Below are 483197 nucleotides of genomic sequence, written 5' to 3'. Positions count from 1 at the left end.
CCGACTGATGGGCCACTCGCGGGACGTCCCCTCCCGTGGGGCGTCCTTCCCGGACCCGAAAACAAAAGGCCCCCCCACAGATCCGGTGGGCAACCTACAGCACTAAGGGAAGTGCTCGCCATCCTAGTGACTTGTTCGTCTCTGACATTGTTTTGGCTTCCTTTGCCCCAGTCCTGGGTCCAACCGACTGACTCGGGACAGGGGTCACGAACAAGCAGCCCGGTCTAGCCTGGAAAAGCATTTTTTTCTATAACTTAAATTTGAATGACTTAGGCAGTGGCATGCTCTGTTTTCCCTCCTCATCTTCTTTTTTCACATGTTGAATATGAGAATTATTTGGAGAGCTTTGAAAAAACAATGGCGCTTGGGGTCCACTACTAAGGATTTTGATTTGATTGATCTGGGATAGAACCCAAGTTTCTCTTGCTCTTCCTAAAAGTTCCCCAGGTCTATACTCGAATTAACATTTAAAAAAAAAAAGAATCACACACTTAAAAATAAAATAATTTCTCCAGGTGATTCAAATGGGAAGTCAACGTAGAGCCTGATATGTATATTACCAAATTGACATTCTTAGTCATAATACTAATTCCCAGGCCTCCAGCATCATGAACATTGCGTATTGGCCTCACTTGAGTCTTCTTCAAACAGGTGACAGTGCTAACTCATTATCTTATCATATATTTTTGATTTCTAGTGAGATTGAACATTTTTCAAATATTTATTACCCATTTGTCCAATTTCTTTTTTGAATTGCCTCTTTATATTCCTTGACCATTTGTTCAATTGCAATGTTCAAGTTTTTGTTATTCTAAATAATTACTTATGAGAATTAAGTAATTATTCTGCCAAATGGAGCAAGTCTGCCATTTACCGTTTAATTTTGTTGATGTAAGTTACATGAGAATGTGAAATAACTAAATCTATTTGATAAGGTTTTCATGATTCTTATCCTCATTTAAACCAAGTTTCAGCTCCTGTCACCATTCTTTTTTTTTAAGGTTTATTTATTTATTTTGAGAGAGAGCACAGAAGCACGAGCAGGGGAGAGGCAGAGAGAGGGGAGAAGAGAAAACCCCAAGCAAGCTCCATGCTCAGTGTACAAGCCTGATGCAGGGCTTGGGGAAACCTTGACCTGGGGTTTGGGGAAGGGGTTACTTGATCTCACAACTGTGAGATCATGACCTGAGCTGAAACCAAGAGTTGGATGCTTAATGGACTGAGCCACCCAGGTGCCCCCACTATACTTAAAACCAAAATAAAACCACACATCTAGAAATTCATTTTCTTAGGCTCCATTTCCATTGAATTAGTTCAATTTAATGATCATACTACCATCTCATGGCTTTAGTTTTTTTAGAACAGTTTAAGGGTCACAACAAAATGGAAGGACAAGAACAGAGAGTTCCCATGTGACCCCCTGCCCCCACAAAAGCATAACTTCTCACCCATTATTAACATCCCTCACCAGATTGGTACATTTGTTACAATTAATGAACCTACACTGACGCATCATCATCATTCAGAGTCTATAGCGTCTATGAGTCTATGATTAATGAACCTACACTGACGCATCATCATCATTCAGAGTCTATAGAGTCTATAGAATCTATAGAGTCTATGAGTCTATGATTCACTCTTGGTGTTGTACATTCTGTGGGCTTGGATTTTTCTGTTAATTTATTACTAATTATCATATATGACAATGTTGTGTAGGGACTTTGAGAGTTTGGGGGGAAACTGTGTGACAATATTCCATGTTAAGATGTCCCTTTTCTTGGTGTGCCTGGATGGCTCAGTCCATTAAGCGTTGGACTGTTGGTTTCATCTCAGGTCATGATTTCAAGATCATGAGATCAAGTCCCACATCAGGCTTACACTGAGAGGCCAAGCCTGCTTGGGATTCTTTCTCTGCCCCTCTCCTACCCACACCCACTCACTCTCTCTCTAAATCAAATAAAATTAAAAAAAAAATTTTTTTAAGACATCCCTTAAAGAAATTGTGGTTTATATACACAATGGAATACTACGTGGCAATGAGAAAGAATGAAATATGGCCTTTTGTAGCAACATGGATGGAACTGGAGAGCGTTATGCTAAGTGAAGTCATACAGAGAAAGATATATACCATATGTTTTCACTCTTAGGTGGATCCGGAGAAACTTAACAGAAGACCATGGGGGAGGCGAAGGGGAAAAAAAAAAGTTAGAGAGGGAGGGAGGCAAACCATAAAAGACTCTAAAAAACTGGGAATAAACTGAGGGTTGATGAGGGGTGGGGGGGGGGGGAAGTGGGTGATGGGCATTGAGGAGGGCACCTGTTGGGATGAGCACTGGGTGTTGTATGGAAACCAATTTGACAATAAATTTCATAAAAAAATAAAATAAAATAAAAAGGCATCCTTTTTCTTAAGACTTTCTTGCCTCTGTTTTGATGGACCATCTCCTATGTAGAGCTAGCTCTTCCCTCTCCTCTAATCCACATCTTTTTCTACAAACACCAAATTAATATTAACACAGAACAGCTTAAATATTTCTCTTAGATCCATCTAAGTCCTATAACTTCATTTTGGCCAGAGTACAATATCTCCTATAACAAACACTCCCCAAATCTCCATAGGTCAATGCAACTAAGCCACTTTTTTGGAATGAAGCTTGCTCTGCACTGCACCCCAAAATATTTTTCAGGGGTATACAAAAAATGAAATCATGAAATAACTAGATAAAATATTGTTGAATATTTTTTGATTTCAGAGTATGGAATGTCTTTCAATGTAACATATAAAGAATTAGTTTTCTTGCCATCTGAGATGAGAATTTATTTCTAGACGACACCCTCATTATTTAGGAAAATGCCTTGATAGGCCTGTGAAATTTGCTACTGAATACCACTGTGCATGGCTCTTCTTTTTCCTCAGCACACAAGGACCATGTGTCTGGGCCCCTTTGTATCTAGATGCAGCCATGTGGCTATTTCTTGCCAATATGTGTGTCAGGGATGCGTGTTATTTTAAGAACAAGGCAGTGAAGGGCATTTGTGCCTTTTCTTTTTTTTTTTTTTTTTAATTTTTTTTTAACGTTTATTCATTCTTGAGACAGAGAGAGAGACAGAGCATGAATGGGGGAAGGTCAGAGATAGAGGGAGACACAGAATCCGAAACAGGCTCCAGGCTCTGAGCTGTCAGCACAGAGCCCGACATGGGGCTCGAACTCACGGACTGCGAGATCATGACCTGAGCTGAAGTCAGATGCCCAACCGACTGAGCCACCCAGGTGCCCCCATTTGTGCCTTTTCTAAACTCTCTCTCTTTTGACCTCTGCTTTTTGAAAGCAAAGAAGACGGATGGAAGCCTTAGGCAGAAAGCTAGGCATGCACAACGGGAGGATGGACCTTAGACGTCCTGACCGAGAGCCCCAACAGAGGACCACCCAGGGAGCATCATGTTCCGCCCATCTAGTAGTCCGTCAGTGGTATAGCATCCTGGCAGAGGAAGAGGGAAATGTGTAGTCCCAGCTGCACTTGTGCAAAAAACACTGGGTTGCTCTTATTTGACCTGTGTCTCCAGAATGGAAATAATGTGGTTTCCTACCCCTTGCAGATATTTTGAATACAGTTTGGGAAAGGACATGCAGTAGTTGGCTAATTATTGTATAATTCAGACCTGCCACTCAAATGTTGCCACCCTAGGACCCACCCAAAAGAAAAAAAAACTATATAAGCCCACATCCTGGAGTTTCCAAGCCCCTTTGTCTCTTGCCCCCCCTTCTCCCTTGGAGTGTACTTTAATAAAACTTTGTTCTGCTTTCCTTTCGCTGCCTGCAATTCTTTACTGTGGCAGTGAAAAGAACTGAGGCTTCTTTCTTTTTCCATCTACTTTTCTGTAACAAAAAAATTCAGGGTTCCTGAACAACTGAACATAGCTGCCTCTCTACCGTAGCTACTTCTACCATAGCACTGGATAGTAGCTAAATGGTTGCTTTAAGTCATGCACCTGGGTTTTTGTTGTTGTTGTTTTAGTTTAATCACTAAAATCTATTTCACAATAGAATGGTGACATTATATCATTAACATGGCTCAGTGGCTCAGTCGATTGAGTGTCTGACTCTTGATTTCGACTCAAGTCATCATCTCATGTTTCATGGGTTCGAGCCCCACATCCAGCTCTGTGCTGGCAGTGCAGAGACTTCTTGGGATTCTGTGTCCCTCTCTCTCTGCCCCTCCCTGCTCACTCTCCCTCTCCTTCTTTCTCTAAATAAATAAACTTTAAATTTTAAAAAAAGAATTAAGCACATCTACCTTCTGTGTGTCGGGCACCATGCCATCTCTGAACCTCTAGAGGCGTAAGTCCCAGATCCCAGCCCAAAATTGATTACGGATGTTTTTCCAGTGGTTCCTACCATATTCTTAATAGGTTTCTATGGTTGCCCTCTATAAATGCTATAGGCTGTTCGCTCCCTTGCTCTGTCAGATGTGGCCTCCTTCCACTGTCCTGCGGACACTCTCACATTTCCATGTGTGCTTTAGCAGTATTTGAACTGACAGTGCACTTCATCCTCAAATTTTCTCTTATTCTCAGCCTACAGTCTGGGGAACCGAAGGCCAAATGTGACCCCACTGACCATCACAGACTGCTTGTTCACTGAGCCTTTTAGATGAAGCCACCAAGAAGGATTCTTAAATTTACTGCCATACACAAATCACTGTCCTTCTCATGCTTCCTACTGGGCAGCTGACTGCATAAGGTGATGGGCTTGGTCTTTTAAGGCATTTTGGCTTGCTACCCCTTGTCTAGGCTTGGTATGTTTTATTGAGTAAATCACCCAGCCCTCTCAGAGAGCTGTGAGTTTGGTTTATCTTCACCAAGGATGCAGAGCAGGAAGTCTTCTCACAACTTCAGAAACCACAGCCATCCCTGTGTCTCTGTGTAGGATAAGTGGCAGAGGAGATACTGGCAACTCAGCACCATTTATCTCAAAGATTATAGAACGGAGGTTCAAGTCCACCTAAAGTAACAAACACCTTATATAAATCTTGCTCCAGTTAGCACCAAAAAAAAAAAAAAAAATCTCCAGCAGAAAAATTTGAGAACTAAGAATCTCTAACCTAGTCCCACAATCTGCTGTGTTCCCATTTCTAGACCTTAGGTGTGACAATAATGGGATAGCAGTGGCTGATTTTGCTGTATGGCCATCAGACCTACAGGTATTGGTTTAATTCTGAGGTTGACTTTCTACACATTCATTACTTAAAATTTATGGAAATGACTACAATTTGCTAAAACAAAAAATTATTGAATGCCTATTATGGGTCATACACTATGGTAGGTGTAAAGAGGGGAAGACAATGTCCCTAGTTCAGAAGAGACTCATCAACACTTAAATTACAGTGTAGTAATAAACTCCATGATAGCAGTATACTCAGTGCATTTTCTCTACCTGAGATATGAGGAAGTCAGAAATACTTAAGATAGGTCTTAAACAGGGAAGAGCTCAGTTTGAAGCACTTCCATTTTGTGGTGCCTTTGGAATTCAAGGTGGAACTATCTACTGAACAATTAGATACATGGTTCAGAAGCCCAATGGAAATGCTGTAGATATAGAATATGTAATCTAAGCATCAGTATCTCTTTTAGCCTCACCTGAACTTTTTAAGGATTGCCTCCCTTTAACCTATAATGATAAATAAGAGTTCAATGGACAATACCAATTCTCACGAGAATGTCAGAGGGGTGAGAGTGGTGTCATGAAAGCCTAGGAAGGATGAATCTAAGAAGGAATAGACAACCGTGTGAAAATCTGAGTAAGGTCAAATAAAAATAAGCCTGAGCATTCCCACAGCCCAAGTTTTGGTGTTTTGTAGTTACAGTGCCAGATATATAACAACTGAAATCCTTTTGGTAGCAGATAATAACATCAAATCTGAGCTTGAGCAAGAGAAGGAATTTATTGAGATTCTGGTGTATCCCACAGAATCTAAGGAATGGTTTCAACAACCAGGAAGGATTATAGACATGCTCTGTAGAATGGTGCTCTCCAGTAGAAATTTCTGTAATGATGATGGGGCACCTTGGTGGCTCAGTTGCTTGAGCGTCTGACTTCAACTCAGGTCATGATCTCAAGGTTTGTGGGTTTAACCCCCATGTCAGGCTTTGCGCTGACAGCTCAGAGGCTGGAGATTCTGTGTCTCCCTCTCTCTATTCCTCCCCCCACTTGAGCTCTCTCTCTCTCTCTCTCAATAATAAATAAATAAGCATTAAAAAAAAAGAAATTTCTGTAATGGTGAAAAGGTTCTATGTCCTGTCCAATATGGTAGCCATTAGCCACAATGTAATGAGTACTGAAATGTAAGTACAACTGAGACACCGATTTTTTTTATTTTATTTTAATTAAATTCAAACAACAAATGTGGCTAGTGGCTCCTGTATTGTACAGTACAGCTCTAAAGCCTTTCCACTAACATGACTCAACTCCAGTTATTCTCAGTTCACAATTGCAAATCTCTTGGAGGGAAAGTGCAAACAGTGCAGTGGGGAAGGGATCCACTCCTGGATCAGTTAGCTATGGCTAGGATCACATAGAACAGAAATGGCTGCTGAGGGCTTATTTGTGTGTATTTGAGGCCATTATTTCACCACAAGGGGAATCATTTTAAGCTGAGGTTTATTATAAAGGTGATGAGTTAGTTATTTAGAATAAGAATAGGCTACCATGTCAAAGAGCCCCTACAGTAAACCAGCAGCCTAAAGAACAGAGATGTTTATTTCTATGTAACTATTACAAGGTGCATGGTTCAGTCTTGAGCAGTAGCTCTCATCCATACATTTATTCAGAGATTCAGTTTGCCCCAAGATACTTGCTCTGGCATCCTCCACTGTCTTGTTGCCTAATCAAACTGGGTCATAGTGGATTCCAGCCAAGGGAAGGGGAAAATGAGAAAATATGTCCACAGTCTCAAGATCTGAGCCCAGAAGTAGTACACAATATTTCTGTATATGCTGCATTAGACAGAACATGATCATGTGGACATTTCAAGGGAGTCTGGGAAATGTAGATTAGCAATGTACCCAGTAATACTGAAGGAATGTTTTGGTGGACAATAATTATTATGGACAATTAATTTGGTGGACAATTATCACAAGTTATTAAGTTATTATTAAAAAATAATGATACACATTTCCTGCCTTCAAAGTTATCACAGGTTTGGTGAAGAGACAGATGAATATTTAGCATTGAAAAAGGAACATGCTGTAAGAATCCAAAGACAAGAATGACTCAAACTTTAAGGTACATATGAATCACTTGAGACTCTTATTAAAATGCAGATTCTGATTCAGTAGGCTTGGGGTGGGTGAGACCTTTTTTTTTTTTTTAAGTTTATTTATTTTTGAGAGAGAAAGAGAGCAGGGGAGGAGCAGAGAGAGAGGGAGAGAGAGAGAATCACAAGCAGGCTCCTCGCTGTTAGCGCACAGCCCATCATGGGGCTTGATCCCATGAACTGTGAGATCATGACCTGAGTCAAAATCAAGAGTCAGACACTTAACTGACTGAAGGGGTGGGTGAGACCTTGACATGTGCTTTCTTAACAAGCTTCCAGGTGATGTCATACTCCAGGTCCTGGGACCACACTTTGAGTAGCAAATAGTTGCAGGTTTGGCAGAGGGAATGACAGTTGAGCTACACGTATGTGTTATGGTGATTAAGACCAGGTTTGGATGTCACTGGCTGATTTAAACTGCCTATCTTTAGAGGCACCTGGGTGGCTCAGTTGGTTAAGTGTCTGACTGTTGATCTCAGCTGAGGTCTTGATTTCAGGGTTGTGATTTCAAGTCCCACACTGGGCTCTGCGCTGGGTGTGATGTCTACTTTAAAAAAAAAAATGCTTACCTTTAAGCCAGATTTCAAGACCTTAAGTAAGGTTACTTAAGGTAACAGAGGTAATTTAAGGTTACTTAAGGTAACAGAGAACCTTACTGAATTTAACAATAAAAGAAGCCAAACAACAAATGATTGGCTTATTAATGCAGGGGGTCAGCAGGCTTCTTGCAAGTTTGATGAGGCAAGGCTCTGGTTCTATTTTTCCCTGATTCTCTTTGCTCTGCCCTTTGTCTTCAGGCTGGCTTCTTTTGTGGTACAGTGAGAATATGGCAAATCTACCATTCTATAAGGAAAATGTAGTTTATCTCTTTTTTTTCTATAACTGAATATTTTTTATGAGCCTCCACTCCAGTGTGTAGCAGGAAAAGTCTTTGCCTTGACAATTAATAATACTTCCACTTCTTTGGTAAGAATTTCAAATAAATATTGTACCTTGTGGATTTTCTTCTCATTCTACGTAACTTACAGAGTAGACTCCTAGTGATAGTGGTAGGAGGGGCTATGTGCCCTAAAGGCAATGGGGGAGAGAGTGCTTGTGTTCAAACTTTGTTTTCTGTATTTTTACCCATCACTGTTTCAGGATGTTTGATACTTGCTTCTGATCTCTTGCACTGGTATCTACTGTGGCTCAGCTGCGAAGCCTCTTTCTCCCTTGAGGATGCTACATTGCCCACCGAGGTTCAGCCACATCCTTTGTCTTTCCATTCTGTGCCTTTAAAATGGATGCTCTTGTTCTCAACTTCCCCAGAGCATGTGAGTTATATGCTTTGAATTTGACAAAAGAGCTGAGAGCAGGTCTTTCCTTTCCCTATCACATTACCATGTTTTATTCTGGTAGGATCACACCCATATTGTCTTTTCCAATGACAGAAAATCTACTCTACTTTCAACTTTATCCTCAACCCCATGCTCATGAGATTTTTATCTTGAAATACACGCATATCTGATTCCTTGTTTCCACTAAGTCAGAGGACTTTCTTCTTCTTCTTCTTCTTCTTCTTCTTCTTCTTCTTCTTCTTCTTTTTCTTCTCCTTCTCCTTCTTCTTCTTCTCCTTCTCCTTCTCTTTCTCCTTCTCCTTCTCATTCTTCTCCTCCTCCTCCACCTTCTTCTTCTCCAGATAGGACTCCTCTTACACATATTCTGACTCTTCTCTGGATTGCTCCTGCATTGTGGCATATGGAAAAATGCCATATTCAGACTTTAATGTTTTGACTTTGATATTTAACAAGAAATTTAGAATACACTTTTGTGAATAAAGCTGAACTGTTCAGACAGTTGTCTTGTTAAAGAATCAAATAATAATTTTACTTGGAGACTTGAAGCTGAAAATGAAAACTTCGCTTTAGGTGGTATCTATCTTCTATATAAAGAAGTGAATGCCACTGATTCAATGAATGGGTAGTGCACTGGCTTTTCACTGTGTCAAGGTGGCTAGGCTGAATCCCTTCCCTGTATGTTTCTAGCTATAGTAGACCACAAGGGAGATTCTTATGGGAGATTTCAAGGGCAGAAGTGAAGCAGCTACCTTGTAGCCCACATGTCTGGTCCCTTACCTGCTGGCTTTGCAGCTGCTCTAACTTCCCTTGGATCCTCTTTCAAAGTCTCCAACTCCTGGGCCAGGTATAAGTATTTAGTTCCCTGAAGAAGGCCTCGGCTTCTGCAGGACATCAGTACCACCAAAGTCAGAAGCGACAACAACTAACATGGATTTTGGTCCATCCTCCTGATCTCCAGCTCATGCTTGTAGGGCCCAACGTGTCCTAACTGTCTTAGATTTTGCAGCCATCTTCCCATGCTGCCTGACTGCTCTATGAATTCAAGCTCCACATCTGACACAAAGAAAGAACCTTACAGAGACTGCTTAAATCAGTTCTCTTGATTGCATAATATCAAATTCCTGTAAAAATATACCACATACACACACATACACACACATTTTCTAGTGTTTCTTTCTCAGAACCCTGCTATAATATGTAAGGCAATAATACTTTAATGAATATAAAATTACTTCCCCAAATATTCTTTAAAAATGTAATTTCTGCTATGGTAGCAAAAGGCTACAGATGTCTCAGGTCTTACACTATCATACCACACCATCCTGGAAAAAAAAATCTATTTCCCCAACCTGTGCTTCACTCCAGGAACAATTTAAGTCATGCATCCACTTTGAGTCAATCACTAGTCCTAAAAAAAAGAAAGAAAAAAAAAGCATTGATTGGTTTAGGCTTTATTTAAGTGTCATTCATAGACTAATCACTGTGACAAGGTGAGTTGCAGGATTGCAGTAGCAATAGCTAATCGTGGATTTTCCCTGTCACCTGACATGCGGCCATTTTATACTTTAAGTATGCTTCCCATTGACTTGAAAGATTAACGTATCATATACTTGGACAGACAATTGTCCGGAAGCCATTTTGACAGACTTCCAGTTCAACAAAAACTATTAAACTGAATCACGGCATTGGTTAGAGTTGTCAGAGACAGAAGACTTTCTCATAGCAAGTACTGTGGGTCCATATGTCCTCTCAGTAATGGGGACTCAGCCTCTGATTTGTCTTCTGAGGCTCTACTTCAGAACAAGCCCCTCAACTGTGTAACCTGATAGGTGGACTGTGCGGGGATCCCTTGATAGTTTACCCAGCTGCTGTTTGGTCTTTATCTATAGACGTGTAACAGTTCTATTGCAACATGCATTGTTTTAATTTCAAGTCCTAAAGTCTCCTCTTGTTTAAAGAAAAACTGGAGTTCTTCTTTCTATTTTCCGAAAACCCATCAAAAGGGAAAGGACATCCCACACAGAGGAAAAAAAGTTAAGTCCAAAAGTAAGGCTGGGCCTAAATTCCCTGGCCATCAAGACAGAACATAGGAAAGAATATACATGCTTTTAGATAAGGTTTTATATCTTCACTGGGTGGTAAACAAGTGTGTTCACTTTGAGAAAACTTATCTGTGATTTGTGTACTATTCTGTATGTTATTTCAATTAAAATCAGTTTTTTAAAAATCACACATTGGGGTGCCTGGATGACTCAGTCAGTAGCATGTGACTCTTGGTCTTGAAGTCACGAGTTTGAGTCCCACACTGGGTGCAGAGATTACATATATACATACATACATACATACATACATACATAAAATGAAAATAAAAATCATATACTAAAAGCTAATATTCAAACAAAAAATTCTGACTAAAATAAAAAAGAGATTTATCAGCTCCCAGATTCACCTTTAAAGGATGAGGATTTTGATAGGAAAGTGGAGAAAGATCATGAGTTCAGGTTTTTGGGGGTGGTTTTCTTTCTTTTTTCTTTATTAATTAAAAAAAATGTTATTTTTGACAGAGAGAGAGAGACAGAGCATGAGCAGGGGAGGGTCAGAGAGAGAGGGAGACACAGAATGCAAAGCAAGCTCCAGACTCTGAGCTGTCAGCACAGAGCCCGACGCAGGTCTCAAACTCATGAACTGGGAGATCATGACCTGAGCTGAAGTCAGACGCTCAACCGACTGAGCCACCCAGGCGCCCCTCTTTATTAATTTTTAAGGGGACTAAGAAGACAAACTATTTGATTAATCTGAGGGTGAGAAGTATCTTTTTCTCAGATGTTCTCTCTCTCTTTTTTAATGTTTTATTTATTTTTGAGAGAGCGGGAGAGACAGAATCCGAAGCAGCCTCCAGGCTCCGAGATGTCAGCATATAGAGCCCAAAGCGGGGCTCAAACCCATGAACCATGACCTGAGCTGGTGTCAGATGCCTAAACCAACTGAGCCACCCAGGCGCCCCACTTTTTCCCAGATGTTCTGATGAGGCTTCTCATAGCCCTGAAAGGTTATCAGCTGATGCAAGCATGTGGTCAAAATGGCAAGCTGCCCCTAATAGAGGGAGGGGTAGCTGCTGCTACAAAGGAGAATCTCCTTAAAATCTCCAGGTTCCCAGTTTCAGGCTCAGGTTCATTCCATCATATGGAGTAAATGTAGGACACATTCAGGAAATGTAAGTGAGCTCCTTGAGGCAGACTGTAAATACGAGGCCTCCTATGGGTGCGGCTGTTCTCCACACTGCTAAGATGGACCTAAGCAGTCAAGCCTGCCCTCCCACATTGCCCCATCTCAGCTAACTAACTGGACTCGGTAGGAAGGACTTAAGGCAGTGGTATGCTGGTAAATATTTAACCTGCTTTAGTGGGTGGGGAAGAAGCCATGATGTGTGGCATTTGCCAATTTTTGTACAGAAAATTTTTCTACCATGACTGATATCAAGTTAAAGCCTGACATCAACTGGCTCATGAATTTCCTGAAAATGCAACAATTAGCTCTCTAAAATCAGTACCAGTGGCTTTAGCATACCACTGACTTAGTTATCCTGAGTGGGAGAACATCTTTTTTGATAGATTCATCAGAAGAAGGAAGATGTTTCTTTCCCATAAAACCACTTCTCGTATCTCACTAACCTAAATTGAGTCACATGCCCAGAATATAACATTTTCAGATTTCATGACTCACAAACACTGTGAACGTGGGTGAGTTATCTGGATTGGCCTTTAGCTGTGAGGATCTAGTCTGGTCTGTGTTGGGGAAGGGAAGGTAGCTTCATAAAATTGGGTACCTGTTAGGAAAGTGAAAGAGAAAATGGATAGATTTAAAAATTCATTATATCAAGTACCCTAATAATGAGATATCCCAAGTCAGATTGCTATCAAGATGTTGAAGAACAGATCATAAATAAACAAAAAATATCTATATAGTAAGTACCATATTTCATCCATCCTAAGATGTACTTCCCATTTTGCCATCTTAAAACTGGGATGACTTTTTAATTTTTATTTTCTATAATTTTTTTAAAGTTTATTTATTTTGAGAGAGCGAATGTGAGCTTGGGCAGAAAAGGGGTAGAGAGAAAAAGGGAGGGAGAATCCCAAGCAGGCTCCATCTTGTCAGCACAGAGCCTAATGTGGGGCTCGAACTCAAAAACCAAAATCAAAAGCCAGACACTTAACCGACTGAGCCACTCAGGCACCCCATGGGATGACTTTTATAATAGGTGTCAGACAGGTGGTGGTAGTTACCCGTGCCTGTGCTTCAAAACATGCAGTGGTTGTCTACACCTCGGCAGAAAATTCCTGAGTTATTAGCGGAACACTTAGAAATGCCTCATCACCAACATTCGTGGTCGTCAGAAGTTGTTATTTGTCAGAGTCTGTGAAGAGTTTGGGATTTTACCCAATATACAAGCTAACAAACTCTTCTGTTACTATTTCATGAAGACTGGAAAAACCCATAAGACTCCTGGAGTCAGAGACTTTCTCAAGGCAAAAGCAGTAAGCAAGAGTGTCAGTATAATGTCCATGAGGTTCCCCGTACCTCCCAATTCTCACAGGGCAATACAGGTAGCTAGAAGGATGAAATGTGTTGTGTTATAGGAGAGGAATGTTGAGCTGGGAGATTTCCCATTTTATAGTGAGTGGCAAGTAGGCCAACTCATTACATCAGGAAACACAACCCTCAGACATAGCCTGGGTAGGGGCACATGGGTAGCTCAGTCAGTTAAGAGTCCAGCTCTTGATTTCAGCCCAGGTCATGATCTCATGGTTTATGAGCTTAAGCCCTGTTTCAGGCTCTGAGCTGACAGCACAGAGACTTCTTGGGATTCTCTCTCTCTGCCCCTCCCCTGCTCTGTCTCTAAAAAAAAAAAAAAAAAAAAGGATGGGGCACCTGGGTGGCTCAGTCAGTTAAGCATTAGACTCTTGGTTTCCACTCAGGTTGTGATCTCACAATTGTGAGTTCAAGCCCTGCATCGGGCTCTGTGCTGACAATGCGGATCCTGCTTGGGATTCTTTCTCTCCCTCTCTCTCTGCCCCTCCCATGTACTCTCTTTCTCTCAAAATAAATAAACTTAAAAAAAAAAAATGGCCTGGGCAAAGAGCAATCAGGGCATTCTTGGCATGTCCTGCAAGGGCGTGGGACGTGCAGGTTCATGATGGATTGCCCATCCCATATAAAATTGTATTGAAAAACACAGATCACAATATCTGAGTTCAAAAATAATTCATAAGTGTTGGCCTGTGAGTATACAATCATTTTGGGAATACCTTAACCAATTTATTGAGCTGTTTTACTTCTTCTTGAATGGCAGATACACAGTTTCACCAGTTTCAAGACAGAGGCATACTGTATGGTAATGTGATTTTTTGAAAGCCAAGTTATAAAACACTAAGAAAATTACCACGTTATTCATTGTATATTAAATATCACTCACCTTACGCCTGTGTAAGGAAAGGCTACCCACTTGCATACACATCTTGTATACAATGTCCTACACAATGAATATTTCGGTGATGATGATAATAACTTGACACAAGACATCTCACATAGTTCTTACTGCACAGCTATTAGGTCTTCACAAAACACACACATATGCTGCAGATGTTTATTAGCTGTGTGGGATGATTATTATTTGCTATTCGCCAAGTGAGAATGGATCGTCATAAACGTCTTCATCCTTGTCTTCATGTTGAGTTGAGTAGGCTGAGCAGGAGGAGGAGGGACGGGTCTTGCACAGAGACACGGGTGTGGCAGAGGGAAAAGAAATGGAAGAGGTGGAAGGGGAGGTGGGAGAGGAGGCACACTCCGTGCAACTTTATGGAAATACTTTGTAATTTCTGTCTGACTTCTTGCTCTTATCATTTCTCTAAGAATATTTCTGTACGGCACCGATTCTTCTTCCACTGTTTGTTTCAGTTTCTGTGCCCATATCCTAGAAGGGTCCGTGTCATAAAAGAAGTCAAAAGCAGTCTTGAATAATCAGACCCTTCCTGCCTGATTCTTTAATGTCAGTTTGTTTTCTAGCATTGCTTCTTTTACGTCTTCCTCAAAATCTGGCACTGGTTCAGAAGCACTCCTCTCTATCAAGTTGTTTTCAGTTAATTCCTCTGGTGTGATATCTATTAGCGCTTGAATTTCTCCAAGATCTTGAAAACTTTCACCACCCACTTTTTTGCCATATCCAATATTTTTCATGATTTTCTTAATTGGTTTTGTTGTAGATCCTGTGAAATTAGGCACAACATCTGGACAGTTTTCTCTGGCAGGAGTTTATTGTTTTGGGCTTGATGGCTTCCACTGCTTTTTCTGTAACAACAATAACATCTTCAGTGGGGGCATCCTCCCGGACTTTCATGATGTTCTCTTGGGTTTCTCTGCCAAAGTATTGATAATTCTTTCCATAGAATACCATGTGTAATGAGCCTCAAGGGTCCTTATGACCCCCTTAATCTAGAGGCTAAATTAGAGTTGTTGTGATTAGGGACAAGTAGACCACTTTGACACCTTCCATGTTGAACTCATGAAGTTCTGGGTGACCAGGAGCATTGTCCAATATCCAAAGAACTTTAAAAGGCAGTTCCTTACTGGCAAAGTACTTCCTGACTTCAGGGACAAAGTATCGATGGAACCAATCCAGGAAAAGGGTTCTTATTGTCCAGACTTTCATGTTGTACAATGAAAAGACTGGGAGAGGTGCCTGGGTGGCTCAGTCAGTTAAGCATCTGACTTTTGATTTTGGCTCAGGTCATGATTTCATGGCTCATGAGTTCAGGCCCCACGTCAGGCTCTGCACTGACAGTGTGGATTGTGTTTGGGATTCCCTCTCTCTCTCTGCCCCTGCCCTGCTCTCTCTCTCAAAATAAATAAATAAACTTAAAAAAATAAAATAAAAGACTGGCAACTAGTGTTTATCTTTTTCCTTCAAGTCTAGGGATTAGCAACTTTATATGTGAGTGTAGTCTTGATCATAAACCTGGTTGCATTTGCACAAAACAGTGAATTTAACCTATCCATTCCTATCTTAAATCCTCATGTTCACTTCTTTTCCTTAGTAACAAATGTTCTTCGTGGCATTTTTTTTTTTTCCAGAATAAAGAACTTGTGTCTACACTAAACACCTGTTCAGGCAGATATCCTTTCTCCTCAATGATTTTAATGGCAGGAATCTGTTAACTCTTCTGCCTCTTACTTGGCAGAAGCTGCTTCCCCTATTATATATGTTTAAGTTTTATTTTAAATTAGGTAATCCCAACTTGAGGCTCGAACTATACAAGACCAAGAGTCACATGCTCATCTGACTGAGCCAGTCAGGCACCCCTACCTTTATATTTAAGCCAAACCACTTTCTAGATTTATCAAACCAGGGGCGCCTGGGTAGTTCAGTTAAGCATCTGACTTCAGCTCATGTCATGATCTCACCACTCATGGGTTCGAGCCCCATGTTGGGCTCTGTGCTGACAGCTGAGAGCCTGGAGCCTGCTTTGGATTCTGTGTCTCCCTTGCTCTCTGCCCCTCCCCCACTTGCTGTCTCACTCAGAAAGCAAGCAAGCAAGCAAACAAGCTAAAAAAAATTTTCAAACCATCTTTTGCTGGCGTTAAATTCTCCAGCTTTAGGTCGTTGTTTCCTTTTGTTCTAAGTTGTCATATAATGACTTCACTTTTTTAAAATAAAGAGTATTTTTTTATGTTTATTTTTGAGAAGGAAAGAGGAGAGAGAGGGGAAGGGATGAGCAGGGGAGGGGCAGAGAGAGATGGGGACAGAGGATCTGAAGCAGGCTCCATGCTGACAGCAGTGAGCCCAATTAGTCTCAAACCCACAAACCGCAAGATCATGACTTGAGCTGAAGTCAGACACTTAACTGACTGAGTCAACTAGGTGCCCCTACTTCACTTTTTTTTTTTTAACCTTTACTTATTCACCCTAATTGAGAGAGAGAGAAAGAGAGCAAGGAAGGGGCAGAGAGAATCCCAAACAGGCTTGGTGCCATCAGTGCAGAGCCCAACAAGGGGCTCGATCCCATGAGATCATGACCGTGGGATCATGACCTGAGCTGAAATCAAGAGTGGGATGTTTAACCGACTGAGCCCACCCAGATACCCCATGACTTCACTTTTTCTTGAATCATATGTGTCCAAAGGTATGCCTTTCTTACAGTAATCTCACACCCAAATAAAAGCTGCATTTTCAATGAGATAAAAAAGTATTTTGCAAAAAATGCAAGGTTTTCATGCCTGCTGGTGTAGCTGTAGTGCTGGCTTCATGACTTTTCTTTTTTTACAGTGGTCCTTACACTGGACTAATTTATCTTGAAATGGTGCATAACCACAGTTGCAGACCTCACTGTATGACACAGAACAAGCAATTCAACTTTTTCTTGTAATATCATGAATTTCCTTCGAGAGCCCTTTCAGCATCACTGGAGGCATTTCCTATGGGTCTCCTGGTGTTATTCAAGGTTTATGGGATAGCACTAAATATGATGAAAAATGCACAAGAACCATAAGAGATCTTTCTTACTGCATTGTGCAATTTACTGGAGAGACAATTGCTTACATGATGATTAGTATCACTTGGCATTTTAAGCAGATACTTGCAACATTTGAGCTCACTGCAGTAGACACAGGTGAGCTACTAAATTATTACAGCAGTATAGTTTGTATTGCAGCTAATCTTATGCAGTTATGATTTAATACTGCACTTTTATGTTTGTTTACATCTTGACTACAAATGGTGTTTGTCATGCACAGTCTAAGTGTGTGTATAAGTTTTGATACATTTTAACTTTTTCTTTAAAGTTTACTTATTTTTTTTAGTAATCTCTACACCCAATATGTGCTTGAACTCAGGACCCTGAGATCAAGAGTCACATGCTCAGGGAGAGTGGGTGGCTCAGTTGGTTGAGTGTCTGACTCTTGATTTCTGCTCAGATCATGATCTTATGATTCGTGGGATCAAGCCCCGAGTCAGGCTCAGGGATGAGTGTGGAACCGAACTGAAATTCTCTCTCTTCCTCAGCCCCTCTCTCCCACTTGCACTCACTCTCTTAAAAAGTTTTTATTTTAAGTCATATGCTCTTCCGACTGAGCCAGACAGCACTGCAAAATTTAACTTCTTATAATAGATTTGTGTACATTTTATGTAAATGCTAAAAAAGTAGTATCTACATATATTAATGCATTCATAGCATACTTTTTTTCATTTTTTTGGTTATATCTAGGTTGTGGAGTTCATCTGTGCATTTTTTCAAACTGTCACAGATTTCCCCAAATCTTCCGATATATTTATTGAAAAAAATCTGTGTAAAAGTGAAGTCCTACAGTTCAAACCCATGTTGTTCAAGGATCAAATGTATGTCTGTCTTTAACAGATCTGTGGTTTGCAAATATTTTATCCCAATGTGTGGGTTACCTTTTCATTTTCTTAATGTGGTTTTTGAAGAGATGTCTTAAATTTTGATGAATTTCAATTTATCAACTTTTTCTGATTCAGGTTTTCTGCATCCTAAGAACATACCTAATCAAAGATCACAAAGATCGTTTTTTTTTTTTTTGTTTTGTTTTTTTACTAGTTTCTTCCAGAAGTTTCAGTCTTACCTGTTAACTTGACATCTGTGATGCATGTCAAGTTAATTTTTGTATATGTTACAAGGTAAGAATGGAGGGTTTTGTTTTGTTTCTGTGTGGATATTTGTTTTGGTGCCATTCATTAGACTGTTCTTTCCCCCACTGAACTACCTTGGCACTTTTGTTGACAATTGGTTGCCTGTACAAGCGTGTGCATGTATTTCTGTATGCTTATTTTGTTCTATTGATTCATATGTATAATCCTTACACCAATGCCACATCATTACCTTGCTGTAACTTAATAATAGAATCTTGAAATCATTGGAATATGTCCTCCAATTTTATTCTTTTTCAAAACTGTTTTGGCTATCCTAGAATCTCTCAATCCCATATAAATTTTAGGATCAGTTTGTCAATTTCTACAAAGCTTTCTGGAAATCTGGTTGGGATTGCTTTGGATCTATCAATTGATGTGTTATTAGTTCAGTCTCCCAACCCATGAACATTTTATCTTTCTCATTAGGGGTTTACTTTCTTCCAGCACTGTTTTATAGTTTCCATTGCACAGGTCTTACACATATCTTGTCAAAATGTCCTATTTTGTGTGTGTGTGTGTATATATATATATATATATATATATATAATTTTTTTTTTTTTTCCTGATAATCTCTACACCCAACCTAGGGCTCAAACTCATGACCGTGAAATCGAGTCGCATGCTCTTTTGACTGAGCCAGTCAGGTGACACTCTTATTTTATTTTAAGGCAGAGAGAGGGGGTATTTTTTCTTTCTTTTGTTTTTTTAAATGCTATTTTAAAGGAGTGTTTAAAAATTTTTAATTGTTGCTAGTATATAGAAATGCAATTGGTATGTTGACCTTGTGTCCTGTGATCTAACTTATTAGTTCTACCATTTTTTCCTAGTTAGTAGTTCTAGTATTTTCTGTATATTCTATAGGATTTTCTATATAATTGCCTGTCCATGTATTTATTTCTGCTTTTCTAATTTATACGTTTTTAATTTCTTTTGTTTGCCAAGTTGCAATAATCAGAACCTCCAACCACAATGTGGAAAAGAAACATCCATATTTTGTTCCCAACTTCAAGGAGAAAGTTTTTGGTCTTCTACCATTCGGTGTGATTTTAGCTGTACATTTTCCATAGATGTCTTTTTATCAGACTGAGTAGGTTCCCTTCTATTTTTTATTTGCTGAGAATTTGATTATGATATGCTTTGGTGTGATTTTGTGTCTGTCCTGCTCTGGATTCATTGTGTTTCTTGGCTCTATGGGCTTATCGTCTTCATTATATATAGCATTAGGAAGTAAGTGGTAAGCAAGGTAGGTGGACAGATATAGTGGACTTATGTGGAATGCTGTGTGCCTAGCATTCAATTCTTTAAGAAAACACTTCTTTCCTGTTCTGTATACTTTGGGTGATGATCCTGTACCACCACACCCCAAGACTGAATCCATGACTCAAGCTGAGTTAACCAGAACCTTTCCTAGGACTTCTCCATTGACTATATGTCTGGGTTAGAGTGAGGGAGATAAAGTCACTTGACACTCCCTGCATTCTCCCAGGAGGTATAGAGTAAACTGTCTGCAGACACAAAGAATAAACATGAAGAGAAGAGCAGAACTGACCTAGAGAAAGCCCTGAAGATATCAAGGCTCTGGAACTAGCCATGCAGAAGTAGGTTTATACTTGGACTTCTTAGTTTTGAAGGCTAATAAATTCTTTGGCTTAAACTAAAATTCTTATTTTTGTTTTTGCCAACTGCAATAAAGTCCTAATGCCACACCAGAAATTTGGAATTTCTTCCAAGGGAAAACGTGGGAGTATAATACATGTAGGTGTACATTTTGTTTTTTCAACATTTTTTTTTTAACGTTTTATTTATTTTTGAGACAGAGACAGAGCATGAACGGGGGAGGGGCAGAGAGAGAGGGAGACACAGAATCGGAAGGAAGCTCCAGGCTCTGAGCCATCAGCCCAGAGCCCGACGCGGGGCTCAAACTCACAGACCGCGAGATCGTGACCTGAGCTGAAGTCGGCCGCTTAACCGACTGAGCCACCCAGGCGCCCTTTTTCTTTCTTTTTTTGAGAGAGCTTGCGTGCGCACGTGCCTGAGCTGGGGGAGCAGCAGAGAGGAAGAGAAAATCCTAAGCAGGCTTCACGCCCAGTGCAGAGCCTGATATGGGGGCTCAACCACAGGGCTGTGAGATCATGACCTAAGCCGAAATTAAAAGTAGGACGCTTAACTGATTAGGCCACCCAGGTACCCTGCACTAACGTTAGTGTGGAAAAGGAACAAAGAAGGGGTGTCAAATTAGAGGCAGGAAGACCAGTTAGACATTACTGTAGGCATCCAAGTGAAGTAGAATAATCTCATTAAACCCTAAAAACCTAAAATAGTGAGATAATTGAACAGATAAATGGGTATTAAGAAAACAAACTTGCTAAGAAATTGGCGACTGGATTTGGAAGGAGAGGGAAGAATTTAAGGATACTACTCATATTTGAGTGGAAATTTCAGATGATAAAGACTGAAGTAGAAAATACAGGAGAGGGGCATCTGGCTGGCTCAGTTGGTAAAGCATGAGACTCTTTATCTCAGGGTCATGAGTTCAAGCCCCATGTTGGGTGTAAAGCTTACCTTAAAGAAAAAGAAAAAAAAAAAAAAAAAAGAAAATAGAGGAGGAGGACCAGGAGTGGGCAGATTGCAGGGAGAGGAGTGAACAGAGATCCAGTCACATTTTGACTGAGGAGCTCTGGAGGTCAACCAAATACAAATGTTCATCACACAAGCGAAAACTCAGGTGTGGGCTGGAGATATGATAATCCTAGCTCCTGCATGGTAAACTGATTAATCTTAAAAAGGGTTAGCATCCTGCTGATAGGAGCTTCCTAAATGCAAAAAGCGTAACTGAGGGCTTTAAAACAAATGTTTCATTTCAAGCACGTCATAATGCAGTTTAGAAATGACGTTTAGAGGCGCCTGGATGGCTCAGTCGTTAAGCGTCTGACGCTTGATTTCAGCTCAGGTCACAATCCCAGGATTGTGGGATCAAGCCCAGAGTTGGGTTCCACACTGGATATGGAGCCTGCTTGAGATTTATTCTCTTTCTCTCTCCCTCTGCGCTTCCCCCACTTACACATGGGTGAGCTCCCTTAAAAAAAAGTTTATTTGCAATAAAAAAGAAGTAAAAATAATAGTATTGTTAAACTAATATTTGAAGTATAGAACAAAACTAAATAAAAATAGATTACATTAGTTCTTACCAACTTTTAGATTTAAGTAAGTCTTCTACTTTAATCTTCTTATGAGAAAAATGTGCTTATTAGGAAAATAAAAGTTTGCAGAGTTTAAATGATTTACTAGAAGGCTCAAAAATATTCTGGAAAAAATGTTTTATTATTGGAAAAAATGTTTTATTATTAAGAGAATTTAAATGAAAAAACTGATAGAAAAATGAAAGAAAATTATGTGCCCTTTCAAGACCTTTACATTTAATATTCCAGTTTTTCATTTTCTTGATACAACTGTATCACTTTCATAATTTTTCCTCTCATGAAAAAGAGGAAAAGAGGGCGGGAAGTATCCTGAGGAAGAGAATGAGCAACCTGTGATCCTGAGATGAAATGAACTATTAAACATAAATGTGGAGGAAATGCATGTGATGGGTAGAGAAGTGTGTTCAATGAACAAGTCACTAGAAAGTCACATATGTATAACTAAAGAAATGTTGGACATACATCACATGCATTTCAGGGTCAATATCCCATATCTTGCAGTTACTCAAAATAGATTTTTCTCTTCTTTCCTGACCATTTTGCCACATGAAAATGATCTACCTAAAACAAATATGTCACAATCAAGATCTTCAGTAACTCCTCACTGCCTACAATGAATGCACTGTTTCATAAACAATGTTATTATTCATTGTCTATATGTTTAATAGTCATTATAAAGAAATGTGTTAAATACATACCAAGTACAAAATACACTAATACAGTAGATAAATGTGCTAGAACAATGCTATTCCAAGTTTGATCCAATGACCACCAGTATCAGCATCACATTACAGGTGGAACATTTATTTGAGGACACCAGGTGGTTCTTATGAATTAAAAGTTTTAGAAACACTGTTCTAGACAGTTAAAAAGGAGAGGACCTAATGTCTCTTAGGGGTCTCAGTCTCCCAGGGGTATGGAAAACATCTGCTGAGTAGCTGGCAGTTTTATAAACCTCAGAAGGTGTTCTGTGATGAAAGGAACAGGGTTAAGATTTCTGACTCCTAAGGACCATTTAGCCCTGTTAGCTTTCCTTTTGAAAGATATAGCTTTAATATTGTGAGTTGAGTATATTTAACATGGATATTAATGTGTTTGTGTGTAAATGGTCTAATTATATATACGTGTGTGTGTATACATTTTTTTTTCCAGGACTGGAGTCATGGCTAAATAACATTTAAGCAAGACTTTCATTTTAAGTAGACATGACAGAATTTGAAGCTTAGAAAATTAACAGTGTATAACTTAAATTTTACATATTAAAAAAACTAAAGGAACTGAAAGCTGAAAATTATGAGAGGTAGTGGTACCTATGTATGACATTTTGACAGTCTATTAAATATTATGAATTAGAAGATTACGGGAAAAAGGGAACTACATTCTAGGAGAATATGAAAAGGTCAACCCATGATCTTGGGAAAGTATAAGAAAGAAAAATATTTTCAAAATGTAACTATAAAAATTGTTAGACATGTTTTAGTGACAATAAGCAGAAGGTGATTACTCTTGATAGCATAAAAGGTGAAAGGAAAGAAGTCCATGTTCCTGCTTTTTGTTAGTCCTGGTCATTCCCACTCCATTCTCCTCCCTTGTTGCCATGACTTTGGGGAACTTAGTTAAGTTTATTCCAATTTGTTGAAGGCTAAAAACTACATTCCTAACAATTTTGCTTTATATATCATATCTTGGGTAAAACTCATTTATTATGGTTATTGACTGGGGAGGGAGGAGGGGGAATCAAACAGGGAGCAAATTCCCAGATGATGTTTATGTGGCCATTTGGTGCGTACTTTGAGAACCACTGCTTTAATGGAGTCAGTAATCAGTCTCAAGGACTGGTAGGTAGACACTAAAGGAAAACAGTATCTCTCTGTGTAGGTTTTTAGGACATAGAACATTTGTTACACATTTGCCACCTGCTCAAGAAACAGCCAGGTATGTATTAATCTTTAGGAATTGTGGCAAAATTAGTAGCTGGAAAGAAAGTAGCTGGAAAGAAATTTCCTTTCCAAAGATGAACCCAAAACCTAAATAATTTTTAAAAAGAGACAGTGTTTATTTGCCTGTATTAGGATTGTTGTAGGGGCGCCTGAGTGGCTCAGTCGGTTAAGTGTCCGACTTCAGCCCAGGTCATGATCTCGTGGTTTGTGAATTTGAGCCCTGCGTTGGGTTCTGTGCTGACAGCTCAGAGCCTGGAGCCTGGAGCCTGCTTTGGATTCTGTGTCTCCTTCTCTCTTTGCCCCTCCTCTGCTCATGTTCTGTCTTTCTCCCTCTCAAAAATAAATAAACATTAGAAGAAAAAAAAAAAAAAAAAAAAGGATTGTTGTAGAATCCAGTATTATGGGACCTGCTCAGCTAGCCTATTTAAGTTTTAGTATCCATATCCTTGGACTAACTTGAAAATGAATAGCATAAGTTCAAAATTTCTGCCTGCATTAAATTAAAAATAAGAGTTTCTAAATATTTTTTATTCTTGTGTTAAGATCATAGGTAATCTTAGTTCAGGTGTTTCTTAACCTGATTATTAAAAAACAAAATAGTAAAAAATAATTCATCTGGCAAATGTACTGTTTGTAGATAGTAGCCACTTTTAAAACCACATTTCTATTAAAGTTGTTCTTAGATTTACAGCACCTGATATCTGGACCCAGCTGAGCTTTTATTTTACAGATCAAAATGCATAGATGAAAATACATTATAATATTAATGAAGCCGTTCGAGTTTAGCCTGAAGAGATTTAAAATTTCCTGTGATGGTTTGTACTGCTACTGACGAGCTCATAGACTGAAGCTCAACCAGATAACCACAGATAGCATCCAGGGACAGATTTGTAAATCTTCTCCTGTAAAAGAAAAGATACCTGATCAACTATCAATACATTCAGAAACATTTCCTCTCCCCTTTCTCACACGGGAGTTTGCTTTTTTTCTCCCAAGAAACATTTCCTCCCATAAGACTTCTCTCCAACTTCTGCTAATTTTAGTATAGTCCCACAAAGAGCAAGGATTATAGGATTAAGTAAATGGTAAATAAATGAAAACAGACAAGAAATGCAGGAGATAGGTGAATTACCACATAACCACCATTTTCCTTTGGAAGATTATTATAATGGGAAAGAAGCAATTAAGCATGACTCCTAAAATGAAATTATTTACATTTTTTTGGTCTTTTCAAACAAATATACCTTGAAATGGCCAATAATGTCACAAAGACATAACTGAACTACACTAAGTCACTAATTCAAAACAGAAGCAGTGTAGAAGTAATTCATAACTCATATCACTTTACCTATAGAAAGGATTTAGGACAAGGTTTGAAAAATGGTAAAAACTCTAACCTTTTATACATGCTAATTGGTATCATTCAACCAGTTAATCTCCACATCTTCCTTCATTCTCTCCAACTTAGTTGCCCAGATACCTATTAGAAACATTTGAAACGGTTATAGTTACCTCTCACAATTTAAAACTTGGCTAGGATTCTCAACATATCTTGCCAATAGCACATGTATGCAATCCAAAAGGTGCAGTGGCTTCTTCATTCTGTTCCAGAATGGATCCTATAAAGAAAATACACATCATGAGTTATAAAGCAAACTATGTCAACTGATTTTTCTTTTCTTTTTTGTCAACTGATTTTTTAATCATTTATGTTTCTCTTCTTGATAGCTGTGACATCACTTTTACTTTACACCTATGCACACTTAGTCTGATACTGTAAATAAAAGACTAAACCAGTAAAGAATCTTTTTAATTAAAAAAAATGTTTTTCTCATTTTTTTATTTGAGGAGGGGTGGGGAGAGAACAGAGAGAGAGAAAGAGAAAATCTCAACCAGGCTCTATACTCAGCACAGAACCCGATGATCCTGGGATCATGACCTGAGCTGAAACACTCAACTGACTGAGCCACCCAGGCGCCCGTGCTGAAACCAAGAGGTGGACACTCAACTGACTGAGCCCATGAACCAGTGAAGAATCTTAATTCTAGTTCTAGTTTTACCAGTTATTAGCTATGTGACTTGAGCCCTTGTCAGATGTAGCAGAAAATGGGGATACTACTACTTGCTCATTTTCCATCGTAGGCTCATTGTGGGGCTTAAATGAGATATACAAGAGCCTTGTAAAGCACTGCATAAACGTTTTGATGGTGCTACCATAAAAGAATGATATATACGTCAACAAGATTTAATTTGGATCTTTTATCTTAGGATAAAAATTAGAAAATACATAGTCTGATAAGGCTCAATGTGGTAAGAAAGATTTTTATTTACATTGAGGTATAACTGACACCTATTAGTTTCAGGTGTACATTGTAACGATTCCCTATTTGTTTATACTGAGAAATGATCACCATAAATCTAGTTACCAGGCATCACCATCACAGTTAACAAAAGTTTTCTTTTCTGGTGGTGAGGAAGATGTTTGGTATATTTTAAATGAAGTTATAAGGAATAAATACACTGTTATTTTGTTTTGTTAAAGTAAATGGTAATTCTTTTTTTTTTTAAAGGTTATAATTTACTTAAAAAAAAAAAATTTTTTTTTATTTATTTTTGAGAGCCAGAGAGAGACAGAGCACAAGTGGGGAAGGGGCAGAGAGAGACGGAGACAACAGAATCCGAAGCAGGCTCCAGGCTCTGAGCCATCAGCACAGAGCCCGATGTGGGGCTCGAACTCACAAACTGTGAGATCATGACCTGAGCCAAAGTGGGACGCTTAACCGAATGAGCCACCCAGACGCCCCATTAAATGGTAATTCTTAATGTATGGGTTTAGCCTATTCCACCAAGAGTATAGCAAATATAACTATATTTACTAATATTATGAAATATTTTATTTTTATAATATAAAGCAAAACAACTCATTATCGGATTTAGGAATCTAAAGTATGATAATTTATGTTGCAAATGAAGCAAAATTCTGATCGATTTTATCATATGAGATATAAATAAAAATGCTCTCCCTCTTTTATCCAGAAAATGTTCATTTACCTTAAATAAAATTATTTCAGGGGTGACTGGTTGGGTAAGTCAGTTAAGCGTCCGATTTCAGCTCGGGTCATGATTTCCAAGTTTGTGAGTTTAAGCCCTGTGTTGGGCTCTGTGCTGACAGCTCAGAGCCTGGAGCCTGCTTCAGATTCTGTGTCTCCCTCTCTCTCTGCCCCTCCCTTGCTTGCACTCTACTTCTCCCTCTCTCTTAAAGATAAACATTAAATATAATTTTTTAAATTAAAAAAATATTATTTCATTTTATTTCATATTTTCCTTACCCGTGACTTGAACAAATGATCATATACTTCCAGTAGCCTAGGTAATGGCACTCCAATTTCATTCATTGTCTGTATTACAAAACCTACATCCCAGTTCAAAGTACAAACTTGCTGTTCTAAAAACTGCACAATAAAATCTGGAGAGGGAAAAAGATCAGAAATTAGAATTGTTAACTCCCTCCCCACCCTCAGCTTATTGAGCTATAACTGCCATATTACATTGTGTAAGTTTAAGGTATACAATGTGATGTGATACACATACATATTGTGAAATGTTTACTCCAGTAAGGTTAGTTAACATGTCTTTCACCTCACATAATTACTATTTTGTTGTTGTTATAGAATTGGTAATTCCTGATACTAAAAGTAGGCCTTATTCTCATTTTTTACACTTGTCATGTCATAAGATTGTAACAATAACACTCACATTCATATTTATGATACTTAAAATCCGAGACTGACCAATGTGAACATCCATGGGCAAGAGGAATCACTGAAAAGGCTGCCACTGAACCTGCGTCTCCTCTAGTATTTACCATACAAAAATTTTGCATAGGTAATCAAAATTCAAAAGCCCTAAACTTCTAGTTTGAAGCCCTCAGAAGTTTGTCATTGAAAGATGGACCAAAAAAAAAAAAAAAAAAAAAAAAAAGAAAGAAAGAAAGAAAAAGGACTCTTCTACCCTAAACTTTGTAGGGCTCAAAAATTAAAAATCCAAGTCAGTGGGTGCCAGGGTGTCTTTGTCAGTTGGTTGTCTCACTCTTGGTCAGGTCACGGTCTCATGATTCACAAGTTCAAACCCTGCATCGGGCTCTGTGCTGACAGTGTGGAGGCTTCTTGGGATTCTGTCTCCCTCTCTCTTTGCACCTCCCTTGCTCACTCTCTCTCAAATAAATAAACATTAAAAAGAAGTAAAATAAAAATAAAAACCTAAGTCAAAGCAGAAATACCTCAAAAGAAATTATGTATAACGTGGCCTTTTTAAAATTATTAAAATTGTTAAGTTTTAATTTTGTCTTTATTTTCCTCATTAATGAAATATCATGGCAGTTTCAATCTATACTTACAAGAAAAATGGCATGACTATAATGGTTTTATTTCTTGACATCTTCAGGGAAGAGGTCCTAAATCAGAGATGGTCTATAAACAAGTCTCTATCCTCATTTAAAAAAAAAAAACAAAAAAGGGGCATCTGGGTGGCTGAGTCAGTTAAGCATCCGACTTCAGCTTAGGTCATGATCTCAGTCTGTGAGTTCGAGTCCCGCGTCAGGCTCTGTGCTGACCACTCAGAGCCTGGAATGTGCTGCAGATTCTGTGTCTCCCTCTCTCTCTGCCCCTCCCCTGTTCATGCTCTCTCTCTGTCTCAAAAATAAATAAAAACATTAAAAAAACAAAAAACAAAACAAAACAAAACCCACAAAGAAAACAAACAAACAAACAAACAAACAAACAAAAAACAGGGGTGCCTGGGAGGCGGAGTCAGTTGGGCAGCTGACTTCAGCTCAGGTCATGATCTCACAGCTCATGAATTTGAGCCCCGTGTTGGGGTTTGTGCTGACAGCTTGGAGCCTGGAGCCTGCTTCGGAATCTGTGTCTCCCTCTCTCTCTGCCCCTCCCCTGCTCACACTCTGTCTCTCAATCTCTCTCTGTCAAAAATAAACAAACATTAAAACAAACAAACAAACAAAAAACAATTTAGGGGTGCCTGGGTGGCTCAGTCAGTTGAGCGTTTGACTCTTGATTTCAGCTCAGGTCATGATCCCAGGATTATGGGATCGAGCCAGACATTGGGCTTGGCACTGAGCATGAAGCCTACTTAAGATCTCCTCTCTCTCTCTCTCTCTCTCTCTCTCTGCCCCTCTCCCTGCTCGTGTGCACTCTCTCTCTAAAAACAAAAAACAAAAACAAAACCCAATTTAATGTTATGTTGTGAGCACTTTCCTGGTTCTCAACATTTTTCAAAAATACTAGGTGCTTAACATTCTACGTTATGGGTGTATTTATGTTAATTTACAGTTGAAGAAAACATTACACATTGGCAAATGGCTAATAATTAAGAGTCACTACATAGATAACAATTATTGTCAGTATATTTGGATAAGAAAGGGGTTCAAAATTGCATTTTTAACACAACTATCTGCTATTTTAAAGAAAAATATGTCCTCAGTATAATAGACTGCAGTTGAATTAATCACAGATTGCCCATGCAGAAAAACACCAGCCATTTTTCTTTTCTCCTTGAACTTGCATAGCGTTACCAACAATATAATCATAACAGTTTGTTAACACTATTTCCAGATAGATATATAAACCTGGAAGGTCAAAGAAAGTTTCCTATCTGTTTATCAACAAATTTCTGCTATCTTTGGAAGTCTTTCTGGAGAGGCAGAAATAAACTGCTGAGCTAAACAGCAACAAAGAAACAATTCGACTCTGAAGAACATTGCATTTCCACTGCAATGAAGAAAACCATCAAAAGAAAACAAAACACCTCTGATAGCACTTAAGGTTATTGCTTACCTAAAGGAAAGAAGCGAGGTGTGCCAGCATAAATTTTGCCAAGGAGCACAACCTTGAGACTAAGAGCATGCATTCTATCCGGGGAGCTCAACGTCACACTTTCATTCAATTCTGCAAGAAAAAGACACGCCATTAGAAACCTAAATTGTTTTTTAATGGGAAATGTTTAAATTGGCTATTTTATTCTGTTTCGAGGTACAAATGCCCTAGAAATGATTCTAATATAATGAGCAGATACTCTGTTTCTGTTAGTGTTTGAAATACTCTTGTCTTACCAGGGCGCTCGTTACAGGATTCTGGGAAAGTGTCTCAGAATCCCTTATTAAGAAGTACAACCACAGAGGCTGCTGGCTGGCTCAGTCAGTTGTGAGTCTGACTCTTGACTTCGGCTCACATCATGATCTTACAGTTCTTGAGTTTGAGTCCTGTGTCAGACTCTATGCTAGCTGTGTGGAGCCTGCTTGAGATTCTCTGTCTCCCTCTCTCTCTGCCCCACCCTAGCTTGCGTGCACCTCCCTCTCTCTCAAAATAAATCAACAAACATTAAAAAAAAAAAAGTACAACCACAAAAATGACACATCCTTTTCTCTGAGAGCCCTCTCCAGTATAAACTGAGGTCATTCTCTGGAGGACCACCCTTTGCCATGTCTACGTACCCTCCACTCACCCTCTACTCTAGATATAGGAGAGCCACTAGCAGCTTGCATTCCTCTACCAAGTCACTAAACAATGTATGCTAATATACCTGTAAGTGAGCACTTACCTTTCTCTATGATATCTTGCCAAAGTGTCTGCACCAATATAGGGTCTGAATAACCAGCACAATGAATTATTGCAAGCTTACACTCTGCAAGTTTAAACGGGTCAGCAAATTCCCCATAAAGCTGTCAGAGAAAATGTCATCATTATACATGCAACCAGAGGTCAGCAGTCAGAAATTAACAGTGATGCACTCTTTGACAATTAAAAGTAATCAAGGATTTTATTCAAAGTTCCTAATACATGATATAAAGACATGATGACATACAGCTGTCATAACCCCCGATTAAGAATGGTGAAGGCACGGTAAATACATTTAAATAGATTTCAACATCTGTGCCTTTTTCCCCCCTTGGCTGGCAGGGAGATACTGCAATGATATTTCTTTTATAATTAGTGTTGTCTAAACTAGGGTTTCCAAAATCTTGGAAATACTGACAAATCTCAGAGTGTTTCACAGTATTTGGAGAAATGTTCAAGAATAATTGAAAAAGGAATTGCTCAGAAATACAGAGTGGGAGAGGCTTGAAGATACAAGGAAACATAAATTACTTTTCCAGGACAAGAAACAAGGCCATAAAATAGATGGCAGGAATTTTAACAAAGCCCCATGTGAGGCTGATAGATTTTTGGTAGAAAATGGCCTGCAAAGAGCAAGTAAACTCTTCCTAAGAGTAAGATACTACAGCAGTGATTTGTCAGCCCAGCAACATGCTCCCAAGAATGGCTTATCTTATTTTGTGGAGATAGATTAATCTTTCCCATGAAACACAGAGTAGAACACAAAAGAAACAAGGAATCTGTAGATATTAGGTGACTGCTAGAGTAATTCAACTTGCTTTTTTATTACCTTAGTTATGTCCATTAGTTCAGAATCCAGCTGAGAAATTGCATCCTGTACAGAAGAATGATGGGAATATTGCCTTTGTAGTGTCTCTTGTATCTGAAGTTGGATCCTAGCAACCTAGTTTGGATTAAAAAAAAGCAAGTCTTACGTTCTTTATGATAAATCAACAAGTACTTGAAGGAATGATTCCTAGTATCTGACTTTAAGTTTGTTAAAGTAAAACTAACGTATACAAAACAGCATAGTGACTATAGTTAATAACACCATAGTGCATATTTGAAAGGTGTTGAATAGATCTTAAAAGCTCTTATCACAAGAAAAAAAAATGTAATTATGTATGATGATAAATGTTAACTAGACTTAATATGGTGATCATTTTGTAATATCTAAAAATACTGAATCATTACATTACACATCTGTAATATGTTAGATGTCAATTACACCTCAATAAGAAAAATGTGTAAATAAAGACCTAAGAGACCAGCAAGTCTTCATCACAACATAAAAGATTTCAAAGGAAGTATACTGTGGCAGAGAGCCTATGCTACCTCTAACATTCGTTCTTCCCATGACTGTAGCCAGACAATACCTAGATTATACTTCTCAACTCCTTTGCAGGGAGATACAGCATAAAATTAAGTTCTCTTCAAAGGAATGTGAGTGGAAGTAAAGTATGTCACTTCAGGGTTTAGGTCTTTAAGAGAGTGAATATGTGTCTTACATGTTTTTTGTTCTCTAACTCCCTTTGAGAGAAGAAAAGGTAAGACCACAGGAGACAATAAAGCTGTAAAATAGGGTCTTGAAATCAATCAAGTGGAAGAAAGCCAATGGCCAATCAGGAACACCCACTCTGTGGATATTTGTGAATGACGAATAAGCTTTTGTATTTGGACCATTATATACTTCTGGGTCTCTTAATTAGGGCAGTTCAACCTACTCTATTTCATATATCTACTCATTAGCTTCCAGAATAGATGGTAATTGTGATATAATGTCCTTGGTGTTGGAACAGTTGGAAAAAACCTTCAAAAATGCCACAGAGAAAAAATTTTAATTACAGTAATGTGCTGTGACCCAAGTGCTACAGACTTAAAATCTTTTAAAATATTTATATCTAAATATGAAAATAAACACATGTAGGCAGAAGAGACTAGAATAATGCTGACTGCTACTGACCTGTTATTGACTGGAAGGAAGAAGGAAAAATGGAATAAATGTGGCTACTGATCAATGCAGACAAAGCTTAAGTATCTTTAGCACTTACTTCCATTTTTTCTTCTAATTCATGAAGGAATTCACCATCTGCAGCTATTGATGAAATGGCAGTGGAACTTTTGGCACTAAGAATGGCTCGAGCAATGTACTCTAGTCGCTGCTGAAGTGAAATTTCTGTGCTGGGAGGAAAAACTCTTATTTTTATTTATATGAATTCTTAAGGATCCAATATACAAATATATCAATTATGACACATTATTTTTTATACACCAAATGAACATAAAAGGCCATTTAAAACTTGAAAAAATTATTATAGGATTTCTAATAAAAGAGATCTACAATTTAAGGCATCAAATAAAGAAATACTTAAGTTTATAGCCAAAAAAGTTACATCCTATTTTAAAACTTTAATTCAGTATATTAAAACTTGGATTCTTCTAAAACTGAAATTAAGGAAAACATTCTTGATTACTCCTCACACTCTTCGCTTCTCTACCTGAATATGGCCAATCTACATGTGATCATCCACAAAACAACTAGATTGACCTCTTAAAAAAACAAACATCCGATTATGTCACACGCCTTCACCCACTCCTTCAACCTCTGCTCCTTCTACTTGCTCCCTTGTTCACCATCTCCAAACCAATGGCTTTTTTTTTGTACTCTAAACATGATAAACTTGAATCGAATAGATTGCCTCTGCAGAGACCACTGCTCCATGCCTGGACCCCTTCCTCTGTTCTTAACAGCTGCCTATCCGTGTCACTTAAGAATCAATTTTTATGACAGTTTGTGAGGCCTCCTCTGACCAATCTTAACTAGAGCAGCTCCTCACTCTCGTCCTCATCCGGCAATTTCTACCATACTATCCTATTTTTATTGTATTCACAGACCCTGAACTTGCATGCACGAAATCTACCCACTGGAATGGGAGCTCCCTGGGAATAAAAATGGTGTTTATGTTTCTCACTACTCCTTGAACATACATCACTGGTGCTCTGGCTGGCTGGCTGGCAGATGTCAGAAAGCCCCAAACATGTATCCATCTCCATGGTTACCATCTTTAGTCCTTTCTAATCCCCTAACTCTATCAGATGTGGTTCTTTGACATTATAAAGTGACTTGGCATTAAAAACAAACACGCTAATTCATTTGGTTGGTGGGAACCTCTCAAAGCAACCGGTATTAAATGTAACTTTTGATATCCCCATTACTTTCAATTTGAATCAGGAAAAAACTAGCTTTTCCTTTCAGATATCTCAAACTGTCCTTATGTATAACTATGGCTTCCATATTTTCTCCCTCCCTGCTCCCCCCTGCAAAAAGCAAAAGGGAAAAAGAATTAAGTCCTTTCTCCCTTCTATCTTTCAAAGTACAGGTGTAGAGGACAGTTACTTCGCACTCACCATCTCTTAATGTTGCACATAAAGGACTATTTTAGGAGTCTGTTTAGTACATTTAGAACCCATTTCTGAAGGAGCTTCCCTTTCTTTCCCCTCTCATCTCTAAAAAATACATACTTGAATTAAACATATTAAAAGTGGTAACATTTCTAAATTACTTAAAATAGAACATTCTGTAACTACAAATTTATTTTTTGCAGACTATATATACAAAAAGTATAGTGATAAAAAGTAACATTATAGTTGGAAAGATATTTTATTGTGGAGAGAGATGGTAAGCTGAGAGCTAAATTGTGGATGGACAGGGTATCTCACATTAGGAAGAAATTCGGTTACATTGTATTATGTATAATGAAGATATGGATAACAAGTATTCTTAAAAGTCAGAGAATTTCTGAATATTTAATAACAATAAAATTATTGTTATAACAAGGAAAAAGGACAATAAATACTAATGGAAGAGCAATTAAGAACACATATATACATACTCACATTTGCTATTAGTCACATCTAGACTCTTTATTTTACTTTATTGTATGTACATATGTATGTATGTATGTATTTTTTTTTTTTTTTTTATATAAGCTCTATGCCTATGGTGGGGCTTGAATTCACAACCCTGAGATCAAGAGTCACAAGCTCTACTGACTGAGCCAAACAGGTATCCCCATAAATGACCATTCTGATTAGTTTGGTTTAATGACCGCTTTGCTTCAACAACATCCTCCTCCTAACTTAACTGATCTACAGTTTTTAGAAATAGCACTTGCATTATTTTGGCAAAGAAAATTCCAAATGAAAACACAGGGTCAAATTAATGATCTATCCAGATGGTATTAAATCGTATTTTGAGGGTTGTCTGGGTAGCTCACAGCTCAGTTGGTTGAGTGTCTGACTCTTGACTTCAGCTCAGGTCATGATCCCAGGGTTGTGGGATCGAGCCCCACAATGGGCTCTGTGCTCAGTGGGGAGCCTGCTTAAGATTCTCTCTCTCTCTCCCCCTCACTTGCTCTTTCTCTAAAAAAAAAAAAAAAATTGTTTTTTGATATGATAATCGAACTAGAGATTTCAATGCTTTCTTTAACAAGATTCTTAATAATCTTCAACATATATGCTCAAAACTTTTTCAGTAATTTAAAACAATGTGAGAGCAGAGGAAATAAGTCTAGAATTAGTAAAACACTTAAAATTGTAAAGCCTTTGAGAAGTTTTTGTCCTTTTAATTAAGAATACTAATTAACTGCTTTTAGTAGGAAAGAATCTAAAGACAAACTTTAAAGAAAAGTTTCAGGGGGTGCCTGGGTAGGTCAATTGGTTAAGCGTCTGACTCTTGATTTCAGCTTGGGTCATGATCTCGTGGTTCATGGTTCATGAGTTCGAGCCCCACATCAGGCTCTATGCAGATGGCACAGAGCCTGCTTGGGTTTCTCTGTCTCCCTCTCCCTCTGCCCCTCCCCCAACTCTCTCTCTTTCTCAAAATAAATAAGCATTAAAAAAAAAAAAGGATTTAGAAGACAGTTTGGATAGAGAAGGTATTGGGTATTTGGTACCTTCTACACACTATGAAAAACAAAAAGAGAAAACTGTAAACTTTCAGTCCAAGTAAAAGCATTAAAATTCTACATGCATATAACCTGAATGAGGTTTTGTTTCTTTCTTTTGTTTTTTTTTTTTTTTTTTTTTAAGTAGAGTCCACATCCAACATGGGGCTAAAACTCACAACCCTGAGGTTGAGTTACAAGTTCCACCAACTGAGCCAGCCAGACACTATTTATTTTCTGAAATCTGGATGTAACTAGATCTAGGTTAGTTATCAATCATTCTTCACAGTGAGAATATTATATCATACCTATGCATGTCAGCCAATTTGGACAGTACACGAGCAGCATTACTAAAGCTTCTGTTCTTTTCATAATATCTCCACAGTAAATCCATATAACGAACTTTGTTTTGATCAACTTTGGCCATTCGGACTAGATGTGGCTCCAGAAATGGAGAAGCAATCTGCAAATTATACAGTTACTCAGAAACATTTTCTAACTATTTACTTGCTCTTTATGTAGTAACTATAACATTTTAAGACTACAGGTGTGCCGTGTTTCATGAATACATTAGCAAAATTATAATCCAACAGAGGACAGTTTTTCTCATTATATATGTATGACTTTTGTTTTATCAGAGTTAAAGAGCTGCTATGATACTTAAATGAAGCTGATTAAAATAATTACAATCCAGGGGCGCCTGGGTGGCGCAGTCGGTTAAGCCTCCGACTTCAGCCAGGTCATGATCTCGCGGTCCGTGAGTTCGAGCCCCGCGTCGGGCTCTGGGCTGATGGCTCAGGGCCTGGAGCCTGTTTCCGATTCTGTGCCTCCCTCTCTCTCTGACCCTCCCCCGTTCATGCTCTGTCTCTGTCTGTCCCAAAAATAAATAAACATTGAAAAAAAAAAAAATAATTACAATCCAATTATAAATCTTAATAAACTTTGAAAACAGAGCTACAGATTCCTAGACTCTTAGCTCAAAGACATCCTTGCCATTATCAAATGTCATACATTTATTTTACAGACTGAAGAACACTGAGACTTAGGACAGTAAAAAGACATGTGTGAGGTCACATACTGAATTAACACACAGGTAACACCAAGTTTAGGTCTCCTAATTCATAATCCAGTGATTTCCACCCCACTATATAAACAACCCATATCAGCCTTAAAATAATGAGAAAATTAGAGCAATAACTTATTTTGCCCACTAGGAAAAGATTATTACGTTACCTGGCTTTACTCTAACACCTAATGGTAGGTTCAGGATAAGAAAATGAATTTCCTGTAAATATATATATGCTTAATCCATTGTGTTAGGTTACTTGAAAATACAAATTAACAATATTAGAATAAAAGTATTTTTTACCTGCAATAGCTTATCTGCAAGATCAGCTTGTATTAGCCAATTATAAAGGGCGATACTAAAGAGCTCATCTTTGGATCGTTGAGACAGTTTAAGCATTTGTTCAAACTAAAATTTAAAAAAAAGGAAAAATTACCAGTTAAAGGCTGTTGCTGAACATTATGACCATCAATCTTATAAAATCCTGAAATCGAGAATCATTAAATGCTAAGTTCTCAGAGCTACTACCTTTCCCAAGAGGAGCTGTCACCACTACTACACGGAACTAAACAATGTAATTTCAGAATAAAAATATGCTATGTCTCTTACATGATGTCCTGCTTCTTCATTACTCAGCATATTGGGGTCAGATGACAGTACTGGAGGCCCAGGTTTTTTGGGTACACTGGGAGACTGAGGAGCAGCCTTACTTTGATTTACCAGTTCTTGAAGTGTGTCTGTAATACACTTGTAACTGTTTAATCTGAAAAAGAATGGAAAAGGAGCAACTGCATTATTTAATGAGACAGCAAATGACTTATCTAATTTAAATACACAGAAGAATTTGAAGACTATTTTGGGAAACAGATGTATGTACACACATATATTTGGATAAAATAATAAAAATTGTATACTTTTTCTAGGTTTTAGGAACATCTGGTTAACCAAAAAAGACTGAAGTTATAAAAATGAATGTATCAATAAAATCACATTTTAGATAGGTTATATATTTTCTTTGTGGACACACATTTTTTTAACAGTCATTACTAATTTGTGAACATTTAAAAATCATCCCTTAAAATATGCATCTTCACCCAGAACCAGAAATTAGGCAGGGGAAGAGATGGTTCCAAATAAGTTAGCTCATTCATTCATTCATTCATTCTTTATTTATTTAAGAGCGTGAGCACACATGAGTTAGGGAGAGGGGCAGAGGGAGGCAGTGAGGGAGGGAGGTGGGAAGAGAGAGGGAGGGAAAGAGAAAGAGAGAAAGAGAAAGAGAGAGAGAGAGAGAGAGAGAAAGAGAGAGAGAGAGAGAAGAATAGGAATCTCAGGCAGGCTCCATGCTCAGCTTGGAGCTCGATCCCACAACCCTGGGATCATGACCTGAGCCAAAACCAAGAGACTCAACTAACTGAGCCACCCAGGTGCCCCAAGTTATTTCACGTAAAATTGACATTAATAAAGTGTTATAGAAACTAGAGAGGCAAGTCCTTAAGAATATTCACCAGACTAAAACTTCTAAACTACAAATTATCCTAATTCAGTTTAAAAAAACAAGACATTAAAAAAAAAAAAGTTTATTTATTTTTGAGAGTGAGAGCCCACATGCGTGCCCATGGGGGAGGGGCAGAGAGAATCTCAAGCAGGCTCCACACTGTCAGCACAGAGCCCAACTTGAGGCTTGAACCCACAAACTGTGAGATCATGACCTGAACCAAAGTTGAATGCTTAACCAACTGAGCCACCCAGGTGCCCCTAAAACAAGACATTTTTAAGTGAAAGCAAAATCCAATTTTATAAGTGTACTTAAAATATTATTTCCTAATACAGTACTATCAATCAAACTTTACACCAAGAAAAGTCTGTAAGTCAACAATCTGCTAAGGTGATGAAACTTGCCTTTCTTGGAAAGCCTGCAGGCCCACAAGGTCTTCTTCTGGTTCTCCATGTTTATAGAAATGAAGTCCAAGACCCTGAGGATCTTTTTTTTCTGCAGCAGTAAGAGAGAGCTCCACCACACCCTCATAAAAACGGACTAATGAGAAAGGAAAAGGACCAAGTTAAGGGTTATTACTAGGCTGGATGTGTTTTCCCTTAGCTGGTTTATAAAAATACTGATCAAGGCTATTATTTCTCTACTGTACACTGGACACCTGATGACAGTATCATATAAGATATGCCTGGTGAATCTACCAAAGAACAAGGTATCAATATGCCTAAAATGCAGCTATTAAATGCATCTTCTTCATTGGAAAAACATTTTCATAGTTAGAATAAAAGGGAAGGTTTCAGTTCCTGGATGGAAAAAAAAAATATCTCGGAGTTCAAAATAATATCTGTGCTAACAGTTATTACTTTTGCATGTTAGATTTGATTTAAAGTAATTTTATTTTATTTTTGAAAGATTATTTACTTATTTTGAGAGAGAGAGAATGCCCTCACATCACAGGGAAGGGACAGAGAGAGAGGGAGAGAGAGAACTCCCAGCAGGCTCCGTGCTGTCAGCATGGATTCCCAACTCGGGGCTCGGATCTCACTAAACATGAGATCATGACCTGAGCTGAAATCAAGAGTTGGACGTTTCACCAACTGAGCCACCCAGGTGCCCCTAAAATAATTTTAAAGCAAGCAGACAGGTACTATTTTAAAAATTAGTCAGAAGAATTTAAAGCATCCAAAAAATAAATGAAACCCAGGAAGCTATCTAATACAGACAGTAGTTTAACTGGACAAGGACTGAAACTCCAGTGTGGGAAAGTTACGTTTCAAGATATAAAAAGAGCACAATAGATTTTGGAGAGGCTAGTACAGTCATCAAATACTAAAACACAAGGCATGAATTTCCTGTGTGGTATCACTTGGGCAACTGAAGTTGAAGGAGGATTTGCTTTTGGGAAGAAGCTCTTCATCAGTAACTTGTTCCGTCATTTGTCCCCCGAGTCAGGAACAAGGTATGAACATTTTGTTTCTCACCTTGTCTATACTGAGCACAAACATTGGAAAGGTCCACTTGATTGCTGATTTTTTGATATTCCTTTAAGGATTCCCTTAACATTCTTTCCTTTTCAATCTTATTTTGAACTTGTCGGGAACGCTGCAGAAGTTCATTTGCCTAGAATTAGAGATGACAAGAACTTAAGATATAAAATTCAGCACACAGATGATGCTATCAACACAAGTTTTGATCTGTGTCTCAATACAAATCTCATCAAAAAATAAAAACTCTACAAACTTACTTCTTCTTAATTTTAGGCAGAAAAATTTTTGACCAAAAAATCCTAGCTATTCTTAATTCCTCTCACAAATATTTAAATCAAGATAGCTTTTGACTGGTAAATCTCTTGCCTAGTCAATACATTATTGGTCAGCAGGCAGTCCATTGTGATACTGATTTTTTAAATTATTTTCACCTGTAGGAAAGGATCAATAAAAATTGCCCAATTAACTCTAATTCATTACAGACTTAAAGTTTTAGTGATTTTTAATTTCTAAGGAGAAACATTACTTAACCATTTAAAAATATATGCACTAGAAATGCTATCAAAATTCTTTATGAAAAACTTAAATATACAAGGATTTTAAGAAATGATATATTCTGATCCCTTATGCACAAAGACTCTGAGGCCAGGAGACGTTAAGAGACCTACCCAAGGGACTTCATATGTTAAGTAAAAGACGGTTCCCGATTCCAGTTCTAGTGGGTTTTTCATACCATGAAACCTCCTGTAAGAAATACTGATACAGCTACTAAAGCATCATACCTTAGAGCAAACTGCATCATCAGTGCTATACAGAAGGGGGCAGATGTCCTGTAAGTGTAAACTAATGCCATCAACAGCAGCATTATCTCTGATGTAGCAGTTGATAAGAGAAGCAATTAATGCCCCAGTCAGTTCCTTGTCCCTGATGACCAGATCTTTAAATGTGGTGATTTTCAGTTGCTCCTGAAATTCCTACAAGTATGAGAAAAATCCTTTTTTTCTATCACAGAGGAATATCCTTTTTCCACCCAGAATAAAATTTCCTTAATAGTTAATAAATTAACCAAGACATTAATAGATTCTTTTTTTTTTTTTTTTAACATTTATTCATTCTTGAGAGACAGAGCATGAGCAGGGGTGGAGCAGAGAGAGAGAGGAAGACACAGAATCTGAAGCAGGCTCCAGGCTCCGAGCTGTCAGCAAAGAGCCCTACGCGGGGCTCTAACTCACTGACTGTGAGATCATGACCTGAGCCAAAGTCGGACGACCTGAGCCAAAGTCGGACGCTCAACAGACTGAGCCACCTAAGTGCCCCGACATTAATAGACTCTTTAATTAAAAAGAGAAGACATACTATACAGACCAACCCATTTTTGCAAATTTTCACAGAATCATACAGAGTCGAAGAACCCATGGTGTGACCAGTCCAAATATCTCAATTTACAAATGAGCAAAGTAAAACCTAAGCAGAACCAAAATTAGAGACAGGTCTCCCGATTTTAGTCATAACCAGGAAAGAATAATCACTTAGCTATATTAAAAAATCTTGGGCTTAAGTTTATTTTTCCTTAATGTTAGAATTCTATTTAAACCTTCCAACATGGGAGTTTGATCTCATTTTGAACAAATTTGCTTATTAAACCTGAGCTCTATAGTACTGTGATGATTTATGCTATAGTAAAATATTCTGTTTAATGTTTATTTCTTTTTGAGAGTGAGAGACAGTGTGAGGGGGTGGGGCAGAGAGAGAGGGAGATACAGAATCCAAAGCAGGGTGTCCGCACGGAGATACAGAATCCAAAGCAGGCTGGCCGCACAGAGCCTGACACAGGGCTCGAACTCACGGACCATGATATCATGACCTGAGCCAGAGTTGGACGCTTAACCGACTCAGCCACCCAAGCGCCCCTGTAAAATATTCTGTTGAATGCTTTACTACTATTTCTTTTTTTCTAAAATTTCTGCTCAAATCCAATCTACGTTCCAATTTTTTGAACTAATATTTAATTTGCATTCCTTGAACATAAATCCATGATGTGAGGAAGGAAGCTTTGAAGATGGATCACGAAAAAGACATCTAGCCTTAAAATGTACCGACATTATGTTTACCAACCAATAAAACTAAAAATTAATCTACCTGGCATGGAAAAAAATGGCTTTCATAGTTAAACACACTTGCTTGAGTTTTTAAAAGGCAAAAAAAGTACAAAAAACAAACAAAACCATTAACAAAACTATGCACTGGACACTACTGGAAAGAATGGGGGGAATTGCCTTTTAACTTTGAAAATTGGTACTCAAAAGTCAAGAATTAAACATTTCAGGATAACTAAATAGACTAGAGGATAAGGGAAAATTTTTTTAAAAAAGGTTTATTTATTTTGTGTATGAGAGAGAGAGAGAGAGAGAGAGAGAGCGAGCGAGAGCGAGCATGTGAGCAGGGGAGGGGCAGAGAGAGAGAGAGAGAGAAAGAGAGAGAGAGAGAGAGAGAGAGAGAGAGAATCCCAAGCAGGCTCTACTCAGGGCTTGATCTCATGAATTGTGAGCCTAAATCAAGAATCAAGAGTTTGATGTTTAGCCAACTGAGTCACCCAAGTGCCCCAAGGGATTTTTTTTGTTGTTATTTATTTTGAGAGGGAGGGAGAGCAAGCAAACGTGCAAGTGGGGCAGGGGTAGAGAGAGAGGGAGAGGGAGAATCCCAAGCAGGCTCCATGCTGCAGGGCTGGATCCCACAACTATGAGATCTTGACCTGAGCTAAAATCAAGAGCTGGATGCTTAAATGACTGAGCCACCTAGGAGCCCAGGAAAAAAAATTTTTTTTCATAGGACTACAGTGATTAAGTATGGAAGAAATCACACATTGAGAAAATGATCACTTTATAATCCTAAATGAAATAACTGATTCAGGTAATGATTCATCAAACGATTGATGAAAGTTGGATGGGGAATTTCACACTGGCAGTACCTAAATCCAGTCATCAATCTTAGTATCACTAAAAGTGGGACAACAGTATCACTAAAAGGGTACAATTAAACCTTCTGTGTCTCCTAAGAACTACAATCTGACACACTAACCATTTCATACGAAGTATTCTTTTCATCCTCAAATAAACTGACCTGAATTTAATCAAGGCTCTGTAGACTTAAGTTCCATTTTACAGAAAATACAGGAAACAGAGGGACAAGTTCACTCCAAGGAGGAAAAGATAACTTCAGAATGTTAAACATTCTTTGACCAATAACCTGATTCCTTCCTGGCAATAGCAAGGGAAAAAGAAAGGAAAATGGCTCTGGACTGACAGAGATTTAAGAGAAATAACAATCAAATTCAACAAGTGAACCAACTGTTTAGATTTTGATTTGAAAGACTCAATCTGTAAAAAGATATTTTTAAGACAGAGAACTTTCATTGTTTTACTATCTATCTATCTATCTATCTATCTATCTATCTATCTATCTATATTTTTTTTAAGTAGGTTCCATGCCCAAGTGGGGGGGGGGGGGCGCGCGCAGTGTTGAACTCATGACCCTGTGATTAAGACCTATGCTGAGATCAAGAGTCAGATGTTTACCCAACTGACCGAGCCACCTAGGTGCCCCTATTGTTAATACTGCTAAATATGATAATAAAATTGTTATTCAAAGAAACGTCCACCTTTTATTTTTATTTTTTAGAGAGAGAGAAAGAGAACATGGAAAGTGGGGGAATCCCAAGCAGGCTCCACTCTCTCAGCATGGAGCCCGACTTGGGGCATGATCCCATGAACTGTGAGATCATGACCTGAGCCGAAATGAAAAGTTGGATGTTCAACTGGCTGAGCCACCCAGGTGCCCTAAAGAAATGTCCCTTTAAAATTTTTATTTTATTAAAAAATTTATTTATTTATTATTTTTTTCAGGCAAACTGCCACATACAAATACAGTGCCTCATTTGGATGTCTGGAACCTTGGAAGCTTGACTCACCTACTTCTCCTACAAATGGACCTTGAGAGCTTGTTTGGAGATTTTAGTAGGGGAGCACAGCTATTCATATACCCTTGACCAAAGAATAGTCCTCCTCTATCAGGGAAGATCATCCTCTGAGCACACAGCTTTGAAAGGAAAGCACATGGAATGTTGAGGGAAGAATGGGACACTTGCTTAGCCAGTCAGATAGGCCAAGTCAACAGTGGTGATCAATGGGGCTGACAGATGTCACAGCCAGGTCGCTCTTGCATCCCACCATTTTTTAGAAATACATAGTAGGCATGCCTGTGTGGCTTGGTTGGTTGAGCGTCCAACTCTTGATTTCGGCTCAGGTCATGATCTCATGGTTCGTGGGATCGAGCCCTGTATCAGGCTCTGCACTGATAAGACTGCTTGGAATGTTCTCTCTCTGTCCCTCCCCTGTGCTTGCACACTCCTCAAAATAAATAACTAAGCATTAAAAAAAGGAACTACACAGTAAAGTATATAGACATGAAATGACACGATGACTAGGATCATCCTTAAAGTAATTCAGTAAAGAAAATAGAGAACAGACTAATGAGAGTTGATAAAATCTTGAAAATGCTGAATACAAGTAAAGTGTATATGGGGACTGTAATGTAGTATTTATTCTTGTGTATGTTTAGAGATGTTCACAGATGTTCACGATTAGGGGTGCCTGGCTGGCTCAGAAGGTAGAGCATGTGACTCTTGATCTCAGGGTCATGAGTTCAAGCAGGTGTGCAGCCTACTTAAAAAAAAAAAAAAAATAGAAATGTTCACAATTAAAACATAGATAGGAATACATTCCCCCCAGTGGAATGCCTAACATTTATATAAATGCAAATTACCATTATACTTAAAAAGGATTCAAATGAGGACAGCAAAAGAAATATGAACCATTCATTTCTTACAATGGTAAACACCTTTCTTTAAACAGAATGTTTAGAGGCACGTGAATGGCTCAGTCGGTTAAGGGTCTGACTTTAGCTCAGGTCAGGATCTCATGGTTCATGGGTTTGAGCTCCACATCGGGCTCTGTCCTGACAGCTCAGAGTCTGGAGCCTACTTTGAATTCTCTGTCTCTCTCTCAAAAATAAACATTAAAAAGAAAATTTTAAAAAAAAAAACGTTTAACTCATTGGACTCTTTGAAATTACATGCAAAAATTTTGTGTATGTGTCTGTATGCATTCTTTGAGGGTGGGGAGAGTTTTGATCAGATTGCCAAAAGGATCTGAAGTCCAAATAAAGGTTATAATCTATTTAAAAAGATATTTTTAGGGTGCCTGGGTGGCTCAGTTGATTAAGTTTCTGACTTCGGCTCAGGTCATGATCTCACGGTTCATGAGTTCAAGGCTCTGTGCTGACAGCTCAGGGCCTGGAGCCTGCTTCAGATTTTCTGTCTCCCCCTCTCTCTCCACCTCCCCCACGCATGCTCTGTCTCTCTCTCTCTCTCTCTCTCTCTCTCTCTCTCTCTCTCAAAAATAAACATTAAAAAAAAAATCTTTGGTAAAGATTTCATTCACATACCAAGATAAAGTTCTCACGTATTGTAAAAACTTACTGTTTTGACCAAGTGGATCCCCCAAGTTTTCATGCTTTAGTGCAATCTTGCTATAACACACTGTCATCATAACCTAAATACTTCCGAAAATAACCCCCTCTCAAACCCAAGTGTAAGACTAAAGCTCACTCAAAAGAAAACAAATAAGCATAGTATTAACAGTATGATCTTAAGGGGAAAAAAAATCCTACCTTCTGAAGTTCTCCTACAATGACAGTGAACTGATGTTCACAAAGAAGTTTCCATAAAGCCAGAGCCTGGTATGATTTTCGAACCAACTGCTGGATTGCCTGAAGTGAAACCTTTTCACTCAGCTGAGCCTCTAATTACAAAACACAACTAATGAAGTTTTAAAAAATGACATAGTTCATTTTAAAGTAAGGCAACACTTTAACATCAATAAAAACAACTACAGTTAAAGGTGAAATCCTCATTGTTCAAAACACTGCAGTTTCTAAACAATTCAAACTGATGCTTTTTCCATCCACTTGCATTTTCACAGGCTATCTATATTAAAAAACATAAATCTAGTATTACTAGATGTTCTATCATGTAAGTATACCACAGTTGGGTCCATCTTCCTCCTTAAGGATATTTATATTCCCATGCTTTGCTACTAAAACAATAGTGTAATAAACATCCTTAAGAAAGGTCTCTGGAAAGCACAGTCAGATTTTTCTAGGATTATGTTGTTTAAACCCTGGATTAAGATAAACTGGCAAAAAACAATAAAGATAAATTGGCGATCCTGAAACCAATATTGCACTGTATGTTAACCAAAATTTTAAAAATAAATAACACACACACACACACACACACACACACACACACACACACACACACACACACACAGAGTAAGACAAACTGGTGAGCCATGAAACCAGTCAGGCATGACAGCTTTTTTTCTCTTAAAAAGAAATAGGAAAAAAAAAAAAGGAAACAATAAAAAAGAAAAGAAATATTAGAGTATAAAACAGGTAGTTATTTCCTACAGTTTTGTTTCAGTTGTGTGTGTATGCTTTCAAACATCAGGGTCATAATGTAAAATTATTTCTCACTGTGGGGAAAAAAGTCTCATAAAGACTGCTTTATGATGTATCCTTAGAAGTGAAACTGCTGGCTTTGAATATATACATTTTCATCTTTTATAGGATATGATCAAAATGATCTCCAAATAGTCATTTCAGTATACACTGCTAACAATTTGAATCCTCCCTTTTGTTTAAACCCTTACCAATGTTTGGTACTGTCAGGCTTAAGGCCTTAGTGAAATACCAACAGCAATGATGAAAAAAACATATACAAAACAGTAAACAGAAAACAGATTTAGCAGGAACAAAAGTAAATGGCTGGGTCTCAATTAGCAAAGTTCTATCAGTCAGAATAAGTGGCTCAAACAATATAAAATTAAAAAAACTTTTAAGAAACTGCATGGCAGGCCAAATAACTATAATTATTCCAATTTTTTTCTGGAATAATTGATGATTAGAAGAAGTTTCCCATTCCCTTGTTCTTAGTTGTTACTATTTAGAACAGACCAAAAAAAAGTTCAATTCACATTTTTAACTCTAGAAAAATGTGTACTAATCAAGATGTGAAGAAACTGAAACACTTTGTGCACTACTAGTAGAAATGTAAAATGGTGCATGGAAAACAGTATTGTGGTGCCTCAAAAGGTAAAAACAGAATACCATATGATCTAGCTATTCCATGTCTGGATGTATAACAAAAAACTGAAAAGAATTGAAAATTTCTATTTGTACACCACGTTCATAGCAGAATTGTTCACAATGCCTCAGAGATGCAAGCAACCCAGTGTCCACCAACAACGGATGAATGGATCAACAAACTGTGGTATAGGTATTCTCTGCATTTTGAAAGTTCATGTTACATCACTTTGCTTCTATGAAAGACCTACATTAGTACCTTATATCATTAACTGAAAGAAATTCAAAGAGGATTTTCGCTTTCATGGAAAAAAAACCCCAAAACAGCATTCATTGTTGGTTTTGCAGTGAGCCATTATAGAAGCAGCATGCACCCATCCAAGCACCCTCCCCAGAAACCACACACAGCATCTCAGCGTTAAACCGCCATAGCTTTGAAATGTGTCTCTGGGCATCTGTGTTTTATCTCTAAATGTGTCCTAAGGTGGGGCGCCTGGCTGGCTCAGTCAGAAAAGCCTGATACTCTGGGGCACCAGGGTGGCTCAGTCGGTTAAGCCTCCGACTTCGGCTCAGGTCGTGATCTCGTGGTCCATGAGTTTGAGCCCCATGTAGGGCTCTGTGCTGACAGCTCAGAGCCTAGAGCCTGCTTTGGATACTGTGTCTCCCATTCTTTCTGCTCCTCCCCTACTCATGCTCTGTCTCTCTCTCTCTGTGTCAAAAATAAACATTAAAAACAGAAAAAAAGAAAAGAAAAGCCTGATACTCTTGATCTTGGGGTGGTGAGTTTGACCCCCAAGATGGGTGTGGAGATTACTAAAATAAGTAAACTTTAAAAAAATGTGTCTTAAGGAACAGAAAAGCCTAAGAAAGGTTATTTTTTGTGTCTGGGAATGCTCAAAACCTTTTCCATATCAACGAATGGTAATTGCTTCTTCACTTTATGTCATTTAGCTTATGAAAGGTTTCCCAGGACACTCCACTTTCAGGGAGCAGGGGAAACCTATATAGACATACAGTGAAATAACATTAAGTCTTAAAAAGAAAGGAAATTCTGACGCATGCTACAACACGGATGAACTCTGAAGACATTAATTATGCTAGCTGAAATAAGCCAGTTCCAAAGCTGATCACTGTATAATTCTACTTATAGGAGGTATATAAGGTACTCGAATTCAGAGAGGAAAAACAAACAAAAATGATGGCTGTTAGGGGCTGGGGCAGGGGAAATTGCTTCATGAGTACAGAGTTCTAGTATAGGAGGATGGAAAAAATTCTGGAGATGGATAGTGGTGACCTCTGCACAACAGTGTGAGTGTACTGAATGCCAATGAACTCTATATTTAAAAATGGTTAAAATGGTAAATTTTATGTCTATTTTACAATTAAAAACTCATTAAACACAGGTGTGTATAATGTTCTCTAGTAAAGGAAAGGAAAAAAATTAATGGGTTGAAAGTTATGGAAATACAAGAGATCCATATTGTCCCACTTTTCCCAACCATACTGATGTTATTTTAATAAAAAATATTTGGGTTACCAAAAAACTAAATCTTATTGAGAGATGTCCACTGTTTTCTATTCACTGAATAGAACTCTTTATTGGGGGCATGTTCAGTTAACTGATCAGAAGGAATAACTTACCATGAAACTTCCTCTGCAGCTCCTGCTGCATTTGCTGGGTATTTCCATTTTCAGGACGCATGAATCCTATCAGCCTCTGCTGCACTTTGGCAGTTGTACTAAAACAGAAATTCCAGAATTTGTGTTTTCAACAGCTTTACTGAGATATATTCAACCATTTAAAGTACACAATTTAGTTTTTCAAAATATACCCATAGGGTTGTGCAACTGTCACCACAATCTAATTTTAGAATATTTTCACCCACTCCCTATTAGTAGCCAATCTCCATCTCTCCTACTCCTACCCTAAGTAATTGCTAATCTACTTTGTCTCTGTAAGATTGCCTGTTCTGGTTATTTCACACAAATGAACTAGAATACACTATAAATATTCTTTTCCTCTGTAGAATAGTGAAATAATCACTGACAAATCAATGATAATGATTTGAAACTGAAGCATTTTAATCTCCGAGATGCTTAAAGTTTCACTGAGAATAGATGGATAATAAATAATAGCTTCCTTTTATTGAACACTTGTTTTGCCTCCACCAACGATTTAATACAATACTCCCAATTATATAAGGTAAATATTATTAAGAATACCATTTTACATACTACCCAAAGCAATCTACATATTCAATGCAATCCCTATCAAAATAACACCAGCATTCTTCACAGAGCTAGAAGAAACAATCCTAAAATTTGTATGGAATCAGTAAAGACCCCAAATAGCCAAAGCAATCTTGAAAAAGAAAACCAAAGCAGGAGACATCACAATCCCAGACTTCAAGTTGAATTACAAAGCTGTAATCATCAAGACAGTATGGTACTGGCACAAAAACAGACACTCAGATCAATGGAACAGAAAAGAGAACCCAGCAATGGATCCACAAATGCATGGCCGACTAATCTTTGACAAAGCAGGAAAGAATATCCAATGGAATAAAGTCTCTTCAGCAAGTGGTGCTGAGAAAACTGGACAACGACATGCAGAAGAATGAACATGGACCACTTTCTTACACCACACACAAAAATAAACTCAAAGTGGATGAAAGACCTAAATGTAAGACAGGAAGCCATCAAAATCCTCAAGGAGAAAGCAGGCAAAAACCTCTTTGATCTTGCCTGCAGCAACTTCTTACCCAACGCATCTCCAGAGGCAAGGGAAACAAAAGCAAAAATGAACTACTGGGACCTCATCAAAATAAAAAGCTTCTGCACAGCGAAGGAAACAATCAGCAAAACTAAAAGGCAACTGACTGAATGGGAGAAGATATTTGCAAACAACATATCAGACAAAGGGTTAGTATCCAAAATCTATAAAGAACTTCTCAAACTCCACACCCAAAAAACAAATAATCCAGCAAAGAAATGGGAAAAAGACATGAATTGACACTTTTCCAAAGAAGACATCCAGATGGCCAAGAGACACATGAAAAAATGCTCAACATCACTCATCATCAGGGAAATACAAATCAAAACCACAATGAGATACCACCTCACACCTGTCAGAATGACTAACATTAACAATTCAGGCAACAACAGATGTTGGCAAGGATGCAGAGAAAGAGGATCTGTTTTGCACTGCTGGTGGGAATGCAAACTGGTGCAGCCACTCTGGAAAACTATCTGGAGGTTCCTCAAAAAACTAAAAATAGAACTACCCTACGACCCAGCAATTGCACTATTAGGCATTTATCCAAGGGATACTGGTGTGCTGTTTCGAAGGGACACATGCACCCCAATGTTTATAGCAGCACTAGCAACAATAGCCAAAGTATATATATGTGTGTGTGTGTGTATATATGTATGTGTGTACACACACACACACACACACACACACACACACACACACACAACGGAGTATTACTCAGCAATCAAAAATAATGAAATCTTGCCATCCAACTACATGTATGGAACTAGAGGGTATTATGCTAAGTGAAATTAGCCAGAGAAAGATAAATATCATACGACTTCACTCATATGAGGACTTTAAGATACAAAACAGATGAACATAAGGGAAGGGAAAGAAAAATAATATAAAAACAGGGAGGGGGGGCGCCTGGGTGGCGCAGTCGGTTAAGCGTCCGACTTCAGCCAGGTCACGATCTCGCGGTCCGTGAGTTCGAGCCCCGCGTCGGGCTCTGGGCTGATGGCTCAGAGCCTGGAGCCTGTTTCCAATTGTGTCTCCCTCTCTCTCTGCCCCTCCCCCGTTCATGCTCTGTCTCTCTCTGTCCCAAAAATAAATAAACGTTTAAAAAAAAACAAAAAAAACAGGGAGGGGGATAAAACATAAGAGACTCTTAAATATGGAGAACAAACAGAGGGTTGCTGGAGGGGTTGTGGGAGGGGGGATAGGCTAAATGCACAAGGAGCACTAAGGAATCTACTCCTGAAATCATTGCACTATATGCTAACTAACTTGGATGTAAATTTAAAAAATTAATTACTTAAAAAAAAAAAAGAATCCCATTTTACAGATGAAGAAACATCAGGACAAAAGTAAAAAGCAAAGAACCTACTGTAAGGTAATACTGGCCACTGAGAGAAATGAGCAGATAAGAGCATTTGGGGCTCGTTTCGTGAAGAATCTGATACTTCAGCTCTTAATGTAACTTCAGGGGATGTGAAGAAAAGAATGATGAATTTTCAGGAGAAATTTTTGTTTGACAACTGATAGAGACAATAAATTTCATATTAAAAAAAATTTTGGAAAGCTAAAAAAAAAGATTTTAACTTTAAAAGTATATGACTATTGAAACTATGATAGGTATAATGTAGGATGAAGCGAATGATTATGTCAATATTAATAGAAAATAAGATTTTTAGGGAAAAAGCAATACAAAAATAAAAGAAATGGAGCGAAACCCTGTAATTTTAAACCTTTCACAACAGTACAAACTCGCAATTTTATTAGAAAATACAGACAAAACAACATACAGCATGACTAGTAGCAAAGAACACCTCTAGCTATAATCCTTAACACCCTTTCCTACCAAAAGAAATCAGGGTTCCCTGGAGAAATGGCTGATTCCAGGTAGAGGACAGGAATTGTACCAAATGAACCTAGAACATCTTGTCATATTAGGAAGCAAAGAAGTTACCAAAGAAAACTCAAAATACTGACAGAAAACCGTCAAAACTCAAGCAGACTGAAGAGGCAAAACATTGGGACATCTTGCATTACAAAAATAATCTGCAGTGAATGAAACACACTAAATACATTAAAACCATGTATTCATAATGGTTATTAATAAAAACCTTGACTGATGGCACCAGCCTAGATGGAGTAAGCCTGCTACAGCCTCTTTCACTGACTACGAAACCGAAAACCCTGGATGGAATACAAAGAGCAACTACTCACTGAGGACTCTGAAAAGTCAGTTAAGTGCAAACAGACTTAGCTGGGAAGTCAAAACTCAAATGACAAGCCATTCATACTGGGATTTTCCCCGTACTCCTTTATTTCGGCTTTGTTCAAAAGTGAACTGAGTTTCAAAACTGTATGGACAAAACAAAACAAAACATAAAACAAAACAAAACAAAACTGTATGGGGAGTAAATCTCCCAGGGAACATGCAATATGTCTGGAGACATTCTAACTGTCACGACTGGGGAGGACTACTGGTATCTAGTAGACAGAGGCCAAGGATACTCGTAAACATCCTATAATGCATAGGACAGTCCCCTCAATGAATAATTACCCAGTCCCCAGTGTCTTCAGTCCCGAGGCTGAGAAACCCCGGAACAGATAAACTGGGAAAAGGGGGCTTGTGGTCCCAAAAGTTTGAAGCAAATCAGTTCTTTCTCTTGACGATTTGCCCCAAAGGTACCACCATTTCCACAATACTATGACATCAAAGGAGTGAAAAATGAAAGGGAACACTAGCTTTCTATCCCGAGGACTAGTAAAAGGAGTTCCTGGGAGCTAGAGAATTTGTGGGAAATCAGAACAAAAAGGGGCTGGAAAGGAGATCCCCTAAGTCTGTGTATGATCAACACAACCTCTGGGTTCACCCCTGAAGCAATATATATGGAACATACTCAAAGAAGCACAGCAAAGACTCAAACAACTGAACTGAGATATAAACTACTGCACAAGTCCCAGAATAACCCTGAGAGGCTCATGCGTGGGACAGACCTAAAGAGTACAGCAACAGCTTTGAAAACTAAGCTGATACTGAAATCAGTGCCCACAGAATCCAAGGCAGAACCTGTGGTCTGAAGTTAAGTATCTAGATTACTTGCTGAAATAAACAAGATTGACATTCTCGAGGGGAATGATATATGCAACAACACGGATCAATCTCTGACTACAGAAAAGAAGCCAGAATCAATGTATATAACATATTAGAAAAGGCGAAGTAGAGGGGTAAAGAAGAGCTCATTTGTGGCCAGGCTTAGGGGTGAGAAAAGGGTATGAATACAAGAGAAAGCACAAGAGAACTTGGGGGCAGGATGGAACTGTTCTGTATTTTGGTTGTGGTGATAGTTACATGACACTACGCATCCACCAAAACTCTTAAAACCTCACACGGAAAAAGGGTGGATTTTACTACGTACCTTAAAGCCAAAACTGCTCATCTCTAAAGGCTGCTAGAAACCAATTCATTCTATTAATTTGGCAAATAAAGGCAAAGAAGTAACCATTTATCCAGACTTTCCAAATAATTGAATATCAGGGTAGCCAAATAACTGAAGGGAGGATTTAAAATGATTATTACGCAGGACATCAGTGCAGCAAGTGTGTCTCCTCTACCACACAGGGTGACTGGGCAGAGTTTAATCACATACCTTCTTCTATGTGAGGTAAACTGCCCACAAGCAAGATGGTGGATTTGTTGTAGAGGACTACAGTAGGGTCTACTGTTGCTGGTTATACTGCTCCTTAGCAAAATCCAGGTTATCATCACAAACATGAGGAAGGGGGAGTAGGCAGATTAGATGGGATTAACATAGCAGGGTAATCCACTGGAATACCCTATTGCTAATATAGATCCTTCTTTGAGTCCACTGGCAACTTTACGCTCTAACTGGGAACCCTAAGACCCAACTTGCTAAGGGTTGGAGAGAGCGTTGGCAAAAAGTAAACAAAACGAACATCACATCTCATCTGGTTGGCCCTAGCATCCGGGCTCATATTTCCTCCCTAGCATCCAGGCTCAGATTTCCTCCGAAGCCAAATGATAGTACATTAAACAATGCAGGGGGTTGATATTGCTACAGTCTCCCAACTCACTTAAAGAGAAACCTCAGCTTCACTAGTCTGGCATGCTGAGAGTTGAAATCTAGCACTTGACCTAATTTCAGCTTCCTACCATATTCTTACCATATTCTGGGGCAAAATTAGCCATGAAACTGTCACAAGAATTTTTCTCACACGATGATCTGCTACTGAACACTGACAACAACTGCTGAGTAGATCTACACTGGTTACCTATACTAGTCAGTATATACATTAATTTCTAAATATAGCCAGAAAAATATCACCAGATACAATGTATTTATTAGCTGGGAAAAGACAGACTATGCTGGGCAGCTGAGACCAACAGCTCCCAATGAAATAACTAATGTAGAAAATATGAAAAACTTGCAAAAGGAATCCATTGTATTCTTAGTGAAATTTGGGATTCACATTAGAAATGTTAATTGCCATGAAAAAGGGAAAATAAAAGAGCTCTTAGAGTTAAAAATATAATGGCCAGAAAAAAAATTTATCAGAGAAACTGAACAGATGCTATTTAAAATATAATAAGTGATTGATGGAGAGCCTGGGTGGCTCAGTCAGTTAAGCATTCGACTTTGGTTCAGGTCATGATCTCAGTTTGTGGGTTTGAGTCCTGCATCGGGCTCTGTGCTGATAGCTCATAGCGTGCAGCCTGCTTTGGATTCTGTATCTCCCTCTTTCTCTTCCCTTGCCCTGTTCATGCCCTGTCTCTCTCTCTCTCTCAAAAGTAAATATTAAAAAAAAAATTTTAAGTAAAGAAATAAAATGTAATTAACGATTGACAACATCAATGCTAGGAATTCTGTACTTCACAGAATGACCACCATTACAACAAAAGGAATGAAGGAAATTATGGAAGAAAAGAGAAGAAACAGAGGCTAGAACTAGGAGAGTTGATAGGATTTTCCAAAGAGAAGGGAAATGATCAGATAGTACATTAAAAAATAATAAAAGAAAATTCACCAAGGCTTAAAAGTCTAGTTCTAAATGCTCATTAAGGAAGTCTAGTTCTCAACACTCAGTGAAGAAAAACATAGTAAAGATGTTATGGAAAACTGCTAAATCTTCAGTAATAGAAATAGCATAAAAATTTTCAAAATTAACACAAACTATTTACAGAGAAAAGAGAATCAGAAAAGTAATGCACTTTTCCTCTGCAATATAAAAATTTAGGAAGAAAATGGAACAAACTGTAAACAAAGATCTGAAAAAAATGACTACGACCTTACAATTCCATACCCATTAGGCAATAAAAAGGAGTGAAGTACAGATTTATGCTGCAACACGGACCTTGAACATGAACCTCAAAATATGCTAAGCAAAAAAAATCTAGATTCTAAAGACCACAAGTTATATAATTCCATTTATATGACCTGTTAAAAATAGGCAAATTTACAGAGATAGGACAGATTAATAATTGGGACTAAGAGGAGGAAATGATTGCAAATGGACAGGAGAAATGTCTTGGGGTTGAAGGAAATGTTCTAAAAATGGACTGTGGTGATGGTTGCACAATTCTTTTTTTAATGTTTATTTTTGAGAGAGAGATAGAGTTTGAGCAGGACAGGAGCAGAGAGAGAGGGGGGGGGAGACAAAGAATCTAAAGCAGGCTCCAGGCTCTTAGCTGTCAGCACAGAGCCCAACGTGGGGCTCAAACTCACGAACTGTGAGATCATGACTGAGCCGAAGGTGGACGCTCAACCGACTGAGCCACCCAGGTGCCACGATTGCACAATTCTATATATTTACTAATAGTTGTTGAACCAAACATTTAAAATAAGTGAATTTTGTGGCATATAAATTACATCTTAAGAAGCTATTAAAAAATACTCAGTGAGACTAATGTTGCAGCCATGAAGGATATTGGTTGAAATTAGGAAATTTGTTAATAAAGGAAAAAAATACAATCATCTCTGCAAAATGCAGACATCTGACAAACTCCAATACTCATTTTATATGAATATTCAATAAAACAGAAATGGATGAATACTTTCTTAGTATGATAAATTGTATCTGTGCAGGCATCTTCTTTAATGGGGAAACATTACAAGCTTTCCCACTAAAGTCAGGAATAAGATCTGGATGCCCACTTTATCTCCACCACTGTTTAACACTGTGTTGGAGACATTAACTTACACAGGCAAGAGAAAGCAACTACAGATAGACAGGAAAAAGGTAAAACTATCTCTATTTGCAGATGACAGGATTACATATTTAAAAAATCCAAAAAACTCAGCAAGAAAACTACTAACTAAAGAGAAATTAGTAAAGGTACAGGGAATAAAATTAACAGACATTTGCAGTTATAACTGTAAAGTTCAATACACTGAGGAACTATTAAAAGAAGAACATAATGTGAAAAAACAAAACAAATGAACAACAACAAAAGCACCTTACAACTAAAATTCCAGATAATTTCCAGGAAGGATAGTGGTGGAGGGCAGGGGAAAAAAGAAAGATTAATAGCTTCTGTCCAATTATTAATGCTGACAGACGTGTATTTTTCAGAATTTAAAACTAACTACCAGAGAAAGAAAATCATATATAAAACTTCTAAGTCTGTGTTTGGGATAGAGAGAGGTCTGATCAATACAGTAAAATAAGGGGATGGGAAAGGAAAGAAAAACAAACAGAAAACACAACAAAAAGCACAAATTAAGGATGTGAGAATAAGATCAAACATCTAACTAAGGCCAACTACAAGGGAAGAAGTTAAATTATCCTATTAAAAGATAAAGACTCTTAAACTAAGTTAACAGAAGAGGGAAGAAATCAATTTGTATGGAAGATATAATTTAGGGCACCTGGGTGGCTCAGGTCATAATCTCACGGTTCATGAGCTCAAGCCCCAGATTGGGCTCTGTGCTGACAGTGCAGAGCCTGCTTTGGATCCTCTGTGCCCCACCTCCCCCCCTGCCGGCCGGCTCTCCCCTGCTCGTGCTCCTGCACTCTTCCTCTCTCAAAAATGAATAAACATTTAAAAAAAAAAAAAAAAAAAGATATATGTTAAAGTGTTCCAAAGGTTAATATTAAAGAAAATTGGTATAATTTTCTCATGAGACAATTAAATATTACATACCAACATTTTAAAAAGCCCTCATACCCAATTCTACTTGCCAAAAAATTCATCTGAAGATCACTAAACAAGTACACCAACACCTATAAATAATGGAAAAATACGAAGCCAATATAAAAATAATTTATTCCACTGATTTGGAATGTTCTAAAAGATACACTAAGTACATATAATGTTTCATAAAAGTATGCCTAGTTAGACTCTATTTGCAGATTTATCTATTTTTATCTATCTATCTATCTATCTAGGGAGAAGATCTAAGGTTAGAACAGCAGGAGAAAATGTACAATGTTGAATATGATGTCACAGAACAGTCTCTCTGTCCCACTGAGTGACAGCTGCCACTGGCATAGTCCCAGGGCAAGGATGTAATCAAGGGTTTTCTTTCAGCACCAGCTACCAAATCCGGGCCCCACTGTCTGGGGGAGGACCTGTGAAAGTGCTATGTTTGCAATATAGTTTTAAAGAAATGCACAGTGAGATATTTTATGAGTATCAAGATATTTTATGTTATACTTCAGATCATAAATTTTCTGGGCAGTGAAATTTTTTACAACAAACCCATTTCTATAATTAAAAAAAAGCTTATCCTAAACATGTCCACACAAAAACTTTTACAGGTATGTTCACATCACCCTTATTCGTAACAACGAAAAAGCTTCACAACCAAATGAGCATCACCTGATGAAATGAAAAATGAAACAAAGAGTACTGATACACACTAAAACATGTGAACCTTGAAAACAGAATAAAAGAACAAAGCCAGAAACAAAAGGCCACACATTTGCACTTATATAAAAGACCCAGAATATGGCAGACGCATAGAGACAGATCAGTGGTTGCTAGGGGCTGGAAGGGAAACAGGGAGAGCTATGGACCGAGTGTGTCTCACCAGATTCCCATCTGACGGCATTAGGATGTAGGCCTTCGGGGGTAATTAGGTTTAGATGGGGTCACAACAGTGAAGCCCCCACGATGACATTAGCACCCTTAGAAGAAGAGACCAGAGAACCTGTCACCTAGTTTTCTCTCTGCCATGTGAGGACACACAAAGAAAACAGTTATCTGTAAACCAGGAGGAGGGTCCTCACCAGAACCCAACCATGCTGGCACTGTGATCTCAGACTTGCAGCCCCCAGAACTGTGAGAAATAAATGATTGTTGTTTAAGCCATTCTATGGTATTACTGTTACTGCAGCCTAAGACAGGGAGTGATTGCTAATGGGTTAAGAGTTTCTTTCTGGGATGATGAAAATGTTCTGGAATTAGATAGAGGTGATAATTGCATAACCTCATAAATATACTAAAAACCACTGAACTAAACATTTAAAAGAATGAATTTTATAACGTGAACTATATCTTGGAGAAAAAAGGGAAAATGAGTAAATAAATCTTATTTATTCTTACTTTGGATTTCCTAATGGTCCTCCTGCAAATTGGGAGTTTCTGTCTAGAAATTCTTGCAAACCTTTTAGTTCTTGTAGCACTGACTCCAGCAGCTGGGAGGGAACGCTACTTTCAATCTGTAAGGAAAAAAATTTATTTTCCAAAGTTTTAAAACACTGAAAAAGTGTATATGTAAAACACATACTTTTATATCTGTAACTCAATGTAAACTTTCAATTTTGAAGTATCCTATCTTCAAAAACATAATTATTTATCAATTTATGCTTCATGACCAGAATAAAGGGTTAGATACCACATCCCTCCTGTCCTGCTCTGATTTGATTTAGGTATAATTTACAGACAGTAAAATCAGTACACCTTAAACAAACATCTTGATAGCTTTTTACGTTTTTAATACAGTCACTGCCCAGACCACAATATATTTCTAATACCCAAAAAGTTCTCTAATGCTCCTTCCTGGTCATTAGTTATTCCATATCCCAGGTAACCACTTTTCTTATCACCACAGGTTAGCTTTGCCTGTTCTTGAACTTCAGATAAATGAAATCATATACTATGTTAAGTAAATACATTCTTATTCTTAGAAACATGAACTTTTAAAAGAGTATCAGAATTGAAAAGATATTTGATATCTTTCCAATTTAAAAAGAAAAAGCTTAAAATAAATTGCATTTCTATTTTATGTTAAAAGAATTTTACTACCTGAATTTATGTTAATACAAAGTTTTAAAGAATCTTTTTTTAAAGCACTCTACAAAGTATACCAACACATGGAAATCAGTACTTGGTCTGTGGAGTTTTGGGGGGGGGGGGGGCATATAAGCAAAGCACTAAATAGTAGCTTTGGTAATATTAAGTATTAGGATTTATTCTGCTTAACCCTCACAACAACCTTAAGAGAAAGATGTCTTATTATTCTCATTTTCTAGTGAAGTATCAGACTGAAATATTAAGGAAGTTACTCATCATTTTATAAGTGACAGACCTGGGCAAGGAGTTTATTGGATATGTACACAAAAGAACGACCACTGCATCTTTTTAAACATCAAGAAATGTGAAACAATCTGTCCAATTAACAGCATAAACTGGTTACATCGCAACAATGGAATACTATTATACGACACACTTACTGCGGTGATTTCTCTGCTGCCACTCTTGAATACTCTCTCCACAACTAAACTAGCATCCCAGATATTTCTGAAATAAAAAAATGTTTTAACAATTATGCTGTATAAACAAAACAATTACAATATGTACTAAATTCCTCTCTATGTATTTATTAAAGGACAGCAATGATTTCATTTAACATTTCATGAAGTTATCCAAAAGATGGAAAACAAGAAAATGTCTAAACCTGACATACCTAAGATATTTTACATAATACTGTCGAAGAAAAATCAAAACACGATGGGCAGTGAATTATAAACAAGAAAGCTTATAATGCAAAAACAAACTTATAAAGGAGTGCTGCAGTGTTTCACATTTTTGAGCAAATGATTGAAATGAAAGCATACATCTCAAATCTAAGACAAATACACAGCAGACAGGACAATTAACTAGATATGACATATTAATTGCAAAAATGTTGTAATTCTTTATCCCTCCTTATACCTATCCTTTATGAGTTCGATGTGCCTCTCATAACAAGGAATATATTTCCCATTTTTCAATGGACTCTTTTTTAAAGTTTATTTTGAGACAGAGAGAGAGAGAGAGAGAGAGAGAGAGAGAACGCACGCACGCACAAGCAGGGGAGAGGTGGAGATAAAGGGAGACAGAGAATCCCAAGCAGGCTCTGTACCATCAGCACAGAGCCTGATACAGAGCTTGAACTCACAAACCATGAGATCATGACCTGACCTGAAATCAAGAGTTGGACGCTCAACCAAGTGAGCCACCCAGGTACCCCTGGATTCTATTTTTGAATCTAGGTTGGCCTGGAGACATTCCCCTCGTCCAGCGAATGAAGTGAAAGTGATGGTAAAGCCAAATCTAAACCCAGTTATCAAGAGGCTTTGCCAATTTCTACCCTTTTTCATGGGACCTTGCTACCACCAAGTAAATAAACCCCGGCTAACCTGCTAGAGGATGAAACCATGTGAAGAACCACCCAGCTGTCCCAGCAGATGCCATTCTAGACCAGCATACAAACATGACCCTAAACATGTGCGAATCCAAGACTAGCAGAGCTCTCTTCAACCTCAGGGCTGATTGCATATAAATGAGTGAGCCTAGTGAAGATCAGAACTGCCTAGCTGACTTGCAGACACATGTCACTGAGTTATGGGGTGGTTTGGAACACTATGTATTAATATGTACGTGTATACATATGCATATATGTAAACCACAGCAACAAATATAGGTGGTTATATGATAAAATAGTTTAACAATAGAATACAATCTTATTAATGAACAAATGAACTAAAACTGTAAGTAAAATTTAATAGAAATGAATGATGGCCCAAATTTAGAGTTAAAAATATTCACACAAAATGGGACAAGGTGAGCAATAGTTGGGTTATTCCATACAAAACTTACCCCATGATTCGAGAAAAGTAGATGCAAATACCATTGTGTTTTCCAGAGTACACGATCTCTGGTGCAGCCATACAAGTCATACTTGCGGCCTGAGTTGCTGGATTTCCTGAAGCACACACTGGAGTTGACATGGCAGGAGGGTGTACACCTTGTATGCACATAATAAAGACAAACCTTTAAATTTAACCTTAAACATTCAGAATTCTCAATAACCCAAGCCTGCATGTCTAGACCCAAGGGTAAGAATATTTACAAAAATACTACTATAAACAGATATTGAATTTGGTTTTCCCTGAAAAGAAGAGACTCAGACTTGGATGGGTGCTCCCAGGTAGGCTTTCAAGTGTCAGCCTGCAGGATAAAAGGAAAGAAAGCTTGCAATCACTACTCCTTAAACTGGGAGTCAAACAGAGCTAATTATACAGATGACATGGCTAATTAAATCCTGGTACCCAAATAAGGAGCTTTCCAGGTACACAGCTAAAGGTGTTCCTATGCAAAGGCATTCATGGCCAAATGTCAATACTTCTTTGGATGTGATTTGTATTAAATTACGATTTTCAAGACAATAGGGCAAGTTAATCTTTAACTAAGTATTAAGGATAATAACAGTGTTAGCTCTTCAAATAGTATAGCAATGTAAAATAAAGAACACAAGTACCTTGAGATGGTGTTCCCAGAAATGTTGGATTTGGGTATGAACTAGTACTAGGAATAGGAGAACCTGAAAAGAAGAATATAAAGATTTATAAAATAATTTCTCAATCTTTTAAATCTGATGAAATTAGAGAAGCTGTTTCTAAGCACGAGTGAGGAGTGGTACCATCTGTGACATATTCAAGATTTAGAGACTACTCTTATTTCCCAGGAACTTTCTAACTATCTCCACTTTGGAAAACATTGAGGTGGGAGTTTACTCATTAAATCATTCACCTCCTTCCTTTTGAATGTCAAACGAGTTCTGTAAATACACTGGTTATGTATTATTTGTTCTCTAACATAAAGAACTCAATGTTACCATATCATCACTTTCAAGAGTTGGACATCTATAGAATCATTCACCCAATAAAACAGCAGCAGTAAACAAGATATAATGAAAAGGTTTGTTCCTTAAAATATGCTATATGGAAACTACATAGTTTCTAAAATTCAAACTATTAGAAATAGTCTCGGGGCACCTGGGTGGCTCAGTTGGTTGAGTGTCTGACTTTGGCTCAGGTCATGATCTTGCAGTTGGTGAGTTCAAGACCCCCATCGGGCTCTCTGCTCTCAGGACAGAGCTCGCCTCTGCCCCCCTCTCTCTGTGCCCCTACCCCACTCTGTCTCTCTCAAAAATAAATAAAAACATTTAAAATTAAAAGAAAAAAAAAAAAAGAAATAGTCTCATTTTGGGGCACCTGGGTGGCTCAGTTGGTTAAGCGTCCGACTTTGGCTCAGGTTATGACCTCGGGATCCGTGAGTTGGAGCCCTGCATCGGGCTCTGTGCTGACAGCTCAGAGCCTGAAGCCTGCTTTGGATTCTGTGTCCCTTCCCCCATCTCTCTACCCTTCCCTCACTGGTGCTCTGTCTCTCAAAAATAAATAAATGTTGAAAAAAAAAAAAAAAGAAATAGTCTCATTTCAATGTTTCATACTCACTAGCGTAGACAGGAGACCCTAAGATGGGACCCACGTTACTTGGAGCAGGGAGAGTGGTTGGAAATCTCATCTGTGCTTCACCACCATACCTGTTTTTGTGACAAAAAAAGCTAATCTTATTCAGCGAAATTATCCACCTTAAAAGCTGGAATTGTTCCAAGTCTTGCTTAGCTCCCAAATAAATCCCTTAAACATTAGAGACTTTATGTATTGTGTTTATAATGCTTACATATAAGCATAGATTTATAACACTTAATAAATGTTGACTTGAATCTCTACCAGAAAGAATTATAAGGGACTCTAGCAATTTCTAAGAAGAGTCAGTACTATCCAGAATTTACTTAGGAGTATATGACACTGTAATTTTTATACAGATTATGGTTAGACAGCACTGGAAAAATTGTTTTAAACAAATCAGACTTCAAATTCTTATCTTTAGCTAAATATTTTCCAAATAAAAATATTTCTTTGATACCAAGTTTCCTTAAAGTGATTCAGAATCCCTCAATGCCAATGATACAAATAAAGCAGAGTCGGTAGAGTGTTTCAGGAAATACAAAAGATATAGTAACTGGAGTAGAAAGAGGTGAAAAAAGAATATTAGACAGAAGTTACCTAGAGCAAGGGTAACAATTCATACATTGTGCTAATCTAGCAACTTCCATTAGTGTTATAATCTTTCCAGATTTCAACCTTTTGCAAAAGAATTTTAGTAACTTGCCTAAATACTTCCTCAACTGTTAGGCAAGCCCTTAAAAACCATCATGCTGGCCAATGCAACCACTTAAAAAAAGTGGGCAAGAACAAAAGAAAACGGACATATACCTGAAGAAAGCCCGAGTAGCCCATGCAGATACTTCTCTGTCACAAGCAGCAGTGGAACAAGCAAGGATAAGGCAAGTTGCACAAGCCTGGTCTTCCTGTTAAAAAAAAAAAAAGTATCTTGCCTTATATTAAACATAAACATTTATTTATTATATTTTATTTTAAATGTTTATTTTGAAAGAGAGAGAGCATGAGCAGGGAAGGAACAGAGAGGGAGAGAGAGAATCCCAAGCATGCTCTGTGCTGTCAGCAGAGTCCTATGTGGGGATCGATCTCATGAACTGAGAGATCATGACCTGAGCTGAAATCCAGATTTGGACATTCAACCGAATGTGCCACCCAGGCGCCCCAAACATAAACATTTACAAAGAAGTTTTGGTTATTGCTGTACCCTGTGTTTAAGTCTGTGCCTAGCACAGAGCAGGTGCTCAATACATATTTGCTAAGTGAATGAGATCAGGTGGTATGAAAAAGGAGAAAATTTATCATAGGCACTATCATTAAAGGGTCCTTTCTTTTTCTTTTTATCTAGATTCTATTTTAGTTTATTCCCCTAATTTTTTTTCCTCATGGTCTTTTTACCTTTTAGAAAATAACAACAGTAGCTAATAGCTATTGAGTACCTGTCACGTGCCAGGTACTATTTTAAGAGGACAACATACATCAATCCCCACACCATATACTACTATAATGCATACTTTTTGGTATGTATGTATGTTTGTATGTATGTATGTATGTATGTATGTATTTAGAGCAAGAGAAAGGGAGAACACGTGCATGTGTGGGAAGGGCAGAGAGAGAGGGAGAATCCCAAGCAGACCCCACACTGTCAGCGCACAGCCCTATAAGGAGCTTCAGCTCACCAACTCTAAGATCATGACCTGAGCCGAAACCAAGAGTTGGAAGCTAGCCGATGGAGCCACCCAGGCGCCCCTATCGAATGCATGTTTTACACATGAAGAAACTGAAGCCCACAGAATTCAAGTACTCTGCCCTTGTGGTGGAGCTGGTGATTTGAATCCAGTGTCTCTGTATTTAACTTTGATCTGATATTCTTGATCTTAAGCTTTCTGAGTTTTACCTTGTCAATTGTAGCTGTGGCTCTGAAATACTAACGGCCCCATCACTATTGCTCCTAATTTTTTCCTCAGGTCATTGGCAAAAAAAAAAAAAAGATTTGTTCATAAATGCCTTGTGTTTTATCATATAAGTTGGAACATCAGTCTCTTACTAGTATACTTTAATAAGAACTTATCAATAACAAATGAAAATCTGAGTTTACTGCATAAGCTTTACCTATTGATACTGCTCCCAAATATTAGTATATACATAGTGACTAAAGAAAGGAAGGCTGCTAAGATTGCCTGTTAATTATAGTATTTTGATCCTAACTTACACAAAATTGAGCTTTGACTCCCATTGTTTCATTGTTTAAAATATATTTAAAAAAAAAATACAAATAATTACCTGATGTAATTTAAAGAACCTTTCAATTTCTTCTCCATCTCCACCCACATTACTCACAAGTAGATGCCTCAGTTGATCTACAGGTCTAAGTTTATGAAACATAAGACTCCCCTAAGAAGTTAAAAAAAAAAAAAACACATAAATACATAAATAATAGATTTATAGAGCATGGCTGGATCAACTGACCCTGGTATTTTACTTAATAAAATCAATAAAACAAAACCCTTCAAGAATACCAAGCAAACCAGTCAAAAGGAACATCTACATTTCAATTCCCAACCTATACTAGATCTATACGTCCATAAACAAAATTAAAGAAGAAAACACTGCTCTGTAAGACACATGACATGTTCACAGGGCATGTACTATCACCAGGCATAAAACACAGGTTTATAAAATGTCGTATCTACAGAGCCAGAGCCTTTTAAATTAATTTGGGATTTATTCTTTGGTGAAGGTCAGTGTTTTCTTATTAGATTTAGAAAGTTCTGATATAGGTTCAAGTAAATACTCGAATTTAGAATATGATAAAAGCTGTCCCTCAGAGCAAAGGATTAAAGTTAGATTATCCATTTATCATGTTGGCATAAGTATGTCCATTTAGGAAAAAATGCTGGATCCTTAATCATACACCAAGATACACTCCAAACAGATCAAAGATTTAAATGACAAAATAAAACTATACTAGTACTGAAATAAACTATAGGTGAACTTTTTATACGCCCCAGAATGAAGAAGTTTTTGTTTTTGTTTTTGTTTGCTAATTTCATAATTCCCAAAGATAACAGAAAATTTTGACTACTTATATGCTTTATCCCTAGGGGAAAAATCTCAATAAACAAAATGAGAAACTAGGAAAAATATGACACTGAAATTACAAAAAGTCTCCTTAATAAAGAGCTTCTATAAATCAAAAAGAAAAAGAAAATTCAATAAAATAGGAATAGATAGTTCATAGAAAAATAAACATTTAAAAAGACTGTCCATCTTACTCTTAATAAAATGATGTATTATAGTTGGGACAAGATGTAAGGAAATAGGCACTCAATATTCATCAATATTGAATATATGCATATATGTATGAATACAGGGGAATCTGGCAACATTTATCAAAATTAGAAATGCACATATTCTTTGACCCAGCAGATGCAGTGCTACAGCTTTATTCATACAAACAGAAAATGATACATGCACAAGATTGTAGCATTACAAACAGCAAAAGATTAATCCATTAATAGGGCCCTCATAAAATATGGCACATGCATATAAAAGAAAACCTTTCAAACACAAAATGAGAAAGTTCTTTATATGATTATATGGAAAGATCTCTAAAGTATATATCTGAAATATAAAAAACAAGATATAAAACAGTGTATAGAATATGCTACCATTATTTTATAGTTTATACATCTGCACCTCTGGAAGGACACACAGATGCTGATGACATACATGGGTCTGTAGGGAAGGGACCTCAACTGCAAGGAAGGATTTACTCTGCGTACTCCCTGTTATGCCAGTTGAATTTTGTTAATGCATTACTATTCAAAAAACAAATACCAAACAATGTTTTTTAATAAGTGAGAATTACAAAAAACTTGGGTTATTTTATTTTATGCCACTCAACACTGGTACTAGAAATGCTGCTTTAGAAAAAGTATAACACTTTATAAGCAAGTTTTTTGTTGCATTTTTGGTACTTAACAAATTATTCCTTAAGAATATCTTTAAAACTTCCTGAAGCACTTACGTAAATGACTCTATTAAGCAAATATTGCAGAATATCTTAACATTAAACACTGCTTCTTTTTTGACCCCACCTTAAGAGAACGTGTACATACCTGTGCTGAGAGGAGAACAAATTTCTTTGGAGGCAACATGTGCTGCTGTACCACAACTGGTGAGTCAGTTATGGGAATATGATCCTTATTTAAGGGTGTAATAATTTTATCTACTTTCAACTCATCTATTGCAGAGAGAGCCCATGAATGACCATCAACACGGGTTGTCATCTACACAGAAGAAATAAACATTTTATACCTGTTATCAAAGTTACATAAAGCAAAACCTTCTAAAAAGGAAAAATATATAGGTCTAATCTCTAAGAAAATGCAGAATTTCATAAATTAATAACCCATGAATGGAAACATTCTCAAGTTTCTATTTAACGTTCTGTCTATTCCTCTAATAAGGTCATCTTCTATGACAATAATCTTTCATACTAGAAGGCAGAGGCAAAATTTTCTTATGATTAACTGTAAACAGGGGTGCCTGGGTGGCTCAGTCGGTTGTGTCCGACTCTTGATTTCAGCTCAGGTCATAATCTTGCAGTTATGGAGTGGAGCCCAGGGTCAGGCTCCACACTGGCAGCATGGTGCCTGCTTGGGATTCTCTCTTGCCTCTCTCTCAAAAATAAATACATAAACTTCATCTAAAAAATAGATTAACTGTAAACAGTATTTACTAGGATTACAATTCTTTCAATAACCAAAAACTATATCCTACCATCTTTCCAGGATAGATTGGATAGGTTTAACACTTCCCTTTGCTGACATACAGATTTTTGTTCTCTTCTGAAGTTTTTGCTTTCTAAGCTACTTCTTTTTAAAGTGTTTTAATTTTCTAAAGTACTTTTATTATAAAAAATTCCAAACTTCTAAAAATGTTTAAGGCACAATAAATGTCTATATTCCCAATACCTGGATTCAATAACTATTAGCATTTTGCCATATATATATATATGGCAAATATATATATTATTTATATATAAATATATATAAATTTATATATAAATATAAATAAATATATATATATATAAACTGAACCATTTGAAAATGACACGTCACTCCCATATACTTTTCCATGCATCTCCTAAAAATAAGGGTGTTTTCTTAGATAAACATGCTACTGTAACATTTAAGAATGTTAACAATAGCCTAATGCCCAGTCAATACAGAATTTCCCCACTGTTCTAATGTCTTATATAGCTGTTTTGGGGAGAGTATAATTTGGTTAAAGTCCATGCGCTACATTTATATTTGGTAACTGTTTTTCTTTTTAAAAGTCCATATTTGGGAACAAGTATTATACAAATGAAAGGATATGATGCATAGTATTTGCTAAAAAAAATAACAGTTATCATTTTTAATCACTTATTGAGTGCTTCATATATGCCAGGCAGTATGCTGAGTGCTTTACACACATGAACTCATTTAATCCTACAACAAACCCACAAAGGTAGGTATTCTTATACCTATTATAGACAAAGTAATTGAGGGCCACAGATACATTAAACACTTTGAGCCACAGCTTTAAGGAAATGGGAGCCAGAATTCAAACCTGCACTTTCTAACAATGTGCTTCCATCAGGATAAGGTTTGTATCTTAATGAGTTCTGAATCCTCACAGTCTACCACAGGATGAGACACATAATCAGTGCTCAGTAAAGCTTAAATAATGGGAAAAAAAAAAAAAAAGAATGAGAAAAATGCTTTTTGCTTCCATACCTACCCTCTACCTCAGCTCCCTGGGCCATGTCAGAAACTTGGAAGAGCCCATTCAAACCATGCCCCCATCCCTGGGGATGCTTTCTTCTTCCTGTCATCTACATACCTTTCCTGCTCCTCATAACTAAAAGGGCTTAAGTTTGAGAATAACCAGGAAGCAGTTGGCAGCAGCTGGAACCAAAAATGCCTTTTAAAGAGATGATTCCAAAAGGAGTATATTTATTTGGTTTGATCGGCATCCTCAGGGGCCAAGCAGCATGGGTTATGCGAGGGCATTTAGGATTAACAGATAGGGGTGAACAGGGGATACCAATGGGAAGGAGCATAGATGGCTCCCCTAGCCATACTCTTGGTGGCATTGGCCTCTCCTTAGCTCCTTCTATGCTGAGGGCTGAGATGAGCAGCCCAGGTGTGGGACTGGGCCAAGGCAGGCCGGGGCGGCAAACCTTACCTAGGAACTCCGTGTTGACATCATGGAATATGTGGTGATATCTGCTTTTAAAACACAACCATGTGTTTGTGTGTGCATATTTGTATACGCAGGGGAGAGATATGAAACAAGATGGGGAAAGGGTTGGTAATTCTTTAATTATGGGGGTTTGATTTATCATTCTATTTTTGTGCACACTTGAAAATTTCTACAATTAAACAAATTTTTGAATGCAGGCAGAACTATAAATTAAAGGCATCATTAAGATAAAATTCTAAGTCATAACTATAGTGGATGGCCTCATAATTAAATAACTGAAAATCCAATATATTTAAATGGGACAAAAGTCATTTCAGAAAAAACATGCATTTTGGGGTACATTATGAAAACCATTCTAAAAGGGCTCCAATGTCAAAACATAGTTTTAATGATTAACCAACCTCAGAGGAAAAACAAAGAATTAACAGAATTCACTTATTTTCAATTTCTAATCATATATGAGTATTCAAGATAAATATCACAACATAAAGATTCTTTCAATTTTACTCTTCAGTTAATATTATAAAATATATAAAAAGTTCCTTAAGATTCTCAGGATAACTTACCTGGGTTTCCATCATTGGCTTTTGGAAAGGAAATGTATCATGGTTAACACACCACAAAATGTCATTATCTTCATTTTCTGAGGCTGCCATCAGTAGAATACCTAAAGTTTAAAACACAAAATCTTAAGGAATGCCAAATAATATGCATCCCTAATTACCTTAATTAGTAATATTAGTTATTACTAATATTAATACATATAACACATATATATAACGTGCATCACAATAAGTAAGTTACAAAATAAACAAAAATTAATCCCCTAAAAGGACATATAATTATTGGTAGGGTAGAATCATCAAGTGTTCCAGATCTTCTACTTCATTTCTTTTGGGTAAACACTTTTTTCACATCTTAAAATTTCTATTTTTTTTCTCTAAATATAATTTACTGTCAAGTTAGCTAATGTGTATATAGTGTATATAGTACAAGTATACAAGTACTTGTACACTTATAGTATATAAGTGTATATAGCGTGCTCTTGGTTTCGGGAGTAGATTCCCATGATTCTATTATTTTTTAGTGTTTATACTTATTTTTGTGAGAGACAGAGAGAGAGAGAGAGAGAGAGAGAGAGAGAGAGAGAGAGAGACTGGGGGAAGAGCAGAGAGAGAGAGGGAAACATAGAATCCGAAACAGGCTCCAGGCTGTGAGCTGTCAGCATACAGCCTGATGTGAGGCTCAAACCCATGAACCAGAAGATCATGACCTTAGCCAAGGTCGGATGCTCAACCAACTGAACCACCCAGGTGCCCCTTAAGTTTTCTATTTTACTTTATTTTATTTATTTATTTTTAAAATTTTTTTTACATTTATTTATTTGAGAGACAGAGAGAGACAGTGTGAACAGGGGAGGGGCAGAGAGAGAGGGAGACACAGAATCTGAAGCAGGCTCCAGGCTCTGAGCTGTCAGCACAGAGCCCATGTGGGGCTCGAATCCATGAACCATGAGATCATGACCTGAGCTGAAGTCAGATGCTTAACCGACTGAGCCACCCAGGTGCCCCAAGTTTTCTATTTTAAAAATGTTTGCTTATTTATTTATTTTGAGAGAGAGCACAAGTCGGGGAGGGGCAGGGAGAAAGAGGGCGAGAGAGAATCCCCAGCAGGCTCTAGGCTCAATGCAGAGCCTAATGTAGGGATTGATCTCATGACCGTGAGATCATGATCTGAGCTGATATAAAGAGTCAAATGCTCCTCACTCTTTGCAAATGATATGACACTCTATATGGAAAACCCAAAAGATTCCACCAAAAAACTGGTAGAACTGATTCATGAATTCAGCAAAGTTGCAGGATATAAAATCAATGCACAGAAATCAGTTGTATTCCTATACACCAACAATGAAGCAACAGAAAGAGAAATCAAGGAATCGATCCCATTTACAATTCTACCCAAAACCATAAAATACCTAGGAATAAATCTAACCAAAGAGGTGAAAAATCTATAGAAAGCTTATGAAAGAAATGGAAGACACAAAAAAATGGAAAAATATTCCATGCTCCTGGATAGGAAGAACAAATATTGCTAAATGTCAATACTACCCAAAGCAATCTACATATTCAATGCAATCCCTATCAAAGTAACACCAGCATTCTTCTCAGAGCTAGAACAAACAATTCTAAAATTTGTATGGAATCAGAGAAGACCCCAAATAGCCAAAGCAATCTTGAAAAAGAAAACCAAAGCAGGAGGCATCACAATCCCGGACTTCAAGCTGAATTACAAAGCTGTAATCATCAAGACAGTATGGTACTGGCACAAAAACAGACACTCAAATCAATGGAACAGAAAAGAGAACCCAGCAATGGATCCACAAACGTATGGCCAACTCATCTTTGACAAAGCAGGAAAGAATATCCAATGGAATAAAAATAAAGACAGTCTCTTCAGCAAGTGGTGCTGGGAAAACTGGACAGCGACATGCAGAAAAATGAACCTGGACCACTTCCTTACACCACACACAAAAATAAACTCAAAATGGATGAAAGACCTCAATGTAAGACAGGAAGCCATCAAAATCCTTGAGGAGAAAGGCAAAAACCTCTTTGATCTCGCCTGCAGCAACTTCTTACCCAACACATCTCCAGAGGCAAGGGAAACAAAAGCAAAAATGAACTACTGGGACCTCAGCAAAGGAAGCAATCAGCAAAACTAAAAGGCAACCAACTGAATGGGAGAAGATATGTGCAAACGACATATCAGATAAAGGGTTAGTATCCAAAATCTATAAAGAACTTCTCAAACTCCACACCCAAAAAACAAATAATCCAGTGAAGAAATGGGCAAAAGACATGAATAGACACTTCTCCAAAGACATCCGGATGGCCAACAGACACATGAAAAAATGCTCAACATCACTCTTCATCAAGGAAATACAAATCAAAATCACAATGAGATACCACCTCACACCTGTCAGAATGGCTAACATTAACAACTGAGGCAACAACAGATGTTAGCAAGGATGTGGAGAAAAAGGATCTTTTTTGCACTGCTGGTGGGAATGCAAACTGGTGCAGCCACTCTGGAAAACAGTATGGAGGTTCCTCAAAAAATTAAAAATAGAACTACCCTATGACCCAGCAACTGCACTACTAGGTATTTATTCAAGGGATACAGGTATGCTGTTTTGAAGGGCCACATGCACCCCAATGTTTATAGCAGAACTATCAACAATAGCCCAAGTAGGGAAAGAGTCCAAATGTTCATCGATGGATGAATGGATAAAGATGTGGTATATATATACAATGGAGTATTACTTGGCAATCAAAAAGAATGAAATCTTGCCATTTGCAACTACATGAATGGAACAGAGGGTATTATGCTAAGTGAAATTAGTCAGAAAGGCAAATATCATATGACTTCACCCATATGAGGCCTTTAAGACACAGAACAAATGAACACAAGAGAAGGGAAGCAAAAATAATATAAAAACAGGGAGGGGGATAAAACATAAGAGACTCTTAAATATGGAGAACAAACAGAGGGTTGCTGCAGGGGTTGTGGGAGGGGGGATAGGCTAAATGGGTAAGGGGCATTAAGGAATCTACCCCTGAAAGCATTGTTGCACTATAGCTAACCTGGATGTAAATTAAAAATATAAAATTAAATAAAAAATTAAAAAAAAAAAAGACAGAGGCTCAATCAACTGAACTACCTAGGTACCCCAACATCTTAAAATTTCTAAAGTTAGGATATAGTTTTTAATCAATGGGCTTATGAATTAATTATTAACTTTAAAAAGCATAATTAGTACATAAAAATGTTGTCACTTTCAGTCAATGGTATCTAATATTCAATGAAACAGAATTTCATGTACTGGTTATCCCAAACACATCATGAATAAAAATGATGAAGCTAAACTAGTGGAATGGCAGAGATAAAAGAGGCTATAAAAGCATCATCTTAGCAATACTAGTTGACATGACAGTTTGATTTTGAAATTTAGTCTGCTGTGCTCAATTCCAGCCCCTCCCGCTAACTTCTTTCCTTTATATTGACTTTAGTGACATCAGTCTTAAGTCCATTAAGGTTCTAGGTTTTAAAACCATAATTAAGGTAAAAAACTAAAACAGTCTAAATTTTATTGGAAAATTTGTTATTTTCAAATGGCTCAAAGGACATTCTAATTTTAAGAATTAAAAAAAAAAATCTTAAATCTGATAGTATTTCAGAATTTACCTTTACTGTAAAGTGCTTTATGTACTTTTGAAGGTTTTTCCACTGTTGAAGATGCTGAGAATCCAGGAGGTAAGCGAACGTGAACCAGTGTCAATGTGTTAGGTCGTGCTAATGGTTGTCTGAATGGACAAGTGCTGAAATATAACCTTACACCTGATGATGGAGTAAAATTATACATCAGTAACAGAAAATGAAAATCCCGAGGTATATATGTTATTGAAGCAATTCCACAGAGTAACACCAGACACCTGTTAAAGCCACACATCACTTTCCTGACTGATGCAAAGTCCTCATGTGTAATATGACCCGAAGTAGATTTCTAAGAAGCTGTCACTTGGAATTGACAGGTGAATCAACACATTTTAGTAGAAAGAATCTGCAATTTTAAGCCAAGGGAGTCCTTGTTCCTATTCAGGCTCCGTCACTGAATATTAGCCACTTTACTTTTTAGGCCTAGCTTTACATCTATAAAATGAGGAGAAAGAACCAGGGAAAAATTTCTAATTTTCAAAATCTTTAACTTTATGAGTTATTAATATTGCTTGATAATTAATACACAAGTAAAAATATATTTCTAATAATAATTTTCCAAATCTGAAGATTATCAAGTCCTAACAGCAATAGCAGACATATGAATTAAACAACATACCTGCATGTGTGACTGCCAATAACTGACAATCCAGCGATTCAGAATTTTCAATCACTGCTATTTGAACAATTGGCTTAAAAACAGAACGATCTATGGTCCTACAAGAAAGGAAAAAAACTAAAGTTTATTTTTAAAATGGTCTACTAAATATCTAAATATGCTAAAATAAGACTAACTTCTTAGAAAATTAATACAACAGCAGCAAGCGCCAGCAAAAACCCCTGAATATGAGTTTACATTAATATTGTTACAAGTAACTCTTTTCTGAAAGATCATAAAAGACTAATTCCATTGGGTAAATGGTTAATGAGGAATAAGGGGTTCTCAGAGCATCAAATTATCATTATAAAGATTACCACTAATTAAAAAGAAGGAAAAATGAAACTTTATAACAGAGAGACCTGGTAAACAGCACCTTAGCCAAGTATTCCATAGTGCAAAAACTGGTAATAGGTACCTACTGATGTAACACTACAAGGAGTTCACATCATCTATGTAACACTGGCCAAAAAAAAAAAAAATTGTCTATTTTTTTAATCTAATGACAATGAAAAAGACAAATACAGAAAATGAGATATTCTACAAATAAGACTCCAGCACCCCACCAAATGTAGGGAAAAAGAAAGACAGTGAGACATCTGTTCTATGTCAATAAGACAAATGACCAATGTAATTCATGGGCTCTGACTGAATCCGGAGAAAAATGAAAAGAAAAACTGTTACGAAAGATTTCTGGGACTGTTAAGTAATTTAATATGAACTGTATAATTACAAGATAGTATCACAAAATTATTAATTATTTTAGGTGTGGAATTGGTATTGTGCTTATATAAGAGACTTGGGAAATGAAGGTTGAAGGATGTAAGGAGGAAAGTCATGTCAAGTCATGTCTGCAAGTTACTTTCAAGTAGTTCATAAGAAAGAAAGTCAGCAAACAAGGGAAAATGGTTAACAACTGTTAAATTTGGATAAAGGGTGTATCAGTTTTTACCATGCTGCTCTTCTAATTTTTCTGGGATTTGAAAACAATTCCAAAAAAAAAAAAAAAAAAGTCGGGAGCCGAAAAAGGAAAAACTTTGTTTTAGATGGTCTGCCTTGAGAATTTTTTTTGTCACTGAAAAGCAAAGAAAACATTGATTTTTCACTAGGATATCTCAATGCAGCAATGACCCAAGCACACAGAAAACTGACGCTGAAAATTTGAGGCCTTTGTTGTAAGAATTTTCGCACTTGAGCTAAATTAGTTGTGATACATGTAAATCATAGTGTATAGTGTCTGAAGACTTGGCTGAAGCCTTGATTCTAGTATTTATTGAGGAGTCACACTTCAGATAAATCATCACACTATTAGTTTTAGTTTCCTCAAGAATACAATGTAGACAATACGACTGTAAAGTTCGTGTATTCCCAAAGGGTACTTGTGTCAATTATCAGACCAGCTAATCTTATACAACGCAGGCCTGTTAAAAGGTTGGAGTGTTTACAAGTGGGGAACTTTGAGGCATGTCGTTTCTTAGTCATAACTCCTGTAATTGCCTGTACAGACAACCTAAACATGTCAAACTGTACTTTACACTGTAAAACCAGTCTGCCTTGTTTCAAACCATCCAACATCAGAATTAAGAGTCTTTCTCTAGCAGCTCAGAGCCTCCAATGTCATCTCCTTCAGCATTCCTGATCTTTTAGAGATATTTTGAAGAGAAAAGAATCTTAGTATGCTGTACACAAATAGCTTAACTATGCCTGTAAATGAAATGTCTGACAATAAATTACATATTACCTAGCAATGTTTCCAGCAGCAGAGACAATAGAATTCTGCGAAACTGAGGCAACTCTGCTCATTCCTTGTCCATCGTGGCCCAAATCATAAACCTGTGAATAAAAAATTGTACCCACTTAGGGGTGCCTGGGTGGCGTAGTCGGTTAAGCGTCCGACTTCAGCCAGGTCACGATCTCGCGGTGTGTGAGTTCGAGCCCCGCGTCGGGCTTTGGGCTGATGGCTCAGAGCCTGGAGCCTGTTTCCGATTCTGTGTCTCCCTCTCTCTCTGCCCCTCCCCCGTTCATGCTCTGCCTCTCTCTGTCCCAAAAATAAATAAAAACGTTGAAAAAAAATTAAAAAAAAAAAAAATTGTACCCACTTAAACATAACTATAACCCATGTGTACTTTACAAAATAATCTTTTAAGTAATATTTTATTGAAGAGACTCCTCCTTTTCAGGGATCCTTTAATTGTGGCACTTCAATCAGATTTGGTAACATTCAGAGATTTAAAATTTCACAATAAAGGGACCCTGAGAAGTAGTTTTTTTTAAAGAATTTTTTTTAACGTTTATTGATTTTAGAGACACAGAGAGAGACAGAGCCTGAGCAGGGGAGGGGCAGAGAGAGAGGGAGACACAGAATCGGAAGCAGGCTCCAGGCTCTGAGCTGTCAGTACAGAGCCTGACGTGGGGCTCGAACTCACAAACCATGAGATCATGACCTGAAGTCAGATGCTTAACTGACTGAGCCACCCAGGCACCCCGAGAAGTAGTTTTTTAAAAAAGCACACAGCCTATAGGAAAAGGCTAAGAGTAACTGAATCTCCTTCTTAAAAACAGGGATATTCTTCCCCCCACTTAAATGGCGGTGTAATATTAATACTTACCTGTATTACTCCTTTCTCAGATCGTGTATATAAAATATTTCTAGAATTATCAATTGCAATTTGAAGAATAGGATCTATAAGACAAAAAAAACTCTACATTATTCTTCATTATTTCTTCATTCAACATTTAATGACTGTTTACTATATGCTAGAAACACAGGAATAATTATACTCAGTGTGTTCAAGAAACTTCCAGTTTAGTTTAATGAATCACTGTGTGAAGGGAAAAAGTTTAAAACTTCAGTCACAATGTTTTTTGAATGTATTTATCTTATCTCACTAGTTTTTAATTATTTCACCGGCCTAAATCTCTAATTCTATTAAAAACTCAGATATATTCATTTACTCGTATTCAATTTGTTCTAGACAGACAAAACATGTATTGGTTTCAGTACATACAGCTGTTTTAGACCCATGCTCTGTAATGCTACATTCATAGGAACTTGGGAATAAAACCAACACTGTCTATTTTATAATCTCTTCTTCCTTTAAACCCCTTATGAATATATGCCAAATGTTATTTAATAAGACAAACTTTCAGTTAAGAATGAGAATTTCTGGGGGCGCCTGGGTGGCGCAGTCGGTTAAGCGTCCGACTTCAGCCAGGTCACGATCTCGCGGTCCGTGAGTTCGAGCCCCGCGTCGGGCTCTGGGCTGATGGCTCAGAGCCTGGAGCCTGTTTCAGATTCTGTGTCTCCCTCTCTCTCTGCCCCTCCCTCGTTCATGCTCTGTCTCTCTCTGTCCCAAAAATAAATAAACGTTGAAAAAAAAATTCTTTAAAAAAAAAAAAAAGAAGAATGAGAATTTCTGGGGGCACCTGGGTGGCTCAGTCAGTTTAGTGCCCAACTCTTGATCTGGGCTCAGGTCATAATGTCATCGTTTGTGAGTCTGAGCCCTAAGTCAGGCACAAGTGCAGAACCTGCTTGGGATTCTCTGTCTCTGTCTCTGCTCCCCCAGCCCCAAAATAAATAAGCATTAAAAAAAAAAAAAAGGAATTTCTGAAGAAAACGGTGAAGTCAACAATCTGTTAAAAAAAACTGTGTTTGCCAAATTTATTGTTTTCTACTTACCATCTTCTGAGAATGTAAACTGTAGCAATGAAGGAACAAGGAAAGAAAGTGCACTCTTTGAGTGGTTTATTTTCCGACATCTTTGGCTAAACCAACCTGCTTCTGCCTTAAAAGAAAAAATTGAAAGAAGGAAGACCTGTAAATGTAGGTACACCCATCAAAGCAACTACCGTATACTCATGTGTACAAAAATCCTCAAACGGTAATGAAATACCAACAACTGTCAATGAGACATACTATTCAGAATATTGTTTAGTCCTTTAATTAAAAACAGAAAATGTAGTTAGCCAAAATCATATCACTGCTCTCAATGAAATCAGCTATTTCAAAACCTCACAGTGCTGTTAATACATTCATATTTTAGTTATCTTAAAAATTCTTTTATTTAAAAGCAGTAAAGCAAGGGCACATGGGTGGCTCGGTAGGTTAAGCATCCAACTTCAGGTCAGGTCATGATTTCAGGGCTTGTGGGTTTAAGCCCTGCGTCGGGCTCTGTGCCAACAGCTCAGAGCCCGGAGCCTGCTTCAGATTCTGTACTTCCCCCTCTCTCTGCCCCTCCCCACCCCTTTCAAAAATAAATATTTAAAAATAGGGGCGCCTGGGTGGCTTAGTTGGTTAAGCATCCAACTTCAGCTCAGGTCATGATCTCACAGTGTGTGAGTTCGAGACCCGCATCAGGCTCTGGGCTGACAGCTCGGAGCCTGGAGACTGCTTCGCATTCTGTGTCTCCCTCTCTCCCTGCCCCTCCCATGCTCATGCTCTCTCTCAAAAATAAATAAATGTTAAAAAAAATTTTTTTATTTTAAATAAATAAAAAATAAAAGTAGTAAAGCAAATAAGTGCAGTTTATAAGAGCTCAAAGAACACAGGAGAGAGGTACCTGTATCATCTATTCCCACTTCAGCTAAAAAGAAATTTTAACAACAGCAGCCATCACAATCACAATCTACAGAGTACTTCTCAATGACTGACTTTTGCCATACAAAATTTTTTTTTTTACTATTTATTTATTTTTTTTTTTAAAAATTTTTTTTTTCAACGTTTATTTATTTTTGGGACAGAGAGAGACAGAGCATGAACGGGGGAGGGGCAGAGAGAGAGGGAGACACAGAATTGGAAACAGGCTCCAGGCTCCGAGCCATCAGCCCAGAGCCTGACACGGGGCTCGAACTCACGGACCGTGAGATCGTGACCCGGCTGAAGTTGGACGCTTAACCGACTGCGCCACCCAGGCGCCCCTACTATTTATTTTTGAGAGGGGGAGACAGAGTGCAAGCAGGGGAGGGTAGAGAAAGAGGGAGACACAGAATCCAAAGCAGGCTCCAGGCTCTGAGCTGTCCACACAGAGCCCGATGCAGGGCTCAAACTCTTGAACCACGAGATCATGATCCGCGCCCAAGTCAGACACTCAACCAACTGAGCCACCCAGGTGCCCCTCCCTACTTTTTTGATAATGAACAAAGCCAAGAGAAAATGGGTAAGAGATACTATGTAATATAAAAAACACAGCTGACCGGGGTTGTTGCCCTAGCTCTGCCACTAATTATGTGACTCTAAGAATGTTACTTTATCAGTTCCCTAACATTTACCTTATGAAAAAGGCAGTAATACAATAGGGATAAGACATAAAGGGGCATTTCAGAGTAGAGAAAACATACATGACCAAAAATACATGAAAAGATCCTCCCTCAACTCAACCAGGAAAAAAAAAAAATTCCCTCTAATCACATCGGCCAAAATTAGTAAATTTGTTAATAGTAGCATTAGTGGGGGGTGGTGGTGGGGTACATTCACAGAAGCCTGCTAAGAGTCTAAAACTCTTAGAGGGCAATATGAAAACATGAATACAATTTTAAATGCATATACTCTATAACCCAACATTAGAATTAAAAGTCTCTAAACAAAAAAGTATCTACACATATACAAAGGAGGGCTGCAAAAGCATTATTTGTGAAGAGAGAAACTGAAAACCTAGAAGTCCATCAAGAAAGGATTTGCTAAGGGGCGCCTGGGTGGCTCAGTCAGTTAAGCATCTGACTCTTGATTTTGGCTCAGGTCATGATCTCACAGTTCGTGAATTCGAGCCCAAATTCAGGCTGCACTGACAGCACAGAGCCTGCTTGGGATTCTCTCTCTCTCCCTCCCTCCCTCTTTTTCAAAATAAATTTTAAAAAACTAAAAAAAAAAAAAAAACTGTTAAGTAAACAATTCACATCCATTTTACAGACAAATATGCAGTAATCACAAAGCAACAATTTAGTGAGAAGCCAATTATGTAACAGTAAGTAATAACCTAAGTAAAAGCATACATACAGAAAAGTACATTATGTAATTGTATACGTGTGTGTGTGTGTGTGTGTGTATATATATAGACATACATAAATATATAGCTATACTTACAATTATCAGTGGATCATTTTCTAAAAAAATAATATTCAGAACTGATAATGCTATTTATTTCTAGAAGAGAGGACTGGGTTTCATAGGCATGGTATAGTCATGGAAGACTATGGTTTTAACTATATGTATGAATACTTTCTCTAAGAATTTATTAGTATGCTTATATAATTAGAAAACAAAAGCAAAATCTATCCCTAAAAATGAAAAAAATCAAGAGAGACAAAAAAATTGTTTATAAATGCTAGACTTACTTGGTATGCTACTTCGTATAAACAGCCGTCCTTTCCAGCCAAGAAAATTCTGCCATTATCAGTGGAAGTTATTGTTAAAAGATAAGTATTATCAGTGGGAAGAGAATATAAGGGATCTGGAAGCAACTGCATTCCACCACACATACTGTCATTAAGAACTCCAGAACCTATTTTTTTTTAAAGAAAGAACACAGGAATCAGCTTATGAGCTTGTTTAAAGTTTGAGACAATCACTGCATTATCTTCAGAATTGTTATTTTTACTGAATTCTTATTGATCTATCCGAAAGCTTGTAGAACATAATTTTTAAATTACTGCAAAAAGTCTGATACAATTTATTCAAGTTAAATAGAACCTATAATTATGTACATACATAAAAAATTTATAACATATAAGTTTAATATATGTAACATTATACAACATCAAAAACTCTCCCAAATTATTAAATTTTACAAACAAGCCTAAGGATGTGATAGTAATAATCATTAATTTGAGTCACTGAAATTCAGCATTTCACCCAGGTTGCCACAATGCAAAAGAAACCACTGAATGTACTAGTAATAAACCAAGGTCTTCTTATGTTAAAGGAAAGAACGTACGTTTCGGTATTGTGTGTGTTAAAATAGCTATTCAAAAAACTAGAAACGAAGAAATTGAAAGCACTACTGGAAAAACTCGCTAGTGTCAATTGTTTCTCTTTTACTACCATTTTATATTGTACATTTAAGGAGTGTACGTTAATAGGGTAAACATATTCAAAATACTTGTTTGGTGAAGCTACTAACCTGAAAGGTACCATCCCTGTGGGGAAACATTATTTTGCTATGAGCAAATAGTCTGGAAAGTTAACTTAGTCAAAAAATTAGCTTTTAATTAAACTGGCTAACATGCTTATTTTAAAAATACCACATATGGATTGCTATACCTGTTTGTAAATTAGCATAGCTAAGTCCAAGAATCACTATATCCACAGGGGTTGCCAAAACCAGCAGGTGCCGTACATGAGGTTGAAAGATGCCTAAGATAGAGGAGACATGGGTTAGGGATTATTCCAAAAAACTCCACTTACACTATTTAAGCACTAATAGACCATGGTTTTACCATTACATCCACATCCACTATCTAAGCATTAATAGACTAATGACTTTATCATTAAAATGAACTAGTGATTAAATAGTATATGAAGGGGACACCTGGCTGGCTCAGTGGGTAAAGGATGCGACTCTTGATCCTGAGGTCGTGAATTCAAGCCCCACATTGGGTGTGGAGCCTACTTAAAAAAAAAAAACAAAAATCATTTAAATAGTATATGAAATGTCTGAACTCACTTTAATTTGATGTTAAAATATTACTACCTATGATCATTTAAATAAGTAAATAGTAATACAAAAAAGAACCATATTAAAAAAGAAACACTTCAGGGGCACCTGGTTGGCTCAGTCAGTTAGTTAAGCGATAGACTCTTGGTTTCAGCTCAGGTCATGATCTCACGGTTCTTTTTTTTTTTTTTTTTTTTAACGTTTATTTTTATTTTTGAGAGACCGAGCATGAGTGGGCAGGGGGAAGGGGCAGGAGAGAGAGGGAGACACAGAATCTGAAGCAGGCTCTAGGCTCAGAGCTGTCAGCACAGAACCTGACGTGAGGCTTGAACCCACAAACCATGAGATCATAACCTGAGCCGAAGTCAGATGCTTAACTGAGTGAATGACCCAGGAACCCCATGATCTCATGGTTCTTGAGACTGAAGCCCACATCATGCCCCACACTAACAGCAAGGAGCCTGCTTGGGATTCTCTCTCTCCCTCTTTCTCTAACCTACCACTCCTCTCGTGCAAGCTCTCTCTCTCTCAAAAAAAATAAACTTTAAAAAAATAAAAGAAGCACTTCAGTATTTAATGCCATTTCAAATCAGCATTACATGGTGCACCTGAGTGGCTCAGTCAGGTAAGAGTCCGACTCTTGATCTCAGCTCAAGTCATGATCTCACAGTTTGTGAGTTCAAGCCCCATGCTGGGCTATGCACTGAAAGTGCGGAGACTGCTTGGGATTCTCTCTCTCCCTCCTTCTCTGGCCTCCCCGCTCCCCACTGCATGCATGCACATGTGCTCTCTCTCAAAATAAATTTTAAAGGGGCACCTAGGTGGCTTGGTCGGTTATGCGTCCGACTTCGGCTCAGGTCATGATCTCACAGTCCGTGAGTTCGAGCCCCGCATCGGGCTCTCTGCTGACAGCTCAGAGCCTGGAGCCTGTTTCAGATTCTGTGTCTCCCTCTCTCTCTGCCCCTCCCCTGTTCATGTTCTGTCTCTCTCTGTCTCAAAAATAAATAAACGTTAAAAAAATATTTTTTTAAATAAAAAAAATTAAAAAAATTAAAAAAAACAAAATAAATTTTAAAAACTGTATTAAAAAAAAAACTTTTAATTCCAAAATCAGAATGGCATAAAATAGTCTGTTTATTAAAATATAAAGCTTTCTATTTGTACACCCACATTCATAGCAGCATAATTCACAGTACCTATAAAGTGGAAGCAATCCAAGTGTCCACTAACAGATGAATAGATAAACAAAATGTGGTCTACATATACAATAAAATAGAATAGGATCCAGTCTTTAAAAAGGAAATTCAGACACATACTGTAACAGGAATGAATCTTAAGATCATTATAAGTGAAATAAACCAGTCGCAAAGAAAAAATACCATATAATTCCACTTATGTCAGATGCCTATAGTCAAATTCATAGAAACAGATATGAGTTCATATATTAAATGAGTTTCCCAGATGAATTTATATATCAAAATCAGATAATTTATAGTTTCAGAGGGGACATTACCAAGTGCAAGCTTTTTTTAAAATTCATGCTAAGGTACTGTTTAACTTTATTTTCTTTTTATGGTATTAACATTAAGAAATGCGTACAGGCACGAGATGACACGTCATGTTACAATGTCCAAAAACAGTGCCTTACTGATAGGAATAAAAGGAAATATATCTTATGTTACAATTATGGACATCTCTTCATGTATATACCTTTGGCCTGCTTAAGGGTATATAATGCCACAGAAAGTACCAAACTTTTACTTTCACTGATGAACACTGAGGGGTACAAAAGTCAGCTTTGTGTATCAAGCTTCCAGTCAGTTAAGCTGAAGGCACAGATCTTCTACCTAATGAACTCAAAATATACCTGATATTTCATGAAAAATTGACTTAAAAAGCCTAAACTTTATGAAAACTTATGTTTTCCTTAATAGAAGCCTTAGCTCAAAGTATTCAGTCACCAGGCGATGCCAAAGAAGTCATCTTTGATTACACAAACTCTAGTGAAGTAGGAATTCTATGGATGATGGAGCTGGTTTACGACTTTGAGTAGAGAAAGGTAAGGAAAGTAGTATCTTGTCAAATGATGTCATCTTCTCTAAATCTCTCATCATTTATTCAAGTATTTTGCAACAGAAAATGGTAGAAATGGAAGCCATCTCCCTTCAGGATGCAGCAAGGTTAAATGACTGACATTTCTTCCTTTTGTCAACCTTCACTTCTTATCTATAAAGTACATTATCTTATTAGCACTTTTTAGAAATTAACATAAGTTGTTTAGGTCTGTGAACCAGTTCCAAATTTCACTACTTTTGAATGAAAAAGTTTTAAGGTTTTGAAAAAGTTTTGAAAGAAAAAGTGTAATACTTGTGCACAAATATAAGCACTTAAGATCCTTTGCTAACCCATCTGCTTTTGCTGCTTTGATGAAGAAACTCAAAAGAACCATACATAACTCACTGCACTTTTACAAAGGCATGCTTTGGCACTGAAAATTTGGCCAATGGTACCTTCAACTTCTAAGGCAACTTCAATGACAGTATGAATTGGTACCTTTTCAAGAGATGTTGGTTCAGAAACAAAAATACAAAGCTCTTCTCTTCTACTGAAAAGTCCACTGGCTTTCCAGAAGTAATTGACTACGGGTGTCTGGGTAGCTCAGTCAGTTAAGCATCCAACTCTTGCTTTTGACTCAGGTCACGATCCCAGGGTTGTGGGAATGATCCCCGTATTGGGCTCGCACAAAGCATGGAGCCTGCTTAATAGTCTCTCTCTCCCTCCCTCTCCACCTGCCCCTCCCCTGTCGCTTGCGCACTCTCTAAATCAATAGACATAATTGACTACATTTGAGGTAGGAGGTTTACTGTATTCAAAACACAAAGAAAGACCATTCCAAGAATAACTTCCAGGAAGGAGTTTACATATGATTTGACTTTGGTGGCAGTCCCACTGGGTCATACAGATGACGTAAATTGACTCATAACCACTAATCACTCACAATCACTATAATGAAAAATGTCCAAAAGCCATAAGCTCTTTCAGGTAAGTTACCTCCCAAGAAGAGGAGATTGAAACTAGACAACTATCTGAATCTTTCAATACATGAGAAATGCATCCCTGAACTCAAAAAATGACTAAACCTTGTCAATTTGTAGACAAAAACCTGCAAATGCTAAAAATCACTGAAAAATTCCTGTTTTATTCAAACAATCATAAAATTGAAACATGTATTCATACTCTTCTTGCTTACACAGAATTCACCAATAAAGCAAACTCGTGCCAAAAAGCCTGACTTAGAAAACAATGACTTTAGGGGCGCCTGGGTGGCTCAGTCGGTTAAGCATCCGACTTCGGCTCAGGTCATGATCTCTCAGTCCGTGAGTTCGAGCCCCGCGTCGGGCTCTGTGCTGACAGCTCAGAGCCTGGAGCCTGTTTCAGATTCTGTGTCTCCCTCTCTCTGACCCTCCCCTGTTCATGCTCTGTCTCTCCCTGTTTCAAAAATAAATGAAACATTAAAAAAAAATAATAAAAAAAGAAAACAATGACTTTAACTTCAAAAATATTTATTTATTTATTTATTTATTTATTTAGAGAGAAAGCATGTGTGCATGTGGGGGAGGGGGAGAGAGAGAGGGAGAGAATCCCAAGCAGGCTATGCACTGTCAGCACAGAGCCTGACGAGGGGTTCAATCCCACAAACTGTGACATCATGACCTAAGCTGAAATCAAGAGCCGGACGTTTAACCAACTGAGTCACCCAGATGCCCCAAGAATAGTATTTTCTTGCAAAAGGCAAAGTAATATATGGACTTCGTCCGCTTTAACATTACATTCCAGAGTCAAAATTTTCAGTACTTACTGACAGAAAAGCCAGAATTGTTTCATTATCAAAGATAACACCTTTGTTGCCATATCAAAGACTATGCCATAATTTTAATTTTGCACTGAAGTTTACATTTGAGTAGTACAAAATTTTAGTATTTATCTTAGATGGACAATTTATGTTTTACAATAGAGGGCAGGGACAGTCGTTGACTGTTATTATGAATAAACTTTTAAATGAAGAAAAGAGAGATACATATCTCAGGGTTGAGAATACTTTGAGGTTCTATGTTAAGGAAATAAGTTTATAATATAATCACATAAACTGTTTAAGACTACATGTCTGTACCATGTGAATTATAATTTCAAAACAGTTGTGACCTCAAAATTTTATTCAGGCATTACAAACAATTTTGTCTACTATTTCCCATTGTAGTAAGATTTCTCATATATCAAAAAAAAATCTATATTAAATTTAAATCAATCCATTATTTTGTCATTAGCTCTGATAAAAAATCTGTATAATGAAGTTGAAACTGTTAAATTAAACACCACTTCTCATTTCTTTAAGATTTATTCTGAATTCTCTTTTCATTTCCATTGGACATCAAGACTAAAAAAAAAAAAAAAAAAATGCAGAGATGGGGCGCCTGCGTGGCTCAATCAGTTAAATGTTCAACTCTTGATTTCAGCTCAGGTCATGATCTCATGGTGGTGAGATCAAGCCCCTTGTGGGGCTCTGTGCTGGGTGCAGAGCCTGCTAAGAGTCTCTCTCTCTCTCTCTCTCCTTCTGCCCCTCCTCTGAGTGTGCTCTGGCAATCAGTCTCTCTCTCACTCTCAAGAAGGAAAAAAGACCCACAAAAAGAAAACAAACCAAAAACATAGAGACAAAAATGGTTTTTAACATTAAATTTACTAACTGATGAAAAATGTATAATGCAAAAAACTTTAGGTACATCATCAAAGAGTAACAAAAAATAAGCAAGATAAAATGCAGAAATTATAGTTTAACAATTTTATTTAAAAATTTTTTCTTTTATTTTTTTTTTAATGTTTACTTATTTTTGAAGGAGAGAGAGAGAGACAGACAGAGCATGAGCCAGGAGAGGGCAGAGAGAGGAGGCACAGAATCCAACGCAGGCTCCAGGCTCTGAGCTGTTAGCACAGAGCCCGACGCGGGGCTCAAACCCACAAACCACAAGATCATGATCTGAGCTAAAGTCGGACACTTAACCAACGGAGCTACCCAGGCGTCCCTAAAAAAATTTTTTTAAGTTTATTTAGTTATTTTGAGAGAGAGACAGACAGACAGACAAACAGCAGGGGTGGGGCAGAGAGAGAGGGAGGGAAAATCTCAAGCAGACTCTGCATTACCAGCACAGAGCCAGATACAGGGCTTAAACTCATGAACCATGAGATCATGACGTGAGCCAAAACCAAGAGTTGCATGCTCAACCAACTGAGCCACACAGGTACCTCCCCTGTCCCCACAAAATTTTTTAAGTAAGCTCTACACCCAGGATGGGGCTTGAACTCATGACCCTGAGATCAAGAGTCACATGCTCTACCAACTGAGCCAGTTAGGTGCCCCAATTTAATAATTTTAAAGACAGATTCATTTCTACCATAAAGTGAGTAAACTATTAAATATTCCTAATCACTTTCTATGTTTCTACTTAGAATTCAGAACAAATATTTGATAAAAATTTCAACTACTTAAAATGTGTTGTTACTCAGTTCTAAACCATTATATACAAACATTAGCATTACATTTTTATTTCTTACCAGCTTTTGGTTTCACAAGCCCCACAGCAAGAATAGTCTCACTAAGTCCATCAAAATAGGCAAGGTCTCCTCTGTCAAACGGTAAAGAAAAACATGTTATACATACACAGAAAACAAAGTTTTATCCTAAAATATTCTTTAAGACTACAGGATGTAGTGAAAAATAAGCCAGCAAACAAAACTGTTTCAGTTCCAAGATTCAGGCACACAGGCCTGTCTAAAGCTAAGCATAAACCAGGCAAACAGAGACAGCTGCTCCCCATTCCAAACTTCTCCTCAGCCAGGCTGCAAATCTCAAGTAATAGCAGTTCTGCTGGGTTAAGACCCTCTCAGAAGAACAGACTCACAGGAAAAGCCTATGGCTGAGGGTGGACAGAAACACTGAGAAAAAGTCTCTAGGAACCCAACCTACATTCTAAGTGCAAAGTAATTCTAAGGAATTTGAAACCTGTGGTCCACTGAGGGTAACCAGAGCAATAACAAAACCAAACTCAACTCAACTCTTGACTTGGAAAAAGTTAACTTTCCCCGAAATAAAGACCTACTTGATAGGCCCTAGCAAAAAAAGAGACATACCCATATCTTAGGATGGATAAACACTACTTACTACAGTGTCCACTGTCCTACACATGGCATCTGGCTTAAAAATAAACACATGAGACACAAAAAAGCACAGGAAAAAAAAGCCTGTCAAGAAACAAAGAAATCAACAGAAATGGACTCAGCTAGGAGACAGATGTCTGAACTATAAGACAGGAAATTTAAAATAAATGATTATCATATAGGTATTAATGAAAAAAGGGGACAATATAAATAAGCAAATAAGGAATTTCAGCAGAGAGATGAAAATTACAAGAAATAAGTGAAAATGTTAGAAATAAAAAGCACAGCATAGAGAAAGACCATCTTGTAAGAACTTTTTAAGTAGACTTGACATACTTAACAAAAGAATCCATGAACTTGAATTTGGGTCAACAGCAATTGTCCAAATTGAAACAAACAAAAAGAATGGAGAAACAAAAACAGAACAAAGTATCCAAAATCTGTTTTGAATAACATCAAACAATCTATCGGAAGTGTAAAAATCTCAGAAGGGAGAGGAAGAGAATGGGGCAGAACAAATATTTGAAGATAATCACTGAAAAATTTCCAAAAATGAAAGACATCAAACCAAAGATCCAAGAAACTCAGAGAACACCAAGTAGGATAAATATGCCCGGGGGGGGGTGGGGGGGGAGGGATATTCACATACATATATACATATATATGTATACATGTATATGTGTGTGTATATATATATACACACACACATATACATGTATACATATGTATCATATATATGTGGATCATATCTGGATCATATATACATGATCCAGACCTTGAAAAAAATTTCTGGTTGTCCTGAAAAGAGCCAAGCAAACAGAAAGAAAACTCCTAAATGGCCACATATGTGGACCAGGTTTTCCCATTTCCCCATGCTGTGAAAACTGGCACAACCTCCAGAAACTAAGACCAATACTGGGGATGTTAGGTGTTTCAGAACAATGAATTGAAAAAGATTACGTTCCTATTATCCATGTGGTATTAGGATTTATAATAAAAAGCTAATGGAATAATTGAAATGAAAACTAACATTTTTGCAGAATTGAATTTGTGAACTAAAGATTTATATACCGAGGATTTGTGCCTTGATTTTTTTCAGTAAGCACACTGTTCAAATAATTTTTCTTTAAATAAGTTCTAGTTTGAACACGGTAAGGTTGGAGTGTATATTCCATGAGGACAGGAGCTACACTTACCACATTCAATATTGTTCCTAGCACAAAAGAGTGTCTGATACATAATAAATTCAACATTTTATTACATGGATACATTACATGTTGATGGAAATACAGAAATTTTCATTAAAGAGAAATCCTTTTTAAGGAAATTATCCTTACATTTGTCTATAACATAATTTTTTTGTGTGTTTGTTTTTCTAAACAGATCCACACCTAAATCAAGTTGTTTTATTCCTTAGTATCAAAACAACTATGTTACAATAATAAAAGCAACTGAAGTTCAGGGTATATGAAGAAAAATCACAACCATACATCACTGCTATTAGAACTATATAACAGTTCAACCATAAAAAATAGCTATGAAAAGTTCTAAATGAAAAAAAAATCAGAGAACAAAAATATTTTTATTTAAGCTACAAGTTCTCATTTAGTATCACTTTAATTCAGTGATAGTGTGTGTGTGTGTGTGTGTGTGTGTGTGCACGTGTGTGCATTCCTAACAGGTGCTTTAATTACCCAAGGGCAAGAGAAACAACTACAAGGGCCTTCCTCTGGTTATCCCACTAATCCCCTAAAGACATTATGAGAGAGAAATGGTAGTAAGCCAAAATTTATCTTCAAAAAGCCAGAGTGAGATAACCAGATCAATAAACTATTTTAGCAAAAATGTCTTGAGCTGTCACTCAGATTACTATATACACTCAAATTACACATGGCCAACCTCATGGAATAAAACTGTTTAGCCACTTCAATGAATTAAGAGCCTCCCAATTCATAAAAATGCATCAAAAATACAGGTCTTTAAAGATGTCAAACCATCTCTCAAAAAACTACTAACAGATTATCTTATTGGAAGATAAGAGCTTGGAAACTAAACCCCTGCTACTCAGAGTGGTACTTAGACTGGCAGCATCACTGGGAGGTTGTTACAAATGCAGACTCTCGAGGCTCACTCAGAAGTACTATAACAGTATCCGCACTTTTAACCTCATTCTCAGGTGATCAGTATGCATAATGAGAAGCACTGACCCAGATGTTAGCTGAATGAAAAATAAACCAGGCAGCTTCTGATGAGTAGAATACTAGCTGCCATTAAGATAATCTAACTTCTAATCATGCTAAAGCAAACCAGCATTAAATACATACCCATCTTCATAGTTCCACATGAATATGTCACTGTCAATTGTGAGCCAAGCTCTGCTGATAGGAGGGAACACACCCATCATGCAGTTACACTGCATATCTGAAGTAGTGTGGATGTAAGGCAAAAAGATCTCAATCTTCTCTTTCTTAAGCTTATTTTGAAAGATTTTGATTTAAAATTTATGATTAAAAAATCATGATCTGTCCCCTTTTTAATAGAAAAAGCAATAAAGGGTGCCTCGGTAGCTCAGTCCATTAAGTGTCTGACTTCAGCTCAGGTCATGATCTCAGGGTTCATGAATTCGAGCCCCACATCAGGCTCTGTGCTGACAGCTCAGAGCCTGGAGCCTGCTTCGGATTCTGTCTCCTTCTCTCTCTGCCCCTCCCCCACTCATGCTCTGTCTCTCAAAAATGAATAAACATTAAAAAAATTTTTTAAAAAGAAGAAAAAGCAAATAAAATATCTTGATTTCTAATGAGTTTAAAGACATAGTGTATGACAGAAATAAACCTGCAATTTACAATTCCTAAATAATGCCATTTGACCACTTAAAATGTATTTTAAAGGACAAATATAATGTTTTTACCATTATTAAAGACGAATATTGATCATGAATAACACCATTAAATTTTGACATGAAAAAACTGTTCTACTGGACCACTTTCTCCCAACTGCATAAGAGCAAGAGTGATAAAAAAAAAAAAAAAACATAAGGCATGCTAAAGTTAGGCCAGGTGACAATTTGCAAGCTTCTTATATATAGTGCAATTGAAAAATAGACGAAGAATTATATTATGTAATCATAAGATGAGGAAAAAATTGTGAAATAAAATAATTTCTTAATTAAATGATAATTTTTTGCATGGTATTATCAGAAGACTAAAGAATATTAAGAGGGGCGCCTGGGTGGCACAGTCGGTTAAGCGTCCGACTTCAGCCAGGTCACGATCTCGCGGTCCGTGAGTTCGAGCCCCGTGTCGGGCTCTGGGCTGATGGCTCAGAGCCTGGAGCCTGTTTCCGATTCTGTGTCTCCCTCTCTCTCTGCCCCTCGCCCGTTCATGCTCTGTCTCTCTCTGTCCCAAAAATAAATAAAAAACGTTGAAAAAAAAAATTAAAAAAAAAAAAAAAAAAAGAATATTAAGAAACTGGGCGCCTGGGTGGCTTGGTCGGTTAAGCATCCAACTTCGGCTCAGGTCATGATCTCATGGTCCGTGAGTTCGAGCCCCGCGTCGGGCTCTGTGCTGACTGCTCAGAGCCTGGAGCCTGTTTCAGATTCTGTGTCTCTCTCTCTCTCTGCCTCTCCCCCGTTCATGCTCTGTCTCTGTCTCAAAAATAAATAAACGTTTAAAAAAAATTTAAAAAAAAAAGAATATTAAGAAACTAAGAAAAGATAGAGTATGGGATAAGAAGTGTTGTATATTTAATAACGTTATTTTACAAAGTCTCAGAGAAATACTGAAAAGTTTAGGAAAAATATTAGATTCTACTAGTTTTTCTATTTATAACTATTTTCTTAATTTTCCATTTCCTTTATTTTTCTAAAGCAGACTGTACTGAAATTTGAAACACTTTTCCTTTAAATAGTTTAATATATTTTTAAAAGTCTCAGATTAAATTTTATTTTATTAAAAAAATTTTTTTAAATGTTTTTATTTATTTTTGAGACAGAGAGAGACAGAGCATGAATGGGGGAGGGTCAGAGAGAGAGGGAGACACAGAATCGGAAGCAGGCTCCAGGCTCTGAGCTGTCAGCACAGAGCCTGACGCGGGGCTTGAACTCACGGACCATGAGATCATGACCTGAAGTCGGACGCTTAACCGACTGAGCCACCTAGGTGCCCCTCAGATTAAATTTTAGCATATCATCTTAATGTCTATATTATGAGAGCTATAGATTGATACAGAAGCTTCCTAACAAATAACTATAAATCTTTTTTTTAATGTTTATTTAATTTTGAGAGAGAGAGAGAGAGAGAGAGAGAGAGAGAGAGAAAACACAGGAGTGGGGGAGTGGCAGACAGAGAGGAAGATACAAAGCAGGCTCCAGGCTCTGAGCTGTCAACACAGAGCCCAATGCATGGCTTGAACCCACTAACGATGAGATCATAACCTGAGCCAAAGTTGGCCCCCCAACCGACTGAGCTACCTAGGCGCCCTGCAAATAACTATAAATCTAATGCCTTTATAGGGTATGCCATACTTTAAAAGAATCAGATGAGATCTTTTTTTAGAGGGTAAGAAAACTCCTCTAGCAATTCAGTCTATGAAGATTCCATTAGTGTTTCATTCTTATTGTGATCCTTAGAAATGCAACCACTTATAATTTTAATTCTTTCTTAAGATTTTTTTTTTAAGTTTATCTTATTTATTTTGAGAGAGAAGGTGAGTGTGAGCAGGGTAGAGGCAGAGAGAGAGAAAGAGAGAGGAGAGAGAGAGAGAGGAGAGGGAGAGAGAGAGAGAGAGGGAGAGAAGGAGAGAAGGAGAGAGGGAGAGGGGGAGAGAAGGAGAGAGGGAGAGGGGGAGAGGGGGGGAGGGGGAGATGGGGGGAGGGGGAGAGGGAAGGAGAGAGAGAGAATGAATCCCAAGCAGACTCCGTGCACTCAGCACTGCGCCTGATGCAGGGCTCCATCTCATAAACTATGAGATTATGACCTGAGCTGAAACCAAGAGTCAGACGCTTAACCAACTGAGCCACTCAGGTAGCCCTAAACCTTAATTCTAAGATACCATTAAGTGCCAAACCATACCAAAAACTTTTGGGGATGGGCAAAAAGAAGCACATGGCAGTTTTTGTTTGTTTTTAAACATTTTTAGAACAACATCCCAGTTTTAAAGTGTTAAAATATGAGAAAAAATAAAAATGAAAATCAGGAGTCTTCAAGCTAAAATGGGGTAAAAAGGCTTCCTTGGATAGCACTTAACTGGAAAGTACTACCTTGCAATAATATCATTCAAAAATGCAGAATTCCTTGTAAATGATTCACTCTCTTCAATGTCCAAGAACAATTAAGATGTGATTCAATTTTCAACACTCAATTTTATATGATATTTTCTAGGCACATGGCAAACTACTGACATACTTAAAATGTTTTTTATTAAATTTTTTTTTCAACGTTTTTTATTTATTTTTGGGACAGAGAGAGACAGAGCATGAACGGGGGAGGGGCAGAGAGAGAGGGAGACACAGAATCGGAAACAAGCTCTAGGCTCCGAGCCATCAGCCCAGAGCCTGACACGGGGCTCGAACTCACGGATCGTGAGATCGTGACCTGGCTGAAGTCGAACGCTTAACCGACTGAGCCACCCAGGCGCCCCTTAAAATGTTTTTTAAATAAAACTCTTAAATGAACTTACATACAACACACCAATTAAACACAAAGCAAGAATTAGAATAAGAATACTAATTTTTAAAAATTTTAGGGAGTTAAAAACAAGGTAAAAGGATACGTCCAAACTGTTCAACAAGTTCAGGTGGGAGAGGAACCCTTCGGATAGAACTGATCTCTGGAAGGTTGGGTACCGACAGCAAACCAGGTCCTTGTAGAGGATAATCCATATCTGACATGCCGGAAACAGTGGGATTATCTACAAGTAATAAAACAAAGCATTTATTAAAATAATATACTGAACATCAACTGGGCATATCGAAGCACTGCAAGCTACAAAAAAAATTGTGTATCTGATAGTTATAAAGGTATATAGAAGGGGCACCCAGGTGGCTCAGTCAGTTGAGCGTTTGACTTTGGTTCAGATCGTGATCTCATGGTTCAAGGGTTCGAGCCCCGCATCGGGCTCTGTGCTGACAGCTCAGAGCCTGGAGCCTGCATCAGATTCTATGTCTCCCTCTCTCTCTCTGCCTCTCCCCCACTCACACTCTCTCTCAAAAATAAATCAACATTAAAAAAATAGAAAATAAAGTAATTCTGACCCAATACAAAAGAGGCCTGAGAAAATCCAGTGTTAAAAGAGGGCTAATTACTGGTTTCAGCACTAACCAGTTATCCTTCACAAAGACTTACTCTGTAAGTAAGGATATATTTAGTTCAATAATTTAGTTTCTTTCTATTATTTTACTAATCTGAAATGGGAAAATATTTATAAAACTACTTTGTGACTGTCAAATGAAACAACCGTGAACAAAAAAAAAATATTGATGGGGGAAATAGCTATTTCCTTTCCCACTTCAATATTAATAGATTAAAACAATCCTTGTGTTTTTGTTAGACCACCCCTCCCACACCAATAAGATAAATACATATGATGCCACACAAGCAGTATTTTATTGGGGGAAACCACAGACTGGTCTATAAAGTGTTCTCACTTGGCAACCTTTCTCTTGCTTTAAGACGCAGACAACTAAGGGCAGGAGTGGGCTGATCTATTTCCTATGCCTTGAACAGGGAGGTATTCTTTAGATCTCATGACCTTTTTATCCAGGCACCTTTCCAGGCTCTAAGTATAAAGATATTGGGGAAAACTGACATATAAAAGAAATTCTAGGGGTACCTGGGTGGCTTAGTAGGTTAAGCATCTAGCTCTTGATTTTGGCACAGGTCATCTCACGATTGGTGAGCCTGACTTTAGGCTCCAAGGTGTCATCATGGATCCTGCTTGGGATTCTCTCTCTGTCCCTCCCTAGCCCACGCTCTCTCTTTCTCTCAAAATAAATAAATAAACAACAAAAAAAGAAATTCTAAATGTATTATGGAAATTTAAAATATATGAGAGAGAAAAATGCAATCAATTCCTATGTACCGATTGATTACCCAGCTTCAATATTACTAATAATATGTCCAATCAGGTTTCATTTATATCCCTAGCTACTCCTTCTCTAATGGATTTCTTTAATGCTTATTTTTGAAAGAAACTGAGAGACAGCACAAGCAAGGGAATGGCAGAGAGAGACAGAGACACAGAATCCAAAGCAGGGTCCAGGCTCTCAGCTGTCAGCACAAAGCCCAACGGCAGGGAGCTCACAAACCATGAGATCATGACATGATTTGAAGTCGGACGCTTAACGAACTGAGCCACCCAGGTGCCCCTCTAATGAATTTTTTTGAAGGAAATCCCAGACATCCCATTTAATCTTAAAACATACTAATTTTCACAGGATATTGCTAAGTGGAAATGTTAAATATTAACAGGACATGATAAATGGCAGGGGGAACACAAAGGATGGAATTAATAACTCAAGTGAGGATGTGAATGGTTAAGAAACCCCTCACAAAGGAAGTGATACTTAACGAACTTTGGAGGAATGTCAAGCAAAGAAGAAAATTCCAGATGCGAAGTAAATGATGACATAAAAGCATCCTGAAGAAAGGGCTTCTTATGAAAAACATGTTAAATTCTGTGTCACTGGAACAAAGCTGAGAAGATTAGGTTGAAGAGGTATGTGTAAAGGTGGATAGAATCGATTGGGGTCAGATAAGAGTACACGAATGTATCCACTGTTTTTACATCTTGGTTTTCAAACCTGAGGAGGTCAAAGAGAGTAATGCTCTTCAAGATGAGTGTTGCTAATAGGCCACTCAGTTCTTAGAAGACAAGCTCACCGGTAAGTAGCAGTCAGGAACAGTACTAAATTTGTTCTGTTTCTATCTTTTCTCTGACTACAAGCCTACTCAACGATTTTTTTTTAATTTATTTTTAACGTTTATTTATTTTTGAGACAGAGAGACACAGAGCATGAATGGGGGAGGGTCAGAGAGAGGGAGACACAGAATCTGAAACAGGCTCCAGGCTCTGAGCCATCAGCCCAGAGCCTGACGCGGGGCTCGAACTCGCAGACCGCGAGATCGTGACCTGGCTGAAGTAGGACGCCTAACCGACTGCGCCACCCAGGCGCCCCTCAACGATTTTTATAAATTGTCAGAAGTGTCGTTTAGGTTTCCATTGCAGATTGTCCTTGTTATTTTACCTTGGTTATTGCTTACCCCAAATCTTGTCCCTATCTTACTTACACTTCTCTGCTTTTCTCCCATATCCGTCTCCCATATCCGTCAAAAAAAGGGGTCACTTTTTTTTTAGCAACTTATGTAATTCTATATGCCTTGAGGAGCCTAGTCATAATTTAAAATCATTAAAATGTTTTCCAGTCACCTCTCTTTTGTTGACACATACACTGCCTTACCCTCCCTGTCCATCATCACTGCTAATATCCCCATTCTCTTCCTTTATTCCAGCGGTAGTTCTTTCTAACAACCTTCATATTAAGACTTTATATTACACTAACTCTACAGGTAATAAAGAATATCTTTGAGAAAGATGGTAAATTTTCAAATTAATTTCATTTGCTCGTCTGATTTACTCTAATGTTAATAGGAGGAATTAACAAGAATGAGACTTAGATCAGGTGATCCTACTCATCTGGCCTCTGTGATGAACACTTGGAGGCAGTGAGCAGCTCATTAAGGTTGGGGTCTTTCCCTCTGCTTCAGATGGCAGAGTGCTCGTCACTCCTACCCTCTCAAATATCGGCAGTGAAGTGAGGAAGAAAATAAACTGAAAACAGGCTCTTTTTGCTCTTCAAAATGTAGCAAACAGGGCCCCAAATCTCAAAACGTCTTCGCCGAGTCCACCCTGGGGATAAGGACCTAGTTAGGAATTCAGGCGAGTCCTTCCGGCTGAGAAAGCAGTTACCACCAAATGGGCACTGATCACTCACTTGGGGCAGGCACCATGAGAAGCTCGGAAAGGTCCGGGTACATGCGGTCTTCTTGCAACTGACGGTCGATGAGCCGTCCTGCATTTTCCAGAGCTTCCTGCAGGGCTGAGGCCGACGTGGAGGCCGGCATCACCGAGCCCAGTAAAGAAGACGGCATGTCGAAGTTCGGAGACACCAGCGTCCGGAAATAGTTAAGAACCAAGGAGAAAGGAGAGAAAACCCAAGACCCTAACTCAGACCCGCAGCTTAGGGCGCGCGCGCCAAACGAGCGCCTCGGCGCCTCTGCATGACGCACTTCCGGTTCGTCGGGAGGGGAATTTGAAGGCCTTGTTTTGCCGACTCCGAGAAGAAGTTGAAAGGGCTGGACGTTAGGGGCGGAGCGAGTGGGGGGTGGGGTGGAGCGGGCACTTCCCTGGGCGTCGCTGGAGGTTTGGCAGGTTGGGGAGTAGGAAATTCGTCTAGGTTGTATGGGGAAGGAAGGAAAGGAGGGGAAAGGGAAAGGGCTGGGAAAGGACAGGGCTGGGAGGGGTGGGGAGGGGTGGGGAGGGGTGGGGAGGGGGAAGGGAGCGGGTATCGGGTAAGTGGGAGCTGGGTAGTGCGTGGCAGCGCAGACTGCTTCGGCTCGGGTGGGTATCGCGAGCCGTCGATCTTTGTGTCTCGAGGTTCCCGGGTTGGAATCCTTAAACTACAACTGCTTATGAGTTTGCACGTCAATTTCTTTGGTACTCCAAATAACTTCTGTTGTGAGAGCGGATAGTAGTTGGTAGGAGTTCACATGGGAACCAAAATTCCACTATATATCTTACAGGCTTCAGTGTAAATTAAAATTCTTTTCTGGCCGGCTCAGTCATCAGAGCATGCAACTCTTGATGTCTGGATCCTGAGTTCAAGCCCCACTTTGTGCCTGGAACCTACTTAAAAAAAATTCATCAGGCTTTTCTATTTGTGTGTGGTTACCATTACTATAAAGAATTGTAGGGCCTCCTGGGTGGCTCAGTCATTAAGCATCTGACTCTTGATTTTCCCTCAGGTCATGATCTCACACTTTGTGAGTTGGAGCCCTGCTTCCAGCTCTGCTTGGGATTGTTCACCTCTCTCTTTGTCCCTTCCCGACTTGTGTCTCCCCACCGCCCCCACCGTCAACAACAACAACAAAACTTTAAGAATTATCTGTTTACTGTTCCATGCAGGGGGTGGCTGCCTTCCTTTATTTCTCGTTACAGAGATGAAGAAGAGTGTTCTAAATCATCGTTTGATCCCCCAGCACAAATTAGAGGGACTGGTATAAAGTAAGCCACCTAATAGATCTCCAAGTACTATAAAAATTGAATTTATAATTTGTGTCACCCACTGTGCCTGGTGCTGGGAATATCACACTGACACATTCCTGTCCTTGAGGTGCATGATTCATGCAGGGACACACAAAGTAAAGCAGTAAAGTGTATCACTCTAATTTTTTATGAGGTGTGTATTAACTGCAGAAGAATAAGAAATGAGCAAGGAGAGATAGACTTCATTTCATACAGAAGGCAACTTGAGTGGTCAAATAAAGTACTCATTCAAAAAGCAATCCTTATTTGGAAACAGTAGCTGTCCTCATTTAGTCCTTATTTAGAACCACACTTAAGTAAGCTTCATCCAGTTATATTCTTCATAGTCTAGCTAGTCAGTGAATGCATTACTCCTTATTGACTAGCTAAACTGAAAGAGGACTTCAGCTACCTTCATTTTGATCTCAAACTTTCTAATTGATTAAGTTCATCTTTCCAGCGTATCTCTTAAGTCAGGCAAAAGATCCTGCTGGCAAACCATCCTGTGATGGGAACTGAAACTACCCCCTCAAGCAATAAGGACTGTCCTGAGCCAGCAAGACCCCATCTGTATTTGACCCCCGAGATAATGGTTGACCTGACCTTTGCTACACACTTGCACATACTTACTGACCTTTGTCTCACATTTTACTTACATGAACCTAAGAAGTAATTTTCAGCACTTTGGAGATAGCCTTTGAGACGCTAGTCTGCTGTCTTCCGGGTGTTGGCCTTACTGACATACATTCCTTTCTTGTTTTACCATTGCTGGTCTCTCTGCCTTTGGATTTTGTCAGTGGCAACTGGCCGAACCTCCTGTGTTTGGGATCCCTTGAGCCAGATGCTCTTGTGCCTGTGTGTCCAGGATACGAAACTATGGCCTTTGCTAAACTATAATCTTTTGCTACTTGAATTATTTTTTATTCCCTCAAATAAGGGGTTGACTACATTTCTGAATGTTAAAATCTCTATAACATTACAGATCTATAAGTATAATTTTGTACCTCATAGTAAATATACCAGGAAAAAATAGGTTTGTATTGTTTGTGGATAAACAGGCAGATGGGTCTCCAGCTATCGATTTTCTTATTTGGTAGACCATAGATTGAAAACTGATGGTCTGGTACAGTGTTTGTTTGTTTTTAATTTGAGATAAAATACACGATTGAGAGTTTCCAATTCCACAAATTGGATGATCTGGCAATATTAGGCTAATATTCCTGCACTGCAAGGCTCCTGGGTGTCTCACTTGGTTGAGCGTCCAACTCTTGATTTCAGCTCAAGTCATGACCCTAGGGTTGTGGAATCAAGACTATTGAGAATCTTAATAATTATTAAGGATTACGAAGAGTTTTTGTTCGTGTGGGTTATATTTGGGAATAGTTGCTAAATGTCTCCTAAAAATTAGAAATTTAAAAAGTCATTTAAAAAAATGAGCCTAAAAAAATAAAGTATAAGCCTAATCCATTTTAATATAAATGATACATACTTCATGAAAAATCACCATATTTCTAAAACTAAAATATTAGGGGTGCCTGGGTGGCTCAGTCAGTTCAGCGTCAAACTTCTGCTCAGGTCATGATCTCACAGTTTGTGAGTTCGAGCCCCACACGGGCTCTGTGCTGACAGCTCGGAACCTGGAGCCTGTTTCGGATTCTGTGTCTCCCTCTCTCTCTGCTCCTCCCCTGCTTGTGCTCTGTCTCTCTCTCTCTCTATCAAAAATAAACACTAAAAAATTAAAAAAAAATAAAACTATTAGAAGAATGGCATTATTTTACATTTTTGCAAATCTCTTAAATGTCTGACTTAAGAAGATAAGTTAACTAGATTTTCATATCTGCATCTGCCATCAATATGTTGTGATATGTTGTTTACTTGAAGTATATGAAGAAAAGCAGGCCTCACACAGTTATGTAGTGGGAAAATAAGAGGTCTTTTAATAACTTCTTAGATGTGAAAGTTCTTCTTTGATAGTATACACGAACTTGACAAGTGGTACAGTTTCTTAAAGGTTAGTTATGATGTGGAATTTGAAACCATCAGTGATTTTTTTTTTGAAATTTGTTAAGAACCACTTGTCTATCTTGTATTTTGAATGGACCTTCTATCCATGCATGATTCTGAAACATTATATGTTGGTCATTTGGGAAATACTGGTTCTCTAACGCAGAACTTCCAAATATTGACCTATTTCATTAACCAATAGAAAAAAATGATGGTGTTAATCTATCTTAATAAAAAAAAATCTTATAAGTATTGGGGAGTTGTTAAGCTTATGCTAGTTGATACAATCTTTTTTTCCAACCTTGATACAATCTTGATGAATTTTTCAAGATTCCAATTTTCTCTTAAGTGCTCTAATTTTTATTAGTAACTAGTACAATGAGTTGTCTTCCTCAAAGTGACACTCCTTTCATTCATTTTTGTTTAAAATAGGTATATAACAGTGAGGAATACAAGAACTACTACGACAATTTGCTTGTCACTGCCTTGACTTATGCTGAGGTACCAGCAATTTTACCCACTGTTGCTTCTGCATCATCAGTGCAAATGTCAATAGGGTGAAAAAGGCAAATGATGTCTTAGTATTATAAAAATAACTTTGATCTCATGAACACCTTTAAAGGAACCTGCAGAATACACTTTGAGAACTACTACTCAAGTAGCTCTGTATTTAAGTAGATTATCTAGCCCCATGAGGCACTTAGGGTTTTTAAAATTTTTTTTTCAACGTTTTATTTATTTTTGGGACAGAGAGAGACAGAGCATGAACGGGGGAGGGGCAGAGAGAGAGGGAGACACAGAATCGGAAGCAGGCTCCAGGCTCTGAGCCATCAGCCCAGAGCCTGACGCGGGGCTCCAACTCACGGACCGCAAGATCGTGACCTGGCTGAAGTCGGACGCCTAACCGACTGTGCCACCCAGGCGCCCCGAGGGTTTTTAAAAATATCCTCATTAGAATGGAAATTCCATGAGGGCAGAGACTATACTTTATGTCTTCACTACTGTCACTAGTATCTGGCACTTAATAATGGCCAACATTTGGAGCGCCTGGGTAGCTCAGTTGGTTGAGTACCGGACTTCAGCTCAGGTCATGATCTTGCAGTTCGTGGGTTTGTCGTGCTCTGTGCTGACAGCTCAGAGCCTGGAAGCTGCTTCAGATGCTGTGTCTCCCTTTCTCTCTGCCCCTCTCCGGCTTGCACTCTGTCTCCCTCTCTCTCAAAAATAAATAAAACATTAAAAAAGTTTAAAAAAATGGCCAACGTTTATTGGGTGTGGAATACATGCCAGGCACTATTCTAATTGCTTTTTGAAAATTAACTCATTCAGGGGCGCCTGGGTGGCGCAGTCGGTTGAGCGTCCGACTTCAGCCAGGTCACGATCTCGCGGTCCGGGAGTTCGAGCCCCGCATCGGGTTCTGGGCTGATGGCTCAGAGCCTGGAGCCTGTTTCCGATTCTGTGTCTCCCTCTCTCTCTGACCCTCCCCCGTTCATGCTCTGTCTCTCTCTGTCCCAAAAATAAATAAACGTTGAAAAAAAAAATTAAAAAAAAAAAAAAAAGAAAATTAACTCATTCAATCATCAGAAAAATCTACGAGGTGATAGGTGCTATCCTTATATCATCCACTTAACTGGTGAACTATTTAAAGCACAGAGAGACAAAGTAAATCATCAAAATTACATTACTAGAATCAGGATTTGAGCTGAGACATTCTAGTTCTGGAACTCATTTGCTTAATGCTATGCTATCCTGCCTCTCAAATATTTGATTCATAAATAATTTTACTTTGCACCAAGAAAATCAAGGTTACTCTGGCACACTTACCACTTTTACTATGAAGACGTTTCATGCAGGCAAAGCCAGAAACAAAACAAAACAAAACAAAACAAAACAGCTTAGTGCAGAAGTCTCCGGTAGTGCAATTATTGTTTCTTTTTTTTAATCACAATAAATTTTTGTGATTTTTCTGTAATGATCATGATTATCTACTTCTACTGGTTGTTGATATATATCTTCCATTTTTCTTTTTTTTCTCCAGCACTTTGTAGTTTAAAATGTTATATATCTACAATGGAATGTTCTCAACAAATGGTGCTGAAACTATTAGACACCCACATGCAAAAAAAATGAATCCAGACACAGACATTATACCTGTCACAAAAATTAACTCAAAATGGATCATTGACCTAAATGTAAAACACTAAACTATAAAACTACTAGAAGATAACATAGAATAAAATGTATGTAACTTTGGATAAGGCAATGACTTTCTAGGTACAATGCCAGAGACATGACCGATGAAAAAAATAATGATAAACTGCCCTTCATTAAAATTAAAAACTTGGGTGCTCTGGGTGGCTCAGTCGGTTGAGCTGTTGAGCATCTGACTTCAGCTTAGATCATGACCTCGCGATTCATGAGTTCAAGCCCCACGTGGGGCTCTGTGCTGACAGCCTGGAGTCCAGAGATTGCTTCAGATTCTGTCTCCCTCTCTCTCTGCTCCTCCCCTACTTGTGCTCTGTCTCTGTCTCTCTCAAAAATAAATAAAAACATTAAAAATATTTAAAAATTAAAAACTTTTGCTCTGCAAAAGACAACATCAAGAGAATGAGAAGACAAGACACAGACTGGGAGAAGATATTTGCAGAAGACATCTGATAAAGGACTGTAATCCAAAGATACAAAGAACTCTTAAAAAGTCAATAATAAGAAAATAATCTGACTAAAAAATGGGCTAAAGACCTTAACAGACACCTCACCAAAGATATACAGATAGCAATTAAGCATATAAAAAGATGCTCCACATCATATGTCATCCAGGAAATGCAAATCAAAACAATAAGATACCACTAGGTACCTATTAGAGGAGCCAATATCTGACATACCAAATGCTGGTGAAGATGTGGCAGAATAGGACCTCTCATTCATTGCTAGTGAAAATGTAAAGTGGCACAGCCACTTTGGAAGACAGTTTGGCAGTTTCTTAAAAAACTAAACATATTTTTACTATATTACTCAGAAATCCTGGTCCTTGCTATTTACCTAAAGAAATTGAAAACTGTCCACACAAAACCTGCACATGATGTTTATAGCAGCTTTATTCATAATTGCCAAAACTTAGAGGTAACCAAGATGTCCTTCAGTAGGTGAAATAGGATAAGTAAATGGTAGTATATCCAGACAGTGGAATATTAAACAGTGCTCAAAAGAAATGAGTTATTAAGTCATGAAAAGATGTGAAGGAAACTTAAATATATATTACTAAGTGAGAGAAGCCAATCTGAAAAAAGCTATATACTGTACGATTCCAAGTATATGTCATTCTAGAAAAGGTAAAATTATGGAGACAGTAAAAATGCCAGTGGTTGGTAGGGGTTGGAGGAGGGAGAGGAGGGTTGAATAAGCATATCATAATGTTGATACCATAATGAAGATTACACATCATTATACATTTGTCATAAACCATAGAATGTACAGCACCATGAGTGAACACTATGTAAACTATGGACTGTGGTGATCATGATGTGTTAGTGTAGGTTCATCAACTATAAAATGTGTACCACCAGGTGGGGGATATTGATAATGGGGAAAGCTATGCATGTGTAAGGGCAAGGGGACATATGGGACATCTCTGTAACTTCCCTTCGATTTTATTTTGTGGACCTTAAACTGCTCTAAAAAATTAAAGTCTTAATAAAAAGAAAAAAATTATATATTTTCTCAAGTTCTCATCTATAAATCCTTGACTACCAAGGAGCTGAAATAGCTAGGTATAAGCTTGGGCAATGGTTTTCTTAATGAGTTGTATTCATAAAGTTCTATTTTACAACCTAAGGCCTGCTTATTTGTACTCAGAGAAGAGACAGTGGCATTAATATCACTTTGTTAAAGGCATAATCAACTGGCCGTATTGATTGGAGTTCACATTGGCTTTTGACTTTAGAGGTTGAGTAATCTCAGGATTAAACCAAACGTTGTTGTCCCAAGCTATAAAACATCCTGCATAAAAGAGGAGTAACTTTTGTCTTCACAACTACTTTTTTTCTCTAATTCATTCATTTTTTTCTTTCATTAAACATTTTTTAAGTTTATTTTTATTTATTTTGAAAGAGAGATAGAGAGCAAGCGGGAGAGGGCAGAGAGAGAGGGAAACAGAATCCTAAGCAGGTGCTGTGGTGCTAGGGCAGTGCCCAACACGGGGTTCTAACTTACAAACTGGGAGATCATGACCTGAGCTGAAACCAAGAGTCAGATGCTTAACCAACTAAGCCACCAAGGCACCACATTTTTTTCCATTTATTTGTTAAAAACTGAGTGACCATCTAGTCATCATGCTATTAAAGAAGAGTACTAGATCACATGATAGTTAGAGGGGTCTAATTTACTTGGAGGTCTATAAAGGCCTGTAAATGCTTAGAAGAGCACTGAAGTTTAATTTGAGTTTGAAGAATAAGTAGAATTCAATGAAGGGTATAGGGATTGGTGAAGAGTAAGAGTTTTCAGGTCATGATGTTCTGAAGCTGTTTAGAGAAGACAGGTACAGTGGAAAATAGAAAAAATGAGGTTCAAAAAGCTTTGGGGGACATGTTGGTAATTTTGCATTTTATTTTAAGAGCAATGGAAATGATATTAGACTTGATAATTATCATTTAGTGGGTACAGCTAAAGCATAATTTGAAATAGGAGACTAAGGTAATAGTGGGGCCAATGAGTAATTCTATAAAAATATTTTTATTCAGCAACACTTATTAGGACTATACATGGTTTTGCTAGAATTCAGAAGTATATAGTTAAATAATATACCATTAGTTTGAACTTCAGATAAGGAGTTATGTTGTGAAGGAATTAAAACCAATATGAAGTGAAAATATAGTAAGTATGTGAATCAAGTGCTTTGGGAATGCTTGCTGTGAGCTGGGAAACTCTATAACCAATCATGCCTAACAGAGGGAGGCTTGGGCTAAGAATATGAGCCTTAGAGCATTTTTTGACAACTCTTACAGCAACTCAAGTCTTTTTGGCTTCCATGTGCTTGTTGGTCATGTAGTAAATACACATTTTTAAATTAAAATATACCTAAAATGTGGAGAGTTGTGAGGGTTTCCTCATAGAGAAGGACAAAACACAAAGAATGGAGTATATTGGCTTTTCTTTTTAATTTTTTTTTCAACGTTTATTTATTTTTTGGGACAGAGAGAGACAGAGCATGAACAGGGGAGGGGCAGAGAGAGAGGGAGACACAGAATCGGAAACAGGCTCCAGGCTCTGAGCCATCAGCCCAGAGCCTGACGCAGGGCTCGAACTCATGGACCGCGAGATCGTGACCTGGCTGAAGTCGGACGCTTAACCGACTGCACCACCCAGGCGCCCCTATATTGGCTTTTCTTTAGAGTTCTGTGAGGATTGTGTCATCTTGGCAGTAAATGCACCTTGAAAAATAAAGGATGCTCACAAAAATAGTATGAGATCTTGCCATTTGCGACAATATGGATGGACCTAGAGGGTATTATACTAAGAGAAATAAGACAAAGAAAGACAAACACCATATGATTTTACTCATATATAGAATCTAAGAAATGAACAAACACATGAGCAAAATGCAGAAACAGACCCATATATGCAATGAACAAACTGATGGTTGTCAGAGGGAAGGAGGTTGGGCAAAAGAAGGGAAAGGGTGTGTGAGACAGAGGCTTCCACTTATGGAATGAATGAATAGGTCATGGAGACAAGAGGCACAGCAAAGGGAATCTAATCAATGGTGTTGTAATAGTGTTGTATGGTGACAGATGGTAGCTACACTTGTGGGCACAATATACAGATTAGTTGAATCACTATGCTGTATGTCTGAAACTATTGTAACTTTGTGTGTCAACTATACTTGAATAAAAAATATGAAACAAAACAAAACACCTCTCCAGGTGTTTTGCATACTAATATGCAGCCAAGATTGAGAAATAAAGTCTGAGGGCTTCCACAAGTAAACCACAGGTTTACTTGTTCCTTGAAAGACCTGTGGACTCATTCTTTCTCTATCTTTTCTAGATGCTTAGTATACCAATAATATATAGTCATTGAATAAAATCTACAAAATACACAAAAAAAAAAGAAAAGAAAAGAAAGGGTGTTGACAAAACTAGGTGATGTTCCCAGCCAGTGGGCGGAGTTAGCAAGCAGGTAGTCTCTGCGGTGCTTATGCCCCGCCAGCCCGCTAGGGCGGCGCAGCTCCGAGGGCCGCGATCCCTTCGCGGAAGGTGACGCTCTTGGCTCCGGCGGCGGCGCAGTACCTGAAAGGCGATAGTTCCTGCTGGTTTTGCCGGGAGTCTTTCGCAGCTGCCTGTTCTGTGGCTGTGGCTCGTTCTGCGGCAGGCGGCCGGCCATGGAACGCCCGGGGCCCAGTGAAGGTGGGTTCCGTGGGGCGATCCTAGGTAGGGTGGGTAGGGCCAGCGGGTGCCGGCGTCGCCGCACTAACGAGGTCTCCTCCTTCTTCTCTTGCCCCAGTGACAGGCTCAGACGCGTCGGGACCGGATCCGCAGCTGGCGGTCACCATGGGCTTCACCGGGTTCGGTAAGTGACTGCCTTACGCTTAGCTCCGTCTCCTTTTTTTTGCACAGGTTTTAAGAACCGCAGGTTGAGAGGGGAGGCCCAGCTGTCACCTCTGTTCCGCACCCTCCGCTATGCCAAGTCCTAGTTACTTTAACTCTAGTGTGTATACCTTGCAATTTCTGGGTATTCTCCATCCATTTTCCAATTCTTGCCTGTCTGTTGGGACCAGCTCAGGTGACACGAGTGGAAAGCCTTGTAAGAGAGAAAGGTAGCTTTGTGACTGACCCACGTGGTGGACGGTATTGGTTGGTGGAGGGAGTTGTCTTTTTGTGTCCAGAGACTGAGAGCTAACCATTGACCGTGGTCTGTAACGAGATGGCCTTTCTGGTAACAGGTGAGCCGTTAAGTGATATTATAACGGTTATTAAATCCTTTTTGATTCAAGCCTTTCTTCCCCGGCATCGTTACTTCAGTCTCTCTGTGGAGCCTTGTTATGAGATAAAGAAAAACATTTCAAACAGAGATGTAGTCATCTGTTGAAAACATTACTGTAAGAAAGCGACGTAAATTGTTTTTCCATTTCTTTTGGGTTTTGGACAGAACAGATATCAGGCTAATGTGTCCAGGTCTCTTGTTGGTGTTCATTTACCCATCTATTATGGTAATGTCTTATGCCACATTTTTACTTCTAGGTAGTTGTTTTTGCAAAAATACTGCATACTTATGTATTATTACAGTACTTACTTTGTTTCAGTTCTTTAGCTTCTTCTCTGATGTCAAAAGTAACATATATTAATAGCAGGAAATCTGAAGAACACAAAAGATGAGAAAGAAGAAAGTAAAGCCATTAATAATCTCGTGATCTAGAAATCAAGACTTAGAACTTTGTTTTCCAGTTTTTCCTGTTGTGTATTTATCAAGAAACTTAAGATCATATGTGTGTACAGGTTTATGTTACTCTTAATTATATGCTTAATTTAATTCTTAATACTTTAAGGATTTTCCCATGTTATAAAATGCTCTTCCAAAATGGCTGAATAGTAGTCCATTTAATATAAGTGCATAATTTGTAATATTTTAAACTTTCTCCTACATAGTTTCTAATTCTAATTTTTTTCAGTAATACTAAAGTTAATATTTTTATAAATAACTTTCATGTCTTGTAAAAGGAATTTTTGTGTATTTTCATAGGGTAGTTTTCTAAAGAATGGACTATAATAAAACACATAAATATTAAAAAGTAACCAAAAATTTGGGTATATGTTTTTTAAAACTGATACATTTTTGTCATAATGCCCTTCAGAAAGTTTGTTTCAATTTATTTTTTTAATTTTTACTTAAAAAAAAATTTTTTTTTTAACGTTTATTTATTTTTGGGACAGAGAGACAGAGCATGAATGGGGGAGGGGCAGAGAGAGAGGGAGACACAGAATCTGAAGCAGGCTCCAGGCTCTGAGCCATCAGCCCAGAGCCCGACGCGGGGCTCGAACTTACGGACTGAGAGATCGTGACCTGAGCTGAAGTCGGACGCTTAACCGACTGAGCCACCCAGGCGCCCCAGTTTGTTTCAATTTATACAAAAGTCAGTATCACGTAAGAATGACATTTTACCATATTCTTATTAACATGGAGTAGACATTACTATAAAAAAACACGACGAAAACAAATATATTGCCTCCAAACTCATTCAGGTTGTTGTGAGAATTTGATTTCCTGTGGTTTTAGGGTTGAGGCCCCAGTTTCCTTAGTGGCTGTCAGGTGGATGTCTCTTAGCTCCTTAAGGTACCTGAATTACTTGTCATCTTGCTGCCTTGATCTTAAAATGAAGTAGTGTTTCCAGTCCTTCTCACACTTTATATCTCCCTGACTTCTGCTGTATCTGTTCTGCATCTTTGCTTCTGTGATTTAGATTAAGACAATCTTCTGTTTTAAACCAGGATAATCTATTTTAAAGTCCATAACCTTAATTACATCTACAAAGTCCCTTTTGCTGTGTAATGTAACATATTCACAGGTTCCCGAGATTAGGGTGTGAACATTCTCTGTTCTGCCTATGACAGCAGTGTTAGGTTTAAGGGGTAGAGTCCAGGGGATTAGAGGAGGATGGGAAAGTTGGCTGGTTAATGATGAGACTGTCAATAAAAATTCCCTGAAATAAACTCGTTCTTCTTAGATACTTATCTTGTAGCCATGCTATAAATGAAACAGACTAAATGGTTATAAGTATTTATTGAGTACCTAAAGTTTGCCCAGCTTAGTGCAAGAAGATCACAGTCTGCTACTTTTTTCTGTTTAGGAAAAAAAGCTCGAACATTTGATTTGGAAGCAATGTTTGAACAAACACGAAGAACGGCTGTGGAGAGAAGTCGGAAAACACTGGGTAAGAAGTACAGTTATGTCCTTTTTTATTGGTTTAAATCCTGTACACGCTTTAAACAAGTATATCGACAATTATAGAAGACTGAGGAAGGGGTGCCTGGGTGGCTCAGTCGGTTGAGTATCCAAGACTCTTGATTTGGACTCAGGTCATGATCCAGGGTTGTGGGATCCAAGCCCTCTGTCTGGCTACGTGCTGAGTGTGGAGTCTGTTTAAGATTCTCTCTCTCTCCCTCGGCCCCGCTCCCGTGCGCTTTCTTTCTAAAAAAACAGAAAAAAAAAAAAAATTCAAAATTGTTAAAAGACCACGTGTTCGTTCGTTTGGAAGCAGAGGTGATTATTTTTTTTTTAACGTAAAAAGTTGCATCTAAGTAGGGTAAGAAAGCCTGGATGCGAAAATCTTTTTGAAGTGTGTGCTATGAACAAGCAAGGATTCTAAATTAATTTGTAAGAATCAGAATAGCAGTTTCTTTATTACCTCTCCTTTCACCTTTATCTGATTTTCATTTCATTTTTTTCTTTTCCTGCTTACAGCGGAACCAGTATTTGGAAGGCTGGGCGAGAGGTGGCACTCAGAGCTGTGTACACCACTGAGTGTTGACTCAGTTTAGAAAATTGAGACATACAGTGAATGTGGCTGCTGCTGTTGAACCCCTGCATTAATGAATTGTATCACACATGTAACGAAGGCCTTAATTTCCAGACTGGTTTGATACCAGGTGGTTGGCAATTCTGGAAAGCGCCTTGGGGTCTTCCAAGTAGACTGACTTCTCTACTGCTTTCTTTGGATCTGAATCAGATCGTTGTTACATTGGAGAAGGAATAGATGTATCCTGTTAAAGTAAAACGGGCTAGAAATCAGAGATAGGACTTTTAGACAAATTTAAGTGACTGTTGTTCTGCCAGTTGTCCTTTTTGGTTTAAAATGATATATAGCAGTAATACCTAATATTTGGAAAGTGAGCTTCATGTGATTTTTTTTGGTCTTTGGAAGAATAAGTTGTTTCTGTGTGTGTGTGTGTGTGTGTGTGTGTGTGTGATGAGAGGCCCACTATGTACATATACTATTAAAAAAACTGTCACTATGTGAAATTTCACACACAATACACAAAAGTATGGTAATGAACTCTTACCACACGGATTTAAGTACTATAATAATTCATGGCTGGTGTTATTTCCATTTACTTCCCCTCTCAGATTATTTTGGCACAAATCTGAGACATTATTTCACCTGTAAATATTTTAGTATATGTTTTTAAGAGATACAGATCCTTGAAAAAAAATGTTTATTTTTGAGCGACAGCACAAGTTGTGGAGGGGCAGAGACAGAGGGGGATAAAGGATCTGAAGTGGGCTCTGTGCTGACAGCAGCCAGCCTGATGCAGGGCTCAAACTTGTGAACTGTGAGATCATGACCTGAGCCAAAGTCGGATGCCCAACCAACTGAGCCATCCAGGTGCCCCCCGATCCTCTTACCTTAGCATACTTAAAAATATTAAATAATTTGGTATCATCAGACAAGATACAAAGACATTTTGTATTTGAGGTCTATTTACAAATGCTTTAACCGCTTGATTTTTAAACATTTTAGTGAATGCTTATACTGTTATAGTATAGCATTCTTGTATTTACCTCTTTCAGCATGTGATAACGAAACATTTGGCACAGAGATTGTCTTATTCACCTGAATAAGTTCTATAGTTCCCTATACCATGCCTTGCAAGATAAGTTCTCAATATATACTTGAGAAGGTTAAATTGAATTTGGAACTGTAATACTGCCTTTTGAAAAACGCTCCTTCTTTGGAGAATGTTTTAAAATCCTTTGTATGGATACAGAGCTTGGGATTTGGAGTTGGAGGACCTAGGTTTGAGGGTCAGCCACACATCAGGTTAGAGATGATGTTGGATGAGTTTTCAAATTTAGAGCCTTAATTTCTTTGTTAGGTGGAAGTGATAATAAGGTCTTCCTTAGAGGGTTCTTGAAAGGATTAAGATGTTGAGCATAGTACTATTTATTTATTTATTTATTTATGTATTTATGTATTTATTAAGTTTATTTTGAGAGAGAGAGAGAGAGTGAGCACATGCATGCTAGTGAGGGAGATACAGAGAGAGGGAGAGAGAGAATCCCAAGCAGGCTGTGTGCTGTCAGCACAGAGCCCCACATGAAGCGCGATCTCACAAACTCTGAGATGGTGACCTGAGCCTAAATCAAGAGTCAGATGCTTAACTGACTGAGCTGCCCAGGTGCCCCGGGCATAGTACTTTTTAAACAGTTAAGTACTTGAAAAATGTCACTTTTATTTTTTATTATTTGTTTTTTCTTTCTTTCTTTCTTTCTTTCTTTCTTTCTTTCTTTCTTTCTTTCTTTCTTTCTTTTGAGAACACAAGTAGGGGAGGGGTAGAGAAAGGGAGACCCAGAATCCAAAGCAGGCTCCAGTCTCTGAGTTGTCAGCGTGGAGCCCAGTGCAGGACTGGAACCCACGAACCATGAGATCATAACTGAGCTGCAGTTAGATGCTTAACAGACTGAGCCACCCAGGCACCCTAAAAATATCACTTTTAATTGCTAGAGTTTTTCTTAGTAAAAGCACATATGCGTTTAGCACCTGAGAGGACTTACAGTGAAGTTACTACGTTTTTAAAATTTGAGGGGCGCCTGGGTGGCGCAGTCGGTTAAGGGTCCGACTTCAGCCAGGTCACGATCTCGCGGTCCGTGAGTTCGAGCCCCGCGTCAGGCTCTGGGCGGATGGCTCAGAGCCTGGAGCCTGTTTCTGATTCTGTGTCTCCCTCTCTCTCTGCCCCTCCCCCGTTCATGCTCTGTCTCTCTCTGTCCCAAAAATAAATAAAAACGTTGAAAAAAAATTATTATAAAATTTGAAACGTTATCTCAGGACCAAGTTCTTCTGTGATGTTTGTGGATGAATTAAATGTGTTGAACTTCCTTGATTTAGTATTGTTGGACTTGGATATAGTATTATATCCTCAGACTGCTGTTTTTACCCTGATCTCAACACATGAATCCAAAGTTTGACTTATTTTTCTTGAAAGTTCAAAACCTGATATGGGCATAATTTATCTTGTGCTTGGATTGGAGTCTGTGAGAATTGACAGGAAACTTGAGGAGAATAAAAACTTTGGTCCCTTTTAATAGCGAGTTTGTATATATGAATATGAACTGTTTTGGTTGGTAAATGCCCTAGTAGAAAGGATGAATTACTATAAAACCTCAATAAAGTATGCATTATTTAAAATGTCAGGAAATAGTAGTGATGCAATTTTTTTTTTTAAGTTTTTAAATTTTTTGAAAGCTCTAAGTTTGTTTAAGTCATATAAAAGGTCCTTTTTTAGGACTGTAATACTATGAGGACATAAGTGGGGAGGAAAGATTTCTTTTTAAAAATTTATTTATTTATTTTATTTTTTTTTAGAGAGGGAGAGAGATTGTGAGCTGGGGACAGGGGCACAGGGAGGGAGAGAGAATCTTAAGCAGGCTCCACATTTAGCAAGGAGCCTGATGCAGGGCTTGATCCCACGACCCTGGGATCAGGGCCTGAGCTGAAATCAAGAATTGGATGCTCAACCGACTGAGCCACCTAGGCGCCCCCCCCAATTTTTTTTTATTCAAATGCTTATTTTGGTTGTGCCTATGTTTTAGATGGATTTATGAACTTTCTCAGTTATGTAACTGGAAAAAATGAAAAAAAAAAGGAAAGAATTTGAAAATGATTTCAATGGATGATTTAATGATCCTGAAAAGAAAATCTGTCCCGTACATTTTAGAAATTAGAAAAGCTTAAAGGTTTTTTTTTTTCCCCCCCCTCCGGTGTACTTGAAATGGTCTCTCTACCTGGTTGAATACTACCTCATCATTTAAGGCCTCATATTTTACTTTTGTTAGGTGTTCTTTTTTTTTTTTTTTTAATGTTTATTTATTTTTGAGAGAGAGGGAGAGACAGAGCGTGAGCAGGGGAGGGGCAGAGAGAGAGGGAGACACAGAATCTGAAGCAGGCTTCAGGCTCTGAGCTGTCAGCACAGAGCCCAATGTGGGGCTCAAACCCACGAACTGTGAGATCATGACCTGAGCTGAAGTCGGACGCTCAGACAACTGAGCCACCCAGGCACCTCACTAGGTGTTCTTTAAAAGCCTGTTTGGATATAATGGCTTTGTTTCCATGACACTTTAAAAAATACTATAGATTTTATCTTAATATTGTTCACATATTAAGGATAAGAACTTTGTTCTTCACTTTTGCAGTGCCTAACAGAGCTGGGTACATAATGGTTATATCCCTAAATATTTAATGGAGATACGTCATAAATGTAGTTAAAATGTTCTTATTCTTTACTTCCTGGTATTTTGGCAATAAATATTTAAAATTACGGGCACCTGAGTGACTCAGTCAGTTGAGCATCCGACTTTGGCTCAGGTCACGATCTCATCGTTCCTGAGTTTGAGCCCCACATCAGGATTCACTGCTGACAGCACGGAGCCCACTTTGGATCCTCTGTGTCTCTTCTCTCTCTCTCTCTTTCTGCCCCTCCCTTGTTTGTGCTCTCTCTCTATCAAAAATAAATAAACATTAAAAAAAATTAAATTCAATGTAAATTTATATGAAATTTGTAGGGTAATGAATTATTTTAAAGTAGAATAACAAAAACATTTAGCAAGATTTAAGTCCCGTGGGTAAAAAGAGTATCATGATTAGAGAACATTTATTTTAGCTATTATTTCTGGTAATTTTATTTCTTTTACTTTTTTTTTTAGTTTATTTATTTTGAGAGAGAAACAGAGAGAGAGCACAAGTCGGGAAGGGTCAGAAGGAGAGACAGAATCCTAAGCAGGCTCCACGCCATCAGTGCAGAGCCTGATGCAGGGCTTGAACTCACAGACTTGAGATCATGGAGATCAAGAGTTGGGCACTTACCATCTGCACCACCCAAGCACCCCATTATTTCTTTTATATTTTATCTTAAGTTTCATTTCAAGTTAAGTGGTTGCTAAATGATTGGCTCTGAGATTTTCAGCTGCTGAATTACATTCTTTTGAGTCTGCAGTTTGTGTGAATCAGCCCAGATGGGACATGGAGGTTTTGGATAGTTTGCTGCTAATCTAGACAAAAATTGTGTACATTTGGAGGGGCTTTTGCAGAAATGGCTGTCCATAGTTGATAACTGAAGGCAGAGAACAATAAAATGAGGTGCTTGGAAGTATAAAATTAAGTGTTGGGTAGTAGATTAATTCATTTTGGTTGAGGGAAGATACAGAGCATTTTTACAGTGCTTACAGTGTGCTTGGTTCCACATTGGGTCAAAGTGCATGAAATGATACCCTCTGTCAGGGAGTTATAGACAACTGAATTCTGTTTGGTTTTGGTTTTTGTCCTCAGTTAACAATGAGGAAGAAAAATTTTTTTCCTCTAAAATGTCTTAATCCCCCTTTTATCTTTATCCTTTGCTTTAATGAAGCATCAGGTGATGCCAAGAACCTCTCTGATTAGAAAATCCTTTCTAGTGTTGGGGCTCCTGGGTGGCTCAGTCGGTTAAGCGTCCCACTTCAGCTCAGGTCACGATCTCACACTCTGAGTTTGAGCCCTGTGTCGGGCTCTGTGCTGACAGCTCAGAGCCTGGAGCCTGCTTCAGATTCTGTGTCTCCCTCTCTGCCCCTCCCCTGCTCATGCTGTCTCTCTCTGTCTCAAAAATAAATAAAAACATTTTAAAAAATTAAAAAAATAAAAAATAAATAAAAAAAGAAGATCCTTTCTAGTGTTAAAAAATTAAAATTTTAAATTAAAAAATTGGATGCTTCATTAGGGACAAGTGGTTTGGAGTAGTTATCCTCTGCTGAAGAACTCTAGTTGAACAGGTGGGTGGGCCAGTTTCCGGATAGTCTGGCCACAAGCATGCAGTGAAGGGGTGGGCTTTATTGCCTCTTGGAGAGAAAGGCAGGCAAATTGTTACTTAAGGTGGGTGGTGCTCATTGGATAATTTTAGTCTCTTAAGAAAGTCTGGTCACATCTCAGAAAGATCCAGTTTTGGAGCCTCAATTCACTGTTTTGGGACTTTATAGCTTTGTTACTTGACTTTTCAATGGCATAGATTTCTCAAATGTAGAGTGAGAATAATAGTACCTACTTCAAGTGTATTGTGTAATTGAGATTGTTAGGAGAGTAAAACTTAAATGTTCTCACTTAAAAAAAAAAAAGGTAGATATGTGAGATGATGGATATGTTCATTCACTCCATGGAGGGAATCCTCTCATAATGTATATGTATATTATATCACATTGTACATTTTAAATCTTTTATAATTTTATTTGTCACCTATACCTCAATAAAGCTAAAAAAATAATATCTACTTCAGAGGTCGTTGTGATGATTAAAAGAGTTAATTTATAGGCAGTGCTTAAAACAATACCTCATACATAGTTAGCTCCATGTTAAGTATTAGCTGCTCTAATTTTTGTTAAATTAAGGTTGCTATTAAGATACTTTTTGTTACTTGCAAAGAAGTCCTAGAAGACCTAATTAAAAATGGCTCAAGGGGCTCCTGGGTGGCTCAGATGGTTAAGTGTCTGACTTTGGCTCAGGTCATGATCTCGTGGCTCCTTAGTTCGAGCCCCGTGTCAGGCTCTGTGCTGGCTGCTTTGGATTCTGTGTCTGCCTCTCTCTCCGCCCCTCCCCTGCTCATGCTCTGTCTCTCTCTCTCTCTCTTAAAAATAAATAATAAACATTAAGAAAATTTTTTTAAATAAAAAATAAAAATGGCACAACTAAGAAAAATGTACTGTTGCACATGACAATAATTCTGGAATGGGGCTCTTCCATCTTCTGAGTCCTGACCTGAAGAATATTAAGTTTTTCCCTCTTTTTCTGCTTTGCCAGTTGTAGGGTATTGGCTTGTCCCAAGCTGGGTATATTCTCATGACCTAAAATTGTAAGTGAAATTTTGTTACATGCAGATGACCACCTCCACAGGCTGAAAGGATACTGTTTGATATATGTTTTAAAAGTAAGGGGTGCCTGGGTGACTCAGTTGGTTAAACTCACTCTTGATTTCAACTCAGGTCATGATCCTCAAGGTCATGGGATTGAGTGGAGCCTGCTTGGGATTCTCTCTTCTCTCTCTCAAAATAAATAAAAGAAGTAAGAAAACCTTTCTCTGGGGTGCCTGGGTGGCGCAGTCGGTTAAGCGTCCGACTTCAGCCAGGTCACGATCTCGCGGTCCGTGAGTTCGAGCCCCGCGTCAGGCTCTGGGTTGATGGCTCAGAGCCTGGAGCCTGTTTCCGATTCTGTGTCTCCCTCTCTCTCTGCCCCTCCCCCGTTCATGCTCTGTCTCTCTCTGTCCCAAAAATAAATAAACGTTGAAAAAAAAAAAAAATTTAAAAAAAAAAAAAAAAAAAAAGAAAACCTTTCTCAAGTTTTCTTCCAGCTGACTTCTCCTCAGATCTTAATTGATTAGTATTAGTGTGGCACATCAGTTCCAAAAAACAGCCACTGACAAGAGTGATAAAGTTGAGTTGGAATCAAGTTTTAACCCTTTCTGGGCGGGGAGGGGCCCAGGATCTGCTGAAGCACTTGCTCTTATCGGGAGAAAATTGTGGTTTTCGGAGCAAGGGAAAAAGGGAGAAATGGCTGTTGGATAGCTAATAATGTATGCCGAGGTACTGTTTACTGAGTAAGGTCAGAACTGCCCAAGACCTGAGCCTAGGATCAAATGTCCAAGTGTTTTTCACCCCCGAACCCCTCTCCTCCCACCCTGTAGAGTACAGAGGGATTGACTGGAGAAGCAGGATGAGGGTAGGAGCCAAGCAGGGCAACTCTTTAAAAAAAAAATTGTTTTTTAATGTTTATTTTTGAAGGAGAGAGATATAGGCGTGAGCAGGGAGGGGCAGAGAGAGAGGGGGAGACACAGAATCCAAAGCAGGCTCCAGGCTCTGAGCTGGTTAGCACAGAGCCCAACAAGGGGCTTGAACCTGCCCACTGTTAGATCATGACCTGAACTGACATGGGACGCTTGACTGAGTGAGCCACCCAGGTGCCCCAGGGCAGCTCTTATAGGACATTATCTTCCTCTTTTTTTATTTTTTTCAACCTCAGCATCAGAGTGCAGAATTGTCAACTTCTAAGTCACCTTAGCCCAGTGGTGAGCACAAAAAATATGAACACGAGCTAGGGCTGTAGTATATATTTGCCTTACCTCTTCCTGCAGAGTTTAATCTTCCTTGTTTGAATTCAGAGGATATCTAGTTACTTGTTGACACTTGCTTGTTATCTCCTTGTTTCTCATCATCCAGGTCCTAGCAACAAAAGACCCTAAAGAGTACAACATTCCAATTAATAAGTACCCTTTAATAGTGCCTAAGTTTGGGTGTATTGTTTTTTCATCATTAAGGAAAAATGTTAAAGATTATCTTAAGTTATTGAGGATCATGGTAGTTAAGAACCAGACTGTTCATATAATTAATTTCCTTCCTATGTGTCCCTCAATTGTAGAGTGAGATTATCAGAGGAAAAAGATTTAATTTCTTTGGATATTTGTTTTTGTCTTTCCAAGGTAAATAACTCTAGAAATCTGAAATTTTCTCATGGTTTTTGTGGGAAGTCCTTGACCACAAATCCAGTGTGGGAAATTCAGAAATGAACAAAATGTTTTTTTTACACAGAGCCCGACACAGGGCTTGAACTTGTGAACCATGAGATCATGACCTGAGCCAAAGTTGGACGCTTAACTGACTGAGCCACCCAGGTGACCTAGGAATGAACAAAATTCTGTTTATAGTGTAAAACATTGAAAATGAAAAGTAAAATTACCTAAGATCTTACTTTTATATATATATGTATATTTTTTTATATGAAATTTATTGTCAAATTGGTTTCCATACAACACCCAGTGCTCATCCCAAAAGGTGCCCTCCTCAATACAAGATCTTACTTTTAGATACTTTTTTACTTATAACCTTCCACATCTTTTTATTTTATTTTTATTAATTAATAATTAATTAATTGATTTAAAGACTTTATTTTTAAACAATCTCTACATCCAATGTGGGGCTCAAACACACAACCCCGAGATCAAGAATTACATGTTCCACTGACTGAGCCAGCCAGACTCCTCCCATATCTTTTTAGATAGTACATTGTGGTTCATATGCTATTCACATGCTAATTTTGCTTAGTGCACCTGTTACTATTTTTCCCAGATTTGTACATTTTCCATCACTAATTTTTTTTTTTTTTTTTTTAATTTTTTTTTTCAACGGTTATTTATTTTTGGGACACAGAGAGACAGAGCATGAACGGGGGAGGGGCAGAGAGAGAGGGAGACACAGAATCGGAAACAGGCTCCAGGCTCTGAGCCATCAGCCCAGAGCCCGACGTGGGGCTCGAACTCACGGACCGTGAGATCGTGACCTGGCTGAAGCCGGACGCTTAACCGACTGCGCCACCCAGGCGCCCCGTTTCCATCACTAATTTTATTGGCTGTATTTTATATTATCGTGGTTTACAATAGTTATTTTCCCATTGTTAGACATGTAGGTTGATAATTTTTTGCTGTTACTGGGACCACTCTAAGTTACATCTCTGTGACTATGTTAATTTTTAGCCTTTATTAATAGTGAAAAATTTTGAAGAGTAACTGTTGGAAAATTTTTTAATCTTTTCAGAAGCAAGAGAAAAAGAGGAAGAAATGAACAGAGAGAAAGAATTAAGAAGGCAAAATGAAGATATTGAACCAACATCTTCAGGCTCAAATGTGGTCAGAGATTGCTCTAAATCATCTTCCAGGTGCTTGATTTTCTCAAAAGGATTCTATTAAATTATTGCTCCCATTTAGGTGTTTAATCTCAGATTAAATTGAATCTAGATAATTGATTATCTTATCTTAGATAATTGAAACTGGTAGTCATTGCAAAGGAAAAAAGAGGATAGAGATTTTGTTCTAAGAAATTTTTTTAAAATATCTTCAGTTTTTTTTTTTAATTAAAGATCTTCAGTTCTAATTAGAGGTCAGCAAGTAAACACTATCAGATTTTAGTTTTCTCAGAAATATAAACCAAGTGACAGCTTCTTTTGTCAGTCACCACGATGACTATGCGTTGGCACTAGGGGGAGCAGTCTCTACTGGTTCTGAGAAGGGACAGGGTGACCTTTTTCCTAGGGAAGAGAAAGCCCATAATTAAAAAGAATTCTCTTGAAATTTTGTAAACAAATACACATTTTTAGATAAATGAGAAAGTACACATTAGTTAAGGACTTTTAAAAATGTTTTTTTTAATGTTTATTTGCGAGAGAGAGAGAGAGAGAGACAGAGCATGAGCAGGGAGGTGCAGAGAGCAAGGAAGACACAGAGTCCAAAGCAGGCTCTAGGCTCTGAGTGGTCAGCACAGAGCCTGATGCAGGGCTTGAACTTACAAACCTCAAGATCATGACCTGAGCTGCAGTTGGATGCTTAACTGACTGAGATACCCAGGCGCCCCAACATTAGTTAAGGACTTTTAAAGGCCCTTTTGATAATGGTTTTCATGTACTAGGACAAAATGCTAGAACATATAGGTGGGAGGAAACTGTTAAATGACTTTTTTCTTTAATGAGGCAACTCGAAGTTGTATAATTTCTGCATAATTTTTTTTTTAAATTTAAAAAAAAAATTTTTTTTTTTTTCAACGTTTATTTATTTTTGGGACAGAGAGAGACAGAGCATGAACGGGGGAGGGGCAGAGAGAGAGGGAGACACAGAATCGGAAACAGGCTCCAGGCTCTGAGCCATCAGCCCAGAGCCTGACGCGGGGCTCGAACTCCCGGACCGCGAGATTGTGACCTGGCTGAAGTCGGACGCTTAACCAACTGCGCCACCCAGGCGCCCCGAATTTCTGCATAATTTTAATTGCTATAAGGCTATGCAGTTTTTCTTGTGATTTTTACGTATTTTTTTAAAAAAAATAAATCTGATCATTTCTTTCTCCACTTGAATTTGGACCTCATAGTTTATATTGATAAACTTGTTGGATTTGATATTTTTTCTCATTCTCTAGCTTTTTATTTATTTATTTTATTTAATTTTATTTTTTTTAATTTTTTTTTTAACATTTATTTATTTTAGAGACAGAGAGAGAGCATGAACAGGGGAGGGTCAGAGAAAGAGGGAGACACAGAATCTGAAACAGGCTCCAGGCTCTGAACTGTCAGCACAGAGCCCGACGTGGGGCTTGAACCCACGGACCGCGAGATCGTGACCCGAGCCGAAGTCGGACGCTTAACCCACTGAGCCACCCAGGTGCCCCAACATTCTCTAGCTTTTAAAGAATCTTAGTTATATCACATTTCATTGTACAAACATTGTTTTCATGTGTTTGAGCATATTTTATTCAAGATACGTTTCTAATTTTTTTTAATGTTTATTTATTTTTGAGAGAGAGAGAAAGAGCACGAGCAGGGAGGGGAGGGTCAAGAGAGAGGGAGACACAGAATCAGAAGCGGGCTCCAGGCTCTGCACTGTCAGCACAGAGCCCGACATGGGGCTTGTACTTATGGACCGTGAGATCATTACCTGAGCCAAAGTCTGATACTTAACTGACTGAGCCACTTAGGTAGGCTCTCTAAGATATATTTCTTAGGCAGTTATTGTCCCTGAGATATGAGATTATTATACTATTCTCTTTTTTTCTAGATTTAATAAAAATTACTTTTTTTTTTTTTAAATTTTTTTTTTCAATGTTTATTTATTTTTGGGACAGAGAGAGACAGAGCATGAATGGGGGAGGGGCAGAGAGAGAGGGAGACACAGAATCGGAAACAGGCTCCAGGCTCTGAGCCATCAGCCCAGAGCCCGACGCGGGGCTCGAACTCACGGACTGCGAGATCGTGACCTGGCTGAAGTCGGACGCTTAACTGACTGCGCCACCCAGGCGCCCCAATAAAAATTACTTTAAATTATAAGTGAGAAATTATTATGAAGTATTTAAGACTTTCAAAAAGTTGATAAAGGACAGTATCCACTAGACAACTTAAGAAGTAAACTTTTACTGTTATGGTGAACACTTCTCAGAACTGCCTTCCATTGCCACCCCCTCCCTTCTTGGCAGAAGTAACCAATCTTCTAAATTTAAAATTTTTTTATGTATCTCTTTATAATGTTATTGTGTATCTTTGTATCCCTAAGACATACATAATATTGTTTTGCATATTTTACAACCTTTCTAATATAGCACTTAGCATATTATACACTATTATGTAAACTGTTTCTGCTGTGTGTTCTTTCATAAGATTATGGACACTGTAAAGTAAGGGTTGTTTTTCCCTTTAATTAAACAAAAAATTTTTGTTATGAAGTATATTATACATATAAAGCTCTGTATATCCTACATTTAAAGTAGAGAGAATGATGAAGTGAACACCTAGCTTGGGAGACAGTATAGAGCTTTACTAGTGTCTTTGAAGTCCTCTCTCTGCTCATATTTCTCTTTCTTGCCCAGGGGAAATCTTCACTTTGTTTACCCTTACTTCCTTTTTTTCTAAATAGTTTATTAGGTATAAGTGTATTCCTAAACAGTATGTTGTTTTGTATGATTTCTTATTTAAAATTACTTATTTATTTAGAGTGCATGCGTGTGAGTGAGTGTTGAGTTGGGGAGGGGCAGAGAGGGAGAGAGAGAATCCCAAGAAGACGTTGCACTGTCAGGGCCCTGACTTGGGGCTCGATCCCACAAACCGTGGGATCATGACCTGAGCTGAAATAAAGAGTCAGATACTCAACTGACTGAGGCCAGGGGCCTTATGATTTCTTATTTTATATTGATGCTGTTAATGCTGTCTTGGATTTTTTTTCACTTTGGTGTTGTTGTTTTTTTTTTTTTAATCCAAGATGTTTTTGAGATTCACTCATGTTCACAAGTGAGGTTATAGTTTATTTTCAGTGCAGTTTGGTTTTCTTTTTAGAAATACACTAATTTTTTCCATTGTCTAGTCAGTTTAGGTTGCTGTTTTCCTGTATTATTATGACATATTTTTTATGTTTTTACTGCCTTGTAGCCATCCTCTGTTTTATGTGTGCAAAAGTTTCTTTACAGTATGTATCTAGTAGTAGACTTGTTAGGTCTTTAAGTACATACTTACTTTTACTCTATTTGGCTTAATTATTTTCTGAAGAGTTTGTACCCATTTACATTACCACCAGCAGAGTGTAAGAATTCCTGTTGCTCCACATCCTTGCCAACACCCATTATTGTTACACATTTTCATTTTTGCCAATCTAATTATTGTGAAGTAATAGCCTTATGATGTTCGTTTGCACTTTGCTGGTTACTAGTGTAGTTGTGCATCATTTTAAAAGTTTTTTGGAGATATATTTTTTCTTCTGAAGATATAAAAAGAACTGTATCTTCTGTCAGATTTTATACTGGGTTGCTTGATGGTTTATTATAATTTTTTTATTTTTTAATGGTGTTTTTTAAATAAACACAAGTTTCACATTTTAATGTATTCTAGTTTATTAATCTTTTCTTCTGTGTTTTTGTGTTTTGCTTAAGAAAGGAGTCCTGGGGTGCCTGTGTGGCTCAGTTGGTTGAGCGTTGGACTCTTGATGTCCCCTCAGGTCATGATCTTGCGGTTGTGGGATCAAGCCCTGTGTCAGGCTCTGTGCTGAGCTGCTGAGCATGGAGCCTGCTTGGGATTTTCTCTCCCTTTCTCTCTCTGCCCCTCTCCTTCTCGTGCTCCTGCACACACACTCTCTCTCCCCCAAAGTAAATAAATAAACTTAAAAAAAAAGAAAAAAGAGTCTTTGCTCTGAGATCATAAAGAAAACTTCCTATGTTTTTCTTAAAGTTCTCAAGTTTTGTATTTAACATTTATGTCTTTAATCAATCCAGAATTGCTTTTTGTGAGTAATGTGAAGTTGTAATCCAGTTTTATTTTCTCCTCCATATGGCTAATCAATTTTCCCTGTCCCTTTATTTTTAATTTTAATAGGATTTAGTTTTTATTTTATTTATTTTTTAACTAAAATTTTTTTTTAATGTTTATTTTTGAGAGAGAGAGACAGAGAAGGAGCATGAGTGGGGGAAGGGCAGAGAGAGGGTAACACAGAATCTGAAGCAGGCTCTGGGCTCTGAGCTGTCAGCATAGAACCAGACACAGGGCTGGAACCCACAAGCAGTGAGGTCATGACCTAAGCCGAAGTCAGATGCTTAACCGACTGAGCCATTCAGGCTCCCCAAGGCCTTATTTTTTAGATTAGTTTTAGGCTCATAGCAAAATTGAGCAGAAGGTACAGAGATTTTTTTCCATATAGCTCCTGTCCTCCTACCTCCCTCATCATCAACACCTCCCTACCAGAGCAATACATTTGTTACAATTGATGACCCCATGCTGACACATCATCATCACTCAGAATCCATAGTTTACATGAGAGTTCAGTCTTTGATGTTGTACATTCTGTAGGTTTGGACACATATGTAATGACATGTAGCTACCATTATATATCAGAGTAGTTTCAGTGACTTAAACATCCTCTGTGTGCTACCTTTTCATTCCTTCCTCCCCCTAATTCCCAACAACCACTGATCTTTTAAATTTTTGTCAAAGAATTTATACACATTATGAAGTCAAACATTGTTTTTCCCTGTTCATGATTCTTACTTTCCAGAAAAAAACTACTTAAATTTTTTTGTTTTTCATCTTTTATTTACCTTCATATTTGTAAATTGTAACCTTTTACCACTGTCTTGATTTTTTTTCTACCGTGGCAACTTTCTATTTCCAAAATTTTTTACACACCAAGCAGAAATTTGACCATTAACCAATGATTTCTCACTGTTCTCTCCTCTTAGCCACTGATAGCCTCTGATATACTTTCTGTCTCCTTGAAATTTACCTGTTCTAGATATTTCATATAAGTGGAATTATACACTGTTTTCCTTTCATATCTGGCTTCTTTCACTTTGGATGATGTTTTCAAAGTTCTTGTATCAGAACTTCATTCCTTTAAATGGTTAAATAGTATTCCATTGTATGTATATATCACAATTTGTTTATCCATTCATGTGTTACTATTTTTGGGTTTCCACCTTTTGAGTTTTGTGAATGTAATGAACATTGGTGTACTAGTGTATGTTTTTGAGTCTTTGCTTTTAATTCTTTTTGGTATATACCTAGGAGTGGAATTTATGGGTTATATGGTGATTTTATGTTTAACTTTCTTTTTTTTTTAATTTTTATTCACTTACTTTTTAAGATTCATTTTTAAAAATATTTTTAAGTTATATATATATATATATATTTAATGTTTATTTATTATTGAGAGACAGAGAGACAGAGCATGAGCAGGGGAGGGTCAGGGAGAGAGGGAGACACAGAATCCGAAGCAGGTTCCAAGCCTTGAGCTGTCAGCACAGAGCCCAACGTGGGGCTCAAACTCACAAACCGTGAGGTCATGACCTGAGCCGAAGTTGGATGCTCAACTGACTGAGCCACCCAGGTGCCCCAGTATTTTTAAGTAATCTTTATACCCAACGTAGTGCTTGAACCTAAGTACCCCAAGATCAAGAGTCACGTGCTCTCCACTGACTGAGCCAGCCACGTGCCCTTATTTATTTTAAGTAATCTCTACATCCAACATGGGGTTCAAACTCACGATCCTGAGGTCAAGAGTCGCATGCTCCTCTGACTGAGCCAGCCAGGCACCCCTGTTTAACTTTCTTTATGAGGAATTGCCTAACTGTTTTACAATGTGGTTGCACCATTTTATATTCCTATCAGCAATGTCCGAGGGTTCCAATTTTTTCACATTCTTGTCATTAGTTATTTTCCATTTTGTTTTGTTATGTTTTTAATATAGTCATCCTAGTAGGTGTGAATTGGTATCATGTAGTTTTTATTTTCATTTCCCTAATGTCTAAAGGTTTTGAGCATTTTTGCATGTGCTTATTGGCCCTTTATATATCTTCTTTGGAGAAATAACTATTGAAGTCCTTTAACCATTTTTATTTTTTATTCATTATTATTATTTTTTTAAGTAGTCTTCACATTTAACACAGAGCCCAATTCAGGGCTTGAACTCATGACCCTGAGATCAAATCTGAGCTGAGATCAAGAGTTGGACACTTAACCGACTGAGCCACCCAAGCGCCCCCAAATAAATTTTTTAAAAAATCTACAATGTTGTTAAAATTTGTTTTAGAGGAAGGTAGTCATTTAAGACTACCACTTTTTAAAAAAAATTTTAAGTTTTTGGTAGGTGCCTGGGTGGCTCAGTCGGTTAAGCACCTGACTCTTGATTTCAGCCCAGGTCGTGATCTCACAGTTTGTGAGTTGGAGTTCCGCATCGGCTCTACGCTGACAGTGTGGAGCTTGCTTGGGATTCTCTCCCCCTCTCTCTCTGACCCTCTCTTGCTCACACTCTCTCTTTCCCAAAATAAATAAATTAAAAAAAATAAATTAAAAACATTTGTTTTAATTTGAGAGAGAGAGAGAGGATGAGAGCATGTGCAAGCAGGGGAGCGTGGCTGAAGGTGAGAGAAAGAAAGAGAGGGAGAGAGAGAATCCCAAGCAGGCTCCACACTCAGCATAGAGCCTCATGCGGAGCTTGATCCCACAACCCTGGGATCATGACCTGAGCTGAAATCAAGAGTTGGACACTCAACTGACTGAGCCATCCAGGCGTCCCTAAGACTACCCCCTTTTTTTGGCTTTAAAGAAATAGTATATGAATGTAAGTTGCCCTTCAAAATCAAATACTGGGAAGAAATATGTCATTTATTCAATGAAATATAGCTGCAGGATAGGAGAGAAATATTGATGTACTCATAATTTGTCAGATAGGAATCATTCAGACATTTACATTTTCTCTAAAGAAATTAGTACCAGAAATAATGAATTTTGCTTATGAATTTAATTTCTAAACTGAAATTGTATACTTACACATCTTATTTAATGCTTAGCTAAGCTCTCTTTTAAAAAGTCAGCTGAGAAAAATGTTAGGTTTTGACTCCTCTGTTTTCTCATCAGATGCATATTGTTTCTCAGGATCTGGTTCATATTTTGGCACCACATTGAGTCAAGGCATATTTTAAACATGGAATGTGCTCTGTTTTCTGTCACGGACATTTTTGGGCATAATTTTACAGACTTTGTTTTTCAGAAATTGAAAATATGTTAAAATAGTTTATTTTTTTGCCTTGTGTATATTAGAAGCAAAAAGACAGAAATGGACTTAGAAGCTGCATAGAAGCTGATACATTCCATCTAGTTTCATGTGGGTATTAGGACTGCATAATCAGCCGTGGAATCAACATGGCTTCATGTAGTTGTCAGTTCAGTGCTTGCTTCTGAACTAGTTAATTCAGTTAAAGCATTGGTGCTAAAGATTAACAGTTTAGTTAGAGCTCTCTGTGCTCTGAATAATTTTGCATTAAGAAAGTCTGCGACTTCTAAACTAGTACAGTTGGGAATTTGTGATTTTAATCACAAAGGAGAAAATTTTGGAGTGTGACTACTTTAATAAAAATGTATTCAGTCATCCAGCTGTTATTTATTGAACATCTATTGTGGGTTAGGCACTGGTTTCGGCACTGGGGATACAGCAATTAGGGAGTCAGATGAGATCTCTGAGCTCATATTGTTGGGATATTTGAGGAGATGGATAACAGATTGTAAACAACTGAGTAACCAATCAAATAAGATAACTTAGTGAGGTATTTAATAAAGATACACTAAGAGAATGAAGATAATAGTGACTGATAGGGATGTGTTTGAAGATTAAGAAAGGGGGGGGGCATTAAAGCCTCTTTGAGGAGGTGACATGGGATGAGACCTGAAAGATGAGAAAGAGGCCATTTAATGATCAGTTCCAGCAGAGGGAACTGCAAGTGCAAAGACCCTCATGCTGGACCAAGCTTAACCTATATGGTTTGAGGGGCGCCTGGGTGGCGCAGTCGGTTAAGCGTCCGACTTCAGCCAGGTCACGATCTTGCGGTCCGTGAGTTCGAGCCCCGCGTCGGGCTCTGGGCTGATGGCTCAGAGCCTGGAGCCTGTTTCCGATTCTGTGTCTCCCTCTCTCTCTGCCCCTCCCCCGTTCATGCTCTGTCTCTCTCTGTCCCAAAAATAAATAAACGTTGAAAAAAAAAATTTAAAAAAAAATTGTAAAAAAAAAAAAACCTATATGGTTTGAAAGAAGGCCTGTAGGGCTGGAGAACCATGAGCTAAGCTATTGCAAAAACAAAGAGAAGCTCTCCGTGGAGGTTTGCTTGCTCCTGTTTCTGTATGTGGATAAGTGTTTAAGTATGTATTCCCCTCAATATTGATCTTAGATGAAAATAAAAAGAAAAATCACGTGTTTTTTTTCTTCAGTGGATATTGAGTGCCTATTAATTACGTCAGGCCTCATTTAGGTGCTAGAGACAGCAATGAACACAACACACAGAAATTTCTGTTTTCATGGAGCTTACATACTAGAAATACTTTATTAGAGGGCAATAATACTTTGAGTTTTATAAAATATTTGATAGATTAATGCACACAATTATGAACACAATTCTCAACCCTTTGGGATGGGATGGGAAATGGAGGCATATGGTGGATGGTGGTGGATTTCACAATGCCTAGAGGTGCGTGATAAAGACCTCATGCAACTGCGTAATGGTCCTCCGGTGTGCTGGGTAGAAAAACACCTTGAGAATCAGTGTGATGCTCCTTACAGTAAGACAGTTTTAGAATCCAGGGATGCTACATAAAACATTTTAGCAACTCAACAAATTTGAATTAAAATTGGGAAACAATTTGTGTTTCAGAAAATATATTGAAACCTTATGGGAGTAGTACTAACTTTCTTACATGGCTGCCTTTATTTGCTCCTGTGGTAAAAACAGTGATTGGATTCAGATATAGGAAACAGAGGAATTGGTTACCTCAGTGGTTTTCTTTCTTATGGATATAGTAGTTTGTAGTTTTTTCCCACATCCCAGTTCTGCTGGCTCTTCGTGAGTGAGGATTATCTCAGGGGCCCGTAACATAATTGCTGTGACCTTTAACTCTGACTTTATGTTTAGGGTAAGTAGATAAAAGAAACTTTTACTTTCTTAAGATAAAATAATACCTGAGTTACACATTTAACGTCTGAATTACAATTTTAACAAACTACACATTAATTAATTAGTTAAAATAAAAACTTAGTTGTTAAAAGGAGAGGCAGAGTTTCCTGGGAAATCAGTACTATCTCTAGAGTGTTCTTTGTTGCAGTAGAGGCAAAGAGTTTCTGTTTCTGTGTTTTCAGGGATACAAGCAGCAGTGAAAGTGAAGAGAGTTCTGGTTCTTCTGATGATGAGTTAATTGGCCCTCCTTTACCTCTTAAAATGATGAAAGAACCAGGTAATCATATTGAGGAAGATATCGTTGGTCCTTTACCTCCACCTCTTTATGAAGATGCCGAAGATGATGATGATGATGATGACGGTGATTCAGAGGAGGAGGAAGTAAGTATTTCAGTAGTAATTTACCAATTCATTGGAATAGCGTAGAGATCAGTTCCCTGCTAATTGTTATTCATGCGCGAGAGGAAATAAGGAATAGTTTTGAGTGTACTACTGATAGCCCTTGTTGAAAGAACTTGAAAGGATGTACTTCAGGAACAAGGCAGTGTTACTCAAAAATAATAAATGGACAATAAGAAGCAATGTGTTAAAAAGGAATTAATGGGCACCTGGTGGTCCAGTGGGTAAAGCGTCCAACTCTTGATGTTGGTCACGATCTCACAGTTTGTGGGGTTGAGCCCTGCGTTGGGCTCCATGCTGGCAGTCAGGAGTCTGCTTGGGATTCTCTTGCGCATTCTCTCTCTCTGCCCCACCCTTGCTTGTGTGCATGCATGCGCTCACGCTCTCCCAAAATAAATAAACTTAAAAAAAAAGGAATACAATTTTGTTAAATATACATAAGCATTGAGTGTACATAATGGTAGTGAATAAATTTGGGGGGATATAAAAACAAAGTAGATCTCAAATTATTGTAAACAATAATATGGAAGATGGGAGAGTAGAATCAGTTCATTCATTTTGAAGTCCTTGTATTATTTGGGAGGAAGCTAGAGATATTTGTTAACTTCAGATTAGGTTAAGTCAAGTATGCAAGTTAAAAATTTAAGAGTAGTTACCCAAAGAATAGAAACAAATTGTATAACCTCCAAAATGGTAAAAGAAAACATAAAGAAAACCACTGGTTTACTTTATGTATTTGACACCTGGAGTGGATAATTTTTTAATGTCATCCTCTGACAGATTATTTTCAGTAATGATTATGAGATGAAACAAATGATGGTCAGAAAAGGAACAACTTTTGTAAATCTGTCAGTGACTTCACAAAATGGGCATTCTTTGCATATTCTTGTTCAGTACCCAGTATACAAAATTTGTCAATCTATATTTATTCATAGTTGATCAAAGAAAACTTATAATTTTGAAAAATTTTTTTCTCATGAAATGACAGATGTATGTATATATACACATGTGCACACATACACGTGTGTCTGTGCACATGTATGTGAAATGAAAAAAAAGAGGCACATAAGGATAAATTTGGCAGTTTTATTAAAAATTGTGTTTTATAATAGATTTCTGAAACTGCAGTGTTGACCATATCTCTTTTTATCTTGATATCAATTCTAGTGGCTTTCAAAAAATACCCGGTTTCACTAAAATGTCTTTTCTAGAAAAAATACCATTTTCTAATACATTTGATAAAAACTTCTAAAGATTTCTTCCATAAAAATCAGAAAATGGCTAGGTTATGGTAAATATTATCATCAAATTATCTGCTTTAGAATGTTTTTGGTGAAAACAATTCAGGTGTTCAAGCATTGCTCTTTTGGATTCTTCTGCCAACCTAGTCTCCCATCTTTTATTTTTCCTCAAAGAATAACAGAATGGAAGATACTCAAGTATTATTTCTTTGTCTTAGTATATCACTTTGTTTTGAATCTGCTGTTTAAATGCGGAAATGTGTAGACAACAAGGATTGGAGATATGAAACTACCCTTAAAGTAAGCTTGAATGATTCTGAACCACTCAACGTTATCTGTAAACATAAGTACATGAGTATGTATGCGTATGTATGTGGTACAGACTGTGTAACTGGGAGTTCTCTAAATCAACTGCATGTATAGTATAATGCTTATTGAAATAATAAAAATTTGCTAATTTGAGACTTATATATTATCAAAACTCAGCACTAATCATAGTAAAAAGCAACAAAAACACATTTCTGAACTGACATTTTTAGAACTGCCAGCAAATGGTGATAATGGAAAACAGACTCATCTTCAGTTGATTTTAATATTGTTTTAAGGTTCTTTACAGACAATGCACCCCCTTATTGTCTGCACCACTTCCACTGCAATGCTCTTGATATGCCTTTGAAGACAACTCAATCGTTGCAGTAAAAGACAGGAAAGGAGAAAAATGAAGTAGAGGAAAATCTTGGTAAATAGAGATCACAAAATAAGGTGGTAGGCGTGAATGAAAGTATATCAGTATTCACAGTAGATGTAAGCGGACTCAACTTGCCACTTAAATTTCTCAGATTAGATTTAAAAAATTTAGATATATTCTGTTTATGAGTGATAGACCTAAAATGTACTGGCATAGAAAGGTTGAAAGAAAGGAATAGGGGCGCTTGGGTGGTTCAGTTGGATAATAATGTGTCCAACTCTTGATCTCAGCTCAGGTCTTGATCTCAGGGTTGTGAGTTCAAGTCCTGTGTTGGGCTCCATGTCTCTCTGCTCCGTGACTATAGCAGGAAAATACTAACCAAAAGTTAACTGATTAGTCTTATAAAACTAATGTAACACAAAATAATCTTTATGTCATAATTAGTCAAAGTAGCAAAATGAGTGTCATTCCTTAATGCTAAAAGGAAAAGTTTATTCTCTAGGAAAATTTGGCCTTTCTTAATCTCCATGAATTTAACACAATATATTCAAAGCAAAAATTGACAGAATTATAAGGAGGAATAGACAAATCTACAGTCATAATGGGAGATTCAGAAATTGTTAAGACAATTAGTAAGAGTATAGTACCGGACAATATAAATGTATATATACATATACATTTATATATATACATCTCTCCCTCCTCTCTCTCTCTCTCTCTCTCTCTCTCTCTCTCTCTCTCTCTCTCGAATCCTTATCTAACATTTTCTTTTCAAGCACACAAAGATAAATCAGAAGCAATAAGAAGGTCACATCTAGGTCACAATATGCTATGGACATGAGAAAGATATGCTTAATTATTTTGACTAGTTCACAGAGTAGGTAATAATTAGGTTGATCATGAAATGTGAGAATATTGTGTAGTGAATGTTTGTGTGCCCTCAGGATTCATATGTTGAAGCCCTAACCCCCAGTGTGGCATTCGGAGGTAAGACTCTTTGGAAGTAATTAAGGTTAAATTATAGGTCATATGGGTAGACCCTGATGTTATAGGATTAGTGTGCTTATGGGAAGAGAGACACTGGGGCACCTGGGTGGCCCAGTCAGTTGAGTGTCCGACTCTTGGTTTTGGCTCAGGTCAGGATCTCAGGGTCATGGGACTGAGCCCCATGTCAGGCTCTGTGCCAAGCATGGAGCCTGCTTGAAATATTCATTCTCTCTCTCTCTCTCTCTCTCTCTCTCCCCCTCTCCCTCTCCCTCTCTCCCTCCCTCCCTCCCTTTCCCTCTCCCTCCCTCCCCCCTTCCCCTCTCTCTCCCCCCACCTCTCCCACCCCTCCCCTCCCCCTCTGCCTCTATCCTCCACTCATGCTCTCTCTATAAAAATTTTTTTTTTATAAAATAAAAGGAAAAAAGAGAAGAGAGACACCAGAGAACCAGGTCTGCATATAACAAAGCAAGAAGGTAGGCATCTAAAATCCAGGAGGAAAGCTCTCAACAGAAATCAAATTTGCCAACACCTTGGTCTTGGACTTCTAGCTTCCAGAATGATGAGAAAATAAACTTCTGATATTTAAGACATGTAGTTTGTGGTATTCTGTTATGGTAGCCTCAGCTGGTTAACACAGGTTTGCAAGGCTGACAAGAAGCTGGAGAACAGAGAATGGAAAAAAGAAGAGTGTTCTGAGTAAGAAAAAAATTGCTATAGTGAGGGCTCAAATGTATGCAAGTATATGATATGGTGGTGAAATGTCATATGAATAGCACCTGGCTGAGTTTTCTCATAAGGGGGAGGTGGAAAGATAAGGCTGCTGAGAACAAATGTAGAGATCAGTACAGAGAAGAGCACCTTTGTGGAAGATGTGGAATTTGAATGAACCTTGTAGAGGGTTACGTTTTGATGGACATGTGTACATAGGCCACATGTTGTCTGTGAAGAGTAAATGGCAGGAACACAGGCAATATATACAAGGTTAGATTCCAGATGATGCGAAAGTCAACTTGCCTAGAATGGAAAGTTGATAAAGAAGGCCAAACTTTTGACATGGAACTGATGTGTGAGTAAGCCTGAAGTGCAGTTGGGCAAAGAAGTAAAAAGCATGTCAAGGTGTGGGACTCAGAAGCTTGTCTGTAAGCTTTAGCCTTTCATGGCTGTAATTAAAGCGTATCAGGGGACTGAATAACAGTTTTCTGTTTGTTTTTGTTTGTTTTTTAGTTTTCTGGTTTTTTTAGTTTTCTGGTTTTTTATAAGATTATACATGTCATGTCTCTTGAAAGAAAATTATTAAGTCTTTTTATGGTGTACCTTTTTTTTTCTTTGCAAATATAGTAAAAGAAAATGCTGATAATATGCAAGTCAAAGCAAGGCTGTGGATAAGTGTACCAATAACAGCCTTAATTTTAAAGTGTGCACTAATTGATAATGCAAAGTTTATTGGCATTGTTAACTGATTAACTAAACTTTTGGAAGGGAGATAAGGCAAGAGTGGGAGATTCCTTGTTTCTTTTCCAAGAAGAAAAATGTCTTTTGGATGTCTATCATAACTAACATTTCCAAGGCTAGGGCAGAGATGGCAGGTAAAGCAGACAGCTTGGAAATTTGCAAATGTGAATGTGGCTTTGCAGTGGCCTTCCTAGATTTGGATAAATTATATTGGCCTTGAATTGAGTCCTTCAGTTTTCAGACTGTGGTTTAATAGTAGTAGAAGGGGGGCAACCTTAGGCTGTTTTTTAGGTTCTGAGTGAGAACACGACTTTTTGACTACAACTTATGTTGTATTTGATATGTGGGATTTTGGCAGCCTCTAGAGTCAGGGATCATAGGCAAAGCAAAATCTGCTGATTACTGTCTTGAATGTGAATGTTGTAGGATCTAGCCAGACAAATTAGCATGATTTATTTTACAGTATTTGCATAGCAATGTTTGGCGTATGTTTCAACATTGAGTTCAAATGTTTCAGGCCTTTGAAGAAATTTTGTTTTTATGGTTGTTTGGAATTCGGCCCTAGTAATTCTTTGTTGATTTAGAAACTGAATTTAGTTCCTTTAGGAAATCAGTTTGGAGTAATGCTAAGCAAAATTATAGGAGATTGTTTTATTTATTTATTTATTTATTTATTTATATTTATTTGAGAGAGAGAGAGAGCAGGGGACAGGGGCAGAGAGAGAGAGGGAGGGAGGGGAGAGGGAGAGAGAGAGAGGGAGGGAGGGAGGGAGGGAGAGAGAGAGAGAGAGAGAGAGAGAGAGAGAGAGAGAGAGAGAATCCTGAGCAGCCTCCAAGCTCAGTGTGGAACCTGATGCTGGGCTTGATCCCATGACCCTGGGATCATGACCTGAGCCAAACCAAGAGTCAGATGCTCAACCGACTGAGCCACCCAGGAGATTGTTTTATATATCAAAATGCTAGTTATATTTTAACGGTTTGGGACATATCAGAATTTTCCCTCCTCTCCTTGACTTCCTCTCCTTTTTTTGGCCATACTTGGTTTCATCATCACCAATCTTTTGTGTCTTTTGTTTCCTTTTGTGTTTTCAGCCTTTTCCTTTCTACTAGCTGTTGGCTCTAAGCTTGCAAGCATACTAAAATCTTTCTTTAATTCAGTTTTCCCTACAAGCTACTGTCTAATTTCCTCTTTCTCACCAAATGTTTCAAAAGTAGTATCTGTATTGATACTTTTGCTTTGTTACCACATTTTCTCTGGAAATCTTTTCTGTTAAGACACTGTCCTCACAGACTAAGTCAAAATATCTAAACCCAAAGGCCCTTTCTTCATTCTCATTCTGTACCTCTGCAATATTGGACAGTGTTGATTTCTTCTTTCTTGAAACTCTTTGCTATTTCTTTATACTATTGGTTTGCTGCCTCTCTCTTTGTTTTATTCAACAGATATTTATTGAGCACTTTTTATGAGTCAGGTACTTTCCAGTGAATAAAGCCAAAAAATCCCTGTTCCAATGGTGCTTGCATTTCTAGAAAGTCTCTTTCAAAACTTTCATTATTTCCTCACATGTCCCCAATAATAAGCATTCCCTGAGGACCTGTCCTTGCTTGCCTTATCATTTCATGTTTGACCTGGGTGAAGTTTTTTTTTTTAATAAAGTTTATTTTGAGAAAGACAGAGGCAGTGCATGTGGGGGAGGGGCAGAGAGAAGGGGAGAGATGATCCCAAGCAGGCTCTGTGCTGCCAGCACAGAGCCCAATGTGGGGCTTGAAACTAAGAAGCTGAAAGATCATGACCTGAGCTGAAACCAAGAGTCAGACGCTTAACCAGCCAGCCACCCAGGCGTCCCTGGGTGAAGTTTCTTACATCTTACATTTTCTTACCTCATGACTACTATTCACTCAGAGCAGCTGGAAGCATTGAATCATCTCATTTGAACTTCAGATCCAGCTTGCTTTCTCTTTCTTTCTTTCTTTCTTTCTTTCTTTCTTTCTTTCTTTCTTTCTATGTTTATTTTTGAGAGAGAGAGAATGAGAGCCAGTGGGCGAGAGGCAAAGAGAGAGAGAGAGAAACAGGATCCGAAGTGGGCTCCAAGCTGACAGCAGAGAGCCCAACACGAGGCTCGAACTCATGAATTGCAAGATCATGACTTGAGTCGAAGTCGGACGCTTAACTCACTGAGCCAACCAGGGGCTCCTCAGTTCCAGCTTTCTAATGACTCATGAAACATGTCCATGTTTAAGCTCCAACAGTGTTCTAAATTCATCTGCGATCAAACTCAGGCTTTCATTTTCTCCCATTTAAACTTTTGCTGAAGCCACTTGTCTCTTTGCCTTTAGGATCTTCTGTTCAATACTTTTCCTCGCTGCTTCAAGATTAAACTATTTGTAACACGAGTCACGTTGCAAATAATAGTACTCATTCCCTAAATGAGGGAAAATAAACCACTACAGCAGGCAGGACTCCATCTGGGGATTCCTGAATACAATTTGATTATTTTGTTGCTCAGAAACTTGCAAAGCACTGTGGCTTTTTAGAGACATTCTGCTTAGTAGGAAAGCAGCCAAGTTCACATACTTGGCTGGCTAAATATTTCAGTAAGTATTATTGAAAGTAATGGAAAAATATTTTTAACAAAACCTTTTTTTTTTTTAACCCAGTGGTTCTTACTCTGAATGTAAGAATCATCTTTGGTACAATTAAAAATTAAGTATGCTTAGGCTTTGTAATCTGGAGATGGATTCAGTAGGACTGGGGTGGATCCTGTCTCAACATCTGCAATCTGTGTTGTAACAAAAGGCTGCACAGGTAAGCCTCTTCCCGGTCCACCTGTGGCAGCACCACTTCCCAACCTGCTGTCGCTGCTTGCTTAAGTAGATTAAATATGTAAGGGTCCCTCTGTAAGTTGTGATCTGTATCATGTGTCATGGATATTTAAGGACATGGGATATTGCTTACAAAATAATGTTTCTCAAAAAGAAGGATATGGAATTGCTGCCTTGTTTGTCTGTGACAGTGAAGCCACTTTGAAGTTTTCATATAAGACTTGTAAGAATATTCTTGCTCCCAAATAACCAAGAAGTAATATTTATTTTGATTATTATTTTGTGAAAAGTATTTCTTCTGTAATATGTGGTGGTTGATGTCTTTAGAAGTGTTACTGTTAGCTGCTTTTGAGAATGACATGAGAGCGATGGTAAGTGCCTGGCCTTTTGTATCATATCCATTTTTATATCTTTTTGTGACTATCTTGAATTATACTTATTAAATAATAACCATCATAGTCTTTGAAGGACTGTGAACAGGTAAATAGGCTAGGAACTGGCCAGTAGCTCTAATAGCTGTTTTTATTATTGAAACTCAATTACTAAGTATTGAGAGCCTTAAAAATGTTATTTCCTTTAATCTCAGTAATACTACTTCTGGGATTCTATCCTGAGGAAATTTGGAAAAAGCTTCATGCCCAAAGATGTTTATCACAGTACTATTTATAATAGTGATTTTTCAGAATGTGTTCCACGGAACATTATCTGAGAGTGATAGGTGGTGATATTGGCTCTCTCATCTGTTTTCATTTGAGAGAACTCATGAGAGCATGTCCATATCATTGGTGGTACCAGGAAACTGACTTCCTTATCTTAAGTGTACTTCATATATTTCTGATAAGCCGACTTTCCAGAAAGTGACATTTGTTCTGGCTTTTAAAGGCAAAATATAAGTAAATTTTATAATTTATCGAAAAAAGTGTTACGTTTATGTTGTGTTGGGCTTGCTCAGAGCTTTCTCTAGTCAGAAAGATTCCATGTCTAAAAATGTTTGAAAATGATAGATATATATGAAATATTAGAATAATTAGAAATAATGTGAATACATGTCTAATAACAGGAGGAATGACAAGTAAATTGTTGTGTCGTCATAAAATATTATGCAGCCATTAAATGTGTTTAGTAAGAGTTTTCAGTAGCACCGTGAAAAGATGTAAAACTGTCTAGACAGTATGATTTCAGAAATTTAAATGATACATATGTATGGAACAAAGTATTTCCATTGCTTGTTTCTGGATTGTTGGACCTGAGGATAATGTTTGTTTTTTTTTTCTCTGCTGCATAGTTTTGTATTCTTTTCTAGTTTCCATATTGATCATAAGTTGTATCTGTGATTGAAAACAAATAATGGAGTGGCACCTAGGTGGCTAGTCAGTTAAGCATCAGACTTCAGCTCAGGTCATGATCTCACAGTTGGTGGGTTCTAACCCTGCATCAGGTTCTGTGCTGACAGCTCAGAGCCTGGAGCCTGCTTCAGATACTGTGTCTTCCTTTCTCTCTGCCCCTCCTCTGCTCACTGTTTGTCTGTGTCTCTCCCAAAAATAAACATTAAAAAAAAAAAAAGAAACAAATAATGGGGTTACATCAGTTAACATTCTTTCATTGTAAGCCGATTAAGATCTTAATTTAAAAAGTAGAACAGATAGAGGGAAAAAAAACGCCAAACAGAATATTGAACATGAATATAAAATAAATCTTAAGTATTATGAGTAAATTTGTATCTTAACTTGTTCCAAAAAGGACTTAATGAAGTGAAATGCTATAAGAAAGCATAAGTTGGGGCGCCTGGGTGGCGCAGTCGGTTAAGCGTCCGACTTCAGCCAGGTCACGATCTCGCGGTCCGTGAGTTCGAGCCCCGCGTCAGGCTCTGGGCTGATGGCTCAGAGCCTGGAGCCTGTTTCCGATTCTGTGTCTCCCTCTCTCTCTGCCCCTCCCCTGTCCGTGCTCTGTCTCTCTCTGTCCCAAAAATAAATAAACGTTGAAAAAAAAAATTAAAAAAAAAATCATTAATGTTTAAAAAAAAAAAAAAAGAAAGCATAAGTTAAGAAGAATGAAGGAAAATAGAAAAGCAAGGAACATAGGGACCCCTGGGTGGCTCAGTTGGTTAAGCATCTGACTCTTGATTTTGGCTCAGCCAATGATGATCTTATGGTTTGTGACATTGAGCCCTGTGTTGGGCTCTGTACAGACAGCATGGAGCCTACTTGGGATTCTCTCTCTCTTTCTGTCTCTTTGTTCCTTTCTCCCCCACTATCTCTCTCTCTCTCAAGATAAATAAACATTAAAAAAACCACAACAAGTAACATAAATAAAGTTACATAAAGCATAGGAGGCAGAGTTTTAAACATTTGCTGATGGATAGGTCACAAAACCTAGTCACCATCATTGATTCCTCTTTCCTTCCTACCCCACGTCCAATTCATTACCAAGTCTCATTAGCTCTGTCTCCAGCCAGATCTCTCCTTTTCTGTCCATCTCCATTACTACCACCTTAATGAATCCAGCATCACTCCAACAGCAATAGCTACTTAAGTTGTCTCCCAGCTTCTGCTGTTAACTGGAGTACTCTAATAGTAATCCAGACAATAAAAAGAAACAAAATATAGATACAGGGAGGCAGTATAGAATAGTGATTAAGCGAGTGGATTTTGGAGCCTCATGGAGCTTTTACTTTCAAGTTGTGTGACTTTGGGCAAGTTACTTAACCTCTCTTGGTCTTTTCTTCTCTGTAAAATAGGACTAATGAAATACTTAACTGGAATTGTGTAGATGATTTAATGAGTGAATAAATGTATTTGGAACCCTTAGAATGGTGACTATTGTTTATCATGATGGTCACCTATTTTAATATATAGCAGAGAGTGAATTAAAAAATTTTAACGTGGTTTCTTTAAATTTTTTTTTTTAAAAAAATGTGTATTGGGGCGCCTGGGTGGTGCAGTCGGTTAAGTGTCCAACTTCAGCCAGGTCACGATCTCGCGGTCCGTGAGTTCGAGCCCCGCGTCAGGCTCTGGGCTGATGGCTCAGAGCCTGGAGCCTGTTTCCGATTCTGTGTCTCCCTCTCTCTCTGCCCCTCCCCCGTTCGTGCTCTGTCTCTCTCAGTCCCAAAAATAAATAAACGTTGAAAAAAATTTTTTTTAAAAAATGTGTATTTATTTTTGAGAGGTAGAGAGAGAGAGAGACAGAGACAGAGCATGAACAGGGGAGGAACAGAGAGATAGGGAGACATAGAATCAGAAGCAGGCTCCAGGCTCTGAGCTGTCAGTACAGAGCTCGATGCAGGGCTCGAACCCACAAACTGAGATCATGACCTGAGCCAAAGTTGGGTGCTTAACTGACTGAGCCACCCAGGCTCCCCTTAAAGTGATTTCTAATAAAAACGTCTAAAAATGATGGGGCACCTGGGTGGCTCAGTCAGTTGGGCGTCTGACTGTGTCTCTCCCAAAAATAAACATTAAAAAAAAAGGTCATGGTCTTGATCCTTGGTAAAGATCCATGGTAAAGATCAGGTCATGATCTCACAGTTTGTGAGTTCGAGCCCCGTGTAGGACTCTGTGCTGACAGCTCAGAGCCTGGAGCCTGCTTTGGATTCTGTATCTCCCTCTCTCTCTGACCCTCCCCTGCTCATGCTCTGTCTCTCTCTGTCTCAAAAATAAATAAACGTTAAGAAAAATTTAGAAACGTCTAAAAATGAAACTAAAAGGAACCTTTTGTACCTTATTTAAAAATTTTTTAATGTTTTTAAATGTTTTTTAATGTTTATATACATGTGTATATATATGTATGTATATATATATATATATTTGTGTAAAGTTTAGTTTATAAATTAGGCACAGTAAGAGATTAACAGCAACTAATGATAAAGTAGAACAGTTATAACAATATACTGTAATAAGAGTTACGTGAATGTGGTCTCTTCCAAAATACTCACTGTCTTGTGATGATGTGAAATGATAAAATGCCTATGTGATGAAGTGAAGTGAAGTGAATGACGTAGGCATTATGCTGCAATGTGTTAGGCTGCATTAGACCTGACCATATGCTGCTGGACCACGGTTGACTGCGGGTAGCTGAAACAGGAAAGTGAAACCATGGTTAAGGGAGGAATTCTGTATTATGTAATTTGGGTGATGCTGACAAAGTGGAAAATACAATGGCTGAAACAAGATAGAAGACTTTTTTTTCTATCTCACATAAATGCAATCAACAGTAAAATGGACCAGAACTAGTTTGCAGGTACAGGGTACCATAGATTTAGGTTACTTCTTTCCTTTTGTTCTGCCATCCTCAAGATGTATGCTCAAGCTATAGCCATGGTTTTTTCATTTTTGTCAGCAGGAAGGCAGAAGGGATAAAGAAGGGTACTGATTTTGAACTTAATCTTTCACATGAGAAATATAATAATTTCCTTTAGGAAGCCAGGATAGTAGCTAAAATTCAGTGCTTCCATTACAAAGGATGGATAATGTGGAGGTGGGGGGAGCCAATTAATAACTCTGTAGTGAGCATAAATTTATATTCAGTGTTTGGTGCTTTCAATTAGAGTAATGACAAATTATTTAAAAAAACTTAAAAAAACCTTTTTTAGTTATCGTGAATAGTCCTTTAATATTGTATGACATAGACTCTACTTGATTTTATTTTGTTCATTGTAAATGTATTACTTAAACATTTTAGCTCCCTTTCTCCAAAGGAACAGAAGACACAAAATTTATGGATTTAAATAAAATTTAAAATGGATTAAATTTAAAATTTAAATTATGGATTTGGATAAAATTTATGGATTAAAATTTTTAATTTTAAATTTAATGCAATCTTTAAACTCCTAGGATTTGGTTACTATATTAGAATGCACAAATTTCATTTGAATTCTTTTGTGTCTGTTACATCTTGCTGTTTAGTTACTGTAGTACAGTTCTTTCTTCAAAAATGAGTTGCAGTCTTTTTGGTTCATTTTGTCAAAGAAAGATTCCATTAACACTAGCCTTGGCCAAGATTTAGTCAAGTTCAACTATGTATTTGTCAAGTTCATTTATACAGAGAAGCATTGAAATATTCACAAGGGAAATGGAGGTATAGAAATGGACTTTTAAAAACTTTACAGAAGGATTCCTTAAAAAATTTTTTTTTTTTTATTTGGGTGCCTAGGTGGCTCAGTCGGTTGAGCATCTAACTTCAGCTCAGGTCATGATCTCACAGTTCATGAGTTCAAGCCCCACAGTGAGCTCACTGCCATCAATGCAGAGTCTGCCTTGGATCCTCTGTCTCCCTCTCTCTCTGCCCCTCCCCCACTTGTGCTGTGTCAAAAATAAATAAAACATTAAAGAAAAGTTAAGATAAAAATAAAATATTACAAATTTTAAAATTTTATTTATTTTTATGTTTTTTAAATTATTTTTTTTTTTACAGAAGGATTCCTTAACAGAGAAAGTACATTTTATTTTGTAATTTATTTCATTACTTTTAATTTTTAATTTTTATTTTTTTAACCTCAGGTATGAGTTTATTTTCAGATGCCAATTTTTTTTATTATGGTAAAACACACATAAAATTTACCATCTTATCTACTTAAAAAAATTTTTTTTTTAACGTTTATTTATTTTTGAGACAGAGAGAGACAAAGCATGAACGGGGGAGGGTCAGAGAAAGGGAGACACAGAATCTGAAACAGGCTCCAGGCTCTGAGCTGTCAGCACAGAGCCCGACGCGGGGCTCGAACTTACAGACTGCGAAATCATGACCTCAGCCGAAGTCGGCCCCTTAACCAACTGAGCTACCCAGGCGCCCCCATCTTACCTACTTTAAAGTGTATAGTCTAGTAGTGTGAACTATATCCACATTGTTTTGCAACAGATTGCTAGAACTTTTTCATCTGGCAAAACTGAAACTCTAAACCCATTAAATAACAACTCCCCTTTCTCCCCTAGCAGGTACCATTTTGCAGAAAGTGTATTTTAAATGCTTCAATTTAGGGAAATGTGTCTCTGTAGTGAAGCAAGTTATACCTATAAACAAAATAAGCATTTTTTTCAATTGTGTTTATGATATTATTTCTTAAGAGGAGTTTTACTTTTTTCCCGCTCTCTTTTATTATTTTCTGCAACTGACATATAATTCAGTTCCCATTTAGCACTAGTTGTATCAGTAACTCAAGATACATTTTTTCAAGACGTATCTAATTTTTCATCACTATAGACAAATATAGGTAAGATCTTATTTATAAATGTGTCATACTCCACCAATTCCTGTTTGCCCATTAATTCTCTCTAACAAAGTTTTGAGTTGATACTGATCAAAACCGTAATGCTTCCTTTCCATTCCTCTAGTTTCTGCTTGTTAAAATTCTGTTTAGCCTTTAGGGGCCATTTCACATGTAATTTCCTCCAAGCAGCCTCTCCAGATTCCAATTGCATGTTTCCCTTCACAGGCTTGGTTTCTGCTTCTGTAGCAAACACAAAGTATTGTCCTTGTTAAATCATTATTTATATGCTTGTCTTAACTCCTCTGCCTCCACTTTGCAATCATATTTAATGATCTCAAGTACAGGGACTTGTATATAAATGGTTCATAATTCTTTAAAACTCTCCAAAGCTCCAGTGTAATGTCCTTTATATAGTGCATACAAAGTAAACATTTGTCAAGTGAAATTGAGTGTATTTTGTTTTTATAATTGAACAGTTCATTTTATGACATTTGAGAGTGTTCTCTCTTTGTGACATAGCAGTCGTTCGTTTTTACATGGAAAATGGAATTAGGGGTTAGAGGAGTGAACAGAGGTAATGTGAGTATAGAAATATATATAGACACCTATTTCTGGAAGAATCATTATATTTGCCTTGTCCTAGTTTACACTTGACTTATTTTTTAATTATTTTATCTAAGTTTATAATTTAGTCACATAATAGTTTATTAATATAGAAGCTGTTCCCTGAGTCAAATGATATTTATTTAATTGTACAGAGTCTAACTCCTTATGAACCTGTCTGTCAAATGAAGCAAAAAAAGTTACAGCTTTCTCTTCTTTTTTTTTCAACGTTTATTTATTTATTTTTTTGGGGGGGGACAGAGAGAGACAGAGCATGAACGGGGGAGGGGCAGAGAGAGAGGGAGACACAGAATCGGAAACAGGCTCCAGGCTCTGAGCCATCAGCCCAGAGCCTGACGCGGGGCTCGAACTCACGGACCGCGAGATCGTGACGTGGCTGAAGTCGGACGCTTAACTGACTGCGCCACCCAGGCACCCCCAGCTTTCTCTTCTTAAAACAGTCTCACAAAACCAAAAGGAAATGTGATTGTTTTTATTGAGGTATAATTTATATATAATAATATACACAGAGCTTAAGGGTTTAGTTTGGTAAGTTTTGATAATTATATATTCATATTCTGTGTTTAGGCACCATTCAAACACCCAAATAGTTCTTTGTGCCCCCTTCTAGTCAACAAAAGTTTTAAAGATTGAGTTCTTTTTAAAGTTTATTTATTCATTTTAAGAGGGAGAGAGAGTGTGCAAGTGGGGCAGAGAGAGAGAGAGGGAGAGAGGGAATCCCAAACAAGCTCTGCATGGTCAGGTCAGTGCAGAGCGCAAGGTGGGCTCGAACTTATGGACTATGAGATCATGATCTGAGCTTAAGTTAGATGCTTAACCAGCTGAGGCATCCAGGCATTCCAAACAATGAGTTTTTGATTAGCAGTATAATTGGAAGGAAAATTATGAGAGAACATAATCAGGAGGTACGTTAAAAACTATATCACCTAGCTGTGATTCATCTTGTTGTTTTTTTTTATATTCAGTTTATATCAGTGGCCTGTTAGTAGTTGGTCTCGTGTCACTGCTGAGGTCACTGGATCAGGAATGTTAATGTTGTATATCATAATTCTTCTGATGACAAACTTGCTTTTTTATTCTTTATTCCATTTTACTTCTCTACGATGATAATGGGATTGTTCTTTCAAGTAGAATGCATCTGAAAATTGTATGCAAACCATTACTCAACTTTGTCAGACTACACCAGCTGTCAACTAATTAGAACTATTTAATATTTGAAGATTTATTATTAGTAGTATCTTTCTTTGAATTTAATAAGTGAACAAAAATTCAAGTAGGTGGGGTCAGAGAAAAAAGGTAAAAAACATTGTTTATTATTTTATTTTTTTAGACTTTTTATTTTAAGTAGGCTCCATGCCCAACATAGGGCTTGAACTCATGACCCCGAGATCAAGAGTTGCATGCTCCACCGAGCCAGCCAGGCACTCCAATTTTTAAACCATATCTATTACTTGTGCCTGATTTTGATTTTTTAATTAAATGTGAAGCAAGTTGTAACTAATAATTAAGTGGAGGCTTTGGGATTATTGAGGATTTTTATTATCCTTGCTATCCTCTTTCCCATTACCCCAGAAAACTGAAAGTTGCATTTTTATGACTGTAACTAAAGGCTGGATGTAACAGTGACTTTTTAGTTGTGAGCACCTGTTTTCCATGAACTTTCTCTGACTCCCTGGCTGGCACGTTCTGTGGTGGAGAGTCCAAGTTTGGGTCACCACTGTGCTTCTCTGCCTTCTGGTCTGAGGCTTCTCATCCCCTTAGCCTTGGTCATTGCCAGCCACCTGTATCAGTCAGTCTCTTTCCCTCATGCATAGGGAAAGGTTGAGGAATTAAAAGTAGGTAAAAATTCTCTTTTAGTTCTCAGAAGTTGATATGAGAATGAGATGATTTAAGTAACCACTTAACATAGGGGTTGACACATAACTAAGCACTCACAATTGCTGGGCTTTATCATTGTTTTCATTATCATTACCAATATTTGATTAATGACCAATTTTAATTAAATTGCAGTGGACTAGAGAGAAAAGTCTTAAAAAAAACAATGCGAGGAAGCTTAATGATTTTAACTTCAGAGGAAATTTATGTTCCTTAAAACAGAGCAGTTTCATTACACCTACAAGATTCTGTCAGCAGAGGATGCTACAAGCTCTATTCCAAAATCCAGTGAATGTTCCTTTCCATTTCCAAACCGCAAATGTGTGAAGGTCTTCATTCTTTAAGATGGGCACTAGGGGGCAATAGAGACATTTTGGCTTTTGGCAAAACTCCATTTTTTTCAACTGTGTCTTGTCTATAGTGGAAGGAAAAAAAAAGAATCTTATAAACAATGTCTTTTAGAAATTGGAATAAGTGAAGTTTAGGTTGAGATAAATGCTAGAATAATTACTTTTTAAAGAATAATGCAGAAAATATTTTCATATTCTTTTGTGATGTGACACTATTATAACAGACATATTTACAGGGTGTTTTTTTTTTTTTTGTATCTTTAAGCTTTTTAGGTGAGTAACTACATGATAGTGGCAGGAGTATTAAGGATAGTCTCTTTACAATTTAAGATTTAAGTCTATGAGGTCAAATAAGAAAGTTTATATTTCTCTAATCACCAGAGTAATCCAAACTTTTTTTTTTTTTGCATTTTTTAAAATTTATTAATTTATTTATTTTTTATTTTTTATTTTTTTATGAAATTTATTGACAAATTGGTTTCCATACAACACCCAGTGCTCATCCTAAAAGGTGCCCTCCTCAATACCCATCACCCACCCTCTCCTCCCTCCCACCCCCCATCAACCCTCAGTTTGTTCTCAGTTTTTAACAGTCTCTTATGCTTTGGCTCTCTCCCATTCTAACCTCTTTTTTTTTTTTTTTTCCCCTTCCCCTCCCCCATGGGTTCCTGTTAAGTTTCTCAGGATCCACATAAGAGTGAAACCATATGGTATCTGTCTTTCTCTGTATGGCTTATTTCACTTAGCATCACACTCTCCAGTTCCATCCACGTTGCTACAAAAGGCCATATTTCATTTTTTCTCATTGCCACGTAATATTCCATTGTGTATATAAACCACAATTTCTTTATCCATTCATCAGTTGATGGACATTTAGGCTCTTTCCATAATTTGGCTATTGTTGAGAGTGCTGCTATGAACATTGGGGTACAAGTGGCCCTATGCATCAGTGCTCCTGTATCCCTTGGATAAATTCCTAGCAGTGCTATTGCTGGATAATCCAAACTTTTAAAAGTGTATCAGGCCTTGTCACTTCTCTGCTTCCCTTATCACTTTCCTGTCAGTAAACCCTCCAGTTTCTTCCTGTCACAATGTTAAGAAATCCAAGTTCCCTGCCTTGACCTCTAAGGCCTGTATGACTTGGCCTCTTCACGTCTTTCTGACTTCATCCCCTTGCACTCCCAGTCTTGCTCACTTTTCTCGGCCCATAGTGACCTTTCCGCTTTTCTTTTAAGCAGCTGTGCTCGTTCTGCCACAGGGCCTTTCTATTTACTCTTTCCTACACACGGAATAGCACTGAGAGCTTTAGGTAACTCCCTCACCTCATTTGGATCTTTGTGTAAGTGTTACCTCTTTAACCACCTTGTTATATAAGTACCTCCTCTCTACTCCACTGCTTTTCCTGACACTGCTTTTGTTGTATTTACTTTATTTGACACTTTTTGTTTACTGGTTTGTTGTCTTTCCCCTCACAGTAGTATAAGTTCCATGAGGGCAGTTACATTGTCTCTTTTATTGTTGTATCCCCAGTGGGTTGACTAGTACCTGGCACATAGTAGATGCTCAAGGAATATTTGGTCAGTGAATGGCCATCCTTGGCTGTGGTCATAGTTACTCTCTTACCCTAAACATTTCATTGAGTTAAAGCTAGCTTCTGATGTAATCACCATTATTCTTTAGAAGCTTGGGAGTCAATACTCACCCTCACATTTCCAGGCTAGTCCTGGCACAATTCCTTTGTCAAAAGGCTGCAGTCCTTTTAAGCTCCCATTGCCAGGTAGGCTTTTGTATCCTTTCAGGCGGCTGCCAGGAACAGTCACTAATATGTGTCCATTCTGCCTTTGAGCAGCGGCTTTTTTCCCCCGACGAATATTTTATGTAATTGTAATGTGAATGGCACTGTTGGCATGAACCATTTTATTTATTTGCAGTAGTCAGTGTGTAGTAGCAAAGATAGACCAGTTTATGCAAATTACATTATGCAAAGCCTAATGTAAGTACAATGAGGAAGGCAGGAGGTACTTTTTAACTGACTGATTGTAGTCTCCTTAATTACAAGTTATTTTAATATGTAAGTATTTATTCTGGTAAATTTGTGCAGTGAATTGAAAATCTTACAGATGTAAAATGTCATTAAGTGTATGGAAGTAATGTTAGGGATGTCCTTTGCTCTACCCAAAGCCACTGTCAAGTGAGGATCTAGTTGAGTTACACCAGTTCTTTTTTTTTTTTTTTTTTTAGAGGGAGAGTGTGCAGGTGAGTAGGGGAGAAGGGCAGAGGGAGAGGGAGAGGGAGAGAGAGAGAGAGAGAGAGAGAGAGAGAGAGAAAGACAGAGGGAGAGAGAATCTTAAGCAGGTTCCATGCTCAGTAGAGTCTGATGTGGGGCTCCATCCTGTGATCCTCGATCATGACCTGAGCTGAGGTCAAGAGTAACACATTCAACTGACTGAGGTACCCAGGTGTCCTGAGTTATACCAGTTCTTAAGGGAAAAAAAAAAAAATTGACAAGGGTGATAAATGATTTGAATATCATAGGATTTAGAGACTTTGAGAAATTTGATGAAGGCCTTGAATATTTTTTGCATAAGCAGCTCTCTTGATAATCTTTGCTGAAGTTAGCCCTATAGAGTCTGTGATGCCATGTTATACTGTCATAAATTTTAGTTGGAAAGGTGACGCCATCCTCTTCTCTGCTCCCTCCCTTCTCTCTCTGCTCATAACACTGCTATTTTTTTTCACACTTTATATTTTTTGATCCTAGGTTCTGAGAGTTGAATTATTCACACTCCAGAGTTCTATTAATACTGTTATAATTGGCACTAAAAAAAAAATACTGTTGTATTGGCCTTTGCAGTGTCCTTCACTTGTTATTTATCTATGTGGAATCCTCCTTTTTTATCTTTTGTTTTCATTTCACTTTTCTTTCTAGATCCTAACATCTGCCTACGTATGCCTCACTTCTTGGCTCTGTTTCACTCATGTTTCATTTTACCTTAAAGCTTTTTTTTTCTTTTTTTAACTTAATTTAGTGTAATGAATTTTTCCCCCATTTTTATTCTCAGTTTGTTATTTTTAATTTAATTAAAAAATATATATATATTTTTTCAACGTTTTTTTATTTTATTTTTGGGACAGAGAGAGACAGAGCATGAACGGGGGAGGGGCAGAGAGCGAGGGAGACACAGAATCGGAAACAGGCTCCAGGCTCTGAGCCATCAGCCCAGAGCCTGACTCGGGGCTTGAACTCACGGACTGCGAGATCGTGACCTGGCTGAAGTCGGACGCTTAACCAATTGCGCCACCCAGGCGCCCCGAATATTTTATTTTTAAGTAATCTCTATACCCAATGTATAGAGAACTTACAACCCCAAGATCAGTGCTCACATTTTCTACTGATTGAGTCAACCAGGTGCCCCACTCAGTTTATTTTTTAAAAATGTTGCTTTGGGGCCATCTGGTGCCTTAGTTGGTTGAGTGTCTGACTCTTGATTTCAGCTCAAGTCATGATCCTTGGGTTGTGGGATCGAGCCCTACATGGGGCTCTCTCCTGAGCACGGATTTGGCTTGGGATTCTCTCTCTCTTTCCCGCTACCTCTCTCCTCTGTTCTCTCTCTCACTCTCTCAAAAATAAAAAAATAAAAATAAAAAAATAGGGTCTTTATTTTTATTTTACTTTTATTTTTCTAAATAGAGTCTTTACAAAAACAGAAAAAAAAACCAAAAGAAAACAAAATTTTGCTTTGGGTTGCTTTATTTATTGATCTCATTTTTTTTTTTCCTGCCTTCTCAACTAGTAAATATTCTTAAAAAAATTTTTTTTAACGTTCATTTATTTTTGAGAGAGAAAGACGTAGACAGAGTGTGAGTGGGGGAGGGACAGAGAGAAAGGGAAACACAGAATCTGAAACAGGCTCCAGGCTCTGAGCAGTCAGCACGGAGCCTGACGTGGGGCTCTAACTCACTGACTGTGAGATCATGACCTGAGCCGAAGTCAGACGCTTAACTGACTGAGCCACTGATGCGCCCAAACTAGTAAGTATTAAAAGTGAGGATTATGTAACTAGCTTTTATAGTCCTCTAAGTGTTAAGACAGTCACAGAAAAGGCACAAACTTTTTTCAGTTTAGTAGGTATAAATACAGCATTTGAAAATGAAACAGCTCTCTTGATCTTTCACCCTTTCTGTTTACATGAGTAAAAGTGGGAGATTTACATGTGTCAATTTTGAGAAGATTTCTCAATGCTTTAATCTTATAATTTAAAAAAGTGCTATTATAAATAATTTTTAGAAAATCATGAATATTTACCAAAATAGATATAATTTGTCTTTTGGTGGAATTAGGTACTTTCCTGTTACCATGATTATAAGGTTTACATTTGAATAAATTTTATATTTTTAAGTGCCAAATTGACAGAGTAGCATATAAGTACATATTGACGCAGCTCCAACAGAGCTTACTTTCTTTATTCTTCTATAGACCTTGGTCCTTATTTGGGAAGATATTTTGTTCGTATTATTTGTGCTGACTGCTAGAAGTGCAGCTAATTGTGAATTTGAAATAAGACCAAGACCACCAAGTTGATTCACATAGCCTACCAGGCAGCTGTTGGTTGGTAATTCTGCCATTTCACTACTGATCTGGATCAGAGTCAGGGAGTCTTTATTCACTTCTGCATCCCAAGAGCCTTGCAGAGTATAACTGGGGATTAAATGTTTTCTTTGATTAAATGAAGAAGTTAGTGGTATGCCCTTGATTTTTTTACTATCATAGAAAGGGATGCTCCAATAAGCCAGGAATTCACTGCTAAGCCACAGTTTTCTGTCTCTGCAGTCTGCTTTTATTTGATTTACGATAAAGAAATAAGTAGATGCCCAAATCTAGCACCAAATAATATTCTGACAGTGGATGCTTCTTTGTGCATCAGTGTCCTAAGCACTGAAGGTGAAATAACTCATTTAATCCTCCTCGTACTGTTATCCTCTGTTGACAGATAAGGAAACTGACACTCAGATGCTAAGTCACTTCCGCAAGGCCACCCAGTAGTAAACGTTGGAGCCAGCTTTTGAATCTAGGGAATCTACTCCACAGTCCATGTACTTAACCATTACACTCTCCTCTACCTCTGGTTGTAACCTATCCTGCTCCTGAAGACTCAGCTCTTGCCTCTGTCTTACACTTACTTCATGCCCCATCCATGTAAAGTATGAAGTCTTTGAATGTGATTAACTGTTTCATGCATTCCAGTATGCTTTTCCTTCTCTCTGGATGCTGACCAGCACTTAGTACCTCTCCATTCACTTGCCAGTCTGTGTAAGCATTGACCCTTGTAGGTACATTGTAGCAGACCTGTCTCCTTCATCAGGAAAGAACCTTTTTAGTTTTATGGATCTAGCTTTTCTCTTTGTAAAAGGAGAGCATTTTCTCTTTGTAAAAACCTTCATTGACCCACAAAAATAGAGTTTAATACCTCCTTCTTTATGCTACCCCTGTATTAGTTATATTCCTCTATTATTTTATATATATATATATATATATATATATATATATATATTTTTTTTTTTTTTTAATACAGTAGGTTCCAGGCCCAACATGGGGCTTGAACTCAGGACCCTGAGATTGAGAGTTGTGTGCTCTACTGACTGAGCAGCCAGGTGCTCTATTTTATATTCTTTTTCTTTAACAAAGGAATAGATTTTTAAAAAAAAATTTTAGAGTGCGTACAATCTGGGGAAAAGGGGTGGAAGGAAAGAGAGAGACAGAATCTTAAGCAGGCTCTGCACACACCTTGATGTGGGGCTCAATTTTACGACCCTGTGATCATGACCTGAGCCAAAATCAAGAGTTGGATGCTCCACTGACTGAGCCATCCAGGCGCCCTGCCTATTGTATATTTTTATAACAGCTTTATTGAGATATAATTCATATGCACTAAAATTCACAATTTTGAGGTATACAGTTCAGTGAGTTTTAGTTTAATCACAGAGGAGTGCAACCATTATTACCACCTAATTTTATGACATTTTCATCCTCCCCCAAAGAAACCTTGCATTCTTTAATTTTCATCTCCTTTTCTCTTTTCACTACCCTGCCCCCCGTTCCTGGCATTCACTAATCTACTTTCTAACTATGGATTTGTTTGTTCTGCACATTTCATATCATTGCAATAATACAATAAGTGGTCTTGTGATTGATTTCTTTCACATAGCATAATGTTTTCTAGGTTCCTTTCAGTTGTATCATATATCAGTACTTCATTCCTTTTCACACAGTATTCCATTGTAGCATATATCACATTTTAAAAAATGCATTCATTAATTGATGGAGATAGGGGTATTTATAGTGTTTATAGTTTTTGGCTGTCGTGAATAATGCTGCTATGAACATTTGTGCAGAAGTTTTTGTATGGATGTATATTGTTGTTTTGGGGGGGTGGTTTATATCTAGGACTGGACATTACTAGGTTGTATGATAACTCTGTTTAATATTTTGAGGAACTGTTTTTCAAAGCGGCTACATCATTTTAAATCCTACCAGTAGTCTCTGAGGATTCAGTTTTCCACATCCTCACCAATGCATGTTATTGTTTGTCTTTTTGATTATAACTGTCCTAGTGAGTGTGAAGGGGTACCTCATTGTGGTTTTAATTTGTATTACTCTAAACAGTGATGTTGAGCATTGTTTCATGTGCTTGTTGGCCATTTGTATATCTTCTTTGGAGGAATGTCTCTTCACATCTTTTTCCTCTTTCCATTAGCTTAATTTGTCTACTGTTGAATTATAAGGGTTCTTTATATATTCTGGATATAAGTTCCTTATCAGATATATGATTTTCAGATATTTTCTCTCATTATGTGGGTTGTACCGTCAACCTTCCTGATGGTGTACTTTGAAGTACAATAACTTTAAATTTCGGTGAAATCCAATTTATTTTTTCTATTGTTGCCTGTACTTTTGGTGTCATATCTAAGAAGACTAACTCAGGGTCAACAAAGTTTTACTCCCTTTTCTTAAAGAGATTTATGGTTTTATTTCTTACCTTTAGGTCTTTGATACATTTTGGGCTCATTTTTGGGTGTGATTTATATAGAGCATTCTTCTGTTATTGTCACAACCATGATAAAATGATCATAATTGTGATATAATTATTTGCTTACAAGTATGCACCTTTCATAGTTTCTGAGCTCATGAATATAGTACCTGTATCTTCCTTATTTTGGGAATCTAAGTATTTACTAGGTACAGCTTTTATGAAGTCTGCCTGTGACTTCGAATATTTTATCTTGAAAGTACACAGAAAAATTTAAAGAGTAGACATGAAATATAAATAGTTAATAAATATGTTTCTATGTTTTATTTATTTATCTAAAGTTGTTTTGTTTTGTTTTTAAAGTAGGCTTCACACCCAGCTTGGGGCTTGAACTCACAATTGTGGAGCCCAGCTTGGGGCTTGAACTCACAATCGTGAGATCAAGATCTGAGCTGAGATCAGGAGTTGGATGCCTAACAGATTAAGCCACCCCGGTGCCCCTAAAGATTTTATTTTTTTTAAGTAATCTCTACACCTAATGTGGGGTTTGAACCTACAATCCCAAGATCGAGAGTCTCATGCTCTATCGACTGAGCCAGCCAGGTGCCCTAGTATGTCTATGTTTTAGAAATATAAATATAAATATAAATATAAATATAAATATAAATATAAATATAAATATATATTTATAGACGCCTGGGTCATGATCTCACAGTTTGTGAGTTCGAGCCCCAAGTTGGGTTTTGTGCTGACAGCATGGTGCCTTCTTTGGATCCTCTGGCTTTGTCTCTCTCTCTCTCTCTCTCTCTCTCTCTCTCTCTCTCTGTGCTCCTCCCCAACTTGCACCCTCTCTGTCTCAAAAATAAACATTGAAGAAATACTAAAAAAAACCAGAAGGATATATAAACACACTATGATAAGTACAAACATGATTGTGTATTATTTTTTTCTCACAGATTTCATACTTATTTTCTTTTGTTTTATTTTTTTATATGCTATCCAAAAGCCCAAGGAGTCTTTTTTTTTTTTTTTCTTTTTTTTTTTTTTAAGAGAGGGAGAGAGAGCAGGGGAGAGGGGAAGGAGAGAGACTCCCATAACCCTGGGATCATGACCTGAGCTGATATCAAGAGTCAGATGCTCAGCTGAACCTGAGATACCCAGGTGCCCCTTTATTTTCTTTTAAAAACAAGCTGTCATTAGTAGGTAATCTTTATTATTTTTAGTTAAGAATATATATATTTAAATGTGTGTTTATTTTTGAGGTGGGGGGGCAAAGGGAGGGGGAGACAGAATCCCAAGTAGGCGCTATGCTGTCAGCGCAGAGCTTGATGTGGGGCTCAAACACTCGAACTGTGCGATAATGACCTGAGCCAAAATCAAGAGTTGAACAGTTAACCGACTGAGCCACCCAGGCACCCTAAGAAGATATATTTTGTATTTGTATGCTGTTAAGTATTGTAGACACAAATCAAGTAAGACATAGTGCCTGTCCTCAAGGATCTTAAAGACTAATGGGGACCTGGCAAGTAAACAATCTGCTTTTGTTCTTTAGCAAGAAATGCCCAAAGGCGATTTAAAATACTTGGCTGTGGGGCACCTGGATGGCTCAGTTGGTTAAGCACCGACTGTTGATTTGAGCTCAGGTCATGATCTCAGGGTTTGTGAGATCAAGCCCTGTGCTGGGCACCGTGTTGGGTGCCACACTAACAGCTTGGAGACTGCTTGGGATTCTCTTGCTCCCTCACTGCCCCTCCCCTGCGCTCGCTTGCTCTCTCTCTCCTCTGTTGTACTCCCCCTCTCTTTCTCAATAAATAAATAAACTTAAAAAAAATTTAAATACTTGGTTGTTGGTGGCTTTAGACATTATGGTAGGTATGAAGTTCTGTATTTGATAGGATGAATTGGATGTATAATTAACTGCTAGAGCTGGAATTGTAGAATTGTTCCAAGAGAACATAGATTGGCTTTTAAGGTGTTTCTAATTTTCACTGTCCCTGTTGAAGCATATACATGCTTTTGCATGTATGGAAAGTTAAATGTTTATTTTGAGAGAGAGAGGGTGAGTAGGGGAGGGACAGAGAGAGAGAGAGAAAGAATCTCAGCAAGTTCCACTGTCAGCACAGAGCTCGACATGGGGCTTGAAGTCACAAACTGTGTGATCATGACCCGAGCTGAAATCAAGAGTCAGATCCTTAACCCACTGAGCCACCCAGGCACCCCATATGGAAAGTTATATTAAATCAGATATGATCAGATATGGTATCTATTCTGCAGTGTAAGATTTTTAAAAGACCTGTAAAGGAAAAGGATAAAGATATCTCAGTATCAGGTAAGCTTCATAAAAATTTATTATGGCTCAGGCTTCTTTTATTTTCCGAAATAAGTTAATTCTTACCCCATTGGATTGAGACCAGTGGCACCTTTTTGTATTTAAAGTTAGTAAAGTCTGTGCATCTTTAACCAAATAGAGAAAGATTGTCCAAGCAATAACTCAATTTTTATTAAAAAACAGATATGAAATATTAACCATGACTCAAAATAGTACAGTACACAACCTGTGTTGAAGTAATTTGTGCCCTACATATCTGAGATTCTGCAACTTGATGAAATTTCTTTTTTTTTTTTTTTTTTACTTTTTTATCTCAAGGCGTTTTGTACCTGGTCTCCAGCAGTTTCTGAAATGTGTACTTTAAATAAAAAACCTTTGTAGCCGTAGGCTCATAATAATTTCTTACTTATATTGGGTTATAATTATAAAGTACTTTGTCACATTAACTCATTTGGTCATCACAGCAACTCTGTGCTTTGTTTCTCAAATGAATCATTCTGGTAAACATGAATTCTTCGTAGACAGGAGGCTAAGGACTTGAGGCTTTGAGTGGATAATTAATTCAAGTTGTGAAGGTTTGAGAATGGTGTGTACATTTTTGCCACTGACATGGTGGAGGTGGGCCTGTTTTTAGGAATAAGACAAATGGTAAAACCCAGAGACTCAGTCTGAACAAGTGAAATTCTCCTTTGTTTATAGTTGTAAAATAAAGCCTTTTTCGGGTGGGGGTGAAGGAGTGGGAGGGAGGAGTTTCATTAGGTGTTCTAAGAAAGCCAGGTTGTTCCTTCTTAATTCTCTTATACCACTCTCCCACAAACCACGCTCCCCCCTGCCCCGCGAGCCCAACTCCTTTGTCCCTCCATTCCTGCCCCGAGTGGTTAATGCTGTGGGTAAGGGTGGGCTCTGAATATGTATGTTAATAAGTAATAAATAAAAAAGTACCACTGCAAACGATAACAATATTGCTAGGCCCTTTAGAGATTAGTATCTCACAAGAAACTCTCTGCTTTTTTATTATATAGGGTTTTTTTTTTTCTTTAATCTCTATGTCCAATGGGAGGCTTGAACTCATGACTGACCCCGAGATCAAGAATTACATGCTTTACTGACTGAGCTAGCCAGGCACCTCAGTCTTTTTTCCCCCAATGATATTTATTTTCCAACTTTACTGAGGTGTAATTGACAAAAATTGTTTATATTTAAGGAGTACAATGTGATGGTTTGATATATGTATAAATTGTGAAATGATTACCATAGTCAAGAAGTTAACTAACATATTTATCACCTCACGTAGCTACTTTATTTATTTTTTATTAAGAACACTTAATATCTACTCTCTTAGGAAATTTCAAGTGTACAACACAGTATTATTAACTATAGTTACCATGCTGTACAGAACTTACTCATAACTGAAAGTCTGTATCCTTTGACCAGAAACTTGTTAAGAACATTAATTTTTTTTTTTAAACTTAACTTGGATCAAGAGTTTAGTCAAATGTTGCAGAAAATTTCTTTTTTTTTTTCAATATATGAAGTTCATTGTCAAATTGGTTTCCATACAACACCCAGTGCTCATCCCAAAAGGTGCCCTCCTCAATACCCATCACCCACCCTCCACTCCCTCCCACCCCCCCATCAACCCTCAGTTTGTTCTCAGTTTTTAAGAGTCTCTTATGCTTTGCAGAAAATTTCTAAAACAAAAATGTGTGAATGATGTGAAAAGTTATTGATTACTACTAACGCCAATGGAGAGCTATTGTTTTTCCATGAAAAACATCCTAGGAAGAGTAGTAATTCCATGGTGTAGTGAGCAAGTGGAGAGAAGTGAAGAAGCTAGAAGTCAGGGAAGCACTTTTCAGTGACATAGGGGAGTGTTCATAATTTAAGATGTGAATAGTTTAAGGTAAACCATGTCATTATAGAATGATATGAATTACCTAGTCTGACTCTATCACTTTTATAAGTGGAAAAGCTATATTTCTATACAATTGAGTGGCTTAGTGAGGATTACAAGTAGAGTTAGGTGCAGAGTCCTGTCTAGATTCAAGTCTTCAGAAATAACAATAAGAGTAAGTGTGGAAATACTCATAAAATTTTAGGCTGTCAGGGAATGATAAGGCATATGTTCATGGTAGCTTTTGAAAATAAATGTGTCTTCTGGTATAAATCTTTTTGGCTTATTACCTGCCATTGTTGTATGATAAACATATAAAATTGTCATCTTTGTGTTTGTTGAGAATGTCATGGAGTTTTAAAAAATAATATAATTTCTGATAAAATATAAGAATGACCTATTCTTTGTTTGGGGCACCTGGGTGGCTCAGTCAGTTGAACATCAGACATCAGCTTAGGTCATGGTCTCATGGTTTGTGAGTTTGAGCCCCGCGTCAGGGTCACTGCTGTCTGTGCAGAGCCTTCTCTGGATCCTCTGTCCCTGCTCTCTCTGCCCCTTCCTGTTTGTTTGTGCTTTCTCTCAAAAATAAATAAATCTTAAAAAAAATGACCTATCCTTTTTGAGTTTCTCAGCCCTCACATAGGTATAAAAAGTTATTTAACAATGTACTTTTAAGTCGTGTTTCTTGGAAATGTTCTTCAAAGTTGCAGCTTGCAATGAGGCATAAACTGTTTGAGGGTAATTTAGAGGTGGTTTGGGAACACTACTCATTGAAGGATTGGAACCAGCTGTGAGAATTCGATAGGAAATTGTCTTTCCTTCCTGCAATATTTTAGACATATAACTTTACATTTTTAGAGGAAGATTTTAAACATTTGATAAATTATTTATTTTGAAGCTTACCTAATGTTTATTAAAACATTAAGAAGTATTCAAGCTTAATATTATGCATCGTTTAATCTTTTTGTTTGCTTATGGGGGTTATATCTATGAACAATTTTTTTTTTTTAGTTTTGGGAAAATACATATAACATAAAATATACAATCTCAACCATTTTTATTTTTAGTCATTTATTTAAAATATTTTTTAATGTTTATTTTTGAGAGAGAGAGAGAGAGAGAGACAGTGCAAGTGGGAGAGGGGCAGAGAGAGGGAGACACAGAATCTTAAACAGGCTACAGTCTCTGAGCTGTCAGCACAGAGCCTGATGTGGGGCTCGAACTCATGAACCGTGAGATCATGACCTGAGCTGAAGATCATAAACGATGGAACCACCCAGGTGCCCCTAAAAAATTTAAAATTTTAAGTTTTAAATTTTAATTTCAGTATAGTTAACTTACAATATTTTTATTAGTTTCAGGTGTACAATATAGTGGCTCAACAATTCTATACATTACTCAATGCTCACCATAATAAATGTACTCTTTAATCCCCATCACCTATTTCATCCATTCCCCTTACCCATCTCCCAATCTTAGCCATTTCATTTTTTTAAATCTTTAAAAAATGCTTATTTATTTATTTTTGAGAGAGAGAGGGAGAACGCAAGTGGGGCAAGGGCAGAGAGAGGGGAAGCAGAGAATCCCAAGCAGGCTCCGTGCTGTCAGCGCAGAGCCCAACATGGGGCCTCAACTCACAAACCATGAGACCATGACCTGAGCCGAAATCAAGAGTTGGACGTGCAACCAACGGAGCCACCCAGGTGCTCCCAGTATTAACCATTTAAAAATTTTCAGTTCAGTAGTGTTACATTGTTGTATACTCAGTCTCTAGAACTTTTTCATCTTGCAAAGCAGAAACTATACCCATTAAACAATAATTCCCCATTTTCCCCTTTCTCCCAATTCTGGTAACCACTATGTTACTTTCTATGAATTTGACTGGTCTAGATACCTCATATAATTGAAATCATGCAATATTTTTCTTTTTATGGCTTATTTCACTCAGCATTATTTCCTCCAAGTTCATCCATGTTGTAGTGTGTGTCAGAATTTCCTTCCTTTTTTAAAGAATAATATTCCATTGTATGTATATACCACATTTTGTTCATTCATTCATCTATCAGTGGACACTTGGGTTGTTCCTGTCTTTTGACTGTTGTGAACAATGTTGCTGTGAACATCTTTGGAGACCCTGCTTTCACTTCTTTTGTGTATATACTTAAAGGGGAATTGCTGAATCATAAGGTAATTCTATTTTAAACTTTTTGAGGAACTACCATACTGTTTTCCATAGAAGATGTACCATTTCTGTTCAGCGATGCAGAAAGGTTCCATTTTTTTGTACATCCTTGTCAACATTTCTTATTTACTTATTTTTAAAATAATACCCGTCCTGTTACTGGTATTTCAGTGTGGTTTTGATTCTCATTTCTCTGATGATTAGTAAAGTATCTTTTCATGTACTTGTTGGTCATCTGTATTTCTTCTTTGGAGGAATATCTATTTAGGCCCTGTGCCAATTTTTGAATTGAGTTGTTTGTTTTTTTGTTGTTGAATTGCAGGAGTTTTGTTTTTTTGGATGTTAACCCCTTATATATGATTTGCAGACATCTTCTCCCATTCTAGTGGTTGCCTTTTCACTGTGTTGACTCTGTCTTTAAAAAAAATTTTTTTTAATGTTTATTTATTTTGAGAGAGAGAGCTCATGTGAGTGGAGGGGCAGAGAAAGAGAGAGAGGGGGAGAGAGAATCCCAAGCAGGCCCTGCACTGCCAGTGTAGAGCCCGATGTGGGGCTTGATCTAACGAACCATGAGATCACAACCTGAAATGAAGAGTTGGGCACTCAACCGACTGAGCCATCCAGGTGCCCCTTGATTCTTTTGATGAGCAGAACAGAGTAACATGGGGATTTTTTGAAAACTCAAATCTTATCAAATTACAAGGCTCAGAGCTTAAATTTCAGATTGTTGGCATTGTATACAATCTGGCTTCTAACTCTCTGGGTAAGAAAAAAATTTTTTTGCACACAAAAATTGTATATACACACAACACACACAACCTTCCTTCCTTTCCTGCCCAGCAATGTAAACTCTGTCCAGGCAAAATTATTTGCAGTTCAGTAACTGTCAGGATTTGTCTTATGCTCTTCTGGATGCCCTCCACATTCACCTGGGGAACCTCTATTTATTTTTTCAAAGGCATCTCAAGCATCTCTTCTATAAAGTCTTTTCTAATCATCCTCTTATTTCCCAGGCAGAGTGGAATTGAGCACTGAACCCTGTGTGTTCTGTCATAGCATCTGAAACATTTTAGTGTTTCCCATTTGTTTACCTGTCAGTTAGTTTTGCTTTATTGGATTGACAGCCCTTGTGAGCTGAGTCTTTGTTATTTTTATTATTGTTATTTTAAAATCTTTAACTGTAGTCCCTGGTATATGGTATGTAATTAACTACTCAATAAATGTTTGTTGAGTGAATGTGTGATGATGAGTAACTATTGTTAAGTCACTCTATTGGATCTCCAGAGTTATACTAGAATAGACTCTAATTTTGGTTTTCTGTGATACCACACTGGCAACTATTTACAAAATACTTTCTGGGAGAACTTAGCACTCCTTTTCAATTTCCTGGTTAGCACTCCCCAGTTTCTCCCCATAATTCATAGCCACTTTGTGGCAGATCGTTATTACTGGGTAGACTTTTGATTATGGCTTATAGTACCATACATATACAACTTCTTAAACTTATGACATCTTTACCCTGGAAAGGTTATTTTTGTTTTGCAAGTCTTTTGAAAACACTTTAAGGATGTGTGTCAGATGGAATTGCTCATGTTATTCCAGATATATTTGCTATCGTTGTTATTGAGGGCAAACTAAAGAGCCTGGGAAATAATCCTTTGGTTGGCATTTAAAACTAAACCAAAACAAAAGCTGGTATCTTTTCCCCTCTTCCATTAAGACTAGCTCTTGTTATGAATTCTTATTATAAATGACTTCATTGAAGTCTCATAGCTTATGGTGTGCCCTGGCATGAAAATCATGAAAATATTTTACTGTTAGAGCAAATTTCACACTAAGCCATATTTCAAAAAGCCATTAGTAGAAGTTTTGGAAAAAGAACAGTCACCATCAAGTGATATGCTGCTAAAAGATGGATTGCTACTATTTTAGATGATTTAGTTGTGCCAGTTATATGAGCCTTTTATGAGTTATGCCCTACATGATTTCCAGTAAAACTTTGATTTTAAATGTAAACAACATTTATTTAAACATTTAATTCACTGCTGATGTAAATATTAAATTGTTCTGTCTTCTTGTAAGTTTTTACTTGACATGTCAGAAATTGTCTATATATAGGCATATTGTGCATTGAATTTAGTGAAATAATTTTCATCCCTCTTTTTGGTGACAGTGTTTCTGTTTCCCGAGTGATGAAAAAGTAATTAGTTATGAAATGAGACACTGACTATAATAGAATCTTCTTGAAGGGAAGCATTTGAACTATTCTCCTGTTTTCTGCAAGAGTACTTACTTAGTACTTATACATGAGTTTTTATTGCTTACAAATATTGTCAACTGCAAAGGGAGCAGTGGCTTACAATTTAATATAGGGGTAGTCCAGAATTCATTTGTTTGACTTTCAAATTATTTTGGAATTTGTGTTGGAATATTGGTATCTCTGAAATCAAGGTATGTGCAGCACTTTCCAAAGCATAGTAAAGCATACCGTAACATCTTGTCTTGAAATAAACTGTAAACTCTCCAGCACTTACTGTGAGGTTAGGGTTCTTGTTCAGTGCCTGTGGTTTCCTAATCTCCTTCTTAAATGCACTGTGGTGGTAATAGATTATAGTAATCTCTCAGATGTAGGCAGTCTAAAACAAAATTGCCTTTATTTCTCTATACCTGCAACTTTATTAAAATTTTTTTTTAAGTAATCTCTACACCCAACACTGTATATTCCCCACTGGAATTCGTGACCCGGAGATCAAGGGTCGCATGTTCTACCCACTGAGCCAGCCAGGCACCCCTAAACTTGTAGCTTTACATCTGTTTTTTAGTCTGGGATATAATCATTTGGTTGTGAAAGGTTTTTTGTTTTTAAGTTTATTTATTTTGAGAGAGAGAGAGAGAGAGAGAGAGAGAGAGAGAGAGAGAATTGGGGAAGGGGCAGAGAGAGAGAGGGGAGAGAGAGAATCTCAACTAGGTTCTGTGCTGTTAGTGCAGAGCCCAGTGTGGGATGCAAACTCATGAACTGTGAGATCATGACTTGAGCCAGAGCCAAGAGTCAGATGCTTAACCGACTGAGCCACCCTGGCACCTCAGTTTTTACTTTTTGAAAACCTCAGTTATCCCTGACTGTCGCTTACCTGGCTGATCTGGTGGATAGCATCTGCTCTTCTTTATGGACATAAACATCAATGTTTAAAGGTAAAGTAAAAATTACAATCTAGTGTGATCTACAAGGTAGATATTAGGCTATTAATTAATTCCAGACACTTTTGTGTGTGTCTGCCATCCACCATCTGTTTTGTGGTTTGGGGATCCAGAGATGATAATAGATATACACGATCTTTGAGAAGTGTCCATTTTGCAATTTGGTTAGGGAGTGGGTGGGATGGAAACAGGTAAAAAATTGCAGTGGATTTTGGGGGTGGCTACCAACTGGCTCAGTTGGTAGAGCATCCAACTTTTGATCCCAAGGTCATGAGTTCAAGCCCCATGTTGGACGTGGAGCCTACTTAAAAGAAAAAGTTAAAAAAAAATTATAACGGATTTTGATAAATTCTGTGATAGAGATAGGGAGAGGTTGTCTCCTTATCTGAGACATGAGAGTGCATTAGAAGGGCCGTTTAACCCAGAGTTTGAACTGTTGAGAAATGCTTCCAGTAGCAGGTCACATCTGAATTGAGTCTTAAAGGATGAGTAGGAATTAGCCTGGTAAGGAGAAAGAGAAACCTGGAAATAGATTAAGTTGATATGACCAGAGAGGTAGGAGGTAAGTCTAAGGATAAACAGTGGCTGTCATTTATTGAGTACCTACTTTGTGCTCAACACTGCATTATAAGGCTTAAACCACTTACCAGTAACCTAAAGGGCAAGTGCTGTTGTCCTCAGTTCACAAATGAGGAAATAGAGTCATAACTATCCTAGAGTTATGACAAGGTTAAGGAGTGGCAGGGCTAGATTAAAAAGCCCAGCTTTTCTTGGGGCACCTGGCTTGCTCAGTCAGTAGAGCATGCAACTCTTGGTCTTGGGATTATGAGTTCAAGACTGCCATGTTAGATGTATAACTTATTTAAAAATAAAATATAATGTTAAAAAATGTTAGACCTTATATAAACATATAAATAAAAACCCTAGCTTTTCTGGCTTCTTGTCTAGGCTGCTTCCTCCCAGGAGAGAACAATTTCAAGATGGAAGAAATAGTTAAGTAGTTATGTTGTTGAAAGGTCAGTTATGCAGGTTAAGTTCTGAAAAGTGTCCAGGGGCATTTATAGTGACGTGTTTGTTTATTCATGAGATATTTACAGATAGTCTCTTAAGTGCCAAGAACTGTGCTAGGCATAGGAATAAAAGAACATGTGCCTGAGTGGTAGAGGTAGAAGGGAGAGAGGAAGTAGAGACATTTGAGTGAAAACTGTCATATAAAGAAGCTTAATTGCAAAGAAAAAGATAATGATACAGCAGTAAATGTGGGGGAAATTGCTGTGTGTGTGTGTGTGTGTGTGTGTGTGTGTGTGTGTGTAATGTGGGAAGTACTTTAATTGTTTATGTGCTGAGGAGAAAGAGCCATAGCAGGAGAAAAGTTTATGATGAAATAGAACTTGCGATTGATTGATTCATCAAGGATGCTAAAGAATGAGGGGAGACAGGGACCAAAGTCTGTTAGACTGAACATATTTAGTTAAGTAGATTGCAAGATGATCCTAACATGAATTTGGAATGGCCCTAAAATTTGAGTATGATTACCCTCCTCTTGGATAATCGAAACTTGACTAAACAATGAAACTTCTTGCTCAGATTATCACTGTGACCCCCTTATGTCTGATTTATGCATCCATCTTCTCTCTTCCTCAGTTATCCTGCCCATACCCCCTGTCTATCATAGCATTTCTTATATTGAATTAGACTGATTGGCCACCTCCCCTTCCCCAGACCACATGCTTCTTGGGAGGGAGAATGGTAGAGGTTATGTCTAATGCTACCCATCTGGTATAATCTCACTTTAAATAAATGCTTATTTATTTAACTGAGTCAGTAAATGACTCAGTTCCTTATTTGTGTCATTTTTGAACGGGAAGTTTTAGTTTTATAAACTTTTAAGGGTTGAAAGGTATATATCTACCCTGTGCAGATTTTGTTGCCTATTAAAAAAAATTTTTTTATACATTTATTCATTTTTGAGAGACAGAGAGCACAAGTGGGGGAGGGGCAGAGAGAGAGAGGGAGACACAGAATCTGAAGCAGGCTCCAGGTTCCAAGCTGTCAGCACAGAGCCCGACGCAGGACTCGAACTCGTTAGCTGTGAGATCATGACCTGAGCCGAAGTTGGATGCCCAACCGACTGAGCCACCCAGGTGCCCCTGTTGCCTATTTTAAATTAAGTACATAAGCACTTTAAATTATGCCCAATTTTCAGTGAAGAGAGGACTTCAGATATTTTGAATGCTGAGAGGACCTTATGGTTTCATACAACCTAAAAAGTTTCTTGGGTTTATCTTTTTTGAGATTTAATATAAATTTATTATCAGCTCAACAATTGTAATTTATCTAGAAGTGCAGAAATAAGCTATCTTCACAATTTTCATTTCCTGTTTTTTTTTTAAAACTTTGTGTTAAAAAGCTAGTGATGCTATTTTTAAAAATTGTGTCTCCTGTAGATGTAGTATGTAGTTCCCCCCCACACCCTAAATACATTGGTTACTCATTGATGTCATGGAATTTTCTTTCTTCAGAATCCTGTCCAAAAGATTCCTGACTCGCATGAAATAACTCTAAAGCATGGCACTAAAACAGTAAGTTTGAAAAATTTGGTTCTTTCCTTTCAGTAACAAGGCTTTCATGTTAAAGTGAACCGATGATACGTTTGTATGAAGGCTAATTATACAATCAACTGATAACACAACAGCTATAGACATTAAAGAAAAAGAAAGATTACATTTCTATTCAATCAAAATAACCATTGTGTTTCATTTAAAATAGGAACACTTATTATTGTCATTGTTATTGTTGGCTTTAAAACCTTTTGCTTTGATATAGGAACATTACAAGTGAAAAAAAGAAATGAAACTAAAATACAGTTTTCCTTTTTATGGTGTGGGAAAATTTCTCATTACTCTTAGCTTTATTTCTGTATCAGTAAAAGGCCCGAGTTTGTTTTTTAGATGTACATTGAGATAAGAAATGAACATAAAATAGTTACTGTATTGTTGTAAGGTTATATTACTTAGAATTACAGATTTCTATTTTTGTATTGTTATATTTATGTTACTTAAAGATTTAATAATATAAAATTTTGAGTCATAAGATGGACTCATTTTATTGTAAAACCATTAAAAAGTGGTAGTAGAATGAATGAAACATATTACAAATGAAAGAATAAAATCATCTTGCTTTTTCTTTTCAATGAAACTGCCTTTTTCTAGGCGTCTAACACCTAGAAAGTAGGAAAATACATCCCATAATGAGGAAAACATGGATCGGTAGTTATAGACCCAGAAATTACACAAATGATGGAACTAATAAAGATATTAAAACAGTGACATTCTTCTTGCCAAATGTTTTGCCTTTGAAAATACTATTTTCATAAAAATATTTGTTATGGTATAGTGGGTTTATCATTATTTTATTTATTAAAAAATTTTTGATGTTTATTTATTTTTGAGAGATAGAACACAAGCAGGGCAGGGGCAGAGAGAGAGGGAGACAGAGAATCCGAAGCAGGCTCTGTGCCGTCAGTGCAAAGCCTGACAATGGGGCTTGAACCCACGAGAGCTGTGAGATCATGACCTGAGCTGAAGTCCGAAGTCTGATGCTCATCTGACTGAGCCATCCAGGCGCCCCTATTGTTATTTTATTTTTATTTTTATTTTTTTTTAAAGGCTTACCTTTAATTTTTTATTTATTTTTATTTTTTAACGTTTATTTATTTTTGAGACAGAGAGAGGCAGAGCATGAACAGGGGAGGGGCAGAGAGAGAGAGGGAGACAAAGATCTGAAACAGGCTCCAGGCTCTGAGTGTCTCAATGTGGGGCTCGAACTCACGGACCATGAGATCATGACCTGAGCCGAAGTCGGAAGCTTAACCAACCGAGCCACCCAGGCGCCCCAACCCCTACTGTTATTTTAAATGAAGTGAACAATAAGTACTTTTAAATGTCTTAGTTAAAATTTTTACTGTGGTAAATATTGAAACACATAACTCACATAAACAAATGCTTTTTGGGGCCCTCAAAAGATTTAAATAGTGTAAAGTGTCTTAAAACCAAAGTTTCTGAGAACTGCTGCTTTAAGAAACCATTTCCATCTAATTTGTGATATTATATCTACTTTATATGAAATCAGACTTTTGGTATTTTTATTATGAAATTATGATGGAATTTTACTAATTTTCATGTTTTTAAGCAAATTAGGAAAGGAATTACAGACTATTAGTACTTAAACAGAAGCTTCCCTGTCACTTGAGAGATTTTTTACTGAATGAGTTCATGGGTTTCACGCATGTTTTAGTTAAATATTTATATTTTTTAGTAGAATTTTATCTTTGAAAAAAGAAATAGAATTAGAAATATACTGCCAACTTGTTTTACACATTAAAAGTCAGAGCTTCTAATTGTACTGTTAGGGTACCTGATCTTTTTGCAGTCCTGCCTTTGCCCTGCATTTATTTCATCTTATATATGTCAGAGATTAGCAAGGTGACTCTTTTGCCTGGTTGGTTTTTTCAGCTAGTTATTGTAAAATATTTACACATTCACAGAAGAATAGAGGATACTAAAAGGAATCCCGTATATTTACTTCTGAGCCTTACCAGTTCTCTACATTAGGCCAGTCTTTGTTTCCTGTACTTTAGGTTTCTAGTGTCTCCCACCAATTCCTTAACAGGAACCTTTCCATTCCTTAACAGGACCTAGAGATAGTTTCCTTTGTTTCCTACCAGATATTCCAAATCATTTCTTAGCTGTGTTCCTTTAAACCCCAGAAATCCAGTTCCAACTTTTTTAAAGGCCGTATGTTAATTTGGGTCAACGTCATGAGTCAACATCTACCTCTCCTTTCATTAATATAGTGACATACTGTTAATTTCTCTTTCTTAATGAAAGAATTCACAGCCAGGACAAAGAACACTTTTTAGGGGAAGAGCTGCTTCTTTCCAGGTTTCCTTTTGAGCACATTCTTCCCAGCTTGCACTGAACTCCAAACAACTCCCTGGAATTTGGAGGCTGCTGGCTCCCCACAGGCCTTTCCGCTTCCCCAGGAGGACTCAACCAAATGCCTGCAGCCAGTCAGCCAGTCATTAGTTCTCCCACCCTGACTGCAGGCCTTTGCCCCTGCTGCTCCACACTGACGATTGCAGCAAGGAGGAGGAGCTTCCACCCTTGCGGGGAGGACAGGCAGGGAAGAGACAAGCCACAAATGAATTTGCAGTTTCGAATTGTACAGTAATGGGATGAACACTGGTGTGGTCAGTCGTATCAGGAAGAAGGCACCCTTTTAATTGTAATAGGAGGGTGGAAAGATAGAATGGGCATGGGGGCAAGTAAGTTTGTGGTTGGTAGTAGCAGGAGTCACTTCTTAGACTTCGAAAGCTACTGTTTATTTTTGGTTTTTGTTGTTGTAGGTTTTAAGATACATAATTGTTCAGACATAAAAAATGACTTAGTTCTCATTTGTATGCTTTCTTTGACACATTTAAAGTGGTACATATCTAATTTAAACGTATAATTTATTAATTATGTGCATGTATAATTCCCTTATCTTCTGAAATCAGTGTTTATAGGTGGTGATTGAAGTGAGTATAAATTATTTTGTAACTATCTGGTTTTAATTGCAGTAATTCTATTACATTTAATAACATTCCAAGGGTATTAGGAGAACTGATTTATAGTTGCTTCCTTTATATGGAACTTTGATCCTTTTACTCTCTCATATATACAGTAATCACATTATTTCTTTTTTTGTTGTTTTCATTCCACATATTAATTCTTTTGTTCTGTTTTTTGTTTTGTTTTACACATTAATTATTTCTAATGCATTTTTTTTTTTTTTCCTTCTGAGAGGGAAGTAGATTCAGGGACTTCCTTCTTAAGAATAGTAGGTTACCAGTTGGACACTCACATGTGCATTGGACCTAGGAAAGTTCATGGGGAAGGCAGTTATCTTTTGGAACCAATATAAAAGTGCTATTATAATGTAGTTAGTCACTTATAAATTCAGCTTTAAAAATAATTGTTTAAGGTGATCATATTGAGTCAGTTAGCCATATACAGAAGAAAATAATTTCTACTTTGTCCTACTTGATTAAATAGATTTCTTAACATTCCCATTGGCATTTTCTCATTTTGGTAATTTTAGATTCATGTGGTATTTAGTTAGTGGTAGTTAAAATATTTCAAAAGGTTTCCTTAAAATCTTTTTTATTAAAAAAGCTGAATTATTTATGGGGTTTGGTAGATAAATTGGGACAAAGCTGGCAATTACATTAAGTTAAAATATTATTTTATTTCAAAAGAAATAATATTCATAATAATAACAAAGTCAAATAATATAGAAGATGCTCTCCAGTTCCTCTTTTTAGAAGTAACAACAGCTTGTGGTCTGTACTTCCAACACCTATAAGAGGTAAGGTTAGAGAAAGGAAATGCAGGTTATTATAGAATATAAGTAGCTTTTCTCCAGTTAATTATTATTATTTTTTTTTTACAGGTTTCTGCTTTGGGTCTGGATCCCTCAGGTGCCCGTTTGGTGACTGGAGGATATGACTATGATGTTAAGTTTTGGGATTTTGCTGGAATGGATGCCTCTTTTAAGGCATTTCGATCCCTTCAGCCCTGTGAATGGTATGTATTGCACAACTTAATGCCTTCATATTTGCAGACAGAGTAATTCCATCTATAATGCTTTGTAGGAAAATACACTGTTTATATGACTGTATTTACCTTCATTATTCAAATGAAAGAAAAATGTACCTTAAGTTTCTCTCCTTTAGTTTCATTAAACCATGAAAACTTTAAAGACGTTTTCAGTCTTTTGTTGTTTTGTAAAAAATATTGGTATTTAGAGATTATTACCTTTCCTAGTTTATTTTAATACTCCAGTAAATACCATGAAATGTTACATATACGTGTATGATGTATGTTAAGCCAATAACCAGGTGCTAGTCAGTGCTCCATTGTGTAGGTATGGCCAGCTAGCATTATATCAGAAAGGGCTTTACATGTTGTTACCACAGCTACCCTCTTTTTTTCTGTTTTTGACCACATCTGATCTGTTAGTATATTGGATATCAAAAATAGATTTTTATTGGTGAAACTGATATCTTGCTAACTTGTATAATGTATGTTGGAAATGAGCTCTTATTGACTAAATGTAAATACATTCAAGATATGTGAATTAGATGAAATTAATAGAGGCCCAATTTTCTACTCTTGCATGAATGGAGTTTGTATCTAAACGTGGCTCTGGCCAGTTTTGTATAGATCATACTGATTTGTAAATTTTGAAGTCATAACTCTTAAGCTATCTTCAGTACAGATTTGAGGGTTCCCTAAGTGAACATAGATCTCTGCTTAGTTGGAAAGGATTTAGTTGGAAAAATTTTTTTTTTAGTGTTTATTTATTTTTGAGAGAGAGAGAGAGACAGAGTCCAAGCTGGGGAGGGGCAGAGAGAGAGGGAGACACAGAATCTGATGCAGGCTCTGAGCTGTCAGCACAGAGCCCGATGCGGGGCTCAAACTCAAGAACCGTGAGATCATGACCTGAGCCAAAGTCAGACACTTAACCGACTGAGCCACCCAGATGCCCCGGAAAAAAAAATTTTAAAAACAGGATATTCCCAGTGATGGCTGTATTTAATAAAGCTCTCATTATTTAAAATAGTTAATTTGGTATCTTGAGTTTGTATGATGACTTAAAAAAAATTTTTTTTTTTAACATTCAGTTTTGAGAGAGAGAGAGAGAGAGAGAGAGAGACAGAGTGTGAGTGGGGGACGGGCAGAGAGGGAGGGAGACACAGTCTGAAGCAGGCTCCAGGCTCTGAGCTGTCAGCACAGAGCTGAACGTGGGGCTCTAACTCACTGACTGTGAGCTCATGATCTGAGCTGAAGTCGGACGCTCGACTGAGTGAGCCACCCAGCGCCCCAGTATGATGACTTTTTAAAAATACAATGTTATAACCTTTATTCCTATATGGTATTCTCTTGGTTTGTATAGGGATTGTGTTCCCCTTCTGCTTTTTTCTTTTTTAATATTTATTTGTTTATTTTAAGAGAGAGACAGAGGGACAGGAGAGAACCCCAAGCAGGCTCTGCTCTGACAGCCTCACGAACTGTGAGATCATGCCCTGAGCTGTAATCAAGAGTCAGATGCTTAACTGGCTGAGCCACCCATGCGCCCCTCCCCTTTGCTTTTACAAGTATAAATTCACTTGTTCGGGATTAGCCAGTTCTCGATTAATGATCAGCTCTGAATAGAACCGTGCCTTATGAGTCTCAAGCCACTACTCTATTACTAAACTGTGTCATCTGCTACACTGTTGTAATTGAAAATGCAGAAAAGCCCAAGAAAAAGCTTATTTTCTCTTCCATAATTAAATTATTACATCCTACATGTCATAGTGAACTATCAAAGGGTAGATGGGAATAAACAGAATTCTTGACAATCCATACAAGATTAACATAAACTCTAGTACTGCAAACATTTTGTGAATGTTCCTATTTTAAATCATGAGGACGGTTTAACTTTGCTATTATTTGTCCCTAATCTCTAAGTAATGTGACTCTACTTTTTATGACAATATGCATATTACTTAACGTGTATTTTATTATCTCTTTATATATCCATCTGTAATTTACTTTTTACTGTGAAAAATTTCAAACATGGAGGAAAGTAGAGAGATTAGTGAAATAGCCATTTTCTACCTAGATTTAACGGTTACATTTTTCTGTCTTTGCTTCATCTCATTTTTGTAATCTTTGAAGTATTTAAAAGTAAAGACATACATAGCTTTCACTTTGAAATAATTCCTCATGAATCTTTAAAAAATATAGACATTTCCCTATATAAATACAGCTCCAATTATTCTAACAAAATTCTTTAGAACTTAATATTTCTAATAATCATTCCATATTTAAATTTCCCCAGTTTATCCTCATATGTGTCGTAATGCTGGCTTGTCAAATATGGATCCAATCAAGTAATACATATCCCATTTCTTTTGTCCGTCTCTGGCATATCTTTTAATCTAGAACAGTGTCTCTTTCCAAACCATTTTCTTTCCCATGACTTTATTAAACAGGTCCAGTTGTCCTCTATAAGGTTCTTCCTCCCTGAATTTTCTAATTGCTTCATTATGGTATCATTTAATTTATTTCTTTGTCTCCGGCATTTCCGATAGAAGGGCCAAAGGCTCGATTGTAATCTACATTGTATCACATCAAGTGGCATGTATTGTCTAGTTGTTGCTGCTATTTGTGACTAGCAGTTAAGATTAATTCCTGGATTAAGTTGGTGACATTTGATTCCTCCATTGTGAAGTTAGTATTATATACTTGAGATAGGCAAGGACTTTGTGGGGAGATACTTGGTAGCATGGAAATATCTGCATTCTCCTCATCCCTTCACTTAGTAAGTTTAGCATCCATTGCTTATTCGTACCTGAATCAGTTTTGTCATTGAGGGTTATAAGTTGGTGATTTTCTAAATTCCATTATTTCATCTACATTTATTTGTGGATACTCTTCTAAAAGAGTGTCCACAAGTAATTTTTAATTTTTAAAAATTTAAAAAAAATTTAATTTTTAATATTAAAAAAACTTTTAAATATTAATTAATTAATTTTTAAATTTACAAGTTAGTTAGCACATAGTGCAACAATGACTTCAGGAGTAGATTCCAGTGATCCATCCCCTGTGTACCACACCCAGTGCTCATCCCAACAAATGTCTTCCACTTAGCCCATCCCCCCTCCCACAATCCCTCCAGCAACCCTCCGTTTGTTCTCTATATTTAAGAGTCTTTTACATTTTGTCCCCCTCCTGTTTTTATATTATTTTTGTTTCCTTTGTGTTCATCTGTTTTGTCTCTTAAATTCTTCATATGAGTGAAGTCATATATTTGTCTTTCTCTAATTTTGCTTAGCGTAAAACCATCCAGTTCCATCCATGTAGCTGCAAATGGCAAGATTTCATTCTTTTTGATTGCTGAGTAATATTCCATTGTATAAAAATACCACATCTATCCATTCATCTGTCCGTGGACATTTGGGCTCTTTCCATACTTTGGCTATTGTCGATAGGCTATAAACGTTGGGGTGCATGTGCCCCTTTGAAACAGCACAGTTGTATCCCTTGGATAAATACCTAGTAGGGCAGTTGCTGGGTTGTAGGGTAGTTCTATTTTTCACTTTTGAGGAACCTCCATACTGTTTTCCAGAGTGGCTGCACCAGTTTGCATTCCCACTGGCAGTGCAAAAGAGATCCTCTTTCTCCGCATCCTTGCCAACATCTGTTGTTGCCAGAGTTGTTAATGTTAGCCATTCTGACAGGTGTGAGGTGATATCTTATTGTAGTTTTAATTTGTATTTCCCTGTTGATGACTGATGTTGAGCATTTTTTCATGTGTCGGTTGGCCATCTGGATGTCTTCTTTGGAGAAGTGTCTATTCATGTTTTCTGCCATTTCTTCACTGGATTATTTGTTTTTTGGGTGTTGAGTTTGATAATTTCTGTATAGATTTTGGATACTAATCCTTTATCTGATATGTCGTTTGCAAATATCTTCCCCAATTCCATTGGTTGCCTTTTAGTTTTGCTGTTTTGTTCGCTGTGCAGAAGCCTTTTATTTCAATGAAGTCCCAATAGTTCATTTTTGCTTTTGTTTCCCTTGCCTCTGGAGATGTGTTGAGTAAGAAGTTGCTGTGGCCAAGGTCAAAGAGGTTTTAGCCTGCTTCCTCCTCGAGGATTTTGATGGCTTCCTGTCTTACATTTAGGCTTTTCATCTATTTTGAGTTTATTTTTGTGTATGGTGTCAGAAAGTGGTCCAGGTTCATTCTTCTGCATGTTGCTGTCCAGTTTTCCCAGCACCACTTGCTGAAGAGACTGTCTTTATTCCATTGGATATTCAAAGATTAGTTGGCTATACATTTGTGGGTCCATTTCTGGGTTCTCTATTCTGTTCTGAGTGTCTGTTTTTGTGCCAAAGATCTTTTCCTGATTAACTGATGTTATTTGATCACCCTAAAATATAGTTCCTACTGTAAAGGTAGGATAAATACTTGGTTATTTCTTTAATTACCCATTTTCAGTTCAGGGGTTGGTGGTGATAAATGAGTTGTTGCTGTTATTGGTGGTGATTTTTTTTCTTTTTTCTTTTTCCTTTTTGAGTGTCAGTATTTATGATTTAAAAATTTTCATGTGTTCCAGTCAATTGCAGTCATTATTCTTTTCTGATGCTTAAATTGTCCCAGATTTGGCCAGGGGAGTCCCTGATTGCTATGTAGTTTTACATGTATTCATTAGACTTTAAAAGCTTACTTATTTTCTGGCATAACATGATGCAAGCTTTCTGGTACTTCCTTTCTAAGTCCTAGAGTCAGCATTTCCCTGGGAGACCTTTTTTTTTTTTTTTTTTTAATGGTATTTAGAGACCAAATCTGAATGTTATACCTGCTCATTAATAGTGGGGTATCATTCCTTTTTGACCTTTTCAGTGGAAAGAGGTGGAAAATACAGGTGTGTGTGTGTGTGTGTGTGTGTGTGTGTGTGTGTCCATGTTTAAGTGACAAGATCATATTGATATTGCCATTTCAAATTTTAGTAAAGTTTAACTTCAGAATATATTTAATTCATAGAAAAGCTGCAAAGATAGTCCACAGTTCAGGTATACCCCTAACTCAGTTTCTTCTGTTGTTAATGTCTTACATTACCATGGTACATTTATGACAAGTAAACCAGTGTTGGTACATTAATATTAACCAAAACCCAAATTATATTTGGATTTCACTGTTTTTTCCACTAATATGCCTTTCAAAATACACATTACATTTATTCTTCCTATCTCTTCAGTCTTCTCTGGTTTATGATGATTTCTCAGGCTTTCCTTATTTTTCATGACCTTGATAGTTTTGAGGGGTTCTGGTCAGGTATTTTCTAGAGTGTTTCTTGATTTGTTTTTTTATGCCTTTTTTTTTTTTTTTTCCCCCCATGGTTTAGACTGGAATTATGGGTCTTGGGGATGAATACCTCAAGAGGTGAAGCCAGCCACTCTTAGCTCATGCTAGCCACTGTCCATGTCCTCTGGACCCTCGCTGCCTGCTGCCTGCCTCAGGGAGTATCCTGGCCCACCTGCTCCAATTTAAATTTAACATTACAGACTGTTTACCTAATGTCTTTGAATTTTATACTCAAAATCAAAGATAGAACATATTTTTGAGAAAAGACTTACTGGTCAAGACTGGGAGTTGGCAAAATTTTTCTGTAAAGGGCCAGTAAGTATTTTAGGCCTTACCTGCTGCAAATGATATTTGCTAAATTTGTCTGTGTGTTCATGTGTGTCTATATATTATATAACATTAAATTAAATATATATTAGAATTTTAAGTAAAAAAGTGCAGTGCAGTAGAGGTGTTTACTTTTTTGGCATTCAATTTTATTCTCTGTATTTTGTTAGCTAATTGTTCCAGTTTTAGATTCTGACATCTGACATATTAATGATCAAACTGTTGTTGTTGTTTTTTTTTTTTTTGCCAATTGCTGATGTGATAAATGTGCAGTAAGTTGTTATTCAGTCAATGCTGGTTGAATATGGCAGAGTCAGACTTGGTATGCCATTAGAAGCCTTTGTTTTTATGTTATCTGTGAGACAACCCTTTAGATTAAATTGCTCATGCCTATGAGAATCTATATACATTGGTTACTCAGCCAAATTTTTCCATACCCTGTGTTACTCATCTACGTTGTTCTTATATTGTCTGCAAAGAAAACTTTAAGGAGTTTGTTGATTGTCTTGAAGGTATAAAAAGCATATTGTATCACTTTTAGACCATCTATTCACCATGGTGAGTAAGTGGCTACCAAACAGGCATTCACACAAAGACCCCCATAGCCATTCAGGATAGGAGGCAGAAGTCCTAAGGTTAGGAGTGAGACTGAGATAAGGTGTTTTGAATTTTGGGCATCTCTGATGGATTTTTTAGTATTCTTTTTTTGTTTTTTTTAAATTTTTTTCAATGTTTATTTATTTTTGAGAGAGAAAGAGAGAGAGAGAGAGAGAGAGAGAGCGAGTGGGGGAGGGGCAGAGAGAGTGGGAGACAGAGAATACAAAGCAGGCTCCAGGCTCTGAGCTCTCAGCACAGAGCCTGACGCAGGGCTTGAATTTAGGAACTGTGAGATCATGAGGTGAGCCGAAGTCAGATGCTTAGCCCACTGAGCCACCCAGGTGCCCCTTGTTTTTTTTTAATGTTTTATTTTATTTATTTTGAGAGAGAGAGCAGGGGTGGGGTAGGGAGAACTAAAGAGAGAAAATCCTAAACAGGCCCTGCACTGTCAGTGCAGAGTCTGATGCAGAGCTCCATCTCACGAACCGTGAGATCATGATCTGAGCCGAAACCAAGAGTCAGATACTTAACTGACTGAGCTACCCAGGCGCCCCTGAATTTCTTAGTGTTCTTGAACTTGGTCTCATTTCCCTGGGACACCTTAAAAATACTTTGAAGTAAAATGTTTTCTTGATCTACCAGGATAAAAATAAAATTTTTCAAAATGCTTTTCTTTTTTTGTTATTCAACCTCTCTTTGATGCATCTTCCATTTTGGTAATTTGAAGTATGTTTAATAATTTGTTTTGGACGTTCGCCCAGCCAGCCGCAATATTAGATTTGTGGATCTGTAGTTTCTAAAGTGTTTCTTTGTTCCGTTTAGTGAAAATCATCAGTACTGCATTTTCTCTAATCCAGTCTGCTCGGCACCTTTTGCTTTCTTTATTTCTTCACAGATTATCAGTAATTATGTATGTAAGCTCAAGAGTTAGAATCCTTGGGCTGACAGATCCTTCAGGTGTATCCTCTATGCAAAAAAATATGGATGAAGTAAAATATTAAGAATTCCTTATCTTCTGCCCATTTAAAATATGGATATTCTTTCTTTTCTTTTTAAAACATTTTCTCTTCTTTTGAGAGAGGGACTGCGAGCAGAGGAGGAGCAGATGGGGGAAAGGTGGGGGGGGGGAGAGAGAGGGAGAGAGAGAGAAAGAATCTTAAGCAGGCTCCATACCCAGTGAGGAGCCCTACATGGGACTCAGTCTCATGACTCCCAAGATCATGACCTGAGCTGAAATCAAAAGTCAGATGCTTAACCGACTGAGCCACCCAGATCCTCCTAAAACATTTAAATTAATTAATACATTAAGTTATGTTCTTATGAAGAAATTAAAACATTACAGATAAAACTTAAGTTCTTCTTTGATTATCTTTTTAAAAATCTCTTTCCCAGGGTTTCTCACAGTTTTCATTATGGTCCTTATTCTTTAAGGTTTTTTAAATTGTAGTCATCAACAAATATACCCATCAAAAGAGTATATACTATATTTGTTTTCATAAGTGATATCAGATGGTTGTTATTCCATAATTTGTTTTTGTTTTTCAATTCACAATATTGCTTGGAGATTTTTAATATCACTATCATGCATTTTACTATATTCTTTCTAAGTGCTGTATAGCATATTATGTATAACTTACCAAAGTTCAGAACCATCTGAAGGGCTTGTTAAAATGTTAAATGCTGAAGGGGAAAAGAGAGAGAGAGAGAGAGAGAGAGGAACAAATCAAGAAACAGACTTTAACTACAGAGAACAAACTGATGGTTGCCAGAGCAGAGGTGGGTGGAGGGATGGGTTAAATAGATGATGAGGATTAAGGAGTATATTTGTGATGAGCACTGGGTGTTGTATGGAATTGTTGAATCACACCTGAAACTAATGTTACATGTACGTTAGCTAGCTGGAATTTAAATAAAAACTTAAAAAAATGTTATATGCACCTTTAGAATTTCTAATTCTTTAAAACTGATGTGGCCTGAGAATAACTGAAATTTGTAGTTTTCTAAATGGTGGTAACTGAAATTCATGCATATCAGAATTATGCAAAGCAAAAATTGCCTGTATTTTTAAAAAATTTAATCCCAGGATAGTTAGTATACAGTGTTACATTAGTCTTAGGTATAAATGAAATATATGATATCACATATATAATATAGTGATTCAACAGTTCCATATGTTAGTGCTCATCAAGATAAGTGTGCTATTAATCCCTTTCACCTATTTCACCCATCCCCCCACCCACCTTACTTCTGGTAACCATTTGTTTTCTATAGTTAAAGACTTTTTTGGTTTGTCTCCTTATTTTTCTTTGTTTCTTAAATTCCACATATGAGTGAAATCATGTGGTATTTGTATTTCTCTGACTGGCTTATTTCACTTAGCATTATACTCTCAAGCTCCTTCCATCTTGCTTCAAATGGCAAGATTTCATTCTATTTTTTTATGTTTGAATAATATTCCATTTAGTATATATACCACATCTTTATCCATTCATCTGTCAGTGGACACTTGGGCTGTTTCTGTAGTTTGGCTATTGTAAATAATGCTGCTGATTGCCTGTATTTTTTTTTTTTTATTTTTATTTTTTTAACGTTTATTTATTTTTGAGACAGAGAGAGACAGAGCATGAACGGGGGAGGGTCAGAGAGAGGGAGACACAGAATCCGAAACAGGCTCCAGGCTCTGAGCTGTCAGCACAGAGCCTGACGTGGGGCTCAAACTCACGGACTGTGAGATCATGACCTGAGCCGAAGTCAACCGCTTAACCGACGGAGGCACCCAGGCGCCCCGTGATTGCCTGTATTTTTAAAAAACATTCATTATTGAACTATGGTTGATGTACAATGTTGTGTTAGTTTCAGATGTACAACATAGTGATTTGATAATTCTATACATCACTCAGTGCTCACTGTGGTGGGTGTAGTCACTGTCATCATGTAATGTTGTTGTAACATTATTGACTGTATTCCCTGTGCTATACCGTTTTCATCTCTGTGACTTAATTTATTTTATAATTGGATCTGTTCAAATCTTCACCTATTTCACATACCCTCCACCCACTTCCTTTCTGGCAACTGTGAGTTCTCTGTATTTAAGAGTCTGTTTGTTTTGTTTTTTTACATTCCACATATAAGTGAAATCATATAGTACTTGTCTCTCTCTGACTAACTTATTTCCTTTAGCATAATACCCTCTATGGCTATTCACATTATTGTAAATAGCACAATTTCAATTTTTAAATGACTGAATAATATTCCATTTTATATATACACACACACAAATACATACATACACATATACACATACACATACATATACAAACATACATACAGACAGACAGACAGACACCACCTCTTCTTAATCATTCATCTATTGTTGGATAGTTGGGTTGCTTCTATATCTTGGCTGTTGTAAATAATGCTGTGAACAAAGGGTTGTATATATCTTCTTGAATTTTGTTTTTGTTTTCTGTTTTGTTTTGAGTAGTGTTTTTGTTTTCTTTGGGTAAATACCCAGTATTTAAATTATTGTATTCTATAGTATTTCAATTTTTAGTTTATTGGGGAACCTCCATACTGGTTTTCCACACTGGTTGCAACAATTTATGTTTCCACCAACAAAGCATGAAGGTTCCCTTTTCTCTACAGCCTCTCTAAAACTTGTTATTTTCTTGTGTTTTTTGATGTTAGCCCATTCTGACAGGGGTGAGGTGATAGCTCATTGTGGTCTTGATTTGCATTTCCCTGATGATAAGTGATGTTGAGCATCATTTCATGTGTCTCTTGGCCATCTGTATGTCTTCTTTGGAAAAATCCTTAATCGGATTGTTTGTTTTTATGGTGTTGAGTTATATAAATTCTTTACATATTTTGGATATTAACCCCTCATTGGATATGTCATTTGTAAATCTCTTCTCTCTTTCAGTAGGTTGCCTCTTTGTTTTGTTGGCTGTTTTTTTTTGCTATACAAAAGCTTTTTATTTTGGCATAGCCCCAATAGTTTATTTTTCCTTTTGTTTTTCTTTTTTCTTCTTTTAAAGCTCACTTACTTATTTTGAGGGAGTGAGTGTGCGCAAGAGGGGGAGGGGCCAAAAGAGAGGGAGAGAGAATCCCAACTAGGGTCCATTCTGTCAGCATGGAGCCTGATGTGGGGGCTCAGTCCCATGAACTGTGAGATTGTGACCTGAGCTAAAATCAAGAGTTGGACACTTAACTGACTTAGCCACCCAGGCACCCCTCTTTTTGTTTTTTCTTGCCTGAAGAGACATACCTATAAATATGTTGCTAAGGCAGATATCCAATAGATTGCTCCCTAAATTTTTTTCTAGAAGTTGTATGGTTTCATGTTTCACATTAGGTCTTTAATCTATTTTGAGTTAATTTTGTGTATAGTCTAAGAAAGTGGTCCAGTTTCATGCTTTTGGCTATGGCTGTCCAGTTTTCACAACACCATTTATTGAAAAGACTTTTCACCCATTGTATATTCTTGCCTCCTCGGTCAAAGATTAATTGACCATGTAATCCTGGGTTTATTTTTGTGCTGTCTTTGCTGTTTGATTGATCTGTCTCTTTTTTGTGCCAGTACCATACTGTTTTGATTACTACAGCTTTTGAAATCTTGAAATCTGGGATTATGATACTTCCATCTTGTTCTTCTTTCTCAAGATTGCTTTAAAGATAGTCTGTTTTTGATATAAAAAAAGTAAAAAGGAAACTCAATGGGACATATAGAATGCGGTCAAAGGAAATGAATTAACAGATAATAGCAGAAGAAATATAACTGGCCAATAAACATGAAAATGGATACTCAACTTCACTAATGATAAAAGAAGGGAAAATTAAACTGCTAGTAAGGTACTACTTGTCACCTTGAAGACTGGCAAAGGAGGAAAAATCCATATTGTCCAATGTGGGGAGAAGGCAAAGATAGGATATCATTTACTAAACTTGTTCCCCCACAGAACAATTTGGTAATATCAGATGAAAAGTGTGAATTCTGATGCAGGATTTGGAGAAAAAAGCCCTTATATGCATTGTACCTATCCACCATTCCCTGGGTACCATGCTCCTTACTCCTCCTGCCTCTACAGTTTCTTTTACAGTCCTTCCCTGAGGGTTCACCTAAAGCTTACACCTCCCTTCGAAGTCTGCATCAGTCTCTTTACTCTTTCCCCCACTATTCCTGCTGAATCCCTGTCACACCTTCCTGATGCATTTTGACTAAAACCCAAATGTCTTGCCATGGTTTATAATGGTCCTTGTATTCTGGCCACTGCCTATTTCTTCCCTTTCCCTATTATGCCCTAGCAGAATGGCTGAGAGATTTTGACACTGTGTGTACTTTGTTTTCTTCTTAGAATGCTCTTTCCTACTGTTACCTGCTCTGCCCTCACAAACATGTAGCTCCTTACACTTAGGTCTCCACCCAAACGTTGCTTTTCCAGAGAGGCTCTCTAATAAAGTTGGGCCCTCTCATATGTGCTCCCTTAACACCTTTTTATTCAGTGTGAAATCTTGAGGTTGTTCTGCTACTCAAATTAAGACTTGAGTTATTTTTAGCATCAACATTGTCATAAAGGAAACTATTGGGAATAACCAGAACAAAGACTGTCATTCTCATCGGTTGGCTATTTTTTTTTTTTTTTTTAGTTTTTTTTTTAATGGTTTTTTTTTTTTTTTTTTTTTTTTTTTTTGAGACAGAGAGAGACAGAGCGTGAGCAGGGGAGGGGCAGAGGGAGAGGGAGACACAGATCTGAAGCAGGCTCCTGGCTCCCAGCTGTCAGCACAGAGCCTGACGCGGGGCTTGAACTTACGGACTATGAGATCATGACCCGAGCTGAAGTCAGACGCCCAACTGACTGAGCCACCCAGGGCGCCCCTTGGTTGGCTATTTTTGATCATGTTTCTCTGATCTTCACAAGACATGAAAACATATTGTTTATATATTTTGGTTCATTGCCTTTGGATTTTTGTTTGTTGGTTTGTTTTGGATTGACTATCCTATCTTAACATGGAATTTGACTGTGAAATCTAATAAAGTCATGAAGCTATTAATCTATACTTGATTGAGTGATAGAGTAATTTTATCACATTTCTAAATAAGAATATGTGTTTTAATGGAAGGGAAGGGTTATAGATTAACTTTAGTAAAACTGTATATATATGTATAAATATATATATATATATAGTATATTAACTTTATAGTAGTTATATAGTAGATTAACTTTAGTAAAACTCCCTGTCTGTCTCTCTTTCCATATATGTATATGTATATGTATGTACATGTATATGTATATATATGTATATATATCTCCCTGTATATATATATATATATGGTCCTGGATAGAATTTTTTCTGGCTTTACTTTTGTTTGACAGATAAAATATTTTGTAATATTACTACTACCTTTCTAACCTTTGGTATGTTTAAGCTGGTTAGTGATATATTCTTAATTAATTTTGCATTGGAAATCTATTTTTTTTTAATATAATTTATTGTCAACTTGGCTAACATACAGTGTATACAGTGTGCTCTTGGTTTTGGGGGTAGATTCCCGTGATTCACTGCTTACACACAATACCCAGTGCTCACTTATCCCAATAAGTGCCCTCCTCAATGCCCATCACACATTTCCCCCTCTCTGGAAATCTATTCTTAAATTTAAAGCTAAAATATTGAAGTGGCTGAAGATTTATTTTGGCATGGAATAAATTAGTATTTTCTGATATTCTCATATGGAAAATTTTGATGGTTCTGCTTTCGGTCTCTTGCTTTCTTGCCCTGTTCCCAGCACTAGATAATATATATTGATACCTGGAAGATGGCATGCAAACCTGAAACTGTATTTTCTGTAATTATTATTGAATTTCATTTCCAAGAATATAGTAGTCACATTTGACCTAAGATTTGGGTTTTTGAGTGGGTGTAGAAATCAGAAAAGATGTAAGAACATTTCTCATGAGTATTTTGGTTAGTAGATAATTAAAACCTGTGATAAACTAACATTAGCTTGACTTGTAATGAATTTGAAATACTCAATGTATTCAATTCGAATGTATTCATTATAGTTGGCTACCAAAATTTTATACCTGTCAGAAAATCTTAAAGAGACCTTAGAAGTTAAGAAATAATAATAATGGCAACTATTCATTTCATATACTGTGTCAGGGTGTCTTTAAGTATAGTATTTTTAATCCTCACCCTGATCCTGCCTTATTTTTCCTGTTTATTTTTTTTTAAATAATTTTTAAAAACGTTTATTTATTTTTGAGAGAGAGAGAGAGAGAGCGCGCATGTGAGCAGGGGAGGGGCAGAGAGAGGGGGACAGAGAATCTGAAGCAGGCTTGTGCTGACAGTAGGGAGCCCCACATGGGGCTCGAATTCAGGAACTGTGAGATCATGACCTGAGGTGAAGTCAGACGCTCAATGGACTGAGCCACCCAGGTGCCCCTCTCCTGTTTTTTTTTTTTTTCAGTGGAAGAAACCAGGACTCAGCAAACTGAGTACATGAACTCTGTCTCAGGAGCACCTCTGCATGGTTTGCCAACTAGTTGCATCAATTAGTTTTCCAAAAGATGGGGAGACTGAGCCTAGTGAGGCTGGAAGGCTTGTTCATCATCACATAGCTACTTAGCAGCAGAATGAGGACTTGGATCCCTGGCCTCCTGACTCACATTCCGGTGCACTTTTCACTACATCAGGACACGTTGGCTCCTGAGCCCCAAGTGACAGCCCCAGACAGCTGTGTTTATCTGTCTTGCATGTCCCAGCTTGTTTTGCTAGCTGAGCAAAAACTACTTAAAAGGATCCTCAATCTTCACCTTCCCATTCCCCTCCACTTACACTCTTATACTCCCACTTGCCCCATGAATAACTTCACAGAAAGAATTGTGCAATGTCACTAAGCCTTCCTCTGGTGTCAGAGTTACTCCCTGAGAGAACATTCACTTCCTCATGACTCCAGTTTACTGTCAGATTGGCTTTCCCTCTTTTCTCTTTGATCGGAATCTGAGTTGTTTAGGCAGGAATTTGAGGAGCAGATGTTATACCCCTTGAAGAAGCCCTTTAATTCTCCTTAGTACTGTGTCTAATGACTCTTAATCCTGTCCTTTTAACTCTGTGGCTGGCAGAATTAAGAGCGAAGTGGGACAGGAATGGTGAGCTTGATGCTTAACTTTTCATTTTAATGTTGACAAAGAGAGCACATGGAACAGTGACACAGAGGGAAAACATTAAGTTTGCCTCTACAGCTAAAATGAGGTGAATGTTAGTGTGGGATCGTTGAGATTGTGTATTTCCCTCCAAATATAAATAGAGCAATTTCATAGAGCACATAGCCAGAGAAATAGAGCCACTATTTTTATTACCTTATCGTCTTAAATTTTGCTCTGGTTTTTAGATTGTTACTTGTAAAGAGAAATAAAAATGATTCACCAGAAAAAACAAAGTGATCTCACATAGTACTCGATCTTTCATGGTTAGTGGAGAAAATCAACTTCTCCAAAGTGAGAGTACTGTTAACAAGGATATACCCTATGAACTACTTTGTTTTAGCAGTCTGAACTTTCTAATTATGAAAAGTCTGATCTGTTTGTTTATACACATATGTGTATAAATATATATATGTGTATAAATACATATATATTATATATATTACACACATATATAATTGTATACATTGGCTGTTTAGTTCAGTTTGTTTATATATGCATTTATATACATACAAATTTATATACAAATACAAATGTATATATGAACAAACTGGACTAAACAGCCAGTAATTTTTCTCAGTTTCTAACCAATCACTTGAAATTTAGTATATCAATTAGCATCTGATTAGTAGAGAGAAATCACACAGCAATTTGAAAAGGGAAAGCTTATTATAAAGATTACTAACTGTAACAGAGGATTGGAGAAATGAGGGATTGGCTAGAAGTAAAGAATACTCTAGAGAAGAATAGCAAATAAAAAGAGCATCTATTACCTCTAGGGTAGAGATAGAGCATTCAAAGTTGATGCCTCCAGGACTGAGATCCAGACATTTGAGAGGATAAGGCTTTGGTTCATTGAATGATAAAGAAGTTGCTGGAGCGCCTGGGTGGCTCAGTTCGGTTAGGTGACTGACTTCACTCAGGTCATGATCTCCCAGTTCATGAGTTTGAGACCCACGTCAGGCTCTGTGCCGACAGCTCAGAGTTTGGAGCCTGCTTTGGATTCTGTGTCTCCCTCTGTCTCTGCCCCTCCCCTGCTCATGTTCTGTCTCTCAAATAAATAAATAAACATTAAAAAAAAAAAAAGAAGAAAAGAAACTTCCTTTAAAAAAAAAAAAAGAAAAAGAAGTTGTGACAGCAGAACTTTTCAAAACCTAACTGGACTCACTGCTATAGCTGGGGTTGGGGGGGGGGGTGCAGGAGGGAAGGGGCTGGGTGTTGCTGACCACCAGGTACTTCAGCAGCCTGGTGGAGACCAGCTGCACAAGCTGCGGGAGCCAGATGCTAGGGAAGCCACCTGAGGTGCTGGAGCCCACCAGGAGCAGCACACTAGACCCAGCGAGGAAAGCCTCTTCCACCTGCGATGTCTCTGTAGTACCCTCTACGTCAAAACCTCAGGCCGATGGGCAAAGGAAAAATAGTTAGAGGGCCCACATTTATGTTTGCAGAGCAGGCACTGAAGGATGAATTTGGAGCTAAGAGGCAATAAATGGACAACTGGCACATCTGGTGATGAAATATATAGTTTGATATCTTATTATTATTGGTGCCTCCTTCTGGAGTAAACATTTAAATTTGGGACCCTGCTCAGAATTTTCCTAAGGATTTCGTTCCTTCCCAGCATTTTCAGAAGCATGTGATAGGCCAGAGAGGCTTTTCTTTTTAGGAAGGAAGTACCTGGGCAATAGCACCATATTTGCTTTTTTTTTTTTTTTTTTTTTTTTTTAGTTTTTTTTTTTAATGTTTATTTATTTTTGAGACAGAGAGAGACAGAGCATGAACGGGGGAGGGTCAGAGAGAGAGGGAGACACAGAATCTGAAACAGGCTCCAGGCTCTGAGTGGTCAGCACAGAGCCTGACGCGGGGCTCGAACTCACGGACCACGAGATCATGACCTGAGCTGAAGTCGTATGCTTAACCGACTGAGCCACCCAGGCGCCCCCATATTTGCTTTTCTAAGTTTCTTTCTCATGAGCATCTGGTGTGGGAGCTTCAGTTTCTCCTCTACCTTAATTCACACTGTGAAATTTCTCACACTGTCACACAGTCTAACCTCAGAGCACACTCGGACCTTTGAATTATCTTTGCATTGGAATTAACTTTGAATCAGTGTATTAAGAACGGCTCTTTTAAGAATAAATATTTAAAAAACTATCAGCTAGAATTTCAGCATTTTAGGAGAAATGGTCAGTGTAATTTTTGAGCACCAGTTTCTAGTTAGTGGTAGCTGTACAAAAGAGCAGTTTCATTGGTAAATATCTGATTTGGATTTAGTAACTAGCCAGGAAGAATAATTCCTTTTTTTTTTTTTAAGATTTATTTAAGTCACCTCTATACCCAATGTGGGGCTCGAACTCATTACCCTGAGATCGAGTTGCATGCTTTTCTGACTGAGCCAGCCAGGCACCCTAGGAAGAATAATTCTTTTGAAGATTAGCCAGACACATTTAAATTTTGATTTTTTTGTGTCTATATTCTGTTTCTAAAAGACAAAATTATCATAAGTTAATAGTTTTTTTTCCTGAAATATCCATTTATTTCTCAGTCTTGAAATTACAGACTTAAAAGTAAATCTAAATAAGACTAAATTGCCTAAATTTTTGTTAAAATTGTCTTATCGTTGAGATTTATTTTATTTTGAGATTGGCCTGTTAGAATAAATCAAAGAATTTGACTGTTTTTTTTTTTTTTTTTTTTTGCCAAGAGAGTTATATTCATAAAAGAAGTTATGAGGACAGCTTAAAAAACAACCATGTTCAATTTTATTTTTGATAGAGAAATTTTATATTTGGGACTTTACTAAGTTGATTCTCCAGCAGAATTCTTTGTGGGTTTGTGTATTAATATCTATTTAAAGTGTTTAATTATTTGTTGGCCATTCATATTTATTTGGTGATTTCTTTTTTGAGAGAATGATAACCTGTGATAGCATTCCTTTAAGATCGCTCTGATGTGATCCATCTCTGAAGAATGTTGTAGATGGTTTTTTAGCATGGGGAATAAGAAATTTTTACCTGACGAATTTACTTATTAGTCATTTCTAAATTTGTAACTGGAAATCAGTCACACTGACTTTTTTAGTACTTGTACTATTATCATCCAAATAGACTTTAATAGATTTCACTAGGGTTTGTGTGTGTGCATGTGTGTGTTTATTTATTTTGAGAGGGAGAGAGAAAGATAGAGCACAAGGAGGGGAGGGAGAGAGAAAGAGGGAGACAGAGAATCCCAAGCATGCTCTGCATCACCAGTGCAGAGTCTGACATGGGACTTGAACCCATGAACTGAGACCATGACCTGAGCTGAAATCAAGAGTTGGATGCCAACTGACTGAACTACCAAACACCCCGGATTTTCTTTCTTTCTTTCTTTAAAATTTTTACTTATTTTTGAGAGAGAAAGAGTGTGAGTAGCAGAGGGATAGAGAGAGAGGAAGACAGAATCTGAAGCAGGCCTCAGGCTCTGAGCTGTCAGCACAGAGCAGGATGTAGAGCTCAAACCCACGAACTGCAAGATCATGACCTGAGCCGAAGTTGGATGCTTAACCAAGTGAGCCCCCCAAGTCCCCCCCAGGTTTTCCTTTTTTTAAAGGCCATTTTCCTTTGTATTTCATTTTTCATCTGTTTTATGAGCCAATAAGAATCTTCTGTTTTTCTTAAGTTCAGACTGTTTTATATTTATTTCATATTTTAACAGCTGCACTGTTCATATGTAGCTATTTAAATTTAAATAAAATAAAATTAAAAATTAAGTTCCTTAGTTGCACTAGCCATATTTCTAGTGCTCGATAGAAACATGTGGCTAGTGGTTATGACAATGGACAACACAGATGTAGAGCATTTCTACCATTGCAGAAAGTTCTGTTGGGAAGTGTTAGTCTTACGCAGAATGGTGACAGTCTCCTACATTGCAGTTGTTGATGTGACATCTTCCTTTGTCTCTGAAGGTAGATTTTTTTCATTTCACAGTCCCAGTGATACACTTGGTATTGTTAGCCTTTTAAATTTTAGTCATTTGGTACGTATATAGTGGTATCTGTAGTTTTACTTTGAGTTTCCTGATGAAAACATGTTTGGAAAAAAAGTGTTTTTAAGGTTTTACTTTTGTCTTTGACGTTCAACACTTTTGCTGTGATGTGCCTGGGTGTGGTTTTTTTGCTACCCTATTGGGGTTTATAGTACTTACTGAATCTCTGGGTTAGTGTCTTATCATTTTTCCAAAATTTTGACGGTCACCTCTTCACATGTTGCTTCTCTCTCTTTCCATTCTACAAATCTAATGTGAGGCTTTTTCACCATATCTCATGTTTCCCTTATGTTTTCTCTTGCATTTTCCATTTTTTCTCACCATGCTTCAGTCTAAAAATAATCGTTTAGCCAGTAATTCTCACCTGTTAAATCCACCCATTAGTTCTAAATTTCAGTTATTGTAGTTTTCATTCTAAAATGTCTACGTATTTCTTTTTTTGTGATTTTCAAATCTGTGTATAATCTATCTTGTCATTTAATTTCTTAATTATAGTTGTTTTAAATTCCATGACTCATAAGTTCAATATCTGGTATTCCCAATTTCTGTGAACTTGGGTAAAAAATTGTTTCTTTTCGGGCGCCTGGGTGGCGCAGTCGGTTAAGCGTCCGACTTCAGCCAGGTCACGATCTCCCGGTCCAGGAGTTCGAGCCCCGCGTCGGGCTCTGGGCTGATGGCTCAGAGCCTGGAGCCTGTTTCCGATTCTGTGTCTCCCTCTCTCTGCCCCTCCCCCGTTCATGCTCTGTCTCTCTCTGTCCCAAAAATAAATAAACGTTGAAAAAAAAAATTAAAAAAAAAAAAAATTGTTTCTTTTCGTTAACCACTAACTGATTTTTATCATTTCCTTTAATTATGAAACTAGGCAACAAAGGCACAGGTGTACCTACAAATTTCAGTGCTTTCTTACTATATTATCATTACTACAGGTACATTGAAATATGTATTATTTATGCTCATCATTACTTTGAAATTACAGTAGATCTGCCTCTAGGCATAGTGTCTTGATACGTTAGTACGGAGACTCACATATTATATCACAAATTAAAAAAATATTTTAATATTTATTCCTTTATAGCTGGTTTCCACTATATGCCTAATGTAGTTTTTTAAAGATGTTTAAAAAACATAGGAAGAAGAAGCCCACAGACTTCAGAGTGCAAAATGGTCCAGGCACAAAAAAATGGTGCTGTATAGTGTAGGTCAGATTGTGTCCTTGCTCCACTCAAAGCACTCTGGTTGGTTTCTTCTGATTTCTCTCAGAGAGAACAAAAGCCAAGGCCCTTTCAGGGGCTTACGTGCCCTCTGTGATCTGCACATCCCCACCTGCTGCATTCTGACCTCTCCAACTCCTGTTTGTTTTGCTCAGCCTGCTCCAGGTTACATTGGGCAAATGCCAGAACACTCTTGCTGCAGGTCATTTCTGATAGAAGTCGCTTCTTCTTAGAACACTCTTCCTCAAAATATTGTCACAGCCTACTCCCTCACTTCGTAGCCCACTCGGTCACTTACTTCCTGATCATTCTACTTAAAATATTTACTCCCGTCCCCTTGGTACATATTTTCAGTCCTCCCCACTCTGTTTTTTCCCATATACTTATTACACAGTTTTTCATATTCCATACTTTCCACTAGCTTAGTACTGATTTTGGGAGTGGGGCTCATCATAGACTTCAGTTACTGAGAGGTTGGACCTTTGGCAATAATAGGTCTATTTTGGAGAGTTACCATTGGTCCCATGCCTAACTTCTATCCCTACTTCCACTGCCTATTGCATTAACAGTGGCATGGATGACGACAAAAGCTACCTAATGTCAACTGAACTGGCCAACTCATTTTGCATTGTTTATTGCCTCTTTCGAAGTTGATGTCCTTTGGGATTAACATGTGATACAAAAAGCTTCGTATTTCGTGTCCACTTTTGTGGGCATGTCTACATGCATCTTCCCCACGTCTCCTTATCTCCATCTCTTGATCTTTCCTAGGGTTTGTCATCTTCTGGAGACAAACCCTACTTCTAGTTTCTCACCAGTGTACTTGATTTTTTGCTCACCGGATTCAATTAGCATGATGTCATCTAGATCATAGACCAACATGAATTTCTTCACGTTGTCCAGATGGTCCAGGTCCCTTCTGAGTATGTTAAGACAAAGGGCCAGAAAAGTAATGCAGCTCTGGCTCGAGCATGCACACATGTGCTCTTGTTGGTCACCTGTGAACGTCAACTGCTTTGGGTCCCTCTTCCTAATAGTGGTAGAAAAAGACGCTTTACCAAATCGTCCACTTACCTGACAGGGACAATAACCCTCTCTTTATAGGCTGCCAGAGAGGCCCTCTGGCTTTCACACTATAGTTTTTAATTGGTGATTTAGTCAGCCTCAGCCTTTCGTTGTCTTTGTTCATCGTACTGACTACCCAGGTAATAGGGATCCAGTTCTGCAGTTGTTTCAGTTATTCCTTTTCCCGTACCTCTCAGATGCCTGAAGTAGCCCACCAGCCAGTGTCTCTCCCTTCACGGTGAATTTGTGGCAGTTGCAGTTGCACTGTTGCAGCACGGCGGGGACTCTGTGCCACCTGCGACAGGGTCCTCCCTGCTAGCCAGTCAGTGACGAATACTCCTCCGGGATCTCATTTTGGAATTGACTTCATAGGGCCGTTTCTGGTGGCAACTCTCTCAGGTCAGGTTCCCCAGAAACATACCTTGAAACTTCGGGATTTGCATGCAGAAGGTTGGTTGAGGAGTGCTCGTGGTGGGATCAGCCTCTGTGAGAGAAGGTGCAAGGGAAGCACGCTTAGGAAGGTGCAGGAATTGTGGCGTCATGGAGTGGCAGAAGCAGCCACAGCTGATCCCACAGGGAAACTGAAGCGGGTATAATTCTTCCGACATATCCCAGACTGAAGGAGAGAGCTGGGCCATTTTACTGCACATTGGTATTGAACGTGGGCTACTTTGGAATGGTAACATAGTCTGAAGCTAGGGGAATGAGTAGAGCGGTGAGAATGGAAGGGATGCCATGGTACCAGAGGAATAAAGGAGATGAAACCTTGTTCTAACGCCTTAGCTGTGAAGGGGAAAGAGGGGCGACAATCAGTAGCCGTTCCTGAGGACACTGGAAGGGATGGGATGCAGAATACAGGTATTAGATTTGCCTTGGGCAGGAAGAGGTTTACATCCACCATTGTAATCAAAGAGGCGGAGGAAGAGAGGTGTTCAGATGCAGATAAGTAAGTTTATAACACTAGTGGGAGGAAGTTGAGGCAGTTGTTGTTTGTTTCTTTTGGCAAAGAGCCAGACAAATCAACAGCTGAAAGAGGGGAGAGTTGGTTGGTGAGTAGAGATTTTAACAGATTGCTGTGGTGAGTGGGAGGAGAGCGTTAACAGGATAGCCACTGGTGTTGAGGACCCATTAGAAGTTGATGATCTTGCTTTTGAAGAATTATCAATTTGTGCAGTTGTGCAACTTCCTTCTGGCAGTGCCTAATGTAGTGGAAGTATAAATATTATGCCCAGTGTCTTACACACCTGTTTTCTTTTTTCTTTTACAAAGCCATCAGATCAAGTCATTGCAGTATAGTAACACGGGAGACATGATTCTTGTTGTATCTGGAAGCTCTCAGGCTAAAGTGATTGACAGAGATGGTTTTGAAGTAATGGAATGTATAAAGGGAGACCAGTATATTGTGGACATGGCGAACACCAAGGTAAGCATTAAACAATATTTTAGTGAATTTAATTAATTTGGCACACATTTGTTAACAACTTGTTTGAGTTGCTATAATTCATCCTAAAAATTAGTGTCTTGTTTTAAACACTGTATTGTTTCTCACAATTCTGTGGATTGATCAGGAAGTTCTTATGCTTCATATAGTGTCAGCTGGGGCACTAGGATGGTTTTAAGGTTCAAAATGCATCATTCACATGGTTTATGGTTGGTGCTCTACCCCATGGTATCTGTCCTGCTCCCAGCACTCCCCACCCATGCATGTGCGTGCGTGCGTGCCCTCTCTCTCTCTCTCTCTCTCTCTCTCTGTGTCTCTCCCACTTTCTCTTTCCACATGTCTAGTTTGGGCTTTTTTCACAGTGTGGTGGACTTAGTGGGGTTTGACTTCTTGCTTGATGACTGGGTTCCATGAAGGATGGATATGGAAACTTTGGATTTTATAAGGTCTGGCTTCAAATCTTATGTAGCATCATAGCGCCAGTGCAAATTTGAGGAGAGGGGAGATAGATTCTACCATTTGGTGGTTGAATGACAAGATCACATTATAAAAGATCATGTGGGCGGGGAGATATGGATGTAGCCATCTTTATAAACAACATAGCACAAACTTACTATGTACTAGGGCTTAGGACAAGAATGAAAGAGTCTCATCAACCTTTTAAATAAAGATTTTTAGTGAGATAATATTTTAAAATTACACTAAATACCAGTTAACTATAACAGCATAAATCCTATCAAACTTAATGGCTTATTTATAATTGCTGACATATCTTTGGGATGGCTGGGCTTGGCTCCAAGCTCCAGTTAGTGCTAGGTCTGTTCCATGTGTTTCTGTTCCCGCTTGTACTAGCAAACTGCCTGAGGGCATGTTTTTCTCACGGTGATGGCAGAAACGTAAGAGGGAAACCCCAAATCTGGAAGCACATTTGAAGTCTTTGCTCATATGTCCACGGATGTTCCATTGGCCAGAGAAAATCACATGACTGTGGGTAACATCGGTACAGTGGAGAAATATGCTCAGGTCTTTAGTGAGAGGAACTGCAGTATCACATGCCAAAGCTGGAGGATGCAGGAGGGGTGATGGATTGGGAACAATAATGCAAGTTACCACAGATACATTACAGTGTCAGTGGATATAATTGATGCAGAAGTTTGAGCCTCAATTTTAATTTTGATTTTTACTCTTTCTTTCCCTGTCTTAGTACCTTCTTCTAAAACACTAATCATGGTTTGTAACTAAATCAAAATCTTATATGAGATTTGATTGTCTTAAGAAAATACAGTGGGTCCCGATTATTTGTTGTTCCTGTATTTGCAAGCTCACCTATTTGCTAAAAATTTTTTGTAACCCCAAAATCAGTACACAGTGCTTTTATGGTCATTTGCAGACGTGCATATGTACAGAGTGGCAAAAAAGAATTTGAAAAAGCTGATGCTCTTTTTTGTTGTTTTAGCTCATGTTGTAATCAAGTATCCTTTCTGTGATCTATGTAGTGTTGCGTTTTTCTTACTTGGGCAATTTTTGTTGGTGATTTTGCTGTTTACAATGGCCCCCAAGTGTAGTGCTGAAGTGCTGTAGCATTGTCTGGTGTTCCTAAGTGTAAGAAGTCCATGATGTGCCCTTGAGAGAATACATATGTTAGATAAGCTTCATTCAGGCATGACTTACAGTGCTGTTGGCTATGAGTTCAATGTTTGTGAATCAGGAATATATATTATTATATGGTTGTCCTTAAACAAAAACATAAATAAAGTTATGTATTGATTGCTTGATGAAAATGTGACCAGAGGCTTACAGGAACCCAACCCTGTATTTGATAATTCAGTGTTTACAGAACTTTATAGACCATAACTACTACAAATAAGGAGATTTGACTGTAATCTACTTTACATGCCCTGGTTGACCTATTGGAATAAATAAATATACTATGTTTCAAATTGCCTTCTATTGAACCCCAGTGAAGTGCCTCTCAACCCTAATGAGGATCCCAGCCTCATGCATATTTTTAGTTAGTTTTTTTTTTTTAAGTTTATTTTAGTTTTGAAAGAGAGAGACAGTACAAGTAGGGGAGGGGCAGAGAGAGAGGGAGACAGAGAATCCCAAGCAGACTTGGAGCTGCCAGCCCAGAGCCTGACATGGGGCTCGAACATACGAGATCGAGAGATCAGGACTTGAGCTGAAGCCAAGAGTCGGTTTCAGCTTAACGGACTGACCCACCCAGATGCCCCTTGACTAATTGTATTAAGTACCCAGTATATGTTAGATGATTCAAACAGAATTCAAATATAATTTAAGCATACAATTATATTGCAATGGTGGCTTCAGTAGTTTTTTTCATGTATTCCACTAGAATTTCTCATTCGTCTCTCCTTAACTTCAGTGTCCCTAGGTTCCACCAAAGATGATGTTGTGAGAGTGAGGGTGGTAAGGAAAGAAAGCAGACAGGGATATAGGTCCCTGTCCATATCTTAAACTCAGTTAGTTCTGCTTTTATCTGCTTTATTTGAAGCTTTTGGGAATCCAGAACTTTAAAAAACTGGTTTGTGGAAATGAAACCTTAAAAAACTCCTATTTATTCTCTTTTTAGCTTGTATTTACCATAGACAATAGTTCTTAAAAAGTATGAGGAAGAAAAGTTTTTGCCAGTCTCTAAGCTCTTGTTTCAGCCATTCAGGGATTTCTTACATTATAAAAAGACTAAGACTTTGTGGATTTAAGTTTTTTTGTTTGTTTGTTTTTTTAATTTTTTTTTTCAACGTTTATTTATTTTTGGGACAGAGAGAGACAGAGCATGAACGGGGGAGGGGCAGAGAGAGAGGGAGACACAGAATCAGAAACAGGCTCCAGGCTCTGAGCCATCAGCCCAGAGCCTGACGCGGGGCTCGAACTCCCGGACCGCGAGATCGTGACCTGGCTGAAGTCGGACGCTTAACCGACTGCGCCACCCAGGCGCCCCTGTGGATTTAAGTTTTAGCTAACAAAATTTCAAGGAGAAAGGAATCTGTTTAGTTCTCTTGCTGGCTGTTTCTGCAGTCTCAGACTTATAGTGCATATAATAAGATGATTAAGAAAGTAGGACAAGGATGGATAACAAATCTATGTAGAAACACAAAAAAATTAAAATTAAAATATTAAGTTATCAGAGTTACCTTTTACCTCCTTGGTTAAGTTTATTCGTAAGTGTTTAATTGTTTTTAGTGCTATTGTAAATGGGACTGATTTCTTTATTTCTTTTTCAGGAAGTTCTTTGTTAGTGTATGGAAGCACTGTTTTGTTTTTTTTTTTAATGTTTTATTTATTTTTGAGGGAGAGAGAGACAGAGTATGAATGGGGGAAGAGCAGAGAGAGAGGGAGACACAGAATCCAAAGCAGGTTCCAGGCTCTGAGCTGTCAGCACAGAGCCTGATGCGGGGCTGGAACTCACAAACTGTGAGATTATGACCTGAGCTGAAGTCAGACGCTTAACTGAGCCACCTCAGCGCCCCGCACTGTTGATTTTTTTAATGTTAATTTTGTGTCCTGCAGCTTTACTGAATTCATTGATTAGATCTAAGAATTTTTTTTGTTGAGCCTTTAAGATTTTCTGTATTTAGCAATAGAAATAGAGACCATTTTACCTCTTACTTTCCAATTTTGATATATTTTCTTTTCTTACCTGATTTCTCTAGTTATGACTTCCAGTACTGTCTTGAATAAGAGTGATGAGAGTGGACACCCTTGTCTCTTGTTCCTGATCTTAGATGAAGAGCTTTTAACCTTTCACCATTGAGTATGGTGTTAGCTGTCAGCTCGTCATGTATGGCCTTTATTATGTTGAGATTGGTTCCTTCTATGTCTAATTGCAAACTATATATCTGATAAGGGTTAATGTCCAAAATATGTGAAGAGTCATACAGCTCAACAGCAAAAGCAAAAGCAAATGAACCCAATTAAAAAGTGAGCAAAGGACCTGGATAGACATTTTCTGAGGAAGATGTCCTAAAGACCAACAAGTACACGAAAAGATGCTCAACATGACTTGTCATTAGGGAAATGCAAATTAAAACCACAGTGAAATATCACCTCGTGCCTGTTAGAATGGCCATTATCAAAAAGACAGGAGATAACAAATGCTGGTATGGATGTAGAGAAAAGAGAACCCTTGTGCAGTATTGGTGAGATTGTAAATTGGAGTAGCCACTGTGGAAAACAGTATGGAAGATCCTCAAAAAAGTTAAAAATAGAACTACCATATGATCCAGCAATTCCTCTTCTGGGAATATATCCAAAGGAAATGAAAAGATGAATTTTAAAAGATATCTGCACCTCCATGTTCATAGCAGCATTGTTTGCAGCAACCAATACATGGAAACAACCTAAGTGTCCATGGATGGATAAACGGATAAAGAAGTTGTGGTATAACACACACACACACACACACACACACACACACACACACACATATGGGGTGGAATATTATTCAGCCATAAAAGATGAGGAAATGCTACCATTTGCAACAACATGGATGGAACTTCAAGGCATTATGCTAAATGAAATAAGCTAGACAGAGAAAGACAAATACTATATGATCTCACTTATATGTGGAATCTAACAAACAAACAATTCCCTGCCCGACCAAAAACCGCAGACTCGCAGAAAAGGACATCAGACATGTGGTTACCAGAGGCTGAAGGTGGGGGATGAGGGAATTGGAGAAGGGTAGTCAAAAGGTACAAATTCCTAGTTATAAGGTACATAAATACTAGGGGTATAATAATGTACAATGTTATGACTATAATACTGTATGATATACAGGAAAGTTGTTATGGAAGTAAATCCTAAAAGTTCTCGTCACAAGTTTTTTTTTTTTTTTTTTTTACTTTTTTCTTTTTTATATTGTATCTATATGAGATGAGGGATGTTAGCTGAACCTATTGTGATAATCATTTCATAATACATGTAAATCATATTATCATGCTATATGCCTTAAACTTATACAGTGATGTATATCAATTATTTCTCAATAAAACTGGGAAAAAATTTTAGTTACCAATGTGCAAAAATCTATATATATTGTAACCATGTACTATAACTTCTCCCACTTTGCCGGATATCTCCGTTTTGATTTCAAAATCATGGTTAATATTTACTCTTTCCATTTCCTAGAAGCAGATGTAATTAATGGACTATTTACTTGTCTAGGAAATGTTACTGGTATCTTAATTGCAGTCTTTGGCTTGAGTAATGGGTTTTGGAAATGCAAGAATTATTATTTGAAAGTAGTAGATTTCATAGGACACTTTTTTTCCTTAACTTTTTAACCTCTTTTCTGATTCCAAGAGTAATTAGTAACTTGTGGCTTTACTGGAAATTGCAGTGAATAGGACATTAAAGGAAACAATTAAATATATCTGATCTGTTGTGATTAAAATATTATGTACTTTAAATATAAACAGGCCTTTCTAATTATATTGTTAAATTTGTATCTCTAATCTTTACATCACTGTGTGTGTATGTGTGTGTATTTTTAAGTATAGTCACAGTAGTAAAGAAATGCTTTTTTCTGTTGTATACTACAACACAGTGCATTACAGGAAGAATAATTACATTTACATCTTGGAAAAATAAAGTTTATTGGGTTTCTAACAGTAATTCCTGTCAATAGTAGAAAATTTGGAAAAGAAAAAATTACTCATAATTCTACTACCCAAATATAATCACTTAGAACATTTTGGTTTCTGTATTCTGTATTTTCCTTATGCATCTGAAAAACATTTTTTCTGATGATAGCAGACCCTTTACATCAGTTATTGCTTGGAGTCACCTTTTGCATGTTCTGCCATCTTGGAATTATGTTGTGAGTGCCGCAGGGGCTGCAGTAAGGTGCAAGGAGAGGCCTGGGGATGGGGGTGAGGGGCAGGGGCGTTCTCACTTCAGCCAGAGGAGTTCCCAGTTTTGTCTGTTTTATGTGTTCAAGTTTTTCATAAGATATACTTTGTAAATCGGGTCCTGCTGTGTGTGTGTGTGTGTGTGTGTGTGTGTTTTTTAAACATGAAGAACGTTGGTCTGGAGTTCATGGGATTATTGATTATTGTACGTGGGGAAAATGGGATCTTACTTCTTTAGGTTCAGGCGAGTAGTGTTAAATCCAAAAGAAATCCAGCTGAGTAAATTTGTCGCTCTCATTGTTTTTCTTCAGTGATTTGTGACTTGGGCAGCATCTCTTCTAGCAAGTAGTCTAAAGTTATGAGATGTACAAAATGGAATGTTTTCAAAGGCAGAGAGAGGGTGGGACAAGAAACTTACAAATAGGAAAAAAAGGATTATTTCCAGCAAGGTTATACCTTCCTTTTGGGGGAACAAACGGGTCTATTAGTTGGATAACCTCACTGGTGTTGATCAGGAAATTCCAGACTTTCTGGTTAAGATTACATTCCTGGGAGAGTTTGAAACAGTACTTAGGTTAGGTATTAAGTTTCTTTTTGGTGCCATGGGTTTAACATAAGTGATTCCATTTTGCGCCTGTTGTCTCTCTCTTTTTAAAAAAAATTTTTTTTAATGTTTATTCATTTTTTGAGAGACAGAGACAGAACGTGAATGGGGTAGGGGCAGAGAGAGAGGGAGACACAGAATCCCAGGCAAGCTCCAGGCTCTGAACTCATAGCAGCACAGAGCCCGAGGTGGGGCTCAAACTCACGGACTGTGAGATCATGACCTGAGCCAAAATCGGACACTTAACCAACTGAGCCACCCAGGCGCCCCTGTTGTCTCTTTTTTAACATTAAGAAAGTAGGACAAGGATAAGGAGGAATCAACCTTTAAACTATTCAAAAGCATACTTTAAAATCTTAATTATATTGTCATCTAAAACTCATTTATTCTAAACCAGAATTTTGGTACGTTACTTCCAATCAGAAAGTGTTTTCCTCTCTTACTTTGAAGTCTCACACACACACTTTGCCTGAGACTCAAATGGGGCTGTTTGGCCTAGATCCCACAAATGTGTGACTATTAAATTTCTAGCCCTCACTGAGAAGTATTCCTGTACATCAAAACTCTATAACAAATCAGTATTAAGTTAAATTAAAAGGTGTTTTCATAGATGATAATAAATGAATGCCTGTGATTATCTTAGAGTTTCACTTATTAAACTTCCTTTTGTCAGTTCATCTAGAGTTGATATTGTTAAGTGCATTTCCTTTGGATTGTCTTCAACCCTTTTCTCTTCAACATCAAAACAATTCTGTTACATTTCTTTCTTAGTTACATGACTAACGTGGTAGAGGATAGGTTCAGGGACCCTAGAATGCTTGGATCTTTAATTGGGCAATTTCTCCTTGAATATCCTTTAATTATGGAAATTAGAAGCTTTATAAATAATTACAGGAAAAACATGTTTTTAAATATTTATTTATATTTGAATAGTACATGTAGTTATTCTGATCTCCAGCCACTCCAAAAATTTGCTGTTATTATTTGGAGATGAAACATTTTAGTCATATCCTTTTAATGGGAAATACTGTTTCCTAAGAAGTAAAACATTTTAAACTGTGAATTCTAGGTATATTTTTGTTTCTGTAAGCAGTTTTAACTGGTGGTTTTAACCACAAATATAAACTCCCCCAAAGTGCAGTGATTTGAAGCACATTGTGTTTCTTTCCAATTTCTGAATATTTCCAGACCTTTTTATCTAATAGAAACTCCCTAACACTGGTTTCTGTCCTTTTGACATATCCCCATCACTTTTGGGGTACTTTGTTACATTCTGGCACAACAAAATGTTCCTGGCTCATCTTGTACTTTTCCTGCTCTAATGTTACCCATTTCTCTATTGATCCATGGCTCCTTTTAATAGGGAATTCTGTTTACAAATCTAGATCCTGGCACTGCGTATGTTCACTGATGCTGGGGCACCATTGCTTCTAGACTATTTCAGGAGAGAGAGCTGGGATGGGAGATAAACCAAATAACCAAAAAAACCCCATGTATATATATATTACATATATATATATATGTATAAAAAAACCCCATGTATATATATATTACATATAATATATGTATAATATATGTATAATATATATGTATTAAAAAACCCCATGTATATATATATTACATATAATATAAAAATATAAAAATATATAATATATATTATAAAATATATAAATATATAAATATATAAAATATATATTATATACATATAAATATATAATCATGAATTCACACTGATCTATGAAGTAATTCTAATCTAACTTCTCAGCCTTTCCCCATTCTATATTTGTATTTCACTTCTTCAACAGTGAGAAATTTGGCTTCTAATATCATCACTATAGTAATTCATTTGTTCATTGCTACCACACATAGAAAGTAGTTTCAGAATTGCTACGCTCATAGTCATGGTTGTAGACAGAATTCTAAGATGGCCCCCAAGATTCCTGCTCCTCCTCTCGAGTATGGTTGTGAACTATGAGCAGGACCCAACACTCCTATGGTTAGATTATATTGAATGGCATAGTTGAGAAAGGAGGATTATCTTCAGTGGATCCTGTCTAATCCGGTGGGCCCTTAAAGGGATTGGGCTATTCCTGACAAAAGAAATTTGAGGTGTGGGAGGGATTTGACCTGAGGGAGAGTCTCTGTTGCTGGCTTTGAAGATGTAAGCAGACTTACATGAGTAAGTTGGAGATATAGCTAAGGTGATTTCTGAGCAAAGTGTTGAAGGTACTGCCTGCTTTCTTCTTGCTGCTTATAGTAATATATGAGAGAATAAAGTTAAATGGAAAGAAGTTTTATTAGAGAGGTACCAGGACTAGATGATTTAGTTTGTTTTGAGCCTATCCAGATGGTAAATAATGTTAAAATGAAGAAATTGCTTCTGAAAGTATGGTACAGAGAAGGAACCAAGGGTGTATATATAACCTTTTGCTCAAACCTCAGAAAGATCATAGGGTCAGATTACTTAGTTATACTAAAGGCTTTTTCAAGAAATTAATGTGGGCCTCACAGATTTTCTTAACCAAACCAGGCAATCCCTAGGAAGCTTAAGGATATTACTCCTTAGCCATTTCAAAGGAGTTATAGATAAAGAGGGGATTATTTTGCAAACATTTGCAGGCATGACTTTTGTCTAATTTAGATTCAACATGAGAAGGATTCTCATTTGCTGGCTTTGAAGGTGGAGTAATTCATGTGGCAAGGAAGGCACACAGCTTCTAGATACTGAGAGCAGCCCCCAGCTGACAGCAAGGAAATGGGCATCTCAGTCCTGCAATTACAAGGAACTTGAATTTTGCCAGCAACCTAATGAGCTTGGAAGCAGATTCTTGCCCAGAGCTTCCAGAGAGGAATGCAGCCCTATCACCATCCTGATTTCAGTCTGTGAGACCCTAAGCAAAGAATTCAGCTACGTTGCGATGGACTTCTGACCTCCAAAACTGTTAGGGGCTTAAACCACCTCCAATTTATTAGTTTAGTTTGGTGATTTCTTACACAGCATACGTAACTAATACAGTCCTGCAAAAACCAAACATACCAGGTAATAATGCAAGTACATGAGAAGGTGGTAGTGGTTGTGATCATGCATAAGAGCAGGCAGGAGTTGGCTTTCAGTGAGAGGAGGGAATATATTTACACTGGGAATGGAGGGGTTGTGGAGGGCTCATACCCACAGTTGTTTGTAGGCTGTGGGTCTTAGGTAGGAAACTACTGGCAGGGTCATTAATTTTGTGTTGGGAGTTGTCATGAAGCCTTCAGTACAATAGTAAAGACTTCGAATAGCTATTGAGGGTTGTGAGAAAAAAATGCCTAGAAGAAATGTGGGACATTAAGGGCTATAGAATGTAGATTTGCAGAGACAGTCATTCTGTGTATTTGTATGATACTCCTGAATCTTATTTGGGAGGCTGGATGTTTGAATGGAATACAATGATGGGGGAGGAGGGAGTTATTCCGGACGGAATAAAGATTGTTCATTGTAGGTAAAGCAAGAGGACTCTCAGGTGTATGCCTAAGGAGTGGTTGATATTGAAAAAAAAAAAAAAAGTTGAACTGGAAGATAGAAAGTTATGTGACCAGTAAATGGAATATCTAGAGCCTAGCACATATCAGCTAAAAAACATTTGTTAAAACAATAAATATTGGAAGCTCATGGTTTCAGAAAAGGAACTATCTGTGGTAATGGCAGAGTTAGCCATAGTTGGGGCTGTTGAAAAGTGTTAGAAGAGGTCATTGGAGTTAAGTAGATCAAAGAAGACTGAAGTTATGTCTTGAATATGTTCAAATGGATTTTAAAATTGCTCAGGAACTAGAAAGACTTGAACGTGAGTCTTTGAGTAAAGAAGAAAATGACTAAGAGGATGGATGGAATATAACTGGGGTCAGCAAACTATAGCCATGGGCCAAATCCAGCCTGCACCCTGTTTTTGTAAATAAAAGTTTTATTGGAAACAGCTATGCCTGTTCATTTACTATTTACCATTGTCTGTGCCTGCTTTTGTGCTACAGTGGTAGAGTTAAATAGTTGCAGCAGAGACCATGTGGCCCACAAAACTTAAAATACTCATTATCTGGTCCTTTACAGAAAAAGTCTGCCAACTCCTGCACTAAAGCTGTAAATGTTTTCTGCAGCAAAATATATGCACACAGATTTTTGCTGACAATTTTAGGAACTTTGGTGATTCCTAAAACAGCCTATGAATGGACTCTGGAGAAGAACTTTTGGATCGAAGTTCACACTATATTCTTGGCTGCATTTCTTTTCATCATGTGAGTTGCCTGTTAGCTCACCATGAGAAAGACATGGGTACTTTCATTTTGGTGGGTCACAGAGCCTCACCTCATTCAGTGACTACAGATGGCACTGCATCAGGGCAACTGTTTTACAGTTTTTCTTATGTGGTATCCATAAGAGTATGTGCAGAATAGTATAACTCAGCACCCCACCCCCATCCCCCCCCCCCCACACCGATTGTCCCCCATCTGCGTGTGTGTGTGTTTAGAGGAAACCAATATTGATCATGGTTCAGTAATGTCCTCTTTTCAGGGAAAGCATAACATATTTATGAGAAAAAATGGATGGTTAATTCTTCTAGGCTATTTCCAGTTAAGTCTGTTAAATGAAGGGATTTTTTTCAGGAGTGTCTATGTTTAGATACAGGAAAAAAGAGAGAAAAACTAGTTTATTTGATGAAAAACTGTTTTTGTCACTGGCTGTTCTTTAATAGGTGTCACTTTAAAATTTTTTCCGCTAATGTTAGCCATAGTACTGAATCTGTTTAGATACATTTAAGAATCCTTAGTTGAACTTGATTTTTGTTATGACTAATTTTGGTCACTGTTTTAACACAAGGGTACTTAACATTCCCATTGCCTTTGTCATGCTCCTATATTTACAAACAAGAAACAACATTCATAGTCTTTTAGATGTTTTACAGTTTAACCTATTATTTGTGTTTGTATTCTGGATACTCAACAGCTAAGGTGACCTCATGTGCTTTTACCTTAATATCTTCTGTAATAGAGATCATTTTTTTTCGGTCCTCTTAAAAAAATATCCTTTATATTAGATGCTATTTTAACTTTAATCAACAAATGTCAGTAAAAGACCTGTTTTCTGGGGCCTGCCATTAAGACCTGCATGGTGTTGGTGAGTTGTTGCGTTGCTGTTCAAAGTATAGGAAGTGATGTTCTAAGCACTGGACCGAGCAGCATCTCTCTGTAGAATCCCTGAGTCTGGGTGTGGGAGAGGAAAATGGTAAAGTAGGAACTGGCTGGGAGGTAAGCATAGCAACCATTAGATTGCAGGGCCAGGCAGAGACGTCAGGGGAGATGGACTCAGTTAAGCAGAGGAGGATGCACGTATGGAGTAGTCTGCAAGAGTGAGGAAGCCAAGGCAGTTAGATTCTAAGTCCTCAGAGCCAGGCATGTATGTCTTGGTTTATTGGGGTGTTCCTTTAATTGCAAATCATGAGCTGTTTTCCTGCTATAGAGGCACATATTTAATGGGGTGAAACTAGACTAGATCGCCGTTTACTGCTAGGCATTAGAAATTATTTTTTTTTCTTAAATAAGCATAGTCTGACAAATTTCTGTTTTGGAAAGAGATTACTGGGGCCCCTGATAATCCTATGTATTTTAATCTATCAGCCAATCAACTAATTATTAGCTTTCAATATCTTAGGTACACAGAATTGAAGGGAACCTAACTCACTTCTCTGTTCGTGGTGGCTTGCCATCATGCCATATCTGATGGGCAGTTCTCAGTTCTCATGATACCATCCATAACTCTCAGCAGCTTTTGACACAGTTGATCACTACACTTCTTGAAACACCTTCGTACCTGACTTCTGATTTGCTGTGCTCTCCCAGTTTTCTTCTTACCTCATTTAGTGTTCCTTTTCACTCTGGTTTTGTTGCTCCTCCTCTGTCCTCCAGCATCCGAATGTTGGGGTGTCCAGCTCATACTGAACCCTCTCTAGTATTTACATCTGCTTCCTGATTCATCTCATCTGGTCTCACGGTTTTGATGTGGAAACGTCGGGGTTCGGAGCAAACAGTCAAGAAAGAATTCTTGGGATGTCTTTGGAGCAAAAAAGTGAGGAGGGCACCTGTTGGGATGAGCACTGGGTGTTGTATGGAAACCAATGTGGCAATAAATTTCATATTAAAAAAATAAAAAAAAATAAAAAATTTAAAAATTAAAAAAATTTTAAAGCCCCCCCCCCCCCCCCAATAAAATAAAATAAAGTACGGGGACAGGACCTGTGGGTAGAAAGAGCTGCACTGGGGTTGTGTTGGGTGACTGATTATATACCGTCAGGTTGAGGGGGTTAGGGACAGCACAAGCCTCTAAGCAATTTTGAAGACAAGGTTTCCATGGCCCTGAGGGGGCTAGCTGTTGTTAGGAAAAGGTCATTTATTACTGTCTAGCAAACCCTCAGTCATGAGACCTTCAGATGTGTATCAGTGGGTCACGTGTGTGGAGGATGATTACTAACGTATATCTTGCGGGGTAAAGATGGAAGAAGTTTCCAAAGGAATTTCTTTATGTTTAAAGTAGACTCACAGGATCCTAGGAGGTTAGGATAATGTTAAGCTAAGATTGCCTTTTGCCCTTAGCAAAGTGTCAACATTTAGGCAGCTGAGCCCCCAGGGGAAGGTCACTCTGCCTATTTCAAGGGCTTGTGAATGGACTGTAAGTTACAAGGAAATTTAAGTTTTTCTTTTGCCTTTGTTTCCCACATCAGCTTTAAATGTCATGTATAGACACTGATGACTTATGAATTTATGTTTCTTGGCCTGTTTTTTCACCTGCCCAGTAGGACCAACTACTTACTTCACAGTCTCACCTGGATGTATAATAGGCATCTTAACACAAAATACGCAAAAAGGAAATTGTGACTTTTCTTTCTACACATCCTCCTACTGCAGTCATCTTTATCTCAGTAAATGACATTATCACTCACTAGCTGATCAGCTGAAACACCTTTGAGTTCTACTTGACTCCTCTCTTCCCTCACACCTCACATCTGCCCCATTGTCCAATGTGTTTTGCCAACAGAGTTGTATGAATAAAGTTGCCATTAACATTTGCATGTAGGTTTTGCGTAGGCATAAAATTTTACATCAGTGGAGTTAATACCTAGGAGTGTGGTTGCTATCTCATATGGTCAGATCAGCCAATATCTTTCAAAATGGTTTGTGCTGTTTTGTATTCCCACCAGCAGTGAATGAGAGGTCCTGGTGCTCTGCCTCCTTGCCAGCAGCTGGGAGGTTGGAAGTGTCAGGTGGTTGGAATTTAGCATTCTTACAGGTCTTTAATGGCAGTTGGTTGTTTTAATTTGCCTTTCCTTAAAGACTGATGATGTTGAACATCTTTTCATGTTTGCTGTCTTTATTTTATATCTTCTTTGGTGCAGCGTCCATTTAATTAAAAAAAATTTTTTTTCCTATTTTGGGGGAGTAGGGAATCTTTGTTTTTTTATTGTTCTTGAGAGTTCAAAAAATATTCTGGGTGTATATCCTTTTTCAAATATGTGACTTGTAAATATTTTCTCCCATTGTGTGCCTGGTCTATTCATTCTCTTTGTAAAATTTTTAAAATTTTTATGAAGTTCAGTTTATCAGTTCTTTTATGGATCATGTTTCGGGTTTGGTCAAAGAACTTTGCCGAACTCCGTGTCACAAAGATTTTCATCCATTTTTCTTATAGGAGTCTTACTCTTGAATGTTCTACACTCATTCTATGATCCATTTTGAGCTGATTTTTGTATAATGAGTGAGAAATATGTCAAGGTTTTTTTTTTTTTTTTTCCTGGGCATATAAATGACCAGTTATTTCAGTATCATCAGTTGAAAAGACTGACCCCTCTTCACTGAATTGCCTTTGCATATTTGTTCAAATATAAATTGATGATATTTGATAAAGTTTATTTTGAGACTCTCTATTCTGTTCCATTGCTATGTGTATACCCTTTCACTAATACCATGCTGCCTTGATTATTGCACCTTTGTAGGATATCTTAAAATTTGGTGGTGTGCGTGCTCTAACTTTGTTCTTTGTTTTAGTTGTTTGGGCTATTTTAGTTTCTTTCTTTTTTTTTTTTTTTAGAGTTTATTTATTTATTGAGAGAGAGAGAGAGAGAGAGAGAGAGAGAGGGAAAGAGAGAGAGACAGAACAAGCAGGGGAGGGGCAGACAGAAGGAGAAACAGAATCCCAAGCAGGCTCTGCACCATCAGTGGGCAACTCCATGCGGGGCTCGAACTCCTGAACCGTGAGATCATGACCTGAGATCAAGAGTCGGATGCTTAACTGACTGTGCCACCCAGGCGCTCCAGTTTCTTTCTTATTTTTTTTAAGTTTTTACTTTAATTCTAGTTTGTTAACATACAGTGTTATATTAATTTCAGGTGTACAATATAGTGATTTAACACTTCTATACAACACACACATCATAACAAGTACACTTCTTAATGCTTATCACCTATTTCACCCATTCCCCCATCTGCCTGGGAACCATCAGTTCACTATAATTAAGAGTCTGTTTCTTGGTTTCTGTCTCTTTTTTTCCCTTTGTTCATTTGTTTTGTTTCTTAATCCCACATATGAGTGAAATCATATGGTATTTGTCTTTCTCTGACTTACTTTGCTTACCATTATACTCTTTAGCTCCATCCATGTTGCTGCAAATGGCAAGATTTCATTCATTTTTATGGCTTAGTAATATTCCATTGTGTGTGTATATATACCACATCTTCTTTATCCATTCATCAGTCACTGGACACTTTGGTTGCTTCCAAACCAAATGGAGTTTGGTTGCTTCCAAACCAAGTTCTTTGGGTAACTAGTGCAGTTGCTGGATCATAGGGTAGTTCTGCTTTTAACTTTCTGAGGAAACTCCTTACTGTTTTCCATAGTGGCTGCACCAGTTTGTATTCCCATCAACAGTGCATGAGGATTCATTTTTCTCTTCATCTTTGTTAACACCTGTTGTCTCTTGTGTTGTTAATTTTAGCCATTCTGACAGGTGTGAGGTGATATATCTCATTGTAGTTTTGATTTTGGGCTATTTTAGTTTCTTTTTCACATACATTTTAGAGTCAGTCATCTTGTTTATATACGCAAAGAACCCTGCTGTGATTTTGTTTGAAATTATTTTGAATCTAAAGATCATTTGGAGACAATTGACATCTTAACTGTTTGGAGTCTTTCAGTCCATCAACACCAGTATGTCTCTTATTTATTTAGGTCTTTTTTTTTTTTTTTCTTTTTCCAGGTTTTATAGTTTTTAGCATAGAGCACCTGAACAGATTTTATTAAATTCATACTTAATTTACACTTAAAATTTACTTTTTTTTTTTTTTTTTTAGCCATTATAAATGGCATCACTTAAAAATGTCTAGTAGAATTTGCCCGTGTAGCTTGGAGTTTTCTTTTTCCTGTTTTCAAAAAATTTAAACTATGAATTCAATTTATTTGATAAGTACAGGACTATTCATGTTATTTCTTTGTTCTTGCGTTGAGATAGGATAGGTTATGACTTTCATGGACTTGGTCCATTTCCTCTAAGTTGCAAATTTATGTACATAGAATTATTAGTAATATTTCTTTAAGGTCATTGCTCATATTTTTTCTCTTTTTCCTGATATTGGCAATTTGTGTCTTCTCTTTTTTCTTGGTCTGGCAAGAAGTTTTCCCATTTTATTGATTTTTTTTCAAAGAGCAATTTTTAAAAATCTCATTCATTTGTATTTCTTTGTTGTAGTTCTGTCTTCAACATTGATTTCTGTTCTTATGCTTTCTTTCCTTTTGCTTGCCTCTCCTATTTATTTTTAGAATTCCTAGTATTTTAAGGTGGATGCTTTAATTAGAGACTTGTTTTATCTTTTCTTTTTTTTAATTCTTGTTTTAATGTTTATTTAGTTTTGAGAGAGAAAGACAGACAGAGTGTGAGTGGGGAGGGGCAGAGAGAGAGGGAGACACAGAACCTGAAGCAGGCTCCAGGCTGTGAGCTGCCAGCACAGAGCTTGATGTGGGGCTCAAACTTGTGAATGGCGATATCATGACCTGAGCTGAAGTTGGACCCTCAACCGGTTGAGTCACCCAGGCGCCCCTTGTTTTAAATAGAATCATGTAGTGCTATAATATTCCTTATAAGCATTGCTTTAGCTGCGTACCACAAATTTTGAGATATATTTTTATTTTCATTCAGTTCCCTTGGAACTACCTCTTTTACTGATGGATCATTTAGCAGCATAATATCTAATTTCCAAATATTTGGGGATTTTTATGTCATCTTTCTGTTACAGATTTCTAGTTTAATTCCTTTATGGGAATGTTTAGCTCATTTAAGTTTAATGTAATTATTGATATGGTTGGATTTAAATTTGGTGAGGTTTGTTTTGTGACCTAGAATATGATCTATCTTAGTTACTGTTCTGTGTGCACTTGTGAAGAATATGTATTCTGCTGTTGCCAGGTAGAATAGTCTGTTTATATAAAGTTACCTCTTTTCTTGTTCTGATGTCTACCTTGTGTGATGCTAATATAATCACTCATGCCTTTTTTTTTTTTTTTTTTTTTTTTTTTTAGTCTTTATTTATTTTGAGAGAGAGCATGAGTGAGCTCAAGTGCCAGAGGGACAGAGAGAGACAGGGAGAGAGAGAATCCCAAGCAGATTCTGGGCTGTCAGCACAGAGCCTGATGCAGGGCTCAAACTGACAACCGTGAGATCATGACCTGAGCCACAATCAAGAGTTAATCGCTTAACCAACTGAGCCACCCAGCCGTGCCTCAAGCTTTTAAAAAATTGTTTGCTTGGTATATTTCTTTTGGTATTGATTTATTCAATAACATTTATTGAGTGTCTAGACATTTATTGAATGTCTAGGAGGCAAAACCCTCATGCAGTTTATATGCCAGTGGGGACACATGAAAATATGCAAAACATATACTGTATAACAAAACCAGAGAGTAATACGTGCTATGAAGAAGCAGATTAAGGGGATAGAGAGTAACGAGGGACTTCTTTAGATAGAGTACTCAGGGAGGTCTCTGAGGGATTGGCATTCAGGGTGAGGTCTGGATAAAGGATCCTCCAGGGAGCCAGGTACAGTGGTATCTGAGGAGCCATGCAGAAAGAGGAACAGCAAATGCAAGGCCCTGAGGCAAGGTGCTTGTTATATCTTTTTCAACTCTTAGTTTTTAATCTTTCTGTGTCATTGTATTTCAAGTCAGATTCCTGAAAGAAGTGTTAATTGATAGGTCTTGTGTTTTAATGTATGATGGTAATCATTGTCTTTTAATTGGTGTGTTTAGCTCATTTTAAGTTTAATGTAATTATTGGTAGGGTTGGATTTAGTTCTACCATTTTATTACTTTTGATTCTTTCTGTTCTTTGTTCAGTGCCTCATCTTTCCTAATTTCTTTTAAATTATCTGAGTATTTTTAGAATTCCATTTTTTTTAACTGTTGGATTTTAATTATGCTCTTTGTATAGTATTTTAAGTGGTGGTTCTAGGGAACTATAAAAATATATTAAATTATATATAATCTACTTAGAATTAATATTTTACCATATCAAGTGAAAAATAGAAATTGTGCAACCACATAGGCTCTTCCCCCAATCCTGATGTAGTTGTTGTATGTTCCGTTTTCATATGTTGAAAATCCTATCAGGCAACAATAATAATTTTTGTTCTCAACAAAAGTTAAAGGTGGAAAATATTGTTCTGTTTACTCAGGTATTTATCCTTTCTTTTGTTGTCCTTTCATTGCTTATATTCCAGTTTCTCTTTGTAATTATTTCCCTTTCACTTGAAGTAGTCTTTCTTTTTTAATTTTTAATGTTGAGATTGAATATATAAACCATAACATTTACTCATTTAGTTCATTATGTTCATTGGTTTTTAGTATATTCATGGAGTGTGCAGCCATCACCACAATCCATTTTAGAACCTTTTGTCATCCCCAAAAGAAACTATTGGAGACAATAAAAAGATTAATGTTTGTCAGGGGTAAGGGGCAAGGAGTGATGATTAGGCAGAGCACAGAAGATTTTTAAGACAGTGAAACTAGTCTGTATGATAAGACAATGAAACTAGTCTGTATGATGTTATAATGATGGATATGTGTCAGTATAAATTGTCCAGATCCATGGAATGTACGAAATCACGAGTGAACCTGAATATGAACTGTGACATTTGGATGATAATGATGTGTCAGTGTAGGTTCATCAGTTGTAACAAATGTACTACTGTGATGGGGAATATTGATAATAGGGGAAAGCTATGCATGTGGGGGGCAAGGGCTTTATGGAAAATCTCTGTGCCTTCCTCTCAGTATTGCTGTGAACCTAAAACTGTCCTAAGAAGTAATCTATTAAAAATAAAATACTCCCTGTCCCTTAGCCAGCATCCCCAAGTCTACCACCCCTTGAAGCCTTGCACAACTACTAATCTACTAATCTGCTGTCTCTATAGATTTGGCATTTCTCGATATCAGAAAATGGAATCATACAATATGTGGCTCTTTCACTTAGCATGTTTTTGAAATTTATCCATGTTGTATCAATATTTAATTTCATTGCCAAATAATATTTGATTGTATGGATATACCACATTTATCTCTTCTCAAGTTGATGGACGTTTGTGCTGTTTCCACTTTTTTATTATTATGAATAATGCTTCTATGAACATTCATGTACAAGTTTTTGTGCAGAGGTATGCTGTCATTTCTCTTAGATGTATACCTAGGAGTGGAATTTTAGGGTCCTATGGTAACTCTGTGTTTAACATTTTGAGGGACTGCCAGACTGTTTTCCAAAGTGTCTATAACATTTTACCTACCCACCAGTAGTGTATGAGGGTTCCAGTTTTTCTACATCCTTGTCAACACTTGTGGTTTCTCATGTTGTTGTTGTTTAATAATCATCTTAGAGGGTGCAAAGTGGTATCTCTGTGGTCTGTGTTGAACATCTTTTTGTGTATATATTAGCCATTTGTAAATTTTCTTTTTTTTTTTAATTTTTTTATTTAAAAAAATTTTTTTTTTCAACATTTATTTATTTTTGGGACAGAGAGAGACAGAGCATGAACGGGGGAGGGGCAGAGAGAGAGGGAGACACAGAATCGGAAGCAGGCTCCAGGCTCCGAGCCATCAGCCCAGAGCCTGACGTGGGGCTCGAACTCACGGACCGCGAGATCGTGACCTGGCTGAAGTCGGACGCTTAACCGACTGCGCCACCCAGGCGCCCCTGTAAATTTTCTTTAGAGAAATGTCTATTCAAATCCTGGCCCATTTTAAAATTGGGTTATATGTCTTTTTATTATTGAGTTCTAACAGTTTATATATTCTAGATATTTGTCCTTTATGAGATATATGATTTGCAAATATTTTCTCTCATTCTTTGGGTTGTCTTTTCATGTTCTCGATGGTGTCCTTTGAAGCACAAAAGTTTTAAATTTTGATGAAGCTCAATTTATTTTTTCCTTTGTTTTGTGCCTTTAGTGTCATTGCCTAACCCACAGTCATGGAGAATTATGCTTATGTTTTCTTCCAAGGGTTTTATAGTTTTAGCTCTTACATTTAGGTCTGTGATCCATTTAGAGTTAATTTTTGTGCATGGTATGAAGTAGGGGTCCAACTGTATAGTAAGTATTCTTGAAATAATAAAATAATTTTTGAATTTCTTAGCTACTCTTTGAACTTCCATATAAAATTTATGATCAATTTCCAATTTCTGTCACATTTCTTTTGGTGACAAGTTCTCTTAGTTTTCTTTCATCTTGCAGTGTCTTTATTTCACCTTCATTCCCAAAGTACATTTTCTATACATTTAACTTGGCAGTATTTTTCTGTCAGCACTTTAAAAATGTTGGTCTACTGTCTTCTGGCTTTATTTTTGTTGAATAATTATGCAGTAATTCAAGTATTTGTTTTTCTTTATGTAATGTGTTGTTTTTTATATTTGCTTTTTGAAATTTTCCCCCTATTTCTCTTTTGGACTTTAATAGTTTATTATGTGTCAAGGCGTAGGCTTTAAAACATTTATTTATTTATTATTATTATTTTTTTGTTTTGTTTTGTTCATCCTGTTTGGTATTCACTGAAGTTCTTGGATCTGTAAATTTACCTCCTTCACCATTTTTGGGAAATTTTTAGTTATTATTTCTTCAACTATTTGTCTGTACCTGACTGTCTTCTCCTAAGTCGTATGTAATATGAGTACTAAACTTTTTGATATTGTCTCAGCGCTTTCTGTGATTCTGCTCATTTTTTCCTGTTAGATTAAATTATTTCTATTAATCTGTCTTCAAGTTCATTGAGTCTTTCCTCTGACATATCCATTCTACTATTGGGCCCCTACAGTGAATTTTTTATTCCCATTATTTTATTTTTCAATATGACCAGGTTTCCATTTTAATAGTTTATTTTTCTTTGCTGGTCACTTATATCTTTGCATTTGTTTCAGATATGTTTGCTTTCCTTTATGTATCATGGTCATAAACACCGATTTTAAGTCTTTTTCTTAAAATATTGATTACAACATTTGGGTCATTTTGTGGTCGGCATCTTTTATCTTATTTCTTGGGAGCTGGTTAGATTTTCCTGGTTCTTTGTATGATTAATTTTGGGCTGTATCTTTCACATTTTGAATATTGAATATTGTGTTCTGATATTCTGAGTCCTGTCCAAAACCTCAAGAGAATGGTGGGTTTTCATTTGTTTGTCTGTGAAGTTGCTTTTTTGGCTGAGGGTCAACCTGATTAGTTTTAGACTCTAAATCCTGACCTGCCTCCTGTGAGCTGTTTTTCCTTGCAGTATTAATTTTCAAGGCATTTGTATGCTATTCTGGTTTGCCCCATGTACATGTTATCCAGGGATCCATATGGATCCTGGCTGCTAGTCCGTACCATGTTCGCTTCTCAATGCTTTTCTTAGGTTGATTCTGGTAGGTTTCACACAGTACACCTCAGGAGTGAGTGCAGGACTTTTTGTACAGATTTAAAGGACATTTTTCTCCAGGTTTTTAAACCCTTCACCCTATGATTTTCCCTTTACTGTCTTTCATGGGTTTCTGTTCTGATGTTCTTGCTGGAAAATCACTCTTATGCATTGTAGCAGTTCCCATACTGTAGCTTATGCCTCCTGGCAAAGCTGGACTGAGGTGAAAAATAAAAATTTCTCTAACCCACAGCAGCTGTTTTTTCTTTTTTAAAAAGTTTATTTATTTGAGAGTGGGGGAGGGACGAAGAGAAAGAGAGAGAGAGAGAGAGAGAGACAGAGAGAGAATCCCAAGCAAGCTACTCACTGCAGTGCGGAGCCTGATATGGGGCTTGAACTCACAAACCGTGAGATCATGACCTGAGCCAAAACCAAGAGTCAGACACTTAACTATCTGAGCCACTCAAGCGCCCCCACAGCAGCTGTTTCTCTGTGTTGGTGGGAAAAGGCAGTGTGGCTACCCGTTGTTGGCATTTTCTCGAGGTAAAGCATAGAGTATCAGAAGGATTCTATTCTACATATGTTGGTAGGTGATCTGCTTTCTTGTTAATACTGGCCTACTAGAAAGCATGGAGTGTCAAAAGTGCTGCACAGCGGTTGCTGTCATTGTTGCTTCTGGTTCAGGGAGGAGGCACCATGCCTCTTTGTTGCTGGCTTTTTCCTGGTTTGGGTTAGGAGAGCCAGCAAGTATCTTCTCTGAAGGGCTGCTCCTCTTACTGAGACAACAGCCACTGTTTTGTTACTGGCACTCATCTGCTGTAATGACCTCACAGGGCCACTGCCGCTGGGTGGGAGGATGAGAAGTATCACCCCAGAGCCAGCACTTGGCTGGTGTGAAATGAAGAAAATCGATTCTTTAACCTGTTCGGACTACTTCCATTTCTGGTGCCAACACTGAGGAGAGACTTGGTAGCTTTGTTGCTTGTGCTTGGCTGGCATAGGGTAGGTCAGATCACAAGAACTCTGTTCCTCAGGCCTTTCACCCCCACTGCTACCCCTATGCCCTGGAGAGTGGAACCATTTTTTGGAACTTTGTTTGCTCTTGCTCTCAGTTGTTAGTTGTAGACTGCCCCAGAACCCAAGTCGCGAGACAGAGAAGGCAAAAATCATCCCCAGACTACTCCTTAGACCGAGTATCCCCCAGAATTCATATTTTGAAATTGTAACCCTGAGGTGATGGTATTAGAAGGTGGGGCTTTTGCAAGGTGATTAGGCCATGAAAGTGGAGCTGTCATGAATGAGATTAGTGCCCTATGAAAGTGTCCCAAGAAACCTTTCTTACCCCTTCACCATATGAGGTTATAGTAAAAGGATGGCCTCTGTGAACTAGGGAGTTCAGACACTAAATCTGCTGGCACCTTGATCTTCAACTTCCCAGTTTCCCCAACCGTGAGAAACAAATGTTTATTGTTCATAAGCCACTCAGTTTATGGTATTTTTGTTACAGTGGCCCAAATGAGCTAACAGGGAAAGATAGCACTCCCTTGTCCTTAAGTCACAGCTCAAGGGAATGTAATGGGCAGAGCTAGATTGCATTCCTGTGTCACATCTGTAAGGGAGGCTGGCAAAGATAGAGCCTGACTTTTCCACTTCTCTATGAGAGGTAGTCTCTGTCTTTTACCAAGAGTCATATTTTGGGGAATTTCCTAAACACAGAAGAGAGTTCATGTTCTTCATGGCCAGAGAGAATGATGTGTTATTTATATAGTCACCCATTTACACAACAGTTGCTTGATTAATTCACAAACTTTGGCTTCATCTGTGGTTGCAGCCCAGATCCAGTTCTTTAGGGAAACCTGTTGTCTCTCTCTTTAAAATGTATCCCAAGTCTTCTTACCTCTGAACACTTTACTGCTGTTCCCTAGTCCAAGCGACTGTCAGTGTTCAGATGAACCACATCACTGGCTTCCCAGGTGGCCCTCTTAATTCCGCTTTTGACTTTGCAACAAGCTTTTCTTCACAGAGCAGCCAGGACATTTTTTTAAGTGTTTATTTTGATATCATTTCAAATTAACAGAAAAGTTATAGGAATAGTACCTAGAACTTCCTTATACCCTTTTTTCAGATTCATCAGTTGTTCATATTTTGCCCCATTGCTTTATCTTCCCTCATCCCCTCCTCTCTTCCTTCCTCAGCTAACACAAACTCTGTCCTTCTCTTTCCATCCCCCACACTTATATACACCCCTCACTCACACTCATACGTATTTGCACATACATTAGAATTATGTGTGTGCGTTTAAGATTCCCCAAATTTTGAAATAACTTGCAGACATCATGTTCCTTTACTCCTAAATTCTTCAGTGTGGTTTTCCTAATAATAATATGATCTTTTTACATAACTATGAATTTAACATTGATGAAATACTATTTAATCTGTAGTCCATGGTTATCTCAACAATCTCCTTTTTGATTATATTCCCACCAGTTCAGTAGCCATGGCTTTTGTCTCTTTTAATTGGGAATAGTTCTCTGCCTTTGTTAAAAGAAACTTTGGTATATTTGAAAACTATAAGCCATTTCTTTTGTAAATGTGTAGAAGTTGTAAATATGTAGCAAGAGATGTAGGATTTGATTTTGTCTGGTTTTCCTCATCATGAGAGTTTGGGTATGCATTTCTAGAAAGGCTGTCACAGAAACAATATTGGGTCCTTCTTGCGTCCTCATATCACGAAGTACGTGCTACCTGTGCATCACAGTGCTGGTGATGTTAATTTGGATGACTTGTTTCAGGTAGTGTAATAACAGATCTCTTCTCTACTATTTTCTCTTTGTAATTATTAAGCAGTTTCCAGGGAGATTTTGATAGCATGGAAATACCCTGTTCATTACCAGACTTTTCTCTGCTAGTTTTAGCATCCATTGATGATTCTTGCCTGGATCAATTATTACTGTGATGATTGTAAAATGGTGATTTTTCTAACTCTGTCGTTCATTTTATATTTATTAGTTATCATTCTATGGTAAGGAAGAGTTTTCTCTTACTTATTTATTAATATTCACCCAGGAGTTCTTAAGTTAGTAAATGCTTTTACTATTACTATTTAATCTATTACTTTTGTTATTTATTTTGATGCTCTAATTGTCTCAGTGGAAGTCCCTTAACCTGCACTTTATTCTTTAATATATCCCCATCATTTTTGCACTTGCTTGTTTTTTGGTAAACCACATGTTCCATGTTCATGTTGTTTGAACAAGAATAAACTTCTCTCCAAGGAGTCTGGTTTCCTCTTAAATGGAGAATGCAATTTAGAAACTAGGATCTCTGTCCTAGGGTTGCTGGGTGTCATTCCTACTAGTCGTTTTCAGCATACAAAGCTAGATAATAACTTACACACACACACACACACCTATATTTGTATCTACCTGTTAGAAATCATGGGTTCATACTGATACCCGTAATTTCAGTCAAAACCCATAGAGTTCTTTCTAGTCTTTCTTCTTTCCACTTTTGGAACTCCTTTCTCTAACAGCAGGAAAGGCGACTCTCATGGTCCCCAGCATATTTCCTCATTTGCTTAATTCTTCGTTGTAACGAAAGCAGTTTCAGAATTGTTAATGCATACCACTGCAAAAAAGAAACAAATATATTAACTAGAATTAAATATTTATTTATAGTTCTTTTGGTCTTAAAAAAAATTTTTTTTAATGTTTATTTATAATTGAGAGAGATAGTGCACAAGTAGGGGTGGGATAGAGAGAGATAGAGACAGAATATGAAGTAGGCTTCAGGCTCTGAGCTGTCAGCACAAAGCCTGACGGGGTCAGGGAGGGGGCTCGAACTCACAACCATGAGATCATGACCTGAGCCTAAGTTGGATGCTTAGCCAACTGAGCCATCCAGGCACCCCTATAGTTCTTTTGGTCTTTAGCCTGAGGGTATGTATTCATTTCCTAGGATTACTGTAATGAATTACCACACAGTTAGTAGCTTGACAACAGAAATTCTTCCACATTTCTGGAGGCCAGAAGTCTTAGAATCAAGGTATTGACACAGCCATGCTCCCTCTAGTGGCTCTAGGGGAATCCTTCCATGCTACTTCCAGCTTCTGGTGACTCCGGGTTTTCCCTGGCTCGTGGCAGCATAACTCCAGTCTCTGCCTTCATCTTCTCAGAGCTTTCTCCTCTTTGTGTCTTCTTCTCTTCTGACTCTTTAAGGTTACGTTCCCAGCTTCCAGTGGTTAGGACATGAGTATTTCTTTCTGGGGGCCACCATTTAACCCAGTACAGGGTATATAGTTACTTGAGTTATTACCTTCAGTTTATTCTTTCAGTGTTTTTATTGTTCACTTGAAATACAGTAGGGTTGATTTGTTTCTGTTTATATTGAATTTTAGGTTTCTCCCAGCCTTATTTGTTTGTTCCTGAATATGCAAAACATCAGCAGTTTCAGAAATCTGATAATAAGTTAATAGATACAGAATTATAAATCGTGGTGACTGTTATTAAGGAAATGGACAGGTACATTGGAAGAGAACAACAGAATAGGCCATATGGACGCAGAGACAGAGCTAGGTCATACTTATTTGAATAAGTGGCATGTAAACTGAGATTGAAGGAATGGAAGCCAGTCATGTAAAAGTAGAGTAAAGAGCTTTCCCACAAGTGGAAAAGCATATGAGAAGGCCTTGATTCAGGAACGAGCTGGTTGTATTAGAGGAAATGAAAGGAGGCCAGTGGATTCATGTCTGTTGGGGAAGAGGGAGGACAAAATAAGTGCAGTTGTAAAGAAAGCAAGAGACTGAACCTGTGAGTAGTTGTGGACGATCGAAAGAGGTTGGGGAGCCAGTAGAGGACAATAACTAGTGGTGGTTTTAGAATGTTTTAAAATACACAAAATACACAAAATATTTTTATTTTTAAAGTTTATTTATTCAGAGAGAGAAAGAGAGAGAGAGAAGGAGAGAATGTGAGCGTGAATGGGAGAGGGGCAGAGAAAGAGGGAGAGAATCCCAAGTAAGCTCTGTGCTTGGTGGCAAGCCCAACACAGGGCTCAGTCTCATGACTGTGAGATCATGACCTGAGCCGAAATCAAGAGTCAGATACTTAACCAACTGAACCAGCCAGGTGCCCCAGAGGTGTATTTTTAAAAAACTATATTGATTGCTAGGTGGAGCACATGACGCAGGAATAGAAGTGGAGAGACTAGTGACAGACCTGTTTACTGTGTAATAACTGAGATAATGTTGGCTTCTACAAGAGTGGTAGTAGGGAATAATGAGAAAAGTGGATAGATTTAAGGTGTATTTTGGGTTGAAGTGAGAGGACTCACTAATGGATTGAATTTGGGTGGACAGAGAGAGGGTTTTAGGTTTATGGTTATTGTAGTATTTAAGGATGACCCCCACGTTTGTAGTTTTAGCAACTAGGGAAGAAGTTGATTGCAGATGAAGTGGGCAGTAAGAAACAGATTTCCCTAATGGACCTATTATTATGTTTGAAATGCCTAGGAGATGCAAATGGAAATGTCAAGTTGATAGTTAAATATGCAATCTTAAATTCAGGAGAGGAAAGTGGAATCTCAGACTTCCCATCTGGTTCCATTACTTTAGTTCATGCTTCCCTACTGCACATCTGTGGTCCCTGTTCTACCCAGTAAACATAAGCAAATTGTCATGAGTTGGCCAGGTCCTGTTTGAGACGCTGTGAGCAACTTGGACTGTAGATGGTCTCTAGGTTTATGTGTGGGTACTCCAGTTCCAATTCATTCTTTCCAGAGAGATACAGTTATTTTCCTTCTAAATCATTTAAAGATGTACATTTTGCTTCTTATAGCATAGTTTTATTTTGGAGTCTTTCAGAATAAGAGATTTTTCCATTATTAAGTATGAGGCTCTTTTCTGCCCCATCTGAACATACCGTATGAGGTCACTCTAGCTGACTTTGCACCTAGATGGGGAATGTGTGTGTATGTGTGTATTTATGTTTGATATGTACTCTCTGTGTGTCAGTTTGTTTACCAACATCACATTATTTTATTTACAGTATTTTTAAATTATGCCCTTAGAAGGGTTAATCTTGAATCATTTTAAAGATGTCTCTCCTTTTCTCACATATTTATTCTTACAGATGTATGGTTGAATCAAGACTGTGGACACATTTTTAAGAAGTGTAAATTTTTTTCCCTTAACCTCTTGCTTTTGCCTTGATTATTTGCAAATACTTTTTTTTTCTTCTTTTCCATTGAGAAAAGAGTCTTTAAAGAAGGGCCTATCTCCCTCTTATTACGGTTTTTCCCTTTACGTCTTTCCTAAAGAGAGACTCTCAGTTTCCTCTCTATTTCCTTCCTTATTAAACACCTGTTCTGTATAAGCACTGTGTTAATTTCTGGGCAGGAGAATTATATGGAGAATTAAACAAAATGAAATAAACAAAGCATATTATGAAATAAAATTGGCGTAGCATACTATGTTTGTAATTAAAATAGTGTGGTCTTGGGAGGACTAAAAAGTTTAACTTTAAAGCATGACATATCAGTTTCTGGTCATTTTATTTATTTTTAAATCTTTTTAAATATCTTTTTTCCTGTATTTTTATTTTTTAAGGGTCATACAGCAATGCTTCATACTGGCTCATGGCATCCCAAAATAAAGGGAGAATTTATGACTTGCTCAAATGATGCGTGAGTACTATTGATAATTCACCTAATACATTAATATCTTTCAGTATTTTCTTTAATATTTGTATTGTTACATGTTGGCCAGTAAAGTAGGAAATAGAGTGTTAGGAATCCTGATGTTTACATATTCTTTTTTTTTTCTTTTTTTTAAGTTTTTACTTTTATTCCATCATCATATAGTGTAATATTACTTTCTTTAAATTTTTTTAATGTTTATTTATTATTTTGAGAGAGAGAGACAGAGCATGAGCGGGGGAGGGGAAGAGAGAGAGTGAGACACAGAATCTGAAGCAGGCTGCAGACTCTGAGCTGTCAGCACAGAGCCCAAGTTTCATTTGTACAATATAGTGATTCCGCATTTCCATACAACACCTGGTACTCATCACATAAGTACACTCCTTGATTCCCATCACCTATTTCACCCATCCTCCCACCCACCTCCCCTCTGGCAACCATTAGTTTTGTTCTCTATAGTTAAGTGTCTGTTTCATGGTTTGTCGTTCTCTCTTTTTTTATTCCTTTGCTCATTTGTTTTATTTCTTAAATTCCACATGTGAGTGAAATCATATGGTATTTGTGTTTCTCTCTCTGGCTTATTTCACTTATCATAATACTCTATAGCTTCATTCAGGTTGTTGGAAATGCCAAGATTTCATACTTTTTCATTGCTGAATAATATTCCATTGTGTGTGTGTGTGTGTGTGTGTGTGTGTGTGTGTATACACATACACATTACATCTTCCTTGTCCTCACCCTCCCTCCCCCCCACCTCACGCACACACATCTAGGGTTAGGGTTTAGGGTAGGGTTAGGGAAAGGGTGAGGATATGTGCCTTATATCCTGCAGTTCAGAGACCTCTCCAGAGAATGAAACCCTAGACTTCTGCTTGGGCGTGATTAGACATGGCATCCATACACCAACAATAGCCAAATTATGGAAAGAGCCCAAATGTCCATTGACTAATGAATGGATGAAGATGATGTGGCATATATATTAATGGAATATTACTCAGCCATAAAAAAGAATGGGATCTGGCCATTTGCAGCGACTTGGATGGAGCTGGAAAGTATTATGCTAAGCAAAATAAGTCAGTCAGAGAAAGTCAAATACACACATGATTTCACTCATGTGAAATTTAAGAAACTAAACAGATGAACCACGGGAAGAAAGACAGGCAAACCAGAAAACAGACTCTTAACTATAGACAACAAACTGAGAGGGGAGGATGGTGGGGAGGGATAGGGAATTGGCTGAATGGATGATAGGTATTAAGGCAGGTACTTGTGATGAGCACTGGGTGTTATATGTAAGTGATGAATCACTAAATTCTACACCTGAAACTAATATAATGGTGTATTTTAACTAACTGGAATTTAAGTAAAAACTTGAAAAAAAGTACATATTCTTGTTCTTAACTTTTATAGTATAAGGTTTGTTTAAATAAGTAAAACTATGAAAATGAGAGTTGGCATAAATTCCAGTACAGTTTATTAGGGTGCTCAATGGATCAGACTCATGCTATTAAGTGGACTCAAATGACTTTGAAGTTGTGACTAATAACTTATTAGTTTTTATAATAAAGATTGATTTCTGAGTCTAATAGCTAATATAAGTTTATTGTTTAAATTATTATTATTATTATTTTTTTTTTTTAATTTTTTTTTTTTAACGTTTATTTATTTTTGGGACAGAGAGAGACAGAGCATGAACGGGGGAGGGGCAGAGAGAGAGGGAGACACAGAATCGGAAACAGGCTCCAGGCTCTGAGCCATCAGCCCAGAGCCTGACGCGGGGCTCGAACTCACGGACCGCGAGATCGTGACCTGGCTGAAGTCGGACGCTTAACCGACTGCGCCACCCAGGCGCCCCTAAATTATTATTTTTTGGAAGTAATAACTAAAAAAATTGATTAAGTAGTTGTTAAAATTCTTTTGTATTGTATCTGTTGGCCTAGAACTCAAGAATATTATAGGGAATATTTCAGCAGCTTTTCCCTATATTATTAAATTGTATGATTAATTTTTAGTATTAAGAGTAGTTCACAAGAATGCACTGTAGGTAATGTTATGGAGAAATTGCAATGGAAAATTTTATAAATTAAAAAATATAGATGGTGTTATTTAGGTGAAACACATATTTTAGATAAAATATATTTTGTTTTTAGGCTATTTTGTCTTTCATCTTTACTTTCTGTTATTTATATTTTGCCTCATTTACCTTCAAAATTGCTATTGACTTTTTTGGATAGTTTGTGTACTCTGGAATTAATGTTTAGAGTAACAGACAAAAGGTATAATTTTATTCCCATAGCACAATTTAAAAATTAATTTGATCTGAAAGGAACTAAAATTTGGGAATCTACAGAATATGACTGAAACAGGATAAGAGAATTTGATTAAAATTTCTGGTAAATAGACCTATGTAGTTCTAACTTGTTTTTTTTCTTTGTCTTGTTATCTTTCCAAAACTTAAATTATGTATGTTTAAAGTGACATTCCTAATTTTAGCAAATCAATTTTCTGATTTCTTTGGGAATTAGCAGCTAATCTAAATTAATAGTATCTCATGACCAGGTAAGGCTTATTCTAGAAATGCAAGAATATTTTACAATTAAGAAATTTTACCATCAAGAAATTTTTAAGATAATTCATTAACAAATGAAAAATTACAAATCACATGATTTTATTATATGATAACATTGACATTTGATAAAATTTAGTCGTCTTTCCCAGTATAAGTTCTTTAAAAAAATTTTTTTTTTTAGTTTTTATTTTTGAGAGAAAGAGAATGTGAGCGGGGGAGGGACAGAGAGAGAGGGAGACACAGAATCCAAAGCAGACTCCAGACCCTGAGCTGTCAGCACAGAGCCTGACGCAGAGCTCAAACCCACAAACTGTGAGATTATGACCTGAGCCGAAGTCAGACACATAATGGATTGAGCCACCCAGGTGCCCCCTCCCCCCCCCCCCCCCCAGTAAAAGTTCTAAGTAAAATAGGAATAGGAAGAAATTAATAAAACTCTTAAAAAAATTATTTACCAAAATTTAAAGTAAATATTGTATTATATATTTAAGTACTGAAGCTATTTGTATTTAATAAGAAGACAAGGATGCCCACAACTATATAGAGGCTTTATGCAGTATAGATTTTTTTTAATTTTATTTTTTAAAATTTATATCCAAATTAGCATATAGTGCAACAATGATTTCAGGAGTAGATTCCTTAATGCCCCTTACCCATTTAGCCCATCATCCCTCCCACACCGCCTCTAGTAACCCTCTGTTTGTTCTCCATATTTAAGAGTCTCTTATGCTTTGTCCTCCTCCCTGTTTTTATATTATTTTTGTTTCCCTTCCCTTCTGTTCATCTGTTTTGTCTCTTAAAGTCCTCATATGAGTGAAGTCATATGATATTTGTCTTTCTCTGACTAATTTCACTTAGCATATAATACCTTCCAGTTTCATCCACGTAGTTGCAAATGGCAAGATTTCATTCTTTTTGATTGCCGAGCAATACCCCACTGTATATATACCACATCTTCTTTATCCATTTATCCATTGATGGACATTTAGGGTCTTTCCATACTTTGGCTATTGTTGATAGTGCTGCTATAAACATTGGGGTGCATGTGTCCCTTTGAAATAGCACACCTGTATCCCTTGGATAAATGCCTTGTAGTGCAATTGCTGGGTCATAGGGTAGTTCTATTTTTAGTTTTTTGAGGAACCTCCATACTGTTTTCCAGAGTGGCTGCACCAGCTTTATGCAGTATAGATTTAAAGACGTTATATAGTGTAGTAATATAAGGAAATAAATACATTAATATATGGGTCAGAAGAAAACATTCTATTAAAGCACAGAGGGGGGCGCCTGGGTGGCTCAGTCAATTAAGTGGCCGACTTCGGCTCAGGTCATGATCTCGCAGTCCGTGAGTTTGAGCCCCGTGTCGGGCTCTGTGCTGACCGCTCAGAGCCTGGAGCCTGTTTTGGATTCTGTGTCTCCTTCTCTCTCTGACCCTCCCCCATTCATGCTCTGTCTCTCTCTGTCTCAAAAATAAATAAATGTTAAAAAAAAAATTAAAAAGCACAGAGGAACCAGGCAATTTTGGTTAAAAGCTTCAATGAATAAAGCAATTGGAAAAAAAAAACTTGTTCTCTAAACTAGTAAGGATCAGGCTAAATGGTGGGCTCTTATAGTTGGCTAACACAGTAACTTTATGAACTCTGCAGAAGCTTTTCCCAAATTGATTTCCAAGATATGTAAATTAGTAGTTTAAAGAAAGGCATTCCATGGTCAAATAAGTTTGAGAAACTTTGAACATTATGTTTCCAGGCCAGTGATCTACAATAAACATTTAAATAGTTTTGTATAGAGGTGAATGGTTGGCTTAGTCGGTTAAGCATCCAACTCTTGATTTTGGCTCAGGTCATGATCTCATGGTTCATGAGATGGAGCCCCATGTCAGATTCTGTGCAGGCACACAAGTGCTCTCTCTCTCTCTCAAAATAGATAAACTTAGAAAAGATAAATAGTTTTATATAGAATTTATAGAAACCTATTTAACTTTGTTAATGCTCTAAACAATGGTTTGGATAAAGTTCTAAGTCATGACGCTTTATTGGGCATAAAATGTAGTTTATCCCATTCCTTGCAAGAGCAATTCTTTAATTCCCTGCTGAAACCACTGATATACTAGTATATTGTACCTTTGAAAATATGCTCCAGTTTCTTTTTACACTGTACAGATGAGCTTTTTTTGTCCATACTTTTGTATGAAGATCAGTTGGCTTTAACCATCGACCCCAATTATACATATTCTTTACCACCTTAAAAAAAATCTACCACTAATAAATTCAGATGGTTTGCAGCTTGACTTTTTCTTGGCCTTTGACTCTGAGGGTAGTAATTAGTAATAGGCTATGCTGTGAGAGATCAGCCCAGATGCCTAGTTAAATCAGCACATACAGTGTGCTCACTATGTGGCAGGTACTCCTGTGTGTGATATAAGTCTCTGCCTTCATGATGCTTACATTTTAGTAGAGGTGAGTGCTTGGAGACAGACGAGGTACAGATACAGTAATAAATTAATATAGTTTTATGTAGTAATAAGTATTGAGAATAAAATAAAGTAAAGCAGAAGGGTAGAAAGTAGAAGTGTCTTCTGTATGTAGAGTAGGCAGAGAAAGCCTCAGAGGAGGTCACCTTTTAATGTTTATTTGTTCTTGAGAGAGAGAGAGACAGAGAATGAACGGGGGAGAGACAGAGAGAGAGAGGGAGACACAGAATCCAAAGCAGGCTTCAGGCTCTGAGTTGTCTGCCCAGAGCCTGTTGTGGGGTTCGAATCCAGGAACTGCAAGGTCATGACCTGAGCTGAAGTCGGTTGCTTAACCCACTGAGCCACCCAGGCACCCTGAGGAGGTGACCTTTTATTGAGACTTATACCATGCACAGGAGGTAGCTCTAGCAGAGAGAACCTTCCAGGCCAAAGTGGCAGCATAATTCAAGACCTTAAGAAGGGAATGTATTAAGACATATTGGAAGGGCAGAAAATCTGGTTTTGTTGATAGGAAAGGTAGGAATGACAGGAAGTGAATTTTAAGAAGAAAGCAGGGACTAGATCATATAAGGTATTGTAGTTTAAGGTATAAAGGGTTAGGATTTTAATGTAATTATAAGGCCAGCCAATAAAGAGTCCTATGATATTTTCATAGGAATGTTCACTTTACAGGGTGTTAAAATTTTCCAGTGATCTCAACTATAATAAAGGCCATGAATGGAAAACCCATGGTGAATATCCTACTCAATAGGGAAAAACAGAGCTTTCCCTGTAAGGTCAGGAACAAGACAAGGATGTCTACTTTCACCACTTTTATTCATCGTAGTACTGAAAGTCCTAGCCACAGCAATCAAACAAACAGAGAACATCCAAATTGGAAATGAAGAAGTAAAACTTGCAATTTTTGCAGATGACATGATACTATATATAGAAAATCCTAAAGACTCCACCAAAAAACTACTAGAACCGATAAATTAATTCATTAAGGTTACAGGATATAAAATCAATGCATAGAGAAATCTGTTGCATTTCTATATAGTAATAATGAAGCAACAGAAAGAGAAATTAAGAAAATAATCCTATTTACAATTATACCAAAATAATAAAATACCTAGGAATACACTTAATCAAAGAGGTGAAAGCCCTATATTCTTTAAAATTATAAAACATTGTTGAAAGAAATTAAAGGTGACACAAACAAATGGAAACCGACATTCCACGCTCATGGATTGGAAAAACATACATAGTTAAAATGTTGAGTCCACCCAAAGCAATCTACATATTTAATGCAATCTCTGTCAAAATACCAACAACAGTTTTCACAGAACTGTAACAAATAATCCTAAAATTTATATAGAAGCACAAAAGACCCTGAAGAGTGAAAACAGTCTTGAAAAAGAAAAGCAAAGCTGGAGACATCACAATGCTAGACTTCAAGTTAGATTGCAAAGCTGTAGTCATCAAAAACTGTTTATCAGCACAAAAATAGACACATAGATCAATGGAACAGAATAGAAAACTCAGGAATAAACCCACGATTATATGGTCAATTAATCTTTGACAAAGCAGGAAAGAATATGCAATGGGAAAAAGTCGCTTCAACAAATGGTGTTGGGAAAATTGGATAGCGACATGCAAAAGAATGAAACTGGACCACTTTCTTACACCATACACAAAAGTAGACTTAAAACAGATTAAAGACTTAAATGTGAGACCTAAAACCATAAAAGTCCTAGAAGAGAGCACAGGCAGAAATGTCTCTGACATCAACCCTAGCAGCGTTTTTCTAGGTAGGTCTCCCGAGGCAAGGAAAACTCCATCAAGATAAAACTTCTGCACAGTGAAGGAAACAATCAACAAAACTAAAAGACAACCTATTGAATAGGAGAAGATACTTGCAAATGACTTATTCAATAAAGGGTTAGTATCCAAAATATATAAAAAATTTATATAATTTAACACCTAAAAAAAGAATAATCCAATAAAAATAGAAGACATGAACAGATATTTCTCCAAAGAAGACATCCAGATGACCAATGGACACATGAAAAGATGTTCAACATCACTCATCATCAGGGAAATGCAAATCAAAGCCACACTGAAATACCAGCTTACATCTGTCAGAATGACTAGAATCAAAAAGACAAGAAGTAACAAGGCCAGGATGTGGAGAAAAAGGAACCGTTGTGCACTCTTGGTGGGAATGGAAACTGGTGCAGCCACTCGGGAAAGCAGTATGGACTTTCCTCAGAAAGTTAAAAATACAACTAGGGGCGCCTGGGTGGCGCAGTCGGTTAAGCGTCCGACTTCAGCCAGGTCATGATCTCACTGTCCGTGAGTTCGAGCCCCGTGTCGGGCTCTGGGCTGATGGCTCAGAGCCTGGAGCCTGTTTCCGATTCTGTGTCTCCCTCTCTCTCTGCCCCTCCCCCGTTCATGCTCTGTCTCTCTCTGTCCCAAAAATAAATAAACGTTGAAAAAAAAATTTTAAAAATACAACTATTTTATGGTCCAGTAATTGCACTACTGGGTATTTATCCCCAAAATACAAAAAACTAACTCAAAGGGATATGTGTACTTCTATTTTTATAGCATTGTTATTTATAATAGCCAAATTATGGAAGCAGCCCAAGTGTCCCTTGATAGATGAATAGATAAAGAATATGTACAATAGAATATATGTACAATGTGTACAATAGAATATTATTGAGCCATAAAAAAGAATGTGGTCTTGCCATTTGCAGTGATGTAGATGGAGCAAAAGCGTTATACTGCTAAGCAAAATAAGCCAGTCAGAGAAAGAGAAATGCAATATGATTTCACTCATATGTGGAATTTAAGAAACAAACAAACAAAAAATGACCAAAGGCCAAAAAAAAAAAAAAAAAAAAAAATCAATGGACTTTTCCCTTGTATTCTTTTTTATTAGGTATTGGGACCAGGATTACACTGGTCTCCTAAATAAGGCAGCTCTCCCTCTTTTTCTATTACCTTGCATCTATGCCCAAGTTCATAAACATGGCCATAAACAAAAACCTTATGGAACTGTCAAGGTCATCCAACAAGTTGAATTAAAGTCCACACCCAGAGTTCTAACATAGAAAGTATTTTAGAAGACTTATTTTATTTTTGACTACAGTTTCTCGTATTTTTTGTAAAAAAATATATATTTAATAAATTTAGAATAAATATTAGAAGTAAGCAGGAGGAATTTAGAAGAAAATGCTTTGATCAAAAAATTTCAGGAAAGTATCTGTGATGTTATATTAAGTGCTAATATTATTATACTTCAGTGTAATTGTCAGACCAGTATTTTACCTTGTAACACTAGAGGATATTCTAAATAGGTTTTAGGAATAAAAAGAATAACCATGATATATTCGTTACTTTCCAAGACACTGAAAAAATACATAGATTATTAGGAACAATTAACATCTGATCAGGCATCATCCGAATTCTTAGGTCTGATACTATGAAGTTCATCCTGGATTAAGAAATATTCCTGTGGTTCAGGAGTTAGTTCAGTTAGGGCCTTTGGGTAAAATCTGACTATAGTTTTTGTGTGTCTCATAGCTCAGAGATGCTACTCTGCTTTTCATAGCTTTATCTCATTCTCTTCTTTGTTGGTGAGGGTTGACAGAGAGGCAAACAGCAACTGTACATCCTATAAACTATTTTCTTGGAGACTTTATTGGGGGTTATTTAGGATTTAAAGGAGGATCATTTCATCAGACTTCATCGAGCTCATTGTAGTAATATCCTCTTCTTTGTCTTTCTCTTCTTCCCTAGTCTCCTTCTATCTTACCCTCTTTACCCTCATTTTGGGCAGCTGGAAAATAATGTATTTTGGATAATACGACCGTGGTGTAGATAGCTTCTGGATGAAAGTTATTCATCTCAGCATTTCTTCTGTTATCATAGTGTTATGTATTTAGTACTAATTAACACGTGTTTTGTCAGGTTATTGTTATCAAGTAGTGTAGGAGTAGAGAGGGAATTCTTTCCAGATCAAAACCAGCCTTTATTGTAAGCCACACATATTATGAATAAATTTAGATACATTAGGAGTGAAGTGCTATCCCACAGATAGCATTTGTGGGAAACTATTCCCTTGGAGGTGAAGGTGGTGCTCACTATTTTGTTCTGGCCTCCTGTATGCCCAGTTAAATTATGATGTTAACTTTGAGTATGAGTTGGAGATGCTAGTACCTTAAACTTTTGATCTTATGCATTTCAATATTAAACACAAACCTGAGATAAGGCCAATTTAAGAGTGAAATGAGGAGGAAGAGGGTAATATGGAAATCTTTTAGGTTTTCCCGAATTTATCAGAATGAAGCATAGATAATAAGGCAGAGCTCACTACATTACACTTGGAAGTAAATGTTAATGAAAACCAGATGGTACTGAAGAAATGCTTACTTATCCAGAGGAAGTCAATTCTACTTGTGAATTTATATGATCTGATATGGAGTCACTTTATAATTTGTAGTGCACAGAGTGAGAGTACAAGTGATACTACACTAGTGTAATCTGAGTCCTTGGTGTAGAATTTGTACAGAGCAGAGTCCAGCTCAGCACAGGCTCTGCCCATAGGCACTGCTGAGTGAATCAGTTGCTTCCATTATATACCTGGAGGGTTTTCTATTGCTTACTCAGGCATTTGTATCTCAGAGTAATTTGTTCATATCTATTATAACTACTCCTGCCTCTATATGCAGTTAACAATGAGGAAAAAGCAGGAAAATAATGAAATGCACAAACATTTCACAGTGAGTGGCTGCAGAAAAATAGACAGCGTTAGGCAAGAGTAGCTGGGGAGGTGACAAAACTTCACAACATAATATCTCCTTCTAAAGTCAGGGGAGGGAGGACATATGGAAGAATAGTTAGGCAGTGGTAGGGACCGTGCTAATTTAAAAAAACAAAACAAGATGGGCACAGAGAAAGTGGGTTTAGGCTGGAGTTAAACAGGAGGAACTGGTGGATGTCACAAAATAGCCACAAGATCCATTTGTAAACACTTGTGAAAAATGACTCCCAAGTACTGAATGAATTTTTGAGGGCTATTCTGCAATAGTTAGCAGAATTAAGAACCAGAGACTTCAAAAAGAAAAAAAAAAAAAGCAGAGTAAGACCAATATTTACTCCAGAGTGCAGTGGTCTGAGGAAAGTCAGGCTGCTCATGTAGTATTAAATATGCCCACTAGCAATGGCTCAGGTGGGTACAGGGAGCATAGAAGAAGAGTTGCTAATGCCACTTGCTTGTAAGAATCAGGGAACGCTTTATACTGGAATTTGTAATATGTGGACAGTAGTCTCCCTTATCCAAGGGGGATGTATCCCAAGACCCACAGTGGATGCCTGAAACCATGGATGCTACTAAGTCCTTCATGTACTATGTTTTTCCTGTACATAATTAACTATGATGAAGTTTAATTTATAAAAAAGACACAGTAAGAGATTAACAACGGTAATGAATAATAAAATAGAAAAATTACAATATACTGTAATGAAAGTTATGTGAGGGGTGCCTGGGTGACTCAGTTGGTTAAGCATCCGACTCTTGATTTCAGCTCAGGTCACATGATCTCATGGTTCATGAGTTTGAGCCCTGCATCAGGCTCTCCACTGACCGTGCAAAGCCTGCTTGGGATTCTCTCTTTCTCCCTCTATGTCCCTTCCCTCCCTCAAAGTAAATAAATAAACTTTAAAAAATACATTTAAAAAAGTTATGTGAATGTGCTCTCTCTCTCTCTCTCTCTCTCTCTCTCAAAATATCTTACTGTACTGTACTTACCCTTCTTGTGATGATGCAAGATGGTAAAATGCCTACACGATAAGATGATACGAGGTTTCTGACATAGGCATTGTGCTATGTGCATTAGGCTGCTATTGACCTTCTGATATGTTAGAAGGAGGATCATTTTCTTTTGGACCAGGTTGATCACGAGTAACTGAACCATGGAAAGTGAAACCGTAGATAAGGAGGTGACTCCTGTATTGATATACATTTCTTTTGTGGAAAAGTAGGGAAGTGGTAGGAGGAGGAGGTGGACTTAGAGAAGAATATAGGGAAATCTTAATTTGGGCCCTCAAGGATGTTAGCATATAGATCATGCAAAATATGTGTGAACCATGGTTAGGTGATTTTGTCTATAAACAAAAGATATAATGCATATTAGGGTTTATTTTGTACACTGTGAAATGAGTATTTAGAGACTTTAAAATCTAGTCCATTTGTTTTCTTTTGAGCAACCGAATATTATGAAATGTGAATGTCATGAAAGGATAAAGTTACGGGGATGCTCTAAATTAAAGGATTTATGGCAAGCATAGAAACCATTTAATTTGCAAACCTTGGTTTGATCTTCTTATTTCTTCTTAAGGAGGAAAGGAAAGGGAGGGAGGGAAGGAAGGGCTAACCAAAAAAAGCAAACAAACAAAACAAAACAATAAAGAGACAATTTGGGGGATAATTAGAGAAATTTGGCTATCAGGTGATATGACATTAAAAAAATGGCCACAATTTGTCATCTTTCCTTGTACCCATGCTCTTTGCAATGTGACTTTGTAGGTACTCCCATTAAGAGATGGAGTCTATTTCCCCACCTCATGAATATGGGCTGATTCACAGAATGTGACAAAAATGATAGTGTGCCATTTCTGAGCATAGGCTTCTGAAGAGTTCTTGTGTCTTCCATTTTCTTGGAGCCATGGCATTGCCATCTGATCAAGCTCTGGCTAACCTGCTAGAGGGTGAAAGATCTGGTGAAGGAGAGTTCAGTTTTCCCAGTTGAGGCCATCCTAGCTTATAGTCTTCCAACTCCCAAACTTGTGAGAGACTCAAAGGTGGATCAGCAGAACTGACTACAGACACATGAATTAACTGAACTAGGACAGAGCCACCCAGCTAGAACAGACTGGACTCATAAGCATTAGTGTATGTATGTTGTTTTAAGCCATTAAATTTTGGAAATGTTTTGTTATGCATCAGCTGTTTACTGATACAGATATTGTTGAATTATGTAGAATCATGGTTATACAGAAGAATGTCTTTGTTCTTACAAGACACCAGCTGATGAATTTAGGTGTGAAATATGTGATAATGCGACTTACTTCAAAATGGTATAACAAAAATAACGTATGTCGATGTGCATGGTGTGTGTGTGTGTGTGTGTGTGTGTGTGTGTGTGTATACATCTTTGCCACACACATCTTTGCCATCTTTTCTACATTTATGGAAAGTCTGTGTGTGGGTATACATCTTTGGAAAGTGAGAGATTAAGAATGCAGATGTGACAGAATGTTATGGTATATGGTGTCCACTAGAAAGGGTATATGGTGTTTATTGTACTGCTCTTTTAACTTGTTTGCAGCTTTGAAGCTTTTCAAAATAAAATTTAGGAGGATCTTCTTAATAGTGGCTTATTTGGATGTCATCCTGTTAGAAGGTGGAGAAGGGACAGTAAAATGTCCTCCAGACTGAGAAAGCACTTTGAGACTGAAAAACAAAGCAAGTCACTTCATATCGTTTACATGGAGATTTATTTAGGGTAACTTACTGATGGGGGATCAGGTGGATAGCAATCCAGTTGCTGCACAGCTATTCTCTGCAAAGTCTGGACCTTAATCCACAGATTTTATAGTGTTGTGGTGAGGTCAAAGGGTAGTTATCTAAAGTGGCACCATTTGTGTGCTAGAGGGGAGGGAGGGGAAGAAACTATGTTATCTCTACTAGTTATCTAAATGACCTTAGGGAAGATCAGAACAAGCCTTCCTGAATTCCAGCCAGGGTACCCATTAAACTTCCATGGACCCTGGGACACAAAGGGCCAAAGATGGAGTCAGTATTGTCAGCACTTCTACACATCCATTCCATTCCCACCTTTTTTTCTCTATAAGTTGAATGTAAGGTACAGTATAAAGGGTCATGATTATAGTGAGTTGCATTCTACTTTGATCCAGTTTTTTCTTGGATAGTTTTTCAGTGTATCTTAAGTTTCTACATGTCAGTGCTGACTTAGATTGTGAGAACCTAGTATTCAGGGATTGTCTGCATTGGATTATAGGTAGCAGGATTTCCTAAATGTGTTCCTGGGAATGCTACTACCTGTAAGGTGTCCATGGAGAAAGGGTTTAAGGAACCCTTGGAGAATTACAGTGCCTACAACTATAATGTTAAAGATCCTGAGAACTATATTAAAAAAAGAGCTATCATTTTGTAGACATACTGAAACAACTCCATCTTTCTCCCTCTGCCAACAGCACTGTTACACTCTGGGGTTTGGCATTCCCAGGAGTGTACTTTGGGAAATGAAGATTGCCCCTAGTTAATGCTTTTCATTGTGGAATTCAGTACATCATAAATATTTTTTATTTGGTGACAGTTTATAAAGATGAATTATATCAATTAAAACTTTTGGCAGATTTTGGGATGGCATAATAGAAAGAGCATGCAATTTCCAGACCCAGAGCACTTGGGTACTCTACCCTTTGTCATGACCTTGGGTTGGTAATTCACCATTGAAACTCAGATTCCTATAAAATGGGGTCATAATTGATTCACAAGATTATAATCTGGATATAATGTGTAAATCCTTGTGTATAGTTGGTGTTCATGTGTAGGACTAGCCTTGGAATCATTTGAATTGCATGGAAGATTGTATGATTTTCACTTTAGTTTTTCTTTTTTTTTTTTTTTTTTTTTTTTTCAGATTTCTTGATCCTTTTTTTTTGTTTGTTTGTTTTGTTTGTTTTTTTCCCCAATATATGAAGTTTATTGTCAAATTGGTTTCCCTACAACACCCAGTGCTCATCCCAAAAGGTGCCCTCGTCAATACCCATCACCCACCCTCCGTTCCCTCCCACCCCCCATCAACCCTCAGTTTGTTCTCAGTTTTTAAGAGTCTCTTGTGCTTTTGCTCTCTTCCACTCTAACCTCTTTTTTTTTTTTTTCCTTCCCCTCCCCATGGGTTTCTGTTAAGTTTCTCAGGATCCACATAAGAGTGAAACCATATGGTGTCTGTCTTTCTCTGTATGGCTTATTTCACTTAGCATTACACTCTCCAGTTCCATCCATGTTGCTACAAAGGGCCATATTTAATTCTTTCTCATTGCCATGTAGTACTCCATTGTGTATAGAAACCACAATTTCTTTATCCATTCATCAGTTGATGGACATTTAGGCTCTTTCCACAATTTGGCTATTGTTGAGAGTGCTGCTATAAACATTGGGGTACAAGTGCCCCTATGCATCAGCACTCCTGTATCCCTTGGGTAAATTCCTAGCAGTGCTATTGCTGGGTCATAGGGTAGGTCTATTTTTAATTTTTTGAGGAACCTCCACACTGTTTTCCAGAGCGGCTGCACCAATTTGCATTCCCACCAACAGTGCAAGAGGGTTCCCGTTTCTCCACATCCTCTCCAGCATCTATAGTCTCCTGATTTGTTCATTTTGGCCACTCTGACTGGCGTGAGGTGATACCTGAGTGTGGTTTTGATTTGTATTTCCCTGATAAGGAGCGACATTGAGCATCTTTTCATGTGCCTGTTGGCCATCCGGATGTCTTCTTTAGAGAAGTGTCTATTCATGTTTTCTGCCCATTTCTTCACTGGGTTATTTGTTTTTTGGGTGTGGAGTTTGGTGAACTCTTTATAGATTTTGGATACTAGCCCTTTGTCCGATATGTCATTTGCAAATATCTTTTCCTATTCCGTTGGTTGCCTTTTAGTTTTGTTGGTTGTTTCCTTTGCTGTGCAGAAGCTTTTTATCTTCATAAGGTCCCAGTAGTTCATTTTTGCTTTTAATTCCCTTGCCTTTGGGGATGTGTCAAGTAAGAAATTGCTACAGCTGAGTTCAGAGAGGTCTTTTCCTGCTTTCTCCTCTAAGGTTTTGATGGTTTCCTGTCTCACATTCAGGTCCTTAATCCATTTTGAGTTTATTTTTGTGAATGGTGTGAGAAAGTGGTCTAGTTTCAATCTTCTGTATGTTGCTGTCCAGTTCTCCCAGCACCATTTGTTAAAGAGACTGTCTTTTTTCCATTGGATATTCTTTCCTGCTTTGTCAAAGATTAGTTGGCCATACGTTTGCGGGTCTAGTTCTGGGGTTTCTATTCTATTCCATTGGTCTATGTGTCTGTTTTTGTGCCAATACCATCCTGTCTTGATGATTACAGCTTTGTAGTAGAGGCTAAAGTCTGGGATTGTGATGCCTCCTGCTTTGGTCTTTTTCTTCCAGATTACTTTGACCATTCAGGGCCTTTTGTGGTTCCATATGAATTTTAGGATTGCTTGTTGTAGTTTCAAGAAGAATGCTGGTGCAATTTTGATTGGGATTGCATTGAATGTGTAGATAGCTTTGGGTAGTATTGACATTTTGACAATATTTATTCTTCCAATCCATGAGCACGGAATGTTTTTCTATTTCTTTATATTTTCTTCAATTTCCTTCATAAGCTTTCTATAGTTTTCAGCATACAGATCCTTTACATCTTTGGTTAGATTTATTCCTAGGTATTTTATGCTTCTTGGTGCAATTGTGAATGGGATCAGTTTCTTTATTTGTCTTTCTGTTGCTTCATTATTAGTGTATAAGAATGCAACTGATTTCTGTACATTGATTTTGTATCCTGCAACTTTGCTAAATTCATGTATCCGTTCTAGCAGACTTCTGGTGGAGTCTATCAGATTTTCCATGTATAATATCATGTCATCTGCAAAAAGTGAAAGCTTACCTTCATCTTTGCCAATTTTGATGCCTTTGATTTCCTTTTGTTGTCTGATTGCTGATGCTAGAACTTCCAACACTATGTTAAACAATAGCGGTGAGAGTGGACATCCCTGTCATGTTCCTGATCTCAGGGAAAAAAGCTCTCAGTTTTTCCCCATTGTGGATGATGTTAGCTGTGGGCTTTTCATAAATGGCTTTTATGATGTTTAAGTATGTTCCTTCTATCCCTACTTTCTCGAGGGTTTTTATTAAGAAAGGGTGCTGAATTTTGTCAAAGGCCTTTTCTGCATTGATTGACAGGATCATATGGTTCTTATCTTTACTTTTATTAATGTGATGTATCACGTTGATTGATTTGCGAATGTTGAACCAGCCCTGCATCCCAGGAATGAATCCCACTTGATCATGGTGAATAATTCTTTTTATATGCTGTTGAATTCGATTTGCTAGTATTGTATTGAGAATTTTTGCATCCATATTCATCAGGGATATTGTCCTGTAGTTCTCTTTTTTTACTGGGTCTCTGTCTGGTTTAGGAATCAAAGTAATACTGGCTTCATAGAATGAGTCTGGAAGTTTTCTTTCCCTTTCTATTTCTTGGAATAGCTTGAGAAGGATAGGTATTATCTCTGCTTTAAACGTCTGGTAGAACTCCCCTGGGAAGCCATCTGGTCCTGGACTCTTTTTTTTTTTTTTTTTTTTTTAATTTTTTTTTTTTCAACGTTTATATATTTTTGGGACAGAGAGAGACAGAGCATGAACGGGGGAGGGGCAGAGAGAGAGGGAGACACAGAATTGGAAACAGGCTCCAGGCTCTGAGCCATCAGCCCAGAGCCCGACGCGGGGCTCGAACTCACGGCGAGATCGTGACCTGGCTGAAGTCGGACGCTTAACCGACTGCGCCACCCAGGCGCCCCTGGTCCTGGACTCTTATTTGTTGGGAGATTTTTGATGACTGATTCCATTTCTTCGCTGGTTATGGGTCTGTTCAAGCTTTCTATTTCCTCCTGATTGAGTTTTGGAAGCGTGTGGGTGTTTAGGAATTTGTCCATTTCTTCCAGGTTGTCCAGTTTGTTGGCATATAATTTTTCATAGCATCACCTGATAATTGCTTGTATCTCTGCGGGATTGGTTGTAATAATTCCATTTTCATTCATGATTTTATCTATTTGGGTCATCTCCCTTTTCTTTTTGAGAAGCCTGGCTAGAGGGTTATCAATTTTGTTTATTTTTTCAAAAAACCAACTCTTGGTTTTGTTGATCTGCTCTACAGTTTATTTAGATTCTATATTGTTTATTTCTGCTCTGATCTTTATTATTTCTCTCCTTCTGCTGGGTTTAGGCTGTCTTTGCTGTTCTGCTTCTGTTTCCTTTAGGTGTGCTGTTAGATTTTGTATTTGGGATTTTTCTTGTTTCTTGAGATAGGCCTGGATTGCAATGTATTTTCCTCTCAGGACTGCCTTCGCTGCGTCCCAAAGCGTTTGGATTGTTGTATTTTCATTTTCGTTTGTTTCCATATATTTTTAAATTTCTTCTCTAATTGCCTGGTTGACCCACTCATTCGTTAGTAGGGTGTTCTTTAACCTCCATGCATTCGGAGGTTTTCCAGACTTTTTTCTGTGGTTGATTTCAAGCTTCATAGCATTGTGGTCTGAAAGTATGCATGGTATGATCTCAGTTCTTGTAAACTTATGAAGGGCTGTTTTGTGACCCAGTATGTGATCTATCTTGGAGAATGTTCCATGTGCACTCGAGAAAAAAGTATATTCTGTTGCTTTGGGATGTAGAGTTCTAAATATATCTGTCAAGTCCATCTGATCCAATGTATCATTCAGGGTCCTTGTTTCTTTATTGACTGTGTGTCTAGATGATGTATCCATTTCTGTAAGTGGTGTATTAAAGTCCCCTGCAATTACCACATTCTTATCAATAAGGTTGCTTATGTTTATGAGTAATTGTTTTATATATTTGGGGGCTCCCGTATTCGGCGCATAGACATTTATAATTGTTAGCTCTTCCTGATGGATAGACCCTGTGATTATTATATAATGCCCTTCTTCATCTCTTGTTACAGCCTTTAATTTAAAGTCTAGTTTGTCTGATATACGTATGGCTACTCCAGCTTTCTTTTGACTTCCAATGGCATAATGAATAGTTCTCCATCCCCTCACTCTGAATCTGAAGGTGTCCTCAGGTCTAAAATGAGTCTCTTGTAGACAGCAAATAGATGGGTCTTGTTTTTTTTTATACATTCCGATACCCTATGTCTTTAGTGGTGACGAATTCCTTCAGTTTTTGTTTGTTTGGGAAGACCTTTATCTCTCCTTCTATTCTAAATGACAGACTTGCTGGATAAAGGATTCTCGGCTGCATATTTTTTCTGTTCATCACATTGAAGATCGCCTGCCATCCCTTTCTGGCCTGCCAAGTTTCAGTACAGAGATCAGTCACGAGTCTTATAGGTCTCCCTTTATATGTTAGAGCACGTTTATCTCTAGCTGCTTTCAGAATTTTCTCTTTATCCTTGTATTTTGCCAGTTTCACTATGATATGTCGTGCAGAAGATCGATTCAAGTTACGTGTGAAGGGAGTTCTCTGTGCCTCTTGGATTTCAATGCCTTTTTCCTTGCCCAGATCCGGGAAGTTCTCAGCTATTATTTGTTCAAGTACACCTTCAGCACCTTTCCCTCTCTCTTCCTCCTCTGGAATACCAATTATGCGTAGATTATTTCTCTTCAGTGCATCACTTAGTTCTCTAATTTTCCCCTCACACTCCTGGATTTTTTTATCTCTCTTTTTCTCAGCTTCCTCTTTTTCCATAATTTTATCTTCTAGTTCACCTATTCTTTCCTCTGCCTCTTCAATCCGAGCCGTAGTTGTCTCCATTTTATTTTGCAGTTCATTGATAGCATTTTTTAGCTCCTCCTGGCTGTTCCTTAGTCCCTTGATCTCTGTAGCAAGAGATTCTCTGCTGTCCTTTATACTGTTTTCAAGCCCAGCGATTAATTTTATGACTATTATTCTAAATTCACTTTCTGTTATATTGTTTAAATCATTTTTGATCAGTTTGTTAGCTGTTGTTATTTCCTGGACATTTTTCTGAAGGGAATTCTTCAGTTTCCTCATTTTGGATAGTCCCTGGAGTGGTGTGGGACTGCGGGGCACTTCCCCTGTGCTGTCTTGAATAACTTGTGTTGGTGGGCGGGGCCGCAGTCAGACCTGATGTCTGCCCCCAGCCCACCGCTGGGGCCACAGTCAGACTGGTGTGTGCCTTCGCTTCCCCTCACCTAGGGATGGGATTCACTGTTGGGTGGTGTGGCCCCTCTGGGCTACTTGCACACTGCCAGGCTTGTGGTGCTGGGGATCTGGCGTATTAGCTGGGGTGAATCGGCAAGGTGCACAGGGGTGGGAGGGGTAGGCTCAGCTGGATTTTCCTTTGGAGATCCGCTTCAGGAGGGGCCCTGAGGCACAGGGAGGGAGTCAGACCCACCGGAGGGGTGGATCACACAGTAGCACAGCTTTGGGTGTTTGTGTGGTGCAAGCAAGTTGCCTGGCAGGAACTGGTTCCCTTTGGGATTTTGGCTGGGGGATGGGCGAGGGAGATGGCGCTGGCAAGCGCCTTTGTTCCCCACCAAGCTGAGCTCTGTCGTCCGGGGCTCAACAGCTCTCCCTGCCGTTGCCCTCCAGCCCTCCTGTTCTCCGAGCAGAGCTGTTAGCTTATAACCTTCCAGATGTCAAGTCCGGCTGCTGTCTGAACACACTCCGTGGGGCCCCTCCGCTTCCTCCAGCCAGACTCGGGGGGCTCCGCTTGGCCGGTGGGCCGCCCCTCCCCCCGGCTCCCTCCCGCCAGTCCGTGGAGCGCGCACCGCCTCGCCGCCCTTCCTACCCTGGTCCATGGGCCTCTCTTGTGCGCTTGGCTCTGGAGACTCTGTTCTGCTAATCCTCTGGCGTTTTTCTGGGTTATTTAGGCAGGTGTAGGTGGAATCTAAGTGATCAGCAGGACGCGTGGTGAGCCCAGGGTCCTCCTCCGCCGCCATCTTCCAGTCTTTAGTTTTTCTTAGAGTTTTTCTCACATCTTGATGAGCATCTCCTTTTTGAGAGCCTGTGTGGGGCATGGTAGATCTCACAGGCTTTTGCTGCAAGGCTGCTAGGCAGGTTTCAAATTTAATAATCAATAACGTGTAAATATAATTATAAAATTTTCTAAGGAACAGTGATTCATATAAATGGATCCGTTTTCTATAACTCAAAGTTTTTTTTTTCTATTTTAAGTATCTTTTGTTTGGGAAACCTAAAAAAAAACCTTTTAGCTTCCTATATTATTAAAAGTGTTTTCGGGGCGCCTGGGTGGCGCAGTCGGTTAAGCGTCCGACTTCAGCCAGGTCACGATCTCGCGGTCCGTGAGTTCGAGCCCCGCGTCGGGCTCTGGGCTGATGGCTCAGAGCCTGGAGCCTCTTTCCGATTCTGTGTCTCCCTCTCTCTCTGCCCCTCCCCCGTTCATGCTCTGTCTCTCTCTGTTCCAAAAATAAATAAACGTTGAAAAAAAAAAATTTAAAAAAATAAAAAATAAAAAAAAAAAAAAAAGTGTTTTCAATATCATTTAACATCTTTATAATGTATAAATTATTACGTTGTGATATAAAATGTTTTACAAGGTCTTGGCATATATAGGCCTATCTACAGCTTTTAGAGTTCTTGACTGCTATTTTGGTTTTCCCTTTCTGTTAATCATTGCTTCTTGCTGCTGTTGGTGTGACAGCCTATATAAATACCTCAGTTTCTCTCAGTTGTTTGTTTCCAGTAAGCTGTGGGCTGGGACTGGGGTAGGGGTAGGGTGGTCCAAGTTTTTTAGAATTTGTACAGAAGAAGAGGAAATAAGCAATTTGTGTAGTGTATGATTTTTTGTTGTTAGCACATTAATTTTTGCCATATTTGGCTTCCGGGAGACTTTTTCTTGCTTCCTTTCTGGTTCTGGGTGGAGTTTTGTAGTGTCCATGCTCCCAAATAAGTAAGGTGGTTGTTATATTTTTAATGGTTCCTTTTTGGTGATTTTCTCATAGAAACAGTGTACTCTTTTTACACTAGGCTTACTGTAGTGATCGTTTTGCAATAGATACAAATAACGAATCCTTATATGTCTGAAACTAATGTAATGTTAATTATATACCTCAATAAAAAGAGGAAATACACTGTTTAAGTCATGTTGCTGCAGTATCTGGTATTGCTTTTATCTAATTTAATTCTTTGATTTTTAAAATCTAATTCTAATTATTCTCTAATATACTCTCATACGTTTTCATTTTTAAATAAGCATGCTTTTTAAATTATCTGTTTCAACAGCTACCATCATTTTAAAAATTAATAGCTTTGATTTTACTTTCATTGTGTGGGTAATGAAAAATTTATCTATGTAATATTTTTAAAGCATTTGTTAACAGAAATTTTACATGAAACAGATAACTTTGTTGAAAAATTAATTAGGATTTAGCACTAGAGCCTAAATCCTGAAAGTGTTAATTGCTGATAATGGTGAAATATGCTTATAATAAAAGACAAAATTTACCACTTTTTGAAGCTCTTTTTTTTTTCAAGAGTTCTGAAAGTATGAGAATCCGTTCTCGAATTACTATTATAATTGAGGTGTTCACATTTTGGTGTTTGATTTAGCTTCTATTGACAAACTTTCTCTGTAGGCTTGGATGGAAGAAATATGTACATCTTCTTTTAATTTTATCACAAATTCATTTGGTTTGTATAAGTTCCTCTTAAAATGGTTTGCATTTACTCAGCTCTATTTTATTTGTTATTTTGAGAAACACACAGTAGGTAAAAAGCCTGTAAGATTTTGAAGTAATAATAATAACCCAACGCAGAGCTGCCAGGACAGATTCTTTAAAAGGTCAAGTTTTGGGGCACCTAGGTGGCTCAGTCTGTTAAGTGTCCGACTCTTGCTTGATCTGGGTTGTGAGATCTTGATCTGGGTTGTGAGTTCAAGCCCTGTGTTGGGTTCCACGCTGAACCTACTTTAAAAAAAAAAAAAAGGACAAGTTTAGAACTTAGAATTAAGGCTTGTAGTTTCCTGTAAAGACTGCCATTCAGATTAATGTGTGATCATTGTAATTTTAAACCACTGCCTTTAGTTCAAGCATAGAATCTTTAAAGTTATTGTCCGCATTTATGTTTGATTAATTATGGAAAGAATTTTTGTTAATTTTTACGTGAGTTAATTTGTCACAGAGAAGACTTTGGTTAGATTTTGTTTTTTGTTTGTAGTCTCTTTTAAGCGGAAAAATGTCAATGTTCTCAGTTTCTATCATGAAACATAATACTTTGACACTAAGAATCCTGGAAATATTTTAACTGAAAAGTGAAATTGACAGTTATTGAGAACCATCCAATATTTGGAACTCTAGAACTAGTTTTACCTTAGGGATTGCTGAGAGTGTAAAATAGGGCTTTATATAATCAGATATTTTGAAGTAATTTGAAAATACTACATCAAAAACAGCCTAGACATTTAAAAATTGTAATTCTACTGTAATTCTACAGTATTTTGGTTTTGTGGTGATTTACAGTAATTGGATGCTGGTCTAAAGTAGTAGAGACTAAAGGCAGAGGAGAATCGTCATGCTTTAGAGATGACTTATCTATCACTTTGTTTACTGGTGACATAATTTGACCTGCTAATGAACCTAATATATAATGTCTGAAAAGGGGTGCCTGACTGGCTCAATCAGTTAAGCGTCCGACTTCGGCTCAGGTCATGATCTCAGGGTTCATGAGCTCGAGCCCCGAGTTGGGCTCTGTGCTGACAGCTCAGAGCCTGGAGCCTGTTTCCGATTCTGTGTCTCCCTCTCTCTCAGACCCTCCCCCGTTCATGCTCTGTCTCTCTCTGTCTCAAAAATAAATAAACGCTAAAAAAATTTTTTTTATAGTGTCTGAGAAAACTAGAGCACAGTCTTTTAGTGTTATTAATTAAATGCATGTGGAATTATTATTCATTTATACCCTTTTTAAAAAAATTGAGATATAATGTCATTCATATTCTGTAACAAAATAAGCTAACAAAATATTAGTAGGGAAGTTGAATTTACTGAATAGGCAAAAGTTATTTATAATTAAGCATTTAAAAATTTTTATTCATGTTTTAATTTATTTTCGAGAGAGAGAGAGACAGACAGAGTGTGAGTGGGGGAGGGGCAGAGTGAGAGAGAGGCAAACACCAAATCTGAAGCAGGCTCTAGGCTCTGAGCTGTCAGCACAGAGCCTGATGGGGGGCTCGAACTCGTGAATGGTGAGATGATCATGACCTGAGCTGAAGTCAGATGCTTAACCAACTGACCCACCCAGGTGACCTAAACATTTTAATTTTATATACATTTTAATTTTCAAGCTTTTATTTTGCTTGAAAAGCCTTTGATAATTTCCTAGTACTTTCAACTTCCTCAGGTTATGTTTTTTGTCATGCTTATAGTATAAAATTTTATTTCATATCTCCAGGAATTATAAAAATATTTAATGTCACATTATTCTTGATGTAAATTTATATAATTTTTGTACAGAATGTTGCTAATGTATATTATATTGCCATATGTAACAAGGGTAAGATATTCACACCTTCAAAAATGTTGAAGGAAAGTTTAAGTCAAGTTTGTTATGTTTTATTTGTATGTTTTTCATAGTTGTTAATCAGTAACTTAATCTGGCTATAGGAACATTAGTGGTGAACAATACTGTAGGAATTATAAACCATGGAGAATGCTCTTTAGTATTTTTTAAAATTATCTTGAAATCCATACGAAACCATCAATTTTATCAGTACATCTCTGTTACATCAGTTCAGTTTTTAAGATATTTATTCATTTCTATTTTTATTTTAAGATATTCATTTCTATTTTTATTTTTTATTTTTATTTATTTTTAATTTATTTTTAATGTTTCTTTTTGAAAGAGAGACAGACAACGAGCAGGGGAAGGGTAGAAAGAGAGGGAGACACAGAATCCAAAGCAGGCCCCAGGCTCTGAGCTATTAGCACAGAGCCTGAGCGGGGCTCGAACCCAGGAGCTGTGAGATCATGACCTGAGCTGAAGTCGGACACCTAACCGACTGAGCTACCCAGGCACCCTTCATTTCTATACTTAATTTTAAAGAAGAATGTGGATGTCTCCAACATTGAAGGCTCTGCTTGTTTACTGGCATCTCTAGGTGTGCATTAACTGAGAATAAGAATAGAGAGTAGTTTGAATTTCTTCTGGGGATTTCTAGGTCAAGCAAGGTAGCATCAGTACAACCAGTCCACTCCATGCATGTCTAAGTGAATCCGCATGTATGACTAATATGGCAGTACTCTTGTGTGTGGTGGCCTTGTTGGCCATGTATGGAGTACTTGTATACGAAGAAGAATGTTATTCCTGTGAAAATTGATGAATTGAATGTAGTTGCAGGAATGGGGTTAAAGGTATTTCCATACTGTGGATTTTGCAATTGTTAAAACTTGTAATTAAACTTAAAGTTTTTCTTTGTTTTGGTTCTCCAACTTTTCCTGAAATACTTGGCTACAGGTGCTTTTTCTTTTTTAAATTATCCTTTCCATTTCTTTTCCCAAGTTTCTGTAGCTACATGGCAAATTTATATGTATTTTGTTTCAGGATCTTTGCTGTTATGCCAGAGACCTGTTGAATCCATTTCCTACTTCGAAAAAATTGTCACCTCATCTTTTCAGCTTTGTATTGACAGGTTCATGAAGTTAGGGTGGCAAGTTAACAGGAACTTTGCAAGGAAGTGTGAATAATGATGTGCCCTTTTCAGTTGCCTCTTTCTAAATCTTGTAAGTTTACATGACATTGTAAAGCTATTTCTGTCTTATAAACTATCCTTTCTTGTGCCTTAATGAAAATGTGCCTTGATGAAAATGTTAGCTTTTGTTACTGTTTTTTAAGAAGTGCTCCAAGTAAAAATAGTTTACTTTTCCTTTCATAACACTTTTTTGATTCTTACAATAGTAATAAGATAGACTTAAAGAGGGGCGCCTGGGTGACGCAGGCGGTTAGGCGTTCGACTTCAGCCAGGTCACAATCTCGCGGTCCGTGAGTTCGAGCCCCGCGTCGGGCTCTGGGCTGATGGCTCAGAGCCTGGAGCCTGTTTCCGATTCTGTCTCCCTCTCTCTCTGCCCCTCCCCCATTCATGCTCTGTCTCTCTCTGTCCCAAAAATAAATAAACGTTGAAAAAAAAAATTAAAAAAAAAAAGATAGACTTAAATACAAGGATCTCATAAATTACTAATTACAGGCCTTAATGGGTTGGGTTCTATTAATTAGAATAAAAGAAATGATATTTTGGAAAGCTGTACTAACCTATCAATACGACTCGCGCAGACTTGTTTGACAACACTTCATATAGTCACTGAAGTCTTGCAATATCATCAATAGCTGTGTCTTCATGGAGGAGATGAGGTTCGCTGATTATATTTCAACAAAAATTTGGTTACAGAGCTTTTTTAGAATAGGACAGAAGTAGGGCAGCTTCTGGTTTGTATTACAAAACTGTGTTGTAGTTAGCATTCTTTATCTTACCTAGGCAGTCTTACTTATATGTCCCACATAGGCTGAAGATAATTCTTTTTTGTAAGCCATTATGTTAATTAATTTTTTCCACAGGAAAATATATCATTTGCAAATACACAGCTTTTAACATTCTTAATTCTGTTCTGTTATTGTTGTAAAACCATTGGTTTGTCTATTAGCCAACAAATATTTATTGACAACCTACCATGTGCTCAGCCTCAGCAAGACTGTGGATAAATGAAGTAGTTCTTGCTCTTATACAATTTATAATACAGTGATAATACTTACATAATAATTGACAATTAAGCAAACAAAAGTAAATAATTAAGTGAATAATTAAAAGTATGCATGGTGCTATGAAGAAGCAATATTTAAGGAAGACCTAAAGTAGACTGGAGAGTCAGAATGTACTTCTCTGAGGACATAATGTTTGAGCTGAAATATGAAAGGTGAATGGTTATTGGTAGGCAGAGAGAGGAGGATGCCATCCGAGACAGAGGAGACATTACATTGAAATACCTATTATGGGAACTGACAGAAACCAGCATCACTAAAGTAGAGCAAGATGGAGAGCAGCATGAGATGAATTTGCTGAAGTAGACGGAGGCCAAACCATGCAGGGCCTTGTAGACCATTTTGAATACATTTGGATTTTATTCCAAGGGCAACTACATACAAGAGATTAAAGAATTTTAAGCAGGGCAGTGACACAATCAGATTTACATTAAAAACAATTACTCTAACATCTCTATGGAGAGTAAATTGGATGGGCAAAGGTGAGAGTAGTTATAACCATATTCTAAAACTTTTATAATGAATGACTTTCATACTGCTAGGTTAAGTGGTTCTTTTTTCTGACTGGAGGGTTTTCAAATATGAAACATACTCCCATCAGTAACACTGCTCATCATCTGTAGGGAACCTGGTCTTCATCCCCATATGCTACCCACCCCTGAAGTGAGAATCACTAAGCTATTCCAGCTCTTACCTACTTTTGCCGATAGGAAGCTTGATGCTCAGAGATGTGACACACCCAAGGTCACATAGATAGTTAGCCAGTGGTAGAGCAAGCACCTCAACCCACAGTTGTGAAAATCTTGTAGAGCCCTTTTCACATAATTTCTCTTGGATCTAGGAGACTAGCATCATCAATTAGAATGTATTTACTATGGTTGGCTATTGGATAACATCAAATATATGTGACAAATTCTCTAATGTAAACACATTAAATGGGAGATGATGCTGAATGAAACAGTGGTTTGCAACAGCAACTTTCATAGCGTGATCCGGTGGCCTACGGAGGTCTTTGAGATCCTTTCACCTGGTCCATAAGGTCGAAATTATTTCCATAGTAACAGTAAAGCATAATTTGGCCTTTTCGTTGTGTTGACATTTGTGCTGATGACACCAAAGCAATGGTGGGTGAAACTGCTGGTATCTTGGCTTTCATCAAGGCAGGGGCAACAGACTGCTTTAGTAATCATTGTATTTACTGCCACACACTCATAATTAAGAAAAAACAAAAACAATTACTTAAGAGTGTCACAGTGGCAACAGATGGTATTAGTAATCATTGTATTTACTGCCACATACTCAAAATTTTAAAAAAATCTACTTTTACTTAAGAGTGTCCTTGATAAAGTGGTAAAAATTATTAGTTTTATTAAATCCCAACCTTTGAGCACATCTTTACTATTCTGTGTGACAAAATGGAAGGGGGGGGGGTACATACCAAGTCCTTGTATTGCATTTCAGAGTGTGCTAGTTATCTGGAGATGTACTGTGTGACTCAGTTGTGAGGTAACTGTTGGTTTTTCATGAAGCATCACTTTTACTTAAAAAGGACTATTGACAGACAAATTCTGGTCATTCAGACTGGGCATTTGGTAGACATTTTATTAAAAAAAAAATGAACTAAGTCACTTGTCATTTTAAGGAAACCAGTTGGTAGTATTTGTGTCCAATGATAAAATTTGAGCTTTCAAGTAAAATGTAGAACTTTGTAAATGCTTCTTTGAGCTTGACAACTTCTCAGTACCTAAAGTTTTTTTTTTTTCTTTAATGAGATCAGTTATCACATTAGTGAGTGTTTTTTTTGTTCAATTGTACAATGAATGTATCAACATTTTGAGGACTTGCATAAGCCATTGACCAGTATTTTTCTTTTTTTCATTTTTAATTGATTCATTTTATTAAATTCATTGATTCATTTTATTAAATTCATCAAATTTAATTGATTTCATTTTAATTGATTCTGAAACATTAGTTTCAAAAATGGCTGAAGTTAATTTCCGCACCTGATATTACATAAATGTGCACAGCTAAAGGACCCAATCAGAATATACAATTGACCTATAGATTTTAATATAAGAATATAAAAAGTATATTGTCATTGTTTCAGATTCTACACTGCAACTAACTTTCACAAAACTACCACCTGTTGAGTTTTGGCATAGTATCAAAGAATATCTACAGCTATCTGAAAGCACTGTTATAGTACTCCTTTTTCCCACTACACATCTGGGTAATGGATTTCCTTGTGATTTAACCAGAACAGCATATATAACATTGAATGTAAAAGGATTAAATACTGTTCTCTACTAAGCCACGCTTTAAAGTGATTTGCAAAAATGTTGAACAGTGCCACATTTCTTACTATTTTTGTTAGTTTGGGAAAGTGTTGTATTCTCATGAGACATTTTGGTTTTCATATTTTTTTTTTGTAAAAACACTGTCATGTAATGAGTTTATTAATATTCTCAATTGAGTAAATAAATATTTAAAATTTTTGCTTTGAAGCATATTTTGGTAAACACCCATAGGTATAGCACACATAAACACAAGCTCCTTATGGTATGTGAAGAGTTTAATGGCTATTGATGCATTTTGTTAAATTGCCATCCATTACCATCTTTAAAGGATTTCTTTGCCATAATGCATAGTTTAATTCTATTGGTGACATGCGATGAAAAGTTCTATGTTTACTAGATTTCTTCAAAATATGTAACTCAGCATTTTCAGCAACTCATATTGGACTACTCTGATTAGTACAGTCTAGTGAGATTTAGTATGTAAGCATTGGCAGAGAAATTGCTATGTGTATTTTAAAAGCTCTATGTTTTTTCATATCACCCAGAGAATTTACAAGATAAGTATTTGTACAACTTTGTAGGTTGGTTACACGCTTTAAATTTGATAATACACAGAAAGCACAGTACTTGGGCACATAGTTGGTGCTCATTGCAAGTTTACTTCCACTTACTCTGTTTTTGTTTTTGTTTTACCTTCACCCAAATGCACTCAAAGTATATAAGGTCTGGTTTGCTGTTACTATAGTACAAAGTTTGGAACACCACACAACTCAACATCTGTCATCTGCTACCTGTTAGAGCAACGTGTTAGTCCACCACCTGGACCAGTGTCCTTATCTGTTAAAAAAAAAAAAAATCCTTGACTAGATTAATTTAATTCTGGATTTTCAAGAAATACCAGTTATCCATGTGAAGAACAATTCCAAAACTACAGAGAATAAGTTAATGCTAAGTAGATTTGATTAGGAAGGCAGAGTGAAAACAGTGGCGGTGTAAAATATTTACTGTAGGAATGCTGGAAGAAGAGGCAAAAAAGGGAGCTGTACACAAATGAAACAGATGAAGCAGGTTTGCATTTGGTGGATCTTTTCCCTATAGGCCATAGCTGAAAAATTTTCTTCAGTTAGGCTTAGCAAACATTTATTTTCCATCTATGGTTGTGGGTTAGGCCCTGCATTAGGCACCATGTTTTGAGCTGATTGCACAGAAATAAATGCAACACGGTGCTTACTTTCCTAGGTACTTGCTAGTCTCTTGGGATCATTGGGCACCTATAACACTATGTTTTACATAAAGGGATGGGGTAACTCATTCTGGATTGTTTCTTCAGAGGAACATGAAGCCTTCTTTTGCTAAGAGACACAGGTCACATAGTGCAAGAGCAGGATTTTCCCAGGTTTTCAGCCTCGGAATTAGCTCAGTCACCTTGCAAAGAAAGCTTTTTCTAGATAGGACGGTACTTGAGTCTTCAATAAGTAAGTCATAGTTATCAGTTTCTCAATCTTTTCCTATTTCAAAATAACCTAACCAATGCTTTTATAAAAGCTACTTTAAACCAGCAGATGTAAACTCCAAGAGCTGGTGTGAGGGGAAGAAAATAGCCCTTTCATATGTTATCAGCCAGGAGCTTTATATATTGTGTCTCACTTAATCCTGCCAGCATTGGGTCAAAGAAGAAAGTGACATATCTATTTAGGGGTGGATTAGGGATTGGAACTCATGTCTGGATCCATAATACCATGTCCCCTCACTAGCTTTAGTTACCTTATGCCCACAACAATAATCTGTATTCTATTTATATCTTCCTTCAGAAGAGATGGTTGCCTAGTAAAGCTGATCTTGGGGTAGTGAAGTGTTTCCCAGACTGCACTGTGAGACCCTTTTTTGGGTTACAACCAGCATTTTTTTTCTTTACAAAATGGAGTAGAAATTGTCAGACTTTGTCACAGTAGTTTCCTGAAATTTTGGCTTCAGTGATATGTGGGAAGGAGGTGTGGGGGATAATTGAGTGTGTACATGTGCTAGATCTTAATATAGTGTATTTCCTACTATGGGAAAGCATTCTCTTTTTTGGGTACAAGACATGGTCACGAGTTCACCGCCATTGTGTCTTTTCTTCAGGCTTAACAAACATTAAATTTTTATTTTAGTTATAAGGCAGTAAAATGTGCAGCATGGACGCTGGAGTCAGGCTATGCAGTCTTGAATCCAGGCTCTACCATTTGCTAGCTGTGTGTCTTCTGGCAAATTATTTTGTATCTTTGTACCTCTGTTTTGTCTTCTGTAATTGGGGTTGAGCACTAAATGAATTTATATCCCTGAAGTGCTTAGGATAGTGTCTGTCTCTAGTAGCACTCCCTAAGTTATTTGCTGCTATTAGTGTTGTTATCGTTAGTGTTGTTGAAAAGTTTGTATCTTTCTTAGAGGGATTATGGACATACTGCTTTAACAACAGCCTTCCACAGTTGATTCATTTGGTTAATTAACTTGCAAACCTTTCATAAGCTACATGGATGCTAACTTTGCAACTCGTTTAGTGCAATACCCCTTTTATTTATACATTCAGAGTGTTCCTATTTGGCTAATGCCACCAAAGATAGCTAAGATAACTACTAAGTCATATAACTGTTTAAGAGTTATTGTGGAAAATTGTGAGCCTGACTCTGCCAGATCTTGGCCTGTAAAGAACTGGCTGGCTTTACAGGCTGATTTAATCCTGGTCATAGGCCAGGCTTCCTGGCTTATAAAATATATGTGTTAGAGGTGTAAAAATGTACTATACCTAGGTCCACCTGCCTCGAACTCTGTGACAGGTTTGGAGGAAGATGTTGCTTGGGTGATCAAGGGAGGCTTCACAAGGAAATAATGTGTGAATTTGTGTTGAAGGATGAATAGAAGTCTTCTAGGCAAGTGTTTAAGGTAAAATAATTTTAGGCACCAATAGGATAGCATACCAAGCTCTGAAGCCTGGAAGTCTAAAAATGGGCATAGCAAGGCAAGAATAAGCAGAAGCAGAGAACAGAAGAAAATCTAGCTGTTACCTTCTAGGATATCAGTTGCAGATCTTTTTAAGAATTTACTATAAAAAAATAAAGGTTAATATGTGTTAGAGAATTATTTGTATTTTTTATTTTGTTAGAGAGAGAGAGAGAGAGAGAGAGAGAGAGAGAGAGAGAGAGAGAGGGTATGAGCAGCAAAAAGAGGCAGAGACTGAGAGAGAATCTTAAGCAGGCTCCACGCTGATGCAGGGCTTGATCCCATGACCCTGAGATCATGACCTGAGCCTAAATCAAGAGTCCGATGCTCAGCCGACTGAGCCACCCAGGCACCCCTATTTGTTTGTATTTTTAAAAATTATATTTTTTTTATATAGCGAAGCATATCTTACAGTGAATAGTTAGCTGCATTTTGTTATGATGATTACTGATAGAGTGGTCTTTTGTTTATGTAATTGTATTGTGTGCTTTACATCTTTTCTTCTTCTGGGCCTTTGTTCCCGTTAACAGGTACCACCTAATAGCGGCTGCTAGAACTGCAGACAGTACATGCATTAGAAAAATTCATAGGATTTGACCAGAAAAGTCCAACCTGGTTCACAGAATAATTAGTATAATGTAGTGATATGAGTTAATATTTTTTCATAGAATCTTCAAACACATATTAACAATTATTAGTTATGAATAGTTAACTATAAGCATTAAATAAATTGTATCTTATCCCTACTTCCATCACACAATATTCTGATAATACAAACATGGTAAGAGATGAAGTTCTCAAATGCTTAGGTTGACAAACAAATTTCTCAAGGTTTTGAAGTTATAAGTTTATGCCATTTTTTTCTAGTGACCTTTGTATTTCCTTATTGCTTAATTAAAAAAAAATACAGGTGTATGTTTAACAACATTGAAGGAATCTTAGGCAGTTCAGAGAAGCAAACCCTCACCTATTGATTCGCCTTACTGTAATATAACTATTAATGTTTTGAGGAGGAAATACCTTATTTTTATCTGTACTTGAATATAGCTATAATTATAGCTTACCCAAAATCTTACTTTTTTCCCCCTGTAACTTTATATCAAAACTCTATCAATTTATACTAAAACTTTTTCCCTGCTGTGAGGTACTTTTTATTACTCTAGTTTCCAGTTGTGGCATAATACTGAGTTTTAAGTAGCATAATTTACCAGTGCATTCTGTCATCTGTTTTTCTTTTTTGTAAATAGTGTGTTGAATGTTATTACTCTTTTTTTTTTTTTTTTTTTTTTTTTTTTTTTTATGAAATTTATTGACAAATTGGTTTCCATACAACACCCAGTGCTCATCCCAAAAGGTGCCCTCCTCAATACCCATCACCCACCCTCTCCTCCCTCCCACCCCCCATCAACCCTCAGTTTGTTCTCAGTTTTTAAGTCTCTTATGCTTTGGCTCTCTCCCATTCTAACCTCTTTTTTTTTTTTTCCTTCCCCTCCCCCATGGGTTCCTGTGAAGTTTCTCAGGATCCACATAAGAGTGAAACCATATGGTATCTGTCTTTCTCTGTATGGCTTATTTCACTTAGCATCACACTCTCCAGTTCCATCCACGTTGCTACAAAAGGCCATATTTCATTTTTTCTCATTGCCACGTAATATTCCATTGTGTATATAAACCACAATTTCTTTATCCATTCATCAGTTGATGGACATTTAGGCTCTTTCCATAATTTGGCTATTGTTGAGAGTGCTGCTATGAACATTGGGGTACAAGTGGCCCTATGCATCAGTGCTCCTGTATCCCTTGGATAAATTCCTAGCAGTGCTATTGCTGGGTCATAGGGTAGGTCTATTTTTAATTTTCTGAGGAACCTCCACACTGCTTTCCAGAGCGGCTGCACCAATTTGCATTCCCACCAACAGTGCAAGAGGGTTCCCGTTTCTCCACATCCTCTCCAGCATCTATAGTCTCCTGATTTGTTCATTTTGGCCACTCTAACTGGTGTGAGGTGATACCTGAGTGTGGTTTTGATTTGTATTTCCCTGATAAGGAGCGACGCTGAACATCTTTTCATGTGCCTGTTGGCCATCCGGATGTCTTCTTTAGAGAAGTGTCTATTCATGTTTTCTGCCCATTTCTTCACTGGGTTATTTGTTTTTTGGGTGTGGAGTTTGGTGAGCTCTTTATAGATTTTGGATACTAGCCCTTTGTCCGATATGTCATTTGCGAATATCTTTTCCCATTCCGTTGGTTGCCTTTTAGTTTTGTTGGTTGTTTCCTTTGCTGTGCAGAAGCTTTTTATCTTCATAAGGTCCCAGTAGTTCACTTTTGCTTTTAATTCCCTTGCCTTTGGGGATGTGTCGTGTAAGAGATTGCTACGGCTGAGGTCAGAGAGGTCTTTTCCTGCTTTCTCCTCTAGGGTTTTGATGGTTTCCTGTCTCACATTTAGGTCCTTTATCCATTTTGAGTTTATTTTTGTGAATGGTGTGAGAAAGTGGTCTAGTTTCAACCTTCTGCATGTTGCTGTCCAGTTCTCCCAGCACCATTTGTTAAAGAGGCTGTCTTTTTTCCATTGGATGTTCTTTCCTGCTTTGTCAAAGATGAGTTGGCCATACATTTGTGGGTCTAGTTCTGGGGTTTCTATTCTATTCCATTGGTCTATGTGTCTGTTTTGGTGCCAATACCATGCTGTCTTGATGATGACAGCTTTGTAGTAGAGGCTAAAGTCTGGGATTGTGATGCCTCCTGCTTTGGTCTTCTTCTTCAAAATTCCTTTGGCTATTCGGGGCCTTTTGTGGTTCCATATGAATTTTAGGATGGCTTGTTCTAGTTTCGAGAAGAATGCTGGTGCAATTTTGATTGGGATTGCATTGAATGTGTAGATAGCTTTGGGTAGTATTGACATTTTGACAATATTTATTTTTCCAATCCATGAGCAGGGAATGTCTTTCCATTTCTTTAAATCTTCTTCAATTTCCTTCATAAGCTTTCTATAATTTTCAGCATACAGATCCTTTACATCTTTGGTTAGATTTATTCCTAGGTATTTTATGCTTCTTGGTGCAATTGTGAATGGGATCAGTTTCTTTATTTGTCTTTCTGTTGCTTCATTGTTAGTGTATAAGAATGCAACTGATTTCTGTACATTGATTTTGTATCCTGCAACTTTGCTGAATTCCTGTATCAGTTCTAGCAGACTTTTGGTGGAGTCTATCGGATTTTCCATGTATAATATCATGTCATCTGCAAAAAGCGAAAGCTTGACTTCATCTTTGCCAATTTTGATGCCTTTGATTTCCTTTTGTTGTCTGATTGCTGATGCTAGAACTTCCAGCACTATGTTAAACAGCAGCGGTGAGAGTGGGCATCCTTGTCGTGTTCCTGATCTCAGGGAAAAAGCTCTCAGTTTTTCCCCGTTGAGGATGATGTTAGCTGTGGGCTTTTCATAAATGGCTTTTATGATCTTTAAGTATGTTCCTTCTATCCCGACTTTCTCAAGGGTTTTTATTAAGAAAGGGTGCTGGATTTTGTCGAAGGCCTTTTCTGCATCGATTGACAGGATCATATGGTTCTTCTCTTTTTTTTTGTTAATGTGATGTATCACGTTGATTGATTTGCGAATGTTGAACCAGCCCTGCATCCCAGGAATGAATCCCACTTGATCATGGTGAATAATTCTTTTTATATGCCGTTGAATTCGATTTGCTAGTATCTTATTGAGAATTTTTGCATCCATATTCATCAGGGATATTGGCCTGTAGTTCTCTTTTTTTACTGGGTCTCTGTCTGGTTTAGGAATCAAAGTAATACTGGCTTCATAGAATGAGTCTGGAAGTTTTCCTTCCCTTTCTATTTCTTGGAATAGCTTGAGAAGGATAGGTATTATCTCTGCTTTAAACGTCTGGTAGAACTCCCCTGGGAAGCCATCTGGTCCTGGACTCTTATTTGTTGGGAGATTTTTGATAACCGATTCAATTTCTTCACTGGTTATGGGTCTGTTCAAGCTTTCTATTTCCTCCTGATTGAGTTTTGGAAGAGTGTGGTTGTTCAGGAATTTGTCCATTTCTTCCAGGTTGTCCAGTTTGTTGGCATATAATTTTTCATAGTATTCCCTGATAATTGTTTGTATCTCTGAGGGATTGGTTGTAATAATTCCATTTTCATTCATGATTTTATCTATTTGGGTCATCTCCCTTTTCTTTTTGAGAAGCCTGGCTAGAGGTTTGTCAATTTTGTTTATTTTTTCAAAAAACCAACTCTTGGTTTCGTTAATCTGCTCTACAGTTTTTTTAGTTTCTATATTGTTTATTTCTGCCCTGATCTTTATTATTTCTCTTCTTCTGCTGGGCTTAGGCTGCCTTTGCTGTTCTGCTTCTAGTTCCTTTAGGTGTGCTGTTAGATTTTGTATTTGGGATTTTTCTTGTTTCTTGAGATAGGCCTGGATTGCAATGTATTTTCCTCTCAGGACTGCCTTTGCTGCGTCCCAAAGCGTTTGGATTGTTGTATTTTCATTTTCGTTTGTTTCCATATATTTTTAAATTTCTTCTCTAATTGCCTGGTTGACCCACTCATTCGTTAGTAGGGTGTTCTTTAACCTCCATGCTTTTGGAGGTTTTCCAGACTTTTTTCTGTGGTTGATTTCAAGCTTCATAGCATTGTGGTCTGAAAGTAAGCATGGTATAATTTCAATTCTTGTAAACTTATGAAGGGCTGTTTTGTGACCCAGTATATGATCTATCTTGGAGAATGTTCCATGTGCACTCGAGAAGAAAGTATATTCTGTTGCTTTGGGATGCAGAGTTCTAAATATATCTGTCAAGTCCATCTGATCCAATGTCTCATTCAGGGCCCTTGTTTCTTTATTGACCGTGTGTCTAGATGATCTATCCATTTCTGTAAGTGGTGTATTAAAGTCCCCTGCAATTACCACATTCTTATCAATAAGGTTGCTTATGTTTATGAGTAATTGTTTTATATATTTGGGGGCTCCGGTATTCGGTGCATAGACATTTATAATTGTTAGCTCTTCCTGATGGATAGACCCTGTAACTATTATATAATGTCCTTCTTCATCTCTTGTTACAGCCTTTAATTTAAAGTCTAGTTTGTCTGATATAAGTATGGCTACTCCAGCTTTCTTTTGGCTTCCAGTCGCATGATAAATAGTTCTCCATCCCCTCACTCTCAATCTAAAGGTGTCCTCAGGTCTAAAATGAGTCTCTTGTAGACAGCAAATAGATGGGTCTTGTTTTTTTATCCATTCTGATACCCTATGTCTTTTGGTTGGCGCATTTAATCCATTTACATTCAGTGTTATTATAGAAAGATACGGGTTTAGAGTCATTGTGATGTCTGTATGTTTTATGCTTATAGTGATGTCTCTGGGACTTTGTCTCACAGGGTCCCCCTTAGGATCTCTTGTAGGGCTGGTTTAGTGGTGACAAATTCCTTCAGTTTTTGTTTGTTTGGGAAGACCTTTATCTCTCCTTCTATTCTAAATGACAGACTTGCTGGATAAAGGATTCTCGGCTGCATATTTTTCCTGTCTAGCACCCTGAAAATCTCGTGCCAATTCTTTCTGGCCTGCCAAGTTTCAAAAGAGAGATCAGTCACGAGTCTTATAGGTCTCCCTTTATATGTGAGGGCACGTTTACCCCTTGCTGCTTTCAGAATTTTCTCTTTATCCTTGTATTTTGCCAGTTTCACTATGATATGTCGTGCAGAAGATCGATTCAAGTTACGTCTGAAGGGAGTTCTCTGTGCCTCTTGGATTTCAATGCCTTTTTCCTTCCCCAGTTCAGGGAAGTTCTCAGCTATTATTTCTTCAAGTACCCCTTCAGCACCTTTCCCTCTCTCTTCCTCCTCTGGGATACCAATTATGCGTATATTATTTCTTTTTAGTGTATCACTTAGTTCTCTAATTTTCCCCTCATACTCTTGGATTTTTTTATCTCTCTTTTTCTCAGCTTCCTCTTTTTCCATAACTTTATCTTCTAGTTCACCTATTCTCTCCTCTGCCTCTTCAAGCCGAGCTGTGGTGGTTTCCATTTTGTTATGCATTTCGTTTAAAGCGTTTTTCAGCTCCTCGTGACTGTTCCTTAGTCCCTTGATCTCTGTAGCAAGAGATTCTCTGCTGTCCTGTATACTGTTTTCAAGCCCAGCGATTAATTTTATGACTATTATTCTAAATTCACTTTCTGTTATGTTATTTAAGTCCTTTTTGATCAGCTCATTAGCTGTTGTTATTTCCTGGAGATTCTTCTGAGGGGAATTCTTCCGCTTGGTCATTTTGGATAGTCCCTGGCGTGGTGAGGACCTGCAGGGCACTTCCCCTGTGCTGTGGTGTATAACTGGAGTTGGTGGGCGGGGCCGCAGTCAGACCTGATGTCTGCCCCCAGCCCACCGCTGGGGCCACAGTCAGACTGGTGTGTGCCTTCTCTTCCCCTCTCCTAGGGGTGGGATTCACTGTGGGGTGGTGTGGCTCGTCTGGGCTACTTGCACTCTGCCGGGCTTGTGATGCTGGGGATCTGGCGTATTAGCTGGGGTGGGTAGGCAAGGTGCTCGGGGGCAGGAGGGGCAGGCTTAGATCGCTTCTCCTTAGGTGATCCACTTCAGGAGGGGCCCTGTAGCAGCGGGAGGGAGTCAGATCCGCTGCCGGAGGTTTGGCTCCGCCGAAGCGCAGAGTTGGGTGTTTGCGCGGAGCGAGCAAGTTCCCTGGCAGGAACCGGTTCCCTTTGGGATTTCGGCTGGGGGATGGGCGGGGGAGATGGCGCTGGCGAGCGCCTTTGTTCCCCACCAAACTGAGCTCTGTCGTCAGGGGGCTCAGCAGCTCTCCCTCCCTTTGTCCTCCAGCCTTCCCGCTTTCTGAGCAGAGTTGTTAACTTATGACCTCCCAGACGCTAAGTAGCGCTTGTTGTGGAAACACAGTCCGTCAGGCCCCTCCGCTTTTGCCAGCCAGACTCGGGGGCTCTGCTTGGCCGGCGAGCCGCCCCTCCGCCCCGGCTCCCTCCCGCCAGTCCGTGGAGCGCGCACCGCCTCGCCGCCCTTCCTACCCTCTTCCGTGGGCCTCTCGTCTGCGTTTGGCTCCGGCGACTCCGTTCTGCTAATTCTCTGGCGGTTTTCTGGGTTATTTAGGCAGATGTAGATGGAATCTAAGTGATCAGCAGGACGTGCGGTGAGCCCAGCGTCCTCCTAAGCCGCCATCTTGCCGCCGAATGTTATTACTCTTGTAACTTATTCCATATTTTGGATTTTCTTCCTTTTTTTAAAAAATAATACTTATTATCACTGTTCACATTTAGATGCAGAAACGTGTTTGGAAAACAAGTCTCACTTGATAAATAATTTTTGTGTGTGTACTAGTTCTTTGACTGAATATATGATTTGACCAATTCTGTGATAGTTACTACCATCCATTTTGTATCCTGTAATATGACCCATCAGAGAAGTAGGTAGAATATCCCAGAGGGATTTCCTTAATGTATCTTATTTTGGACATAAAAATTATTGGAAAAACTTGTTAGTTTACTGATTCTGGGATTTTTTTTTTTTAATATTCTGTTGCTCTTCTAGCACTTATAATCAAAACGTTCAGATTATATATTTGCATCATAATAAACATAACATTATATGGTCTTCATTCACAAATGACATTTTCTTTTAGCAGTCTTTGGTCTTAAACAAACTCATCAATGTTGTGAAATTCCAAATGCTTTTTTCATTAATGCTTTCTTCACATTTTTCAACTGAGCGCTCTTTTTAATGCTCCTTTAATTCATTTTGTAATTTTAGTCAGATGTTAAATTCTTTTAAAAATACCTGTTAATATCTGTTTTATATAGGCAGATATCCTGGGACTGTGAGAAATTACAGTAGTGATTAGGGGAAAATAGGAAGGGTGGGCTGGTCAGGCTTGGAGAGAGAGAACAATGTAACCCATTTTCAGATGATACTAACTGAATTTGAGAGTCAAAGTAAATTCCTTTGTGTGGCATTCAAACTGAAAAATGTTATGTGTCAATTTCTGATATGGCAAAATCTCCCGTAATGCTGTAAATGGAACCACAAATAATTCAGTTTGGTGGGATGCCATTAAACACAGACATGTTATTATAAGATTGATGAAATGACTGGGGTAAGCCTGTTGTGGAGGATGGAAACCAACCACCAATTGCTTTATATCCACATTAGTGTTAAGGAAGGGAGTATTATCAAGGGGTTTCACTGGATTTAATATGTTTATTTCCTTTTTGACATAAAATTATATATTAGAAATGAAATAATTGAGATTTTGTTTTTAGACATAACCTGAGTAACTTTGCAAAGAAAAGGTTAATTGAATAGGCTTTATCTGGTGGTACTTGTATTATGGAATGAAATGTATGAGCAGCCAGCATGAAAAGTCAGCTCTTGTTTCAAAACAGCAAAACTAGTGCTTGACATTTATGAAGTTAATTTTGAAAAAAGCTTCACAAAATTACTGATGTTAATGACCACCCAAGTAGCTGTTGTAATTAATGATGAAGGGCCTTGAAGAGCATAGGCAAGCCCTGACCCTGAATAGATCAACCATGAGTATACCAAATATGGGCTATTTATTCTTCCTAGATAGTTTATGGAGACTAGGACTTTTGTAAAACTCTGTTTTTGTGCGAGGGAAGTAGTCAGTGTTGCTGAATGCTTGCTATGTGCCAGATGCATTCTTCTGAACACTTTGTATGCATTAACTCATTTAATTCTCTCATAACAAGACAGATGGGACAATTTTCCTTTTTTTCTTCTCTTCCTCTGCTACTTTTTGCGTGGAAATCTGAAATCATCGCGTTGTTCTGGGGATATACTTGCTAAAGGTGGGAAGTGCCATAGTCTTAGTGGTAGGAGGAAAGTTTCAAAGTTGTAATGGGGTCAGTGGTGAGTCTTTGGTAACTATATAGTTTCAGATCTTAGGCACATCTAATAAGGATTTTCCTCTGATTCATGGTAATTCTAAATATTTTATTAAATTAACATATTTTCCATGACTAATGTATACATCAGGTAATCTATCTCATAAGAGTTGACTATATAATTATAGTTGACTATAAAAAATGAATTATTTATATTTACATTGTGTGAGCATCTAATTTAGATTTCCACTTAGAATTTGTTTTGAGATATATTATGTATTATGTATATTAATTTATAATTATATTAATTTCTTAACATTAGTAATATTCAAGAATATTACAATTCCTATAAAAACTAGCATGACCACTCTGTTTCACTCTAAATTAAAGTCAACTGCCTTGGATATTTAAGTTCCATTAGCAGTAGTAACATTATATAATATTATATGTGGTATAAGAATTTCAGTCATTTTTAGATGCAAAGAAAGCGCTTTGAAAATCTATATTTTCAAAGAGCTATCAGGCATGTATTTAGAAATACTTACTATGATATAGTCTGTCTAGATTTTCAGACATAGTGTGTGGTTTACTTTTTAAAGTTGATGAATTACATGTGGATGCCATGTTAATATCTGTTGACCTCAATTTTTTTGTTTTGAACTCAGAATATTTAATATTTTTCTTTGATTTATAACTACCCCCTTCTTGGTGAAAGTGTATTTCCCTGTTCTCCATTATCTTCCAGCCATTGATATTACTCATAGAGATTAATTTTTACTCCCTCTCTAGAGAAAAGTAGGTGGCTCCATGGCGGTAGACCAGTAGGCCCAATTCTGTTGCCCGTTTTTGGGGTTATACCTGCCCCTGCTCCCGACCCCACCCCTTACTTAGAACATTAATAATTTATCACTTTATCACTTGTCATTTATTCTTCACTTTTCTCCTTTTTTCCTCTCTTCCCACTCCACTTTCTTCTTCTCCTCCTTTCCTCCCTTCTTCCTTTTCCTTCACACATCTTCTTCCTCCTTCATCTCTCTCGGCAACATATTAACCCAGAGCATACTCCTGTAAAGTCATATGAAGTACTGATTTATTTGGGTGTTATTTGATTGCCAAAATGCATTAATAAATAGAAATAAAAAAGGCTTTTTGAAAGCCTTCAGAGATTAGGGATTGACTCTTGTTGCCCTTTACTAACACTAAATGCATTTTGTTTTTCTTACAGTAAAAAATTTCACCTCTTTTATATATTTTGTTTTGCTTTGACTGATGAAACTTTTATTGTGTTTATACTTATGCTTAACTTTTAGAAGATAACTTTTATAGTTTTTTACATACTTTATTTTTGATAGTAGAAGAAAATTTTGATACTTTAGTTAGCTAGTATAAGCAAAACTAATAATGGGCAGAATTTAAAACCAAGAAAACCAGGGGCACCTGAGTCACTCAGTCAGTTGAGTCTCTGACTTTGGCTCAGGTTATGATCTCGCGGTTCTTGAGTTTGAGCCCTGCAAGGGGCTCCCTGCTCTCAGCGTAGAGCCACTTGGATCCTTTCTTCCCTTCTCCCTCTACCCCTCCCCTGATCACCCTCTCTCTTTCAAATATAAGTAAACATTAAAAAAAAAAAAAGACAACCTGTTAATACTTAAGTATTCCCAAAGTAACTTGAATTATGAGTTTATCTAACTTAAGATTGGGAGGTACAGACACTACATTTATCTTTGATGCAAATATTGTAAAATGATAATATTGTAGTGGTTTGGGGGATTCAGTCAGAGCCAGGTATTCTTCAAAATCATTATAGAGCAAGCACTGCCTTTCAATGAAAGATTCTGTTTATCCCAAGGCTTCTCTTTGACATATTGTGCCATATATTTTCCCTTGTTTAAAGTTACACAGTTTTATTGACAGCTAGGTCATCTAGTGTAGCTTCTTGTGTTAAGATGTATGGTTATAAACTACAGTGTATCTTCTCCCCAGAATCCTAACTTCAAGTCAATCATGAGAGTCTGTCTGCTAAGTCAGATATGAACTATTACCTGTCTATATCAGATTGACACCTTTCTTTATCTTTTGTGCTGTTTCCAATCTTTCAAATATGTGCCCTTTGAACACAAATTTGTATTTCTTAGCTATTGCTGATTCTTCCAGTAATTTATTCAAATTAAGGCAGTGCATGTCTCAAATTATAAATGAACTGAGATTCATTAATAGATCATTATAAAAAGTAGAGACTAGTCATGTTAGAAGCTTTGCTTTTTTTTTTTTTTTTAAAGAGAGAGAGAGAGGGAGAGAGCACGTGCACACATGGGAGGGGCAGAGGGAGAAGAATCTCAAGCAGGCTCCACGCCCAGTGCAAAGCCCCATGTGGGGCTTGATCTCACGGGTGTGAGATCATGACCTGAGCCAAAATCAAGAATCTATGCTTAACCGACTGAGCCACCCAGGTACCTCTGTTAGAAGCTTTGTGACAATTGAGGTCATTGGACCTTTCCAGGACACCCCCACCAGCTATTTATCATTTATTTTAGTACCTGAACAAGACTTATGGAAATCAGTCTTGAGGAAAAAAAATACAACTTAAAGCAGTTTATGTAGTCAGGCATTGGCTTCGACTGAGCAAGCCATGTGGTATATAGCTCTTATAACTGGCAAGTTCATGGATATGTTCCCTGTTACTTTGTCAACCGCATACTTGGGACAAGTGGTCTATTACACATAGTGTTGTGGGGGGCGGGGTGGGGAGATCTGCTAAGAAGGAGGCTAAGAAGTGATTGGCTACTGTAGATTCACCCTGTCTCACCTTCTGGGTATTGCAGGAGAAAGATTATTAGGAAATAAAGTCTATAGTACCATCTGCTTAAGTGTTTTTGAATTATTTTAAACTCTGTTATATTATCTCTTTAAATATTACCTTAAGTGCCACGAAAGAAGGGATATTTTGAATTTCCTATATTCTCTGTAGCCCCTCTCAAAGTTCTAGAAAAATAGAAGTTAATAATACAGAAACCTGAGAGAGAAGACTAGTTTGGTCAATCTCTAAATCCATATTTCTAAATTCTTTTAGAAATAAAGTCTTCCTTACTGACCAGTATGATAGAGATGGCCGCCACTGTGCTGAAACAACTGTTTAATTAAAGTTGTATAAAATATTTGTATAAGAAACATGGTCACAACAAACAATGTTCACTACCTTGGTGGGGAATTGGAGCGACAGTTCTCCAGAATTAGGAAGAATTCATTTTTGGCAGCTGTTATGTTGGCATGGTGCTAAGGCTTGTTTTGTCCCCAACAAGGACAGGATCTGCCGTAGGAGGGTCTCGGCAACAGGCCATATCATTATGAAGGTTATTTTTATAAAGCAGGTCTCACTGTAGTAGCAAAGCTTAATCCTATGGTGGGTAGGATTCATTTTATTATAGTTTATATTATATTATGACATATTGCTTTTTTAAGCAATAAGCTAAAAAAAGTTCTCTCTTTTAATATAAAGGTAGCATCTGAAGTTTTAAGTACACTTGCTATTTACATATATAAAAATTATTTCATATGTTCATGTGGAAAAGGAAAAAAAGAACTCACAGATTTAGAGAATTAAGGTTGGGGGAAGCTGTGGCAAGAAGACACGGGCATTTGAAGGAGTGGGAGAGGGGAAGTGCTTTAGGTACCCCTCATATAGACACCCAAGATATACTCAGGGTCCTGTGGTCAGCATATGAGTAGATGACACCAAATTCATATTTAAATTTTGTGTAATTAAGTGGAAATTTTCCTTTATTCTTTAAAATGATATTCTAGAAAAGGTGGAGGCCTTGGGGCTGGAATCTGCAAGTTACTTAATGGCTTTGAGGCTTATTTTCCTCATTGCTCAGATGTGGCCATGTTAGACAGTTTAGAAGCTGAGCTCTTTAGATTGGAGTTCAAAAAACATTTCCTTTTCCTCTCTTAGGGTGAAATTCTGAGGCTTCAATTGGTATGACATCTGTGTGCAATCTTATGATAAAATTTATGATATAAAAAGGATTAGGTGATCTGTTTATACTGTTTTAATTTTCACTAGTAACTACTTGCTTTTTTCATTGTAATATGAAAATTGTATGAAAATATGAAAATATGATTTGAAAGAGGATTTTTTTCTATTGATGTTGACATTTTTCTGACTGTGTTCTATTTCAAAGGCAACTTGAGTGCATGCAGCCCAGGTTTTTATGCATAAACATGTGCAGGAACTCCTGTGGTTAAAATTTAAATACAGAATAAATGATTTTATAGCCCTTTAGAAATAACACCATCATAAAAATGAACTGCTTTATGTGACATTTTATATGATAGCATAGAAGATGATCGTACAGGTCTTGCTCTTTCTTGATGTCCCAGTTGTGGCAAATTGACTCTGATATGTTACAAGGTAGCAATAAGAACTGTTAATATAACTGCAGTTTAGGTGGATTCAGGATATCTGCAGAGAGCTTGCAAGTTAAGGAAAAAATTATTGTGTATTTTATCAGCACAATTCAGAGATATAAACTCTAAAGTCTAATAAGTGAAAGTTAGAAAGCAATTTCCAACCTGGACAAGTCAGGTCTTTTAAAAAGAGTCCCTTCTCTCTTCCTTTTGCTGCTTCATGCAAGACTCCTTTTGTGCCATTAGTAACTGAGCTGGTGAAATAGCTTAGCTGGTAGGCATATTTTGCTGCAAAAGTCATTCCCTTTTGATCTTAACAAGATGAGCTGTAGTCATTTATCGTTAGAGTCTGTTATCTTGTTGAAAGAAGAACCTTGAGTAGATTTATTTTATTACACATCAGCTTGATGTGCGAAATTGCTTATGTTGTCTGTATTTACAACTGTTAATTCCCAGGAAAACAGGTGTCTTTACATTATGTAGCCCACTGGAATTTAAACTTTTTTGTCTTTAAAGTGTCTATCAAGGTGTGAAAATCTTCAATAGTTAGTGTCAGTTCTACGTTTTGAAGAATTTTTGGTAGTGTGTGTTTACGTAGAGCATTAGAGTAACCCTTCAGGGAGATAATTTCCTAGAAAATAAAAAACAATGCAGTTTATAGATAGAAGATTTGAATATGCTTAGTGTATTACCCTGGAATAAATAATTATTTTCTTTTTAGGAATTCACATAGGTAATGAAAATATTTAGCATTATTTTATGATAACTTTGAGCTATAATTCACACATCACAAAGTTTACCCTTTTAAAGAATACAATTCAGTGTTTTTTAGATATTCATAGACTTGTGCAACCATTTAAGTTTCAGAACATTTTATTGCCCCCAAATGAAACCCCATACCTGTTGGCAGTTATTCCCCATTTTCCTTTTCCCTCAGCCCCTGGCAACCACTAATGTACTCTTTGTTACTTATTGAATTTTAAACTGACGCATTAAAGATGAAATAAATAATAGTTTAATATCACTGATCCTTCATATTAATGAAATTACATAAATTAAGTTCTATATCATTAAATGTTTATGGCATTGTATTAATGTGTTTCCTCATGTTGTAAACAATAGTTTATCATCTCTGGATGCTTTAATTAAGCATAGTAGTATATTGTCAATTGCTATTACTTAGTAAAATTTTGTTGAATCCACCTCCTTTTTTTTGCTTGTTTTTGTTTTTGAAAATTTGAGATAAATGTTTCTTTTATTTTTATTTTTTAAAACTTTATTTTTGAGAGAGACAGACAGAGTGGGAGTGGGGGGAGGGGCAGAGAGAGAGGGAGACACAGAATCTGAAGCAGGCTCCAGGCTCTGAGCTGTCAGCACAGAGCCTAATGCGGGGCTCGAACTCACGAACCATGAGATTGTGACCTGAGCTGAAGTTGGACGCCCAACTGACTGAGACACCCAGGTGCCCCAAATGTTTCTTTCTTTTAACCCCCAAATTAGGATAAATACAGTGAACTTGGTTGTATTTATCTTTGCTTAGAATACCTTTCCTTCATAGTACAAATAAGTACTTACATAGCAGTTATAATAGAAGTAATGTTTCAAATTCTTTAAAATAAACTTTGCAGTTTTTCTTGGGAAAAAAAATTGCTCACAAACAGTTGACATTCTTTATAGTTCATGCTTATTTATTCACTAATGTAAGCTCTTAAGGTTCCTGCAAGCTGTGTCACTTTGGGCACCTGATGGTTTGACCAGCAGATTAATAATCACAAATCTGTGATTATCCAAGATTAGTCTAATTTTGCCTGGTTTAAATTATGTGTTGAGAGTGAGAGTTAAGGGAATATTTTTTGAAGTTGGCTGTTGTACTGAGTATTCTGCTAATGTAGAGATCTAATTTGTAATTCACCCAGGATTTTTAATTCAGCTAAGAACTGTCAGAATCATCCTAAGACTGTTATTGTATAAAATTCTAACAGGTGTATAGAAGGAAGAGATGTGAAATTGATTACATAAGAATTCCGGAAAAAAAGATCTATTTGGGGAACATTACTATAAGGCTTCTCTGACTCTTCTTGGGAAGTGATGACAGAATCTGGGGTCTCCAAAAGAAAATGATAGTAGTTTATTGTGACTATTCCAAAAATAGCTGTTTTTTTTAAACTGTCTCTGTAGTAAGAAGCAATGGCAAATACTTTCAACAGCTAAGAAACTAGAAGAACCCAGGGGTCGAACAAGGATTCCGATTTTGGATTCCTGCCTCATATTTCTCCTCTGTATATAAAATCAAAACGTTCTTTTTGAATGGCAAATAAACAAGAGGACTAAAACATTGCCTTCACTGGGTATTGACAGGAGATGTTGGAGTCTATGTCAACTGAGCAGGTGGAAAATAAATATCATACAAGTGGACAGCACGCTACAGCTTTTATTGTGGTACACAAAAATATAACCCAAATCCACGGTCTCAGGAACATGCTTATATATAGATACACATGTTGGATTTTATAATAGCTCTCGGAGGAAGAATGGGTTTCACTTTACAAAATTTTGTTCTGCCTACAGAGTTTTAAGAATAAATATCTTGTAAAACTTGATGCTCTTATGTAAAATTAAAAAATGAAAAGCTGTGCTGTTTAAATATCACAAAATAGGCCCCTGATAAGAATAATAATAGAATTAGATTCTGAGTTTTCTGTTTTATATTAAAAAAAATTTTTTTTTCATGGTAGATTAGCTACTCCATGTGCATTCCCCCAAAGATGAATTTTATTGCTGTGTCTCATACATTTTTCATTGAGTTTGAACAGGCAGTTTTGTCCATGCCTATAAGAAGACTTCTTTCACTGCTCCCAGTTATCATGCCTGGCTTGTGTAATTGGGTAGTCATCAGAAAAAAGGGGGGAGGGATTTTTTTAACCTTTGAAAGTGATATCCTTTTCAGCCTTGGCAGGTCTCAGTGTTCTATCTTTGTCTCTAAAATCCGCATCGGAAATGCTAAGAGTTCCCATGCTGGAGTTAGGAGAGGTCGTTGTCAAGAGGATCCTGTAGCACTTTTCAGAAATTAGAGGGTCATCCAGAAAAACTAGGCCACATAGTCCAAGGATCAAGTGCACCCAGTAATATCACTTGGATTTGAATATCTGCATGCTTTTAAGCTTATCTGTAATCTGGTCTGGTTTCTATTTACCTATTCAAGCCCAGCATAGTTTTTGTGGTTGCTGAAAAATACCTTGCTAGTAACAGTTTTCACATAACAAAGTATTTTTCCATTTTTGTCTAATTTTCTTTTTAGGACGTTGCGAGATTTACGTGTGTTTGCCAGGAGAACTCTTCATTTAGCTCTATTCACGCACTCTCTTAGCTCTTTCCTTTGGTACAAGGGTTACAGTGAGTGACTCCATGAATGTGGAGAATGTTATCTCTGTGTGGCAGGTGTTTAGGAAGTGAGTCCATGGCCTGGTCCTTTTCCTGAATTATATAAATACAAGTTTTTCTGTATGTTAAAAAAGATCTGATGTGGGCTTAGCCCTATTTATTATTTATTTATTAATTTTTTAAAAAGTTTATATATTTATTTTGAGGGAGAGAGCACAAGCAGGGGAGGAACAGAGAGAGAGGGAGAGAGAGAGAATCCCAGGCAGGCTCTATGCTGCCAGTGCAGAGCCTGATGTGGGGCTCAAACTCACAAACTATAAGATCATGACCTGAGCTGAAATCAAGAGTTGGACGCTTAATAATCCTGTTACTTTCTCAACTCTGTTGATAGCCCTCACAATGAACAGAGTGCACTGTGGTAAAAAACATTATTCTCTGAAATCAGTGGGGAATGATAGCATAACAAAGTGAGTTATTTAGTGCAAATCTTTTAACCTTTCTTATGATCATGGAAAGCTTTTCACAATATGCTTCTCTGCCTATAATATACTAAATGCTATTTAACTCTTTGCTGAATCAGAATCATTATGAATCTCATGTACTGAACTGTACTGCTCACAGATAGATGCATGTGTAGGGCTAAATAGTATATGGGATATTGGTTGTAAAGAATGACCTTGATTTTTCCCTCCTTGTATCTATGCCCCTTGTAGTGTGACTCTGCAGAGATAGTGTCTATTGACTTACTTCTTCATTCGGGGTTGGCCTTGTAACTTGCTTTGGCTAGTAGATGCAGCAGAGGTGTTGGCGTGTCAGTTATGAAGCTAAAGTCTCAAGAGGCCTTGTGCATTTCTGCTCATGGACACCTGTCTAGCTTCTGTGAGAACTAGTTTGGGCTAGTCTGCTGGTTGTGTCCCCATCACACCTGTCACTCCATTCAAGAGCCAGCCAACCACTATATATATGAGGATGGCCACTCTAGATAAGCCAGTCTTAGCTAACCTGTATGATATTGCATAATCACAAGAGAGTGCAGCCAATATGGAATTAATTGTTAGCTGACCTGTAGAGTTAAGAGTGAAAAATATATAAGCCCCTGGATTTGGGTTAGTTTGTTATGCAGCAGTGTCTAACTTCTGTTCAGTGATTAGTCTTAGAAGATGTTTCTTTGGGAATAAAAAAAAGCTTAGACATCAGTTTACTTTTTGGTCACTTGTTGCTTTCTCAGAAAATTGCGCTGAAGGGATATTTCTTCAAAATTAGTGAAGCAAAGACAAAAGCAGCTTATTTCCGTTGTTACGAGCTACCTTCATGTTTTTGTTGAATTAAATTATGCTTTTTCAGTTAATTCTTTTCATTGTTTATGCTATCTTTTTATAATAGTATTTTTGCATATTATCTGTTCTGTTGATCTTACTAGAAGGGCAACCACAGAAAGTCACCAGTCATCCTGTACCCATTTTTTAATCTTACGTGTTCTTAGTATTTTGATGAAGTGTGTTAAGGATTTCCTTATCATTTGTTTAGTCATAACACAAAAAATTTTTGAGCACTTATGGTAGGCATTGACACTGTGCTAAGGGCTCTTATGAGTTTATGGTCTAGGAAGATACTGACTAGTAAACAACAAATTAAAATACAGTGGAATAAAGATACCTCTGATAGGAACACATAAGGAAAAGCAGTTAGGCAGGTACAGTAAAGGTGCTCAGCATCACTAATCAGAACTGCAGTATAGAAATAGAAATCAAAGCCACCACGAGATATCATCTCACACCTGTTAGAATGTCTATCAGAAAGATAAAAGGTAACAAATGCTGCCAAGAATGTGGAGAAAAGGAACCCTTGTGCACTGTTGGTGGGAATGTAAACTGGTACAGCTGCTATGGAAAACAGTATGGAGATCCCTCAAGAAATTAAAAACAGAACTACCATATGATCCAGCAGTCTCACTTCTGGTAATATCAAAAGATGAAATCTTTATCTTGAAGATACCTGTATTCCCATGTTCGTTGCAGCATTATTCACAATAGCCAAGGCATGGAAACAACCCAAGTGTCTATTGATAGATGAATGGCTAAAGAAAATGTGAGATACACACACACACACACACACACACACACACACACACACACACGGAGGTGGGGAAGAGGGAGAGAGGGAGAAAGGGAGAGAGAAATATTTTTTAGCTTTAAAGAAGAAAGAAATCTTTCCGTTTGCAACAGCATGGATGAACCTGGAGGACATTACTAAGTGAAATAAACCAGACAGAGAAAGACAAATACTGCATGGTATTACTTATATGTGGAATCTTAAAAGAAAAAAAAAACCACACTCATAAAAACAGACAGTAGAAAGGTGGTTGCCAGGGGCTGGGAGGTGGAAGAAATAGGGGGAGTTTGGTAAAAGGGTATAATCTTCCAGTTATAAAATGAGTAGGGCCTGAGGATCTAATGTATATTGTAGTCACTAGAGCTGATAATACTGTATTGTGTAATTGCAGCTTGCTAAGAGTATAGAACTTGTGTTTTCACATACATACAAAAAAGATAAATATGTGAGATGATAGATGTGTTAATTAATTCAGTGGTGGGAATTCTTTAACAATGTATATGTATTTCAAATTATGTTGTGCGCTTGCTATTATAGTTTCACTTGTCAATTATACCTCATAACAAAAGAAACTAAAAAAAGGGCCCTGTTGGGGGGGGGGGTGGGAAGAGGAAGCAGTTGAGGGATCAGTGGCTCCCGTGAGGAAATAATGTGTAATTTTCAATGTAAAGGATGAGTGGGAATTAGTTAAAAAAAGAGAACAAAAATAGCATTTTATGCATGGGGAATGTATATAGAAGGATCTAAAGGCAAGATAAATGGTTGAATCTGGCTAGAAATATAAAATATGTAGGGGCTAGGGGCAAGAGGTAAGTCCAGGATCTAATTAGGAAATAAATCATGCAAGATACTGTAAGACATATTATCATATGGAGGGTAGATTGGAGGCAAGCAAGACTAAAGACAAGAGAGTCTGTTAGGAGGGGTTTTGCAGTCATTTATGTAAGAGGTAATGGGACCATAAATTATGACATTAGGAGTTGGGATGAAGAAAAGTAGATGAATTCAAGTAAAAGGCAAAGTTGACAGACTTAAGAACTAAGTAAATGATGAATTTGTAATAGAGCGAAAGAAGTCAAGGATAATGTTCAAGTTTTTGGCTTAGACAACTGACTCACTGGTAAAATGAGTTGGAGGCGTATCCAAGAGGAGACGAGGGTTTGGGAGAAAGATAATTTCATTTTGAAAGTTTTAAGGTTGAGGCACTTGTGAAATTTTTAAAAAGTGTCCAGAAGACAGGAGTTATGTGGCTCTCAAGCTCAGGAACTGTCTGTTCTAGAGGTACAGATTTGAGTATATGGTAATTGAAACCATGGGAGAGAGATGAGATCAACCAGGCAGGGAACTTTTCATGTTTGAAAAAAAAAAAAGGGCCTTGTACTGAACTCTGTGGAAATGACACTATTATAAAGACACAAAGAGGAGCCTTCAAAGAGTACTTGGGAAGACCAACCAGAGAGATTATTAGGAGGAATACAAAGAGAGTGTAGTGTCCCTAAACTAAGAATGTGTCAAGGATATGAGAATGGTTATCAGGATCAAAAGCTGCTGGGAAATCACGTGAGGTCTGAAGACTGTCCTTTGCTTTTTGGAACATGGCCTCTTGTTTCTAAGTACAAGTTGTTTCCTCCACTGAGAGTGTTCTTTATCCCTTTTTGTATTGGAGTTTTACTGAACTCTCAGTCTTCTTTCCAATTGCTTTTCACATGTCCCCTCTTCTGTGAAGTCTTTTCCCAGCACAGTCGTTTCCTGGCTGTAGTTTCCCAGCTAGTGTAGCATACCTGAGCGTTCTCACAGATGAATTTGAGTTTATCTCAGTTTATTTGAGTTTATCTTCCCAAGGTACACTGGGGAAGATGGTGAATTCATGAACTCACAGAGTTTGTGTTAATTCTTTTAGGACTGGGATCTTGTATGAATCATCTTTTGCTTCTTACACTCCTCACAGTGCCTAGCAGATAGGTGTTGCTTGATAAATGTGTGGATTTGAACGCTTGATTTTGAGTGTAATCCTAGACAAAAGCAACATTTAAAATTGCACATTAACAGTCAAAACCAAAATTTCTAAATTTTGCTTGCTTAGAGCCACAGGAGCAAAAAGAATGTCCTCTGCAATGAAAAACAAAAGGTTAAGGAGTTTTAAGGTCTGGTTTATGGAGTTTAATGATTGCCTTAGATAAAAGGAGAAAGAAGGAACCAGCTTATGTTAAGCAAAGATTTCTAATTCTCAGGAAAAGCCCAGAGGAGAAGCCAGTGATAAGAGCTTCAGAAATTGCCCATGAATAAATTTCTAGACTGAGGGCTTATGGCCCGTTCCTGAAATATGTGTAAAATTACATGTGAAGGTCAAGAGAGCAGCATTAATATGTATGAGCAGATTCCAACTCTAGTAGGCAATCCATTCCCTCAGGCATAAAGTGAGATAGTTGAGCATTGAAGAAGAAATATACTGTGTTAGCCTGTGTGGTTTAATTCAGTTGTGTTACACAGTTATGCTTTTTGGTGTTACGATTGTTGGGATGTGACTTGCTGGTATACTCCCCAAGAAAAGGGGCCACCTATAGCCTGTGGGGCTCCTTAGAAGTTGGTGCACTTCATCATAACCAGTTTTGCTCAGTTGATTGAGCCAAAGTCCTAGGAGTTGTCCTTGATAACTTCCTTTCTCTTAACCCCATTTTTGCCAGTCCTATAGATTCTGTCTCTGAAAATACATATTGAGTCAATATGCTTCTCCCATTTATTAAATATTTGAATGAATGAATGAATGAATGAGTAAATGCATTCAGTTGCCCAAGTCCAAAGCACCATTGACTCTCAATAGGTCTTTCACTTCTGTTTTTCCCTCACTGCAAATAGTGATATTTTCATAAAGTCACAAATCAGGTCATGTTAACTTTAACCCAACTTAAAACTTCTAGGGTTTAGGCTAAAATCCAAAATATTATCACTTCCCACAGGTCCTTGCATAATCTGGTGTTGGCTGTCTTTATTTCAGCCACAGCAACTGGTTTTCTGGTCCTCTAGTTACTCAGACTTTCTCCTATGCCTTGGCTTTAGCGCTTGCTCTTTCTTTTTTCTGGAATGTTCTTATTTCCACTCTTTTACTCTTTGGTAAACTTTATTTCCTCAGATATACCTTCCCCAATATACATTAGGTTCCCCAGTTATACTTTTTGAAATCCTAGTACTGTTCTTTTAGCACTTATTATAGCTGGGAGCTCTATAAGCAAAACTTCTAGAGTGAGTTAGTTGTTTGTAATGTCTACAGTCTCTATGAGTTCCTTGCTCATTTGTCATTCACCAGACAGCTCATTCCATTTAAGCTTAGATTCACACTGCCCCACTGAAAATGTCTTCTTCAGTATTCTCAATGACCTTCATTTTGCCAAATTCACTCATAGTTCTTTCTCTTTTCCCTTCTCAGCAACCCTCATCACAGAGGACTATTTCCTCTTTGAAACACTCTTGGTTTTTGGCACTATAGAATGTGGTTCTCCAGGATGCAGGTGCTGAGATGTAGAGAGGCATACAAGAGGGTTACTGGGGGGAGGGCCTTGGCTGTGAAAGACAAGAGGAAGGAATGCCTTCAGACCAAGACCTAGGAGCTGTGGAAGGAAAGAGGGGAGGAAGCAGGATTGGGCAGGACAAACCTCAGACCATGCTGCAGATATGACTGAGCCTCTGGCTACCCTACTTGGGAGCTCTGGTGCAGAAGTTGCTCATTAGAAGAGACCTGCATTGGGGCGCCTGGGTGACTTCATTGGTTGAGCGGCTGACTTCGGCTGAGGTCATGATCTCGCAGTTTTTGAGTTCGAACCCCGCATCAGGCTCTGTGCTTACAGCTCAGAGCCTGGAGCTTGCTTTGAATCTGTGTCTGCCTCTCTCTCTCCCTCTCCCCCATCCACACTCTGTCTCTCTCTTTCTCTCTCGAAAATAAATAAACATAAAAAAGAAAAAAAAAAAAAGAAGAGACCTGCACTGGGGTGCCTGGGTGGCTCAGTCGGTTAAGCATCCGACTCTTGATCTCAGCTCAGGTCGTTATCTCACAGCTTGTGAGTTTGAGCCCTGCATCAGGCTCCACGCTGACAGTGTGGATCCTGCTTGAGATCCTCTCTCTCCTTCTCTCTCTGCCCCTCCCCTACTCATGCTCTCTCTCTCTCTCTCTCAAAATAAATGAATAAACTTACAAAAAAAAAAAAAAAGAAGAAGAAGAAGAAGAAGAGACCTGCATTCGGCATACTTGGCCAGACCATACCACCACAATGCACTCAGTGATCATCTGGGCATCCTGGGAAGACTGTGGCTTTGGCTCAAAAACTGAGCATATCCTGAGGCTCTTAACAGCTGGAGGTTGTCAGTTAACTGCACTCCTTACACCTGAATGGCAGGTGTTTTCTTGAAGGGAGATCCTAGCAGCATACCTGTATGGCTTGCCACAGTGACGCTACACATTTCCCCCTACCTTACTAATCACTTCTCAGTTTTCTTGCTCCCTTCTCCCCTTTTGCTCAATCTCTCAAAGTTAGAATGTGGAGGCTGTCCTCATTTGTACTCTCTTCCTAAATCCATCTGTATGTCCAACTCCTAGTTTTACATCTCCGGTTCTGCCTTCTGGACTTTCAGGCTCCTAAATCCAACAGCTCACTCCTCTTCAGGTATTTAATAGGCACCTCATCCTATATGACCAAAATAGATCTCTTGGTTTTCTTCCCCAGATGTGCACTTTTTCTGTTTTTCCCCCTTTCAGTAAATAGCACTACACCCATCAGTGCAGTTGTCCAGACCAAAGATGTGAGAGTCATTCCTGATTTCTCATTCCTTTACCTGTCTAGTGCTATCTGTTGTACCTTTAAAATAGAACCTATATTTGTCCATTTATCTCCCTCTCTACTGTAACATACCTTGTCCAAGCCATCATAGTCTCTCATGTGGACTCAGTAGTGGTCTTTCAACTGGACCCCTTACTTCCTTTTTGTCTTCACAGAATACTCCAGAATGAAATCTTCATGAGGGCAAAGGTTTTACCTGTCTTGTTCACCATTGTATCTGTAGTGACCAGAATGGTATCTGGTACATAGTGGACACTTACTAAGTAACTGTTGAGTAAAGGAATGAATGTGTGAATAAAAGAATCAGCTCTTCACTTAGAATGTATAACATAAATCAGATTATGCCCCTTCCCTGCTTAAAATTCTGCTTTACCAATTTAGAGTAGAATCCAGACTATAAGACTCTACATAAATCTGGTTCCTGCCTACTTCACTGACTTTACCTCATATTACACTATATTTCAGTCACACTACCCTTCTCTCCATTTCTCACATCAAGCTCTTTCTCACATTAAGGCCGTTCACTGTGGTCTTTCTTCCTGGTAAGCTTTAAGGCAAGATACGGGTCTTTATCAGTCAGTTCTTGACTCCGGAATGTCATGATCATGTCAGTGTCAGAGATGCCTTCCCCTATCCACCCAGCAATGCTTTCTCACCCTCCAGTGTATCTAACATAAGGGAGCCAAAGTAACTGGACTAGAGACTAGAAAATTGAGTTTAGGTTATGATCTTTTAGGAAGGCCCTTGGGTGCTATGCCATTAGTACCTGGAACTTTTTTCTGTAGCCTTCTTTAAAAACAATTTTTTAAATGTTTATTTATTTTTGAGAGAGAGAGAGACAGAGCATGAGCAGGGGAGGGGCAGAGAGAGAGGGAGACACAGAATCCGAAGCAAGCTCCAGGCTCTGAGCTGTCAGCATAGCCCCTGACATGGGGCTTGAACTCACAAATCATGAGATCATGACTGGAGTCAAAGTTGGATGCTTAACTGACTGAGCCACCCAGGTGCCCCCTAGAGCCTTCTGAACCCTCAGAGGCTTTTCCTCAGTAGAGTGACATCATCAAATCTTTTTCTTTCTTTTTTTTTTTTCCTCAGAAAAAAACATCATTTTTATGACAGGACAAATACAGGCCAAAGGCAAGGAACTCTGTCACAAGGTTAGTTCTAGAGTGTAGACAATAGGTAATGATGGCCCAATCCAGGGCACTGGTGGCAGTTTGGTGGAAAATTGGGAACAGATGTGAGCAAAGCTTCGGAATGGGACCCGTCAGAACATACCCTCTGATCAGATATTCATTCAGTCGTCAATTATTGACATATGATACTGATGTCAACTGTGTCACACCCTGGACTAGGTTCTAGGGGACATTAGTGAATAAGATGGCTCCCAGTGTAGTAGAAGAGACAGACATCAATGAATTCAGAATTGTGGTTTGTAATCAGTCCTTTGAAGCAGACAGATGGTGTCAAATAGTGGATGATGATGATGATGATGATGATGATGGTAATGCTAATTATTAGAGGTCTGGGCAGACGTTTCCCAGGAGGTGACATCTTAATTAAGGACAGAAAAGGAGACAGAGACAGCTGTGAGACAAGATGAAGTTTTGACAGAAGAAACTGCATGTGTGTTGTGGGCGTGGGGATGGACAAGAAGGAGTCAAAGATGAATGAGACCAATTCCTTGAGCAGCAGCATTAGTGCTGATTCTTCTAAGTGAGATGGGGAAGGTAGGAGGAGGAGCCAGTCTGAGGGGGAAGATATTACATTCTATTTTTGACATGTTGAGTTCTGGGTGCCTGCAGAAAAACCAAATGTTTGGTTGGTAGTTCAAAATGTGGAACTGCAGCCCAGGCAATAGATAGATATGGGAATGGTAAACTTAGGCCTGAGAGTCAGCTGTTACTAAGTGATGGTTGAAGCCATAGGGTGTAGGTTGAAGCATAGAACCCTGAGGAGCACCAGCTTTTAAATGTACAAATCTGCTTGTAGTTTAACAGAAGAGACAGGAAAATTTAAGAACAGAGGAGAAAGGAAAAGATAGGTCAAGGATGCACATAACTGTTGTATTTGGCATCCAGTGAGTTGTTGCTATTCTTATGGAATTTAGTTTCAGAAAAGTGGCAGAGACAAAAGTCAAGGCTGCATGGAAAACCTGAAAAAGGTGTTGGTGAAGAAGGAAAGAGGCGTGGAGAGATGGAATTAAGGGAAGTAACATTAAGAGTGATGTATCGATACAGGCTGAGTACAGAGGAATAACAAAGGTAATTACTTGAATAATTATAAACAGGTCACCATTTTAGGATTTTTGCTTTGCCTTTTTTTGGGCTGTGTACCAGAGCATTGTCATTTTATTTTATAGCTCTAAGTGTAACAAACCCACTATTAGTGAATATGAGAAAATGCAGAGTAACAGTGTAATCAACGTGTGGAAGCCGTCTTACAGTAGTTAGCCATTCAGCTGGAATTGTACCCTATTTACAACATTTCAGTAACTTACTAATTTCTTGGCTGTGTACCTTATGGTTCTTAGTTTTCCTGAAGATCAAAATAAATATGTGTGTGTGTGTGTGTGTGTGTGTGTGTGTGTGTTTGGGGGTGGGGGTCCAAAAACAAGTTTTATTATTGATCAAGTAATGCTAATTAGTTTTCTATTTTTTCTTTTTTAAAAATTTTTTATTTTAATTCCAGTTACCATACAGCTTTATTTTCATTTCACATGTACAATGTAGTGATTCAACAATTCCATACATCCCCTAGTGCGCATCACAAGTTCACTCCTTAATCCCCAACACCTATTTAACCCATCCTCCCACCCCCTCTGGTAACCACTGGTTCTCTATAATTAAGATTCTGTCTCTTGATTGTCTCTCTCTTTTTCCCCCTTTACTCATTTGTTTTGTTTCTTAAATTCCATATAAAATTATATGGTATTTGTCTTTGATCTGTTTCACTTAGCATTGTACTCTAGCTCTATCCATGTCATTGCAAATGGCAAGATTTGTATTCATGTGTATGTGTGTATACACACACACACACACACACACACATATATATATATATATATATATATACACACACACACACGCACCCCACATCTTCTTTATCCATTCATCCATCGATGGACATTTGGGCTTTTTCCATACTTTGGCTATTGTTGATAGTGATGCTATAAACATTGGGGTGCATGTGCCCCTTCAAAACAGCATACCTGTATCCCTTGGATAAATACATCATAGTGCTGTTGCTGGGTCGTAGGGTAGTTCTATTTTTAATTTTTTGAGGAACCTCCATACTGTTTTCCAGAGTGGCTGCACCAGTTTGCATTCCCACTAGCAGTGCAAAACATCCTCTTTCTCTGCATCCTCGTCAACATCTGTTGTTGCCTGAGTTGTTAATGTTAGCCATTCTGACAGGTGTGAGGTGGTATCTCATTGTGGTTTTGATTTGTATTTCCTGATGATGAGTGATGTTGAGCATTTTTTCATGTGTCTGTTGGCCATCTGGATGTTTTCTTTGGAAAAGTGTCTATTAATGTCTTCTGCCCATTTCTTCACTGGATTATTTGTTTTTTGGGTGTTGAGTTTGATAAGTTCTTTATAGATTTTGGATACTAACCCTTTATCTGATATGTCGTTTGCAAATATCTTCTCCCATTCCATCGGTTGCCTTTTAGTTTTGCTGATTGTTTCCTTCACTGTGCAGAAGCTTTTTATTTTGATGAGGTCCCAGTAGTTCATTTTTGCTTTTGTTTCCCTTGCCTCTGGAGACCTGTTGAGTAAGAAGTTGCTGCGGCCAAGATCAAAGAGGTTTTTGCCTGCTTCCTCCTCGAGGATTTTGATGGCTTCCTGTCTTACATTGAGGTCTTTCATCCATTTTGAGTTTATTTTTGTGTATGGTGTCAGAAAATGGCCCAGGTTCATTCTTCTGCACGTTGCTGTCCAGTTTTCCCAGCACCACTTGCTGAAGAGACTGTCTTTATTCCATTGGATATTCTTTCCTGCTTTGTCAAAGATTAGTTGGCCATACGTTTGTGGATCCATTGCTGGGTTCTCTTTTCTGTTCCATTGATTTGAGTGTCTGTTTTTGTGCCAGTACCATACTGTCTTGATGATTACAGCTTTGTAATATAGCTTGAAGTCTGGGATTGTGATGTCTCCTGCTTTGGCTTTCTTTTTCAAGATTGCTTTGGCTATTCGGGGTCTTTTCTGGTTCCATACACATTTTAGAATTGTTCTAGCTCTGTGAAGAATGCTGGTGTTATTTTGATAGGGATTGCATTGAATATGTAGATTGCTTTGGGCAGTATTGACATTTTAATAATATTTTTTCTTCCTATCCGGAAGCATGAATATTTTTCCATTTTTTTGTGTCTTCTTCCATTTCTTTCATAAGCTTTCTATAGCTTTCAGCGTATGGATTTTTCACCTCTTTGGTTAGATTTATTCTTAGGTATTTTATGCTTTGGGGTGGAATTATAAATGGGATCGACTCCTTGATTTCTCTTTCTGTTGCCTCATTGTCGGTGTATGGGAATGCAACCACTTCCTGTGCATTGATTTTATATCCTACAACTTTGCTGAATTCATGAATCAGTTCTAGCAGGTTTTTGATGGAATCTTTTGGGTTTATGTAGAGTATCATGTCATCTGTGAAGAGTGAAAGTTTGACCTCCTCCTGGCCAATTTGGATGCCTTTCACTTCTTTGTGATAGATGTTTCTCCATCCCCTCATTTTCTTTTCTTTTTTTTTTTAATGTTTATTTTTTTGAGAGAGAGACAGTGTGCAGGTGGGGAGGGACAGAGAGAGAGGGAGACATGGAATCCGAAGGAGGCTCCAGGCTCCAAGCTGTCAGCACAGAGCCCGATGCGGGGCATGAACCTACGAACTGTGAGATCATGACCTGAGCCGAAGTCAGATGGCTGACTGACTGAGCCACCCAGGCACCCCCCCACCCCATCCCCCCACTTTCAATCTGCAGGTGTCTTTAGGTCTAAAATGATTGTCTTGTAGGCAGCATATTCTGTAGGTAGAATGGTTGTGTTTTTTAATCCATTTTGTCATCCTGTGTCTTTTGATTGGAGTGTTTAGTCCATATTTTTTTTAATGTTTATTTTTATTTTTTTTTTGACAGAGAGGGAGAGAGAGAGAGAGAGGCGGATTGTGAGTGGGGGAGGGGCAAAGAGAGAGGGAGACACAGAGTCTGAAGCAGGCTGTAGGCTCCGAGCTGTCAGCACAGAGCCCGACAATGGGGCTTAAACTCACGAACCATGAGATCATGACCCAAGCCGAAGTCAGCTACTTAACCAACTGAGCCACCTAGGTGCCCCAACATTCAAAGTAATTATTGATAGATATCTATTTAGTGCCATTTTGTTATTTCTTTTGTGGTTGTTTCTGATGAGTTTCTCTGATCCTTTCTTGTCTTTCTATCTTTAATGGTTTGCTGATTATTTTAGTAATATATTTTGATTTCTTTCTCTTTAGTCTTTGCATATTTATTAATGGTTTTTGATATGTAGTTATATAGTTACCGTTAGGTTTGTGTATAACATCTTCTGCAAATAGCAGACTATATTAAGTTGGTGGTCATTTAAGTTTGAACCCATTATCTCCATAGTTTAGGTATATGTTGTTAAATTTTACATCCTTTTATTTTATGAGTTGCTTAACTTATTTTTTACACACTTTTTTACTGCTTTTGTTTTTCCTATCTTAATATTGTTACTTTTCGTCTCTTTTCCACTCAGAGAGTCCTCTTTAATATTGCTTGCAGGGACGCCTGGGTGGCCCAGTTGGTTAAGTGCATGCCTTTGGCTTAGGTCATGATCTCACAGTTCATGAGTTTGAGCCCTGCATTGGGCTCTGCACTCCTTCTCCCTCTCTCTCTCTGCCCCTTCCCCGCTTACTCTCTCTCAAAAATAAACAAACATTAAAAAAATATATTGCTTGCAGGGCTGGTTTAGTGGTCATGAACTCCTTTAGTTTTTGTTTATCTTGGAAACTCTTTTTCTCTCCTTCTATTCTGATTGATAGCCTTGCTCGATAGTTTTTTTGGCTTCAGATTTTTCCCATTCAGCACTTTGGATACGTCACGTTACTCCCTTCTGGCTTGGAAAGTTTCGCTGAAATATCTCCTGCTAACCCTATGGGCTTTCCCATGTAAGTTACTTTCTTCTTTTGTTGTTTTTGTTGTTGTTGTTGTTGTTGTTTGTTTGTTCTTCATCTTCTTCTTGCTGCTTTAAAATTTCTTTGTCACTATATTTTGCCTGTTTAATTTCAGTATGTCTTGGTGTGGATCTGCTTATGTTGATTTTGATCTGAATATCTGTTTCCTTCCCCAGATTAGGGAAATCTTCAGCTATTATTTCTTCAAATAAATTTTCTGCCCACCCATTCTTTCTCTTCTTCCTCTAGGATTCCTATAATACGAATGTTGTTACATTTAATGGTGTCACTGAGTTTTCTATGTTTATTCTTGTTTCTTATAATCTTTTCTCTCTCTTTTTCCAGTTTGAATACTTTCCATTACTCTGTCTTCTAGGGCACTAATTCATTCTGCTGCTTCTTCCGTCCTGTTATTTCCATCAAGCTTATTTCTCATTTCATTTATTGTACTCTTTATCTCTGCTGAGTTATTCCTTATTTCTGTGTTAAGGGTCTCTTTCATGTCTTCCAGTTTTCCTCAAGTCCAGTGAATATCCTTATGATTATTACTTTAAATTCTGTGTCAGGAATGTTACTTATATCTGTTTTGCTTAGATCTTTTTCCATGGCCTTGTGCTGTTCTTTCATTTGGGATTAATTTCTCTGTCTTATTTTGTCTAAGCCTTTGTGCCTGTTTCTATGTGTTAGGAAAGTCAACTATGTCTCCTGTTCTTGAAGTAATGCCTTTATGAAGAAAGGTCCCATCATGCCCTGCCAAGTGGTATCCCCTGTTCCCCAGGGCCTGGTGGTTTTGAGAGTGTCTCCAGTATGTGCTGTGTGTGCTCTGCTATTTTGTGCTGTCCAGTTTATCCTTCGAGCCAGTTGTCTGCAGAGACTGTCTTTGCATGTTATGGGCAGGTTTTTGTCCTTGGCCTGAATATGATGCACTCTTACTAGGTGTACTCTGGTCTGATTATGAAATGAGACCTGTTGCCACCTTTTCAGGAACCAAGGCTCCAGAAAACTCTTGTGTGGGAGATGTGGTGCAGGCAGGGGTTTAGGCCCATCTTCTGGAGGAGGAAGAGTCCCACTGTGCTAGGACTGAGGCCAGTCTTACTGGGAGGGGTGGTTCCGCAGGAGCAAGGCGGTGGTACTTGGTGTAAACAAGTTAGGTGGCAAGTGTCGGCACTGCACCGGTTCATGCAGGTGGCCCTTATGCTTTTGCTGAAGGGCTGGGGAGGGAAATGGCTAGTTTCTCTGATCCCAGAGGGGTCTCTGTGAGCACTGCCTCCCTGGGACATGCTGCAAGATAAGTGAATAACCTTCCCATTGTATACCCCAGGTGTTCTTGAGATCACTGTTCCCACACTGTATGTTCCCAAGCTTTTTGCCTGCCTTTTCTCCAAGAGAAGCCCCAATGCCCTCTGAGCTCTCCCAGAGCCAAGCACACTGACCTTTAAAACTCCAGGCTTTAAGCCTCATTAGTTGCCAGAACTCACCAAATTCAGGGCCTCTCGCTTTCCAGGCCAGTTGTTATGGGGATTTGTGTTCACCATGTGCTCCACTTGTGCTAGTTTGTCTCTTGCCCTTCTTTGTGACTGCGATTCCCTCCCCACCACAATGGCCACCATCTGCTTCTCTCCCAAACCCATCTCCACACTTTCTGCCTTCTTCAGTGTGGCCTCTTCTCTGCCTTTATTTGTGGCATTTGCTCTGAGGTGTTTAGGATGATTTGATAGTTATCTAGTCATGTCCATGGGACAAGGCAAGCCTAGAGTCCTGTTTCTACTCTACTGCCATCTTCCCCATCCTGCATGTTTTTAATTTAATGATTAAGATATAACATTTTGTGTAATATTCTTCTTATAATTAAAAGCCATACATTTAGTAAACTTATTTGAACTCATTTGCATGACATAGCTCTTCATGCCAGCAACACAGAAATGTAAAGAACTGGATTTTGTCGTCACAAAGGTCATAGTCTCATGTTGGAGAGAAAAATGTGCAGTGTAAAATATGTGATATGACAAGTTTTATACAAGAAGTGTAACATGCACAACCCTTGAGAAACACAGAAAAGCGATAAACTAAGCCTTGTGAAGTGAGGAGATGCTCCCACAGGTGGCCCTGATCTGAATCTGATCCATGTCTCTTCCATGTATTGTATTTTCATTTGAATAGTGTATTTGAAGTTTTAATTTTCTTGTAGTCTTAACCCTGATGTTGCTATTAAATTTTGTTTCTCTACTTCCTAGTCTGTTTCTCTAAACTCTGTGTCCCTTGAAGGCACACTGCAGAGATGTTGAAATGAAGGGACAAATGAATTAGTGTATGTAACCAGACTAACAGCTTCACAAGGACATAGATGTTTCTTTCAATCAGTGCTCTATTTCTAGCACGTAGAGCATTTCTTGGCATATCTTTTTGACTGATTGAAAGGAAAAAAGAGGTAGAGAAGAAAGGAGGGAAATTTTTTAATATTTTCACTTCTGGAAGAGCAAAGAAAAGAAAAAGGACAAGAAACTCTAACTCTGACAACGATTTTGGAAAAATTAAATATTTAGAATAGTCAGAGATTTGATTATAGTCTGAAGGAAATTTGAATTTCCGTGTATTAACTTTTATGTGTTTCATTATTGTGAATAATCCAACATGGAGTCACTTTCTTTCTTACAGCTTTCAGTAGACTGGGCACCCACAATGGAATTTTTATGATAGACAACAGCTTTTACAAACAAGAAGTATGTGGTATTACCATATTATGGTACATTTTTCTTTAGAGGATCATCTCTACTTTGCCTTTATAGTCTCTTCACTTCCTTAACATGCCATTTAAATTTTGCTGTCCTAAGATTTTCCAATAATGTACTTAAAAATTATTGGAATTTTTTTCTCTTATAGATTCTTTAGAGGTCTTAGTTTTCTTCTTGTAAAAACATTTGCGTCTCAAAAATTAGTATCTGTTGTTTGCCCAAGACAATATAGAACTTTTTAATGGTATGGAATTAAAGTATCTATAGAAACTCAAATAATTCTGATATCAACATGTGTAAAGCGATACTTCTTTATAATTTTACCTATTTAACGAATTCACATGATTTTTAAAAAATTTTTTACTGCCCTGGTTTTAATTTTCCACTCACTACATGTGAATCAAATTAAGATAGTTTATTTAGACACTGTATTGCCAAGCAGCTATGGAAAGCTTCTTTGGCTTACATTTTGAATTTTTTCCCCCTTTGTCTTTGGCCAGCAGCTCAGCCCCTTTAGTGTCTCATCTGCTTACCACACGGCAGCTATGGCACATTTCCATTCATCTGGGTCAGAAAATAAAGAGACCTTTAAGTCAGCCTGGATATTACCTGCCATTGCTGTGCGTCCAGTAAAGCTAAAACCAGGATCTTTCTTTTGGTTTGTCCCAGGAGTTGGTACAATTAAACCCATGTCTGTATATTTGTACCTTCTTTTTGAAATACCCTTCATTGAATTCTAGAAGTTATTTAACTTTCAGAACATACAAGCGTTCACCTCAAAGGAATAGCATATTGCTGCACTCCCCCATTACTTCATCACTCTTCGTGTTAAGCTCTCATTATCGTTCCAGGGATTTGTTTTGCTTTTTGACTGATGACTCTTGATTCAGCTTTCCTTTGAGAGAGTCTAAACTGGTATAGAGCAGATTCTACTTTTGGAAGTCCAAATAATTAAATTTTTCTCCTGACTCGGTAGCCAACATACCCTTGAATTAGGAAAGTGACTTTTTTTTTTTTAACCGACATTGCCAGTTCAAAAACAGCACTATTTATTTTTTCTACTGGTTTGTTAATTTGTTTATTTTTATGCATCTTGTCTCATCCCAAAAAGCTCAAAATAATAATAGTAACACAACATTATTTAAAAAAATGCAGTATCCAGGGCCATGGGAAAGTAGGGGTGAAGGGATAAAGTTAGTTCACAAAAGATTATTAGTAGAAGGTTTTGCTTCTCGGTTGACAAAGTTAGGTTTTAGATTCAGTTCTAAACTTTCTAGTGACCAGAGCAAAGATGTGAGTGAACATGCTCTGTTAAAAGAGTCCCACAATACCCAACGTGAAAACATAGAGCTTTTCCTTTCAATAGTGTATAAAAGAAAATTGTTTCCCAGCAGCCCTCATATAGAGGACACTGGTTGGTATATATAGACAATATCCTTACAATAAACAATGTAGTAAATTTGTAATAATTGGTCACTTACTATACATAAGGCACTGCTCTAAGTACCTTATGTATATTTTGTCATTCATTCCTTAAAATAACTCTGTGAAGTATTATTTTCAGATTAGGAAGCTGAGGCTCTGACAGGTTAAGTGACTTGTGCAAGAACATACACAAGTGAGGAGAGAGAATTTTAAAAACAGGCAAATCCGACTTCATCATCCTCACACTTAGTCATTTTTCTGTATTGTATTTATGTTACTATTTTTTGTTGCACCCAACAATATAAGTCAAATGCCAAGGAATGTAATTCAGGAAAAGACATTCTAAGAGAGGATTAAAGAAATGCAATCTAAATATACAGTCAGCTCTCTGAGGGTTTTACTTGGGCCGGTGTAAATTTTAAGTTACCTAGGGCTGCATTCTTAACCTTTGTTGTATCTTTGGTGGTCTAGGGAGAATATACAGACTTTCTCTTCAAAAAGTACAAATAAACAACTCATATATACCCCTTAACCCCTGCAAAAAAAAAACCCAACAAAACAAAACAAAACAAAACAAAACATCCCAGGGAACTGTCCATATATCTACTGTTGGGTAGCAGAGAGTCCAAGGCAATAAACTTTTGATATTTCACTAGAGATTATTTCATTAGATTCCAAATCCCGGATCTTGCAGTACTTGAGACAACTTCTGGGGGTGGGGGAAGTCTCTGACAACTTTTGTTTATTTAAATTTACTAAAGCAGCATCTGCCTTAGTAGGTATTTAACCTTTGATGGTCTTTTCAGTTATAGGATGGGTCATTTTTGCCACTGTATTCTGGTCCTCATTTCTCCTAGAGTAAATTACAGTTTTGTGCTGACCACTAATTAATTAATCAAACAATGAAATAAAACCTTTTAATATTTTAGGGAGACGTGATGAGTGTTTTGGGAAACTAGATGAACAGTATTATAAATTGTATTTTTCAAAGTTGCTTTATGATACATCTAGCCATAAAACCCTGGAATACTCTTTCTACTTAGTAGTGTCTGGTACAATTCAGTATGATCTGTAACATCACAATAGTGAGACTTTCAGAATCACTGTTTATTCAGAAAAGATGCAAGATATAGATAATATTCAGCTTTATTTTGCATTGGTTTTATATGGACATTTTACAGTGTTCTTTATTAAGTAAAAGTATTACTTGAACCGTCAATATCGATAGCATATTAATCCAAAATTGTTGTGACCTTCCCTGTTTTCGTGGGTTCTTGTAGACAAGACTATGAAACATGAGTAGGCAGTGGGTAACAGTAGTTGATTATTCTGCTTAACTTAATATTGACATAAATTATTACATAATCTTTTTTGTGCTTTAGTTTTGTTCTGTGTAAAATTTTTTGTTTATTTATTTATTTATTTTTAATATTAATTTTATTGTCAAATTGGTTTCCATACAACACCCAGTGCTCAAAATTTTGAAGATTAAATGATAAAGTGCTTGGAACAGCGCTTGCTTCACTTAAAGCATGTAAATGTGAGCTATCATGATTATCAGTCCAAAATCTTAGCTTTTATTCACGTTATTAGTTCAGTGTTCTAAATTATCAAACACACTCTGGCATTCATGATTTCTGGGAAAAATCATCCAAGTACAAGAGTTCTGTTATAGATTATTTGTTAGAGATATTTTAAAGGTTCACTATTTTTAGTGTAAACTTCTAAAGTAACATTGACTTCACTACTTAACTCTACAACTTGATTAAGCATTGTTTAACTTTCCAGTAAGGAAAAACCATCCATTCTCTTTCAAAAGAAGAATATTTATCTCATTTTCAAATTTGCACTGAATCACTCTTTGGCACATAAGATTTTATCTTTAGAATCTGTTTTGCAGATGTGGAGTCTGCTGCTTTAAAACTTGGTTGGTTGAGTAAATACTTTGTATATGTACTGTATTTCAGAGGTATTTAAAAAAATAAAGAATAATGGCTGTAATCATGAAGAATAATGGTTCCGTATCTCAGTGGCCTGTTGGAAAGCCTGCCTGCACCTGCTAATGTCCAGGGAGAAGTTGGTCAGGAAATACTGTTGAGCCCTGGCAGCACCCGGGCGAAGGGTGGGTGGAGGCAGATTTCTGTAGGATTTGTCATATTTACTTTATCCTGTGCTGGCTACCACAGACTGTGTCCTCTTCCTCCCTATCCCCCATTTGCCACCTCCACCCACTGTGTTCTGTCTTGCTTTTGTCAGGAGGTAGTAATTATTTCTTAACGTAAATTAAACAGTCATCTGTAATTATAGACACATTTCATCTTTCTTCACATTTTAAGGCTATATCCACATGTGACATCTTATCGTGATACACGTTATAAGAGTAATTAATTACTGGACTAGCACTGAATGACTTCCTTTATGCCCTGGGTGGGTTCATTGTGAATTTTCTGCTTCTGAATCAAGTACATGGAAATACATAGAATTCTTCTGTGTATTCTCAATGCCCTCTCTAGGAGAATTGATATCCATCATCAGTGACCTCTTTGTGTTCATTTCCAGTTGGTCAGAAATGTATACTATCAGAAGTACTAGATATTTATTAATTTCATTTCCTTGTGTCTTCTCACATTCTCCATTTGTGTTAATTATCATTCTCCTTTGTTCAGGACATTTGTCAGCAACACCGTCTTCATTCCTTCTTGGTTCCATACTTTGCAGTAATGGATCAAGCCCTGTTACTAGAGCATGAGTCTAGGCAGACTTTGGGGTATAAGGCTTGCCCAGGAGGGGAGTTCAGGCCTGCCCTTCCTGATCATACCTCTTACTGGTATTGACTCTTGTTTCCCAAGGTTTCCAGTGTACTGTGTACATTCCCTAACTGGGTCTTGCAGTCCTAGTCTTTTCTTTCATCCTTGTCTGCAGACATGTGTGCAAACCACCCCCCCCCCCCCCCCATACACCTACTGTAACTGTAATCAGGCTATGCACCATTCCTTTCAAGGCCTTTGCTCATGGTATTTCTTCTGCCATAAATTCCCTCCCTCAAATCTACCTCAGAATCCCTTTTCTTTAGGAGCCAAATGTTGTATTGTCTCCTCAGTTGTGTTCCTTTTTATCCTAGCTGGGTTTTCTTGATTCCTGTCTGTATTTAAATAGCATTTTATGCAGGAGCCCTCTTCACCAGCTGTCTTTCCCTTACCGTTCCCACTTCTAGTTCCATAGCATTCTGACTGCTCCCATCATTGTACAGAAATTGCTCTTGCAGACCTCATCTAATGACCTTTACCTGTTAAAGTTAATGGAGGCTTTTCACTCTTTATTTTACTCATTATCTCTTTGCAGTTGACACTTTTTTTTTTAATTTTTTTAAATGTTTATTTATTTCGGAGACAGAGAGAGACAGAGCATGAGTCCGGGAGGGGCGGAGAGAGAGAGGGAGACACAGAATCAGAAGCAGGCTCCAGGCTCTGAGCTGTCAGCACGGAGCCTGACGCGGGGCTCGAACTCACGGACCGCGAGATCATGACCTGAGCCGAAGTCGGTCGCTCAACCGACTGAGCCACCCAGGCGCCCCTGCAGTTGACGCTTTTGATCACACCTTCCTTTTGAACTTTTTCCTTCCCAGCTTTCTTAACACTATCCTCCCCTACTGTGTACTTTCTTGTCTCCTATTTCACTCCTTTTCCTTTTTGCTGCTTATTCCTCTAGGCTCTGTTCCACGGGGGTCTACCTTCTCTCACAATTGTGTCTCTGTCTCCATTCTAATGACTCCTAATTCTGTGCCTTTCACACACCCTGTACAAGATTCTCCACCTGGCTGTCAGACAAGTATTTCATTAGCTTTCTCTCACCTCCTTTAATATTATTATTTTCTGTTTTATACCACACGTTTCACACCTCTGCCTTGCTGAATGAGTGGCACACTCCTCTAGTCCTTCTCAGAGTTTTCCTTTACACCTTCCATAACCCCTTGCCTTAGGCCGGGCCCTGATCATCTCTCACCTGGGGTATCTAGTACAGACTTTTCTTCTCCAAGCAGCCTTGCCCACTGATACCCAAGTAGTTTTCTAAAACACAGGACTGGTTCAATAACTTAAGTCACTCTGTTTACTGGCTTTAGAGTCTCCTAGACCATAAAGACCATAATCCCAGTATGTATTATAGGATACTCTTTATAATCTTGTGATCGCCAGTGATTGTGATGGTCTTATCTTCCACTTATGCCTACTGGACACCTCATCCTCTTGTCAAAGCAAACTACTTATTCCTAGAATAAGCTGTACTTCTGCAAGCCACCTTATCTTTGCATTTTCTATATCAGTATCTAGGATTCCGCACCCCTTCTAAATTTCACTTGTAGAATCTCATGTCTTCCCCAAATGCACACCTCTGTGGAATCTTTTCCAGATCTTTCCAGTTGAGCTTTGCTTTCTGAGTGCTGCCTCATGATGTGATGACATTTCCCTCCAGTTTTTCTCCTCCATTAAGTAATTTGGTTTATAAGATTAGGGAGTAATTTTATCTAATAAGAAATATTGGTATATATTTTAAATCAAATCTCTTTTAATTCCATTTGACCACCTTTTTCATCTGGGGTTTCCTAGAGTGGTCCTCAGGAGTGTTGCTGATAATCATTCTAGTAATTAATGAGACTTTTAATGGCACTTACTCCAGCTGAAACGAGAAGAGGATGGGGAAATTAAATGATTTTTCATGTTTACATGAAACTAATGTTTAGATTAAACTCATGTTTACAGAGTTGTGCAACCATAACAACAATCTAATTTATAACTTCGTTACCCAAAAAAGAAGTCCTGGTCAGTCATCCCCATTCCTACCCCAGTCCTAGGCCATCACTAATCTGCTTTCAGGTAAATTGGATCATGTAATATATGACCCGTTGTATCTAGCTTCTTTCACTTAGCATAATTTGTTTTCAGGTTCATCCATATTATAGTACGTGTTTGTTGAATGGTAAACCTCATGCCCCACCCCTACCTGCCAAAGATATTTCTGTGTCAAATTACTAGAACCTGTGAATGTTATCTTGATTGGAAAAGGGATCTTCAGAGATGTAATTGTTAAGGATCTTGAGATGAAATCATCCTGGATTATCTAGATGGGCACTAAATCTAATGACAAGTATCCTTAAGAGACAGAAAAGCAGAAGACACACAGAGGGGAAGGTTATGTAAAGACAGAGGGAGAGGTTGGAGTGGTATGGTTATAAGTCAGTGAAGCTGAGCAATGAATGCTAATAGGCATTAGAAGCTGGAAGAGGCAAGGAAGGGTTCTCCTCCCAGAACCTCCAGAGGAGTGGACTGCTGGCTTCCAGACTGTGAAAGAATAAATTTTTGCTGTTTGACGTCACCCAGTTTGTAATTTGCTATGACAGCCTCAGGAAAGTCATATGCAGGGTGTATCAGTACTTTGTTACTTTTTATTGTGAAATAGTTTTCCATTGTATTTCACATTTTGTTCATCCACTCATCAGTTGATGGACATTGGGTTTCCAATTTTTGGCTATTATGAATATTGCTTCTGTGAACATTCATGTTACAGAACCCCATGTTGCATGGGGGTATGTTTTCAGTTTTCTTGCATGGATACCTAGGAATAGAATTGCTGAGTCATGTGGTAAATCCATGTTTAATATTTTATTAAACTGCCAAATTGTTTTCTAATTTGGCCTCACCATTTTCTATTCCTACCAGTGATATAGGAGGAGTCCAGTTTCTTTACTTACTCACCAACGCTTATTCTTGTCTGTCTTATGATTATAGCTCTCTAGTGGGTATGAAGTTTTATCTCATTGTGATTTTGATTTGTATTTCCTTAATATCAAGCACCTTTTCATGGGCTTGTTGGGCACTTGTATATATTCTTTAGTAAATATGTATTCATATCTTTGCCTATTTAAAAATTGTCACCTATCTTTTTTATTGACTTGTAAAAGTTCTTTAAATATCCTGGGTACTAGTCCCTTGTCAGATATATGGTTTATAAATACTTTTTCCAAGCCTATGGCTTGTCTTTAAACTTTGTTTATAGTATCTTTTGAAGTACATACCTTTTTTTTTTTTTAATCCAAATTAGTTAACATATAGTGCAACAATGATTTCAGGAGTCGATTCCTTAATGCCCATTACCCATTTAGCCCATCCCCCCTCCCACAACCCCTCCAGTAACCCTCTGTTTGTTCTCCATATTTAAGTCTCTTTTTTTGCCCCCCCTCCCTGTTTTTATATTATTTTTGCTTCCCTTCCCTTAATGTTCATCTGTTCTGTGTCTTTTTTTTTTTTTTAATTTTTTTTTTCAACGTTTATTTATTTTTGGGACAGAGAGAGACAGAGCATGAACGGGGGAGGGGCAGAGAGAGAGGGAGACACAGAATCGGAAACAGGTTCCAGGCTCTGAGCCATCAGCCCAGAGCCTGACGCGGGGCTCGAACTCACGGACCGCGAGATCGTGACCTGGCTGAAGTCGGACGCTTAACCGACTGCGCCACCCAGGCGCCCCCTGTTCTGTGTCTTAAAGTCCTCATATGAGTTAAGTCGTATGATATATGTCTTTCTGACTAATTTTGCTTGGCATAATAACCCTCAAGTTCCATCCATGTAGTTGCAAATGGCAAGATTTCATTCTTTTTGATTGCCGAGTAATACTCCATTGTGTGTGTGTGTGTGTGTGTGTGTGTGTGTGTGTGTGTGTGTGTATACACACCACATCTTCTTTATCCATTCCTCCATTGATGGACATTTGGGCTCTTTCCATACTTTGGCTATTGCCAATAGCTGCTATAAACATGGGGGTGCATGTGTCCCTTCAAAACAGCACACCTGTATCCCTTGGATAAATACCTCGTAGTGCTGTTGCTGGGTTGTAGGGTAGTTCTAGTTTTAATTTTTTGAGGAACCTCCATACTGTTTTCCAGAATGGCTGCACGAGTTTGCATTCCCACCAACAATGCAAAAGAGATCCTCTTTCTCTGCATCCTCACTGACATCTGTTGTTTCCTGAGTTGTTAATGTTAGCCATTCTGACAGGTGTGAGGTGGTATCTCATTGTGGTTTTGATTTGTATTTCCTGATGATGAGTGATGTTGAGATTTTTTCATGGAAGCACGTACATTTTTAATGCCATCCAACTGATCTTTTTTTTTTTTCCTTTTATTGTTTGTGCTTTTGGTGTGGTATCTAAGAAATCATTTTGTAATCTAAGATCATGTTTTAAGAGTTTTAAATTTATCTCTGTGATCTATTTTGAGTTGATTTTTGTATTATGTGAGGTAAAGTTTCGCATTCACCATTTAACATATGGATATCCAGTTGTTTCAGCATCATTAAAAAAATATTTATTTAAGTAATCTCTACACCCAACGTGGGGCTCAAACTCATGACACTGAGATCAAGACTTGCATGCTCTTCCAACTGAGTCAGCCAGGTGGCCCAGCAGTATTTTTTGAAAAGACTTTTTCAAAACAGTTCTTTTTCCCTGAATTGTTTTGGCATCTTTGTTGAAAATCAGTGGGCTGTAAATGTAAGGATGTAAGTGGTTATTTATTGTAGCATTTATCCCTTAGTCTAGCTGTAGATTTCATTAGGCCTTAACTTTAATAATTGCAAGTATAAAACATTAGCACCCAATACGTATCTCCTGAATGCAGTTGTATTCTTAGTGCAGTTGCTGTGTGTGTATGTGAATTATTTGTGTTTGTAAAGATTATTGTGGGTGTATATATAATCTAGAACATTTTTCCCATTTCTGGAATTTCCATACCTTCATGTTTGGGCATTTTTGGAAAGAAGGTTGTTCTTTGCCAAGAGTGCCAGCAAGTTTTAGGCTTTTACATCACTCAAGTTGCTTGTGTAGTCTTTCGAGAAAAATTAAACCAAGATCTTTTAAGTGATTTCCATGCAAAATTAATGCTTCCCTTGACTTCTGCCAAATGCTGTGATGCATTTATGCAGTCGATGCCAGAAAGTTTAGAACTTGTATCTGGAAAGAATTCAAAATTTTAAGACAGAAAGCATTTGTGCCTGGGGCAATGTAATGACCCCACCTGTGTCTTTTTCTTGTCTTCTGGGTGTTTTCATTGCGTGTCCAGAAAGGCCCAGGCAGATCCTTCTTCTATTTTTAAATCTTTTTTATGAAGCACAGTTTTAATTTTACAAGACCAGATCTCACTCCAAGTTTCAAAATATGTGTTCTTCAGCATAAAATGTTTAGACAGATACCTAATGGCCTACCACATTAGCATCCATTTTTTTAAGGCATAGATTCAGGGAATCAGAGCCATGAAACCATAGTATAATTAGTCACTATCAGATGCTATGTTAATTGTATTTCACACTTCTATATGTTAGGTTAGTTGCTTTTTTTTTCATTGTTACTTTGATAACTAGCTTAATGTGTTAATATACCACTGAAACAAATGGAAATACTTAGTTGTTGGTTTTATTAGCTTTAATATTTTATTTATAGTCTGAGGAAAGAGCAGAAAGGAACTAATATTTATTGAGTGTCTACTGTGTTCCAAGTACTCTCCTAGACACATTTACATCCCTTATCTCATTTAATCCCTTTATTGTTGGTATTATTATCCCACTTTTTAGAGTTGAAAATTTTTAAACAAGCCAGATAATGATAATGATATTTTATACTTGTGTGGGGTCTTTTATATCATGATTTTAAAGTAGCATCTGACTTTTGGAGATGTTCAGTTATAAAAAAAGAGAAATGATCATAGTTTATCTCCACTGTTGCAAAGCCAAGGGTAGAAAGAAAAGACACACAAGGTATTTCACAACTTTTTGTCCATGCTAACTATGGGAAGCATAGCGAAATGAGATAAGAGTCAAGCTATACAGAATGCTTTCAGTAGGGGGTAAGGTTTTATAATTCTCAGATATAAATGGTGCTGGAACAATTCTATATCCATATATATGTATACATATTTATATATATGTGTGTATGCATACATATACAAACAGACACATATAAATGAACCTTCGTACCAGGTATAAAAAGTAATTTTAATAGATCATAGACCTAGTTGTAGAACTTTAAAGTATAAAATTTCTAGAAGAAAACATAACTCTCAAAATACAATAATAAGGAAATAAACAAAAATTTTATTTTATTTATTTTTTTATTAAAAAATTTTTAATGTTTATTTTTTTATTTTTATTTTTTTCAATATATGAAATTTATTGTCAAATTGGTTTCCATACAACACCCAGTGCTCATCCCAAAAGGTGCCCTCCTCAATACCCATAACCCACCCTCCCCTCCCTCCCACCCCCCATCAACCCTCAGTTTGTTCTCAGTTTTTAACAGTCTCTTATGCTTTGGCTCTCTCCCACTCTAACCTCTTTTTTTTTTTTTTTCCCTTCCCCTCACCCATGGGTTTCTGTTAAGTTTCTCAAGATCCACATAAGAGTGAAACCATATGGTATCTGTCTTTCTCTGTATGGCTTATTTCACTTAGCATCACACTCTCCAGTTCCATCCACGTTGCTACAAAAGGCCATATTTCATTCTTTCTCATTGCCACGTAGTATTCCATTGTGTATATAAACCACAATTTCTTTATCCATTCATCAGTTGATGGACATTTAGGCTCTTTCCACAATTTGGCTATTTAAGCAACAAAAATTTTAAATGGGCCAAAGATTTAGAGACACTTCACCAAAGAAGAGAAATGGATGGCAAATAATACAATGAAAGATCCTCAATATCATTAATCATATAGGGAATGTAAATTAAAATCAAAATACCAAGCCCTACCTATTGGAATGTCTTATAAAAACCAACTGATCATATTTTTGTATGGGGCAGTTAGAGGTCTCATATACTGCTGGTGGGAATCCAAAATGAAACAGCCACTTTGAAAAACAGCTTAGTAGTTTCTTACACAGTTAAACATATACTTACATATGATCAACAATCACATTTCTAGGTATTGTATTTAGCCAAGAGATATGAAAACTTATTTTTACAAAACAAAAACAAAGAAACAATAAAAAATGATGCATGAATACTTACAGAGGCTTTATTCATAATCACCTCAAACTGGATACAACCCAATAACCTTTATTAGGTAAATGAATAAACAAAATGTGGTATATCCATATAGTGGAATGTTATTCATTAGCAAAAAGGAATGGACTACTGAGATATATATACATACATTATATATAGAGAATATACTATATAGATTTAATATATAAAAATATATTATGTATATATATATATATGTTTATTTTGAGAAAAACAGAGGCTGTGCAAATGGGGGAGGGGTAGAGATGGAGAGAGAAAGAATCCAAAGCCTGCTCCATGCCGTCAGCACAGAGTCCATGATGTGGCTTGATGCCATGAATCGTGACATCATGACCTGAGCCGAAACCAAGAGTCAGATGCCTAAGCAACTGAGCCACCCGGGCTCCCCTACTGAGATGTATATAAAACTCAAATACATTATGCTAAATTAAGAAAGCCAGACTCAGAGGTTACATGCAGTGTGATTCCCATTATATAATAGTGGAAAAAGCAAAACAGGTCAGTAGCTGCCAAGGGTTAAAGCTGGGAGAGGAAGGGATGGTCTATAATGAGGCAACACAGGGAGAGTTTTTGGAGTGATAGAACTATGCATTTATTGGGGCACCCGGGTGGGTTAGTTGGTTAAGCATCTGACTTTGGCTCAGGTCATGATCCCGGGGTTCGTGAGTTCAAGCCCCACATTGGTCTCTCTGCTCTCAGCACAGAGCTTGCTTCAGATCCTCTGTCTCCCTCTCTTCGCCCCTCCCTGGCTCTCTCTCAAAAATAAACATTTAAAAAAATTATGCATTTGTCAAAACTCACAGAACTGTATGTTTAAACAGATGAATTTCATTGTGAGCATATTATACCCCAGTAAACTTTATCTTTCTTTCTCTCTCTTGCTCTCTCAGAAACACAAGTCTAGACGTAGTAGACATAGGTACTCTAGAATTGGTTTCATGGCCATGGTGTCATCAAGCACCAGGGTGCCTGCTATTTTGTTGCCCTGATAAGCTACTGCTTGAGCCCAGCATCATGTCCAGATTGCTGGCAGAGGAAGGAGTAAACAAGAAGAGTTGAAGAAAGGTCTGCAACCGTCTTTTTGAGACTTTCCCAAAGTCCTATGCTACCCTTCCATTTACACTGCAGTGGTCAAAGCTTTGTTTCTACATTTCATCACATCTAGCTGCAAGAGAGGGTGGGAAATACAGACTTTAACTGAGAAGAAAAGAGAATGGATATTGGAATATGCTGCTAGCAGTGTCTGTCACACTGTTGATGGCTTCTAGTCTCCTGGCTCCCCAATAGGTTGCTTTAAATCCTGGAATTCCAAGGTGCCTTTCTGATGTTTCTGTGTGTACTGTTTCCAGACTCCTACTTGAACTTACATTTTGCTAGTCATTAATTCCTAGAATGTAGTCAGTTCAATCTTAGGTCAGGCACTGGGTTTGACAGCTCTGTAAACTAGGGTTTGGTAATGTTAAGCAATCAATTAAGTTCCCAAGCAAATCTTAGGGGAAGGATATGCAAAAGTTATTTTTAAAAAACCTCAGACTCTAATTTGGCATAAATCATAAATATTTGACAAAAAATGCTGCCTATTTGAAATCTATACACTTAAAAATCAATTGTATTTACTGTATATTGGTTATACCTCAATAAAATTGATGTCTAAAATGCCTAGATAGGCAGTGAATTTCTTTTATTCTTCAACAAACATTTATTGAGGACCCAATATGTGTTCTGATCCTATTATGTTCAAGAGATGGTGCAGACCCTAGGCATACAAAAATTTTAAAAGATCGAAAGACAGAGAGAGTGAGCTTGCTCCCAAGTAGCTCTTCTTGTAGAAGGAATAGATGTTAATATGTGTAATTACAACTTATATGGTTGGTGTTATAATGTGGGATGTTATAATATGGAAACCCGGGTAGAGTGAATTCCCTAGTTTTGTTTTTTTTTCAAAATTTTACAGGCTGTTCCAAGTTGTTTGCATTTCCATATAAGTTTTAGAATTATCCTACCCAATTTCTATCTCAAAAAAACTCTTCTAGAACTTTGAACTTGTGTTGAATCTAAAGATTAACTAGGGGAGAATTGAAGTCCTAACAATATTGACTCTACTGATCCATGAATACAATATGTCTTCTCATATATGTAGATCTTCTTTACTTTCTGTCAGAAACATTTTATGGTTTTCAGTGTACAGAAGCTACACATATTTTGTCAGGTTCTATGTGTATTCATACTATTATCAATGGTATTATTTTCATAATCTCAACATCTAATTTTTGCTAGTCAATGGAAATAAAATTGATTATTGACCTAGTATCCTGTGACTTTGCTAAACTCACTATTAGTTCTAGTAGCATTTTTATAGATTCTTGGGTTCTTCTATGTATATGATCATGTGGTTTCTTAATAAAGATAGTTTTATTTCTTCTTTCTAGTCTATAAGCCTTTAATTTCTTTTATTCACCTTATTGCCCTAGCTGGCAACTCCAGTATAAAGACATGGTGAGAGTTTGATATCATTGCTTTGTTCTCAACCATAAGAGGAAAGCATTCAGCCATACTTCATTACTGTGTATATTACTTGTAAGTTTTTCATAGATGTCCTCAATCAGGCTGAGGAAGTTCCATCCTCTTCCTAGTATGTGGAGAGTTTTTATTATGAATGAATGTTGGATTTTTTGTCAAATGGTTTATTTTGCATGGATTGAGATGATCATATATTTTTTATGGTATATTATATTGTTTAATTTTCATTCCTTTCAATTCTTTGCATTCCTGGTTTAAATACCACTTAATCATGGTACATTATTATGTTTATACACTGCTACTTTGAGTTTACTGATACTTTGTTAAGGATTTTTGTGTCTTATGTTTATTGGAATATGGAACCATAGTTTTCTTCTTCTTCTTTTTTTAAATTGTTTTTAATGTTTATTTATTATTTTTGAGAGAGAGCACAAGTGGGGGAGGGGCAGAGGGAGATGGAGACACAGAATCCGAAGCAGGCTCGGGCTCTGTGCTGACAGCTCTGAGCGGGGCTTGAACTCACAGTTCAAGCGGGGCTTGAACTCACGAACTGTGAGATCATGACCTGAACTGGAGTCGGAGGCTTAACTGACTGAGCCACCCCAGGCACCCCAGAACCATAGTTTTCTTGTAGTGACTTTGGTTTTGGCATCGGTGTGGTGCGGGCCTTATTGAATGAGTGTTGGGAAGTGTTTCCTGTTCTGTGTTCTGGAAGAGTTTGTATAGAGTTGGTATTACTTCTTTCTTAAATGTTTGGTAGAAGTCAATAGCGAAGCCATCTAGAGTTTTCTTGGTGGGAAGATTTTTAACTATGTATTCAGCTTTTCCATAGAGGAATATTTCAGTTATTTATTTCTTAATTGAGTGAACTTTGGTAGTTAGTGTCTTTCAAGAAAATTTGTCCATCTAAATTATCAAATGTATGTATATAAATTCATTCATGAAATTCCCTATTGTCCTTTTAATGTTGTTGAGCTTTATGGTGATATCTTCTCTTTCATTCAAAATATTGATATTTGATATTGTCTCCAATTTTTGTTTTTTTTTCATTAATCCAGCTTAAGGTTTATTAATTTTATTGATCATCTCAAGGAACCAGCTTTTGATTTCTCTGTTTTCTATTTTATTCATTTGTACTTTCATTTTTATTATCTCCTTCCTTTTATTTGCTTTAGATTTAATTTTCTCTCTTTTTTCAAGTTTCTGAAGGTTGAATCTTAGATCATTATTTTGAGGCCTTTCTTTTTTCTTAATGTATACAGTTAATACTATATTTTTCTTCTGTGCTCTATTTTAGCTGAATACCATGAATTTTTTTTTTAATTTTGTTTTTAACCTTTATTTTTGAGAGAGAGAGAGAGAGAGAGAGAGAGAAAGGGAGCAACAGAGAGAGAAGGAGACACAGGATCCAAAGCAGGCTTCAGGCTCTAAGCTGTCAACACAGAGTCCGATGCAGGGCTCGAACTCACGATTCGTGAGTTGGTGACCTGAGCTGAAGTTGGATGCTCAATCGACTGAGCCACCCAGGCGTCCCACCATGAATTTTGATATACTGTATTTTCATATTTATTGGATTCAGTTTTTCTACTATCCCTTGTGATTTTTTTCTTTGACTCATGGATTATTTACAATTGTATTTCTTAATTTCTAAATGTTTTGGAAAAGATATATTTTCAGATACATTTCTGTTATTGATTGCTTATATAATTTTATTTTTGATGGTGTACATACTTTTTTATGATTTTGGTCATTTTTAGTGTGTTTATATTTGTTTTATGGCCCAGAGTGTGTTCAGTGTGCACCTGAAAAGAATGCACATTCATTTGTTGTTGGGTGAAGTGTTATATAAATGTCAGTTAGCTCAACTTGTTTGGCATTGGTTTTGAGGTCTTCTGAATCCTTACTGATTTTTGGGGAAGCAAGGAAGAGTCTGCTGGTTCTATCAGTCACTGAGAGAGGAATGTTGAGGTATACAACTATGAATATGGATTTGCTATATTTACTTTTATTTCTGTCAAGTTTGCTTTCATATTTTGAAACTCTGTTATTAGTGGCATAAGCATTTAGAATTATGTTTTCTTGATCAATTGACTCTTTATCATTGGGAAATTTTCCTCTTTCTCTCTAGTTTTATTCCTTGTTTTGATACTTTATTGGACATTAATATAGTTATTCCATCTTTCTTTTGGTTATGTTCCCCAGGCACATTTTTCCCCATCCTTTTACTACTACAACCTATCTAAGTCTTCATATTTAAACATTTTTGTGTATTTTTAAAAGATAGAATCTGCTGAGTCTTGCTTTTATCTAATCCAATGTGACCATTTTTATCTTTTAATTGGAGTTTTTAGATAATTTATAATTAATGCAGTTTCTAATTAGTGTAATTATTTGTGAGATTGGATTTGAACTTACCATGTTGCCGTTTGTTTTATATTTATCTCATGGTTCTTATTATCCCTTCCTGTTTTTGTTTCATTTCCATTTTATGTCTATTATTACATATTCATTATAAAAATATGTTAGCAATTGCTCTAGACTTTGTAATATATATCTTTAATGTATCAAAGTTTCTCTTCAAATAATACTATACATTGCAAGTATAGTACCATATCTTCTTTCCAACCTTTCTGCTATTGTTGACCTATATTTTACTTAAACATATGCTATAAACCTTGCAATACATTGTTTTACCTCAGTCATTTATCTTTTAAAGAGCTTTAAACATTTTTAAAAATATCTTTTACATTTTTATTCATTTTTACCATTTGTGGCACTCTTCCTTTGTATAGATTCACATTTCCATTTGTCTCATAGTTGTTCTTCCTGAAGAACTTCCTTTAACATTTCTTGTAATATATATTTGAAGGAAATGAATTGTCTTAGCTTTCACTCATGAAAACGTCTTTATTTTACCTTATTTGTGAAATATATTTTCACGGCCTGTAGAATATTAGATTGACTTTTTTTTTTTTTTCTTCTAGAAATTTAGAGATGTTGTTCCATAGTGCTATGGCTTGGATAGTTTCTGCCAAGTAGTTGCTGAACTCATCTTTGTTGTTCTGTATTTTATGGGATTTTTTTCCCCCCTCTCTCTCTGGGTCATAAGGATTTTGTTTTAGTCTTCCTTAGTGGCAGTGCTTCTTTGCCTAGGACTTTGAGCAGGAGGGTACTCCATATCTCCCCCAGCCTTGGACTGCTGTTTCTCATTACTTGTTGAAAACCCAGGGCAAACAATTTTGTTTCTGCTTCTCCCTCAGAGGCATGATATCTTTTCCTGGGCCCTAGAGAGGGACATCATTCTTTTTTCAGTGACTTATTTTTTCAGTGTGTTTTCTGGAATGTGTTATATAACGGTACATTAACACATGTAAGTAATTGAGAAATTAATGTGTGTATATAGGGGGTGTACATTCAACAGTTTTACGATCAGAGTGTAGAGTTAGAGTTGTTTGGAGACCACTGTTGTAGAGGGTTAGAACTTATAACTCTGAAAGCTTCGAAGTAGAATTTGCTACTTGCTGTTTGATTTGAAGACAGTATGATTCAGATGGTTCACTTTATTTCAGTGAGTAACCTCATTTATAAATGGAGACTGTTTTACAGTATTCCTTTTATTTTAAAATAATTATTAGATTATATGCTTACAAGGTGAAGTGGTCTTTATGAGCTCTTCTGAATTTTAAACTCCTTTCTTTTTTGTAAATGAAAATCTCTTTATTGTTTTTAGGACTGTGAGGACATGGGAAGTTGAAAATCCAAGGAAGCAAAGAAGTGTGTTTAAACCACGGACGGTGCAGGGTAAAAAAGTAATTCCCACAACGTGCACATATAGTAGAGATGGAAACCTTATAGCAGCTGCCTGCCAGAATGGAAGCATACAGATCTGGGACCGAAATTTGACTGTAAGTCTAGGACATTTAAGTCCGCTCTTCTTAGAAGAAAACTACCTTATAAAGACAAACATCATGTTAAAATATTATGAAGGTCAGTTTCCTGAGTTTAGCCCTAATTTAAACTTCAGTGTTAGTTGATAAAACATTGGGACATTTGCAGTAAACAGCATTTCAGCAAACATTCCAGCTCAGTATTTTCCAATGTGTATTAGATTTTGCTTTTAAAATAAAGTAGATCTTTTGGTATAAAATGTAAAAAGCGTAGTGCAGTTTTACTATTTGGTGTCTCATTGTACTTGATTTTGAAAGTGAAGGATTTGACAGTAATATAAAACAAGACCGAGCAGAGAACTAGAAAATACTATGTAAAAGATTTAAGAAAACCAGGAAATGTCTGGGATGGCCCATCAGTGGATTTGCAATTATTTTTGTAGTAATTTAAATAATATTTTGTTTTTAAGATTCCATGACATTCTATTTAAATAGATTTCAGATATTCCTTTACAGTTTCAGATCATTATTAGAATAAATAAATTTTGGAATTGAAAGGGATCACAGAATTCTGTGTAAGAAATTCTATGAAATATGTGAAAGTCTTTGGCTAATTCTGAGAATTACCAATAAGCTTTAGAAAGGATTTTGTTGTGTGTAGAGATGGTAAAACAAGATTTTTTGATAAGTGTTAAAATGAAAATCTACACTAATACTATAATACTATTTGGTTATATTTATTTTAATAAAAGATTCTGATAAAATTATTAATTCAATAAGTATATATTAAGTATCTACTATATGGTAGGCACTATTGTAGGCACTGGGCATAGCAGATCATAAAAAAATTCCTGCCCTGGGGAATTTATATTGTAGCTCTTTTAAAAATTATAAAAATAATATTCTTTCAAACAGAATTGCCCATCAGACATTTACATTTTGAAAGGGATCCTAGGAAACATAGTTGTCTTTTTTAGGCAGATGAGTTAAATTTAGTTGTCTTGGAATAAGGTAAAAAGTAATGATAGGGAAAAAAGAATCCATGTTGATAATGCTAGAAATATCTTTGGCATTTTCTGTTTGTCAGATCTTTTTATTTCTGTTTTCATCTCCATTGTAAACCCCATAAAGCTTCATAACAGCACAGAGATTTTAGAAATCCTTTGAATTGTAAACTGAGTTTTAACCAAGCAATAAATTTTTTAGTAACTGGCTTTCATCGTCTCTGGGTGCTGTTGGATTAAACAGAAGTTCTCAGACGTGAGGTTTTTTTTGTGTAGCTTTAACAGTGGTGTGTTTAGTGTAATGCATACTAAACATATGCATATATGTGTGCCTTTCTCTTAGAACCCATATATTTTAATAAAGTTGAGGATAGTTTAAAAAATTTTTTTTAATGCTGTTTTATTTTTTGAGAAAGAGGGACAGAGTGCAAGCAGGGGAGGGGCAGAGAAAAGGAGACACAGAATCCGAAGCAGGCTCCAGGCTCTGAGCTTTCAGCATAGAGCCCGACACAGGGCTCGAACACACGGACTGTGAGATCATACCCTGAGCCAAGGTCAGATGCTTAACTGACTGAGCCACCCAGGCGTCCCATGGATAGTTTTTAAAGATTGGCCTTGCATATCATGTGAAATAAATAATATCTTTTGTTTCCATTTTTGTAAAAAGCAAAGCTATTTAAATGTCAATTTATGACCCCCCCCAAATCTTTTAAGGTATTTTGCTTAATTGTAGTCTTTGATTCTATTTTGTTACAATTAAAGAGTATATGAAGGTATTATAGCTTATGATACTACATCCCCTTTGTTATATTTATTCATATTTTTACATTAGCATGTAAATATATCTCACCTAAAGACAAATCAAATTGAGAAGAAAAAACTTGCTAGCAGGAAACACAAGAACAGAATTTTAGGGGTGCCTGGGTGGCTCAGTTGGTTGAGCGTCCATCTTCAACTCAGGTAATGATCTCGTGGTTCATGAGTTCAAGCCCCACGTCAGGCTCTGTGCTGACAGCTTGGAGCCTGGAACCTGCTTCAGATTCTGTGTCTCCCTTTCTCTGCCCTTCCCCTGCTCATGCTGTCTCTGTCTCAAAAATGAATAAACACTAAAAAATAAAAAAAAAAAATAAAAAAGAAAGAAAGAAAAGAACAGAATTTTACTGGGACACCTGAGTGTCTTAGTCAGTTGAGTGTCAGATTTCAATTCAGATCATGATCTCATGGTTCATGAGTTCAAGCCCCACATCAGGCTGTCTGCTGTCAGCACTATCAGTGCAGAGCCCTGGTTGGATCCTGTGTTTCCCTCTCTGCCCCTCCCCTGCTTGCACTCTCGCCAAAATAAGTAAATATTTTAAAAACCACAGAATTTTACAAAATTTCTTAATTATTAAGCAATAATAAATTACCCACAGGGAAACACTAAAGCTGAGGTAAAAAACCTACTAGCAATAGTTTTTCCATGTAGTAGCCAGAGAATTACATGGTAAATAGTGGTTAATACATGTGTGTGTTTTGGGACAATTAAGTAAGGCTATCACAATGGCCCTATTTATTCATTGAATTCTCATTAGACTAACTGGAATTTTAGCAAATTAAATGAAATATTTCTTCTTTTAGAAGTATCTGTTAGTGAGCAATTCCTGTGTTCTCAAGACCTACCTCTAGAATTATGTTGGCAGGTATGGTAGCCACTAGCCACATTTGACTATTTTAATTTAAATAAGGTAAAATTTACAATTAAAATTTCAGTTCCTTAGTCACATAGCACTTCTCAAATGCCAGGTAGCCATGTGTGTCTAGTCATGTGCTGCTCATTGAACAGCGCAGATAAAGAACATCCCCATCAGTACAGAAAGTTCTGTTGGACAGTGGTGCTCAGGAAGAGTGTTTGTTTGCCCAGCATCCCTTTCAGTCATGTGATAACGGCCTGCCAGTTTGGGAAGAAGGGCTTTTCAGAGGAGCTTCTACAGGTCTGCACTGCCTCCGTGGTCCCTCAGCCCCCACTCATCGGCATGTATCTGAGCAGCGGCAAGAAGGCCAGCACATGGTTGGAGTAAGGTGAGGGAGGTGCAGAATAGTGCATGGTGACATTGGACAGTTAACAGCACACTCCCTGACTTGGTTTCAGCGTCTGCAGAAGCCCTCTCAGCCTTCAACATGCTTCTCCTACATGTTCGTGTGGCTTTCCCCCTTCACGTCTTTTAGTCCTTTGCTCACATTTTCTCGTCTCAGCAAGGCCTTCCTTGACTCCACCCTACGTAAAATTGCAGCCTTTTTCCCACCAGTGGTGCTCTCTATCCCTCTTATTTTCTTCCATCATGCTGATCACCATCTGACACACTCTACTGTATCTTTTACATGTTTGTTTGTTGGCTGTTTGCCTCCAGTAGGATATTGGCTCCACAAAGGAAAGGATTATTGTCTACTTTGCTCCCTGCTGTATTCCGAGAGCAAAGAACAATACCTAGTATACAGTAGATCTTCAATTATGATTTGTTGAATGAATGGGTGAATGAATGTATTCCGGAAAGGTAAGAAATAAGGTTTTCAATTCATTTCTAAGAAGACATTTAAAAATAGCACATAAAGAAGCTATTCTATTTATATGAAGCTACAATGAGAGATAGAGAAAGGATAGGGGAGAAATATATTGAGGTAAATTTTGGTATATCTTTAATGATGTATAAATATATAGTCTATATTAACATAGGTGGCTTTTTAAAAACTGCATGGCTGGGGCGCCTGGGTGGCTCAGTCGGTTAAGCGGCCGACTTTGGCTCAGGTCATGATCTCGCGGTCCCTGAGTTGGAGCCCCGCGTTGGGCTCTGTGCTGACAGCTCAGAGCCTGGAGCCTGTTTCGGATTCTGTGTCTCCCTCTCTCTGACCCTCCCCCGTTCATGCTCTGTCTCTCTCTGTCTCAAAAATAAATAAACGTTAAAAAAAAAAAAATTAAAAACTGCATGGCTTTCAAGTACAGTTTCTTTTTTTTTTAATTAAAAAATTACTTTTCAAGTTTAATTTCTGACTTTTAAAATATTCCAGCATTGTATGGTCTTATGAATATTTAATGACTTCTTCTGTTCATACAAAAACACATACCAAATTCTTTGGACATATTTTTCTCAAAGCAGTATTGCTATTCTTTAATATCTATTAAGAATCTACAATATGCTAGAGTCTTTAGTAAAAGAACATGCTGTATTTACTTAATTGCAATCACTATTTATAAACTAAGCTTTTGGCAGAAAAATGGGTACCATGATATTTATTTATTTTTGCCTTCTGTAGACACAGGTGATGGGAAGGAATAGTATTTGAAGTTGTTTTGTTTGCCAGTAGGGTACTGTCAGCAGCAGCCTGACCTATTCTCCACCTTATTGCCCCTTACTTCTTCTTTGGCCTGCAACCCCTGCCCAGATTCTAGGGCTGTGCCTTTTGGGAAAATGGCCATGTACTACAACCCCTTACCAGGAAAGCCTCAAGCCTAAGAGATATTGCAGAGACATTTCTGCAGCTCTGTGGCTGATTGGTGCCCACACTCCCAGCCATCCTACTGAATGGTTGGTGTGGATCAGAGAAGGCTAAGGCAAGAACTAGTAATGACATTGGGAGATAAGTTTCTGGACAACTGAAGCTCCCATTGCGGCAAAGAACAGGTATAAAAGAGAATACAGGAAGCAAAGTCACTAGTAGTGGCTTAACTCCAGTGCACTACACATCTTTAAATCTCCAATCACCATCAGATAACCCATGTTAAGCTCAGGTTGATGTATATCCTTTTTCATCTTTCCCTTTATTTGTGTGTATAAACATTCATTAAAAGATTTTGTTTTTATATATATAGAGAATTTGCATTTTGCTTTTTTTACTTGTAAGCATTACATGGGCAACCTTGTAAGTGAATAGATGTAGCTCTAATTTGCTTTTTGCAAATTCAAACCTTGTTAGCAAATAGAGATAGCTCTAATTTCTTTATTTAAATGGGATCATAATTTTACACACATGAAACACATACTTTTCAAAAAAATTTATTATTTTTTTATTAATAACTTCTTTGCTCTCATTTTTCTATCTCTACCCCATAAGGCTCTTAAATTATCTGTCATGTATCCTTTTGTGCTTTTCTCCATATCTCTGTATCTCTAGCTAGCTAGCTGTTTAGATCGAGAACATTCACCTGGTATTTTGGAGTACCTAAATACACCTCATTGAGAATGAGACAAAAGAAATTTAAACCTATAAGTAGTTTGTAAAGAAGAGTATAGGGCGCCTGGGTGGCGCAGTCGGTTAAGCGTCCGACTTCAGCCAGGTCACGATCTCGCGGTCCGTGAGTTCGAGCCCCGCGTCGGGCTCTGGGCTGATGGCTCAGAGCCTGGAGCCTGTTTCCGATTCTGTGTGTCCCTCTCTCTCTGCCCCTCCCCCGTTCATGCTCTGTCTCTCTCTGTCCCAAAAATAAATAAACGTTGAAAAAAAAATTAAAAAAAAATAAAAGAAGAGAATAATCTTTAAGATAATTTATAACTAGATGCTTCCTTGTATAGTGGCCAGAATAGGCAAGAGTTAGGGAAAGCTAAGAGGGTCAGGGTAGGTACTCCTAGTCAGGACCTCTGGGAGGTGTGGAATTTAGGAAACCACTATGATCTGTTGGGATTGCAGAGTAATGACGCTGTTATTTTACTAAACAACCTAACAAGGGCTCTTCTTTGTCAAAGCAGTCACATTGAAAGTCTCTTTTGAGATTGTTATTTCTCAAAACGTTTTGAATCGTTTCAAGCTAATTTCAGGTAATGATAAAAGGAAAATAAAGCAGAATAAGCAGAGTGTTTTGTGGGAGGGCTGGCACTTGAGTCCCTGGGTACCTTGAAGTTGCTTGAAGTCTCACAGAAGTCATTCCTCACTATTGGACCCTATATGCTGCGCCTTTTAATTTATAGGTAATTTCTGAGATTTAAAAATTTGCTTTTCAGAGTATTTTCTATTTAATTTCCATAATGCGGCTTTGATCCTTCTAGTTCAGGCCAAAATCTCATACTATTTGTTAACTACATTCTGTAGTAATTTTTTTAAGGAGGGTTTTTTTTATCTCCCTGTTTTTTGTACATTCTTATGAAGCTGTCATAACCACTGAAAAGAAAAGCACTAGTTACTCTCAGTTTCAGAATTACCTCTAAGTATGTATACTAAGAGAATCTGTTGGTGTGAAGGAAGAATTTTATGAAGAAGAGGGTTTGTTTGTTTATTTATTTATTTTGAGACAGACAGTGTGAGTAGGGGAGGGGCAGAGAGAGGGAGAGAGAGAGAATCCCAAGCAGGCTCTGTGCTGCCAGCACAGAGCCCAATGCAGGGCTCGAACCCATGAAACAGCAAGATCATGACCTGAGCTGAAAACAAGAGTTGGAGGCCTAACCGACTGAGTCCTCCAGATGCTTATGAAGGGGAGTTCTTAATGTTTACCTCATCTTTCTCATTTATACCATTAGAACAACTCAGACTTCCATAAATAGAGTTGATATTGCAGATTTTGGAGATTTTAAAAAGAATAATGCTTTGAAATATTTTTAGTGTATAGTATTTTGTCCTTATTTCCAATCTTGTTTTATGACAAAATTGTCATTTCTTGTGTGATTTTAGTGTCACATAACTGCTTTGGAAAAACATTTCATTACATAGTTACTTATCATTTATTATCAGTTACAAATGTAACTCATTTCATTCCAAGATTTCCCTTCGAGACTCTTCCAGCCAAAACAGTTGTTTTTAGTCTTGTTTTTTAATTTTTGTGATATACCACTTTAGCTATCAACCTTGGGGATAATGTATGGAGAGCTTTTTGAGATTTGGATTTCTCTGTACTCTTTGAGTGTCATTTATCTTTTTCATAGTGATGTCATCAGAACTTTCATGAGTTAAACATGACTTCCAGTGGCCAACACTGTGCTTGTAGTCCAGGTTCATGCCTTCCTCCAGGTGTCTTCTCCCTTCTTTCCACAAAGACTGGTCATTTAACAGTGACTCACAGCTTTTAGCGAATATCAGTTCAAGTTAAAGCAGCAAAACATTGACTATATGGGGGAGCAAAGTACATTATAGAGGGAAAAGTGGTATTTTTAAAAAGCAAATTATTTAGAAAAAGTTTCTAATATCTTACTTTGAGAAAAAATGCTGTATCTCTGAAAAAAAAATGTAAAGAGCATTGTTAAAAATTCAAATACAGAGTTTTATGTCTTCATTAGGTCTAATACCGGGAGTCTAAAATGATGTGGACAACTGAATGTCTGCTGCATACTTCTGTAGCTCATTTTGTAAATGACACCTGAGACATGAATTACATTATATATTACTTGGGTCTTTCTCTCTATCTAGTCCCGAATTTCCTAAGGATTCTGTACCTCGTTTTTCTTATTCATGAAATGAAAGCATGATCCGTATCTTGTCAGACTATTTTGAGGATTATATTAGGTAATATATATAAAGTACCCAGAATAGGACTTGGACATAACACGTTCTTAATAACTATTGGTCTTCTTCTTCCTTTTTCTCTTTAGCTCCTAGTCAACCGTTTTTGTAGAATGGTTAAGTTAGATCTCAGGATGCTATTGAACTCTGACTGTCAAGGTGTCACGATTTTAACGAATTCCTTGGTGACTGAAGGTATGGCTTAAAAAGATGAGAATGTAGATCTCTAGATCCCTAGAGATCCCTGTTACAGCCAGTCATTCAACGTATGAAAATACAGTCACCATCAATTAATAAGAATGTTATATACCCACTGGTTAGTGGGCCTGAGTAGATATATGAAGTATGATTACCTTTTTAAATAAACACTAGAGAGAAAACATGTGACATACAGATTGTCCTGTAGTGTTTTAAACATACATATTTCTCAAAGTTTACTTTTCAAAAGACTCAAAGCACAAATAACCATCAAAACTGTGCAAAATTACTTGCAGGCCCTGAAGTTAAGTTCTAATTTGTCAATTATTTTAATGAAAGCTGAAAGGTTTTACTTACAGTGCTTTTGGAAAATGCCATATACTGTTGGAAGCAACATTTTTCAAATGAGAAAATAACTGGCTTTTGAAAAAAGTTAAAAGATTTTCTTTTAAAAGAAATGATTATTGTCCTTGTTTTTTGAGGTCAGGAATAACAGAGCAATTGAATTTAAGACTTTCAGTTAACCAGGATAAATTAAACACATTCAGCTCTGCTCCCTCTTGAAACCCCACTAAAATGACAGAAAAGGCATTTGTAAAAGCATAAACCCTCATGGACCAAAAGAATTAGGGGGGAGATGACAGCAGAAAAGAGAACTCAAGACACTTTTGGAAGCTGGAAACAGATTCATGAATGGTAACTGACTTAGCCAACAAGAGAAAGCTGAAACCTTAGCCGTGGTGGGAGAAGCCTATAAAAGACAAACTGATTTAACCTGTGGTTCCCTTCTCTCTCGTGTGCAACCAGATCACTGTTCTTCCCTTTCTTCCCCTCACCCCGACAGAATGCTAAAGAATTACTTTTCGAGGGGGGGTGGTTGTTAGACTACTATTCCAGGTAAAGCTGAGATAAGGGGAATATCTTCATATAGAGCTATGTTTCTCCTCCCTCCCCCCATGATTACTTTAATAGCAATTACTGAGTACTTCCTGTGGGGTAGATGGTATTTTAAACCCTCTACATGTAATATTCCATTTAATCCTTATAGCATTCCTGTGATATAAGTACTGTTACTATCATCACTTTGCAGATTCGAGGAAACAAGACACAAAGAGATTAAGTTGCCTACCAAGATTACAGTAAGTGGCAGAACTGAGATTTCATCCCAGGCAGTTGATCCAAGAACCTGTACCAGTGGTAGGGATTTGATAAGTATTTGCTGAATTAAATTTCAAGGGTTTAATTTACTTATACCCTGGATATGTAAATTTTATTCTAAAGATCCTTGCTTTCACACTCTAATTTTGAAATGTACATCTTGCGCAGTATCCTGAAAAAGGCAAAACTGATACCCTGCCTTGATGAATAGACATTAACATACAGAAGGAAGAAAATGTGTTTGTTTTGTTTTTGTTTTTTGTTTTTTGTTTTTAAAGTTTTAATTCAAGTTAGTTAACACACAGTGTAGTGTTGGTTTAAGGAGTAGAATTTAGTGATTTATCACTTACATATAACACCCAGTATTTATCCCAACAAGTGCCCTCATTAATGCCCGTCACCCATTTAGCCCATCCTCTCTCCCACCTCCTTTCCAGCAACCCTCAGTCTTTTCTCTGTATTGAATTGTCTCTTATGGTTTGCCTCCCTCTCTGATTTTATCTTATTTTTCCTTCCCTTCCCCTATGTTCATCTGTTTTGTTTCTTAAATTCCACATATAAGTGAAATCATATGGTATTTGTCTTTCTCTAACTGACTTATTTTGCTTAACATAATATACTCTAGTTCTATCCATGTTGTTGCAAGTGGCAAGATTTCATTCTTTAAAAAAATTTTTTTAAATGTTTATTTATTTTTGAGAGCAAGAGCGAGAGAGAGAGAGAAAGCATGAGTTGGGGAGGGGCAGAGAGAGAGAGAGAGGGAGACATAGAATCCAAAGTAGGCTCCAGGCCCTGAGCTGTCAGCACATAGCCCAATATGGGGCACGAACTCATGAACTGTGAGATCATGATCTGAGCTAAAGTCAGAAGCTTAACCGACTAAGCCACACAGGCACCCCAAGATTTCATTCTTTTTGATTGCCAAGTGATATTCCATTGTATGTATGTGTGTACATCTTTTCCATCAGAAAGAAGAAAATGTAACTGATGAAAACAATGTATGAAAAAATTCTTAGGTTTAGATGATCATATACTGATCAAAGTTGCCCAGGGAAGCCGGAAGAAAAATTAAAGTTAAATTAACATAAGCATTTTTCTTATAAAGATCATAAATCTTCTTAAGACATTTTAACTTAAACTAAGAGAATTAGAATTTAAACTAGAAGAATTAGAATTTTCTCCTAAACGTGGTAGGAGTAAAAACAAATATTAATATTTGTGGATATATATTGATCATTAGGACAGAAAAAAATGGAAATTGGTCAGGAACCAGAAACCTCTAGTTTAAAATATGTGAATAAGAGCTGCTGTTATGGGGTCAAATATATAAATATTATAACTAAGCAGTTAGTATAACCTTACATTTTCATTACTCTGAACAAATAGACCGGATGGGCTATACAGATTCAAGAGAATAATGTAGTTTTTGTCACTATCTGGTGACTTGAATTTAATCAGAATAGTAAACTGAAAATAATTATGAAATATCTGTCAAAAAGTAAGGCGTTTTTATCGGCATGGCAGGTTATCATGATTAGAGGCAGTTATTTTGTAACTCTTTTCAATTTCATTAGACGTGTATCTAACACACAGTTCATGATTTCCTCAGAAAACCTGGTACCAAGCTTTGCCCTATTTAATGGTTCCCAAAGAAAGTTAATTTGGCTGTTTTTTTCCTGATTATAAAAGTAATCTATAGTTAAAAGGACCCACAATGGAAACTCATATGAAGAAAATGAGTTACCTGTAACCACTCCACGCAGAGATGAACATTTCTAGATTCTTTTCTGCACTCACATGGAAGGTGTGTGTGCCTTGCATGTGTTTGTTACAGCGATTTGGGTTTTTTAGTAGTCCTAATAATTAGCACCCTTCTTCCCTACATGAGTTTTACACAAATTAAGAAATAAGACTGATCACCAAAGCATGACAGATGAAGGCCCAGAATCCACCTTTGTTATAAAGGATGGAGGAGGATAACAGCCTGGAGTGTCTGCTGACTAACTCCTAGAATTGGACAGAATTGCCCACCCAGTCTCATCCACACTGAAGTGAGTCAGGCTAGCCCCAGGACAACTCTGGGCATGGAAAAGCAGAGGAGAATTACTCCTTAAGGTCAGCTTGGACCCAAGAAGGAAAAGCAAAGAGCCAAGCCAAGCATTGTCAATTAATTTTTCCCACGATCACAGGTCAGATTAATGCACAAGCTTCCTTTCTAGGGAAGAGTGAATAAGAGTCGGGGAGAGGTTTGGGGTGGGAGGCTGTCAGGTTAAAAGGGCCTTGCAAGCTATGTAAAGGTGTCTGAATACTCCTCTAGGGTAATGGGAAGCCATTAGATGGATTTTGGGAATGACATGATCCACGTTGTATTTTTAAAAGAATCACTCTGGCTACTTTCTAAAAATTCAAGCATAATTCATTTACAGTGTTACACTAGTCTCAGCGTAACAGCAGTCCTATACATTACTCAGTGCTCACCATGATAGGTGTAGTTACCATCTGTCACCAAACAATGTTATTGACTATCTTCCCTATGCTGTACTTTTCATCTCTGTGACTTATTTATTTTGTAACTGGAAATTTGTACCTGTTAATATCCTTTAAACCCTTCTGTTTGACCCATCCCTCCTCCACCCTCTCCCCTCTGGCAATCACTCAGGCCATTTTGCATGGAGAATAACCATAAGGGGAGAAAGGTGGAAGTGATGGGACTGTTTGAGGCTGGATGTTGCAGAGGTCCAGATAATTTCCTGGACCAGGGTGGTAGTGGTAGGTAGAGGTAATGTTTGGATTTTGGAGATTTTTTTGAAGCTAGATTGACAAATGGGTAAAATTTAATGTAAAGGTAATTTTTTTTTCCACAGTATTTTAAATTATGCCTTTTTAAAGAGTTGTGTACTATTTTAGAAAGAGAACCACAGGCCCAAAACAGTGTCACTTAGGTTAAGGCTCCAAGTCAGTAAACCCAGACTTAATACCTAACCCAATTCTAGTTTCAAGCCCCCGAGAATGTAACCTTAAACCAGTCAACAAGGAAATTTTCTAGTCAGCACCAGGAAGACTACTGATAGACCCCTCTTGTTACCCTTAGGAGGGCAACCTTGCCTAAAACAGTGGATTGTTTGCTAATAATTTTTTTTCTATTCCCTCTCTACCTTTACAAACCTTTTCTGTAGCCCTTTGGAGCTCCCCTCTACTTGCTTGATGGGATGCTGCCCAATTCGTGCATTGATTAATAAAGCCAATTAGAGCTTTAAAGTTTGCTTGGTTGAATTTTTGTTATTTAACAACTGGTATAATAATAGAGAATTTAATTTGAGAAACGACTCAATAAAACACATTTGGTCGTTCATTTTCATGGTTTCTGAGTTTCTAATGGTAAGTAGGCTGCTTGGGGTTGAGAATTCGGATTACATGAAAATCAGTTTTGATTTTGTATTATTTTAGCTAATTTTGAACAGTTTGTTTTACCTTTGTTATTGTTGTATATCGGTTGGCAATTTGGAGTAAATTCTCCCTAATTCTTAAAAAAAAAAAAAAAGGAATTTTTTGCATCTTTTATAGCATGGGTAAAGTCCTTTGCAGTTGTCCAGGTAGGCTATTATGTCATTTAAAATGGTGGCTCTCTGCAGGAGGACTAGAGTCTCTAGAAAGCCTATATAAGGGATGCCTCCTCTGTGAGAGAGATTTCCTGAGCTGTGTTTCTCAGCTTCAGGACAGCTTTGATTTATTTTGTAAGCTGAAGAGGCCAAACATTACTGTTTTAATCATTATAAACAAAATAGTAAATGCTAAATGTTCACTCAATAGAGCCACTAGTAGGGGTTTTATATACAGAAAGTAATGTCTGAGCCAAAAATGTGAAAGAGCTCTCTGGGCTGTGTGCATTCTCTTTTAACCTACTCTTTGATTCATTGCAACTGGAGAAGGGATGCAGCCAGCAATGATTTGAGCTCTGAAACTCTTGCTGCTACAGCAAACCTCTCTGTTCTGTGTGGTTTTTTGTTTTGTTTTGTTTTGTTTGTTTTTTAATTTCCTTCTTCTACTAATTATACAAGACTTAATAATTTGCCACATTTCATAAAACTCAGAAACTTATTTTCATATATGATACTCAAATTATAGAGCATTTCAAAATTCTGTTAAACCTCAACAATTCAGAATATTTAAAGTATTTATGAGTTTTGTTTCTTATCAGAGTTTTTGTGTCTTTTATTAGCTGTCTTCTACAAAATAATGCAAGGATCAAATATGAATTCAGAAGTATTTTTAAAGTTATTGCCCCAATTTATTTATGGTTAGTTATATAAAGAACGATTCTCTGAAATCTTGCCATTTGCAACTATGTGGATGTAACTAGAGGGTATTATGCTAAGTGAAATTAGTCAGTCAGACAAAGGCAAATATCATATGACTTTACTCATATGAGGACTTTAAGATATAAAACAGATGAACATAGGGGAAGGGAAGCAAAAGTAATATAAAAACAGGGAGGAGGACAAAACATAAGAGACTCTTTTTTTTTTCAGTATATGAAGTTTATTGTCAAATTGGTTTCCATACAACACCCAGTGCTCATCCCAAAAGGTGCCCTCCTCAATACCCATCACCCACCCTCCCCTCCCTCCCACCCCCCATCAACCCTCAGTTTGTTCTCAGTTTTTAAGAGTCTCATAAGAGACTCTTAAATATGGAGGACAAACAGAGGGTTACGGGAGGGGTTGTGGGAGGGGGGATGGGCTAAATGGGTAAGGGGCACCAAGGAATCTACTCCTGAAATCATTGTTGCACTATATGCTAACTAACTTGGATGTAAAGTGAAAAATAAATTAATTAAAAATAAAAATTAAAAAAAAGAATGATTCTCACAGCTGTCTGATAAAGAACTTTACTTTTTGCTGTAAAAGTTTTACTCTGGGTGGAAGCCACTGATGCTCATGGGGTAGGTGGTTACGGAAAACAATTGCTGTGTACGTCATGTAATAACACTGTTTTATTCCAAAATCCAGTTCTTATGCTGTCTGAATCTGATCATATAACACAGAAGGGACTTACATGTCTTATAAAACTTTTTTTTTTTTGCCCACAGCAAATTACATTTTCATTGTGACTGGCTATTCATATATCTTTGCACAGACTGATACACACCCACACGTATGTACACACACCCGTACAACTGAAATAGAAGTTTGCCATAACAGTTTCTTATCTTGCAATGTACAGTGCACTCCAGCATCTTTCATTTCACTTATTTCATTTTTAAAAGTACTGATTATAATCTGTTAAATTGATTTTATAAACCACTAATGAGTTAGAATGCAGAGTTTGCAAAAACACTTTTAAAGCATGTCCCAAATACAGCTTGATCTTTACAATGACCTTGTGAGGTAGGCAAGGCTCATATCAAGCCTTTCAAAACATAGTTAAAACCTGCATTTAAAAAACAGAAGCTCTGACTAATGAAAAAGAAATGGTTTGGGGCACTGAGTGACCAGAGGGCATCATGAACACAGAAGTCACTTGAATGGGGAGGGAGAGGGGAAGGGAAGCTGCTGAGACTTAGAACAGGAGGAGGATGGATGCGATCAATGCTTTCCCTGCCTTAGGATTTTTGCCTAAACCCTCAAAGACATCTGGGATGCCACCAGAAATCACCAGAGGTTAGAATGTACTAGGTTGCCGGTGTCTTAAAAAGCTACCAAAATTAGTTTGTCCAGGGCTCTACCTTTGAGATTCCTATAGTTTACCCCCAGAAATCCCATCTGTACTAATCTATTCCAGTTTCACTAATTAAGTCTTTTCCCCAAACTTTGTTTGCAGACTACTCTCATAATTTTTTCCATCTAGCTACACCATCTTGTTGTTTACTTAATTTTAAAACATTGATTTATTAAAAAAATTAAAACATTGATTTATTTACTCAATTTATTTTTAAATTTATTTTAAAAAATTTTTTAATGTTTTTATTTATTTTTGAAGGAGGGAGAGAGAGCATGAGTGGGGGAGGAGCAGAGAGAAAGGGAGACAAAGAATTCGAAGCAGACTCCAGCCTCTGAGCTGTCAGCACAGAGCCCGATGCAGGGCTCGAACCCACAAACTGTGAGATCATGACCCGAGCCGAAGCTGGACACTCAACCAACTGAGCCATCCAGGCGCCCCTTAAATTTTTTTTTTTTTAATGTTTATTTATTTCTGAGACAGAGAGACAGAGCATGAGTAGGGGAGGGGCAGAGAGAGAGGGAGACACAGAATCTGAAGCAGGCTCCAGGCTCTGAGCTGTCAGCACAGAGCCCGACGTGGGGCTCGAACTCATGAACCGTGAGATCATGACCTAAGCCGAAATCAGTAGCTCTACCAACTGAACCACCCAGGCGCCCCTATTTACTCAATTTATTTTTAATTTTTTTTTTCAACGTTTTTTTAATTTATTTTTGGGACAGAGAGAAACAGAGCATGAACGGGGGAGGGGCAGAGAGAGAGGGACACACAGAATCGGAAACAGGCTCCAGGCTCTGAGCCATCAGCCCAGAGCCTGACACGGGGCTCGAACTCACAGACCGTGAGATCGTGACCTGGCTGAAGTCGGACGCTTAACCGACTGCGCCACCCAGGCGCCCCTCAATTTATTTTTAAATTGAGGTAAAATGCACATAGCATCCACTTAACCATTTTATTTTTCATTTAAAAATGTATCATTTAGGGGCACACGGGTGGCTCAGTCAGTTCCGCATCTGACTTCAGCTCAGGTCATGATCTTGCAGTTTGAGGGTTTGAGCCCCACATCGGGCTCTGTGCTGACAGCTCAGAGCCTGGAGCCTGCTTCATATTCTGTGTCTCCTTCTCTCTCTGCCGCTCCCCTGCTTGTGCTGTCTCTCTCTCTCAAAAACAGATAAAAACATTTAAAAAGTACTTTTTTCATCATGCTATAAAAACACCCAGTGTTCATTAAGTAATCCCTCCCCATTCCCTGTTTCCTAAAGGAAATATTATAATACCACCATAAATAAAAAGCCAGTGTTGCTGTTAATAGAACATAGCAGTTATTAGAATTGCATTAAAAATAGAACAATCATAAATCCTAGCTAGATACAATTGTCAGCCAAGGCTCTATGTCTGAATTTTTTTCTGTATTAAAGAGATAATTAGTGTTATGGAGGTATAAAGACAAATTAGTGCTAAATCAAGACTTTTTGCTGGGAATTGAGGGAGAGTTTTTTTTTTTTAAGTTTATTTATTTTGAGAGAGAGAGAGAGGGCGAGTACAAGCAGGGAAGGGGCAGAGAAAGAGAGGGAAAGAGAGAATCCCAAGCAGGCTCCCCTCTGTTAGCATGGAGCCTGACACAGGGCTGCATCCTATAAACCCGTGAGATCATGACCTGAGTTGAAATCAAGAGTTGGACGCTTAACCGGCTGAGCCACCCAGGCACCCCTGAAGGAGAATTTTAAAAACATAATTTTCTCACTATGAGATTCACTTCTATTTAATGCTATTCCCTTGTACCATGTAAAATTTGTCTCACTATAGCTGAATTTGTCCACCCCTTACTGCAGTTCTCTCATTCACTTTATTTCTTTTTTTTTTCAACGTTTATTTGTTTTTGGGACAGAGAGAGACAGAGCATGAACGGGGGAGGGGCAGAGAGAGGGAGACACAGAATCGGAAATAGGCTCCAGGCTCTGAGCCATCAGCCCAGAGCCTGACGCGGGGCTTGAACTCACGGACCGCGAGATCGTGACCTGGCTGAAGTCGGACGCTTAACCGACTGCGCCCCCCAGGCGCCCCTCATTCACTTTATTTTTAAAGGGATTCTTTATTACTCCCAGAATTTTCTGTAACTGTGAAACCCTGGAATTCAGAATATGTTCTACCAAGTGTGGTGTTGCAGTCTTCATCATTATCCTTGCTCATATAAAATCAAGTATATGGGGCACCTGGGTGGCTCAGTCGGTTAAGCGGCTGACTTCAGCTCAGGTCATGATTTCACGGTCCATGAATTTGAGCCCTGTGTCGGGCTCTGTGCTGACAGCTCAGAGCCTGGAGCCTGTTTCAGATTCTCTGTGTGTCTCTCTCTCTGATCCTCCCCCGTTCATGCTCTGTCTCTCTCTGTCTCAAAAATGTTAAAAAAATCAAATCAAATCAAATCAAATCAAATCAGGTATTTACTGAACAGTGAATTAGATGCTTTGGGAGTTAAAAAAATTTTTTTTTTAAATTTAATGTTTATTTACTTTTGAAGGAGAGAGAGACAGAGTGTGAGTGGGGGAGGGGCAGAGAGAGGGGGAGACAGAATCCGAAGCAGGCTCCAGACCCTGAGCCGCCAGCACAGAGTCTGACGTGGGGCTTGAACCCACAAACCGTGAGATCATGACCTGAGCTGAAGTCAGACGCTCAACCGACTGAGCCACCCAGGTGCCCCAGCTTTGGGAGTTTTAAAGAAAAGAAACAGAAATGACACAGATACTACTCTGAAATGATATAAATCTTTGTTGTAAAAATCTATGCACAATTTACACTTAAAAAATGAAATTGATAATAGTAGACAAGTGGATTGAGCATGTTCTAAAAGTTTATTGCTTTCAATTGTTTGGAGCTTGTATACTTTTTCGTAAAAAGTGTTACTATTAGCTATTTTGGGGAATATTCTAGATTAACCCAAAAGAACTTATCTTTCTGTGCTCTTCTTTAAGCTCTCCACAGGTGGGTCTGGTAGGATAGAGAAAGTGCTTTGTCTTCCAAACTTCAGTTTACTCATCTGACTAATAAACTTCTTCTTCATCTGGTTACATGGATCCATGAGATAACCTTTGTGAAAGTACAAAGCACAGTACCTGGTCCTTAGTTGAAGGTCAAGAAGTGTGTATTCTTTTGTTTAGTCACTCATATTCATAGTCTTGTTAACATGTTACAGGATTACATCAAGACTATTTGCCCAAAGAAATCAATTAGCTTTGTTCTGGTATCACCTACAGAATTTTACCAGAGAATTCACCTCCTTTTCACTGCTACCTACTTCAATACTAGTAATTGTGGTGATGGTAGTGATAGTAATAATAGTAATAACTATTATTATTAGAATAGGAACTAACATTGTTCACCTACTGTGTAACCAGGAATTTTTCTAAATCCTTTCAATCTGTTTGCTTGTTCTACAGCTTCTGAGGTTAATATTGGTATCTCCATTTTAAGGAAGAGTTAACTGAGACTGAGTAATTTATCTAAGGTCTTTGACTCCAGGCAGTCTGGCTCCAGAGTCTATACTTCTGACCACAATCTCTTGGGTCTCTGAGAATGGGAACCTCTTCATCTACACCAACTGAAGGGGGCTCTTTTCTCCTCTATATGTTGTTCAAAAGCCAGGAAATGCATGTTATCAAGGGTAAAATTGCCTGATTGAGGATCTGGTTCACATAAGAAAAGATCCGACTTCTGTCTGCCTAGAAAGGGCCAGCAAGGGTGGGTGAGTGGGAAGTGGATCCAGGAGAGAATGAAGGAGTAGGGGGGATGAAGGGAATTCCTGGGCCCTTCTATCACAGTTAATGGGGGATCAAAATGGAATAGTTGAAAGAGGAAAAGAACTCAGTTTAGACTCTAGTAATGAGGCGAGGAGTGACTACCAGAGTCTTTCCTCATAGCTGTATTTCCAAATGCTGTCATCTAAACTGACTGCATTAGAAGTACTTCTTTATATCTGTTTCTCTTAGTAAAAATAATGTGTGGAGTCCACATACATTAAAGGAAATAATTCACTCGGTACTATATTTATGCCTTCTGTATTTTATTACTGAGATAGTGAATTAAGATTATAGAAGTGGCATAAAATTAGAACACTTTGCTAAGTTTAAATGGCCATAACTTAGATGGAATTCTTTGTCATTGACTAGATCTAGTAGCCAGATGACATTTTGCCATTTTATTTTTAAACCTAGGAAGATTTGCCTATAAAGCATTTAGTAGCAGAGCAGACTTTCCAAATGCTATGAGTTAAAACATATGGAGATGCTAAAGATACTTGCATGGGGCTTGAATGTTTTCCCACACGTAAAATGTGTATCTCAAGGAGGGACAAATATTTTAGACAATGAAATACTAGTTAGAAGTTACAGCAAACTACATGATAGTTACTATTTTTCATATAGATAAATTAAAAGTACTTTTTATATATGATAAGCCAAAATAAAAAAAATTCTATATCGTGACCCTAAATCCACATTCTTAGAAAGTGACCCTCCTGTATAAACCTGAAACTGATATAGTTGTGTCTGTGTGAGTGTGTTTGAACTTGGTACTGATTGCTTGTTTGTATGGGGCTTTCCCATTGAAAAAGAAAGACTTGGACCAAGAACTTCTATTTTATCTTACAGGAGACTATTTTTCAAGATCTTAAAAACCAATACAGGGGCACCTGGATGGCTCAGTCGGTTAAGTGGCCGACTTCAGCTCAGGTCATGATCTCACGGTCCGTGAGTTCGAGGCCCGCGTCGGGCTCTGTGCTGACCGCTCAGAGCCTGGAGCCTGTTTCAGATTCTGTGTCTCCCTCTCTCTCTGACCCTCCCCCATTCATGCTCTGTCTCTCTCTGTCTCAAAAATAAATAAATGTTTAAAAAAAAAAACCAATACATATTCTGTTTTAGTTAGCTAAGAAGATTTTGTTAGGCTTCAATTTCTGTACTCTTTTACAGAAACAGTGGGTACATTGAATATGCCTTTTTCTTTTTTTCTTTGATTTAGAGAGAGAGGGAGTAAGAGCGTGAGCAGGGGAGGGGCAGTAGGAAAGGGAGAGAGAATCTTTTTTTTTTTTTTCAATATATGAAATTTATTGTCAAATTGGTTTCCATACAACACCCAGTGCTCATCCCAAAAGGTGCCCTCCTCAATACCCATCACCCACCCTCTCCTCCCTCCCACCCCCCATCAACCCTCAGTTTGTTCTCAGTTTTTAACAGTCTCTTATGTTTTGGCTCTCTCCCTCTCTAACCTCTTTTTTTTTTTTTTTTCCTTCCCCTCCCCCATGGGTTTCTGTTAAGTTTCTCAGGATCCACATAAGAGTGAAACCATATGGTATCTGTCTTTCTCTGTATGGCTTATTTCACTTAGCATCACACTCTCCAGTTCCATCCACGTTGCTACAAAAGGCCATATTTCATTCTTTCTCATTGCCACGTAGTATTCCATTGTGTATATAAACCACAATTTCTTTATCCATTCATCAGTTGATGGACATTTAGGCTCTTTCCACAATTTGGCTATTGTTGAGAGTGCTGCTATAAACATTGGGGTACAAGTGCCCCTATGCATCAGTACTCCTGTATCCCTTGGGTAAATTCCTAGCAGTGCTATTGCTGGGTCATAGGGTAGGTCTATTTTTAATTTTCTGAGGAACCTCCACACTGCTTTCCAGAGCGGCTGCGTCAATTTGCATTCCCACCAACAGTGCAGGAGGGAGGGAGAGAGAATCTTAAGCAGGTTCTGTGCTTAGCCTGGAGCCTGATGGGGGGACTACATCTCATGACTGTGAGATCATGACCTGAGCCGAAATTAAGAGTCAGTCGCTGAACTGAGTCACCCAGCTGTCCCAAATATACTTTTTCAAACAAATTCTGTCCTTACCCCAAACAGTGATTTGCCATGCCCCTCCTGGTGGCGTTGGGATGGAGTGAGGTTGAAAGGGAGGCCTATTTTTTTTTCCCTTTTAGTAAATGCTTGTATGCAAGAGAGATGTATGATCAGATTTTTTTTTTAATGTTTATTTATTTTTGAGAGAGAGGGAGAGCATGAGCAGGGGAGGGGCAGAGAGAGACCCACACACAGAATCAGAAGCAGGCTCCAGGCTCTGAGCTGTCAGCACAGAGCCCGACATGCGTCTTGGGGACTCAAACTCATTAACTGTGAGATCATGACCTAAGCCGAAGTCGGACGCTCAACCAACTGAGCCACCCAGGCGCCCCATAAGACTTGTTTTTGAAGAATAACTTTGTTGTCTATGTGGTAGATAAATCAGAGGAAATTAAACCAGGAGGCAGGGAGGTCAGTTAAGAAGTGCCAGGTGAGTCCAGGCCCTGTGAGAGGTGAGAATGGAGATCAATTCAGAGAAGTGGATTAGAGAGATATTTAGGATGTAGGACAGACACATAAAATTGGTAAATATTTGCATATGAGGAATGAAGGATGAGTTACTGACCAGGGTGAGTAGCTAGGGCCCAGACCACCCATCCAGGCAGGGAGATTTGTCTGCAGAAGAGAGTGCTATAAGGAGTTGAGTTTGAGACGTGTTAAGTGACAGAATCCTCAGTTACATATCCAGCTTAGTGGAATAAATGAATGAATGAATTAATTTACTAATTCTTGGGGCTTGTGTCCATGGCCATTACTGTCTTGCCTGATTTTGACTGAAAAGTGCCCTAACTTGTTGGCTTAGGAGTGGACTTCTATTTCCGAAACCTCACTGAGATCAGATTCTTTCCTCCATGATCTCCTGGCCTAATTTCCTTGTTTCTGCTGAATTTCCATGCCTTGACCCTATGCCTTCTGTACCTGTCCACCACTTTGCTTAGGATCTCTGTCTTGTGTTTAACTATGATCCTTCCCAACTCCCTCCCTATCTTACTCAACTTTGGATCAAAATCCCTTCTGGACGCATATATTCTTGAGAGAGATGGCCCAATGAGCCTTACAAGAGATGAATTTTCTCAGTGTCCCTGTGCACTAAATGTTTGAATTTTTTTAATTAAAAAATTTTTAAAAATATTTTATTAATTTTTGAGAGAGAAAAACAGAGCATGAGTGGGGGAGGGGCAGAGAGAGAGAAAGACACAGAATCTGAAGCAGGCTCCAGTCTCTGAACTGTCCGCCCAGAGCCCGACACGGGGCTCAAAGTCACGATGTGAGATCATGACCTGAGTTGAAGTTGGACGCTCAACTGACTGAGCCACCCAGGCGCTGCCCCCCTGCTGCCCCTGTGCACTAATTTTGATAGGGGCAGGAGAGAACACACTGTTGTAGAGCAGAGGAAGACTACTGTGCTGGGTCTTGCTTCAAAACTGTTCACAGTAAACCACTCAACCCCTCCAATGCCTTGGCCTCCTTATCCATAAAATGAACAGGTTAGGCTAGAGGACTTTTATTTTATTTTTAAATGTTTACTTATTTATTTTGAGAGAGAGTGTGTGCACAAGTGAGGGTGTGTGTTAGTGAGGGGGGAGGCAGAGAGAGAGGGAGAGAGAGAATCCTAAGCAGGCTCTGTGCTGTCAGTGCAGAGCACGACACGGGGCTCAATCTCATGAGCTATGAGATCATGACCTGAGCTGAAATCAAGATTGGATGCTTAACAGCCTGAGACACCCAGGCGCCCCTAGGCTTAAGGACCTTGAAAGCTCCATCTCCAGTTGTACGGGTCCTGGGTGGCTCAGTCGGTTAAACGTCTGACTTCGTCTCAGGTCATGATCTCGCAGTTTGTGAGTTTGAGCCCCACATCGGTTTCTTTGCTGACAGCTCAGAGCCTGGAGCCTGCTTCTGATTCTGTGTCTCCCTCTCTCTCTGCCCCTCCTTCACTCGTGCTCTGTCTCTCTCTTTAAAAAGTAAATAAACATTAAAAAAAAAAAAACCTTAAAAACTCCATCCCCAGTTGTAAAAATTCATCACAAAATCTACATCTGTAATATTTTACTCCATAGCATTGGATTTGATAGAACTGTGTATCAAATCAAGTGTGTTTTAAAGACTAGATAAATTAAATCTTTTGTTATAGAAGTTAAATGGAAAAATAATCTCAATGAGAATAATTTCAGTAAAATTTCAGTAAAAATAAATCCAGTAAAATACTTTATTTCTGCTCTGAAGAACATTGATAAATGAATTAAATTAGCCTAATGACACTCATTCTAAAATATATTTTCTCAATGATATTAATAAAGTTGGGATAATTTGCTTAAGATATATTTGAAAAAATGATGGAGGCATTTCAAAAGGACCTGAAGGAGCTACTAATGGCCAAATCTGGGGCAAGTCTACGAACTATAACCCTTAGTTATATATGTATAATTATATATATATATATATATATACCTATACACACATAAGATCTCTTTCTTACAATAGAATTCCAATTAATAAATGCAGAAGGAATGATAGATCAGTATGAGGAAAACATCACAGTAATAATTACTACAAACAGGAATCATGGATGGATGCCAAAATTAATAGGCAAAAGTTTTTACACAGTCTTAAGGGTATTTACATAGTTTTAGAGTCTTTTTTGGCAAGATATTTATCACAACCACAAAGAGAAAAATAGCAACTTATACTGGAAAAATCTGACAGACACCACCTTAACCAAGTGATTAAACATAACATTACCTGTAATAAGACATTGACATGTATAACTCCTGGTATGAAGCATGAGAAGGTACACTGCTTTTGTGTTCTCACCAAAAATTTATAACTTCATTCTAATAATGAGAAAACATCAGACAAATCCAAATTGAGAGATAGTCTGCAAAGTAACTGTTCAATACTTTTCACAAGAATCAAAATAAACTGTCATAGATTGGAGGAGACTAAGGGGACATGACAGCTAAATGAAATGAGGGGTCCTGGGTTCAGTCTGGACCAGAAAAAAGATACAGTGGGAAAGCCAGTGAAATTGGAATAAGGTGGGTAGATGAGTTCATGGAATTCTGTCAGTGTTAATTTCTTGCTTTTTATTTTTTATGAAAACAATTTTGTGTAAAGTTTAACAGAGAGAGAGAGAGAACAAGTTGGGGAGGGGAAGGGAGAGAAGGAGAGAGAGAATCCCAAGCAGGCTCTACACTGTCAGCACAGAGCCCAGTGTGGGGCTTGAACTCATGAACTGTGAGAGCATGACCTGAACCAAAACCAAGTCAGTCACTTATCCGACTAAGCCACCCAGGCACCCCAATTTCTTGCTTTTTAAATAATTGTACCATGGTTATTTTAGATGTTAACATTAAGGAAAGCTGGGTAAAAGGTATGTGGGAACTCCTTGTAATATTTTTGTTATTTTTCTGTAAATTAGAATTATTTTAAAATAATGAATTTAAAACTTGTATTTTAATCTTAAAAATGATTTTGAAACAGCCTTGGTGTCAACATGGCAAGGTCAGTTCCACTCATTCAGCTCTTCCTTTCCTCATATACTAAGTCTCAAAGTGCCAAGGTTAGTAGATTTAAAAATTTTGGAAGAGGTAATTTTAGGACAGCAGGAAGTTCTATTTAATAAATGGAAAGGTAAATTTTGGGTCTTTGACATCCCTGAGGATTCGTAAAGTTAAAATAAGAATATGTTCAAGAAGCGTATGTGCATATAAATGACTTACCTTTTGAGGGTGGCCCTTTGGAGGGCAGTCAGGTCTCTTGATACCATTGAATGCGTTGTGGATCACATTTTAGTGGGAAGTAGATCACAGCTCCCACACCAAAAGTGCCAAAAGCCAAAAATGCCAAATGCTGCCTTTCTCAGCCTGTTTGTGTTTCTCCAATAAATTAAATTCACCCACTCTGGTCTTTGATTCAGGAGCCTAGTAACAGGGGAGAACTCATTCCGTGTGGGGGCAGGAGTAGAGGCAGTAATTTTCAGGGGTAGCAATGATGCTGATGATGTCACATCCAACATTCTAAAGTGGCAAGTCCTCTAGATTTGCTGTGAGTCCTGAATGTGGCTGGCATCCTGGCTGTGCCAAACCTGTTTTGTTCCCACACATCTTCTGAACCTGGTTCTGTAGTCTCCCCAGCAATTGTAGGATGCGTTTTCTCTTATTTCAGTACATTCATTTTTGTGTACAGTTGAGAACTCTGGTAACGTACAGATCTACTAATGTTTAGATGTTAGCCAAAATACAGATAAAGCCCTTTAGCATATGACTTTAATGGATTTAATAACTTTTCCCTGTGATTAATAGAGCTATCTGGAACTTTAAACTGCCTCTATCTTTCTCATCTTGTCTATTAGGACACTATAATGAGTTTATATTGTAAGAGTTGTTCTGAGGCATGTATATTTCAGCACTTCCAGACTTAATATGCTTTTATATGTATTATATTGATCTATTAAGTTGAGTTTGAGAGTTATTATAATGTAATGGTTAACAGTGTAGTCTTTGGAGATTTGCCTACATTCAAATCCAGGCTCTGCCACTCATTATCTGAACAGTTTCTCTACTTATAAAATGGAGATAATAACAGCCAACTTCCCTCCCTCCCTTATTAGGAGGGCTAAATGAGCTTGTGTGTGTATTATATTAGCTATCGCTAACTGCTGTCATTTTGATTCTCATTTCAGCTCAGAAGTTTATTTTTGTTTCTTTTTCTGATTGATTTTAGTATGTCAAGTCCTTAAATGTATTGTCTGCAGTAGTTTTCTCTTTGTGAACCTCTGTAGTATGTGTCTTACAAGAGGAAGTTCACACTGATGCTAAGATCTAAGATCAGATTTTGTGAATTGATAAGGTTACTGGATCAATTCTGTTTTTGACAGTTTTTGGAATCTATACAGCATCTGAATGTTTAGCTGTTTTGCTTATAAGGGAAAGTGATAACTATCATCCCAATTTTAGAAGGAAATGAATTTGTTACTTTGAGAGTATCTTTAAATATTTCTAGAAAATTTTATATACATGGTGCTTAAAAGAAAAAAAAGTATCTAACTTAATTAAATGGATTTTTATAAGCCAGATCAACAAAATTAAGCTATTCACTGGCTGCCCAAGAGATGAGTAAGTTAGAACATTCAGAAGAAATGGAGAACATAAAAACAGCCCCAGAGAGTTATTCATTTAAATAATGAACAACAGCATCATTGTGTTGAGCCTTTGAAATTCTTTCCCTAGTTGCCTATTGGAGTAAGTTTTCCTTAAAGAATTATCATACCAATATGATGGAAAAAACCTGAAAAAAATTTCCCTACAACTTCACACTTTCTGATCATGTGATTAAGACTCAGTGATTTTAATCATTATCACTGCGATTCTTTCCCAGTGAATATGGACATCATTATCCATCTCTGAAGGCTCATCAGAACTTCCCTCAAAGTTTTATTGTAGTCAGCTAGCAGCCTATTAAAGGAAAGCCAGAGTGCTCATTGGGGGTGCTAGTGAGACAGGAAGAAGTTAAAAAATTACTCTCTAAATACTTTTCCTGCCTCATTTGTGAATCCAGGAACACTAATCTATGGACCTGATTTATTCATGAATGTTGTTAGTCTTAATTCCTCCATTTTCCTAGCTCTTAAGCTTTTTCTGGTCTGGGTTTGCCGTATAGTTCTTTGTCAGTAGCACTGGCCTTTTACATTTTAGTTGATGCCTGTGTCATCTGTTTTGGATTATAAGCTCCTTGAGGGTAGTGACTCTTTGGCTTGGGTTCTACCACACTCTTTGATGGTGGTCATGATGATGAAGTGGTTTGCTTCTTTGATTTCAAATATTCTCTTGACTTCTGGTTAGCATATTCTGAGAATTAATAATATTGCATCTCTTTCTCAATATTCATCTACTTTCCAATTGCCTATTATATAATACCTGATATAATAGCCATTATTTGTTGATCATTTTCTGGGTACCAAAAGTGTGTGTGAGCACTTCATATTTATTATTGCATTTAATTCTCAGCACAACTCACTAGAATTGGTGCTGTTTTCTCGTTTTACAGATGAGAAAACGAAGGCTTAAAGAAGCAAATAACTTGCCTGTTGTGTACAATTAGAAATATTAAAGCCAAGAGACACAGGTCTTTCTGACTTCAGAGGCACTGCTTTCAGCCACTGTATCATGGTTGTCTTGAGTCCCCATGGACATTTGCATGTGTCATTGGTTCTTTTACTTCTCTGAAATCTATAATTAATTTTTATTCCTTATAGAATGCTTACAGACAGTTATCATGATTGTAATAGCATGCCCTTGAAAAAAATGAGTATTTCACTGAGTTGTCTTTACTTAGCAGGGAAAAGAATTTTTAAAATGTCTTCCTATTCCAGGGGCGCCTGGGTGGCTCAGTCGGTTAAGCGTCCAACTTTGGCTTAGGTCATGATCTCACGGTCCATGGGTTCGAGCCCCGCGTCAGGCTCTGTGCTGACAGCTCAGAGCCTGGAGCCTGTTTCAGATTCTGTGTCTCCCTCTTTCTCTGACCCTCCCCTGTTCATGCTCTCTCTCTGTCTCAAAAATAAATTAAAAAAATGTTAAAAAAAATAAAATGTCTTCCTATTCCATATATCTGAAAGCGTGCACTGAAAAACGTGTTATTTTAATTGTTAATGCTGTTTAGAATATGGAGTGAACATTCCTGATAGTAGCTGCCAGGGTTGATACATTTCCATGTAATATAATGTTCCATGATAATTCTTCTATAGCTGTGCCTTAGCCTTTCTGATGTGGTATTCACTAGTCTTTGATAAATAGACTGTATTGTGTGGGTTTTTTCATTGAGAGAATGATGGAGTTAAAAATAATCACAATAATAATTTTAAAAGAACATGCTGACATTTAGATCTAAAGACTTTCTCCTCTAGGCTATAAAGTCTTAAAAGTAGGTCACACTTTGGGTTTAAACTCTGAACAGATACTTGCTCTCTGTATTAGCTTACCTTTTGATCTTAAAGCAGCACTTATTCTTGACTTCAGTAAATTTTAAATTGTCCTTCCAAATTTGAAATACCATATGAATTGGAAAATCGCCAGTCATTTAAAGGAGAAAATTAAAGAAACAAGTTTGTACTTTTCTGTTCTGTCTGCCCCCTTGAAGAATTGGAACTTTTCTTCAATCATTGATTTAGGCTAGAAATATTAGCAGTTTGAAAGTATAGAAGTTAATGCTCACTTGAATAAAATGAGGTATAGGGGTAGCATCCTTAAAATTCTCTCAAGAGTTACCTTTCATTAACCAGAAGACAGTAGAATAAGAGGGTGCTTACAGGCTGTACCCTAAATATAGCCTGCTTCACAGAGTTAGCATAATTGACAATTCACTTGTTTCCCAATACTCTATTCATTACAACAAAATTGCTGTGGGTCTTTTGAACTATTTTTCCTTAGTTCTACACCACCACAAACCACTGAAGAACATGACCTTTAGCCTTTCCTCTTTTATTTCTCTGATTCAGAGCACACTTTCTTATACTTACAATTTCTCTTCCAGACTCCCCTGCCCTGTACTGCCTAATTCCAGTTACATGTAAACATCAGGCTCACTTCTCTTCTGTAGGCGCTCATTACTGAAACATGTTTTTGCAAACTGATTTTTGTTGTTCTATAGTAGCATAAACTCTTTTAGATGTCAACTACTTTAGAAAAGCCTATTCTATGGCCAGAGAAGGTTGATGGGGGTGGAGGTGTAATTAAAGGTTACTTTAAATGTTCTAGATCTGGTAACTCTTAATATAATATTTGATTTAAATATACCTATTAGAGTTTCGAAAGCATGTTTGCTGAAAGTTTGGTACCTGTTTACTTTTAGAGTAGTGAGTTCTTTATTTGTATGAACTGCCTACAGTTAGGTAGAGTTAGGAGGTATTTGTTTCAAGATCAGGTGACTGGTGATCATTTATTTCATTATTTTAGTTTTCTCGTCCATTATTACCCCCTCCCCCCAGTATTACTCAACCTACTTCTTCTGTTCTTCTCTATACTAACTCTCATTTTTCCTCCCAAATTCTTAATACAGTTGTCTTTTCTTTCCTCCTCCATTTCGTTCTTGTTTTGTTACAGAAAATAATAATTATTAATTCTTTACATTTAGAAAATAAGAATTTTATTCTTTGTCTTATTATTATTATTATTATTTATATTTGACATTATAATTTTGATCCTTGTTGCATGATTTAAAATAGGAGCCTGGAGACTGTTGAAAATGAGCATATAGATTATAATCCTATATCAGTATTTAAGGATCCCCATTTAAGATGATCCAAAAGAGAAAATTTCTAACATGAAACTGTCCAGATAAGACATGTACTAGGTATTCATGACAACCAGGAAGTGGGGAAGTATAATTAGAATCAGAAAAGAGAATCTTGTTGGAGGCACAATGCCTAGGAATACACAGTGAAAATGCATTTTATACTGACTCACAAAGGACTCACAGTGAAAAGGCATTTCCCGCTTATCTAAGTAATACAAAGAAAGAGTGACATAGGAAAAGGAAGAGCATTAAGAGAGAGATCAATAGAAAGCAATCCTGTAGCTGTTATTTTGTCTTCAGTTTCTTATGCCAGCTTCTAATTTTATCACATGTTCATAAATAGAGAAAATGACCCAGCATCCTCAGTTCAACTAATATTTATTGCATAAGTACTATAGCTCGGTCCATTATCTTCATAAGATTATGATCCATTTCAAAGTATGAAAACAATTCCAAACTGACTAGAATTATACATAAGCCTTTTTAATGTTTTGTTTGTTTTTTGGTGAGGAGTAAGTAAGTGATATGTTTTCCTAAAGAGAATGAAATCTTGTTTGTTAATTAATTAGTAAACTCAGAAGTATTTTGAACCTGTAATGATAGTTCTTCCATCTACGAAATGTAGGTTTAGATAAGAAGTAAAACTGTTCTTCAGGAAATGAACATTATACTTTCAACAACATTGTAAGGCTGCAATTTTTTATGATTTCCTTGGGCATTTTGGGAAATAATTTTTAGATTTTCTAAAATATTTTAACCTTTACCCAATTGAAAAGACAACATGACAAATAATTTCCTTTCTAGCATTCCTTATAGAAAGACTAGAGCTTTGTTTCTCTGGTTGTTGCTCCTGAACAATTTCAGAAAAGATTGTGAAATAGGTGGGGTCTTTACCAATGAATTTTATATAATGTGTGACTATCGTGATAACATACAGACTATTACCAGATAGATACATCTAGCAAAAGGCTGCCTGCTTGAACTTTGTAAAATTTTTCATGAGGTCTGAAACCAGAGCTGCTATTTGCTCTTCTGTGTAGCTTATAGTTTTCTAAAAGAAAAACAATAGTGCTGCTTTTTGATTACCTGATATTTCCAGCCTTACTAAACTATATCCCATGTTAAAAAAAAATTTAGAAAAAACTGAAATTTATTTAAAAACATTGCTGATCAGTAGAATAAAACTAATGTCTTTTATTCTGTGCTGTGTCTTGTGATACTCTTGAGCTTTTCTAGACATTTTTTCTCATTTACACCGTCCTACATCAATTATATCCAAATGTCTACATATTCCCCATGTGACATGAAATGCCAAACACCAATAGTTTTCTTATGAAGTATTATATTTTAGCGTTGACTGCCTTAGTCACAGGAGGCACTCAATAAATATTGACAGACTGAAATGAATATAAAAGGGAAATTACAAACATATTTTTAAAAAGTTATTTTATTGAGAGAAATTAATGTTCCAATTTTCTCCCTATCAAGAAACTTCCCCAATATTAAAAAAAAGCTATATATAAGAAGAAGTACATATAAGAAAGATCAAATGAAAAATATTTATTTTGAGAGGATGTACCTAATAAATACTATTCTTCAGTATCTTTTCTTCCTTTCCTTGCTTGACTAAGGTGTTGAAAATTTCTGCTGTGTATGTAGAACCCTTGGGTTCTATTCCCAAAAGACCATGTCTCTCAGGCATGCTGAATTTCCTTCTGTTTTTATCTAAATTTATGAAGCCACTCCACTTTAGAGTGTGATGCCATAATTTAGAAACCACAGCCAATACCGATTTCAACTAGTTAATAACTTTTGGAAAAAAAAATATTTTCTAGAGGAAGACAGCTATTCTTCTGTCAGAAGTAACTACAGAACAAACAAACTAAAAAATAAAATAACAAACATGTTTGGTACTCTTTACCCATTATTTGTTGTCTAGAGTTTATGGAAAAGATATATTTGATATATTTCTTTGGCTTTGATCAAAGCAACACTGTAGAGTCGAGTACTTCCTACTTCTTTGTAGTTCATTATTCATGGGTTTTGAATTATAGCTAAAATGCATGTGTCTTCGTTATGAAAGGAAAAGTAATTGGAGTTTTCAAATATGAAGATTTTATTTCATGTATAAAAATGGTAATTTGGAGCAAGAATTTTCTCTGCCATTTTTAATTTTTATCACTTCTAAATTTCATTGATGCTATTGAATTTTATTTTTAAGACATTGATTTTTCATTATTAACATTGTCAGTAGCCTCTAAATGATTTTTGAAATGATCTTTAGAAATCATTTAGATATGAGGGGTGCCTGGTGGGTCAATCTGTTAAGCATCCAACTCTGGCTTGGGTCATGATCTCACGGTGTGTGGGTTCCAGCCCCATGTTTGGCTCTGTGCTGACATCTCAGAGCTTGGAGCCTGCTTCGGATTCTGTGTCTCCCTCTTTCTCTCTGCCCCTCCCCAACTTGTGCATGCTCTCTCTCTCAAAACTAAATAAATAAAAAGCTTAAAAATTTTTTAAAAAGTCACTTAGATACGATATAAAACTAAACTCTGAATTTTCAGTGATAAGCTCCCTAAAAGCACATTCTTGTACCCAACTTTATACAAATTAAATCAAACTTTTAAAAAGGTATTTTAAAAAGAGTTCTTGCGTGTATATTAGAAAAGCTCACGTAGCAAATGGTACCTGGATTAAGACATCCAGGTTAACTGCAGGGTAGCCAGAGAGGAGAGAGACAGGCTCTCTAGGTAAAGAACAGCTTATGCAACAATGTAAAGTAGAGAATGGAAGTCTTGTTAAGTGATAGTGACAATTTGAGTTTATCTGGAACAAAGGTTTGTCATCAGGGGCAGTAGGAAGTAAGACCAGGAAGCTAGGTTGGGTCCAGATCAGGGAAAACCATGCTTAGTTTTAGACATACATTCATTCATTCATTCATTCATTCATTCATTTATTCATTCATTCCTTCATACACTCATTCATTCACGTATTTACTTTCTTACCTATTTACCTACTTCTTTCTTATTTTTCAATGTCAATTTCTAAAGGTCTGCGCATAGGGAAGTAAGGTGACGAACAAGATGTTTTATTAAAACAATTAATTTGGGGATGAGAAAAAGATCCTTTCTTAACTTGAGTTACAATAATTGGAATGAAGCATGAGAGCATGATGGGAGGTGGGACTTGTGATCTTGAGCAGGTTCATTAACCTTTCTGATCCTGTGTGTTTTTCACATCTGGATAGCGGATACAATAAAAATAGATTTCTTAATTGTCTCACTGGGTTGTTATGATCAAGAAATGTGATAGTACACATAAAAATGCCTTGTGTGGGGCGCCTGGGTGGCGCAGTCGGTTAAGCGTCTGACTTCAGCCAGGTCACGATCTCGCGGTCCGTGAGTTCGAGCCCCGCGTCGGGCTCTGGACTGACGGCTCAGAGCCTGGAGCCTGCTTCCGATTCTGTGTCTCCCTCTCTCTCTGCCCCTCCCCCGTTCATGCTCTGTCTCTCTCTCTCTCAAAAATAAATAAAAGTTAAAAAAAAATTAAAAAAAAAAAAAAGTGCCTTGTGAACTGTAAAGTTAGTATACATTTAGTCTGATATTATGTTATCAGTATTATATTATATATATTAATTTATATATATTATATAATTTATTATAATATATAATATTATAAATTAATGTATAAGATTATATATAATATATAATTATAATTATATAATATATATTAAAGTATAATATATATTAATGACATATATATCAATATTATCAATATTATATCATTGTCACTATTTTATGGAACACTTAGTCTGATATTATATTATCAGTATTATATATATTATGTTATATTATTATATATTAATATATTATATATTATGACATAATATATAATATGTCATAATATATAATATATAATGTAAATTAATATGCAACAATAAGATACAATTTAATATATATAATATATATTAAATTATAATATATATTAGTAATATATATAATATATCAGTATTATCAATATTATATCATTGTCACTATTTATTGGGAACCTTAGGAGGTGTCAGCCATTGTAGTGTTTACTAAAAAGGAGCACCTGAGTAGCTCAATCAGTTAAAGGGCACTGTTAATTATGGCTCACGTCATGACCTTGTGGTTTGTGAGGTCAAGCCCCATATCGGGCTCCATGGTGACCGTGCACAGAACCTGCTTCAGGTTCTCTCTCTCCCTCTGTCTGACCCTCCCCCGCTCATGCTCGCTCTATCTCAGAATAAAAAAACTTAAAAAAAAATTAAAAGGAGGCATTGGATGTGAGATATGGCATTGGGTGTGAGAAATGTATTATATCAAGGGATACTTGGTAAGGATCAAAGATGAGGTTTAGTGACTGAAAAAAGTATAGAAGGTTGATTAAAATAAAAAAGTCAAGACTGGGAGCAGGTTTGCAGTAAAAGTGTATGAGTTCAGTTTTAGGAATATTGATTTGAGGAGATAATAATACATCTAAATGGAAATATCCAGTATCATTACACATAAAAGACTTTGCTTGAGAGAAAGTTACAGAACAGAGTGAGATTGAAATTTGGGCATTATTTGCATGGTGGGTAACTGAAGCTACTGAAGTGCATTCATGAGCTCTTGGGCAGTAGTTAAGGAGAGGAGAGCAGACATGTAGGGACAAAACCACACACGTAATTTGTTCTCTCACATAATTCTCTTATGCTTTGCTCCTTATTTTGAGGAGCAAAAGACACTGTCCTTTTTAACTCCCTCCACTAGTCAACCACCCACTCTTTTTTTATACTATCCTGAAACAGAAGTTCCCTTCCTTCAACAAGTTCCTTGAGGGCTTTCAGAACATCAATCAGCAGAATGTGCTTTGTTTTTATAGGGGCAAAGTGTTAAAGAAGTTAACTGGCTATTTATCTTTAGCTTTGAAAGGGGAAAGAGAAAGTCTTTTTATCTCTGGGTAGATCCTTCTCCTACTTCATTTCTTGAACTGATTTGGCAATTCTGGCACTATAGTTGGCATAATAGTGAGAAAGGCTGAGAATCAGCCTGGTGGTCCTGGGGACAAGATATTTACTGGAGTCTAAATCCCGTAACCTAGGGCCATCTGGTAAGATGTGCAAATTGTACCCCGTCCTTAAGGCCCTTGATAATCTGAACCCAATATGTCTTCTCTGCCTTACCATCTACGTTTCTGTATTCTAACTGGACAGTGTTTCCGGAACATGCCATGTACTTTTAAACCTGCTCCATACCCTTGACTAGGCCCTTTCCTTAGCCTTAGTATCTCCTCCCCACTTCCTGTGGCCAGGGAAAACCACTCTCCCATCAAGGCCCAGTTCAAATGTATCTGTCTGTGAAACCTTAACCAGTATGCCAGAGAGGAATAGTTGTGCCTTTCTTTACTTTCCCAAAATACTTTATATCAGGAATTGATAAGAGGTCAAGCTCTAGAGTCAGACTTTGTAGATTTAAATCCTGGCTCTAATTAAATATATAACCTGTTTCCTCATCTGTAAAATGGGGGGTTTTATGAAGATTAAATAAAATAATATAAGTGAAGAGCTTACCCTGCGAATGGCACATAGCGAGTGCTATAATAAATGGTATTTTAGGGATGCCTGGGTGGCTCAGTTGGTTAAGTGTCTGACTCTTGATTCCAGCTCAGGTCATGATCTCACGGTTCCTGAGATGGAGCTCCACGTCAGGCTCTGCGCTGAACCTGCTTGGGATTCTCTCCCTCTGTCTGCCACTCCCCTGCTTGTGTTCGTTCTCTCTCTCTCTCTCTCTCTCTCTCTCTCTCTCTCTCTCTCTCTCTCAAAATAAATAAGCTTTAAAAATAAAAAACATTTAAAGGTATTTTATAGTGATTATTATATCTTGAAACCATAAAAGTGGTTTCATTCTTTGTTATCCGTAGTTGTATACATTTTTGTCTCCTTGCAAGATTGGGAGGCCTTGGGGGCTCCAGGACCCTGTCATAGTTATCTTACTCCCCAGGGGGCTTAGGACAATAGAAACTCCGTAATTGATCATATGAGTTGAGGAGCCAATTGAGTGTGGATATGGAGGAACAGCAACTGTCTGGTTTGTTTTCCATTGAAACCAAGGTGTCTTCAAACCCAAATTTAAAGGACAATACTTTGTTTTATTTTCTTTATAAATTACTGCCCATTTTCACTCTGACACTCCCTCTCACATATACTGTGGCACACACACCTTAACTGTGTCACACACTGACTTCTCATATAATTAATATGTTTATACCCAAGTGATAACTTTTCAAAGAAGAATTAGGACTAAAACCATGTAAAGAAATGACAGGAAGCCTAAATTTGTTAACGTTTTATTGTTTAGGTGATGCATTGTTTTTAATTAAACATAGGTAAGAGTCTCTATTAATGTAGTTATAGATTAATACTCCCATACTATCTGTGTTTTACAGTGAAAATGGAAAATACTTAGATACATATGTCCTTATTTCCCCATAAAATATTGAACATGCTAGTTAAATAAGATCTATGTATTCACAGATGATACCTTGGCAGTGGAAATTCAAATAGAACCAACTCTCTAATCCTCTGTGATGGTAAGAAAGGACAGCATGAATATTAGGCTACAATTGCTTGTCATCTCTAAACATACCATGCCATCTCCCACTCTCTGCCTTAGAAAATAATGTTCCATCTACCTGCTATCTACCTTGCCTTTTTCTCTGGCTGGTGACCTCCTAGTTATTGTTCAGAACTGTCCGTAAACGTCATTACTTCTGTCAAAGCATTCCTGCCCCTAGACACAATTTGTTACTTGCTCCTCTCTGTCTGCCTGTATGAGACCCCTTAGAGCTCTGCTCCCACACTCCACTACGAGTTCCCTAAACAGTGGCATGCCTGTAGCCCCAGCTTCACAAGTGCTTAGGTACTCTGTAAATGTTTAGAGATTGGATGAACTGGTGAATGAGTTAATGAGTAAAACAGAAATCCACAAATAGCTCCAAATCCAGGGTTTTGACAAGAGTGACAGGCTAGCAACTTGTTCTGTCCCAACCATTTGCCAGTCATATTTTTTTGTTTTAAGGCAAAATTAAACATTTGATTTTTTTTTTAATTTTTTTTAACATTTATTCACTTTTGAAAGGCAGACAGAGGCAGAGCATGAATGGGGGAGGGACACAGAGAGAGAGGGAGACACAGAAACAGAAGCAGGCTCCAGGCTCTGAGCTGTCAGCACAGAGCCCGACGCAGGGCTTGAACTCACGGACCGTGAGATCATGACTTGAACCGAAATCGGCTGCTTAACCGACTGAGCCACCCAGGCGCCCCTAAACATATGATGTTTTAGTTTCATTTTTTTGTCTTTCCATTTTTGCTAGAAGACCATTTACTTAAGAGACTGAAGAAGAGGACTAGACACTCTGCATTTGGGCTAATTGATTCCTGATCTCTATACTAGAAGATTCTCTTTGATACTAATCATATTTTAATGTCAATAAGAGGAGTCTTAATGATCTGTACACATTTCATTTCATCATTTTCCCTTCAGCCAGTTCTTAGAAAATGACTTAGAAGTAGATTATTATTTTAATTTCTTGAGGGGAAAAAATTATGTTCTAAATCCTCAGTAACATATATTTTAAGGTAAATATATATAGATAGATTATTTAGATTTTAAACTAAATGCTTCTGTAGTTAGAAAACAAATTATTAATACTTCTTAGCTGTTTGTGACCTAATACAATTACTCGGTAACCTTGACATTTGTGTTTTGATTAATCTCTGTTTTGTTAACCATAGAAGTCATAGTTGGATGTAGATTTCTATTTGAATTTCATGTTTTTTGATACTCTTATAAATGGGGTGGGGTTTTTTTTGTAATTTTATTTTTGGAGAGTTGTTCACAGATCTCTGAATATATATTTCTTTTTTTAATTTTTTAAATTGATTTTATTTTTTAAATTTACATCCAAATTAGTTGGCATGTAGTACAACAATGATTTCAGGAGTAGATTCCTTAGTGCCTCTTACCCATTTAGCCCATCCCACCTCCCACAACCCCTCCAGTAACCCTGTTTGTTCTCCATATTTAAGTGTCTTATGTTTTGCCCCCCTCCCTGTTTTTATATTATTTCTGCTTCCCTTCCCTTATGTTCATCTGTTCTGTGTCTTAAAGTCCTCATCTGATGAAGTCATATGAAATTTGTCTTTCTCTGACTGACTAATTTCACTTAGCATAATACCCTCCAGTTCCATCCACGTAGTTGCAAATAGCAAGAGTTCATTCTTTTTGATTGCCAAGTAATACTCCATTGTATATTTATACCACATCTTCTTTATTCATTCATCCATCAATGGACATTTGGGCTCTTTCCATACTTTGGCTATTGTTAATAGTGATTCTACAAACATTGGGGTGCATGTGCCCCTTCGAAACAGCATACCTGCATCTCTTGGATAAATACCTTGTAGTGCAATTGCTGGGTCGTAGGGTAGTTCTATTTTTAGTTTTTTGAGGAACTTCCATACTCTTTTCCAGAGTGGCTGCACCAGTTTGCATTCCCACCAGCAATGCAAAAGAGATCCTCTTTCTCCGCATCCTCACCAACATCTGTTGTTGCCTGAGTTGTTAATGTTAGCCATCCTGACAGGTGTGAAGTGGTATCTCATTGTGGTTTTGATTTGTATTTCCCTGATGATGAGTGATGTTGAGCATTTTTTCATGTGTCTGTTGGCCATCTGGATATGTTCTTTGGAGAAGTGTCTATTCATGTCTTCTGCCATTTCTTCACTGGATTATTTGTTTTTTGGGTGTTGAGTTTGGTAAGTTCTTTATAGATTTTGGATGCTAACCCTTTATCTGATATGTTGTTTGCAATATCTTCTCTGATTCCGTCGGTTGCCTTTAGTTTTGCTGATTGTTTCCTTTGCTGTGCAGAAGCTTTTTATTTTGATGAGGTCCCAGTAGTTCATTTTTGCTTTTGTTTCCCTTGCCTCCAGAGATGTGTTGAGTAAGAAGTTACTGTGGCCAAGGTCAAGGAGGTTTTTGCCTGCTTTCTCTTCAAGGATTTTGATGGCTTCCTGTCTTATATTGAGGTCTTTCATCCATTTTGAGTTTATTTTTGTGTATGGTGTAAGAAAGTGGTCCAGGTTCATTCTTCTGCATGTCGCTGTCCAGTTTTCCCAGCACCACTTGCTGAAGAGACTGTCTTTATTCCATTGGATATTCTTTCCTGCTTTGTCAAAGATTAGTTGGCCATACGTTTGTGGGTCCATTTCTGGGTTCTCTATTCTGTTCCATTGATCTGAGTGTCTGTTTTTGTGCCATCTTATAAATGGTTTTTATTTTGATTTCTAATTATTGATTTTTTCTCTATTTTTGCTTTCTGTTTTATTGATTTCTGCTCTTTAGTATTTTCTTTTTATTTGTTCTTTCTAATTAAAAAAATTTTTTTTTAATGTTTATTATTTGAGAGAGAGAGGCAGAGAGACAGAGAGCAAGCAGGGGGAGGGGCAGAGAGAGAGGGAGACACAGAATCAGATGCAGGCTCCAGGCTCTGAGCTGCCAGCACAGAGCCTGACACAGAGCTTGAACCCACAGACCGCGAGATCGTGACCTGAGCTAAGTGGGCTGCCCAGCTGACTGAGCCACCCAGGTGTCCCTGTTCTTTCTAATTTTTTAAAGTGAAAGCTTAGGACTTTACATGAGACCTCTTTTCTTTTTTAATATATACTTACACTCTAAATTTCCCCTCTAAGCACTTTGTTTCTTTTTTTTTTTAATTTTTTTTCCAACGTTTATTTATTTTTGGGACAGAAGGAGACAAAGCATGAACGGGGGAGGGGCAGAGAGAGAGGGAGACACAGAATCGGAAACAGGCTCCAGGCTCTGAGCCATCAGCCCAGAGCCCGACGCGGGGCTCGAACTCACGGACCGCGAGATCGTGACCTGGCTGAAGTCGGACGCTTAACCGACTGCGCCACCCAGGCGCCCCTAAGCACTTTGTTTCTTAGTCAGCTCAGGCTGCCATAACAAAATACCATAGACTTGGTGACTTTTTTTTTTTTCCAACGTTTATTTATTTTTGGGACAGAGAGAGACAGAGCATGAACGGGGGAGAGGCAGAGAGAGAGGGAGACACAGAATCGGAAACAGGCTCCAGGCTCTGAGCCATCAGCCCAGAGCCTGACGCGGGGCTCAAACTCCCGGACCGCGAGATCGTGACCTGGCTGAAGTCGGACACTTAACCGACTGTGCCACCCAGGTGCCCCTAGACTTGGTGACTTAAATGACATTTATTTCTCACTGTTCTTTATACTAGAAAGTCTAGGATCAAGGTGCCGGCATATTCGGTTCTTACTGAAAGCCTTATCCTAGTTTGCCGATGACAGCCCTCTCACTGCCATGTCCTCTTGTGTAAGGGAAGGGAGGAGGGGTGGGAGCTATGGCTATTGAGCAGATCTCTTTTCCTCTTCTTATAAGGACACTAATCCTATTGTGGGGGCCTACCCCTCATGACCTCACCTGAACCTAATTACTTCCCAAAAGCCCACCTCAAAATACCATCACATTTGGGTTAAGATTTCAACATATGAAGTTTGAGGGGATACAAACATTGAGTCTATGAAAATTTGTGTCCCCAAAAGTTTTGTTTTTATGTATGATTTCAATACTTTAGAACTTAGGGGCGCCTGGGTGGCTCAGTTAGTTGAGCGTCCGACTTCGGCCGTGATCTCGCGGTCCGTGAGTTCGAGCCCCGCGTCGGGCTCTGCGCTGATGGCTCAGAGCCTGGAGCCTGCTTCCGATTCTGTCTCCCTCTTTCTCTGCCCCTCTCCCGTTCATGCTCTGTCTCTCTCTGTCTCAAAAATAAAGAAACGTTAAAAAAAAAATTTTTTTTTTAAAGTTTATAGTGGTATGTTTTTTTGGTCCAGAATATAATCTGTCTCTATAACTGTTCCATGTACAGTTTGAAAAGAATGTGTGTTCTGCTGTTCTAGGAAGGAGTGTCCTATAAATCTAATTAAGTCAAGTTTTGACAGTATTGATTATGTCACTTTACTGATTTTATGTCTACCTATTTTATCAATTGCTGAGGGAGAAATGTTGAAATCTGCAACTGTAATTATGGATATGGCTGTTTCTCCTTTTAATTCTTGTTTTTCTTTCTTTATGTATTTTAAGGGTCTTTTATTGGGTACATGCACATTTAGAATTATGTTTTCTTGCTGAATTGACACCTTAATCATTATGTAACCTATCTCTATTTCTGGTGGCATTTCTTATTCTTTAGAACATTTATTTTATCTTATAGTGATATATATAGCTACCCCAGGTTTCTTTTGATTTGCATTTGCCCAGTGTATCTTTTTCTATTCTTTTTCTTTTAAATTAAGCTAAAGTGGATTTCTTACAGATGTACATAGCTGAGTCTTGCTTTTTTATCCCATGTAACAACCTTTGCTTTTTTTTTTTTTACACTTTATTTATTTTTGAGAGACAGAGAGAGACAGAGCACAAGTGGCGGGGGGGGGGGGGGGGGTGTGCAGACAGAGAAGGAGACACAGAATCCGAAGCAGGCTCCAGGCTCTGAGCTGGCAGCCCAGAGCCCGAGGTAGGACTCGAACTCATGAACCGTGAGATCACGACCTGAGCTGAAGTTGGATGCTCAACCCGACTGAGCCACCCAGGCACCCCCAATCTTTGCTTCTTAATTAGAGCATTTGGACCTCTACTGTCCAATATATGTGGCTATTTAAATTTAAATATGTTAAAATAAAACTTAAAGGAAGTTCCTTAATCACAGAAGCCATGTTTCATGATCTCAATAACTACGTGAGGCAAATGGGTACCATGTTAGACAGTGTGGGTCTAGAGCCCAGGCAGGTTTCCTGCTTCTTGCCTTCATGGCAAGCAAACTCTGCTTTGTTTCTGTAGAGGGTCTTGGGCGAGACCACATAGTCCTTTTTTCATCTTTCTTTGACATCTTTCATTGACATCTTACCTTTACCTAGATGGGGCAGGGGCCAGAAGGTAAGAGAGTTTCCTACCCTCTGTCAGTGGTAGATGTTTTTTTTGCTTTATATTAAAGTAGTATCCAGCCCAAGCAGTGGGCCAAAGTTTATCACCATACCTGTGCCTGCCACTTATGGATGGTGTGAAGGGTTTTTGGAGCAAATGCACTTATAGATAGGCTTTCAGAACTTAACACATTGATAAATAGCAGAACTTCAGTATTTTTCGATTAAAACTTAGGTGAAAAAGAGAGTTTAATAGAATATTCTGAGCCTGTAGAGATAGCACAGTTTTACAGATAAGTAAATGTTTTCTAGGATAAAGGTAAATGCTAAACACCCAGAAGAGTTGTTTTTGCTTTTGCTTTTTTAAACTCAACTTGGTATCCTTAATAAAGACCGATTTGTATTCATTCCCAAAACGCACTTGTCTGCACAAAGGAGGACACTACCTGCCTTGGTGGCTCTTGCATCATCAGCTACCATTTCCACGTGTGCCCTGAGTATATCTTGCTATTTTCTACCATCTTGCCTTCAAACACCCTGCTCCCTATGAGCTGAAAGGCTCTTTTACTTCTTTTATTTTTTTAATAAAATTTTTAAATGTTTATTTGTTTTTGAGAGAGAGAGAGAGACAGACAAACAGAAGATTAGTGGGGGAGGGGCAGGCAGAGAGGCAGAGAGAGATAGGGAGACATAGAATCCGAAGCAGGCTCCATCCTTTGAGCTGTCAGCACAGAGCCCAACACGGGGGCTCGAACCCACAAACTGTGAGATCATGACCTGAGCCAAGTTGGACGCTCAACGGACTGAGCCACCCAGGCGCCCAAGGCTCTTTTACTTCTGTAAACCAATCCTCAAGGTCCCTCTTCCGGGTTCTGTTACCTGCCACCCCCACATTAATATAAATTACTGTTTTATGCTCTCATTTTACTTATGTTTATTCATTCATTCAACAAATGTTTAAGTGCCTACTATGTGCCAGGAATTATACTATACTGGCACCATGCTGTGATGATTTATGTGCCTTTTCTCACTGCTTGAATGTAAATTCCCTGCATAGTTCAGTGCACCCCTGTGCTTATACTTAATGATACTCTGTTAATAAATGAGTTACCTTTTTTTTTTTTTTTTACTTCAAATTAAAACAGTTTCTTTTGTCAGGTTACCTTAAGGCAGTCTCTTTCTCCCCCATCAGCCTATTGTTACAATGCAGAAATAAGGTGTGTAAGATCTTTTAGTTATTAATAGCAGCCAGAAATCCCTGATTTCTTGAAGGCCTATAGAGTGTTGTAAATTCCTATTTGTTTCTTCTATCTTCTGTCTTCTTTTTCAGATTAAAAAATTAATGAAGATACTTCAGTTAACTGCTTGGTTAGTTTTCCTTTTTTGTGGATTTAGTTGAAAGAGCCCTATCATCAACAAATATAACGAACAAGGAAATTTAAGAGGTTTTATAACAAGGAAAAAAGTTATTAAAACATTTGAAGTGTGAATTAGAGTGTAATCTTCATTAAGGTGGGGATTGTGTTTTTGCATCTTTTCCTACAGGCATGGCATAATGCCTCAGATCTAGAAAATAACCAATGAATATTTGCTTCAGGTTGATTTCTTAAGTGAGTGAAATTGGAACTCTCGCTTTTTGAAATAATGCTATGTTTAGTGTAAGAAAAATATTGATACTATCATTTTTATTCATTGTGAAGGCATTTTTTTCTAACAAAGTCTACATTTATAGAAGAGAAAACATTCTATTGTTGTAATTGAGCTAAGTTAAAAGTCACATTACATGGACCTTAACTTTGACTTTGGGGCAAAAATGCACTTTTAGGGGCACTTGGGTGGCTCAGTCAGTTAATGTCCGACTTCAGCTCAGGTCATGATCTCACGATGCATGAGTTCGAGCTCTGCATCGGGCTCTGTGCTGACAGCTCAGAGCCTGGAGCCTGCTTCAGATTCTGTCTTCCTCTCTCTCTGCCCCTCCCCTGCTCATGCTCTGTCTCTCTCTGTCTCAAAAATAGATAAAAACATTAAAAAAATGCATTTTTAAACCAGTTAACTGTGGGGCACAATACTTGGAGAAAAAGCAGAAGACACTGGACTTCTGTAGTATACATTTTACCAAGATTTAAACTGTGCTTTATTTTCTGTTTCCTCTGCCGCAGCCCCAGTAGTGTGGTTTCTTTGCTGCTTTGCTCTGGCTCTAAGTCTAATATAATAAATCCCACAGTTTTGCAGATTGGTATCATTCCAGATTCTTGATATACCTTTTCTTCTGAGCCATCCTTGCCTTTAGTAATCCCTTCCTTTTTATTATCTAGATTTCTCTGTTATTTCACCCCGATGGGTATTTTCAAACTTACCCAGCTCTTCTCTGGTCCACCTTGTAATTCCCACCCCCTACTCAGTTATCTCCCTTTCTCTATCTGGAAAAGTAAGGACAGTGGGCTGGACCTCTGTCAGACTTTTCCCCCTGATGTGTGCAAATGTCTCTGGGTTGATACCTACTTGTCTCCCAGCCTCCTTCCTTGCAGCTCCATGGGAGGGGTCTGTCTTCCAGCTCCTCACTAATCTTTCCACCTGCGCACTTGATCTCGGGTCTTTCTGCCTCCTCTGAGACCTCATTCCATCAGTTTCTCCCTTTCCTGTATTTTTATCCTTTTCATCCCTGTCTGCTCCTAGAATGTATGCTCAAGCTCCTGCTTTTTATTTATTTGGTTTAACAAAAGCCCTTTCCTGCTCTTCCTTCTCTTTTGTCAGGTATCTATCCAGAGTAGGCTATATTTGCTCTCACAGATTCACTGAAACTGCCTACACCGAAGTCACCAACTACAACTGAAATTGTTCTCAGTTGTACTCCTCTATTCCCCAGCTTCAAGCCCTCACCTGGACCACCTAACTTATCTCCCTGCCCCCCGTCTTTCCTTTTTCAGTTTATCTTTCCCACTGCTGCAGAGTGATCATTTTTCTCCCCCCCCCCCGCCCTGCTTTAAAAAATTTTTTTTTAATGTTTATTTATTTTTGAGAGAGAGTGATCAGGGGAGGGACAGAGAGAGAGGGAGAGAGAGAATCCCAAACAGGCTCTGCACTGATAGTAGAGAGCCTGATGCAAGACCCGAACTCATGAACCATGAGATCATGCCCTGAGCCGAAGTCGGACGGGTAACCAAATGAGCCACGCAGGCACCCCCAGAGTGATCTTTTAAAATACAGATACAGTATTACCCCTCTCTCCTTAAAACCCTTCTCAACATTGCCCATAAGGTACAAATTCAAACTCTGTAGAAGGATATCTGAGGGCACTAATAATTTGACTCCAGCTCTCCAGTCTTACGTGCTATGGTTTTGTTCTTGATTCCCACCTCTAGTTCCAAAAGTTGTGTGCTATTTCACAGTTCTGAGTCTTTTATATTCTGAGTCCTCTAGTGGAATAACTTTCACTTGTACTCCTAGTGATCTTCTACTTTTCCTTCAAAGACCACAGTCAAGCATTGTCACCACGTTTTGCCCAATTTCTCACTCCACTCCCAGCCTTTTTTGCTACCATGGCAGAGTTGACTAGTATTCTGTGGGTTCGCTATACAATTTGTGGATACTGCCGTTATTTATTACACAGTGAATTGCAAATATTTGTTTTAGGTTTGCTTCCCTTTCTAGACAAATCTCCTTGAGAGTAAGGAGCCATTTTACTAATCTGTGACTCATCTGCAACACCTAGTGTAGTGCCTTGCACACAGCAAGGACTCCATAGGTGTTTGTAGAATGAATGAATAAACAGTTGGATTAATTTCAGCAAGTCTTAATTGGCACATCTTCTGTAGGTTCAGTGTTATACTTTTAAAGCTGGACAATAAGTTTTGGATGGTATGTTTTTGATATCACTGTACTTGATGCTGGCTCCTGTGTTGTATAGTTTTAAAGAGATCTAAAGAGCAGGGAGGAGGATGTGTTTGTAGCTAGTGACTTAATGTGATAGTCTGTCTGAATATCTAGGTCTCTTCCTCGTACCTGTAACAGGGTGCATGGTGCAAGCTCATCCATTCATTCTTTTCCTAACCAGACTGTGCAAAACTAGAGAAGAGGTTTCATGATCTTATGATGATTTTTCTCCTGTCTTCCAATCTCCCTTACTGTCACCATAGCTGCCAGAGAACTCCATCTCAGTTCTTCCTTTCCATTCTTCTCTACTTCAGTCACTTTTCATAGCCTCCCACTTTACCAAATTTAAGATCTTGTTCTTAGTCGGACTTCTTTTGAAAGTCTGTTGTCACTAATGGAACTGTTCTACGTCCTTTTTGCACCTGCAGCTGATAACACTCACTATTCTCTATTCCAAGCGTATCCTTCCAGAGGATAAATATAACAACACATTGGTATTGTTTATGTTAAATGAGCCAGTCTTCTCTAAGCATCTGCTGCACAGGCGCAGAAACAGAGAAGTGCTTTGGCTATTGGCTGCCAGGGGAACAGAAGGGTTGCCACAACAAACTCAGCAAACAACCCCAAAAGTCCCCAAGAAGCATAAACTCATGCTGCTGGAAAATCAAAATTAGTAAAGGACTGTGCATTTTTGATGCTGCATCCTAGCTTTGTCCCCTACATCCTTATGGAGAGATTGGACTGTTTTCTGCAGCAAGTGGACCGTCTTTAGAAGAGTACATTTGAGAGTCACTCAACTTTTGAAGGAGCTTGATATCTCTCTGGTTGCTTTGTGGTGGAGTTGGACTGTGCTCTCCTGGAAGCTTGGTCTTTTGACTGACACTGATAAGGTCGGTTCCAAGGAAACCCAGCATCCTCTTTGCCCTGGCGCCACTGGGCCCGCCACCCTCCTCCCCCCGCCACTCCCTCTTCCTCACCCTCCCTTCTCTGCCACCTCTCTATCCCTCACTTGAACTGGCTGCCAGAGTTCACAGACAGCTGGGCAGAGAGTGGCTAAATGTGCCCAGCTGCCCGGGAAGCTTGGCGGCCAGGCCGAGGGAAGGAAGCATCGGCTCTCTTTGAAGGTTGCCTGCCAGTGAATCTCAGGCAGCTGGACTTCAAAGGGGGGACCGCTGGGCTTTCCCTCCTGTCTAGGCAGGTCATTCCACAGCACTGTGCTTCCGGTGTTGGCACAGTGGCTTTCAAGTTCCTCTTCAATTAAAGAGCTGAATGGAAAGCTGCACTTGTGTTCACATTTGTGTTTCTTATGTGATATAAGCGGCTGAAGATCCTCACCTCTCTTACCCCATACTTAAGAGTAAAGATGGAGGGAAAAGGTAACATCATACAAAGGGCAGCTAAGGAGATCCACAGCAATTAGCAGGATTTCCTCATTGCCAGTTGTAACTTGTGTTATTTACCAAGTTTTAAATTACTTCAAGGACTCTTGGTGTGATCTTTGTGAGTAAAGAACTATGCTTATGGATTGAATTAACTAGTGATCTAGAATTGGGTTTAGTCTTGGATAATGGTTTTGTTTCCAGAAACCATTGTAGTGCTCACCTACCCTCCTAGGCTGTCTTGCTGTACTTCTCCACTTTTCACTTTCAAATTTCTTTGGTGTTTGGGACGAGGACTGGCCTCATAAGGAAAGAGCAAAGGTGCTCAAAGTCCAGGCCTACATTAGTTGCAAAAAGGGGTCAGAGCAGAGGGAGGCTGAAGTCGGAGGAGCTGTGGGATTGTGTGCATGTGCATAATGGTGGATAAGAGTATAGGCCCTGGGCCAGGTGCTTGGGTTCCAATCTTGGCTCCCACTTAGTGGCCACTTGACTTGGGCAACTAACCTTACCTTTCTGTTCTGCCATGTCCTTCTGGAAAGTGGGAATAATAATGGTATTTAGCTCATAAGGCCGTTAGAAGATTCAAGGGGTTAATACATAGCATGCACTTAGAATAGTATCTAGCCCACAATAAATGCCCAGGAAATGTTAGCTATTATTATCATCATGTATCAGAATCCATTGACTAGGACTGGAGAAGGGTGAAAAATCACTGATTTATAATTTTACTACCCTTTATGGATAAAAGACTGCTGACTTCTGCCTTAGATGGAATTTGTAATAGAATCCCCACCCTCCCAGAAATCCCAAATAGTGTTAAAAAAAAAATGTGTTATGTATTTTGTTTTTTTTTTTTTAATTTTTTTTTTTTTCAACGTTTATTTATTTTTGGGACAGAGAGAGACAGAGCATGAACGGGGGAGGGGCAGAGAGAGAGGGAGACACAGAATCAGAAACAGGCTCCAGGCTCCGAGCCATCAGCCCAGAGCCTGACGCGGGGCTCGAACCCACGGACCGCGAGATCGTGACCTGGCTGAAGTCGGACGCTTAACCGACTGCGCCACCCAGGCGCCCCATGTGTTATGTATTTTGAAGGAGAAAAGTTATTTCGTGTTATCTGCTCCTCCCCGCCCCCTCATTACACTGCCTTTCCTGGGGATACAAGGACATGCAGTTCATTTAGGACCATTACTGTAATAATCTACGTAAACCCAAAGGAAGCCTGTAAAACAGGGCAGCATACATATATGTATATTCATGTAAATACATAAATGTAAGAATATATGAATATATAAATAAAAAGAGATGTTTTAGTGAAGAGTAAGAATTAGGGTTTGAATTTTTGCTTTGACAGCTTACTAGTCATATGTCTTTGAGTAAGCCACCTCGCTAAGCCTCAGTTTTCTTGTTTGTAAAATGAGGTAATTACATACATCTCAGAATGTGTGTATCTCAGGAGGCTTGTTTTAAGGATGAAATTAGAAAATGTATGTTTTACTGCCCCAAGTAGCAGCATATTCAATAAACGTACCTGTCATTATTGTTGCTATTGCCGTTAGTATTACACCGTTAGTATTACAAGTTAAATTTTTATCGAATCACAAGGAAGCCTTTAGTTTATGTAACAATGATTGCCTTTTCCTAAGATTTTTGTTCTCTCTAGATCAGAGGTCAGCAAACTGTGGATCAAATCCAGCCTGCCATCTCTTTTTCTAAATAAAGTTTTATTGGAACACAGCCTCATCCATTTGTTTATATATTGTCTATGGCTGCTTTTACACTACAACAGCAGAAATGAATAGTTACAACAGAGACTGTAGTCCTCAAAGCTTAAAATATTTACTGTGTGGCCTTTTCCAGAAAAAGTTTACTAACTCTTGCTCTACGTACTGTATTTCCCAGATTGAGGTCCAGAGAATGTTAGTTCTATCTGTGTTAGTAGGTACTATCTGAATAAAAGAAAAGTTCCTTGGTCAAATAAGCATCAGAAATGTTAAAGAAGTTGAATTATTCCAGGATGACTATTTAAAAGATTCTGGCTTTTGATATACTAATGTGCATTGTGAATTTGCAAGACAAGGGCAAGAGTTTGCAAATAAACTCTATTTTCCCAGGCTTCCTTGGCCCCCACCCCCACCTCACCCCTGGAGAGGATGATGTTACACAAAACATCCTCTGGGAAACCCTGCTGTTTGGCAATTTCTGGAAGGACTTTTTTCTTAAATCATTCTTGATGATTTAGGTGATATCTTCATTTAGAAACCTAAAGAATATCATGTGAGATTCTGTATTACCTCATTTTTTCCCCAGTAAAAATGATACTTTGCTTAAAGTCGGGGTAGTAAAATATACCAGCTCTTTAAATGTTCTAATCAGATAATATCCCCATCTTTAAATGATCCTATAAGATGTCTCAGGATTATAAATGGAATCTCAAAGTCCACAGTTTTATTTTATGCTTTCTTCAAATTCCAAAAGCTTGGGTTTTCTGTAGGGCTTTAACATTTTTTTGCATCCAGCTTTCTGAAGCATAAATCTAGAGCACCTAACTGGTATACCAACTGATTCAGCTAGGGTTTATAAGAAGGGAGATTAATGTGAAGGTAACTTGTGCCTTAGCCATAAGGGGTTTGTTTTATAGACTAAAGTAAACACCTTGAATTTCAAGTTGCAAGCACATGGGGAGCCAGAAGATTCCAGAGCAGTGGCGTCATATGCAGCCTGTGACTCACTCGTCTCAGTGGCTGAGCTTTCTCCTGCAGCCGCAGCTTCCAGCTGGTCATCAGATAGAGCCCTAGGTAGTCCCACACTGCAGTCACCTGCCTTGAGATGATCCAACAGGCATGTCATTGCAACACTGTCCAGTTATGAATGAAGGCTGGCTATCTCTTTGCCAAACACAGTTGGAAAATAAATGCTAAGTCATACCTGTTTTCTGAAATCACAGTAGTTGCAACAGTGAACCTGGACTAAGAATGGAGAACCCTGCTGGAGAGTTCAACTCCGGTCATAAATGTTCACGCTTGCTCATTCTGTCTCGGTCTCTGGCTCTTTCTCACTTGTAAGCTTCCCCATTAAGGCAGAGGCCAATTCCTAGTCATTTTGGTGCCTTCTAACCTGGCTTATAGTGGGTGCAGAAAATGTTTTATGAAAGAATAAGAGGTCTTATGTGTGTGTCTCCCTTTTCCAACTCGCAAAACATTTTGGGAACATTCCATGTGGTCTCTTCATTTATGTATCTCACTGTTGTGTGTATAATAGGTCCTCGGTAAATGTGGTTCACACTGTAAATGTGGGTTCTAAAAGTTTCATTATCACAGTTTTATTTTATGGGGCATGATGAATAGACTTTTCAGAAACCTTTGACAGATAGTATTGTCTTTTGGCTTTAAATTATTTCTTTTAAACAAAGGAAGGAAGGGAAGGAGAGAGAAGGAAGGATTGAGGGAAGGGAAAAACATCTTGGCTGGAGCATAATTACCTCTTTCGAAAAAGCTGGAAACTTGGAAAACTGTCAACTTACTATGAAATATATTATTTCCTTGAAACACACTCAAAAGTTCTGAGTTTCATTTGCTGTATTTATGAAGTTTGTTCCTCTTGTAAGCACCATAATATGTGATGTATAACATATACTGTTCCCTGAGACTCATTGGCGTTCTTGGAGTTCAGATGTTCCTGGGAAAGAAAGAATCTGAAGCTGACCTACTTGAAAGAAAGGATCAGAAATGTGGGGAAAGAGCTTTTATCTAGTAACATAAAGAAAAGCAGCTTAAACGCAATCCTCCCTTCCATGCCCTCCAAGAATGAGCTATTTCTAAACATTTTCTTCTCTCTGGTATTGTCTGCTGGAGCCGTCTTATTCAGTATCCAAGAATATATATAAGAATGGTTGCAACTGGCTGGAGCCACACTACAACTACCTAGAGACAGTGGCGATCCCAAGCGACCAGGGCAAGGATTAAGAGATGTTGCTAGAGAGAATTCTTGCTCTCACAGGGAGATGCAGAAAGACAAGAGAGGAACATAGTGATTATGTAAAGTACAAGATGTGACAACACTGAATAAATTTTGATTATTGGATTTTAGGACTAGTTTATGATGGATATTATTTGGTAGAATGCCGAGGTAGGGGAAAAGGAATCAACCTTCTTCAAAGAGTTATGCTCCTGTAGTATCATCTGACTTATAATACTGCTCAACACATAAAATGTTTAGTATCTGTCAGGCACTGTTCACATCCTTTATATTAGTTAACTTTTGCTGCCTAACAAACTACCCTAAAACTTTGCAACTTAAAACTACAAACATCTACTGTAGGTCAGTTAGGCAATACTTCTGGTCTGAAGTGGCTAGACTGATTTCTCCTGTGTTCCCTATTGCATCTACAGGTAACTAACACCTGGGTGGTCTAGGATGACCTTACCCACATGTCTGGCTATTGGCTAGATGTCAGCTGGTGCTACAGGGATGACTGGGCATGTCTCTGGTCATCCAGGATGCTAGCCCATGATTTTTCACAAGGTGGCTGGGTTCCAGAAACAGTAAGAGAGCAAGTCCCCAAATATGGACCTTTTACAGTTCTCTGCTTGTGTCTTGTTTGCTAGTGTCCCCTGTTAGGCTTCTCTGAGAAGCAGATGCTAAGGCAGCGTTAGATGTGTAAGAGATCTTTCTTTTTATTTTATTTTATTTTATTTTATTTTATTTTATTTTATTTTATTTATTTTTTTTTTAATGAAATTTATTGACAAATTGGTTTCCATACAACACCCAGTGCTCATCCCAAAAGGTGCCCTCCTCAATACCCATCACCCACCCTCTCCTCCCTCCCACCCCCCATCAACCCTCAGTTTGTTCTCAGTTTTTAACAGTCTCTTATGCTTTGGCTCTCTCCCATTCTAACCTCTTTTTTTTTTTTCCTTCCCCTCCCCCATGGGTTCCTGTGAAGTTTCTCAGGATCCACATAAGAGTGAAACCATATGGTATCTGTCTTTCTCTGTATGGCTTATTTCACTTAGCATCACACTCTCCAGTTCCATCCACGTTGCTACGAAAGGCCATATTTCATTTTTTCTCATTGCCACGTAATATTCCATTGTGTATATAAACCACAATTTCTTTATCCATTCATCAGTTGATGGACATTTAGGCTCTTTCCATAATTTGGCTATTGTTGAGAGTGCTGCTATGAACATTGGGGTACAAGTGGCCCTATGCATCAGTGCTCCTGTATCCCTTGGATAAATTCCTAGCAGTGCTATTGCTGGGTCATAGGGTAGGTCTATTTTTAATTTTCTGAGGAACCTCCACACTGCTTTCCAGAGCGGCTGCACCAATTTGCATTCCCACCAACAGTGCAAGAGGGTTCCCGTTTCTCCACATCCTCTCCAGCATCTATAGTCTCCTGATTTGTTCATTTTGGCCACTCTGACTGGTGTGAGGTGATACCTGAGTGTGGTTTTGATTTGTATTTCCCTGATAAGGAGCGACGATGAACATCTTTTCATGTGCCTGTTGGCCATCCGGATGTCTTCTTTAGAGAAGTGTCTATTCATGTTTTCTGCCCATTTCTTCACTGGGTTATTTGTTTTTTGGGTGTGGAGTTTGGTGAGCTCTTTATAGATTTTGGATACTAGCCCTTTGTCCGATATGTCATTTGCGAATATCTTTTCCCATTCCGTTGGTTGCCTTTTAGTTTTGTTCGTTGTTTCCTTTGCTGTGCAGAAGCTTTTTATCTTCATAAGGTCCCAGTAATTCACTTTTGCTTTTAATTCCCTTGCCTTTGGGGATGTGTCGAGTAAGAGATTGCTACGGCTGAGGTCAGAGAGGTCTTTTCCTGCTTTCTCCTCTAAGGTTTTGATGGTTTCCTGTCTCACATTTAGGTCCTTTATCCATTTTGAGTTTATTTTTGTGAATGGTGTGAGAAAGTGGTCTAGTTTCAACCTTCTGCATGTTGCTGTCCAGTTCTCCCAGCACCATTTGTTAAAGAGGCTGTCTTTTTTCCATTGGATGTTCTTTCCTGCTTTGTCAAAGATGAGTTGGCCATACGTTTGTGGGTCTAGTTCTGGGGTTTCTATTCTATTCCATTGGTCTATGTGTCTGTTTTGGTGCCAATACCATGCTGTCTTGATGATGACAGCTTTGTAGTAGAGGCTAAAGTCTGGGATTGTGATGCCTCCTGCTTTGGTCTTCTTCTTCAAAATTCCTTTGGCTATTCGGGGCCTTTTGTGGTTCCATATGAATTTTAGGATGGCTTGTTCTAGTTTCGAGAAGAATGCTGGTGCAATTTTGATTGGGATTGCATTGAATGTGTAGATAGCTTTGGGTAGTATTGACATTTTGACAATATTTATTTTTCCAATCCATGAGCAGGGAATGTCTTTCCATTTCTTTAAATCTTCTTCAATTTCCTTCATAAGCTTTCTATAGTTTTCAGCATACAGATCCTTTACATCTTTGGTTAGATTTATTCCTAGGTATTTTATGCTTCTTGGTGCAATTGTGAATGGGATCAGTTTCTTTATTTGTCTTTCTGTTGCTTCGTTGTTAGTGTATAAGAATGCAACTGATTTCTGTACATTGATTTTGTATCCTGCAACTTTGCTGAATTCCTGTATCAGTTCTAGCAGACTTTTGGTGGAGTCTATCGGATTTTCCATGTATAATATCATGTCATCTGCAAAAAGCGAAAGCTTGACTTCATCTTTGCCAATTTTGATGCCTTTGATTTCCTTTTGTTGTCTGATTGCTGATGCTAGAACTTCCAGCACTATGTTAAACAGCAGCGGTGAGAGTGGGCATCCTTGTCATGTTCCTGATCTCAGGGAAAAAGCTCTCAGTTTTTCCCCATTGAGGATGATGTTAGCTGTGGGCTTTTCATAAATGGCTTTTATGATCTTTAAGTATGTTCCTTCTATCCCGACTTTCTCAAGGGTTTTTATTAAGAAAGGGTGCTGGATTTTGTCGAAGGCCTTTTCTGCATTGATTGACAGGATCATATGGTTCTTCTCTTTTTTTTTGTTAATGTGATGTATCACGTTGATTGATTTGCGAATGTTGAACCAGCCCTGCATCCCAGGAATGAATCCCACTTGATCATGGTGAATAATTCGTTTTATATGCCGTTGAATTCGATTTGCTAGTACCTTATTGAGAATTTTTGCATCCATATTCATCAGGGATATTGGCCTGTAGTTCTCTTTTTTTACTGGGTCTCTGTCTGGTTTAGGAATCAAAGTAATACTGGCTTCATAGAATGAGTCTGGAAGTTTTCCTTCCCTTTCTATTTCTTGGAATAGCTTGAGAAGGATAGGTATTATCTCTGCTTTAAACGTCTGGTAGAACTCCCCTGGGAAGCCATCTGGTCCTGGACTCTTATTTGTTGGGAGATTTTTGATAACCGATTCAATTTCTTCGCTGGTTATGGGTCTGTTCAAGCTTTCTATTTCCTCCTGATTGAGTTTTGGAAGAGTGTGGGTGTTCAGGAATTTGTCCATTTCTTCCAGGTTGTCCAATTTGTTGGCATATAATTTTTCATACTATTCCCTGATAATTGTTTGTATCTCTGAGGGATTGGTTGTAATAATTCCATTTTCATTCATGATTTTATCTATTTGGGTCATCTCCCTTTTCTTTTTGAGAAGCCTGGCTAGAGGTTTGTCAATTTTGTTTATTTTTTCAAAAAACCAACTCTTGGTTTCGTTGATCTGCTCTACAGTTTTTTTAGTTTCTATATTGTTTATTTCTGCTCTGATCTTTATTATTTCTCTTCTTCTGCTGGGCTTAGGCTGCCTTTGCTGTTCTGCTTCTAGTTCCTTTAGGTGTGCTGTTAGATTTTGTATTTGGGATTTTTCTTGTTTCTTGAGATAGGCCTGGATTGCAATGTATTTTCCTCTCAGGACTGCCTTTGCTGCGTCCCAAAGCGTTTGGATTGTTGTATTTTCATTTTCGTTTGTTTCCATATCTTTTTTAATTTCTTCTCTAATTGTCTGGTTGACCCACTCATTCGTTAGTAGGGTGTTCTTTAACCTCCATGCTTTTGGAGGTTTTCCAGACTTTTTTCTGTGGTTGATTTCAAGCTTCATAGCATTGTGGTCTGAAAGTAAGCATGGTATAATTTCAATTCTTGTAAACTTATGAAGGGCTGTTTTGTGACCCAGTATATGATCTATCTTGGAGAATGTTCCATGTGCATTCGAGAAGAAAGTATATTCTGTTGCTTTGGGATGCAGAGTTCTAAATATATCTGTCAAGTCCATCTGATCCAATGTCTCATTCAGGGCTCTTGTTTCTTTATTGACCGTGTGTCTAGATGATCTATCCATTTCTGTAAGTGGGGTGTTAAAGTCCCCTGCAATTACCACATTCTTATCAATAAGGTTGCTTATGTTTATGAGTAATTGTTTTATATATTTGGGGGCTCCGGTATTCGGCGCATAGACATTTATAATTGTTAGCTCTTCCTGATGGATAGACCCTGTAACTATTATATAATGTCCTTCTTCATCTCTTGTTACAGCCTTTAATTTAAAGTCTAGTTTGTCTGATATAAGTATGGCTACTCCAGCTTTCTTTTGGCTTCCAGTCGCATGATAAATAGTTCTCCATCCCCTCACTCTCAATCTAAAGGTGTCCTCAGGTCTAAAATGAGTCTCTTGTAGACAGCAAATAGATGGGTCTTGTTTTTTTATCCATTCTGATACCCTATGTCTTTGGTTGGCGCATTTAATCCATTTACATTCAGTGTTATTGTAGAAAGATACGGGTTTAGAGTCATTGTGATGTCTGTATGTTTTATGCTTGTAGTGATGTCTCTGGGACTTTGTCTCACAGGGTCCCCCTTAGGATCTCTTGTAGGGCTGGTTTAGTGGTGACAAATTCCTTCAGTTTTTGTTTGTTTGGGAAGACCTTTATCTCTCCTTCTATTCTAAATGACAGACTTGCTGGATAAAGGATTCTCGGCTGCATATTTTTTCTGTCTAGCACCCTGAAAATCTCGTGCCAATTCTTTCTGGCCTGCCAAGTTTCAAAAGAGAGATCAGTCACGAGTCTTATAGGTCTCCCTTTATATGTGAGGGCACGTTTACCCCTTGCTGCTTTCAGAATTTTCTCTTTATCCTTGTATTTTGCCAGTTTCACTATGATATGTCGTGCAGAAGGTCGATTCAAGTTACGTCTGAAGGGAGTTCTCTGTGCCTCTTGGATTTCAATGCCTTTTTCCTTTCCCAGTTCAGGGAAGTTCTCAGCTATGATTTCTTCAAGTACCCCTTCAGCACCTTTCCCTCTCTCTTCCTCCTCTGGGATACCAATTATGCGTATATTGTTTCTTTTTAGTGTATCACTTAATTCTCTAATTTTCCCCTCATACTCCTGGATTTTTTTATCTCTCTTTTTCTCAGCTTCCTCTTTTTCCATAACTTTATCTTCTAGTTCACCTATTCTCTCCTCTGCCTCTTCAAGCCGAGCTGTGGTGGTTTCCATTTTGTTATGCATTTCGTTTAAAGCGTTTTTCAGCTCCTCGTGACTGTTCCTTAGTCCCTTGATCTCTATAGCAAGAGATTCTCTGCTGTCCTGTATACTGTTTTCAAGCCCAGCGATTAATTTTATGACTATTATTCTAAATTCACTTTCTGTTATGTTATTTAAGTCCTTTTTGATCAGCTCATTAGCTGTTGTTATTTCCTGGAGATTTTTCTGAGGGGAATTCTTCCGCTTGGTCATTTTGGATAGTCCCTGACATGGTGAGGACCTGCAGGGCACTTCCCCTGTGCTGTGGTGTATAACTGGAGTTGGTGGGCGGGGCCACAGTCAAACCTGATGTCTGCCCCCAGCCCACCGCTGGGGCCACAGTCAGACTGGTGTGTGCCTTCTCTTCCCCTCTCCTAAGGGCGGGATTCACTGTGGGGTGGCGTGGCCCGTCTGGGCTACTTGCACCCTGCCAGGCTTGTGATGCTGGGGATCTGGCGTATTAGCTGGGGTGGGTAGGCAAGGTGCATGGGGGCAGGAGGGGCAGGCTTAGATCGCTTCTCCTTAGGTGATCCACTTCAGGAGGGGCCCTGTGGCAGCGGGAGGGAGTCAGATCCGCTGCCAGAGGTTTGGCTCCCCAGAAGCGCAGAGTTGGGTGTTTGCGCGGAGCGAGCAAGTTCCCTGGCAGGAACCAGTTCCCTTTGGGATTTTGGCTGGGGGATGGGCGGGGGAGATGGCGCTGGCGAGCGCCTTTGTTCCCCACCAAACTGAGCTCTGTTGTCAGGGGGCTCAGTAGCTCTCCCTCCCTTTGTCCTCCAGCCTTCCCGCTTTCCGAGCAGAGCTGTTAGCTTATGACCTCCCAGACGCTAAGTCGCGCTTGTTGTGGGAACACAGTCCGTCAGGCCCCTCCGCTTTTGCAAGCCAGACTCGGGGGCTCTGCTTGGCCGGCGAGCCGCCCCTCCGCCCCGGCTCCCTCCCGCCAGTCCGTGGAGCGCGCACCGCCTCGCCGCCCTTCCTACCCTCTTCCATGGGCCTCTCATCTGCGTTTGGCTCCGGCGACTCCGTTCTGCTAATCCTCTGGCGGTTTTCTGGGTTATTTAGGCAGGTGTAGATGGAATCTAAGTGATCAGCAGGACGTGCGGTGAGCCCAGCGTCCTCCTAAGCCGCCATCTTGCCAAAAACTTCGAGATCTTTCTATTGCCAAATCTCCTGTAAGGGAACAAGTGAGTGAGGAGTCAGAGGAGGCCAGAGCTTACCAGATGGTGATACAGGTCCATCTCCTATGGAGGAAAGAGGGAAGGTAGGAGGGAATTAGGGTTGGCTAGAAAGCCTCTCAGATAGCAGCACAGTTCTAAGAAAGCTTTGACCAGGCCAGTGGGAATCCCTTTTGCCAGAATCATCTCAAGGCTTTATTGATCTGCTCTAGCTATGATCTGTCATTCAGCACAGCAGCTACAGTTGGGACGACCACTAGATTAAGTCTGCAGTCAGTAGTCCCTTTGTGGAAGGACTGGGAGAATTACTGCTCCACTGAGTAGCACTGCCCTTTTCCTTGGGGATCTGGCTATCTCTGTAGTCAGTAAGCTCCTGATCTGAAAATAGGCTCAGCTATGGGAACAGAACAAGGGATCATGACTTTTTATTGGGGTGACCACCTTCAGCCTCCTCTGTTCATCTCTTTTTGATGGTAGAGATTAAGCAGTACCTTTGTTGTCTGCCTATCTCTTCTGCCCCCTAGGAATGCCATATTCTGCCAACCTTCTCCACAGCTCCCTCCACATCAAGCCCCCTTGGCTGCCTCTCTGATTCCAGTCATTATGCTTTATATTATGGTAACTGCAGCCTTTTGATTTCTAGCAATTAAGTACTGCGATCTGGCTATTATTACTTCAGGCCTCATCATCCCGTGGGTGTTAATGGTCCAGCTCCATGACATTAGCCTTGGGCTGCAGAGGAGAGCTGCCCTTGAACTTCTTGGTGATACTGGCCATCTCACCTATGCATGGCCTTGGTGAATGGTATTTCTTCTGGGCCCTCCCATGAAAAATAATAATCTGTGTTTTGTAGCTTGACACAATATATCCATTCCAGCATGCACACCCCCCCAAGCCTTTTTATTCTTTTCTCTGTCTTCTGCTAGGGCAATCAGGATGTTTTGATTTCATTCACCATTGGCCATCACATTTCCAGGCCTCTCACAGCATCCTAGCAGCTTGTTTGCCCAATCCCCTGGGGTCCTTTTCCAAAAATCTGACCCCTCCCCCCCAATCAAGGTATACTGCCTATCTAACCTTATGTCAAAGCTCCCTTGATTAAGCATTTTCACAATTTAAACTCAAGGCACGTCAAGGCTCCCGCCAGTAGCTGCTAGCTAATCCTTGTATCTCTTTTGGTGTGTAATCTCTTTCCTCCTTTCAGCCACTTCCCCAGATGAGTAATCCTGGGATTCAACCATAGTTATTGGCCTAGCAGCCAGAAGAGGAGGAGGTAGGAGCAGGTCCTCGTGGGGAAGAGGCAGTTGTAGCATCTTTCAAAACAAAGGAATTTCTAGCTCTTTTTAGGGCAAGAGTTGGCCACCTCTCTAAACTGTGAGGGTTCCCAGGGTGGCCAGGTAGGGGGAGGGCGATCTGCAGATCCAGCATTCTCTGGGCCTCCATCCAGATATCCTATCCTATATTTCAGGGTCTCAGGTTTTCCCAACTAGAGCCCTGACCCTAGAATAGCAGACCTGCCTTGGCTGAGCATTTAAATGTCTTTGGAGCTCTATAAATCTAACCACCAGATCTCTTTTGTTTGTTGCTCGGCTGTGTCTGTTCTTCCACTGCAGGAGATGAGGGCCTCTTCAAAAAGTACTACAGTTGGCCCTCTGACTCTCCCATGTAGTCTTCAACTGTTAATGACCCTCAGTTTCTCATTATCCCTCTGTAGGGTATCAGTATGACCTAGCAGTAGCCAGCCAACACTATCATCTTTGTAGGCATTTCTCCTCCCATATTTTTTAAATACCTAAAACATTGTACCCAGAAGGACATTCCTCTATCCCATGAAGTTTTCCCAGGTCACCTCCAGTGAAATCTGTAGCAGTTGAACCAGTACCAGGTGCTAAAGTGTATCTGCACCTCATAGTCCACCTAGGACAGTGTCCTCTTTACCTACCAGGCAATGAATGAGCCAGTCCCACGTTCTTATCTTAGCCGCTGTGTTGTTGGATCACTCATGGCACCACTTGTGTTAGTCTGGATTCTCTAAAACAGACACCGAGACCAGAATTAAACATATGAGATTTACTGGGGAAAGGCCTGTAAGGGGAAAAAGGGAGGGAGCCTGAGAAATCTGGAAAGATACAGGCCATACCTCTATGAAAGACAAGAAAGGAAGGAGTATTAAATGTCCATCCAATGATGAATGGATAAATAAAATGTGGTACATTCATACAATGGGATCTTATTTGGCAATAAAAAGAAATGAAATACTGATACATATCTACACCATGGATGAACCTCAGGAACAGGATGCTAAGTGAAAGAAGCCAGGCACAAAAGATAGCATATTGTATAATTTAATTTATATGAAATGTTCAGATAGGCAAATATACAAAGACAAACTAGATCAGTGGTTGCTTGGGGCTGAGGGGTTAGGGGGGAAATGGGGAATGATTGCTAATGTGTATGCGGTTTCTTTTCGGGGGTGATGGAAATGTTCTAAAATTGATCATGGTGGTGGTTGCCCAACTCCCTGAAAATACTAAAATCATTGACCTGCATACTTTAAGTGGGCAAATTCCATGGTATGTGAATTGTATCTCAAAAAAGCTGTTCTATTAAAGGAAAAGAAAAAAGAGGGCTGTGCAAAAAAGAGTCTCAGACTAATAGCACAATGTCAGGAAAATGTCACTCAGATTAATTAGGAGTCCTTTATCCCTTGTGCTCAGTCATTGGCTGGGAGCAGCCCTTGCAAAGCCTGGCCAAGTCACAGAAGCAGGGCAAGTGGCAGTTTATGCAGTGGGAGGTGTGAGAGGCACATTTTTGTGGCTACGTGTCCTATAAGCCCAAACAAGTCACTTGTCCATACCCAGACCCCAGGTTTTAAGAAGTAAATGGCACATTTTGATGAAAAGAGTAGCAAAGTTATATTGCAAAGGAGTGTGCCACTTGCATTAACTCATTACATTCTCCCAACAGCTAAAGTGGATGCTATTGTTATTCTCATTTAATAGTTGGCATAGGGAGATTAGCTAGCCCAAGATCATATGGGTGGTGAGTGGTGAAACCTGGATTTGAACTTGTCAGTCTGGCTGCACAGTCTGTGCTTTTTATCATTATGCCATATTTTCTTACAGTATATTAACCTGAATGTCATAGAATCAGTTGGAGAGGTGTTATTGTCTGTTTTTCCTCACTAGAATGAAGGCTTCATGGGAGTAGGGAATGGCAAAGCATGTTCACGTGACAGTTCTTATTCTTTCGTATGTATTCTCCCCATTCTCCTTACTACAGATCTCCAAAATCAGAGAAACAGGAGCAAGTTATGTTCCATCTAGACGTACATTTATTTGGCTTTTCATATTGCCATTTAAAAAATCCTGGCATATTTTTAAAATCGGTATAACTCTAGCATGTGATTGAAAATACAGAATTGCTTGGTTATCACTAAGCTTGAAAATAGATTCCCAATGAGAAAGGAATTTTATATCCATTGAGGGGGTCCTAGAACTAGATGTGAGAGGACAAATGCTAGTACGCCTCACTTGTTAGAGAGCCCAGGATTTGCTTCATCTTGCTCTTGGAGTTTGTGTTTTGTTAGCATAGTTGCATGTCGGCAGCTTTATGAAAGGAGGTACCTATGAGAGACTTAATGTATGTGTGGTATTGACATAAGCAGGAATTAGTAGGTCAGATATAACAAGGTGTCTTTGGGAGTTGAGGAGAAGTTAGGGGTGGAAAGATGTGTAATTTTAAAAATTAAGAAACTGAGAAACAGTAAGATTAAGCAGTTTGGCCAGGGTCAAACTAAAATGTATCAAATTGAAAATTTAGGTGAAGTCAGCTTGACTGTAGGACCAATATTCTTTCCATTAAAATTTTCTCTATTTTCAGCCCAGCAATTCACTTAAATCCTCTCATTTAAAATAGTTAATTCCACTGTCTCTATTAATTACAAAATGTGTTTTGATCATTTTGAGGGCTGTTGTTCCTCTTGCATTGATTGAGACAGATCTCGGCAGCCCCCGGATGTACACTCACTGACCATTGGTAGCACCACAGAATGTTTGGATTACATTTAGGATTTCAAGAATGCTATATTTAAGACTTTGTGGAAGATGTCATATTTTTCTTGGAGATTCTGGCAGACTGCATTAGAGAAGAAAAACTAGAATTAGCATAGCCACAGATGACAGGACCAGGACCCATAAGTAGGTGTTGGAATTCTAGGAAGGAGTCTTGGACCCAGTTTAAGAAAAGTGTTCCTAATTAGAGCCACCCAGAAATGGATGGTTGTTGCTTATAATGTATGGAGTTTTGTACTGCCAGAGGCTCCTGACCAGCTGCAAAGAGAGGATATAAGGACATTTTTACCAACTGGAGTTTGTACTATATCTCAGGAGAGGGCTTTTAAAACTCTAGCATTTCTGCTTGCATTTTCCAGTTTTATGCACATGTGAGACTTGATACTCTCCAAATCATAACATAAGGCACTCCCAAGGATAGGAAACCTATATAAAGGAGTTAATAATCTCCGTTTCCCTAAAGAACGATGTTCTTTGCCTCGGATGATCATAAAACCAGTTAAAGGAGAAGGTTAAAGGAGAAGTCTCAGTTTTAGATTTCCCGCATTATGCCAGAAGTGTTTTTAGTCAGGTTGACTCTGTTTCCAGAGTGTGAGGGTGTATGTCATTGTTATTGTCCAAGTGTTGATATTTTACAAAAGTTTAAGATCCCCTCTGGCTATCTATTTTGTATCATTAGAAGAAACTTTTGTTACTGGTTAAAGTGAAGTTAATAATTGAGCTCTTTTGACAAAATCTGTGAGCTGTCCATCTCAAGTGAGGACACTTTGTCTCTTTCTTTTATTGGGTTCTTTAAAAAAAGTTTTTTTTAAGTGTATTTTTTTCAGAGAGAAAGAGAGAGCAAGCAGAGGAGGGACAGAGAGACAGGGTAAAGAGGATACAAAGCAGGCTCCGTGCTGTCATCACAGAGCCTGACTCGGGGCTTAAACTCACGAACTGTGAGATCATAACCTGAGCCAAAACCAAGAGTGAGGCACTTAACTGACTGAGCCACACAGGTGCCCCTTTACTGGGTCCTTTAAAAAAGGAAATGATTTAGAAATTTTGAGTGCAGTTTCTCCTTTGAAATCTTAGTCATTAATATGCAGCAATTTGTCACTCTAAAAGAGTGTTGTACCGAGATGTATATCGATAAGGCAATAGAAAATACTGCAAGTCACAAAGACAAGGTGGGACTTGTTTTGTGGCATATATTCACACGTTTTGCATTATGAACAATGAATTGGAGAAGTTTCAAAACACCCAGCCTCCAATAGAGTGGCTTTTTAAAGTAGTACCTAAATGGGGGCACTTGGGTGCCTCAGTCCAACCCTTTATCTCAGTTCAGGTGTTGATCTCAGGGTCATGAGTTCAAGCCCCATGTTGGGCTCCACTCTGGGCATGAAGTCTAAAAAACAATCAAAACAACAACAACAACAACAACAAACCAAGGAGTACCTGAATGAGGAGACCTAAAAGCATAAAAGTGTGGCAGATGAATATTGGGTAAAATCCTTTCTTACTACATTAAGGCAAAATCCCCTGTGGTCATAATACCTTATTGCCATTCAGTTCCTTGTACTGTAGTTATACTGTCACCTGTTAGATCCAGCAGAATCTTTCCTTAAGTTTTGAAACATTGCACTTTTTCCTTGCTTGTGTACCAGGTGCCTTATATGTCTTTAAACATTAGAATCCCACTCAGGGCAGTAAAAAGAAGCAAGACCAATTTAGGAAACAGCACGTTCGCAGCTTCATCTCACCCCTGTCTGAGCAACAAGGATGAGAGTCAGACTGTCACAGGGAGCAACCTGCTGCCACTGAGCTCATGCTGAAGCTCATATGACAGGATTCCCTTGGATTCTGTACCTTTTAAGGTTCTGTATCCCACTTTACTGGTATATGTGTATATACACATCTATGTATATATGTATTTCTATGGTCAAACATTGGCATTCAAAATCTCTTTTGTCCTATTAATAATAAAAAAGTACATAATTGATCAGTTAGTTTAATTAGAAAATATTACATTACTTATATATACCAGTTTTTGTCTTTTTCTTAAGAATCACAGAGCTATCAGAGACCCTAGAAACTGTCTCGCGCAGTCCATTTATTTTACAGAAGACTGACTCCTGATCTGGAGAGGCTAATTTGTCCCTAGTCGCACTGCTAGTTTTTAACTGAACTAAGTCTAGATTTCCTATCTCCTGGTCCTGGCCCACTGCTCGTTTTACTGTACCCCACTGCCTTACCGCTCCTGAAATGAGGGGTCAGTAAACATAAACAAAACATTTAAAACAAATACACAAAAACTAAGTTGGGGTGCCTGGGTGGCTCAGTCAGTTAAGCTTCCGATTCCAGCTCAGGTCATGATCTCACGGTTCGTGAGTTTGAGCCCTACACTGGGCTCTCTGCTGTCAGCGCAGAGCCTGTTCCAGATCCTCTGTCTCCCTCTCTCTCTCTCTCTCTGCGTCTCCTTTGTGATCTCACTCTCTCTCAAAAATAAATAGACATTAAAAAAAGCCCCACAAAAACCCAAGTTAATTTCACTGAGAGGCCAAAGGTAGCACAGGCTTTTTGGTGAACTGTTACCCCTACAGTCTCTTTCAGAAGTTTTATTTACAGTTTAGTAGTTGATGACTTGATGAAATATGACCAATTGGCAGATTTTCCTAATTGAGTTTGGTAGCAGAGTTTTGTTTTTCTGAGGAACAAAATATTCCTAATCTATCTCCACATGTGTCCAGAATGATCTTTTTAAAATAAGCAAATCTAGTCATGTCCTCCTCTGAGTAAACTCCATTAAGCAGCTCTCTTTTGCCTTCAGGATAAAATCTAAGTCCTGAACATGGCCCACAAGGCTCCTGGTAATTGAGGCCCTGCTCACACCAGCCCTTCACCTCACCTTTCCCTCGAGTCATGGTTCGCTTCTTTTAGTTCTTTGACTCCAACCAGTTCTTTTACCTTTATGCACATGTTAGCTTTCTGTTGCTTCCTAACAAATTACCACTAATTTAGTGCCTTAAAAAAACACCAATTTGTTATTTCACAATTTCTCTAGGTAAGATGTCTGTCATGGTGTGGTGGGATTCTCTTCTTAGGGTCTCACCAAGCTAAAATCAAAGTATTGGCCAAGGATGTGGCTCTCATCTGGGGTTCAGAGTCCTCTTTCAAACACACTGGTTATTGGCAGAAATCAGATACCCATTTCCTTGACACATCTTTAGAGTCAGCAGTGACATGTCCAACACTTTTCATTCTTCCAGCCTCTCTGACGTACTCTCCTGTCATGTCTGTGTGGCTTCCTGTTCCGTCCTCAGCCAAGAGGAAGTTCTCCTTGCAAAGACTCATGTGACTACTTCAGCCCCACCTAGATAATCCAGGATAATCTCCCTATTTTAGGGACAGCCAGTTAGTAACTTTAGTTATACCTGCAGAGTCCCTTTTGCCATGTAGAGTGACATATTTATGGGCATGACACTGCAGGGAAGAGGTCATGGGGGTCAAAATTCTGCCTACTACAACACAGTACTCTCGTTCTTGCCTCTGCATCCTGCTCCTTCATCTGCTAACTCATACTTTCATCCACTGGGTCACAGGATTTGTTTTTGCCCCTCTTCCTCCACTCCCCCTCCCCCATTCTCAGGGTTAGATTAGGCATCTCTCTTCAGTGCTCACTTATGACTCTTCACATCCCCATTGTACCACTTGTCCCTTCGTATGCTTAACTGTGTTCTTTGAGGGGACTGTCAGCGCTCTGAGGAAAGAAGCCATGTTTATCTTTGCACATTCGTGTTTCCCTGCTTAACATTATGTCTGCCATACAGTTGACACCCAGTTAAAAAGAAAAGTTGAATCAACAAATTATTTGTACCCATGAGACGTAGGAGCATGATAGCCATGTTTAATACCAATTTCTAAGACTGTCAGAGGAAGAGAGGACAAATTTAACTCAATATTTATAAATTATTAAAAACAAAAACAAATCCAGCCTGCTTTTGTAAGGTACTGTGCTCCTCATTACTGGAAGCCTTTAGGTGGAAGCTCACTGACAGGGCATCGGGGATATTGCTGGAAGCTCTGGTTTGTGACCAATTCTTGTTAGGGTTGAGGTAAGAGCAAAGGAGATGGGGTCACTTGTATTCCTATACCTGTGGCTCCTAGCAGAGACCTACATGCTGTTGTCACTAGGAGTGTCCCTGTCCATTCAGTGGAATTTTCTAGCCTGGTAGATCTGGGATAACTGACTCCCTAGTCCCTTAGCCTGTGCTGGTTACTGAGTCATAACTGAGTGACAGGATCAGTATCGTAGAGTTACTTTTAGAAGTCATTACCTGTGAAGAAGCAATATTAGGAGTAAAAAGACTACTAACACACATCACCAGAAAAGAAGTAGTGTTTAAGAGCAGGCCTCCTGGGTCCTGTACCCAGCTCTAGCACTTACCAGCTCTGTGGCTTTAGATAAGGAACTTTAGTCTCTGGGGTTCAGTTTCCTCAAATGTAACATGGAGATGATAATAGTGGAACCTTAACTTGTGGACTGTGAGAATGAAGTAGACAAGACCATAGAGGATGGAGTGCCTAGGGTATGATTAGCATTGCGGCAGGGTTACCTCTCCCCCTCCTCCTCCCCCGCAACAACGTTATCCTACAGGCACATACAAGAGAGTTCAAGGCCTACAACCACATGCCCAGTGTCTGGCATATACTAGGAATACAGTGGTATGTATATATATACATATATAGACATATATATATGTATATATGTCTATATGTCTATATATGTATATATAGACATATATATATAGACATATATATACATATATACATATATATGTATACATACATATATACATATATAGATATGATATTTATCTATCTATATTATCTATCTATATTATCTATCTATATTTATGTATACATATGATATATGTATACATACATATATACATATATAGACATATATATAGACATATAGACATATATATATATAGACATATATAGACATATATATATATATGTCTATATATGTATATATATACACACACATATATATATAGGCAACACACCCAACATGGGTCTTAAACTCAGAACCCTGAGATCAAGATTCACACACTTTACTGACTGAGCCAGCCAGGCAGTCCTACAATGATACATTTGATTTAATAAATAATATGTTCACTTGTAATTTTTATTTATATTACTCTTTCAGATAACTATAGGAAATGGTCCCAATAACTTTATAAGAACTGAATACTGAGTTGATCTTGTGTTGCTCAGAGCTTGCGAAGGCAGTCTGGAAGATGGGACTTACTTAATCTCTTTTTTATTATTAGAGCAAATGGATGTTTTTGGAAACTATTTGAATTTTTTTCCAGGATAAAGAAAACTATAATCAAATGAAATTAATATTTTACATATATCCTTTTCTAGATGATAGAGTAAAATACTCTTGCCACAGAAATGTTCTTGTTTGAATTCAGATGAGATGTTAATTAACACTTTGCTTGTCTTTGCAAACAGGTTCATCCTAAATTCCACTATAAACAGGCTCATGACCCAGGAACAGACACTTCCTGCGTGACTTTTTCCTATGATGGTAATGTCCTTGCTTCTCGTGGAGGTAGGTTAAAAACTTTCTTTTGGATGTATTTCTATATATAAAATGATCATAATTAACCCTAATAAATGTTACACTAATATCCTAACAGTAAAGGTAGCTGTGCTTTTGTTAATGTAACTTTGTCAGTCTTCTTTTTCATTAAAATGCAAATCCAATTTGGCAAAATTGTTTTATTAGAAGTTGTCAAGTCAAATTTAGAAAATATGTACTTTTTTGCCTGAGTTTTTATTTTAGCTTCAAATTCCATCAGAGTTTGAAGCCTCCAAGGATGACCTTTGCCTCTACTTTATGGAATTTTGTAGATGATTTTCTACAGTATTTCTATACTGTTTTTAAATTTAGAGTCTTCTGTTAGCTCACCATTAATTTTTTTTTTCCAGTTCAAACACTATAACAATTCAGTTAAAAAAAAAAAATTGTATACCTGGGTGTCATTTTTTAAATAGCTATGTAGTTTTATGTGACCATATTATAAGTTTACTTATCCACACTCGTATGGTTGAATATGGGTTGTACCTTTTTGCTGAATCCTTCTCACATGGATAAGCTAAGTGTTAACTGAAGGAGATAAGAGAATAGTAAGGACGGCTTATGAGTAAAGCATTACGTGAAGTATGGGACATGACTGAGGATCTTCCTGGAGGCCCATTTGTGGGGAGGGAAAGAAACAGCAGAGTAAGTAGGTGGGAGCCATGTTACAGATGGCTTTAAATATCAAATAAAGGATTTAGTCTTTATTCCATAGGCCATGTTAATCTAGCAACACTACATTCAGTCATTCATTCACTCCATCAACTACTATATTATGTTGAGTAACTACTCTGAGTTACCATTATGCTAGGTGCTGGGTATACAATGTGAACATCATAGACAGAGTTCCTTTCCTGCAAGAATTTGCAACCTGGTGTAGAGAGTAGTGGGAGTGAGGGCGAGATGGAGAGACTTGGTACAGCTTTCACTCAGTTCAGCCATTCCATGTCTGTGTACCTCGGGGACTGTATTCAGGTTCTCTGTCCTCTGAGGAAGCCTTCTCTATTATATCCAAACTACCCTTACTTACATAATTGTAAAAAATCAAAGCACATGTATATGTATTTTCTATTTATGGTAAATATGGAAAAGGTGGGTATTATAAAATATGTATTTTGGTTTATCAATTCTAACCTGTTCAAGTCCTGAGATGACTCTTAATTAAAACTATGTGTACTCTTTACTTACAAATAGTGGTTCTTACCCCAAGAGTCTGTATCTGAATCTTCTGGGAAAGTTTTTCAAATGATAAATGTTTCACCTAGAAATTCTCACATTTACTCTTGCCCCTTTAGAAGGTGTACCCAAATCTCCAACGTGCAGTGGGGAGACAAGAGGGGAATAAGAGAAGTGTAGTTTGAAAATTCTTCTCAGAGGATTCTAAAACAGGCCAGCCCCAACCCAGTTGTTAAGTACTAGAAGTATAGGACTAATTCCATTTCAGTCAAAGCCATTTTGGTGATAATTCTTACCTTCCCCTTCCATCCTGTAATAGCTGTTGGGTACCATGTTGCCAACACAACATATATACTATATTCCATCCTTTTTCTTCCTGAGTGTATAGAATATGACAGATGGAAGTCAATTCAGCAGAGTCCCTGGGTGTTGTAAGATGTTCCTGCTAGTTCCAGAACCTGCCAGTTTAGCTAAACTCTTTAATGCAGATTAATGTTTTTTTTTTTTTTTACTGTTTGAGAATTGTGAGGATATGTAATCTTTTTTTTTTTCAAGACTAAAAGCAAAAAGGTGAATCTTACAAAGTTCTTCCAATATAAGCAGGACCCCAGTCCAGCCAGTTGTGGATTAGTGCACCTGCCAAAAGTTGTGTTTCAGAGGAAGAGTCACTTGGGAGAGAGGGGAGACTTTTATTGAACTCTCCACTCACCTCACTTGCACCTGATATTGATTCCTTATTGGACCCAAGGGGTTGAGGCGGGTCTCAGCTGTGGACATGGGGGAAAAAGAGCAGCAAAGACATTACTTATATGAGTTTTGGCTTTCATTCCGGTCAAGAATATTAGTTAGTAGCCCTATAGAAATATAAAAAAGTGATTCTTAGAAGAATATCCATTATACTTTAAAGAGCTTGGAAAAGCTGTACTCCCCAGCAAAGTGAAGAGTGATAGCCACAGGTGGAGTTACACTGGAGGGAAGGGAATCACATGGCTCACCCTCATTAATGTTAATGGATAGCTTCATCTACACACCAACGGGAGAAAGAATCTGTTGTGAATTGAACTATTTTCAGTCCTGATGGTTGTTAAATTAATATCTTCTTAAGCAGTCAGGTTATGCTCAACTGTACCTTAGGGGAACTGCCAGCTGCTGTAAAATCACTCCTTAGAGTAGATTCTCCAGGGTTCCTTCTAGCCTACAGATGCTACATCAGTTGGAAAATTTATTTCTAGGAGACCAGTTCATTATCATATATCTTTCTACTGTTCTCACATCTACTACTTTCAAACTCCCCAAACAGTTAAAAAAGTAAAACACTTATGTGCTTCTTTCTTTCTTTTTCTTTCTTTTTTTTTCTTTCTTTCCTTCCGATAGTTATACACTAAGGCTAGCAAACTCTAAGCTTGGAACTAGTTCTTTTTGCACAATGCACTTTCTGTCTTTTCTTTCTCTTTCCTCTATTAGGTGATGATACATTGAAATTATGGGACATTCGACAGTTTAATAAGCCACTTTTTTCAGCCTCGGGTCTTCCTACCATATTCCCAATGTAAGTAGAATATTTTAAATAATTGATAAACATAAGAGAATGAACAAGAAATTTCTTCACCTTAATGTTAATTTATATCGTATGTCTTCTAAAAAGAAATATGAAGAGTATTTGAAATCTGTTTTTGAAGATGCATTTTATTTTTTCTTTTCATTTGTACATTCTTCAGACCATAAAATTCTTTGGAAGTTGAAATGATGTATGTTCATGTATTTGTATGTGTGTGTTTATGTGTATACACACATAGGTCTTGGGCCAGTAAAAATATTTTAAGGGATTCAGTTGTTGTTTTTTTTTTAATATGTATAAATGACAGGGTAAACCTCCGTATTGTTGTCTTGTAAAATTTGAATCCCATTCCATCAAAGCAATTTTCCATAGTTACTGAGCATTATTATATATTGTTTTCTCAATTTTTCTTATCTCAATTCCAGTCAATAATTCACTATCCTTCACTTGGTCAGAACATCCTGCTCGAGGTAGCTGAACACTGTTCTCTCCATTGTCTTACGTTGACAACTGAAACACGTAAAGATTTTTCTGAGGCAGCTGAGGTGGGATTTGAACTTTAAGTCCTACAGTTGGTGCCTAAGCAAAAGTTTCTATTTATGTAGAAATAAAATTTCACATCTGTGTTAAATAATGACCAACAGGGAGAGCGTGAAGTTGATGGAGGCGCCAAGTGCAGGAAACAGTGTAATAGCAGAGCACTAATTCTAGCGCGGTCCATTGCCCATGGCATTTATCTGTTAAGACAAACAGATGGACAAACAAACATGAATTTATAGCTGATGAGACTTTTTTGAACTATTATGCCTGCTGTAAGCTATGCTAACTGCATGACTTCTTTGGATCATGTCTTAGACTATTCACAATCAGGTGGCCAGATCTCTAATAACAAGAACTGTTGAATTCTAGCCATCAGTCAGGTTCCAGCGGTCCAACCTGCTCCTCATTTCATGGTGCTTGACTTGACAAACCTCAAATTATTTGGGGATGGTGGTTAGTGGTGATAAAAAACATAGTTCCAAAACTGGACAAAATAATCACTGCTTAGACATTAGTCATACAATGTCTATTTGTCTATAGTACCGTCAGTGTCTATAATTGAGTTTTTCCCATACTTCCTTTACATTAAAACATATAGCATGTAGAAGTTAAAAGCACACATTCTGGAATCAGACTGCCTAAGTTCGAATCCCAGCTGCACCACTTACTTTTGTGATCTTGGGCAAGGTTTATTTAATCTCTCTCTGCCTCAGTTTCCTCATCGGTAAAATGGGAATAATAATATCTACCTCATGGGATTATTGTGAAAATTAAACAAACAAAAAAATAAGTGCCTGAGTTACTGTAAGCCCTCTATAAGAGTTACTTCTTATTACAATGGTGTTGTTTATACTGTATTTAACTCACTGTTGTAGGGTCATAAGCTTATGCTTGTATACTGTTTTTTGTCTGTAGGACCGACTGCTGTTTCAGTCCAGATGATAAACTCGTGGTCACTGGGACATCTGTTCAAAGGGGATGTGGCAGCGGCAAACTTGTTTTCTTTGAGCGCCGGACTTTCCAAAGGGTGTATGAAATAGACATCACAGATGCGGTATGTAAATTCTTTTCTTCTCAGCCTTGAGAATGAAGTGAAGTTTGCCTCTTAGTCATCTTTTGTTTTGGTTTTAGTTTTTAAATAGAACATAAGCCCTGGCCCTTACAGTGCAATGGTAGTTGCTTTTTTTCTCCGGCACAGGAATTATTAGACTGGTGCAGATTGGCTGATCTACCCTTTCCCTTCCTTTGGCCCAGTATTTCCTATGGGTCTGTCACACTTCTGTCATAATTTCAGCTGGGCTGAGGATGTTTGCCCCTCTGCCAACCAGTTTGAAGAGAGCAGAAGCTAACCTAATTATTATGTAGGCTGTAGAAACGAGTGTCCCACAGTGTGCATGTTTGTGAAGATTCAGGGATTGTGGACAGAAATGAAAGTTATGCCCTCAGAAAGTGATGAATTGTGTCATCGTTTCCTAAACCACGAAATCTTTGACAGAATTTGGCTTGCCAGAATTGTCATTGCTGTAAGACTGAGTTTCCACTGAGCTCAATTTCTATTTAGTTATTTGGAAGCTTAAAACATTTCAGATTTAACTTCTGCTATCTAAAAAAAAAAAAAAAAAAAAATCCACTGGTTTTCTTTACATATTTATATAAGCACTAAAACTCCAGCATGCGTGCACTGATTCATTGATTCATTCATTCCTGTCCTGAGACTGGAGCTATATGTGATGCAGTAATAGTGAAGTTTCCCAGAGGAAAATCTGAAATCCTTTATAGTCTTCTAAAGTATGTATTATTATTTCGATAGTAAGGTAAGTCATTGTTATTTTATGAATATGAAAGAGACCAATTAATGTCTGTAAGTTTCCTTTGGCTCACTGTCAAATCCTTTAGCAATATCCTATATCTTAAACAGTACCCTTAATGTAGGCTTCTCCAGTTGTTTCAGCTCTTTGTAAACAGTTGGGACATATTATGTACTTAAATGATTCAGACAATTGAACAACTGTTTTTAAATCACCAGTAAAAAGCTCCTGTCTCTAATGCTCTAGTATTACTATGGAGTCTTAATTTGTAGGCCCTAAATTTGAAACCATGGTATAGTTAGAGACAATGAAATAACAATGAGACTAATTCTAGATGAGTACTTGGGTTTTATAGATTCTAATCTCATGACATAATTTGAAATGTGCCAGCACTAATAATAATTTTTTGGGGGTACAGCCAAGGGCCAACTAAAATGCTAGAATCAAAGCAAACACTCTTGACTCTATCAACTTTAATCTCAAAAAATAAAATTATTATAATTGGTTGTTCCAGAAGTAAGCCATGTTCTGTTATGCCTCTCAATGACTGTACATTTCAGGATTACTCATGGTGTTGTGGTTTTAAAGTATAATTAAAATTGAAACCTAAATAAATTAAGGGATGTGTGATTGCACTTTTAAGACACACTAGGTTTTTGTAGTGTATAGAACATGCCATTTGCTGTGTTGCTCTGAGTTGCTTTTCTAGCTAGATCTTTTTCTCCATAGCCCTTACGGCCATTGCATCTATTGTATGTTTATTTGTTTTATCTGTGTTCTTCCACCAGGATGTAAGCCCACTAGAGCAGAAACGTTGTTGTGTTTGCTGTGATATCCTCAGTGCTTAGAACTGACAGACATACAGGTCGTATTTAATCGATAGTTATTGAATAAGTGAATGGTATCCTGGAGAAGTACGTGTAATGCATACTGGAGAGCACAAGTGTGTCTTAAAGAGTGAGGCAGGAGAGATGGAAAAGTAACCTGATCTTGTATGCCATAATAAGAAGGTGACTTTGTCTTTGTTTGTTTGTTTGTTTGTTTGTTTGTTTATTTAAAACATCGGAATGACACAATCAGATTTAGGCTTTAGAACAGTTAATTTTTACTGAAGTGTGAAGGTTAGATTTATAAGATTTCATTTGTGTATGAAGGCTGAGGTTTATTACTTGGGAAACTGGGTCAGTATTCTCTGAGATTAAACAAGAAAGAAAAAGAAAAGAAAGCAGAATTTGGAAGAAATATAGTGCATTGTTGATATGTTGAGCTTGAAATGCCAGCAGGCTGTCTGGGTGGAGATAGTAGGCAGATGGGTACATGGGTTTGGTGCCTAAGAGAAGACACAGTTTTGGGAGAAATATTTGCAGTTTTGTAGTTGAAATAGTGGCTGCTGATTAGTTTAAGGCACAAAGGATGGAGAATATGAGCCCTAGGAAACCTGAATTTTAAGGGATGAGCAAATGAAGAGAAGCAAACAAAAGAGAATGGTCATTAAGTAAATGGATTGTACCTTATATTGAATTATGTTAGAAAAGTCAGAAAACAGATTTTGAGATCCATATTAATAGATGGGTGAAGAGAAAACTTCAAATAGGGACAAAGCCATGGCACTTTAAAGTGGTCTTTTACATAATTGATTTAAGATTTGTTTGCATTTTTGTTCTTAATATTAGACAGCATTGTTTGTTTTGTTCTTTTGAAGTTTATTTGTTTTTGAGAGAGAGAGCACACAAACAGGGGAGGGGCAGAGAAAGAGAGGGAGAGAGAGAGAATCCCAAGCAGACTCTGTGTGCTATCAGCACAGAGCCCGACCCCGGCTCCATCTCACAAACTGAACCCTGAGACCATGACCTGAGCCGAAATCAAGAGTTGGACGCTTAACCGTGACTGAGCTGCCCAGGCCGCCCCATCCCCACCCCCTGTCCCAGACAGCACTGTGTTTGTTTACATAGTAAGTAGAATGTTATGTTAAAGGAACTTTAAAATGTCTCTTTGATTCATTTTCTGAAGTTTTAAGTCTTCTTGGAATGTAAGAAAATAAGTGTATTCTTTGGAATGGATAAAGAGGGTGGGCATTTTGCTAGAAGGACCAAAAATGTCTCTTCTTTTATTGTGTTTTTGTCATTAAAAACCAGAATAGTCATTTCTTTTGGAAATACCGCACTCTGCTGTGGTAAGGTACTTACTATGTTGAGTTTTAATTTACATAAAAGACAACATCTCATCCTTCCTATCAGCAGTTAGTGGTGTGCTTGCTCGGCTAGGCACAGACAACAGTGGCTTCAGGTCTATCCTAGATGAATCCATTTACTTGAATAAAATACTAGTGATTGTATTCTCACATCCTCTTCTAAAATAAAAAAATACACCCCTACATCATTATATTTTAGAATGCCAAGCTCGGCACGTATATGGAACCAAATACTGTCTTCAGTCAGGGATGTTAACAGCTATACAGTTTCCTAATAACTAAAAACTATACTATAACTTTCACAATAAATAGCTTTTAAAAACATAATAATTGCATTTTCCTCATTTATTTTTGAAACAAACTTAAAGGAAAAACTAGTTTTAATTCCAGTCTGTGCATTGTCATATGCTCTGAAAATTTTTTTTCTCTATTTAACGTAGAGATACCCTTCACTAGGAATTGACAAACGTTTCTTTAACATTTACTATTTTTATTGTATGATGTTCATACACATTTTATAATTCCAAAATTATTTTTAGATGTTTCTCTGTAGTTCAATTGTGTTTACTCAACTTAAAAAAAAGTGCATATTTCTCATTTATCATCTAATTTTTTATGATTCGGGTAGTGTGCTTAGCCTCCTTTCTAAGATAAATTCCAGAATATAACTTGAATCTTGAGTTTTACAAGCTCACTTTAGTTTTTGTGTAAGATGGGGTTCTAAGCTTTTATATATTGTGTAAAAGGCTACCATTACTCTATTTTATGTGATCAAAGTATAGGAGAGAAAGAATGAACAAAATATAATTTGGGGATGATGTATCATTTTTTTTTTTTAATAATAATGTTTGGGGGGCGCCTGGGTGGCGCAGTCAGTTGAGCATCCGACTTCAGCCAGGTCACGATCTCGCGGTCCGTAGGTTCGAGCCCCGCGTCGGGCTCTGGGCTGATGGCTCAGAGCCTGGAGCCTGTTTCCGATTCTGTGTCTCCCTCTCTCTCTGCCCCTCCCCCGTTCATGCTCTGTCTCTCTCTGTCCCAAAAATAAATAAACGTTGAAAAAAAAAATTATGTTTGGAAGAAACATAGGCAGTTTCAAACCTTTTCAAAGTTCTAGTTATTTCAGGAGATGCCCTGAAATAACGTTATGGTCTATTATTAACTTAGTGATTTTTCATCAAACTATAATTTGTTATAAAATGACTAACAGAATTTACCTCTTTTTAACTAATATAAATCAAAGGACATGATTTATACAATTATTCTAACATTACCATTTATACTCTTTAACCCAAGCATAATGGAATAAAGTTTTTTGACCTGGTATTATTTAAGATGGCAGCCTCTTCACCTCAGTTGCTTTCAGAAATAATTTACCCAAAAGAAATTGGGTAAAGAGGAAAAGAGTGAAAAAGAAGGAGTGCCTGGGTGGCTCATTTGGTTAAGCATCCGACTCTTGGTTTTGGCTCAGGTCCTGATCTCATGGTTCGTGTGTGCAAGCCCTGCATCAGGCTCTGCACTGACAGTGTGGAGCCTGCTTGGGATTCCATCTCTCCCTTTCTCTCTGCCCCTCCCCTGCACTCTCTCTCCTGTCTCTCTCTCTCTCAGAAATAAATAAATAAACACTAAAAAAAATGTTTAAGGAAAAAAAGTAGAAAGGCAAAAAGCCAGAAATTTCACACTTGATCCTGACTATTCTTCTGATTTGTTAGCTTATGTGCTTTGGTGAGGGAACTCTGTTTCTGTGAACATTGACTGAACAAAGTGAGGAATAGAAGGAAAAAAAAATCAAACTTTTATTTACAAAACTTGGCTATAGCATCTAGCAAACTGATCTGGTATATGGTCACTTAAGGAAAAGGAAGGGAAATTTGCTTTGGTATTTTCAACTAGACTGCTTTATTTCATTCATTCATTCATTCATTCGTTCATTCATTTTCAACTAAACTGCTTTAGATATTTCAAAGTTGATTGAGAATACGAGTACCAACAGAAGAAATACAATAGCATTTTAAGGAAGAAAAAAGATTCATTTGTGACTAAAACATATCTGATTATCTTTAGGAACATTATTTAACCACCAAAGAGAATGTATAGAGCAAGGATTATCCAAGGTTTTTGCTTCTTTTATACCATTACTTGTTCTCCAGAATATCCCCTTCCTGTGAGAAATGAAATCTAGATTATGCATATCTCATTTATGTTATTTAAGAAAGAAACTCAGAATGTCAAGTAATTGGTATAATTGGTTTGAGTTCTTATTATTAATTTTTTTCATGGAGCCAACTCTACAGTTAGAGAAAGTGTATATTCTGGATCTATCTTCCTGGGACTTTATCAATTATTTGCATCTTCATCAAATGGAGGAAAGTGAAATAAAAACAATGACTTTTCTGTTTATTATTAACTCTGGCCTTCCCCTAAAAGATAGGGAGAACTTGAAGTTTTTCTGCCAGATTTATTTATTTACTTACTTACTACAGGCTGTATTCCTGCCCCTTATTATCATGGGTGTTGATTGAAAAATACATAATTATTGTCAAAATTATATTAATTAAATTATAGCATATATATGTACCAAAGGAAGGAGAAATATTTTATTTAAGACCTATTTATCTTATTATGGAGATAGTCTATTAGATACACTAAGGAGAAAGTGAGGTCCATATTGTGTTAAAAAAATGGTTTCTTCTTTCTTTTAATATTTATTTATTTTTGCAAGAGAGAAGGAGAGAGAGAGAGCAAGTGTGAGCGGGGCAGGGGCAGAGAGAGGGAGGGAGACACAGAATGGGAAGCAGGCTCCTGGCTCCGAGCTGTCAGCACAGAGCCTGATGTGGGGCTTGAACTCACAGACCACAAAATCATGACCTGAACCAAAGTTGGATGTTTAACCGACTGAGCCACCCAGGAGCCCCTAAAAAAAAAAATGATTTCTTTTGAAAAAAAAAAAACAAAACACTTCTATAAACACATCAGCCATGTTTCCTTCTTTATTTAATTAGGTGAAGTTCTGATGGGAACTTGAATTTACATTATTTTTCCTTAACTTGCAAGCTCTGATTCTTCATATATATCAGTGAGGACTATATCCTATTAGCTCTTGGGTTTTTTTATTTCTTTGTTTCTTAGAGAAAGTGCGAGCGCAGGGAGAGAAGGGCAGAGGGAGGAAGAGAGAGAATCTTAAGCAGGCTCCATGCTTAAGATTAAGAGTCTAATGGGCTTGATGTGGGGCTCAATCCTACAACCCTGGGATCATGATCTGACCTGAAATCAAGACTTGGGCACTCAATCAACTAAGCCACCCAGGCACCCCAACTTTTTGGTATTTTAATGTATTTTCTGGCTATAAATGTAGTACATATTGAATCTAAAAATCTGACAATGTAGAAAAGATCACTAAGAAAGTAAATAGCATATCTAATCATGTCACACATAGATTATTCCCCATATGACATTTAAATTAATAAATTTTGATGTCCAAGAAAATTGCTGTATTTGTTAACCTAAAGAATGACCTATAACATAGAATGAAAGTATTACTGCTTTCATTTCACATAAAAAATTTTTGTGTTTTTATTAGCAAAGTGTATTGATATTTTAAATCCAAAGAGATTTAAGGGAAAGAATAAATGGTTATAACAAAGCCATAAAATAATGGACCCATCACAAAGCTAGCTAGCTATTTATCTTAATTTATAAGTGTAAGGAACATGCTGACCATTCTGACTACAGTCATCCTCCATTATTTGTACATATGTAAGAGAGCAGAAAGGTCATTCAAATTAATGGCTATTCCAGAAGTCCTCAGAAATGGCTTTGGAAAGTATCTTTGTTCTTACATTTGAGTATGGATATAACCACTCTGGAAATTCACTTCAAACAAATTAATGAAACTAGGCTTGTGATAGCTGGTCTCTGGAGAATTGAACAACTCCTCTCTTCTTTCATTTCATACTGGGAGTAGACTAATGATCTGTCTCACTGATAGAAGATTCCAGCTCAGGCAGAATTGCACCTCTTTAAGTGTTTTCTAGAAATAAAGGAGTCAAGCAATGTCTTTGCCCAGCCAGGATCATACAGGTAATAGTACACAGAGGAAACTGGAGCTATTGACAGTGTGAATGCCAACTGAAAATAAACTCAAAAGAAAAATTATATTTGGCATTTATCTGCCTTCTAAAATACAGTGAAACCTTCCTAATGTGAAGCTCAGGGGATGGAAAAAATGGGCTTTGAGTTTAACTAGCTTTCCATTATCTGATTTTTATTAAAGAGTAATCAGGCAGCTGGTTGACTAGGGAATAGCAGTTGCTTTGAATTATGTATTATTTTGAATAAAGCAGCATCAGCTTAATGAAATTTTGCTGTAATTCACTTTCTTGGTAGGATTAAACAATGCAGATTCTCTGTGGATACTGATTAACATATTTGTACTTAATAAAATATGTGTATTTCCCAACAGCCAAGTGATAAGACAGTATATTCAACATAGGTCTTTGGAGCATTTGCTCTTTGGGAACAGGAAGGCAGGGTACATGAGCACTGGTCGTTTCCTGGTCTTCCGAGATGTATGAATACTTGATGAAGAACTTGGGAGTAAGTAGAAAATGATCCAGTTTTAATGTAAATCTGCCAGTACAACAGTTACATGGTTCTTTCTCTAGCACTACCTTTTTTAGGGTCAAGAGCTAATTTCCAACATGGCCATTAGGACAGTGTCTTATTGTCAGGATGCACAATGATCAGCGCCTGCTACTTTCTGTAGGAGTATTTTCTTTAATCACTGAAGAAAAGGTATGCCATTGGGCTATGATGAAAAACAATATTGCATTTTGGCTGCTTCTGTGGTTTGGATTACTAAATTATTTCTTGAGGCAAGCAGCATACTTATGAGAGTTCAATTTAAACAGTACTGGACCGGGGTGCCTGGGTGGCTCAGTTGGTTGAGCGTCCAACTCTTGATCTGGCTCAGTTTATGATCTTACAGTTTGTGGGCTTGAGCCCCACATTGGGCTCCTTGCTGAGCATGGAGCCTGTGAATATTCTCTCTCTCTCTCTCTCTCTCTCTCTCTCTCTCTCTCTTTTTCTCTCACTCTCTCACTCTCTCTGTCCTTCTGCCTCTCTCCCCCACTCTTTCTGCAAATACATACATACATATACACACATACACACACATACATACATACATACACACATACATACATACGTAAACTTGGACCTCAGCTGGAGTCCCCTGCTAAGTTAGCTGTTAGCTTCACAGTGTCCAAGGGGGTGCTGGTATCAGTAAGACTTGATGAAATTACTTCTCGTTGCGGATAAAACTATCATGTTGTGGATGTTCCAGGACAGTAGTTCTCAGGACTTGAAGAATACAGTTGAGTACTCATCTGTAGGCACATGCAAATAGTAAAGAAATCCCTGATGTTTTGGTAATATTTGCCTTATCAAGTCGTTCACTGTTTTTAAGTAAGGAAAATGATAAGAACTAATTTAGTGCTGACTCATTGTTATTATTTTTGAAAATTATACAATAAAATCTATCCTTTTAAAAAATGTTCAGTTCTGTGATTTTTAACACATGTATGGATTTATGTAGCCACCATCAACACAGTCAGGGTACAGAACAGCTCCATCACCCCCAAAACACTTCTTTGTGCTCTGCTTCTGGGGTCGCTCACTCGCTGCCTCCCCTGCCCCCCTCTCCTAACCCCTAGCGTTCACTGATCTGTGCTCCACTGTAGTACTACCTTTTCAAGAACTTGTCTTCTATATGGATTCATATCGTATAACCTTCTTAGACCAACATCTTTTGGCAGAATGCTTTTGAGATTCATCCAGGTCATGGTGTGTATTGATTTGGTTGTTACATTTTATTGCCAAGTAGTATTCCACTGTGTGGGGCTAGCACAGTTTACTGCAGGACATGTGATTGTTTCCAGTTTTTAGAGATTATGTATAGAGCTGCCATAAGCATTCATGTCTCAGTTCATTCATTTCTCTAGAGTAAAAACCTAAGAGTAGGCTTCCTAGGTCATACAGTGAGTATGTGATTATTTTTAAAAGAAAATGCCAAGCTGTTCTTCCGATTAACAGCACCGTGTTGCATTTTTACCATCGGTGTATTTGTTTTCCACTTGCTCAATATCCCCACCAAAACTCTGTGTTGTTGAAGCACCAGTTTTTCAAATTTTTTTGAAATTCTTTAAATCAGGTTTAAACCAAGGTTGTTTGTGTTCTTCTTGTTAAGTTTTCAGAGTCCTTTATCTATTCTAGACACCAAGTTCTTTTTAGGTTAAGTTCTTTTTAGGATATTTGCAAATATTTCCTCCTAGTCTGTTGCTTATTTTTTTCTTTTTCTTAGTTGTGTATTTTACAAAGCAAAAGATTTTAATGTTGATAAAACCTAACTTATCAGTTTTTTCTTTATAGAGTGTACTTTTGGTGTCATGTCTAAGAGCTCCTTGACTGACCCCAGATCACCCAGATTTTCTTCTAAACATTTTATGCCTTATATTTAGGTCTGGTGGTCCAGTTTGGGCTAAATGTTTGATGAAATGGGGGGAGGCATTAAGTTGAGGCAGGGCCTGGACTAGGGCCAGGCTCAAGCACAAAATTTAAGGAGGTGCCAAATAACTCAGTAATCAAGATAAATGACATTTAAAATTTTTTTTTTCTTTTAATGTTTATTTATTTTTAAGAGACAGAGAGAAACAGAGAACAAGCAGGGGAGGAACAGAGAGAGAGGGAGACACAGAATGTGAAGCAAGGCTCTAGGCTCTGAGCTGTCAGCACAGAGCCCGACGCAGGGCTCGAACCCATGAACCATGAGGTCATGACCTGAGCCGAAGTCAGTCGCTTAGCTGACTGAGCCACGCAGGCACCCCAAGATAAATGACATTTTAATGCAACATTATAAAAAATGAAAATTAATGCAAAAAATCCAGGATGAATAATATACCAGTGTTTTAAACAAAAGTGGGATGAATAACAGTGCTGTGCCAAGCTGTATTAAAGCTTAAGGCAAAAGGAAAACTGAGTTGGACTCACCTGTCTTTTTCAAATTTTGATATTTTTGTGCATCACAGATTTGGGGTGGGGGATAGAGGAAGTACCAGAATGAGGGAAATGGTAAACTCACTTCTGCTTCAGTGATGCTTTGAATTTGGGACGAATTCCCCAATCCACCTATACTATTTACTTTTCAGAGTCCTCGAGTAGGTGTTCCATGCCTTCTGTCTTATATAACTGTGTTCGGAGGGAGGACTGAGTGGAATGTTTCCTTTGTCTCACCCAAACCAGTTCTTCTCTTTTTTCTTTTTTTTTTTTCATTAAAAAAATGACAATGGTAATGGAAAATGCATAATGAAGTAGTACAGATTGCAGTAGATGTGACTAGGAGGAAGCTTCTAAGATTCCTGCACATTTGTGAGGACATTCATATTGTAGGAAGTAAAATACTGTCATTGATCTTGGTGTAGGTCCCTTCTCCTATTCTGGTGGCATGTTCCCTTGACATAACTGCGCCACAGGCAAAGCTCCTGGCTTTTGCTTAATTAGCTGCCATCTGGCATCAAGCATACTTTGTTCGGTTTCTCAATATGATCTTCCAGAATCTGTCTCCTGTTCTGCGAACCACAGCTTACCTCTTTTATATGAAATTTAGACTTACTCTTAAGAGAAGATTTTGCAGCCCTCCCAAAGAGTTCATTCCTGTTGAAATCTCTTACCATCAGATCTTTTTCTTTTTCCTCTGTACTTTAGCCTCACATTCGTATGCTTAGAGCCCACATCCTTTACTCCAGTCCTCATGGAGTTGGAGAACAGCTGGCCAACATCCTCTGTTTCCTCTTATAAAGTTTCTGTTCAGTCTTGTCTAAGGGAACCAAACTTAGTTGGTTTTTTTTTTTTTAAACATTTCCTTGTGGCTCATATTTTCTCAACATTTCTCTTATCTCTGATACTCTCTTTTCAGCCATGCTCTTCTTTGAAATAATGGTTGCTATAGGAATTCACATTCAAAGTCTATAGTGAGATGCCTTTCCTGTAATTATCTATTTGAGATTCTGTGTGAAATGATCTCATTTTTAGAGTTATATTGAGTTGAAGTGGCAATCACATGCTACTTTAGACTTCATAAATCATTGAAAGTGAAAGAATGAGGACCAAAAGGAGGGCTTGTTCAGTTTAATAGTTTACTCATTTTCTAGTGGCATTTAACCCTGTAACATGCTATATTAAAAGGCATCTGCTACTTATTGGTGTCAGCAGTTTCAAAGAAATGTTTTCTGTTTACTGTTTTGCTTCCATTTCTGGACAAGTAAAAACAGTAGCAAAAGTCAGTATTACCCTTTTGATTAAATAGAAACATTTTTTTCCCTTCTCTACATGAGAGTTTGGGATTTTATTTAATTGGTGTTTAAACTTATTTATATTTCCTTGTATAGATACGATTACCATGAACGACAAAACTGAGTGAAGAATTAGCCACTTGATAGTACAACCCTGAAGGAGAAAAATACTTGACTCCTTTACAAAATATCAGAAAAGAAAAACTTGATTTTTTTACATTAAATATAATTTATTGTCAAATTGTTTTCCATACAACACCCAGTGCTCATCCCAACAGGTGCCCTCCTCAATGCCCATCACCCACTTTCCCCTCTCTCCCACCCCCCCCATCAACCCTCAGTTTGTTCTCAGTATTTAAGAGTCTCTCATAGTTTGCCTCCTTCCTTCCCTGTAACTTTTTTTTCCCCCTTCTCCTCCTCCCCCTGGTTTTCTGTTAAGTTTCTCAGGATCCACATAAGAGTGAAAACATATGGTATCTGTCTCTCTGTATGACTTATTTCACTTAGCATAACACTCTCCAGCTCCATCCACGTTGCTACAAAGGGCCATATTTCATTCTTTGTCATTGCCACGTAGTATTCCATTGTGTTTATAAACCACAATTTCTTTCTCCATTCATCAGTTGATGGACATTTAGGCTCTTCCCATAATTTGGCTATTGTTGAAAGTGCTGCTGTAAACATTGGGGTACAAGTGCCCCCATGCATCAGCACTCCTGTATCCCTTGGGTAAATTCCTAGCAGTGCTATTGCTGGGTCATAGGGTAGATCTATTTTTAATTTTTTGAGGAACCTCCACACTGTTTTCCAGAGCGGCTGCACCAGTTTGCATTCCCACCAATAGTGCAAGAGGGTTCCCATTTCTCCGCATCCTCTCCAGCATCTATAGTCTCCTGATTTGTTCATTTTAGCCACTCTAACCGGCATGAGGTGGTATCTCAGTGTGGTTTGGATTTGTATTTCCCTGATGAGGAGTGACATTGAGCATCTTTTCATGTGCCTGTTGGCCATCGGGATGTCTTCTTTAGAAAAGTGTCTATTCATGTCTTCTGCCCATTTCTTCACTGGATTATTTGTTTTTTGGGTGTGGAGTTTGGTGAGTTCTTTACAGATTTTGGATACTATTCCTTTGTCTGATATGTCGTTTGCAAATATCTTTTCCCATTCCGTTGGTTGTCTTTTAGTTTTGTTGATTGTTTCCTTTGCAGTGCAGAAGCTTTTTGTCTTTATGAGGTCCCAATAGTTCATTTTTGCTTTTAATTCTCTTGCCTTTGGAGATGTTCAAGTAAGAAATTGCTACGGCTGAGGTCAGAGAGGTTTTTTCCTGCTTTCTCCTCTAGGGTTTTGATGGTTTCCTGTCTCACATTCAGGTCTTTCATCCATTTTAAGTTTATTTTTATGAATGGTGTAAGAAAGTGGTCTAGTTTCAACCTTCTGCATGTTGCTGTCCAGTTCTCCCAGCACCATTTGTTAAAGAGAGTGTCTTTTTTCCATTGGATATTCTTTCCTGCTTTACCAAAGATGAGTTGGCCATACATTTGTGGGTCCAATTCTGGAGTCTCTATTCTATTCCATTGGTCTATGTGTCTGTTTTGGTGCCAATACCATGCTGTCTTGATGATGACAGCTTTGTAGTAGAGGCTAAAGTCTGGGATTGTGATGCCTCCCACATTGGTTTGCTTCAGTATTACTTTTTGCAAATGACGTGATACTCTACATGGAAAACCCGACAGACTCCACCAAAAGTCTGCTAGAACTGATACATGAATTCAGCAAAGTCGCAGGATACAAAATTAATGTATAGAAATCGGTTGCATTTTTAAACACCAATAATGAAGCAACAGAAAGAGAAATAAAGAAACTGATCCCATTCACACTTGCACCAAGAGTCATAAAATACCTAGGAATAAACCTAACCAAAGATGTAAAAGATCCGTATGCTCAAAGCTATAGAAAGCTTATGAAGGAAATTGAAGAAGATACAAAGAAATGGAAAAGCATTCCATGCTTATGGATTGGAAGAATAAATACTGTTAAAATGTCAATACTACCCAAAGCACTGTACACATTCAGTGCAATCCCAGTCAAAATTGCACCAGCATTCTTCTCGAAGCTAGAACAAGCAATCCTAAAATTTGTATGGAACCACAAAGACCCCGAATAGCCAGAGAACTTGATTTTATAGATGCTTAAAGGTGTTGAGAATGACACACTATTCTTTATACAATGTGGAAACATATAATGCACTAACGACTAGTGCTCTGTTGTCTAACCCCAACACTGTATTACTTCCCACTGATAGCAGACCAGTGAAAGACTTCATGTCTTGTAGGACATTCTGTGACAGTTTTTCCTCTCCCAACCTGAATTTGATGAACGATCTTTGGTAACAAGTTTTCCAGCTGTTCTGTTGGAACTCTGGCCAAACTCCCACAATTATATATAGTGTGAGGAAGAAAGGGGTCTATAATTAACACATATCCCAGGATAGTGTTGTTTTTTTCTTTTTTGGAGTGATAGATAATGCTATGTCATGAATGAGGAGGGGTTGCGAGACCCCCAAAGGACTAAGTAAAAGAGTATGATTAGTAAAACATCTTTACCCATACTATATTAAGATAAATAGTGCTTTACATATCCTGTATAGTTCATTTTTGAACATTGAGTTTTTCCTTTATTTGGGGGGAGGGGGGAGAGGGTTTACATACTTGATGATTTCCAAGATCTAATTATGTATATTTCTTATCTTGTAGTTAGGGATTTAACAGCTTTATCCACTTGTTCTTTGTTTATTCATATAAGAAGAGGATGTATGGTTATCTTTATGCCCATCTCTATCTTTTTTAAAGTTTTAATTCCAGTGTAGTTAGCACACAGTGTTGTATTAGTTTCAGGTGTACAATATGGTGACTTAATTCTTTATGTTACTCGGTGCTCATCAGGAGAAGTATACTCTTAATCCCCATCATCTCTTTCACCTATCCTCCACCCACCTCCCCTCTGGTAACCATCTGTTCTCTATAGTTAAGAGACTCTTAACTCTGGTTTGTCTCTTTTTATCTTTGCTGGTTTGTTTTGCTCCTTAAATTTCACTTATGAGTGGGGTCATAGTATTTGTCTTTCTCCAACTGACTTATTTCACTTAGCATTATACCCTGAAGATCCTTCTATGTTGTTGCAAATGGCAAGACTTCATTCTTTTTTATGGCTGAGTAATATTTCATTGTATATATATACCACATCTTTATCCATTCGTCCTTTGATGGGCACTTGGGTTGCTTCCATAATTAGGCTATTATAAATAATGCTGCAATAAGCATAGGGGTGCGTATATCTTTTTGAATTAGTGTTGTCATTTTCTTTGGGTAAATCCTAGGTAGTGGAATTACTGGATGATACAGCAATTATATTTTTAATTTTTTGAGGAACCTCAAGTTCCTCAAAACTGTACCAGTTTGCATTTCCACCAACAGTGAGTAAGGGTATATATTTTTCCACATCATCACCAACATTTGTTGTCTCTTGTGTGTTTGATTTTAGTCATTCTGACAGGTATGAGGTGATATCTCATTGTGGTTTTGATTTGCATTTCCCTGACGATGAGTGATATCGAGCATCTTTTCATGTGTCTTTTGGCCATCTACATGTCTTCTTTGGAAAAATGTCTGTTCAAGTCCTTTGCCCATTCTTTAATCAGATTGTTTTTTGGGTGTTGAGTTATATAAGTTTTTTATGTATTTTGGATACTAACTCTTTATCGGATATGTCATAGGCAAATATCTTCTCCCATTCAGTAGGTTGTTGTTTAGTTTTATTGATAGTTTGCTGTGCAGCAGCTTTTTGTTTTGATGTAGACCCAATAGTTTGTTTTTGCTTTTGTTTCCCTTGCCTTAAGAAACATATCTAGAAAAATGTTGCCATGACCAGTGTCAGAGAAATTTCTCCCTGTGCTCTCTTCTAAGATTTTTATGGTTTCAGGTCTCACATTTAGGTCCTTAATCCACTTTGAGTTTATTTCTGTATATGGTGTGAGAAGGGGATCCAGTTTCATTTCTTTTTCATGTAGCTATCCAGTTTTCCCCGCACTATTTGTTGAAGAAACTTTTTTTCTCCCCCCATTGCATATTCTCGATTCCTTTGTTGAAGATTAATTGACTGTATAATTATGGATTTACTTCTGGGCTCTCTATTCTGGTCTCTTGATTTATGTGTCTATTTTTGTGCCAGTACTATACTGTTTTGATTAGTGCAGCTTGGTGTAGTATATCTTGATATCTGGGATTGTGATACCTCCGGTTTTGTTCCTCTTTTTCAAGATTGCTTTTGCTATCCGGGGTCTTTGGTGGTTCCATACACATTTTAAGACTTCTTTGTTCTAGTTCTGTGAAGAATGCTGTTGGTGTTTTGATAGGGATTGCATTAAATCCATAGATTGCTTTAGGTAATGTGGACATTTTAACAATGTTTTTTCTTCCACTCCATGAGCATGGAACATCTTACCATTTGTTTGTGTCATCTTTAATTTCTTTCATCACTGTTTTTTACTTCAGAATAAAGGTCTTTCCCCTCTTTGGTTAAGCTTATTTCTAGGTAATTTGTTATTTTGGGTGCAATTTAAATGAGATTGTTTTCTTAATTTCTCTTTCTGCCATTTTATTATTAGTGTATAGGAATGTGATGGATTTCTGTATATTGATTTTGTTTCCTGTGACCTTACCAAATTCATTTGTTAGTTCTAATAGTTTTTTGGTGGTCTTTAGAGATTTCTGTATATAATGTCATGTGATCTGCAAATAGAAAAGTTTTACTTTTTCCTTACCAATGTGGATGCCTTTTATTTCTTTTTCTTGTCTGATTGCTATAGCTAGGACTTCCAGTACTATGTTCAATAAAAATGGTGAGAGTGGACATTTTAATCTTGTTCCTGATCTTAGGAGAAAGATTTTCTCTTTTTTTTTCACCACTGAATTTTTCACCACTGAATTTTCACCATTTTCTCTTTTTTCTCTCAGTTTTTCACCACTGAATATGATGTTAGCTGTGGGTTTTCATGTACAGCCTTGGCCATCTCTAACTCTTCATAAATGAAGAAGGATAAAGAGTCCTGGGTCTGTGTAGATTAGAGTGAGAGACATGGCATTAGGTAGTGCTTCGGAAGCTTTTTCTCAACCTGGTGCCCATAATGATAATGCGTGGTATAAACAGATAAGGCTCCCCTTTGCTGGAACTGATTTGCCTAAGGCTCTCGTGCCCTAGGCCCATTTCAGTCCTGAGGAGCTCCCTGTTTCAGCAAACCTGGAACTATCCTGTGCCCACCAGTGGGAAGCTCTGCCAGAATTGTGGGACTGTGCCTCCAGTAAGTGCTGCTTCTATGTGGATCACTGTGGTGTGGGACCGCTGGGATATTTGCCTGGTGGGCTTCACCACAGGTGTCACTCATCTTGTGGACTCCAGCTTCCAGCCTCCCATTTCCTGCTCCCAGAATGTTGTTAATAAGAGTAATTACCAGTTTTCTTCAGTCATTATTTGTGCTTTCTTTGCCTTTATAAATTCTTCTCAAATAAGTGGATTGGAGCGAACTAACATTAGTGTTTTGAATTAGATGAAGAAAATTGTATTTAATTTTCTTACCCAAGAGACCTTCCGTTTTCTCTGAGAACTTTTTCTTGTGATGACATTCTTTAGGCATTTTTATTATCAGATACAGATGTGATTCATTTAGTGCCAAGGACAACTACCAGGTTTTCAGATTTTTGTTGCTTTAACAGTTACCTTAATTTTAGAGCATAGGCTGAAAATGAAAAGATTTTAATAAATAAATTTTTCATGGGTTTGATGAGAATTAATTCGATAATTGGGTGCTAGTTTTTAAAAGGCATAATCTGTACATCTTTATCAGATATTTATGGCAAGTATAGAGCAACATTTTCCTTGTTTGTTTTTTCTGCAGCAAACCCTACATCTATAAAAATGGTGTGGCCTTTTTTTTCTTTTCACCATTGAGATGCTATCTGGGTTATCAGAAAATTATTTGGGGCAGGGAAGGGGGGAATGTTGAGAAGATTTCCAGCAGAGAGTGACAGTTGGTACATGTCTGGCCTTCATGGTAGGGCTTCCTTGGAGTTGGAGGAGGAAAAAAAGGATAGGTGTGGACTTAGAAGAGCAGAGAAAATGTCTGTCTTTAATTTTTTCCATTTGAGGGATGTCTCCATGGAGATCAGGTGGGTGTTGAAGAGTTGTATTAATTGGAGACTGAGGCTTATTCGCCAGGTTTGCTTCCTGAACTTCAGAGGGATGAGGCCGAGCCCCATGGTCCATGCATACTGCAGAATAATCCAAGTTTGGGAAAAGCAGAGCTTTGGCAGGACAGGACAAACAGCCTAGAAAAGTATAAAGAATTCCCATCTTACTCTTCTACCTCTGTGGTTCAGTATTTTAATTTAGAAAGCAGTTTTTCTTTCTGTGAAATAAACCTTGGGTGAGTGAAATTTGAAGAAAGTTCTTTCTCCAGTATTTTTCCATTTTCATCTGCTTTTTGTTTATTTTGGACTCATCTTGATCTGTGATCTTAGCCTTGGGAATCAGCGCCCAAGCAGCCACTCAAATGCACTGGGTATTCCCGAGGATGTCCATGACTACAAGGCTGCCACTGCACAGGTCTGCAAAACAATTGGACCGTCTCCTTCATAGACAGGTGTAAGCCTCCTTATTTGAAAATTCTGAAAAATGCTTGTTCTCCCAAAGGATCGCTAGTTAACTTATCCATTCGTGTACTATGTGACAAAAACCAAACATGAAAAAACCAGATGGAGTTTGGTTTACAGTGTGGGTCAGCAGCTGGGAAGGATCAGGAAGTGTGTTTCATCATAATCATGTTTAAGATATAAAATTATGAAGGATGTTAGGCTTCTTTTAGCATGTAAAGTAGAATAAGGGTGTGTTTAGATATGTGTATTACAGATGCCTCAGATATTACACAGGCATTGATTTCTTTTATAGTAACATTTATGACCTGGGTAGTAGTGGGCCTTTTCCTTTATGATTTTAGTTATACCATCTGCTTTTTAATATAAACTTGCTAAGATTTCTACTTCTGGCTGAGGTGGGTTTGGGAATGATTTCAAATCTCCCACAGCCCTTCCTCCCCATCTTCTAAAATAGGACTTTGCATAATTAAGTAGTATCAGGAAATGAGCACTGGAGTTGAGAACACCTCCCCACTGATCCCAGCTCCTCTCTCTACAAGTTATGTGGCCTTAGGAAAGTCACACACCCTCCTACAAGCCTCCGTTTCTTGTTCTTGTGAAATGAGACTGACGTTACTAATTTTGTAGTATTGTTGCAAGGATTCAATTACTTTAAATAATATAAAGTTCCAGATACTTAGTAGTTCCCTTCCCACCGTGTCCTTAAATATAAATTCATTTCTCTCATTGGTTTCCTTCTCCTGTCTTTATTTGCTTCCATGATTTTGCTTAAAGTAAACCAGAAAAACCACAGAAATAAATTATTTGGAATTTTTTGTGGCCTTTTTATTTTTGCTGAGGGGTAATTCTGAAATTCCTGTTTTGGAATATTGATACTGCTATTTGTACACAGTGCTCTTTTTCTCCCCAGCCCACCGCCCTCTTTTTCCTTTGGTCCCTGCGGAGAAGAAAGATCCCTGTATTAAGCACATTAGTCTCGTACCTCCTTCCTGTCATCTTGTTTATGATCTCCAGCCCTAGTACCGTCTCTTTCTGGCTGCTGCTAGAGTTAAGTACCTTTGGGGCAGATTGTGGTTACTCTGCACTACCAAATTATAATGCTAAAATGAAAGTAGGCTTTGGTCTACAAGACTGAACCTAATTTTATGCTAAAATGGAGTTCAGCTTAGGTAGCTAGAGGAGGCCATTAGTGGACCTGCATTGTTTTGGTAGGATGAAGTAGATTAGTGTGAGAATAAAATGCTTTATTAATTTAATTAAGCAAATCAGTATATTAAAAGATGCAGACTATTTTCAGAATCTAGTTCTTTGCACTATAGTAGTCTTCCGCCATTTGAATCTCATGATATGGTGTGAAGGCTTTTCCTTGGATCCTTGTAGCTCTCGTGCCATATTCTTCTCTGGTCCTGCCATTCAGACATGTTATGTACCCTATGTTTGCTGCATTGCTCAGGAAATCTGTCAGTCTAACTGTGTCAACCCCCAGCCACAGAAACACCTCCTCCAGGCCAGAGGACGAAGGAAGTCTTGGGTGGATGGTTGCTTGATTGAATGCACTCTCTTTAAGTAACTATAGCTCATCTGTCTTCTGATAGTTCATTGGGTTTCTAGCAGGCACGTGTCCCATTGTTGTTAAGTAAAGCCCGGTATGTATGTTTGACAAGTTAGCAGCGTGGCAGCTCGGCTTGCTCCCCAGCCCTGCCGCTGTCTCAGGGATTGTTTGGTTTGGCAGATGGCCAGCTCTCTGCTCTAAGATGCATTTCCTTGACAGGACAAAGTGTGGAGCCGCATTAGCTGCAAAGTTTACAAAGGTTAGCTAAACACACACAATAAATATTAATAAACAGAAAAGGCCCACCCACCTTTGACTTTGAATTCTGTTTCTTCATTCCATGTTTTGGAATCCCTGTAGTATTTGATTAATAACCAGTCTTAGGGTAATTGAGCCTTAAGTATCCTTTGCCTAAGTTAGACTGCTCGCAGAGCCCTCATTGGCTGCTTTGGTGACTCATCGCCACAATGGATGGAGCTCTGGAATGACTGTTTAGTTCAGCGGGTCTTATTTGCATTCTCCCTGCTTCCATGTGAAAAGGAGGGTAAATGTGCTTCTCCCTTAGCGTTTATGCTGACCAGCCATGTGTGCGTCTAAGAGCTGTAGAGGGTAGAGGACGTGAACAGGAATAGAGGTGCAGTGCCCTGACTTTGGACTCCCTAGAAAGCAATCAGACATTGGTCTGTTGGCCTGGGCAGTTGCCTCTCTCTAACATTTACACCCTCAGCGTAGAGGGAGAGAGTAACGGTAACCTGCTGCCCCTGGAAACTGCCTATTTGGCTGGGTGTCTTGGAATTTACCAGGCCTACACTGTGGATCTTCTCCAATTCTGCACCCTGCTCACTTGAAAACATATTTGAGAACCAGTAATCTTAGACTGCTTAGCCAGACTTCTAGAGAACCAAGGAAGAGAAATACCTTTAATACTATGTCCTTAAGACTGTCCTGGGGCCATCTGTAGGTGGCTGGGATTTCGGAGGGCCCTTGAAAGTCCCTCTTACTATCTTCTCTTGCTCTCTGGTTCATGCACATCCCTTTATTTAGGACCACACTGGGAGGAAACGAACCCTACTTTGTTTGTAGGATATTTGAGTATAATAATGATCTAGAGAAATAAAATTGTTCTCCATAGGTAGTAATGATTTTAACTTGAAAATCGTCTCTAACTCCACTTAGCAAAGCAGTCCATTTAGGCTTGGGTGAACTGTAACTTTTAATTCATTCCTTCAACAAATATTTATTGAGCACCACACACTAAACTGGGCATTTGGGAAACACTCCCACCTGAAACACACCAAGATCTCTGCCTGTGTGCAAACTATGTTCACACTGGGGAGGCAGATAATAAGCAAAATTAACGACAAATTATATATTATGTTAAAAGGTGGAACATGTTTTAGAAACATGAAAAAGCAGAGTAAGGACAGTTGTGGGGTACAGTTTTAAAAGGGGCAGTCTTCGCATGATGACATATAAGCAGTGACATGAGGGTGAGTATTGACTTGGATGAACTTATTCTTGGTAGGGTTTATGAAGTTATGTTTGTGACTTTTCTCATGTTTCCGTGCACCTGGCCATGACCTGGAAATTTGCAGTGGTCAAGGCCTGGTTCTCAAATTAATCTCAGTGGCAGAGCACCTGTAAGTCAGGCTGTGCTTTGTAGACCATGAACTGTTGATATACTTAATTCCATCTTACCAACCAAGCACAGTTTTGTTAGATAAAATGTGTCTTTTACAGTCATACATTATCAAGTGGGTTTCACAGACATGTGTACAAAATGACAACCCTCCCCCAGAAGCCATTCTATATATAAGATGCTTACTGTTTCTGATTTTTTTTTTATTAATACTCACTATTGTATGTTTTATCATCTTTTTTTTTTTTTAATTTTTTTTTTCAACGTTTATTTATTTTTGGGACAGAGAGAGAGCATGAACGGGGGAGGGGCAGAGAGAGAGGGAGACACAGAATTAGAAACAGGCTCCAGGCTCTGAGCCATCAGCCCAGAGCCCGACGCGGGGCTCGAACTCACGGACCGCAAGATCGTGACCTGGCTGAAGTCGGACGCTTAACCAACTGCGCCACCCAGGCGCCCCTGTTTTATCATCTTTTAGCACTTGCTGGTAGACACTGGGTAGCAGGCACCATAGATTTAAGAAAAGTTGTGGGAAGAAAACCTAAAATTGTAAAAACCTGCCCTTTTAACTTCATTTTACTGCCTACCAACCAGGAAAAAACAGCCACTCTGATTTTATTTTCTCAGCAGAACATCTCAGCTGTCTTCAGTGGTGCAGAGCTTAAGAACCGCTCTTAAAGAGTATTATCAGACATGAATTCGAAGTCCTGCAGACTCTTACATTTCCTCTTAAGTTCCTCAGGAATCTCAGAGAAGGATTTGTAGCCGAATAACTGTATGCATACTTTTTGCCAGGCAGGTGGGGAGCCAGGATTTCTACCAAAAGGGATTGAGGAGATTCACAGATACTCTGTCTTAACAAAGGAGCAGGATGGTTAGGGAGAGGAAACCAAAGAGACTCAGCCCGAGAGAGATTTGGGAGACAAGGATGCCAGGGTTTTCATTTTACTATTAGAACCTAAAATAGCAGTATCTAATTGTACCCTTTTTTCTTAGTCCTTGCATGTTGCTTGGCTCATGATGGTTCTAAATAAATCTTGAATTGATGTTTCCACTCATTACTTGTTCTATCAGAATGAGATCCACAGAACCTAGTACATGGTGTTTCTGCCTACCAATTTTAGCTTCATCTTCCCCCACCCCCCTTCATCATTTCCCCCCTGCTAAACCTCCCACCTCGGCCCTCTTACTACAGACAGAAATTAAAAACAGGTTGTAGTTCTCACTGAGAACTCATTCTTTTTGACCCCAGGGCACCACTTATTTTCCTTACCAGTAATGAATTCAAAGGATCGTAACTTCCAGTGGACCTTCTCTTAAATACCTTTTCATTCAGGTTAATGTCAAGTCTTTGTATGCTGTGTCTCTGTTTTACTTCTGCTATTGTCCTGCTGGTTTATCTCATAGATAGGGAGATATTATTCAATGCCTGCAAATATGTGTTGTTCCTGAAAAAGCTTTATGAGATTTGGATCTTTGTGAACTAAAAACAATAACCACCTGGCTTCAATCTGCTGTCCAGAGGGACATATTGTGTGTATAAAAACATGAAACACTGAGATCTAAATCTGCTTCAGTGGTAAGCAGAACTGAGTTATGTGGGTTCAGCATTCCGAGATGCCAGCTTCACATGGCACTGGAGCCCGGGAAGCCTAACCTTGTGGTTGCAAGGTTATCAAGGAATGAGAGGAAGGGTGTCGGAAGGAACAACTTGTTCATCTTTAAAGGGTATCACACAGATAACAAGTGATGGAATAGAACTGAACCTCAGGGACACAGCCTTATAGTTTAGAGGAAAATGTCCTAAAAATTACGGGTAACCATCAGGATGATATTCAGTTTAGTAAACTGACTGTAGCCATCAAAGCACCAGCAGGACTTTTCCCATTTTTACTTGGCTTCTTTAGTTGATTACCATGCCTTTCCTTTTCAGAGTGTTGTCCGCTGCCTGTGGCATCCAAAGCTGAACCAGATCATGGTAGGAACTGGAAATGGATTGGCTAAAGTGTATTATGACCCCAACAAGAGTCAGAGGTATTTCATAAGTCTTGCCTGTTTTAGATGGATGACAACAACTGGGGGGAGGGTTTCTTTTCCTACCCTGCTTTTACTTATTGCCCCCTTTGATGGGGATCCACCCTTTTAGAAAATGCAGCTGGCACAGAGTAAAGCCTCAAACTCCTGGTATTGTACTTTAAAGAGGATTTGGATATTGCCCTTGATCCATACAGAATTCAAAGTGAAAGTTTCCTGGGGATTTGCAGCCCTTTAGCTGAAATGTTGAGTGCAAAGGGGGGAAAAGTCCTGCCCACTTTGCATACCACCCTGGACATGGCATTAGCTGTGATACATGTAGGGGATTAACAAAGCAGGGAACTCACCCCTCACAGGAAATGGAAACAGCTAGTCTGTTTTGTTCCCTTTCTGTTTGGGCTTTTATCAGGTAGCAGTTTGGATGTGTGGGGTTGTTCTCTGCCAGCAGAAGGGGACAGCACAAATTCTTTCCTCTTCAATCCCATGCCCACCCCAAATGTTAGACTTAAATATACCAATGTGTTTCAAAAGTCTGAAAACTTCACTGGAGGCTCAACCAGTTCCTCAACTGTGTTCATTTTCTTTGGGCACAAAGGTGGACATTTGTCACCAGCCCCCAAAAAAGGATGGTTTTGTTTGTCTCTGTTAAGGTACGATGCTTGGTTAGCTCTTTCTTTAGAGGGAGCCTTGGTCAGCTAGTATTAAAAGTTCACATGCTAAATTCTTTGGGGGGTCCCCCATAAACCTATTTTGGGTCCCACATCCTTTTTGAGGAAAGGAAATCATCCTCTGTTAATGAATATGCATTGCTATAATTCGTTTGGGTAGAAATAGAAGCAGACAGTCGGTCTTCCCTTGGAACTTTGTGCGCTAGCATTGGAACTCTTGCCCTGTAAAATAAAGTTTTTATTGTGTTTAAGAACAAACAGGATTTTGTTTGTTTTTTAATAAAGGAATTGAAAATGCTAATGTAATTAGAATGAGAGAGAGAGAGAGTCTGTTTCATTTGAGAAAATGATGAGCCCCATTTGATAGCACCCATTTGGAAGCTTCTATGTGTGGAATTTTTAAGAAATTTTTTTATTTGTATTTGCTTCCTGAGAGGCATAGCTCATTATTGCTAAAGAAGAAGTGAAATGTCCTAATCAAACTTTTGGTTAACCCCACACATTCTTGGGCAGTAGCCCCGTGACAACACTGCCAAGCCAACTCAGTTCCAGACACTCATACTCTTATATTAGAGATGTGGACGAATGCCACTTGGGGTGTAGACCACCCAGGTTGCTTTCATATGAGACATAAACTAATATTTGAACCGTGTGACCTTCAGGGTGAAAAGACTGGTTAATTTTACTTGTATCTCTTTAACTTACATCTTTGGGTTATTTCTGTAGATTGTTTAAACTAGTGTTCTGTTGCCTGATTACCTCTCCAACCCTTTCTCTCAGTGGTAACCACTAACTGACAGACTTGCTTTCCCATAAATTTAATCCCTTATCACCAAGGCCCCATCTTTTGCCATCCCTTAGAAAGTCAAGGACATGGCGAGATGGTGTGCACAGAGTGTGTTCCTGAAAGTATCTAATGTTTTTGACATGACTTTCTGTTTGTAAGACCAAGTAAAGAAAATAATGTGCTCTTACCCGCCCCAGGGGAGCAAAATTATGTGTGGTTAAAACCCAGCGGAAGGCGAAACAAGCCGAGACTCTAACCCAGGACTACATCATCACCCGTAAGTTGTTAGCATGGTCTCTCCATCGTCTTCTCTCTCTCTTCTACTGTAATGTGGTGTTGATCTCATGGCTTTAGAGACAGAAAAAGTTTTCACAGTCCAGGCATATATTACAAAGTATCATGTGGACAGAACTGCGAGTCATGTAACAGCTAACTGCTTTAGCTTCTGTGACTCATCACAGAGACAGGGTACTTTCATGTAACTTTCAACCCAAAAGGGAAAAGCCTATTTGAGCCTAATGCATTACTCCATAGCAGCCTTTTAAAGAATAACAATCTGTTCTAAGAATAAACAAGAAAGAGTGCTGGCCTTGGAATCAGAAGACCTGGATTTGTCCAGTTCTACTACTGACTTGCAGTATGATGTTGAACAACTGAACGTTATCAGGAGAGTGAGGAGACTAGGCAAAGGGTCTCCGTCAGCATCCTCTGAGACTCCATGACCATGTGATAGATCCAGAGACATTTAGATACAAAATGAACTACCGTGGGCACCAGAAATCTTACCAGAATAAGTAGCTTCTGTCCGGTTTGTCACACAACCTTGTTAATCTGACAGATTTGTCTTTCCCAGAGCCACAGCCTCAGATCTGTCACCACTAGTGTCTAGGAAGGACGTCTTAGATGCAGTAGCAATTGTGATGAGCTGATGCTCTGTGGACTTTACCGGGGTCTCCATCTAAAGCCCAGGGGGCGCTGTACTGCTGGGTTTTCTCTCTGGTGGTGGGTCTCCTGTAAGACCAAGTCCCTTGGAGCTTACGATCAGTAAGGAGATCCCATGACACTTTTTGCAAGAGTAGAAGTGTTAAAGTCGGTGTCACAACCAGTCTAGCTCATGTAATTACACGCGGCCTACTTAAATTCCTCCAGTCGTTTGAAGTGAAAAGCTATTTTTCCCCCTCCTAAAAATACTGTTGTGTCGTGTTGCCCAACAGAGTGACTAGTGACTGTGTTTCTCAGCTCCCCTGACTCAAGGCAGGCATGTTTTACTGGTGAGGGAGATGGTCCTGACCCCAGCTGGTGGTAGGGGTAGGGGGATACTAGAAGAATTTTTTAGGTATTTTAGACATTTCTGTCATTCATATTATAAATTCCCTTTGAACCTCTATTAACCCATTACCTTCTCTTCCCCACTCCCGTGGAAAAATTTTTTTTTATTTTAAAAGAGGTTTTACTCAGCATGTAGGGATCCAAAGAAATAATTCTGGTATATTTTTTGGTCAAGAAAAAGATCATTACTTAACTTTCCCCCCGATAACCCTCTTGCTGTCCCGCAGAATATCACTGTTACCCTTTTACATTTATATACTGTTTTATATTATGAAATTTAATTCTGACATTGAGTGAGCAACCAATAGCAATGGGACAAATATTACTTTGATTCTTATTCTTTTGTTTTGTCCACCATATAGAAGTAGGGAAAAGTCCCCATCAAGTCACCATGCCAAGAGATTCAGGCACCTCCATGCATTCAAGGCAACCTTTATCCCACTTAGTGGGCTAAGTGCTCCTCCCTTCCGGTTACTCAGTGTTGTCAACTCCTCCTGAGAGGTGGTCACATTTCAGAAACGTGTGAAGTGATTCCAGTGTTTATGAGGCATCTAAGGAAACTTCAGGGCTGACAGGCAAGCTGTTGGCATTATTCACATTTGGGTCCTACAAGAAAAAATAAGCAGTCCCATTAAGTGTTTCTTTTCAAAACCACAGAAATTAAGTTTAACTGCTACCCGTGGCTTGGGAGATGGGGAGCCTCACTGGTGTCTCCGTGACAGTATTTGACAGTATTTCCTGAGTGGCGTTAGTTGCCAGCAGAGGTGAACAATGAGTCTGGTCTCAAACAAAATTGGCTAATTGGTTACAGTAAGACTGTCTTTTATTATTAGATGAAGGCTGTCATTATGACTTCCATGTCATCTTTTAGTTAGTCATGCTTCAGCTATGTTTTGGGATGGAAGGGTTATTATTATAATAAAATTTTTCAATTGTGACTTCTCGTAGCTCATGCCTTGCCTATGTTCCGTGAGCCCCGCCAACGGAGTACAAGGAAACAGCTGGAGAAGGACAGACTGGATCCCCTGAAGTCTCATAAACCTGAACCTCCTGTAGCGGGCCCAGGTGACTGTGGTCTAACCTGTGATCTGCAGAGGGGGGTGAGGGGCCGGGTGGGGTCACTGGTATAGAATTAGAAAGATGCTTTCTGCCTGGATGCTGCTTTGTCTTCAGAGAGATTTTACCACATGGTGGTTTTTAGACATTTTCTTTTTAGCAACTTTTTGTTTAAAGATCTGATGCAGAATCCTGATGCATAAGACTGATAAAAATGGAGAGGAAGCCTAGAGCCCTCTCTGCTTGCTGTCTAACTTGAGCTCTTTTAGGTGACCTTGGTAGTACTTTGGGGCTCCTAGAACCTGGTGATGAAACCACTGCTCTCAATATTGGTTTCATATACAACATTTGGGTACTTTAACTAGAATCCAGACTGGATTAGGTTTCACACAAGGCAAAAAGTTACAGTCATTGAGTTCTTTGTTGATATAATGGAGCTGCCCATTCCCCTACAAGATGAATAAAGGTCCTTAGAGTTTTTACGAAAATAGGTACCAGAAGAAAGCAAGACAGCGTTGGCTATCATGAACACATGCCTCTACTGGAATCCCATTTTACTAGCTATCGCTTGTGTGGTTTCCCTTGTCTTAGGCTCCTAAGCCTATATATAGCTTTTAACTTGTTCATTCATCTTGAACCTCAGCTGTGGGCCTACATCTGTTTGGCCTGCACCTTCAGCTTTGGAAACATTTCACATCTCTAAACTTTTTTTTGTTTTCATTTTCCCTGCCACCATTCTAATCAAAGTTCCCAAATAGTATTCTTACATGGATTATTGAAAAGCCCTTCTAACTAGGCATCTTATCTCAAGTCAGTCTCTCTCTCTGCTCCCCACCCTGCCTCCATCCATCTTATACACAGCTTTTATTTACAATTTCTCTGGCTTTCTTTTTTAAAAATTTTTTTTAAGTTTATTTATTTTGAGAGAGACAGAGACAGCGTGAGCTGTCAGCGCAGAGCCTGATGCAGGGCTTGAACTCATGAAACCATGAGATCATGACCTGAACCAAAGCCAGGTGCTTAACCAACTGAGCCACCCCAGCGCCCCAACTCCTCTGGCTTTCATGTTGCTACTGCCCCCAAATTTCATAAGCTTCCCACTTCCATTTGCATTTTCAGAGAATCAAGGTTCTCCTTAGTGTACTCAAACTCACTTCTGAGCATTCCACCTCACTTCTCTCTTACTCTGATATTCTGATACGACTGACTGTTGGTTCATTTCTGCCTGCAAATGCCCATTGATTGAATTGTCCTCTTTCTATACTTTTGTACTTAAGCCATTCTGCTCACTCAAAGTGACCTCTGCCTTCTGAGCTTTCGCAAACTGTATCTACCTCTTCCCAAAGACCTTCCTAACCACCTCAGCCTGAAGAGATCTCTCCTTCCTCTAAGTACCGTAATAGTTACTGGCCACACAAATGCTTTCCCAATGAATTCTTTCCTGCCTTATTTAGTCTCTTATTTTGATGTATAGAATTAATTTTTTAGCACAGTTTGGCTCTTCATGCGTTTTTGTTTTGTTTTTTAATTTTTCCTAAAATGTCATACATTTTTGAGTACCAGGCACCAGGCTAGCTGTTAAGGATCTAGCAGATCTTAACAAATCCCTGCCCTTACAGAGCTTTCTGTCTACTGGAGCAGTTCCAGCACCATAAAATAATGTGAATCAATGTATTCAACTTACTTGTTTTCTCTCCTACAAGGTACCTGGAAGATGGCAAGCCCTAAGATGTGTTTGTTTAAGGCTAAAATAGTGTCTAACAAATATTGGTTATTTTTATTAATTGAATTTCAAATGTTCATGCCTGAGGAATGTTTTTAAGGCATATTCATGGCAAAGTATTTGTAATTCCTGCTGCATTAGTATCACTATGTAAGTTAAACAGCTAAAACACATCAAAAAAACATCTCTTTCTATTTAAAAATGTTATGGGAAAGTTAAGGTTTGGTGATTTCCTACTTTGGTTGTGAAAGCTGAAAGGATGATACTGAAGTATTCTTGAGATCTGTGCACCTCAAACCAAGGTCTGAAGAAGCCCCAGAGTGTTCCAAACCTTGATTCCATAGGGGATGCCAAAAATCGGGTAAATGTGAAGTTCTGGCCTGACTCTGTTACTCATGTAACCAGCCACCTTGGAAGCCAGGACTGAAGGATTCTCAGCCTTTTCAGATAAGTACAGTGTATACAAGGTATACATATATACTGTCATGCTCATTCCATTATCTGATTGGTTTTTTTCCTTTGAAACAGGTCGTGGTGGCCGGGTTGGAACCCATGGGGGCACTCTGTCATCATACATTGTGAAGAACATTGCTTTGGACAAAACTGATGACAGCAATCCCCGGGAAGCCATTTTGCGGCATGCTAAAGCAGCCGAAGACAACCCATATTGGGTTTCTCCAGCATATTCTAAGTAAGAAAACAATCCTTTAAAATAAGAAAAATTATTATGTTTAATGAATAGAAAAGAATGTAACAATGGCTGCTTTGAGGTTCTAACTCTCCATTTCTTGTTCTATTCTTGAGCATGAAAAATAAGCCAGGTACTCATAGTCCTGAACCTAGGCATTTGTTTGTATCTTAGGACTCTTAAAATGGTAAAAAAAAAAAAAAAAAAATTAATCTTTATTTATTTTTGAGAGAGAGAGAGGCGGAGTGCAAGTGGGGGAGGAACAGAAAGAGAGGAAGACACAGTATCTGAATCAGGCTCCAGGCTCCAGGCTCCAAGCTGTCAGCACAGAGCCTGACATGGGGCTTGAACCCATGAACTGTGAGATCATGACCTGAGCCAAAGTCAGACACTTAGCCAACTGAGCCACCCAGACGCCCCTAAAATGGTGAATTTTTAAAGTAGGTCAGTTTCATCAGAGTTTTAGCCCAGTGGAAACCCATTGTATGAAGCCCATTCTATCTGTGACTGAAAAAAGGAAAATCACTGTATGCATTATCTTAGTTGAAGAGAGTTAAAAGCAAATGAAGGGGAGCAGTCTGTAGGTCTGTCATTAAGGACTTCTTTTATTTGCAGAACTATGTACGTAACACGTACATAGACAGAGTAGAGCCTGCCTGCTCAGATTCCCTGAAATAGCTCAACATGGATGAACTTGTAGTGTTTCTTAAAGCCACTAAAACAGATAAATTTACACAAAAGAAAGGTAGTATTGTAGAATTTTGGATTCTTAATTTTTCATTTTAAACAATTTTAGACTTACAGAAAAATTGCAAAGAGCTCATGTACACTCTTCACCCAATTTACCCTAATGTTACCACCTTACATAACCACAGTACAACTATTTAGCAATGCTAGAAAAATTAATATTGGAACAATATTATTGATGAAGCAACAGACCTTATTTGATTTTCCCCAGTTTATCCACTGATATTCTTTCTCTCTCTAGGGATCCTGTCAGGGGTCCCATATCACCATATTACATTTAGTTGTTTCTCCCTAGTCTCATCCAGTCTTTTTTTTTTCCTAAAGTTTATTTATTTGTTTTGAGAGAGTTGGATAGAGGGGCAGAGAGGGAGGGACAGAGAGAATCCCGAGGAGGTTCCACACTGTCAGCCCAGAGCCTGACGCGGGGCTCCATCTCATAAACCGCAAGATCATACTCCAAGCCAATTTCAAAAGTTAGATGCTTAACCAGCTGAGCCACCCAGGTGCCCCTAGTCTCATCCAGTCTTTACGGTTTCTCAGTCTTTCTTGTCTTTCATGACCTTGACACTTTTGGTGAACACTGGTCTGTTATTTTGTACATTTTGTCTCTCAGTTTAGATTTGTCTGATATTTCACACAATTGGAATGAAACTGTGTATTTTAGGCAAACATAATACAGGGCTGATGTTGTATCCCTTTGGGTTCATCATATCAAGAATGTCATGTCAGTATGTCTTATCGGTGGTGAGGTTGACCTTGGTCACCTGGTTAAGGTGATATCTGCCAAGTTTCTCCACTGTAAGTTACTGTCATTATTTTGAGTTAATAAATTATTTGGGGGTGATATTTTACAGCTCTGAAAATCCTGCCCCTCTTTAAACTTTGGCTCTCTAATTTTATTATCCGTGGGTAGATTTGCCTGCAGTAGTTATTACTGTGGTGTTTGCCTAATGGTGATTTTCTATTTCCCTGTTTCTTCCACATTTATTAATTGGAATTCTACTAAAAGGAAGAATTGTCCCTTCTCCCACATTTACTTATTTTTCAAGTATTTTTTATATCAGTGTGGACTTCAAAATACTTTATGGGTTAAAATTCAGTACTATCATTATTTAGGTTTTTGCTCAAATTGTTCCAACTTTGGCTAAAAGAATCTCTTTCAGAATAACTCCTGTCCTCTTTTGACAGATCCCTGTATTTTTTTGAGCACTTCCTTACTTTCTGATACCACAAGATGTGCCACAGTTCATCTTTGTTTTTCTTGCCCATAGCCTGCCTCACTCAGTCTCTTCCCCACCCACCTCTGCAGGTAATTAATCTCTTTAGTTTCTGCCCTATCTTTCCTGTAGGTCTCTTGCACAAACGAACAGATTTGTGAGTATTTTCTTACACCCTCTCCTTTCTCACATGAAGGGTAGCATAATATAAATACCCTTTTGGGCTCTGCTATTTTTCACTTAGGATTATGCCCTGGAGATCACTCTACATCGGTTCCCAGAGCTCCTTCTCATTTTTCCACAGCTGCATAGTGCTCCAGTGTAGGGAGGCACATAGTTTATTCAGCTATCTCCTATGAGTGGGTATTTAGGGTGTTCCAGTATTTTGCAATTTCTAACAGAGCTACATTAAATAAACTTGGCCATATGTATTTTTGTATTGCTGGAGGTATAGTCAGGTTTTTTTCTTGGTGTCTTTATATATTAAAGTTTTCTCTTAAATTATGAGAAAGCTGGACACTGATCACTTTTCAAAACATTACTGTGCTGGAAAAAAATCACTTATAAACCAAATCAGTGTACGTGTTATAGCAATATAAGTTCCCTATCTGCTAATCATTATGAGCTACTTTGCATAAAAGAAAAAACACATTGTTTTAGCTTGGATTTCTTAAACTGATAAGAACAGATACTACACTTGACCTTAGCCAAAAGAAGCAATAGCTTGGGTTTCTTAGAAGCCGACCTGAGAAAAAGATTCATATAAAGGTGATTTATTAGGAAGCGTCCATAGAGAAAACCAGGAGGAGAGTGGAGAACTGTAATGAAACCAAGTAAGGGAGTATCAAGCACAGTTTCAAGGGGGTCACTTTGGCTCGCTCTACAGGGTAACCCTGGAGACCCTGGTCAGAGGCATGGTAACTGGAGTATTTATACCCCAGTATCTATTGGTTATTGCTAATGGCTGCAGGTGGGGTTGGGGGGAGACATTCCCATGTACTTCCAGCTTTCCAGGGCTTTAGCAACCTGCTGATAGCCCTCTGACAAAGACAGATAGGTGCTGCTGTTGTGAGTGAAAGCACCCCACACAAAAATGCTAAAGAGATTTGAGGGCCTTTGGGAGTGGGGGCGGGGGGAGCACTGCATCCTCTGCTGTACATGTTGTAGCAGAACAGACCTTACTGTGGCATGTCAGTGGTGGTGGTTCACAGTGTGTACTAATAACCAGACAGTACAGATGGAACATCTCTGAACCATTAGTTGGATAATATTACAGCAGCTAAGAGGGTCATATCAAGGCTGGCCAACTAAATAGTGCACACTTAGCTGCCTTTTGTATAGAATTTGTATGTGTGTAAGCTAATGTATGTCAATGCATCATTGGCAGTCAGATAAGCTTGTAGATTGTGCCTCTGTTGACACTCAGTTTTTAATGGGGTCATTATTTTCTATTACTATTAGGGTTTTTTTTATACTTAAAGAAACTTGTTTAGAAACATACAAAAAAAATAACTGAGGAGAGAGGAATAAACAGAGCCATGTTTTAAAATTTGCTAAACATAGTGAGCATCATTTGGAGAAAAATTTAGCACTATCTATACAAATTTAAAATGCAAATACCCTTTGACTTGGCAATTGTATTTCAGGAAGTTTTGCACAAGTGGGCAAATATGTATGTCCAAAGATATTAAGCTCAGTATTGTGTAGGAAAGCAAAAGACTGAAAACAATGTAAATGTCCTTCAATGGGGTATTGTTTTAGAAAAGTATAGCCTATCCATACGATGAAAGATATCAAGAAAGTATAAAGAATGGGCTAGATATATATGTGGATGGATGTGGCCTAATCTCCTAAGTACAAAACCAACCTACAAGCAAAAACAGAAACCAGCTTATAAAACATGATGTCTACCTGTGTTTTTAAGCAGTGGATGTATCTATATACATATCTGTTCATCTATACCTGGACTCCCTCTGGGAGGAGAGCCAAGAAATGGAGGTGGTAGGTATGTTTTAAGTAGTGAACAAAGGAACAGGAATGGGGTTGTGTGTGTGAAAGTGAAAGGGGCCTTCAAAGTTCCATAGTCTGCCTGTTAGCAATGCTGGAAAGTTTTGTTCATTATGTGCATGTATTACCTAAACTCTCAGACATGAAAATTACATACAACATTAAAGTTAGATCCTCCATCAAAGTAATTAGCTGTTAGAAGTTAGAACAATAACCTGGAAATTCTAAGGCCAGCTCCCTGGCCTTGGTTCTATCAAGGACTTACTATCCAGTAGGTTCTAAAAGGTATCTTCTCAGTGTCTCATTCTCTTCAATAGTAAGTAAGATCTTTGACACCCTCCTATAAATTATACATTGTTAATATCACCCAATAATCAGTGGTCAGTATTAGTTCAACATTTATAGAGATACCTCAGTAATTTGCTTTGTGTGTAAACACACACAAACCTATTTGGAGCAGTGTGCTATCAAATTTATTTTAATGTAGTCACCTTTAGGAATTTTTTCCTTCCTGGGTTTTGTTTTAGTTAGGAAGGCTTCCCATCTAAGGTAATTCTTCAGATTCTCCCATCTTTCTATTTCACCATTTTTTAAATTATTTTTTAGAGTTAAATTTCTGTTCACCTGAAATTATTTTAGTGAAGGGAGTGAGGAAGGTATATTTGTATACTGTGGCCACTGTAACAAATTACCACAAACTTGGTGGCCTGGAAAACAGAACTTAATTCTCTCATGGTTCTGCAGGCTGGAAGTGTGAAATCAAGGTGTCACCAGAGCCGCATTCCATACAGAGGCTCTAGGGGAAAATTTGTTCCCTGCCTCTGCTAGCTTCTGGAGGCTGCCTGCTAGCTGGGCTTGTAGCCACATTGCCCCAGTCTCTTCTCCATCTTGGCAATGCCTTGTGCTTTGTGTTGGTTTCCTCTTCTGTCTTACAAGGATACCTCTGATGTCATTTGGGGCCCACCCAAGATGATCCAGGACCCTCTCCTCATCTTAAAGTCCTTAATCACATCTGCAAAGACCTTTTTTTCCAAATAAGGTAATATTCACAGCTCCCAGGGATTTAAGGTGGATATTTTGGGAGGGACTATTTTTCCAGCCTACAACAGCAGAGCTCCAGTTTAATTTTTTCCTCTTGGTTAGCCAGTTGCTGTAACACTTTTTAGTTGGATGATCTAGTTTTCCTCATTGAATTGAAATCACATCGTTACACACACTGCACTTACATATGAATTTTAGCCAATTTATGGGCTCTCTCTTCTGTTCTATTAATTGGTCTGTTCAAGTAGCAGCACCAAACTTTTCATTGTTGTAGGCCTTCCTACATTATTCTTCTCATTATTCTTCTTAGTAAAAATTTTCATTTTTATAGGTATCCAAGACTTTACTCTAAGTTATCTAGGAAACACCTCCCCCCACCTCAATTCTTGGTAATATTTTTACTGGAATTGAGTTATATTATATATTAATTTAGATAGAGTTTTACAATATTGGTTCTTTTTAAAAAAATTTTTTTTAATGTTTATTTCTGAGACAGACAGAGCAAGAGTGGGGGAGGGGCAGAGTGAGAGGGAGACACAGAATCTGAAGCAGGCTCCAGGCTCTGAGCTGTCAGCACAGAGCCCGACGCGGGACTAGAACTCACAGACTGAGAGATCATGACCTGAGCTGAAGTCGGTCGCTCAACTGACTGAGCCACCCAGGCGCCCCTACAATATTGGTTCTTTTAAACCAAGAGCAGGGTATGTCTTTCTATTTAGTCACATCTCTTTACCTCTCAGTAGTATTTTTAAGTTTTCTTTAAATAGATCTTTCACATTTTTATGCCATTGTAAAAAGAATCTTTTCTTCTGCTGAATTTATGACTCCTCTTTATATATTTTGAATATTAACCCCTTATTGGATAGGTCATTTGCAAATATCTTCTATTTGGTAGGTTGTCATTTAGTTTTGTTGATGGTTTCCTTTGCTGTGTAGAAGCATTTTATTTTGATGGAGTCCCACATGTTTATTTTTGCTTTTGTTCTCTTGCCTTAGGAGACATATCTAGAAAAATGTTACAACTGATATCACAGAAATTATTGCCAGTGCTCTCTTCTAGGATTTTTGTGGTTTTGGGTCTCACATTTAGGTCTTTAATCCATTTTGAGGTGTGTGTGTGTGTGTGTGTGTGTGTGTGTGTGTGTGTGTGTGTATGGTATGAAGAAAGTGATCCAATTTCATTTTTTTGCCTGTAGCTATCCAGTTTTTCCAACACCATTTATTGAAGACAGTCTTTTCCCCACTGTGTATTCTTGCCTCATTTGCTATAGATTAATTGAGCATTGAAGTATGGGTTTATTTCTGGGCTCTCTAGTCTGTTCCATTGAACTATGTGTCTATTTTTGTGCCAGTGCCATGGTGTTTTGATTACTACAGCTTTGTGGTATATCTTAAGATCTGGTGTTCTGATACCTCTATCTTTGTTCTTTTTTCTCAGGATTGCTTTGGATATTCGGGGTCTTTGTGGTTCCATACACATTTTGAGATTATTTGTTCTAGATTTGTAGAAAATATTGTTGGTATTTTAATAGGGATTACATTGTATTTGTAGATTGCTTTGGGTAATATGGACATTTTAATAATGTTTGTTCTTCCAATCCATGAGCATGGAATATCTTTCCATTTGTTTGTGTCATCTTCAATTTCTTTCATCATTGTTTTATAGTTTTCAGAGTACATTCTTTCACCTCTTTGGTTAAGTTTATTTCTAGGTATATTATTCTTTTTGGTGCAATTGTAAGTGTTATTTTCTTAATTTCTCTTTCTGGCACTTTATTTATTTGTGTATAGAAACACTAACAACTTCTGGGGATTAATTTTGTGTACTGCAACTTTACTGAATTCATTTATTACTTCTAATATGTTTTTGGTGGAGTCTTTAGGATTTTTTATGTGTAGTATAATGTCATCTGCTAATGGTGATGGTTTAACTTCTTCTTTACCACCATGGATGCCTCATTTCTTTTTCTTGTCTGATTGTTGTGGCTTGGACTTTAGTATTATGTTGGATAAAAGTGGCAAGAGTGGGGGTGCCTGGGTGGCTTGGTCGGTTAACCGTCTGACTTCGGCTCAGGTCATGATCTCACAGCCCCCGTGTCGGGCTCTGTGCTGACAGCTCAGAGCCTGGAGCCTGTTTCAGATTCTGTGTCTCCCTCTCTCTCTGCCCCTCCCCTGTTCATGCTCTGTCTCTCTCTGTCTCAAAAATAAAATAAAAAACGTAAAAAAAAAAAAAAAGTGGCAAGAGTAGACATCCTTGTCTTATTCCTGATCTTAGAAGGCTCTCAGTTTTCATCATTGAGTGTGATGTTAGCTGTGGGTTTTCATATATGGCCTTTATAATGTTGAGGTATATTCTCTCTAACCCTACTTGGTTGAGAGTTTTTATTATGAATAGATGTTTCCCAATTTAAGTTATCTAATGTATTGACTAATAGTGCCAGAACAATATTAAATAATATCATGGTTGCACACATCTTTTTCTTGAACTTTAACAGAAGTGACTCTATTAGGTTAAAATACCTAATTGGCCTTTTTGTAGGTGAAAAAAAGTCAAATATTGGCAATTTCATATTGTTCAATTTAACGATACATCTCCATGAAGCATAACTTTTGAAAACTCACACATGTAAGACATTAAGGATGAATCCATATCTTTCTCTTCCATTTATTTATTCAACAAAGATTTATTGAACACCTGTAATATGTCAGGTACTGTTCTAGGTTATGGGGATACAGTAATTTTTATGGAAGTTATATTCAAGTAGGCAGAGACAGACACTAAATAAATCCATAAATTTTAGATGGTAGTTAGTGCAAAGAATAAAACTAAAATAGAGATAAGAGGATGTAGCAAAAAGGGTGCTATATTTTAGCTATGGTGATTGGGGTAAAACCTCTGCTAAGTGATTTTTGACTTAAATGAAATGAGGGAGTAAGCCGTGTAGATATCCAAGGGAAGAGCATCCCATGCAAAGAAAACACCATACAAAGACCAGAGGTATGTTTATCTGAAAGAGATGCTGAATTTTATTGGATTTGTTTATTATATTTCTGTGGAAGTGATCATATGACTTTTATACTTTGATCAAGAAATACAATGAACTATATTACTGAATTTCCTCATATTGAATTATCCTTGTTTCTTTGGTATGACCCTAACATAGTTATGGTTTGTTCTTTGTCATGTGTCAAACTGGGTTCATAAAAATTTTGTATGCTTTTTCTATGTATACTCTCAGACTGTTTTGAATACCATTAAATCTATCTACTCTGTAAAGAGTTGATAAAATTCACCTGTGAAAGTGTCAAAACCTGGTGCTTTTGTGGAGGAGAGGTTAAGAAGTAATTTCTTAATTTTTCGCTTTCTTTTCCATCCCCTCATGATAAATACTCTATTGGGATTTTCCTACTCTTCTGAGTCTGCTCAGTAATTAGTATTTTCTTGGGAAATCATTCATCCAGATTTTTAGTTTTAAATAGAATTAATTGAAGCAGAAGTTCTTTTTGTTTTTTGGTGACCGTTAACAAATGATACTTTCCTGCATTGTAGGTGACTTAGTTATATTTACAGTTGAATAATGTGCTAGTTTAAATATTAGCTCTGTAAAGTGGGGAGAACAGGTCATGTCTTTTACACTACATGTGAGGAGACTGAAGCTTGCAGTCGAGAGTGATTGTAGCTGGAGCCGCACTTCAGCTCTCTCTATCCTTAATCTCATGAGCTTTTCAGAGGACTGTGCTCTCTCTTGATATATACCCTTCTGCTGTTGTGTTTTGCTCCCATCTCCTTCCTTCCACCCAATTTTGTCACCTTCCATTTATTGCATGCTAACTAAGTTCATGGCACTGTCTGTGGCATGTGATTCGTTAGCCAGAATTGCAGTGCTATTTCTCCTGTGTTCACCTGCTAGAGTATACTGTTTACTGCCAAGTGGCAAAGTGTTCGAAGGGAAGCTAATATTTAAAAGGATCTTTTCGTAAAGGTCACTGTAATTGAGAATGTGTGTCTGGTTGTTTTTCTTCGCTGCAATTGACTTCTGTCAGTGATGAAATGAAGATTTACTGTATTTCCCTTTATCACAGAAGAGCACAATTAGACATTACCTAAATCTCCTGGCTTGCACATGAACAAGGCATATACATACCTTTGTTCTCCAGTGGTGATCACAAAGAGTCTTTGAGCACTTCACCTTTACTGGTTGAGTATTTGCATTTCGTTCCTGGCACCAGCAATGTAATAGCCATGGAAGTTTTAAAACACAGCAGGATCACAGAGGCCTCTTGTTCAGCCACACATGGTCAGATTCAATTACAGTTTCTTGTTAAAAGAAGTGGCTGGAGAGAGGGGGGAGGAGCTGGCTGGAGAGTGGGTAGGATATAGATCCAGAATGCTATTAGCTTACACATCAGACGGGGATGGACGTGCGTGGGAGCCTGGACCCTGGCCAGTAGCCTGCCAGCCTGACAGCTCTGTCAGCCATGGTCACTTTTCTTGCCAGAGAAGCTGCCATTATTGCTGGTTCGGTAGATTGAATCTTCAACATGCATGTCTTGTCAGATATGGGATACATGAATATGTGTGTGTATTAAAATATCATTCCCACCCATAAAGGATCCATTTAAAGTCATGTTAAATCAGTAGGCAATATTTAAACAGGTTCTTTTTTTTTTTTTTAACGTTTATTTATTATTGAGAGACAGAGAGAGACACAGAGCATGAGCAGGGGAGGGGCCGAGAGATGGAGAGACACAGAATCTGAAGCAGGCTCCGGGCTCTGAGCTATCCGCACAGAACCCGACGTGGGGCTTGAACTCACAAACCACGAGATCATGACCTGAGCCGAAGTCGGACGCTTAACCGACTGAGCCACCCAGGCACCCCTGAAGAAGTTGTTCCTTAAGTGAGTAAAGGTTTATATATTATTTGTGTCAGAAAGAGACATAAACCCACAGAGGAAAATGTAACTTTTTTCCTGAGTTATATTTAGGTAACTGATCATCCCTGTCCACCATATTCCTATATAGAGGCCAGCATTTCTCAAAGTGGTTTTGTAGACTGCCTTGCGTCAGAGTCAAGGGTGGGGGTAGGGGGTTAAAGGTACAGGTTTCTAGACTGCACCTCAGACCAACTCAGACTTTGTGGGCTTGGGACTGGAAATCTGCATCTTAAGAAGTTTCTCAGGTGATTATTTTGCACACTAAAGTTCAGTAATAATACAAAAGTAATTATTTAAAATAAACCACAAATGATTCACCCATAGAAAATTCAAATGTACAGAGTAGATTATTCTAATTATACAGGTTTATACTGAAGACAGATTACTTACATAACCAAATAATTTCCCCCAGTTTTTTTTTAAATAGCAAGCCGCTGTGGTGTATTTAATATATAAATTATTTTACCAAATATATTCTACATACAACTTTTTGAAAACATACTTTTTATATGAGGTGAGGAACACCTGATAGCCAAAGCAAAGGGTGTAATAATAATGACATATTTATTATACTTACACCATGCCAGCCTTGTTTAAGAACTTTGTATATATTCACTTAATCTCCACAACATCCCTATGAAGTAGGTAGTATCATTGTTCCCATGTTATAGATGAGGAAGTTGAGGCTTATAACTTGACCAAAGCCACACAGGTAGCAGGTAGCAGAATTGGGATTTGAATGCAGAAGTCTGGCTTCAGAGTCAGGCTTCTGCTTTTGACAACTGTAGTGTACTGCTTCTCATCACAAAGCAACCAGTAATTATTTAAAACATTGAGCAATAGGGAAGCTGAAAAGACTATCGTGTGAGCCAGCATGGCATAGCCGAACACGAGACTAAGAATCAGAAGTTCTGAGGTGTTGTGCTCCCTCTGTGCTTTACTTACGCTCGCTGAGGCTGTTTCCTCCTCTGGGAAGGAAGAGAGCAGGGCTGCAGTAACGCTGGCTATAAACGTGAGCCTGGAGGGGGTACTGCTAACACCTGGGTGGCCCCAGGCCTGCGTACTCTTCAAAGATTTTATCCTTCTGACTTGTTTAACTATTTAGTGATAAGGCAGGTGATGGTGATTTTAGAAGGCTCTTTCTGTTTTCCTTTCCTCACTTTCTTTCTGTTTCTAGTTGCCACGGGCTTCACATTTGTCCCTTTTTCCACCCTCACTCGTCTTTGAACTCACACGCCCAGCATTATGAGTTAGTGTGCCCTATTTGATGAGTCTGAGATATGTTTATGTAGTTTCCAAAATATTATGTGTTCAGTTTGTGAAGAAAATAGAACATTCTTTCTCTAGAAACATCATGTTGCGTCTCATCTTCTTATGCATCCCGAATATTAAAAAAAAAAATTATCTTTGATTAGCTCTTCACCAGAAAGAAGGGACCATTTCAAGTGGAATCTTTTGGTCAGGCCCTTTATTTAATCTTAATAATTCTGCAATTGTGATGACCGGGTCACAGTTCATCTGGACCGTATTCATTCTAACAGGGTTAACAAGTGTGTCAGATTGTCAAGTCATGGCTATAATTGACTTTGGCTTTGAGGTTTTCCTTCATAATAAACAATGGGCCCTGAGCCAAAAAAGCTTGTGGTTTCCACTCACATAGTGATGACTAAATATTACGAGTGATTTCTCCTCATCCTCATTCTGTGACCCTGGAGCTGGCTTTGAATGAATCGTATTAGAAGAATATCTGTAATTAATGAGAATGTGACCTGTGGACTTGCCATTGCAGCTGAAAACATTCTGAGATTCTTCTGTGGCCTGAGCACTAAAAAAGGAGCATAGAAGGCCCAGGTTGGAGCTTGGTCAGAAGAGAAAGGACTGCTCGCGGACACTTTGAATCTCTTGCACAAACAGTGCACTGCAGAAATGCCCTCATAAGAGTATTGCAGGGGGAATCTGACTGTTCTACACAAAATTCTTCTGGGCAGAACCACCAAAGGTGGGATTCAGTTTTTGTTGGGCTTCCGACATTTTTCTGTTAGAACACAGTTGCTGGAAAAGACTCACTTTGTACAAATAACTTTGAGAATTCAGTTTAAAAAAATGTCCCAAGGGGAAAATTATTCAGCACAAAATATCATCTAATCAGAATTTATAGATTTGAGAAAGACATTTGCTTAAGATTTTACATTTGCTTCATGAAATATTAACTATTAGCAAATGCAGAGTTTACTGAAGCTAAAACAAAATAAAACAAAAAAACCTTTCAGCCCCTCTCTGATTAGTTTATTTAATGATTAGTAATAATAACCATGTTGATATGTAATCTGTTCTCCTTTTCTTGGTAAGTCTAATAAACAAGTTGACATATACAGTCAAGTGAAAAATGTTTACTATTCGCAAAGTGAGTTAAACTGGAAAACACAAGTTTCACATCAGCCTTCTGTAAGCTTAAGTTTTCATTTAATACTTAGGAAAATGGGTAAGTGTGGGCCACAAACCAGTAAAATAGGTAGCCTGAATAAAGCTGATTTCAATAAGGTGGATTACTCTGCTCGTGCTCACTGAGGCTTACCGTTGTTCCCACTAACCTGTTGAGCAACTGTGGTGATTATACTTTTGGCTGAATGGAATGTTCCCCTTACCTCCTTTTTCTTCAAGTCAGCCCCTTTATAGGCTTTTGTTTTGGGCAACTTACATAAATCTCCAGCCATGAGGCTGAAGGTTTGAGTTGACAATTTCCTGTCTCTTGAGAAAGGAGGTATAGAATCCTGGAGGAACTGATTTAATAGAACACAGGTAATGGATCGGTAATGGAAATGCTTTCTCAAGGTGGTGGAATATATTTCTTGCTCATTACTTATTTATATTTGTATTTCCTGAGTTCCTGCCATGTGTTCAGGCCCATTTGGTTTGATTTGTTCTACTCTTCCTTATGGAAGCACTCAACAGAGTCTATATTAAAATCAGTACACAAATTCCGTTTCTTCAAGCAGCCCAGAAAGGAATCCATTTTTGTGGCCAGTGACAATGTGAATAGAGACTTGAAGCATTTTTTGTTGTTGTTTATTTGTTGGTTTCCTGTTGGTTTTAAAAGCAGGGATTTCTGGACCAACTTTTAAGTGTTTTCAAATCCATTAACTTTTTTTTTGAATGTGTCATTTTACTCCTGCTTGACATTGTTGATTTATTTTTATAGTAGTTTTCTATGCCAAGGGCAAATTAGGCCATCCCCCAGGGAAGAAATCTTTTGGTTCTATTCCTAACTCTGTTTAATCATCTCTGTTTCTCATTGTCTTAAAAAGTAGTGACTGAAGAAATCAGTTTTAAATGCCCTAGATAATCCTGAATTGAATTTTTTTTTTTTTTTTGCTCTTTCTCATACATGAGTTTCCAAAATTTTTCAAAAGAATAACTGCTGGAAATAAATTTGAAGATAAAAATTGCTGAAAAGACAGAATAGCTACAAGATTTAAAGCTATAATTCTCTCACTTTGCTTCTATAAAACACTGGCATTCTCTAGTCTAGACAGAGGTGTTCAGTGTACTCAACTCAAATACTGTTTTTTTAAAGAACCTGGTCTTTCTTCAGCATATAGCTTTTATGGAGGGCTCTGATTTGTGCCGTAAGAATGTTGGTATGGGGGCAGGTTGGATTGGAACAAGGGACACTTCTGTCTGTGGTCCACATCTCCGTTCACTTCGTCATGCCTAACCCCCAAGAAGTAAAGACTGCTCCTTTACTTCAAGGGTGGGCCTGTGAGAGTGCAGCCTCGAACCCCATGCCTGCGTCCAATCTTCAGTTGCATAATCCAGGGCCAGCTTCTCCAGAGGTGAGAAGTACTTTCCCACACTGGAGGAAGCTCATTGTGTTTAAGAGCTGATGTTAAGAAGACAGATTCTTACTTCCCAGCCTAGATTCAGAGCCCTGCTTTGCCACTTTCTTTCCCAAGCTGAGAGGGAAGGTGCGGTCCAGCAGCCAGTACTGGCTCATGAGATAGATAAGCACAGGAATTGAGAGCAAGCACTTAGAAAATTGTGTAGCAAGTTGATATATGTTTGGAATCTAATGAAAATTTGGGTCAGTACTTTGCAGTCTTTTTATTTTTCTAGAAGTAGTATATTTGTCTGCAAGGGATTGGAAATTAGAAAACAAAGACTAGCCTTGTATCATGGATGGTTTGAGAAGCACTGCTCTAGGCAGGACCCCAGATTGGAGGGTAAGACCTTCTCCAGGGTACCTCCTGTTTATTCTAGAAGTGGGTTCATTCTTCCTTATTCCCAAGTCCAAGGAGTCTGGTTCGTTCTTCTTTTTTTAATCCAAAAAAAAATCTTTTTTTTAATTTTGGTAAAGCACACATAAACATAAAATTTAACCTCTTAATCATTTTTACGTGTACATTTCAGTAGTGTTAAGTACATTCACATTGTTGTACAACCAATCTCCAGAATTCTTCTCATCTTGCAAAACTAAAACTCTGTACTCACTAAACAGCTTGTTCTTTCCCCTCTACCCAGTCCCTGGCAACTGCTGTCCAGCTTTCTCTCTTATAAATATGACTACCTCAGTACCACATGTAAGTGGAATTATACAGTATTTGTCTTTTTGTGACTAGCCTATTTCAGTTAGCATAATGTCCTCCAGGCACAGGCGTGTAGCATTTGCCAGCATTTCTTTCCTTTTTAAGACTGAATAATATCTCATTGTACGTGTGTGCCACATGTTGTTTATCCATTCATCTGTCCACGACACTGAGGTTGCTTCTGCCTTCTGACTGTTCTGAATAATGCACGGAACATTTATTAATCTCTAATAAAATATCATTTTAAGACCCTTCTTTCAATTCTTTTGGGCATATTTCCTGAAGTGGAATCGCTAGATCACATGGTAATTTTATTTTGAAATTTTTGAGGAACTGCCATATTTTTTTTCCCTAGAAGCTGCACCATTTTGCATTCCCACCATCACTGTGTAAAGGGTCCCAGTTCTCCACATCCTGGCCAATACATGTTATTTTCTGGGTTTTGTTTGTTTATTTGTCTTTTGTTTGATAGTAGCCATCCTAATGGGTGTGAGGTGTTATCTCATTGTGGTTTTGATCTGCATTTCCCTACTGATTAGCGATGTTGAGCATCTTTTTATGTGTTTGTTAGTCTTTTGCTTGTCTTCTTTGGAGAAATATCTATTCAAGTCCTTTGCCCAGTTTTTTCTTTTTAATTTTGTTAATGTTTATTTATTTTAGAGAGAGGGAGACAGAGTGCGATCAGGGGAGGGGCAGAGAGAGAGCGAAGGAGACACAGAATCTGAAGCAGATTCCCAGTTCAGAACTATCAGCACAGAGCCTGATGCGGGGCTCGAACTCCCGAACCAGGAGACCAGGACCTGAGCCAAAGTCAGACACTTAACTGACTAAGCCACCCAGGCACCCCTCCTTTGCCCAGTTTTTAACTGTACTGTTTGGCTTTGTTGTTGTTGTTGTAGTTATTGTTGAGTTGTAGTTCTTTATTCTAGATATTAATTCGTTATTAAATATATGATTAGCAAATATTTTCTCCCATTTCATAGGTTGTTGCCTTTTCAGTCTGTTAACTGTGTCCATTGATGCACAGAAATTTTTAATTTTGATACAGTTCAATTTACCTGTTTGTCTTTTGTGCTTGGGCTTTTGGTGTCTTATCAAAGAAATCATTGCCACATCTAATGTCATAAAGCTTTTCCATAACATTTTATAGTTTTTGCTCTTAGGTTTAGGTCTTTGATCCATTTCAAGTTAATTTTTGCATCATGTAAGGCAAGGGTCCAGTTTTATTTATTGCATATAGTACAATTTTGCCAGCACCGTTTGTTGAAAGGGGCCTACTTCCTACACTCAGGTATTCCCTACTGGCCAACAAAATGAAAGACAAAGTGCTAAACAAGTGTTGCTGGGAAAATTTGGGTAGTTTATACCTTGATTTTGGCAACTGGGGGAAGGAAAGCCTGGCTATTTGAAAGCTAAATGTCATGATTTGACGTTGCATATACAGAATATGGTTGTTTTCCAGCAACACTGTTATTAGTTTTTAAAAATGGAATTTAAAATACTAAATTTCATGGAGTTTTGCAAAGAGACCATTCTGCCTTCCAAACAAACTCATATCCCCTAAGTTAAAATACCTAGAAAGGACAAAGGAAACTGTATGGTCTGGTAATTCAAAGGGGGAGTCTTAAGTGATCCTGATATAAAGATCTACTCAGTAAATTTTGCTGAGTTTAGTGCTGGGGGAAAAGACACCTCCTCTGAAAAACTAGTATTTTTCCTTTTTCTTTTTCTTTATCTTGGCCACTGGGAAATTGAGTGTTGTATTATTATGTTTACCCTTTCATTCCTTTGTTATTCACCTTCTCAGTTGTTTTGATTTTCTTTATAAGTCCATTTTATTGAAGTATAATTTATGTCTAATGCAAAATTCACCCATTTCAAGTCTTGACAAATGTATGCACTTATGTAATCACCACTTCAGTCAAGATTATAGAACATTTCCATCCCCACAAAATGTTCCCCATGCCTCTTTACAATTATTACCCCCTTTCTGCCCCCTGTGAAATAGTTCCATTGATTCTACACCCTTCAGGTTAGCCACCAACCTGCCAAAAATACCTTTGGGAAGCAGGTAGAATTTGAGAGTAACTACTTAAATGAAATAGCCTTTTTAAGCTCTCGGCTCTATTCTTCCTGTAATCTGTCATTTAATTTTTCTTTATATCCAAAATAAACACCATTACAATTTCTTAGTACTGAAGTCTCACTGCGGCTAACTCTGAGCTGGTGTCTTCAGAAGCACTGCCAGATACCGTTACAAGACTGTTATTTTTTCTCTTTAGAAATTAACCATCTAGGGGTGCCTGGGTGGCTCAGTCAGTTAAGCGTCTGACTTCGGCTCAGGTCATGATCTCACGGCTCATAGGTTCAAGCCCAGTGTGCTTTGGGCTCTGTGCTGACAGCTCAGAGCCTGGAGTCTGTTTCAGATTCTGTGTCTCCCTCTCTCTCTGCCCCTCCCCTGTTCACGCTCTGTCTCTGTCTCAAGAATAAATAAACATTAAAAAAAAAAATTAACCATCTAATCCAAAGGACTTTTTAAACCAGACAGATTTGTTCCCATATGGGTTTGCCCATCCCTAAGTGGTCCACAGCTTTGCCAAAAGATGAAATATGTAATGAGTACCAGTTGCCATATTGTAGCATGTTAGAAAGCCAGGGGTCCTGCTTTCTAGTAATTCAGCAACTCATGACCTCTGAAAATCTGCAGCTGTTTTTGGAAATGTTAGAGCTGTGACTTATTTGCAGAGGTCATGACAGTGTCTTGAAGTGACAAGAGGTTGAACCGACTGGATTGTGTATGGGGACACCTTGGGCTCGAGGTAGTTGTGTGGGTCACTAGAGAGACAGGAGTTGTAACTAACTTATGCATGAGGAATTCCAGTACATGGCTTGCATTAGAACAACATGAGCTTGAATGTGGATGGTACATAGTTCTTCCCAGGATAATAAATAAACAACAACAAGTAATGTCGGGTTTTAACCCTGTTTTTATTTGTCAAAGAAAAGGAATTGTTGTTGTCATTATTTTAAAATTCTGGAACTACCATGATGTAATGAATTGAATTCAGGATGAAGATGTGAGCTAAAATAGATGATCTTCAGGTACAGTGTTTCAGTATTTCCTTGTAATGTGATAGAGCTGTTTTTAAAGGGAAATCAGCATGACCAAAAGAAGCATAAATTATAACCCTTTGACATATTCTTGAAATTATTTTCTGTGTGAGTGGTATAAAAAGGAAAGTCCTTGAACCAGGTATGTTTACAAAGCACAGAAAGTCCTAATGCAAAGATTGCTTGAGGTACTGTGTGCCAGTATTAGAGCAATGATACTCAGTGATGTATCCTAAAACGCTTGACATTTCAATGCATGGGGTGGAGAGAATGTCGATTTGTTTTGTTTTTTAGTTTTGCTGGCAGTGCTCAAGTTACTATATATCTTATCTCTTATTTTAGACTCATTAAATAAGAAAGCTATTATCTCAAATTTTCTTGTTCATGTGCACCATAATCACGTGTATTTGGACTACTTAAGTCCAGGAACAACCCAGAGAGCTGTAAATAAAAATCATGTGTATTCCTTTTTCTCTGAATTTTTTATTATTTTTTTAAAGTTTATTTATTTTGCGAGAGAGAGAGACAGTCGGGGGGTGGGGCAGAGAGAGAGAAGGAGAGAGAGAATCTGAAGCAGTCTCTGTGCTGCCCGCACAGAGCCTAAAGAGGGGGTTGAACTCATGAACCGTGAGATCAGGACCTGAGCCAAAACCCAGAGTCGGACACTTAACTGACTGAGCCATCCAGGTGCCCTAGATCATGTGTATTCTTGCTCGGTGACTATAATTTGGCCTCCCAAACAATCCCAATTAGCCTGAGTTTGAAGGAGAGGGTGGTTATGGATGTATGAGATTGTCCTGAATTTGACACATTTTCATTTTATTTAAGAAAAGGACAGCATACATAGTCTGCTACAGAGAGAAAACCTTTAAAAGAATCGACTCGGGGCACCTGGGTGGCACAGTCGGTTAAGCGTCCGACTTCAGCCAGGTCACGATCTTGCGGTCCGGGAGTTCGAGCCCCGCGTCGGGCTCTGGGCTGATGGCTCAGAGCCTGGAGCCTGTTTCCGATTCTGTGTCCTCCTCTCTCTCTGCCCCTCCCCCGTTCATGCTCTGTTTCTCTCTGTCCCAAAAATAAATTAAAAAAAAAAAAAAAAGTTAAAAAAATAAAAAAAAAAGAATCGACTCTTTTGTTGAACATAATTAAATTTCCATTATCTTTTTCTTTGCCAAAAGTTTAATGATTAATACTTAATAATTAAGATGTAATTGATTCCCCAAATGTGCTTCCACTTGATGAAAGTAGCAAAGGTCTAATCTAATAAACACTTGCCAACTAAATTTTTCCTCTTTTCATTAACTTTCTTTTAGGACTCAGCCCAAAACCATGTTTGCCCAAGTTGAATCTGATGATGAGGAAACAAAGAATGAGCCCGAATGGAAAAAGCGTAAAATCTGAAGACTCTCACGTGAAAGCTATTTGCATGAGGGGGAGGAATATTGGACAGGATTTTTTTTTTTAATGAAATAAAAAATGCATTTTTATGAGCAACTTTTGTGCTTTGCATTATTGAACCATTCAAAAGATTGGTGGCTACCCTTCACTACAGTTGTCCTTACATATTCTTAACTACAACTATGAAATCTGTAATACAAATGAGAAACAGATTCTTAGCCTATTACCAAGTGCTTTAGGTATTTGGAAACTTTATTTAACAGTTATTGGTCTTGTACAGATTCTTATAACCTTAGGGGAGGGGAATGTACATAGAGACAGACATGTGTCTTGAGCAATTCTAGGAGCATAATATGGAAATAGACATCAAAAAGTTTAGTATTTCTGTATAATTTCACCACAGTTGTTTACATGATTATAAGTAATTAGGCTGAGTTCAGGCTAAAAGCATTGCCGTACTAGGAAAGAACATGTATCTAATTATTCTTGAACAACAGACTACAGTGGTTAGGATTTAGGAAGCAGGCTTTGAAGTCAGACCCATGTGGGTTCAAACCTTGGCTCTGCCCTTTACTGTCTGGGTCACCTTGGGAGTTCTTAAACTTCTCTCTTCTAGTCTCAGATGATGATAGCACCACCCTCATAGATTTGTTACAGGATTAGATGAGACGCTCCTTGTAAAGTGTTTAGTATAGCACCTGGCATGTAGTAAACATACAATACATTATTTCCTATTTTAAAATAGAGCTAATGATACCTACTTGGCCTGATTTTTATTCCTATTAAGTTAGGAAAGTGTAGAAATGCTTTGTATATGTAAGAGCTATGTAATTAGAAGATAGTAAAGAATCATTCTAGGGGTATCTGGGTGGCTCAGTTTGTTAAATGTCCAACTCTTTTTTTAAAAAAATTATTTATTTTTGGGAGAGCACAAGTTAGGGGAGGAGCAAAGAGAGGGGAACAGAGGATCTGAAGTGGTCTCTGCACTGACAAGCTGACAGGCTGACATCACAGAGCACAATGTGGGGCTTGAACCCGCGAACCGTAAGATCATGACCTGAGCCAAAGTCAGACGCTCAGCTGACTAAGCCACCCAGACACCCCAAATGTCCAACTCTCGATTTCAGCTCAGGTGTTGATCTCAGGGTTGTGAGTTCAAGCCTCGTGTTAGGCTCCATACTGGGTGTGGAGCCCACTTAAAAGAAAAAAATCATTCTATAAGATCCTTGTGCTTTTGTGACTGGAAAACTAAAACAAAGGTTGGCAGTTTGTCCAAAGTAATAATGAGTCAATAGAGTAAAATTCTGTGGACTGGTTTCACACAGACCTGGGGTAATTTTGCATGTCAAATAGTCCCTGCTAGAAAATTCAGGAGTGTTTAGTCCTCTTGCCTTCTGCCCTCCTGCTCTCATTTAGCCTAGTGAATTAAATAATAATAAAAATGAATGATGATCCAAAATGTGTGTTGGAAAGTTGCAGGCCTCACATGCCCACCCCCTCCCAAAAACCTTTTGTAACAACTACTCACGTGTACGTAGCTTTCCTGCCCCTGCAGTTCTGAGGTAGAAATGGGCATTCCTCTATAAATACATCCTAAAAACCATTCTTGTCACCTGCTCTCTATCCTTTTTCCTTTCCACCCCTATCTTCATCCTATTCCCCTTCCCTCATCACTTAGCTTATAGGTAATAGGTAATAAGAACTAACATTTGCTACAAGCCTACTGTCTGATGACTACCATTCTGAGCTCTTAACTTGTAATAGCTCATTTAATCCTCAAAAAAAAAAAAAAACAAACCATGAGTAGGTAAAGTTGCTAAACCCATTTTACAGACAAGACAGAATAAACTCAAGAAGTCAAGTAATCTGTCTGAGATAATAGTAGGGAGGGCTGTACAAAGACACTCAAGATTTCTAAGCATCAGTAATTAACAAACTGCCTCAAGTTTCCTATTCCTGTTGAAATACACTTCATCCAAAATCAATTACAGACCAATATTTTGTTCCAACTGCTTAGGATTTGTAAATCTACTGTTTCTTGGATGAAATTTACTGAAAGCATTTCATATTTTTTCCCGGTCTTAACATAAACATTGCACCATATGGAAGTATTCGTCTTGCACGGCCAAAAGTTGTCATGGAGGGTTGGAGGGGAGAATAAAAACTATATCATAGCGGTCTTGGCGGAGCCTGCCTATGATGTAAGGGGAGAGAAAGACAGATTTAGCACGAAGATGATCTTCTCATTGTTACCCGCAACACAAGTGGCCCTTTTTATGCATGAGATGATCTATCTCACTCGAGAATTTTATAAAAAACTTTTTTTTGTCCACACAAGATTGGCAAAGGACACATAGGATTTCTGTATCAACTTTGGTGAGTGAGGACCTCAGAACCAGGACTGGACCAATAGTGGGTGCTCATTGGACCTGTAGTCCCATCACCAGGGTGGACCTCTCCAGTCGGTATTCCATAGGCCCTCACACTCTTCATGGCCCTCGGGTCTCATTGTCTTAACCCCATACAATCTTACATTCCCTATGTCCCTCAACTACACAAATAAGGGACATGGAAGTCATAATAATGACTCCTCCCTCACCCCCTGCCACCTCATGTAAACATTTGCCAGTTTCTATCCATGCTGTCTGCTGACTCTCTTATATTTGACCTTCTTCTCTTTCCCTTCTCCTCTTGCTAGAATTTAGTCCCTCTTTTGTCCCTTACCAGGACCTCCCAGGAGCCTCCCTCCCAACTAATCTCCTTGTTTTTTATTTGGTCCTCAAATACATCTTTTATCCTGCCATCAGACTTAGCTTTCTAAAACTAAAACCTACATTTCATCCCTCTGCATAGAGCCTTCCAGTGTGTCTGTGTCCATAGTTTGAACCCATTTGTGTGGCCTCCCCTTGTCTTTCCTGCTTTAGCTCCTGCTGATGGTTCTTGCACATCGTTCTGAGTTCCAGCGACTCTGAATCTGGGAAGCACCATGTTCTCTGCACCTGAGTGCGTTTGCACGTACTGTCCCTCCTTCCTTCCTTGTCTGCCTGCTTGTTTTTGAATATGGGGATCAAGTTCACCTTTCCTGTGCAGCCTTCCATGACCCACTCTGGAAGGCAATTAATTGCTCCCTCCTCTGCCTCTCTGGTGGCTTTCTTAACTCTATGCTATAGCCTTCTTTTATGTTCATTGTAAGTGTGTATGTGTGTGCCTCGTGGGCCTGAGTGTGTGTGTTTCCCACCCTGGGATATACATTGTAAAAATGAAAACGCGTTGGGTTCTGTGAATGTGCAATGAATTTGTTTAATGAGTGAGAGGAGCCACATTTTATTCACATTTGTATTCCTAGGCCCTAGCCCTGAGAAAGGGGTTAAAAGAAGTGGGCATTAAATATTTGGCAGAGGGAAAAAGAGAAACAGGAAAGGGTGAGGGAAGGATGAAACGAGAATGAGGCGCGAGAAGTGTTTCTGCCTTGCCAGTGGGAAGAAGGATCACTGATATGCAAGCTTCAGCAGTATCCAGGCTGCTTTGCCTTTGTCTGTCGGGATCTATTCATGGATGACTGTTGTGATGGCTTAAGGAAGAAGCAGCAGCATTGTAAACAGTTGCCGGTGTTGCACCTGGCATGGCCTAAGTCCTAAGCCACCATGACATCCTCAGGCACTCACCTCCTATCTGGAATCACCAGAGATCTGAGCTCTCTCTTGCATGGGGGTGCTTAACCTAAGCAAGTTGTCTGTGAACCCCCCAAAGTATGCAGCACACATTGCTTATGCTCATGTACATTTTTCTGTAGCGTGGATCCACAGCATTAATTAAAATTCTGTGTCATTATGTGTTTCTAGCAGCTCTTTTATCTCTCAAGATGACTGTGTAAATTTGGGCCATCCAGAGTTGAGAATCAGGATATAACTGTCACACACATTCACATACACACAAAATACCAAACTAAAACAGAACAGCCTAAACTAAAACCACTAACACACTGGCTCCCATTTAATCTTAGCCAGCTGATCTTACTGCATTGTAGTCAGACCTTAATTTTTATTCTTTAAAGATGATCAACCTTCTGTCCTGCTAACAGCTGAAGAGATCAGCTTTATGATTCCATGAAGGTGGCAGCCAAAGGTGAGCACTTCTTTATGTGATCTAAGAATGAATATTAGATTTGAGCCAATTTGAGAAAAGCTTTTAGGAATCAACATTACTATTTCAGGCATCTGTGAGCCTGTCAGTGTTTAATAACCAATAAGTCAGATGTGGTAGGAGAAAAGGAGGGTAACCAGATGCCTGCTTAGATGTGTACATCCAGTCTGGGTCAGTAGCCCTTTAGAGGTAATATGCTTCATTCATTTATCAGTCTTCTTGTGTGTGAGGTGGTCAGGAAATGGGGGAAGACCGTTAACAAATGCCTTTTGAAAAGCGTCTATCTTGAATGGAGGGTACCACAAGCTACCATGACCACGACTGTAATTTTTACTCAACACCCTCATCAGAGAACTGATCAAGGGAAAGTGCCTACGGATGGGAGATCTTGTGTGTGTGTGTGTGTGTGTGTGTGTTTGTGTGTGTGTGTGTGCATGCATGTATATCTAGGCTATATAGGGCTTTGAGGGTTAAGAGTAGAGACATTTGCTATTTAAGTAGTTTTCTGAATTATCAAAGTTTATTTTGGGGGTCTTCGAAATTAAAAAAAATTTAATGTTTATTTTTGAGAGAGAGAGAGAGAGAGAGAGAGACAGAGCATGAGTGGGGGAGGGGCAGAGAGAGAGGGAGTCACAGAATCTGAAGCAGGCTCCAGGCTTTGAGCTGTCTGCACAGAGCCCAACGTGCGGCTCGAACTTATGAGCCATGAGATCATGACCTGAACTGAAGTCAGACGCTCAACCGACTGAGCACCTATGTGCCCCTAGAGTCTTCAGGTTTTTAAATAAAGGCATTTTACAGGTACTCAACATGCCCCCACTTGTACCAATACTCTTTAAAGAAAATTTAGAAAACGTTGACTTAAAGTGGCCATTAAAGATGGCCATGAGTTTTTTGACATTCCTCTCATCAAGAAAAGTCCCTCCCCTTAAATCTGAGCAGGTGCTGTGATGGCTTGCCCAACAGAACATGGCAGAAGTGACACTGTGCTAGTTACCAGGCCCCACCATAAAAACACTTGCAGTTTCTACTTCCTTTCTCTTAGAACTTGTTCTGGAAACTGGGCTGCCATGCTTTGAGGAAGCTTCAGCGGCTCCATGGAGAGGCCCACCTGGAGAAGAACTGAGGCCCTGGTCAAGCCCAACTGAGCTCCCAGCTGATAGCCAGCACCAGCATGTTGTCGAGCCATCTTGGGAAGCAGATCCTTCTGTGTCAGCTCAGTAACATCAGCTGCTGCAAGAAGCAGAAAAGAGCCAACCCCCTAGAAGCCCCACCCAAGTTGCAGAGTGATGAGAACAATAAATGACTATTGTCATTGAAAGCAATAAGTTAGTTATAGGGTTGTTTGTTATGCAGAAATATATAACTGGACCAACCTAAAAGGTAAGAAATCATTCAAATGCAGACAGTGCTAATGACCGTCTGTATTTTAATGACTCCCTTTCCAATTTTTAAGTTTTAAGTACAAATTTGAGAATTACTTGCTGTTCTTAAAACATGATTATAATATTTATTTAAAATACGGTGTATTTTTTGCTTGGTAAATAAACAAGTAAATTTTCTATGTGACTACAAACCTCATACATATTTTCAGGGGCTACTTAGTTTATTATACAGATATATTTTCTATTCTTAACCATTCTTTTATTATCAGAAACAAAGATTGTTTTCAAACTTCCTATCCTAAGCATTGCTGCTTTGCTTTATTTCTATGCCTAAAGCTTCTTTACATAGGATTCTTTTCTTAGAATTGGTTATGAAAATAGAATTGTGGAGGGTCAAAAGGAATGACTCGTATTTGCTGAATAGGATTATTGTAATCTTGGTAGTTAACTTATCCGTCCAGAACTGTGAGAGACTAAATTTCTGTTGTTTTTAAGCCACCCGGTCTGTGATCATTTAAGGCAGTCCTAGGGAACAAATACACCTTGCTACAAGATGTGAGGAGTGCTTGGATCCATGTGAGCTTTTCAAGGCAGCATATCACAGTTCACTAAGCCCTCAGGAAAAGGAAAAAAAAAAAATTCACAAGACTTTCAGGATCCAACATCAAAGTTTAGAATCCTATCTATTGTTCTTCACCTCCCTCCCCTGCTCCCCAGCTCCAACCATCAGTATGGACTTGAGTTATTATAGTTGTTGTTTTAAGCCACTAAATTTTGAGAGTAGTTTGTTACACAGCAATAGACAACTAACACAATTTCTAATGCAGCTAGTTCATCTTTCATTTTCGGTATCTAGCCACTAGTTTCCAGAGAGACTTCCTGTTCAATCTTCTGAGGGTGGACTCTAAAATAATTTGTCTTAAGGCAGTGAGATCACTTGGTTTTTCTTGATGGGATGGGGGTGAGGGGACAGATTTTATTCTATAGGATGGGAAGACTCTCAGGAATCACTTGGGACAAACCCAGAGATTATAGCTCGAGGAAATAATTGTAATACTCTTTTCTCGAGTTTTTTTGAGTCAGGAGAGTCGCTCCCCTTCTGTTTCCCCCTCATTTGACTCGGCTAAAAGTGGTTCCCTGAACTGCTTTGGCATCCACACTGATCTTTTTTTTTTTTTTTTAATGTTTATATATTTTTTAGCCAGAGGGAGAGCATGAGCTGCAGAGGGGCAGAGAGAGGGAAACAGAGGATCCGAAGCAGGCTGCACGCTGTCCACACAGAGCCCAATGCAGGGCTTGAACTCACGAACTGTGAGATCATGACCGGAGTGGAAGCTGGATGTTTAACCCACTGAGCCACCCAGGCACCCTTCTACACTTGGTCTTATCCCTCAGCCTCGGTACAGACAGCCAGACAGCCAGCATTATAGCCTCCTGTCCAAAGTAGCCATGACACTGTAAGCCCATGAGTAAGTTTCCTCACAGCTTTTTTTATTCTGAGACATCTATGGCTGATGGTTTTGTTTTACAAGTCACTTTGAGGCGTGGGTGGCTGACAACTGGACTCTCTCCTCAGATCTGCCTGACAGAGCTGATGTGATCGTGGTCTGGTGCCGCTCTGAGGTCTCTGATGTTGATCAGCCCTGGCAAAACATAAACATATGAGACAAGCATATTTACTACATTAATCAGGGGTCTTAATCAGTGGTATGGCTGGTATCTTGGAAGAAGCATCAAATATGAAGTCAGAAGTTTGGGGCTTATGTTTCTCCTTTGCCAGTTGGTGATTTTGTGAGTTTAGGGAAGTCATATAAACTGCGAGCCTCAGTTTTTCATCAGTAGAATGGCAATATCGATCACCTAGCTTATACCCAGAGGGATGTTTTAGGGTTCAAATGAGAGTGTATCTGTGTGTGTGTGTGCATATGCATGTGTGTGTGTGTGTATGTGTATGTGTGTGTAAGAGCTTAGCAAATAATAAAATGTTAATGTAGTTGGTTGCTCTTGTGGTTATTTATTAGTAGTATCTCAGTAATGTACAAGAAGGGTGTGTTCTTAGAAAACAAGCCCAAATCCATATCAGCCCCATAATTAAGAATCGTGGTGGCAGATAGGGCACTTTACCCACAGGTAGAATTTGATTCTTTATCATCTAATGTGAAAGTTATCCAAGATTTGGCTAAAGTTGTCTTAGATGGGCTTGGTCCTGGTTGATTCAGCTTCTCAGGGAGCCAATTGGGACCCTGATCTACCTCCTGTTAGCCTCGCTGTTGGCCATGTTTGACACAGTGACCCTCATAGTGCTGGCAGTGACGGCATCTGAAACCTGACCAAATTTAGAAAAATGGGAAAGCTGTCTTTTGCATTTCTCATAGGCTATTTTGATATTGCTTTCTTTTTTCTCATTTGCCGTTGTTTTTCCCCAGCGTTGAAAAATACCGTGTTCATTTCATTGGGTGCATGTGGTCTTTTCTTTGATTCTCCTGCCTCTTATTTATGAAAAAAGCAGCCAGTCAACCATGACAGCCAGCAGCAATCTTGCCTCCTAAGTACAGAGTCAGTTTTGTTTCCCTTATTTTATTTTTAAAATAAGATTTATTTCCTTTATGGAAAAAAATCTTATTAATTTCCTTTATGGAAAAAAATCTTATTATTCAGAAATACATGATGTAGAGAACAGTTCTAGAATCAGGAGACATGAATTCAAATGCTGCTGGGTCAGGCAAGTTACATAAGCTTTTTGGAACCTCAGTGACTCTCCAGAATATTAGGAGAATCAAAGTGTGGAAGCACTTTGCCAACAATAAAACACTCCACAAATGTTCTCCTTACTGCTTCTATATTCAGAGGTGCCCTTGCAGGAGCAGACAAGCTTTTCAGAGATTCTGGTTTCGAGATATTTCTTGGAAATGCTATATTGTGGCATGTGTGGATTTGACCTGAAACAGGTCAGTTCTGATGAACATGTGGCAGGTCTATTTCTTTACTGCAGAAATTTGCAACCCTGGTCTTGAAATCCAGGCCTTACCTGTTTAGTGCCCAAAATGGCAATACCAAAATGTATGGGCCCCCCTGGAAGCTGGGGATTAGACTGTGACCCATCCCCTCAGCCTCTTCCCTGTTGATCTGCCCCAATGACCGAGTTCTTTATCTCATCCGGGTCCAAGGCTGGCTGAAGCCCAAAGCATTGTGCATGTTGACCTTCTCTTTTGCCTGATAATGTGTGGCCTGGAGGTGAGATTCATGAAGCTGCTCAGAGCCAAATGTGTGGCCCTAACTTAGCTGTGCCTGGATTTACTCACATCTTCCAAGATCTTTCTCATTATAAAAAGTCCACAACAAGCAATATCATTCTTTTAGTTTATGTGTGACTTTCAATTTTTCCCCTTTACTGAAGATCACAGGATGGTAAATAATGAGAAGACAGAACAACATAAGCAAATGTTACTGCTTTTCTATCTGGAGCTCTCTGACAGGCATCCCTTCACCTCTGCCTCAATGTGCCTTGGGAGCTGTGTCACAGTGCGGGCTGTGGCAAAGCAGACACTTGTTGAGCAGGTTGTATTTTTTTACGTACAAAAACAATGTTGTAATTTAGAGGCCAATGAGATCAAGGACTAAGCATCCCATAAGTTTTACTTATGACTGACCATGTATCATAAAGTCCATAGAAAGCAGCAGAGGGCCTTTGGAATAATGGGCAAGAGACAAGCTGTAATTAGAGACTGGTGGGCATGGAAAGGGCATTCATGCCCATCTACTCCTGAGCCCCATATTTTACAGTTGAGAAAACTGGAGTCCTGAGGGTCAGCCACTTGTGCTGGGACACACCAGTAGTTGACGGTAGAGCTGGGACCATAACAAAGATCTTTGATAGCAGCCCGGTGTTCGTTCACTCCCCTGTTCTTGGAGGTCACTGACTGGAAGGAGACAGACCTAGGCTGCGATCCCTGCTTTGCCATGTATGGTGACCTTGGGCAAGGGATTTCACTTCTTTGAGCCTCAATGCCCCCATCTAAAGAACTGAGAAATCAATACTTAACTCACGGTGTTGTTGTCAAGATTAAATAAAATAATTAATATGAGAGGAAGACAACCAATGGCCAAGACAATAGTAAACACTCAGTAAGTGGCAGTTATGGCTATGCCAAAGGCTGATACACCATAAAACACATATGTCACTCGACTATGACATACATTTGGCCTAACTAAAATGAATTTGCCAGCGATTCTAGGCCAACTTTTCTCAGCTTGGTTTGTTTCTATCTGCCTTTGGTTATCAGAGGTAGATCTGAATTCTCTATCCGTGTCTTTCAAAAGCTGAAATCAGTTTTTTCATTTTCTCTTGCTCACTTTCTGAGCCATCTTTAGTCATAATTGGAGTCTTTTCATTGATCTGAGACTTGTACTTAAAATTCAGATTGTTCTTTGAAAAGTAGTCATTGGAGAATCCAAATAGAAGCCTCACAAAAGACTTTAAACTGCGAGGATTTTGAGTGCAGGTCACTCTGCAGTCCAGTTTCCCTGATCTCTCTCTCTTTGCTCTTTTTAAAAGAAACACCAACAATTCCAAGGCTGCTTTGAAAAGAGTAAATGTGAAATGAAGAAACATCTCAGGACCACCTGAGAGGGAAATGCGGAAGGCAGGATGGAGGGACGTACCAGCCTTGTACGAAGCCTCAGGTGGGTTCCAGCAGTGTGGGCAGGGGACTGCCATGGGCTCACGCGCCGAGTGGGGAAGTAGGGCTGCTGAATCGAAGTGTGCTGAAAGAGTGGAGCAGTGGAAGGCCAGGGGCTGAAACACGGGAGGCCTTGTGGGGGATTAGAAGGGGCAGCTGGTTCCCTGGGTGTGCGGCTTGGCAAGAACCAGAGTATGAGCCGCAGCAGGTGGAATCCATTTTGATTTTCAGACAAGGATGGCACCTAAATCCCAGAGCGTGTGTTCACACAGGCGCGTCTGAGCGTGGGCTGAGGTTTCTCCTCGGCACCGCTTAGCTCTGTGCAAATCTTTCTCCTGGCAATGCCCCTTAGAGGAGGGCAGTGAGAGAGTTTCTGTTTTGCTTCTAAAGAAGCCGAAGTGCAGGGACTTAAATCGGACTTAAAGTAGCAGGTGTGGCTGAGGTGACCCTGGGATCAAGAGTTTCTGTAGCCCCCACGCGGCATTGTATGGACACTGTTCATAAATATCCTGTCAACCCTCAGATATAGGAAAAGTGATCTGGGCTTAGAAAATGTCAGACCCGAGATCCCACAAAAGTCAAATCCATGACTGGGGTGTAAGTCATGAACTTGGGCAGCATCTGTCTGGGCAACACATAATTGTGGCTCCGGCTGCATTACTAACCTCTCACTCAGCCATCTGCCGAAGCAGTCATTCTTTGGAAAATGGGAGGTGGACCCTTCCCCCTTCTGAAATCTAAAATGCCCTCAGTGATGTCCTTGTCCATACCGCCCTTTCTGACAGCTTGTGGTGCCTTACAAGTTGCTGAAGGAATGTTGCCTGGAGGGAGGCTTTTCGGGTTAAGACACGCTATGGATTCAGCCTTCTGGTGTATGGTCTCGACATGAAAGAGCCCTCCAATACCAGCAGAAACTGATTCTAAAACATTGGGATGCATCAGAGTTATCTGGGGACGATTATTAGAAATATTGAGTCCTGGGCCCTACTCCCCAGTCGTTCTGATTCAGTAAGATCCTGGGGCAGGACCCATGATTCTGCATTTGTGACAAGTGTCCCAAATGACTCTGAAGCAAGAAGTCATGAACACTGCTCCGTGAAACACTTCTCAAGACAATATAGAGTAGTCGTGTTCCTTCTGATTCTGAGCTTGAGTAGACCTGGGGAACTTTGTGCCTCAGGTGCCCTCAAGACCCCGACGGTGACATGGCTGAGTTGAGAGAAAGGTGCCTGATCTGAGAAGCCCCAAGCAATGTTTCAGTCTTGGCCCCACTACACCCTTTTGATTCTCTGTTTTTTCTGCCCATAAAATGGAGCACCCCATACTTTGAGTTAGGAAGAAAGGTACTGTATGATAACAGAGGTAATGTTGATTAAAAGTGTTCTTTTTAAAAAATTTTATTATTTAATACAACTTAGTTTTTTAGAGCAGTTTTAGGTTAACAGCAAAACTGAAAGGAAGGTACAGAGATTTCCCATATATATTCCCTGCCCTCACACATGTACAGCCTCCTCCATTACCATCATCCTCTACCCAAGTGGTATATTTGTTACAATGGATGAACCTACATTGATACATCATTATCAAAAAGTGTTATATCTTAAACTCACAATTTAACAACAGCTTACACTATCTTATGATTTTCACAATAACCTCAGTTTAGAGTTTCACAATAAATCATTTCACTCATGAAGATGCAGAGACACAGAGACGTGTTCCAGAACCGACAGTGATATCCATCATTCCACTGACTGGAGAACTGAACTTAAGTTTAGGGTCCTCGAGCTCCCAAGGAACTAGACCCAAGACTAGAACATGATCCAGTCACCAGCATGGGGATCTTTCTGGCAGACTTTCCTGTGTTTCTGTAGAAAATCCGTGGAGTATCATGTGGCTTTTGGTATTGACTATTGGATATAAGTGTTGCCGTTATTACCTTATTCCAGAGACTTACCGAAAAGTCATTCAAAATGAACAGGAAGGACTTTTAAAACTTTTCTGTTACTGGAGTCTGAACCTGGACCAGCTATAGCTTAAGAGTCTATTTCCATTCTCTTAGTGCCATTCTCTTAGTGCTCACATAGGTGATGGTGGGAGCCAGGAGAACTGAGTTCTGGTTCCGATTTGGCCAATAATTTGCTATGAGCTTGGGAAACTTACCAACTTTTGGAGTATCAGTTTCTTATCTATAAAATGAGATGTCTTGATTCTAAGCTCTCTTTTGGGCCTCATATCCTCCAATAGAACTCCCACCAATATCCACTGGGAATGCTAAGGATATACTGTGGAGTGCCTTGCTCAGGGGATGGCCTGAGGAGAAGAAATCACTGCTATGTGGTGAATTTCCAGGGGGTACAGAGAGCAGAAGGCTCAGGACTCAGAGAAAACATGGCAGTGGGTTATGTTTACATTTTCTTGCCCACTGGGCCTAAACAGATGCCTATTGCCTCCACCATTCGTTTTGCCTTCAGCTTTTATTTTCCTACCTGGGAAGTTCAGAACCTCTCGCAGTCAGAGCAGGATGGCAAGGAGGAAGCTAGTGAGGAGACATTTAGGCTTCGTACCTAAAAGTGAATAAGAAAGTAGTGGGCATCTCTAGCTACAGGCAGGCACCAACTCCCCCAGGGCCACCTGATCTGTGACATGATTGTTGCTAAGGACGGATGACCCAGAGAGGCTGGGCCTTCACAGGCACCTGCTGCGTCTCCAGCTCCAAGTATACTGGCCGCACACTCACTGGAATCTGGGCTTAGAGTAAGTGAAGGGCACAGACTATACTTTAATGATCTCCTCAGAGCCTCCATAATAGGCACTCAATAAATGCCTACTGAATGAATGAACATCCCTGAAGGATGGGATCATAACAGCTAGAGGGAAACAATTTGCCCCTGGGTGCAACTGTTTATAGGACTAGACTGTGGAGTTCCAGGGCCAAGGTATGGGCTCCATCTCAATTGCTTTCTCCATCACAAGGACCTCTTAAGGAGAGTGGGCTGAGGACCATCTCTATTTTTTTATATATATTTATTTAAAAAATTATTTTAGTGTTGCCAAAAATACAGAACATAAAAATTTGCCATCTTAACCATTTTTAGGTGTACAGTTCAGTTCTGTTAAGTATATTCACATTGTTGGGAAGTGAGGGCTGTCTCTTTTTAGGAGCAGCTCCTGAGAACTGAAAAATACATAAATTTCAGGAATGAAATATTATAGGAGAAATGGCTACAGACTACCTTTCTAAACTTTAAATTCAATTTGCTAAAAAAAATGTTAAGGAATTGGCACTATTTTTTTATGATTAAAAAATCCTTCAGTGGGGTGCCTGGGAGGCTCAGTTGGTGAAGTGTCCGACTTTTGGTTTCGGCTCAGGTCGTGATCTCATGGGTTGTGAGTTCGAGCCCCACATCAGTCTCCCTGTTGAAAGTGTGGAGCTTGCTTGGGATTCTCTCTCCCTATCTGTTCATGCTCTGTCTCTCTCTCTTAAAATAAATAAATAAGCTTAAAAAAAATCCTTCAGTAGTTGAATTTAAAAGAAAGAGTTCACATGGTGACCATGACTATTCCAGATGCCTTTGCTGCATTTTTCAATTTGGGCCTTTCTCTTACAGTATAAAGTATTTAAATGTCATATTCTTATTTATTTCCTCTTCTGTTGGGTGAGCATCTTCCAAGTTAAATAAAGCTGGGTTGCAGTACCATGTATCACCATTAGGTGTTACTGTTTGACATAATAGTAAAGGAACTGAAAATAGCAAAACAAAAACTTCTTTCCTTCCTCCCTTCTTCCCGTTTCTGTGAAACAGGTGCCAAACTCTATGCTAGGCCCTGAAGACACAGCAACAAAAAGACAGAACTTCTGGGTGAGGCAGACAAGTCATTACAAGAGGAGGTGGTAGGTTTAGAAGAAGGGAATGTTGGGGCGCCTGGGTGGCTCAGTCGGCTGAGCGTCTGACTTTGGCTCAGGTCATGATCTCGCAGTTTGTGGGTTCAAGCCCCGCATCAGGCTCTGTGCTGATGGCTCAGAGCCTGTAGCCTGCTTCGAATTCTGTGTCTCCCTCTCTCCCTGCCCCTTCCCCACTCATGCTCTGTCTCGCTCTGTCTCTCAAAAATGAATAAACGTTAAAAAAAAAATTAAAAAAAAAAAAAAGAAGAAGAAGAGGAAGGGAATGTCCGTGGTGCTGTGGGAGGACCAGTTTGGTCTGTTGTGGTGATGCAGGTGAGGCACAAGGTGGCCTGAACCAGGGCAGGGGCTTCAGGGTAGGAAGAGATTTTGGCTTTTGGAGCAACTTGGTGAGTTCATGTTTCTGTGGAGGTCATGGGTACAGGTGGCTCTGATCCCCTAGATCACTGTCCATCACAGGTCACAAAATGGTCACTTACTGATCTGTTTAGTTTGTCTCACATGGCTTTATTTTTTTAATGTTCATTACTCACCATGATGAACATTATATTTTAAAAATCATTGCCATGATTTTTAGCTTCTGAGAAGTCAGAGGGTCTAGCAGCAATTAGCTAGGATGAAGTCATGTCTGCCGCTTCAGGGCAGACACCCCTCAGCCAGCTTGTTCCCTCATTTACGTTCTTGCCTGTTCCCTTTGGGCAGAGCCAGGATTGAGGGGTCCACCGGAGCCAGTTGCTAAATTGGTGAAATCTTCCTATTCTACTGGTAAACAGCTTTTCTTTTTTTTTTTATTTTAAAAAAATTTTTTTTCAACGTTTATTTATTTTTGGGACAGAGAGAGACAGAGAATGAACGGGGAAGGGGCAGAGAGAGAGGGAGACAGAGAATCGGAAACAGGCTTCAGGCTTCGAGCCATCAGCCCAGAGCCCGACGCGGGGCTCGAACTCACGGACCGCGAGATCGTGACCTGGCTGAAGTCGGACGCTTAACCGACTGCGCCACCCAGGCGCCCCGGTAAACAGCTTTTCTAAGCTCCCTTAACACCCTTCTTGCTTGGAGGGAGTTGGGGTATGTTTTCCAACAGTACCCCCAAACGTTCTTCCCGACTACCTGGCTATAAAGAGGTCCCATCTGACATCAAGGGTCTCTGGCTCCCTGCTCCAGTGCTAACTCTCGCATCCGTTTGCCAGTTAGTCCTTGCCTGCACCAAGATGGCTGTTCAGCAGTTTGAATAATACCCCTGCCTCCAGGCGATGAAGTCTGTGGCCTTAGGGCTGAGCCATGCAATCTTGCCTCCCGGAGCAGGGAATGCGGTCAGTCACAAATTGCTTCGGAATTTGGGTTGAGTTTTTATTTTTAACTTTTAATTATAAAAGCTGTTTTATTTTCAGAAATGTTTACATTTCCATAGCACGGTGCTGGATATGATCGATATGGAGAGGATTAGGTAAATTGTCGTAACCTAAGGGAGACAGGAAATGATTTTTTTAATTTTTGCAGTTCCTACACATTATCAAAATAATGCTACACCTGCCCCCCCCCCCCCCCCCACCGCCATCTATTGAATGCCATCCCAGAGACATACCTAAGTTCTTTGTAGTCAGTGTCAGGTGGCAGTATGGTTAAAATGACAATTGATAATAATACATCCATTTGTACTTTCTAAAAACAGCCTATTTGCCTTTCCTTCACAAACAGCCCATGTGTGTGTGAGACCTGAAGGCCAACCTTAGAGGAACCTGCTGTTTCTCCTCCAAGAAATCGGTGTGTGTCTAAAGAAACACTTGTTCTGTTTTAATTAGAAACTGGTGGGGCTCTGGGCAGGCTGGCTGGCTGCTTCGTGCCATGCTGCAAACCGGAGGGCTGAGTGCAGGCCAGAGAGTCTGAGCATATCTTCAGGGTGAGATATTCGATTACACAAGGGAGGGGAGCTGATTGCCAGTCCTCCTCCCATCTGGAGAAAAATTTCTGGGTGGCAGGAGCTAAGGATAGGGTGATAGAAAGTGATACGCTAAGGAGAGTAGGGTGAGGTGAGGAGAACAGGCCGCCCTCGCCGGGTCTGCGTCAGCTGCAAGGAGGCCAGCTTCGCCTCTCCCCTGCGTCTCTCCGAACTGGAACTCAGTGGGACTAAATCCTGGTGGGGTTCAGTTATGAATTCCCACAGATGGAATTTACTGCTTTTGTAGCTCTTAGTACGCCACATCTGACCTGGGGCTCCCAGGCCTTCCGCCCCACTAGAACGGAAACTACGCGATGCCAGTGACCATACTTTCCATTTGTTTGCAGAGCCAGCATCTAGCACTGTATCTGGCGCAAATAAATCCAGTAAGAGTAATATATGTTTATCAACTAACGGAAGGCAAAATCCAGCCTAGGCGGGAAACAGCATTGGCATCATTATGCGCATTTTCCAAAACTGTGCTGCTTTCAAGGATCACAAGCATAGCAAGACCTTAAAGGACTTGGGGAATCATGAATGAATGAGTCACACAGGGGGAGCACAGTGAAGCAAATATTCCCAGTCAAATTTTAGCTGCTGAATGGGAAATGTGTTATTACTTTATGTTAAATAACAGCTCCGATGTACATGCGATGCTCAAATGTCAGTCTCCGTCATTCTGGGTAAATCAGAGTGTATTATTTGTATAATTTACATTCATTTTAATTCCATTTTGAATGTTTCATGTACTCTCTTGCCACCGTCCTGGAATTAGTAGAGATCATTTGCTGAACTTTTGCCACGATCCACGCCCTGTGTGAGACACTTTCCAGGTATTGACAGTCACAGCTGAGCTGCAAGGCAGAGACCATCTCAATGTGCACGAGGAACCAGAGGCTCAGAGTGGTTATGAGACAGTATGACCCTCAGCTTGGAGACACGCAGTTTCCAGACCCTGCCTCTTATGGTTTGGGGACTTCAGGGAAGTTACTCAACTATCGTCATTAAACCCAGAAGAGTTGGAACGAAATCCCTGTTTGTCTTGGCCAGACCACGTTGGGTCAATGCAGCTGGAGAAGCAGCGGTAGGTGAACGTCGCGTTGCGTGTAGGATACACACATATTTACGTGAACTTTGTGACCTCTTTGTGTTCCCTTTCTTTGGGACATGAGCAGAGAAGGCTTTAAGGTCAGGCATACTTTTAATTCCAAAGTTTAGAAGAGCCTGTTCACTCACAAGCTGGACAGGCCTTTCTCTGGAACGTGAAAGATTTATGACCTGTTCAGCCAAAAGCCCGCCACAAAAACCTCATTGAGCTTGTTGCACATTATCTTCCAAATATCAACCCAGATTAAAAAGACCGTCTGGCCCACTGACAATGATCCATTGGCTTCTGTACAGTGTGTTATTGTACAGCACTTCCTCAGGAACTATAATTAGGGATTGTGTAGGGAGCCTGCGGTGCACGTTTGAGTAGTGGCTCTGTTTGGCCCATGATGTCACTTGCTCACTCTGGTCCCTCCTCATCATATGGCCTTTGCCGTGGTGTGGTTGGAATTCAGTACACATGAAATCAGACCTTCATTGAGTTTTCTGTGAAGTAATGATAGCACCTAGAATGAGTCACTTGGGACAAGAGCCTTTACCTACCTGAAATAATTATGACGTAAGAGCTGAGAGTTCTGGGAACCTAATTTTTCAGCTCTTCAATCTGGGCAAGTCCCTCAGCCTCTCAGAGACCTTCTTTATCTGGAAATTGGAGTTCATGGTCCCAGCAGCCCCAGTGGATTAGAATGTATAGTATATATAAATTACCCCCCTGTATCTCCCCCACTACCCTCAATCAATGATCACATCCCAAGCATTCCACCTCTTAAGTATCTCTCAGCTCCTTCTCCAGTTCTCTACCTCTGTGGCCACCATCCTATCCCAACCACTGTCCACTCTTGGCTTTGACCACTGCACCAACCTCTTGACTGGTTTGGGTGTACCTGCTCCTACACCCCTCTAGTAGACTTGCTGCTTCCTTTCTGGACAATTGCTTGGAAAATATCCTCTAGCTTAAAACCTTCCAGTGGCATCTCTGTGATCTTAGGATAAAGCCCAAATTTCTCATCTTGAGCTCTAAGACCCTGAATGATCTGTGCCTGTCCGTATCTGGAACCATGCCACTCTCCCCACCATTACCAGCATTACAGCCAAATCAACTTATTTTCAGCAACTCAAATATATCAAGAACTTTCCTCCTTGAAAGACCTTTGCACCGGATGTTCCTTCTGTGTGGAACATCCTCTAACCTCTTCTTAACCCTCTCCCAAATCCAGACCCTCCTTTGAGACCCTCCTCCCACTTCCTTGGGAAATCCTTCTGAGACCCCTCTGCTCCATTATATAATCTCCTGATCAACAGTCTTATTCTATGTCACAACTCCAATTAAATAATTGCCTGGGAAAATATTTAAAGTCTGTCTCCTGATCTGGACTGTTCCTTCAACCCTGTCTTATTCCCACCATGTGGTGCGTAATGTCCATTGATAAACACTGTGGAGGGGACAAACTTTATGATTCCTCTCTGAACTTAATTCTACTGTTTTTTTGCAGTTCAACTTCTTTGGAGACACCTTTGCTGTGTAATATCCAGCCTCCTCTTGGCTGAGAGAGCAGATGGTTCTGGGCAAGGGAACTCCATCTCTGGGTTCTCTTAGTCACCAAGGGCTGGTTGGAAAGCATGGTAGGAATCAGCAAGAGCCATCAATCTGCTGCAGGTCAGAGCTAGAAAGAAGTTTAGGGTTCAATGAACCTCATGGCCGTATTTTACAGATGGGGAAACTGAGGCCAAGAGAAATCGAACGTTATGCCCAAGAACAGAGCTAAGAAATGCATTCAGTGATCCCAAAATGTTCTTTTGTCAGGCGTAAATACATCCATACAAAAATGTGTATTTATACATGATTTGTAGGACATTTTATAATTTTCACTTTGATCACCTCATTGATCCTCAGAGCCGCCTTGAGAAGACGGTAGGGTAAGCATTGTTTACCTTCACTTGACAGAGGAAGAAACAAAAACAGAGGGTGTGATTGATTTACACCTATACTCAAGGTCAACCCAACTTATGAGCGCAAAAGCCTGAGCCCCCGAGCTCCTGGTTCTTGGGTGAATGTTTTTCCTACTGTACTACTCTGCACTTCTTACAAATAAATACTTGGGCACTTCCATTTCTGGTAAGATATATATTGGCCAGAGAGCCACGGCTGTAAGCGAAGAAAAAGTTTTCTTTGTTCTCTTCCTTGTTCATTTGGGGGATGTGACATCTGTAACCCACCTTTCCGTCTTTCAGGTGAAGCTGCCTAGTGTCAGAGGGCGAGATGGGAAGAGTGTGCTTGTGCTGTGGAGTCAGCCTCTTGTGGGCTAGACCCTGGCTCTGCTGCTTAGCAACTGGGTGCCCCTAACCAGGTTGATAGGAAAGTCCCTGAGCCTTAGGTGTTTTGTTTTGAGAGAGAGGGGGTTGGGAGCGGGAAAGGAGCAGAGAGAAAGAGAATCTTAAGCAGGCTTCACGTCCAGCGTGGCGCCGTGTCAGATGACTGACCAGGAGATCATGACCTGAGCCGAAGTCAAGAGTCACTTAACCAACTGAGCCACACAGGTGCCCGTCTGAGCTTTAGGATTTTCGCTGTAAAATGTGGTTGCTCCTGGCCTCTTCCTAACTTTGTTCAGGATTGAATGAGGTAGTGCCTTTAGGGTACGGAGGAAACAGAAGGCAATCCATTAATACTATTTGTCCTAATAGCAAAGGTATGCTAGAGCAACAAGGTTGAGAAGAACACTGTCAGAAAAGGCCAACCTTTGGGTAGAAAAGGCATAGGGAGTTGTCAGAAGGGCAAAATGAGCCCTGGGGTTGTGGTTAAAAGGGGTTGCAGTTTTGGGGAACACCTGGGTGGCTCAGTCAGTTAAGTGTCCAACTCTTGATCTCAGCTCAGGTCTTGATCTCAGGCTTGTGAGTTCAAGCCCTACACTGGGCTCCATGCTGTACATGAACCCTACTTAAAAAAAAAAAAAGGTAGGGGGAAATCACTTTTGCAGCTGATGTGGATTATATTTTAGCTACAGTCTTGTTGGCTGCCTCCTAGTTTTATGTGAGTCCCCATGTGCCATGCCCATCATGCATGTGTCTGCTTGCTCATGGCGAGAATCAGGGGAGCTGAAATGGGGGGAAAAACAAGGGCCAGCAGGGCCCCGGAAGCTCCCCTTCCCACAGCAGCATCAACACATTTCTGCACAAACTACATTCTCCATTTGGATGGGGAATATTAAATAAATAGGGGAAAATGTTTATAAGTTAATCTGATTGCTAATCTGAAAATGGTTTCGTTCTTAAAGCCGTTTGGAGGTTTTGTTGTTATAAACTGTTAACTTCACAAAATACATCCAGAAATGGTGCTTTAAGGAACTTAACTGAGCTGTGAACACTGTTATTTTATGAGTACCCTTTCTCCCAGGCTGAAAGTCAAAGTCTAAAAACACCATCCTTTAAAAAGTTAAACTGGGAAATATAAAGTGAGAATGGTTTTTCATTATTAACATTTAAATTAAAATTTCATGGCAGACTCAGGAGCAAGGAGGAGTGTTTGCAGAAAGAGGTGACAGGTGATCAAAGTAGAGAGACCAAGTTAAAAAAAAAAAAAGGGGTTGGGCCCAGGTCATTCCGGGGAGGGCTGTCTGCTCCCCAGCAGCTTCTCAGGCAGGCAGAAGTCAAGGCCCTTTCCCAGGTCCAAGGGCTGAGACTTAGCCCACAGGCTGTGTCACTGCATTTTGTCCACCGATCAAGGGCGAGTCCAGGGGCAGACCCACCCTCCCCAAGCTCCCAAGACGGAGATGAAAGCAGAAGGTGGATTAGTTCATTTCCAGCGCGAAATCACCATGGCAAGGTTTGGAATCCCTCACTGGCAGAGCCAGCTCGGTCCCTCCTTGCAGCAGGCAGACGGAACCGAGCAGAGTCAGAGGCATCGAATGTCTGACTGGGGAGAGAGAGACAGTTAGTTGTCTCGGGAAGAGAATCTGAGTCAGCCCTGCCACCAGGGCCCAAGGGGCACTGAGTCCCCAGGCCAGGGCTTCTGTTCCTTGCGAGGGCGCTGCCCATATCTGCATCTGCTCTCTTCCCACTACCGCCAAATTCCGTTTTGAGGGGCACATCCTTTCTTCTAGGCAAAAGAAAGCTTTCTCTCTTCCACAGAATCTTGTAGTCAGATATTCCCCAATGCCTGAAAATGATGAATTCAAGTTAATGAATGAGATGCCCAGGATGGCAAAGAAATTGCACCCACATATTCCTTGAAATAGCTTCTTTTATTTTTAATTTATTTTTAAGTTTTTATTTATTTTGAGAGAGAGAGAGAGCACAAGCAAGGGAGGGGCCGAGAGAAGGAGATACAGAGTCACAAACAGGCTCCAAGCCATCGGCACAGAACCCAATGCGGGGCTTGATCTGTGTGATCTTGAACTGAGCCAAAATCAAGAGGTGGATGCTTAACTGACTGTGCCACCCAGGCGCCCCTCCTTGAAATATCTTCTATGTGTAAAGGAAAAGAAAGCAAGTGATGATGTAACTACATGTGTGGGGGCAGGGGGTAGAAAGGAAGGTGGGATCTGGACTGGAAAACTGAATTCTGACTAGCTTAGGTTAGTTCATTATTGAGAAAAAGGAACCAAGCTGTAAGTGTCTAAGTGGATTGGGGAAGGCACAGTGGTAGTGGTAGGTCCAGCCCATTTGCAGGGCGCTGTGTCTCCATGCCCCTCTTTCCCTGCTTCTGCCCATATCCCTGGCGTTTCATCCAGCCAGGGGTGTCAGTGGTAACCTGGGTACTGACAACCCTTAATTCTCTATCCCCTTCCTTCTCTCCTGAACTTGGGACTCAGCCATCTACCAATCACCTTCCTATTCCCTATGCAGACTAAATACAACACAGCCAATGTGGAGAACGCATCACCAAGCATTGGCATCTACTGTGCCCACCAGTGCCCACCCTCCATCAGTCCCATCATCCAAACATCAACCTAGAAATGAGTCACAATCCCACCTTCTCCCTTCCCCCTCTGTCCTGAAATCCAATCTGTTGCCCAGCTTGCAGATTATTTTTTTCTTTCCATTCATCGTGCTAGTCTTCTCTCCTTCCCATCCTGTGCATTATTGCCTTGGTTCAGACCTTCACCCGCATCCTTCTCCTGGGCTATTGCTGTCGCCTCCTAACTGGGCTCCCTGCCTCTACACAGATCTACTCTGAGCCATACTCCACACTGTTGCTGCCGTGGTCTTTCTGTGGCACACATATAATTATGATGCTGCCCTCAAAAGTCTTCACGTTACCCACACGATAAGGTACATACTCTTCACTAAGGTGGGCAAAGTTCCCTTTGATCTGGACACTGTCCAGCTCTCCAGCTTTCTCTCTTACTTCACCCTTCTAACATCTTCACTCAGCACATGTTACCATGTACCTGCTCTGTGCCAGGCACCAGGTAGGTGCTGGAGATACAGCACCTCACATTCATGCACACAAAGCACAGTGCCTTTGCTCACTCAGTTCTCTCTGCTGCCCTGAGACCTCACGTTCTTCCCCAAAACTGGTGGATGCCCACTCATCTTCCAAGATGTAGCTTAGGGTCCCTTCCTTTATGGGCCCATCCCATAACTCCCCTCCCTCTGTGCCCCAAGTGCTACCTCTACTCTGGACTTGATTCGTGCATTCTAAGTATTCCAAGGCAGGCTGCACCACATCCTACCTGTGTGATCTTGGGAAAGTCACTGTGTTACAATTTCCCATCCATAAAATGAAGATGATGATACTGTAGGGAAGGCTGAACTTAACCTCTACCCATCTTAGGTTTCAGCTGTGATTCTTATTTATTTATATATTTGAGAGAGAGAGAGAGAGAGAGAATATCTTAGGCAGACTCCATGCTCAGCATGGAGCCTGACTCAGGGCGCCATCCCACGACCCTGGGATCATGACCTGAACTGAAACCAAGAGTTGGGTACTCAACCGACTGAGCTACCTTGGAGCCCCTCAGCTGTGATTCTTAAACAAAAAGATTAACAAGGGGAAAAAAAGATTAACAAGAGATAAACAAACAGTTTATTAACATGTGCAACACATACCACGCAGGAGAAAATGGAACAAAAAGTAACTCAAAGCAGTGGCTCAGAAATTTGGCTTATCTGGCATCTTCAACAAAGAACTGGAAATCTTTGGAGAAATGACAGGACAAAGGAAGGCAGTGTTAGGCATCATGGCAGCCTGTGGGAGGTAAGTATATGGGAGGGAACTGATGGAGTAAGATTTATTTGCAGGTTCCTCTGGGGCCACCTCTGGGCTGATAAGAACCTGTCTCCAGTAAAAGGAGAATTTATATATTGCCTTGAGGCAGAAAAAGAGGAGTTTTGTCTGAGTTTGTTTCTTCTTAATTGCCTTTAGCTCAAAATAATTTTTATATCAAAGAAGGCCATTTGGGGGTGACATATTCTGGTTTCCTTCAGTATCAACTTCATACTATTGTCTTAGAACATGGTGTCTGGTCCATTGTGCACCCAATAAATATTAGCTGCTATAATATTGCTAATGACAATGGTAGGAAGGAAGAGTAAAATGGTGCAGCTGCGGTGGTGGTTTCTCACAAAGTTCAACTTTTACTCCATGACCCAGCAATTCCATACCTACATGTATACGCAAGAGAAATGAAAGCATCCACAAAGAAACCTGTACCCACATGTTCACAGTGGTATTATTTGTAACAGCCCAAAGCAGCAACAGCCCAAATGTCCATCAACAGATGAATAGACAGATTATGGCATATACATACAAAGGAATATCAGTCAGCCATAAGAAGGGATGAAGTTCTGAAATCTGCTAAAATGTGGATGAACCTCAAAAACGTTATCCATCAGATACCCGAGGGATGAGTTTGGGTTTATAGAAAACAACCATCTAATAGTTGATCCCCAGCTGATGTCAGTGGACACAGACTTAAAATACTAGGATCTGGGTGGAGAAGGGGAAAGTGTTCCCCCAAACCAGCCAGTATGAGAAGAGGATCAAACAAATGCTGGGGACGATGGTGGGTGGGTGGGGACAGGGTGGGGGCATTCTTGTCCTAGCTGCTCAGAAAGTGGGGAGCATGGTGAGGAAGAGGTAGGGCAGTGCTGGGGCTGACAGGGTGCAGGATTCATGCTCTGGGTAGGGGCCCTGAAGCCAGGGCAGTGAGTGAATACTAAGACTCAGAGCAAAGGGGCTTAGGAGGATCTGGGGGCCATGATTTAGAGACCTGGGGAGAAACAAGGCAGTTGTAAGGAAGACTCCAATTACGGGGAATGCAGAGACAGTGTGCCATGTGAGGCTGAACTGAATTGGTTTTCAGGATTTGCTACAGAGTCTGCACCTAATAGCAGGGAAGTTCCATGAGCCAAAGGTCTTGACAGTCCACATGGAGACGTAGACACTAAGGTGTCTTTTATGGAGAAGGTGGGGCTTCAGGAGGAAGCCACCAGACTCCCTTATTCAGGGTGTATCTCTCAGTTTTCCAGCCCCTACTGTCCATAGGGCATTCCTCCTTTGGGTTCCTGCAGCCTTTGGCACCGGATTCAGTGTTATCTTGACCTTCTTTCCCCATTGACCAGGAACATCTTGAGGGCACAGGTTGTCTTCTGGTCACCACAATGTGGGCAGGAAGCACTCATTACTCTGCTCATTTGGTAGAACAGAATCTGATTGTTTAGGCAAGAAGCCCATGGTGTTCCTGACTTGCCTGATAAGTAGAGGAGGTAGAAATCACTTCTATCCTGTAGAAGAGCAGTGTATAAGTCCCTCGGAGAGGTCAAAGGGTCTTTTCCTTACCTCCCAACTCCTGAATTTTTGCATATGGTAGTGCATTTTGGTGGGAAGGCTGGAAGGTCTTTTCTTGGGTAATGGGATGTTTGAGCTGAGAAGGGTTAAGGGTATGTAAGGAGACTTGATATGCGATGACAGAAGAAGGGATGAGAAAGAGCTCAGCTTGCTGGACGTACTGCACAGCCAGGCCATACCAGGCCAGAGGCATTGGTGGCAGTGAGGTTGTTGTAAGGGAGTCTTCACCTGGCTGGTTCTCTGCTGCCCCTGAGAGGCCCTGTGCCATCTGTCTGTAGTTCAGGGCTGGTCTCAATGGACTGGTTAAAATAGTCAGTGTTATAGATGCATCGTGGCTTCACCTCTGGATTCTGTGTTCCCAGAGGGCAGATACCACCTGCTCTTCAAACTGATGCTACTTGCCTGATAGGGCTTTTCAGACAAATTCTTCAGCTTTCCATGTTAACTCTGCTTATGACTATTTATCTGTACATGAAAGCCAGGAAGGTATTCAGAACCTGCACAGATGTGTTGGACATATTTCAGCTCTCTATTGTCTTCGCTGTCTTTCTGCAGCTCAGACATCTCCAGTGGTCGGTATCGTTGCTATCCAAAGCAAGGTTTGAGGACTGGCCGCACTGGCATCACCTGGGAGCTTGTTAGAAATGCAGAATCTTAGGCTCCACCCCAGACTACTGAATCAGAATCTGCATTTTAACAAGATCCCTGGGTGCTCTGTGTGCACACTGACGTTGGAGGAAGTTTGGAAGTCTGGTTGACATGAGACTGAGATAAGTACAACTCCTCAGCAGACTCCACATCATTCATTGGTCCTCTAAAGGAATATTCACCCTGCAATATCCTGGTCTAAATCAGCGTGGTGCCCTTAAAAGCTCTCTCCTAACATGTGTACTCTGGCTTTTAGTCTCAGACTTCATTCTTATTTTTAATGTGTGTTTGAACACAGAAATATATCCAGTATGTATTTTTCCAAACACTTTCTCCAAAGATGCTGTCTTTTCCCCCCAATTTTTCTGTGTCCTACAGCCAATCCCATGTCCTGAAATTCCAGAATGCTAATTCCAAGTGAGAGCCCAAAGTCCATTTCTTCGCCTGGGAAGAAGTTTGGGCAGCCTTCAGAACATTCCATGTGCATTAATTCACACTTCTGTATCTTTGCTCAGTTGGGGTCCCTTATAGAAGTCCTTTCACCGCTTGGCCCATGCTTTCAAGGTCTAGCACAAGTGCCACAACTTGCCTAAACCTAGAGACATCACAAGTATCAAGGCCATAGTTGTGCTCCTTCCTCCATACTATAAGATCACTTATCTGTATGACTTGAGCCCTAATCCTATAAATCTTTGCATTGTGGTGACCTCTGGTCTATAAGTTTAGTAAGAACCAACACACAGTTTTCTTTTTTAACTTTAAAGTTTGAAATAATTTTAGACTGACAGAAAAGTTGTCAAAATAATAAGAGGAGAGTTCCCTTGTATCCTTCACCCAGCTACCCCTAATGCTAACATCTTCCATAACTGCGTGCAATAATGAAACCTGTGGAATTAACTTTGGTACAATACTATTAATGAAACTACAGGTCTTATTAAGAGAGATTTCCCCAGTTTTTCTATGAATGTTTTTTTCTGTTCCAGGATCCAACCCAAGATCCCACCTGAATTTAGTTGTCATATGTCCTTAGTCTCCCCCAGGCTGGGAACAATTCTTCTGTCTTTACTTGTCTGTCTTGTACGTGACACTTTTGAACACTTCTGGTCAATTATTTTGTAGAACGTTCTTCAATTTGATTTTGATGTTTTCTTAAGGCTAGATTGAGGCTTTGCATTTTTGGCAAAAATAAAAGAAGTGATGTTGTATTCTGCTCATTTATATCAGGGAGCATGATATCAGTGTGTCTTATTACTGGTAATCTTAGCCCTGATCACTTGGTTAAGGTGGTGTCTGCTGAGTTTCTCCAATGTAAATTTACTATTTGTCCCTTTGTAATTAATAAATATCTTGGAATAGATACTTTGAGATAATATAAGTATCCTTTTCTCAACCATATGCCCACTAATTTTAATATCCATTGGTAGATCTGCCTGCAAAAATTACTCCTGTAACACACCATGTACATATCTGTAAACACTCAGTTGTGTGAGATAAATAAGCCCCTATTTAAACCATTGCGATAGGGTTTTCTATTAACTGAACCTTCTTTGAACTTTCTAATGGGGCCCATTATAACAGGGTTTTAATCTAACAAATGGCACAATCAAATAAATATAACAGTTCCTTCCTTCCTTCCTTCCTTCCTTCCTTCCTTCCTTCCTTCCTTCCTCTGTGCATCCATCCATCCATACACCCATCCAATATTCCATTTTTTTGTAAAAAAGATTGAAGTACCAATACTCATATTTCTTCCAGTTATTTCCTAACTAATGCCCCCTACTCCCTGTTGTTCTGTTTGAATTGTCATATGAACTTGCTGTTATGGCCAAGCACATAAGCCAAGATGGAAACCTTAATTTCTTTGAGCAGATGGTTGTCAAAATCAATCTGAAAAAAGAGGTGCCAAATTGTTTGCTGGAATGTGCTATCACAGAAAATGACTGTCATGGACATCTGTCGTTTTTGCCTTCTCAGCATCCCTCATTCCTCCTTCAGGTCACAGCACCTATATTTCCTTCACAGCATCTGACCTCCCATGTTCTTAGCCCATACAATTTAGTGAAGTCAGCCTACCAGCTGGCACCAAACATAAACACATGTCCTAGGCCAGGACAGAGTTATCCATCCCTCTGGCTATAGTGATCAGTCGACACATTGGCATCTGGCTCTGGCTCTAGTTGGCCAGTCAGAATCTCCTCCAAGATCCTTGATGGAATTATCAAGTAAGAAACTCACTACATGGGGCACCTGGGTGGCTCAGTCCAATAAGCATCCAACTCTTGATTTTGACTCAGGTCATGATCTCATGGTTGTGAGAACAAGCCCCAAGTGGGGTTCTGTGCTGGGCGTGGAGCCTGCTTAAGAGTCTCTCTCTCCCTCTCCCTCTGCCCCTTCCCCTGCTCAAGTGCCCCCTCCCCCCCAAAAAACCCTACCTCACTCTTACTACTCTTTCTACTGGGTATCTAAGAGAGTGGGACCTAAGCCTGTAACTTCCACTGGACATCTTTGCCACCACGTGGGGGAAGGACAGTCTGAGAATGAGGCCAACACAATGGAAAACAGTGAAGTGGTTGAGGGGGGGATCTTCCACATGGTGTTAATTGATAGCCTGGATCTAGCTTGTTCTGCACCGGATCTACCTCAGGACTTTCCAGGTGCATGAGATAATCAATTCCCTTTCGTTGTTTAAGGCAGCTTGAGTTGAGTTTCTGTTCCATGTGAGAGCATATGCTCAGGGCTCTTCAGGATTCAAAGATGATCCATATGTGGCCCAAGCACTCAAGGAGCCCTCAACATAGCAGAGAACATGAGATTAGTGCACACATACACACAAGAAAGGGGGCCCATGCCATCAGCATGATCCACACATGGGAAGCTTGGCTGCAGGACCATAGTGAAGTGGGTGATGAACACCAGCTGGGGAGAATCTGGTGCACTGAAGAGAAGACGGCATATTCCCGGCAGAGAGAAAGACCTGGGCAAGGGGCCAGCTGTGGAAAGTGTAGGAAGCTCAGTGTGTATGTTGAAGTTCTGTAGGTCATCCATAGTGACTGAAGGGTAGAGGTTAAGTTAAAAAGGAAGATTTGGGGGACATAAAGACAACAACTACAGAAAATATCTGTTTGGAAGAAATTGTGGGGTCTCTGATTGGCAGTTTGAGGGACTTGACTAGAGAGGAATTTTGAATAGGAGGGTGAGGTGTAGAAGATGAATTTGGAAGCCGTGAATGGAGTTGAAAGGGAAGGTTTGGAAGGTGAGGAGGCCAAAGCAATTGTCCAGCTGGACCTCAGTGCAAGGCTGGGAAGGACCAGATGGAAAAAGAAGGCTAGAAGTGGATGGAATCCCTGCCTCTGAGAACATTCTGCAGGGCAGCTTTGGCCATATTTGCTCAAGAATCTTCCTTGTGGTATCATTTGAAAGCCATATTTTTTATTTTATGCTAAACATTGTCAGAGGGAGCAGTGGCAGATTCATCCTGACCATGAGCCAACTGGCCTGGCATACACACTTTTAATGGCATTCCAGACCTCAGGGACTGGCAGACTCTCTCAGAGCCCTGCCCCTGCACTAGCTCTTGCCTTACACAAAGTTAGGATGTCAGGAGGGAGCATCTCTCTTCTTACTTGGCGACTTTCCTGGCAGAAAAGGTCCAGAATGACACTCCAACCCTCCCCCTCATGAGGCATGTACAGCTTGGTCTTCTTAGAGGTGCCACTGCATTGGCTTCAGGCTCGGTGTCATTCTGATTACATCTTCAATCCTGTTCTCTCGGCCCCTCACTCCCAGACCCTAAGCAAGTCCTCCCAGCACCACCATTGCTGACCCTGGTCCAAGTCACCACCATAACCCATGTACATTATTGAAGTGACCTCTCCAGTCTCCCTGCATCTTACTTTTGTTCCTCCATGGTCTGTACTCCACAAAGCATCTCGAACAATCCTTTAACATCACAAACCAGATCCCGTCTGTCACCCATCTTCTTAAAACCTCCTGATGGCTTCCTGCCTGAGTCAGGATAAAATCCTAAATCCCTACAATGCCCCCAAAGATTCTACATGATCTGGCCCTTGATTACCTCCTCAACTTTATTTCCTACCACTCCCCTATCCCTTTGAGCTTTTACACTGGCTACTCTTCCTGCCTCTGCTGACTGCTCTCTTTCTCTTCATGGCCCACAATATGCCTCATCATGATAAAAGCTTGCTCTGTCAGGATAGGCTAAGATATGCTGTGGTAACAAACAACTTCCACATCTCAGTGGCTCAAAAAAGAATGGGATATTCCTCGTTTACCACGCATGTCTGTTGTGGGTTGGCAGAGTGGCTCTGTCCATCATACTTACCCCACATTGACAGAACAACCACCATCTTGAATGCTTCTGGTTGCCATCCTACAGGAAAAGAAAGAGACTCTTGAGGGTCTCATAACAGGATTTATTGTTTTTATTGTTATTAAAATTTTTTTAATGTTTATTTATTTTTAAGAGAGAGACAGAATGTGAGTAGGGGAGAGGTGGAGAGAGAAGGAGACACAGAATCCAAGGCAGGCTGCAGGCTCTGAACTGTCAGCACAGACCCCGATGCGGGGCTCAAACTCACGAACTGTGAGATCATGACCTGATCCCAAGTCAGATGCTTAACCGACTGAGCCACCCAGGTGCCTCTCATAACAGCATTTAAATGTCAGGCTCAGAAAAAGAAACACATGCCACTTCTGCTCATGCTCTTTGGTCAGTCACTGGCCTCAGTCAACCACAAGGGAACCCAAATATGTAATCTTAACAAGTAACCAGGAGTGGAAGGGGTTTGTAATTATTTGGTGAATTTGCAATTATTTGGTGTGTGTAGCATGAATTAGAACCCCTTGAAGTATCTTAGAGCCCAGCAATTGTGAGCTATGGCAGGGTTGGCCAGATGGAGTTAGGATAGAAGATGGGTGGAGAGTGAGGACAGGGGAGGATGCTGGTCACCTCAGCTCAAGCTCAGGAAGAAAGGAGAACGTGGTTGAGTTGGGCTGCTTACTGAGTCAGTCCAATTGATACATGTAGGAAAACGTGGTGGCCATTTGTTAGGTCCTTTAGGCCAAAAGTGCCTTATACTGATGGTGGGCTGGGAAGATCCCCCTGCACAGAAATAACTTACCATCTGACATCTGTAATTCTTCCATTAAAGAATCATCCCTTTGTTCCTAGGACTATTTCCCAAGTTGTGTCCAGCAGAACACTTCTATTAGAGGTGTCACCAAATGCTCCTTGGTCTAATAAGATTGTGAAATGCTGGGTTAAACAAAATAATACAGGTTTTCCTTTGCAGGCCTTCTCAGGGCCTTGTTTAATATGCTAATAATATGTACTATCTCTTTCTGAGGTGGAACCAAAATATGCAGCATTTCCTCATATTTTTAAAATCAAGAAACCCTTATATGCATGAATACTTTCTTAGAGTTCAACTGGCCAGTTTGGGAAGTGTTGGTCTGGAAGTCTTTTTGGTCGCATTGAGTCCCCTGTGGAAAGTGGCTGTCTCTGGAGGGCTTTTTATGGGAGAATGAAAGCAGTACAGACAAGGCTTTGAGAGAATGGGGCTCAGACCAGGGTTTGGGGAGGCAGAGGGTCTGAAAGGGTGAAGTCAGGCATGGAGGTCAAAGTATCCTTTCCTGAGAGTGGAGGCCAAGCTGGAGCCCAACAGAGGGAGAGCTCTCTGTCCCCCCACCCCTCACCACCCCTAGTCTCACTGCTTCCTTCCCTCTCTTGCCCAGGAAGTCTCATTAGTCCTGCTTTCCAAAGCTCTGGCCTTGACCCTTCTCCACCTTCCAAGCCAAAAGTACACCAGGCTGTTTCTATTCTTGTTGGCTTTGCTACTAGCTCTCAAGTCTCTTCTGTGTGGAATGCCCTCTTTTCCCCCAATTCCAGTCTGGAAAATTCTTACTCATTCTTTAATAGTACATTGAGGCATCCACCTCCAGGAAGCTACGATCCCTGATACCTTTCCCCACCTGCCAAACTCATCTGGATTTATGGTCTGTCCTTGAAGCTCCTCATCATGTCCTCATCATGTATTTGTAAAATCTATTTCTGTCCCTCTGATCTGGGGGCCACTTGAGGGCTTTATCTTAATATGTTTTTATCTTTATATCCTCCCCTGATAGGAGATAGATGCTTAATAATTCATTGAATGAATGAAACCCAGGCACATAGCCAGAAGTGGGTTAAAATCCCTTACATGTACCACTTTAAAGAATTTCCCTACTTCAAGTAATCTATTCCACGTGTTTAAAAACCTCATCCTTGGGGCGCCTGGGTGGCGCAGTCGGTTAAGCGTCCGACTTCAGCCAGGTCGCGATCTCGCGGTCTGTGAGTTCGAGCCCCGCGTCGGGCTCTGGGCTGATGGCTCAGAGCCTGGAGCCTGTTTCCGATTCTGTGTCTCCCTCTCTCTCTGCCCCTCCCCCATTCATGCTCTGTCTCTCTGTCCCAAAAATAAATAAACGTTAAAAAAAAAAAAAAAATTAAAAAAAAAACCTCATCCTTATTTTTCATGGCTCAACTCTGCTGGCTCTCTCATTTCGTGGAGCCTTATATCTTCTCTCTAGCTTTCTCGCCTTCTGTCTGACCAGTTCTTCCCTCCATTGTTGTCTCCTTGCTGCCAGTATGCTCAGGGTCGCCTGACTCAACGTTGTCTTCTCCAAGGGGGTCAATGGTTCTTGGAATGTTGCTGGCCTGCCCTTAGATTTGTTTCCCTGAGTGGGATGCAAATGCAAATATCTTGAGAAGCCAATGTAACTCTAAGGGTGGGAAGAGGGTTTTTGTCCTTGTGGTTGTGAAGACTGAATGAGATAATATACATAAAAAGTTCTTACCAGGTGCTAGTTATGATGTTCACGACCAGGGTGGATGAGAGGGTGAGAAACTGTAGGCAGAGGCCACGGCAAGTCCGTTATTAGCAGTGCACCCAGGGCTGTGGTACTTTTGTGAATCCCAGGCGCTTTTGCCTTTGTGGGCCCCTTCTCCACCAAAAATATCAAAAATTATATGACCACATTGTTTCATAAAGAGGATGATAATCCAGACCGGATTTGTTATTATATATTCAATACTGTTCTATTCAATTTTTCTTCTGATTTAAAAAATATTAACATTGTTATTTAAGTAAAATGCCCTCTAAAAGTCTTGTGGCCCCTAGCCATGGCGTCTGCTGTGCCTAACGGCTAAGTCAGCCCTGAGCCCACCGCCCTGCTCACGGCTCCTTGAATGTACGGTGCCCTTCTGTCCTTTTGGGTCACACTGTTCCTTCAGCCTGGGATGTCTGTCCCTCATCCCACCCCCAGCCCTTGCCCTTGTCCACCTGACAGATTAATGCTCATCCTCAAAGCTCAGCTCAAATGTCGCTTTCTCTTGCCAGGGGTAGCAAGCTAAAATAGAGGGTGCCCAGCTCAAATGCAGATAAACAACGAGTAACCGTTTTCATGTAAGTATGTCCCAAATATCGCAAGTCCCAAATCTTGCATAAAGACAGAGTTATACTGAGAAATTGCACATGTTTATCAGAAATTCAAATGACCTGGCTGCCCTATTCTCTAACTCTCCCTGATTCCTTTTCCTTTCAGGTTTTCTCCTCACCTGCTGCTGGCCAGGACATTCCAGCACTCTCTGTGCACCTGTCCCCACACATCCTCCACCCCATCTGCGTTCTTATCACTGCTACCCTCACCTGCCACGGGGCCAGGACGTGAAGGTGCACGGGTTGTCATACATGAGTCAGTGGGCACTTTCCCTTTATTTCCCCAACTGCCTGTTTGTTTGCAGGGATGACTTGGCGGTATTTGGTGTTAATTTCATTCAGGATGTGATGAGACTAAAGTTAACTGTTGCATGGGATCGCAGTAACAGTTCTGTTAAGAAAGATGTGTCCCAAGAAGACACTCCGGGTTCAGACATTTCATTACCTGATGGAAAAAAGCCCCAGAGCCTGTGGCTGACACCCCTCCCCACCGCCATTGTGCTCTGAGGTGGACAGTGTGACATCTTGGGCTCCCTCCTCCCTGTGATTCTGGGGTCAGATAGCAAATCAGCCTCCACCCAAGTAGGACTTCCCATGTGAAGGCGGGGGGGGGGGGGGGGGGGGGAGGTTGCTTTCTGTTTTTGAGACCTAAATAGGTTCAGGAAATTCTGATTTTCCACCTTTACCTTGAGAGTGGATTGACTCTTCAAAAAGTTCTCTTAAACCTTTGCTTCACTCAGCTCTGGCCACACAGGAGAAAATCAGTGTGGGCTGATCTCACGAGCACAAGCAACACGAGACTCTTGGAGCCTGGTGACGGGACTCCTAATCCAGTGCGCCCACACGGTTCCTGGCCGCCAAGAATTCAGAACCTGGAGCCCCACAAAAGCAGTATGTCCTCTGAAGACCACTGCAAGGGGGAATCAATCCCTCCAGACCACAGAGCAGCCAAAGCACTTGTGGTTCAAAACAACTCGAGCCCGGTGAGGATTTTCAGTAAGCACGGTGAAAGTTCTCTTTTTTATGGCTAGGAATTTCCCAGCTTTCAACACATTCTCTCTGACGTGAGAGAAACTCATTTCACATTCTCCCTTTGGAAAGGAAATTTCCAAGGCTGACCACTGGTTAATCATGTTGAGCAAGAAGCCACAGTACCCAAATGTGTATGTGTGTGTGTGTGTGTGTGTGTGTGTGTGTGTAGGTGTCCTTCCTGTGGGAGCTTCCCAGCAGTTTGTCTCTCTACTGATTTCTAGCCCCCTCTCTGCTCGTCCTGATGCTGATAGGAGTAGGCAACACAGCCCAAGGTAGTTTCAAGGGATGGTCAGCAGGTGCGATGAGAAAGCAAACAAGGGAGCAGTCAGTTCCATGGCCGCACCCACCTGGAAAGTTCCACACACCATGCCCCTCCTGGACTGTCACAATGTTTGTTGGTGTAATCAAGGCTCTGATAAGTTTTACACTTCTCTTTTTAACTTTACAAACTGTTTGATGTTAGTATCTCAGTGTTTTCCAAACTTATTTGATCAGAGAACCGCCCCATCCTCCTTTTTTTTTGAAGAGCATCTCATCCAATTAGCCATCCTGGGAGCACACTTTGGAGAAACGACTCTGAAAAGGGAGCAGAAGCAAGCAAGAATTTACAATCTTTGCATTCCCTTTGCAAGTCACTAACTTCGTACCAGAATGTGGCTCACAGAAAGCGAGGCTGGCCTCAGCACTGCCCTGGCAAAAGGACTCTAAACACCGGAGCCCACAGTGGGGCCCGGAGACACCGTGGAATCTCAGCGCAGGGGATCGGTAAGTGTCAGGAAGGAAAGGGCATTTCGGGCAAAGCCTGGCACTGCTCGGAATGCTGTCTGTTGGAAAACCTAACCTGGCAGACACTTAGCATGAGTGTTAAGAGTGTCAGTTTTGTTTGGGGTTTAAAACACCACACAAGGCTACCTTTCAACAGTCACAAGGCCACCTATGACATAACATGGGGTGTGTGTCATCTGAGGAGGAAGCATGCTCTCATCCCCAACCCAGAGCAGTGGCATTTCCTCTCTTTGGTGCGTTTTTCTTGCCACCAGAATACACAAAGCTAAGGGCCACCATTTGCACCAACTCCAGGGAGTTGCTACAGCATCATTGTCTGCTACACTGTCATACAGAACAGAGGCGGGTGTTGTCACCCAAAGTTGTGCAACGTGGTGGCTCCCTCCTGTTTGCCTCGTTCAGGATTTTGCCAAGATGTTCCTTATTTGCAGGCACTGCCTGTTTCTTAAGTCCTGCCTCAATGTCACCTCTAATTAAAGCAGGTCCCATTTCTTTTTCTATTATAATAGCCTGTTTGTATTCTCTATAGCATTTATCATTGACTGGATCACCACCTACTTTTACTGTTTTGAATACTGTCAGTCTCCACTAGGGTAAAATATCAACTACACAAGGGCAAAAATTTTCGGTTTTGGCTGCTTTGGGATGGCCGGTGTCTTGAATAGTGCCTGGCAGAGTGGAGGCAAAGCATAAATATTGGTTGAATAAGCGAAGAACAACTTGGCGAGTTTTTTCTCACTTGGGTGGTGACTGGTTATGGAGAGCTGATGGGCAAGGCCATTGACCAACCAGTGGGCTGTGTGGTGGTGAAGGGGACAGCCCTCTAGCCCAGGGCTTGGCTGGTAAGACTGCGGGACTTAGCTGTGGTCCACAGGCACGAGCGAGTACAGGACAGGGAGCGATAGAAATGAGTTTTTATTCGTAAAAAGTTACAAAATGATATTGTACAAAAATAAAGTCTGTAGAGAACTTTGGTTGTATAACACAAACGATTGGGACAGATCAGAGAAGTTGGAACTTCCAAAGAAGTGCACTCCTTACTGGATCAGATGGTAATCGCAACGATATAGAAAAATCACAAACTTTACCCTTTTGTGGATTTGGAGTGATTTGCTTCAGTTAAAACTTGCTTGTGGTGTGTAGGTGATGCTGGGAACGAGTTGTCAACATCCACCATACCCTAGGGCGCCTGTGGGCAGGGGCTCTCCGTGGGAATCAGGGTTGCCGGGGGTGCGGATAACTGAGCCTGACATCTGGGGACACCAGCCACCCAATCTACCAGGATTCTCTGAATCAGACAGATGATCCTGGGGCTGCGTCAAATCGTGCTTCATGAATGGCCAGATGGCCGGGTCTGTCACGATTTTTGAGCAGGCTGCTCTTCAGCAAAGTCTCCACTCTGGCCCTAGGAGGTCCTTTCCCTTTATTTCCAAGTCGTGCAAGGGGAGCAGAAAGGACAGAGAGGGACAGAATGAGGGAGTACCTGGGTTTTCGGGGGCTTGGGAGAAGGGGTATCTGGTAAATGCCGTCTCTTGGTTACTTTTTAAATTAACGTGATTATTTGAGGGAGGTCAGTAGGTCATTTGATTGCTAACTCTGTCCTACTTTGGGGCTAATAGCCACTCAGGTAGTGATAGATGATTTCCTTGATAAAAATCCCTTTTGCGAAACGTGCAACAAACTCGAATATAGGGCCCAGTGCACTGTGCGTGGGTCAGCTGCCAGACAAACCCACCTCCGGGACTCGTGCAAGGTGCTGGTTCCCATCCAGTCCCCGCCTCTCCCAAGGCTTTCGGCACACAGGTAGTACATTTTGTGGGCACGAGACTCGGTGTGCGTATGTGGCTGGGCCAGACACGTGTTCCTCGTCCTGCCTTCTGAGCCACCTTCTTCTGACAGGGACAGCAACTGTTGCCCCACAAGGTCACAGCCAGGGGACTTTTGGGGCAACCAGGTCGATCCCATTTCTGGAAGGCCGGCACGCACTGGGTGTGAGCACGTTTCTCTAGAAGACGGTGGGTGGACAGAAGGATGGAGGAAGGGTCCCCACGAGTCAGGGCGGGACCCTGGTTACCCGACAGGATTTTTGTTTTACTTTTAGGTCAACACTGAATCCAGGACTACCTACTAAAAGGAATTTAACCTTTCATATATATGGTGATGCATATCACAGATAGATATATGTGGAAGGGAGTGAGAGCTTACATACAACAGAAAGGGGAGCATGTGGCATATCTACTCAGTGATGGAGCAGTGAGGAAATAAAGCCAGTGCTGACGGTCTGTGCATGCTGCTCCCAGAAAGGGGGCCTGTCAGAAGCGCTCCTTCTGACACATGCCTTTTTTTCAAAAATAAAAACAGGGAAGATGCTGACATCGGGGAGATTAACGAGGGCTTTTCTGAAAAAGGTAAAGTAAGTGATTTTTGCCTAGCGAAAAACTTTTTAATACTTTGGAAAGCATGGACCCTTGTTCCCAATTTAAAATTTCCTTTGTCACCTTTCTTTGCATTTTGCGAGCACATATACTTTGGCACCTTCGAAAAGAAACTTTAATAAATAAGGGGGGAGAAAAAGAGAAACTCATTAGTGAACGGTAATAAATAACAATAACTTAAATCTCAATAAATATCTTCTCTATATTTCTGTATCTGAAACAGATGCATTGCATCGAGTAGCTTCTCTGGTCACTGGTGACCACGCATAAACGGAGCTGGGGTGTATGTAACATCTGTCTCTCTGTAAACCGACAGGCCCAGTGGGTGTCCCTGCCCCGGTGCAGCTGGGGGCCGTCCCCACTCTGCTCTCCTGCAAGAATGCTGCTGAAAACCACAACTGGCTTCCTGTTTCCAAGGACATAAAGGAAATACCTTCAGGTTTGTTTTTAGTCACGAGGACAGCCTTTTTGGTTCCTAGCCAACTTCTTCCCACCCCACACACCATGTTCAAAATCAATCACCGACCGTTCACAAAAACGCTGGCTGTAGTAAACCTCAGGCCTCAACTTTCAAATTCAAAGGCAACTATCTCTTGTGTCGTTGCTGTTGTTGTTTCGCCTTCCTCCTTTCCTGGGGTATGTCTCCGCTGAGTGACAGAAAAAGAAACCTCTCTTGCTTTCAGGAGTAAAACGTCACGACAAGGAATGACACCAGGATTACCATTTCCCCGGGTGTCTCCAGACATGTGAAAATAAACCACAGGAGACACACTGGTTTGGCTTCAAGTGCATCCGCAACTGTGCCCATGACCGGTGACGGTGGGCTCTATCAGATGAAAGGAAACGCCCAACCAGGGACACCAGCCCTGAGCTTCTGGTGACGTCGGCTGCCGGCCAGGAGAATCTGGATGGCTGTTTTCTCTCCCTTCCAGTTCTCTGTAGCTGGATCTCCCTCTACCAGGCTCCCCCAATGGCTGCCTTCCTCCTCCTCCTCCTCCTCCTCCTCCTCCTCCTCCTGTCTCCTCCTTCTCCTCCTCCTCTGCCTCCTTGGTCCTCATCTTCCGTTCTGGGCAAACATTTCCTGGGAACCTTGGTCCCTTTCTTTGCACTGTAGCAGGAATGCAATACACAGCGGTCTCTGGAGCCCGAGTCAGATACATCCACACCTTTTAGCGGAATGCTTTCTTAGAATATGGTAAACCAGGTTGTCATCTAAAAACGACAGGTCGTCGTCATAGGCGATGGGTCTGCAACATGCCTGCCCGACTTTGTCACTCACCAGCCTTCTGTTTTTGGATAAGTTTTTTAATATTTTGTCGTACATTGTCTCAGCTGCATCACAGGAGCCGCTACAGTACCTAAAAATCAGTTCCTCCTTGGTTTCGTAGCCCAAACCCAGGTCGGTGACGTTTAAATGTATCGCAGTTAAGACACAACCCCGATTTCTGCCCCTCTGGCCTCGTCGACCTTTCCCTCTGGAATTCTCCGGGTTGGTGGCCGCCGCCTGCCGATTCCGCTCTCTTCTAGGCGGCAAGGCCATTTGTTTCTCGGGTGACCTTTTCAGTCTTCTGATGGTAGCTTGAATAAAATCCATGACGTCGTCAAACTGATCAGGATAATCCTCTGGCATATTTGCTGTTCAACAAGGAAACAGAAAAGGTCACATGAGATGACAGCGATCCTTTCAAGCAGTCTGCTACATCAAAGTGCCTCCGACAGTCAGCCAGGATGGGACCCACAGCAGAGCCACCAGCCAGTCAGGCTCCGTAACCACTGTCTTCCCCCGACAACAGACGCTAGAACGCACCCACGTCTCCACAGAAGGAAGCGTGTCCAGTTAAAAGGGGGGACTAGCGTGGTGGGTGACACATTTCCTTGCAGAAAGCAAATCCTTAGAAGCGCACCTTTCATTTGCATAACAGCTGCCGTGCTGAACGAGTCTGTATTGAGGTTGCTGTGAGCAGGCTGATCCTTGAAGGCCATTTTTCACGGCTGCTAATGGAAGCTAGAGGAGTGGCTCTCAGATGTGCGTGTGGATGAGAAGGTGCGGGATGCTCACTGAAATGCAGATTCCCGGCCCTGCCCTTGGTGGAAGGTGCGGGGAGGGGGCCAAAGAATCTCCATTTTTAGTGAATTCTGATGTAGGTGACCCGCAGACCGTACTTGGAGAAACCCTGTCTTAGAGGGCGAGGATCGGGAAGGATCCTCCACCACTGCCACTCGCATCTGCAATACGGAGCACTCTTCCCCAGAGCCCCTCCCCGACTCGACACCTCTGGGTGGCTGACTGGGACCAGACCCATCTTGATAGAACCAGTGAAAAGCTCATGGATCCAACTGTATGTTAAAGTATGTTAAAGTATGTTAAAGTTAAAGTATGTTAAAACTTCCTTAAAAACTTCTTGGCAAACAACCTACTTTTCACTGACCTAGAGACTACTGCTTCCTTGGACCAGCATGACTTAAAAAAAAAAATACAGCAGGGGCGCCTGGTTGGCTCAGTCGTTAAGCGTCCGACTTCGCCTCAGGTCATGATCTCACGGTTGGTGAGCTCAAGCCCCGAGCTGGACTCTGTGCTGACAGCTCAGAGCCTGGAGCCTGCTTTGGATTCTGTGTCTCCCTCTCTCTCTCTGCCCCTCCCCTGCTCACACTCTGTCTCTCTCTCAAAAATAAACATTAAAAAATTAAAAATATATAGTCATACTGTGAGAAGACATTTAAATGTATCAGCAATCAATGGGATGCTGTTTGTGGGAGAGGCGGCTTGACCCCGGGGTGGGGCCCTGCCTCTGCAGCCCCGGGATTCCCGCGGAGGACACAGGACAAGAGATGTAGTCTTTACGGAGATCACACAGAGGAATGGGGAGGCGATGCTTCTCAGATGCCCGAGACCTCTGGGTAAGAGCGTGAATTCCCAATCCCTTAGTGTTTTCTGCTCTGTTGCAGCATTTGCTTTGGCTGAGCAAGTAAGAGAAGAGGAGCTATTTGAACAATTAAATACATTTCTTTTTTTATTTAAAAAAAATTTTTTTTTACATTTATTTATTTTTGAGAGATAGAGATAGAGCACAAGCAGGGGAGGGGCAGAGAGAGAGAAGGAGACACAGAATCCTAAGCAGGCTCCAGGCTCCGAGCTGACAGCACAGAGCCCGACGTGGGGCTCGAACTCACAAACCATGAGATCATGACCTGAGCCAAAGTCGGACGCTCAACCGACTGAGCCACCCAGGCGCCTCAATTAAATACATTTCTAAAAGAAGAAAGCTATTCAAACCACTGGTTATTAGGTCCTAGACCTTTTATGCTCCCTCCATCCCAATTGTAGGTAATTGAGCATGTTTAGGGTTGTACGTGGCTTCGAAAAATACACCTCAAAATAGTTGTTCACAAGAGCGAACATGTTTGCCAAGACCATGGTAAAGTAGACAAGGGTTATGCTGTGCCTAACCCATGGCACACTGTTTTTTCATGCACTGATTGTTAAAACAAATATCAGGTATCCTATTGTGTGAACAAAATCCAGCTAAGGCAACTTAACCATGTCTACTGATCATTTGGTCAACTGAGAGACCTATATTGATCGACACTGCTCTATCTAGGTTATATAGAATATATATATTATATTATAGGATGCATTGTAATGAAAAGAGTGGAGATTGTGTGGAATCCCCAGAACACTTCATTGTCTGATATCTAAAATTTGGCTGTGGATGTCTTTGCTGCATGGAAATCACGAAGCTGCTTCCTGGTCTGAGCCCCAACATCTCTGCCTGGATTCCCACCGCAGCCCCTAAACTCCTTCATGCCAGCCTTAGCCTTCAGTCTATTTTCCATTCAGCAGCCAGAGCAATAGTCCTAAAACCGTTAATGCAGGTCACGTCCCTCTCTGTTCCAAACCCTCCAAAGGCTCCCCATTTCTCTTGGAGTAAAAACCAAAGTCCACACTGGCCTAAGGCCCTACCTGACCTGGCCACCCCTTCTCCTCCAGCCTTTGTTACGTCTGACCTCATCTTCTACTTCTCTTTTCCTTTCTGCCACTCCTCTAGCCTCCCTGGCCTCCTTACCGTTCCTCACATACAGGGTTTCTCAACTTTAGCCCCACTGACGTTTTGGGCAGGATCATTCTTTGCTATGGGAGGCTGTCCTCCCATGTTGTAGGATATTGAGCCGTATTCCTGGCCTCTGCCCAGGAGGTGCCAGTAGTATCCCCCCACCCTCCTCTAGACATTGCTTAATGTCCCTGGCGGCAAAATCATCGTGAGTTGAGAACTACAGATCAGACACACAGGCTAATTCCCGCATCCCTTTCACATCTCTGCCCAAATGTCATCACTACCAAGTCCTACCCTGACTTCCCTGTTTAAAATGCAATCTGTCCCCAAACCCGAATTCAGACCCTCCTCCCTTGCTTCCCTGCCCCCCACCATACATACTATCTTCCAACACATTGTAGGACTTATTTCTTATATTTTTTTATTCACTGTCTGTCTCCTCTGATAGAAAGTCAACTCCAGGAGGCAGGGACCTTTGCTTGGCTTGCTCACCAATGAATCCCAAGTGCTTAAAATAGGTCTGCCCCCTGGAGGCCCTCCGTACTTTTTGAATGAATTAGGGCACTTGAAAAAGCACAGAAGAAGGAGTCCTTAATTTTTCAAGGGGACACTTGGGCTTCAGTTGAGAACAACACCATTATGAAATAACAGGCTCCAAAGTAAACAGGAAGCCGCGATGATGCCCTGAGTGGCACCATCATTTTCCACCTGAGAGGTAAACATCCAGCTGCAAGCTGACTTTCCTTTCCAGCCTCCTGAAGCACTCAAGTGCTGTCTCTCAATATCCACCTCATTCTGAGCCTGGGAAACGGCTCGTGCTCCGTGGGACGGACACCTTCCCAGGGTCTGGCGTGGAAGGGTACTCTGAATTTGTCATTTCCTCCGAACCACTTTCTAGCTGACTTCCTTAGGAAGTTTTCTCTTCTCCTTAAAACACAAAAACCTTGAAATCACTCTGGTTTCAAGAAACCAGAGTTTCTTATTTTGAAAAAGGAGCTGCTGACACTGTTTGCGATTTTTTTTCAAGAAGAAGCTTTGAAGAGGAAATTAGATTTAGTTGTGCTCAGTTTCAAAAAAACATGTTTGTACAGGAATCCGAACTTCTAAAATTGATATATTAGGGGTGATTAATCAAAGTACAAAAAAAGTCTTCATGTTCCCCCCAAAGACTCTTTGTTTTACAAAAGGACCCACATGAGGGTCCCCCTTCCCAACCCTGCGCTCCATTCAAGAATTCCTGAATGGATCAGTAACTTAAGAACCTGGGGACACAGAAAGTTAAAATCGCTTAGGAATCAACTGAAGGTTAATCAGAAATGAGGACAAAACATTACTAAAGTTTTAACCTAACCTCATGGGAAAACATTTGAGTTGCAAAAGTTCAACTTATACTGGTTTAGAGACTTATTAATTTATGTAACAATAAATTACATAATTTTATACCACTGGAGTTATATATAATAACAATTTGAATCAGTATATATAATGTTCTTATTTATTGCCTGATACTTTCAAAGTTCCCCCAAAACCTTTTCCTTCCTTTTTACGACATCTTGACTGCATGGCTTTGTCCACTGGTTGTGCCCGCCAGATAAAATGCAGAACACCCTAGTTAAATTTGAATTTCAGGTGAATAGCAGATAAATTTTTAGTATAAGCAGTCCTAAATAATGTTTGCGACATACTTATACTTTGTGATGAGAACATTTAGTCCCTTGATTTGATACTCCACCTGGCTTTTTCAGGGTGATGAGTGTAGCAGTGTGAATGTACCAATCACCCATGCTTTTGGACGAGGTGGTGAACAGATCATTGATCCTGAATTAAAAGGCTTCCAGGAACCTGGAAAGCAGTCAATAAATGTTCAATGTTACACCAAAGGGTATAGCTAATAAGAATTTCTCATTTGATGGGAAAATCTCCCTCATACCTTATTGTTAATGTGGAAATATTTATGGAAGCCCCAGGTTCAGGGCGGAGGCGATTCTTATCGAGTCGAAGGGTTCTTATTTTCCCCTTCTCTTTTTCCCTTCTTTTCCTTCTTGAAAAATAGAGCAAAAAATAAATATTCATCTTGCAAGTCTTACATGGATATGAATTTTAGAAACCAGAAAAAGCCAGAGAACAACTAGGCCTGTCTCTTCCAACTAAATTACTAACTCCAGGCGTGTTGATGCTGAGTTCACTTATAGAGAGGTGCCTTAATTTATCAACACTAGGCATTTTGGGGGCATAAGGAGCCATACGCCTCACTGTGCCTGTCCTTAGAAATTCTGCAGAGCCTCGAACGCAGCCCCGGCAGACCCACAGCTGCCTGTATCTTCCAAGAATTCATGTCACTGAGGGGAAACAGAGGGGCTGGGATTTGGATTAGTTCCCTAGATTAAAACTTAATAGCATATCAGTTCCTCCTTCCTCCTATAAAGGGCTTGGCAGAACGTCTGCTACACAAATAGCCTTCATTAGTATTAACTTTGATAGTAAAGTATTTGCAAACCACAAAAGAGGAGCATCATTTAAAAAAAAAAAACTAGGTCAAACACTTGCTCATTTCCCAGACACAGTTGGAGGATGTATCTGGGAAAAACACGTCCATCTAAAAGCTAACGTTTTTAAAAAATCAAGATGTTCAAATGCATTTAAGTGATCCTGCAGTATGCAACCACATATTCTGGCATTATTCTCTTTAAAATACTTTAACTTTGATGTGTCCTTTGTATAAACAGTGTTATTTAAACAAATGAGACCCTGTACTGGGGCATAATTCTGGGAATAAACCATTCAGAGTGAGACTTTGCCTCCCTCGATTATGGGGAAAATATAGTAAAGTCACTTCGGGAACAAAGGACTGGGATGTTGCCTGTTTTGTAAAGGCAGTTGAGTTTTTATAGAAACAACGGTAAGGCTTCAGAGTAGTCCTTGGAATAGGCTACCTAAAAAGTACATAATTCAAAACATTATCTGAGTTGAGTAGGCATTGAATAGACAAAGCAGTCTCCTAAACGTTAGATTTCTCTTAAAAACACTACAGGTTATTAACTATATTTTAATCAAAGAGGTCATTTTATATTCCTATCAAGTTGTGTCCTCAGCCCAGGGGCCTAAAGCAGCCTTCATTCAGCCTGTCTTGAACCCATGGGCCCCAAAGGAAGGCAGCACAAAGTTATCTATGAAGCAGTGAGGAGATAATGCCTCACCCGGAGTAGCAATGGGCTCTGAGAATGGAGGGAAGGTCTCTGAGGCTCTGAAGGTTCCAGAATAAAGGGGGCTGGCTCCTAGAACCCACAGTACCTCCTCTTAGAGGAGCTGTCTTCCGGGCCAAGTAAGCCTCAGGGATGCAGAGGCCCAGCAAGAAGGCCCAACTATTTCTTGCTCTGGGGAGGACCAGCTTCTGTACATAACTGTAAAGCACCCAGCTTCTATGGACTATAAGGGCAAGGGTTAATACACTGAGGTCCACAGAAGTGAGCTGCCGCTTCAGCCAAGGCCACACAGGTGGGGGGCGCATCTGGAACCAGTGCCTGAATGGCTTTGCTCCAGGTGGTGCCCTGTTCCGGTATGAGGCCACGGAAGGCCAAGCCTGGGGCTGCTGAGTGCTGGGCAGTCTGTCCTCCCATGCAGAGCCTCTCCTGAAAGGCCGTCCACAGATGGGACACAAGGGGAAAAACCCCTGCGGGTGGGAATATTTAATCTGATATTCTTTACCCACCTGTGCACCTGGTAAAGTACAAACTGCTCTGCAGTTTCATATGTATATGAAAAACAGAAGTTCCATCTATCTGCACACATATATACATACATATCTGTGTGTATGCACATGCGCACATGTGTGTTTACATGAAAAGAATCAGCCTGGTTGATTAACTTCTCAAGAAAATTCCCAACTAATGTCATTATTTAGAATAAATTTTTTTACTTTTCTTTAAAAATTTTTTTAAAAAATATTTATTCATTTTTGAGAGAGAGAGGAAGAGAGATTGAGTGCAAGCAGAGAAGGGGCAGAGAGACAGAGAGGGAAGACAGAGGATCCAAGCAGGCTCTGCACTGTCAGCACAGAGCACGATGTGGGGCTTGAACTCATGAACTGTGAGATTATGACCTGAGCCAAAGTCGGACGCTTAACCAACTAAGTCACTCAGGCATCCCTGTTTTTACTTTTCAATAAGATACAAACATGATTTTCATCGCTAACATTGAAATGTTATAAGAACCACATGGTGGAGTCTTAGCTTTAAAATTCCTCACATTACAAAATTTCATCATTCTATATTTAAAATAACTTCCTGGATGCACTTAAAAATATTACCAATATAAAGGTAGGAAGGATGCTTACTTTCACACAATGTTAACTTTAAGGCCAACAACATCCCTGCAAGGCTAAAGTAGAGATTGCATATTATCTAACCTTACAGATCAGGAAACTGAAGCTTAGAGAAGATAAAAAACAAAAAACAAAAAACCCACATTCCTTGTAAATGTGAACTCAGTTGGTTTAGTTTTTAAAGCTCAACCTGTTCTTTTTTTTTTTTTTTAATTTTTTTTTTCAACGTTTATTTATTTTTGGGACAGAGAGAGACAGAGCATGAATGGGGGAGGGTCAGAGAGAGGGAGACACAGAATCTGAAACAGGCTCCAGGCTCTGAGCCATCAGCCCAGAGCCTGACGCGGGGCTCGAACTCCCGGACCGCGAGATCGTGACCTGGCTGAAGTCGGACGCTTAACCGACTGCGCCACCCAGGCGCCCCAAAGCTCAACCTGTTCTAGGGTCCCAGGCCACCTATTTGTTTTTAAGTAAAAATTCTACTACCATGCAGCTTTTCAAGTCTTGAGGCATGTGGTAATTTACTCTGGAGCAAGTGCAAAATTATGCTCATTTCACCTGTACACATTTACCAAATTCAGAACAAGAAGTGAGATACCGACTTTTGTTGGAAAATCCAGTACGAACTGAGTTACATGAAGGAGATTCTAAAGTTAGGCTGCCCTGAGCCACAGGATACAGTAAACAGTCTCTGAAAACGGAAAAGCCATGCCTTTCAGGGGCATCTCCCATGCCCTGGTTCTTGCATATCACTCTAAGGCAGATCTGGCAATTTCCCAGTCAAAACCGGAAAACCAGCAGCCAAGGGTGGTGGCATGGCAGCTTCAGACAGAGAGGCCCCATCTCCGGAAACTTCTCAAACTCACTCTGGCACCAAATGATGAGGCTCTCGCTGTAGAGCCTGGAATTACAGTCTGGGGTCAGTACCTGACCTTGGACTCGTGACCCTGGACTAGTTGTTGAGCCCTTCTGAGGTTAATGAGACCTTCTCTGTCCACTCTCTCCCCAAGTGCTAAAACCCTAACATGCAGGCAGTCTAGGTCTTGGTGGGGAATTCATTTTCGGTCAACCCTGTTAGGGAGAGGCCTGCCTCTGGCTGATGCCTCAGGACCATTCTGCTCAGGGCCCCACAAAACCCCGAGGGAGGTATTTTATAAGACCAGCGCTCTGACTCCTGAGCTGTGGGGCCTTCTCCTTCCATGGGAGGTATTTTAGGTTCTAGCGTTCTCAACCTTTTCGGTTTACCTCTTGCCTAAAGAGGTGAACTGTCTCCTCTCGTGGGAGGCATCCTTACACCTCAGTATGTATCTGTAAAGGTAGAGATGGAGCCGATGACTTCTGAGGGGACACACTACACCAGTATGCTGTCATCCTTCTGTCCCTATCAGCTGATAGTCAAACGCTACACTTGCCATTTTCTTAAAATCTCATTTTTATCCATTTCTGTTTTCGCTGCTTCAAGCACGTTTGGGTCATACCCGGCTGATGCTTCCAAGGCTAGACTCGCCCACGGTAACTGCTACCAAATGCATCATAGGTCCAGCTTGTCTTGGAAGCTGTTGCCTGTTGTTCTTATTCGCCCCTCAGTGACCTCTGAAATGTGTGGTGTTAGTCCACGAGAATGTTCCAGTTCTCTGGAGAGTTCTACAGCGTTTTGTCATCTGCTATTTATAAGCGTTGATTTTATTCACTCATTTGAATTAATTAAAAATAAAAAGTCTACAGGTCACTAAGCCCCAGAATGCTGATGACGGTCCTTGCTTTCCTATACCGGGCAGAGTATTCACCCAGTGTGAGACGGGCTGTCCTAGCTATTGGGTACTCTTGGGTTACCTTCAAGAGGAGTCTATGGCAGCTCTTTCCCAAAGAATAATCAGCGGTTGTGGCAATTTATAAGTCATTGTGACCACTGCCTGAGCTACCAGTGCATTCTCTCCGTGACCCGTGGTTTGTTGACAAGAAGGCATGACACGGGTTTATTTGAAAAGTATTTGCGTTATAAAAACACCAGTGTTTTGTTGTTTAAAAAAGCATTTCTGGATCCTCTCAAGGCAGAGGAAAAAGACCAATGAGAATGCAAACCATTTCAGAGACTAGGAAAAGGAGCCTCGGGTACACTTTTAAAAGCCACTTTGCTTTTCAAAATGCCATTTTATTCACTGTCTCCACCTACTCTGACCAGCATTGCACACGAGTATTAGTTATACTATCTTGAATTTTTACCTTACAACTTAACTAAGAAAACTTGTCATGAGTGTAATGGAAATTATTCCATGAATACAAATAGCCAAAAAACCTCACTCAGGAGGAGACGGACAGTATATCATTTTGCTATCCAGATTCTGATTGCCCTGTTCTGATTTCCACCTATGTGGTCCATGCTTTTATTACAGTTATGTTAATAATTTTACAGTAATACAGCATGGCTCCCCTGGGGTGAAAATGTCCATTCTCCTACTTTTAAGTCACAAACACACCCCATAGGGCGTCCATTTGTTAACTAATCCATGAACGCCTGGTGTGAGCTAAAAGCACTCCATAGTCAGCAGTAAACGCCCCATGCTAACAAGCACACACCATGAGCTCGGCTATTGCCTTTATAAAAAATTTATGGGAAGGGTGAGAAAGTGACCCAATAAAATCAAGTGCGCAAAAAGTCAATTGAAAACATAATCCCTTATGGTGTTATCAGAGGCAGGGTGGTTTTTGAGGGGAAACTCGAAAGGAACCTGGAAGCAAAGTACCCTTGGCTTCTTCCTTCCCACAAAGCCCTGCCTGAAGCCAGATGCAGCAGAATGTTCCAGGGTTCTGCATCCTACTTCCCTCAGCCCTCCCCAGAGGCCGTGGGTAAGAGGAATATGCTGAGGGTCTGAGGGACTTGGGCACGAAGAGGAGGGATAAAAAGAAGATGAAAGGAAAATAAAGGGGGTGAAAGAAAAGTGTTCTCAATCATCTGGGCCAGTTCCATAGATTCCTGTAGTCAGATGTGAGGAGAGACTTTCTACCCCCCAGTGAATGAATTTACTGGCATCTCAAAGACTCCTCATGAAATCAGCTATACCTATCATTCAACAATGATTGGCATTTACAAAATCCCAACACCTGACTTTTCTCTTCCTGACATAGCCAGAGGGGTCAGATAGGAGTGTCTTGGGCTGGCAGGAGGGGACCTGGGGGGGGGGGGGTGTGGTCACAAGAGTGAGTTCCAGACTCAGGCTGCCCTTGGTCCAGAGTCTGGCTGAGTTGCTTAAGCCTGCGGAGTCCCAATTTCCCCTTAAAATGGGGATAGTCCCATCTTTACCACAATGGAACAGAGTTTTCTGCTCAGTGCCTGAAAGCATTTAACCAATGGGGTCTGAAGTCCATATGGTTGCCCGTGACAATTCTTCAGCGACACCTACACGGGGGCAGCAGTGTGAAGATCAACTCTGCCTGTCTGCACAAAGCCAGATTAGCCCGAAGGAGGTGCAGACACTGTCCCTTGTTAGTCTGGTCTAGTGTGTTCCCCAGAGCAGAGGGCCTGGAGCCCCAGCAGAGCGGTCTGAGGTCTGGGTGCGGAAGGAGCAGGTGCTGTTTGTGCTGCTGCTTCTGTGCTCCCCAGAAATCCCCGAAAACTAACCACACAAATACCCACTGAGTTCACAGCCCACGAATGATATTTTTGTGTCCACTATGGGTATGGGTCCGTGTTTTCACACTGAGCAGGCAGGTGTCCTGCTGAGGGCACACGAAAACTTTCTACAGGTTAAAGGAATCAGTTTCCAAGGTGCTGCATCCTGAAATCAGCCTACGAACGCTCCTGTGGCGGGTTCTCTTTTCCCACGTCCCCTCCTGCGATCAGCCTTCCACCTCAGTGAGAGAGGTGCACTTCCTGCCCATCTCACTCATTTCACTGAGAAGCCCCGTCCAGGGGATGAAAGCTGCAGGTGCCATGTGAGGACAGTTCAGGCCGCATGGCTCTTTGGGGCACACTGGGATCGGGTGGCTCCCGACATGAGGACACACCATCACAAACTTAGTCCCAGGACGTTTACCCGGATCTCATAACGTGGAAACAATCACAGAAATCCACACTGAAGGGCAGTCTGCAAAATAGCAGGCAAGACATCAGATCTTTTCAAAACTGTCAATGTCATGGTAAAAAAAAAAAAAAAAAAAGCTTCAGAGCTATTCTAATGGAGAATAAAGAAATATGATAATCAAACGCAATTTGTGATCCTTGATTAAGGAGAACAAACTACAAAGGACATTATTGTCACAACTGGGGAAATCTGAATATGGGTTATCTATTGGATAGCAGTATTATTAAACTTCCTGAGACTGACAACTGAACTGTGGTTATATAAGGTCAAGTCCTCATGCTTAGAAGGTACGTGCCGAATATTTGATGTTATGTTTGCAACTAATTCTCAAGGAAAAAAAAATTTTGTCAAAAAAAAAAAAAAAAGCAAAATGCTAAGAGGTCAGTCTTGGTAAAGGATACATGGGTGTTAATTGTATTGTGAACTATGTACTATGAAGTCCCATACAAATAAACCAAGATATTCTGAAGTGGGTGGTTCCATATTTCCTTCTGGTCAGGCACTCACAGCAAGGCTCTGGGCTTTATCTGTCTGTCCATCCACCCATCTGTCTATTCATCACCTAATTAGGATCCAGAAGTGTAATGGTTGTCAGGGATATACATTAACATGTGTCTTTAAACTGAAAATGAATTCATATCTTTTCTGACCCAAAAGTCAATTAATCTGGGCTGTAGTTTGATGGTTTTCCACGCACTGAATCAACTAAATTTGCAGCTCCAAGATTTCGCCAATCCCCTGGAAATTATATCTCGTACAACTATTAAGCTTGTGATTAAAAAATTATAGATATCATCTCAGAACTGCACAATAGTTTTTCAACATTCTTTCTGCAGGTTTACAAACAAAAAAGTTTGAAGACTTTTAAAACCATGCCTTTCCAGGGGCACCTGCGTGGCTCAGTCGGTTAAACATCCAATTCTTGATTTCAGCTCAGGTCATGATCTCGAAGTTGGGGAGTTCGAGCCCCACGTCGGGCTCCACGCTGACAGGGTGGAGCCTGCCTGGGATTCTCTGCCTCTCTTTCTCTTTCTTAAGATAAATACATAAACATTAAAAAAAAAACAAAACACCTTTCTACCTCCATTACCTTATTAAGGTCATGCCAAAGTGGGTTTTGTCTCTACTGAGCTAACTGGTCAATTCCCAGTGGTGACCCAAGCTCGGCCTGTGCAGATCCATTTATTCCCGCTGTGGCGATCACTCTGGTGCTTGTGCAGTCACCTGTGGCTTCCCATGTGAATGTCCCCTTTCCCTGGGCAAAATGCGAATGATCTGAGAATGAATGCCTCCCAGAAGGCCTCCCGAATGCTGCCAGCCTATCAAACATTCGAGCAGACCTCACTTTGTCCCCAAATGTTCAGGAGCCTGTTCTCACTGCAACAAACATCAGTGATATAGAAGTACGTACAGAAATTCACGTATCCCTCCTTAAAAGCTTCTGGTCTGGATTTCAAAGTAGCTATTAATAATATGAGCCTAGGCCGGCTGCTACCCAAATGGAAATTAAAAAAAAAAAAGGCTTAAAGATAAAGATAATTTAATATTCCTTGCTTCTATTAGCTTGCTCTTTTGATTTTCTTGAAAAATCTGTGTTTCAGGGTTAGTGAATGTATTTTTAGCAAGCCAGTGTTTGTGTTTTCTCAGTCTACTAATACGGGAACACAGTCTGTGTTAAGCCAAGAAATACTGGCTTTGAGACCAGAAGTCTGAGGTCTAAATTTTGGTGTCATCACTTACTAGATTTGTGACCTTGAGCAGGTCTCTGGGTCTCATTTCTTATTCTGTAAAATGGGGATAAAAGTATCTCCTCCTTTCCAGTAGAGCTCAAACTTCCTTAATTTTAGCATAAGATATAAAAGTTACTCATTAAAAACGGAGTTGACCACGTGGATAGCTAAGAAGCACTATGACACTAGCTTTATTATTCAGCTTGTAGTTGTAGTTATTCACTTACTGGAGGATTAGTAAACTGTGTCTATGCCTAGAAACTTTTTACAAATGAGGGCACGATACTGCAAAATGAAAACTACACCTATGCCACCGGCTCCACTCGTGACCAGCCTGTGTACCTGAGTCACTTCTGCAGCAAGAAGTTCAGCACAATCCCACTCCCAGCCACCTGCCTACATGAGAGGCTCCAGGGGTGCCCTGCTGCCATCAAAAACAGAGAACCCCTGGGGCGCCTGGGTGGCTCAGCCGGTGACGCGTAAGATTCTTGGTTTAGGCTTAGGTCGGGGCTCTCGTGGTTTGTGGGTCTGAGGCCCACATCAGGCTCCACACTGTCACCGTCAGCGTGAAGCCTGCTTGGGATTCTCTCTCTCTCCCTCTCTCTGTGTCCCTCCCCCACTTGTATTGTCTCCCTCCCCCTGCCAAATAAATAAATAAACTTAAAAAAAAAAAGCAAACCCCTTCTTCTCCAGGATTTTACAGCATCTCATAATCTGGGTATCACCTACGGAGATATCCTAAATTTCACACCACTTCCTGCCACCTGTTCGCAGCACTTGGCGACTGGTCTGGCCTCCTCCTTGTATTCACCACCTGCCCCTTCCCCATATCATAGTCATAAATTTGCCTATGCTTCTCCCGAGTCTGGAATGTGCCTTTTTCCCTTTCCCTTCCCTTCCTAATACCCATCTTTCAAGTATGAGCTCAAATCCTCACTCTTCCCTGAATCCTTTCCTGCTATGATCTCTAAATCCCAGTGACCTCATTGCTAGGAATTCTTACCATGACCTCAGCTAATGTAAAGCCCTTGGTAGACATATCTATCTGTCTGACTGATAATCCGCCCACCCACCCATCTGCCTATCCATTGTGTGTAACTAGATCATGAGCTGTTTGAATTCGCAATTTTGTCTTTTTGAAGCCACACAACACCTAGCACATTAAAGATATTTAAGACTTGCTTCCTGATTGAGCTCAAGTGATTGATTAAATAAGTGTTTTAATTGAATGAAGGTGCTATGGACCATTAAGGGCTAAATAAATAAAGATGAAAGGGATGTTAGGGGGAAAAAGCCCTTTTATTTTTATATCAGTGAAAGCAGAATCTCTTAAGCATAATTCTTAGGCTGTTGGGTCAGCTGAAGGTCCTAAGATTGGCCAACCCAAATTAAGCCTGAAATAGGTTTCACTAAATGGCAACAGTTTGATATAGGTCTCCAGACTGGGGCCAGAGTGAGATACTGGTCTCAGATCTCAAGTGAGGAATCCGTGCTTCCTAAAAGGGTCTGACATGCAATTTATTGATTTCAGGAGCCTCATCCCAAGGGGCAGGGCCCCTTTCCAGCTTGGGAAGTTAATTTATTATAGTACGGCTCATTCATACAGCCAGTAAAGCAAGAAAAAGCAATAGGTAGATGCTGCTTATTTATTCCAAATTCTATATCCCATAACATTAGATTTGAAACTTAACATTTAACCAGCTTCTAGAAGCTTCCTTTGCTGGATAACAATGGGCTGAACATTTACTAAATTTCACTGAAAGTTTTTTGCTGGGTTTCTGAACCAAATTAAAATAAGCATTTTTAAATTAAATATCCAACAGGGATCACTTAAAACAGAAATACTCAATATAGATAGCCTCCAAACCACAGTCCCTCCCCCTCGGCCCCCATCATTTACACAAGGGTCTGTCGGCCTTCTTGCAGTGGGGGAGGAGGGTCACCCTAACATGCCCACGGGAAGCTGGTGGGAAAAATTTCACAGAAACTACATGGGCTCAGAAAATGAGGAAGAGAAGGAGGTGTGAAGTCCAGGAGGAGCCAGGGAGCCTGACCCGGGGTTGGGGGGGGTGGGGGGCGGGGGGTGGGGATGCGGTGGTAGAATTCCAGGCAAGGCCACCCTGACTAGTGCTGACCAAATGATGACTTCAGGGCCCAAAAGAGCCTGCCTGTAAGGCTTGCATTTCTTTCACTGTCCTTACTATGTTGTGCTACTTGACATTCCACCATTTAGAGCAATGTCTTGGCAGAGGCTGAAAAGGAAGGGGGAGGCCAGAAAAAGGCGTTCACTGGGCTGTTGGAAGGAGGAAGATGGCGACTAACAACGGCAATACTTATGGGGCATGGGTTTTACAGTGCATTATCTTGTTTAACCCTCATCGCAGCCCCTGAGACGGTTTTAATACTGTCCCCGTTTTCCAGATGAGGAAACTGAGGTTTAAGAGAAAAGCAATAGCTGGTTATGTGCCCAGGCTGGGATCCAAACCCTAGTCTGATCTGTGTGAAGTGCAACTCTTGCCTGTTCAAATTCCCTGATTTCTTGCTCTGTGCCCTCTTTCTGCAGATTATGGGACCAACACCCCAGGAAGAGGCTCTAGCCTAATAAATTGTGAATTATATTTTAGCTATATTATGGTTTACACCTAGATTTGTGTGGTCCAGCCCAGGCTTGATTTATAAGATTGTTTTCATAGAAAATTTTGTCACTTGCTACCAAACTGGTGGAATATAATCCCATCATATTACCATAAATTGTGCACTACCTATAATTATAATTTAACAAATGCTCACTGTTTCTTCTACTTGGCTTCTAGGCACACAAAAAGTCCACTGTCCTAGCCCAAGGCAGTTCATGTTTAGTTTTGGTTTACAATACTGCTTAAGCGTACCACACTATACATCTACTAGGATAGTATGTGCCGTGAAGGCAGAGACTTTTGTCTGTTATATGTACCAGGGATTTCCTAGCACCTAGGACAGTGCCTGGCACCTGTAGGCAGACATTATTTGTTGAACAAATACATGTTTTTAGATCACAAATTTTATTTTATTTTTTATTTTTTTAATGTTTATTTTATTTTTGAGAGAGAGAGAGAGAGGGAGAGAGAGATACAGCATGAGCAGGGAGGGGCAGAGAGAGAGAGAGAGAGAGAGAGAATCTGAAGCAGGCTCTAGGCTCTGAGCTGTCAGCACAGAGCCTGACATGGTGCTCAAACCCAGGAACTGAGAGATCATGACCTGAGCCGAAGTCAGACGCTCAAGCAACTGAGCCACCCAGGCGCCCCTAGATTGCAAATTTTAAAATCACATGCACTTTCTGCTTTTGCTTGTGAAACACAGAGCTGTCATATACAGCCGAGATCCAGCATACATGACGATTAACGAACTTTTAATAAATTCAGACAACCTTGTGCAACAGGGTTTGAGTCACTAGTTGAAGACCTTCCTCCCTAGGTAGCAAAACCAAAAGCTCTGCATCTCAGTGGTTTGGGGAAACTGGTCCTAGTGTCTGCAGACTGCCACCCACTGTGGTGGAACTCTGGCACGTTGGACACACTGCTTTACCCTGAGGACCACAAGGGGTTAACTTTCAGCCCTACAATGCTGACATCTGCTAATTTCACCTTCTTTTTCACCTCCTAGATTCCTTGTGCCTGCTCCAATCCACCTTTGAAGAAGATACTGACAGAAAACAAAAGAAAAAGATAGCTAAAGGGAAAAGTCTTGGATGCCCCAAAGGGAAAACCACAAGTCCTTGAGTTTAGACAAGTTCGTAGTTGCTACAGGAGGTAGCCACGGCCCGTTTACTTGATAGCCAACCTATAGGCAAGCAAGTGAGCCAGCTACGCATTCTATTTGGTGGTTCACCTTGTGATGATGCTAGAAACAGATTTCTGGCTATTTCGTTTACATTGGGAGCAGAACACATACAACCTCAGGAGTGAGTGCATGCAGTCCAGCCCCCTTTGAACAGAGTGGCTGTTAAGGTGGCACAAAAGAGCCTTTGCTCAGTCACTGAGTCACAAGCATTTGAAAATAAGAGGGGCAATTTTCGAATGAAATGAGTGACTTAATGTTTTCTACATAAGCCTTAACCAGTTGCACGGTGTAGAGTGCAAGATATACATGTCAGCACTGTGACAGGGGCATGCTGACTCTGGTTGAGTGTTCGAAGTCTGCACATTGTCATTATTCTGCCTTCCCTGCACTGACAGCTTGCTACCGAATTGAACATACCTGGAAAGAAGTCAACTTGGCTTACAATGCAGCTCAGTTTCTCTTTGGAATGTTTCCGTTTCAAATGTCCTCTAGGATCTACTGGGTCTTGCCATAGATAAAACAGAATCGGGTGTGTTCTGCTGGTTCAAATGTAAATACAGTAGTAGGAATCTTGTCCAGTGATGACTCAGCATCAGTTTTGGAAAAGGGAAGTAATGTCCCTTCTCCCACCAGTTCTTTGCACACCCCACCCTGCCCTAATTAGTGGGATTATGCTACCTTGTTTGCTTTGTTACCGGTTCTATCTTACATGGGGCACAGGTTTTCTTTAGAGTATTATCAAATCATAGGGATTCAACCCTGACTGCACAATAGAGTTACCTGGGGGACATCTAAATCTCCAAATGCCCAAGCCACACCCCAAACCAACTAAATCAGAATCTCTCAGGGTGAGGTCCGGCATCAGTATGCCATTAAAGATCCCCAGGGGATTCCAGTGATTGGGGGGGGGGGGTGTCTCTCCTCCTGAGCCTTTACCCAGAGGACAGTTAGGGCAGGAACATGAAGGCTAAGGGGACAAAATCTCATAGCCATTGGCGTTTGGGAGTGGAAAGGCCTCCCTTTATGGCATGGTTGTAAACTTCACTGAGGTCTAAAGTAAGTAACTTGTCCAAAGTCAGAATTAGTTGAAAGCAGAGCCAGCATTGAATAAGCTAAGGTAGACATGATACTAATATGCTAATTAAATTTCCGTGAATTAATCAGCTTCATAATCAGGCTGATTATGTTTCTCCTGAACATCCTGGCTAGAGAACTATTATCTAACACTGTTCCTGTTCCTCTGGCCTAGGCTGTTTGAGTGAATGAAAAGCCGCTTACTCAGCTCTCATGGGTACAATTCTGAAGACAATGGCACTAAGGGGCATTTTAAATTTAAGTTTCTGTTGGAGAAACATTTATATACACTAAAGTAGAAATTCATGGTTGAAACCGAAGCCTTTAAAAATAGGTTTATACACAGGCGCCTGAGTGGTTCGGTTGGTTAATTATCCGACTCTTGGTTTCAGCTCAGGTCATGGTCTCACAGTTGGTGGGACTGAGCCCAGAGTGGGGCTCTGGGCTGACAATGCAGAGCCTGCTTCGGATTTTCTCTCCCTCTATCTGCCTCTCCCTCACTCGTACTCTCTCTCTTTCAAAAATAAATAAATTTTAGAAAAAAAAATAGGTTTATACAACTAACTGACAGAAACTCTTGGAACAGTTACTTTAATTTCAAGGGATCAACGGATGTTTTTTTCCTAACCCCAAGTCACTCCTTAAGTCTTAATTTGCCTTTAAAAATGCACTTTTCCCCCTTTTCTTGGGACTTCTGGAAGAAGATGCTTTTATTGTTGAAATTAAGCATAAAATGAGCACATCACGTTTCCTGCACTGTTTTTAGCTCAAGGCCACTAGGTTTGGGGGACTCTTTAGCATACAACTGACTTGCCCGGGGGCTGCTTCCATTGTGCACTTGACTTCAGTTTAAGTGCAAAATAGCTAGAGGGAGTAGCCAGGGTGACATCCAGGCTACAGCTCACCATTGCTTTATATCGGGGTTGTGTCAAATTTTCTACTGCTACCTCTGTTACCTACATATTTCCCCAATAACCTCTAACTTGTAATGTATGCACATACCTTGCTTTAAGCAACAAATAAACTTCTGAAGAGCAGAGGGTAAATTATATCAAATCACAGTTGACATGCCCTAATAGAGTGCCATCTAAAACATTTTTGAGGGGGAAATCACAGTTATCTATCTATCTATCTATCTATCTATCTATCATGTAGTCTTTTCTTAAGAGTTAATATTGTCGCGTGTGCAGTCAACTACAGCTTTTTTTCTCCCTAGTCCTAGCTAGCACTCTTCACCGTTCAGTCTTTCTAGAACCGGAACTTTTCTGAACAGATCTGACACTACCCAGATGCTTGTTCTGGAAATCGAGGCCCTTCTGTGTTTTCTCTGACTCTGGCTTGCCTTTGGAAAAACCTCAGCCTCTTCCCTTGCAAGGGCAGTTTAGGATGGAAATGCAATTGTTTTCAGATTTCGGCACAGCCAGGCACACCCAAAAAGATAAAGGGCTTTGGAAGAAAGAAAGAAAAAAAAAAAAAAAAAAGGGAGTGTGTCTACAGGATGGGGACGCTGAGAAAAGGGGAAGGCTGTGTTGGTTTCCTATGGTGGTGGCAGTGGTAGCGAAAATATCGGTTCATCGCAACGCTAAACAGACAGCATAAACATTTGATACCCCCTGTGCTGGACAAACCAGCACGCGTCATATAACGACCAGGCGTCGGGGCCTTTGGGCGGCAACCGGCAACCACACCCTGGGAGGGGGCTTCCGCGCGGGCGTGGGAGGCCGTACAGCAGTCCCTGCCAGCTTGGGGTGCGTGCGGGCGGCGGGTGGGGGTGCGTGGGGGACCGCCGGCGGCCCCCCCCGCGGGGAGGGAACGGTTCTTACAGTCACTGCTCAGCGCGAAGGGCGCGCGGCGGCGGCCGAGGGAGCGGTCTTCGGCGGGCGCCTCGGGAGGCCTCTTACCGGCGGGCAGCGGGAAGGCGGACGCGGTGTGGAGCAGCACCAGGCAGACAGCCACGACATCCCATAACTTCATCTTAGAGTCCCGTCCGGCGGCGGCACCTGCACGGGCGGGGAAGAGGACCGGCGAGTGCGCGTTAGGCCGGGACGCCCGGGACGCGGCATCCCGGCGGGTCCTGGTGCCCCCCTTCAAACTCGTCACCGCCCTCCTCCCGGACGGCTGCAGCCCAGCGGTTCCTTGGGCATCCCGCGCCCTCCTTCCAAGTCCCGTCTGCGTCCCAGGCGCGGCTGGCTCTCCACATCCAGTCTATCTACAACTGCCCTTCTCTTCTGCTACTGGATCCGGGGGTCAGATTTCCCAGCGGGGCCGCTGCCCCTGCTCGTACCAACACGACGACAGCACGATACCTGGCCAACACGACGAAACCAGTACTGGCGTCCCCACCTCCCCATTCCCTGAGAACGACGAGGCAGCTGCCACCCTGCATCCTCAGCCCCAGTTAGAGACCTCCCGACCTTCCCGGCAGCTCTCGTAGGTCCAGGGAACCAGCCTTCCACCCAAGCAATCGGCCACCTTTTCATTTTAGGAATAAAATCAAGGTCCCTCTGCCCGGGGTCCTGATCCTGCTGACAGGGGCAGGCCTGGTGGCCCCACTCACTCCACCCCAGCGCTTCATTACTCACACTTATTTATGGAAGTATTTTGTTGCTGGACAAGAAGTTAGTAAGGACTTGGAGAATTTTGGTCTGAACGGGAATACCTGCGTTATGTTATTTCCCAAAGCATCAACTCAGTTTAAATTATTACTTCCACCTTTTAAGTTATGAACGTTAAACAACGTATGAAAGACCTAGAGGAGCATAAAGTAAGCGCTCAATAAATGCCCCAGCATTGCTGTTAGGTTGCATTTGTCTTGAGAATTTTAATCCTTCGTGGTATACCCTAACACGCTCTATTTTATTTTTGCAGTTTTGCGAGATTCTGGCCCCAAATCCCTTCACCTCCCAGAGGAGTCTCGAGATCCTCGTGCCCCTGCCACGGTCACTCCGAGACAATTGTACGCCGTCTCTGACGCTGCGGAGGCGCACGGGCACCCGAACGCCTAGACCACGAAACGGTGCGGAGTTGGGGCTCAGTTCTCAGGGACCGAGGTTGTGTTTGGCCTCCCAGGCCTCAACAGCCCTAGAAAGGCGGACTGCGCAATCGCAGTTGGGGGCGGGCGAGAAAAAGGCACTGTCAACTCGGGGCTTGCCCCACCCAATCAGGAGGTGGAGGGGACCCAGGCACCTCGGGGTGTGATGTTACCCAGTGTCTTCCCAATGCCAGGGTTCCAGTTTCCAAGGGAATTCTCAAGTGGGAACTACGAGATTCATGCAACTGATAATCCCCTCTCCTCCAAATACGATTCTAAGGAAAATCTCCTTGAACTTTTCCCATGGGAGAGAGCAAGACGGTTTCCAGGTAAAAGCAGAAACTTCGGCCTGACATCTTTCTATACGTTCCCAGGCTTACCCGCCTCCCGTCCAGCAGCCCTACCCCCATCTCCACCCAGAACTCCCGCCCAGATTCCCTTGCAGGCCACCCGGGGAAGCGTTTAATTCGGTCTCCACCTCCCACCGCTGCGGAGACGAATGCATTTTCCATCCCTCGGGAGTCTGTTCGCTAAGCAACTGTGGGGCTCGGGGCGTTTGTAGAGGCTGGGAACTCCAGGCAACCTGTAGCTGCGGGCATCTCATGCCGCACTGGCTGTTTTACAAACCCGGGGGGAAAGGTCTGGGTTCTGGCGCAGCGGCCCAGGCAACACTGCACCCACGCCGTGCAAAATGAGCGCACAGAGAGGAATGGGGGGACGCGAGGCTTCCCGCCCCCTCGCCCCGGTGCCAGCTCCAGGATGCGTGCGAAATGGCTGGCGGCCCTGAGGAGCAGGGAGCCGCGGGGTTAATGCGCCATTCCAAATCGAGGTGCCCGCCAGCAGGAAGCGACAGAGGCACCAGATTTCCCTTCCGCATTAAGAGGGTTTTTCCTTTTTTTCCTGCTTGGCCGACGGAGAGCTTTTTAAATTGGACGTGGAGATCCTCAATTATAAGTGTGGAGAAGTTGGCAAAAGAGGAAACAGTGGAAAAGTCCCCGCTTGGCCAGAGGAGGCTCCCGGCTCCCATTCCCACCCGCGGCCGGGTGCGGCGCAGGCCCGGAAAGCACGCTCCCACCTCCCCCGCGACAGGGAGGCGCATTCTTCCCTCGGAGCATCGCCGGGGCCGGCTCTACTCGGGGCGGCTCTTTAGTTCCCGGTATCTGCTGGGCGAAGGAAGAGGCGGGGGGTTGGGGCCTCAGCACACAGAGCGATCTACTGGGACGCTTTTCTCAGAGCCCATCTGGGCCCCCCAACTCACCCCTCCTCCCCCCCCCCCCCCGCCCCTTCCCTGTTTGTCCCCTAACCGCTTTCTCAAAGCACAGCTGCGGGACGTGTTTCCGCCTGCAACCAGCCGCCTTTGCTATGCGCGCGAATTGCTTAACGCGCTGCCTGCCACGTGCGGTAACCACGCTTTCCTCCCGAAGTCGGCTCCACCAGGTGCCCCCGCACCCATTTTTGTACCCCACAGGACGCCTCCCCTCTGCGCCCCGGACCATCGCCGCCCGCAGGGAAAGGGCGCGTCGCGGGCGCCCGCACCGGTGGTCCCCAGGCCCACGGCGGAAAGGGCGCCCTGGAGAGCCGCAGTGCCGGCAAAAGCCGCGGCTCACGGTGGGGCGCTTCTGGGTTCCCAGCACCAGGGGGCACCAGAAACCGTCCGAGTCCTGTAGTGCCCACGCGAAAGAGGCTGCGTCGTCTTTTTAAGTATAAAACCGGTGAACAAGCACCTCCCTCCCTCATTCCCCCTAATACCAAATTACTCCCGAAAATTCCGGATGTGTTCACCAGTGTGCCTGCTCTTCAGGCTCCGACCCTTCATCCTCTCCCCAGTTTTCCCCTTCCCACCTCACCTGAGCTGGTGTCTCAGTAACCTTTTAGAATTCCCCCTCCCTCAATTCCCCGCATCCTCGTGATAGCTTCCCCGGGGGCGAGTGCCTCCGCCGCCCGTGCCCCCGCGCCTTCCTCTGTCTGGCAGGCTGGGAGGTTTGTTTGGGCATTGCCTTCAAGATCCAGGGCTCCGGGAGAGAAAAGGGAGGCGGGGTGGTGGGGGGCGTGCTGTAACTCCGAGTTTTCTTTTTGGGGTAGGGACACAAGTTGCTGAAAGATGTATTGCTTTTCTTAAGTGTGCCTCGTGTCCTAGCCTGACGGAGAACTTATTTCCCCCTAACTGTTGGGCCCAAGACCAGGGTAAAGAAAAAGGAGGGACGTTTTCTGCGTGCAGTCTGGGGAGAGGTCTCTCTGTAAGGGGCCCGAGGCCATATTCCGGGGGGAGGGGGGACGACCGAAACCCTTTCGACAGTGGGCTGGGACGCTGTGGGCTCCCTGGGCATCTGACACTTGTTGAAAAGGCGACCCTGTCCCAAACCCCGCCAAACCGAAGGTGTGGCTAAACAGGGCGCTAGAGTTGGTCCGGGCCGGGCGGAAGCCCAGCGGCTCCTACTTTGAGATGGAGGAAGGAAGAGGTGCGTGCATGAAGTTAAGCTGCATTTCTTCCTCGGAATACTTTAAATGTACATTCAAAGTACTGTGGAGTACGCTCGAGCACACCGGCGGCAGGGGCCGGAAGAGTTGTGTTTGTCCCCGCCAATGAGCAAAAATGTTGGGAGCAATGGGTTGGGCAGCACCCCCCTCCCCACCCGGGCGCGCGCGTTGGCTCTGCGGGCGGGTTTGCCACAGCCCAAACCAGGGAGGCGCCAGGAGGCTGGGGGTTCCGGTAAAAGGCCACACCACTCCCCGATGAGGGTTCGTTTTCACCGGGTGGGTCTGGTAAACCAAGCCACGGCGCAATCAGCCCAGAGGCGCAAGGTAATGGTGGAGGGTGTTATTGGGGAGGTGGCACAGTACAGGGAAAAAAGGTCACTAAAATAACTTCGATGGCCTGGCGGAGACATTGAAGAGTGTCAAGAAACTGATGGAGGCGGAGACTCAAGTCCTGGACTGTCCAGGCAGCCCCTCTCCTAACCTCGACGGGCATGGTTAGTTGGGGTTGCGGGGATTATCAAAGTGCAAGCAATCGGGTTCAGAAAAGGGCGGGGAATGTAGCTTTGCAAGACAGCACCCTGGAAGAGGCTAGCCCGCTATTTTTACGTTCTCAGCACCTTTGCAGCAGTCCCTTCCACGGTGTGCGCCTTCCCTCGGAACAGACCCAAATAAGCTCAATAGTAAGTTATACTCCAGACTATGGTATCTCTGCAGCTGCACGTCCAGAGAGGACACTTTCTGGTCGCGGTGGGTTCAAAGATGACCCCAAACCCGCACCGTCCTGGGACTTGACAGAAGAGCGCCCCACCGAGTCGGGGAGGGAAACTGACCCTCTCGGGCATTCCGGGGGTCCACAGGCATCGGGCACCAGCGCTCTTTGCCCACGTGGAAAGGCAACGGCATCTCTGCAAGGCCAGCCCCTCTCCCGTTCAACTTCTCTCTCTCCTCTATCCTCCCGGCGCCTCGGTTCCATATAGTCTTTCCTCTTTCCAATGTTACCGCCTGCTCTGGGGTCCGGCCGCGCCCCCTCTGTCTTCCGCGCCCTGCAGGCCGCCGCGCCCTCCGGCGCCACCCGCCCCTTGCACCCCCGGCCCGCTCCCCCACTCACCTCGGATCCGGTCTCCGCAGACCCCCAGTTGGACATTAACTCCAGGAGCCCCGAGTCCCAGCCAGGAGCCCCATCCGGGCCAAGGGCAGGAGCGCAGAGCCCCGCCCAACAGGTCAGGGGCACGAGTTCGAAATCCTGGGGCAGCGAGGGCGCGCTGGAGGCGGCAGCCAAGGCTCCCGCCGCCGCCGCCTCGAGAAGGGCGAGGGATGCCGACAGCTCCTCCGCCGATGCCCTGCACCCCCAGAAACCGAGGTCCGAGCAGCCGCCGCTGCCTTGGGTTGGGGGTGGGGGGGAGTGACACGGCTGCGCGCGCCGCGCTCTTGGCCGGGGCTGCGCGGGCCCGGGGCGCGGCGGGCGGCTCAGCGGCGGCGGCAGCGCTCTGCGCCTTCTCGGGGCGCAGCGCTTGGTAGCACGAGATGGGCCGGGCTGATGCTGCCGCCGGAGCTGAGGTCTGGCCTGGAAATCCGAACGAGACACCACGTCAACCGGCGCGGGGAGTCCCGTGAAGACATGAGGGCGCCAGGAGCGCAGGCTGGTCCTTGAGAACCCCGGGCCGGGGGGCCGGGTGGGGGAGGGGAGGCGCGGGGCCCCGGGAGGGGAGGGGTGGGGAGGCGGTTGTGAGGGAGCGAAAGGAGAGCAGCGAGGCGGCGCCCGAGCTCCCGAGGAGAGGGCTCGGGGTGCGAGTGGGTGACGCGAGGCGCTCCTCCCCGGGGTGCAGGGAGAGCGCGCTCAGCGCGTGGAGACGCTGCCGGGCTCGCGTCTCCTCCTTGCCGGGTAGATCCGGAGGAATGCGGAGCTCCGAGCAGTCCAACCGAAGGGGGCAATCTGAACTTGACCGCGGCGCCCGCGCCGGGCTATGCCCCCGCGCCCCGCGCTGTGAGGGAGAGCGCTCCGTCGGGTGGAGGGCTACACTGGGCTTTCCTCGCGCCTGTCGAAGGCTTTCCTTTCTTCCCGGGGATCTAGCCCTCTCGCTTTTCTGCGAGGCAGAAGGCAGCGGGGACGAGAGGAGCTGCTTGCTGGAGTCCTCCTAGCACTACGAAGGAGTGTGGAGAGATGTGGAGCGGCCCAGTGAGGGAGGCAGAGTGTTTGCCAGGGGACGCTGAGAGTGGGGATGAATTTATAAGGCTCTCACTCTGTGACGTGCCCTCCAGTGGCTTTTCTGATTCGCTTTCTGACCTAAACACACATTAGTTTAGTCCCCATGCTAGGGCCAACACGGTCTCCAAATACCTGCTGGCTGAAGTCAGAGGCTTTGCATATCATGTATTACATGGCAGGCAACGAAGAAGGCTTCTGAGGCTGGCCGGCTCCTCAGTCCTAGGCTCCATTTTCATGCTGTTGTAATAGAATACCAGACGTGGGGTAGGCACATACATTCAAAATCCCAATTCCACAGGGGTAAGATCATTTTATCAGGAACAGGTCAAGGGAGGTTGGGCTAAACCTGCTTTTATCCAGATTTTCGAAAATGCAGATGGGTAACCGAAGCGAGCACTCCCTTGGGTGCTGGGTTTCCAGTGAGAGCAGGGACCCAGCTCCCATTCCCGATTTCTGTGACACCTTTGAGGCATTCCTTTTGTTGGTTAGCTTACCACCAGAAGCAGCCGGAGCCGCCTTTTGTAGAGGACATGAAGAGGGCAAGTCCTTACACACACCCTGCCCATGACTCTCCCCATAAATTCACACAGTGCATGAAATTAGCTCTGCCTTTAAAATAATGTACTAAATAAGGTACGTCTTTGCTATGCAGAGCCTGCTTTCTGGAAGCCATTGGACCCGAATTGAGTGGGACCTCTTTTATTTTATTAGCTGGGGCCAGGGAAAGGGTAAACAGGCTCAGTTTACATCCATGTATCTCTAATTGTGTGACTCATCCGGTTGTTGGGGAGTATGTGTTCTTCAAGTAGCGAATACAGACACTAGACAAGGGGAATGTGTGGCAATGTGGGGAGAAGATCATGTATTATTAAACTTCTTAAAAGTCAAAGATCAGCTACTTTGGAGGTTTGTCAGTGAAGCTGGTGTGGGAGGAAAATTGTTCTTACTAATGTTACTGTGATTTAAGATGAAGCGGAGTGAAAATCAAGTCATCCAAACATACCTTAGCTGAAGTTTGGATGCTCACTGTAGTTCTGCAGAATGTGACATTTCCTTCTTTGATAGGTTTATGGTAGAAATGTGCATGGGCTTGGGAATGGGAGGTCAG

At 39.1% G+C, this 483197-nt stretch overlaps 3 protein-coding genes, 1 long non-coding RNA gene and 1 other non-coding gene across 7 annotated transcripts; 2 read left to right on the top strand and 3 right to left on the bottom strand.

Moving 5' to 3' along the window:
- Nucleotides 1-24194: 24194 nt before the first annotated feature.
- Nucleotides 24195-96421, bottom strand: NUP155 (nucleoporin 155). Its single transcript, XM_047867500.1, has 35 exons — nucleotides 95910-96421; nucleotides 92690-92827; nucleotides 89245-89341; nucleotides 86318-86388; nucleotides 80317-80409; nucleotides 79392-79558; nucleotides 76741-76846; nucleotides 75671-75744; nucleotides 74803-74894; nucleotides 73023-73120; nucleotides 72374-72526; nucleotides 68695-68795; nucleotides 65995-66165; nucleotides 64157-64267; nucleotides 62690-62784; nucleotides 61865-61953; nucleotides 60889-60951; nucleotides 60228-60375; nucleotides 58820-58886; nucleotides 57690-57805; nucleotides 48001-48098; nucleotides 44884-45014; nucleotides 39939-40130; nucleotides 39151-39289; nucleotides 38077-38212; nucleotides 36784-36937; nucleotides 36478-36582; nucleotides 35417-35571; nucleotides 32214-32343; nucleotides 30953-31066; nucleotides 30107-30227; nucleotides 29344-29454; nucleotides 26824-26960; nucleotides 25007-25113; nucleotides 24195-24396 (listed from the first exon to the last, which is right to left on the bottom strand). Exons 1-35 carry the CDS (start codon nucleotides 96064-96066, stop codon nucleotides 24258-24260), a joined length of 4176 nt encoding a protein of 1391 aa, XP_047723456.1. The 5' UTR covers nucleotides 96067-96421; the 3' UTR covers nucleotides 24195-24257.
- LOC125147510 (small nucleolar RNA SNORA30/SNORA37 family) lies at nucleotides 56600-56728 on the bottom strand. The gene has a single exon (XR_007145223.1). It is a non-coding gene; the product is annotated as a small nucleolar RNA SNORA30/SNORA37 family (small nucleolar RNA).
- A 9058-nt stretch (nucleotides 96422-105479) lies between the features above and the next one.
- Nucleotides 105480-418051, top strand: WDR70 (WD repeat domain 70). 2 transcript variants are annotated; one of them, XM_047858021.1, is made up of 18 exons: nucleotides 105480-105624; nucleotides 105722-105787; nucleotides 108063-108146; nucleotides 117812-117932; nucleotides 127411-127609; nucleotides 163023-163082; nucleotides 166993-167126; nucleotides 189158-189311; nucleotides 217355-217431; nucleotides 298591-298765; nucleotides 364991-365090; nucleotides 367761-367845; nucleotides 369310-369448; nucleotides 392570-392670; nucleotides 394323-394402; nucleotides 396403-396519; nucleotides 398762-398924; nucleotides 417875-418051. In XM_047858021.1, the coding sequence occupies exons 1-18, from the start codon at nucleotides 105600-105602 to the stop codon at nucleotides 417960-417962; spliced, it is 1968 nt and encodes a 655-aa protein (XP_047713977.1). In that variant the 5' UTR covers nucleotides 105480-105599; the 3' UTR covers nucleotides 417963-418051. The 2 variants fall into 2 exon arrangements, with proteins under 2 accessions (XP_047713977.1, XP_047713986.1); XM_047858030.1 differs by lacking the exon at nucleotides 417875-418051 and having other exon boundaries at nucleotides 398578-398891.
- A 34336-nt stretch (nucleotides 418052-452387) lies between these two features.
- On the top strand, nucleotides 452388-456444 carry LOC125165330 (uncharacterized). Its single transcript, XR_007152070.1, has 3 exons — nucleotides 452388-452840; nucleotides 455613-455735; nucleotides 455980-456444. It is a non-coding gene; the product is annotated as an uncharacterized LOC125165330 (long non-coding RNA).
- On the bottom strand, nucleotides 456321-481450 carry GDNF (glial cell derived neurotrophic factor). 2 transcript variants are annotated; one of them, XM_047858056.1, is made up of 3 exons: nucleotides 480992-481450; nucleotides 476276-476374; nucleotides 456321-456931 (listed from the first exon to the last, which is right to left on the bottom strand). In XM_047858056.1, the coding sequence occupies exons 2-3, from the start codon at nucleotides 476346-476348 to the stop codon at nucleotides 456447-456449; spliced, it is 558 nt and encodes a 185-aa protein (XP_047714012.1). In that variant the 5' UTR covers nucleotides 476349-476374; nucleotides 480992-481450; the 3' UTR covers nucleotides 456321-456446. The 2 variants fall into 2 exon arrangements, with proteins under 2 accessions (XP_047714012.1, XP_047714006.1); XM_047858050.1 differs by having other exon boundaries at nucleotides 456324-456931; nucleotides 476198-476374.
- Between the last annotated feature and the right edge of the window lie 1747 nt (nucleotides 481451-483197).

Source organism: Prionailurus viverrinus, chromosome A1 (genome assembly GCF_022837055.1).
Source record: "Prionailurus viverrinus isolate Anna chromosome A1, UM_Priviv_1.0, whole genome shotgun sequence".
Classification (NCBI taxonomy): domain Eukaryota; kingdom Metazoa; phylum Chordata; class Mammalia; order Carnivora; family Felidae; genus Prionailurus; species Prionailurus viverrinus.
This window is presented reverse-complemented; position numbering and strand designations above follow the sequence as displayed.

Coding starts and splice junctions, on each gene's coding strand:
- WDR70 (XM_047858021.1), top strand. CDS start 105,600: ATGGAACGCCCGGGGCCCAGTGAAG. Junction 298,766..364,990: donor TCTGGGACCGAAATTTGACT/GTAAGTCTAGGA, acceptor CTTTGCAAACAG/GTTCATCCTAAATTCCACTA. Junction 369,449..392,569: donor AAATAGACATCACAGATGCG/GTATGTAAATTC, acceptor TTTCCTTTTCAG/AGTGTTGTCCGCTGCCTGTG.
- GDNF (XM_047858050.1), bottom strand. CDS start 476,348: ATGAAGTTATGGGATGTCGTGGCTGTCTGCCTGGTGCTGCTCCACACC. Junction 456,932..476,197: donor CTTCGCGCTGAGCAGTGACT/GTAAGAACCGTT, acceptor CTTGTTGAACAG/CAAATATGCCAGAGGATTAT.
- NUP155 (XM_047867500.1), bottom strand. CDS start 96,066: ATGCCGTCTTCTTTACTGGGCTCGGTGATGCCGGCCTCCACGTCGGCC. Junction 80,410..86,317: donor GCTTGTGAAACCAAAAGCTG/GTAAGAAATAAA, acceptor CCTCTATCTTAG/GCATCTTTCAACCTCATGTA. Junction 62,785..64,156: donor GGTTCTTTAAATTACATCAG/GTAATTATTTGT, acceptor TTTTTTTAACAG/GAAGACCAGGCTTGTGCAAC.